Source organism: Taudactylus pleione, unplaced genomic scaffold (assembly GCF_031769625.1).
Source record: "Taudactylus pleione unplaced genomic scaffold, aTauple2 ptg000760l, whole genome shotgun sequence".
Lineage (NCBI taxonomy): Eukaryota > Metazoa > Chordata > Amphibia > Anura > Myobatrachidae > Taudactylus > Taudactylus pleione.
The window spans coordinates 2,089,694-2,666,409 of NW_028285162.1; the positions used below are offsets into that span (position 1 = coordinate 2,089,694).

At 45.4% G+C, this 576,716-nt stretch overlaps 3 protein-coding genes across 4 annotated transcripts; 2 read left to right on the forward strand and 1 right to left on the reverse strand.

Moving 5' to 3' along the window:
- Window positions 1-41,328: 41,328 nt before the first annotated feature.
- On the forward strand, window positions 41,329-313,950 carry TRIM67 (tripartite motif containing 67). The gene is made up of 10 exons (XM_088457427.1): window positions 41,329-42,279; window positions 191,118-191,213; window positions 193,803-193,925; window positions 197,807-197,917; window positions 219,552-219,711; window positions 225,144-225,289; window positions 250,943-251,081; window positions 278,793-279,096; window positions 289,075-289,237; window positions 311,840-313,950. Exons 1-10 carry the CDS (start codon window positions 41,377-41,379, stop codon window positions 311,900-311,902), a joined length of 2,208 nt encoding a protein of 735 aa, XP_088313553.1. The 5' UTR covers window positions 41,329-41,376; the 3' UTR covers window positions 311,903-313,950.
- Window positions 313,951-350,709: 36,759 nt separating this feature from the next.
- Window positions 350,710-406,150, reverse strand: FSAF1 (40S small subunit processome assembly factor 1). Of its 2 annotated transcripts, none has more exons than XM_088457436.1 (7): window positions 405,882-406,150; window positions 399,602-399,906; window positions 398,206-398,259; window positions 380,083-380,178; window positions 378,564-378,650; window positions 368,258-368,310; window positions 350,710-351,210 (listed from the first exon to the last, which is right to left on the reverse strand). In XM_088457436.1, the coding sequence occupies exons 1-7, from the start codon at window positions 405,955-405,957 to the stop codon at window positions 351,087-351,089; spliced, it is 795 nt and encodes a 264-aa protein (XP_088313562.1). In that variant the 5' UTR covers window positions 405,958-406,150; the 3' UTR covers window positions 350,710-351,086. The 2 variants fall into 2 exon arrangements, with proteins under 2 accessions (XP_088313562.1, XP_088313561.1); XM_088457435.1 differs by having other exon boundaries at window positions 350,710-351,213; window positions 405,882-406,140.
- GNPAT (glyceronephosphate O-acyltransferase) lies at window positions 406,128-524,796 on the forward strand. Its single transcript, XM_088457434.1, has 16 exons — window positions 406,128-406,349; window positions 439,591-439,782; window positions 442,645-442,821; window positions 442,973-443,102; window positions 452,507-452,634; window positions 460,795-460,870; window positions 486,139-486,290; window positions 486,377-486,507; window positions 487,097-487,320; window positions 487,816-488,061; window positions 497,244-497,323; window positions 505,526-505,666; window positions 505,843-505,942; window positions 507,154-507,247; window positions 523,197-523,258; window positions 523,982-524,796. The coding sequence occupies exons 1-16, from the start codon at window positions 406,332-406,334 to the stop codon at window positions 524,023-524,025; spliced, it is 1,995 nt and encodes a 664-aa protein (XP_088313560.1). The 5' UTR covers window positions 406,128-406,331; the 3' UTR covers window positions 524,026-524,796.
- The last annotated feature ends 51,920 nt before the right edge of the window (window positions 524,797-576,716 follow it).

The window sequence follows — 576,716 nt, forward strand, 5'->3', positions numbered from 1 at the left end:
TACAATAAAATACCTTCAAAGCCAAGAGTGTTATCTGAGGTTTGGGTCTTGTAGCTGTGCTAATTTGCATTTACACAAGAACCTGGGAGAACAAAGGACTGTGCTTTTGAGCCTGGGAAGGGTGGGGGCTGCTGAGAGAGGGGGGGGGTGTGGAACTATAATGCTCAGCATTCCACACTGCTAGGTGTTCACTTAGTTTAAGTGAGATTTAAGTGCACCATTTCTCAGACACACATTAATACGCACAATTGCATATTAGCGAATGCATAAAATCCTGTATGAAAATGCTGTTTATTAGCTTCATGCGCACGCATCTGCCCCAAGTTAACTAACATCTTTACATCACACCCCGCATACTTACACATTACATATTCACATAAAAGGTTTAATAAGCTTTAAAGTATAAGATTTAAGTTTGTTCATTTAGCATAAATGCTGTGAACTAAAGATTATTTGGTAACTAAGGTTTTATACATGATAAGTAAGCCGTGATTGGTATTGTACTGATGCGTACTCTTTCAACAGTATTCCGGTACTATCGGTGTGGAGATCACATCATGCATTCTCAACTTATGGACCGCAGAGACTTCAAGCAACAAAATGTACATAATATGAACAACTGTTAGGATGATTGCATGAGGCAGGAAACCAGAGACCCCCAGCGTCATCCTTAGAGGTTTATAGGAAGGATATTAGAAGGTATAGGCAGGGGTATATAGAGGTTCAAAGGCAGAATCCTTAGTTGGGGGCTCATCGTGAAGTCACTTACCTACTCACATGGCACATACGGTTATCGATATCTCAGCAAAGGGTGGAGTGGCCACATGCAGGGTTTACCTGCAACCGCTTTGTGCTGAAAGATCGTTATCCATTTTCGTGTGAGCCAAGGAAGCAGACTAGAATCCAGGGACAAAAGAGGAAAAAGTTTGTTTTCCTTTGTTGATAGAACCTAACATTTAAAGGGGTGCCGCAGTATTGAGCACGCAGCTGAGTCGCAGTTTTGCATACAGTAAAGGTGCACTTTTGCGTACACAGCTAAAAAGTTGTCATACGGTTGTGTGGTAGTCGCATTATTGTGTATGTGACTGGTCGCACAGTAGCGTATATGTACTTCTGGTTGTGCTGCCACGTGTTTAAATAAAGCCGTTGAGGTTTACATTTTTCAATTATAATCAATATCTGGGTTAACGTGTATTTTTCTGCGCAGGAAAAAGTGTGTAACAGTGAGTATTTGTTAGTAGGGGTAACTTGTTCCCTACAGTTAGAGGTACCGTATGACCTTTAAGGGCTAAGTACTAGTCGCTCGGTAAGCATCTTACCATTCTATACAGAGTAGCAGGTGTACATGTTGTCTTTGTTGTAGAGAGGTGCGTGGAAGTAGCCGACTTAAACTTCCATAGGTGTGGAAGTTGCCTTACTAAATCTTATCCGGGTGTGGAAGTTGCCTTTTTCAAATCTTATCCAGGTGTGTGGGTGCTGCCGTTTAAATCGTCCACAGGTAAGTGAAAGTATCTTGATTGTCTTTCACCAGTTTAAATCTTTATTGAAAAGCATAGGAGTTGTCTCAGAATGGGGGCCATGCAAACAATAGAGATGTTAGACAATTATGTGCTGCTAATGGAAGCGCTGTTTGGATCGACCTGTCGTATTATGCATACTAAGTACGGTACTTATGCCATAAGGTATTGTGATGTATGGTTTAAAATGACGATGAAGAGTGTTAGACCGTTTCCCAGAATTGGTAGTTTTGATAAAAATGTACTAGATAATGTCCGGGATCACATCAGTCTGATGCGCTCCCGAGAAAAAAAGGTCAAATATTATGAATGTTTAAAGTTGTGGCAGCATGAAGGGGATGCGTGGCTTAAAAATGTACAAGCAACGCAAACTAGCGTTGCGAGCGCATTGCCAGAGAATACATCCGCGACGCTGAATTGCAATACGGGCGAGACGCAAAATGGCACGCATGTGCAGCAAGGTAGCGTTGTGGAGAGTATTGCCAGCAGTTCATGCTCACCACCCCCACCTTATGTGGATGGAGGTGCAAGTACAGTTACCAAAAATACCCTTAAAAATTTTACAAGCAATTTGTACCCCCTCTTAAGTAACTATAAAGAAAATGTTCATGATGTGGATGATGAGCCTATTGTAATGTCTGCCATTTCCCATGCTGTACAGATGATAGATGCTGCATCACAACAATCACGAGTGGTGCCGTCATCTCCATCAGTAACAGTAAGGGAAGTGCTAACACCCTCTGCACCCGTAGAGGAAGTTGTTAATACCATACAAAGATGCAACGGATTAAACCCCCAGCCAGGTAACAAGGTCAAAGGTAGCAGCACTGCCGGTCTGCATCCCATTTGGACAATAACCGTTCCGAATGGAAATGCAGATGCGAACGGTGTAGTGCCCACGAGGGAAGTAGTAATGCATTGTCCCTGGACAAGAGAAGAACTAAATTCCATCATAAATGATTTCGTCGATCCCAAAAGGGAACTAGCCAAATGTGAAAGATTTTTGAGAAATTTGGGTAGTTCTCATGAGCCAACTAATAAAGTTTGGCGTGTGGTGTTAAGGGCCTGTCTACCACGCAATACAAATGTGACAAAATTTATCACGGATTGTGTATTGGATGGTGACGTTCCCATAACAGACCAAGTAAACCAAGGTAACATTTCCTGCATTGTAACTCAATTGGGTATATATTTTCCAGTAGTAGTTAACTGGAACAAAATTTTCACCATTAAGCAAATGGAGAGTGAATCTGCAGAAGATTATTGAGACCGGGCTCTGCAGGCTATCACCCAGTACACTGGATTAGAAGATATTAAAGATAGCACTCACCACAGGGGAATGATTGTCACGGTACTCATGGATGGTCTGAAAGAGAATTTAAAGACTCAGGTTCAGACCTCACAACCTGGCTGGAGGGGAGTCACAATAGATACCCTCATAGAATCTGACATAGAACATGATAAAAACATCTTATAAAAGAAGAGAGTCCCAGAGCGAAAAACTAATGGCTGTCAGTATACAAGCTCTGGAGGGAATGACGGTAACATCACAGCCAACAGATACACTCGCATCTGCACACACACTTACACCTGAACAGTTATATGCCCTCACTAACCCCATGCAACAACAAACACAGCTCTATTCCACAAACCCTATACAACCACAGGTCCCATACTACTCACAAACCTCATATCCCCCACAATACCCTTACCCTCCCTATCCTTTTCCATATCCACCACCTTTACCCTCTGCTCAAACCTCACAACAACACGTGTCTTCAGCCGATCCACGAACATGTTTAAATTGTAAACAAACAGGACACTTAAGTAGAAACTGTACAGTAAAAAGAGTAGGAACCCCAAATCAGGGAAGACCTGGACATCCCCATAAGGGATATGCACAGAGACCAGCAAATGTCCAGCAGGCACCAGCTCCAATTGTGGCCCTATATGCTTTATTGGAGAATGGTAGCCAATGCTAGGGGTCAGGTCATACCTGTAGTCTACAGATAGTCAGGTTAACGGGAAGTACTAGGGAAGAACCGGTCATGATGGTTGATGTAGCTGGTACTGAATATCCTTTTCTTGTAGACACAGGGGCGACCAGGTCAGTGATAAAATCTCCCGTTAATTTACAGGTGACCAACGAGACAGTACCAACAATGGGTGTAACAGGTAAAGTGGAACATTATCCTTTAACATAGTCCACAGAGGTTACTATTGGGCCGTTGCATACCAGGCATTCTTTCCTTCTGGCTGCTGCGACTCCTACTAACCTGCTGGGTAGAGACTTGTTATGTAAGATGGGATGTGTTATATATTGCACCCCTGATGGTGTATTTTTAGATATCCCAGAGAGAGTTGCACACGAGGTGCGGGATATGTTGGACACTCCCCAAAGGATAATGTATCACTCTACAAGTTTAAATGAAAATCCATCTCAGGTAGATGAAATTTCCCAAATTCCAGATTCCCTTTGGACTAAGGATGGACAGGACACTGGATTAATGGCAAACATAAGCCCTGTAATGGTAAATTTAAAAAGCGGTAGGCAAGCTCCAACAATTCCCCAGTACCCACTAAAACAGGAGGTAGAATTAGGGGTTTTTCCAATAATTGAGCGATTATTGCAACAGGGAATTTTAGTTCATACAGCTAGTGTAGCCAACAGTCCCATCTTCCCGGTGAAGAAGAGTGGTGGGAGGGGTTATAGGCTGGTACAAGAACTTAGAGGTGTTAATAAGGTAGTAGAGAGCCAATTCCCTGTAGTGCCAAATCCAGCTGTCATCCTGATGCAGATCCCACCAAATGCAACCCATTTCACTGTCATTGACCTCTGTTCTGCTTTATTCTCTGTGCCTCTCTACCCTGACTGTCAGTATCTATTCGCATTTACATACAGAGGTGTACAATACACATGGACACGGTTACCCCAAGGTTTCATAGAAAGCCCCAGTATCTTCTCCCAAGCATTACACGACTGTTTACAATCTTTTCAACCTGCCAATGGATCTGTTCTAATTCAATATGTGGACGATTTATTGCTATGTTCTGACTCGTTTATGTCATGTTTGAATGATACTAAACTTTTGTTGCTTCATCTCTCGCATACAGGACACAAGGTGGCTAAGGTCAAACTACAGCCGTGCCAATCCAGAGTAAAATATTTGGGACACTGCCTAACCTAGGGGTTACGACATCTTACAAATGATAGAATCCAGGCCATACCGCAGAATCAACAGCAAGTTCGTAATTTCTTGGGAATGTGTGGATACTGTGGAATGTGGATCCCAGGTTTTTCTATTTTGGCCTTGCCTTTACAGGAATTAGTCTCTTCCTCAAAGCTCGATCGTGTCATACACACAGAGGAAACAGAGCAGGCTTTTCTTAATCTTAAGGATAGTCTGACAAAAGCTCCAGCATTGGGAATACCTGATTATGAAAAACCTTTTGATTTGTATTGTACGAAAGCCGATGTTTGTGCTGCAGGTGTCCTTACACAAAAACATGGTGATGCCAGTAGGCCCGTAGCATACTACAGTGCCCAATTGGACACTGTGGCAAGATAACTCCCCACTTGTTTGAGAAGTGTAGCAGCTACCACTTTATTGGTGAGTAAAAGTGAGGACGTAGTATTGGGTCATGATATGATTGTCTACACTCCCCATGCTGTATCTGCTCTGTTGAACTCAACTCAAACCAGACAAGTCTCTTCGGCTAGGTTTACCAAATGGGAACTAGCTCTAATCGCACCCGCAAACATCACTGTTAAACGTTGCAGCATGCTGAATCCAGCAACGTATTTACCATATGTACAACATGATGTACAAAGGGTGGAAGGAGGCGAGTTGCTGGCGGGAGGTGAGTTCAGCGGACATAATGATACGCACGATTGTATGGAATATCTGAATCAGACCTTTACTGCTAGACCTGACATACACGACACACCTTTAGAGAATGTGGATGTGACTTTTTATACGGATGGGAGTTGTCATAGACAAACAGACACAGGTGAATTATGTACAGGTTATGCTGTTGTAAATGACACAGACATCATAGAAGCTAAACCTCTTGGTCCAGGTGGCAGAGTTAGTAGCACTATCTAGAGCATGTGAACTGGCAGCAGGCAAATCTGCTAACATTTACACTGACTCGAGGTATGCGTTTGGGGTGGTGCACGATTTTGGGGCTCTATGGTGTCTGAGAAATTTTATGACAGCAGCAGGCACACCAGTTGCACATTCCCGACACATAAAACATCTTTTAGAAGCAATCCAACTGCCCAAAGTGGTGGCAGTAATTAAATGTAAAGCCCATACATGTGAGGATGATCCGGTGTCACTGGGCAACAACAGAGCCGATGAAGCTGCAAAATGGGCAGCAGGGTTAAAAATGTTTTCTCCCACTGAAAAAATTATGTCTTTCCAAACAATTGATATGCTGAAACTAATTGAGATGCAAAATTTGTGTTCAATTCAAGAAAAGTCCATTTGGAAGTCTAAGGGATGTGGGCAAGAGTTCTCCGGGCTCTGGAGGGATGGACAAGGTAAACCAGTAGCCCCCAAGGCATATTACCCCAGCCTGGCTGAGGCAGCACACGGTCTGACTCATCTGGGAAAACAAGGTATGTGCAAGTTGGTGAGAGCATACTGGTGCACACCAGGTTTTTCTTCACAAGCAGAAAAGATAGCAATGTCCTGTCTGACCTGCTTGAGGAAAAACATAGGGAAAGTGACCCCTACCAAACCGTCCCACATTCCACCGACTGATGGACCTTTCCAGGTGATACAAATTGATTTCATCCAATTACCACCCTGCAGGAATCTTAAGTATATATTAGTGTGCACTGATGTATTTTCTAATTGGGTTGAGGCCTACCCAGCGGCCACTAATACTGATGCGTTTACTGCCAAGAAAATAGTTCAGGAATTTGTATGCATGTACGGTATCCCTAAAATCATTGAGAGTGACAGGATTACTCATTTCACAGGTGATGTTTTTCAAAATATGTGTAAGCTGATGGGTATTAATAGCCGACTTCACACCCTCTACCGACCCCAAGCCAGTGCCAAGGTAGAGAGGATGAACGGGACTATTAAAAATAAGTTAAGTAAAATCATGGCAGAGACTGGACTAGGATGGCCAGAAGCATTACCTTTGGTCCTACATAGCATAAGGACCACTCCTAGACCCCCTCTAAATCTGTCCCCATTTGAAATACTGTTCGGTAGACAACCTCATTTGATTATAAGTCCACAGGAAGACTTGATGGGTAACAACGAGGTAACTGTAAAGTATCTTATATCAATGAGTAAGCAGTTAAAGCAACAGCAGCAGAAACTGAAATTGTTGTCCCATGATATGCCTGAAACTAACTGTCATGATGTTGAACCAGGAGAATATGTTATGATCACAAATTTCTTGCGTTCAGGTTGTTTGACTGATCGGTGGGAAGGCCCGTACCAGGTGCTGCTGACAAGTACTACATCTTTGAAGGTAGCTGAGAGAGATACCTGGGTCCATTCCACTCACTGCAAAAAGGTCATTCTACCGGTGGAGAAACAAGTTGGAGACAAGGCTGATAGCGTGGACCTGTCGCTCGCGAGCTTGTTCCAGGAGGATTGAAAAGGTCGTAGTGAGATACCTGAACTAAGAGAAATTTGCAGGTCTTGTTGTGACAATGGACGGGCCTGCTGTGTTCTTTTTCATATTCACTTTTAGAGTGTTCACCATCCTGGTCGGTTCCGGAATATCCAGTTTCTGTGATGGGAGACCGATAGAGGAAATGGGAGCTGATGGCAGTGTTGATGGAGTGGAGTCAGGAGGAGTGCAATGCCAATCAGGGGAGTGTCTGACCAATCTTAGTACTGTTATTGTTAAGAGAGCTGTCATTCCGGATACTCGGGGACAGTGTGGAGGTTTATCATCTGAAGATTCCTGTATTTGTGAGCTTTGTGGGTCCCTAGTTGATGAGAACTGTATCCAATGGTGCCAACCTAAATATAACCCGTACTGGGGTGGGTATCCTTTAGAGGATTATCATAGCATGGTAGGCAAACTGTTAAATCAAACTGATTGCTGGGTGTGTTCACATGTGCCACAGGGACAGCATAATGTAGGGTTGGTGCCATTTCCGCTGAATATCACGGAAATTTTAGAATTACAAAAAGGGAAAACATTGGATGGAAAATTTCTCTCATCCAAACCACCTCATTTCAAACTATATCAATTCCAAGTAGATAGATCACTTTTGTGTTTAAGCATAACCAACTCCAATAAACCCGGGAGTTGGGAAGTGATGGGGAATAGTCAGATGATGACCTTCTCACAAATAGCTGATAATGAGTCCATAAACCATGATCTGTTACGCTCAATTAAATCTAGTGGGAAACATTTTAGGTAACGTTATACATTGAGTTCCACCAAATAAATTATTGGTAAGGTGCCAGATAGTTATTGTGCTAAAATAATACAACCAGAAACTTGCATGTACCAGATGGAAGACCCAGAAATAGGATTGTTTGCAAGGGAAATGTGCTTAATGATAATGATGCATACCATTCCTTATGTTCTCCCTGATAATGTATATTTTATATGTGGAAGAAAAGCAGATAAGTGGCTCTCCCCAAGTTCCGAAGGTTTGTGTTACCTGGGAAGAGTAGTCCCAGAAGTTATGACCCTCACACATGTTGAAATGCTTGGTATACATAAAAACACACCGTCACCATATCTTCACACACAATATGAACACAGAGGCAAACGAAATATGATACCTGGTGATGTGCACAAAGCCACTCAAGTTTTAGTCGCATTGGATCCCACCAGGATCGCTTGGGGTACATTAAACTTTAGATATATTCAGGAACTTGCTAAATTGATAGATAATATCACCGAGATGTACGATGACAAATTCAGGTATACAGGGAGAGAATTGCAAGCATACCAGAAAGAACTGGTGCAACACAGGCTAGTGTTAAATTATTTAACTGCTGTTACTGGAGGGTATTGCGTAACGTTGGCCACCCAATTTGGAGTAAAATGTTGCACCTATGTCACCAATGATACCAGTGACCCCAAGGAGGTGATAGACCGGAAGATGGATGAAATTCTGCAGTTAAAATGGGAGTTTCGTAAGAACCATAACGCTTTAGTGGCTGAAGTAAGGGAGAAGATAGAAGGATGGGTTTCATGGCTGAACCAAGTGAAATGGTTCTCAGGTCTAGGGGAATGGGTCCAGGAAATGATCGCCAGCATAGGCAAATTCTTAATCCTTATACTGATTGTCATCATAATAATTGGCATATGTGTCCGGTGTGTTCCTATTGTGTTGAAGTGTGGAAAATGTAAAAATAGAGTAAAACGAAAGAGCAAAATTATGATGGTGGTCAGTATGAATACCGAGGTAAATACAGAACTGCATTACAACCCTGAACTAGGAAATACCATCATTTAATGTATTATATTTAGACATGCATAGAATGTATTATTGAAATGTTATTTTTAAAAACACTTCAGATAATGTAAAGTCTCAATTCCCCTTCAAGACTGCCTTTATAGGACTGGTGTATCCCCACACCTTTCACATGATCTTCCAAGATCTGCGGTGCGCGTATAATAGTAGTTTTATGTCCCCACTCAGAGACACATTATTGATGGATTAAGAACCACCTTGTGCCATCCCATAATAACACAAAATAGTATATAAATGTAAGCCTAAATGATATTTTAAAATCAGATTGTGATAGCATGTTGTTCGCTATCAAAGGGTGGACTGTCGAAGCTGGATTATTGACAGAGACAAGATCAGTTTAAAATTGATTCGCAGCAACACCATCTTGCGACTGGCCGCAAGACGCCATCTTGGAAATGAGATCGCAAGACGCCATTTTGCGAATGTCCGCCTAAGCGCTATTTTAGATGAACTCACACTTTAGTACATGTGGCGATATTACTATTAGCATCATGCGATTGCATCTGTAACCATCGCCATTGTTCCCGGTGGAACGAGATAAGGTTCTTGGATACAGAAGGTTAATTAAGCCACATAAACCAGTATCTTGAAAAAAGATATAATTTATTACAACAGATAACAAGATATGGAAGAATAATAGTTACTTAGCTTCGGAATGTAAGATGGTTACACAATCCAGGAGCCTCCTCTCAGAATAGAGCTGGAACGAACAATATCCTAGCCACCAGCTGCAGTCTCTGGTCCAGGCATAGGGCAGGCCACTGGAATCTCCTTTGTTCTTTGTTTATATAGTATCCTACTTGTCATACCCAACTAACTCTACTAATATGGGCATAACCCTACTTCAAACTACTTTATTGGTTAACTACTGATAAGGACTTTCTTAAACTTAACGCAAGCGTACATCGCAGTAGACAACGCCTTGTGGATTTATGGCTTGTCTGCTTTCCACATTCCTGTACCATTTCATGCCTGATACACCACTTCATGTCTGATACACACATAAGAACCATGAATAGAAATGGCTGTCCTGTCAGTAGCCATTTTGCTATCCCAATACAATCCACCCTTGGGCTTATGGTGTGGAAGACATGTATATCATGTTCTCATAGGAATCTTTCCTCCTAATCAGCATCAATGTAGCAAAATCCAGCATGTTAAAACATTTCCCTGCACAAAGAAATAATATCTTGATCCCATGATACATACATATTATGATCATAATTCCATAAATAAGCCTATGCAGTAAACCAGTGAACCAACCCCCTATTTCTGAACATGGTTGAACCACTGTAGCCAACTTTCCTCATAATACTGTTTTAAAAGCCGCACTGCTCTCTTGGTTAACAAATTATGTGGAATCTGCTTGGTATTAACTTGATTCTCATCTATAAAGAATGTGGTGGGTATCAAACGTCCCAATGTACAATTACCAATCCCCATAGGGCAGCCATTTGTATGCCTTTCTCCCACAAAGGTAATACATATCATCTGGAAAAATGTATGGAATATTAGCCACCACAGTGTATACATTGGCCAAAAGATCTCTGCTCTTATCAGGATCAAGTGTTAATTGCATCATGTCTGGGGTATCACTACAATTACGTGTAATGTTTAGCAGAGCCCACCATTCCCTGGCAGTATTAACCAATTGAGCTCCTACATCCCGTATTTAAAATATCTTCCTACCCACCATCCACTCAAACATAAACAATCCCCTTTTATATGTGAATACTCTAATAAAACAGTGAATAATACATATGATTATATCAAATATATCAGTAAAGTAAAACTCAGTTCAGTGCAATGAAATCTTGAAAAAGTCTTGAGATTATTGGTGAGTGTGGATCCAACCAATATAGGCACAAGTTCAGTCTTGCACAATGCACATAGATGTATGTAATGGTTGTGCTGTCAGATATTGTAACTCTTTTGTCCTCCTGGACCCTCTCTCCTGTATAAGAAATCACTCTCTGGCCATCATCATCTCAGGCACGCCAGCGCCGTTCTCTCACCTCCAGTGATGATCCAACCAGCAACCTGTTGGCTTAAACAAATAAACAGTGTGTGATAAACCATAACAACAAAATAAAATAAGCATTTACTTATCCTGCTGCAATTATCTCTTACACCTGTCTCTATTCTCTTCCTACTAAACATTTCATCACACCCTTATCATAAATGTTTGTGTCTATGCACCAGGTATCTTACTTTTAAAAGTTCAACCTTTACCACCCTCCGGTTATCAAAATACATATGTATACATATACATCCTGCTCTAAAAAACCCAACATTGTATATATATATGAACATTCCTGTTTCCTAAGCAACACATTCACTCATCCAATCATACTGATGTCAGTTTTGTGAATGGTATGAAGCATAGAAAACCCAATATACTCCATGTTGTTTCTGTAAAATGGGTGTCTGCTTGAATCTTCTTGGACATCCCATAATATCAACAAATCAGTCTGTGTCACATCTTCAGGAAAGTGTCTTATCTTGTATCACTCTGCTTAAAACAACTTCACTCCTGAATGACAGTGTTCTGTAGCTGTTCAGTACAACACTCGTCCTCCATCTTCTTGGTGGCAAACGATGAATTCAAATTGCCAGAATTGTACAGTCATTATTTCACAGTATATGAGGCCTTTATCAGTAGCAAGCAAGTTAGGCCACATTTCCAGCTGTTGGCAAACAGGTTTTTGCAATGTCTCTGACCATGGTTTGGATATAAGGAATCCCTTTGATTTGAGCTTGCTCGAATGCAGCTTCAGCTCCGTCATGGCATAACAGTTCTAGCACCATCAGTGCTGTCTTTGCTGTGAATTGCACACCATGTTCTGTGTTCAGTTCTCTTGTGCACACACCATTGAAGCTGTAGGAGTGTGTATCAGCATGTCCCACGTCGATCTTCCAGCTTTGGACAGCAGCACATATAGACTTTGTGTCAAATGTCCATTTCTCAGTGTGAAGACTTACAGGGCATCCAGTCTTGTCAGTGACTTGGAAAACAGTCATAAATGCAACAAGTTCGCTAGCCCCTTCTTCTGGCTTTCTGCTGTCAGCTTGTAAAGATGGCTGCTTTGCTTCAGCAATAATCCACAACAATCCTGTGTGGGTGCAAGTAGCACCATAGTCCATGAACCAATAATGCTCTCTGTCTTGGAAATCTTCCCACCACCGTGGAGCTGCGATCATAAAGAAATCCAGTATGGACAGTTCAAACATTGGTTTAAATTTCACTCGGCCAGCAAGTAGTGCTTTGATCTCCTCAATTAGCATGAGAGTTTCTGCCGTTGTCATTAGCAACTGTGTGTCTTTCAGCTGCTTCAAAACCTTTGGCTGGTAAGGCTTTGTAAGGAAATACACTGGGATGCGAATTTCATTACCAAACACAAAATCTGCAACTTTGTCACAAAATATTCCCACAATCAGTGTGTCTGTGATGTATGTATGCACCTTGTGGTTGGTCAGTGTGTACCCACCAACCCCTCCTTCACAATTAGCAAGTAAACCATGAACATCATTGGCAATGGATGTTTTATCAGAAAACACATCTTGTTCACTTTTTGCATTCTTAAACTCAACAATGACACGTTGATCATGCCATGTAAAAGTAATGTTGTCACAGGGGGAGTCTTCAACCTCAGGGGTATGGTCTATAACTGCAATCCTGCCTAATTCCCACCCCTTCACTTTTGTCTCATTGGGCAAGGCAAAAGGCATCATCACCACCCCTTCACTTAGCAACACCCCTTTGAATGGCCATGAATATACATCCTGTTCTGCATTCATATCACAATGGTTGGCAAGCTGGACAGTTCTGGACAATTCAGACATATCATCATTCAGCTCATGAGTACCAGAAATCAATGGCATGTTATCTGAAACCTCATCTGCATTCAATTTTGACTCTGATTTCTGGACATATTCCTTGAATTCATGGATTTCAACATTTTGTTCACATGTTGTCAAATCATCAAATATTTTCATAACATAAAAATGACTCCTCTGATCAATCACATTTTCTGTTTCAAGTTCTTTCTGCGTAACTTCACACACTTCTCTGTGTATCTCAAACTCACTAAGTTCTACACTTTCTGTGTGTAATAAATCAGCACTTATTTCTGCGCTAGCTGACATCTCAACTCTTGCTTGTGAAGATTCACTCCCCCTCCCTATGGAATTTCTGGGACAATGTGAATTCAGGCTTACTCTTTCTGTCTGTGAGACAGGCTTTCTTATCACTGCATTCTTCTCAACAGATTTTACACTTCTTTCAACATATATTGGTCTACGCAAAATGTCACTATTTTTACACTTATCAATACCAGGCAGTGAAAAACCAACATTATGCTTTTTCAGGAAATCAGCCAGCTGAAATCCCAATTCATTTTTCAACATATTTGCATATTTCTTGAAAATCTTAACATGCATTATTCTTGTTTGTTTCAACAACACAAACACAAAGACAGTAAACAGACAACATACAGATATACTGTGACGTACAGTATACACTCTGTGACTGATCAGGTCACACCTCCCTCATTCACTTATGAGACAGAGGATTTTTTACATGGGTTTGCACAACCCTGCATTTGCACAACACTACGTTTGCACAGCAATGCTAAAACAATTGACTACACATTCCAAGCAGATTTATGACTATTAACTCTCTGTATCCCACTTTCTAACACCACTTTAATGTTCCCGGTGGAACGAGATAAGGTTCTTGGATACAGAAGGTTAATTAAGCCACACAAACCAGTATCTTGCAAAAAGATATAATTTATTACAACAGATAACAAGATATGGAAGAATAATAGTTACTTAGCTTCGGAATATAAGATGGTTACACGATCCAGGAGCCTCCTCTCAGAATAGAACTGGAACGAACAATATCCTAGCCACCAGCTGCAGTCTCTGGTCCAGGCATAGGGCAGGCCACTTGAATCTCCTTTGTTCTTCGTTTATATAGTATCCTACTTGTCATACCCATCTAACTCTACTAATATGGGCATAACCCTACTTCAAACTACTTTATTGGTTAACTACTGATAAGGACTTTCTTAAACTTAACGCAAGCATACATCGCAGTAGACAACGCCTTGTGGATTTATGGCTTGTCTGCTTTCCACATTCCTGTACCATTTCATGCCTGATACACCACTTCATGTCTGATACACACATAAGAACCATGAATAGAAATGGCTGTCAGTAGCCATTTTGCTATCCCAATGCAGCCATAAGTTACGGCTATTCATCAAAAGCCCATTTTATGACTTTATGTAGTTTGGGTGTACAGTATGTCAAAAAAATTGGATTGCATTAGCTAAACAGAGCAAATGGCCACGTGATAACTAGCCTGTGTAGACAAGCTTCCTGGACATAACGTCTGCTCTCACTCCAGGTGGCCCTGCTCGAATACAGCAAGAGGGTCGTTTGTAGCACCTTACATTAGCAGGCTTCCTACAATAAAATACCTTCAAAGCCAAGAGTGTTATCTGAGGTTTGGGTCTTGTAGCTGTGCTAATTTGCATTTACACAAGAACCTGGGAGAACAAAGGACTGTGCTTTTGAGCCTGGGAAGGGTGGGGGCTTCTGAGAAAGGGGGGGGGGTGTGGAACTATAATGCTCAGCATTCCACACTGCTAGGTGTTCACTTAGTTTAAGTGAGATTTAAGTGCACCATTTCTCATACACACATTAATACGCACAATTGCATATTAGCGAATGCATAAGATCCTGTATGAAAATGCTGTTTATTAGCTTCATGCGCACGCATCTGCCCCAAGTTAACTAACATCTTTACATCACACTCCGCATACTTACACATTACATATTCACATAAAAGGTTTAATAAGCTTTAAAGTATAAGATTTAAGTTTGTTCATTTAGCATAAATGCTGTGAAATAAAGATTATTTGGTAACTAAGGTTTTATACATGATAAGTAAGCCATGATTGGTATTGTACTGATGCGTACTCTTTCAACAGTTTTACGGTACCATCAGTGTGGAGATCGCATAATGCATTCTCAACTTATGGACCGCAGAGACTTCAAGCAACAAAATGTACATAATATGAACAACTGTTAGATTGATTGCATGAGGCAGGAAACCAGAGACCCCAGTTGTTAGAGGCTGGGTTGTGTCTATTTGAATCAACCTTTTAAATGCCTTGTAACATATGCCCTCTCCTTTAGGACCAATGGTATTAGCAACAAACTTCTCTATTGTGTTGTTTATTTCTGGGGGTATAAATATGTGTGCTGACCCTGGGTTCCTAGTCTTTGTGCTGAATGCTGATTGATGAGGGGTTTCTTGCTGATGCCTAACATCTGGACCAGAGAGCGCTGCATATGTATAATTGTACTTGGGTCTGTATAATCTCTTTGTGCTAATATTATATGAGGATCATAGTGTGTAACTGCTATACTTTACTTGAATAATACTTTGTGCTTTGGAACCACATGTTTTAAGTCTGGAGTCTTTATTTACTGGATGACTGTGTACGCAAATTAGCGTCATCCTTAGAGGTTTATAGGAAGGATATTAGAAGGTATAGGCAGGGGTATATAGAGGTTCAAAGGCAGAATCCTTAGGTGGCATCCACAGATGCTTAGGGAAGCCAGATTCTGCTTCCAACCTATACCCCAGGACAAAATGGAGGACATTGTTAAAGCCTTGCTCCAAGCTACGGCAGCTCAGCAAGAAACTAACAAACTGCAGCAAGAAGCTACCAGGGGTCAGCAGGAAATGAACAAAGTTCAGCAAGAAGCTACCAGGGCTCAGCAGGAAGCTACCAGGGCTCAGCAGGAATCCACTCAGGTGCAACTATTGGCCTTGGAGGCAGCCCAGAGGCAACAACAAGTCACCATTGAGGAAACCCGCCAGGCCATAGCGGAAAACAGCCAGGCCATAAAAGAGGTGGTACAACAGCTTGTAGCCCAGTCTGGAGATGCTTCCCCTGCTCTTTTAACACTCACACCATACGGACCAGTCACTGTCTTCAAAAGATGACCCAGAGTGATGATGTGGAGGTGTACCTTATGGCCTTTGAAAGAACCGCTGAAAGAGAAGTGGCCTAAAGAGCAGTGGGCAAGTCTTGTGGCACCCTTCCTGTCTGGAGAACCACAAAAGGCCTACTATGATTTATGCCTGGATGATGCCAAAGACTATGCAAAGTTAAAATGGGAGATCCTAACCCACTTGGGAGTCACCTCATTTGTTCGGGCCCAATGAGTCCACCGCTGGGAGTTGCAAATGGAAAAACCTCCACGCTCACAGATGCATGTCCTCGTCCATCTAACCACAAAATGGCTGCAGCCCGAGACGCTGACAGGACCACAGATTGTGGAAAGAGTCGTGATGGACCGGTATCTGCGATCGCTACCTGCGTCTCTGCACAAGTGGGTGAGCCATGCAGACCCTAAGTCCGCAGACCAGCTAGTCGAACTGGTGGAGAGGTACGTGGCGGCTGAGGAGCTGATGAGTGTGCCCCACCGTGCTCTGATGGTGCATCGGCAAACTCGCATTGGCACTGGTAAGACTGTTCCAGGGGAGAAGGGTGCTGGGCGGTGGAATGTACTCAAGACTGGGGGTGTGGAAACTGGAGAGGGTTCCTTCCCCATAAAAGACTAGATTATAATATGATTCAGTGTTTCCAATGTGGTGGCTTCGGCCATATTGCAGCTAATTGTTCTCTTATCTCTGAACCTATGCAATGTGATACTGCTCATATATACCGCAGTGGGTCTTTCTTTGCACAGCCAGCCTGTACTGCTGACCAGCAGGCTGAGACTGATAAGCACATGTGTGTACTCACTGTAGAAGGCAACCGTGTAGAGGCTCTGTTAGATTCTGGTAGCCTGTTGACACTTATGAAAGCTGAGCTGGTGAACCCCTTGAAGCGTAAGGGGAAAACTGTTGGTGTGACCTGCATACATGGGAACACTCGCTATTATATTACTGCAGAAGTGAACATCGAGACACCATGTGGTTCTGCTATAGTCTCTGTGGGTTTGGTACGTGGCTTAAGGTATGATGCAATATTGGGGAGAGACTTTGTTCACTTCTGGAAGTTGTGGGAAAGCCGATTTTGCACAGAGGTAAATTACCCTGACTCGTTTGAGAAGGTTACTGGCATAGTAGCAGAGGAAGTTTCTTCAGAGTCAGAGGTGTTCCCTTTTTCTAGTTTGATTGCCAAACTAGAGAATGCAGAGCGTGATGGTGGCTCGCCAAGTGATGTGGCTCCCACTGAGGTGGGAAGTGTTGTTGAGCCAGTTGATCGTCTGCCTGATTTAGAGGTCAGAAGAGAGGTCTTTGCAGTGTAGCAGTTAAATGACCCTACTCTGGTAAAAGCCAGGGAGAATGTCAAGGTGATCAATGGTAAACCCATAGTCCTTTGTCATATCCTCACATGGCAGTATGTCAGGATTTGTTGTATCAAGTGACTAAGAAGGGGGAAGATATTGTGGAACTAATAGTTCCTAAAGCTTACAGAAGAACAGTGTTGGATCTAGCCCATGGTCACATAACAGCAAGCCAAATAGGGGTAGAGAAAACCACTGAGCGAATTATGCAGAGGTTTTTTTGGCCCGGGGTCCATAAAGAGGTATCTGACTATTGTGCATCCTGCCCTGAATGTCAGTATCATGCTTCAAAGCCACATTTCAAAAGTCCCCTTGTTCCATTACCCATGTCGAGGTTTCATTTGAAAGAATAACTATGGATTTGGTTGGGCCATTAATTAAATCTGCATGGAGCCATCAATATATTCTGGTGATAATGGATTACGCTACTAGGTACCCGGAAGCGATACCATTACTCAATACGTCAACCAAGACCATTGCTAGAGAATTAGTCCATGTCTTTAGCAGATTGGGAATACCTAAGAAGATCCTGACTGACCAAGGTACCCTATTTATGTAAAAAATCATGAAGGAGTTATGCCGCCTGTTTAAAATTAACCAGTTAAGAACCTCTGTGTACCATCCCCAGAGAGGTTTAGTGGAGAGGTTTAATAAAACTTTAAAACACATGCTAAGGAAAGTAGTAGACAAAGATGGTAGGGATTGGGATTACTTGTTACCTTATTTGCTGTTGGCCATAAGAGAGGTTCCCCAATCCTCCACAGAGTTTTCCCCTTTTGATTTGTTGTACGGGAGACATCCAAAAGGGTTACTTGACATTGCCAAAGAGACAAGGGAGGGGCAGTCCAGTCCATATAAAACAGTTATTGAGCATGTTTCTCAAATGCAAGAAAGAATTGCTGCTGTGGTGCCGATAGTAAGAGAGCACTTGGAACAGGCCCAACATGCACAGCAGAGGGTATACAACCGCAATGCTCGCTTACGCAGCTTTGCTCCTGGGGACAGAGTGTTGGTTCCCACAGTAGAAAGTAAACTTTTGGCTAAATGGCAAGGACCCTTTGAAAATCTTAGAAAAAGTGGGGCAGGTCAATTATAAAGTTTACCAGCCAGGAAAAGAAAGCCAGAACAGATATACCATGTAAATCTTATAAAACCCTGGAAGGATAGAGCAGCACTGTGAGCCATCCGAGCCCGTCCAGTAAACAGTGACAGTGGCAAAAAACCTGTCAGCCAGTCAACAGCAGGAAGTTAAGGAATTTCTGATCAGAAATAGGGTGCTGTTTTCTGACCTACCAGGGAAAACCACGGTCATCAAACATGACATAATCACTGACCCAGGGGTTAAGGTTAACCTAAAGCCCTATAGGTTACCAGAAGCCCAAAGAGAATCAGTGTCAAAGGAAATTAAAAAAAATTTAGAGTTGGGTGTAAATGAGGAATCGCATAGTGAGTGGTCAAGTCCCATTGTGCTCATTCCAAAACCCAACGGGAGTGTGTGACTCTGCAATGACTTCCGGAAATTGAACAGTGAGTCAAAGTTCGATGCCTACCCTATGCCTAGGGTGGACGAACTAATTAAAAGGCTGGGGACAGCCAGATATTTAACTACTCTTGACTTAACCAAAGGGTATTGGCAAGTGCTGTTAACCAAGAATGCCAAAGAAAAGACAGCTTTTTCTGCATCAGAGGGGTTGTTTCAATACAAGATGTTGCCCTTTGGGCTACATGGGGCACCGGCTACCTTTCAAAGAATGATGGATACAATTCTAAGGCCCCATAGACAGTATGCTGCTGATTATCTGGATGATGTGGTCATTCATAGACCTGATTGGCAGTCTCACTTGCCCAGAGTACAAGCAGTGTTGGACTCCATCTATAAGGCACATTTGACAGCCAACCCAAAATAGTGTTGTCTGGTCATGGAAGAAGTAAAATATCTTGGGTACACCATTGGCAGAGGTTTGATAAAGCCACAGCTCAATAAGATTGAGGCAATCCAAAACTGGCCACGACCCCTGAATAAAAAGCAGGTGAGAGCCTTCTTAGGGATCACTGGGTATTATAAGAGGTTTATACCCAATATTGCCACCATTGCAGTCCCACTGACTGACCTTACCAAAGGCAAACAGAAAGTCATGGTGGAATGGGGTTCTAAAGCAGAGAAGGTTTTCCAGGAGTTAAAAATAGTGTTATGTACCCAACCAGTTCTGATGACCCATGATTTTGACAGAGAGTTTGTTGTACAAACCGATGCGTCAGATGTAGGCATCGGAGCGGTCCTGTCCCAAATTAAAGAGGGTGAAGAACACCCGATTTTCTTCTTAAGCCAGAAATTAAATGTACATGAAAGAAACTATGCTAAGGTCGAGAAAGAAGCATTGGCCATAAAGTGGGTGTTAGAGACTCTCAGGTGGGAAGAAAGTTCAGATTGATCGCTTTCCATGCCCCTCTGAAGTGGATGTCAGAAAACAAGAACAGTAATGCGAGAATAACGAGATGGCTTTTGGCATTACAATCCTTTAAATTTATGGTAGAACACAGGCCAGGAAGCCAGCTGGCCAATGCAGATGCTTTGTCACGTGTCCATTGTTTGGGGGCTGCAGTTGTTCCGCCCCACAGGTCGAAACAAAGGAGGGGGAATGTGATAGAAGCACTGGAGAAGTGTGGAATGGCTTCTATGTATGTCCTAGGTTCCTGTCATATGTGTTCTGAAACCCCCAGGAGAGGTCTGTTTGGGAAAAACAGACTAGAAATGTCGGCTTTAGAGAAAAGCCAGTTTGTGTCCTGGTGGTGTGGATGTGAGGAGAGGAAGGGCTCCATCCACAGGCCACTCCAGGTTTTGGGCCTTTTAGCCTGGGAGCAGGCCAATTAGTGGTTTCACCTGGAAATGGCTAATATAAGCTGGGTTTGTTTGTGGTTAAGTGTCTCACACCCGGGACAGCAGGCAGACTAGCCTGTTCAGAGACACTTTCCTGTGCATGTGTTTTGTTGATGGTGAGGGCAATAGGCCCTACCATTATTATAGAGACGGAATCTGTTGTGTAGCTAGTGCCCAGCTGGACTAGGACTTATGTTTATGTTTTGTTTATGTTTATATTCATTTGGCACAATAAAGACTGGCGCCGACCAGTTTGTACGAGAACCCCAGACATGTATCCTGTTTCTACAGCTGCTGTGTAAAGAGGGAGTCCATCTACCCCAGGAGAGGGACCCCTATACTGACTGTGTCACTATATATATATATTAGGGGTGAGCGGGTTCGGATTTCTGAAATCCGAACCCCCCCGAGCCCCCCCCGATCCGAGTCCGATCCGAATCAGGCTCGACTTTTCCCGCCTGACTCGGATCTGAAATCGAGGCAAAACGTCATCATCCCGCCTTCCGAGTCTCGCGGGTTTTGGATCCTATATAAGGTACCCACGTCGGCGCCATTTTCTCACTCGGCTGTGGACAGTGAAGAGGGAGGGTGGGAGTTAGGGCTGTGTAGTGTAGTGTAGTGTAGTGCTGCTGTTGTCCACTACTTCAAAGTCCATAGGGGCTGGCTGTGTTGTGCTGTGCTGCTGTTGTTAATAGGGGCTGTGTCCACTACTTCAAAGTCCATAGGGGCTGGCTGTTGTGCAGTCAGTTCTCCATAGGGGCTGTGTCCACTCCAAAGTCCTGTGCAGTGTCCCAGTCCTAAAGGAGTGCTGCAGTGTTGTCCAGGGGGTGCTCTGTCCATCAGGGGTGCTCCCCCCAAGTGCTAAAAAAATAATATATTTTCTGTGTTTGTGAATTGTGTGCACAGTAGCCGCATGTGCATCAACAAAGTAGTGCCAAGCGTGCGCCTGTGTCATAAGTAAAGGGCCGGCTGGCTTGACCGTTAAGGGTGCTGTAACCCCCGAAAGTACACTCCAGTCCAAACCAAAAAAAAAATTATTTTCTGTGTTTGTGAATTGTGTGCGCAGTAGCCGCATGTGCATCAACAAAGTAGTGCCAAGCGTGCGCCTGTGTCATAAGTAAAGGGCCGGCTGGCTTGACCGTTAAGGGTGCTGTAACCCCCGAAAGTACACTCCAGTCCAAACCAAAAAAAAAATTATTTTCTGTGTTTGTGAATTGTGTGCGCAGTAGCCGCACGTGCATCAACAAAGTAGTGCCAAGCGTGCGCCTGTGTCATAAGTAAAGGGCCGGCTGGCTTGACCGTTAAGGGTGCTGTAACCCCCGAAAGTACACTCCAGTCCAAACCAAAAAAAAAATTATTTTCTGTGTTTGTGAATTGTGTGCGCAGTAGCCGCACGTGCATCTACAAAGTAGTGCCAAGCGTGCGCCTGTGTCATAAGTAAAGGGCCGGCTGGCTTGACCGTTAAGGGTGCTGTAACCCCCGAAAGTACACTCCAGTCCAAACCAAAAAAAAAATTATTTTCTGTGTTTGTGAATTGTGTGCGCAGTAGCCGCACGTGCATCAACAAAGTAGTGCCAAGCGTGCGCCTGTGTCATAAGTAAAGGGCCGGCTGGCTTGACCGTTAAAGGGTGCTGTAACCCCCGAAAGTACACTCCAGTCCAAACCAAAAAAAAATTATTTTCTGTGTTTGTGAATTGTGTGCGCAGTAGCCGCACGTGCATCAACAAAGTAGTGCCAAGCGTGCACCTGTGTCATAAGTAAAGGGCCGGCTGGCTTGACCGTTAAGGGTGCTGTAACCCCCGAAAGTACACTCCAGTCCAAACCAAAAAAAAAATTATTTTCTGTGTTTGTGAATTGTGTGCACTGTGGCTGCACGTGCATCAACAAAGGAGCAGCGCCAAGCGTGCGCCTGTGTCCCATAAGTAAAGAGCCGGCTGGCTCATTTCTTAAAGGGTGGTGTAACCCACAAAGTGCACTACTCTCCAGCAAAAATAAAATAATATTTTCTGTGTTTGTGTGCGCTTTAGCCGCACGTATATATATCAATATAACATAAATGGAGGACCAAAGTTTCTCCGATAAAAATAAAATAGGGAAAGATCAAGAACCACTTCCTCCTAGTGCTGTTGCTGCTGCTGGGAGTTGTTCATCATCCCAGAGAGGAAGTAGGAACATCACTACTTTTACTAAACAATTGACCCTCCAACAGTCCCTAGCGATGAGGATGAAGTACGACAGCAGTCATCCTGAAGCAAAACGTATAACTGAGGCCTTGACTGCTATGTTGGTGTTAGACGTGCGTCCGGTATCCGCCATTAGTGCAGTGGGATTTAGACAATTGATGGAGGTAGTGTGTCCTCGGTTCCAAATCCCGTCTAGATTCCACCTGCAGCCTCAAAGCAGCAGCGACAAGCGTGCGTCTGTCTGTTAAAGGGTGGTGACACCCTCAAAGTGTGCTACACAAACAATTAAAATATTGTTCTTTTTTTTTCTGTCTTTGTGAATTGTGTGGGCTGTAGCCGCACCTGCATCCTTAAAGCAGCAGCGACAAGCGTGCGTCTGTCTGTTAAAGGGTGGTGACACCCTCAAAGTGTGCTACACAAACAATAAAAATATTCTTCTTTTTTCTGTCTATGTGAATTGTGTGGGCTGTAGCCGCACCTGCATCCTTAAAGCAGCAGCGACAAGCGTGCGTCTGTCTGTTAAAGGGTGGTGACACCCTCAAAGTGTTCTACACAAACAATTAAAATATTGTTCTTTTTTTTTCGGTCTTTGTGAAATGTGTGGGCTGTAGCCGCACCTGCATCCTTAAAGCAGCAGCGACAAGCGTGCGTCTGTCTGTTAAAGGGTGGTGTAACTCTCAAAGTGTTCCAAAAAATAAAAAACTATTTTTTTAATGTGTTTGTGACTTGTGTGCGATGTAGCCACACTTGCATCCTCAAAGCAGCAGCGACAAGCGTGCGTCTGTCTGTTAAAGGGTGGTGACACCCTCAAAGTGTGCTACACAAACAATTAAAATATTGTTCTTTTTTTTTCTGTCTATGTGAATTGTGTGGGCTGTAGCCGCACCTGCATCCTTAAAGCAGCAGCGACAAGCGTGCGTCTGTCTGTTAAAGGGTGGTGACACCTCAAAGTGTTCTACACAAACAATTAAAATATTGTTCTTTTTTTTTTGGTCTTTGTGAAATGTGTGGGCTGTAGCCGCACCTGCATCCTTAAAGCAGCAGCGACAAGCGTGCGTCTGTCTGTTAAAGGGTGGTGACACCTCAAAGTGTTCTACACAAACAATTAAAATATTCTTCTTCTTTTTTCTGTCTTTGTGAATTGTGTGGGCTGTAGCCGCACTTGCATCCTCAAAGCAGCAGCGACAAGCGTGCGTCTGTCTGTTAAAGGGTGGTGTAACCCTCAAAGTGTGCTCCACAAACAATAAAAATATTCTTTTTTTTTTCTGTCTTTGTGAATTGTGTGGGCTGTAGCCGCACTTGAATCCTCAAAGCAGCAGCGACAAGCGTGCGTCTGTCTGTTAAAGGATTACATCGGTGACAGCATCCAAGTAGGCATGTCAGACAGTCCGTACCTGTACTGGCAGGAAAAAGAAGCAATTTGGAGGTCCCTGTACAAACTGGCTCTATTTTACCTGAGTTGCCCCCCCTCCAGTGTGTACTCCGAAAGAGTGTTTAGTGCAGCCGGGAACCTTGTCAGCGAAAGGCGTAGGAGGTTGCTTCCACAAAATGTGGAGAAGATGATGTTCATAAAATGAATTATCAACTCTTCCAGGGAGACCAGCCTCCAGAACGTACAGAGGGACCTGTGGTTCCAGCAGGGACGAATTAATACTCTGTGAGGATGAGGATGTACACACTGAAGAGGGTGAGGAATCGGTGGATGAGGAGGATGAGGATGACATCTTGCCTCCGTAGAGCCAGTTTGTGCAGGGACAGATAAATTGCCAGCTTGTTTTGTGGGGGCCCAAACGAACCAATCATTTCAGCCACAGTTGTGTGGCAGACCCTGGCGCTGAAATGATTGGTTTGTTAAAGTGTGCATGTCCTGTTTATACAACATAAGGGTGGGTGGGAGGGCCCAAGGACAATTCCATCTTGCACCTCTTTTTTTTCTTTGCATTATGTACAGTTTGGGGCCTAGTTTTTCAATGCCATCCTGTCTGCCACTGCAGTTTCACGCCTAGATGGGTCACGTGTTTGTGCCGCCCACTTGTGTCGCTTAGCATAGTCATCCAGCTACCTCGGTGCAACCTTTTGGACATAAAAACACTATTGTGAGGTGTGAGGTATTCAGAATAGACTGGAAATGAGTGGAAATTAAGGTTATTGAGGTTAATAATAGCATAGGAGCAGAAAAACCTACAAATTCTGTGATTTTAGCTGTTTTTATGCTTTTTTTCAAAAAAATACAGATCCAAAACACAAAACCCAGAACCCAAAACACGCAAGGGTGGTTTTGGCAAAACCAATCCAGATCCAAAACACGAAGAAAGATCCAGATCCAAAACCAAAACACAAAACACGAAAAGTGGCCGGTGCACACCCCTAATATATATATATATATATATATATTATATATATAGTGATTCTGGAGGACCGGCACTCTGCTATACTAGCAACAGTGTGCCCCAGTGCCTTCCGTAAATAATTAAATGAACAAGATAAATCGGCGGCACTTGGAGACTGTAGAAAAATATTTAATGTGTACCTGACACACCAACGTTTCGGGGCCATGCGCCCCTTTATCAAGGTAAATAGCAGGTGAAAGAACGGAAAAGAAAAAGAGCTTACCTTGTACCCGGAGAAGCCTGCCAGGAGTGAGAAGCCGGACGCCGCCCGGGACCCCACGTGACGCTACCGGAGTCCCGCATTGAAGACATCACCGCGACTAGCATCACAGGTAACCTAGGTAACCAGGACGCTAGCGCTATGACGCGGCTGGTCGTCCTGCAGAAGAGAAAAGTGGAAAAAGTAAAAATGAGAAAAACATTGAAAGAACCATAATGATCACACAGAAGTGTAATACACTGACATGCCTGAAACAAAAATCAAAAGCTGAATGGAAATACACGATCACAGAAAACAATTACACAGGTTAATGGGAAAATCACTAATGATAGTAATGAAAACTAAATATTTAACCCATTGAAGATATGTCACTAGCAAAAAAGTAGAAAACACACAATATCGAATAGTCCATCTTAGTTGAACACATTCCAATTAATTCTCTCGTTGAGACTGGCCGGACTGATGGTTTGTAATTTGTACATCCATCTGGCTTCCACTTAAAGTAGGCAAAGTGCCCGATCGCCCCCCTGATGGTTTTCGGTACATGGTCGATGGCCATGTGTCGGAGATCGCCAAGGGCATGCTTCTTCTCTAAAAAATGTCTAGCCTCTGGCTGATCCGAAGACCTACCAGCAAGAGCTGCCTTAATGGCGGAATGATGAAGGGCCATACGCTACTGCATCGTCCTGGTGGTTTTTCCAATAGAGTAGAGACCGCAAGGGCACTGTATCAAATAGATAATGTAAGTAGATGTACACGTCAGCACGTGCTTAATGTGGTAAGACCGTTCTGAATGAGGATGAGAAAAAGTGTGGCCCGTAATCATGTATTGACACGTAGTGCATCTCAGACACTTATAACAGCCTGGTTTTTTTAGAGAGGAACCCCCCCCTCAGCCGTATGTCTACTGTCGAAGCTGAATAATTGGCTGAGACATGTTCAGTTTAAAATTTAATCGCGGCAACGCCATCTTGCGAATGGCCACAAGACTCCATTTTGGAAATGAGATCGCAAGACACCATTTTTGTGGTCAGCGTCACTTCAAGTTATAACTCAGGAGCTAAGAACAGATGGCAATGTTTTTGTTAACCTACCAAGGGCAACTGGAAAAACAAGCTTTCTGAGTAAAAGTATATAAGAAGAGACAATGGGTATTTTTACATACAAATTGGGAATCCCTGGATGCAGATAAAGTATAGTTGTGGCAATTGTAATATAATATCTACACAATTGGATTTGTTTGAATCCTAGACAGGATGGCCCCAAAATTCCACAGCTTAAGGTGGTAATACATTTGCATTTCACACAAGAGTCTGTGAGAACAAAAGAGGTTTTGTTTTCCTTTGAACACACAACAGGTGGGGGCCTGCTGACAGAGGGCATGTAGAACTACAACCCTCAGCCATCCATACTGCTGGATGTTCACTTCGTGTATGAGAAATTATGCACTTAAATCTCACCCATTAATAACTAGCATCCTTATATCAAACCCCGAATACTCACACACTACATATTCGCACACAAGGTTCCATTAGCATCAAATTGTATGATTCAAGTTGGTTAAGTTAGTTTAAATGCTAAGAAATAGAGGTTTTTGATATCTAAGGTATTATACATGATAAGCAAGGTGTGTTTGGTTTCGTTCTGATGCGTATGCTTTTTGCAGAATCCCGGTGTTATCGGTGGAGAGATCGTATCATGCAAACTCAAGTTACGGATCGCAGAACTTACAAGCAACAAAATGTTTAGTTGATGGAATGTTACAGGAGGCGTTACCAGAAAGACTCCGGCTGTTAGAGGCAGGGAAAGTCTATTTGAAACAACCTGTTAAATGTGTCGTTACATATGCTTCTCCTCTGGGAACCAATGAGATCAGCAGGAAGTTCCCCCTTTGTCCTGTTTCAGTCTGGGGGGGAATAAATACATGTGTCTGAACACTGGTTTGGCAGTTCATGCTGAATTTTGGGTGAACTGAGGATATCTAGTCAGAAGTCTATCTCTGGGTCCAGAGGCGCAGCGTATGTATAACCGTACTTGGGTCTTTATTATTTCCTTTTACGCCTAACTTGTGTATGTATAGATTGCGTGTAACTGACTGTACTTTTACCTGAATAATACTTGTGTGTTGGAAACACAGATTCCACTCCTGTCCTTATTTGCGGTTAAACTGCGTACACAATTAGCGTTCTGTTTAGAGGTTTTAGGCAGGGTTTTGTCTTAGAGGTTCTAGGCAGGTGAATCTTAGAGGTTTATAGGAAGGAATATATTAAAAGGTTTATTGACGAATTCAACAGTGGGGGCTCATCGGTTTATCACACTATCTGATACACGATAACACTCGGTCAGTCCTCTCTCAGCAAAAGGGTGGAGGCGCCTTTTGGGAGACGCATTAGTCTTTCATTACCACAGTGTTGCTGAGAGCGTACTGCCGGTTATTGTGTAGAGGAAGCGCTGATCAGAATCCAGGGACAAGAGAGAAAAAAAAAAGGTTTTTTTTCTCTGTTGATAGAACCTTACCTTTAGAGGGGTGCCGCAGTATTGAGTATGCGGCTGAGACGCATTTTTGCGTACGCAGTTAAAAAGTAATTATACGCTTGTGTGGTAGTCGCATAATTGTGTATGCGGCCGGTCGCACAATAAGCGTATACGCATTTCCGGTTCTGCTGTCACGTGTTTGAACAAAGCCATTGAGGTTTACATTTTTTTCTATCTACCAATATCTGGGTTAAACGTTTATTTTCTACACAGAGAAAAAGTGTGTAACAGTGTGTGTATTGTTGGTAGGGGTAATTTATTCCCTAAAGTTAAGGGTACCGTATGATCCTTAAGGGCTAGGTGCAAGGGTTAGCCTAGTCGCTCGGTAAGCAGCTTTACCGTTCTAAACACAGTAGCAGGTGTACATGTTGTCTTTGTTGTATAGAGGTGCGTGAGAGTGGCCGACATACAAACTCTCATAGGTTTGGAAGTTACCTTACTAAAACTTATCCCTGTCTGGAAGTTGCCTGTTTCAAAACTTATCTAGGTGTGGAAGTGGCCTTACGAAATCTTATCCAGGTGTGTGGGCGCCGCCGACTTAAATCGTTCACAGGTAAGTGAAAGTATCTTGATTGTCTTTCACCAGTTTAAATTTTTATTGAAAAGCGTAGGAGTTGTCTCAAAATGGGAGCCACGCAAACGGTAGAAATGTTAAGCAATGATGTGCTGCTAATGGAGGTTCCGATTGGATCAGCCCGTCGTATTATGCATACTAAGTATGGTACTTATGCAATAAGGTATTGTGATATATGGTTTAATATGACGAGAAAGAGTGTTAGACCGTTTCCCAGAATTGGTAGTTTTGACAAAAATGTGTTAGATAATGTCCAGGATCACATCAGTATGGTGCGATCCCGAGAGAAAAATATTAAGTATTTTGAATGTTTAAAAATATGGCAGCATGAAGGGGATGCTTGGCTTAAAAATGTACAAACGACGCAGACTAGCGTTGCGAACGCATTGCCAGAAAATACATCCGCGACGCTGAGTTGCAATACGGGCGAGCCGCAAATTGGCGCGCACGGGCGGCAAAGTAGTGTTGTGGAGAGTATTGCCAGCAGTTCACGCTCACCTCCCCAACCTTATGTGGATGGAGGTGCAAGTACAGTTACCAAAAATACCAATAAAAATGTAACAAGTAATTTGTACCCCCTCTTAAGTAACCATAAAGAAAATGTTTATGATGTAGAAGATGAGCCTATTGTAATGTCTGCCATTTCCCATGCTGTGCAAATGATAGATGCTGCATCACCACAATCACGGGTGGTGCCGCCATCTCCATCGGTAACAGCAAGGGAAGTGTTAATACACTCGGCACCCATTGAGGAAGTTGTTAATACCATACGTAGATGCAGCAGATTAAACCCCCAGCCAGGTAACCAGGTCAGAGGTAGCAACGCTGCCGGTCTGCATCCCATTCGGATAATAACTGTTCCAAATGGAAATGCAGATGCAAATGGTGTAGTGCCCACGAGGGAAGTCGTAATGCATTGTCCATGGACAAGAGCAGAACTGAATTCCATCATAAATGATTTCCCCAATCCCAAAAAGGAACTAGCAAAGATTTTTGAGAAATTTGGGTAGTTCTCATGAGCCCACTAAGATTGGCGTGTGGTGTTAAGGGCCTGTCTACCACGCAATACCAACGTGACAAAATTTATCACGGACTGTGTATTGGATGGCGACGTTCCCTTAACAGACCAAGTAAACCAAGGGAACATTTCCCGCATTGTGACTCAATTGGGTGTATATTTTCCAGTAGTAGTTAACTGGAACAAAATCTTCACAATTAAACAAAAAGAGATTGAAACTGCAGAAGAATATTGCGACCGGGCTCTGCAGGCTATCACCCAGTACACTGGGATAGAAGATATTAAAGATAGCACTCACCACAGGGGAAGGATAGTCACGGTACTCATGGACGGTCTGAAAGACAATTTAAAGACTCGGGTTCAGACCTCACAGCCTGGCTGGCACGGATTTACAATAGATAACCTCATAGAGTCTGCCATAGAACATGACAAAAACATCTCAAGAAAGAGGGAGACCCAGAGCGAAAAATTAATGGCTGTCAGTATACAGGCTCTGGAGAGAATGACGTTAACATCACAGCCAACCGACACACCTGCACCCACACACACACCTGCACCTGAACAATTACACGTCCTCACCAATCCCACACCACAGCAAACACATCCTTACCCCACATATCATACACAACCACAGGTCCCATACTCATATCCCCCACAATATCCTTACCCTCCCTATCCTTACCCATACCCACCACCTTTCCCTCTTGCTCAAATCCCACAACAATCTTTTCATCCACCCCATTTAAAATTATGTTTTAACTGTCACCAAGTGGGACACATAAGTAAGTACTGCAAAGTGAAGAACACCACACAGGAACACGAGTTTCCCATGGGTTCATAGGTAACCCCAGTATCTTTTCCCAGGCCTTATATGACTGTTTACAATCTTTTCAACCTATCAATGGATCTGTTCTAATGAAAAATGTGGACGATTTATTGTTGCATGTTTAAATGATATTAAACTGTTTTGCTTTATCTCCCACTCATAGGACACAAGGTTGCTAAGGATAAATGGCAGCCATGCTAGGCTGAGGTTGACTACTCGGAATACTATCCAACCCAGTGGCACAGGCATTATTTAGAGCAGTAGCTATTGATAACAAGATTTAACTGCAGGAACCTGTATGCAGATACTATATCCCCAGAATTATTAAAAATGATAGGGGGACTTATTTTATAGGTGACGTTTCCAAGAACATGTGTAAGATGATGGGTAACAACACTGAGATTATCCCAGATTGTCTTTTCCTTTATTTGCCCCCCCCCCTTTGAGATACTGTCCAAACAGGCAGCCTCATGTGAAAATATGATGAGGTTACTGTGCAGGGTCTCACGAAGATGAATGAGAATAACCGATATTGAAAGTGTTATTAACTAACATGTCTAATGCAAACTGTCATGATGTCAAAATCTGGAAGAATTTGTTATTATCCAAACATTTTTTAGCACAGGTTGTTTGACTGATTGATGGAAAGGTCCGTATCTGACGATACAGCATCCTCAAAGGGTGGCCGGGGAAGATACATGGGTCCATTCCACTCACTATAGGGAGGTTAACCAACCGGTGGAGATACAAGGGAGAGACAAGGCCGATAACGTGGACCTGTCGATTGCGAGCTTGTGCCGGAAGGATTAAAAAGGTGACGGTGAGATATCTGAGCTAAAGAAATGTGTAGATCAGTGCTTCCAGCAATGGAGTGGTCTGCTGTGGTCATCCTAGTTCTTTTTCTTTCCAGAGTTTTTTTCATGATGATCTGTTTGGGGATACTCAGTGTCTGTGATGGGGGACCGATAAAGGAGATGTGAGCTGATGGCGGAGCTGATGGAGTAGAGTCAGGAGGAGTGCAATGCCAATCAGGGGAGTGTCTGACCAATCTTAGTACTGTTATTGTTAAGAGAGCTGTCATTCCGGATACTCGGGGAAGGGTTATCGTCTGAAGATTCCTGTATTTGTGAGTTTTGTGGGTCCCTAGTTGATGAGAACTGTATTCAACGGTGCCAACCTAAATAAAGTAAAGTACCAGATGGTTATTGTGCTAAAATAATACAACCAGAAACTTGCATATACCAGATGGAAGAGCCTGAGATAGGATTGTTTGCAAGAGAAATGTGTTTAATGATAATGATGCATACCATTCCTTATATTCTCCCTGATAATGTATATTTTATATGTGAAAGAAAAGCGTATAAATGGCTCTCCCCGAGTTCCGAAGGTTTGTGTTATCTGGGAAGAGTTGTCCCAGAAGTTATGACCCTCACACATGTTGAAATGTTGGGAATACATAAAAACACACCGTCACCATATCTTCACACACAAAATAAACACAGAGGCAAGAGAAATAATATGATACCTGGTGATATGCATAAAGCCGCTCAGTTAATCAGTGAGACAACTGGCTTCCAAGTTTTAGTCACCCTGGATCCCACCGGAATTGCTAGGGGTACATTAAATTTTAGATATATCCAGGAACTTGCTAAATTAATAGATAATATCACCGAGATGTACGATGACACATTCAGGTACACAGGGAGAGAATTGCAAGCGTACAAGAAAGAACTAGTGCAACACAGGCTAGTTTTTAATTATTTAACTGCTGTTACTGGAGGGTATTGCGTAACGTTAGCCACCCAATTTGGAGTAAAGTGTTGCACTTATGTCACCAATGATACCAGCGACCCTAAGGAGGTGATAGACCAGAAGATGGATGAGATTCTGCAGCTAAAGTGGGAATTTTGTAAGAACCATAACGCATCAGTGGCTGAAGCAGGGGAAAAGATAGAAGGATGGGTGTCATGGCTGAACCCAGTGAAATGGTTCTCGGGTCTAGGAGAGTGGGTCCAGGAAGTGGTCACCAGCGTAGGCAAATTCTTGATCCTTATACTGATTGTCATCATAGTAATTGGCATATGCATCCGGTGTGTTCCTATTGTGTTGAAGTGTGGAAATGTGAAAACAGAGTGAAACGAAGGAATGAAACTTTGATGGTGGTCAGAAATGATAATATGTATACCGAGGTAGATACAGAGCTGCACTACAACCCTGAGCTAGGAAGTACCATCATTTAAATGTATAATATTTAGACATGCATAGAAGATATTATTGAAATGTTATTTATAGAACACCCAGACAATGTAGAGTCTCAAATTCCCCTTCAAAACTGCTGTTATAAGACTGGTGCATTCCCACATCTGTCACATGATCTCCCAAGATCCGCGGTGTGCGTATAATAGTAGTTTTATGCCCCCGCCTAGAGACACATTATTGATGGATTAAGAACCACCTTGTGCCATCCCATAATAACACCAAATAATATGTAAATGTAAGCCTAAATTAAATTCTAATAGCAGATTGTGATAGCATGTTGTTTGCTATCAAATGGTGGACTGTCGAAGCTGAATAATTGGCTGAGACAAGTTCAGTTTAAAATTTAATCGCGGCGACGCTATCTTGTGAATGGCCGCAAGACTCCATTTTGGAAATGAGATCGCAAGACACCATTTTTGTGGTCAGCGTCAATTCAAGTTATAACTCAGGAGCTAAGAACAGATGGCAATGTTTTTGTTAACCTACCAAGGGCAACTGGAAAAACAAGCTTTCTGAGTAAAAGTAAATAAGAAGAGACAATGGGTATTTTTACATACAAATTGGGAATCCCTGGATGCAGATAAAGTATAGTTGTGGCAATTGTAATATAATATCTACACAATTGGATTTGTTTGAATCCTAGACAGGATGGCCCCAAAATTCCACAGCTTAAGGTGGTAATACATTTGCATTTCACACAAGAGTCTGTGAGAACAAAAGAGGTTTTGTTTTCCTTTGAACACACAACAGGTGGGGGCCTGCTGACAGAGGGCATGTAGAACTACAACCCTCAGCCATCCATACTGCTGGATGTTCACTTCGTGTATGAGAAATTATGCACTTAAATCTCACCCATTAATAACTAGCGTCCTTATATCAAACCCCGAATACTCACACACTACATATTCGCACACAAGGTTCCATTAGCATCAAATTGTATGATTCAAGTTGGTTAAGTTAGTTTAAATGCTAAGAAATAGAGGTTTTTGATATCTAAGGTATTATACATGATAAGCAAGGTGTGTTTGGTTTCGTTCTGATGCGTATGCTTTTTGCAGAATCCCGGTGTTATCGGTGGAGAGATCGTATCATGCAAACTCAAGTTACGGATCGCAGAACTTACAAGCAACAAAATGTTTAGTTGATGGAATGTTACAGGAGGCGTTACCAGAAAGACTCCGGCTGTTAGAGGCAGGGAAAGTCTATTTGAAACAACCTGTTAAATGTGTCGTTACATATGCTTCTCCTCTGGGAACCAATGAGATCAGCAGGAAGTTCCCCCTTTGTCCTGTTTCAGTCTGGGGGGGAATAAATACATGTGTCCGAACACTGGTTTGGCAGTTCATGCTGAATTTTGGGTGAACTGAGGATATCTAGTCAGAAGTCTATCTCTGGGTCCAGAGGCGCAACGTATGTATAACCGTACTTGGGTCTGTATTATTTCCTTTTACGCCTAACTTGTGTATGTATAGATTGCGTGTAACTGACTGTACTTTTACCTGAATAATACTTGTGCGTTGGAAACACAGATTCCACTCCTGTCCTTATTTGCGGTTAAACTGCGTACGCAATTAGCGTTCTGTTTAGAGGTTTTAGGCAGGGTTTTGTCTTAGAGGTTCTAGGCAGGTGAATCTTAGAGGTTTATAGGAAGGAATATATTAAAAGGTTTATTGACGAATTCAACACTACCTAAGCGAAAATTGGGGATGTCATTGTGCACGACCATGTGCTTGATGTTGCGGCCCCTAGTAAAACAAGCCAGAGGTCTTTTGCGTTTGAGGGACGGAAGATCCTTATCTGTAGTCAGCGTCGTAGCTAGACGGCAGTGCACCCTGTGCAGCACTGCCGCCCCTCTCACTCCCTCTCCGCCCCCCTCCTCCCCCCCTGAGCTCTTACCCTAACTTCCGAGGGGAGGAGGGAGGGCGGGATCTTCCGCCGATTTTCACTGTCCACTGTCCGGCGCGCACCACTGCCGGAGGTCTCTATCTGCAGACCTCCGGCACAGAGAAGTGTGTGTGGCCGGTGCCGCTGGAGGATGGCACCCGGTGCACATGACCCCTCAGCCCCCCCTAGTTGCGGCCCTGCTGTAGTGATGATGGGCCACAGTTCTCGGGTAGAGCAGTGAATAACCGCGCTAAATGTGCTGTACTGGCTTTTCCACAGGATGGTTGCCTCAATGTCCCTCTCTTTTGGAACAAACAGAAAACTTCTTGAAGTATTCAGTACCTCTTGCTTCTGTTTAGATAACAAGGCTGGATCATACCCTCTACAATTTTTGACAATCAGATCTAAACTTGCTTCAACCTCAGCTGGTTCACTAATGATCCTAGTCACCCTCATCATCTGCGATTTTGGAAGACCCTTTTTAAGGGCAGGAGGATGATGGCTGCTGGCTTGTAATAGGGTGTTTTTATCTGTAGGCTTAGAATACACGTTGGTGCAGATCCGGCCCATAGCTATAGTCACTTGAACATCCAAATAATTCAGGGATTGGGAGCTATATTGATAGGTAATCCTAATTGGTAAATCCCTTGAATTAATATTCAGCATCAGGGCCAATAGTTCCTTTTCCCCTCCTGACCACAGCATAAAAAGATCATCTATGTACCTGGCGAATAATAAGATATTCTTGGATTCTGAATTGTCGCCATAAAACATCAGTTATTCTTCCCTGAACATGAAAATGTTCACATACAAAGGGGTGACATTACTCCCCATGGTGCAACCGGTTCGTTGTAGAAAGTAGTGCCCATCAAAAAGGAAGTAATTCCTTGTGAGAGTCACATTCAAGTAGCCTCAAAAATAAAGCATGGTTGATATTGGGGACTTCTTCAACATGCAAAAACACTTTCATGACCTCTAGTCCATCATGATGAGGGATGGAAGTGTAGAGACTGCATATATCCATGACACAAATTAAGGTGTCTTCAGGGACTGCGCCCACTCCGCCCAGTAATTTAAGAAAGCTGGACGTATCCTTAATGTACGTAGGTTGTTTCAATAGAAAAGGTTGAATGATGCTGTCTAAGAATTGAGAGACAAGCTGATATAATGAGTCTCTAGCCGATATTATCGGGCGCCCAGGAGGTTTCTCAATCCGCTTGTGAACTTTCGGCACTGTGAAAAGTATAGGGGTAACAGGATGTTCTGTAATTAACGACTTTAACAATTGATCAGATAACAGACCTGTATTGTTGGCCTCCAAGAGTACTTCATCTAGTTCTTTCTTGAAGTTTAAAGTGGGGTCACTATCAAGAGGTTGATAAGTATCAACAACGGCCAACTGCTGGTTGATTTCCTCCCTGTACTCAGATAGATCCTGAACAACAATCCCGCCCCCCTTGTCGGCGGGGCGGATGATAATGTCCCAATAGTTACCAAGATCTCTCAGAGCATCCCGCTCCGCTCTAGAGAGATTGTAATGTTCTAATGGAGGAATTAGAGGACTGTGGATCGAATGTAGATCTAGATCTGTCCCTTATAAAACCAGCATGTGGATCGGTTGAAATAATGACCGGCTTAGTCCCAAAATGTTCCTGAAGATGCAATATACGGGAGAAACGATGTGGAGCAACTTTCCAAGACAGTTCATCATGGTGGCTGGTAGGGATAAATGAAAGGCCCTTGTTTAGTACCTGAGTCTGTAAAGCTGTTAATTGACGAGACGAGAGGTTAAAGACTAAGTCTTCTTTTTGGTGGTCAGACCGGCAGAGCCTCTTGTACTGACCCCCCCCCCCATGGGTGGGCGCCCCTTGTTTTTTGACGCCTTTTGACTGGCTCGAGAAACCACGAGGCGACTGGTCGTTCCCTCTTGTGGATCTTCTGAATCAACCAGGTACACCTCGCTGTCACTGTTAGATGAAACGGTGTTAAGGTTAAATCTCTCTTTGCGTTGACACCAGCTGGCCCTTGGTCTAAAAGATCTTGGTGTCTGCGCTCTCGTGTCTCCGCCCATAAGCCAGCGGTAGACACGGTTGTCATCGTAATCTCCCTTAACAATTTGATCAGTGGCGTAACTTCATCCCAGGTGCCCGGAGGCAAGATAAATGTTGGTGCCCCCCCAAACTAAAATGTACCACCCCCCAGCACCTACGCCAGCCCCAGATGCCGCCGCCCCCCTTATGCAGTTCCTTCTATATAATGCCCCCAGTAGTGGTCCGCCTATGTAGTGCTCCCCAGTAATGGTACCCCTATGCAGTACAACCAGTAGTGAGCCCCCGGTAGTTGCCCCCAGTAGTGAGGCCCCTGTAGTTACCCCCAGAAGTGAGCCCCTGTAGTTGCCCCCAGTAGTGAGCCCCTGTAGTTGCCCCCAGTAGTGAGCCCCTGTAGTTGCCCCCAGTGGCAGGCCCCTGTAGTTGCCCCCAGTGGCAGGCCCCTGTAGTTGCCCCCAGTAGCAGGCCCCTGTAGTTGCCCCCAGTAGCGAGCCCCTGTAGTTGCCCCCAGTAGCGAGCCCCTGTAGTTGCCCCCAGTAGTAGGCCCCTGTAGTTGCCCCAGTAGTAGGCCCCTGTAGTTGCCCCCAGTAGCAGGCCCCTGTAGTTGCCCCCAGTAGTGAGCCCCTGTAGTTGCCCCCAGTAGTGAGCCCCTGTAGTTTCCCCCAGTAGTAGGCCCCTGTAGTTGCCCCCAGTAGTGAGCCCCTGTAGTTGCCCCCAGTAGTAGGCCCCTGTAGTTGCCCCCAGTAGTGATGGCCCCCACCGCGCGCACACACACACACACAAAAAAACACTTACCTTTATCCCCGCTCCAGTGCTGCTGCCATCCATCCCTGATGTCTGCTCCTCGGCACTATGGGAGTGATGTCATTACGTCACTCCCATAGTGCACTGTGGGACCCAGAAGACGGAGCTCACTCCTGAGCTCCGTCCCCAGCGTCCGCTCCTCGGCACTATGGAAATGACGTTATGACGTCACTCCCATAGTACACTGCGGGACCCGGAAGACGGAGGGAGCTCCGTCCTCCGGCTACCACCAGGAGGATAGGAGCCGGGCGCCCGCTGGTAACACACTCAGCGGGCGCCCGGCAAATGGAGGGTGCAGGGGTGCGACCTCACCCCTTGCACCCTCCGTAGTTACGCCAATGGAGGTGGAGCACCGATCAGCGGCACTCCTTCTCCATGCAGCTCCCGGGGACAATGGAACCAGGTGCCCCCTTCAGGGCTGACGCCCGGCGGCAAATGACTCCATTGTCTCCGGGAGTTCCGCCACTGAATTTGATATTTATTCTTCTTAAACTTGGTTAAGTCTCTTCAATAGTTTTCACACTGTGACTGTAACTTCAAGAGCCAATGTTGGGACAAGTCCTGTTGTAAAACTGATTTGAATTCAGATTCATAGTTGGAAATTTTTGTTCTAGTGGACCCTAATTCACGATCCACCTCCTCAATGACAAGGACGATTAAATCCAGGCTGCATTTGTTTAAAATCCCTACCCACTTCTTACAGAAGTCGAGATTATATCTGCCAATTGTGGGCGTGTTTCGGACCCTGAAACCACGTGGGATCATTTTCTCCCTGTAGTAATCCGACAATGTGATTCCATGCAATAAAAAGTCTATTTCCTTTTTCTTCAACTTTAATAAATGGAAGTATATATCCTCAACACCTTGTTGTTTGTCCGTGAAGGTGAGATGCTCCTTAAAGCGAAGGCATTCCGCATCATCATCCATGAAGCTATATAATTCCCCTTTCTGGATGGGGAGGGTGGCTAGGATCACTAGTGAACCAGCTGAGGTTGAAGCAAGTTTAGATCTGATTGTCAAAAATTGTAGAGGGTATGATCCAGCCTTGTTATCTAAACAGAAGCAAGAGGTACTGAATACTTCAAGAAGTTCTCTGTTTGTTCCAAAAGAGAGGGCCATTGAGGCAACCATCCGTGGAAAAGTCAGTACAGCACATCTAGCGTGGTTATTCACCGCGCTACCCAGGCACTGTGACCCATCATCACTACAAATAAAGATCTTCCGTCCCTCAAAGGCAAGAGACCTCTGGCTTGTTTTACTAGGGGCTGCAACATCAAGGACATAGTAGTGCACAATGACATCCCCAATTTTGGCTTAGGTAGACATACGGCTGAGGGGGGGTTCTTCTCTAAAAAACCAGGCTGTTATAAGTGTCTGAGATGCACTACGTGTCAATACATGATTACGGGCCACACTTTTTCTCATCCTCATTCAGAACGGTCTTACCACATTAAGCACGTGCTGACGTGTACATCTTCTTACATTATCTATTTGATACAGTGCCCTTGCGGTCTCTACTATATTGGAAAAACCACCAGGACAATGCAGGAGCGTATGGCCCTTCATTGTTCCGCCATTAAGGCAGCGACCATGTACCGAAAACTACCAGGGGGGGGCCATCGGGCACTTCGCCTACTTCAAGTGGAAGCCAGATGGATGTACAAATTACAAACCATCAGTCCGGCCGGTCTCAACGAGAGAATTAATTGGAATGTGTTCAACTAAGATGGACTATTCGATATAGTGTTTTCTACTTTTTTGCTAGTGACTTATGGGTTAAATATTTAGTTTTCATTACTATAATTAGTGATTTTCCCATTAACCTGTGTAATTGTTTTCTGTGATCATGTATTTCCATTCAGCTTTTGATTTTTGTTTCAGGCATGCCAGTGTATTACACTTCTGTATGATCATTATGGTTCTTTCAATGTTTTTCTCATTTTTACTGTTTCCACTTTTCTCTTCTGCAGGACGACCAGCCGCGTCGTAGCGCTAGCGTCCTGGTTACCTAGGTTACCTGTGATGCTAGTCGCGATGACGTCTTCAATACGGGACTCCGGCAGCGTCACGTGGGGTCCCAGGCGGCATCCGGCTTCTCACTTCTGGCGGGCTTCTCCGGGTATAAGGTAAGCTCTTTTTCATTTCCGTTCTTTCACCTGCTACTTACCTTGATAAAGGGGCGCGTGGCCCCGAAACGTTGGTGTGTCGGGTACACATTAAATATTTTTCTACAGTCTCCAAGTGCAGCCGATTTTTCTTGTTCATATATATATATATATATATATATATATATATATATACACTCAGTGACCCACAAGAATATCTTGGAAGTGACAAGCAACAATACATTTTTTCTTTAATATACTGTTTATAAATACGTATATATATATATATATATATATATATATATGTATATTTATACACACATATATTTATATATATATATTTATACACACGCACACAACTCAGCGACCCACAAGAATATCCTGGAAGTAACAGGCAACAATGCATTTTTTTCTTTGATGTACTGCATAATATATATATATATATATATATATATATATGTGTGTGTGTGTGTGTGTGTGTTTTTACATTTTTCTATATATTTTTAGCAATAGAGAGTGAAATAAATGTGTGCTCCTGAATTGTGGAGTTAAACATGTTAATTGAAGATGATAAATAATCCAGGTCATGGCTCACATGCAATCACTAAGCTCCTAGAGAGAGGGGGTAGCTGTTTCTGTGTGTTTGTGAGTAAAGTGATGTCACCCTGCAAGTGAGCAACTCACTTGATGGGCATTTCACAGAAAAACCAATCGGAATGCAAACTCTAGAGGAGGGTGGGTCTTCTAAATGGATGACTGGAGTAACAGCCACAAAACTACAGTGCTGAACAAGATTTTCATTGGATAGGTTAATAAAGAACCATTTTAGACGCTGGTACTGGGACTGTCATTTTATGAGCTTCGCTAAATCCCTTGTCAGTCTGACAAACATCAATCTATTTCATGCTGAATTGCCAGCAAAGGAATCAGTGATCACATTCAGAGCCTAGTTGAGACAAAAGAGTACTATCATTGCATACATAAAAGGCACTTTATTTTATATTACAGGATACCTAACACAATACGCAAACACTTGATAAAATGAAGTCTGATATTTAGATAAAATAATTCCCATCATGGAATCATAGAGTATTGACAAGCTTATCAATATAACATTTGTAGACAAATTTATCCTACATGAATAGCCATTATCAACTCATTTAACATTGCATTCAGTAGCATTTCCACACGAGGATCATGACTAGGCCCCATGTTTACATCATAAGTGTAATATTACACATATATATATATATGTATATATATATATAACTGTAATTTACATACTGTACTGTACTGTAATACATACTGTAAATGAAAAGATGATGCAAATGGGAAAATTATTACCATACAGTATTGTACAAATGTGAAACTCTTGCCACCTATACCTGGTTACATAAAATAAGAGAAAGGGAAGCCTGATGCGAAAAACTTTAATATTAGTTTTTGTAATTACTTCTGTATAAAACCCTACTCCGTGCTTAATATTCTGACCAGGGGTGTTTGTAGCAAGCCTTGCACTTATTTGTTAGCAGCATTTCATTCTTGCTCTTCCTCCTCCTCTTTATTTTTCTTCCCCTGGCAAGATCCCTCCTCCTCTCTCTCCTCTTCTCATCCTTCTCTCATCTGTCCTGCCAGCCAAATCCGAGCAGCTGTAGTCATCATTGCCCGGCTGGATGGTCTTATGAGGCTGTCTGGTGAGATCCCAGGGAGAGAGCCGCACAGCGGGCGGAGCCCAGGTCTTTGGCACAATCAAAGTGAATCCTATGGTCGGCTTGACTAAGACGCTGTCCACCGGCCCGTGGTGCTGAAGCCCTGCAGCGTCCATTCCGCCTGTGCGAGGGCTGCTGGAGGAGGCGTGTAGAGAAGAACAAGGGAATCGCAGCAGCAGCACACTGGCAGCATTCATACATTCCTCCTTCCGCTGCCATTCCTAACTCTCCGCCTTCTATATCATCCCCTGATTGCTTTATTCCAACACATTATTATTATTTGTATTATTACTGTGTCAGCACATAACTAATTCCTGATTCCTGTTTTCTACCATCTGCGGGATTTATCACTGGATGTTGCAGCGTTACAAGAGCTGCTCATGCTTCGTTCCCCTCCCCAGCTGGCGGACGTTGCGTTGCACTGACCACATTGCCATTTTCCCTTTATAAATAAGTGAGATTTGTTACCGGCGATTTCCTCTGCCTCTTATTTCCTGCTCTGATCCCCCTTGGTTTCCGCTGTATCGTCTTATGACACATCGGTGCTGCTAAGAGAGAGGATATAATTACACCAGCGTAATGGAGGAAGAGCTGAAGTGCCCTGTGTGTGGATCCTTTTTCCGGGAGCCTCTGATCCTGCCTTGCTCACACAACGTTTGCCTGCCCTGTGCCCGCACCATTGTCGTACAGACCCCGGAGAGCGAGCATCTACCTCACGCCGCCCGCCCTATGCTGCTTATGGGGGCTGACTATGACTATCCTGACCACCTGGATAAAATGAGCCTCTACAGCGAGACAGATAGCGGTTATGGTTCCTACACGCCCAGCCTCAAGTCCCCCAATGGCGTCAGGGTATTACCACCAGCTCCAGCCCCATCCTTAGCTGCTTCATCCGGAGCAACCTCTCGAGGTATGCATGGCAGTCTATGCAGCTCTTCCTCCATCACATGCCCGCAGTGCCATCGCAGCGCATCCTTGGACGAGAGAGGGTTGAGGGGTTTCCAGCGCAACCGGCTGCTGGAGACTATAGTGCAGAGGTACCAGCAGGAGCGCAGTGCTGCGCCCGATGCAGAAGGCAGCGCTGCGCCAGAGGCATCCAGGGGATCGGTGGGCAATGCCAGGTGCCAGCTGTGTGATACAAACCCAGCAGAGGCCGCAGTGATGTGCGAGCAGTGTGATGTTCTGTACTGCTCTTCCTGTCAGAGGAAATGCCACCCTACAAGGGGACCTTTTGCCAAGCACCGGCTAGTGCCACCCTCACAACTGGCATCTTCCACCACTGGCAGTCATAAAGCAGCCGGGGCAGCGTTAGGGCCACCTAACACAGCACGAAAGTTCCCCACCTGTGCTGACCATGAGTTGGAGAACTACAGCATGTACTGCCTGAGCTGCAGGACTCCTGTGTGCTACCAGTGTCTGCAGGAGGGAAAGCATGCCAAGCATGAGATGAAAGCTCTTGGGATCATGTGGAAGCAACACAAGGTTAGAGAAGTTATGACTCCATGGCCTACAAATTACTTTCTGTGAAGTAGTTGAAAACAAGCTGTAAAATTGTATGTTTTTCTCTGGTTTATACTTTATTAACCTACCACAAATTAGTTGTTTCATATACAGTACATACTTGTAATAAGACCATGAGATTATTACAGGGCAGTTGTTCTGAATAACATTTGTGCTAAATCAATCCAGCAACCAGCTGCTTGAACACACTACTGCTGTTTCAGGGCTCTATTAACTGGAGTCAAGTAGAGCTTGTGACTATTTATTTAAAGGGTTACTGCCAGCAATAGAACCAGGGCAAAGAAACTACTCGCCAGGGTTGTGTAGCAAACATTTTTGGGAAGCATGTACTGCCACAATCCTCTGATCACCATGAGGTCTATTTATCAATATTTGCAGGAATGTATGTTCGGGGAGATATCTGCTGTGGTCTCCCATATTTGATCACAAAAACAGAAACCTAGAGTATGGAGGCTTCTTTCTTACCAAATTTACCAAGGATTCCGGAGCTTGGCCCTGGTAGCTAATGCCACCTGAAGCCTATAGGCTACACTTTGCAAAAAGTACTGGGAGAGGGATCCATAGGGTTCAGTAAACCGCACATGCACAGTAACTCGGCAACTTCCACAAACTAAAAGTAAATTGATCGCTAATGCGATCACTTTACTTTTACACATCGCAGGGACAGGCTCCTGTCAGAGCCCTTGTATCTGCATGTGTTCAATTATAAAGCAAATAACAGCGATTATAAATATCAGGTCAAATACCCAATAATTAATAAATGTGGCCCCATATCAGGATTGGAGATAGCAGGGGCAGGTAGCAGAAAAATATTATTTGTTAATTAAACATTTATTTTTCCTTTTTTTCATTAAATAAATAAAAAGTTTAATTTCTATTTTTAAAGCATTTTATTGAATTTTGTATTTTTTTCTTGAAAGCGAAACTGGAAGCAAATCTGGGCTTCCAGTCCACTACACATGTATGACCCGGTAAGGCCCTATTACTGCTGCCAAACAGTATTTCTTGGGAGTATCACTGAGGAGCCCACAGAAACTTTTCTTGGTAAATTTTCGTGATAACCGACTGTGATATCACTGCATATTAGCATACTTGCCTACTCTCCCGCCCGCCCTCAGTTGTCAACTTACTGAGCGAAAGTGGGCAGTCTGGGCGGCCATTGGCGTGATTCACGCTGAACCATGCCATTGCAGCCCCTCCCCCTGCTTCACAATTCTTGTAATTGCGGCATTGTGTAGCAGGGTTAGGACCACAATGATGCCTCCCACTTTCCGAACTTACTACGGCAGCCAGGAAGTCTGCAAGTATGGACATTAGTAAACAAACCTATTACTCTGTACCCAGTCCTGTTAAAATAATTGTAACTTTTGGTGTGTCAGGTGCCATAATTTAACTTTGGAGCCCCATAATGCAGGCTTACATGCACTGCATGCTGGAGTTTAAATGCCTTGCATTATGTACAGCAGGAAGCTCATTTAGCTCAGGGAAAATGGTGGAGGGATCAAGGCATACTTGCCTACTTTTGAAAAAGGATTTCAGGGAGATTGTGAAAGCAACACCTATGAGCGTGGTGGTAAAGTGGGCGTGTACTGCTACATCTGAGAGACGTGTCATAAACTTGACTTACATCCAAATGTAAATGAGCCCCAAAGTAGTTGGTAAAATCTATTTATTGATGAAAACACACTAATACTTTTTAGAAAATGCATGTAGCCATAGGGATCATTGTGCCTTATAACCAATGCAGGGAAATCATCCCATTTGAATGTATATATATCTCTCTTTTTTTAATATAACAGCTTCATAAAGGGGGTAAGGTGCAATAAGAGAGATTGCTGGAGTCTTCAGGGAGACAGGGAGATTGCTGCTATTTCAGGGAGTCTCCCTGACAATGAGGGAGAGTTGTCAAGTATGGATCAAGGCTTTGAACAGCATGGGTAGTAGCTAGTGGTGGTTGCCACAAGGCATCAGCACCCCTCAGCTGCCAGGCCCTGTTGAACTTGCAACACTTACTACCGTGTATCTACTGTACTGCCTTAGACAGGCAACCTGGTTACTCTTGAATTTGCCTGAAGAGCAGTTGGTGTTCCTGAAAGCATTTCTAGGCTGGTGTGGGTTCTGAATTATTTTTTTATATTCTATATTAATTAGCTCCTCAGGCCTCCGAGCCCTGTTTTTAACACAATATTGTGAGGTCATGGTCTTTGCATTTCAGCTGTTTAATTATAGTGGTTAGGCTTTTACACCCATAGGTCCTGTGAGTAATAGGGTCCCTGTGATATTACTATACGGATAAAAAAATAAATTGTTTTGATGAGCAACTAAATGTTGGTTGCTGTAGTTTGTGCCCTATAGCTTCTGTGTAGCATCAGCCCATTACTGCACCTGTGTCATGTAGATCCAAAAGAAACATTTGTCAGTGTCGTCTGTGATTATGCAAAACAGTATGAGGTGCATGTACACATTTGCTGCAGAGGTGAGGCCAGGTAAACAGGTTTCACCATAAAGTTTTTATATTTGAAATGTGCAGGAAAGTCTTTGCATTATTTCATAGCAAAATATGAAATAGGGTCTGGGATTTCTTGGTTCAATACATTATAATAAGCCTCTAAAACTTGCAAATCATTACAACATTCAAATAAATGTAAAAGCATGGTGCTAAGCAAACGTACTAAGCAACTATTATTAACAAAATCTTTAAATAAATAATTTTGCTTTAATTAAGGTTTTTTTTTCTTTAGATTAGTTTATTTTATTTTTCTGTACAAACTGTCTTGTAACATTTACTAATTAATTAGCTTTTTTTTTCTTTTCTGTGTTTTATAGCCATTTGTATATTTCATTGAACTATATTATCGATGCTCTGCCAAATTCCAAGGACCTGATTCAGAGATGAACGCAATGACGATATTAATGCAGATTGAGCGATTGTTTGCCATTGCGCATATTTGTCAGATGCACTGCGCACATGCAGCAATTATTTTGCATTTATGCTGCACAGAGAAACCATTTTGCTAAGTGAGTGACAGGTAGTCAGCAGTTGCAACTGCATCAGCATACATCACTGACTCATAGTGTACTTAGGGCCTGATTCAGAGATGTACACTAAGGCAATCGCAGCTGCATTCTCTCACAGATCGCAGTTGATAAACTATGCTAATGCCTTCCAAAGCATAACCGAGTGTACAACAGCACAAACATCAGTAACATTGAAGCAAATCCAGCAGCCATATGCAGCAAGTCTGTCCAGTCGCTAACACTGCAGCTCTCATGACACGCAGTGAGCTCTCATGCTGCAAAGGAGATCGCAATCAGGGCCGGATTAAAGCTTGCGGGGGCCCCAGGGCAACTAAATTGTGGGGGCCCCTTCAAGCCACACTGAGCCCCCCTTCCCCTTCACCACCATGAGCCTATCGCGCTCCTACCCCCAAACCACACGGAGCCTATTGCTCCGCCGCTGATTACTTACCTGAGTGACGGCGTGCGTGCGGGCATGACCTCTCGGCAGAGTTGCTCCCTAGCCCTCTCATCAGCGTCACGGATGTAATGTGTCACGTGATGCCGATGAGAGGACTCGGGAGCCGCTCTACGCTGTATGCAGCAGCACTGAATGTGCTGCTGCATAGAGTAACACCGGATCGCAGCAATGAGCCTCAATCCGGGAGCAGGTGCCACTGAACACCTGTTCTCGGCAGGGTCACACGGACCCTGTGTGTGGGCCCCTCTGTGTGTGGGAGTCCAGGGACGACTGTCCCTGTTGCCCCCCCCTTAAACCGGCCCTGATCGCAATGGCTAATTTATGCACGCCCATGAAGCAGCGTTTAAATGGTCAGACACGCCCTGCGCTTGCCTAGCCACCCCCCGTTACCTCTCCCCAAACGCTGACTACTTGTCACTCACTTTGCGAATGGATCCTCTGTGGAGGCGTAATTGCAAAACAATCGCTGCACGTGCACAGTGCGGCTGACACACATGCACAATGGCAAACAATCGCTCGATCTGTACAAATATCAGCATTGCGTTCATCTCTGAATCAGGCCCTTAGTATTTGGTAGAGCACCTATAATATAGTTTCAAAAACTGCAGGACAGAGGAACTGACCTAAAGATGGTGAAATGGATAACGGGAGGGTGGACAACGAGCGAGCAATGGTGAATCCTGCTTTGTTTATTTTAAATGGTTTACCTGTGTATAGTATGTGTATAGTATGTGTATAGTATGTGAAATTCTAATGCTGAAAAAATCTAATGCTAATAATTTTTATTCTGATTAAAATACAAAACTTAATTTAAAATGATGCTTTGACATTTGTAAACTACAGTATATCAATCCTGTCTTATGCAAAACTGATCTCCCTAGTCGCTGTTAGGAATAAAAAGGAAAGCTTAGCAATGTTATGATTTTTTTGCTGATTGGTTGGTGCTATTTACCTCCAATTTTATCTCCAAGCTTTATTAAATCTCCCCCAAAGTACGGAAAACACCCCATATTTTAATGTAATAAGGCCCATGGATGCCAGCATTTACAATGAGAAAATGACTGCTCTCGTAATAGCGGTTTGTGGGAATATGCAAATGCTAATCTCAGCCTCCCCTTTGTGCTTGACAGCGCAATGGCATGTTCAAGCATAGAGACGCCAACTTTCAGGCTCCGTTGTCTGTGTATTTGTAATGGAGATTGTAAACACTCCAACATCGACGACACATTGGTCGCACCATCAAATATTACGGCAGCCTAGGGTCTACTCTAGTTACACTCCTCAAATTCAATCAAACATGGCCTCAAAAGCAGTGCATTTGCGACTGAGAATTCAGCAGAGCTTCCAAGCACTCCCATAACACGCTTATGAAACAGACCTTTTTTGCGATCACTTTAAGTCACCTCCCAGTCTCCACCCTGAAACGCCCAGTGATCATAAACCCCTTCTCAAGCATGAGCAATGCCATATTCAATTGCAAATGGCATAGAACACATGCTTTTTATATGTGTGCAGTAGCAAAACATCGCTCAACTGTGTAAACGTCGGCACTGTGTCCATTTCTGAATCAGACCCATTCACTGGCGTCACAAGGAGGGTGCGGGGGGTGCGGGCCGCACCGGGTGTCACCAGTCACCAGCTGAGGGGTGCCACCAAAGTGCTGGCTCCCCCTCAGTGACAGGAGCCAGGTGCTGCATTACGTGCAGCACTCGGCTCCTAGCACAGTGAGGGAGCCGGCACTCAAACAGGCTGGTCCCTTGGTTTAACAAAAAAATGGGGGTTCGGCCCACGGGGCCATGCCCCCACTCGCAAGGCCATGCCCCCACTTGCAAGGCCACGCCCCCTAATTATCTGCCGCACGCAGTGAAGGGTACCTGTCCCGGCCCGTACCGGGTGCGATATCAGGTAAGGACCCACTGGATCCATTGTCAGTAGGATGGGAGTGGATACTCATATATTCAGGGGGTCGGGTCAGGTTCCGGCCCCACTCCCTTTCTCCCTCCCTTACAGCAGCCCAACACACAGCGGGTGACTGCTTGTGGCTGCTGAGCAGCAGCCACAGCAGTCTACTATGCTTGTGGGAGGAAGCGATCACACTGCCCCCCCCCTGGCTTTGCTCGGGGCTGAGGGGCTCACAGCAACATCCTCCCCAAAGCGACACTGCAGAAGTATATATTTTTTTTTTGCTCAAGGGGTCGTGGCCACGCTTCCCTCGATTAGGCCACGGCCCTCTTCACCTGGGCCCGGCAGGACTCTCTACGCCCCTGCGTGTATTGAACCAGATAATTCCTAGCCTTAGCTGCGGCAGTATTCATCCTGAAAGAGGACACTTCTGACATATCAATTTGTACCTACTATTTGTAGATAAACCATAAAATATCTATCAGTGGTAACATCAGTGTTATTTTTCAGCAGGAACCTCTCATTAACTATGACGTAATGTCCTGGGCCAAAATGTATTTTCCATAAGATAAGTTTTATTTTAAAGTCCCTTTTGAGTGCCTTCTTTTCTAAATACTATATGTATATGTGTGTATATATAATATATATAATATACAAATATATAATATACTAATTGTTTTTCTATAGCTCCTCCCCCAGTAGCTTCACCCACAGTGCCTGAACCTATTTTTCCAGAACAAATAGCCCTGGGTAACATGATTGATAGAAATGTAAAATGTTTTATTTAGATAAAACAGAGATGTTTAATGAAGTATGGGAGTTTAAATTTACAGCATAAAGATGTAAGATGATATCTGTAGGATACACAAATAACTAAGATGAGTACTTAATGAATGGAAAGAAACTGTCAATAGCAAATCTGAGAAATGTCATTAGTTACAGTGACTTAATGCAATTAATAAATTAATAAAATGCATATTGATCAATATAGGTACGGCTCACAATATAACTGGCTCTTCTATGGGCATATGATAGGGAGCTTTCCTGTAGCCTCTTAATATATACATTTATGAATGTAGCAAACTGTACTTTATATAATGATTTCCTTTTATCTTAGCCCCGATTACCAATGAAGAAACAGAGCTATTTATAATATACATTTTATATAATCACTTATGTCAGTAAGGGATGTAGTTATGAGACCGGCGGGCGCAATGGTGCCGGTCTCAATACCAACACCTATCTTAATCCCAACAAGCGGCGGGCGCAATGCTGCCGGTCTCAATATCAACACCTATCTTAATCCCAACAAGCGTCGAAATACCGTCGCTTAACTTAATCCCGAAGCTGGAATGCCGAAGGACACCAGCCCGAATGAGATAAGTCCAAGATGCCCTTAGCGTTAGCCGCAGGGGGGGGGGTTAGGTTTAGGGAGCGTAGTGGGGTTAGTTTATGGGGGGGAAGTTGGGGTTAGGCATCTATTACGGGGGTTAGGGTTAGGCACCACTGGGGGGGGTTAGGCACTAAGGGGAAAGGGTTAGGTTTAGGCACGAAAGGGGGGGGTTAGGTTTAGGCACTAACGGGGAGGGTTAGGCTACAAGAAGGGAGGGCAGGGTTAAGGGAGGAAGGAGGGAGGGTAAGTATACTTACCTGACCCCTGTCGAGATACCAACCATCGAGATGCCGATGTCGGTATTCTGACATGAGGCATCCTGACAGCCGGCATTACATACCCATTATGTCAGTAAGTATGTTCTCATACTGGAATAGAAGATATAGAAGATACTGTAGATTTGACTCTGTGTGGTGTTGCTTGATATTGAATCAGATTATTGAGCAGTGTATATCTCAATGGTTGTATTAGCAATGATTTCTTTCTTTGCTTAATATTGTATATAATCATAACAGTATAGAATGAAATGGAAAAACACTCACCAAGGAGGAGATGCATCTGCACAAAAATGCAGTCAAACCTTTGAAAAAAGCAGTTTTCGGAGATTTGACTGAACTCCCCGTATGCACCCAAGCCCCGGAAAGCAATACTTTCCGGACCTTGGATCCAATAGACCAGGGCCATAACTAGGGTGGTGTGACCAGTGCCATGGCACAGGGTGCCGCAGGGCAGGGGCCGCTATTTGTGCCTGTCAGTTTTCTGTTTATTATCATTCTCACTTGTATCTTCCTCTTCTTTTATCCCCAGCATCTCCTGGCCTCCCCTATCTCTTCCGTGGCCCTTCCCCATGAGGCCATGGCCCTTTTTCAGGTGCACTATTTTATGTCCCTATTTGAAAAATGGGAGGGGGCGCCAATGCTCTTTCTGGCACAGGGCACCAAAAAGTCTGGTTACGGCTCTGCGATAGGCAACAGTGGCGGAATGCAAGTGATGCTTGATGCATCTCTCCCTGAAAGAGGCTCAGTGATCTTTTTTAATACTGTATATAGCCATTTAATAAACATTTTTTATAATTTTTTCTATCTTTTTCAGTTAGTGGGAGATGGGAGGAAAGGGTGAGAAATAGAGGTGGACGGGAGGAAAGGGGGAAGCACAGAGGGAGTTGGGAGAAGGTTGGGGGAACAGAAAAGAAAATAAACACCTACTCAGCAAATATTATATATATATAAACATCACTCCAGGGGCACCACACTTAGATGCAAAAGACGATGTGTATGTAACCCCCCTTTACCCTCTAAAGGGACACGAGGTTACTAACTCCTATGTAATCTCTTTTTCCCACCTTTAAACTCATTGTTAAGTGGTGTACCTCCTATTACCATTAAATCAGGCCTACACCCAAGTATTGGTAGTAGACTGGGCCTACTTGGGAAAACCCATATGAGGATAAACTCACACTTAAACTATATCACTGCATGTTTAGAATTTTACTTAAGCTCACAACTGACGCTCGCAAATAATAACATCTTGTATAGACATTATGTAATCACATAACCGAATTACAATATGAGTGGTAAAATTTAACTGAACAGAGTAACACTCAATCTTTGTATATAAATTAATAACTTGATTCAGACCCACTCGCGAGCGGCTGTCCGCTCGCAAGTGGGTCGATGGTGTGCACTGAGCATGCGCACGACGGAGGGAGCTTCGTCGTGCGCATGCGCAAGACGCGACGAGCGAAGGACTTTCCTTCGCTCATTGTGTCTGATCAAAGGGGGCGTGCTGTCGATGTTGATTGACAGCACGCCCCCTTTGGTGGGCGTGCCGGGGGCGTGCCTCCCAGACGGGGGCATTCCCAAGGGAACGCCTACCATCAGAAGCCGGCCCCACTGACATCACTAGTGATGTCAGTGGGAGTGATTTTGGCTCTGATAGAGCCAAAATCACTCCAGGGCTTGTGGTCGAAAAACCCGACCACAGGCTTCTGGTCGCACTGGCGATGGTCGCGATGGTCAAGACCATCGCGACCATCATCCTGCACGCTCGTATGTGCTGTGGGTGGTGACCCACAGCTATACGAGCGTCCAGGAGGATGCTCCATTTTTATGGAGGACGGCCCTCATTCAGAGCGAGCGCTCTGCTCAGAGCATCCGGCTCTGAATGAGGGCCTTAGATGTATATAGTGGTAATACAAGTCATATTTTACTGTAACACCTGTGGTCATAAAGTAGTTGATACATTGCAAGTCCTCAACTTTTTTAATACGGGGTAAGTACTTTACACCACTGTTAGTTTGTAGTCCCTTTGACATTTGTCGATAATATGCTGTTCCTAACTTTTAGTTTATAAAAGTTCTGTTGTCGGAATATCCTTTGACGGTAACTTTTCCTGTATGCTGCTGTCTATAGCCACTGAAGGATAAATAAAGTTGATACATGTGTTGCACATGTTTCTAAGAGAATAGCATATAGTTATAATCCACCTCCTGAGTTTTGAAATATTTCCTGAGTTGGTAGTTTGCCTTATACCTTCAAATGTATTCTTATCCATATACTGTATATTTGCATTTCCCCCTCCCCCAGCTATTTGCTAAGGCTAGTATTTTAGGGAAGTCTATCCAGCTCAATGGCTGGTAGTACAAATGTCAGCCATCAATACTAGTGTTATTTTTCACACTTGCACTCCTGTGCTACTAATGTACAGTAGCTATGTATGTGCAGAACTTGTAGTCTACTCTCTGATCAGCATTAGTATTCATACCACAGGCTTTATGGAACTGAGGATTTCTCTGCCGGGGCTCTGCTGCCTCAGCTGCCGATTAAAGAGCAACTGGTGAGGCTTCAATACACTAACAGATTAACCCCAGCCTTGTCCGACAGTAACCTGCCTCCTTCCTATAGCTGCCACCTCTCATGTCTGGTTCCACACCTCCGCTGGCCGCTACTGCTGCTATTCTGCCTCTGCCTCAATTTTATGAGCAAACGTGCCCACCTTCTGGAATGCAGCCATTCAGCTGCAGTTATGGGCCATGACGTCGGCCCCTCACAGACTCTGCTCATCGCTGATCCCGCGGTGCTTCTCCCCCATCGGGACCACTGCTGCTGCTCCATCCTCATGACCTCGGCCTCTGACCCGGCTCCTGGGACCAACACTACCAATCACTCCACCAAAGTGCCGCATGATGAGCTGCTTACTGGGACGCCACTGTCAACCTGCTTCTCCAGCTCCGGCTGGGCTCCCTCTCCAAATCCACCCCCCTGTGCCCAGGAGCCTCTCTACCACTCAGCTGCCACCTGGGACACAGGGGGCTGAGAACTCCAGCCCTCTCAGTCTGCTGGCAGCTCCTCCTCTCTGTCTCTGTCACTGCCCTTCTTTTTCTGACAGGAACCACACCACACCCATCTAAATCACTCCGCCCTTCTTCTAGTGTGTGTGTATCCCATACAATGAGACACATCCCCACCAAAGAAAGAAGTACCATATAAATTTACATGTAACTACATGAAATAGATAGTCTGTACCTGTATACATAAATTATAGAAGGGTCATATATATGAATACAATAAATACATCTATATACATATACTTTACCTCACAAATTGTACATTTATACATTTTACAATCATTTATGAGTACAGTACTTGTTTTAACCCTTAACCAGGGTTACATGTATTACATAATCATCCACGTTTCAGGGCTCCCGCCTTTTCGTCAGGGCACACATGTAAATAACATACACAAAACATGTATACACTTACCCCACATAAATACCCTCCATACCAGTCATCCACTGCCTTTTGTCCGCATGCACCGAGCACCTGACGCCGCAACATGACGTATTTCCGGGAGCCAGAAGCTGGCGTTGCCATGACAACTACAGCAGCTTGCAGTCCACCCTGGAAATGTCCACCGTGGCCGGATCGAAAGCATACGTCACTGGATAGGGGACAAACAGACAACACATAAACAATCACATACAAACATAAATCCTGGTTACATATTCAAACCAATAATCAATACTGCACATGAAAGCATGTAAACAAAAATACATACCATTAAAGCTAAAGATACTAAATACTTTTACAACAAACTATTCCAGTTTATTTTATCATTCAGACCTCTAGGGGTCATAGTATCAAGCCTAAAAATCCACCTTGCTTCTTTGATGAGTAAAAAGCTTTGGCTCTATCTCCTCCACGGGGAGATTCTGGCACATGGTCAATAATAGTATATTTCAACCCTGCTAATGTGTGACCTTTCTCACGGAAATGCTGTGCCACCAGCTGATCAATATCACGTCCTGAGAGAGCAAGATTAATTGCTCCGGGCAATTAGGCTATTCTATCACGAAATTTACGAATCGTTTGGACTATATAAAATAGGCCACAAGGGCACAGTATCATGTATAATACAAAAGTAGTCAAACAAGTCAAAACATGACGGATATCAAAACTCTTCTGCAAATGTGGATGCTTAAAGGTCTTACCAGGGACTAAAAATGTACAAGTCGTACAGTTAAAGCAGCTATAGCAGCCGGGAGGCTTAATATATACATTCGGAGGTCTAGACACCCCTCTCCCTGTTATATCTGTGATCATCAAATGGTCCTTTAATTTACGACCTCTCTTGAATGCAGCAATGGGTCTCACATTTTTAAATACAGGCAGATCGGGATCAGAAGTAACAATAGGCCATAGTGCCTTGGTGGCATGTCTGATCACTGGGCTTGCCACAGTAAAGGTGCTAGACCAAGGTAAAATATTCTTCTGATCTCTCTGTCTTGGTTGTAATAATTCAGCCCTGGACATGGACATGGACAGAACCTGTTGTTTCTGGTCCAGCAATGTCCTAAATCATAACCCCTGAGTTTAAATTTATTGATCAACTCATCCGGGCGAGCAGAAATGTTAGATTCATTGCTCATAATGCGAGCCACTCTCATTATCTGAGATAAGGGCAAGCCTGTTTTCCTGATGTTTTTCCTGTATGGATATATATATATATATATATATATAAAAATATTCATATATATATATATATATATATATATTGTGACACAGTTAGGTTAGGGGGTCCCTCTCCTGGGTAGAGGACTCCTTCCTTTCACACACAGCAGCTGGGAAACAGTACGCCAGACTGGATGCAAGTACAAGCTGGTCGGCGCCAGTCTTTATTGTACAATGTCAGAAACAAATATAAAGAAAACATAAACATAAATCCTAGCCCTGTCGGGGCACTAACTTCACAGGTAGTTCCCTCACTACCAGAACCTGGCAGGGCCTAATGCCCTCACCAGCAACAAGGGCACAGCACAACACTTACAGTTAGGTTTTCAAGTGTCTCTGAGCAAACTCCCTTTCTGCTCTCCCAGGTGAGACCCTCAGCCTTATCCAAAGTAGGCTTATATTGGCCACTCTCAGGTGGAAACCCTAACAAGCCTGTTACCAGGCTGCGAGAACCAAAACCTGGAGTGGCCATGGGTGGAGCCCTCCCTCTCCTCTCACCCACAACCCCCAGGTCCCAAACCGGCTTTTCAAAAAGCCGAGACTCAAGCCTGCTACACTGCAGACTTTCTCCTGGGGGTTTAAAACACAAAAGACAGGAATCTGGGACAAATGTACCTGCCACAGACCACTTTACCAGTGATCCTATCACAATATATATATATATATATATAGACAAAAAGTGTTCAACAGAATGCACTCACCAGGGCTTCATAAAGCTGTTTAAGTTGCTTTTTTTACTCACAAAAAAGAAGTATCACATATCAACGTTTCGGCTACGTTCAGCAGCCTTCTTCAGGATGATACCCACAAACCACAGGAGACAGCAGTATGCTGTGTGTTGCCATGTAACTCCACTATATACCCAAACTGGTATCAGTAAACTCCACCCCTCATTAAACAATTATGCAAAACCTATGTCACTATAGCAGCCGCATCCCCGATTGTCACTTAAACCCACTCCACGTTAAAGATAGACAGCGTAGGTTTGACAACCTCAGTTATGAAGAAAGAAATGCTCTAAGAGTACTACGGAAAAATTATTCCATCGTTGTTCGGATGGCCGATAAGGAGGGTGCTGTGGTACTCCAGGATGCTATAACTTATGACCGTGAAATACAAAGACAACTATCTAATCAAGTGACATATAAATGATTATCGATTAATCATATGTCTACGATTAAGAAAAAGTTGGTAGTGCCTTGAATTTTGCTCTACTTAATGGTTGGATTGATGAAGGGGTGTACAGTTTCCTGACGGTAGAACATCCGGTGTGTCTGTTTCTGTACACCTTCCAAAAATCCACAAAACTTTGGTGGATCCCCCTGGGCGACCAATTATTTCGGCCAGGGGGTCCATTTTACAATCACTTGCTCAGTTTGTTGATTTCTACCTACAGAATTGTGTCAAACACATTTGGTGTTATGTTAAGGACTCAAGTGAGGCATTTGGGGTGTTGCCTGAGGATTGCTTACTGGCGACCTTAGATGTCACCTCACTTTACACGGTTATTCCTCACGCTGAAGGTGTTGAGGCGGTGCGTAGAACCTTGACCCAGGGACACTACTCAGGGCCTCCAGCAGAATTTTTACTTTCTTTACTGCAACTCGTTCTGGAAAATAACCATTTTATGTATGGCATGGAGTTTTTTCTACAACTGTTGGGGACTTCGATGGGGTCTAATATGGCTTTCATAAAATATCTTCATGGATCACTACTAGTATGAATTCATCATCCCTACTTATGGTGAAAATATTTTATACTTCAAACACTTTATTGATGAAATTTTTCTGCTTTGGAGGGTTGATAGGGAGTCCTTTTTTCAAATGGTTACATCCCTTAATGAATTGGAGAGTCCAATACGTTTTACGGCATCGGTTGATTACACACAGATGAGCTTTTGGACATTTTATTGTTCAAGAAAGACAATAAGCTAGCTCACACTCTGTACCGCAAACCGACTGACCGCAACACCATTTTAAATCCTGCTAGCCATCATCCAGATGCCCTAAAGAGTAAGCTTCCTGCGTCTCAGTTTATCAGGGTGCTAAGAAACAATTCAGAACCTGAACTAACTGAACATCAGCTGGAGGAAATGAGACAGAGATTTATGATGAGGGGCTATAAAAGCCAAACAGTCGATCAGTGCCTCACAGGGCAAAGAACATATTTTCCCGAGGAGAAGGATACTCCTGACGTTCACTTGATAAGAATAGGATGATATTGGGGGTGAAATGTGATACGGGTCTACGGACAGTTCAACAGTCCATTAAACAGCATTGGCCCTTGATTGGGTCTGATCCCAGTATGGGCAAAGTGGGGAAGTTGCCATCCTTACTGAGTATCCGCCGTGGTCCTAATTTGAAGGATTTACTGTATAGAACCAATCGGATTGTTTTACCCAAGACTCAGAATACCTGGCTAACCTTAAAGAAGGGGTGTTTCCGTTGTCTGGGGTGCATTACGTGCAGAGCATTGCTGGTGGGACCTACGTTCCCCCATCCCCACAGTGGGAGACATCTTCCAATTCAGCACCATCTCAGTTGTCAAATGGATTATGTAATATACTTCTTATTGTGTCCCTGTGGATTAATGTACGTGGGCAAGACCACAAGGAATTCCGCAAAAGGATGTCACAATATAGATCTGACATTAGATTAGCCTTTAAGAAAAAGACCACAGATAAACCCGTTGCCCTACACTTTTTTCGGATGAACAATCAGATTATTATGCTAAAATACATGATCATTGATTGGGTCCCGCGGCTCAGAAGGGGCGGTGATCGTGGCTTGGTCCACCTGAGGAGGGAGGCCAGGTGGATCCATATATTGGACACTGTCTCCCCAAGGGGTTTGAATGAATATAATTATTTGAACATTTTTCTTGATTCATTTTTTTTTTTCTTGACCTAGTTTGGTACCATGGAGTTTCTAGTTTTCATTTTTTGGAATATATTTTTATATTGTTTCATATATTTTTTCATGTATTTTTTCTAAATGATAATTTCCTGTAGATATTTATGTTGGATTGACGATTTAGTAATTCTCTTTATTGATTTTTTATTTAGCACTATTCATTTTCCTAGGTGTGTTATTAATTTTTTGTGTAATCATTTTTTTTGTGGTATATCTGTTGTGTTATGATGCACTTTAGGTGATTTAATTAATCAATTAAGTATTCTTTATATATGGATTTATATTTTTATTATCTACAGGTTATTGTGTTTAAAATATTCGGGTGGGTATTGACTTGATAGATTACTGTGTTTTTATAGTTAGTAATTTTGTATGTTAAGTTTGTTTGGCTCATATTGTGAATATGCGGTGTGGTTGCCCTGGTAACTCCCCATATGGACCGGCATTATGAGTATGGGACATTATAGGTGGACATTTGTCACCTTGTGAAGCAGATGAGAACGATGTTTTAAGCTTGTTTGTTTGGTCGTCAAGGTGACTACTAGTTCAAACTGTGGCCCTCATTCAGAGCCGTACGCTCTGAGCAGAGCGCACGCTCTGAATGAGGGCCGGCCTCCATGAAAATGGAGCGTCCTCCTGGACGCTCGTATAGCTGTGGGTCACCACCCACAGGCTATACGAGCGTGCAGTTTGATGGCCGCGATGCTCTTGACCATCACGACCATCGAAACTGCGAGCCGGAGCCTGCGGTTGAGGTTTTCAACCGCAAGCTCCGGAGTGATTTTGGCTCTATCAGAGCCAAAATCACTCCCACTGACATCACTAGTGATGTCAGTGGGCCGGCTTCTGACGGGAGGCGTTCCCGTGGGAACGCCCCCATCAGGGAGGCACGCCCCCGGCACGCCTACCAAAGGGGGCGTGCTGTCAATCAACATCGACAGCACGCCCCCTTTGATCAGACACAACGAGCGAAGGACTTTCCTTCGCTCGTCGCGTCTGGCGCATGCGCACGACTGAGCTCCCTCCGTCGTGCGCATGCTCAGTCCAGAACATCGACCCACTTGCGAGCGGACAGCCGCTCACGAGTCGGTCTGAATCAGGCCCTGTGTGTCTATGCCCCTGAATTGTTAATAAAATTTGTTGAAGATGGCTGCAATCTCCTTGATTGAGGAGGAGCCGTTCAATGGCTTACTAATGGATACTTCCGGTTTTTGTGTCACTTCCGGTCGTTGGAACGCATAATAACGTCACTTCCGGTTTGGTGGAATGCAACCCGGATGTCCAGCAGCGTTTTGCTGCGATTGGCATATTTATGTAATGTTAGTGGGTTTAGTTCCTATGTGAACATAATGGATGGTTGATTCCTAAATGATAGCAACAGGTAACTAACGATGGAGTGGGTTTGAGTGACATTCGGGGCTGCTTCTGCTATAGTGACATAGGTTTTGCCTAATTGTTTAATGAGGGGTGGAGTTTACTGATACCAGTTTGGGTATATAGTGGAGTTACATGGCAACACACAGCATACTGCTGTCTCCTGTGGTTTGTGGGTATCATCCTGATGAAGGCTGCTGAACGTAGCCGAAATGTTAATATGTGATACTTCTTTTTTGTGAGTAAAAAAAGCAACTTAAACAGCTTTATGAAGCCCTGGTGAGTGCACTCTGTTGAACACTTTTTGTCTATAGTAATGTGACCAGCATTGGAAGCATTGGGTTAGCACCCCAGTTGTATGGATTAACTGGATTGTGTGTGCCAGCCTACACTGTGGATTATATATATATATATATATATAGTGCTTGAAGTGGGAATTTAGAGGTGGGGGTATGGAGATATGGAGTATGGAGATTGATTTCACAATAACCCCCCCTTCGGCCCCTGCTTCCATATCACCCAATTGTACTTCTCACCCCCACACTTCTCCCTGCCTGCTCCCCTGTCTCACACCCTGCCCTTCTCACTAACTGATTCCCTCTCTCTTTCACCCCCTACAATACATACTGCCTGCTTCCATCTGTCTGACCCTCTCTCTATACCCTCTCTCACACCCTCCCCTCTCTCTAATTGCCTCTTACCTGCACTGCTGGAATGGAGCCGCCGGGAGCATCGGGTTTTCTTGGTTGCTGGTTGCAGTAGTGCACTGCAGTTTAATCAGGCGCCGCTGTGAGCCAATGAGAAGCTACTTGGCAGCTTCTCATTGGCTGGCGGCCAGCGAGTCCCACGATTGGCTGGCCGCCAGCGAGCCCAGTGATTGCCTGGCCGCCAGCGAGCCCATTGATTGGCTGGCCGCCAGCGAGCCCCGCGATTGGCCGGCCACCAGCGAGACCTGCGATTGGCTGGCAGCCAGTGCCTGCTGCTTACTGATGCTCTGTCCCGGCTACATGCCAGCGCCTCCGCCAATTGAGATGTGTCCCCTGCGGGATACTGGATCCCAGCGCTGGTACATTCTCTTCTGCGGCTAAAATTAAGTGGGGCTTGGAAGTGGCAGTATGTTATACCGCCCCACTTCAACCACTGTATATATATATATATATTAGGGGTGTGCACCGGCCACTTTTCGTGTTTTGTGTTTTGGTTTTGGATCTGGATCTTTCTTCGTGTTTTGGATCTGGATTGGTTTTGCCAAAACCACCCTTTCCGTGTTTTGGGTTCTGGGTTTTGTGTTTTGGAACTGTATTTTTTTTAAAAAAAGCATAAAAACAGCTAAAATCACAGAATTTGTAGGTTTTTCTGCTCCTATGCTATTATTAACCTCAATAACCTTAATTTCCACTCATTTCCAGTCACCTCACACCTCACAATAGTATTTTTATGTCCAAAAGGTTGCACCGAGGTAGCTGGATGACTATGCTAAGCGACACGAGTGGGCGGCACAAACACGTGACCCATCTAGGCGTGATACTGCAGTGGCAGACAGGATGGCAGTTTGAAAAACTAGGCCCCAAACTGTACATAATGAAAAGAAAAAAAAGAGGTGCAAGATGGAATTGTCCTTGGGCCCTCCCACCCACCCTTATGTTGTATAAACAGGACATGCACACTTTAACAAAGCAATCATTTCAGCGCCAGGGTCTGCCACACAACTGTGGCTGAAATGATTGGTTCGTTTGGGCCCCCACAAAACAAGCTGGCAATTAATGTGTCCCTGCACAAACTGGCTCTACGGAGGCAAGATGTCATCCTCATCCTCCTCATCCACCGATTCCTCACCCTCTTCAGTGTGTACATCCTCATCCTCACAAAGTATTAACTCGTCCCCACTTGAATCCACCACCACAGGTCCCTCTGTACGTTCTGGAGGCTGGTCTCCCTGGAAGAGCTGATAATTCATTTTGATGAACATCATCTTCTCCACATTCTGTGGAAGCAACCTCCTACGCCTTTCGCTGACAAGGTTCCCGGCTGCACTAAACACTCTTTCGGAGTACACACTGGAGGGGGGGCAACTCAGGTAAAATAGAGCCAGTTTGTACAGGGGCCTCCAAATTGCCTCTTTTTCCTGCCAGTACAGGTATGGACTGTCTGACATGCCTACTTGGATGCTGTCACCGATGTAATCCTCCACCATTCTGTCAATGGTGACAGTATCATATGCAGTGACAGTAGACATGTCAGAAATTGTTGCCAGGTCCTTCAGTCCGGACCAGATGTCCAAACTTGGTCCTGCCTGCCCTGCATCACCGCCAGCGGGTTGCTTAGGATACCTAAGTTTTTTCCTGGCAGCCCCAGTTGCGGGAGAAAATGAAGAAGGAGCTGTTGACGTGTCACGTTCCGCTTCAGCTGACAGTGTGTTCACCAGCAGGTCTTTGCACCTCTGCAGGCTTGTGTCGGCCGGAAAGAGAGACACCACATAGGCTTTAAACCTAGGATCGAGCACGGTGGCCAAAATGTAGTGGTCTGATTTCAACAGATTGACCACCCTGGAATCCTGGCAAAGCGAATGAAGGGCTTCATCCACAAGTCCCACATGCCGAGCGGAATCGCTCCGTCTTAGCTCCTCCTTCACTTTCTCCAGCTGCTTCTGCAAAAGCCTGATGAGGGGAATGACCTGACTCAAGCTGGCAGTGTCTGAACTGACTTTACGTGTGGCAAGTTCGAAGGGCTGGAGAACCTTGCACAACACGGAAATCATTCTCCACTGCGCTTGAGTCAGGTGCATACCCCCTCCTTTGCCTATGTCATAGGTGGATGTATAGGCTTGAATGGCCTTTTGCTGCTCCTCCATCCTCTGAAGCATATAGAGGGTTGAGTTCCACCGCGTCACAACCTCTTGCTTCAGGTGATGGCGGGGCAGGTTCAAGAGTGTTTGCTGGCGCTCCAGTCTTCGGCACGCAGTCGCTGAATGGCGAAAGTGGCCTGAAATTTTTCGGGCCACCCAAAGCGTCTCCTGCACGCCCCTGTCGCTTTTCAGAAAATTCTGCACCACCAAGTTTATTGTGTGAGCAAAACATGGGATGTGCTGGAATTTGCCCAGATGTAATGCCCGCACAATATTGGTGGCGTTGTCAGATATCACAAATCCCCAGGAGAGTCTAAGTGGGGTAAGCCACTGGGCGATGATTTCCCTCAGTTTCTCTAAGAGGTTGTCGGCGGTGTGCCTCTTACTGAAACCGGTGATACACAGCGTAGCCTGCCTTGGAATGAGCTGGCGTTTCTGAGATGCTGCGACTGGTGACGCTGCTGCTGTTGCTGCGTAAGGTGATACATCTACCCAGTGGGCTGTCACAGTCATATAGTCCTTAGTCTGCCCTGTTCCACTTGTCCACATGTCCGTGGTTAAGTGGACATTGGGTACAACGGCATTTTTCAGGACACTGAGGACACTTTTTCTGACGTTTCTGTACAGTCTCGGTATCGCCTGCCTAGTGAAGTGGAATCTAGACGGGATTTGGAACCGGGGACACACTACCTCCAGCAATTGTCTAAATCCCACTGCACTAATGGCGGATACCGGACGCACGTCTAACACCAACATAGCAGTCAAGGCCTCAGTTATACGTTTTGCTTCAGGATGACTGCTGTCGTACTTCATCCTCCTCGCTAAGGACTGTTGGAGGGTCAATTGTTTAGTAAAAGTAGTGGTGTTTCTACTTCCTCTCTGGGATGATGAATGACTCCCAGCAGCAGCAACAGCAGCAGCGGCAGCAGGAGGCGTAGCACGATCCTCCGGAGGAATCCGGGATAGGAGAGTCAGTCATGCCAGTGACATGGCCTGCAGGACTACTTCCGATCCTGACTAAGGAGGAAATTGACAAGGAGGGAGTTGACGGTGTGGTTTGCAGGCGCTTGGATACAACAGGACAACGGGATTTAGGTGTCCCTGGACTGCTTACGGTCTTAGCCAAAGTTTCTGAACTTGACAGTAACTTATTATGAACGCGCTGCAGGTGCCGTATAAGGGAGGATGTTCCTAGGTGGTTAACGTCCCTACCCCTACTTATTCCACCTTTACATAAGGTACATATGGCAAGACAGTTGTTGTCCGGATTTGGATAGAAATATTGCCAGACCAAAGAGGTGGAATGTTTGGTCTTCTGCCCAGGCATGACCGTGATGGGCTTTTTCATCCCACGGACAACAACTGTCTCCCCCGGAGCCTGATTTAAACAAACCACATCACCATCAGAATCCTCCTCGCCTACTTCCTCCTCAGCGCCAGCTACACCAGTATCCTCATCCTGTTGTACTTCAACAGTGACATCTTCAATTTGCATATCAGCAAGTGGACTGTGGGTGCTCCTTTCAGCACTTGCAGGGGGCGTGCAAATGGTGGAAAGAGCCACCTCTTCCCGTCCAGTGCTGGGAAGGTCAGGCATCGCAACCACCACCACACTTGGACTCTCCTTGGGGATTTGTGATATCTTCTTAGAAAGCACAGTTCTTCGCTGTGCTTTTGCCAGCTTAACTCTTTTGATTTTTTTAGTGGGAGGAGGGCTTCCATCGTCATGTGAAGCTGAACCACTAGTCATGAACATACTAGGGATCGACCTTAGCCGTTCCTTGCCACTCCGTGTCGTAAATGGCATATTGGCAAGTTTACGTTTATCTTCAGCTGATTTAAATGTTTTTTTCAAGGTCATTTTCCTGAACTTTGTCATTTGGGATTGTATGTGCCCCCTATTATGACATTGGGCATCGGCCTTGGCAGACGACGTTGATGGCATGTTATCGTCTATGTCATGACTAGTGGCAGCAGCTTCAGCACTAGGAGGAAGTGGTTCTTGATCTTTCTCTATTTTATTTTTATTGGAGAAAGTTTGGTCCTCCATTTATGTTATATCGATTTGATATATACGTGCGGCTAAACACAGAAAATATTTCTTTATTTTTGCTGGAGAGTAGTGCACTTTGTGGGTTACACCAGCCTTTAAGAAATGAGCCAGCCGGCTCTTTACTTATGGGACACAGGCGCACGCTTGGCGCTGCTCCTTTGTTGATGCACGTGCGGCTACTGCGCACACAATTCACAAACACAGAAAATTATTTTTTTTTTGGTTTGGACTGGAGTGTACTTTGGGGGTTACAGCACCCTTTAACGGTCAAGCCAGCCGGCCCTTTACTTATGACACAGGCGCACGCTTGGCACTACTTTGTTGATGCACGTGCGGCTACTGCGCACACAATTCACAAACACAGAAAATATATATTTTTTTGGTTTGGACTGGAGTGTACTTTGGGAGTTACAGCACCCTTTAACGGTCAAGCCAGCCGGCCCTTTACTTATGACACAGGCGCACGCTTGGCACTACTTTGTTGATGCATGTGCGGCTACTGCGCACACAAATCACAAACACAGAAAATCATTTTTTTTTTGGTTTGGACTGGAGTGTACTTTGGGGGTTATAGCACCCTTTAACGGTCAAGCCAGCCGGCCCTTTACTTATGACACAGGCGCACGCTTGGCACTACTTTGTTGATGCACGTGCGGCTACTGCGCACACAATTCACAAACACAGAAAATATATATTTTTTTGGTTTGGACTGGAGTGTACTTTGGGGGTTACAGCACCCTTTAACGGTCAAGCCAGCCGGCCCTTTACTTATGACACAGGCGCACGCTTGGCACTACTTTGTTGATGCACGTGCGGCTACTGCGCACACAATTCACAAACACAGAAAATATATATTTTTTTGGTTTGGACTGGAGTGTACTTTGGGGGTTACAGCACCCTTTAATGGTCAAGCCAGCCGGCCCTTTACTTATGACATAGGCGCACGCTTGGCACTACTTTGTTGATGCACGTGCGGCTACTGCGCACACAATTCACAAACACAGAAAATATATATTTTTTTGGTTTGGACTGGAGTGTACTTTGGGGGTTACAGCACCCTTTAACGGTCAAGCCAGCCGGCCCTTTACTTATGACACAGGTGCACGCTTTGCACTACTTTGTTGATGCACGTGCGGCTACTGCGCACACAATTCACAAACACAGAAAATATATATTTTTTTGGTTTGGACTGGAGTGTACTTTGGGGGTTGCAGCACCCTTTAACGGTCAAGCCAGCCGGCCCTTTACTTATGACACTGGCGCACGCTTGGCACTACTTTGTTGATGCATGTGCGGCTACTGCGCACACAATTCACAAACACAGAAAATAATTTTTTTTTTGGTTTGGACTGGAGTGTACTTTGGGGGTTACAGCACCCTTTAACGGTCAAGCCAGCCGGCCCTTTACTTATGACACAGGCGCACGCTTGGCACTACTTTGTTGATGCACGTGCGGCTACTGCGCACACAATTCACAAACACAGAAAATAATTTTTTTTTTGGTTTGGACTGGAGTGTACTTTGGGGGTTACAGCACCCTTTAACGGTCAAGCCAGCCGGCCCTTTACTTATGACACAGGCGCACGCTTGGCACTACTTTGTTGATACATGTGCGGCTACTGCGCACACAATTCACAAACACAGAAAATAATTTTTTTTTTGGTTTGGACTGGAGTGTACTTTGGGGGTTACAGCACCCTTTAACGGTCAAGCCAGCCGGCCCTTTACTTATGACACAGGCGCACGCTTGGCACTACTTTGTTGATGGACGTGCGGCTACTGCGCACACAATTCACAAACACAGAAAATATATTATTTTTTTAGCACTTGGGGGGAGCACCCCTGATGGACAGAGCACCCCCTGGACAACACTACAGCACCCCTTTAAGACTGGGACACTGCACAGGACTTTGGAGTGGACACAGCCCCTATGGAGAACTGACTGCACAACACAGTCCAGCCAGCCCCTATGGACTTTGAAGTAGTGGACACAGCCCCTATTAACAACAGCAGCACAGCAGAACACAGCCAGCCCCTATGGACTTTGAAGTAGTGGACAACAGCAGCACTACACTACACAGCCCAGCCAGCCCTAACTCCCACCCTCCCTCTTCACTGTCCACAGCCGAGTGAGAAAATGGCGCCGACGCGGGTACCTTATATAGGATCCAAAACCCGCGAGACTCGGAAGGCGGGATGATGACGTTTTGCCTCGATTTCAGATCCGAGTCAGGCGGGAAAAGTCGAGCCTGACTCGGATCGGACTCGGATCGGGGGGGCTCGGGGGGGTTCGGATTTCAGAAATCCGAACCCGCTCACCCCTAATATATATATATATATATATTCTGGCACGGGGACCAAATGAATTCTTATGCATGAGTGCCGGCTGATTTGGCTTGATAAATATATATATATATAATGTTCCAGCCTTGCAGCGGCACTCCTAGGACTTTTAAATAATGTCAGAAATAAACTGCAAAAACACAGATCAACAATCCAACATTTCAATCGTTATTTGAATTTTCGTCAGGGATACAACAAGAAACAAAATACAACTTACCCTTAAATAGAAACACCTCAAGTGCAGCACAGCGTCATGGTCCCGTACACCTTCCCTGTCCGCTGATGTCATCAGTGAATTTCGGACAAGCAGCTCCCGGCCCCACCGACCGCGTCACAGGCTGGACGGGGAGGTTACTAAGGCGACAGTCGCTGTTAGAGAAACAAGTGTACATCCATCACCAAACCATATCATACTATCAGATAAATATATTATAGAAGAAATGGCAACATTACAGCAATGCAGCTCCAGCGGTTATGTCCTAAAAGTCTAGACTAGAAATACTAAGAATCAACGCTATCTAATAAGACTCATTTTAAAAATGACTCATTATAGAAAACAAGCAAATGACAAGTTTTCATTTAAACCATGAGGTTGCACAGTATTCAACTTGAAGATCCATCGAGCCTCCAGCTGCAACAGGGCCCAGTCTGTATCTCCACCGCTCTTTTATATTTGAGGGCAGACAGATTATGTTTGAATTTTTTAAAATGGCGTGCCACCGGCTGATCAATCTCTTTGCCCTCAATGGCTTGATGGATTGCAGACCGGTGGAGTGCCATTCTTTCCGTAAATTTACGAGAGGTTTTACCTACATACAGATGCCCGCATGGGCATCTGATGTAGTATAAAACGTAGCTGCTATTGCAGGTCAGGGTGAAATTGATTTAAAATTTTCTTCCTGAATGGGGATGTGTAAAAGAGTCCCCTGTTTCCATGTATCTGCATGTAGTGCACTTCAAACAACCTTTTTTGCATGAAAGAGAATGGTTAGCCTCACTACTGGACCGACTACAGATGTCCTTGCGGACAACCCAGTCTCCTATATTTTTACCACGGCGGTAACAGGGCAATAACTTAGAATTATTTAATAGAGGAAGATCCTTATCGGAAGTAATGAATGGCCAAAGTCGTTTGGCCGACTTCATCACTGACTGTGTTGCAGTATTATAGTCATGTACCCAAATGATCGTTTTGGACATGTCCTTCTTAGATTTAGAAGTAAATGTATCCTTTCTTGGAATCGATATTAGACTTAGACAATTACATAAGACTTTGCTTAGTCTTATGTAATTGTTTTGGGCTGTAGCCCCTTGCTGTGAATTTATTGATGAAAAAGTCCAATTGCTTTGACGTTTCGTTGATGTCATCCGATATCCGATGAACCCTCAGCATCTGTGAAAAATGCAGACCTCATTATAGTGGCTCATGATGGAAACTGTCTGCATGTAATACCGTGTTGTGGTCAGTGGGTTTTTGAAAGATTGTAGTATGAATTTGGTTATCTTTTAATGAAACCAGTACATCTAGGTAATTAATTGACTCATTGTTCAACTCATAGGTGAACTTGATATTATCATCTTGTGAATTAATGATCTTAATGGCATTCCGGAATTGCTCTTCTGTGCCAGACCAAATCACAAACAGGTCATCTATATATCTCTTAAAAAAGTGAATTTCGAAGGCAACCTCTGGATTTGGGAAAAATACGGTAAGTCCTTTTCTAACGAAATCATAAATGCATTCGCGAATGCTGGTGCCACGCAAGAACCCATGGCGCATCCCATTAGTTGAATGAAGAATCTGCTGTCAAACAAAAAATAGTTAAGTTTTAAAGTTAAATGTAATAGCTCCAAGAAAATTTTTAGATCAGGACCCATATACTTGAGATTATTGGTTAGCAGCCAATCCTCTGCAATGCGGGATGTTAGTGTATAAGCTAATTACATCTATTGTGCATAGCAGGCAATTATCAGGAAGCTTGGATACATCTTTTTATTTCAGGATGAAGTTTGTAGTGTCCTGAAGGTAGGTGGTCTGAGTTTGGATCACTGGTTGAAGATGTTTGTCGAGAAATTGAGCCACATTGTATTAAATGATCCTCTTGCAGATATTATTGGTCTTCCGGAAGGCCGGACCGGATCTTTATGTATTTTAGGCAGTGAATATAAAATCTGTACTACCGGATGAAATGGAATGAATGATTGGCCAGATTTCTCATTGATGATCTTATTTTGTACTGCTTCCGTCACGATTTCTCTCAGTTCTTTCATAAATATTTGAGTAGGATAAGATTTTAGTTCTCTGTATACCATCACATCAGCCAATTGACGGTAAAGCTCTGACTTGTATTCCACAGTGTCCAGCACCACAATTCCTCCTCCTTTATCCACATTGCGAATGATGATGTCAGAAGCATTATTCTGGTTTTGATAGATTGCTATGCTCTATTTGTTTAAATGATTTAGCAGTGTTCAATTGGTGATCCATCATCTTTGCGAAACTTTTAATGGACAAATTGTTACTGACTGGATCAAAATCCAATTTAGTTCTTATGGACATACACTGTAGATGGTGCTTGGTGGGCTTGAAAGTCTTTAGTGCCAAAATGTTCTTTAATTCGCAATTGTCTAGATAGTTTATACAAATCAATTTTGCTCTGGAGTAAATCAAATGAGCTTGTGGGGACAAATGAAAGTCCTTTACTCAGGACCTTGTGCTCAGTTGGAGTTAACACTCTTTTGTATTTGTCTTGAGAGCCCTGACCCACTGGCCTCCTCGTCGGGTACTTCCTTGCTTTTTTGGTCTTTTTTGGCTCTGGTTATAACCCCAGTCGGTGGTTTGCCTAAAAAAGGCTTGCGTTTTTGCCCAGCACATTCTGTTTCACTGTTCGAAGTGAGATCTCCGCTTGTTTGTTTGATATCAGACGGATAGAATTTGTTCCTTCTTTGTGATCTAAATTTTGGTCTACCTGTTTGATTTTTGGGATTGTATGCCCAGCTGTAGACTTTGTTCTCTGCGTAATCCCTTGTGACTTTCGCAAGTTTTTCTCTCTTAAATCTCACAAGTTCCTTTTTATAGTTATCCACTTGAGTTTGTAATTTTTCAACCCAATTCACTGAGTTGTCAAATGTCAATTGATTTAAATGGACCTCCTCAAAATCAATAATTTTATTCCGTACCGATGCCAATTTCCTTCCTGATTCCTCAATCACTAATAGGATCAAGTTGAATGGGCATTTGTTCAGGATTTCTGCCCAGCGGCGGCAGAAATCTGGGTTATGCCTGCCAATAGTTGGTACGTTTCTGATCCTGAACCCACGCGGTGTTCTTTTGTCTCTGAAATAGTCAGACAGGCTGACTCTGTGGAGTAAAAAATCGATTTAGTTTTCTTGAGTTTCAATAATTGATAAAATAATTGTTCCGGCGATTCTACACCTCCCGTGATCGTTAAATTCTCTTTGAACAAAATATTGTCAGCATCAGAGTCTGAAAAGGACCAAACCTCACCGGAAAATTGATGTTTGCAAAGCCACTCACTTCAGTGGCCTCTGCCTGTGTGGACATCCTAGGCAGGTAAAACAAATAAAGTAATGTAAGTGCCTTGCTTAACAAATACCTCTATTGGGACCAAATGTTCCTTTGTCGGCAATGTTTAATACATATCCCAGAATAGCTGGCACTCGTGACAAATTTAGATAGGTGCCTGGGTGCCTTCCTTGTGTATCTCACATACACTATATAATGTTCCAGCCTTGCAGCGGCACTCCTAGGACTTTTAAATTATACAGAAGGAAGGCGCCTATCTAGATTTGTCACGAGTGCCAGCTATTCTGGGATGTGTGTGTATATATATATATATATATATATATATGCTGAATGAAGCGGCGCTCCTCAATCTTCATAACAAATTGTGATTACATTACATGAGCCAGAGCCCACTCCATGAGCCAGGCTATATGTAGAAAATCTGTGGAGGCGGCACTCGGAAGGAAAACTCAGGTAGGCAGGGATGCCAATGTTTCATTGCTTTATCTGTTGCATTTTGAGCACCCTGACGAAAATGCAACAGATAAAGCATTGAAACGTTGGTATCCCTGCCTGAGTTTTCCTTCCGAGTGCCGCCTTCACAAATTTTCTATATATATTTATATATATATATACGAGGTCTGTCTAAAATGTTCGGTGAATGGTATAATAAAAACACAAAAACAGAATGCACATTGGAAATATCTTTATTGGCCTGCGAAGTAGTCTCCACCAGACACAACACACTTTTGACAACGTTCGTAAAGCTTCTGGAAACTGTCGGAAAAGTATTTTTTAGGAATTGTCTTCAGAAGTACTGTCACATGGTCCTGAATCTCCTTGACGTCCGTAAACTATGATCCCTTCATGATCCCCTTAAGACGAGGGAAAACAAAATAAAAAGTCAGCAGGAGCAAGATCAGGGGAGTGGGGTGGGTGAATCAAAAACAGTCACGCCACGCTGAGTCAAGTATTGGTGCACAAGGATGGCAGAATGCTATGGTGCATTGTCGTGCAACAACACCCAATTTCCGGGCTGGATCATCTGTTGCCCATACTTGCCGACATTCCTGGGCAGCTTTCCGGGAGCAGCAGGAAGGGATCTGCTGCTTTTCTCTTTGGGGGTGGGGCCAGACGATAGACAGCATTAGGGCCTACCCCCTTTACAGGAAACCCCCGCGATTCACGTGTTCATATGAAGGGGGCGGGGCTAAATGACGCGTTTGAGCCATTTAGCCCCGCTTCTTCCCTTCGGACCCGAAAATTCCACTAAAAATCTCCCCATCCTGCCCACTTCACTAGGAAGTGGGCAGGATGCGGGAGATATGCCTACTCTTCTGGGGGTGCGGGGGGTTACCCGAAAAATTGGGAGCCTCCCGTGATATCCGGGAGAGTAGGCATGTATGCTGTTGCCTAACGCACCAGATGTGCTGTAACAAACATTTCAGTACTTCCAAGTAGAGTGCGGCATTCACTGTACACTTTTACCAACATTTCATGCGTCTCCGTCGCCTATTTACCCAATTTGAAGCAGAACTTAATGTTGTGTCATTGCTCCATTGCTGTTCTACGCTCACTGTTCAGACACTCTGTTGAAATGAATGCAATGGCAGTCTGGTGGCGGCCTCGGGCAAACGCGCATGAGCGACCTTGTTGCAAGTGTTGCATACAGATATATCAGACCATTCACTGAACTTTTTAGACCGACCTCATATACAAAAACACTGAGAGCTATTTCACACATGCCGGTTTTGACCGGACGGCAAAAAGCCGCCTGGTATTTAACCGGCTGTGAAATATAGTACTGCAGGGAAAGGACAGGCTCCTTTCACACGACACGGCCAAAACCGGCATGTGTGAAATAGCTCTTAGAGGGCGCAGAATAATCAGAAATGACCAATAAATTCCAATTATGAGGGAAACCTTAATAGTTTTAGGCAATAAGCCAATGTTCATGTATGTAGAAAGGAGCAGATGTCCGTATAAAACTCCAGTGTTGTACTTGCTCTAGTGTTCTTCTTTCTGAAACCTCTATCAGTCCTCTGATGTCAAGTGTTGGAATATTCAGACTCAATGTTTCAACGCCTTTATTGTGAGCGTTTTCTTCTGGATACAAACAAAAAGTGAGCAAAACACATTTAAATACAGCCAAGTGCCTACCCTTCGTTACTCCCATCTACAACAGGTGCATGTAATAGTATTCCAATAGCCACAAAAATTTAACATAGCAAGCATTAATCAGTAAGAATGTTAATTGATACAAAATGTTTTCACAAGTCTTACAAACAGTAATAAAATCACTTAGACTTCTATAGTATTATCTAAGAACAAATATAGAGAAACATATATATATATATATATAAATCTGCATATGAGAGCAATTTCTACATGTTTATCAATGTCACGACCAGAGTTGTTGTACCTGGCGAGTCGCGGTGTCTGTGCGGGTGCTTTGGCGCGGTCCTACCGGTGGGGGTGCTGGTGTCTGGAGTTTGGCGCGAGGTACGCGTGGATGTCCGAAGGGTACAGGTCATGTGGTGACAGGTGAGACTGGCAACGCTGCCACACTGGGGATTGCTGGCGCTGCCATCTTGGTTTTGGGCATGTGACCTGAATGGGCCAATCAGGCTGTTCCCGGATACTCGCATCTACCCTGCTATACCCCATTACTCACCCCACGGTTTGTGAACCCTCCAGCACTCTGGACTCAGAAATCACTCCAGTACTTCAGACCTCTGTTCCTCAGTCACACCTCCATTGGACTTTTGTTTTTCCTGTCTGACACCTGTTTCCAGCCTCATTAATTGGACTTTGTTTTCCTGCCAGACATTTGTTTTCAGCCTCAATTCACTTGGACTTGTTTATTTTCTGCCAGTTTATATATTAATTGCCACTTCATGAATAATAATACTCCTATTAAACCTGCTGCATTCCAATACTACAAACCCGTTCCTGTTTCTACTCCTGCTCCCACCCCGGGTTCAAAAAAAATAATCCAGACCTGACAATCAAACCATACCCAAACCCAAAACAAACCTCTTTGGGGCCTGTTCTTGGAGGCATTTTGTCGCTGGCCCCAAAGGGGTTAAACAAGTCACTAGGCCTGTCCTGCTACCTATAGATAACTATGCAGAGATCAATGTTACTGATGTACTACTATTATTAGTTAGATGGTGATTTGATGTAGGTGTATACTGAGAAGAATGTATGTTGTACATATACTGTGGTACTATGAGTAATTTAAAAAATCTATAATTACCTGTAATTTTGACCAAGGAAATCTCTCTGTGTGGACGTTTGTAATGGGATCCCAAATAATATTAATATGTAAATGCTATTGGGTATGGTTTGATAAACACGCAGAAATTGCTCTCATATGCAGATTTAGATGCCCAGAGTGCTACCTTTATTGCATGCTATATATATTGTGATAGGATCACTGGTAAAGTGGTCTGTGGCAGGTACATTTGTCCCAGATTCCTGTCTTATGTGTTTTAAACCCCCAGGAGAAAGTCTGCAGTGTAGCAGGCTTGAGTCTCGGCTTTTTGAAAAGCCGGTTTGGGACCTGGCGGTTGTGGGTGAGAGGAGAGGGAGGGCTCCACCCACGGCCACTCCAGGTTTTGGTTCTCGCAGCCTGGTAACAGGCTTGTTAGGGTTCCCAACTGAGAGTGGCCAATATAAGCCTAGTATGTTTAGGGCTGAGTGTCTCACCTGGGAGAGCAGGCAGGGAGTTTGCTCAGAGACACTTGAAAACCTAACTGTGAGTGTTGTGCTGTGCCTTTGTTGCTGGTGAGGGCATTAGGCCCTGCCAGGTTCTGGTAGTGAGGGAACCACCTGTTAAGTTAGTGCCCCGACAGGGCTAGGATTTATGTTTATGTTTTCTTTATGTTATTTCTGACACTGTACAATAAAGACTGGCGCCGACCAGCTTGTACTCGCATCCAGACTGGTGTGCTGCTTCCCTGCTGCTGTGTGTGTGTGTAAGGAAGGAGACCTCTACCCAGGAGAGGGACCCCTAATCTGACTGTGTCACAATATGGTGGAGAATGCGGGCAACCACACACACTGAAGTTGCAGCAAGAGGAAAACTTTCCGTTTAAAAATTAAAGGGACGGACACCCAATTTGTGAGTGTGGAAATAACGCTGTGTCCTTGGAGTCCCATAGAGGAGGCGTCAGCCCATGCTCAGAGAGGCAAGGTTCAGCTTCCAACCTACACCCCAGGACAAAATGGAGGACATTATTAAAGCCTTTCTCCAAGCTACAGCAGCTCAGCAGGAATCTACCAGAGCTCAGCAGGAATCTGCCAGGGCTCTGCAGGAATCCACCAGGGTGCAACTGTCGGCCTTGGAGACAGCCCAGGGGCAACAACAGGTTGCCATCGAGGAAAACCGCCGGGCCTTAGCGGAAAACAGCCAGGCCATAACAGAGGTGGTACAGCACCTGATCGCCCGGCCCAGATATGTTAATACGGGTCCTCCCACCACCACTCACTCCGTACGAGCCAGTCACTTCCTCCAAAAGATGACTTCGGGCGATGATGTGGAGGCCTATCTCACCGCATTTGAAAGAACGGCCGAAAGGGAGAGTTGGCCCAAGGAGCAGTGGGCAAGTCTGGTGGCACCTTTTTGTCTGGGGAGGCCACAAAAGGCCTATTTCGACTTATGCCTGGCTGATGCCAAGGACTATAAAAAACTAAAACAGGAGATCCTAACTCGCTTGGGAGTCACCACCTTTGTTCGTGCCCAACGGGTCCACCGCTGGGAATTCCATATGGACAAGCCTCCACGTTCACAGATGCATGACCTCGTCCATCTGTCCTCAAAATGGCTACAGCCCGAGACGCTGATGGGACCACAGATCGTGGAAAGGGTCGTGATGGACCGGTACCTGCGATCATTACCTGTGACTCTGCGCAAGTGGGTGAGCCATGCAGACCGTAAGTTCGCGGACCAGTTGGTCGAGCTGGTGGAGAGGTACGTGGCGGCTGAGGAGCTGATGAGTATGCCCCACCGAGCCCCGATGGCGCACCGGCGAACTCCCACAGACACTGGTAAGACTGTTCCAGGGGAGAAGGGTGCTGAGCGGTGGAATGTACCTAAGACTGAGGGTGTAGAACCTGGAGACAGGCCTGCCAGACCGGGAAGGTTCTTGCCCCGTAAACGACTAGACATTAATATGACTCAGTGTTTCCGATGTGGTGGCTTCGGCCATATTGCCGCTAATTGTTCACTTACACCTGAACCTATGCAATGTGATACTGCTCATGTCTACCGCAGGGGGTCTTTCTTTGCACAGATAGCCTGTACGGCTGACCGGCAGGCTGAGACTGATAAGCACATGTGTGTACTCACTGTAGATGGCAACCGAGTAGAGGCACTGTTAGACTCTGGTAGCTTGGTGACACTTATAAAAGCTGAGCTGGTGAACCCCTTGCGGCGTGAGGGGAAAACTGTTGGTGTGACCTGCATACATGGGGATACTCGATATTATGTTACTGCCGAGTTGAACATCGAGACACCATGTGGTTCTGCTATAGTTTCTGTGGGTTTGGTGCATGGTCTGATGTACGATGCAATATTGGGGAGAGACTTTGCTCACTTGTTGAAGTTGTGGGAAAGCCGTTTTGTTCCAGAGGTGAACAACCCCGATCCATTTGAGAAGGTTGTCGATGTAGTGGAGGAGGGAGTTTCTTCTGTGTCAGAGTTATTCCCTTTTTCTACTATGATTGGCGAACTAGAGAATGCGGAGCGTGACGGTGGCCCGCCAACTGATGTGCCTCCCGTTGAGGTGGGAAGTGTTGTTGGGCCAGGTGATCGTCTGCCTGATTTAGAGGTCAGAAGAGAGGTCTTTGCCGTGGAGCAGTTGAATGACCCTACTTTGGTAAAAGCCAGGGAGAATGTAAAAGTAGTTGATGGTAAACCCGTAGACCCTGATAGTCCTTTGTCCTATCCCCACATGGCAATGTGGCAGTATCTGTTATATCAGGTGACTAAGAAGGGGGAAGATGTTGTGGAACAACTAATAGTTCCCAAAGCCAACAGAAGAACAGTGTTGGATCTGGCCCATGGTCATATAACGGCAGGCCATCTAGGGGTAGAGAAAACCACTGAGCGAATAATGCAGAGGTTTTTCTGGCTCGGGCTTCATAAAGAGGTATCTGACTTTTGCACATCCTGCCCTGAGTGTCAGTATCATGCTCCCAGACCACATTTTAAGGCTCCACTAGTTCCATTGCCTATTGTAGAGGTACCGTTTGAAAGAATAGCGATGGATTTGGTTGGACCCTTAATGAAGTCTGCCAGGGGACACCAGTATATTCTGGTCATAATGGATTACGCTACCAGGTACCCGGAAGCGATCCCGTTGTGCAATACGTCAACCAAGACCATTGCCAGAGAGCTAGTTCATGTCTTTAGCAGGCTGGGTATACCTAAGGAGATACTAACTGACCAGGGTACACTGTTTATGTCAAAAGTCATGAAAGAGTTATGCCGCCTGTTCAAAATCGAACAGTTAAGAACTTCGGTTTATCACCCCCAAACAGATGGGCTGGTCGAGAGGTTTAACAAGACGTTAAAACACATGCTTAGGAAAGTGGTCGACAAGGATGGTAGGGATTGGGATTACTTATTGCCGTATTTATTGTTGGCCATAAGAGAAGTTCCCCAGTCCTCCACCGGGTTTTCACCCTTCGACTTGTTGTATGGGAGACACCCAAGGGGGTTACTAGACATTGCCAAAGAGACATGGGAGGGGCAGTCTAGTCCTTACAAAACGGTGATTGAGTATGTTTCTCAAATGCAGGAGAGAATTGCTGCGGTAGTGCCGATAGTGAGAGAGCACCTGGAACAGGCTCAACAGGCACAGCAGAGGGTATACAACCACAATGCTCGGTTACGCAGCTTTGCTCCTGGGGACAGAGTGTTAGTATTGGTTCCCACTGTGGAAAATAAACTTTTGGCTAAATGGCAAGGGCCCTTGAAATCTTAGAAAGAGTGGGACAGGTCAATTATAAAGTTTACCAGCCGGGGAAAAGAAAGCCGGAACAGATCTACCATATAAATCTGTTAAAGCCCTGGAAAGATAGAACGGCACTGTCGGCCGTCCGAGCCCCTCCAGTAAATCCAGGGCCCTTAGTTCCCGAAGTGACAGTGGCAAAAACCCTGTCGGCAATTCAACAACAAGAGGTCAAGGAGTTTCTGATCAGAAATAGGGTGCTGTTCTCTGACGTACCTGGGAAAACCTCGGTCATTAAACATGACATCATCACTGACCCAGGGGTTAAAGTTAATCTAAAGCCCTATAGGTTACCAGAAGCACAAAGAGAATCGGTGTCGAAAGAAATTAAAAATATGCTAGAGTTAGGGGTTATTGAAGAATCACATAGTGAATGGCCAAGTCCCATTGTGTTGATTCCAAAGCCCGATGGGAGTGTGCGTTTCTGCAATGACTTCCGAAAATTGAACAGTGTTTCAAAATTCGATGCCTACCCGATGCCAAGAGTGGATGAACTGATTGAGTGACTAGGGACGGCACGGTATTTAACCACTCTTGACCTAACCAAAGGGTATTGGCAAGTACCGTTAACCGAGAGCGCCAAACAAAAAACAGCTTTTTCAGCGCCAGAGGGCTTGTTTCAGTACAAGATGCTGCCCTTCGGGCTACATGGGGCACCTGCTACCTTCCAAAGAATGATGGACAGGATTCTAAGGCCCCATAGATGGTATGCGGCTGCTTATCTGGATGACGTGGTCATTCATAGTCCTGATTGGCAGTCTCACTTACCCAGGGTACAAGCAGTGTTGGACTCCATCTATAAGGCAGGCTTGACAGCCAACCCAAAAAAGTGTTGTCTAGGCATGGAGGAAGTAAAATATCTGGGATACACCATTGGCAGAGGCCTGATAAAGCCTCAGCTGAATAAGGTTGATGCCATACAAAACTGGCCACGGCCTCTGAATAAGAAGCAGGTGAGAGCCTTCTTGGGAATTACGGGGTACTACAGGAGGTTTATACCCAACTTTGCCACCATGGCAGTCCCACTGACTGACCTGACCAAAGGCAAACAAAAAGTCATGGTAGAATGGAGTCCTGAGGCAGAAAAAGCTTTTCAGGAGTTGAAAGTAGCGTTGTGTTCCCAACCAGTCCTGATGACTCCTAATTTTGAAAGGGAATTCATAGTACAAACCGATGCATCAGAAGTAGGTATAGGAGCGGTCCTGTCACAGAACAAGGAAGGTGAGGAACACCCTATTTTCTACCTAAGCAGAAAGTTGAATGTACATGAGAGAAACTATGCCACAGTGGAGAAGGAGGCGTTGGCCATAAAGTGGGCGTTAGAGGCTCTCAGGTACTACTTGGTTGGAAGAAAGTTCAAATTGATCACTGATCATGCTCCTTTGAAGTGGATGTCCGAAAATAAGGACAGTAGTGCGAGAATTACGAGATGGTTCTTGGCGTTACAAACTTTGAAATTTTCAGTGGAACACAGGCCAGGAAGCCAGCTGGCCAATGCAGACGCGTTGTCACACGTTCATTGTTTGGGGGCTTCAGTTGTTCCGCCCACAGGTCGAAACAAAGGGGGGGATATGTGATAGGATCACTGGTAAAGTGGTCTGTGGCAGGTACATTTGTCCCAGATTCCTGTCTTATGTGTTTTAAACCCCCAGGAGAAAGTCTGCAGTGTAGCAGGCTTGAGTCTCGGCTTTTTGAAAAGCCGGTTTGGGACCTGGGGGTTGTGGGTGAGAGGAGAGGGAGGGCTCCACCCACGGCCTCTCCAGGTTTTGGTTCTCGCAGCCTGGTAACAGGCTTGTTAGGGTTCCCACCTGAGAGTGGCCAATATAAGCCTAGTATGTTTAGGGCTGAGTGTCTCACCTGGGAGAGCAGGCAGGGAGTTTGCTCAGAGACACTTGAAAACCTAACTGTGAGTGTTGTGCTGTGCCTTTGTTGCTGGTGAGGGCATTAGGCCCTGCCAGGTTCTGGTAGTGAGGGAACCACCTGTTAAGTTAGTGCCCCGACAGGGCTAGGATTTATGTTTATGTTTTCTTTATGTTATTTCTGACACTGTACAATAAAGACTGGCACCGACCAGCTTGTACTCGCATCCAGACTGGTGTGCTGCTTCCCTGCTGCTGTGTGTGTGTGTAAGGAAGGAGACCTCTACCCAGGAGAGGGACCCCTAATCTGACTGTGTCACAATATATATATATATATATATATATATATGCAGAAAAAGAAGGGGTCCCTTGACGATGTGCTGCAGGCTTAAATGCTTTGATCAAATCATGACAAATCCCCTTGGTTTTATTTGTTGCACACACATAGATTTGAGTTCTAGATAGAACTGTTTGCAGTCTGAGCAGCAGGGCCGGATTAAGGTCTGTGGGGGACCCTGGGCAACAAACTTGTGGGGGCCCCTTATGCAATGTCCCCAGTAGCAGTGCCCCTTGTGCAGTGCCCCCAGTAATGGTCCCCCCTATGCAGTGCCCACTGTAGTAATGCCCCTTATGCAGTGCCCCTTATATAATGCCCCCAGTAGTGGTCCCCCTATACAGTGCCCCTTATAAAGTGCCCACAGACCCAGTAGTGGTCCCCCCCTATTGCCCCCAGTAGTAGCCCCCCTATGCATTGCCCCCAGTAGTAGTCCCCCCTATACAGTGGGGCCAGTAGTTGTCCCTCCCTATACAGTGGGGCCAGTAGTTGTCCCCACTATGCATTGACCCTAGAAAATGCCCCCCCCAATGAAGCGGCCCCCTATACAGTGACTCCTATAGCGGTCCCCCTATGCAGTGCCCTCTGTAGCTGCCCCCCCCCATATGCAGTGTCCCCTGTAGCTGACCCCCCATGCATTGACCTCTGTAGTGGCCCCCTACCCTATGCACACACAAACAAAAAAAAAATCACCACTTACCTGAATCCCCGCTCCTGACGCGGCTGCCGCTGCCCGCTCCGAGTGCCGGCTCTTCCACTGCACTATGGGAGAGACGTCAGCGTCATGACGACTCCCATTATCAGCAGATGCGGGGGGAGCCGGAAGTCGGAGCTCATGAGTGAGCTCCGGCCGGCTCCCTCCATTGTGCAGCAGCCAATGAGAGTCTGTCTGACTCTCATCGGCTGCTGTAACATACACACAGCTGCCGACGGCGGCTGTGCGTATGTCACTGTGTAGTGTAGACTGCGCTCCGTGCGCGGTTTACACTACACTAGCGGAGGGGTCACTAGCGGCGGGTGCAGACAGCGCATCGCTGCTAGTGGAGGCCCAGGGACGACCGCCCCTGTCGCCCCTCCCTTAATCCAGCCCTGCTGAGCAGTCTCAATGGTCAGACATATTTTCTGGAGGTTTTTGACTGAAATTGTCAGTGATTTTGATTTTTCAAACCCAACGCAAATTGGCACAATGACAGTATTTTGGATCTTATTCCTTTGAATCACTGGGTTGTAGGCCAAAACTGATGACAATTTGTGGTAAGTTTGAATTCACTACCAAAAACAGACTTCCAGACCAAAAATAGATTTGTACTTTCAGTAGGCTCAACATTTTGTTGCTGTAATAATGAAACCAATGCCTGATATCATTTGCATAGTTATTATTGTTGTTATTATTAACCTTTTTTTTATATGGCACTGCAAAAGGTTCCTCAGTGCCTAATGCTTGGCATACACTAATATCGGCAGATGGCCCAGATAATTGCACTGCGATAGTGCCCAACTGACGGGAAAATATTGATTGGTCGGGCATGCCAAAACATCCAGCATGTCCATCCGATGCAATGTTTAGCCATTACAAATCGGCCACATCATGTGTGCACTGCAGTGGCCGACCGACTGACATTTCCCCTGATCCTTCACGGGCAGAGTTGCCTACCCTCCCGAATTTCGCGGGAGTCTCCCGAATTAAGGTGAGAGCTCCCGCCACCCCGCAAAGCAGGCTGCATCCCCCGCATTCACAAAGCCCTGCATAATGCGCAAGTCCGGAGGTACAGAGGGTGGGCCTGGGCTTAGGACTCATCGGGTGCAGGGAGTCAGGAGTGTGGCTGCTACTGGCCCGGAGGTCTCCTGGGCACGCCTTCCCCTGCACACAGACTGCTGCTGGGAGAGGCTGATGCTCACAGCATTTCCTGGCCAGCATGTGATAACGGAGGGGGGAGGAGCCAACGCCGGAGGACAGGCAGTGGACACTGAAGACAGACCGAGGAGCTGCCTGAGACTGTGAGTGTTAGAGCTCATTGCAGCTCCTGCCAGCTCTATTCATGTCAGTGCCGTGGGGGAGGGATGGAGATCTATTACTGTGTATGTGTGTGTATGAGACCCGGTGGGAATCTCTTCAAATGATGTGTGTGTGTGAGACTGTGTGATGTGTGGGAATCTATTCAAGTGATGTGTATGTGACACTGTGTGTGTGTGTGAGACTGTGTGATGTGTGGGAATCTATTCAAGTGATGTGTATGTGACACTGTGTGTGTATGTGTGTTTGTGTGAGAATCTATTCAAGTGATGTGTGTGTGTGACACTGTGTATGTGTGTGTGACTGTGTGATGTGTGGGAATCTATTCAAGTGATGTGTGTGTGTGACACTGTGTATGTATGAGTGTGTGTGTGACTGTGATGTGTGGGAATCTATTCAAGTGATGTGTGTGTGTAAATCTATTCTTGTAAGTGTGTGTTTGTGTGTGTGTGACTGTGTATGGGGGAATCTATTCATGTAAGTGTGTGTGTGTGACTGTGTGTGAATCTATTCATGTAAGTGTGTGTGTGTGTGTGAGACTGTGTGTGTGGGAATCTATTCATGTAACTGTGTGTGTGTGAGACTGTGTGTGTGTGGGAATCTATTCATGTACAGTAAGTGTGTGTGTGTGAGACTGTGCATGTGTGGGAATCTATTCATGTAAGTGTATGTGTGTGTGACTGTGTGTGTGTGGGAATCTATTCATGTAACTGTGTGTGTGTGAGACTGTGTGTGTGGGAATCTATTCATGTACAGTAAGTGTGTGTGTGTGTGTGAGACTGTGCGTGTGTGGGAATCTATTCATGTAAGTGTGTGTGTGTGTGACTGTGTGTGTGTGGGAATCTATTCATGTAACTGTGTGTGTGTGAGACTGTGTGTGGGAATCTATTCATGTACAGTAAGTGTGTGTGTGTGTGGGACTGTGCGTGTGTGGGAATCTATTCATGTAAGTGTGTGTGTGAGCTTATAGGAATATATACGCCCATAGGTGGAACTAGACACGCCCTTTGGGTGGAGCAGACCACGCCCCCACAACGCGGCGCATTCTGCAGCCCAGCCATCTGCAATCTCCTTCAAAGTCATTTTCAAAAGTAGGCAAGTATGTTCATGGGGCAGGGGTGTGGAGAGCCAGATATTGTGGCCAATACACTGTGAAAAATCTCACTGTGTATGGATACAATATCTGCTGGGTGTCAGGTTACCAGATAAAATGTCTGTTGTTCTGACACACATTTAATCTGTTAGTGGATGCCCGGTATTAGGGAGTACAGATATAGGGGTAAATTTACTAGAGGTCGATTTGGCATTTTGAGTGATTTGATGTGTGATTTTCATTCAATTTGTATTCGATTTTGCTTTTTGGGTATTTACTAAGGGCCAAATCGAATGAAAAATCGAATTTCAAATCAAATTTGTGACAAATCGACTTCAAATTGAACATCGGAAAAACATTGGTACTTTTACATAGCCCAACACACAAAACCCTTATTACTATCATTCGATTTGAAATCGACCTCAAAAGCGGACTTCAAATCGAACTTCAAATCACCCAATGAATACACCTGCTTCATGCTTTCGATTTGAGCCTGAGCTGGTCGGATTGACACAGATACATGCAGACATCAGTGAGATGCCTGCATGTATCTGACTATAGAAAGTATATAAAGAGTTAAAAGGTTTAAAAAAATTACGTAAGGTCCCCCCCCAAAACAGAACCAGCCCCGGACTGTTCAAACCCAGGTCTGGTTGACTAAGTACAGGGAAAAAATTGCGTAGGGTCTCCCTGTACTTAGTACAACCAGCACTGGGTTAAGGGAATCAGTGCTGGTTCTGGAATTACAGGGGAAAATTTGCGTAGGGTCTCTCTGTAATTCACAGAACCAGCCCTGGACCCTTTCTAACAGGGTACTGTTACCACAGCCAGGGGAGTCCTATCACCGGGCCCCCAGGCCGCAGCATCAGCCCTGACCGCTAGTCAGCCCAGGCCAGGGATCGTTGGGGACCCCTCCAATAAAGGAGTCTCCCTCTCCAGGGCACCTCTAGCCTAGGCTGATAGCCCGGGGCTATCCACGCCACCCCTGGGTGGCGGGTTGATTGTGTTAGTGTAGTGTTAAAATAGAAGAATCCATTGAACTCAATGATGGGAACCGCAGGATAAACTTTAGTTACCCTGCGGCTCTCTATTGAGTTCAATGGAGGGAGCCGCTCATTGGCTGAGAGGCGGGGCCTGACCTCTCTCAGCCAATGAACGCTCAGACATGGACCTTCAAAGGAGGAAGCGCTTCATTCGGGAAGAGGACCCCTCCAATAAAGGAGTCTCCCTCTCCAGGGCACCTCTAGCCTAGGCTGATAGCCCGGGGCTATCCACGCCACCCCTGGGTGGCGGGTTGATTGTGTTAGTGTAGTGTTAAAATAGAAGAATCCATTGAACTCAATGATGGGAACCGCAGGATAAACTTTAGTTACCCTGCGGCTCTCTATTGAGTTCAATGGAGGGAGCCGCTCATTGGCTGAGAGGCGGGGCCTGACCTCTCTCAGCCAATGAACGCTCAGACATGGACCTTCAAAGGAGGAAGCACTTCATTCGGGAAGAATAATCATCCTGGTTAGGATGATTATTGCTTAGTGTGAGGGTCTGGTTTTTCGTGTTGTTATTTTAAGAAGACCCATGGATGCCTACTGGACAAGGGGACCACTCGAGGTAATATAGGTGAGTATTGTGTGAGTGTGTATGTATGTATGTATTAAACTTATACTGTGTAAGGTGTGTGTGATTCTTTCAGCATTTCTTTACAGGTGAACTACAGGTCCCAGTGGGCCCTTAATGCCCTGCATGCTGGTACTTGTGGTTCTCTGAGTACCAGCATGCAGGGGAGGCTTGCTGGGACCTGCAGTTCTACTGTAAACACAATGTTTTTATTCTTCTATTTTTACACTACACTAACACAATCAACCCGCCACCCACCGCCAAGGGGTGGCGGGGATAGCCCCGGGCTATCAGCCTAGGCTAGGGGTGCCCTGGAGAGGGAGACTCCTTTATTGGAGGGGTCCCCAACTCCCCAGGGATCCCTGGTCTGGGCTGACTAGCGGTCAGGGCTGATGCTGCGGCTGGGGGGCCCGGTGATAAGGCTCCCCTAGCTGTGGCAACAGTCCCCCATTAGAAAGGGTCCAGGGCTGGTTCTGTGAATTACAGGGAGACCCTACGCAAATTTTTACCTGTAATTCAAGAACCAGCACTGATTCCCATAGCCCAGTGCTGGTTGTACTAAGTACAGGGAGACCCTACGCAATTTTTTCCCTGTACTTGGTCAACCAGACCTGGGTTTGAACAGACCGGGGCTGGTTCTGTTTGGGGGGGAGACCTTACATAATTTTTTTAAACCTTTTAACTGTTTATTTACTTTTTACAGTCAAATACATGCAGGCACCTCATTGATGTCTGCATGTATCTGTGTGAGAACGAACTGCTCATTCTGAAAGTGAAAGCATGAAGCAGTTCTATGCTGTCGGGGATTTGCAGTTGGTTTTGAAGTGTGATTTGCCGCTCGATTTGTACAATAACATGTCAAATTGAACAACAAATCACTTTCACAAAATGACCTAAATCGAATTCGATTTGCAAATCGAATACAAAATCGAATTATAGTAAATCTGGCAAAATCACTGGTTTTTCAATATTCGATTTGAGTCGGTTTGAGATGAGCTAAATCACTCTTCAAATCGACAATCAAATCAACCTTTAATAAATTTACCCTATAATGTGTAATAAACATCCTTTTTGTTGTTTGAATTAATAGAGGGAAAGTGTATGTCTATGGTTCTTTATTAATTTCACACATGGGTAAAGGTCAATACCCAGACAAATAAGATCTCCAAGATCTTCTCAACTAATCATTTTGTTTTATTGGTTGTTTAGAACAAAACAATAGTTCTAACTAGGGGTGAGCGGTTCGGATTTCTGAAATCCGAACCCCCCCGATCCGAGGCCGATCCGAGTCAGGCTCGACTTTTCCCGCCTGACTCGGATCTGAAATCGAGGCAAAACGTCATCATCCCACCTTCCGGGTCTCGCGGGTTTTGGATCCTATATAAGGTACCCGCGTCGGCGCCATTTTCTCACTCAGCTGTGGACAGTGAAGAGGGAGGGTGGGAGTTAGGGCTGGCTGGGTTGTGTAGTGTAGTGGAGTGCAGTGTTGTGCTGTTCTGTGCTGCGCTGTGCTGCTGTTGTCCATAGGGGCTGTGTCCACTCCTTCAAAGTCCATAGGGGCTGGCTGGACTGTGTTGTGCAGTCAGATGTCCATAGGGGCTGTGTCCACTCCAAAGTCCTGTGCAGTGTCCCAGTCCTAAAAGGGTGCGGTAGTGTTGTCCAGGGGGTGCTCTGTCCATCAGGGGTGCTCCCCCCAAGTGCAAAAAAAAATAATATTTTTTCTGTGTTTGTGAATTGTGTGCACTGTGGCTGCACGTGCATCAACAAAGGAGCAGCGCCAAGCGTGCGCCTGTATCCCATAAGTAAAGGGCCGGCTGGCTTGTCCGTTAAAGGGTGCTGTAACCCCCAAAGTACACTCCAAACAAAATAAAAAAATATTTTCTGTGTTTGTGAATTGTGTGCGCAGTAGCCGCACGTGCATCAACAAAGTAGTGCCAAGCGTGCGCCTGTGTCATAAGTAAAGGGCCGGCTGGCTTGACCGTTAAAGGGTGCTGTACCCCTACAAAGTACACTCCAAACAAAATAAAAAAATATTTTCTGTGTTTGTGAATTGTGTGCACTGTGGCTGCACGTGCATCAACAAAGGAGCAGCGCCAAGCGTGCTCCTGTGTCCCATAAGTAAAGAGCCGGCTGGCTCATTTCTTAAAGGGTGGTGTAACCCACAAAGTGCACTACTCTCCAGCAAAAATAAAAAAATATTTTCTGTGTTTGTGTGCGCCTTAGCCGCACGTATATATCAATATAACATAAATGGAGGACCAAACTTTCGCCGATAAAAATAAAATAGGGAAAGATCAAGAACCGCTTCCTCCTAGTGCTGTTGCTGCTGCTGGGAGTAGTTCATCATCCCAGAGAGGAAGTAGGAACACCACTACTTTTACTAAACAATTGACCCTCCAACAGTCGCTAGCGAGGAGGATGAAGTACGACAGCAGTCATCCTGAAGCAAAACGTATAACTGACGCCTTGACTGCTATATTGGTGTTAGACGTGCGTCCGGTGTCCGCCATTAGTGCAGTGGGATTTAGACAATTGATGGAGGTAGTGTGTCCCCGGTTCCAAATCCCGTCAAGATTCCACCTGCATCCTCAAAGCAGCAGCGACAAGCGTGCGTCTGTCTGTTAAAGGGTGGTGTAACCCTCAAAGTGCGCTCCACAAACAATAAAAAAATTCTTCTTTTTTTTTCTGTCTTTGTGAATTGTGTGGGCTGTAGCCGCACCTGCATCCTCAAAGCAGCAGCGACAAGCGTGCGTCTGTCTGTTAAAGGGTGGTGTAACCCTCAAAGTGCGCTCCACAAAAAATAAAAAATTATTTTTTTTCCTGTCTTTGTGAATTGTGTGGGCTGTAGCCGCACCTGCATCCTCAAAGCAGCAGCGACAATCGTGCGTCTGTCTGGTGACAGCATCCAAGTAGGCATGTCAGACAGTCCGTACGTGTACTGGCAGGAAAAAGAGGCAATTTGGAGACCCCTGTACAAACTGGCTCTATTTTACCTGAGTTGCCCCCCCTCCAGTGTGCACTCCGAAAGAGTGTTTAGTGCAGCCGGGATCCTTGTCAGCAAAAGGCGTAGGAGGTTGCTTCCACAAAATGTGGAGAAGATGATGTTCATAAAAGTGAATTATCAACTCTTCCAGGGAGACCAGCCTCCAGAACGTACAGAGGGACCTGTGGTGGTGGATTCCAGTGGGGACGAATTAATACTCTGTGAGGATTAGGATGTACACAACACTGAAGAGGGTGAGGAATCGGTGAATGAGGAGGATGTGGACGACATCTTGCCTCCGTAGAGCCAGTTTGTGCAGGGCCAGATTAATTGCCAGCTTGTTTTGTGGGGGCCCAAACGAACCAATCATTTCAGCCACAGTCGTGTGGCAGACCCTGGCGCTGAAATTATTGGTTTGTTAAAGTGTGCATGTCCTGTTTATACAACATAAGGGTGGGTGGGCCCAAGGACAATTCCATCTTGCACCTCTTTTTTTTCTTTGCATTATGTACTGTTTGGGGCCTAGTTTTTCAAACTGCCATCCTGTCTGCCACTGCAGTGTCACTCCTAGATGGGCCACGTGTTTGTGCCGCCCACTCGTGTCGCTTAGCATAGTCATCCATCTACCTCGGTGCAACCTTTTGGACATAAAAACACTATTGTGAGGTGTGTTCAGAATAGACTGGAAATTAGTGGAAATTAAGGTTTTTGAGGTTAATAATAGCATAGGAGCAGAAAAATCAACACATTCTGTGATTTTAGCTGTTTTTATGCTTTTTTAAAAAAAAATACAGATCCAAAACACAAAACCCAGAACCCAAAACACCGAAGGGTGGTTTTGGCAAAACCAATCCAGATCCAAAACACGAAGAAAGATCCAGATCCAAAACCAAAACACAAAACACGAAAAGTGGTCGGTGCACACCCCTAGTTCTAAATTTCAATGTACAGTAATGAGTATCATTTATTTTACTGGAACTTGGCTACTGCTAACTGGAAGGAACCTGTGACAGGGTTGCCTACCTTTAACATTCTCTTCCCGGGAGAAGCCCGGGTAAGAGATGCAGCAGGGGGCCGACGGGGGCGGGACTTGACGAATCGCGTCATTAAGCCCCGCCCCCTCACGGTAAAATTGCCGCGATTGGGCACAATTTACATAGGGGGCGGGGCCAAATGCTGTGATTTGTGCAGAATCACAGCTTAAGCCCCGCCCCCTTCACGGAGACCCGCGATTGCCGCGGGTATTCTCCTAATTCTGCCCACTTCACTAGGAAGTGGGCAGAATCCGGGAGAAATGCCTACCCTTCCGAGGGTGCGGGGGGTTACCCGAAAAATCGGGAGCCTCCCGCGAAAACCGGGAGGGTAGGCATGTATGACCTGTGAGCTTGAAAAGGTTAGCATCTATCAGGTAACAATCAGCATACATATACGATTTATACAATTGTTATTAATTCCCAGTACGATATACAACACAATTCTTTACCTATGCTATCAACTTTTAATTTATATACCTTTAAACCTTTAAAGTAGTTTTAATTCCTCTCTCCTGCAAATTCTCAGTTTCTTCTAGTTAATTGTCACTAAGGTTCACAGTTCAGCGCTGTCTAATTTAAAGTAAAGTGCACTGCTCGTTGCCCGGCTTGTCGAAAGCTTTTTGGTTGTTAGTGTACACTATTTGGAGCAGGTCCCTCGTTGTTAATTAATCTGTTATAGTCTATGACTTCCCTCAATGTGATTTTCCAGGGGAGGAGGAGTTTTAATCTACCTCAAGGCTGTTTATCCACAGTTCTATACTTTCTTATAATTTCTGCAATGAAGTGGTAACCTAAAGTCTCTGGGCTAGTCTTTTCTTCTGATCTGGCTCTTACTTTATAGGCAGCAATATGTCCCTAACGGAGGCTCACAGTTAACTGTTGTACTGAGGCAGTATGGTTAATTAAAGCACTAGTGCTGTTTGTGTGAGACTGAGATGGGTGGGCGATTATGTAGATGGTGTGTGTCTGGCTCTCCTTGCCCTCAGGAGTCCCACCTCCAGTCCGCCTGTCACTTGACCAGCCACTGCAGCTTTATTTCTTATGTGCCGCACTGCTGGTGCTGCGCCTCTGGGTGACATCTAGCACACCTCTGTCAGCCTGTCTCCGCCGGACGGAAGAGGAAGCATTTAGACTACGCCACACTGCCTTTTGATGTGACCGCCACCTCCACCTCACTTTCCGCCCATTACTGAGGGAGTTTGTCGTAATGGTAAGCGCTGGCATTGCGGGGGCCTGTCTCCACTCAGCTGCCTCACAAAACTGCACTGACCAACTGCTGCATACTTACAACTGTCACTGGCCTGACACTGGTAATGTGACCTGCTGCTCCTGACCTCTTCAGCAACTGCAGAGTCTGCTGGGAATTGTCTACAGTACCTATGTAATGCCAAGTCAGATGTAATAACTCACATAGGTTTGCATTTGTAATACCCCACTAACATGTTATAAAGTGCATAACATTACTATAGAAAGTGGAATAATGCAGGGTACAAACCAAAATGAGCACATTATGCTAATTATGCAACTAAATTAGCACTGACTGAATCTGGTATCCTAGTGATGGGTGTAGCAGACAGCTTCAGGACTTCTGTAAGGGTAACAGATAATGGCAAAAGTGAGTAAAGGAAGTGTACATGGGGCACAAAGACCATGCCCATGAGATCTTACAATCCCTAGGGGAGGGAGACAGATAAGGATGGCACAGAATGGTGAGTCAGTGTGCTGGGACAAAACAGGGTAGGATAGGAGCTGACAGGATTTGGTAAAGAAATAATTTCTGAGACCCCATCTTAAGCTTTCCAAAGAGGTGAAGAGTCTGATAAGGAAAGGGAGTGAGTTCTAGTTGTGGGCAGCTCCCGGGTGAAATCCTGGTCTGCGAAGAGGTTATCAGTTGGGAAGAGAGGCAGTGGATGTTGGCAGAGTGAAGTGGGTGTCCCCCCCGGGAGCACCTAACCTAAAACCCACTCTCGTGGCTGTCCGCGCCCGGCTTACCTTCGATTGGGATGCCGGGCGTAGGTAAAATGACTGGCGTTGGGATTTCGACGCCTGTCATTAGACCCTTGCCGGGATTAGACAGTCGGGATGCCGACGGTCAGCATCCCGACTGGATACTAGTAGGAGTGTGGAAGGAGATGTGGTCATAGATGTAGAGGGGAAAGGATTGGGTGAGAGCTTTATAGGTGAGAGTGAAGAATTTGAAATGGGTTCTGTAGTGGAAGGGGAGCCAGTGTAGTGCCTGCCAGAGAGGGGATGCATATGCAGAATGTTTGGAGAGAAAGATGAGACGAACAACAGCATTAAGGATGAACTGGATTAGAAAAAGTTGGGAGTAGGGCAGCCGGGAAACAAGGATGTTGAAATAGTCCAGACTAAAGAGGAAAATGAGTGAATGAGGGTCCTCAGGGTAAGAAAGACTCTGATATGAGAGATATTACAAAAGGTGAAAGTGACAAGAATGAGGGGCATAGTCATCATCACTTAATTTTACAAAAGCAGGTGAAAATGCGCATTTTCACCTGCAATTTTAAAAATTAAGTTATCGGGCCATTCGTCAAGAAGGTAAAGCAGGAGATATCACAGAATTCATCATGCTCCGAAAATATTATACTGCAGGTACATTCACTATCTTCAGATGGCGAATGCTCCTGCCTCGCAAACTCGCTCCTTCTCCATGGGAAGGAGGTCCGGGTTGCGAAGAGGGATCTTTTTGGATCCCTCCGCCCCTGTTCGTTTCCTTCCAGCGGACGTCTGGGGCTCTTGTGTGCATGCATGACCTGTAGGTTGTGCATGCGCAGTCCCGTCACCGTGCCAGGGCAATGCTCGGACCCCGATAATTAACATCATGAATAGGCCCCTGAGTGATATGAAGTAGAGGTCATAGTCGAGAGTAACAGTCCCAAGAATAGTGCCTTGATGGATGCCAGCAGGTAGCGGGATAAGGGAGAGAAGGAGTCATGAGAAGAGGTAGAGAAAGGATGATCAAAGAGTATGAGGGGTAGTATTATGTAGACCAGGAGAAAAAGGGGGACCAGGGTGTCAGAGAGGCCAAGTAGGATAAGTAATGAGTAATGGCCCTTATATTTGTCAGGAAGGGGTCAATACTGGCTTTAGTGAGAGGAGTTTCAGTGCAGTTGAGAGGACAAAATCCAGAATGAAGTTGGTCAATGAGGTAGTAGGACGAAAGAAAGGTGGTAAGATAGTTGTAGCCAAGTCACCCAGGAATCTTGGAAGTAAGGTATGGTGCCTGATGAGCAGGGCCTTAGAGTGCAGAGCCGGGCCTGGGTACTGTCAGGGGTGTGACCTAATCGTGGAGGCATGGGTATGCTCCCTACAAAACAAAAATGTGAATATACAGTATGTTCCACATGCCCCTCAGCCAGGGGCAGATCCAGGAAGGTGGGAAGGATCAGTGCAATTACTATAGCTGTCTCCCTGGACCCACTGCAGCTCAGCACACAGCGCTGGAGAGACCGGCTGCTGCTGCAGACAAGTAAGAAAGAGGGGGGTGGTCCTGGGCCCCGGTAATTAGTACTCATCTCCCTCTGGGTGCCCCTGCTGATAAGAGCAATAGGTTGAAGCTGGATACTAGCCAGAGCATCAGAATCCAGGGCATACATTAGGATGTTATTGTAGAAGAAACAGCATGGTGTCAGGATTCAGTCTGGGATCGGCCGTTACTCACTGTGGCGTTGGCTTCCCCTGACTAGCCGTGAGGTCATACACCAGGTGACATCCTGAGTATCATCCCCGGGGCCCTGTTGGCTTTTCCGCAATCCTCCATATTGGAGTACCGCGGTGGCTGTCATGAGCGCAGCCATATTGTCTGTCTCACCTGACCGGACCCTCTACCAATGGACGGCTACTTAAGGGTATAAAGCAGGAACTGGAAACAGGAAGTCGTCTTAACAACTTCTCTTCTCCAGTAGATGCTAGCTTCGGATCGCTGTTCCAGGCTCCACGCTGTTGTATCCTCAGTACCCTTCACCAGTCTCTGTGATATTTTACTTCAGTCACTTCATTGATATTCAACATCGGTCACTGCCAATATTCTTCAGTGATATTCAACATCAGTCACTTCAGTGATATTCAACATCAGTCAGTACCAATATTCTTCAGTGATATTCGACATCAGTCATGTCAGTGATATTCAACATCAGTCACTACCAGTGATATTCAGCATCAGTCACTACCGATATTCTTCAACATCGGTACCTGCCAATATCCTTCAGTGACATTCAACATCAGTCACTTCAGTGATATTCAACATCAGTCACTACCAATAATCTTCAGTGATATTTGACATCAGACACGTCAGTGATATTCAACATCAGTCACTACTAGTGATATTCAGCATCGCTCACTACCGATATTCTTCAACATCAGTCACTATCAACATTCTTCAGAGATACTCAACATCAGTCACTTCAGTGAAATTTAACATCAGTCACTACCAGTGGTATTCATCATCGGTCACTTCCAATATTTCTCCAGTGAAACTCTACATCGGTGTCTACCAATATACTTCAGTAGTACTAATATCAGTGATTACCGATATTCACCATTGATAAACTCCAGCCACTCAGTTGTCTTCTTATCTCCCTGTTAGTTGCTAATTCCTGGGTCCCTGGCCAGAGGGATGCGACGTGCTTATTGGGCACAGCTAAAACCCATATCCCAATTGGAGGGGTCACTGGTTATAACCATCAATGAGTTAGACTCTGTGCCTCTGGTCAAGTCTCGTCAACACCAGGAATTAGCCGACGAGAAAGTCGTTTACTGCTGCCTCCCCACCTAGTCACCCTGACTCCCAGTCCTCTGACTGGAAACCTCAAGGGCCAGGACGTGACACATGGTCAGGATAGTAGAGGTTTGCAATAGGGGCCAGAAGTGAGTTGAGTAAGGTTGAGAAAGTATCATGGTCCGTCGCTCATCGTTACATTTTGTGATAGCAGCCCTGAGAAGGAGAGGTGGTGAATGAGTTAAAGGAAAGAAAATGATGGTCAAAGAGGGGGAATTGGCGTTTATGTTTAATTCCATATAATCGTTATAACTATGAGGGACCTCAACCATGATAATTATCAAATGCCTTATTCGTTTTCTATAAATTCCCTAAAATGAAAGTTGACGTAATGTATTTGCAGATACCGTATATACTCGATTATAAGCCGACCCGAATATAAGCCGAGGTACCTACTTTTACCCCAAAAAACTGGGAAAACTTGTTGACTCGAGTATAAGCCTAGTGTGGGAAATGACAGGAGCTGGTAGTGACCCCAGTAGTAATTCACCCTGGTTGTGCCCCCAGTAGTAATCCCTCCTGGAAGTGCCCCCAGTGGTAATCTCCCCTTTTAGTACGCCCTGTAGTAATCCCCCACTGGTAGTGCCCCCTGTAGTAATCCCCCCTGGTAGTTCCCCCAGTGGTAATCCCCCCTTTTAGTGCCCCCTGTAGTAATCCCCCCCTGTAGTAATTCCCCCTGGTAGTGCCCCCAGTGGTAATCCCCCCTTTTAGTGCCCCCTGTAGTAATTCCCCCCTGGTAGTGCCCCCTGTAGTAATCCCCCCCTGGTAGTTCCCCCAGTGGTAATACCCCTTTTAGTGCCCCCTGCAGTAATCGCCCCCTGGTAGTGCCCCCTGGTAGTCCCCACCCCCCAGGAGAGAGAGACGTGACAAGAATAAAAAAAAAAAATCACTTACCTGTAACTCCCGCTCCTGATCCCGCCGCTGTCCACTCCTCCGGCCGCTTTGCATGGGAGAGACGTCGTCATGATGACGTGTCTCCCATCACCCACTGCGGGAGCTGGAAGATGGCTCCCGCAGTGGGAGCAGCAGCAGCCGCTGAGAGTCTGACAGACTCTCAGCGGCTGCTGATTACACCAAACACGCAGCTGCCGGCTCCGGCGGCTGTGTGTTTGGCAGTGTGTAGCGCTGACCGAACTCCGTCCGAGGGGGTACTTTTTCAGCACATTTTTTGTGCTGAAAAACTCGGCTTATACTCGAGTATATACGGTACTTTTATTGTGACAACATGTGCAGAATTATACAGTATTTATACCACACTCTGGAAATATATCAAAGTATCAGGGAAATAGCACTTGTGTGGGGTTCTGACAGCTCGTTTGGGCTAATTTCGACATTAGGGTTAGGCTGTGGGGGAGGGAAAAGTTAGGGTTAGGCACTAGGCGGAGGGGTAGTGTTAAGGAGAGGGATTAGGGTTAGAGATAGTGGATTAATACTGGAATGCCGGAGGATCGGAGCTCTGACCCAGAAGTGACGGTCAAATGACCGCTGGGACCCGGCAGACACTGCTGCAGCCACCAGGAGAAGACTGATCTTTTAGGGGAGGCGATTTAACGATTAATTCTTTCCTGTACTGGCCCCTCCCCTTTCTGGTCCCAACCATACTTGCCGACAATTTACAATTTACTATTCCTCCCCGGGAGAAGCAGAGGGAGGTGAAGCAGGTAGGCGGAGTTGGGGGTGGGGCCAGCTGGATTGCATCACTAAGCCCCGCCCCCACAGAAATTCAGTGTAATTCTGCATACTTAAACTAGGAGGCAGAGCTAAATGACGCGATTCTCATGGAATCGCGTCATTAGGCCCCGCCCCCAATGCTCAGAACTGCCAATCCCCGCTAATATTCTCCCCATTCTGCGAGAGAAGTGCGTGCCCTTCCAGGGGTGCATACCTCCCAACTGTCCCGCATTCAGCGGGACAGTCCCGTTTTTATGGAGCTGTCCCGCTGTCCCACCCGCGGGCCGCAGTGTCCCGCGGTGGGGGGGAAGTTGGGGGAAGCATACACAGCTGCTCTGCGTGTATGCAGAACGAGAATAGATGCTGTGCACGCCTCTTAGTGATGAAAACGGGGCGTGCCGATAGGCCATGCCCCTTACATGCAAGCCACGCCCCCTTTTTGTCATGGGTGACAATAATCAAATGTTGGGAGGTATGCTGGGGTTACCCAAAAAATCGGGAGACTCCCGCAAAAACCGGGAGGGTAGGCATGTGTGGTCCCAACTCCTCCCCTTTACAGGTCTTTCTTGAGTGGCCACATTGATTATTACAATTTGTATATGTTTATGTATTTACTGTGTGTGTATATGTACTGTATAATGCATAGTGTGCTAAATGCATGTATACAAAGTCACAGTCTACAGTAGGGAGAAATTGTAAGAGCAGAGCTGCCTGTCACTGGCACACTGCAGGGCACCCATGCATTGGCATCTCCTCTCCAGGACATGTGCAAGCAATTCCCTCTACACATTGCCCTGAACACATAGCACCAGACCCTGCTAAAAGTGGGTACAGGAAGTCACCATTAGTCATGTGCCAGTCCCGAATGGATGCCCAGATCTGCAGCCACTTACCTGGGTGAGGCAGATCGGGGAGTACATGCTGCTGGGTGTGCACTGGGCCTATTTCAGAGCCGCTCGCAAAAAGTGAGCGCTCGCTCTGAAACAGGGCGGGTGCTTGTTTTTTAAGTTGCGGTCTCTTGGCCGCTCGCATAGCTGTGGGTGACCACCCACAGCTTATGCAAGCGGCCAGGTGATGGTCGCGATGGTCAAGACCATCGCGACCATCGTGCTTACGACGATGACCCAGTGGACTTCCTGCTCTAATAGTGATGTCAGTAGGGCCGCCCACAAACGGCAGGCGTTCCTGCAGGAACGCCTCCGTTTGCCCAGCCACCCCATCTCCCCACTTACAAAATGGGGCGAGCTGTCGATCAACATCGACAGTCGTCCCGTTTGTTGCGAGCACCGGAGCGAGTGCTCATTCTGAATGTGGGCGGCCGCTTCTCTTTTGAAGTGCGGCCTCCTGGTCGCTAGCTAAGCCGTGGGTTACCACAGAATTTCTCTCTCACTCCGGGGCTTGCGCACGTGCAGTGCGGCCGCTGCGCGTGTGCAGGGCCTAAACACTGACCCGCTTGCGAGCGCTTAGCGCGTGGGTCTGAATGGGGTCCTTAACATCCACCTCTGACCCTGCATAGCCTCACCATGCATACAGCAGACTGAATAAGGATTCGGAGGTGGTGTACAGATAAGAGGAGGGGAGGGCACACATGCAGCCTGTTCAGTTTAGGAGAGAGATGGACGGACTGTGCTAGGGGGGCTATCGCTCCAATCGCCCCCCTCCCTGGATCCGCCACTGAGGTGATAGAGGGTGTGTAATTACGGTTGACGGTACAGTAAATGGGTGTTCACGCTACATGCCTCCCATGCTGACCTCCAAGCAGATGCATATGAGCAAGTTTCCTATTTTTTTCTGCCACCCCCCACATTTACCTGTCAAAAGTGGGCGGGCTGAATCGCAAAATCATAGCCCAGCCCCCTGCTTTAAAATGCATGAAACCTTGGCATTGTATAGCAGGGGGCAGGGACACGACCAGAACGCCATGCCCCCACAGGCCTCCTGCGGTGACTATTTATGCTAATAGTATTGAAATATTGCTCCTGTAATTTATATGCATTATTACAGTAACTCAATATGTGTCAATAAAGCATTCGTCCATGTTATCTTTTAAAGGGGAAGTCTACTGATGTGTCTATTATTTGAACTTAATAAAAATTGTCATTTTATCTTTGCATAATGTTCTTTTCTGCTTTTAAATGGTTTAGGCGACTTTATTAGTTATTAGTTACACTGTCTGGTCTATTACTACAGTATCCTGTGTATGAATCAGTTACTGTTTTCTTTTACAATCACTGTGAAGCTGGATGTAGTCATAATGTCAACATTCATAATGTTGATACCACAGTGTCGACAAGGCTGGTGCAAGGTGCCTGGGCACCCTAGGCGACATTTCATCTACAGTTCCTGCTCTCTCCAATACTATTTCACACATTAGTGATGCCAATTTATAAAGTGCCACACAGCAGTGTCCCAAATTCATAATATACTATATAGAAATGCCCCAACTATTATACCACACAGCAGAGCCCCAACATCATACTGTGCCTCATAACATTGCCTCCAATTCATAATATGCCATACATATGTGCCACAAATTCATTGTATGCTACACAGTCATATCCCCATTTTATAATTATGCTATACATCAATGCCTCCAATACATATGCCACACAACTGTGCACCAAATGTATTGTATGCCACTGCCGTGAATTATGCTATATAATACACCTAATACATATACCACACATGTGCCCCAACTTCTTTATATTCCACTCAGCTGTGCCCACAATACATTATGCCACACATCCATGCCCCAATATATTTTTATGACACACATCTGTGCCTCATTATACAGTATGTCAGCACCAAATAACCCCCCCCACACACACACACAAACACCTTACCCTGTCAGCACTCATTTACCATACACACACCCTGTCAGCACTAAACCCCCCCACACACACACACACACACACACATTAAGCCTCTCTGCACTCATTAACACACACACATGCATCAGCCTTGGTCATCAGTAGACCCAGCCAGGACTGAAAGAGACATCCTCCTTTTTTTATGTGAACTCAGCTGCGCCCTCCAGGGGATGGTGCCCCTAGGCAGCCACCTAAAGCTTCCTAATGGTAGCACCAGCCCTGAATGTCGACACAATATTGAAATGTTGACATGGACCATGTCGGTACTCGCACACAGGTGCTGATAGCCAGCCTTGGGGAAGGGGTGTGGCCTAATTACGAGAGGAGTGACCACACCCCCTTATGATAAAAAGAAAAAATATATTTTTCAAGTGGTGTGTAATGGCGCTGCACGATAGGGAGGGGGGCGCTGTGAGCCCCTCAGCCCAGCGCAAAGCCAGGGGGGGGCAGAATCACTGTGATCGCTCCCCCTTACAGGCACAGGAGACTGCTACGGCTGCTGCACAGCAGCCGCAAGCAGTTTCCCTCTGTGGCCCAGCACACAGCAGCGTGTGCTGGGCTGTTGTGAAGGAAGATTGAGGGGGGAAGGCGCCATACACGGGCCCCCATGGACCTCTCCAACAAGCCTGGGCTTAGATAATTAGTACCCGCCACCCCACCCCCCCTCTTTGCACCCCTGCTCGCACAACGTCAGCATGCACAGACAGCTTAATGGTTAGCATTACTGCCTCACTTCAATGAGGTCATGGGTTCGTTTCCCACCACGGCCCTAACTTTGCGGAGTTTGTATATTCTACCTGTGCTTGTGTGGGTTTCCTCCGGGTGCATCGGTTTTCTCCCACACTCCAAAAATATACTGATAGGTTAATTGGGTCTCAACAAAATTAACCCTAGTGTGTAAGTGTGTGAGCATGTAGTAGGGAATTTAGATTGTAAGCTCCATTGGGGCAGGAACTGATGTGAATGGGTAAATATTCTCTCTGTACAGCACTGCGAAATATGCGTGTGCTATACAAATAACTGGTAATAAATAATAATAATAATGTTCACAATGTTGGCATGTGAAATGTTGACCTTCTGCAGAGGGTTAAGTTTAGGCGACTGTAGTGGAGGGTCAGGGTTAGGCACCAGGGGAGGGTTAGGGGTTAGGGTTAGCAATACTCACTGCCAGAAGTCACACTGGATACCCTGGAAGTCATCAGGACATCACCGCCGAACCCTCCAGGCCAGGTATGTCACCAGGCCAGGAATGTCACCATTAGACCACCAGGGACATAATGATTGTTAATGCAGTCAATGTCAACATTATTCCCATGTCGATATGAGGAATGTCGACATGATGAATTTCAACATAATACACAACACCCCTGTGAAAGTAAATCTCCTGTTTTAACCCAGGCACAAATGCTAATATTGTCTTCAGGAGTAAAGGATGCACATATGCTAGCCTTGACAAGTTGGTCCCATCTCACGTATATTGCCAGGTCAGCAAGCATAACACATAACATTTATACCGCTTTTACAACTAAATTCCGGATCTGACCCAGGATATTCCCGAGTCGGCACTGTTCACACCGGAGCTGAATCTGCAGAGACCTGGCTTTTCCGGCGATGAAGTGGACGCTTGGAGATGATGTCATCTCCAAGCGCCACTGAAGCCAGCCAATCGGCAGGCATGCAGCACGATCCAGGTCATCATGACCCGGGTCGCGCCGTTTACACTGCAGGGTTTCACGGGTTATTCCCGTGTAAAACCCTGCAAGTTACCTTGGTTGGATTGCTGGGACACTCGACCCAGTAATCCAACCCTGTCCCCTTTTACACCAAGGAGCTACCCGTTAACCCTGCAATAACCCGGGATTTAGCTCTTGTGTAAAAAGGGTATTATTAATAAGCTTATTAAATGCAAATTCTATCCAACTCAGCATGAGACCCTTATTATTTTAAAATTAGAGATGTGCGCCGACCCCCGTGTTTGGATTGGTTTTGCCAAAACCTCACCTCCGTGTTTTGTTTTTTGGTTTTGGACCTGGATTTTTTCTTAAAAAATCATAAAAACAGCTACAATCACATAAAATGGGCCTGTTTTTGTTCCTCCAGTATTATTAACCTCAATAACATTTATTTCCACTCGCTTCCATTCAATTTTGACAACCTCACAGCTCACTATATTGTTTTCATCCAGTTTAGGCCCAAAATTTGCACCAAGCTAGCTGGCTGACTAAGCAGTGGGTGGCACAAAAATTAAACAAATGTTTTTATTATTCAAGAGAGGCCTGAGGGAGTTGGAGAATGTATGTAGTTGAAGGCAGGGACAGGAAGAGTTTGGTACTAAATTTAATTTCATTTTTTTATTCCGAAATAAATTTATGAAGGAGAAGAGGAGGGGAGGAGGCATTTACAAAAAAAATTTCACTCATTCACATCATTCCTTGCCCCAGAAGAATCCTTGAGTGCCATGCCTGCTGCTGGGAGTGGATTTTCTCATCCCAGAAGGGGACCAGGAAGACTTCTAGTAGTGCATTCCACATGAAAAAGCATTTCCCAACCTGTACAGGGACATTAAAAAAACATAGTTAGTGGCCTCCAAACTTCCACTTAACCAGTACAAAGATATTAAGGGGTACATTTAATTCACTAGAGTGAGAGTTTTTACAAGTGCGTTTTAAAAGTGAAATTCACGTAGAGGGGCCATGGGTAGGGACACTATAATCAGAGAATGCAGTTTTAGCTGCTTTATTCCATTTTTTAAACCATATCATTTATTTTCACCTTTGAAAATGTTTATGCAGATCTCAGCAGAGGCGTTTCTGATGCCATGGCTAACGCGCACACACACACACAGAAAAAAAACACATTGATTGATTAATTATTTTTGGGGGGCACATGGGAGGGAGAGCACCCGAATGAGGCACCAGCCTCTTGATAAACAACACAGGCAGCACCCCTGCGCAGCTACGTTGCTGGAGATAAGTGTGGCTAACGCACATACACACACACAAAAAAAAACACATTGATTGATTGATTCTTTATTTTTTGGGGGGCACTTGGGAGGGGGAGCACCTGAACAAGGCACCAGCCTCTTTCTAAATGACACAGGCAGTACCCCTGACACACACAGAAAAAAAACACATTGATTGATTCATTATTTTTGGGGGGGGGCACTTGGGAGGGAGAGCACCCGAACGAGGCACCAGCCTCTTTCTAAATGACACAGGCAGCACCCCTGACAAACACACACACACAAAAAAACACAAATTGATTGAGTCATTATTTTTGGGGGGGCACTTGGGAGGGAGAGCACTCGAACGAGGCACCAGCCTCTTGATAAACGACACAGGCAGCACCCCTGCCACACACACCAAAACAATACATTGATTGATTCATTAATTATTTTGGGGGGCACTTGGGAGGGAGAGCACCCAAACGAGGCACCAGCCTCTTGATAAACAAAACAAACAGCACCCCTGTCACACACACAAAAAAAAGACATTGACTGATTGATTAATTATTTTTGGGGGGCACTTGGGAGGGAGAGCACCCGAACGAAGCACCAGCCTCTAGATAAATGACACAGGCAGCACCCCTGACACAAACACAAAAAAACACATTGATTGATTGATTAATTATTTTTGGGGGGCATTGGGAGAGAGAGAGCACCCGAACGAGGCACCAGCCTCTTGATAAACGACACAGGCAGCACCCCTGACACACACACAGAAAAAAAGCATATTGATTGATTGATTAATTTTGGGGGGGCACTTGGGAGGGAGAGCACCCGAACGAGGCACCAGCCTCTTGATAAACAACACAGGGAGCATCACTGACACACACACAAAAAAACACATTGATTGATTGATTAATTATTTTTTGGGGGGCACTTGGGAGGGAGAGCACCCGAACGAGGCACCAGCCTCTTGATAAACAACACAGGCAGCACCACTGACACACACACACACACAAACAAAAAAACACATTGATTGATTAATTATTTTTTGGGGGGCCCTTGCGAGAGAGAGCACCCGAACGAGGCACCAGCCTTTTGATAAACGACAAAGGCAGCACCCCTGACACACACACAAAAAAACACATTGATTGATTGATTAATAATTTTGGGGGGGCACTTGGGAGGGAGAACACCCGAACGAGGCACCAGCCTCTTGATAAACGACACAGGCAGCACCCTGACACACACACACACATAAAAACACATTGATTGATTGATTGATTCATTATTTTTTGGGGGGCACCCGAACAATGCACCAGCCTCTTGATAAACGACTCAGGCAGCATCCCTGCGCAGCTACATTGCTGGTGATAAGTGTGACTAACGCACGCACACACACACACAAAAAAAACACATTGATTGATTGATTATTTTTGGGGGGGCACTTGGGGGGAAGAGCACCCCTGAACGAGACAGCAGCCCCTTGATAAACACAGGCAGCACCCCTGTGCAGCTCACACAGAAAAAAAAATCTTTATTTTTTTCACACTGGGGATGAAGAGCACCCCTGATGGACAGAGTGCCCCCTGGGCAACACAGCAGCACCCCTTATGGAGTGCAGTGACACAGGAGCCACTGGAGCCCCCCTCTTTTGTCTGCAGCACAGCTCCTAGTATAGAAATAGAGTAACACCGGCACAGCCCAGCACAGCACAGCAGCAAGCCCTAGTATGGAGTGGACAACAGCCAGCCAGCCCCTATGACAAGTGTGACAACACCCAGCCAGCCCTTATGCAGCAGCCAGTCCCTGACAAGTGACATCATTAGCCAGCCCCTTAAACACAGTCAGCAATAGCACAGCCCCCTCCCTCCTTCCTCTTCACCCTCCACAGCGGGAAAGAAAATGGCAGCGAGACCTTTTATCCTGACAGCTGCCATCCCGAACGAAGATAAGCGGGGCATGTTAGGTGTTAGCCGCGGGTGGGGAGGAAGGTTTTGGTTTAGGAACCCCTGGAGAAGATTAGGGTTAGGCACCCCCGGGGAGGGTTAGGCTACGGAAAGGGGGGGTTAGGGTTAGGCACCACCAGGTGGGAGGTTAGGGTTAGGCAGAGCTGGCCCTAACCAATTTGATGCCTTAGGTAAGATTTTGGCTGGTGCCGTGCTAGTTCCGCCTCTGACCCAGCACCACAACCATCACCCAGCAGCACAGATCACAGCAATACCCATCATCCCTCACCCACAGCAATGCTCATCCACCGAGCTGTAACTAGACATTTTGGTGACCTGTGCCAGCAAGAGCATTGCCCCCCCCAACCCACCTTATTTTCATTAGGGACATGGGCGTGGTGTTGCTAGGAAGGGGTGTGGCCACACAATAGTACCTCCAATTCAAATTACACCACACAGTAGTGCAACCTTATTCACATTACATCACAGTATAGTGTCCCTTATTCGCATTACACCACACAGTAGTACACCTTTACCTTATACACATTAGTCCTCAAAGTAGTGCCCCTTATTCACATTTTGTCACACAGTAGTGTCCGTTATTCACATTACACCACACCGTATTGCTCCTTATTCACATTACACAACACCACATTGCTCCTTATTCACATTACACCACACGGTATTGCTCCTTATTCACATTACACCACACCGTATTGCTTCTTATTCACATTACACCACACGGTATTGCTCCTTATTCACATTACACCGCACCGTATTGCTCCTTATTCACATTACACCACACCATATTGCTCCTTATTCACATTACACCACACCGTATTGCTCCTTATTCACTTTACACCACACTGTATTGCTCCTTATTCACATTACACCACACCGTATTGCTCCTTATTCACATTACACCACACTACATTGCTCCTTATTCACATTACACCACACTGTATTGCTCCTTATTCACATTACTCCACACCGTATTGCTCCTTATTCACATTACACCACACGGTATTGCTCCTTATTCACATTACACCATACAGTATATCTCCTTATTCAGATTACACCCCACCGTATTGCTCCTTATTCACATTACACCACACGGTATTGCTCTTTATTCACATTACACCACACCGTATTGCTCCTTAATCACATTACACCACACCGTATTGCTCCTTAATCACATTACACCACACCGTATTGCTCCTTATTCACATTACACCACACTGTATTGCTCCTTATTCACATTACACCACACCGTATTGCTCCTTATTCACATTACACCACACAGTATATCTCCTTATTCAAATTACACCACACCGTATTGCTCCTTATTCACATTACACCACACCGTATTGCTCCTTATTCACATTACACCACACTGTATTGCTCCTTATTCACATTACACCACACCGTATTGCTCCTTATTCAAATTACACCACACCCTATTGCTCCTTATTCAAATTACGCCACACAGTAGTGCCCTTTATACACATTACACCACACCACATTGCTCCTTATTCACATTACACCACACCGTATTGCTCCTTATTCAAATTACACCACACTGTATTACTCCTTATTCACATTACACCACACCGTATTGCTCCTTATTCATATAACACCACACAGTATTGCTCCTTATTCAAATTACACACACCATATTGCTCCTTATTCACATTACACCACACCGTATTGCTCCTTATTCAAATTACACCACACCATATTGCTCCTTATTCAAATTACACCACACCTTTTTGCTCCTTATTCACATTACACCGCACCGTATTGCTCCTTAGTCACATTACACCACACAGTAGTGCCCTTTATATACATTACGCCACACAGTAGTTCACATTATACACATAAGGACATGCATTATAAGAATCTCTTTAATTAGAGATTTTACTCAGGGACCAGTCACCTATATGCCAAACAAACCGAAGCCGACGCCGGGGGAGTGACGTCATCAAGCCGCAATCTCGCTGCAGGCGCCCCTCACACCACACAGAGTGACAACCCGACACAAATAAAATAGCACAGCTAGAAGAACCAAGGGCTTCCTACACATAAATATACAGCCAGTCTGACAAGTAGTGAAATATGCTTTGTATGATATACAGGTAGCAGAATAGCAAGGGAATAATCTGCCCTCAGTGTGGTTAAACAGTCAATACACTTTTACCTGTGCCATGTCAAATGTCCAATAGACCTGCTCAATTTTCCCTGTAAGACAGGAAGAGGGAGGAGTCTCTGGGGCTTTTGTCAGATCCGGAAACTCCCTCCACCCAGCAGCCAGCCAGCAGTGATTGAGCACCATCAGTGAGTTGGGGGTGGGGTGAAGGAGATCTGATAAGCCCGCCCAACAGACAGCCCAGCCGATCCCCTACACACAGTCCTCCCTTCCCTCCGACAGTGATATGGACTCTGAGTCTGTATCACTGCAGTAATACTTTTGTTAGTCACTTCTGTGGACAGCTTTGTGTTATGGGGAGCTTTCACCATGATCGCCCCCCTCCCGGATCTACAAAGGACAAGCATCTGCTTGTCCCGGTCCTGCTGCAGCCGCCCGCTGTCAAGCTGAGTCGGCCCTAGGCTTGGACTTCATGTCCCTAGGCATTCCAAATGCCCAAGGCATTTGCCTATGCCTAGTGAGGCACCCTTGGGGAGTGTTATGTTTAGGGTGCGGAAAGGGTGGGTTAGGCACTACAGGGGAGAGGTTAGGGTCTTTTTAATAATGGTGAAAAAAATAATAGGAAGCCAGCAAGTGTTTTTCAGCAAACTACAGAATATCTAGCATTTTTGGGTACAGGAAAATGAGTGTACGTTAATCTTGCAGTGTTTTTATATAAGTTTGTAAAACGTCAGAATAAACGCTTGTAGCTCCCATCTGCAAGTTCATAAACCCATTTCTCATCAATACAACACCTCCACATACGTGTCCCACAACAATTAACCCATTATTGAGAGTTTTACAGAAAATGGTTAGCATTTCTGCCTCACAGGCCCTTGCATTTAAAGCAGCACACAGGCCCATCTTGTGTCAGCATATGGTTCCTGGCACAGACTCCTCCACTTACTGTTCCTGACTCCTCCCACTTCCTAGTCTATGCTCTTACATATAATTAATATTACAGCAATATACAAGTGTACATTATTCTCTGTATTAAAATATGCACGTTACAGAGCTCATCCTGCAGGGGATTCAAACATAGTCAGACATTTGGTATTTGGTTGGTTCTGTTAAGTAAAGCTGGCACTTCATTGGTGGAGGTCGCACACACAGAAAAGGGAAGGCATTTTCTCAATTGACCAAGACCTAGCTTAGCAGTTATAGAGAATTAGATTGTGTTCACTGTAGGAATTTTTGAAGGCAGAGGTGCTGAACGCAGAGGACGACACCTGTGCACACCAAAGAAGAGCCATAACTACACATTTTTGTGCCACGTGCACAAGAGCATTGGTGCCCTCATCAAAAATTGAGACACAGAGAGTGCGCGCCTGCGGCGCGCCAAAAGACACTAGTGTGGTCTCGCTGTGAAGGGGCATGAGCACACAATAGTACCCCCAATTGAAATTATGCCACACAGTAGTGCCCCTTAGTCAAATTACACAGCACAGTAGTACCTCTTCATCATATTACACCGCACGGTAGAGCCCCTTCATCACATTACACCACACAGTAGTGCCCCTTCATCACATTATACAGCACAGTAGTGCTCCTTCATCACATTACACCTCACAGTAGTGCACCATTGTCACATTACACCGCACAGTAGTGTTCCTTATTAACTTTACATCACACAATAGTGTCCCTTATTCACATTACACCACACAGTAGTGCCCCTTATTCACATTACATCACACAGTAGAGCCCCTTATTCACATTACATCACACAGTAGAGCCCACATTCACATTATGCCAGAGACCATTCACGTTATGCATCATAGTAGTACTCCTTATACACATTATGCCACACAGCAGTAGTGCCCTTTGTACATTATGCCACACAGTAATGCCACTTACACAGTATGCCACACACAGTAATGCCCCTTATAACACATTCTGCCACACAGTAGTGCCCATTACACATTATGCCACACAATGATGCCCTTTCCAAATTATGCCACGCAGTAGTAGTGCCCCTTATAATACATTATGTCACACAATAGTGCCCCTTATAACATAATGCTACACAGTAATGCCCCTTACATTATGCCACACAGTAATGCCCATTACACTTTGTGCCCCCCCAGTAACTCAACTACCCCTGTGTCACTCCACCAGTTTCTCGACTCCCCTGTGTGCCATCAGCAGGTGTGGATTTGGTGCCGGGCCGCCAATCGCTCGTGCCAGGCACAGGGTGTCCAGCTTTGGAGGGCAGGCTGGTCTTCAGCCGGGAAAACCCCTTATTCAGCATCCACATACAGGCCTTCTCAATGGCCGTGTTCCTTGGCTGGGACTGCTTGCTCTTGGAGCAGCAGGGAGGCTGCTTCCGGTCTGGGTGCTGCTGGCTGCCTGCTTCCTATGGCTGCTGCAAGTCTCCACATTACCATGTCTGCTAATGCCAGGTTCTGATGCCGTCCACGTAGGGAGAGCTGTACGACTATTGCTTCGGCTCCTCGCCCCAGTGTTTCACCCAGTACACAGCTGTGCAACGTGACGTCATGACGCAGACTTGTCTTACAGAAACTCTGCTCACTGAGAGAGGAGAATTAAAAAGTAGGCAAGTATGGGCTACACCCTTTGTCTTGTCATTGTTGTGCTGCCATAGAATCAGCCCTACCTAGACATTTTTGCTTGTATATACATATATACCAGTGATTGCACTAAGCAAAAAAACTTGTGAGTCACAGGGACCCTTCACTTTAAAAATTGGGGTCCTGAGCCACAGTTTCTGGGTCCCAAAGGAAGCAGGCAGCACTCGGAGTCTTCTTAATGGTAAACTTTGTCACGGAGCACAGGGCCTGATTTAGACCCGGACACTAAGTCGCGATCGCTCGCTATGGGCGATTGTCGCCTGTCTGAGCATGCATATGCATCGCAGTGCACGTGCGCGAGCCAGTCACTGCGATCGGGAATCGTTCGCTCGTAGCACAAAGACTGAGCGCTACCTTGAGTGACAGATAGTGCCATTTGTGGGTGGTAACAGGGGAAGGTGCTTGTGAACGGGGGAGTGGTGGTGCGAACGCAGGCGTGTCTGGCCGTCAAAACGGCGTTTAAAGGGCATCATTGTACACGTCACCTTGTTGTATTTCAGTCATCACTGATCGCAGTGTTTGCGGTGGGGTAGGGTCTACCTCAAGCGCTGCTTGCAGCTCCAATGGCTCTCAATGTTACCGATTAATCATGCACTTCCTGGAGATGACGTGTGTTAAGAAAGGAAAGTGGGTGTCTTTATACACCAGCATTCGCTCACTGCCGTCACTTTCTAAGACATAGAGGGCATCCTTACGCGGAATTTGCATACCCGGCCCCTTTTGGCAGCGATCCCGGCTTAGTGTCCGGGTCTAAAATCAGGCCCACAGACCCTTTTTCCTGGCGAAAGGGACTGTGTCCCCTGATACGTAGAGCAATAAAGTTTACCATTAAGACTCTGGAGGAAGGCAACGGAGCACTCTATATACATACATATATATACAGTATATAGCGTTCCCGCTGGGCTGTTTTAGCGGGGCGCGGCGCCCTGCCCTCCTTCTGGAGGGCAAAAAGCGCCCTGCCCTAACAGCCTGCTGGAGCCGTTCTCACCCGCGGGACGCAGTGTCCCGCGGGTGGACAAACATGCGGTGATCCGGTCACCGCCGGAGAATAGACGCCGGGCGCATGCGCCCGGCATCTATTCTCCCTTTCTGCAGCGCTTGGGGGCTGCCCGGCATGTCCGTAAGCGCCGGGCACGCCCCCAAGTATCACGAAAAGGGGATGCGTCTTCTAGACACGCCCCCTTTTCATAACCACGCCCCCTTTTCGGACGCGCGCCTAAGGTGCGCGCACAAGATTGCCCTCTGCCGCCGGAGCTAGAGGGAACACTAAATATATATATATATATATATATACATATATATATATAAAGTAATACACTATTTCCATTGTCGCTTTTTGTGTTCTTATAAGCTGATAGCAATCGTGACCAGAGGGCAACGGTGTACAGAACATGACTATGGGAGTGCCGGGCTGACAGCTATATGTATATATATGTATATATGTGTATATATATTAGGGGTGAGCGGGTTCGGATTTCTGAAATCCGAACCCCCCCGAGCCCCCCCGATCCGAGTCCGATCCGAGTCAGGCTCGACTTTTCCCGCCTGACTCGGATCTGACATCGAGGCAAAACGTCATCATCCCGCCTTCCGAGTCTCGCGGGTTTTGGATCCTATATAAGGTACCCGCGTCGGCGCCATTTTCTCACTCGGCTGTGGACAGTGAAGAGGGAGGGTGGGAGTTAGTGCTGTGTAGTGTAGTGTAGTGTAGTGCTGCTGTTGTCCACTACTTCAAAGTCCATAGGGGCTGGCTGTGTTGTGCTGTGCTGCTGTTGTTAATAGGGGCTGTGTCCACTACTTCAAAGTCCATAGGGGCTGGCTGGACTGTGTTGTGCAGTCAGTTCCAAAGTCCTGTGCAGTGTCCCAGTCCTAAAGGGGTGCTGTAGTGTTGTCCAGGGGGTGCTCTGTCCATCAGGGGTGCTCCCCCCAAGTGCTAAAAAAATAATATATTTTCTGTGTTTGTGAATTGTGTGCGCAGTAGCCGCACGTGCATCAACAAAGTAGTGCCAAGCGTGCGCCTGTGTCATAAGTAAAGGGCCGGCTGGCTTGACCGTTAAGGGTGCTGTAACCCCCGAAAGTACACTCCAGTCCAAACCAAAAAAAAAATTATTTTCTGTGTTTGTGAATTGTGTGCGCAGTAGCCGCACGTGCATCAACAAAGTAGTGCCAAGCGTGCGCCTGTGTCATAAGTAAAGGGCCGGCTGGCTTGACCGTTAAGGGTGCTGTAACCCCGGAAAGTATACTCCAGTCCAAACCTAAAAAAAAATTATTTTCTGTGTTTGTGAATTGTGTGCGCAGTAGCCGCACGTGCATCAACAAAGTAGTGCCAAGCGTGCGCCTGTGTCATAAGTAAAGGGCCGGCTGGCTTGACCGTTAAAGGGTGCTGTAACCCCCGAAAGTACACTCCAGTCCAAACCAAAAAAAAATTATTTTCTGTGTTTGTGAATTGTGTGCGCAGTAGCCGCACGTGCATCAACAAAGTAGTGCCAAGCGTGCGCCTGTGTCATAAGTAAAGGGCCGGCTGGCTTGACCGTTAAGGGTGCTGTAACCCCCGAAAGTACACTCCAGTCCAAACCTAAAAAAAAATTATTTTCTGTGTTTGTGAATTGTGTGCGCAGTAGCCGCACGTGCATCAACAAAGTAGTGCCAAGAGTGCCCCTGTGTCATAAGTAAAGGGCCGGCTGGCTTGACCGTTAAAGGGTGCTGTAACCCCCGAAAGTACACTCCAGTCCAAACCAAAAAAAAATTATTTTCTGTGTTTGTGAATTGTGTGCGCAGTAGCCGCACGTGCATCAACAAAGTAGTGCCAAGCGTGCGCCTGTGTCATAAGTAAAGGGCCGGCTGGCTTGACCGTTAAAGGGTGCTGTAACCCCTGAAAGTACACTCCAGTCCAAACCAAAAAAAAATTATTTTCTGTGTTTGTGAATTGTGTGCGCAGTAGCCGCACGTGCATCAACAAAGTAGTGTCAAGCGTTCGCCTGTGTCATAAGTAAAGGGCCGGCTGGCTTGACCGTTAAGGGTGCTGTAACCCCCGAAAGTACACTCCAGTCCAAACCAAAAAAAAAATTATTTTCTGTGTTTGTGAATTGTGTGCGCAGTAGCCGCACGTGCATCAACAAAGTAGTGCCAAGCGTGCGCCTGTGTCATAAGTAAAGGGCCGGCTGGCTTGACCGTTAAGGGTGCTGTAACCCCCGAAAGTACACTCCAGTCCAAACCAAAAAAAAAATTATTTTCTGTGTTTGTGAATTGTGTGCGCAGTAGCCGCACGTGCATCAACAAAGTAGTGCCAAGCGTGCGCCTGTGTCATAAGTAAAGGGCCGGCTGGCTTGACCGTTAAGGGTGCTGTAACCCCCGAAAGTACACTCCAGTCCAAACCAAAAAAAAAATTATTTTCTGTGTTTGTGAATTGTGTGCGCAGTAGCCGCACGTGCATCAACAAAGTAGTGCCAAGCGTGCGCCTGTGTCATAAGTAAAGGGCCGGCTGGCTTGACCGTTAAGGGTGCTGTAACCCCCGAAAGTACACTCCAGTCCAAACCAAAAAAAAATTATTTTCTGTGTTTGTGAATTGTGTGCGCAGTAGCCGCACGTGCATCAACAAAGTAGTGCCAAGCGTGCGCCTGTGTCATAAGTAAAGGGCCGGCTGGCTTGACCGTTAAAGGGTGCTGTAACCCCTGAAAGTACACTCCAGTCCAAACCAAAAAAAAATTATTTTCTGTGTTTGTGAATTGTGTGCGCAGTAGCCGCACGTGCATCAACAAAGTAGTGCCAAGCGTGCGCCTGTGTCATAAGTAAAGGGCCGGCTGGCTTGACCGTTAAGGGTGCTGTAACTCCCGAAAGTACACTCCAGTCCAAACCCAAAAAAAAATTATTTTCTGTGTTTGTGAATTGTGTGCGCAGTAGCCGCACGTGCATCAACAAAGTAGTGCCAAGCGTGCGCCTGTGTCATAAGTAAAGGGCCGGCTGGCTTGACCGTTAAGGGTGCTGTAACCCCCGAAAGTACACTCCAGTCCAAACCAAAAAAAAAATTATTTTCTGTGTTTGTGAATTGTGTGCGCAGTAGCCGCACGTGCATCAACAAAGTAGTGCCAAGCGTGCGCCTGTGTCATAAGTAAAGGGCCGGCTGGCTTGACCGTTAAGGGTGCTGTAACCCCCGAAAGTACACTCCAGTCCAAACCTAAAAAAAAATTATTTTCTGTGTTTGTGAATTGTGTGCGCAGTAGCCGCACGTGCATCAACAAAGTAGTGCCAAGCGTGCGCCTGTGTCATAAGTAAAGGGCCGGCTGGCTTGACCGTTAAGGGTGCTGTAACCCCCGAAAGTACACTCCAGTCCAAACCAAAAAAAAATTATTTTCTGTGTTTGTGAATTGTGTGCGCAGTAGCCGCACGTGCATCAACAAAGTAGTGCCAAGCGTGCGCCTGTGTCATAAGTAAAGGGCCGGCTGGCTTGACCGTTAAAGGGTGCTGTAACCCCCAAAGTACACTCCAGTCCAAACCAAAAAAAAATTATTTTCTGTGTTTGTGAATTGTGTGCGCAGTAGCCGCACGTGCATCAACAAAGTAGTGCCAAGAGTGCGCCTGTGTCATAAGTAAAGGGCCGGCTGGCTTGACCGTTAAAGGGTGCTGTAACCCACAAAGTACACTCCAGTCCGAACCAAAAAAAAATTTATTTTCTGTGTTTAGCCGCACGTATATATCAAATCGATATAACATAAATGGAGGACCAAACTTTCTCCGATAAAAATAAAATAGAGAAAGATCAAGAACCACTTCCTCCTAGTGCTGAAGCTGCTGCCACTAGTCATGACATAGACGATAACATGCCATCAACGTCGTCTGCCAAGGCCGATGCCCAATGTCATAGTAGAGGGCACATACAATCCCAAATGGCAAAGTTCAGGAAAATGACCTTGAAAAAGACATTTAAATCAGCTGAAGAGAAACGTAAACTTGCCAATATGCCATTTACGACACGGAGTGGCAAGGAACGGCTAAGGTCGATCCCTAGTATGTTCATGACTAGTGGTTCAGCTTCACATGACGATGGAAGCACTCCTCCCACTAAAAAAATCAAAAGAGTTAAGCTGGCAAAAGCACAGCGAAGAACTGTGCTTTCTAAGAAGATATCACAAATCCCCAAAGAGAGTCCAAGTGTGGTGGTGGTTGCGATGCCTGACCTTCCCAGCACTGGACGGGAAGAGGTGGCTCTTTCCACCATTTGCACGCCCCCTGCAAGTGCTGAAAGGAGCACCCACAGTCCACTTGCTGATATGCAAATTGAAGATGTCACTGTTGAAGTACAACAGGATGAGGATACTGGTGTAGCTGGCGCTGAGGAGGAAGTTGGCGAGGAGGATTCTGATGGTGATGTGGTTTGTTTAAATCAGGCTCCGGGGGAGACAGTTGTTGTCCGTGGGATGAAAAAGCCCATCACGGTCATGCCTGGGCAGAAGACCAAACATTCCACCTCTTTGGTCTGGCAATATTTCTATCCAAATCCGGACAACAACTGTCTTGCCATATGTACCATATGTAAAGGTGAAATAAGTAGGGGTAGGGACGTCAACCACCTAGGAACATCCTCCCTTATACGGCACCTGCAGCGCGTTCATAAAAAGTTACTGTCAAGTTCAGAAACTTTGGCTCAGACCGTAAGCAGTCCAGGGACACCTAAATCCCGTTGTCCTGTTGTATCCAAGCGCCTGCAAACCACACCGTCAACTCCCTCCTCGTCAATTTCCTCCTTAGTCAGGATCGGAAGTAGTCCTGCAGGCCATATCACTGGCATGACTGACTCTCCTATCCGGGATTCCTCCGGAGGATCCTGCATTGCTACGCCTACTGCTGCCGCTGCTGCTGTTGCTGCTGCTGCTGGGAGTCGTTCATCATCCCAGAGAGGAAGTAGGAACACCACTACTTTTACTAAACAATTGACCCTCCAACAGTCCTTAGCGAGGAGGATGAAGTACGACAGCAGTCATCCTGAAGCAAAACGTATAACTGAGGCCTTGACTGCTATGTTGGTGTTAGACGTGCGTCCGGTATCCGCCATTAGTGCAGTGGGATTTAGACAATTGATGGAGGTAGTGTGTCCCCGGTTCCAAATCCCGTCTAGATTCCACTTCACTAGGCAGGCGATACCGAGACTGTACAGAAACGTCAGAAAAAGTGTCCTCAGTGTCCTGAAAAATGCCGTTGTACACAATGTCCACTTAACCACGGACATGTGGACAAGTGGAACAGGGCAGACTAAGGACTATATGACTGTGACAGCCCACTGGGTAGATGTATCACCTTACGCAGCAACAGCAGCAGCGTCACCAGTAGCAGCATCTCAGAAACGCCAGCTCGTTACAAGGCAGGCTACGCTGTGTATCACCGGTTTCAGTAAGAGGCACACCGCCGACAACCTCTTAGAGAAACTGAGGGAAATCATCGCCCAGTGGCTTACCCCACTTAGACTCTCCTGGGGATTTGTGATATCTGACAACGCCACCAATATTGTGCGGGCATTACATCTGGGCAAATTCCAGCACGTCCCATGTTTTGCTCACACAATAAACTTGGTGGTGCAGAATTTTCTGAAAAGCGACAGGGGCGTGCAGGAGACGCTTTGGGTGGCCCGAAAAATTTCTGGCCACTTTCGCCATTCAGCGACTGCGTGCCGAAGACTGGAGCGCCAGCAAACACTCTTGAACCTGCCCCGCCATCACCTGAAGCAAGAGGTTGTGACGCGGTGGAACTCAACCCTCTATATGCTTCAGAGGATGGAGGAGCAGCAAAAGGCCATACAAGCCTATACATCCACCTATGACATAGGCAAAGGAGGGGGTATGCACCTGACTCAAGCGCAGTGGAGAATGATTTCCGTGTTGTGCAAGGTTCTTCAGCCCTTCGAACTTGCCACACGTGAAGTCAGTTCAGACACTGCCAGCTTGAGTCAGGTCATTCCCCTCATCAGGCTTTTGCAGAAGCAGCTGGAGAAAGTGAAGGAGGAGCTAAGACGGAGCGATTCCGCTCGGCATGTGGGACTTGTGGATGAAGCCCTTCATTCGCTTTGCCAGGATTCCAGGGTGGTCAATCTGTTGAAATCAGACCACTACATTTTGGCCACCGTGCTCGATCCTAGGTTTAAAGCCTATGTGGTGTCTCTCTTTCCGGCCGACACAAGCCTGCAGAGGTGCAAAGACCTGCTGGTGAACACACTGTCAGCTGAAGCGGAACGTGACACGTCAACGGCTCCTTCTTCATTTTCTCCCGCAACTGGGGCTGCCAGGAAAAAACTTAGGTATCCTAAGCAACCCGCTGGCGGTGATGCAGGGCAGGCAGGACCAAGTTTGGACATCTGGTCCGGACTGAAGGACCTGGCAACAATTTCTGACATGTCTACTGTCACTGCATATGATACTGTCACCATTGACAGAATGGTGGAGGATTACATCGGTGACAGCATCCAAGTAGGCATGTCAGACAGTCCATACCTGTACTGGCAGGAAAAAGAGGCAATTTGGAGGCCCCTGTACAAACTGGCTCTATTTTACCTGAGTTGCCCCCCCTCCAGTGTGTACTCCGAAAGAGTGTTTAGTGCAGCCGGGAACCTTGTCAGCGAAAGGCGTAGGAGGTTGCTTCCACAGAATGTGGAGAAGATGATGTTCATCAAAATGAATTATCAGCTCTTCCAGGGAGACCAGCCTCCAGAAGGTACAGAGGGACCTGTGGTGGTGGATTCAAGTGGGGACGAGTTAATACTTTGTGAGGATGAGGATGTACACACTGAAGAGGGTGAGGAATCGGTGGATGAGGAGGATGAGGATGACATCTTGCCTCCGTAGAGCCAGTTTGTGCAGGGACACATTAATTGCCAGCTTGTTTTGTGGGGGCCCAAACGAACCAATCATTTCAGCCACAGTTGTGTGGCAGACCCTGGCGCTGAAATGATTGATTTGTTAAAGTGTGCATGTCCTGTTTATACAACATAAGGGTGGGTGGGAGGGCCCAAGGACAATTCCATCTTGCACCTCTTTTTTTCTTTGCATTATGTACAGTTTGGGGCCTAGTTTTTCTAACTGCCATCCTGCCTGCCACTGCAGTGTCACTCCTAGATGGGTCACGTGTTTGTGCCGCCCACTCGTGTCGCTTAGCATAGTCATCCAGCTACCTCGGTGCAACCTTTTGGACATAAAAACACTATTGTGAGGTGTGAGGTGTTCAGAATAGACTGGAAATGAGTGGAAATTAAGGTTATTGAGGTTAATAATAGCATAGGAGCAGAAAAACCTACAAATTCTGTGATTTTAGCTGTTTTTATGCTTTTTTTCAAAAAAATACAGATCCAAAACACAAAACCCAGAACCCAAAACACGGAAGGGTGGTTTTGGCAAAACCAATCCAGATCCAAACACGAAGAAAGATCCAGATCCAAAACCAAAACACAAAACACGAAAAGTGGCCGGTGCACACCCCTAATATATATATATGTGTGTGTGTGTGTATACAGTGGTCACAAAATACGCACTATAGGGATTTGGGGACCCAGTTTTTAAAACACAGCGCTATGTGTGCTGTGTCTGAGGCAGCCAGTCACCGCCAATAGGGTCTCCCCCAGGGCTGGTCTGACATGTAATATCAGCTGAGAGAGGCCAGGAGCAATGCAGGCAGGCCAGTGCTTTAATTACGCTGGGCACACTGAGGAGGGGCCACCGAGGAGAGGGAATCACAGGAATTTCACCCGCCCCCCTGTCCTATCTTGGTGATTGGCTGCCGGCTGCTGCTGCTCAGACATGGGGAACGCTGGAACGTGCGTGTGCAGTATTGTAGTAGGAACTTAAGGTCAGGAAGGAAGCTGTTTGGCTGTGCTGTAGTGGGAAGATACAGTAGCGCGGGTGCGGGGGAGCAGACACTGGATGCCCCTTCTGGTATGTGTAAGTAAAAGACAATTTTAACCTAACATACACTGGTTCAGCCAATGGTGAGATGATATTGACAATGGGTGATATGTGTGTGTGACAATTAGTGACTGTTGTGTTTGAGGCATTGTGTAACTGCTGTTTGACAAAGTCTGACTGCTGTGAGTATTAAGAGAGAATGGGTGATGTGTGTATGTGTGTGGGAACTGGGGGCATGGCTAGCCCCTCCTGGAGTGCTGGGCATGCGTCCAGCGTAACAAAAATGTGGTATGGGCCGTGGGTACAGATTTTCCCATGAGACCAAGTCCCCTTAATTTTTTCAGGCACACACCTTTGGCATGCTCAATACGCCTAGGGCGCCAAATCATATATTCCCTTTCCAAAAAAATTGGGCTAGGCCCGAGCCTGGTCTCCCCAACCAATCACTGCCAGCAGCGATTGTTTTGGGAGACGCTGCCGGCAGCAATTGGTTGAGAGAGCGGGCCTGCAGGATGCACTGTGTGTGTGTTATGTCTGCAGCAACCAATCAGGCAGCGTCTCTCAACCAATCGCCACTGATAGCGTCTTATCCAATTGCCACCGGAGACCACCTCCTTCCCTCCCTGGCTGCCAGCATACTGCTCTCCGTCCTGACTCTACAGATTCCATCGGCGCAGGCGGATCTTCCTTGCTGTGGTGGTGCCGGGCTCCTCTAGCTGCCTGTGCTCCGTCCCCGAGGCCTACATCCCAATTCTCTGCATGCAGGGGGCCAGGGAGGTGGACACTGCATGGACCAGGAAGGTCCTGGAGGCAGACAACAAGTACCCGGCAGGGGGCTTCCACCAGGAGGAAGGAGGTAACCACTGCCCCAACTGCTATCTACGATTAGTCCCTTCCTCTATCCCCAGTACTGCCCCAGCTGCTATCCTGACCCCCTCCCTACCCCCGGCACTATCCCCATGCCTCCAATATTGCCTACCCCTAACCCACTGTGTAGGATGTATAGATAGTTTAATGGTGTTATATATATGTGTATGTGTATAAGGTCTTAGCGACTAACGTACTTCTATTGTGAATGTGTGACACACCAAAGATTAAAGAGTGTATGTGCAAAGAGTGCTATAGGAAACATATATACACAACAGTATATATAACTTGTTATACCTTTTATTCAGAAAAAAAACAAGCAAAACATATAATAATGAGCCTTCACGTGCTCACAGTAGGCTCTACCAATGACCCTCAGCTCTGCATAATCCACGTGCAACAAATAAAGTGCATAGTAAGTGCAAATTGCTTTAAATAATAATACAAATATATATATTAGCTTAGATATAGAGATAGATGATAAAAGATGTTGTTTAAAAATATAGCAATATAAGTAAAAAGCAATTGCTAACACAAGCATAGGAGAATTGATAAGAAGCTTAAAGGATGTTCTAAAAACATTCTAAAAGATTCCTAAAGGATTTAAAACAGGTTCTTAAAAACGCAATTATTCATAAGGTATCTTAATAGTTCATTTAAGCAAAAGGCAGCCTTCCAATGCGTTTCATCCTCCTGGGACTTCATCAAGTACCCTTGATGAAGTCCCAGGAGGACGAAACACGTTGAAAAGCTCACTGATGTATGCCTGTATGGGTGTCAATCTGACCTGCTCATGCTAAAATCGAAAGCATAAAGCAGGTCTATTCATTTGGGGATTTGAAGTTTGATTATGTGCTCGATTTCAAATCGAATAATAGTAAATAAGGGATTTGTGTGTTGGTCTATGTAAAAGTACCGATGTTTTTCTGATGTTCTATTTTCAGTGAAATTCGGTTTTATGTTCGATTTTACATTCGATTTTGCCTTTAGTAAATCTCCAATTGCAAAATCGAATGAAAATGTGAAATCACACTAAAATCAAAATCGAACCTTTGTATATTTACCCCTAAGTGTGTACTCAGCATACTATGTGATGTAGCAGTGTCCTGGGTGAATTATGGGCCTGATTAATTACCGATCGTAACTGCGATTACGCTTGCAATTGGCCAGTTGTTGCATTCTGCTCAGGCGTATGCATCGCAATACGCGTGCGCGAAGGTCTCACTGCGATCGGACTACGATCACAGTGACTATGCAGACCCACTGCAGAGTGATTGACAGGATGTGTGCGTTTGGGGGCGGTGACGGGGGGGAGGTGGTCAGAGAAACTCAGGCGTGTCAGTGCTTTTGGACGCCAATACAGGGGCGTGCATGAAGTAGCCACTGTGATGCCATACGCAGCTTGGGCTTTCACTGTGTGTGATGAGGTTAGCAATTTCTGAGTAAGGTCAGACCTTGTGCAAGTGTGCGTGAGGCTGCGATGGCACTCGATGTTACAGATGGTTTCGCAGACTTGCTAAGGATTACGGATGTGTGTAAGGTAAAGCGAATGTCCTTTTGTTTGGCTGCGACGGCATAGCGATTGCAATTCATTAGCATATTTTCACAGTGAGACTGCGTGCGTAATTGCAGTTGCAATCGCAATAGCGATCCATACTGAATCAGGCCTTATGTTGTGTATCAGCTAGGCAGCTGTATATGTAACATATAAACCACAATATACAGAAATGTATATAAAATCACTGCGCTGGTGTACTCAATTCAGGTACTTTTAAAGTAAATTTCACAGTATTGTGTACCCGATAAATGGAGTAAGGCTCAATTATAGGATAATATGCAATATATTTGTTGCAATGATAAGACAAATAGTACTACACAATTCAATCAGAAATTTAAATAAAACCAAAAACAAAACGTTCGATATGCACTGATTATAATTAATAGATGTTCAATAGGTGTGCACTATAACGTATAGATAAGCAAGGTTAAAGAGTATTCGGGCTTGTCCCAGCAAAGGTGTTAGTGTCCATACTGTAATTACAAATCAGATGTCTGTCAGTATTAAGACTCCAGTATGTAGGCAGTAGGGGTGTGCGCCGGCCACTTTTTTCGTGTTTTGGTTTTGGATCTGGATCTTTCTTCGTGTTTTGGATCTGGATTGGTTTTGCCAAAACCACCCTTCGGTGTTTTGGGTTCTGGGTTTTGTGTTTTGGATCTGTATTTTTTTTTAAAAAAGCATAAAAACAGCTAAAATCACAGAATGTGTTGATTTTTCTGCTCCTATGCTATTATTAACCTCAAAAATCTTAATTTCCACTCATTTCCAGTCTATTCTGAACACCTCACACCTCACAATAGTGTTTTTATGTCCAAAAGGTTGCACCGAGGTAGATGGATGACTATGCTAAGCGACACGAGTGGGCGGCACAAACACGTGGCCTATCTAGGAGTGACACTGCAGTGGCAGACAGGATGGCAGTTTGAAAAACTAGGCCCCAAACAGTACATAATGCAAAGAAAAAAAAGAGGTGCAAGATGGAATTGTCCTTGGGCCCTCCCACCCACCCTTATGTTGTATAAACAGGACATGCACACTTTAACAAACCAATCATTTCAGAACCAGGGTCTGCCACACGACTGTGGCTGAAATGATTGGTTCGTTTGGGCCCCCACAAAACAAGCTGGCAATTAATCTGGCCCTGCACTACGGAGGCAAGATGTCGTCCTCATCCTCCTCATTCACCGATTCCTCACCCTCTTCAGTGTTGTGTACATCCTCATCCTCACAGAGTATTAATTCGTCGCCCACTGGAATCCACCACCACAGGTCCCTCTACGTTCTGGAGGCTGGTCTCCCTGGAAGAGTTGATAATTCATTTTTATGAACATCATCTTCTCCACATTTTGTGGAAGCAACCTCCTACGCCTTTTGCTGGCAAGGTTCCCGGCTGCACTAAACACTCTTTCGGAGTGCACACTGGAGGGGGGCAACTCAGGTAAAATAGAGCCAGTTTGTACAGGGGCCTCCAAATTGCCTCTTTTTCCTGCCAGTACATGTACGGACTGTCTGACATGCCTACTTGGATGCTGTCACCGATGTAATCCTTTAACAGACAGACGCACGCTTGTCGCTGCTGCTTTGAGGATGCAGGTGCGGCTACAGCCCACACAATTCACAAAGACAGGAAAAAAAAGAATTTTATTTTTTGTGGAGCGCACTTTGAGGGTTACACCACCCTTTAACAGACAGACGCACGCTTGTCGCTGCTGCTTTGAGGATGCAGGTGCGGCTACTGCGCATACATTTCAGACACAAACACAGAAAAAAAGATTATTTTATTTTGGTTGGAGCGCACTTTGGGGGTTACACCACCCTTTAACAGACAGACGCACGCTTGTCGCTGCTGCTTTGAGGATTCAGGTGCGGCTACAGCCCACACAATTCACAAAGACAGAAAAAAAAAAGGAGAATTTTTTTATTGTTTGTGGAGCGCACTTTGAGGGTTACACCACCCTTTAACAGACAGACGCACGCTTGTCGCTGCTGCTTTAAGGATGCAGGTGCGGCTACAGCCCACACATTTCACAAAGACAGAAAAAAAAAGAAGAATTTTTTTATTGTTTGTGGAGCGCACTTTGAGGGTTACACCACCCTTTAACAGACAGAAGCACACTTGTCGCTGCTGCTTTAAGGATGCAGGTGCGGCTACAGCCCACACATTTCAAAAAGACAGAAAAAAATAGAAGAATTTTTTTATTGTTTGTGGAGCGCACTTTGAGGGTTATACCACCCTTTAACAGACTGACGCACGCTTGTCGCTGCTGCTTTGAGGACAATATCATATGCAGTGACAGTAGACTTGTCAGAAATTGTTGGCACGTCCTTCAGTCCGGACCAGATGTCCAAACCGGCCCTTGACTTATGACACAGGCGCACGCTTGGCGCTGCTACTGTGTTGATGCACGTGCGGCTACATCGCACACAAGTCACAACACATAAAAAAAATAGTTTTTTATTTTTTGGAGCACTTTGAGGGTTACACCACCCTTTAACAGACAGACGCACGCTTGTCGCTGCTGCTTTGAGGATGCAGGTGCGGCTACAGCCCACACAATTCACAAAGACAGGAAAAAAAAGATTTTTTTATTTTTTGTGGAGCGCACTTTGAGGGTTACACCACCCTTTAACAGACAGACGCACGCTTGTCGCTGCTGCTTTGAGGATGCAGGTGCAGCTACTGCGCATACATTTCACACACAAACACAGAAAAAAAGTAGATTATTTTATTTTGGTTGGAGCGCACTTTGGGGGTTACACCACCCTTTAACAGACAGACGCACGCTTGTCGCTGCTGCTTTAAGGATGCAGGTGCGGCTACAGCCCACACATTTCACAAAGAGAAAAAAAAAGAATTTTTTTATTGTTTGTGGAGCGCACTTTGAGGGTTACACCACCCTTTAACAGACAGACGCACGCTTGTCGCTGCTGCTTTGAGGATGCAGATGCGGCTACAGCCCACACAATTCACAAAGACAGAAAAAAAAGAATTTTTTTATTGTTTGTGGAGCGCACTTTGAGGGTTACACCACCCTTTAACAGACAGACGCACATTTGTCGTTGCTGCTTTGAGGATGCAGGTGGAATCTAGATGGGATTTGGAACCGGGGACACTCTACCTCCATCAATTGTCTAAATCCCACTGCACTAATGGCGGATACCGGACGCACGTCTAACACCAACATAGCAGTCAAGGCCTCAGTTATACGTTTTGCTTCAGGATGACTGCTGTCGTACTTCATCCTCCTCGCTAGGGACTGTTGGAGGGTCAATTGTTTAGTAAAAGTAGTGGTGTTCCTACTTCCTCTCTGGGATGATGAACAACTCCCAGCAGCAGCAACAGCACTAGGAGGAAGTGGTTCTTGATCTTTCCCTATTTTATTTTTATCGGAGAAAGTTTGGTCCTCCATTTATGTTATATTGATATATACGTGCGGCTAAGGCGCCCACAAACAGAAAATATTTTTTTATTTTTGCTGGAGAGTAGTGCACTTTGTGGGTTACACCACCCTTTAAGAAATGTGCCAGCCGGCTCTTTACTTATGGGACACAGGCGCACGCTTGGCGCTGCTCCTTTGTTGATGCACGTGCAGCCACAGTGCACACAATTCACAAACACAGAAAATATTTTTTTATTTTGTTTGGAGTGTACTTTGGGGGTTACAGCACCCTTTAACGGTCAAGCCAGCTGGCCCTTTACTTATGACACAGGCGCACGCTTGGCTCTACTTTGTTGATGCACGTGCGGCTACTGCGCACACAATTCCCAAACACAGAAAATATTTTTTTATTTTGTTTGGAGTGTACTCTGGGGGTTACAGCACCCTTTAACGGACAAGCCAGCCGACCCTTTACTTATGGGACACAGGCGCACGCTTGGCGGTGCTCCTTTGTTGATGCACGTGCAGCCACAGTGCACACAATTCACAAACACAGAAAATATTTTTTTATTTTGTTTGGAGTGTACTTTGGGGGTTACAGCACCCTTTAACGGACAAGCCAGCCAGCCCTTTACTTATGGGATACAGGCACACGCTTGGCGCTGCTCCTTTGTTAATGCACGTGCAGCCACAGTGCACACAATTCACAAACACAGAAAATATATAATTTTTTTGTTTGGAGTGTACTTTGGGGGCTACAGCACCCTTTAACGGACAAGCCAGCCGGCCCTTTACTAATGGGACACAGGCGCACGCTTGGCGCTGCTCCTTTGTTGATGCACGTGCAGCCACAGTTCACACAATTCACAAACACAGAAAAAATATTATTTTTTTTTGCACTTGGGGGAGCACCCCTGATGGACAGAGCACACCCTGGACAACACTACAGCACCCCTTTAGGACTGGGACACTGCACAGGACTTTGGAGTGGACACAGCCCCTATGGACAACTGACTGTACAACACAGTCCAGCCAGCCCCTATGGACTTTGAAGGAGTGGACACAGCCCCTATGGACAACAGCAGCACAGCGCAGCACAGCACAACACTACACTGCACTACACTACACTACACTACACAGCCCAGCCAGCCCTAACTCCCACTCTCCCTCTTCACTGTCCACAGCCGAGTGAGAAAATGGCGCCGACGCGGGTACCTTATATAGGATCCAAAACCCACGAGACCCGGAAGGTGGGATGATGACGTTTTGCCTCAATTTCAGATCTGAGTCAGGCGGGAAAAGTCGAGCCTGACTCGGATCGGCCTTGGATCGGGGGGGTTCGGATTTCAGAAATCCGAACCCGCTCACCCCTAGTAGGCAGACAGCTTACTTGCAAGGTTCCAAGTGGAGCTCCTGGTTTGCATGTACTGTAATGTGCCAGTTGGAAAGGTAGCGGTCTTGCTCCGAAAGAGGAAGCCACTTCGTTTGGAGAGATTCTGGCTAATACAATCACTGCAGAGCTGCGCTGTTTACGGTTTAGCTGTGTACTGGATCTGTATCTCTTATTGCTTCGGTAGCAGGTGTAATAAGCAAGAGAACGTGGGATGTAGTGGGTTTCGGGTCTCCTTGCTGCATTCAATTAAGTGCTGCCTGAATAGCGGTGTGTGTATAACTTACACAATGTTGCCAGCGGGTTATCTCTCAATATCGGATTATTGTTTATCAGAGCTTTGCACAAGTCAATGTGTTTCGTTCCAAAATGGGAACTCTAATATATTTTGTATTGATATTTTTTCTGTGTATATGTAGTGTTCCCTCTAGCTCCGGCGGGAGGCAGGGCGCCGGAGCTAGAGAGGGCATGCCCGAGAAGGGGGCGTGGTCATCGGAAAAGGGGGCATGTCTATAAGACGCATCCCCTTTTCGTCACTCTTTGGGGCATGCCTGGCACTTACGGACACGCCGGGCAGCCCCCAAGCCCTGCAGACAGGGAGAATAGATGCCGGGTGCATGCGCCCGGCGTCTATTCTCCGGCGGTGACCGGGTCACCGCATGTTTCTCCACCCGCGGGACACTGCGTCCCGCGGGTGAGAACGGCTCCCGCAGGCTGTGAGGGCAGGGCGCTTTTTGCCCTCCCCCTGGAGGGCAGGGTGCTTTTTGCCCTCCAGAAGGAGGGCAGGGCACTGCGCCCCGCTAAAACAGCCTAGCGGGAACGCTATATATGTAACAAGGTGCATTACTCTGTCTCAACTAGGTTGTCTTTAGGACAAATTACAGAGAACGGTAATAGCATATACATACAGAGTTGTTTCCACAACTTATATAGTTTGTGCAATTTTTCTTGACTCTTCATTTAAATAGATACAGATGTGTCCACATACATTTTACCTTCTTGTGCTACAAGTCACGCTAAACATAATGACTCAGTAGTGCAGAGTGTCTTTTCGTGCAACTGTTTACCTTCAAATGTGTCTTATTCGCAAAGTGATGTGAATAGGATGCACAAGCTGCTTCTGCTGATTAAAATGTGTGGCATGACTATATTCTGTGTACAACTGCGGGTATATCTGCATGCAAAATCCTACGTTACAGTGTCAGCATTTTGCATGCAGCTGCACACAGAATATAGGGGTCTATTTATTAAGCCTTGAATGGAGATAACGCAAACGGTGATAAGATACCAGCCAATCAACTCCTCCACAGGCTGTGTTTGAAAAATGACAGGAGCTGGTTGGTTAGTACTTAATCTCCGTTCACTTTATCTGCATCTAAGGCTTAATAAATAGATCCCATAGGCATGCCGAATATCATTTTAATCAGCAGAAGCTGCTTGTGCGTCATACTTGCTTTGTGAATAAGACGCATTTGAAGGTAAAAAGACGCATGAAAAGACGCTTGGTGCTACCGAGCCATGGCGCAACTAGAAGGGCTGATTAATGCGCAAGGAAGTAAGATGAATGTGGACACATCTGTAGATGAAATATTTGAGGTTTCTACAAAATAACTCTAATATTGTATACTAAGATTTTTTTATTATCTGTTTGGATAATTTTGAGTTGAATAGATCAAGCTGTTCAACATTTGCTGTATAGACGTTAAATTTAAAAGCAGTTATCCGGTTTAATGTCAGAGACATTGTTTATTTTTCATCCCACAATCTGTTTGGGGGACTTATTCTTGATTGAGGTCTAAAGTATTTTTATATGGTTTAATTTACTGTACAGAATGGAGAAAATCTTTGTCTTACACAAGTGTACTGCCATATGTCATAGCTGAATGGGGAAAGTGTTCTCATGATCTAGCCTCTCTTGCAGAAGACTCAGACTGTGGCAACTTTCTTAATGTTCAAGAAAGTCAAAGTAACAATGGGAATGGATTTTAGTCCTGACAACCGACATTCTCAATTTAGCTTTATTGGTACAGGATCAAGAATAAGTTGAACTACACAGAGAATCATGTTAGACCCTGTACAAGGCTAATAGTGCATATTAAGGGTCCTATATATCACATACTGCATGTTTAATGTGGATGAGTGGTGACTGCTGAGTGTGTGCTGGGCTGCTGACTGGTTAAGAGGGAGGGGATGGCGTCAGACCCGGGCCCCTCCAACAAGCCCGGTCTTGGCAATTAGTAATCGGCGCCCCAGGGCGTAACTAGAACTTTGTGGGCCACATACAAGATCTTAAAAGGGCCCCCATCCAGAGGTAAAAAAACATATACATATGCCCCCACACAGAGCCCATGTTATACCACACAGACCCCATTCAAGTTATGCCACACAGAGCCCATTCAGGTTATGGCACAGAGTAGTACCCCTTATATACATTATGCCACGCAGTAGTAGTGCCCGTTATACATTATGCAATACAGTAATGGCCCTTACACTACAACTCATTCTATTAACCTATATGTATCTCTGTATTGTGAAGTGAACATATTTTGCTGGTTTTTACACTACCCAATATAAACTCACTCAGTTGCCTATGTAGGACACTGAGAAATGTAGAGGAGAGATAGTGTAAGACATTAATCTTTTTAGTTGCCCGCATAATACTATTATTATCAAGACCTTAACACAGATTTAGGACTGAAAGTATCACAAGGGTTCAATGCTCTTGTATAGGTTTCAATGTCACATTCATGTTAGAAAATAACTGAATAAGAATCTGAATTAATGACCACTGTGAGAAAGTCATATGATGGTCTTCAATTCAGAATCTATGATCTCATTTATTGCACATGCTTTTACCTTGGGAAAACCTGCAGTCTATTGTTGCATTACACTGACAAATCAATATGCTATAAAGTGTTGCTGCCTGTGTGATCTGTAGGAATGGTAATAAAACCTAGTCTGTGAGTACTTAAGGATGACTTCATGCTAAGGCCACCAATTGTAGTTGAATTATAAATACATACATGTAAACTAGGCTATTGAAGTTGTCTATTGATGCAGCAACAAGGCAGATCAGTACACATGCAAAGCAGTCTTTACAGCATTTAGCACCAGATACATCGTTATCATATTTATTTATAAATAAAGGGAATACAGGTTAGCTATGACAGAGTGAGACATGCTGATTTGTATGGTAGAATACAAACAAAATCATAAAGTGTGTACACACGGTACTATATTTATGAACGATATGAATGATAATGATATCGTTCAACGATATATCGTTCATATCGTTCATTTTTATGCAGTGAATGACCAACGATGCGTGTTCCTGTATGAACGACAATGATATCTATGATTGTTCATACATGCAGGCCAATCTGCAAAAACTTTACCTGCTCAGAGATGTGGCAGCATGACTTCACCTAAAGACATCCTTCAAGTCGGTGGTACAGATTGTTCCGTGTGTACCAAGCATTACTTTATAGTTATACTCAGTGGTGGTTCCTGCCCATGTGCTGCAGTCCGAGATGTGGTCCGGCCCCTGTTCTCTTCAGTGCCTGCCAGGTCACGTGTATTTAGCATGCGCAATGCATCTGTCAGGGCCCGCAACCGGCGCATGCGCATAAACGTCTGCTTCTAGGGACTATGGGCCTGATTCAGACCCACTCGCGAGCAGCTGTCCGCTCGCAAGTGGGTCGATGGTCTGCACTGAGCATGCGCACGACGGAGGGAGCTCCGTCGTGCGCATGCGCCAGACACGACGAGCGAAGGACTTTCCTTCGCTCGTTGTGTCCGATCAAAGGGGGCGTGCTGTCAATGTTGATTGACAGCACGCCCCCTTTGGTGGGCGTGCCGGGGGCATGCCTCCCTGACGGGGGCGTTCCCACGGGAACGCCTCCCGTCAGAAGCTGGCCCACTGACATCACTAGTGATGTCAGTGGGAGTGATTTTGGCTCTGATAGAGCCAAAATCACTCCGGAGCTTGCGGTTGAAAACCTCAACCGCAGGCTCCGGCTCGCAATTTCGATGGTCGCGATGGTCACGACCATCGCGGCCATCAAAATGCACGCTCGTATAGCCTGTGGGTGGTGACCCACAGCTATACGAGCGTCCAGGAGGACGCTCCATGAAAATGGAGCCCGGCCCTCATGCAGAGCGTGCGCTCTGCTCAGAGCGTACGGCTCTGAATGAGGGCCTATGGCCCTCATTCAGACCCACTCGCAAGCAGGCGCACGTACGTTAGGCGTACGTACAAAATTATTTAAATTCAATGGCTCGCTCGTATTTTCGTTCGCATCTAAAATTCCTCCCTAAACTCAGGCGACCCCTCCTCTAACTAACGAGCGTGCAAAATAGCGAGCGTACATCCCCGAAATGGCTTGAAGGGAACGCACGCACAAGTGAAACCGGAAGTGGCCTTGTCAGATGTCGATTACCTGCTCCTTTATTCTGCCTACCTCCCTCAATCGTATCATGCCAATCAATGTATCAATTAGCTCATTTTTTTTTGTTTTTCAACAAAATGCAAGAAACTTTACTCTTGTCCGTGTTTGTGTTTACCCGCAGAATACGTACGGATGGAACATTCGCTTTTATTGTTCAAAAAACATGTGAACCACAATTAAACAATTGTTCTATTGCTGTGGATCCCCGCATATTTCCCGGGGTTCATTTCTTTATTTAAATTTGCAAACGCATGTCACTGCATCAAGCCTATCATAACTCTCCAGAGATTTCTGGCCCTGTTGAACACATGACTCATACACTAACCAATAAAATTGCTCCTGTTAATTTCCAAAATACATTAGCCAATCAGAAATTTGGGCCACACTTTATCAAAAATGTTTTGTATGAAAAACTCCATTGCCATCATGAGAGCCTCCGCATTCACCAGGCGCGAGCTGCTGGTGCTTACGGAGGTGATGGATAGGCGGATCACCAGCCAGCCTCCACCCATCACCAACCGGCAGAAGCGTTCCGCGTATGCGGAGGCACGGTCCCGCCTGCGGTCGATGGGTTCACGCCGCAACATCGGGCAGCTTGAGCGCAGGTGGTCAGACCTGCAACGGCGAACGCCCCGCTTGCTGGCATGCTTTCGCATGCAGATCCTGGAAAGTAAGTGTTATGTATTGTGGTTTTCATGTTTGTGTTTGTGGGGCAAACTGCGTGTGCATGTTTTCCTGTCTGTCCTATTAATTATTTGTCCTCATATCTGCGTGTGCATGTTTTCCTGTCTGTCCTATTAATTATTTGTCCTCATATCTGCGTGTGCATGTTTTCCTGTCTGTCCTATTAATTATTTGTCCTCATATCTGCGTGTGCATGTTTTCCTGTCTGTCCTATTAATTATTTGTCCTCATATCTGCGTGTGCATGTTTTCCTGTCTGTCCTATTAATTATTTGTCCTCATATCTGCGTGTGCATGTTTTCCTGTCTGTCCTATTAATTATTTGTCCTCATATCTGCGTGTGCATGTTTTCCCTCTATTTCTGTTTTTTTCATTCTACTCCTTTTTGCATGTTTTTTGTTGCTGGTTTTTTTTTTTAAATTTGGGCCCCGGATTTGCCCAGAAACTAACCTCAATTTGTATTACATATTTTAGGAGGACAGCCAAGACTACGCCGTCACCGTCCGGCCAGACGGCGTTCCCGGCCACTATCCCCAACCCCCAGCCAACACTCCACCCCAAATATTTCCCCTATACCCCACTCCTCCCCAGCCTTCCCAGACCCTCTCCCGGAACTGTCGGGCCTCCTTCCCCTCCGTCCCACTTCCCCCTCTCCTCCACCCACCCCTCTTCCAATTACCCCCTCCCCGGAGTCCATCATTACCCCTCCCCGTTCTTTGGGGAATGAAGGCTCCTCCGAGGAGGAACATGGATGGACTTCCGGAGCTCCCGTTTTGGCTCCCGGTATGTTTTTCTTTCTCATTTTTTTTAACCACAAACTGTTTGTATGTAATCATGTGTCGTGCCTTTATTCGTGCTTGTTTGGTTTACTTTTGTTGATTTAGCAGTTTGCCTTTACCTCTTCCTGCTGATTTCAACATACACATATCACACCTGTGTGAAATTGTACATAGGACTTGTATTTTTGCCAGCACCCCCTTTTTGTTTTTGTTTTTTTTTTTTCGGTTTAGGAGTGATTTCGTTGTGTTTTTGTTTTTTTAATGTGGATTCCCTATTGTTTTATTAATCCACACACTTTTCTCACCCACAGAGGAACAGAGGCGTCGTCAAGAGGTGGAGGATTGTGTTGGCCAGATGCGGCAACATGTAATTGGCCTTCTTGTGGCCCTTGACCGGCTGTCTGGCATCCTTCGCCAGTAGTTTTTTTTTTTTGGATTCGTTTTGTAAATAAATTTTGTAGTTCTAATATACGTTCTGGCTCATTCTTTTTTTCAAAAACACAAATAGTTTTCCCTGACATAAGTAGACTTTTTAAAAAGTTAGATTGTATTTTGTATTTGTATGTTAAACAGCCACAAGAAACACATAACAGTAACAATGTCATTTCCCTTTTTGGGTGTAGTGTCAATTAGATATTTCGACAGTTTACAGGTTCCTAGTTGGTGTGCAAGCTGCTTAGGCCAATCTTCAAAATCCAAAGGTTTGGACAGGCTTCCTTTTGGTGTGGGTTGGGAACCTGCAAACATATTTCAGTTTACATCAACTGGTGTCAGTAAGGTGTGTTAACCTGGTTACACTTGCTGTTAACGTCCAAAAAAAGGAAGACCATTTCACTCTCCAAACATTTATTCACAACTTAAATGAGAAATCAAAGTGGTCAGTCCCAAAACCAAAAAACACTGATAATCTCAAATCCAACACATACAAATAAAATATTTAATTTAAAAAAACAATCAAGAACTGGTTGACGAAGGACCATGCCAACATGATTCCACAAACATGGCGTTGCGATATGGGTTCCAGAATATATGGCCAAAATCACCAGATCCAGGTTTGGTAAGGGTAGCAGGAAGTAGTGAGCGTTGGAGTGGCAAAGATTATGTGAACAAACAGAAGATGGTGCAAAAATAAAAATAAATTAGATGTTCGCAAACAAACACAAACACATTAGGTATAAACACTGTAGTTTGGGTCAAACTTACCTAAAAAATCTGGCCACCACATCATCGCGTATGGCCCCCCCACATACTGACCTCCGACCAACCTCGGGGGTGCCATCCTCAGGTAAGGCATCCTCTGGCTGCATTGGGACACCACTCCTTATGGCGATGTTGTGAAATATCCCACACAGGACCACAATTTTCGACACCATATCCGGCAAATACATGAGCTCGCCACCAGAGCGGTGGAGGCATCTGAATCGGCCTTTTAAAAGGCCGATACAGCGCTCCACCACTTGCCTGGTGGCTGTAAGTGCGGAATTATACTCACTTTGTGGGCCTGGTGTGGGAGCCAAATAAGGAGTGAGCAGCCAGGACATGCAAGGGTATCCACTGTCTCCTGTGAAAAATAAGAGACAACATCAGGAACACTGTGTATCAAGCTTAACATTGTTATGTACTAAAGGTCTCCACTTACCCAGAAGCCACGCATCACCAGCTTGTAGGTTGGTTAATTTCTGCCATATCCCTGATTGCCGGATGACGAAGGAGTCATGTGCACTTCCTGGTAACTTAGCATTCAGGGACAGGATCTGGAGGGAGGCATCACATACCACCATTACATTCAGGGAGTGATAGTGTTTCCTGTTTCTAAATATTGCCTCCAGCCGTGCTGGAGGCTGAAGTGGTATGTGAGTACCATCCACAACCCCTATGATGTGTGGGAAGCCAGCTATTTGGTAAAAATTGGCCTTGGCCACACTAAGGGCACCCATATCCAAAGGCATTTGAATAAAATGATGGAGGTGCTTGAAAAGTGCCTCCATCACTGCCCTCAGGATCCGGGAAAAGGAGGATTGGGAGATGCCCGCCACTATTCCAACCGTTGTTTGAAACGATCCTGAGGCACAGAAATGTAACACCGCCATAAATTGCGTCAGTGGTGGTATTGCTGTTGGACTGTCAATTTGCCGCTCAAGATCACTTTCTATTAATGAGAGAGTGTCTATGATGATTTTGGGAGGTAGACGGTAGCGTCTTAAAACCTCATCATCGGGCATTCCAAAAAGGGTGACACGTGTTCGAAATATCTGGGGCCTTGCATGCCTACGATGCCTACGCCTGGGATGAGATTGAGGTTGGTCGGCTTCCGGGAGCATGGCCAGAACAATCCTCCCCAGATCAACCTGAAAATCCAAAATTTTAAAGTAAGGCTTTTGACCCACCCCAAAACTATATTAAAACAACTTAGCTTGATGATAGCATCCATTGCTGCTTACATGCCGGGGTATTGTCATGATACGTCCAAACTGAAAATAAACATCAAAATTACTTGACACATTTCACTCTGTGCATTTTTGTGGATACATTTTGTGCTAGACCAAAGTTCAAATATGCCAAACACCCATTTAGCAAAACCGCAAAGCGACATTTAACACAGTACATCAAAACGGGTCGAAATGTTGGCTTAAGAATGCGAAAGCTAAACCATCAAAAAGTTAGAATGATTATTAAGCTGTTAAAAATGCGCTAATTAGTTCGCTAATACAAGTCCCAAGAGTAACTACTAAAAATGCGCTAATTAGTTCGCTAATACAAGTCCCAAGAGTAACTACTAAAAATGCGCTAATTAGTTCGCTAATACAAGTCCCAAGAGTAACTACTAAAAATGCGCTAATTAGTTCGCTAATACAAGTCCCAAAAGTAACTACTAAAAATGCGCTAATTAGTTCGCTAATACAAGTCCCAAGAGTAACTACTAAAAATGCGCTAATTAGTTCGCTAATACAAGTCCCAAGAGTAACTACTAAAAATGCGCTAATTAGTTCGCTAATACAAGTCCCAAGAGTAACTACTAAAAATGCGCTAATTAGTTCGCTAATACAAGTCCCAAGAGTAACTACTAAAAATGCGCTAATTAGTTCGCTAATACAAGTCCCAAGAGTAACTACTAAAAATGCGCTAATTAGTTCGCTAATACAAGTCCCAAGAGTAACTACTAAAAATGCGCTAATTAGTTCGCTAATACAAGTCCCAAGAGTAACTACTAAAAATGCGCTAATTAGTTCGCTAATACAAGATAAAAAATGGACTTACCAAGAGCAAATATCTAAGATGCAAAATCAAAAGGTCTTTGGGGTCGAAAAAAAAAAAAATCTAAAATAGAATAAATTAGGTATCCAAAAATTACAAAATATACGAAACACAATGAAACAACAATTGAACAAAAGTTAGACTTCACAAAACTTACCAAATCAACAAACGAGGTCCCAAAAATATAAACCAACAAAGATAACGGGAAAAATAACGCAAATCTAACCAACAAACGATTCAACAACCTCCAACTCCTTTCTACACAATCAATACACTCCAGCCAAGATAACCTCCAACAATCCAAAAACGCCACCTCGACTTGAGACACACCAAGCCATAAATAGTGTTTAGTTTCCCGCACAAATTAAGGAGGGATCATAGGGCCGCACAATCAATGATGCGGCCGCAAAATAAGGACGCATGTATAAATACGTCACGAAAACACATTCAAATTCTGGTGTATTTCTTGTTTGGACCGCAGACATGGCGACAGACCAGGGAAAAAATGCCCAAGAGTCAGGCGGTAAGTCTTTCATGCATTTTCTATCAACGATTAATTTGAACCATAAGATGAGGCAAGTTGTGATTTTGTGAATTCTGTAATTTTACACAAATAGGTGAGGAGGATGACATGGAAGAGGCTGCTGGGCCCAGTATTCCGGCCAAAGCGGCCAAAAAAAAAAGGCAGCCACATTTCACAAGAAAGGAGATGGAGGTTTTGATCCAGAAGTGTGTGGACATCCTGCCACAGGCAGACAGGAATATGAGTCTAAGCCAGAAGTGGAGAATGTGGGAAGAGGTAGCCGTTGCTGTCAATACGGTGGGTGATTATGTCCGTCTAGCCCGGGATGTCAAACGGCGGTAAGTAAACCCTTGCCCCCCCTAAAAACAAACCCCATTTTAAACAAAAGGATAATGGCTTCCATTTTTCCCCACAGATGGGGCGACTTCAAATATCGCCTAAAGCAAAAACTCGCGGACAGGGCTAGGCATGCAAGGGGGACAGGTGGGGGTCCCACCCCTGTGTCATTGGAGTTGACCGATTTAGAAGAGCTGGCACAGGGGTGTGTGCAGCCTGTGGAGGTGTTTGGCGTGTCCAACATGGATACGGACATGTCAGACTTTGCGGCTCCTCATGTTGGCCCAGGTAAGTATTGTGATGTCACCAACTCTGAAATGCTATTGTGCCAATATGTAGATTCTAATGTGACTCTTTTCTCATTTTTCAAACAGAGACACAGGCGGATGAGTCTGCTCCAGAGGGAAGCCTTGGCCGCAGAATTTCTGCTGGCTCTGCAGGGGAGGAACCAGTACATCCGGCTGAGGACCCTGCAGAAGCCAGTCCAGGGCGTGCCCCCTCGCAGGCAGTGGGCCTCCTCACAGAACTCAATTTCAAATCGGATTTCCATACGGAGATTCTGCAGAGGATGGACGCCAGTCTGCTACGGGTGGCTGAGGCCCTGGAGCAAAATGCTGCGGCCAACGTGACCATTGGTCAGGCCCTGGCGGAAAATACTAGGGCCAACATCCGCATCGCCGATGCCCTGGAGCAGCTCGTTCGCCAGCACATGGTGGAGCCGACCTCCCTTCCTGCCGGAACATCAGGATCCTCCACCTCTGGCACAACATCAGCCAATCCTCCAAATGTGCCTAGCCCTGTGCCTAGTCCAGAGGCAACAACATCTGCCTCTGGACAGGCCAGCCCGATGGCATCCCGGACCCGGTCTGGCGCCCACCCTCCCCCATCCAAACGGGCGAAAAAACGGTGACAGCAATGGCGACTTTTCCCACACTCCTTCTGTGCTTGGCTCATATTCCTTTCTGGTCAAAACTTCCCTCTCCTTTCTTGTGAAATGTTTTTAAGTTATTTTTGTACGTTTATGTTATCAGTTATTGATTTTTTTTTTGGGATAAAAAGTATCTTTGGCAGAAAAACTAAAAAAAAATATTATGCCAATTGGTTTGTGTTTAAACAATAAATTTATGACAAAAATCTGACATTGTATTGTGACATTATTGGACAAATGGGTTACATTTAATCCTGGCCCTAAAGGCAAAAAAGGACACCAAAAACCATTTCATTTGTCTAAAAAAAAGGCCTCTTGAAGGAACGTTTAAAAAAACACATAACGATGCAAATTGCACATTAAAAAAAAAAAGGGGGAGCTAATTAAAACATGATGACATTATTGTCACAATAGGCCATAAACAACAAATTGAGGCCAAAAAAAACCCCAAAAAATGTACGCCAATTGATTGTGTAATCCTGACATTAGCAGGTATGATTTCCACCTGCGTACGGTTTTGTGCTATCCCAATAAACTGCTTTCCAAACACATACCAAGCCGGTTTTCAATACAACACTAATTGCTTTTGTGACCGTCCGCGATTAATCGCTGCAACATCGTGGAGTCCCGGGACGGAGGAGAAGGCCATCGCCAATGTGGTAGAGTAATCCAGACCCTAAACTGTGCGAGCATTTTGAAGGGAGAGAGGATGTTCCAGTGACGCATGTGACGGTCCGAACACATTTTACGCTCGCATCTGCTAATGTATGTACGCCCCAAAAACGCCTCGCCACGCCTGCGTTTTTCCATCTCCACCCCCGTCAACACCCAAAAACGCCCTGTTCTGTCAATCACATTTGACATGTCACTTCCTGTACGCTATTTTAGGAACGACAGATAAAAAGCTCGCAATCTGCCGTACGCACATGCGCAGTGTAACACCGACGCATGCGTGGTTAGTCAACATCGGAACGCAACGAGCGTACTGCTGTTTGCGAGTGGCTCTGAATGAGGGCCTATATTCGCTGCAAACCCTAGAAGATGGACTGAGCTCACAGAAAGGCAGAGGAATGGCTTCCCATTGGAAGTGCTTTCTCTACTGATCGCTGTTGGATTGGCAGTCCCAGGAGGAGAGACCACTTCCTCTGGGACTGACTGTGATTGGCAGATAGTGCTTCTAATAGGAAGCAACTGCCAGAAGACTCTCTGTCTCACTGGGGGTGGCAGATTTTACTGGGCAGCCCCTAGGTAAAATCTGCCACTGCTTAATATTGAAGTAACACCGTAAGGGGCATATTTATCACAATCTGCATCTCAGATGAGGATTAGCTGAGATAAATTCACCCAATATCACAATGCAATATTTGAATACATCAAGTATGAGGGGCTGTTCAAGTCAAAATTACAGCTTTCTGGATATGTCATATATCTAAGTTATTGCTTTCTGGATATGACTTATGCTAAAATGGATATGATGTATACTGAAATGGATATGACGTATGCTGAAATGGATATGACTTATGCTGAAATGGATATGACGTATGCTGGAATGGATATGACGTATGGTGGAATGGATATGATGTATGCTGAAATGGATATGATGTATGCTGAAATGGATATGACGTATGCTGAAATGGATATGATGTATGCTGAAATGGATATGACATGATGAAATGGATATGACATATGCTGAAATGGATATGACGTATGCTGAAATGGATACGACGTAAAATTAAATGGATACGACATATGCTGAAATGGATATGACATATGCTGAAATGAGTATGACATATGCTAAAATGGATATAACATATACTGAAAAGCACATGACAGTGCCAGCCAATCACGGCTCTCTTATATAAGCAGGGCTGCTGAGAAGGAAAAGCAGAAGTACAGTGTGGCATCCCGCACTGTCTCTGGGACCTGTTTGACCTACCGGTAGGTGGAGAGGTGTCCGTGGTGCTATGCAGCGTAAACTGTGGTCCCAGATGCTGGCCAGGTGTTGTGTTGCACCTCTACAAGCCCGCGGGGTGCCTGGCAGACGGGCACCCGTTGATGTCCTGCTGTGGGCTGTAGAGTGATGAGGAGAGCCGCAGTGTGGTGCTGCCCCACAGTCCCGTGGGTTCAGTCTACTGTGCTGTATGCACTGCCAGGGTGGCCTCGGGGCCTTTTTCAAGTACTCCTTGAAAAAGGCCCCGAAGCCGAAATGCGTTTGAGATCAAGCCACCCACACTCACCACCACTACAAGAACTTTAATCAACCATTTATTGCTACACCGAATCCAGGCCGCAGAGGATCCAGCACTGTACAACCCGGCAAACCTTGGGTCCCCCTTGCCCGCCCTGGCAGTGCATACAGCACAGTAGACTGACCCCATGGGACCATGGGGCAGCACCACACCACGGCTCTCCGCATCACTCTACAGCCCACAGCAGGACATCGACGGGCGCCCATCTGCCAGGCACCCCGCGGGCTCGCAGAGGTGCAACGAAACACCTGGTCAGCATCTGGGACCACAGCTTGCGCTGCACAGCACCACGGACATCTCTCCACCTACCGGTAGGTCAAACAGGTCCCAGAGACAGTGCGGGACACCGCCAACTGCACAAGCTACAGGACTTGAAGAACACCCCATGCATCCCGGTTCCGGAAGACTGAGACCATAGGTCCAGCAGGGGAACATGCAGGAGTAAGAACCGCACGGATAGGAGCCCCCTCAAAGGGTCTACCCACTCCCCAACCGAGGATCGCAGAGAGCCATCTGCTCATCCCCACACCCCATAAATGAACCACCTAGGGAAGCACTATGTCTTACCGAATAAAACAGGTTGGATTCCACACTTACTGTCTGCCTCATTTTTTCTCACCCACACATGCACTAACATAGCCTCCATTTAGCCCCAATACACACACCCCTATCCATCTCCCCTCCCCACATTCCCCTTGCCCTTCTCCCCTCCTCCCCAGCCAATTCTCCCACACCATCATATCACCCACCCAGCAGGAGCGCACGTGTACCCCTTTTTCCTCATATTGTACCTGCAGACATTGGTACTCCTGTTAATATCATGTTGCTGAACCTGCCCACTTCCCGCCAGTCCCCCATCCTCACCCCATCACTCCTCTACTTTCTCTCCTCAGACCTTACCTCTATTATCCTCGGTGACTTCGATATTCCTATTGATATCCCACAGAATCTACCGCCTCCAAACTACTCACCCTCACTTCCTCATTTGGACTCTCCCAATGGACCTCCTCACCCTCCCATGCGATTGGGCATTTGCTTGATCTGGTATTCACTCACCGTTGTGATATTTCTGCCTACTCCAATTCCCCAATCCGCCTCTCTGACCATCACCTCCTCTCTTTTAACCTATCCCTCTCTCCTTCCCCTCCTCTACCTCCCAGAGCCACCATCACTAAGCGTAACATTGAAGCTATTGACACTGCTTTCTTCTCTTCCCTACTTGACTCACTTCTCTCCCCTATCCTCTCTTTCTCCTTCGCTAAACAAGCTGCTTCCTTATACAATGCCTCCCTTACTTCTGCTCTTGACTCTGTTGCTCCGGTGATCACTACTCACCCTTGCAAATCCACACCTCAACCCTGGCATTCCAAATGCACCAGATACCTGCAAAAATGTTCACGAACCGCCAAGCGACAGTGGAGAAGATCACGCTCTCAGGCAGATTTTCTCAATTTCAAATTCATGCTGTCATCCTACCGTGCTGCCCTTTCCCTCTCTAAACAGTTATATTTCAAGAATCTCATCTCCTCCCTGTCCTCATATCCCCAGCGTCTCTTTTCCACCTTCAACTCCCTCCTCTGCCCACCCCCTCCTTGTCTCCCCTCCTTGCTCTCTGCCACTGAGTTTGCTACATATTTCACATCTAAAATTGATTCTATACGTCAGGACATCATATCCAACCAGTCCCCCAGCTCTCCACCTCCTCCTTTCCCGGATCACCCCTCCCCATCCATTTTACCGACTCTGACAATCTTCTCCCCAGTGACTGGAGAGCAAGTTAGGCCCTTATCCAGTCCTCCCCCCCTTCCACCTTTCCCCTTGACCATATCCCCTCCCACCTCCTCCGCTACCTCTCTCCTTCTGCCTACTCCCATCTTGCCCACCTCCTTAATCTCTCCCTCTCTTCTTGCACTGTTCCTTCTGCATTCAAGCATGCCCTTGTTTCCCCCATTCTTAAAAAACCTAACCTTGATCCTAACATTCTCTCTAACTACCGACCAATCTCTCTCCTCCCTTTTGCCTCCAAACTCCTTGAGCGTATTGTTTATAACCGCCTCACCACATTTCTTTCTTCCCACTCCCTCCTTGACCCTTTTCAGTCTGGCTTCCGTTCTCTCCACTCCACTGAAACTGCCCTCAGAAAAGCCTGCAACGACCTCCTTGCTGAAAAATCTAAGAGCCACTACTCCCTGCTCATTCTTCTTGACCTCTCTGCTGCTTTTGACACTGTGGACCACCCTCTACTGCTGCATATTCTTCACTCCCTTGGTCTACATGACACTGCTCTCTCCTGGCTGTCCTCCTACCTCTCTGACCGTTCCCTTTCTGTTTCCTCTCATGACGATTCCTCCGCCCACAGCCTCTTACAGTAGGTGTTCCCCAAGGTTCTGTTCTTGGACCCCTCCTATTCTCTCTCTATACGTCTTCTCTAGGTAAACTCATCAGCTCTTTTGACCTCCATTATCATCTCTATGCTGATGATACTCAGATCTACCTTTCCTCACCTGATCTTTCCCCCTCTCTACTGACTCGTATCTCTAACTGTCTCTCTGCTATCTCTTCCTGGATGTCCCAGCGATTTCTCAAACTTAATATGTCTAAGACTGAGCTGATAGTCTTCCCACCTTCCTACATAACATCATGTCCCACTATTTCTTTATTAATAGATGGCATAACTATCTCATCTAGTCCCAAAGTGCATTGTCTTGGAGTCATCCTGGACTCTTCCCTCTCCTTCAAACCACACATTCAGATCCTCTCGCTGTCCTGTCATTTCCATCTCAAGAATATTTCCTAGATCAGACCCTTTCTCACCCAGGATGCTACCAAAACCCTTGTACATTCACTGGTCATGTCCAGATTGGACTACTGTAACCTTCTCCTAGCTGGCCTCCCCAAATCCCATCTCTCTCCTCTCCAGTCTGTGCTCAATGCTGCTGCTCGGCTCATCTTCCTCTCCAAACACTCTACATTTGCCTCCCCTCTCCTACAAGCCCTCCACTGGCTCCCCTTCCCTTTCAGAACCCAATTCAAGGCTCTCACACTCACTTACAAAGCCCTCACCCATTCCTCTCCCATTTACATCTCTGATCTCATCTCCCTTCACTCTTCTGTCCGCCCTCTGTGTTCACTTAATGCACGCCACCTTTCATGCCAGTTGATTACTTCCTCCCACTCCCGCCTCCAAGATTTTGCCCGTGCTGCTCCTCACCTTTGGAGCTCCCTCCCTCTCCCCATCAGACTCTGCACCTCTCTACAATCTTTCAAACGAGCTCTTAAGACCCACTATTTCATTAAAGCCTTCCAGCTCTCATCCTATCTTGCTGCTACATCTTCCTTTCTCCCCGCCTACCCCATCTGTGTCACTCCTGTTTGTCATCCCCTCCCTTAAAGAATGTAAGCTCTTTCGAGCAGGGCCCTCTACCCTCTTGTGCTTCTCCCTGCTGTAATTTAATTTATCTCTTACTCCCCACTAGGGCAACTAACACTTGGCTGCTTATGCGGGCATAAAGGTTGCAAATATAGCAATGTTTATCCATGTCCTGTATTGTATTGTATTGTATTGTAAGTCAATGGTTACTTACTTGTCATTGTAAGGCGCTGTGGAACACTTGTGGCACCATATAAATAAATGATAATAATATAAATAATAATTTGAAGCGCAGCCCACCCCTCTTACTTGTACAGTGTGGCAGAGCTGGAAAGGGGAGGTGAGTGCTAACACTATAGTCAGTGGAGTAATAACTTTTGCTGTGCTGATGATGGTAATGTAACACATAACTACTACTGCATGTACTATTAGTTATAGCTGCAGATAGGAGACTTTTCAGCTTTTTCTTTTCAGCTTTTTCTCCTGTGAGGATTGTGGTCCTGCTGCAGGCAGGTTATGTATTAATGTTACTTTCACTTCCTTTCTGTCCTCATTTTCTCTCATCTCAGCTCTTTCTTTACTCTCCTTTCTCTTCTTTCTCTATGTCTGATTTCTTGCCAGTACCCAGGTCCTTGCTCATGTTAGTGAGTGCCCTGTCTCCCAGCAAGATGGCTCCTTCATAATCCAGCAGGTGGGGTAAGATTCCCCTATTGTCTGGCTAGATGTACTGACTGTATGCAGGCTGCTGGGTCAGAGGTTTATAGTCTGCCACAATCGGCAGTAGGCTGTGGTTTTAACACCCCATACATGCACAGCATTATTATAACACTTACATGGCTTTGTGTGTTTATTTAGTGCATATACTGTATAGGTACTGTATATGCATGTCTAAATACAATTCTATGTCTAGGGCTTTATATTGTGTATGTATGTATGTATACATGGGCGCCGAGAGGAGGGGAGCGGGTACAGTTTACCCGGGCCTGGGCTTGCTAGAGGGGCCCGGCGTGGCCCCCCCCCCCTCCCTCACAGCAGCTCAGCACACAGCTTGTGCTGGGCTGCAGTGTGAGATTGCTTGCAGCTGCTGCAGCAGCCGGAGCACTCTCCTATGGCTGTGGGGGGGAGCGATCACACTGATTGTGCCCCCCCCCTGCTTAGCACTGGGCTGATATATTTTTGTGTTTTTTCCAAGGGGGCGTGGCCATGCATCCCGCGATTAGGCCATGCCCCCTCCTTTACCTGGGACTGGCCAGGCTCTCTACGGCCCTGTAGGTATGTATTTATTCTGCCACTCACAAGTAGCGGAAGAATAAATACATACATACACAATATAAAGCCCTAGACATAGAATTGCACGTAGATATGCACATACAGTACCTATACATTATATGCACTAAATAAACACACAAAGCCATGTCAGTGTTATAACATACTTCACAACTTTTGCAGAGTTCCACTCGGGACATCTACGCAGCGAAGCTTTCCTGAAAAGGGGTGTGACCTATGTGAAAAAAGGGCGTGATCTAGCAGCACGCCCTGTTTACATTGCTAAGGGGCGTGCCCAGCATCTCCGAGATGCTGGGCTGCCCCCGGACTTCCCCCCGAACTGTGAATAATATGAGATATGGCAAGAACTTACCCTTGTTATCTCTATTTCTATGAAGTCCATAGTGTTCCACAGGACTCCCGCCCTGTCGAACCTGTACTGCAGATGGGCTTTGCTCTGGTCACCATTTTTTCCGTCTCCTTCTGGTGAATGTAATTGTGTGTTCCAGACTTTCTTCTCTCTCTTTCTTCTCCTCCTCCGGCCTATGGCTTGTTATTTAACTGGTTTGCCTTGGCTCGGGGGCGGAGTATAGAAGGGGGACCCCAGTCCATAGGGTTCCACAGGATACCTTGGGGTATAGGCAGATGATGTCAGACATAGGACACCACAGAGTTAAAGTTTTTAGCCTCCCAGGATGCACTGGGATCCCCCTTCTACACCCCGCCCCCAAGCCAAGGCAAACCAGTTATGTAACAAGCCATAGGCCGAGGAGGAGAAAAAGTCTGGAACACACAAGAATCACATTCTCACCAGAAGGAGATGGAAAAAACGGTGACCAGAACAAAGCCCATCTGCAGTACAGGTGAGACAGGGCGGGAGTCCTGTGGAACCCTATGGACTTCGTAGAAATAGAGAGAACAAGGGTAAGTTCTTACCATATCTCATATTTTCTACTTCAGGGTCCATAGGGTATACACAGGAAACCTTGGGGATGTCCCAAAGCAGTATCCTTTAAGGGTGGGGACGCTCCTGTGCTGAAAGGGGAATCCACCGCCCAAAGGAAGCATCCTGTGAGGCGAGGGTATCGAATGCATAATACCTTACAAAGGTATGGACGGAAGACCACGTGGCTGCCTTGCAAAGCTGAACAGCAGAGGTACCACGTAGAGCTGCCCATGAAGGACCCACAGACCTAGTGGAATGAGCCCTAACAGAGGATGGAACAGGAAGGCCTTCATGAATATAAGACTTAGAATAGCCATGCAAATCCATCCTGCCAAAGTTTGCTTAGTGGCAGGCCCTCCCTTCTTATGGAAGCTATAGAGTACAAACAAGGAGTCCGACTTCCTAAAAGAATTGGTACGGTCAACATAAATCTTTAGAGCCAGTACCACATCTAAGGTGGCCTCACCAACCGAGAGGTCTGGAGAATTAAAGGCCGGCACTATGATTTCCTCGTTAATGTGGAAACTAGATACCACCTTTGGGAGAAAACCAGGGCGAGTGTCCTTTTGAAAAATGAGAAAGGGAGGCCGACATGAGAGAGCCCCCAATTCTGAAACCCTTCTGGCCGAAGCAATGGCCAGAAGAAATACAGTCTTAGCTGTAAGCCATTTCAAATCCACTGAGCCCAGTGTTTCAAATTGTGGTCCTTGGAGAGCCCTCAGGACCACAGCAAGATCCCAAGGAGTCACTGGAGGAACAAAGGGAGGCTGAACACGAAGTACACCTTGCAGAAAGGTGTGGACATCAGGAAGAGTAGCAATCCTACGCTGAAACCACACTGACAGGGCAGAAACCTGCACCTTCAGAGAAACAAGGCGAAGACCGTGATCTAAGCCCACCTGCAGGAAAGCCAACACCCTGGATATCCGGAACACCTGAGGATCATAGGCTCTAGGGTGACACCATTCAAAGAAAGTATGCCATACTCGATGGTAAATTCTTGCAGACGCAGGCTTCCGAGCTCTGAGCATGGTGTTAACTACAGAGCTGGAAAAACCCCTGGACCTTAAGTCTCAACAGCCATGCCGTCAAAGACAAACGACCAAGGTCCGGGTAATGGCAAGGACCTTGAGACAACAGGTCCGGACATAGAGGCAACAGCATTGGAGTGTCTAAGGAGAGACTCTGAAGATCTGAGTACCAGTGCCATCTGGGCCAAGCTGGAGCTGTCAGCTGCAGCATGCCACCTTCTTGCTTGAATTTGCGAATCACTTGAGGAAGAAGGGAGAACAGAGGGAAGAGGTACGCAAACTGGAAGGTCCACCGGACCAACAGAGCTTCTACCAGAAGTGCCTCTGCATCTCTTATTCTTGACCCATACACAGGTAGCTTGTTGTGTCGGGAGGCCATGAGGTCTATCTCTGGAAGACCCCACTTTTTCACCAGGAGTTGAAACACCTCCTGGTGAAGAGACCATTCTCCTGGATGCACGTCTTGACGGCTGAAATAGTCTGCCTCCCAGTTGAGGACTCTTGGTATGAACACTGCCGAAATGGCAGGGAGATTGCCTTCCGCCCAAGCTAGAATGCGGGACACCTCCATCAGGGCCGTCTGACTGCGGGTCCCTCCTTGGCGGTTTATGTAAGCCACTGTGGTGGCATTGTCTGACTACACCTGCACGGGTATTCCGTGCAGGACATGTCTTGCTTGCTGGAGAGCTTTGAATACTGCCCGAAGTTCCAAGATGTTTATTGGAAGCGCAGATTCTGCTGGCATCCACCTTCCCTGGAAGAAGTGCAGACCCGTCACCGCTCCCCAGCCTTGGAGACTGGCGTTCATTGTCAGAAGGGCCCAGTCCGCAATCCAAAAGGGGTGCCCCTTGTTCAGGTGAGCAGTGTGCAGCCACCAGGCCAGAGACAGATGTACCTCCAGGGAAAGCACCATTGTCTGTGTCTTTATGCGATGGAGAAACCCATTCCATCTGGAGAGGATCAACTTCTGCAGAGGTCTGGAATGAAACTGGGCATACTCCACCATGTCGAACATTGACACCATGGATCCCAGTAACCTCATCGCCGAGTGATTAGACACCCGGCAACTCTGCAGGAAACTGCGTACTTTTGCCTGTAATCCAGAGATCTTTTCCTCTGTCACAAAGATCCTCAGTTGGGAGTCCAACAGGGCTCCGAGATGGAGCATCCTCTGTGAGGTAACCAGGGAGGACTTCTTCCAGTTTACCAGCCAGCTATGAGTCTGCAACACAGAGACTGTCAGTTGCAGATGGCACTGAAGTATCTCTGGAGACCCTGCCAACAACAGGAGGTCATCCAGATAGGGCAACAAGCGGACCCCCTGCATTCGCAAGTGGGCTGCCATAACTGCCATGACTTTGGTAAACACTCGAGGTGCCGTGGCCAGACCAAAGGGCAGTGCCTGAAACTGGAAGTGTTGGTCGACCACTGCAAACCTGAGGAAACGTTGGTGTGCTGAAACAATGGGGATATGCAGGTAAGCGTCCTGAATATCTAGCGACACCATAAAATCCCCAGGCTCCATCGCTAAAATGATGGAACGCAGGGTCTCCATCCGGAACAGAGGAACCCTCAAGAATTGTTGAGGGATTTGAGGTTGAGGATGGGCCGGTAAGACCATTGGGTTTCTGTACCAGAAAAAGATTGGAGTAATACCCCGATCCCCTCTGGGACAACGGAACTGCCACTATAACTCCAGCCTGGAGCAGAGAGTGTAACACCTTCTGGAATACCAGGGCCTTGTCTTGATCCGACTGACGGCCCGTGGTGAAAAATCGGCTGGGAGGCCTCCGCCGGAAGGAGAGGGCGTATGCCCGAGAGACCACTTGTTTTACCCAAATGTCCGTGGTGGTGAGACACCAGCACTGTGCGAACTGAAGAAGCCGGCCTCCCACTTTGGGGTCCCCCAAGGAGAGGCCCATCCCATCCCGGAAGGCTTATCACCCGACTTGGAAGCAGGACGTCTTGTACTCCAAGCCTGCTTCTTAGGCTTGGCAGATTTCTTGGCCCCTGACTGTCTCGGAAAGGACTGTACTTTGGACTTACCCAGGGCCCTATAGGGCCAAAAGGACAAAGAACCCGACCCTGATGGGACTGTAGCCAATGGCAGACACGCAGACTTAGCTGCTGCCAGAGTGGCCACAATTTTGTCCAGATCACTGCCAAACAGGACCTGTCCATTAAAAGGCAAGCATTCCAAACCTTTTTGGAATTTGTGTCGGCTTTACAAGAGCGCAACCATAGGGTGCGGCGAGCCGCCACCGCTACCGAGGAGATTCTGGAAGTGAGGAGACCTAAATCCGAGGCTGCCTCATTAATGTACGTGGCTGAGTCTCTGATATTACCCACTAACTCCACCTGCTCAGGTGAAGAGTCAGTGTCCAGAGACACCTCCAAGCTATCAGCCCAACACTCCATGGCTCTGGCCACCCAGCACACAGCCATAGCTGGTCTGGACGCCCCCCAGCAAGGGAATAAATGGATTTCAGGCATATTTCCACCTTGCGATCGGTAGCATCCTTTAAGGAGGACATGGAGGGTATGGGCAATGTAGCTCTCGTCACAAGGCGTGTGACATGAGAGTCCACTTGCAGAGGAGTTTCCCACTTGGAAAAATAATTATCCGCAAAGGGGTATGCAAAGGCCAAATGTTTTTAAGGCTGGTACCGCTTACCCGGATTTTTCCACGCCTCCTCTAAATGATCCACTAACTGACCAGATAGAGGAAATACAGTGGCATCTCCCTTAATATCCTTAAAGAAGGCGTATTTAGATTTAGCCACGGGGGAATCATCATCCTCAATGACCAAGGCCGCATGGACTGCCCATATAAGGCTAGGTATATAGACTTTAGACTTAGCCTCCTTAGTATGGAGGGGCTCCTGGTCTGAAAAGTCAAACATCTCATTGTCATCAGACAACATCATACTGAGCTATCTGAGACACTAAAGGCCGCTTAGGAGGCTGCAATGATGACTACCCCTGTAAAACATCCGACAGGTGTTGCACCGTATTGGACAATGAATTCACCCACGCAGGCTCCTGCGAGACCTGGGGGGGCGAAAGCGGGAGACACTGGAGTAACATCAACTGCCTGGGGAACCCCTGCATGGGTGACGACACAACCGACTGCTGTGATAACCCCATCTGGGGGAACATAGGGGGAGTCGCTAGCTGGCCCACAAGGGTTGTAAGTGCCTTAGCAAACCAAGCCCAGGGCGGTTCCTGCACAGGCGCAGTGACAGAAATCGGGCATGATATAAGATAACACGCCCTACATAACCATAACCCCTCAGTGTTTCCATCACCCTCCGCTAATGGTACATTACATGTGGTACACTTTAGCTGAAGAGGAAAATAATGTTTACTCTCAGACATGATGAGTGTAATGTAGTGTGGAATCGGTATGAAATACCCGCCGGCCGCATGGCTGGCAGTACGAATCCCGGCATCGGCAGGCCGACAGATTAGCAGAGCCCGGCAGAGGAAGCCCGACAGCGCTGGAAATCCCGATCGCCCTAAAGGTAAGTATATTCTATACTAACCTAACCCCCTATCCTTCCTTTAGGGTGCCTAACCCTAACCTCCCACCCCTAGTGCCTAACCCTAATCCCCCTCTAAGTGCCTAACCCTAACCTCCCCTTCCCCGCTGCCTAGACCTAACCCCCCGGGGGGGTGCCTAACCCTAAGTCCCCCCCCGGGGGTGCCTAACCCTCCCTCCCCTAGCCTAACCCTAACCCTCCCAGGGGGGTGCCTAACCCTAAGTCCCCCCCAGGTACCGTAAACCTAACCCTCCCCTCCCGCAGCTGTCTGCTCGTGGCGCCCGGCATCCCTTCGATCTGGATGCCGGGCGCCAGTCTCCCGGTGTCGGGAAAATGACCGGCGTCTGACTGTCGGGATTCCGGCAGCCGGCTTCCCGATTGTATACCTGTAGTGTATGTGACTCCCCTCACAGATAAATGCTTTTACAGTGAGGCAATGAACACTCTGCAACACCGCACCGCAAGGGCTTTAGCAGAGGAAGAACAGGGATAGTAAAATGTCTGACAGTCAGAAATTAGCAGTTAGTCACATACAATGCAGAAATAAAACACCTGCAGTACCAGCACGGAGATCAACTACACAGACACAGAGCCTGGTAGGAAACAGTGCTGCATACTCTGACCTTAATCACAGGAGAGGTATGCAGGGGGACCCGGACCGCGATGCCACCTTGATTCAGCGTCCAGCAGCGTTTGCACACTCTTAGAAAATGGCCACCGAGGAGCAGAGAGGAGGCGGGCCAGGGGGAGGAGTGCTGACACAGCCCGCCAGACCGCTATGGAGAGCCACTGTGCAGCGGGGGAGGCGCCGGCTGTGAGACAGGGAAGGCCGCTCCCCTGACATGCAATTAACCCCTGGGACGCCAGACCTTTGCCGCTCAGCCGTGGCCCGCTGTCACTGGTGGTCTAGTGGAAGTGCAAGTTAATACCTGGCTCCACGTGCAGCCAGTCCCCAGGGAGCCCCCTGCCTGGGGACTTAGGACTGTGTTTCAGCGTGTACCATCCGAGGGACCCCGCCACTTACCTGCCCCCTTGAATCCGGCCACAGTCCGGGTAATTCGGGTCACCGCTAGCTGTGACCCTAGACACCCACCAGCATCCCCGTATCAGTACCGGCGTTCTGGTCTGGCGGGGTGAAGGAGCGACAGCATAGATGTCAGTACTGACCGTCTATGCTGTGCAGCTCATCTTGAGCAGCCACAGCTGCCTTGAAGAACTTCAGGGGCCATTACAGCCCCCCTCTGTTAAATGGTGATCCGACTCCGAGCCGTGCACCTACGAAACTAGTTTGTCTTGGCTCAGAGGCAGGGTATAGGAGGGGGATCCCAGTGCATCCTGGGAGGCTGAAAACTTTAACTCTGTGGTGCCCAATGTCTGACATCATCCGCCTACACCCCAAGGTATCCTGTGGATACCCTATGGACCCTGAAGTAGAAAGATACTGTGCGCATGCGCACATCTATTCTCGTTCTGCGTACACGCTGCTCTGCTATGCAGAGCAGCAGTGTATGCTTCCCCAACTCCCCATATCCATTTCAGCATATGTCATATTCATTTCATCATATGTTATATACATTTCATCATATGTTATATCCATTTCAGCATACGTCATATCCATTTCAGCATACGTCATATCCAGAAAGCAATAATTTAGGTATATCCAGAAAGCTGTAATTTTGACTTGAACGGCCCCTCATACACAAGGATGTATCAAATATCGCATGCAGGGACAGAGCTACAAACCACAAATCCACTTCACACACTTCTCGAAAAAAAATTCAGTGAGAAGGTGTCCGTGCATGCGCCACCGGCTCGACAATTTTATTTGATAAATAGGCCCCTAAATCCTGTTTGTTTAAGTGTGTCTCAGTATATGTTTAAAATTGACATGTCTCCCTTTTGAAAAATTGTTTTAATATTAAAAGTAAATTTTTAACTTCAATTAGTTACATATATTGAGTGTTGACCCAGTATAGAGTACTTTGCTATCTTAGTATCGAAAAAGTAAGCTATTAGACCACATAGTGACAAAGCGAAAGAGTGTTTATGCATTCAGACACCCCTGCACCCAGCTGAATCCTGGCCAGGTTTTAGGGGAGTTAGGGTCCCGGTTGGAACTCCCGTTGATGTACGCTGGGCAGAATTTTGACCCAGGGAGGCTGTTCTGAGCCTTCCACTGGATGGATTTGAACAAAAACAATAGATGGATTTGGACAAAAACTTCACAGAGTGGTAACATTGGATCCAGGAAGACATACTAGGGGGTTGAGATCCCGGTTGGATGTCCCATTGGCGTAAGCTGGGCAGAACTTTGACTCGGAGACGCTGGGCAGAAATTTGACCCGGGGAACCTTTTCTGGGCCTTCCACTGGATGGATTTGGATGAAAACTTCACAGAGGGGGGGGGGGCATCTGGTTTGGGATGCCTATTGAAGTGGTTGGGGTCCCGGTCAGAACTCACGGAGGAGTGTTCCACGTAGAACTTTGAACCAGGGAGCCTGTTCTGAGCCCTCCACTAGATGGATTTGAACGAAAACTTCACAGAGTGGTAACATTGGATCCCAGAAGACATACTAGGGGGTTGAGGTCCCGGTCGGACCTCCCATTGGTGTACGCTGGGCAGAACTTTGACATGGGGAGACTGTTCTGAGCCTTCTACTAGATGCATTTGGACAAAAACTTCACAGAGTGGTAACATTGGATCCCAGAAGACATACTAGGGGGTTGAAGTCCTGGTAGGACCTCCCATTGGTGTATGCTGGGCAGAACTTTAACATGGGGAGCCTGTTCTGGGCCTTCCACTGGATGGATTTGGATAAAAACTTCACAGAAGGGTGGCAATTGGTCTGGGATGCCTAATGGAGTAGTTGGGGTCCCGGTCCCAGTCGGTGTACGTCGGCCAGAAATTCGACCCAGGGAGCCTGTTCTGAGCCTTCCACTGGATGGATGTGGATGACATCACATAATATAAAACGTAATAACTTGAAGATTTAAACCCAGGCAACGCCAGGTACTTCAGCTAATATATATATATGGAATATAAAAGCAATGACTTTAGCTTGCGCTACAATAATGCATCACCTCAAGTAGCTGCCCTGTTAGGGGAACAATAAATAACAGAAATAATAAAAACACTTAGAGGGCGCACCAAGCACATAAAAGTCTTTAGCTGAAGACAAGAGCTTAATCACTATATAGTAGCGATAGGAGGAAGATCCAATTAGGAATGTCAAATGCTGGACACTGATGAAAATATTTCTTTCTTTGAGAAACCTTCTGCGGATTTTTTCTCAATAATGGTTCTAAAAAAGACCCTCACACCAAAAACACCAGAACAAATGATGTAACCAATCCTGATATTAAGTTGGACAGGATGAGATCCTTATCAATTAGGACTTATAAGGTGATTTAAATTCACTCCAGTGATGAGCTCTGACCTGTTCCCAGGGTAAGGCTGCAGTAGTCTGTATTGTAAGGCTGCAGTACTGTATATATATATATATATATATATATATATATATATATATATATATATATAAAAATCTAGCATGTGCTCATAGTTTAAATATAAATGATCCTGAAAATAGGAAAGATGGTATACAGTGCCAATGTGAACGTACACATTTATCATCTAAACAATGAACAGGAAGTAAGCCCACGGAGACACAATAATTGTTTCATATGTGGCAAATACAATCAGAAAGCATATAGGAATTGCAAAAGTGAGACTTCGCAAAGGATCTTATACTAACAGCTTGTCCAGCAATTATAAGTCACGAGAGCACCATTTCTAAAATAAAATGAGCAAAGCTTCAAGACCACTCAATATTATACACAATGATTTGTGTGGTCCTGTGAAATTACACCAGGAAGCAATATGTACATAGGGCTCTATTTATTAACATTACTTTTACTAAAATAAAGTGAAAAAGGGTGTTTTCACACCCTTTTCACATTATTTTAGTATCACCTACAGTTACCAAAGGGCAATTGGAGTAGAATTCGTAAAATTCTACTCCAACCCCTAATTATCGCTTATGTTTAGTAATCAGATCGCATTTCCCATAATCGTAATGGGAAATGTGATCTGACCAAAGTTAATCAAATAAAATGTGAAAACCCCAAACTTACCTGACTCCAGGGATCAGAGTTCGGGGCTCCGGTGATGTCCTCTCTCCGGTCAGCTGGTCTCCCATGCTGCACTGCGGCCCGATCGTCACCTGACAGAGTCCCAGTGCAGTATGGGATGTCATCTGACCTGAGGACATGGAGGACATCACCGGAGCCCGGAACATGCAGGTAAGTGTAATTAAGGGAGAGGGGGGGGGGTTTTGCAGCTTGGTGATGGGGCGGGGCTTAGCGCCAGGGGGGTAGCAGCAGAGGCCGGTCAGCGCATGCGCGGGGCACTTGTCACGGTATTTTTTGGCGAAAATACCGTGACTAGTGTGCGGAGGGGAATCGCAGGTACAGAGCTTTCTCGCAAGCTCTGTCCCTGCAAGGGATTTGTAGTAAATCCCTGTGATATTGCCTGAATTCGCAATGCAAATTCAGTCGGTAATATCACACTACAATCTGCATTACCAATGCGGATTGTAGTAAATAGAACCCATAGAAACGTACATGCTTAAAGACAACTAGTCAAGATATACAGGGCTCTATTTATTAACATTATTTTTACTAAAATAAAGTGAAATAGGGTGTTTTCACACCCTTTTCACATTATTTTAGTTTCACATAAATTTACTATCGGGCAATTGGATTAGAATTAGTAAAACTCTCCTCCAACCCTAATTATCACATATTTTTAGTAAGCAGATCACATTTCCCATAATTGTAATGGGAAATGTAATTTGGCCAAAGTTACTAAAAATAAAAAGTGAAAAAATACCAGGGGATGCCCTGTGATAATAACGCCACCTGGAGATGGCATTATCCAGGGTTTCCCCTGGTTCCCCGACTCCTGCTCCGCTCTGACAGGCAGAGCAGAGCTGGGAGCCGGCCCCAGTGGTCAGCTGTGTGATATAAACAGAACACAAGCTGATCACTGCAAAAAAAATAAAACACCTGCATCCAGGATGATCAGTGCTCGGTGATTTACTACCCCGGGCCTCCGGTCAGCTGGTCTCCTGGGTCCTGCACTGTGACCCTGGTCAGCTGCTGCATAGAACAGCTGGCCGGGGTCACAGTGCAGGAGCCGGGAAACCAGCTGACTGGAGCCCCAGAGGAAGGACTTCAGCAGAGCAGCAATCACCGGAGGTAAGTGACAGTAAGAGGGGGGACGCTGTCGTGGGAGGGGAGGAACATTAGGCAAGCTGGTTGGAGCATGTGCGGGCACCTTCTCACAGTATTTTTTCAGAAAAATACAGTAAGAAGACTGTGAAGGGATTCTCAGAGTCAGAGCTTTATCGCAAGTTCTGTCCCTGCAAGGGATTTTTAATAAATCCCTGTGATATTTCCTAAATTCACAATGCGAATTTAGGTGAAAATATCACACTACAATCTGCATTTTAAATCACACCCTTTTCACATTATTTTAGTATCACCCATATATTTACTATAGGGCAATTGGAGTAGAATTCGTAAAATTCTACTCCATGCCCTAATTATCACATATTTTTAGTAAGCAGATCGCATTTCCCATTACAATTATGCCTGGAATTTACTAAAAATATATTGTGAAAAAATACCGGGGAAGCCCTGTGATAATCGGTCACCAGAGGTAAGTGAAACTAAGGAGGGGGTCATGGGGGGGCCTGCGGGGTGGGGGGTGACGGCGGGGGAGTCGCAATTGCACGGGGGTAACAGTGGCCGGTCGGCGCATAGCGCGGCAGCTTGCCGCTGTAATTTTTCCCAAAAAAACTGTGATAAGGCTGCGGAGGGGATTCACAGGGACAGAGCTTTATCGCAAGCTCTGTCCCTGCAAGGAATTTTTAATAAATCCCTGTGTGATATCACTCTACAATCTGCATTTTAATGCGGATTGTAGTAAATAGAGCCCATAGTGACAAACAATGAATGTGAATGTACAAGGCATAAAATACTTCTTAAGACAACACAGCAAAGCGCATCAAAAGACAGTAACTGAAAAGAAGAACAGAACCCTGACTGAAGCGATCAAATGCATGCCAAAGACTATGATTTATATAAAAATATGGGTACCATCTTTATGTGTCTGTTGCCATGGTAATCTTTAATAACTCCTTATATAAGCACCTTGTTTTAGCAATTTATCTGGTTAATCAAATATATATATATATATATATATATATATATATATATATATATTAGGGGTGAGCGGGTTCGGATTTCTGAAATCCGAACCCCCCCGAGCTCCCACGATCTGAGGCCGATCCGAGTCAGGCTCAACTTTTCCCGCCTGACTCGGATCTGAAATCGAGGCAAAACATCATCATCCTGCCTTCCGGGTCTCGTGGGTTTTGGATTCTGTATAAGGTACCCGCGTCGGCGCCATTTTCTCACTCGGCTGTGGACAGTGAAGAGGGAGGGTGGGAGTTAGGGCTGGCTGGGCTGTGTAGTGTAGTGTTGTGCTGTGCTGCTGTTGTCCATGGGGGCTGTGTCCACTCCTCCAAAGTCCATAGGGGCTGGCTCTGTTGTGCTGTGCTGCTGTTGTCCATAGAGATGTCCACTCCTCCAAAGTCCATAGGGGCTGGCTGTGTTGCGCTGTGCTGCTGTTGTCCATCGGGGCTGTGTCCACTCCTCCAAAGTCCATAGGGGCTGGCTGTGTTGTGCTGTGCTGCTGTTGTCCATAGGGGCTGTGTCCACTCCTCCAAAGTCCATAGGGGCTGGCTGGACTGTGTTGTGCAGTCAGTTGTCCATAGGGGCTGTGTCCACTCCTCCAAAGTCCTGTGCAGTGTCCCAGTCCTAGAGGGGTGCTGTAGTGTTGTCCAGGGGGTGCCCTGTCCATCAGGGGTGCTCCCCCCAAGTGCAAAAAAAAAAAAAATGTCTGTGTTTGTGAATTGTGTGCGCAGTAGCCGCACGTGCATCAACAAAGTAGTGCAAGCGTGCGCCTGTGTCCCATAAGTAAAAGGCCGGCTGGCTTGTCCATTAAAGGGTGCTGTAACCCCCAGAGGGCACTCCAAACAAAATAAAAAAATATATTTTTTTGTTTTTGTGAATTGTGTGCGCAGTAGCCGCACGTACATCAACAAAGTAGCGCCAAGCGTGCGCCTGTGTCATAGGTAAAGGGCCGGCTGGCTTGACCGTTAAAGGGTGCTGTAACCCCCAAAGTGCACTCCATAAAAAAGAAAAAAATATATTTTTTTGTGTTTGTGAATTGTGTGCGCAGTAGCCGCACGTGCATCAACAAAGTAGCGCCAAGCGTGCGCCTGTGTCATAGGTAAAGGGCCGGCTGGCTTGACCGTTAAAGGGTGCTGTAACCCCCAAAGTGCACTCCAAAAAAAAGAAAAAAATATCTTTTTTTTGTGTTTGTGAATTGTGTGCGCAGTAGCAGCACGTGCATCAACAAAGTACTGCCAAGCGTGCGCCTGTGTCATAAGTAAAGGGCTGGCTGGCTTGACCGTTAAAGGGTGCTGTAACCCCCAAAGTGCACTCCAAACAAAATAAAAAAATATTTTCTGTGTTTGTGAATTGTGTGCACTGTGGCTGCACGTGCATCAACAAAGGAGCAGCGCCAAGCGTGCACCTGTGTCCCATAAGTAAAGGGCCGGCTGGCTTGTCCATTAAAGGGTGCTGTAACCCCCAAAAGGCACTCCAAACAAAATAAAAAAAAATATTTATTTGTGTTTGTGAATTGTGTGCGCAGTAGACGCACGTGCATCAACAAAGTAGCGCCAAGAATGTCCATGTGTGATAGGTAAAGGGCCGGCTGGCTTGACCGTTAAAGGGTGCTGTAACTCCCAAAGTGCACTCCAAACAAAATAAAAAAATATTTTCTGTGTTTGTGAATTGTGTGCACTGTGGCTGCACGTGCATCAACAAAGGAGCAGCGCCAAGCGTGTGCCTGTGTCCCATAAGTAAAGGGCCGGCTGACTTGTCCGTTAAAGGGTGCTGTAACCCCCAAAGGGCACTCCAAACAAAATAAAAAAATATTTTCTGTGTTTGTGAATTGTGTGCACTGCGGCTGCACATGCATCAACAAAGGAGCAGCGCCAAGCGTGCGCCTGTGTCCCATAAGTAAAGGGCCGGCTGGCTCATTTCTTAAAGGGTGGTGTAACCCACAAAGTGCACTAGTCTCCAACAAAAATAAAAAATTATTTTCTGTGTTTGTGTGCACCTTAGCCGCACATATATATCAATATAACATAAATGGAGGACCAAACTTTCTCAGTTAAAAGTAAAATAGGGAAAGATCAAGAACCATTTCCTCCTAGTGCTGTTGCTGCTGCTGGGAGTTGTTCATCATCCCAGAGAGGAAGTAGGAACACCACTACTTTTACTAAACAATTGACCCTCCAACAGTCCTTAGTGAGGAGGATGAAGTACGACAGCAGTCATCCTGAAGCAAAATGTATAACTGAGACCTTGACTGCTATGTTGGTGTTAGACGTGCGTCCAGTATCCGCCATTAGTGCAGTGGGATTTAGACAATTGATGGAGGTAGTGTGTCCCCGGTTCCAAATCCCGTCTAGATTCCACCTGCATCCTCAAAGCAGCAGCGACAAGCGTGCGTCTGTCTGTTAAAGGGTGGTGTAACCCCCAAAGTGCGCTCCAACCCAAATAAAATAATCTTTTTTTCTGTGTTTGTGTGTGAAATGTATGCGCAGTAGCCGCACCTGCATCCTCAAAGCAGCAGCGACAAGCGTGCGTCTGTCTGTTAAAGTGTGGTGTAACCCCCAAAGTGCGCTCCAACCAAAATAAAATAATCTACTTTTTTTCTGTGTTTGTGTGTGAAATGTATGCGCAGTAGCCGCACCTGCATCCTCAAAGCAGCAGCGACAAGCGTGCGTCTGTCTGTTAAAGGGTGGTGTATCCCTCAATGTGCGCTCCACAAAGAATAAAAAATTCTTCTTTTTTTTCTGTCTTTGTGAATTGTGTGCACTGTAGCTGCACGTGCATCAACAAAGGAGCAGCGCCAAGCATGCGCCTGTGTCCCATAAGTCTGTTAAAGGGTGGTGTAACCCCCAAAGTGCTCCAAAAAATAAAAAACAAATTTTTTTCTTGTGTGCGATGTAGCCACAAGTGCATCAACACAGTAGCAGCATAAAGCGTGCGCCTGTGTCATAAGTCAAGGGCCGGTTTGGACATCTGGTCCGGACTGAAGGACGTGCCAACAATTTCTGACAAGTCTACTGTCACTGCATATGATACTGTCCTCAAAGCAACAGCGACAAGCGTGCGTCTGTCTGTTAAAGGGTGGTGTAACCCCCAAAGTGCGCTCCACAAAAAATAAAAAATTCTTCTTTTTTTTCCTGTCTTTGTGAAATGTGTGGGCTGTAGCCGCACCTGCATCCAGCGACAAGCGTGCGTCTGTCTGTTAAAGGATTACATCGGTGACAGCATCCAAGTAGGCATGTCAGACAGTCCGTACATGTACTGGCAGGAAAAAGAGGCAATTTGGAGGCCCCTGTATTATTTGTCAGATATCTGTCCAATCTAGCTGGTTGAAATTAAAATCTGGTAATGTATGGGAGCAAATGACAATCGACTATTTGCTCACTAAAGCTGCATACACACACAACGATTTTTTTTATGAACGATTTTAGTAAACGATTTTTGCCCTTGAAAAAATTTACTAAAATCGTTTACTAAAGTTGTTCATTTACTAAATGTAATGAACGATTTTTATGAACTACAAACGATTTTTACATATTCCCTTAATGAAAATCGTTGAGTTGACAAGTCTGACTGAACTACAAACTATAAACGACAAACTACAAACGTGAACGCGCATGAACGATAATCGTTCATCGTTTGACTCAGAAAGTGAACGATTTTTACAAACGATTATTGTTAAACGATATCGTTTAACGATAATTGATCAAAAAATCGTTGTGTGTGTATGCACCTTAAGGCAGGGTACACACATAAAGATTCTCTGTCCAACCATCCAACTAGTTGATTGGTTGGAATAAAAATCTGGTAAGGTTTGAAAGCAAATGACGATCAGCAATTTGCTCCCAAGCGCCGGGAAATGGACAAAAACTGTTGTTTGAACAAATTGTTTAGATCAAACATTTAACAACCTTGTCTGATGTCTATTTTCATCTGTTTTCTGGCATTTAGGAGCAAATTGCTGATCATCAGTTACTCCCATACGTTACCATTCCATTCCAGTCAACTAGTTGGATGGTTGGACAGAAAATCTGTAGGTGTGTACCCAGCCTAAAGCTGGCCATAAACGCTACAATTATCGGGGCGATCCGTCCGATATCCTCGGATCGCCCCGATAATTGTAGCGTGTGTGCGGCCGACTGAGGGTTAAATATTGCTTGGTTCGGTATGCCGGATTGTCCAGCATGTCCGTCCGATGCGATATTTATGGGGTAATCTGTCGGCCGCATCGGGAAGTGTATGCCCAGCCATGGCCGACAGACCAACATTTCCTGTGTTCCTTCCCATGGAAGGAATAGGAAAATGTCTCCTCCCCACGGGGGCGGAGCGCAGATGTCAGGCAAGTACACTGTAAGAAATCTCACAGTGTATGCCGCGGACATCTGCGGCTGGCAGGCTGCCAGATAAAATTTCTGTCGCTCTGACAGACATTTTGGGGTCTATTTACTAAGCCTTGGAGGGAGATAAAGTGAACGGAGATAAAGTACCAGCCAATCAGTTTTTAACTGTCATTTTTCAAATACAACCTGTGAGATGGCAGTTAGGAGCTGATTGGCTGGTACCTTATCTCCGTTCACTTTATCTCTTCCAAGGCTTAGTAAATAGACCCCTAAGTTACATGTCATTACACTTGCTTTGATAATGTTACACAGAAAAAGTTACCTAATTGTCCATCCAACTGAGGCCTGAATATGTGCTCATACTGATAATGAGATAGAGGGGTCAGCAGCGCAGAACTCCAAAGAGATTAGTAAATTTATATCAGTATTTTCTTTGCACAAATTTATAAGGATATCTGCTTTTTGTTTTGTAACTCACATTTGATCAACTTTGAAACCCACAATTCAGATTTCAATAATTTATGTATTTCCTTCCAATTGCTTATTTTCTACAAATTCAGATAATTATTGTTAGTAAAGTAAAATATTCCATTAAAGCTGGGCATACATGGCTAGATAAAGGGCTCTACTTATTAACATTATTTTTACTAAAATAAAGTGAAAAAGGGTGTTTTCACATCCTTTTCACATTGTTTTAGTTTCACCTAAAGTTACTAAAGGGCAATTGGAGTAGAATTCGTATAATTCTACTCCAACCTCTAATTATCACTTATTTTTAGTAATCAGATCGCATTTCCCATAATTGTAATGGGAAATGTGATCTGCCTGGTAGATACTAAAAATAAATTGTGAAAAAATACCGGGTGAAGCCCCGCGATCGCAGGGGGCGGGGCATAGAAACGGCGCATGCATCAGCACTTGTCACGGTATTTTTTGCAAAAATACCGTGACAAGTGTGTGGAGGGGATTCGCAGGGACAGAGCTTTATCGCAAACTCTGTCCCTGCAAGGGATTTTTAGTAAATCCTTGTGATATTGCATGAATTCGCAATGCGAATTCACTCTGTAATATCACACTACAATCTGCATTCAAAATGTGGATTCAGGTAAATAGAGCCCATAGCCACCTCCTCAAAAGTCAGTTTTTGTGTTTGCAGAAAATTGGGATTTGCTTCTTTTTCCAGCTAAAAGGTTTTTTTTATGAACACAAAATACATGAACAATGTAAATCAGTAATGCCACATAAACTTTAAACAGCAAGTTTTGCAGCTCTTAAACATCTAGCTGAAGCTTATTGAACGGTATATATATTTCTAAGGAACAAATATATATAGGCTGCCACTGAAAATAACCTGATGTCTGAGTTTAGGCCAGCCAGTCACAAAGCTCCACAGTGGTCACATAATGGCAAAGAAAAGAAAGGGGAAGGAGAGGTGTGTGAACGCTGAGAATAGGGTTGTTCCAAATCAGTATTACTGGTATACTGTTTGCAAGCATTGATTTCTGGTACATTACAATTATATACTCATCACCGCAGCATGTCTAGTACTGCCTTGGGGTGGCTAGCACTGCCAAGGGGGCATGTCTAGTACTATTTCTATGTCATCAATCACCCTATTATCATCATGTTCCCCAAATCTATTCCTCCTATATAATCTCCCTCTTCTCCAATAACATCATATCCACATTAATCCCCTCACTCGCTCTCCTCACCACCTTGGCAGAGCAAGTCCGGTCATTAATGAGTAAAATACAAAGAAGATACTTATGACACATGTTCTGTATCATAATAAGTATCTGCTTGTTTGTGAGCTACCAAGAGCGTTACCTCCTGCTGAGAATCGTACAGGAGATTAAGCAGGGGCGGGGCCAAGCCGCAGGCAGTAAAGGCCCATTGAAAAGAAACAGATGAAGCAGCACCTATACAAGTGCCTCATTGACAGGGACGTGCTTTCAGCCCACATCAAAGCCCCTGTCAGTGAGGCAAATGTGATTGGGCATCAGATCCAGCACTGACAGTGACTGTATCCGGCTGTCACTCTGTGACTGGGAGAGTGTCAGTTTGCAGGGCCCAGGCAGGGAACATGTGAGTGTTTAGTTTAATACATTCAGTATACTCACTATCACTACTCACTAAGTGGCTATTTTGCTGTCTAGGTCTTCCGTTAATAGCGCCACTCCCGCTATTAGGTAAACTAAGGCCCTGGACAACATATGTGTTAGGTCTTAACTGGAATAAATGAGATTCTTTACATGAGTATAACCACCTATTGCAAAAATCAATAAATCCTGAGTTGTTCAGATAGAGGGGAATGTATGTTATTATGCAACCTGTCAATTGAATGGTGGATTTAAGGTACCTCTTTCGGGTCCATATATTGTGTGTGTGTAAATCTGCCTCTGAGACTAGCCAGTGCTTCACCAGCCACTGACCTCACCACACGCCACTGGAAGAAGGGTACCTCAAATCCCCTTCCCTTTTGAGCAGATTTTGGATTTTCAGTTTTGGAATCTCATATTACAGCACACAGTAGTGCCCCCTATACATATGATGCTATACACAATTGCCCCCAATTCATTTTATGCCAAACTGAAGTGCCGCAGTTTTGCTGACAAGCACAGAGACTGCATAAAGTATTAGGTACCACACCTGCACACATTGGAGCTGTTATAGGGTAGGATCTTCACCTATCCTCAGAGTTGGCCACAAGGCCCCTAACCATCCACTTGTGAAAGTAGCTGTCATCACTATCAATGTGCATTTTCACCAGCCCTATTCTAGGTGCAAGAGATCTGTCTGGAATTTGACAGATCTCTGCTCTCGCTCTGAACAACCTGCAGTTCCATCTACATGCACTTGGAGCACTTACCCTATGTGCTAATGCCCAGTTGCAGCCCAGTTACACCACAATCGCTTGTATTTGCTCAAAGTGTGCTTGGCTATGAAGCATGCGCATTGCAAGGTAGAATTCTCTGTCTACATGGCTATGGTTGAGAGAGATGCATCCACATAGTTCAATAGGAGCGTAGTACTTTTTATGTTGTTATGTGGCCCCAGTCTGCCTATTTGACGCTGTGCAAACGTGCAAACACCCAATTTAAAATCAGTTCCTTTCTGTCTGATTTATACCCCTTTTTCACTGCCTCAATAACCCGGGTTATTGCCAGGTCTACACGGATCGCGGCTTGGTGTAAAAGGTTCCTTGAACAATAAACCTAGTCGAGTAACCCGGGAATCCGACCCTGGTCTCTACCATGGTTGAACCCAGGAAGGACTTCTAACAGTGCAGTGTAAACCCCGGTCATGCCTCAAACCAGTGGGTTGGTTGGCTTCGGTAGCGCTTGGAGATGACATCTCCAAGCGTCCAGTGTAATGCCGCAAGACCTGGGTCATGGAAGACCCGGTTCCGGTGTGAACGTCAGGAAACAACACGGGTCCAGCCGCAGGTGGAAGGGGTAAGACCATGCTCCGACCCCTGCTCAGTTGGAGCAGGGTTTCTGGTGGAATGGGGTATTACAATTTATAATTGGAAACTGCATTTGTGCAACGTAATTATGCATCTCATGCTAAATTTATCACATTTGCAGTAATATATTCGACCACTTATATCTGACATTTGTGGCATCTTGATCTTGAGGCAGATCAGGAATGGAGAACAGTAAAAGTGCTGAAATACACTTTAGCTGCGCGGATTGCGATGTGTTCATGTTTGGGGTCACATATACAGTATCTCTAAGTACATTACTTGCGCAGTGTCAATTCTGTGACTATACTAGATGGGTGCATAGTATGTGTTCTATAATTGATATTTGCGTAGTACTGAACTATTCATTATTTTTAAGGTTGGATGCATAAGAAAATGCTTCTTAGTGAAAATACAGAAGAGCAGATGCACTTTCGCATATCTAGAAAACATCCTCTTTTGTATCCAAATATAAATCAATCCCCTTAGGCTGAATATTTCTAGGGAATTATTACTTTACCATGTATGTCAGGACACATTTACAGTATGTGTATTGATACCAGAATTGGATGTGTCCCAAATTATTATGCTTGACAATTTAATTCTCTAAAATTGAAGATGCCACTGGGATTATTTTAAAATTCTGTGTTACTTATTTACATATTTAACCTGGTTAAAAAAGTACATGGTCCAAATTCAACCTTGTATAAATTCTTATTGTATTGTAAATTTTTAAAATGGACTGTAATCAATATTTAATTATTGTTCAGGCTGTGGGGCCTATTCATCATCAGGGGCGCATGGCTGCGGGGTATACTTCAGTATCCACTTCGGCGCCGGAGATACTTATTACTGGAGCAATTCATCATTGCTCCGGTGTGGGGACAACTGCTCCAAAATGTACAGAAGCAGCAGCGTTACTTATCTGTCTATGACGCCGGCTTCTGCGCATATGTAACCTGAGGTACGCATGCGCAAAACTGCCGGGGAGGCAGTGAACATGCGGCGGAGGGATCCGCTCAGATTCCTCTTTGCATCCCCGGATCTCCTTCCCATAGGAACAGAGACAGATTTAGACCACATGGGGCCGTAGGCAAGATACCAGTTTGGGCCCTCACCCACCCCAAAACAATTCTGTGCATATATTACAATAGGTGTCGCTTGTGGGCTGTTACAAGAAGACCCTACTTGGAATGTCACACAAAAAAACGGAAAAAAACTGAGAGAAACGGGAGGAAAGCGGGACGTTCAGAGATGGACAGGAGGAAAGGGGGTCAAGCAGAGGGAGATGGGAGGAGAAGGGGAAGAACATGGTGAAATAGAAGGAAAGGGGGAAGAACAGAGGAGATGGGAGAAAGTGGAGGAACAAAAAATAAATTAAACAGCTAATGGTCACAATAGCGAGTGACTCAGTGAATATATATAAATATAAACACACATACTAAATACAGTCAGGTGCATAAGTATTGGGACATTAACAGAATTTTCATATTTTGGCCTCTATTCACCACCACAATGGCTTTGAAATGAAACAAACAAGATGTGCTTTAACTGCAGACTTTCAGATTTAATTTGAGGGTAATTACATCCAAATCAGGTGAACGGTGTAGGAATTACAACGGTTTCTTTATGTGCCTCCCACTTTTTAAGTCGCCAAAAGTAATGGGACAAACTAAACAATCCTAAATCTGACTTTCACTTTTTAATACTTTGTTGCAAATCCTTTGCAGGCAATTACAGCCTGAAGTCTGGAACGCATAGACATCACCAGACGCTGGGTTTCATCCCTGGTGATTCTCTGCCAGGCCTCTACTGCAAATGTCTTCAGTTCCTGCTTGTTCTTGGGGCATTTTCCCTTCAGTTTTGTTTTCATCAAGTGAAATGCATGCTCATTCGGATTCAGGTCAGCGGATTGACTTGGCCATTGCATAACATTCCACTTTTTAGCCTTAAAAAACTCTTTGGTTGCTTTTGCAGTATGCTTCGGGTCATTGTCCATCTGCACTGTGAAGCGCCGTCCAATGAGTTCTGAAGCATTTGACTGAATATGAGCATATAATATTGCCCAAAACACTTCAGAATACATTCTGCTGCTTTTGTCAGCAGTCACATCATCAATAAATACAAGGGAACCAGTTCCATTGGCAGCCATACATGCCCACGCCATGACACTACCACCACCATGTTTCATTGATGAGGTGGTATGTTTTGGATCATGAGCAGTTCCTTTCCTTCTCCATACTCTTCTCTTCCCATCACTCTGGTACAAGTTGATCTTTGTCTCATCTGTCCATAGGATGTTGTTCCAGAACTGTAATGGCTTTTTTAGATGTTGTTTGGTAAACTCTAATCTGGTCTTCCTGTTTTTGTGGCTCACCAATGGTTTACATCTTGTGGTGAACCCTCTATATTCACTCTTGTGAAGTCTTCTCTTGATTGATGACTTTGACACATATACACCTACTTCCTGGAGAGTGTTCTTGATTTGGCCAACTGTTGTGAAGGGGTTTTTCTTCACCAGGGAAATAATTATTCTGTCATCCACCACAGTTGTTTTCCGTGGTCTTCCGGGTTGCTTTGGTGTTGCTGAGCTCTACGGTGTTTTGTTTCTTTTTAAGAATGTTCCAAACAGTTGATTTGGCCACACCTAATGTTTTTGCTATCTCTCTGATGGGTTTGTTTAGATTTTTCAGCCTAATGATGGCTTGCTTCACTGATAATGACAGCTCTTTGGATCTCATATTGAGAGTCGACAGCAACTGATTCCAAATGCAAATGTCACACCTAGAATCAACTGCTTAATTGATAATGAAATAACGAGGGAATAGCCCACACCTGTCCATGAAATAGCTTCTGAGTTGATAGTCCGATTACTTTTGGCCCCTTAAAAAGTGGGAGGCACATATAGAAACAGTTGTAATTCCTACACCGTTCACCTGATTTGGATGTAATTACCCTCAAATTAAATCTGAAAGTCTGCAGTTAAAGTACATCTTGTTTGTTTCATTTCAAAGCCGTTGTGGTGGTGAATAGAGGCCAAAATATGAAAATTCTGTCAATGTCCCAATATTAATGCACCTGACTATATATATATATATATATATATATATATATATATATATATATATATATATTGTAACAGGGTCAGCATTATTCCACATGAAGTGAATGTGCAATGTGCAGATATCTCAGGTTTGGCAGAACAAAAGCAGTAGGGCTAAAGGGTCCAGTTCAGGTGTTGCCTCAATCAGTTGTCGTCTGTTTAATCAAACTGCACCTGTTATTTGTCTTTAAAGCTGTGTCAGTGTAGTTCCACAGAGATCCTGACGGTGAACTAGTCGCCCAGGTTATAGGCCCCGGGGTGACTAGTGTTTGGGATCCTGGACCTGTGAATCCACTAAGGAACTGTATTGCTGTTTGGAAGGTTCTGTTTACCAGCCTGTAACATCTTGCCTATGAGCAACTGCACTGTTTTGTATACCACCTGCCTGTGGAGAGAAAATAAACATCTGTTGGATTTTACCCAGTATATGTGATTTTTGTCACATTTGGCGCCTGCACAGGGGCCTTGCTGGATACTACTATGCAGCTGGAGTCCAGATACAGTGACCGGATGCACCCACAGTGGCAGTGAGATGCATTGCAGGGTGCTATGTTCTGCGCAGCGGCGCGGTGAGTCTAAGTCGCATTACTAGCTGGGTAGGTGAATGTGGCAGGCCAGCCATAAAATGGCAGTTTTTCACAGTGATAATCTGTCCATGTGTTTATGCAAATTGTGCACAATATACTGCTTAATTCCTGTGTATGGGTTTGGGAGCCCAGGGAATGTAGTGCAGTTTTAAGGGAAGCCAGCTGATATAGATTGCTGGGAATCTGGCTTGCAAAAGAGAATTTATAAAGCCTCCTATGTTTGTCCATAAAGGGATAAAGCAGCATAATATGGAGGAGCTTTTGAAAAGTTTTGCTGAATTAGCTGCATCGCATCAAGCACAGGTGCAAGGACAGCAAACTTTGATTCAGGGTCAACAAACTCAAATTCAGCTATTACATGCAGAGTTAACTGAAATGAGGAAAGGAGGGCATGAGCAAGAGTTGTTACAGAAGCTTACTCCATCTGATGACGTTGAAGCTTTTCTGTGCACCTTTGAGCAGACTGCTGCACATTTAAAATGGCCTGAGGAGTGGGCTGACAGACTTTCACAGGGGAATCTCAGAGAGCATATGTTGATTTAAACATGACTGAGGCAAACTCCTATCCTCACTTGAAAAAGGCCATACTCTGCAGGAGTTTCAGGAATGGCGGCCGAACCCGTCTGAGCATCCAAGGGTCCAGCTGCCAAATTAGCCAGGCTGAGTAAGGCATGGTTGCAGCCAGATAAAAACTCTGCTCAGCGTATAGTAGAGATGGTGGCTTTGGACCATGCTGTTCATGTACTAGACCGTGTGGTGCAACAGTGGGCCCTACAGACTGATCCTCAAATTTTGAGGAGTTAGCGGTGGTGATTGAACGCTACCTGACTCTTGCGAAGTTGAACAAAGCCAAGCGGGGGTTTCAGCCAGTACCCAAGCCTAGAACCCATGTCTCAGTTGTTAAAGCCAACAGCCCATCTCCAGCTGTGTTTTGACTGCGGTGAGCCCAGCCATTTGCACTGGGACTGCCCAAAGCAGGGCAAGCCGATGAACTACAGTGCTGGAAAAACAACTTGACCAGTGGTCAGCATGGCTGCTGGAAGCACTTTCCCGGCGCAAACCACCTAGTTTCGTTTGATGGTGCGAGTGGAAGGCCATGAGGTCTGGGCCTTACTGGATATTGGCAGCGAATTAACCATCATCTCTGCCAACCTGGTTCCACCTGGGGCTGATCAGGTGCTACCCCCGGTAAAGATTATATGTGGTACATGGGGGTGTAGAAGAATGCCCCCGAGTGCACCTCCCGATAGTGATAAAAGTGCAATCTCTGAAGGTGGTAGCCGCCAGACCACTCTGCCCATTGATCCTAGGCCGGGACTTTCCATTATTACAAGAGGTGGTTACGTAGCATGATGACAGCAGAAGGTCCACGTCAGAGGTGTCCCAAGAGCCAAGCTTTGCTGTGGCCCAAAGTTTGGTGGCTGTAACACCCTCCTTGGCCGGTGAGCAGCAGGAGGGGAGTGAGACCGAAGCACAGTAGGTTCCCATTGGCAAGGAAGTGTCTTTGCAGGACTTTGGCCAAGACCAACAAAATAATGGGAACTTGATAAATGCATTTGAAAATGTTGTAGAGATAAATGGTAGAGTAATCAGCAGCTTTACCATACTTTGCGTTGAAAAATTATTTTTTATATTGTGTAACATATTTGCAGGGTAAGAGAGTAGACCAATTGTTGGTTCCCCGGAAACACGAGCAGTTGGTGTTGGGGGCAGTTCATACACACCTGTGGGGTGGCCATTTGGGGGAGGAGAAAACTCTCCAGCGTATTGAGTTAAGATTCTTCTGGCCCGGCATTCATGCAGCAGTAAAAAAGTATTGTCAGGAATGTCCAGTGTGTCAGAAGACAGCACCCTGCCAGGATTTTGGGCACCCTTGGTTCCCCTCCCTGTCATTTCTATTCCTTTTGAGAGAATTGGTATGGATCAGATCGGGCCAGTGGAAAAATCTGCTCATGGGCATCAATACATATTAGTGGTAGTAGATTATGCCACAAGGTATCCGGAGGCCATCCCTCTGCATAACATGAAATCTAGCACTATTGCCCGGGAGATATTGATGCTATATACCCGTTTGGGAATACCAAAAGAGGTTCTAACAGATCAAGGTACCCCTTTTGTATCTAAATTAATGAAAGATTTGTGCTGACTTTTAAGGGTAGATTACCACCTCAGTTTATCAGCCGCAAACCGATGGCATAGTGGAACTCTTTAATCAGACCCTTAAACAGATGATAAAGAGGGTGGTGTCACAAGAAAAGCGAGATTGGGATCTACTCCTGCCTTATTTACTGTTTGCAGTTCGTGAGGTGCCCCAATCATCCACGGGGTTTAGTCCCTTCGAACTCCTCTATGAGCAACAGCCATGCCAAGATCCTAATATTGTTCAGTTTGTGTCCCAATTGTATGGCCGGTTAAGACAGATTGCGCCACTGCTAAACAAACATATGGACAGAGCTCAACAGCATCAGAAATGCAATTATGACGTTACCACAGCCGACCGGTCTTTCAAACCGGGAGACAAGGTACTAGTGCTTGAGCCTACTACTGAAAGCAAATTGTATGCTCCATTGCGAGGACCTTATGAGATCATAGAGGTGGTGGGACCTGTAAACTACAGGGTACGACAGGAGGATAGAAGGAAGGAGGCAGAAATTTATCATGTACATCTATTAAAACCTTGGAAAGAAAGTGCCAGTCAGCCCTCTTTTGTGACAAAGAAAACCCCAGACTGTCAGGTACCCATGGAGGTCATCCTCAGTCTTCTCCAAAAACAGGAAGTGGCGAGGTTAGTAGCACAAAACCAAGATGTATTCTCTGCTATTCCGGGAAAGACCCAAATAATAGAGCATGATATTGTCACTCCTCCTAGGGTGATAATAATAAATAATAAATCAGAGACCCTATCGCATACCTGAGGCAAAACGGGCAGCGGTAAAATGAGAGATGGAGGAGATGCTGCAATTAGCGGTCATAGAGGAGTCAAACAGTGAATGGAATAACCCCATTGTCTTAGTGCCTAAGCCTTCGGGTGCTTTAAGATTCTGTAATTACTTTTCGCAAGTTAAATAAAGTTTCTTATTTGGACTCCTACCCTATGCCGTGGGTTGATGAGCTGGTGGAGAATCTAGCAAAAAGCCAATATTTCACCATTCTTGATTTGACAAAAGGGTATTGGCAGATTCCTTCTCTACCCCAGGGGGTTTGTTCCAGCAGAAAATGCTGCCTTTTGGTTTGCATAGAGCAACTTTCCAGAGGGCTATGAATAATTTACTTTGGCCCCACAGGGAGTATGCAGCTGCATATCTAGACGACATAGTCATCTTTAGCCCCGACTGGGAGTCACACCTTCCAAGAGTAGAAGCAGTGTTAAAGTCTTTAACGGCACATGGGTTTACTGCTAATCCCAAGAAGAGTGCCATTGGAATGGTGGAGGCGAAATATTTGGGATATATTGTAGACAGAGGGCAGGTAAAACCTCAGCCCAGTAAGGTGGAGGCGGTCCTCACATGGCCTAAACCCAAATGTAAGTCCCAGCTCAGAACATTCCTTGGCCTAGTGGGTTACTATCACAGATTCATTTGTGATTTGGCCACTAGGGCAGCACCATTAACTGAGTGTCTAGAAAACAGTTCCCAGACAAAATAGTGTGGTCTAGACCAGCAGAAGCTGCATGGCCTTATGTGCAGAACCTGTTTTGCAGGCTACTGATTTCAAGAAGCAATTTATAATGCAGACAGATGCCTCAGGTACGGGATTGGGAGCAGTCCTTTCCCAGGTAGTAGAAGGGAAGAGAAACCCATCCTCTACCTCAGCCGGAAATTGCTGCCCAGGGAGCACAAGTACACAACTGTGGAGCAAAAGTGCTTGGCAATCAAATGGGCATTAGACTCGTTAAAAATTATTTCTTGGTGTGGGAATTTTTGTTGGTTACAGATCATGCCCCTTTACAGTGGATGCACACGAACAAAGAAGTGAATGCTCGTGTAACCCGCTGGTTTTTGTCTTTGCAGCCACTTAAATTTGAGGTACAGCATCGTCCGGGGAAACAGCACCTCAATGCTGATGCCCTTTCCAGAAAATTTGTTGGGCCCGATCTTCCAAAAAACCCTATTGTGAAGCTAGGGGAGGAGGAGGAAGAGGGTGAAGATGGCGAACTTTGGAAAAAGGTAGAGAGTTGTGTGCCCAGACGGATAGCACAAATAGATGTGGACGAGGCAGGTAGCTCGTCTGCAAGTTTCTTAGCTTCACCAGGGTGGTTGAAGGAGTGTGATAGGGTCAGCATAATTCCACATGAAGTGAATGTGGAATGTCTAGATATCTCAGGTTTGACATAGCAAAAGTAGTAGGACTGAAGAGTCCAGTTCAGGTGTTGCCTCAATCAGTTATCATCTAAGTAATTAAACTGCACCTGTTATCTGTCTTTAAAGCTGTGTCTGTGTAGTTCCACAGAGATCCTGATGGTGAACTAGTCGCCAAGGTTATAGGCCTGGGGGTGACTAGTCTTAGGGATCCTGAATCTGTGAGTCCACTAAAGAACTGTATTGCTGTTTGGAAGGTTCTGTGTACCAGCCTGTAATATCTTGCCTATGAGCAACTGCACTGTTTTGTATACCACCTGCCTGTGGAGAGAAAATAAACGTCTGTTGGATTTTAGCCGGTCTATGTGATTCTTGTCACTATATATATTTATATGTGATTCTTGTCACTATATATATTTATATATATATATATATATATATATGTATATATGTATATATATATATATATATAAAACAGGAAGAGAGAGCTGTTATTTAACACTAAGAAATATTTTTGAGTTAAACTTACCCAGAGTGCTGTCTCTGTGTCTGCGCGTGCATGGTCGTGATTCATGGGCAGAAGACCAGTGTCCAGCGGGAGGCGGGGCGGAGATGGCTGATTACACTGCGGGGTACGAAGATGGCTGGTTACACTGCGGGGTACGGAGATGGCTGGTTACACTGCGGGGTACGGAGATGGCCGGTTACACTGCGGGGTACGGAGATGGAGGGTTACACTTTGGGATACGGAGATGGCTGGCTACATTGCGGGGGAAGGGGCAGAGATGACTGGCTACACTGCGGGGGGGAGATGGCTGGCTACACTGCGTCCGGGGGAGATGACTGGCTACACTGCAAGGGGGGGCGCGGAGATGGCTGGCTACACTGCGGAGGGAGGGGCGGAGATGGCTGGCTACACTGCGGGGGGATGAAGATGGCTGGCTACACTGTGGGGGAAAGGCGCGGAGATGGCTGGCTACACTGCGGGGGGAGGGGCAGAGATGACTGGCTACACTGCGGGGGGGGGGGGCGAAGATGGCTGGTCACACTGTGGGGCGGGTTGGAGGCTACAATGGATGAAGAGGCTGTATTCTGTGTGTCTGCAGCATGCTGCGGGGAAGGGTGCTGGCTACACTGTGAGGGGGGGAGCACGGAGGAGACTGGCTGCAGCAGCTCACATTGCACACATCACAGGGGTGGAACTGATTGGAGGTGAGGATCAGGAAATGGAGCCACTGGTCCCCTCCAGGCAGACATATGTGTGAGCCCGGACTCCCAGCTGAAGGACTGCAACTCCGCCTCCTCCTCCCGCATAGGGTAGGGCCCCGGACCGTGCTGTACTTCTGCTGCTAAACTGGCTGTGTTTGTGTCCTCAGCAGGTCACACACAGGATAGCAGGTTCTCACCAGGGCTGGATTTCGGGGGGCGGGCAACAGGCCCTTTGGGGCCAGACGGGCCCTAGGCGGGCGCCTAGGTTGCCTACTGATAAATCCGGGCCTGCATAGGAAGGAACGGGGCTACGAGAACAAGCGCTATATGAACATGTCGTTTGTACTGGCAGGTAAACGCCGAAAACTTTAAGTTTTCGGAGTTTGTTAAATATCAGGTGGTCCGGACTTTTGATGATGAATGGTCCTTTACCTTAAATATGTGGAAACTAGCATTTCTGCATGATTAACGGGCCAGTTAAGTATTGTTGAATAGGCCCCTTTATCTTTTAGAGAATATATTTGGTGTGCTATTGGGCATCTGTGTGTCCATACAGTGTGCTGACATGTATGTACAGTCTTTTCACAATTTCCACTAATCTCCACACTCAAGTAACTTTTGTAATAAAAGTCTGTGTCAAGTATGATAATCAAGTGTGATAAAAGAAAAACGATACAGATGTCAACTTTTTAATGACTATCATGTTATATCAAAATTACTCACTTGAAATTATATATCTAAAATATGATCTAGTATTATATTAATAACTTATTTAGATGTTTTATAAGGGACTATGCAAGGTATATTAGAACAGGGGTTCTTATGTTAGTCCACACTTGCCCACTTTTGAAAAAAGCATTTCAGGGAGATTGTGTAAGCAGCACCTATGAGTGTGCTTTAAAGTGGACGTTTACTGCCAGGGCCGGCTCCAGGGGGCTTCGCAGCGCGTGACCGAAATTGGGGGCGTTGTCTAAATACCATAGGCCATGCCTCCTACACGACGTTATTTGGAGGCATGCCCGCATGGCAAGCCACCAAATAACGTCAGGCTGGTGGTAAATCCAGCCCTCCGTCACTGGCTAGGCTTCCCCCAGCCCTCACCCGTCAGTGAATGGATGCCGCGCGCAATGCGCGCTGCATCTATTCAAACTCCGGGGTCCGGCACCGCCACACAGCTGCGGCGGTGGGGGTCCCCAACCTTCCGATTTGACCACCTGCGGGCCACTTCAGCCCACGGGTGGAACAGCAAGACAGTACTGTCCCGCTGAAATCGGGATGCTGGCGAGGGGTGCGCCCTCTACGGGTGGCGCCCCTATGCGAACGCACTGGTCGAACAACCCTAGAGCCAGCCCTGTTTACTCCTACATCTGAGAGGCGTGTCATGAAATTGACTTACATCCAAATCAGAGGTGTCTGAAGAGAGGAGGGGGTCCGTGTGCATTCCCCATCCCGGGTCCCCTCCTCTTTCCCCGGCAGCCGGCCGCGTCACCGCAGCAGTAAACTCTGGGCACTAGTCTGTGACCAAAGTCTACTGCGCATGCACAGGTCACCAGGAAAATGGCTCAGCTGCCATTTTCCCGGCGATTTCCCTAGTGCGTATGCGCACAATGCCGGAAAAATGGCCGCGGTGGCCATTTTTTGAGGTGTTTTGTCTAGCGCTACAGCCCAATGCGGGACTTCGAAGGATTAAGTATTAAAACATATGGGTGCAGGGTGTGCGGTGTGGGCCCCCTCCCGATACAGGAGCCCCTGCACCCATTATAAATACGTCCCTGATCCAAATATAAATGAGCCCCAAAGCAGTTAGTATGATCTACTGTACTTGTTGATGAAAACACACTGATACAGTACTTTTCAGGGCTTGCTCATGTATTGTGTTTTACAAGTGATTCCATATACTATGACTGACCAATGAGAAACCTTATATGAAAATGCATGCATATGGGAAGCCATAGGGATCATTGTGCCTTATAACTAGGGGTGTGCACCAGCCACTTTTCGTGTTTTGTGTTTTGGTTTTGGATTTGGATCTTTCTTCGTGTTTTGGATCTGGATTGGTTTTGCCAAAACCACCCTTCCGTGTTTTGGATTCTGGGTTTTGTGTTTTGGATCTGTATTTTTTTAAAAAAAAGAATAAAAACAGCTAAAATCACAGAATGTGTTGGTTTTTCTGCTCCTATGCTATTATTAACCTGAATAACCTTAATTTCAACTCATTTCCAGTCTATTCTGAACACCTCACACCTCACAATAATGTTTTTATGTCCAAAAGGCTATGCTAAGCGACACGAGTGGGCGGCACAAACACGTGGCCCATCTAGGAGTGGCACTGCAGTGGCAGACAGGATGGCAGTTTGAAAAACTAGGCCCCAAACAGTACATAATGCAAAGAAAAAAAAGTGGTGCAAGATGGAATTGTCCTTGGGCCCTCCCACCCACCCTTATGATGTATAAACAGGACATGCACACTTTAACAAACCAATCATTTCAGCGCCAGGGTCTGCCACACGACTGTGGCTGAAATGATTGGTTCGTTTGGGCCCCCACAAAACAAGCTGGCAATTAATCTGTCCCTGCACAAACTGGCTCTATGGAGGCAAGATGTCGTCCTCATCCTCCTCATCCACCGATTCCTCACCCTCTTCAGTGTTGTGTACATCCTCATCCTCACAGACTATTAACTCGTCCCCGCTGGAATCCACCACCACAGGTCCCTCTGTATGTTCTGGAGGCTGGTCTCCCTGGAAGAGTTGATAATTCATTTTTATGAACATCATCTTCTCCACATTTTGTGGAAGCAACCTCCTACGCCTTTTGCTGACAAGGTTCCCGGCTGCACTAAACACTCTTTCGGAGTACACACTGGAGGGGGGGCAACTCAGGTAAAATAGAGCCAGTTTGTACAGGGGCCTCCAAATTGCCTCTTTTTCCTGACAGTACATGTACGGACTGTCTGACATGCCTACTTGGATACTGTCACCGATGTAATCCTTTAACAGACAGACGCACGCTTGTCGCTGCTGCGTTGAGGATGCAGGTGCGGCTACAGCCCACACAATTCACAAAGACAGAAAAAAAAGAATTTTTTATTTTTTGTGGAGCGCACTTTGAGGGTTACACCACCCTTTAACAGACAGACTCACGCTTGTCGCTGCTGCTTTGAGGATGCAGGTGCGGCTACTGCGCATACATTTCAAACACAAACACAGAAAAAAAGATTATTTTATTTCGGTTGGAGCGCACTTTGGGGGTACACCTCCCTTTAACAGACAGACGCACGCTTGTCGCTGCTGCTTTGAGGATGCAGGTGTGGCTACAGCCCACACATTTCACAAAGACAGAAAAAAAAAGAATTTTTTATTTTTTGTGGAGCGCACTTTGGGGGTTACACCACCCTTTGACAGACAGACGCACGCTTGTCGCTGCTGCTTTGAGGATGCAGGTGCGGCTACAGCCCACACAATTCACAAAGACAGAAAAAAAAGAAGAATTTTTTTATTGTTTGTGGAGCGCACTTTGAGGGTTACATCACCCTTTAACAGACAGACGCATGCTTGTTGCTGCTGCTTTGAGGATGCAGGTGCAGCTACAGCCCACACAATTCACAAAGACCGAAAAAAAAAGAAGAATTTTTTTATTGTTTGTGGAGCGCTCTTTGAGAGTTACACCACCCTTTAACAGACAGACGCACGCTTGTCGCTGCTGCTTTGAGGATGCAGGTGCAGCTACAGCCCACACAGTTCACAAAGACAGAAAAAAAAGAATTTTTTTATTGTTTGTGGAGCGCACTTTGAGGGTTACACCACGCTTTAACAGACAGACGCACGCTTGTCGCTGCTGCTTTGAGGATGCAGGTGGAATCTAGACGGGATTTGGAACCGGGGACACACTACCTCCATCAATTGTCTAAATCCCACTGCACTAATGGCGGATACCGGACGTACGTCTAACACCAACATAGCAGTCAAGGCCTCAGTTATACGTTTTGCTTCAGGAGGACTGCTGTCGTACTTCATCCTCCTCGCTAGGGACTGTTGGAGGGTCAATTGTTTAGTAAAAGTAGTGGTGTTCCTACTTCCTCTCTGGGATGATGAACAACTCCCAGCAGCAGCAACAGCACTAGGAGGAAGTGGTTCTTGATCTTTCCCTATTTTATTTTTATCGGAGAAAGTTTGGTCCTCCATTTATGTTATATTGATATATACGTGCGGCTAAGGCGCACACAAACACAGAAAATAATTTTTTATTTTGTTTGGAGTGCCCTTTGGGGGTTACAGCACCCTTTAACGGACAAGCCAGCCGGCCCTTTACTTATGACACAGGCGAACGCTTGGCACTACTTTGTTGATGCATGTGCTGCTACTGCGTACACAATTCACAAACACAAAAAAATATTTTTTTTTATTTTGTTTGGAGTGCCCTTTGGGGGTTACAGCACCCTTTAACGGTCAAGCCAGCTGGCCCTTTACTTATGGGACACAGGCGCACGCTTGGCGCTGCTCCTTTGTTGATGCACGTGCAGCCACACTGCACACAATTCACAAACACAGAAAATATTTTTTTATTTTGTTCGAAGCGCATTTTGGGGGTTACAGCACCCTTTAACGGTCAAGCCAGCCGGCCCTTTACTTATGACACAGGCGCACGCTTGGCACTACTTTGGTGATGCACGTGCGGCTACTGCACACATAATTCACAAACACAGAAAAAATATTTATTTTTTTTTGCACTTGGGGAGAGCACCCCTGATGGACAGAGCACCCCTGGACAACACTACAGCACCCCTTTAGGACTGGGACACTGCACAGGATTTTGGAGTGGACACAGCCCCTATGGACAACTGACTGCACAACACAGTCCAGCCAGCCCCTATGGACTTTGGAGGAGTGGACACAGCCCCTATGGACAACAGCAGCACAGTTCAACACAGCCAGCCCCTATGGACTTTGGAGGAGTGGACACAGCCCCTATGGACAACAGCAGCACAGCACAACACAGCCAGCCCCTATGGACTTTGGAGGAGTGGACACAGCCCCTATGGACAACAGCAGCACAGCACAACACTACACTACACAGCCCTAACTCCCACCCTCCCTCTTCACTGTCCACAGCCGAGTGAGAAAATGGCGCCGACGCTGGTAACTTATATAGAATCCTAAACCCGTGAGATCCGGAAGGCGGGATGATGACGTTTTGCCTCGATTTCAGATCCGAGTCAGGCGGGAAAAATCGAGCCTGATTCGGATTGGCCTCGGATCGGGGTGGTTCGGATTTCAGAAATCCGAACCCGCTCACCCCTACTTATAACCAATGCATGGAAATGACACTGATTATATTATTTGTACATATATATTTATTTTTTCCCCAAGTATATAACAGATACATAATGGGGGTAAGGTGCAATCAGGGAGAGTGCTAGACTCTTCAGGGAGTCAGGGAGATTGCTACTATTTCAGGGAGTCTCTTTGACAATCAGGGAGAGTTGGCAAGTATGTACTTGCCATGTTTGAGGAATCTCCAATAGCCAGTTTTATTCAAAACTACTGTGTATTACCAACTGATAAACTTGTGGCTGACAATTTTTTTTATTATTTTGTGCTTAATGTCCTAATAATTGTATTAAAGTTAAATACATATAAATACATAAATACTAACTACTACTCTGAAGCTGCATACACACCTAAAGATTTTCTGTCCAACCAGCCAACCAGTTGATTGGTTGGAATGAAAATCTGGTAATGTATGGGAGTAACTGATGATCAGCAATTTGCTCCTAAATTCCAGAAAAGAGATGAAAATAGACGTCAGACAAGTTTGTTAAATGTTTGATCTAAACAATTTGTTCAAACAACAGTTTTTGTCCATTTTCCGGCATTTGGGAGCACATTGCTGATTGTCATTTGCTTTCATACCTTACCAGATTTTCATTCCAACCAATCAACTATTTGGCTGGTTGGACAGAAAATCTTTACGTGTGTATGCACCATGAGCATTGTAATGCTGAGAAAACTATCCCATATAGATTTCCACAGATAATCTGATATACGTACATTCTACTGTAAGTCCACCGCTATAGTAGCAGTGAATGGGTATTACACCACTCTTTACAATATAAGCAAGTGGTTCCCAAACTTTTTTGAATCACAGCGCCCTAGAGTATCAGTATTGTTTTCACGGCACCCCTAAGCCAAAAGTTTGTTATTGAGAAATTCAGAAAAAATGTAGTGAAGTAGTATAGTGAAGTAAATTGTGCTTACCTGTCATCCTTAGGTTTGGTTATATAGTGGTGGAGATGTTTGCGCTTCTGTTTGTGCACATATCTACATTACATTGACCATAAAGAATTAGATATTTTGCTGGACCACTAACCTGAGGCACCCCTGCATGTGTTCCGAGGCACCCCAGAGTGATACCACTGATATAAGCACTAGTCAAGAATGCCTCTTGTTCCCCTTTTCCTTACTGATTGAACCAGAGGCAGCAAGCTCTAGAGACATTTAAAACATTGCGGCCTTGTATTGTATGTCGATAATATCATGCTGACTTTAACAAAACTATTGACATAGCTTCTGAATCTACTCTCTGAAAAACATGAATATAGCTATCCAGTTGTAAGATCAACTCAGCTAAAAATGAGGTATTACAGGCAGCCATGGCCAAAAGTATTGAGAATGACACCAGTATTGGTTTTCACAAAGTTGCTGCTTCAGTGTTTTTAGACCTTTTTGTCAGATGTTACTATGGTATACTGAAGTAAAATTACAAGCATTTCATAAGTGTCAAAGGCTTTTATTGACCATTACATTAAGTTTATGCACAGAGTCAATATTTGCAGTGTTGACCATTGTTTTTCAAGACCTCTGAAATTCGCCCTGGCATGCTGTAAATCTACTTCTGGGCCACATACTGACTGATGGCCGCCCATTCTTGCCTAATCAATGCTTGGAGTTTGTCAGAATATGTGGGTTTTTGTTTGTCCACCCGCTTCTTGAGGATTAACCACAAGTTCTCAATGGGATTAATTTCTGGGAAGTTTCCTGGCCATAGACCCAAAATCTCGATGTTTTGTTCCCCGAGCCACTTAGTTATCCCTTTTGCCTTATGGCAAGGTGCTCCATCATGCTGGAAAAGGCATCGTTCATCACCAAACTGTTCTTGGATGTTTGGGAGAAGTTGCTCTTGAAGGATGTTTTGGTACCATTCTTTATTCATGGCTATGTTCTTAGGGAAAATTGTGAGTGAGCCCACTCCTTTGGCCGAGAAGCAACCCCACACGTGAATGGTCTCAGGATGCTTTACTGTTGACATTACACAGGACTGATGGCAGTGCTCACAAGCGTTTTTCCAGATGCCACAAACAATCTGAAAGGGGATTCATCAGAGTAAATAACTTTACCCCAGTCCTCAGCAGTACAATCCCTGTACCTTTTGCAGAATCTCAATCTGTCCCTGATGTTTTTCCTGGAGAGAAGTGGCTTCTTTGCTGCCCTTCTTGACACCAGGTCATCCTCCAAAAGACTTTGCCTCACTGTGCGTGAAGATGCACTCACATCTGCCTGCTGCCATCCCTGAGCAAGCTCTGCACTGGTGGTGCCTCGATCCCACAGTTGAATTAACTTTAGGAGATGGTCCTGGCACTTGTTGGACGTTCTTGGGTGCCCTGAAGCCTTCTTCACAACTATTGAACCTCTCTCCTTGAAGTTCTTGATGATGCAATAAATGGTTGATTTAGGTGCAATCTTGCTAGCAGCAATATTCTTGCCTGTGAAGCCCTTTTTGTGCAAAGCAATGATGACTGCACGTGTTTCCTTGCAGGTAACCATGGTTAACAGAGGAAGAACAATGATTTCAAGCTCCACCCTCCTTTTAAAGCTTCCAGTCTGTTATTCTAACTCAATCAGCATGGCAGAGTGATCTCCAGCCTTATTTTTGTCAACACTCTCACCTGTGTTAACGAGAGAATCACTGACATAATGTCAGCCCTTTCCTTTTGTGGCAGGACTGAAATGCAATGGGAATGTTGTTTTTGGGATTAAGTTCATTGTTATGGCAAAGAAGGACTTTGCAATTAATTGCAATTCATCTGATCACTCTTCATGACATTCTGGAGTATATGCAAATTGCCATCATAAAAACTGAAGCAGCAGACTTTGTGAAAACCAATACTTGTGTCATTCTCAACACTTTTGGCCTTGGCTGTAGATATACTGGTCCCCCTAGTGACAGAAAACAGTAAACCTTTGATGGCAAGACCACTAACACATTTCTCAGACTAAAACCGTTTTTGCATTGCTAGAGGCTATAGGGGCCTATTCATCATAACTAAAAAATTCATGAAGGTAATTAGGTTTAGAACTCGCATGGAGTTCTACCTAATTACCGGAGGAATTCATCATTCCTCCTCCCCATAAGTATCTATTCTGAAAAGCTGTCAGGAAACTTTCAGAAGCCGAGACCCAGAAATAACGCGCAGACTGGAGCGTCAGAAGCAGAAGCCCTTACCCTTCAAGTGGGACCCACAGGCTGGGGAAAGAAAAGAGGAAATTTCATCGGGAGGCCAAACACATTTGGGAGCAGACCACGCTCCATATGCAGATTCAGAGGAGAGCTAAGTTGTGGCACTTTCTTCGAACAAAGCACAAGCAGTAGCATTGTCAGCCCCGCGGACCGGGACCCACAGGCTGGGGAAAGGAAGGAGCTGGAGATATCTATAAAAGGCTGTGGAGCCTATTCATCATACCTTAAAACTCTCTGGAGGTAATTAGGTTTAGAACTCGCATGGAGTTCTACCTAATTACCAGAGGAATTCATCATTCCTCCTCCCCATAACTATCTATTTCGAAAAGCTGTCATTTTTGCGATTACAGCTTTTCGGGAAATAGATAGTTATCTCTATCTACACTAACTTACCGCAGCTGGAATCCGTGCTGCGCATGCGCTGTTACATATGTAAAACCAGCGCATGCGCAGCACTGCCTACAGCGGCGGTAAGTTTGCATCTCCCCCAACCCACTCCCCCCCTCCGCTCATCTCCTCCCCGTCCCCACACTTACCTGCCCGCTGCAGCGCCTCTGGCTCCGGTGGCTGTGCTGTCACGTGTTCTCCCAGCAGCCCTCAGTACAGTTTAGAAAAAAAAAAAATTTTTCTAAACTTTATTGTGTTCTGCTGGGAGAACACGTGTCTGCACAGCCCCGGAAGCCAGAGGACGGACCAGAGCGCCGGAGGAAGACGCCGGGGGACCTCACCAGCTGGAAGCAGGTGTCACCTGCTATTCGCCACCTCACAGTGGCAAATAGTAACTCCATCAAATTCCAAAAATACATAATGTATGGGGAGTGTGGAAATTAACGCAGGGGGACTTAGCAAGGAGATATCAGTGATATCTCCTGTGCTAAGTGTGTTCATGAATACTAAAATAACGTTAATTAAGGAAAATGTCCTTAAAAACGTTATTTTATTGTTGATGAATAGGCCCCTGTGTGAGGAAGGCGGTGTGTGATGAAGCGCAGTGCACCTAATGAATAGCTTAACCAGGGATAGTTTTTTTAACCAGGTAGAACAGTAGGATTTGGTCAACACAGGGTTAAGTTGAGTACACATTAGACAATATGTCATCCGATCAGGCCGACATATCGTCCACATCGACCAGTGTGTACCCACTATGAACGACCCTGCGCGCTCCCGTGAGGTTGTTCAACAGATCGTGCCTACATGCAGTTCAATCTGTCAATGTGATGAACGACCCCATGCATTTGGATGTGGCTTGTGAATGTCATATCGTGCGGTCGTTCACCAGATTGTGTGGTGTTTACCGCCCGCAAGACATGTAGTCTGTTGCATCGTGGGTCAGCTAGGTACAAACATTGTGTACCCAGCTTTAATGTAACAGGAATACAATGTAGGAACATACAATATGACAGATCTAGCCCAGAGCAGTTTAATACATTTGGTGTGTGGTATATGGAGCACACCTGCACATACAGACAGTGGTGGAAGTGGAGTGTGTATAACATACTTCCCAACATTTGCGTGGAGGATGTCAGGACAGAAGCGCCTGTTCGGAATTAGGGGGCGTGTCGCAGGGATTGCCATACCCTTGAGCCACGCCCCATTTTCGACATGCTCGGGGCTCCCGGGAGCTGCAGGACAGCCAGAGCCAGACACAGTGTGTGCGAATGGCGCGGTCATGCAATGTCATAGAGTGTTTCCTCAACCTCCTCCACCACCCGCAGGACACTGCGGCCTGTGAGTGGGACAGTGTGACAGTGCCCAAGAAGCGGGACTGTCCCGCTGAAATAGGGACATTTGGGAGGTATTTGTATAGTACTCAGGGGTGGTGACACAGTGGCATATATATGTACCACAATGTGTCAACTGGCACAGCTTCTCTCAGGAGAACGTTCTAGTAATATGGAGTACAGAGAGAAAGATGCGCAGTAAAGCCGCACATGCTCAGCACATTAGATTGGAGGTCGCACACGTGACTTCAGTGCACCTTCACTGCTATGGGGACCCTGCAGCACCAGCAGTAAGAACGAGGAGACAGCACAGATCGCTCTCAACATTTTGAAGTTGCATATGGGTGTGCTTTTGGCAACTTACAACAGAATTATAGCACCCGTAAGGTAGACCCCTCCATGCGACTACGTTTGCAACTTTTCACCACCCACAATTTTCAAATACATACGAATTTGTGGGTATCCCTCGAAACAGCTATTTTCTCCAAATATCCTCCAAATATTATTTGATAAATAGAACCCTATATATGTTTTGTGCATCTGCTGTATATTTAAAAATCTTTAGAAGGTGTCATATGTTTATACATCTAATTAATACTTTATTATCATTATTTTTGCTAAAATAAAGTGAAAAAACACATTATTTTAGTATCACCTAAAGTTACTACAGGGCAATTGGAGTAGAATTCATAAAATTCTACTCCATCCCCTAAGTATCACTTACTTTTAGTAATCAGATCGCATTTCCCATAATTGTAATGGTAAATGCGATCTGTATGCAAGTTACTAAAAACATATTTGAAAAAAATACCTGGGGAGGCCCTGTGATAATAACCCCACCTGGAGGTGGCATTATCCAGGGTCTCCCCCGGTTACCGGACTCCTGCTCCGCTATAACGGGCAGAGCAGAGCCCGGAGCTGGCCCCAGTGATCAGCTGTGTGGTCTAAACAGACCCAACAGCTGATACACTGCAAAAAAATAGTAACCGGGACCAGAGATCGAGGCTCCGGTGATATCCTCCCTCCGTTCAGCTGGTCTCCCATACTGCACCGCGGCCCGCAGTATGGGATGTCAGCTGACCGGAGGCATGGAGGACATCACCGGAGACCGGATTATGCAGGTAAGTGCAATTAAGGGAGAGGGGGGCTTAGCACCGGGGGGTTAGCAGTGGCGGCCAGTCAGCGCATGCGCGGGCACTTGTCACAGAATTTTTTTGAGAAAATACTGTGACTAGTGTGCGGAGGGGATTCGCAGGGACAGAGCTTTATCGCAAGCTCTGTCCCTGCAAGGGACTTTTAGTAAACCCCTGTGATATTGCCTGAATTCGCAATGCGAATTCAGTCGGTAATATCACACTACAATCTGCATACCCAATGCGGATTGTAGTAAATAGAGCCCTTAATATTTTTAAATTGAAAATGTTTTAATATGTCTTTGCTATAATAAATGCATTTGCAATAAAATTTGTATATAAATTAAGTGTATGAAAAACTTTTTGTGGCACTTTCTTCAAGCGTTAGAGAAGCTCACTATTATCTGTGCTAGGGCACAGTGGTTGTTTTATCCCTTTTTTTTATCACTGCCATAAAAATATCAGACACTTATCTGAGCAGTTGGGAAACTAATGAATACTAGGCCCATGTGTTTCATTTCATTGCCTGTGTAGTAGGGCCAGCCCTATATCATACTTGCCTACTCTCTCGGGACTGCCGGGAGCCTCCCGAAAATCTGTTTTTGCTCCCGACACCCTGCAAGAGCAGGCAAGTCTCTCGCATCGTCCGCGACCCCCCCGTGACCGAATGTAAAAGTGGACGGTTCAGGTGACGATGACGCGTTTCGCGCTAAATCGCGTCATTGTAACCCCGCCCCCTACTTTGTAATGCCGTCAATATCGGCATTATAAAGCGGGGCGGGGCCACGATGACGAGAGCACGCCCCTACTCCGTCCATTACAGCCGCCCACCCTCCCTGCTGAACTGACCTGGCAGCCAGAAAGTCGGCATGTATACCCTATATACTGCCCATAGGAAGCTCGTATTATCAAATGTGAAGTTTAAATGGTGATTCCTTTTAATTTAATATGAACTATTAGCTCAGATGCAAGTGTAGACTTAGGGGTATATTTACTAAAGCGCAGGTTTTTAGAAGTGGAGATGTTGCCCATAGCAACCAATCAGATTCTACTTAACATTTATCTAGCACCTTTTAGAAGATAATAGCTAGAATCTGATTGGTTGCTATGGGCAACATCTCCACTTCTAAAAACCTGCACTTTAGTAAATATACCCCTTATAGTTTGTTTGAACGCAGTTACAGAAAAATGGAACATGGACCAAAATGAAAGAACTTTTAACATGATCACAGAGAAGATGCATGTTATTATTATTATTATTCTTTATTTATAGGGTGCCACAAGTGTTCTGCTGCGCCTTACAAAGTACATAAACAAATAATTTGACAAGTGGCTTACAGTACAATATAGGACAAGGACATGGATAATATACATTGCTACATTAGTGACCATAACACCCAGATAACCAACAATGCAAAGCAACCAAGTGTCAGGTGCCCTGGTAGAGAGTAAAGGTGCCCACACATATACCAACTTTTCATCCAATTTGGCCGATTTCGACGAATCGTGATGACAGATCATGTAAAACATGGCCAAATCGTGAGTTTCTACTCTTGATCACGATGCCGATGCTCGTCCCCGCTCGTCGTACCTAGCATCTTCAGATCTGCCGTGCTGTAGGGCAGATTAGCCAATCTGGGATACAATGCACTGGCTGCAAGATAGATCTTTAGTCAGATTGGACATTTTTAACTCCAAATCATGACCATGACTGCCTGGGGAGAGTTCAGGGAGAGTTCAGGGGAAATCGTGTACATTGGCTGATTGGGAGCAAGTCGGTATGTGTGTGGGCACCTTAAGAAGTAGATGAAGGTAGAGTAAGGAGAAGCACAAGAGAGTAGAGGCCCTGCTCGTAAGAGCTTACATTCTAAAGGGGAGGGGCAGACAAACAGGTGTGACACAGATGAGGTAAACAGGGAGGAAGGAGCATGTTGCAGCAAGTTATGATGGGAGCTGGAAGGCTTTGATGAAGTAGTGGGTCTTGAGAGCCCGTCTGAAGGATTGTAAAGAGGTGGAGAGTCTGATAGGGAGAGGGAGAGAGTTCCAAAGGTGGGGAGTATCGCGGGCAAAATCTTGGAGGCGGGAGTGGGAGGAAGTAATCAGTTGGCATGAGAGGCGGCGTGCATTAGTTCAGTGAAGGGGGCGGACAGGAAAGTGGAGGGAGATGAGGTCAGAGATGTAAATGGGAGAGGAACGGGTGAGGGCTTTGTAAGCGAGTGTGAGAACCTTGAATTGGGTTCTAAAAGGGAAGGGGAGCCAGTGGATGGCTTGTAGGGGAGGGGAGGCAGATGTAGAGCATTTGGAGTAGGGGTGTGCACCGACCACTTTTCGTGTTTTGTGTTTTGGTTTTGGATCTGGATCTTTCTTCGTGTTTTGGATCTTGATTGGTTTTGCCAAAACCACCCTTCCGTGTTTTGGGTTCTGGGTTTTGTGTTTTGGATCTGTATTTTTTTAAAAAGCATAAAAACAGCTAAAATCACAGAATGTGTTGGTTTTTCTGCTCCTATGCTATTATTAACCTCAATAACCTTAATTTACACTAATTTCCAGTCTATTCTGAACACCTCACACCTCACAATAGTGTTTTTATGTCCAAAAGGTTGCACCGAGGTAGCTGGATGACTATGCTAAGCGACACGAGTGGGCGGCACAAACACGTGACCCATCTAGGAGTGATACTGCAGTGGCAGACAGGATGGCAGTTTGAAAAACTAGGCCCCAAACTGTACATAATGCAAAGAAAAAAAAGAGGTGCAAGATGGAATTGTCCTTGGGCCCTCCCACCCACCCTTATGTTGTATAAACAGGACATGCACACTTTAACAAAGCAATCATTTCAGCGCCAGGGTCTGCCACACAACTGTGGCTGAAATGATTGGTTCGTTTGGGCCCCCACAAAACAAGCTGGCAATTAATCTGTCCCTGCACAAACTGGCTCTACGGAGGCAAGATGTCGTCCTCATCCTCCTCATCCACCGATTCCTCACCCTCTTCAGTGTTGTGTACATCCTCATCCTCACAGAGTATTAACTCGTCCCTGCTGGAATCCACCACCACAGGTCCCTCTGTACGTTCTGGAGGCTGGTCTCCCTGGAAGACTTGATAATTAATTTTTATGAACATCATCTTCTCCACATTTTGTGGAAGCAACCTCCTACGCCTTTCGCTGACAAGGTTCCCGGCTGCACTAAACACTCTTTGGGAGTACACACTGGAGGGGGGGCAACTCAGGTAAAATAGAGCCAGTTTGTACAGGGGCCTCCAAATTGCCTCTTTTTCCTGCCAGTACAGGTATGGACTGTCTGACATGCCTACTTGGATGCTGTCACCGATGTAATCCTCCAACATTCTGTCAATGGTGACAGTATCATATGTAGTGACAGTAGACATGTCAGAAATTGTTGCCAGGTCCTTCAGTCCGGACCAGATGTCCAAACTTGGTCCTGCCTGCCCTGCATCACCGCCAGCGGGTTGCTTAGGATACCTAAGTTTTTTCCTGGCAGCCCCAGTTGCGGGAGAAAATGAAGAAGGAGCTGTTGACGTGTCACGTTCCGCTTCAGCTGACAGTGTTTTCACCAGCAGGTCTTTGCACCTCTGCAGGCTTGTGTCGGCCGGAAAGAGAGACACCAAATAGGCTTTAAACCTAGGATCGAGCACGGTGGCCAAAATGTAGTGGTCTGATTTCAACAGATTGACCACCCTGGAATCCTGGCAAAGCGAATAAAGGGCTTCATCCACAAGTCCCACATGCCGAGTGGAATCGCTCCATCTTAGCTCCTCCTTCACTTTCTCCAGCTGCTTCTGCAAAAGCCTGATGAGGGGAATGACCTGACTCAAGCTGGCAGTGTCTGAACTGACTTCACGTGTGGCAAGTTCAAAGGGCTGGTGAACCTTGCACAACACGGAAATCATTCTCCACTGCGCTTGAGTCAGGTGCATACCCCCTCCTTTGCCTATGTCATAGGTGGATGTATAGGCTTGAATGGCCTTTTGCTGCTCCTCCATCCTCTGAAGCATATAGAGGGTTGAGTTCCACCGCATCACAACCTCAGCTTCAGGTGATGGCGGGGCAGGTTCAAGAGTGTTCGCTGGAGATCCAGTCTTCGGCACGCAGTCGCTGCATGGCGAAAGTGGCCTGAAATTTTTCGGGCCACCCAAAGCGTCTCCTGCACGCCCCTGTCGCTTTTCAGAAAATTCTGCACCACCAAGTTTATTGTGTGAGCAAAACATGGGACGTGCTGGAATTTGCCCAGATGTAATGCCGGACAATATTGGTGGCGTTGTCAGATATCACAAATCCCCAGGAGAGTAAGTGGGGTAAGCCACTGGGCGATGATTTCCTTCAGTTTCTCTAAGAGGTTGTCGGCGGTGTGCCTCTTACTGAAACCGGTGATACACAGCGTAGCCTGCCATGGAACGAGCTGGCGTTTCTGAGATGCTGCTACTGGTGACGCTGCTGCTGTTGCTGCGTAAGTTGATACATCTACCAAGTGGGCTGTCACAGTCATATAGTCCTTATTCTTCCCTGCTCCACTTGTCCACATGTCCGTGGTTAAGTGGACATTGGGTACAACGGCATTTTTCAGGACACTGAGGACACTTTTTCTGACGTTTCTGTACAGTCTCAGTATCGCCTGCCTAGTGAAGTGGAATCTAGACTTATTTTTGGAACCGGGGACACACTACCTCCATCAATTGTCTAAATCTCACTGCACTAATGGCGGATACCGGACGCACGTCTAACGCCAACATAGTAGTCAAGGCCTCAGTTATACATTTTGCTTCAGGATGACTGCTGTCGTACTTCATCCTCCTCGCTAAGGACTGTTGGAGGGTCAATTGTTTAGTAAAAGTAGTGGTGTTCCTACTTCCTCTCTGGGATGATGAACGACTCCCAGCAGCAGCAACAGCAGCAGCGGCAGCAGGAGGCGTAGCAATGCAGGATCCTCCGGAGGAATCCCGTATAGGAGAGTCAGTCATGCCAGTGACATGGCCTGCAGGACTACTTCCGATCCTGACTAAGGAGGAAATTGACGAGGAGGGAGTTGACGGTGTGGTTTGCAGTCACTTGGATACAACAGGACAACGGGATTTAGGTGTCCCTGGACTGCTTACGGTCTTAGCCAAAGTTTCTGAACTTGATAGTAACTTTTTATGAACGCGCTGCAGGTGCCGTATAAGGGAGGATGTTCCTAGGTGGTTAACGTCCCTACCCCTACTTATTTCACCTTTACATATGGTACATATGGCAAGACAGTTGTTGTCCGGATTTGGATAGAAATATTGCCAGACCAAAGAGGTGGAATGTTTGGTCTTCTGCCCAGGCATGACCGTGATGGGCTTTTTCATCCCACGGACAACAACTGTCTCCCCCGGAGCCTGATTTAAACAAACCACATCACCATCAGAATCCTCCTCGCCAACTTCCTCCTCAGCGCCAGCTACACCAGTATCCTCATCCTGTTGTACTTTAACAGTGAAATCTTCAATTTGCATATCTGCAAGTGGACTGTGGGTGCTCCTTTCAGCACTTGCAGGGGGCGTGCAAATGGTGGAAAGAGCCACCTCTTCCCGTCCAGTGCTGGGAAGGTCAGGCATAGCAGCCGCCACCACACTTGGACTCTCCTTGGGGATTTGTGATATCTCCTGAGAACGCACAGTTCTTCGCTGTGCTTTTACCAGCTTAACTCATTTGATTTTTTTAGTGGGAGGAGGGCTTCCATCGTCATGTGAAGCTGAACCACTAGTCTTGAACATAGGGAAAGACCTTAGCCATTCCTTGCCACTCCGTGTCGTAAATGGCATATTGGCAAGTTTACGTTTCTCTTCAGATGATTTAAATGTTTTTTTCAAGGTCATTTTCCTGAACTTTGTCATTTGGGATTGTATGTGCCCTCTACTATGACATTGGGCATCGGCCTTGGCAGACGACGTTGATGGCATGTTATCGTCTATGTCATGACTAGTGGCAGCAGCTTCAGCACTAGGAGGAAGTGGTTCTTGATCTTTCCCTATTTTATTTTTATCGGAGAAAGTTTGGTCCTCCATTTAAGTTATATTGATATATACGTGCGGCTAAGGCGCACACAAACACAGAAAATATTTTTTTATTTTGTTTGGAGTTCCCTTTGGGGGTTACAGCACCCTTTAACGGTCAAGCCAGCCCTCCCTTTACTTATGGGACACAGGCACACGCTTGGCACTACTTTGGTGATGCATGTGCGGCTACTGCGCACACAATTCACAAACACAGAAAATATTTTTTTATTTTGTTTGGAGTGTACTTTGGGGGTTACAGCACCCTTTAACGGTCAAGCCAGCCGGCCCTTTACTTATGACACAGGCGCACGCTTGGCACTACTTTGGTGATGCACGTGCGGCTACTGCGCACACAATTCACAAACACAGAAAATATTTTTTTATTTTGTTTGGAGTGTACTTTGGGGGTTACAGCACCCATTAACGGTCAAGCCAGCCGGCCCTTTACTTATGGGACACAGGTGCACGCTTGGCGCTGCTCCTTTGTTGATGCACGTGCAGCTACTGCGCACACAATTCACAAACACAGAAAATATTTTTTTATTTTGTTTGGAGTGTACTTTGGGGGTTACAGCACCCTTTAACGGTCAAGCCAGCCGGCCCTTTAATTATGACAAAGGCGCACGCTTGGCACTACTTTGTTGATGCACGTGCGGCTACTGCGCACACAATTCACAAACACAGAAAATATTTTTTTATTTTGTTTGGAGTGTACTTTGGGGGTTACAGCACCCTTTAACGGTCAAGCCAGCCGGCCCTTTACTTATGACACAGGCGTACGCTTGGCACTACTTTGTTGATGCACGTGCGGCTACTGCGCACACAATTCACAAACAGAAAATATTTTTTTATTTTGTTTGTAGTGTACTTTGGGGGTTACAGCACCCTTTAACGGTCAAGCCAGCCGGCCCTTTACTTATGGGACACAGGCGCACGCATGGCACTACTTTGTTGATGCACGTGCGGCTACTGCGCACACAATTCACAAACACAGAAAATATTTTTTTATTTTGTTTGGAGTGTACTTTGGGGGTTAAAGCACCCTTTAATGGTCAAGCCAGCCAGCCCTTTACTTATGACACAGGCGCACGCTAGGCGCTGCTCCTTTGTTGATGCACGTGCAGCCACACTGCACACAATTCACAAACACAGAAAATATTTTTTTATTTTGTTTGGAGTGTACTTTGGGGGTTACAGCACCCTTTAACGGTCAAGCCATCCGGTCCTTTACTTATGACACAGGCGCACGCTTGGCACTACTTTGTTGATGCACGTGCGGCTACTGCGCACACAATTCACGAACACAGAAAATATTTTTTTATTTTGTTTGTAGTGTACTTTGGGGGTTACAGCACCCTTTAATGGTCAAGCCAGCCGGCCCTTTACTTATGACACAGGCGCACGCTTGGCACTACTATGTTGATGCACGTGCGGCTACTGCGCACACAATTCACAAACACAGAATTTTTATTTTTATTTTGTTTGGAGTGTACTTTGGGGGTTACAGCACCCTTTAACGGTCAAGCCAGCTGGCCCTTTACTTATGACACAGGCGCACGCTTGGCACTACTTTGTTGATGCACGTGCGGCTACTGCGCACACAATTCACAAACACAGAAAATATTTTTTTATTTTGTTTGTAGTGTACTTTGGGGGTTACAGCACCCTTTAACGGTCAAGCCAGCCGGCCCTTTACTTATGACACAGGCGTACGCTTGGCACTACTTTGTTGATGCACGTGCGGCTACTGCGCACACAATTCACAAACACAGAAAATATTTTTTTATTTTGTTTGGAGTGTACTTTGGGGGTTACAGCACCCTTTAACGGTCAAGCCAGCCGGCCCTTTACTTATGGGACACAGGCGCACGCTTGGCACTACTTTGTTGATGCACGTGCGGCTACTGCGCACACAATTCACAAACACAGAAAATATTTTTTTATTTTGTTTGGAGTGTACTTTGGGGGTTAAAGCACCCTTTAATGGTCAAGCCAGCCGGCCCTTTACTTATGACACAGGCGCACGCTAGGCGCTGCTCCTTTGTTGATGCACGTGCAGCCACACTGCACACAATTCACAAACACAGAAAATATTTTTTTATTTTGTTTGGAGTGTACTTTGGGGGTTACAGCACCCTTTAACGGTCAAGCCATCCGGTCCTTTACTTATGACACAGGCGCACGCTTGGCACTACTTTGTTGATGCACGTGCGGCTACTGCGCACACAATTCACGAACACAGAAAATATTTTTTTATTTTGTTTGTAGTGTACTTTGGGGGTTACAGCACCCTTTACCGGTCAAGCCAGCCCGCCCTTTAGTTATGACACAGGTGCACGCTTGGCACTGCTTTGTTGATGCACGTGCGGCTACTGCGCACACAATTCACAAACACAGAAAATATATATTTTTTTTGCACTTGGGGAGAGCACCCCTGATGGACAGAGCACCCCCTGGACAACACTGCAGCACCCCTTTAGGACTGGGACACTGCACAGGACTTTGGAGTGGACACAGCCCCAATGGACAACTGACTGCACAACACAGTCCAGCTAGCCCCTATGGACTTTGGAGGAGTGGACACAGCCCCTATGGACAACAGCAGCACAGCACAACACAGCCAGCCCCTATGGACTTTGGAGGAGTGGACACAGTCCCTATGGACAACAGCAGCACAGCACAACACAGCCAGCCCCTATGGACTTTGGAGGAGTGGACACAGCCCCTATGGACAACAGCAGCACAGCACAACACAGCCAGCCCCTATGGACTTTGGAGGAGTGGACACAGCCCCTATGGACAACAGCAGCACAGCGCAGCACAACACTACACTGCACTACACTACCCTACACTACACAGCCCAGCCAGCCCTAACTCCCACCCTCCCTCTTCACTGTCCACAGCCGAGTGAGAAAATGGCGCCGACGCGGGTACCTTATATAGGATCCAAATCCCGCGATACCCGGAAGGCGGGATGATGACGTTTTGCCTCGATTTCAGATCCGAGTCAGGCGGGAAAAGTCGAGCCTGAATCTGCTCGGCCTCGGATCGGGGGGCTCGGGGGGGTTCGGATTTCAGAAATCCGAACCCGCTCACCCCTAATTTGGAGAGGAAGATGAGTCGAGCAGCAGCATTGAGGACAGACTGGAGAGGAGAGAGATGGGGAGGCCAGAGAAGAGGAGGTTACAGTAGTCCAATCTGGATATGACCAGTGAGTGTATGAGGGTTTTGGTGGCATCCTGGGTGAGAAAGGGTCTAATCTTGGAAATGTTTTTGCTACAGTATAATGTATAGTGTAAATATCGGTGATATCGGAGCACATCAAGCAGCCGTCTTGCCCTTGAGGTAGGTTTGACCAGCCGCAGACTCAGCAGCTCTCCTGACACGCAGAGGGTTCTCATGCTACGTAGGAGATTGCAAGGGCTAACTTATGCACGTCCCTGTAACGTTGTTTAAATGGGTCAGACACCCCCTCGTTACCTCCCCCCAAATGCTGACAACCTGTCACTCACTTTGCGAATGGATCCTTTGTGCGTGCGGAATCGCAAAACAATCACAGCGCATTTGCGGTGCGGCTTATACGCATATCGTATTGGTAAACAATCAAAATTATCTGCATAAAAATTACATTAGCATCCATCTCTGAATCAGGTCCAGTATTCAGTAGGGCTGTTTCACTGTTCCTGGGATTTTCCACTCTGGTGGGACATTATTGGGATGCGATTTTTTTGAGCAAGTTGCAAACCACCAAATGTATTGAAATGAAAAATCGATGTCTAATGATTTTGTGACCCTTAATGTACTGCATATCACTGCTCATTTTATAGATATGAAAAAAACTCCAGCTTACTGTTTTGTGTTGTATTATTATCTCTTACGTGGGGGGAGAGGAGGCCTTGGATTGCTCTTCGTACTGTCTATAGAACCAACTTTCAGATGGTCTTGCTGTTCCTAATTTATGATTCTATTATATGGCCTCTCAGCTGGCGCATCTGGTCTCCTGACTATGCGCTGGTTCTAGTGTTCCTTCTAGGTCCGGCACAGGGCAGGGCACCAGGCCGTAAAAAGAGTACCCGAAAAGGTGGGGTGGCCATGAGAAAGTCTTGGGGGCATGCCAGCACTTACGGACATGCTGGGCTGCCCCCAAGCTCTCCCCTCACTGTGAATAGATGCCGTGCGCATGCGCACGGCATCTATTCACCGGCGGTGAGCGCTGCACAGGCCTTGTTGGTCTGGCAATTTGCAAAGGATTTGTTTGGGAGAAATGGTCTGGATCCTGATGTCCCCCTCTGGGTTAACTGGTCATGCTCGTTTTGGAGTATTTTTGGCTTTCCTATGTTGTCTGATAAATATTTCACCTATTTCTGTACAATATTGTTAATTCCTTTGAACGATTACGGTTAGACTTTGGCTTTCCTCACACAGCCTTTTATAGATATCTCCAACTCCACCATGCTGTGCGTGCCTAGTTTGGAAATTACCTTCTTCGGTATCTTCTTCCCCTCTTAAACTCACACTTCTTTAATTGGCCCGTAACAAAGTAATTTCCTATCTTTACTGTGACCTCACCTCCTGACACCTCCCGGGTATCCTTCTTCCCTATAGGAATAGGTGGGAGGTGGATTTGGGTTCCTTTCAAGATGACCATTGGCCTCAGATTCTGAGTTCTCTCTGTTACACCTCCCCCCGTGACCGATTTCAACAAATCCAATTGCAAACTTAACTAGGTAGTGTTTGATTCCACTTATGGGGAGTAGATGTTTAGCTTACTCATGACACTGCTACATTTGTAGGCTCAGGGACATATATAGAGAAATACAAGTAAAGCACAGCAATTAAGTAAAAGTTCCTTGAATACTAATAGATGGAAATGATGTTCACATCTATCTTCTTTTATTTTATCTTCTTATGCAGGCACAGCTTTCCCAAGCTTTGAGTGGAGTTTCTGATAAAGCAAAGGAAGCCAAAGAATTCCTGGTTCAGCTAAAGAACATACTTCAACAAATCCAGGTATTATAGCTCCCTTACGCGGGTGCATTAAAAAAGTTATGCAACACACCATTGTGTAAGAAGGAGGATTGTTACATTAAGTGATCATGTTACATAGGGATGTTTTATCCTCGTCTTAGAATCCTTAAAAAATGAGTCGTGATACAGATAGGACTGTTTATTGATAGACTAACAGATCAGGCAAAAACAGTAGGCAGTTATTTCCCTTAGCATAACACTTCTAAAATGATTTCATATATATTAAAATGCTCTATATTGTTGTTGTTTTTTTTTGCCACGGGGCATATTGATTATAAGTAGCCATGAAAAGTTCTGGCTAAAAAAATAACAATATTACAAAAATAGGACATAACTGAGTAGATATATTTTATATACTCTGTCCTGCTACATGACAGCACTCAACAATAATAACTTACTGTTATCATCATGCTATATGAAACCACCAATCTACATTGCTGTGACTACCTGACGTCACTCATTGGCAGATGGCACCAATGCTGTCTTGATTACGTAGTAGACCATCTGGTACTGATTTAGTTGTTTATTTTGAGGGTAATTATGATATTTAGTGTTTTATATACTGACTCCATAACCTTGGAAGAACCAATGTTTTATTAGCAATGTCTATTTGTGATCATGTTATTGCTACATTTTTGGCTTGTTACCGAGTCAGCGCTATACAGATATGCCGCAAACTTTTGTATATATTGTGGGACTCAATACTTGATTAATTCCTGCCATTGCCTTTTGCTTATTTTAGAAAACAAGTAGGGCATACACACACAACGATTGAGTTAATGAACGATTTTAGTAAACGATTTTCTACCTTGAAAAAATGAACTAAAATCGTTTACTAAAGTTGTTCATTTACTATGTTCATTTAAATGTAATGAACGATTTTTATGAACTACAAACGATTTTTGCATAATAACTTAATGAAAATTGTTGAGTTGACAAGTCTGACTGAACTACAAACGACAAACGTGAACGCGCACGAACAATAATCGTACATCGTTTGACTCAGAAAGTGAACGATTTTTTCAAACGATTATCGTTAAACGATATCGTTTAATGATAATAGTTCAAAAAATTGTTGTGTGTGTATGCACTTTTACAGAGCAGTCCACACAGAAATGCAAAATAAATTCTAGTGAAATATTAAATATCTGGGCTTATAGCACACATGTTGATATTATGATGAATCTAGCAATAAGGGCTCTATTTATCAACATTATTTTTACTAAAATAATGTGAAAAAGGGTGTTTTCACACCCTTTTCACATTATTTTAGTATCACCTATAGTTATTACAGGGCAATTGGAGTAGAATTCGTAAAATTCTACACCAACTCCTAAGTATCACTTATTTTTAGTAAAGCAGATCGCATTTCCCATAACTGTAATGGGAAATGTGATCCGACCAGAGTTACTAAAAATAAAATGTGAAAAAATACCGGGGGAAGCCCTGTGATAATAACGCCACCTGGAGGTGGCGTTATCCAGGGTCTCCCCCGGTTACCGGCCTCCCGCCCTGCTCTAACGGGGAGAGCAGAGCCGGGAGTCGGTCCCAGTAATCAGCTGTGTGGTCTAAACAGACCGCAAGCTGATTACTGTAAGAAAAAGAAGAAAAAAACAGTAAAAAAAAAATTTACTTACCTGACTCCAGGGACCGGTGATCGGGCCTCCGGTGATGACTCCCCTCCGGTCAGCTGGTCTCCAGTAGTGCACTGCGGCCCGGTCATCAGGTGATCGGGCCCCAGTGCAGTATGGGAGATCACCTGACCGGAGGAATGGAGAACATCACTGGAGGCCCGAAGCATGCAGGTAAGTGCTATTAAGGGAGGGGGGGTCGCAGGGGAGAGGAGGTCGCGGGGGGGTTCCGTGATCGTGGGGGCGGGGCTTAGCACTGGGGGCGGGGCTTAGCGCCGGGGGGTAGCAGCGGCGATCGGTCGGCGCATGCGCGGGCACTTAATCACGGTATTTTTTTGCAAAAATACCGTGATAAGGCTCCGAAGGGGATTTGCAGGGACAGAGCTTTATCGCAAGCTCTGTCCCTGTAAGGGATTTGTAGTAAATCCCTGTGATATTGCCTGAATTCGCAATATCACACTACAATCTGCATTCAATATGCGGATTGTAGTAAATAGAGCCCTAAGAGAGGAGCACGCCACCCCTATTTATCAAATATGAGAGATTGTCTGTATCTGTAGGGCTTACAATACTCTCTAAGCTTAACCTGGTCTCCACCTGAGAGCTCCCAGATACATCTCCTCTCTGGAGATGTAGACAGTATATTGCCACACAAAGGACAAGGCTGATCAACCCTGCTGGGAATATCTTCATAAGATAGAGCCAGTTTGCTTTAATAAAATGTGAGTATCAATAAAGGATAAACTCATATTTTGTGCACACTCTACCTATCGTGGAATCTGTGAAAAAAAATTATGTATACGGAGTACTTGCTAGAATTGAGAAATGCAAATCTAAATATTCATCTTTATCAAGATTTTGTTTTGTTTTGTTTTTAGATTGCATCTCACCATTTTCTCTCAGTTAGCTAACACCTCTCGCATGATTGACTTGCTTTTAGGAAAATGGACTGGAGTATGAAGCATGCTTGGTTGCTCAATGTGATGCTCTGGTGGATGCATTAAATCGTCAGAAAGCGAAGTTACTCACCAAAGTCACTAAAGAACGAGAACATAAATTCAAGGTGAGTAGCTATATCCAAACTTTGAGCAAGCGATACATATACAATATAATAATATGACACATTAACCTGCTACAGTATTAAATCAATGCATTTGCTTTTGACTTAATGTTTGCTGGGTTTTAAGTAATGTAGATATTTTGCTTGATTTGCCATAATTTACTTATTTTGGCAAATTATCATAACTAGCCTATCAAACAGGGAGCATGTCGCTTAATAATGTTAAGAACATTATTTGGGTGTAGCGTCATTTTTAGTTACTGGGCTGTTGTGCATTCACTGTTGCTATAATGCTATTTCTCTGTTGTGCCATTGTATTATGTGGCGAGAGACTGCTAGATTAACGCTAAGAGCTGGGGATGGTGGCTAAAGAATGGTTATTAATAATTACAGATGATTGGAATAGACTAGACCTGATCAAAGGCAAATTCATGTAGTACCACACAATTTCTTACATAGGGTGATATGTAAAGTAGAGTGGGATTAGAGCTGTTCAAAAAGGGACTTGTTCCCTCTCATATAATATGCTAAGAAAATAAAAGAGCAGAAGAAGAGTACAATACATTATATGGTAAAAATATATATATACTAAAAATACTTACTACAGCAAACTAGTTAATATGGCATAGCAATGCCATTAGATGTTCAAATATAGAACTATCAATAGTAAATACAACTATTATAAGTGACCAAGTGCAGACCATGTCCAACTTACACTGAACATGTATGTATTCAAAATAAAGATGTATCATATCTGAAATAGCACATTGCAAGATATTTGCTAGACTTCACAGTTACAGGGCCTGATTCACAGATGTACGTTAATCTGATGATTAAAGTACATCTCCGATGTTGAGGGGACTGCGCAGGACCCATTCTGCGCATCTGCAGACACTCCCAAGCCACAGCATGATTGACATGCTGTGGCGTATGGGGGGTGGAGCGGGGGCATGGCTGGTCACTGGTACAGGTACGGGTACCGGAAACGCAGGCTTGTTACCCCTGTTTTCCGTGAGAGACGAGGACAGGGTCTGCATCGGTGGATGCAGATTCCTGGCCTCTTAAGTGACCAACAGCCTGACCAAAGGAGCAGCCATCGCGACCAATCTCTCTCTCTCTCTCTCTCTCTATATATATATATATTCAGGTTGAGTCTCCCATATCCAAATATTCCGAAATACTGACTAATTTTGGCGTAACTGAGATAATGAAGCCTTTGATTTTTGATGGTTCAATGTACACAAACTTTGTCTGAGACACAAATAATTAAAAATATTGTATAAAATTACCTTCAGGCTGTGTGTATAAGGTGTATATTAAACATAAATGAATTTCATTTCTATTCACAAACTTTGCTTGAGCCACAAAATTATCGAAAATATTGTTTAAAACTACCTGCAGGCTGTGTGTATAACCTGTATATAACACATAAATGCATTCTGTGTGCATATTGGGGACCCATTCCCAAGATATTTCATTATGATATGCAAATAATCCAAAATACGGAATATTCTGTTATCCAAAATACCCCCGGTCCCAAGCATCTTGGTTATGGGAGACTCAACCTGTATATATATATATATATATATATATATATATATATATATATATATATATATATATATATATATGGAGAGAAAAGAGGAATGTCTCCAGTGCTGACTCAGTTACACTATTGAATAGTTTTTACCTCTGTAATGAGCCTCATTTAATGCTTAAGGTAATGTCCAAGCCAGACATGGTAGACAGTAAATATAAAGGGGAAAAAAATCGAAAGAGCTCTTGTGTGAATAAAATAAAGAAAGCAATTGCATAACAATACTAATAACAATACTGAATAATAAAAATACTGAAAATAAACACCCTCAATTCTCCGTTATCTCATCAAATGTGGTCCTGTTCATATTATAACCTCCAATTAGTGAATGTGGCAATTATTTTAGGAGTCAGATATTATAAGCAGCAATGTTATATTTTCCACAATCGTGTTAGTTCAAAAGGGTCCCTTAATTGGCGGAGATGATTCACACACAGATGCTTGGATCCCTTGAGGCTGGTGCAAAAAAGTGTCTGGATACTCCGTGGTGCCTCAAGCAAAGATCAGAGTTCTACAGTTTTTGTATAGAAGAGCATTCGGAGGACTGGTTCAGGCTGTAGATACTTTGCTGCAAATCCCAGTAGGTCAGAGCAGTAGGGGTGTAGGTACAACTAACATGTTTCGCTGTGTCCCCCACTGTTTGATAAAAGTCTTTGCTCCTGTATTATACAGAATTTAAAAAAACCTATAAAATATTTATAAATACAATTTTAGGATAATATATAGAACATATGGATGAAAAGTATAAAATAAATAATAATAATAAAATAATAAAGTTATATAAGAAGTTATAAGACCTATAAATCTATAAAATCTATAAATCCTAGTAGGGAGTCTTCACCTAAAGCCAGGGCCGTGTCTAGGGTAGTTCGGCCGGTGCCATCGCACAGGGCACCACAGGTCAGGGGGCGCTATTTGGGTCTGTCACATTTCTGTTTATTATCATTCTCACTTATAACTTCCTCTTATTTCATCCCCAGCATCTCCTGGCCTCCCCTATCTATTCCCTGGCCCTTCCCCATGAGGCCATTCCCCTTTTTTGGTTGCATCATGTCCCTTTGAAAAATGAGGGGGGCGCCAATACTCTTTCTGGCACAGGGCACCAAAAAGTCTAGCTACGGCTCTGCCTAAAGCACCTGCCTTCCCCATAAAACTGAACATCTTTACAGGTACTCAGATGCCCCCAGGACTTTAACTCCAAGTAGTAGGGGCTTATCACTAATTAGGTATTATTGTGGTTTAGAGATAGACAAGACTAACCAGATCTTTTAGATGTTATCATATGTATTAAGTACACTATATAAATGGGCGCAGAATATGGTAACAACACTTTACCTTACCTAGATCAGTGTACAAATGAAAAATGACTATGCAGCAGTCAGTGTTGATCTGCAGGTAGATAACAGTTATGTACTCCAAGATCTCATACTTAGTACTAGCAGGTGTATTAGAAAACCCACTAATAGTGAAATCTGTCTGCATATAAAATCTAATAATAATAATAATAATCATAATAATAATGATGTCTGAGTGCAAATACATTATTAATATAGACTTCTAAGTCTAAACTGATAATTAACAAACAAATCAAATTGTGCATGTGAAGGGTAATTGCTGGAGACAGACACAATAATGTTAAACATTATGGGGTTAGGGCTTGCAGCAATTTAACCGTAGTCATTGAAATAACCATGATCAAGATAGAGAACACAGCAAAATGATATACGGAAACATGTAAGCAATAGCATGTGGCCTGTTTTGTATGTAATGGAGAATTTTAAAGTTCTGGTTTCTCACAGGAATTATGTGGCATAAAATAATAGTGCAGTACTCCCGAATTGGTAAGTCTCCTATAGTTAATGAACAGGCATGCTTATTCTTACGTGGTTGCTAAGGGGCCTATTCATTATTCCCAAAACTGTGGTCAAGCCTATGAAAAGGCTGTTTTCAGAGGATTGCCAAATTTATGGACTTTACACAGCAGATAGCAGAGATATCTGCAGCAGTCCCCCTCTTTACGATTGCAAATGCAGTCCCCATATGTTTCTGTTGGGACTGTTTTTCGTAGCTTGGCCCTGTTAGCTAACACCATCTTTTCATGTATATTAAAGGTATACAGTACATGTGAAGGAGGAGCAAACTAATTGCTCAGCCACCGATAGACATGTGACAGCTAAATAACATGCACTAGTTTTAAAACCTCATTTTGCAGCTGTACAATCCCAACAGTACGATCTCCTAATCTTTTTCAAAGGGGATTATCTGAAATTTGCGGCTTTACTTTCAGGTTGTTTGGGACCAGATAAATCATTGTACATTAAAACTACGCCAGTCGACAGGGCTGATGGAGTATTGCCTTGAAGTAATCAAAGAAAATGATCCATCTGGCTTCCTACAGGTACATGTACAGTATATGCTTTATATGAAAATAAAGTGATATATGATATCCAAGACATTTTTTTCACCTGCGTTTCCACAATAATGTGGAACATTATACCATTTTCTGTAAAGCCTCTGGAGCTCAGAATTGCACCAATATCCAGAACAAATAGTATGTTAAAAAAGATCTATTTAAGTTACACTAAAATCAGTTTTATATGTATATAATTGTGCATAACTACATGGAAATGAATATGCTAGACGTAAATATATATTACACATCGCAGATGTAGCTCGGTGTTATGTTTTAATAATCAGCTTTTAGCTATCATTTTATAGAATGTACTAGATAAGTGATAGCGAGTAGCTAATTGGATGCAATAGGCAACTTCTCCACTTCACCTCTTTAGAAGATTTGATACATCTCCCACCTAGAGTATAAAAGAAGATTTTTGTACTTACAGTAAAATCCATTCCTCATAATCCATCTGAGGGACTGGGGGACTCTGCTGTATTCTGGATTAGAGGGCTGGTTTAAGGAGCAGGCACTAAATAGTTTACTGTAACTATAACTAAGCACTGCCTCCTCTAACCCCTCCCAACTCCACCTGACCTCATCTTTAACTAAAAAAACTGGCTGGAGAAAGGAAAGAAATAAGCCGCATAAGAACTATAGGGAGAAAACGCAGTGTCCCCCAGGCTGGTTTCCGTAGTGACCAGAGTCCAGTCCCATTCGGAAGGGTTCCATATGCAGTGGAATTTCCTAAAATGCGGTGTCCTCATCTGCATAAGGATACGTGGATTTATATTGTTGGGGAAACTGAATTTTTTTTATCAGGCCTAAGCCAGGCTTCCCCCAAAATACCAGAATATTTAGAAAAAGCAGGAAAGGTTACAATCTGCTTCTTCTTCTTATGTTTAAAAAAGGAAGAAGGGCCTGAGACAGAATGAATACTCAGTGTCTGGCAGATTGCACAAACTGAATTCTGCACACCAATGCTAGCAGGTGAATCTTCCTCCCAACTAGTCTGATCTTCCCAATCGCAGTCCATAATTTCCCCTCCTCTTGGGAAGAACACGCGGAAACTGATTCCCCAGGAAAACAAACATTAGAGGATTGTGGGTGCTTTTTAGTGGCCGATGCTCCTGAAGATTCACACATTTTTTTACATAGAAGAAGAGACCTTATAAAGGCTTTTTTATATGTAATAACCCCATAGGGATTCCCATGAAAGATCAGTCACATCCTGAGAGAGGAATCAGGGTTCAGGTTGGATACTAGGGAGGGAAAAGTCACTTACTTCCTCCTGACAATTCTCTCTCCGTGTAAGTTATGCAATGGCCTGACCCAAAGACTTATCCCATTCTGGAATCACTGCCTCGTCTGCCGGGATTCTGGATGGCTGATCCAGGACCTCAATACCACACCATGCAGAGGGCACCTGGCTGTGTGTAACCCTTAGATAACAATATAAGATGTTCTTTCTTTCTATCTATCTATCTATCTATCTATCTATCTATCTATCTACCTATCTATATACACATACACTGAAGTGCCAAAATTCATGGGATAGGTGCCTAACAATGTGTAGGACCCCCTCTAGCCCGGCGGAGTGTAGCAACTCAATGTGGCATTGATTCCACAAGTGGACGGAAGACCTCTGAAGAGATGTTGACTCATGCTGTCTGGATAGTTTCCCACAGCTCCCTGATATTTGTTGGTGCAGGACATTGGTGGCCTGATTCAGAGCCGGACACTCTGACAAGAGCGCTTGCTCTGAATCAGGGCCCTCCTGCCTAAAATTGGAGCGGTCTCCTGGACGCTCGCATAGCTGTGGGTGACCACCCACAACTTATGCGAGCGGCCAAAAAGATGGTCGCGATGGTCAAGACCATTGCGACCGTCTGACTTGCGACGAGACCCTGCAGTAGGGTCTCGCTGCCGCAAGCCCAGTAGTGCTTATGGCTCTATCAGAGCCAAAAGCACTCCCACTGACATCACTAGTGATGTCAGTGGGGCCGGCCCCAGACGGTAGGCGTTCCCATGGGAACGCCTCCGTCTGGGCAGCAACGCCCCCGGCACGCCCACCAAAGGGGGTGTGCTGTCACTCACCATCGACAGCATGCCCCCTTGGTGCGAGACCCATGGCGACGGCTTGGCCATCGCTATTCGGGTCTCGCACATGCGCACGACGGAGCTCCCTCCATTGTGCGCATGCGCACTAGGGCACCATCGACCCGCTTGCGAGCGCTCGTGAGCGGGTCTGAATCAGGCCCTGGGTGCGAATAGACCTCTCCACCACGTCCCATTAATGCTCGATTGGGTTCATGTCGGGCGCACTTGGTGGCCACACCATTCGTAAGACCTCTGCAGAATGCTCCTCGAACCAATTCTGGACAACTTGGGACCAATCAATGACACGGTGCATTAATCTGATGTTATATTCCATCGTTGTGGTGGTACATGAAGTCTGCAAATGGTCATCAACAATGCAACGTAACAGTTACTGGTCAATGACGTGTTCAGACGCACCAGCGGACCCAACCCATGGCATGTGTACACACCCCACACCATTATGGAGTCAGCACCAGCTTGCACAATACCATGTTGAAAGCTGGGATCCCTGGCCTCACAGGGTCTGTGCCACACCCGAACCTTACCATCAGCCCGAAACAACTGATACCGTGATTCATCTGACCTAGCTACATGTTGCTAGACCTCAATGGTCCAATTAGCGACGTCACAAACCCAAGTGAGGCACTGTGTCTGGTGTCGTAGTGTTAACAGCTGTACTCTGGTGGGTCAGATTACAACTGATGCAGGTCTGAGCATTTCCAAGATGTCACAGTAGGATGGCACCATCTATTATTGTCTTTACATACTGCTATCCCATGACATTTGATACCTCAGTGTATATTCACAGTATATTTACCCAGGGAATAATCGCACACAGGGAATAATCGCACACAGGGAATAATCGCACAGTAGTGACCTGCCTCATTCCCTGAGGAGATAGTGCAAGAGAAAACACACATAGATAAATCAGGTGCAGCTGTTTTAGATGTAAATCTCCCACACAGACTACTGTACAGTCAAATAGAATACAATTAGATAAGCAAGAAACAATTTGCAACCTATACTAAGTAAGGTACTGAAAGAGAAAATGAGCAAGATCATATTTTACTAATCTACAGAGCCCTAATAATTAGGTAGAAAGCTCAAGAAATAGAAGAAAGCAGGGGTGAAGATAGGCTTTCTGTCACCCAAGGCAAAGACTCAGGGGGTCATTCAGACCCGCTCACGAGCAAAGGATGCTCGCAAGTGGGTCGATGTTGTGCGAATGCGCATGCGCACGATGGAGGGAGCTCCGTCGTGCGCATGCGCGAGACCCGGCGAGCGACGAGGAATACGTCGCTCGGGGTCTCGCACCAAAGGGGGCGTGCTGTCGATGGTGAGTGACAGCATGCCCCCTTTGGTGGGCGTGCCGGGAGCGTGGCTGCCAGACGGAGGCGTACCCTACCGCATGGTCTCGTCGCAAGCCCGATGGTCGCGATGGTCTTGACCATCACGACTATCTTTTTGGCCACTCGCATATGCTGTGGGTGGTCACCCACAGCTATGCGAGCGGCCAGGAGGCTGCTCCATTTTCAGGTAGGAGGGCACTGATTCAGAGCGAGCGTGGCACCGGCTGAGAGACTTGCCCAATCTTCCAGGGGGCAGGGAGCGCCACCCGATTTTTGTGAGGCTCCCGAGAGAGTAGGCAAGTATGTGATAATAATAACGATAAAATGTTCACCATATCATAACAAAAAAACAACAACTTAGCCTTGTAAGGCTTTTTTGGCTGCAAAAATTTTTTATAATATCATAAGACAATTTAAAAGCCAACTTGGGTTATATGCTGATAATGCTCAAGTTTGTCAGTCGCTGTCCCATGACGCATTGAAGATATGTTTTTATAAGTTTTAATTTTATTACATCAGAAACTGGAATGGTGAGGAAGATTCTCAGATCTGTGGTTACATTGGGGTAAGCATCTTGCAGATGTAGCTCAGAAGACCAGCACATGTAACGGTTTTCATTTGTGAGTCTAAATCCAGGGCATAGTACTTAAAATTTTCGACTTATCTCTATCAAGATCTTCTTCATCTACACTGGCTAGTTCTATGGCCTGATCCGTGAACTCTTCTGTTGTCATTACCAGGGCCGTAGAGAGCCTGGCTGGGCCCTGGTACTTTTTGGGGGTGTGACCATAAGCAGGCTTGGCCACACCTCCTTACAAAACCATTATTAGCTGTGCTACTGTGAAACAAGGCATAACAATGAACTCAAATTTATCGATGTTTCTCAGAAGCCTATGTCTATGTTATTGTATTGTTTTTAGGTCATTTAATGTATCAATATAGTGCATGTAGAGTAAATGGCCCTTTTAGCTTTCATCTGGTCTTACTTAGTGATTTGATGGTAACAGTTATATGTTTTTGAGTTCTCATTTGAAGGTGGGGGCAACAAAGAATGGGTATAAAATAAACAATGGAGCCTACCAAAGTAGAGCTGCCTCTACCACTAGCAGTATTTACTCCAACCAAGCTAAGTGATTGTGCTGCACAAGGTACAAAATATGGAAGATTATTGTCTGTAAGCGCTCATGACTGAACCCCTTTGTACCTCCCAGTCATGTTGGCAGCATTATCCTATGACAACCCTCTACATCACTCTCTATTTTATGTAGGATTAATTCAGGAAGGGCAAGGCTGGTCTTCTCTAAAAAAATCAATAAAGCTCTCAACAATTTCAGGGCCACATCCAGTAATTTTAACATATCTAATGACTTCAGACAACTGTTTCAAATGGCTTACATTAGTAGTGCAGTGATACATCATAGAAAAATATTTTACTTCCTGATGTCATTAAGTATCTGTTCCCTTATCTTCCAAATGGGATGTAGTCGAAAGGTTGATAATGACAATGTCGACATTCAAAATGTCAACACCACAATGTTGACAGTTATGGTATTGATTGATAACACATTGACAGTGTGTCGACATTCTCAAAATGTTGACAGGTTAAATGTCGACATTGTCAGAATGTCGACATGTAATAGGCACTACAGGGAGAGTTAGGGGTAGGGTTTATAAATACTCACCCGAACAGAGGTCTGACCTGGAAGTCACAGTCACATGATGCCAGGATCTGGATGATGCTGCTACAGCCATCAGGAGCAGATAAGTCACCGCTGGACTACCAGAGACAATATGTCGACATTCTAACATGTCCACATGTCATCACTGTCTACATTATAAATGTCAACGTGGTTAACATCAACATTATGGCCATGTCAACATGATGAATGTCAACATTATAACTGCCAACATATCATATCCAACCCTTCTCAGCAATGATGTCTAAAAATGTATATGAATATCAGATAAGAAGTAGCTGACTTAACCTTTCTGGTGGTACAAATGTTCACGCAATAGGGGTTGTAGTGTGTAACAAGTTCAATAGTATTTAGAAATTTTTCACTTTTAGGTATTCCAAAATCAAGACTTTTATGTGAACCTCGCAACAGTCTACCCAGCGTAGCCCAGTACATTATTACATCCACAACAGCATAAGGAATGACTCTCCAGTGGTTTTCTTCTTTTACTATTGGGTCCTGAAGTTCTTTATCAATGCCACCTTTACCTAATGAAGACTGTAGTATTTTCCAAGAACAAAAACACATTTTGTGGTTCAAGGAATTTTTATATTCTGAAATTATGTCCCTCAATTTTTCCATTGAGTGAAACCATTTTCTTTAGTCAAAGAAGATAGATTTGGTTCTGAAATTAGATGTGTAAACAATCTATTAAGTATTCAAGGGAAAGTATTTTTTGACATGATATAGGCCAGCCATGATCACATACTCTCTGCCCATTTGGCAGTTCTTTACAAAAAAGAAAAACTTTCGTGAGTTTTCTTCCATCCCTAATCAAACTCAGGGCCTGATCCAGACCCGCTCGCAAGCGTGTTGATGGTGGGGCCTTGCATGCGCAATGCGCGTGCGCAAGCCCCGGAGCGAGAGAGAAATTCTCTCGCTCCGGGGCTTGCTACAAACGGGGCGGCTGTCAATGTTTATCGACAGCTCGCCCCGTTTGTAGGCAGGGTGGGGGGGTGGCTGAACAAACGGAGGCGTTACTGAAGGAACGCCTGCCGTCTGTGGGCGGCCCTACTGACATCACGAGTGATGTCAGTAGCGAGCTTCCGGCTCTATTAGAGCCGGAAGCTCACTGGGGCTTGCGGCAGAGAAGACCCTACCACAAGGGTCTCGTCGCAAGCCCGATGGTCGCGACCATCGCGACCATAACCTGGTCGCTCGCTAAAGCTGTGGTTGGTCACCCACAGCTTAGCAAGCAGCCAGGAGGCCGGGTTTTTTAAAACCAAGCGGCCGCCTTGATTCAGAGCAAGCGCTCGCTTTTTGCGAGCGGCTCTGAATCAGGCCCTCAGTCTTTGTTTTGGGCCACATGCGTTACAAAGCACCTCTGTGTATTGCTGGGTTTGGTTGGCAATGTCCCAGGATCTTGGAATTCAAAGTCCAATTCAGCCTCACCATGAAAAAGACCCCTGCATGCTATATTCCGGTTCCTAAGACTGTTCTGTACTCACGGCAGTACTGCTAGAACATTGCTGGGCACTGGTGTCTCCTTTCTGTATTCGTTATGTCTTTGCCATAGGTTTAGCTTCTTCTTGGGTTTCATGCTTATGAATACCCTTGTCACACAGATTGACTATGTTTTGATTTTTTTTAAAAAGGAAAAGTAAAAACAAATCCCTTTGTACATCATGGGGCATATGTTACAATCTTTAAAATGAAAGGTTAATTTAACTACCTACCTTCTTATTCTGTTGTATATTCAACCATGATGACATCAAGGATGATTATTTTTGGGCTTGTCTTTACCTGTCCTTAGCTTTTCTTAAGTGTACTGCTCTCTAATGATTTTTTTTACATTGCGCTAAAACGTTCTAGTAACATGTAAAGAATGACAGGCACAATCTACTTAATTTAATCATTTTTGTTGATTATCTCAATAAGAAATGTTTGGCCTAAGGGTACCATGCAGAGAAAATGTTAAGCCTCTAGGGCTCCATGATTCAAGAAAGTTTGGGAACCACTGGTAGAAGATATAATAGTGCATTCTATAGAATTACAGTACATGATAGACTTCTGGTTCCTGCGCTGGTATGAGAGGAGACTGAGAACCTCATTCAGAGGTGGTCGTTAGATGCAAGCAGTCGCTCTGAATGAGGACAGCCGCTTGCATCTTGTAGTGCCGCCTCTTGGTCGATCGCTAAGCTGTGGGTTACCACCCACAGCTCTAGTGACCGACCAGGGTGATGGTCGCGATAGTCAAGACTAGCGACCGACCAGGGTGATGGTTGCGATGGTCAAGACCATCGCGACCATCGGGGCTTGCGACGAGACCCTAAGGTTGGGTCTCGGCACTCGCAAGCCCCAGGGAGCTTCCTGCTCTGATCGAGCAGGAAGCTCCCCACTGACATCACTGCTGATGTCAGTGGGGCCGCCCCCAAAAGGCAAGCGTTCCTTCGGGAACGCCTCCGTTTGGTCGGCCACGCTCTCTGCCCGCCTCCCAAATGGGGCGAGCTGTCACTCACCATCGAGAGCTCCCCCCTTTTAGTGCGAGACCCCTAGGTAGGGAGCGCCTGTCGCTAGCCGGGTCTCGCGCATGCCCAGTGGGGGAACATCGACCCGGTTGCGAGCTCTCATCGCTTGCGACCCGGTCTGAATGACCCCCTGAGTCCTTGGATCTCGGTTGTTAACGCTGCCTACACCCTCACAATCACAAAATCGCTTACAGCGTAACAATCTGCCTATAGTGGGATTGCTGGAAGTGGTTAAAGAGACTGCTGTTTAACATTTTTTCAAAGTCACCCTGCCTGAAAGTTTGAAAATTAGTGGTGTGCTTGGATTTGGTCATTGAGCGGGCCCACTGGACAAAATAAACAACACACATGTGTGGTGATCTTCTGATGTTTGAATTATGTACATATAGAAGCTATCTGGTCCACCTCTAGATGCAAGAGGGAGTTAACCTGGAAACCTGGATACATGATACTGTACAGCAGTATATAATATTTGTAAATAATGCAACACTGCTGTAACATTCATGAAAGCAAGTTACCACAAGTAGGTACAGGTTGATTGGCAAAAAATATATATATATTTTTTTTTACCTGATCCTGGCAGGCTAGGTAAAAAAAAAACTATAGAGCCCAGCTGAACAACATATTTCATTGCATCTGTCTAATATTAGGAGAATATAGTTAAATAATTGTAACAGAGCCAGATTTACTTGGATTAACAACAATTTGGTCCTCGCCAAGGACTTCAACGTATTGACCTTGCCACCAAATGCTGACCACACTGAAGAACATAGTAATAATAATGGAGTTGTTGATAATCTGTATGTATAGAGATGTGCAGTGCCGGATTAAGGTCTGTGGGGGCCCCTGGGCAACAAACATGTGGGAAACATGTGGGGGCCCCTATTAAATGTGACAAACTGGGGTATGCGCAATGGGGACCTTATGCAGAGCCCCCAGTAGTGTCAGTGCCCACAGTGGTAGTTCCCCGTATGCAGTGCACCCAGTAGTAGTGCCCCTTATGCAGTGCCCCCTATGCAATACTCCCATTAGTAGTGCCCCCTGTAGTAATGCCCTCTGTATAAATGCCCCCAGTAGTAATACCCCTGTAGTTGTGCCCCAAATAGTAATGCCCCCCAGTAGTAATTGGGCGTGTGCCCAATAGTAATGCCCTAGTAGTAATGCCCCCTGTATAAATCCCCCAGTAGAAATACTCATGTAGTTGTGCCTCCAATAGTAATGCCCCCAGTAGTCATTCCCCCTTTAGTAGAGCCCTCTGTAGAAATGCCTCTCTATTAGTGCCCCAATACTAATGCTCCCTCTCTAGTAGAGCCCCCAATAGAGATGCCCCCTGATTAATGCCCCCAGCAGTAATGCTTCCCCCCCGAGTAATGTTCCCAGTAGTAATTCCCCCCCAGTAATGCCCCCAGTAGTAATGCCCCCAGTAGTAATGCCTCCCCCCTCCCCGAGTAATGCCCCAGTAGTAATGCTCCGCCCTGAATAATGCCCCCAGTAGTAATGCCTCCCCCCTCTCCGAGTAATACCCCAGTAGTAATGCTCCCCCCTGAATAATGCCCCCAGTAGTAATGCCTGCCCCCTCCCCGAGTAATGCCCCAGTAGTAATGCTCCCCCCTGAATAATGCCCCCAGTAGTAATGCATCCCCCCTCCCCGAGTAATGCCCCAGTAGTAATGCTCCCCCCTGAATAATGCCCCCCCCCAGTAATGCCCCCAGTAGTAATGCCTCCCCCCTCCCCGAGTAATGCCCCAGTAGTAATGCTCCCCCCTGAATAATGCCCCCCGCCACTAATGCCCCAGTAGTAATGCCTCCCCCCTCCCCAAGTAATGCCCCAGGTATAATGCTCCCCCCCGAGTAATGTCCCCTTTAGTAATGCCCCCCTTTAGTAATGCCCCCAGTAGGCCGCTTGCACTAAAAAAAATAAAAATAATAAAGCTCATACTTACCTGAACCTTAGCCCCGCGTCCGCTGCAGTCCGCTCGGCTGCTCCTCCACACTATGGCAGAGACGTCATGACGTCTCTGCCATAGTGCTCTGCGTGAGCCGGAAGCTGGAGCTCATGTGAGCTCAAGCATACGACTCCGGATGCCGCTGTGGGGAGGGAACCGCGCGCCTGGAAAAAGGAGCCTCCCTACAGCGCCGGGGTAAGGTTGGCCGGAGGAGGCGGAACTGGTTCCGCCTCCTCCGGTCCACTTTAACCCCGATGGGTGTGGGGTCCTTAACGTGTGGGGGCCCAGGGACGATCGCCCCTGTCGCCCCCCCGTTAATCCGGCCCTGGAGATGTGCACAGACCCCTGTGTTTTTGTTTTGGTTCTAGATCATCATTGTGTTTTGATTTTAGCAAACACCCTCAATTGTTTTGGTTTGGTTTCGGTTTTGGAGTTCTTTAAAATTGATATAAACAGCTAAAATTATGTAATTTGGGGGCCTATTCATCATTACATAATTATCATTAATAATAATTGATAATTATGTTTTGAACTCGCTGCGAGTTCAAAGAATTGTTCGGAGGCATTCATTATGCCTAATAAACTATAGTATTACTTTCGAAAGCTGTTCTTTTTGGGGAGTCAGCTTTTCGGGATTGTGATACTTTTCTCAGTTATCTAAGCCCTCTATGCTCCCAGCCCACCGCCTCTGCCTGTCTCCACGCTCCCTGTCTGCAGCCCCTGCTCCCTGCATCTCCTTCCCCACCGGTGTCTGTCCCAGGCCAATCCCGGCCCCACCTCTTTCCCGCTGGTGTTCGTCCATTGCCGCACCCCCTCCCCCCGGTGGTGTCTGTCTCGGGTGAGTAATCTCATCTTCACTTGCAACTCGGGGGAAATATCTCGATCTGCTTCACCATCGGCCAACTCACTTTCAGCTAAACTCACTTCTTAGTAAATTTGCAAGATGAAAAACGGGAAAATCACCTGAGATTTGGCGATGCAAATCAAGATAATAAAAATTAAACTCGACCATTCTCGATTCTTAGTAAATTTACCCCCTAGTGTCAGTGTGTGTTGCTATGTGTGTGCTCGTGCTCTCTCCCTCTGTCTCTCTCCCCCTCCCTCTCTCTCCCTCTCCTCCCCCCTCTCTATGTCTTTCCCTCTCTCTCACACTTTATCCTCACTCTTCCTCCCTGTCTCCGGGGGTCATGGCAATTTTATTGATAGAGGCCCACACAGTTTAGTTGCCCTGGGGCTCACACAAGCCTTAATCTGGCCCTTGCCACTCCACTCTGGTGGTTAGCTACACCCCTTATGGAGAGCGGCCAAACTCCTTAGTGGGCCCCTATGATTGCATTCTTCTGGTGGACCCTTCATGCCCCAGCCCGACACTATATATATACTGTGTGTATATATATATATATATATATATATATATATACATTATTTCAATTATTGAATAATTAACCAGGGATCAGTTTCTAATAGGGGTGTGCACCGGCCACTTTTCGTGTTTTGTGTTTTGGTTTTGGATCTGGATCTTTCTTCGTGTTTTGGATCTGGATTGGTTTTGCCAAAACCACCCATCCGTGTTTTGGGTTCTGGGTTTTGTGTTTTGGATCTGTATTTTTTTTTTAAAAAGCATAAAAACAGCTAAAATCACAGAATGTGTTGGTTTTTCTGCTCCTATGCTATTATTAACCTCAATAACCTTAATTTCCACTCATTTCCAGTCTATTCTGAACACCTCACACCTCACAATAGTGTTTTTATGTCCAAAAGGTTACATCGAGGTAGCTGGATGACTATGCTAAGCGACACGAGTGGGCAGCACAAACACGTGACCCATCTAGGAGTGATACTGCAGTGGCAGACAGGATGGCTGTTGACGTGTCACTTTCTGCTTCAGCTGACAGTGTTTTCACCAGCAGGTCTTTGCACCTCTGCAGGCTTGTGTTGGCCGGAAAGAGAGACACCACATAGGCTTTAAACCTAGGATCGAGCACGGTGGCCAAAATGTAATGGTCTGATTTCAACAGATTGACCACCCTGGAATCCTGGCAAAGCGAATGAAGGGCTTCATCCACAAGTCCCACATGCCGAGCGGAATCGCTCCGTCTTAGCTCCTCCTTCACTTTCTCCAGCTGCTTCTGCAAAAGCCTGATGAGGGGAATGACCTGACTCAAGCTGGCAGTGTCTGAACTGACTTCACGTTTGGAAAGTTCGAAGGGCTGGAGAACCTTGCACAACACGGAAATCATTCTCCACTGCGCTTGAGTCAGGTGCATACCCCCTCCTTTGCCTATGTCATAGGTGGATGTATAGGCTTGAATGGCCTTTTGCTGCTCCTCCATCCTCTGAAGCATATAGAGGGTTGAGTTCCACCGCGTCACAACCTCTTGCTTCAGGTGATGGCGGGGCAGGTTCAAGAGTGTTTGCTGGCGATCCAGTCTTCGGCACGCAGTCGCTGCATGGCGAAAGTGGCCAGAAATTTTTCGGGCCACCCAAAGCGTCTCCTGCACGCCCCTGTCGCTTTTCAGAAAATTCTGCACCACCAAGTTTATTGTGTGAGCAAAACATGGGACGTGCTGGAATTTGCCCAGATGTAATGCCCGCACAATATTGGTGGCGTTGTCAGATATCACAAATCCCCAGGAGAGTCTAAGTGGGGTAAGCCACTGGGCGATGATTTCCCTCAGTTTCTCTAAGAGGTTGTCGGCGGTGTGCCTCTTACTGAAACCGGTGATACACAGCGTAGCCTGCCATGGAACGAGCTGGCGTTTCTGAGATGCTGCTACTGGTGATGCTGCTGCTGTTGCTGCGTAAGGTGATACATCTACCCAGTGGGCTGTCACAGTCATATAGTCCTTAGTCTGCCCTGTTCCACTTGTCCACATGTCCGTGGTTAAGTGGACATTGGGTACAACGGCATTTTTCAGGACACTGAGGACACTTTTTCTGACGTTTCTGTACAGTCTCTGTATCGCCTGCCTAGTGCAGTGGAATCTAGATGGGATTTGGAACCGGGGACACACTACCTCCATCAATTGTCTAAATCCCACTGCACTAATGGCGGATACCGGACACACGTCTAACACCAACATAGCAGTCAAGGCCTGAGTTATACGTTTTGCTTCAGGATGACTGCTGGCCTACTTCATCCTCCTCGCTAAGGACTGTTGGAGGGTCAATTGTTTAGTAAAAGTAGTGGTGTTCCTACTTCCTCTCTGGGATGATGAACGACTCCCAGCAGCAGCAACAGCAGCAGCGGAAGCAGGAGGCGTAGCAATGCAGGATCCTCCGGAGGAATCCCGGATAGGAGAGTCAGTCATGCCAGTGACATGGCCTGCAGGACTACTTCCGATCCTGACTAAGGAGGAAATTGACGAGGAGGGAGTTGACGGTGTGGTTTGCAGGCGCTTGGATACAACAGGACAACGGGATTTAGGTGTCCCTGGACTGCTTACGGTCTTAGCCAAAGTTTCTGAACTTGACAGTAACTTTTTATGAACGCGCTCCAGGCGCCGTATAAGGATGTTCCTAGGTGGTTAACGTCCCTACCCCTACTTATTTCACCTTTACATATGGTACATATGGCAAGACAGTTGTTGTCCGGATTTGGATAGAAATATTGCCAGACCAAAGAGGTGGAATGTTTGGTCTTCTGCCCAGGCATGACCGTGATGGGCTTTTTCATCCCACGGACAACAACTGTCTCCCCCGGAGCCTGATTTAAACAAACCACATCACCATCAGAATCCTCCTCGCCAACTTCCTCCTCAGCGCCAGCTACACCAGTATCCTCATCCTGTTGTACTTCAACAGTGACATCTTCAATTTGCATATCAGCAAGTGGACTGTGGGTGCTCCTTTCAGCACTTGCAGGGGGCGTGCAAATGGTGGAAAGAGCCACCTCTTCCCGTCCAGTGCTGGGAAGGTCAGGCATCGCAACCACCACCACACTTGGACTCTCCTTGGGGATTTGTGATATCTTCTTAGAACGCACAGTTCTTCGCTGTGCTTTTGCCAGCTTAACTCTTTTGATTTTTTTAGTAGGAGGAGGGCTTCCATCGTCATGTGAAGCTGAACCACTAGTCATGAACATAGGGAAAGACCTTAGCCATTCCTTGCCACTCCGTGTCGTAAATGGCATATTGGCAAGTTTACGTTTCTCTTCAGATGATTTAAATGTTTTTTTCAAGGTCATTTTCCTGAACTTTGTCATTTGGGATTGTATGTGCCCTCTACTATGACATTGGGCATCGGCCTTCGCAGACGACGTTGATGGCATGTTATCGTCTATGTCATGACTAGTGGCAGCAGCTTCAGCACTAGGAGGAAGTGGTTCTTGATCTTTCCCTATTTTATTTTTATCGGAGAAAGTTTGGTCCTCCATTTATGTTATATTGATATATACGTGCGGCTAAGGCGCACACAAACACAGAAAATAATTTTTTATTTTTGTTGGAGACTAGTGCAGTTTGTGGGTTACACCACCCTTTAAGAAATGAGCCAGCCGGCCATTTACTTATGACACAGGCGCACGCTTGGCACTACTTTGTTGATGCACGTGCGGCTACTGCGCACACAATTCACAAACACAAAAAAAAAATTTTTTTATTTTGTTTGGAGTGCCCTTTGGGGGTTACAGCACCCTTTAGCGGTCAATCCAGCCGGCCCTTTATTTATGGGACACAGGCGCACGCTTGGCACTACTTTGTTGATGCACGTGCGGCTACTGCGCACACAATTCACAAACACAGTAAATATTTTTTTATATTGTTTGGAGTGTACTTTGGGGGTTACAGCACCCTTTAACGGACAAGCCAGCCGGCCCTTTACTTATGACACAGGTGCACGCTTGGCACTACTTTGTTGATGCACGTGCGGCTACTGCGCACACAATTCACAAACACAGAAATTATTTTTTTATTTTGTTTGGAGTGTACTTTGGGGGTTACAGCACCCTTTAACGGACAAGCCAGCCGGCCTTTTACTTATGGGACACAGGCGCACGCTTGGTGCTGCTCCTTTGTTGATGCACGTGCAGCCACAGTGCACACAATTCACAAACACAGAAAAAATATTTTTTTTTTTAGCACTTGGGGGGAGCAACCCTGACGGACAGAGCACCCCCTGGACAATACTACAGCACCCTGGGACACTGCACAGGACTTTGGAGTGGACACAGCCCCTATGGACAACTGACTGCACAACACAGTCCAGCCAGCCCTTATGGACTTTGAAGTAGTGGACACAGCCCCTATGGACAACAGCAGCACAGCACAGCACAACACTACACTGCACTACACTACACTACAACACTACACTACCCAGCCCAGCCAGCCCTAACTCCCACCCTCCCTCTTCACTGTCCACAGCCGAGTGAGAAAATGGCGCCGACGCGGGTACCTTATATAGGATCCAAAACCCGCGAGACCCGGAAGGCGGGATGATGACGTTTTGCCTCGATTTCCGATCCGAGTCAGGCGGGAAAAGTCGAGCCTGACTCGGATCGGCCTCGGATCGGGGGGGCTCGGGGGGGGTTCGGATTTCAGAAATCCGAACCTGCTCACCCCTAGTTTCTAAATATATATTTGATTGTTCCATAAATATACATCACACATTTTAAACTCCTGGGCGGGAGCACATACCCCCCCTCCCCTCCCTTACACACATAATTGGCAGAGCACTGTGTAGGGTTAATACCGCAGCCAAGCGTCCTACCTTCCACCTGCACCAGAGTTGGGAGTAGTTAGGGGGATGGAGCTTAGTTCTAGTTACAGCTAACCACTTAGTGCCTGCTCCTTGTGCCTGCCCTCCAGTGGCAGAACTAGAGAGAGGTGGGCCCATGTGCAAAAGTAGTGATAAAAGATCTTTACTATCACCGTCTCATGTCAAATATTTCCCATTAACTGCTAGCGTTATGTGCCTCAATTTTCTGTTCCCATTGGTGCATATATCCCTACATGCACTCACTTCGAAAATCTCTCCAAATAAATCTTGCTGCAATAGGGCAGCAGCAAGCAATATTGTGTAGTGAAATTGTTTTAGTGGTGCAGTGAAATTGTTTTAGTGTAAATTAAGTACGGTAGTCAAAGTGCTGATTATCCCCATAGGGCAAAACCTAACAAAAGAAACTAACCGTATGTTTAATTTTATATTTACAGATGTGTCCTCATACAGCTAACCCCAATACGCCATGCAGCACAAGCCTCCTGGCGTGAGAGTGAGCTGCCAGTCGCACACAAATCAGTGCAGTATGGTGACGCGGTTTGTTGCATACAATTGCGTAGTGTTCCCACTAGAATGCAAGCAGGGCCGGGCAGGATGCAGACTCGCAGGTAGGGCGTCCTATGTGCGCTTCGAAAAGGGGACGGGGCTGACGGGAGGGGCGTGTCCTTGTGACATGCCTCCAATTTGTCACATTTTGGGGCTTGCCCAGCACTTACAGAAGTGCTGTGGTTCTCCTAGCTCTCCCCTAACAGTGAATATATGCCGTGCGGCCCGCGGGTTGGGAAGGTACAAGGCAGGCTGTTTTAGGGGGGCGCAGCTAAAAGGACAGGGCGCATTTTGCCCTTTTTTTAAAATTGGGAAGGGTGTGGCGTCCCTCTACAACAGCTTAGCGGGAACACTAATTGGGACTAAGACGCAATTCCGGCTGAAAAAGACTCATAGAACCTGGCACGCCAAGAAGTGCTGTTTGGCACGACTGCAGTAATATTATATGAGGACACATATGTACAAAACATTTAACCTTACAGAGCTCTGCACATTCACACAAACATACTCCAACCACCTAGCAGCGGGGCCAGATTTATCATTAGTCAACCTAGGTGCCCACTATGGCCCATCTGCCCCCCCCCCCCCCCCCTGAAATCCAGCCCTGGTGAGAACTGGCTATGCTGTGTGTGGCCTGCTGAGGACACACACACAGCCAGTTTAGCAGCAGCAGTACAGCACTGTCCGGGGCCCTACCTCTACTATGCCTGGGGAGGAGGAGGCGGAGTTGCAGTCCTTCAGCTGGGAGTCCGGGCTCACACACATTTCTTGCCTGGAGGGGACCAGTGGCTCCATTTCCTGATCCTCACCTCCAATTATTTCCACCCCCGTGGTGTGTGCAGTGTGAGCTGCTGCAGCCAGTCTCCTCCGTGCTCGCCCCCCCCCCACAGTGTAGCCAGCACCCTTCCCCGCAGCATGCTGCAGTCACACAGAATACAGCCTCTTCATCCATTGTAGCCTCCCACCCGCCCCACAGTGTGACCAGCCATCTCCGCCCCCTCCCCCCCGCAGTGTAGCCAGCCATCCCCCCCCTCCGCAGTGCAGTCAGCCATCTACGCCCCCCCCAACCCACTTTCAGTGTAGCAAGCCATATCCATACAACGCAGTGTAGAAAGCCATCTCTGCCCTGCCTCCCACTGGACACTGGTTTTCTGTCTATGCATCATGACCCTGCATACACAGACATAGGGGCCCATTTATTAATGATTGCATCTTGCAATGCGATCAGGGCATGCAGTACCAGCCCTGATCGCATTGCAAAATGCGATCCTATCTGCCGGATGTATTATCCGGGACATGCAAGGAGACGGGCTCCGAAAAGAGCCCGTCCCTGCGATGTCTCCGGAGGGCAGTCGGGGCTTCTGCGCATGCGCAGTCCCGCGGACTGCACATGAGCGGCGCCCATTGCCGGTGGAGGGATCTGGCAGATCCCTCCGCCGGCTGATATGCGGTAAGTGCCCATAGGAAACAGCGGCTAACGCTATCTTTAGATAGCGTTAGCTGCTGGGGCCAATATCGGGAATGCTTCGCATTCCTGATATTGATACATTTGGCAGCATCGCATCCCCCATAGAAACCTATGGAGGAGGCGGCTGCCGGCGGCAATGGAGGGATCGCAGCAGGTATCTCCGATACCTGCTGCGGTCCCTCCTTCATACATTCGGGGGATACTAAGTATTTGAGGTAAACCCCCGAAAACAGGTGTTTTCGGGGAATTTACCTCAAATGCACTTTGATAAATGGGCCCCACAGAGACAGCACTCTGGGTAAGTTTAACTTAAAAATACTTCTTAGTGTTAAATAGCAGCTCTCTTTCTCCTTCGGGTTCCTTAGGGTCCACAGGAATTACCTTGGGATATATAGTTGGATAGCATCCAATGCACCAAACAGCAAAGTTTTGGAGCTCCCAGCATGCACAGGGAGCATAGGCGGAGTATATAGGGAGGGAGCTCCCCTCCCTATATACTCCGCCCCCAGTCACAGGCATTCAGTTGTTTTGTTTGGTGCGCGGCAAGTGCACCTGTTTTTACAGTGGGACTGCTTAGGCAGTCTCAAGCTTTTTTATTTTAATGTTACAGAGTTCAGCGGTACTAGGCGCCGTAAAAGACGCCTGCACTGTGACTCCTACTACCTCCGCCGACACTGACAGCACCAACATCCTCCTTGTACCACTGGGTTTTCAGCAGGCCTCAGCGGGGCTGGGTAGTGGCCTGCGGCTGAGGCCTGGGACTGCAGTTGGGGAACAGAGATGCAGGTAAGTGCGCTATGCGGTCCCTTACCTCTGGTGTTGGGGGGGGCTGTGTGTGCAGGACGATCACTAGGCGATCGGGACCATAATGTCTGTTGCCGGGGACGGATGGTAGGACGCACTAGAGCACACTAGGTTACGTCCTGCCACCTTATAGTGCAGCGAGTCCAGCCGTTAAAATCACAGCCTAGAGGAGATTGGCGCTCCTCCCCCAGATGCATCCCGGCAGACTTCCGGTTTGGAACTAGGGTGTCTGGTATAAAGTGACCGCCTCAGGGTGAGACACGTGCAGTTGAGTGTTTTGCAGCGCTGCAGCTGTGTTCTCAGAGGCTGGTCTGTCTCCTATATCCCTCTCTGTCAGGTTTGGCATATAGTGTGCTCTATATCCTACCATCACCACGCTGGGGCTGGCTAGTTGATCAGAGTTCAGATTGCTGTTGTAATCATGCGTATTCATGCATTGTATGTGACTGTATGCTAGTTACTGCTGCTTGTACACTACCTGTCATTTTCAAGCTATCACTGTGTCTCATCATTCATCTGATGGTGTGTGGGGTGGGGTCCTTGATAGAAAGCCATTTTTTTGCATGTATACTGTGTACCTTATACCATTGATATAATATCATGGCTGAAGGTAATGAGCAGGAGGCGAGCTTATCAGTTGGTTTAAATTCTGTTCTACAAGCCTGTCTAATAAAGATGTGGATGTAATATGTAGTAGATGTAGATTATTACACGATATATCTAATACATCTGTATCAACAATAGAGCCACAAATGATGGCTATTACACCTCAAGTTTTGTCCTAATTGATAGGCAAAGCTACGGAGGTGCGAGCTCCGGCCATGGTACCACAGGCAGTACCCCAGGCTGTAGGGTACACACAGCCTATGCACCATTCTTTATATATGCCTCCTATGAATCCCTGTTAAGATTACTCGGCGGCTCACTCTAGTCAGAGTGTATTGCCATCCTCAGTCTCTCTGCAGGTGGAGAAGCTAGTGGGGATAAAGAAGCTGAAGAAAGGTCTCATCAGGTGTCACATATTGACTCAACTCCCTCATCCGACTCTGAGACTCAGGACCTCATTCAGAGCCGCTCACTCTGAATGAGGGCGGCCGCTTCCTCTTTTAAAATCCGTCCTCCTGGCCGCTCGCTATGCTGTGGGTGACCATCCACAGCTTTAGCGAGTGACCAGGTGATGGTCACGATGGTCGAGACCATCGCAACCATCGGGGGCTTGCGACGAGACCCTTGGGGTCGGGTCTCGTCTCCCGCAAGCCCCAGAGGTCATCTAACAGAGCAGGAAGCTACCTATGACATCACTGCTGATGTCAGTAGGGCCGTCTACAAATGGCAGGCGTTCCTTCAGGAACGCCTCCGTTTGTCCAGCCACCCCCCTCCCCGCCTACAAAACGGGGCGAGCTGTCGATCAACATCGACAGCCGCCCCTTTTGTAGCGAGCCCCAGAGCGAGTGAATTTGTTACTCGCTCTGGAGCTAGCGTACGCACACTGCTTGAGAGCGCATAGGCGCTTGCGAGCGGTTCTGAATGAGGTCCTCAGAGCGCTGAATCTGTCTATGAAATAGAAGATCATCAAGTTGTGGATGTTCCGTCTCTGGTTAGAGGGGTTAGAACTGACCTCAACATAATGGAGGTAGAGGAAGTTGCTCTGACGGATGATGAGCTGGTCTTTAGGTGTCAGTCTGTGTCTAAAGATTATTTTCCTCAGTCTGGGCAACTGCCGAATCTTATGGCTGAAGCTTGGGAGACTCCTAATAAGCATTTTCAGGACACTAAGAATTTGACCTGTCGATATCCATTTGCTGGGGGCATGTAATAAATGGGAGATTCCACCAACAATAGATGCGCATGTGACAAGGCTGGTCAAAAGCGCTACGTTGCCCATCCCGGTAGCATCCTCGTTAACAGAGGTTACCAATAGAAAGATTGAATGTTTTCGTTATCGGGAGCTGTTACCAGGCCAGCTACGGCTATAGCTTGAGTAGCTAAGGCTATGGAGGAGTGGATTAAGGCGCTAGAGGCGTCTATGGTTGACCCGTCTAGAGAACAGCTGTCTCTTCTTGGTCAGTTGCAAGAAGCAACTATGTATATGGTGGAGGCGGGGATTAACGGAGGTGTTTTTAATTCAAAAACCCAATGGGTCACACCGCCCTATATTGAATCTAAAATCTCTCAACAGATTTATCAAAGTGGTCATGGTCTCCTTGGACATACAAAATGCATATCGGCATGTCCCGATTACAAAATCTCACCAGGCTTTTCTCAGGTTGGCAGTAGATTGGCAACACTATCAGTTTCAGGCTCTACCCTTCGGGCTTCCACAGCCCCTCGGGTATTCACCAAGATAATGGCGGTCAGACGACAAGGAGTCCGGATGCTGCCATATCTAGATGACATCCTGATACTGGTGCAATCTCAGGAGATGTTACAAGGCCATCTACAGATGACCATTGTCTGTTTACAAGAGCACGGCTGGGTAATCAATTGGAAGAGTCGGCACTCTCTCCAACTCAGAATATGGTGCACTTAGGGGCATGGCTGGACTCTCTGGGACAGAGGATTCTTCTTTCAGAGGACAAGATTGTAACATTACAGACTCGTGTGCACAAACTGTTTTGCAAACAAACAGTGTCAGTGCACTTGGCGATGCAGGTGCTGGGCTTTATGACATTCGACATGGTGGCTTATGCCCAGTTCCACTCCAGGTCCCTGCAGCGGTGGATCCTAGCCCAGTGGGATGGTCAGTGTCATCAGATAAAAACCCATATGGTACATATCTTGCCGGAGGTTCACCTCTCCCTAGCCTGGTGGCTAGTGATGGTTCATTTAAACAATGTTGGCACAGGACCTTCTACAAGGCAGGCCTGTCCAGGTTCAGTCCGACAATGTGACAGCAGTGGCCTACATAAACCATCAGGGAGGCACACAAAGTCCAGCAGACATGGAAGAAGTGGCAAGGATTCTGCTATGGGCAGAATGCCATCTTCCAGCGATATTGGCAATTTTCATCCCAGGGGTTCTCAACTGGGAATTGGACTTCCTAAGTTGCCAGGACATACACGACAGAAATGGGCTCTTCATCCGGAGGTATTTCAAATCCTGGTGGACAGGTGGGGGATACCAGACGTAAACCTCATGGCATCACGTCACAACCACAAAGTCCCCAGGTACGGGTCCAGAATGATGGAGATGTCAAGAGCTACTGTATATGATGTTACGTCATTAGAGTCTGTTTTAATTTACATAACGTTCCTTCGTATCTCACCATAAAAATGCGAAAATTGTGACAGTATGGGAATAACCTCATGAAATTAATAACATGGGTTACGTTTAACTTACACTGTACTCTATTCGATCCCTGATTAATCTTCCATTAAGCACCTTCTTCACTAGCTTTCTATCATACAATGTGTATTTATTTTAATCATATATTTAAATGTGATTGACTTTTAGTATTTAGAGAAAATGATAACACATTTTATGTTGACTTTTGTACTGTACTAAAGATTTCAGATGCTTTGATAAAGCGAGTTCAAGGCTCCCAGGATCAGTGGGTTAAAGGTGCCCTGGAACCAAAAGTGTCTCCTGAGTTTGACCTCACTTTGGACAGTGATCCTTTACTGCAAGCCATTCACCAGCTGGATTTTATTCAGATGAAATGTAAGGGTGAGCTCATAGTCCTCATTTGCTTTGTGCTTTATACTGTATATGAACAACATGAAAACGTGGGCACCTGTGGTGAGAGACTGTGAGAATTTAATGGACACAGGTGCATGGCTAAAGAGATGTTAGGTTGGATTGAAGATATCAAATGATTGACGTGTTAAATGAAGGCTTTGAAGACTTGACTGACATTTTTCTATATATAGATATTGTGTGAAGTCATTTTATTCTTGTTAACTTGGCAACTTCAATATCACAGTCTTCAGACGGCTGGGAGATAGGAAAGTTGACTGTTCCTTAGCAGAAAAATCTTTATTCTAAAATATACAGTATAACTGGCAAGCAGACATTTAGAGGCTCAATCAATGCCATTTTCAGGAAGCGCATAGATGTCGGATTCTACGCGTAGTGGAGGCTAAACACATATATGTGGATGCAGACTCAATATATTAGGAACTACTCAGCTCAGTGATATCAATAGTTACTAATGAATTGATAGAGTGAATATTGCCCAGCCAAAAAAATTACAACCTACAACTGTGTATATTATTTTTATTATTATCCTTTATTTATATAGCGCCACAAAGGTTCCGCAACGCCTTGCACAGTACATAAATGAGCACACAAGAAAAACAGTTAATAGTTGTGTACAGTATAGGCAACAGGTACACTTTACAATGTATAGTGTATTATTAGTTGTCATCTTCCAAATCTATTTCATAATGCTGTCCCATATACCGTAATGGATCATTAAAAAACCATTACACATAAGTAGAGTAATGCATAATGTGTTAGCTAATTTACTTTTTTTTTCCTTTTTCAATAATAATGATAATAATAAATTAATGTTAAGTCATGAAGCCTAATTAGGATGACCAGAGTCATCAGAAGTTAATATAATTACATTAGATGGCATAAGCCAGCCTTGGGTAATTTATGCTGCCAAGAGAAGGGACTTCTTTTTAAAGACAGTCGAATGTTAGGGGTGTTGTAGTGTCAGTGTATGGGGACTAGGCTGCTGGTCTTATAACCTATGAACTGAGTAGTGGTAAATAGTCCACTAGATATCAGTCAATACATAGAGTGTTATAAGGTGTTAAATGTGTAGCGCAGTTGTTTGGTGCTGATGGCAGTTAATCCACACTTAGTACAGCTTACCCAGATCTCAGGTTTATTGAACCAGGTAGAACATCAAGTAGCATATTACACATGAATATAATAAGTGTACAAATAGTAGTATTGATGCAGCCTGGAGCATTAGGGTATCGCTGGGCATCGCAGTGCTCTGGGCATCAGAGTGGTAAAAACACCGGTGTATACTGTAGTAGCATTATGCCCCTCTAATGTAGCAGCGCTGATATAGAATACTTGCTTACTCTGTGGGCTCTGCAGGGTTCATATATCTTCAGGAATCTCAGTGATGCGTCCATTCACCAGGAACGCCAAGGAGGAAAGATGCGTGAACAAGGCGCGCATGCACAGTAGCTTATGTCAGGTCAGGCTTGCTGCTGAGCTCCGGCAGGTCCTAGAGACTGCCGTCACACTTACCTGTTGCACTGAGGATGGAGGCAGGAGCACTCTTCTTCCAACAAGGGAGACAAGTCTCAGCCTCTGGACCAGAAAGACCCATGAGCCTAATTAATACTTAATGCAAAAGCCTGGACACTCTTCATGTGTGGAAGCAAGCAGACTGATTTCCTGATGAAAACATTTACCTAGCTCAGGATTTTCCATTTAGTTTTTGCTTGAATGGACCTGGGTCCAGGCAGAAAATATACAGTAAGTGGGAAATTCTGAACTAGGAAAATGTCTCCCAAATGAATGGGTCATGCTGGCATGTCTAAACACGCATACTAGATTTTTCTTACATATAAATATAACTACACTACCGACTGATTACTACAAATGTAGTGTGATTATACAAAATATGGGTTGCTTTATGGCAAACCTGTTTGCTATGCTTTTATTTGCAAATCTTTTTGTTACTCTACTAAACTTGTTTCATGTTCCACTTAATTTATAAACTGCTAATACTGCTGTTTTTTTTATTTAATTTTTAATTAAATTTCAAAATTGTCCCAATAACCACCTATGTCGCCTTCTCGCTCACAACTGTGGTATCATGCAATGATTTCATGTTTTATGTGTAGGCCAATGACAGCTCCAGACAGAATGCTAATAAGAGGTCTATTTATCACAGGCAGATAGCCCTAAAACGCTGCCAAAATGCAAATATTGCAAAATATGACTAATTGAATGTATCTGGCCTCAGTCAGGCAGAGGAGAATTCCATTTAATATGCTTAGTTTATTATAAAAAAGTGGTCTTGGCCACAATATGCCATACAGTTTTAATGTGGAACAAAGTTCAACAAAAAATATCAGATAGACCAGATAGATCCCTGAAACATTTGCTTGAAAAAAAAAAATTAAATATTTAATAATTCACGCTACCGTGTTTAAATAAATAGGGCCTCTACCATAGAAGAAGAAACAAAAAATTACTTTGACAAGTGTAGGAGGCTATTGCAGATTATATGGCTCAGCAGATATGACACAGCCTACAACTGTTGTGCAGTGGAAAGTTTGAACTTGATCAATTTAATTTCTGAGCCATGATGAATAATGTGACTAAACGTAGAAATGAAGACTGCGTTTTTTTGTCCTTTCAGTGAGGTAAGATCCAACGGGTCAATTGAGTTAATTTAAACGCATTGCTAACCTCAACCATAATTTAATAGTAATAATCTTAACTATCACACTTACTCTAAAACTATCTGAAGTTTTAAAGTTGAATTTACCTTTGAGCTCTATAATGGTCCGCGCTATAGGATTGTGGTTTTACCTCTAGCTGCTATACACAAAAGAGGTATCCCAACCTCATACAGATAAATAAAAATAACAAGCAGGGGTGCTAGCGCTGCGAGATAAAGCTGTACTCTGATAAACGACTAGGTGTTAATGCTATTAGTTGATTGTTGGTTGTCTTACACTAGGACGTGTGAAAATTAAACTGCATGGTGAATGTAAGTCATGGTGTAAACCACCTATTGTACTAAAGGGTGGGCGTTCTTATATTAAAGAATAAAGAATACAACTGTCCTGGTGTGATCCACCTGATGCACTGTAGGGCGGGCGTTCTTATAATACGGTATAATGTCCTTAAATTGTATAAGGGGCCTGGGTTGGCAATAACTTTAGGCAGGATGTTCTTATACAGCCAGTTGTCAGTACTTATAATGAAAGTCACTGATGGGGTACTCCAAACAAAATGATTCCCTTTATCCACTGGTATATTTCAGTCTAATGACTCACCTCCTCGGATGTCACCCAGATCCTGTAGTGGGTTCACAGGTGGGTGGTGGTCTGGCTAGACCATATATACACTATGCACGTGTATTTATTGCCTCTCCAAACACCTAGGTGCTACAAGTGGTACAGGTATAGTACCACTTGTAGCACCTAGGTGTGTGGAGAGGCAATAAATACAGTTTTATTCCCATCCACGTGCATAGTATATATGGTCTAGCCAGACCACCACCCACCCTCATACCCGCACACATTGGACCGTGGAGCAAGGATTGCAGGTGCACCTGTGAACCCACTACAGGATCTGGGTGACGTCCGAGGAGGTGAGTCATTAGACTGAAATATACCAGTGGATAAAGGGAATCGTTTTGTTTGGAGTACCCCATCAGTGACTTTCATTATAAGTACTGACAACTGGCTGTATAAGAACATCCTGCCTAAAGTTATTGCCAACCCAGGCCCCTTATACAATTTAAGGACATTATACCGTATTATAAGAACGCCCGCCCTACAGTGCATCAGGTGGATCACACCTGGACAGTTGACTCTATTATTTATTCTTTAATATAAAAACGCCCACCCTTTAGTACAATAGGTGGTTTACACCATGACTTACATTCACCATGCAGTTTAATTTTCACACGTCCTAGTGTAAGACAACCAACAATCAGCTAATAGCATAAACACCTAGTCGTTTATCAGAGCACAGCTTTATCTCGCAGCGCTAGCAACCCTGCTTGTTATTTGAATTTACCTTTGAGCCTTAACCTTTGTTTTAACAATAGCCCAAGTCTAATGCAGGCCTCCAAACTGCAAACCTAAATTGAGCTCCTCTATCTTGAAACTTCAGAGTTTAAAAGAAATGCAGAGTTGAAAGAAATGCAGATATTTGGCCATATGCTGAGTAGTACGCATCTATGTTTGCGTGCTGCCCCTATCTGTACTTTTAGTTTAATAGCTGTCATCATTATCAGTGCCCCAACTTTAGACCAATCTCTGTGTACTTACAACTCTGTATCATACGTGCTAACTTCAGGAAGATCTTCTTAGTGAGATCCCTGGAGAGGAAGGCCCAGGTGGGTGGGGCTCCATGATTTATTCCATGTATCACTGGCGGCATGGCCGCAATGATACGATACGTAGAGAATCATGTCATCACTACCCCTTGTCTCACCCACTTCTTGAGGCAACCAGAGGATAATTGCAGGGTGCGGTAGAGTGTCCCATCGGGATATGCAGTTATACTGTGCTTTGAGCACTGATGGACACCTTGGATGTGTCATGTGAACAGGAAGTGCACTGCAGTGTGTAGCGATCTGAGCACAGTCAGCAGCAGCAAAAGAAGACACAGTGATGCAGGTAGGAGAATCAAAGGACACTGAAGCTTAGTGTAGTGAGGGAAGAGTTACAGTGTGTGAGGGTGAGACAGGCTCCCAGCACTCAGACCCATCTCCATGTGTGCCTCCCCAGCTGTTGACCTCACCGCACGTCACTGGTGTCCCACCATGCCGAGAGCCTCCCCCTAAAATCAGGAGTCTCCTGGTAGTTCTGAGAGAATGGACATGTACGCTTTGCATAGCCCTGGACCCAATAATGTCTTAATTCCATTCTTACATAGCAGGCTACTGATTTGAATAAATAAATAAATAGCAGCATGGATTTTATTCACTTAATTTATGTGTATATACCAAGCATTTGGCAGTAAGTGTAAAGTGTTTCCTTTTGTCCTCAGTATATTATACACAATACTTTTATACAATTAGATGCATGCCACATAGAATTTCTAAATTATAATTTTTTTAGTTTAAGAATAATGACTTACACCTCCAGAGACATGGCTCGTGGTTGATGAGGGAAATGCTACATGTGTGGTCAATTTCATAGAATGAAACATTTCAGATTATTACTGAGGAATGGAAAGAAATCCACCATTGCAGTTTTACCTGTTTTTAAATCTTCAATATAAATATATTTAGACAGGCTGTCAATAGACTATCAATAGAGCATATTATTGGTTCACTTGTGTGTGTGTGTGGCTTCAAGAAACACCACGATAATTCATATATGTACAACTGCTGGAGGGGGAAGGGCACAGTTACACTAATCTGTATTCAGTTCCCGTTACAGTGCCCCCAGTACCATTACTGCAACTGGAGAAATGCTGCACTAGAAATAATAGTGTAACTCTGGCTTGGAGAATGCCACCCTTTGCCCACAATCCTGTGGAAGGATATATTCTGGAACTAGATGATGGAGATGGTGGTCCATTTAGGGTAAGTAAGGAAATTATATATACCATATAATTGTAATGTAATGTATGACAAAGAAGTACAGTGCTCCTTAAGATGGGTACACACCTAGCAGATATATCTGCAGATGATTATTGTTCATATACATTGAACAACCATCATCTTCTATCTGTCCGTGGGTCCCGCTGGCCGGGGGTCTCCCCGCGGCTGTCGCTGCAAGTGTATGGGCGGTCGGCTGATCACCCGTTCACACAACACGATGGACAGATATTTCTGCCATCGCCTGTGCAGCAGAGTTGACGCGATATGTATGTGAACGACGTCGATCACAGACATATCACGCCAATTGATTGCCCAATATATCTGCCAGTGTGTACCCAGCATTAGTTTCAGCACTCTAATACCACACTTACTTATCACTAGATATATTGTCTGGACAAAAGCAAATTCACATGTATTAAATCCATTATGTGCAACTCTTTTTAGCATTATACTCTCTCCAGATGTTTTAATCTGGGGTTGCAAAGTGGGAGTAATGCAGTAGAGAGGGCTGTTAATGGCAGAATATGGGGTACTACTGTAAACTAGATGTTCCTTGTTGTCTGTTATTTTTTTCTTTCAACTAGTGTGCTCCAGTGACAGATATCTAAATAAAGTATCAAGTTCAGGTTTTACATGTACAGTACATATACATGTACTTTTTAACTACAAGAGCATATAACCATCAAGAGCTAACCATAGAATGAACTGTAAATCATACTATCATTTAAGGAAGAACTCTTCACAAGGTGGAGTATATCCCATTGGGACAAATCCTCCAGGTAAATGCCACTGAGGTCTATTCCCTTAACACACATTTCACTCCTGAGTACTGACTCTAGAGGTTAGAGTAGAGGAGTCTATTGGTAACATTCAACAATTGTCAATGGTGACTGTGGGCCTGATTCAGAGATGGTCGGTAATGCAACCACGGTTTAGGAATATGCAAATGCTAATCTCAGCCTTCCCTTTGTGCCGGATGGTGAAATGGAGTTTACGAGCGATGAGACGGCCACTGCGTGGTCTGTACAATGGAGATTGTAAAGACATCAACATCGACACAACATCAGTTAACTATCGACATTTGCAATAACCTAAGGTCTACACTATGTACTCTAATCCAATTAAACATGGCCTTTGAAGCATTGGATTTGCGATTGAGAATGCAGCAATGTGACACTCCTATAACACACCCTTGAAACAGCCCTTTTTTGCGCTCACTTTAAGTCACCTACCGTCTCCACTTTGATTTGCCCAGGGATCGCAATTCCGTACACAACCATCGTAGACATTGGTTCGCGTGTAAGCAGTAAGTGTTTTTAAGACTTTTCACATATGCGCAATTGCAAAACACTCAACTGTATAAATATCGACACTGCATTTATTTCTGAATCATACCTTTGCTCTAAAAGCAGAAACTCCACTTTCAGGTGATGTGTTTATCAGTTATTTGTAATAAATGTTCATATTGTTTTACAGCAACATTCAAAAGCAACATTTTGAGATTGACTGAGACATTTTTGATTAAAAAAATAAACAACTGAACTTTGCTGATTAATTTAGTAGAAAACTTAATATTTAATTACTCACATAATATATATTTTCATAAAATTAGTCTCACCTCCCAACCAGTGTGTCAGGAATCTCGATGCAAGATTTTGAGAATAGTAAGGAAATTGCTAAAACTGTATTGTAATTTAGAATTAAAATGCAGCAAAGGTTTGCCTTGTTTTTGTTTGAAATGTATGGATAGTTTCATTGTTTACACTTTCCTATATTACATTATTACAGTGTGTCAAAAAGATTTAGCAGTCACAACTTGAGTTAAGCTAGGGACATACTACACAATAATCAGGCCGATCAGTAGATTTCCAAGTGTGTACGCAGCACCCAGGACCATTTATCGCTCCAAAGCAGTCAGATCGGATAATTATATCTGACCTGTTGCACGACATTTGCCAAAAACAGTGAGTCGATATTGATATTGTGCACATTTTGAAATGTGCATTTCCGATCATCATCATATCTGCACATGGTTCATTAAAAATTAAATTTTTATTATGAGCCACAATAAAGAGAATCATTCATATCGGAACAATTAATCACTATTGTGTACACTAGGGGGTAGCTTTACTGTCCATCGGGTTTACAAAGCCATCGATGATCGGCTTTACCCAATGGATTTCAAAGAACAATAGTTATCAAAGTGGCATGGTTTAGCATTAATTACTACTGCCCTTTCATCGTCTCCGGCTTTGCAAACCTGACAGATAGTAAATCTACCACAGGAAATTAGATGTTCTCAAGATCGTTTCATCACTGAAAAATCATTAAGTTGGTCAGAGTGTGAGTGAAATTGTTCAGGTGTGTACCTAGCCTTATTACCAAACATTTTGCTAAAAATATCTATAATTGAAACAAAACATTTGTCCTAATGAAATATATTTTAGACAAAAGATTGGGCAGATGTGTATAATGCTTTACATAATACAGTAATTGTAAACATTTGCATACATTCCACCAAGAGTTTTTTTATGAATTATAAGTTTTGTGCTATTTGATATTATAGCTCACATAATATTTGAAGGAGTTGCATAATAATAAATGGATGGTATTACTTTAGTTTATACATCATTGTTAATAATTTTTGTTATATGAAATTGGTTTGCTTTAAAATCAGAGTTAAAAGAAAAATTACTTTTTTTATATGTAGTATTAAATTTAACTCAACTTTGCATTTTATTCATTAGAAAATAATTGATATCAATAAATTAATAAAAAATAATTATTTGTTTTGCTACTCCTCTGTATATTTTATTATATTTTAGTATAATTTTTACTTTTTAAATAGAATTACAGAAGCTTTAAGAACAATATTTAGCATTTCAATAGAAACAAAGTGGGGACGGGTTCTCATGAAAAAATACAGGGTCCCATTAGTGCAGCTAAGTTTGTTTGGGTTGGGTAAAGGATCCCGGCGGTCGGGATGCCAGCAGTCAGAAGAGTATTCTGAGAATACCGATAGCGGGATCCCGATGTCAGAATCCTGATGCCTGCAGGTAAATCCCCTTACCCTAACCCACCTTTCCTGCAGTCTAACACTAACACCCCCCCCCCTGCAGCCTAATCCTAACCCTTATCCTTGTGCCTGACCCTAAGCCCTATCCCTGAACCCAACTGTCCCCCTAACCCTAATACTTACCATCGGTCTGGATTCTAGTGCCAGGATTTGTACCGCTGTCGGGATTCCGGTGCCCGGATTCTGAGCGCCGGCATCCCGACCGCTGGGATGGTAACTACATTCTATTTGTCTAGGTAGCAAATGTTTTGCTCGACATACAGTACATCAGCTATTAATTGAGGGCAATTGCCCGCTCTGCCTGTGCCTGGGTCGAGGATCATCAAAATCCAACAATTTTGATTCAAATAGAAAAGGTTGCACTTGTCTATGCAGTACAACCTGATTAGTTTTTAATTTATTTATTTTAATGTCTTGATTCTTTAAAAAAATTTATGAGGGAAGATCAATCTAGGATCAAGTTCTTCAGTTCCTACATGACATCTTTGATCTGGAGGAGGTTTTTAAATTTTTTTTATATATCTAATAAAAATGAGGTGGCCTTGCTTGTGGAGGTGCTGCTAGAACATACTGTAAACAGATATTTACTAGTTTGTAGTTGTACTCAGGGAGGTTGTTAGGTATAATGGAACCAAGACTTGCTGTTTACATCAGAGGAAAGCAGCCTGTAGTTCTCCAGCTGAACTAGAACTACCAGCATCTGTGATGTTTGCTGGGCCTACTGGAAGTTATTTGTCAACAACAGGTGGTGTGCTTCAGGTTACCTCAGCCTGCTTTACACACTGTATGTACCATGTAAATATATTTGTATGTGACCAATATACACAACTCATTTTTGTATTAACATATTTGCACTTTATTGCACACATCCTGGCAGGAAGATGCTCTGTGCTGCTGCTCATATTTGCCCACCCCATCAACTTGGTGGTTCAGAATTTTCTTTAAAAAAAATGAAAGGGGCATGCAGGAGATGCAGTCTGTGGTCATTACAATTTCTGGACATTCATAAACCATAAAATTGAAAATGTCAGGCACCAATACCCCAAACAGCACATAATGCAAAGAAAAGAGGTGCAAGATGTTGTATATACTGTATGAAACAGGACATTCACAGTGTAACAAACCAATCACTTCAGCAACAGGGACTGCCACTTGTGGCTGAAATGATTGTTGGATCCCCACAAAACAAGCTGAAAATGCACAGTGGACATTGGTGGCAATGATCCCATACACAAACTGGCTTTACATTTACAACATAGGTAAAATCAGATGTTGTCATCATCATCCCCATCAGTGTGTACATCCTCTTCTTCACACAATATTAATTAGTCCCCACTGGAATCCACCATTACAGATGCCTCTGTATTCTTTGACTTAATTGACTTCCTCATGGAATTTGTAATTCATTTTGATGAACATCATCTTTTCCACATTTTGGGGAAGTAACCTCCTACGCCAATCACTGACAATGTTCCCGGCTGCGCTGAAAACTCTTTCAGAGTACACACTGGAGGGTGGGCAACTTAAGTAAAGCAAAGCCAGTTTGTGTAAGGGACTCCAAATTGCCTCTTTTTGCTGCCAGTAGCGAAACGGACTGTGTGACATGCCTATATGGATGCTATCCCTAAAATAATCCAGCATTCTCTTAATGGTGACCGTATCAGACAAAGTCACGGTAGACATGTCACTAATTATAGGCAGTTCTTTCAGACCCAACCAGATGTCATTAGGTTTTGCCGACTGATTTGCATCACCACCAGCAGTGGGTCTCTTAGTAAAACTTTTTTTTTCCTGGCAGCCGCAGAACCTGAAGGAGGAAATGCTGCTGTGTCATGTGCCGCTTGAGCTGACAATTTTTTCACCGACGGCTCTTTGCATCTTTTCAGATTTATGTCCATCGGAAAAAGAAAGACACAAGGTGTGACTTAAACCTAGGATCAAGTATGGTCACCAAAATATAGTGATCCGATTTCAAGAGATTGACAACCCTTGGATCCTGGCAAAGTGAATAAAGGGCTTGATCTACAAGTCCGACATACTTAGCGGAGTCACTCAGTTTCAGCTCCTCCTTCAGTTTCTCCAGCTGCTTTTGCAAAAGCCTGATTAAGGGGAATGACCTGGTTCAAGCTGGCAGTGTCTGAACTAACTTCACATGTGGCAAGTTAAAAGGGTTTGAGAACCTTGCACAACACAGAATTATTCTCCCCTGCACTTGACTAAGGTGCATTCCCACTCCTTTTCCTATGTCATAGGCAATTGTGTAGCTTTTGCTGCTCCTCCATCCACTAAAGAATATAGAGGGTAGAATTCTACCTAGTTACCACCCCTTGCTTCAGCTGATGGAAGGGCAAATTCAACTAACTTGTGCTGTAATCTTCGACACGCAGTTGCTGAATGTCGAAAATATCCCGAAATCTTTTGGGCCACCGAGAGCATTTCCTGCATGCCCCAATCATTTTTTTTTTAAATGTTGCACCACCAGATTAATTGTGAGCAAAACATGGTACATGTTCGAATTCGCCCAGATATAATGCTCGCACAATATTGGTGGCATTGTCAAAAATCACAAATCCCAGTGGGGTAAGCCATTTTGCAATGATTTCTCTTGAGTTTTTCTAAGAGGTTCTCAGTGGTATGCCTCTTAGTGAAACCAGTGATACACAGAGTAGACTGCCTAGCATTTGGTAGATCCTGGCATTTGCTAGATGCTGCTTTTGCTGTTTGCACTGTTGGAGGCAATACAGCTACCCAGTGGGCTGTCACAGTCATGTAATCTTTAATTTGCCCTGTCCCACTTGTCCACATATCTGTGGTTAAGTGGACAGTGGGCACAACGGCATTTCGGAGGCCAATAATAAGATATTTTTTAATGTCCTTGTACAGACTGGGAATTGCTATTCTAGTGAAGTGGAATCTAGATGGGACATGGTAGCAGGGACACAGGACCTCAATTAACTGTCTAAAACCCACTGCATTAATAGTGGATACTGGACGCACATCTAATACCAGAATAGCTGTTATGGTGTCAGTAATCCGCTGTGCAACTGGGTGTCTGCTGTCATATCTGTTCCCTTTGCAAAGGATTGTTTGACAGTCAGTTGTTTTATTAAACTACTAAAAGTAGTCTTCCTGGTTCCCTTCTGGGATGAAGAGTCCACTCACATCAGCAGTAGCCTGCGTAGCACTCTAGGATCCTTCTGAGGATTTACGGATAGGACAGGAGTCAGTCATTCTTATGAAATTTGATGCAGGACTACTTCGGATCACGATTGAGGATGTTGATGATGATGCAGGTGTTGGTGGTGGAGATTGCAGGTGCTTGGATCCAACAAAGAGAAGGGAGCAGCTAGATGACACTGGACTGATTGTTAAGTTTTTTTATCCAAAGATTCTGAATTTGAAAAACACTTTTGAATTTGATTAATGCGCTGCAAGTGACGTAACAGGGAAGAGGTTCCTAGATGGTTAAGGTCCTTTCCTCTACTCACTCTTGCTTGGCTAAAGGTTCCAGATGGCTTGACAACTGTTGTCCGAATTTGGGAGGAAATAATTCCACAGATGAAAGTGGATTTTTTTGTCTTTTTGCCGGCATGACAGCAATGGGCTTTGCCTTTTTCCTACCATGAGCAACAACTGTTCCCTGATTCATCATCAACATCCTCATCATCCTTGTTAGCACCAACTAAAGAAATATGCTCTATGCTCCTCATCCTCCTGGTCTAATTCCACAGAAGCATCCTCGATTTCTACGTCAGCATGGTGACTTGTGCTGCTCATCCCCACATTTGCAGAGGGCACACAAATGGCGGAAGGAGGATCCTCCTCAAGTGCAGTATTTAAAAGGTCAGGCTCACACATGGCAGCCCAACCGGACACACTTGGACTCTCTTCGGGGATCTGTGACTTTTCTGAGCACACAGTTGGTTCATGTGCCTTAGTGATTTAAATTTGTTTGACACTTCTACAGGGAGAAGGTCGTACATCATCATAAGATGCAGAACCACCAGTCATAAATAAAGGCCACGGCCTTATCCTTTCCTTGCCACTGTGAGGTTCTGGTTTTGTTGTGGACACGGGGTGGTGATAGGAGCAGACACAGAAGCAGATTTAAAACAAAAACGTGGAACTATTAACAAGTGGTTTGGCAGACATGAACAATGGGAGAAAATAAGTCCAGGGATGGCACTAAAGTGCAAATGTGAACTGAAGTGAATGCAATGAGTAGAAGTCCAGGTAGTGGCAGATAGGAGCAGTCCAGTATCCGGGTCTTGTGAGGGTGGTGAAGAAAAGACTTGTCCAGCAGTTTGAGGTTCTGGTTAATAGGGAAATGTCCAGTTAATGACAGGCAGGGGAAATCAGGTGTAGTGGTTGAAATGAGGAATACAGGCTGAGGGAAAATCAGGCAAGCAGGCAGGCAGGTAGCGTTTCACAGGAACAGATGGTGAGCACAGGGAACTCTCTCTCAGCTATGCTGAGACACACGTTGCACTGGCAATGAAGAGAGGCTCTGGACCTCCCTAAATACCAAGTGCCGTACCGTGACTGGTCAGAGAGCATGTGACACACCAGGATAGGATGGCTGAATCACATGGCCGGAGGCAAGATGGTGGCGCCCATGCCGAATGGAACGGAAGCACCACCAGGCCTCACCAGCCCAGAGTGACAACATACCTGCACAGAACCACGCACAGCGAATGCCCCTCGCCAAACACCAGTGCCACCGCCAGACGCCCCCGCCACAGTGACCAGGTATTACCCATCGACCACTATGCCGAGAAACCCTGGACGTGACAGCCATTTTGTGTAGTAAATGGCATATTGCCAATTTTTTGTTTCTCTGCAGCTAGCTTAGCTTTTAATTTTGTTTTCTTCAACACTGTAAAACATTGCTTGTTTGATTTTGACTTTGTAGATGACGTTGACGGCCTTGCATCGCCATCATGACTGCTGGTAGCAGCTGTAAGACTGGTATGTGGTTCCTGCTCTCCTCTCATTTGATCGTCCTCCTTATCAACAAACTTACACTGCAGTCTGACCGGCAGTGTCACCAAACAATATCTTTTTTTTACACTGGGGAAGAGCACCCCTGAATGAGGCAGCCGCAACACAGACAGCACCCCTTTTTGATGGACAACAAAGCAAGTGTGGACAGATCACCGGCAGTGTCACTAATATGTGGACGATAAACTGCGGCAGTGTCACCGTACAATAATAGCGCAGCTAAGTTAGTTGCAAAAGTAGATATATATTTTTTGTGGATTGATATATTGGATATTATGAATTTAATTTCACTTTTATTTTTTTCATACTGGGGAAGAGCACCCCTGAAGGAGGCAGCAGCCCCTTGATGAACAACACAGACAACACCACTGTTTGATGGACAACAAAGCACCCCTGCGGAGTGCGGACAGATCACCTGCAGAGTCACAAATACGTGGATTATAAACTGCAGCAGTGTCACCGTACAATAAAAGCGCAGCTAATTTGCGAATACACACACAAAAAAATATATCTTTTTTTTTTATTTTTGTGGATATATTGATATTATTAATTTAATTTAACTTTTATTTTTTTCACACTGGGGAAGAGCACCCCTGAATGTGGCAGCAGCCCCTTGATGAACAACACAGACAGCACCCCTTTTTTTGTTGGACAACAAAGCTCCCCTGCCGAATGTGGACAGACCACCTGCAGATAGAATACAAGAGACCGGGCGCTGTGGTCTGGAAAAGATGAAATCTAAAAGCAGCTACACCTGAGGGGTGGCTAGCCCCTAAGAAAGAAATTATGGAAAAGAAGGGAGCGCTGATAAAGATCATACACCATTTAATTGAAATGCATAGATAAGAAAAATAAAATTACGATTCAATACAAATAGTAAAAAACATAAGATAATTGTACATTTGTCAAAATGAAGACTGATTCTCATGCAAATGAATAGTTGCACAGTGGCAATGTTAATTTATGAGTTATGTCCGTAGTTTCGAAAATAATGTTGCTGTTAGAAATAACTTAATTGGGTCATAAATGTCCAAAAATGATTGCAATTCCAGACAGACAAGGAAACACTGTGAACCAGTGCTATCCTGAATAGTGTTCTTGTGCTGTGATAAAAAAGGGGGTATTCAAGTAGAAAAAATAAAAATAAAAAATAACACCTGCAGAGTCACAAATATGTGGATGATAAACTGCGGTAGTGTCACCGTATAATAATAGCACAGCTAAGTTGCTAATGCACACACACAAAAAAAGCACTTTTTTAAAAAAAAAACTGGGGAAGAGCACCCCTAATTGACAGAGCACCCTCCCTGGCCAACACAGCACCCCTTTATGGACTGCAGCCCTAGCCTGATGGACAGGACAAAAGCACAGCAGCAGCCACAGTTAATTGACAGGACAAGTAACACAGCAGCTGCAGCACCCACTGAAGGAAGCCCTCCTTTATACACTGCAGCCTAAACCCCTTTATGGACAACACAGCAGCAGCCTTCAGGCCAAGACCCCAACTGGACACACACACTGAGTGACTGACTACGTCTGCTAGCTTCTCTCTCTACAGCTGGAGTGAAAATGGCGCCGATCGTGGGGACCTTTATATAATACAAAACCAGCGAGAATCCAACAGCGGGAGGATGGCGTTTTGCCTCGTTTTGAGATCCGAGTCAGGCAGGAAAACCCGAGGCTAGCTCAGTTCTTGCCTCGGATCTGGAGGTTCGGGTGGGTCCTGTTCTCAGAGAACCGGACCCGCTCATGTCTTATTTATTATAATATTGGGATTGTGATATTGTTTTTTTTTAATCCAATAGTTTTTATTTATTTTTCAGAAAAGAAAACAAAAAAACAATAAAAATACATTACATGAACACTATTTGTGGTCTCTTCATAAATTACATCCAATCATCAATAAGAATATATCAATTTGCAGTACAAATATAAATGTATAGTATAAGTTTGAAGTACACAATACATATCAAACAATGGTAACATATCTTGTTTAGGTTACTTAACATCCAAACACAAATATGCAACATTTAACTCAATGTATAGATATATTTATTTTATATACATATAGGAAGAAGTGTTTATAGTAAACAGTCTCCAACCGGAAGAAAGAATTTGGATAAACTCTTCTGAGGTTCATGCTCCTCGTCTAGTCAAGACGTTTCATATGAAGTTTCCCCATAAACCAAGAAAGTGTCCAGTGGCCACTCATGGAAAAGGGGGTACTGTCACAGCCAGCCTAAGAGACCTCAGAACCAGACCCCAGCACTTACCTTTGCGGGCTATGTCCCGCGGCGTCTTGTGGCTTCCTCACACTGCTGCAGTGGCTCAGTGCTCTCCAGGTGGTCCCACTGCTGTCCTCTCTTCCTGTGGGTGCCGGTATTCGCTCTGCTGTGTTCAGCCCGGCGTCACACATGCTGTTGCTGCTGCTGTCCGGGATGAATGGTCGCTGCCATCTTGGACAGAGTCACATGTCCCCATGTCCACCAATGGTACTGTTCCTCCTCAGCACCCTGCAGTTCTGATAAAAGGACTTCCTGGATCAGTATCAAGTTGCCAGTGCAATAAGTCCCCTTAGTTTCCTAAGTGAGCCTCCCCACTAAGCTTCCTAAAGTATTGCTACCGCCATTCTCATACGGCTCCCTAGCCGCACCATGTAGCATCCGAGCTACTGCCATTCTCATATGGCTACCCAGCCGCATCCAGTAGCTCCGTGCTACCAGCATCACCTTACGGCTATCCAGCCGCATCAAGTAGCGTCCAAGCTACCACCATCACCTTACGGCTATCCAGCCGCATCAAGTAGCGTCCAAACTACCACCATCAACTTACGGCTACCCAGCCACATCCAGTAGCTCCGTGCTACCAGCATCACCTTATGGCTATCCAGCTGCATCAAGTAGCGTCTGAGCTACCACCATCACCTTACGGCTATCCAGCCGCATCAAGTACCGTCCGAGCTACCACCATCACCTTACGGCTACCCAGCCGCATCAAGCAGCCCATGCTACCACCATCACCTTACGGCTACCCAGCCACACCAAGTAGCTCTGTGCTACCACCGTCCTCCATTATACCCGGAGTTCAGTACCCACCAGCCATAGCCGGCGTACCAGTCATTCCTCCAGTTCCTCCTGTAGGATTCTCTTGACTAGTTGTTCCTTCATGCGCAGGAACTACATCAGACCTAGCCTTCTTCTGAGAGCACCTGTGTCCAACCAAACTGATCCAGGACCCAGCCCGGGAACACAGCCTCAAACCCCCTTTGACTGTGACACAACCACTCCAACAGGATACCTATTAAATAACATACTCTCAACCCAATATCCGCACAGCGATATGAGAATAATAGCACACAAATTTCGATGTATATATTGATCTCTCAACATACAGGAGTATTAACTGCTCTCCACATCTCTACGCACCCCACCATTTCCCAATCTTCCTCCTCTCCACACATATGACTAGTCTAGCCATCTACCCCAAATTAAATAAAAAAAATTCTCAGCCTTCAGTCCTTCAGTGGTTGAAACTAATTTTTCATGCGCCATAGCCTCATTTACCAAAGCTATCCAAGCTCCTATTGTTGAACCCTCAGGGGGCCATCCATGCTCTGGCTATACAGACTTTTGCAAGCATATACATATTAATAACATATTGTGTAGCATATTTATCTAAAATGTCTTCCTCAATTACAGCTAGAGTCACACTATGGGATTTAGCACATCCCTGGGAACACCGGTTGACACCTGTATGCAAATGACCTTTTCCCAGAAGAAACTGATAACAGAACATGTCCATAATAAATGCCAAAAATTTCCATTGATCAAATTACACTGAGGCCATTTTGTAACATAACAATTTCATTTTTTGAAACATTATTGTTGGAGTAGACATTCTTGGGCTACCCAGGGCTGCCTTCCATACATCATCAGACAATATTCCCAGGTCACTTTCCCACTTTTGCACTCATATAATTGATTGAATAGCCCAAGTAGGCAGGGGATGTAGAACTGGTAATGCTTTTTTTTACAGCTCCAGAGGGATCCCATCTAACCCCGGGGCCTTTCCATTTGGGAAAGATCTTATACTGTAGCTATATTAATTTCCTCCACAGTCAACGGGGAGTCTAGGAAATCTTTTGTCTCAGAAGACAATTTGGGAAGAGCTGCAGTCATAAGGTATTGGCGCAGTTCCTCAACACTATGGGCCAAATGTAATAGGGTGTCAGTTTTGGTAAATTGTGAGTTTTGTGCTAAACTCGCAATTTTTCACAACTCTCCAATGTAATAAGGTGTCAGTTCACTAAAACTCGCATTTTTCAGAGTTACTAAAACTTCCCATTCTCAAACTTATCCATGAGATACGTGCATGTTTCTGTGTGTACTTATGTAAAAGGTTTTAAATTTAAAAAAAAAATCACATGCACCCCCTCCCCAAAAGCATAACCATCCCTGGGCATTATAAAGCTTGTCCTGGTTCTAAAAATACAGGGGTCAAAATGCGTAGGGAGCTCCTGTATATTAAGAACCAGCACAGGGCTTTGTTGAGCTGGTCCTGGTTCTGGAAAGTCAGGGGACAAAACAAGTAGAGGTCCCCTGAAAATTCCAAAACCAGCAACGAACTCTTTCAAGTGGGGGATAATGCCACAGCCAGGGAAAACCTTTCACCGGTTTCCCTGGCCAAAGCATTACCCCTGTCCACTAGTCAGCCCATGCCGCGGATCCCTGGGGAGTTGGGGACCCCCCAATAAAAGGGTCCCCCTCTCCAGGGCACCCCAGGCATAGACTGATAGCCCAGGGCTATCCCCGGCACCCTAGGGCGGTGTGTGCCGGGTTGATAGTGTTAGTGTTTTGTGTAAAATAAAGGGTTAAATATTGTCTTTAGTTGTAGAACCACAAGTACCAGCAAGCCTCCACCGCATGCTGGTATTTGGAGAACCACAAATACCAGCAATCGGGGCATTATGGGCCCGCTGGCACTTGTAGTTCCACAATTAAAGAAATACGTTAAAAAACAAACACACCGTGAAAGTAACATTTGAATAAAACATACCTGCACACTCGCACTCACACATACTCACATAGTATCCGAAGTAATCCATAGGGGTACCTGAAATAAAAATCCATACTCACCTCTCCTATGTGTAGTTCACGTCCGCTTCATTCCCTGTAGGCATCCAAAGAGTTAAACTAACAAACCGGGAAAAACCATACTATGCCGGACCTCTCACATTCCAAGTAAGAATATTAATGTTAGCCTGTGTCATGACTTACCAACCCAAGGTAATGTATCTCCCCCCATTATATACAGCCAGAATAACAGCATAGAGTTCCATGGTACATGCATACCTCTCAATACCCAGAAAGAGAAAGAAAGACATAATAGATGGTGGTAGCTTCACAATAATACTTAAAAAAAATTCAGAGACCACATAACATAAAAACAACAGAAAATAAAATACTAAAAAAACTACAACCCTCACCCTTCTCTTCACCCCACCCTGTATAGCCATCCCCAACTGCGGCATACCTATAACCAAACCCAACCCAAAAACAGGAAAGATAAACAAAGAGAAGCTAAGCTCACTTGGCAAGCATATACTAATCGAACCCATACGCAGGTGAGCAAAATAGATAATGATCCCTAAACACAGAGAGAACTCTCCAGTGCTACACACCCCAGGCATTATAATCTGAATACATCCCAATCTATGTAAAACATAATTAATTAGGGAGCCTATATACTATAGCATAGCTTAACAACACTCCCTGCAAAACAAAATATATTAATCTAGAAAACCGAATATACATATCCTCAGTTGTGTCTACATAAAACCCATCATATATTACAAGGTATGAACAATGCAGCTCAGCAAAATAATTTACTTACATATACTATACTAACGGATTCTAGAACTAATATACTATATATTACATATACTGTCCACATCAAAAGATTACTCCAGAAAAAATAATAGCATCATATTCATTAATAAAATAAGCAAGTATAGATAATGCAAGAATTAACATTACCAAACAACAGTAATGAAAACTGAGAGATAGACTTGTGAACACCGTGAAAGGTGTAAATATTATAGTTACGTGCGGTCTAAACCGAAAGTAGGGTTCATGGTCAGTCATTTACTAGCGGCCTCCTGGCCGGTGCAAGTCGAAACCAAAGAGCAGCCTCCCGTGGGGTGAAGAAGAATTTAGTTTCACCATCTACAACGACATGTAAGTTTGAAGGAAAGAGCATGGCATAAGGAAGATTAAGGTCCCATAAGCGACGTTTAACTGGCAGAAACTGTGCTCTTTCTTTCTGGACCCCCACAGAAAAATCAGGGAAAACCAAAATCCGAGAGCTGTTACATTCCATAGGACCTTTAGTGCGAGCCAATAAAGGTCCGATCCTGATAGTGGAGGAACTTGGCAATAAAGGTACGGGGAGGTGCACCAGGGGGCAAGTAAAGGCACCTTTACCATATATTTCTAACAGCCGTTTCTCAAGAAACTCCTCAGGACATGACCCCTCCTCCTCTGGTAGCCTCACAAATCTGACGTTATTACGCTGAAGGCATCCTTCCATATCTGACAGCTTTTTATTCACCGCAACCATCTGAGATTCCAGTGTACCGACCTTCACCTTCAATGGGGATACTGTGTCCTCCAATGTGGAAGTACGTGTTTCTACCTCTCCCACTTGCTCATGGACACGTTGTAAATCATGATGGATAATAGATAAGTCAGATCACACTTTACCAATTTTATCGGCCAGCCTTTTCTCACTAACAGTGACCGCTTCTAACACACTTTGTAGAGTAGCTGCAGGGGTGTCTATTGACATTGTATGAGATGACGCAGATTAGATCCGCTTCCCTGTATATCCACAGGTGGAGGTTACGGAGTGGATGAGCGGGAGTAACGCTCTAGTTTCACTGCAGCTGCAGCATGATGAGTTTTCACCACATTAAACAGGCAGTGTGATATATAAATAAATATATATTATATTAAAAAAAGAGGGGAAATGTATAATAGTACCACTGTAATCTGCAGTATAAGTGTCCAGGATATCACAGACCTCTGTAGTGACTCAGCAAGCAGAAAATGGCAGCCACCTGTACACTGTACCTCCAGGAGAAACAGGTACCCTGACAGGCAGCTGAACCAGCAGGCAGTGACTCCGGACACTGGGCAGATTTTGGAGCAGCCACCCCAGACAGGAAAGAGAGCAGAGCAGCACATACAATGCAGCCGCACCACGCTGAGTCAGGAAGCCGGCCAGCGGCCCACGTGGTGCGTCGCGGCTTCAGGCCCCGCCGGAGAAGACGTCCTGGAAGAAGCTCAGGAGGCCGCAGAACTCCATGAAAAGTGGCTCAGCAGAGGCTCCGAACACTCCGGTATCTGGTAAGTATCCACTGGCCCGGGACGTGCGTGTCAGTAGGTAGGTCAGGATAACAGCACTGGAGAGCTCACACTCATGTGTGCTACTCCATAGACGTCATGGCCACGCCTCCGATATTAACACAACTTTACCATATGGGACACAGAGAGATAGCAACCTTCATTTTAGTTTTCATCTCTCCAAAACAAATGCAAGTTACAGTTATAATGAATATGGTTTACAGTGCAACTACTGGCTTTAGTTTGAGGGTATTCACATCCAAATTGGAGGAACATTTGAAGAATTATAGCTGTTTAATATGTAGCCCCTTCTTTTTCAAGTGACCAATAGTAATTGGACATTTGACTAAAAAGCTATTTCATGAACAGGTCAGGGCTTTTATTTAGCTATTTCTTTATAAATTAAGCAGAGAGAAGGTCTTGATTTGATTCCAAAGGGGAAATGTAAGAAGTGGTGTTACCTATAATGTATCATGACCTCCTTCTCCCTGAAGAATGAATTGACAACTTGTAGAAAAATCCCTAAGAATTTAGATGAAATTTTTCCGGATGTTTTAGTGGAGGAAACAATTCTTAAAAATTGGGGTCATGATCTACAAATTTTAAAATCCCTTTTACAACGGAGGATTAGAGTCTCTTGGGACGTTACAACTCTCTAAAACTACCTAAAACATAAAATAACACCTAGAGGTCTGAGACCAAAGGTTTTTCCGACTTTCAAACTCGCCACTGAGAGCCTAATTAAAGACTGGGAGTCAACTCTACTAAAATGTTCCAATGATTTGATGTCCATTCTCATTAAACATAATCATCTTATATTGGACACATGTGAAAAAGAAATTGAGGAATTAGGCTAAAAACTTGAAGTATGGGAAAAGGACACCAATTTTCAAAGAAATTTTGAGAAAAATAAGAATGACTTGGAAACATATGAACTCAACATAATCGATTGTAATAAAAATAAATTCAATAGGGATAAGAGAGATTTCTAGTCTGGGAATATCTTCAGATGGAATAAGTTTGACAATAAAACACACATTTTCAGACAACAAGATCAATACACATCATCTGATGCAGAATTCTCTGGAGGAGAAGACTACACAGAGGATATCAGACCTAATACTTCGATATACAGAGGGGATAACTATAATGACCATTCATCTGTCCCTTTTTTAGGGGTAGGGAGAGGCATCAGAAGCAGACAACGTCCAAGAGGAAGACGAGGAGGGGGAGGAAGAAACCCCACAGAGGTAGGTTGGGACCCTCAACTAACACCGAGGTATATCACAAGAACACAGAAAGGCAATTAAATACCAACAATCAAAGCCTCAAGATCATCAATCTGTCACAAAGGTCACTGACCGAGACTGAAATTAAAATCCTTGAGAAAGGATTAACTTTCTCACCTACTAAAAATTTCAATAGATTTTTATGGGAAAAAGATCTTAAACTCTTTGGGCGTAAATTACTCCTGAAAAAGTTTTTTTGCAATAAAGATAGAAATTTAGAGGAGATGGAAGATATTACATTTACCATTACCATCTCTTGAAGAAGAAGATCTTGCAGCATTAAAAATTCGGGAAGACCTTGAAGAAGAGAGTACTCTTCCAAATATATCATCAGGAAGACCTCTGTGTAAGAAAAAAATCGGATTTCTTTCCACATGAACATATATGCCCTGAGGTCATGATATTTCAAGAACTTGTATCACGTGACCTGGACAAGTTACAAGAAAAGAACAAAAGGAAAAATATAATTCGATATGGTAACTTGACCCAGAGGGAAATAACAACCCTGAGATCAATGAAAAAGTGGCATGATGTGGTATCTCCGCATGGTGGAGATATATTGATGACATTATGATGATCTGGGAAGGCAATGAGGAATCTATGATGACATTCATCAATAAACTCAATAACAACTCGATAAATTTGAAACTGACACATTATGCTAGTCATCAATCAGTACCATTCCTTGATCTCACAATTTATAAAGATCCCACAGGCTTGATTCAAACGGAATTATTCCGCAAAGAAACAGCTACTAGCAATCTCCTACATCAGAGAAGCTCACACTTTCCACCTACTATAGAAAACCTGCCTAAAGGAGAATTTCTCAGATTGAGACGTAATTGCTCTGACAAAACAACATTTGAAAAGAAAAGTTGCGAACTAGCTGAAAGACTCCTTGAAAGAGGCTATAGTAAATGCTCAATCAGAAGAGCAAAGAAACTTACGGCGGATATCCCGAGAGAATCACTCATATTCCCAAGAAAGACAATACAGAAAAAATGGATAAACTACGTTTTGTAGGTGACTTCTGTTATGAATGGAGGGAGATACAGGTTATTGTGCAAAACATTGGCACACACTTCACTTGAACAAAGATTTATCTAAAATCTTAGAGAATAAAGTCTCCATGAGTTGGAGACGGTCAAGGAATTTAAGAAATGAATTGGTAAAGAGTCACTTTGTTAAGAATCCACCAAGAGAGATTAAACTCACAGGCACTTTTCCATGTGGCACATGAAAGGCATGCCAATTTATTTTGAAAACAAACAAAGTAGAAGACAAATATGGTCAGATAATACCAATTAAGAACTTCATGAATTGCAATGCAGTAGGATTAATTTACTGCATCACGTGTAGTTGCAACATGAAATATGTGGGAATGACATCTCGTGCCTTTAAACATCGGATACTTGAGCATATTGGTTCCATTAGAAATGCCTCCACGGATCTAAGCAAACATAAAAAACTGACTTCAGTAGCCAGACATTTCCTTAAATATCATCAAGGGTCAAACAAAGAATTTAGGATTTTTGGTTTGGAGAAAGTCAATCTAGGGATACGTGGGGGTGATCTAACTCAAGAATTACTGAAAAGAGAAAGTGCATGGACTTTCAAGCTTGGATCTCTGACACCAGATGGACTCAACGAATACATCAATTATAATGTATTTCTGTAAGGATATATCAGTTGGATACATCCCCAATAGACTTTGATCTAAAAGTTATATTTCACCTGGATAAGACTGCATTTAACTTTTCTTCCCCCACTCGATAACACTTTTATGAATCAGCCAGATATATAAAAAAAATGGTTCATACTGAATGAGACACACACTAATAATATGCTCTAACCGCAATTTTCACAGTTTATTACTCTACATACAGGTACGGTCATGCATAGATATGTATGACCATATACAACTCACATATAGATAAATTCTATACACATGTATTTGCACTTATAGCTACATTCGACTTTTCATTTTCAATTCTTGCGGTCTTCCTTATCTCCTCCTATTAGTGGAGATATGACAGAGACATACATCATGGATAATTTTGGATCCTTACCGCTCACATACATATAGGTCATGTGAGAATACCCAATACCTGTATTCAGCTGTACTATTTCTGCTGAGTATTCTGATTTCAAACTTGCCATTATATAGGAGGGGTATACATTGTTTTACAATGCTGTCGCAACAAACCTATCTGTTAGTATGAGTATAATTGTAAACTTTTCATTTGATTTTTGTATCATCTTATGTATGGCCCACATGCTTAATCTTCATTAATACCAAAGGACATATTGCTCACGCACATGTGTGGTGACACAGAATAGATAGTTTCAATAGGAGGGTATATTCATAGTTACCACTGAGAAATCATCTCTGACTATAGACATCTAGATCTTCTTTAAGAATTATCATAGACATGTGTCATGGAACATTCCTGACCCTTACAGCATACATATATGTATGTTATGAAAGAGTACTACATACTTGTATTGAGCAGCATTATCTGTGTATGTTCCTTATCTTATTGATCTCAAGCATGCGATTACGCAGGAAGTGGATGGTTACATTGCTCTGCAATTCGGCTGCAACAGAGCAAGTACATTCGTCAGTACTGCCATCATTACGGCTTCCTTATCTGATTTCTGAATCATCTCATGCATGGCCCGAATGCTCACTCTTCATCAATATCGGATGACACATGATTAGTAGTAGCATGGGTTTCCGTCCCTGTGATGACTCATCTAATCACTGTTCTTTCTTAATCTTGAGCACTCTCATTACAGATTTTCAGGGAAATTTCCTGCAATTTATTTATCAGGATCTGTCCTGCTGATACAATGTAACAGTAGATGCTCATCTTACTTATTCTTTCCCTACTATGCTGGGTCTGTACGCTCACAAGTCATCCTATGACATACATGATGGCATGCAGCAGCTGCAGTCTTAGACAATGTGTAGAGATACTTTATTTTATATCCTTCTATTCTCCTTCTTCACCACTTATGTGTTGATTACAGTACAACATTTATATCAGCTGAATCAGGAATTAATAATCTCCATGTTTATGTGTTTATGTCCTATGTTTGAACACTATTGGTATGTATACTAATTGATGTTATTTATGATCCCTCAAATAATCTCCTTCACCCATCTGCTTTTTTCTCTCTCCACCATTTAGGCTCTGAATAAAACTTTATAACAATAGCTTCAATTATGTATATTCACCAGCATATATAACTAGACCTTTTATAGGCACATTTGCCCTAACTATGCAAAGCGTTACGGGGTCCTACTTCTCTTATTGACCTTATCCATGACTCCCCAGTGTCTGTTTTCATTTTCATTTCATTTACCCCCTTTCTGTTTTCTTAATATTCTTTATTGTGATCAGCTTTTGGTAATTGTATAGATCGCATTGACAATAGCGCTGACATATACCCAATAGACTGGCCACTTTTTTCACACTCCCCCCTTTCCAGCAATGTTTACATCATGTGACCTGATTATCCAATAGGCAGTTAGATAACAGTAGTGACACATCATGCGTCCCGGACAACCAATGGAATATCCTCTTTCACTTTCATTAGCCGGGAGTTATTCCCGACGACGAGTACTTAAACAGAGAGCTGAGACTCTCTGGCTATGTGCGGGTGACCAAGCCTAACAGGCGAAACGCGCGTCCCGATCTCTTTAGGTGATGCAGCGGTGATGGATGGATCATTTCGGCAGGTGCACATGCCGACTTCCACTTCCTTTTTTCACTGATCTTCCAATGTGGTAATAATGTATCTTCCCCACGTGGGACTCCCTAGACACTTATAGCCCACGTGTGTTTTTTTCTCTGTGTAGCGTTACCTGAGTGTGGATAGCAACTTTAATCTATACACACATGATTTTTTGTGTTATTTTCATGCTTACTTCTGCACACATATGTGGCTTATGATTGAAGATCCTCTGTTATATGGATTCTGTTCTCATTCATTCATTTACTTTGGAATTGCATATAGAGGACATAACATCTCTATTGCTACTATATATCTCTGATAAAAATTGTTTTGAGGTACCAAAAAAGGCACTTACTATTATTAAAAAATGTTTAGGTGATTAACCTGAGGATATGGATGGCATACTATACTATGCAAGATCTAGAGAATATTTCAGTTCTTGGTAACTCCCTCCTTCTTGCTACACAAATTGTGGGAGTCCTGCATGGTTGATATAATAATTCTATTGTTGTATTCAGGATTAACCTTCAAATATACTTTAACACATGGATATCATTTACCATTTATACATAACTTACCAATATAAAAAAGGAATGTACCCTGCATGAGAATTTCTATTCTCTAATTATATTGATAAATATTTCGCCACTTTTTGATGACAAAATCACTTATATGTTTCATGTATGTATTTATATATTTCATGTATGTTTGTATTACATGTCTGTATATTTTGGAATTGTGCACAGAGGACCTGACATCTCTGTTGTTGCTATATATCTTTGATAAGATTGTTTTGAGGTGCCAAAAAAGGCATTCTAAGATATATAGGTGATAAACTGGAGGATATGGATGGCACACAATACTATGCATAATTTAGAGAATACCCCAAATCTTGATAATTATTTTGAGAATTTCTATTCTCAAATTATATTGAAAAATATTTCGCCATTTTCTGGGGATCTACTTATGTGTTTAATGTATGTTCGTGTCACATGTCTGTATATTAAGTAAAAGTCCCACTTATTGGGCATACTCTCCCATTTACTTCAAGGTACCACTATTTTAAAGTATATAATAAAAGTTATATTTTAATACAGATTATGAGATAAAAGAGTGCCCCACAAAAAGAGCCTTCTTTTTCCCTTCCTTTTGTCTAAAATATTGTATGAGATGACGCAGGATAGATCCGCTTCCCTGTATATCCACAGGTGGAGGTTACAGAGTGGATGAGTGGGAGTAACGCTCTAGTTTCGCTGCAGCTGCAGCATGATGAGTTTTCACCACATTAAACAGGCAGTGTGATATATAAATAAATATATATTATATTAAAAAAAAGAGGGGGGAAATGTATAATAGTACCACTGTAATCTGCAGTATAAGTGTCCAGGATATCACAGACCTCTGTAGTGACTCAGCAAGCAGAAAATGGCAGCCACCTGTACACTGTACCTCCAGGAGAAACAGGTACCCTGACAGGCAGCTGAACTAGCAGGCAGTGACCCCGGACACTGGGCAGATTTTGGAGCAGCCACCCCAGACAGGAAAGAGAGCAGATACGATGCAGCCGCACCACGCTGAGTCAGGGAGGCGGCCGGCGGCCCACGTGGTGCGTTACGGCTTCAGGCCCCGCCGGAGAAGACGCCCTGGAAGAAGCTCAGGAGGCCGCAGAACTCCATGAAAAGTGGCTTAGCAGAGGCTCCGAACACTCTGGTATCTGGTAAGTATAAAGGATAAGTAGAAATAAAAGGCGCTGTCAGGAGCAGTTTAATCCAAGAAGCTGCAAAAGGAGGTAGTTAGTCTCCTATTAAGTGAATATAAAAGGAAAAGACTAAAGATAATACTGCTGTGCTCAATCAATCAATTAAAAATCAGAACACACACTCGTGCGTTCCTTCAGCAAATTATACACATGTCCTATGCTCATACATATATAACATAATGGGAGGCAGACTAAAGACTAAAGTATTATCTTTAGTCTTAATGAATGGCACTATTTATGAGCTTACAGAGATCCATTCTATCACCTTGAAAAAGCTGCCAATCCGGCAGGGAAACGCGTTGGTGTGACACCCATCTAGGCAGCAGGACTTTTTCACTGCTTCTCTGAAGTCCATTGGAATCTCTACATAGCAGTATCTTACCTACCACAGGATTACAAATTTCGTGTGATACCAAGCACGCCATTAGATGTGATCACCGGCAACCTCTACCCACAAAGATCACCTTCTTCAGTCTGGATTCTGTGCATCCCTCACCATCTGGCTGTGTGCACTGGGACCAGCACACAATGAATCATTCATAGGTGTTTGCTCACTGTGGAATCCGGTGCATTTTGGAATGACTTAACTGTGGTATGGTAACTATATAATACTGTTCCGTTTGGATGATTGGATTGACTGTATCCTACATATACTCTATGATCCGTTTATAGCAGAGTATTCTCATGACTGGGAAAAGCACTAATCCCTGAACTGAACTTACTCTCTACACTCAATCTGGTGCATCCCAGCTTGTGCCTAATTAGGGTGTTTCTATTTTACAAGCTCCTGTGAGACATGCATGTCGATTTATTACTGATTTCTGTGCCTATGCTCAATCAATCATTTATGGTTTAATGCACCATTTAACAGAATTGTATTATTCTTTATTTTTATCTATTATTAAATGTGTTTTCTATCCTACACTTAGCGCTGCACTGTTTCCTTTTATATTATCTGGTAAGTATACACTGGTCCGGGGCGCGCGTGTCACTAGGTAGGTCAGGATAACAGCACTGAAGAGCTCACCCTCATGTGTGCTACTCCATAGACGTCATGGCCACGCCCCCCGATATTAACACAACTTTACCATATGGGACACAGAGAGATAGCAGCCTTCATTTTAGTTTTCATCTCTCCAAAACAAATGCAAGTTGCAGTTATAATGAATATGGTTTTACAGTGCAGACTACTGGCTTTAGTTTGAGGGTATTCACATCCAAATTGGAGGAACATTTGAAGACTTATAGCTGTTTAATATGTAGCCCCTTCTTTTTCAAGGGACCAATAGTAATTGGACATTTGACTAAAAAGCTATTTCATGAACAGGTCTGGGCTTTTATTTAGCTATTTCTTTATAAATTAAGCAGAGAGAAGGTCTGGATTTGATTCCAAAGGGGAAATGTAAGAAGTGGTGTTACCTATAATTTTGGTAACTGTGTACCATATGTACTGCAGTTACTGCTTCCCTGCATGTAATCATGCAGGGAAGTGATCAGAATGACGGGGGCGCTATATACTCCTGTAATTATTGGCGATGCTATTAACTAGACAGTTTGGGAAGTTATGAACAGTCTGCGGCACTGACCATTCTGAAAAGTGCTGTTACGGATTTCGACAGCTGTCATTGCCACGCTCACACACTACTGTCCCTGGCTCTCAGTTCTGACAGCCAGGGATTGTGCATACAAACAAATATTAAAAGGTTTTGTTTTTCAAATAACCTCTGATGCTGCTGGGAAGTCTTGACCGGAATCACTGCAAGCGCCTGTCAGAGCAACTGCAAGAGAGAGTGCGATTTGCCAGACTGGTGAGTTAAAAATCTCTCGTCAGCAAATTAACTTATAATACATCCGGGCAGTATCTGGGCCTGCTTACGCGATATTGGACTAAACACTGTATGGGCAAAGACATTTAACGATCGTTAGACACACGTACATACATCTCCCCCCATGTGTGGCATTTGCACTCGGAAGCTGTTGCTGTGAATCCACAACATGTGGTCAAAGGGCTCTTGATGCAAGTGAAACAGGCCATCCTTTGGCTGCAAATAAAATCCATCAGAGAGATAAAGTGAACCTTAAAAGTGGCCAAATCAACAGTTTGGTACTGTACATTCTGGGAAAAAAAGACAGTACTGGTAAGCTCGGCAACACAAAAAGGCCATGACGTCCACGGAAGACAGCAGTGTGGATGATCGCAGGATCCTTTCCGTGGTAAAGAGAAACCCTTTCACAACATCCAGCCAAGTGAGGAGGTAATCATATCATTTTCCAAGACTGCCATAAAGAGAAGACTTCAAGAGAAGTCAGATACAGAGGGTTCACCACAAAGTGCTAACCATTCATACGCCTTAAGAAAGTAAAGGGCAGATACAACTTTGACAAAAATACATATAAAAAAGCCAATTCTGGAACAGCACTCTTTGGACAGATGAAACTAATATCAACCTGTACCAGAATGATGGGAAGAAAAAATTCTGGAGAAGGCTTGGATTGGCTCATTATTCGTCATCTGTAAAACATGGTGGAGGCAGTGTGATGGCATGGTTATGCACGGCTTGCAATTACACTAGGTCATTACTGTTTGTAAGATGATGTGACAGAAGACAGAAGCAGCCAGATGAATTCAGAAGTGTATAGCGATATACTGTCTGCTCAGATTCAGTAAAATTTAGCAAAATTGATTGGACAGCGCTTCACATTCCAGATTGTACTGTGAAAGCAACCTAGGAGTTTTTTAAGGGAAATAAGTAGAATATTCTGCAGTGGTCGAGTCATTCACCTGATCTCAAGTTCTCAACCCTAATGAGCATGCATTTCACTTGCTGAAGACAAAAATAAAAGCAAAAGGATCCACAAACAACCAGCAACTGAACACAGCTGCAGTAAAGGCCTGTCAAAGTATAACAAAGGAGGAAACCCAGCATTTGGTGATGTCCATGAGTTCCAGACTTCAAGCTGTGATTGCCTGCAAAGGATTTGCGACAAAGTATTAAAACTGAACATTTTATTTATGATTATGTTAATTTGTCCAATTACATTTGAGCCCCTGAAAATAGGGGTCTGTGTATAAAAATGGTTGCAATTCCTAAACATTTCCTAAAAATTTTTTGTTCAACTCCTTGAATTAAAGCTGAAAGTGTGCACCTCAGTCGCACCTCTATTGTTTTATTTCAAATATTACAGTATACCTTCAAGACTTTCCTTGGGCACATAGTGCAAATATTACATTACAAAGTACATATTACACACATGATCCACCCTAAAAATATATGTAAATTAGTGTCTAACATACATTTATAACAGAAGTTGTCATGAACAGCAGGAAAATTATCTCTTTGTGTGTTTTTGTTCTATAAATTTTAGGAAGTTTATGTGGGAAAAGAGACTTTATGCACAATCGATGGTCTTCACTTCAACAGCACCTACAATGCGAGAGTCAAAGCATTTAATTCAACGGGCCTTGGACCTTACAGCAAAACAGTAGTTCTGCAGACATCTGATGGTACGTTCTGATTGCAATTAAAAAGTCCATATATGTAAGAAACAACGGGTACAGACACTATGTCAAGTTTCCCAGATATAACTAAAAAAAAGTTCATAGATGTTGCTTAGTCCATCTTTGACGTGTGCTTCATATATTCAAAGATGAATCCTCATGATGAATAATAGGTCAAACATAATCTTTTTAACTATATCAGGTGCTCGGAAAAAGGAGGAAAATAGATATATTGTGTAGTACATTCGGATAATGAATGGAAAGGGGATGTAGTCAGGAAGCCGACGGTCGAAATGCCGACCGCTGGCTTCCTGACTGTCAAATCCCGGCACCTATCATTAGACCTACGCTGGGAGCCTGACGCCCGGCATACCGAACGAAGGTAAGCCAGGCGTGGACAGCTGCGGGGGGGGGTTAGGTTTTAGGGCTCCCAGGGGGACTTAGGGTTAGCCACCCCCCCCTTCCCCAGGAGACTTAGGTTTAGGCTGCGGGGAAGGGGGGGTGGGTTTAGGCACTTGTATTGGGGTTAATCACTAGGCGGGGAGGTTAGAGTTAGGCACCCCTAAAGGAGTGTTAGGGTAGGGTTAGGGGTACTTACCTAAATTAGCGATCGGGATCTTCACCCCTGCTGGGCTTCCGCTGTCGGGATTAGAACCATGCGGCCGACGGTATTACATACTGATTCCATGGAAAGCACCCTTGGTGCCAATCCTAACATGAACACGTGATGTGTAGTAAAAAGACACAATCTTCCCATTACTTTATGTATATGTATATGGCAGGAATATAGAAGCATATAAAGGTTTCTTTGTTTATGTACTCTCTCCTCCACCGAGTGGGCTCAGCATTAGATTTCCACCCCACATGTGATAAATTCAAGTACAGATTAGCATACCATACTCACAGTGGTTCAAGCTTTAAACCGTAACGGTTTCTTTGGGGTATAAGCCAATGACTCTCCGGAATGATGGTCCTCTTAATAAATATGGTGCACTCAAAGAATAAATTTAAATACACTTATTCAGACACAGTGGGATATACATAAAAAATGCCCACCCAATAAGTGGTACAGTGGTAGATGAAATCACAGAATAAGTGATCTGAAGAGCGTGCTGCTGGCAAGACGCTAATAGGATCACTGGTGCACTGCCGCTGACCACGGATTGTGTAGATCCCGTGGCCAGAAATACTGACAGCAATCCAAGTTTACTCTATACTGTAAAACTATACTGACTACATACTGTACATTCTCTTAATTAATGTTAATTATAATGTGTGTTCTCTGGATCTAGTATTATGTAGTATTTATTGTGTTAGCATTAAATCTGGTGTTTTACTAACCTGTTTTCCAGTTCCAAAGCTTCCTGAGGAAGATGATGATCCTATAATGCTTTCAATGGCGTATCTATCCTATGCTTGCCTTATTCAAAGTGATAATCATTAGATTGTAAACTCCACCTGTGCTTTAATGAGAAATTTGAGTATATGTAACACTGGCTACATGCACGCAAAAATTATGCAAACAGAGATTTCACATTTCTACCTATTCCTATTCACTCCAACATGCCTGACATCTTATCGCTTAGCATATCCTTTCTAAAGCACTCAAATTAGAGCTTACAGTTCTGAAAGTGTTAGCATTGTACAATTCTATGTAACAGACATTCCCCGGTCTAATTGCATGTTTTACTGCATCTCTAGGTGAAAAGATCTTAACAAAACCTCTGCAGGAAACAAATTTGTTACAAACATGACATATTTCTGCACATTTTAATACATAATTACTCTTTATTTGTTGAATTAATTTGCTAATAGTAAAACTGTGGCAGGGCATGCTGGGATGTGTAGTTCTACAGCAGCTGGAGGGCTGCAAGTTGAATACCTAAGAGTAATAATAATACTTTTATTTACAGCTATGTCCTGCTACATCTTTGCATGGAGCGAGGCGAGTGCCCATGAGCGGATACATGCACTGCGTTCGCCACCGCACCACCATAGGAATGCATTGTGCGATCGCAGTGTGCACCATAGCATAGCGTAGTGTATGCTGCTGTGGGTAATTGCATGGCGCGATGTATGCGCACGTTTGTAGCGCGATCAGCAAAGATGTAGCACTACACATCTGTATATAGCTCTCTTCTCCAGCACGACTCAAAGTCACTTTACATGCCTCAAAAGCATAGAACAGTGGTTTAGTATTACAGCAAGAAGAAAATTAAACCGAAAAACAATGAACATTGGCCCTCATTCAGAGCCGCACGTTACCAACAGTACGCTCGTTGCGTTCCGATGTTGACTAACCGCGCATGCGTCGGTGTTACACTGCGCATGTGCGTACGGCAGATTGCGAGTTTTTTTTCTCTCGTTCCTAAAATAGCGTACAGGAAGTGACATGTCAAATGTGATTGACAGAACAGGGCGTTTTTGGGTGTTGACGGGGGTGGAGATGAAAAAACGCAGGCGTGGCGAGGCGTTTTCGGGGCGTACATACATTAGCAGATGCGAACGTCAAATGTGTTCGGACCGTCTCATACGTCACTGGAACATCCGCTTTCCCTTCAAAATGCTCGCACAGCTTAGGGTCAGGATTACTCGACCACATTGGCGATGGCCTTCTCCTCCGTCCCGGGACTCAACGATGGTGCTGCGATTAATCGCGGCGGGTCAGTAAAGTAATTAGTGTTGGATTGAAAACCGGCTTGGTATGTGTTTGGAAAGCAGTTTATTGGGATAGCACAAAAGCGTACGCAGGTGGAAATCAGAGCTGCTAATGTCATGATTACACAATCAATTAGCGTACATTTTTGGTGTTTTATTTTGGCCACAATTTGTTGGTTATGGCCTATTGTAACAATAATGTCATCATGTTTTAATTAGCTCCCCTTTTTTTTGGTTTACTGTGGAATTTGCATCGCTATGTGATTTTTTAAACGTTCCTTAAAGAGGCCTTTTTTTTTTTTTAAGAGGGTCAGTTTTTGCCTTTAGGGCCAGGATTAAATGGAACCCATTTGTACAATAATGTCACAATACAATGTCAGTTTTTTGTTTTAAATTTATTGTTTAAACACAAACAAATTGGCCTAATATTTTGTTGCCTTTTTTTTGTGGCAAAGATATTTGGTAAAAAAAAAAAAAAAAGCCATAACTGCTAACATCAACGTAAATACCAAATGTAAAAACATTTCACAAGAAAGGAGAGGGAAGTTTTGACCAGAAAGGAATATGAGCCAAGCACAGAAGGAGTGTGGGAAAAGTCGCCATTGCTGTCACCGTTTTCTCGCCCGTTTGGCTGGGTGAGGGTGGGCGCCAGACCGGGTCCGGGATGCCATCGGGCTGGCCTGTCCAGAGGCAGATGTTGTGGCCTCTGGACTAGGCACAGGGCTAGGCACATTTGGAGGATTGGCTGATGTTGTGCCAGAGGTGGAGGATCCGGATGTTCCGGCAGGAAGGGAGGTCGGCTCCACCATGTGCTGGCGAACGAGCTGCTCCAGGGCATCGGCGATGCGGATGTTGGCCCTGGTATTTTCCGCCAGGGCCTGAGCAATGGTCACGTTGGCCGCAGCATTTTGCTCCAGGGCCTCAGCCACCCGTATCAGACTGGCGTCCATCCTCTGCAGAATCTCCGTATGGAAATCCGATTTAAAATTGAGTTCTGTGAGGAGGCCCACTGCCTGCGAGGGGGCACGCCCTGGACTGGCTTCTGCAGGGTCCTCAGCCGGATGTACTGGTTCCTCCCCTGCAGAGCCAGCAGAAATTCTGCGGCCAAGGCTCCCCTCTGGAGCAGACTCATCCGCCTCTGTCTCTGTTAGGAAAATTGCGAAAAGACTCACATTAGAATCTACATATTGGCACAATAGCATTTCAGAGTTGGTGACATCACAAGACTTACCTTGGCCAACATGAGGAGCCGCAAAGTCTGGCATGTCCGTATCCATGTTGGACACGCCAAACACCTCCACAGCCTGCACACACCCCTGTGCCAGCTCTTCTAAGTCTGTCAACTTCAATGACACAGGGGTGGGACCCCCACCTGTCCCCCTTGCATGCCTAGCCCTGTCGGCAAGTTTTTGCTTGAGACGATATTTGAAGTCTGCCCATCTGTGGAATGAAATTGGAACCATTATCCTTTTTTTTACAATGGGGTTTGTTTATAGGATGGGAAAGTGTTTACTTACCGCCGTTTGACATCCCGGGCTAGACGGACATAATCACCCACCCTATTGACAGCAACGGCGACCTCCTCCCACATTCTCCACTTCTGGCTTTGGCTCATATTCCTGGCTGCCTGGGGCAGGATGTCAACGCACTTCTGGATCAAAACCTCCATCTCCTTGCTTGTGAAATGTGGCTGCCTTTTTTTTTTGGCAGCTTTGGCGGGTTGACTGGGGCCAGCAGTCTCTTCCATGTCATCCTCCTCACCTATTTGGGTAAATATGCAGATTTAGCCACTTCTCAACTTGCCCAATATATTTGTTTTAAAATAATCATTGAGCCAAAATGCATGAAGGCCTTACCGCCGGATTTTTGGCCATTGTTTCCCTGGTCTGAAGCCATGTCTCTGCTTCCAGAATGAAATCAACCAGAAATTCAATGTGATTTCGTGACTTATTTATACATGCGTCCTTTGTTTGCGGCCGCATCATTGATTGTGCGTCCCTATGATTCATCCTTAATTTGTGCGGGAAAATAAACACTATTTATGGCTTGGTGTGTGTGGAGTCGAGGTTGGGTTGTTGGATTGTTGGCGGTTAAGTTGGTTGGATTTGGTTGTTTGCGGTTGGAGGATTTGGCAGAGTTGGTTTTTTGTTTGGTTTGGCTACAGTTGTTTTGGTTTTCCGTTCGCATTTTTTTGCTTTTTTCCCCATCCTTTCCTGATTTGGTAAGTTTTGTGCAGTCTAATTTGTGGCCAATTGGTGTCTACTTCTGTTTTTTGCTTAGCTATTTTTTTTTTAACACTAATTTCATCTTTTTTAGTTTGTTTTGGCTTTCGGACCCAAAGACCTTTTTTTTGGAAATTTTATATATTCGAGTTGGGTAAGTCCATTTTTTTTCTTGCATTTGCGAAATAATTAACGCATTTTTGACTGTTGGTGTAGTGACTTGCATTTGCGAACTAATTAACGCATTTTTGACTGTTGGTGTAGTGACTTGCATTTGCGAACTAATTAACGCATTTTTGACTGTTGGTGTAGTGACTTGCATTTGCGAACTAATTAACGCATTTTTGACTGTTGGTGTAGTGACTTGCATTTGCGAACTAATTAACGCATTTTTGACTGTTGGTGTAGTGACTTGCATTTGCGAACTAATTAACGCATTTTTGACTGTTGGTGTAGTGACTTGCATTTGCGAACTAATTAACGCATTTTTCGCGGCTTATTCATCATGTAAACCAGTTTTGCTTTTCCCTTTTCCATTTTTGGGGTCCATTTGAACCCTATTTGACGTACGGTGTGCAATGTCGTTTTCATCGATGGCCAAATGTGTGTTTCGCCTATTTTATGTGTTGGCTTGCAACAATTTGACAAACAAAAAATCACCCTCGAAATTTTTGATGTCTCATTTTTGGCTTTTTTACAGTTTATACGTATCATGACAATACCCCGGCATGTAAGCAGCTATGGATGGTCTCAGAAAGCTAAGTTGTTTTATGTTACTTTTGGGGTGGCTCAAAAGCCTTACATTGTAAACTTTGAATTTCAGGTAGATCTGGGGCGAATTGTTCTGGCCCTGCTCCCGGAAGATGACCAACCTCAAACTCGTCCCAGGCGTAGGCATCGTAGGCATGCAAGGCCCCAGATATTTCGAACACGTGTCACCCTTTTTGGAATGCCCGATGATGAGGTTTTAAGACGCTACCGTCTACCTCCCAAAATCATCATAGACACTCTCTCATTAATAGAAAGTGATCTTGAGCGGCAAATTGACAGTCCAACAGCAATACCACCACTGACGCAATTTATGGCGGTGTTACATTTCTGTGCCTCAGGATCGTTTCAAACAACGGTGGGAATAGTGGCGGGCATCTCCCAATCCTCCTTTTCCCGGATCCTGAGGGCAGTGATGGAGGCACTTTTCAAGCACCTCCATCATTTTATTAAAATGCCTTTGGATATGGGTGCCCTTAGTGTGGCCAAGGCCAATTTTTACCAAATAGCTGGCTTCCCACACATCATAGGGGTTGTGGATGGTACTCACATACCACTTCAGCCTCCAGCACGGCTGGAGGCAATATTTAGAAACCGTAAACACTATCACTCCCTGAATGTAATGGTGGTATGTGATGCCTCCCTCCAGATCCTGTCCCTGAATGCTAAATTACCCGGAAGTGCTCATGACTCCTTCGTCATCCGGCAATCAGGGATATGGCAGAAATTAACGAACCTACAAGCTGGTGATGCGTGGCTTCTGGGTAAGTGGAGACCTTTAGTACATAACAATGTTAAGCTTGATACACAGTGTTCCTGATGTGGTCTATTTTTGTTCACAGGAGACAGTGGATACCCTTGCATGTCCTGGCTGCTCACTCCTTATTTGGCTCCCACACCAGGGCCACAAAGTGCGTATAATTCCGCACTTACAGCCACCAGGCAAGTGGTGGAGCGCTGTATCGGCCTTTTAAAAGGCCGATTCAGATGCCTCCACCGCTCTGGTGGCGAGCTCATGTATGTGCCGGATATGGTGTCTAAAATTGTGGTCCTGTGTGGGATATTTCACAACATTGCCATAAGGAGTGGTGTCCCAATGCAGCCAGAGGATGCCTTACCTGAGGATGGCCCCCCCGAGGTTGGTCGAAGGTCAGTATGTGGGGGGGCCATACGCGATGATGTGGTGGCCAGATTTTTTAGGTAAGTTTGAACAAAACTACAGTGTTTATACCTAATGTGTTTGTGTTTGTTTGCGAACATCTAATTTTGTTTTTTTTTTCTCAACATCTTCTGTTTGTTCACATAATCTTTTGCACTCCAACGCTCACTACTTCCTGCTACCCTTACCAAACCTGGATCTGGTCCTTTTGGGCATATATTCTGGAACCCATATCGCAACGCCATGTTTGTGGAATCATGTTGGCATGGTCCTTCGTCAACCAGTTCTTGATTTTTTGTTTTTATTTAATTATTTCTTGGTATGTGTTGTATTTGAATTTATCACTGTGTTCTTTTTTTGGGAGTGACCACTTTGTTTTCTCTGTTATGTTGTGAATAAATGTTTGGAGAGTGAAATGGTCTTCCTTTTTAGGGACGTTAACAGCAAGTGTAACCAGGTTAACACAAGTTACATTTGACTAAGGGGTAAACCAGTACTGACGCCAGTTGAGCTAAACTGAAATATGTTTTCAGCTTCCCAACCCACACCAAAAGGAAGCCTGGCCCAACCTTGGGATTTGTAAGATTGGCCTAAGCAGCTTGCGCACCAACTAGGAACCTGGAAAATGTAGAAATATGTAATTGACACTACACCCAAAAAGGGAAATGACATTGTTACTGTTATGTGTTTCTTGTGTCTGTTTGACATACAAAGACAAAACACAATCTAACTTTTAAAAAAGGGAAATCCTTGCAGGAACAGTCTACTTATGTCATGCTAAACTATCTTGGTTTTGGATTGTAAAAATGAGCCACAACGTATATTTGTCTTAATAAATTTATTTTGAAAATATAACAAAAAGAAAAAAACTACTGGCGAAGGAGGCCAGACAGTCGGTCGAGGGCCACCAGAATGCCGATGACATGTTGGCGCATCTGCCCCACACAATCCGCCACCTCTTGCCGACGCCTCTGTTCCTCTGTGGGTGAGAAAAGTGTGTGGGTTAATACAACAATAGGGAATCCACATTAAATAAAAAAAACACAACCAAATCACTCCTAAACCCAAACAAAAAAAAAAAAAGGGGGGGCTGGCAAAAATACAAGGCCTAGGTACAAATTCCCACAGGTATGATATGTGTATGTTGAAATCACCAGGAAGAGGTAAAGGCAAACCTTCAAAATCACCAAAAGTCAAGCCACAAAAACACGAAGAAAGGCACGACACATGATTACATACAAACAGTTTGTGCTTTAAAAAAAAACAAAAAAAAAACATACCGGGAGCCAAAACGGGAGCTCCGGAAATACCTCCATGATCCTCCTCGGAGGATCCGTCATTACCCAAAGAATGGGGAGGAGTTATGATGGACTCCGGGGAGGGGGTAATTGGAAGAGGGGTGGGTGGAGGAGAGGGGGAATTGGGACGGAGGGGAAGGAGGCCCGACATTTCCGGGAGAGGGTCTGGGAAGGATGGGGAGGAGTGGGGAATAGGGGAAAGATTTGGGGTGGAGTGTTGGCTGGGGGTTGGGGATAGTGGCCGGGAACGCCGTCTGGACGGACGGTGACGGCGGAGTCTTGGCTGTCCCCCTAAAATATGACAAAGAAATTGCGGTTAGTTTATGGACAAATCCGGGCAACAAAACTAAAAAAAAAAAAAAAAACAAACAAATAAGCCAAATAGCAGTAGAATGAATAAATCAGAAATAGAGGGAAAACATGCACACGCAGATATGAGTACAAAGAATAAATAGGACAGACAGGAAAACATGCACACGCAGATATGAGTACAAATAATAAATAGAACAGACAGGAAAACATGCACACGCAGATATGAGTACAAAGAATAAATAGGACAGACAGGAAAATATGCACACGCAGATATGAGTACAAAGAATAAATAGGACAGACAGGAAAACATGCACACGCAGATATGAGTACAAAGAATAAATAGGACAGACAGGAAAACATGCACACGCAGTTTGCCACACAAACATTAAAACCACAATACATAACACTTACTTGCCACGATCTGCATGCGAAAGCATGCCAGCAAGCGGGGCGTTCGCCGTTGCAGGTCGGACCACCTGCGCTCCAGCTGCCCGATGTTGCGGCGTGAGCCGAAGGACCGCAGGCGGGACCGTGCCTCCGCATACGCGGAGCGCTTCTGCCGGTTGGTCATGGGTTGAGGTTGGCTGGTGATCCGGCGATCCATGACCTCCGTAAGCACCAGCAGCTCGCGCCTGGTGAATGCGGAGGCTCTCATGATGGCAATGGGGTTTTTCTTAAAAATCATTTTTGATAAAGTGTGTAAAAATTTTCTGATTGGCTAATGTATTTTGGAAATTAACAGGAGCAATTTTATTGGTTAGTGTATGAGTCATGTGTTCGACAGGGCCAGAAATCTCTGGAGAGTTATGATAGGCTTGATGCAGTGACATGCGTAAGCAAATTTAAATAAAGAAATGAACCCAGGGAAATATGCGGGGATCCACAGCAATAGTACAATTGTTTAATTGTGGTTCACATGTTTTTTGAACAATAAAAGCGAATGTTTCATCCGTACGTATTCTGCGGGTAAACACAAACACGGACAAGAGTAAAGTTTCTTGCATTGTGTTGAAAAAAACAAACAATTAAGGTAATTGATACATTGATTGGCATGATACGATTGATGGAGGTAGGCAGAATAAAGGAGCAGGTAATCGACATCTGACAAGGCCACTTCCTGTTTATACTTGTGCGTGCGTTCCTTTCAAGCCATTTCGGGGATGTACGCTCGCTATTTCGTACGCTCGTTAGTTAGAGGAGGGGTCGTCAGAGTTTAGGGAGGAATTTTAGATGCGAACGAAAATACGAGCGAGCCATTGAATTTAAATATTTTTGTACGTACGCCTAACGTACGTGCGCCCGCTTGCGAGTGGGTCTGAATGAGGGCCATAGTGAACAGGGACAATGTACTTAATGGAGGGTTGGTGCAACCATATTGGGTAATAAATTGCACAGGTTACATAACTCACCCATGAAAGGTACCAGGTGCAGCAGCCTGCTGGGTGAAGAAAATAAGGGTGTGCCATGAGACAACGCCCCTTCCCATGAGGTCACACCCCTTTTTTTGGTTGCACTGGGTGACACCGACCCCAGCGACGCCACTGCAGGCAAGGTCTGGAGATCTCAGAGGAATCTCTGATAGAACCACTCATAAACTAGTCGGATACAGTAAGCAAAGCTTTCCAGCAACCTCATCCCATTTGTAAACAGTTAAAGTATACAGAACAGTTCTTGGATAAACCAGAGTCTTATTGAAATCAAAATACAGCCATAAAAATGGAGGTGAAGAATTGAATAAATTGGCAACTGTTAAGCGTGGTCTATTATACTTTGGGATTGCGTGGTCTATTATGCTTTGGGATTGTGTGGTCTATTATGCATTGGGATTGCGTGGTCTATTATACTTTGGGATTGCGTGGTCTATTATACTTTGGGATTGCGTGGTCTATTATACTTTGGGATTGCGTGGTCTATTATACTTTGGGATTGCGTGGTCTATTATACTTTGGGATTGCGTGGTCTATTATACTTTGGGATTGCGTGGTCTATTATGTTTTGGGATTGCGTGGTCTATTTTGCTTTGGGATTGCGTGGTCTATTATGCATTGGGATTGCGTGGTCTGTTATGCATTTGGGATTGCGTGGTCTGTTATGCATTTGGGATTGCGTGGTCTGTTATGCATTTGGGATTGCGTGGTCTGTTATGCATTTGGGATTGCGTGGTCTGTTATGCATTTGGGATTGCGTGGTCTATTATGCATTGGGATTGCGTGGTCTGTTATGCTTTGGGACTGCGTGGTCTGTTAATGCTCAGGGATTGCGTCGTCTGTTATGCTCAGGGATTGTATGGTCTGTTATGCTTTGGGATTGTGTGGTCAGTTATGCTTTGGGATTGTGTGGTCTGTTATGCTGCGTGGTCTGTTATGCTTTGGGATTGCGTGGTCTGTTAATGCTCAGAGATTGCGTGGTCTGTTATGCTCAGGGATAGCGTGGTCTGTTATGCTCAGGGATTGCGTGGTCAGTTATGCTTTGGGATTGCATGGTCTGTTCTGCTTTGGGATTTTGTGGTCTGTTATGCTTTGAGATTTGAAATATTGTCTGGGTTGAAGAAAAAAAATATTGACATAGAAGATGCTGAAGCTGAAAGGAAAATGTGTATCAAGACAATGAACCAAAACTTACCTCAATAAGCAAGTAAACCCTGATGTACTTGTAACCCTGGTTAAGGGTTAAAATAAGTACTGTACTCATAAATGATTGTAATATTTAGAAATGTACAATTTGTGAGGTAAAGTATATGTATATATATGTATTTATTGTATTCATGTACATGGCCCTTCCATAATTTATGTATACAGGTATATCTATTTCATGTATTTACATGGAAGTTTATATGGTACTTCTTTCTTTGGTGGTGATGTGTCTCATTGTATGGGATACACACACACTAGAAGAAGGGCGGATTGATTTAGCTGGGTGTGGTTTGGTTCCTGTCAGAAAAAGAAGGGCAGGGACAGAGACAGATAGGAGGAGCTGCCAGCAGACTGAGGGCCTCATTTATCAACGAGTTTATCACTCAAAACTAGTGATAAATGTCACTAGGTATGATAAATGGTGCCAATCAGCCCCCAACTGTCAACTGTTAGAAAAACAGTTGGGAGCACCATTTATCATACACAGTGACATTTATCACTAGTTTTGAGTGAGGGCTGGAGTGCTCACCCCCCCTGTGTCCCAGGTGGCAGCTGAGTGGTAGGTAGGCTCCTGGGCTCCCAAGGGGATGGATTTGGAGAGGGAGCTCAGCCAGAGCTGGGGAAGCAGGTTGACAGTGGCGTTCCAGTAAGCAGCTCACCGTGTGGCACTTTGGTGGAGTGACCGATAGTGTTGGTTCCAGGAGCGGGGTCAGAGGCTGAGGTCATGGGGATGGAGCAGCAGCAGTGGACCCAATGGGAGAGCTGAACGGTGGGATCAGTGGTGAGCAGAGGCTGTGAGGGGCCTGAATCATGGCCGATAACTGCAGCTGAGTGGCTGCATTCCAGAAGGTGGGCACGTTTGCTCATAAAGTTGAGGTGAGGCAGCGGCAGAATAGCAGCAGTAGCGGCCAACGGAGATGTGGAACCAGACATGAGAGGTGTCAGCGGTAGAAAGGAGGCGGGCTACTGTCGGACAAGGCTGGGGTTAATCTGTTAGTGCAGACGTTCCCAAACTTTTTTGAATCAAAGCACCCAAGAGTATCAGCATTGTTTTCATGGCACCCCTAGGCCAATAGTTTGTTATTGAGAAATTAAAGTGAAGTAAATTGTGCTTACCTGTCATCCAGTTTTATGTGATGGTGGACAGGTTTTGCACTTCTGTTTGTCCACATATTTACATCACATTGACTATAAATAATTTGATTTGGTGCTGGACCACTATCGATTCCTACCTATCTATACCTTCTAACAATCAATTCCTCCCTATACCTTCTAAACCAGATTCCTTCCTATACCTTCTAAAATTGTCGCTATTCAGCGTAATGAGTCACACAAGAAATAAATGTTTTCAGACTTTGAATGTGGTTCCAAAGCACAAAAAGATATTATTTAATATAAAAACAGATGATTACACGCTGTGATCTAAATATAATTAGCGCAAATAAATCATACAGACCCAAGGTACAGTTGTTACATTCGCACGCGCTCTGGTCCCAGATACCGGCATCAGCATTAACACTCCCCATCGTCATTTTAAACCATACATTACAGTACCTAATTGCATAAGCACCGTACCTAGTAGGCATAATATGCCGTGCCGACCCAAGCGTCGCTTCCAACAGCAGCACATCATCTAACATCTCTACCGTTTGCTTGGCCCCCATCTGGGAGAACCCTAAGCTTTTCAATAGAGATTTAAACTGGTGAAAGACAGTCAAGATACTTTCACTTACCTGCAGATTATATTAACAGAATGCGCCCACACACCTATGGAAGAATAACCAGGCTGCTTGCACACACCTAATCCCTTTTTGACTACGTTTCAACTGCTAGCATGTAGGTATTCCAATAATACTTACCCTTTTCAGTGATTTTGTCCACCCTCTACCCAGTTCACAATCACAATTTAGCCAAAATTGTGCGGTTCAATTACAATGCTCAAATAACCCTAACTGATCACTGAATACTGTAATCACACTGGGAGCCGAACCTACAACAAAGACAACAGATACACCTGCTTATGTGTATAGAACGGTATCTACTACCGAGCCACTAGGCCAACATCAGGTGCCTAGTACTTAAGGGTCCTACGATACCCTTAACTAGGGAACAAGTTACCCCTACCAACAAATACTCACTGTTATACACTTTTCCTGCACAGAAAAATACATGTTTTCCCAGACTATGGCAACACTGATCAAGATTAACAACAATGCTTATCTATCAATATCACTGTGCACTCTCAACGGCTTTGTTTAAAACACGTGGCAGCAATACCGGAAATATGTATATGCTATTGTGTGACTAGTCGCATACACAATAATGCGACTACTACACAACACGTATTATGATTTTACGCTATATTGTGACTTGGTCGCATACACAATAATGCGACTTCCCCTTTTTAACACAAAAAAAAAATATCGCTGAAGGAAAACAAACTTTTTCCTCCCTCGTCCCTGGATTCTCAATCAGCGCTTCTAATGCAACAATAACAGGTAGCGGACTCTCAGCAACAAAGTGATAGCAGATTTCGAAGGCACAATGCGTTCTCCTGCCAGGCGCCTCCACCCTTTTGCTGAGAGATCGCTACCAAGTGTCACCTAGTGACCGGTAGCGTGATAAACACTGCGAGCCCCCAACTATCGATCCCTACCTATCTATACCTTCTAACAATCGATTCCTGCCTATACCTTCTAAACCAGATTCCTTCCTATACCTTCTAAAATTGTCGCTATTCAGCGTAATGAGTCGCACAAGAAATAAATGCTTTCAGACTTTGAATGTGGATCCAAAGCACAAAAAGATATTATTCAATATAAAAACAGATGGTTACACGCTGTGATCTAAATACAATTAGCGCAAATCATACAGACCCTAGGTACAGTTGTTACATACGCATGCGCTCTGGTCCCAGATTCCGGCATCAGCATTAGAAACCTCCGTCAACAGTACAGCAAGAAGACTCTCGACTGAGGTCAGAGAGCGCACATACAGTATATACTCTTACAGGGATAGGCAATACAATAGGACAGATTGGCCTGATTCCATTGGTTCTCCGTCGTGATGCTTTTGTTACAGGATAGTTCATTGGACAATTTCAAATGGACACAATCAGCCTCCAAACGCCCTTTGTATCTTTTTTCCAGCTGCATGCTAATCTAAGCTGTTAACATTACAGAGTACATTTTAATGTTTTAACTCTCTATAGTCCATAGTTTGCAGATGCATGTTCCGATCTTCTCACCGATGATACCGGAAATCTGTGGAGGCACAGTGGATCGGTACAACACCAAACACAGGGTCTCATTCAGACCCGCTCGCAAGCGCAGGACGCTCGCAAGCGGGTCGATGGTACCCAAATGCGCATGCGCACGACGGAGGGAGCTCATGGGAGCCCATGGGAACGCCTACCGTCTGGGTCCGGCCCCACTGACATCACAAGTGATGTCAGTGGGAGTGATTTTGGCTCTGATAGAGCCAAAATCACTCCAGGGCTTGCGGCAACGAGACCCTACCGCAGGGTCTCGTCGCAAGCCCGATGGTCGCGATGGTCTTGACCATCGCGACCACCATCATGGGCGCTCGCATAAGCTGTGGGTGGTCACCCACAGCTATGCGAGCATCCAAGAGGCCGCTCCATTTTCAGGTAGGAGGGCCCTGATTCAGAGCGAGCGCTCTGGTCAGAGCGTCCGGCTCTGAATCAGGCCCACAGTCTGCTTACCCTGTACTAAACCTTAGATATCAAATAATCTTTATTTCACAACATTAATAATTACTGGATATACCTTGAATATTACACTTTAATACTAGGGAACCTTTTGTGTAAGTGTGTAGTGTGTAAGTATTGGGGAATTGGGAAAAGAAGCTAGTTAGCGTTGTGCGACTATGTGTTCTATGGTACGTGTTTTGCAGGGATAATCATTTAATATATTTTAGTGACTGTCTATATTTACATGGCGAGGACTTTTAACTTCTTTCTGTTGCGTGGGAATCGCACAACGCTAAATAATAGCATCGCCGTATGTACTTATAATGGCATGTTTCACTAAAATGGCGCTGGGCGGACAGTCGCAAAATGGCGTCTCATTGCCATTTGCAAAATGGCGTCGCCCCAATCTAATTTTAAACCGATCTTGTCTCAGCCAATTATCCGGCTTCGACAGTCCACCCTTTGATAGCAAACAACATGCTATCATACTCTGATTTTTAAAATTAGTTTAGGCTTACATTATGACATATCATTTAATGTTATATTATGGGATGGCACAAGGTGGTTCTTAATCCATCAATAATGTGTCTCTAGGAGGGTACATAAAACTACCCCTATACACACACCGCGGATCTTGGGAGATCATGTGAAAGATGTGGGGATGCACCAATCCTATAAAGGAAGTCTTGAGGGGGGATAGGGACTTGCATTATTTGAGATGTTTAAAATAACATTTTAATAATACATTTTATGCATGTCTAAATCTTATACATTATACGATGGTACCTTCAAGTTCAGGGTTGTAATGCAGTTCTATATTTACCTCAGTATTCACATTGTTACCACTGACCACCATCATAATTTCATTCCTTTGCTTCACCTTATCTTTACATTTACCACACTTCAACACAATAGGAACACACCTGACACATATGCCAATTACTATGATGACACACAGTATAAGGATCATGAGTTTACCTATGCTTGCAATCATTTCCTGGACCCACTCTCCTAGACCTGAGAACCATTTAATCCAAATTGGGTGGCCAAAGTTATGCAATACCCTCCAGTGACAGCTGTTAAATAATTTAACACTAGTTTATGTTGCACCAGTTCTTTCTTGTACGCTTGCAATTCCCTACCTGTATACCTGAATGTGTCATCATACATCTCGGTGATATTATCTATTAATTAGCAAGATCTTGAATATATCTAAAATTTAGTGTACCCTGAGCGATCCTGGTGGAATCCAATGCTACTAAAACTTGAAAGGCAGTTGTTTCACTAATTAACTGTGTGGCTTTATGCACGTCACTAAGTATCATATTTCTTTTGTCTCTGTGTTCATACTGTGTGTGAAGATATGGTGATGGTGTGTCTTTATGAATACTAAGCATTTCACCATTTGTAAGGGTCATAACTTATGGAATTACTCTTCAAAAATAACACAAACCTTCGGAACTCGGAGAGAGACACTTATACGCTTTCCTTCCACATATAAAATATACATCATCGGGGAGAACATAAGGATTAGTAAACATCATTATCGTCGTGCACATTTCCCTGGCAAGTGATCCTACTTAGGTTGTCCCATTTGACTCATACATGTTTTGGGTTGTAATATCTTGGCACAATACTCTTCTGGTACTCTACCAATCATTTTTTTGGTGGAACTCAGTGTATATTCATACCAGAAGTCTCTCGATCTAATTGTGCGTAACAGTTCATAATTCATGGGCTCACGATCAGCTCTTAGTGAGAAGGTCTTCGTCTGATTATTCCCAGTCACCTCCCAACTTCCTGGTTCATTGGAGTTGGTGATGTTTAAACATAAAAGTGATTTGTCTACTTGGTACTGGTGGAGTTTAAAATGGGGTGGTTTGCTATGAAGACATTTTCCATCTAGTGCATGCCCTCTTTGTGATTCTATAATTTCAGAGACATTTAATGGGAATGGCACTAATCCTACATTATGCTGTCCTTGGGGCACGTGAGAACACACCCAACAGTCAGTTTGGTTTCAAATTTTGCCCACCATGGTGTGATAGTCCTCTAAAGGATACCCACCCCAATACTGATTATACTTAGGTTGACACCGTTGGATGCAATTCTCATCAATTACGGACCCACAGAACTCACACATACAATAATCCTAGGACGATAGACCTTCACACTGTCTCTGAGGATCCAAAATAGCAGATCTCTTAACGATTACAGTACTAAGATTGGTCAAATACTCCCCTGATTGGCATAACACTCCTCATTTCGACTCCACTACATCAATACTGCCATCAGCTCCCATCTCCTCTATCGGTCCTCCGTCTCAGAAATCCCTGAACAAACTAGGATGATGGAAACTCTGGAAGAGAATATAAAAATGAACACAGCAGACCAGTTCATTGCCGCAGCAAGGTCCTGCAAATTTCTTTAGCTCAGATATCTCACTGCAACCTTTTAACCATCCCGGAACAAGCTCGCGATTGACAGGTTCACGGTATCAGCCTCTTCTCCGCCTTGTTTCTCCACCGCTTGGTTGACCATCTTGCAGTGAGTGGAATGGACCCAGGTATCTCTCTCGGCCACCTTCAAAGATGTGGTACTCGTCAGCAACACCTGATACGGACCTTCCCAACAATCAGTCAAACAACCTGAACGCAAGAAATTTCTGATCATAACATATTCTCCAGGTTCAACATCATGACAGTTTGTTTCAGGCATATCATGGTACAACAATTTCAGTTTCAGTTACTCATTGTTATAAGATACCTTACACTTACCTCGTTGTTACCTTTCAGATGTTCCTGCGGACTTATAATCAAATGAGGTTGTCTACCAAACAGTGTTTCAAAGGGGGACAGATTGAGAGGGGGTCTAGGAGTGGTCCTTATGCTATGTAGGACCAACGGTAATGCTTCTGGCCATCCTAGTCCAGTCTATGCCATGATCTTACTTAATTTATTTTTAATAGTACCGTTCATCCTCTCCACCTTGGCACTGGCTTGTGGTTGGTAGGGGGTATGAAGTCGACTATTAATACCCATCAGTTTACACATATTTTGAAAAACATCACCTGTGAAATGAGTACCCCTGTCACTCTCGATAAGTTTAGGGACACCGTATCTGCACACAAATTCCTGAACAATTTTGAAAATGAAACAGTGAACGCAGCAGTATTAGTGGCAGCTGGGTATGCCTCAACCCAATTGGAAAACACATCAGTGCACACTAATACATACTTGAGATTCCTGCAGGGTGGTAATTGGATGAAATCAATTTGTATTACCTGGAAAGGTCCGTCAGTCGGAGGAATGTGAGATGGTTCGGTAGGGATAGTTTTCCCAATGTTTTTCCTCAAGCAGGTCAGACAGGACATTGCTCTCTTCCGTTTGAGAAAACCCGATGCGCACCAGTATGCTCTCACCAATTTGCACATACCTTGCTTTCCCAAATGAGTCGGATTGTGCGCTGCCTCAGCCAGGCTGGGGTAGTATGCCTTGGGAGCCACTGGCTTACCTTGTCCATCCCTCCAGAGTCCAGTGGACTCTTGCCCACATCCTTTGGACCTCCAGACTGACTTTTTCTGGATAAAACACAAATTTTGCATCTCAATTAATTTCAGCATATCAATTGTTTGAAAAGTCATGATCTGTTCAATTGGTACATTCATTTTTAATCCTGCTGCCCATTTTGCAGCTTCATCTGCCCTGTTGTTGCCCAGTGACACCGGATCATCCTCACATGTATGGGCTTTACACTTAATTACTGCCACTGCCTTTGGCAATTGGATTGCTGTTAGTAGTCCTTTTATATGTCTGGAATGTGCTATTGGTGTGCCTGCTGCTGTCATAAATTTTCTCAGATGCCATAGGGCACCGAAATCGTGTACTACCCCGAAGGTGTACCTAGAGTCAGTGTAGATATTAGCAGATTTACCTTCCGCTAATTCACACGCTCTCTTTAGCGCCATCAGTTCCGCCACTTGGGCCGAGTGTGATGGTCCTAAAGGTTCGGCTTCTATTATGTCTTCGTCATTTACCACAGCATAACCTGTACATAACTCTCCAGTGTCAGTTTGTCTATGACAACTCCCATCCGTTTAAAATGCCACATCTACATTTTCTAAAGGTGTATCCCGTATGTCAGGTTTTGCAGTAAAGGTTTGATTCAGACATTCCATACAATCATGTGCATCAATATACCTGCAGAACTCACCTGTTGGCTGCGGCTCACCTCTCTCCACCCTTTGTGCATCATGTTGCACATATGGTAAATATGTAGCTGGATTTAACGTACTGCACCTTTTGATGGTGATTTTTGCAGGTGCTATTAAGGCTTGTTCCCATTTGTGAACCTAGCTGAGGAGACATGTCTGGTTTGGGCAGAGTTTAGCAAAGCAGATACAGCATGGGGAGAATATTTATCAATCATATCATGGCCTAATACCACATCTTCACTCTTACTGACCAATAGAGCAGTTGCTGCTCCACTTCTTAAACACATTAGGAGGGATCTTGCCACAGTGTCCAATTGTGCACTGTAGTATGCTACGGGCCAACTGGCATCAGCATGTTTTTGTGTGAGGACACCTGCTGCACAACCATCGGCTTCCGTACAATACAAATCAAAAGGTTTTTCATAATCAGGTATTCCCAATGCAGGTGCTCTTGTCAGACTATCCTTAAGATTAAGGAACGCCTGCTCTGTTTCCTCTGTGTATATGAAACGATCGGGCTTTGAGGAAGAGCCTAAGTCCTGTAGTGGCAAGGCCAAAAGAGAAAAACCTGGGATCGACATTCTGCAGTATCCACACATTCCAAAGACGGTACGAATTTGCTGTTGATTCTGCGGCAGTGTCATGTTCTGTATGGCCTGGATTCTGTCATTCGTGAGATGTCATAACTCCTGAGTTAGGCAGTGTCCCAAATATTTAACCCTGGACTGGCATGGCTGTAGTTTGTCCTTAGCAACCTTGTGTCCTGTTTGCGAGAGATGAAGCAACAACAGTTTAGTATCATTTAAACATGACATAAACGAATCAGAACATAACAATAAATTGTCCACATATTGTATTAGAACAGATCCATTGGCAGGTTGAAAAGATTGTAAACAGTCGTGTAAGGCCTGGGAGAAGATACTGGGGCTGTCTATGAAGCCCTGGGGAAATCGTGTCCATGTGTATTGTACACCCCTGTATGTAAAGGCGAAGAGGTACTGACAGAATAGAAAGCAGAACAGAGGTCAATGACAGTGAAATGGGTTGCATTGGGTGGGATCGGCATAAGAATGACAGCTGGATTTGGCACTACGGGAAATTGGCTCTCTACCACCTTATTAACCCCTCTAAGGTCTTGTACCAGCCTATAACCCCTCCCACCACTCTTCTTTACAGGAAAGATGGGACTGTTGGCTACGCTTGCTGTACAAACTAAGGGCACGATTCAATTCAGCGTGATGTAAATAGCACGGGGATATAGCTCCCGGAGCTATTCAAGTCATCGCGCTGTTAGGTCGGGGAAGGCTCGTTATTGCGCCATAAACAGGGTGTTTAGGCGCAATAACAGGCATTCCCCGACCTAACTTCCCGGAGCGAGGCTGTTTTCCCGGCGCTAAGGGCAGAAAACAGCCTCGCGCCGCGACTTTTGTCGGATTTCTTCTCTCATCCCTGGAGGGATGAGAAAATAAATCATTAGTCAGACTTGTCAGCGCGGTGTATTGAATAGCTCCGGGAGCTAACTCCCGGAGCTATTTACATCGCGCTGAATAGAAACGAGCCCTAAAATTCCCTGCTGTAACAATCGCTCAATTATGGGATAAACCCCTAATTCTACCTCATGTTTTAATGGGTACTGGGAAATTTTAGGAGCTTGCCTACCACTTTTTAGATTTACCATTATGGGACTTACGTTTGCTATTAATCCAGTGTCCTGTCCATCCTTGGTCCAAAGCGAATCTGGAATTTGGGATAACATCTGATCTACCTGAGATGGATTGTACCTGAACCAGTAGAGTGATACATTATCCTTTGGGGAGTGTCCAAAATATCCCTCACCTTGTGCACAACTCTCTCAGGGATATCTAGAAATACACCCTAAGGGGTACAATATATGACACATCCCATCTTACATAACAAATCCCTTCCCAGTAGGTTAGTAGGAGCCACTGCTGCCAGGAAGAATGAATGCCTGGTATGCAATGGCCCGATAGTAACCTCTGTGGATTTTGTTAAAGGATAATGTTGCACTTTACCCGTTACGCCCATTGTTGGTACTGTCTCACTGGTCACCTGTAAATTAGTGGGAGATTTTATCACTGACCTGGTCGCCCCTGTGTCTACAAGAAAAGGATATTTAGTACCAGCTACATCAACCATCATTACCGGTTCATCCCAATACCTCCCGTTAACCTGACTATCTGTAGACTACAGGTATTACCTGACCCCTAGCGTTGACTCATACTCTCCAATACAGCATTTACGGCCACAATTGGAGCTGGTGACTGTTGTGGGTTTCCTGTACTCTGTGTATATCCCTTATGTGGATATCCAGGTACCCCCTGGTTAGGGGGTCCTACCTTCTTCACCTTACAGTTCCTACTTATGTGTCCCACTTGGTTGCAGTTGAAGCACCTTCGTGAGTGGGGTGGTTGAAAGGGTTGTTGTGTGGGTTGAGCGGTTGGGAAAGATGGTGGGTTTCGGTAAGGATATTGAGGGAAATATGGTGGTTGTGGATGGTATGGGTTTTCTGGTTGAGCGTGATAAGTGGGGTAGGGCTGTGTTTGTGTTGGTGCAGGATTGGTGAATACGTGTAGCTGTGCAGGTGCATGTTTGTCTGCCAGCTGTGATGTTACAGTCATTCCGTCTAGAGCTTGAATACTAACAGCCATTAGTTTCTCGCTCTGGGTCTCTCTCTTTTTACAGATGTTCTTATCATGTTCAACAGCGGATTCTATGAGGGTGTCTACAGTGACTCCCCTTCAGCCAGGTTGTGAGGTCTGAACTCTGGTCTTTAGGCTTTCTTTTAGACCATCCATAAGTACAGTGATGATCATTCCCCTGTGATGAGTGCTATCTTTAATATCCTCTAACCCAGTGTACTGGATGATAGCCTACAGAGCTCGGTTACAACAATCCTCTGCAGATTCACTCTCTTTTTGTTTTATGGTGAAAATTTTGCTCCAGTTAACTACTACTGGAAAATATACACCCAATTGAGTTATAATGCGGGAAATGTTACCTTTGTTAATTTCGTCTGTTAAGGGAACATCTCCATTCAATACACAATACGTGATAAACTTTGTCACGTCAGTATTGCGTGGAAGACAAGCCCTTAACACCACTCGCCAATCTTTGTTGGTTGGCTCATGAGCACTACCCAAATTTTTAAAAAATCTTTGGCATTTGGCTAATTCCTTTTTGGGATCGGGGAAATCATTCATTATGGAGTTTAACTCCGCTCTTGTCCAAGGACAGTGCATTGCTACCTCCCTTGTGGGCACTACTCCGTTTGCATCCGCATTCCCATTCGGAACAGTTATTGTTCGGATGGGATACAGACCGGCTGCATTGATACTTTTGACCTTGTTACCTGGCTGGGGATTTAGTCTATTACTGCTACGTATAGGGTTAACAACTTCCTCTATGGGTGCAGTGGATGTTAACACTTCCTGTACTATCACTGATGAAGATGGCGGTACCACTTGTGCTTGTTGTGGTGGAGCATTTAACATGTGTACAGCATGGGAAATGGCAGACATAACAATAGGCTCATCATCCGCATCATAAACATTTTCCTTATGATTACTTATGAGAGGGTACAAGTTACTTGTTACATTTTTATGTTTTTTTTCAACAACTGCATATGGCGGCGGTGCTGCACCCCCATCCGCATATGGCGGCGGTGGTGCATGTGAACCACTGGCAATACCTTTTGCAACGCTACCTTGCTGCGTGTGCGCGCTATCTCGCGGCGCGCACGCACCGCAGTTCAGCACTGCGGGTGCACTCTCCGGTAACGTGCTCGCGACTGCAGTTTGCGTCGCGTGCCACACCTTTAAGCCACGCATCCCCTCACGCTGCCATAATTTTAAACACTCATTATATTTTACCCTTTTCATTCGAGAGCGCACCATACAGATGCTATCTCGGACATTGTTCAATACTTCCTTATCAAAGCTGCCAATTCTGGGAAAAGGTCTAACACTTCTCATCGTCATTTTAAACCATACATCACAGTACCTAATTGCATAAGCACCGTACTTAGGCCCTCATTCAGAGCCGTACGCTCTGAGCAGAGCACACGCTCTGAATGAGGGCCGTCCTCCATAACTATGGAGCGTCCTCCTGGACGCTCGTATAGCTGTGGGTCACCACCCACAGCCTATACGAGCGTGCAGTTTGATGGCCGCGATGGTCTTGACCATCGCGACCATCGAAACTGCGAGCCGGAGCCTGCGGTTGAGGTTTTCAACCGCAAGGCCCGGAGTGATTTTGGCTCTATCAGCCAAAATCACTCCCACTGACATCACTAGTGATGTCAGTGGGCCGGCTTCTGACGGTAGGCGTTCCCTTGGGAACACCCCCATCAGGGAGGCACGCCCCCAGCACGCCCACCAAAGGGGGCGTGCTGTCAATCAACATCGACAGCACGCCCCCTTTGATCAGACACAACGAGCGAAGGAAAGTCCTTCGCTCGTCGCGTCTGGTGCATGCGCACGATGGAGCTCCCTCCGTCGTGCGCATGCTCAGTGCAGAACATCGACCCACTTGCGAGCGGACAGCCGCTCGCGAGTGGGTCTGAATCAGGCCCTTAGTATGTATAATATGGCGTTCTGAGCCAAGTGGCGCTTCCAACAGCAAACCATCATTTAACATCTCTACCGTTTGCTTGGCCCCCATCTGGGAGAACCCTAAGCTTTTCAATAGAGATTTAAACTGGTGAAAGACAGTCAAGATACTTTCACTTACCTGCGGACGATATTAACAGGATGCGCCCACACACCTATGGAAGAATAACAAGGCTGCTTCCACGCACCTAATCCCTTTTTGACTACGTTTCAACTGCTAGCATGTAGGTATTCCAATAATACTTACCCTTTTCAGTGATTTCGTCCACCCTCTACCCAGTTCACAATCACAATTTAGCCAAAACTGTGCGGTTCAATTACAATGCTCAAATAACCCTAACTGATCACTGAATACTGTAATCACACTGGGAGACGAACCTACAACAAAGACAACAGATACACCTGCTTATGTGTATAGAACGGTATCTACTACCGAGCTACTAGGTCAACATCAGGTGCCTAGCACTTAAGGGTACTACGATACCCTTAACTAGGGAACAAGTTACCCCTACCAACAAATACTGTTATACGCTCTTTTCCTGCACAGAAAAATACACGTTTTCCCAGACTATGGCAACACTGATCAAGATTAACAACAATGCTTATCTATCAAAATCACTGTGCACTCTCAACGGCTTTGTTTAAAACACGTGGCAGCAATACTGGAAATACGTATACGCTATTGTGCGACTAGTCGCATACACAATAATGCGACTACTACACAACACGTATTATGACTTTACGCTATATTGCGACTTGGTCGCATACACAATAATGCGATTTCCCCTTTTTAACACAAAAAAAAATATCGCTGAAGGAAAACAAACTTTTTCCTCCCTCGTCCCTGGATTCTCAATCAGCGCTCCTAAAGTCACAATAACAGGTAGCGGACTCTCAGCAACAAAGTGATAGCAGATTTCGAAGGCACAATGCGTTCTCCTGCCAGGCGCCTCCTCCCTTTTGCTGAGATCGCTACCAAGTGTCACCTAGTGACCGGTAGCGTGATAAACACTGCGAGCCCCCAACTATCGATTCCTACCTATCTATACCTTCTAACAATCGATTCCTGCCTATACCTTCTAAACCAGATTCCTTCCTATACCTTCTAAAATTGTCGCCATTCAGCGTAATGAGTCGCACAAGAAATAAATGCTTTCAGACTTTGAATGTGGTTCCAAAGCACAAAAAGATATTATTCAATATAAAAACAGATGGTTACACGCTGTGATCTAAATACAATTAGCGCAAATAAATCATACAGACCCAAGATACAGTTGTTACATACGCACGCGCTATAGTTCCAGATACCGGCATCAGCATTAGAAACCTCCGTCAACAGCACAGCAAGAAGACTCCAGACTGGGGTCAGAGAGCACACATATATACTCTTGCAGGGATAGGCAATACAATAGGACAGATTGGCATGATTCCATTGGCTCTCCGTCGTGATGCTTTTGTTACAGGATAGTTCATTGGACAATTTCAAATGGACACAAACAGCCTCCAACCGCCCTTTGTATCCTTTTTCCCACTGCATGCTAATCTAAGCTGCTAGCATTACAGAGTACATTTTAATGTTTTAACTCTCTATAGTCCATAGTTTGCAGATGCATGTTCCGATCTTCTCACCGATGATACCGGAAATCTGTTGCGACACAGTGGATCAGTACAACACCAAACACGGTCTGCTTACCCTGTACTGAACCTTAGATATCAAATAACCTTTATTACACAACATTAATAATTACTGGATATACCTTGAATATTACACTTTAATACTAGGGAACCTTTTGTGTAAGTGTGTAGAGTGTAAGTATTGGGGAATTGGGAAGACGCTAGTTAGCGTTGTGCGACTATGTGTTCTAGGGTACATGTTTTGCAGGGATAATCATTTAATATGTTTTAGTGACTGTATTTACAGGGTGAGGACTTTTAACTTCTTTCTATTGCGTGGGAATCGCACAACGCTAAATAATAGCATCGCCGTATGTACTTATAATGGCGTGTTTCACTAAAATGGCGCTGGGCAGCCAGTCTCAAAATGGCGTCTCATTACCATTCGCAAAATGGCGTTGTCCCAATCTAATTTTAAACCGATCTTGTCTCAGCCAATTATCCGGCTTTGACACCACTAACCTGAGGCACCCCTGTAAGTGTCCCAAGGCACCCCAGGGTGCCACGGCGCACAGTTTGGGAACCACTGTGTTAGTGTATTTAAGCCTCATCATATGCTTTTTAATCGGCAGCTGAGGTAGTGGTAACAGCAGAGCCCCGGCAGAGAAATCCTCAGTTCCATAAAGGCTGTGGTATGAATACTAATGCTGATCAGTGAGTAGACTCCAAGCTCTGCACATACATAGCTACTGTACATTAGTAGCACAGGAGTGCAAGTGGGAAAAACAACACTATTATTGATAGCTGACATTTGTACTACCAGCCATTGAGCTGGATAGACTTCACTAAACTACTAGCTTTAGTATGGGAACGCCTGCCGTTTGGGGGAGGCCCCACTGACATCACTAGTGATGTCAGTGGAGAGCTTCCGGCTCTGACAGAGCCAGAAGCTCACCGGGGCTTACGACAAGTGAGACCCTACCCTAGGGTCTCGTCGTAAGCCCCGATGGTCGCGATGGTCTATAACCATCGCGACCATCACCCTAGCGGTCGTTAGAGCTGAGGGTGTAAACCCACAGCCTAACAACCGAAACAGAGGCGGGCGGTCAGGAGGCAAGCGGCCGCCCAGTTTCTGAGCGACCGCTTGCATCCTCCGACCGCCTCTGAATGAGGGCCTTAGTGCCGATGTTCACGTAGCTGAGTGATTTTTTGCTACCGCACATGCTCAAATATCCCTAAAAACACCTCCGGCACATGCACCGCACAGCAGTTACACACAAAGCACTGTTGTCATTAAGATGCACAGTATCAGAAATGTCTTGGAAAAATACTGGGTATTACTGGACAATGGCTTAACATACGTATGAAGATGGTCCATCTTATGGGCATGTTATGGGAATGTCACGGGTGTGACAGTGAAAGTGGTTGCATACACACAGGCTCAAGCGCTCACATAGGACGCCATACTCGGATGGAGAGATTGCACCTGCCATGGGGTTGGTGGAAGTTTTGATGGTACTAAAGATGCACCCAAACACACACCAAATCGGAATTCAGCACCGACAGACACTGACAGCGGGCATCTCAGTCCTTGCACACTCGGAAGCACAATGTATACCATCGCCAATAGATGCAGCCGCGTCCATGCCTCAGTCCACCTCTGAATCAGGCCCAGTGTGTACTTTTGCTAGTTTTGCTACTTAATGGACAAAGCTTAAATGAAAAAGAAAAACAAAGTTGTATACCAGTCCCCACACTTACTGTACATACAGCTGTAAATATGTAAGGAGAACATGCAAGAATACATTTCTGAGCTAGATGAGCCATGCAAAAAACAATGGGAAAAAAACCTAAAGCAATAATTGATAGACTCTAAGGTGGTTGCCGTAAACGTTTAGAAATGTTGATTACTGTAAAAGAATGTGTACCTTTTGTACCTGCCACATTCAAAGCTTTATTTTTTATTTGTTAAATTCAGGACATAAATAGTAATGGTGTAAATGTGCATAAGTATGTCATGTATTATATGCACCCTGCAAACAGTAGGTTGTGTTAACTTCTTTTCACTTGGAACTTGGTGAAACATGCAATACCACCATGAATAATTAACTGTCTGTATGTCTGTCTATCTTTCCAAATGAGATTTAAAAAAAAGTTCAAGAAAAGGCACAAATTGCAAAACAAACAAACAAGCAAACGAGTGCCTGTCCAAAAAGGGGGCATGGCTAAGTGACATGCTCCTGTTTTCATCACTCTGGGGGGGTGCTCGGCCCTCTCGGAGATGCAGGTCTGTACCCAGAGACTCTACCGGTACTGCCGGCTCCTCCTCAGTGACTGGGAGCCTGTGCTGCACAATAACATCACAGTGCAGTGACGGGGCTCCCAGTCACTGAGGAGGAGCTGGCATATTGGTGTCACTTCCTCGGTGTCACTGTAGTTTTACTTTGTGAGGATCAGAGTACCATCTTTCTGCTGTAATCTTTCATTTTCTTCCTACCAGTGGCTTTTTTCACATTCGACTCAAACTCTGCACATCGGGATATTGTTTTGTCCAATGAAAACATGACAGCTTCTTGCAGCAGTTATGATGACAGAGTGGTTTTGGGCACTGCTGCATTCTCCAAAGGAGTCCACTATTGGGAGGTACAGGTCGACAGATATGATAACCATCCTGATCCAGCTTTTGGTGTTGCCAGAATTAATGTGGTGAAGGATATGATGCTTGGGAAGGATGACAAGGCATGGGCAATGTATGTGGACAATAACCGTAGCTGGTTCATGCATTGCAACTCTCATACAAACCGGTAAGTTCTAACTAAAATGTCTTAAAGCATGTCTAAATCCAGACATTAATATCCAGTGCATTAAAGTAGGATGCACTGGTCTGTTTCAAACTGAAAACGCACTACAGTCTCATTGAAGAAATGTCATCCCATAGGTAAGCTAATGGCCAAATATCAGCATTTAGACCAAACATAAGTTCAGTTCATTAAGTAATCACGTCATGCCCATATGCATGAAACCACCAGCCTGTACAGAACATGTATTACTTAGGAGATTGCAAACTAGCCACTCAGACTGCTCTACAGTTCCTTGTTTCAAAGTAATTTATGATAAAAAAAATGTTTACATATTATTAATATGCTATGGTAAGCATGTTGGTTACAATTATTTAAATGTGAGATATTCAGTCATAATATGTACTACAAATAATATAAAATGTTTTCATCAACCCCTTTGCTGCAGGGAATAAGTGGGGCTTGTCCCCTGAATATACTCTGCAACTGTGAGGGTCCCCTAATAAGTATTGTCTGATCACCATGCAATATTACCCTGCACTAAGGAAAACACACGTTATCTGTATACAGACAGAAGGGCACTAGGTGCCTTATCACAACCAGAATTTCACCTGTACACGTGGGGGCACCCACATATGAGAGTCGCCTCTTTCAAATGATGTGGCCCCATAGCAGGTATTATCTGGTGATCAACTGTGACCAGTGCATAGTTGGGTCTCTCTGATCAAGCTTGTTCCTTATGTATTGATTGATTGATTGATTCCCCCACTAAGCTAAGCATAATATTGGAATATGCGGAACATGTTAATTTATTAACGTGTTGGACCTGCTTGTTAGACATGTCCCTGCTCTTTGCATTCACATAGCTCCCAAACGTCCTGCTTTTGTTGAGGTAGGTGCCTCCATGGCATATGGCTAAAAATGTGTTCATAGGCTAAACACAACCATCGGAGGTATGGCCATGCCCATTGTGATATGCGACACGCACACTGGTGTGCTACGGCCATGCTCCTGTTCTCAATCTCTAACGGCTATAATTGGGAGGTATTCATTATTCTCACAGATAACACTGCACATTTAATTTCCCATTTCTCTGCACAGGCTGTAGCTGATTCAATTACTAGAAACTGTACTATTTTTAAATCAGCTATCTCCTGAGATAATCACTGCACAAGGCTTTGAGCTTGTTTCTCATGCAGTGGAAATGCAAAGCGTGTGGCTACTTTCAGTCCAGCCCCCATAGGCATCTTTTCACAAATTATCAGAAGTATAAGTACAGAATGTTGAAAGTAGTAAAAGTGTAAAAAAAAATAAAAAAAAGAATTATAGCATATTAACGGGTAAAAATTTATTGTATGCCTGAATAGTTATGCAACATATGTAGTGATGAGTTTTGTTTGTTATAACTGACTGACCATCTGCATAACCAGTGGTGGCCCTTACTTCTATTTCAGGGGGGTCTGCCAGTCTGAAATGCGCTTATGTGCACATGCAGATCCTACAATCCAGATAGGGCTGCCATTATAGCAGAATGTCTGCAGTCTGGGTCCTTTGCATACTACCATCGGTGGTGCTGCTGTTTCTAATGCCATCGAAGTATGTTTGGGGTCCAGGTCCTCTCTAGCGGCAGCATGGACAGTGCAGGAGGTGGCAGCAAGACTATCCAGGAGGCTTCATTCTGTCCAGCAGCAGCATGTGTGAATAGAGCCGAATGGAGCCTCCCGAATAGACCCTGCCACCGCCATAGATGAAACTAGAGATCAGGTACTGGGTGGTCCCAGTTTTACCACTGTCAGAATTTATGACCGTTTCTTGACAGTTTGCCACTCTTATGAACAACAGTCATGCAATATAGTTTTCTTGATTTCTCATTAGTTACAGTAATAGTGTTCATGCCACGGCCTAGTAAGGGGCACTTCTGTGCGCGCAGAAGGCATACGACCAAAAAGAGGATGTGACCATGAGACGCGCCCCTTTTCATCACTCTTGGGTGCATGCCCGGCACCATAGCATGCAAGCACGCACGGCCTGATATCATGACGTCACCCCGCTCTCATGCACCAGAAGGATAAATCCGATTGGTGCCAACACAGGGGAAGCAGAGCTACAGAATTTGAAGGTCCTCCCGGTCAGGTGCGAGCTATGTAGAGCGGACTGACCGGAGTTAACGCCTTACTGACCGGGAGCACATTTAAATTTGCACCCCCGAACCAACCCTTAGTTTTTCCTACGTCCATCGCATCCCGCACAGTCCCTGCCACCGGAACCTCCTGCAAGTCCCCAGGTGAGGAGACATGCAAAGGACCCAGACTGCAGACATGCTAACGCAAACAGCCAATGGCGCAGACATGCTCTGATGGTAACGCAAACAGCCAATGGTGCCGATGGTAGTAAGTCAATAGTAGTATACAGAGGACCCAAAAGCTGGTGGCACAGATGGTAGTATACCCCATATTCTGAACTTAAATCGAAAGAAACGCATTCAGGAACAATTAAAATATAAATAGGTTGTTATTATAGGCATTATTATCGTTTTCAAAGGGATTACTCTTTATTTCCTCAGCCCCAGTCTCACTCACCTCCTCACCCACAAGTCCCATCCTGCACCTCCATCTCACTCACTTGCTTTGACGGTGGGTCGAGAAAACCAGGAGGAGCAGTCAGCATTGGTAGCATGAGTGGTCCCCACGGCCCAACAGGTCCAGCTATGTCCCCCTTCTTCCCCACCCTGATGGTACCAGGCAGCATGTCTCTCACAGACCATGGCAAGAGAAGCTGCCCAGGAGTCCAGCCAGGACCATCTGTTCTCACATTGTGTTTCTTGTTTCTTACACTGACGGGAGAAGCACAGACTCCCACACGGCACCTGCGGCCAACCCAATGCATGTGCTCTCCCTCCCTGCCTGTCTCTGAAATAAGTAAAAGCCCCCATACATCAGAGATTGATTACAGCAATCGTGCAATTTGCAATCGATTGTGTATAAAAATCTTTCCCTTTTTCAATCGATTGCAGATTGCAGAATTGCCACAATTGATTGAAAAAGGGAAATATTATTATACACAATCGATTGCAAATTGCACGATTGCTGCAATCAATCTCTAATGTATGGGGGCCTTAACACGGACAGTCACAGTGGCTTCCTCGCTGGGCGTGCACCTGACCTGGTCAGACCTCGCCTTCCCAGTACTTCCCAGTAAGGGTAAACCTGGACAGTGGGTAACCTGAGGACCCGAGCATGTGTACACTGTCATCACCTAAACACAGGGTTACAGCTAGAACCCCTTCCGTAGATGTACCCTGACGTCATCAGTTACTGTCCAACATCATTCCCTACCATCCACGTGGGCATAGAGGGAGAATATAATCTTGTGGCGAGTGAAGCGAGCCTGCGAGGGGACAACTTTCTTCTGTTGGTGGACAGTATGGGCAGAAAGCTGCACTTCCACCCTCACTTACGTCACTTCCAGGTACAAAATCTGAAGGGAAAATATACCTTACCCTAAACACAGGGGCACTGAGAGGGGAGGAGCTGGTACTACTTACCCATGCCCAGGCCGGTTGGAGGGGCTTGGGTCAGTGACTGCCCCCACTGCTCTGCCCACTACCAGTGGCCGTGCATGTATAGCAGTACAGTGGCACATTGGGCACTGAGAGAGCAGTGACTGGTGCTGCAGCAGTCTCCTATCACTGCCCAATGTGCACCTGCAGCTGCGCTGCTGTACAGGGCATGAAGTGAGCAGAGAGAAGTGTTAAAGGTGGGGGCGATTGCACTGTTCCCCCTCCCCTAGAGTTGCCCCAGTGTCCTTTACGCCGCCAAGCATAGTAGTTTCTTGTTTTTTTTATCACAGATTTGACCACGCCCCCTCCAAGTACCTTGGCCCCATCAGAGCTCTCCACCGCCCCGCCCCCACATACATCCGCCCTAATCCTGCTTTGGTGCTACAGTATGTGATGTAAATTTGTCAAGTTATTTTATGAATTATGTCATTATATAATCCTTGGGGTTGTCTGTAATTAACTTTTGTTTTCAAGTTATGTTAATAACAAAAGTTTCTGCTGTATTTACCATACATGACCATAAGCTTATTTTCTGTTTAATATTTCTACTTCAGGGTCCATAGGGTATCCACAGGATACCTTGGGGTATAGGTGTGACGTCAGTCGCAGGGCACCAAAGAGTTAAGCTTTCAGCCTCCCAGGATGCACTAGGTCCCCCTCCTATACCCCGCCCCCGGGCCAAGGCACCTCAGTTTAGTTTGGTGCCCGGCCGGAGTCGGGTGCACCTGTTGGAGTGGGGGCTAGAAGAGCCCCTGAAGCTTTTTCTTCATGCAGCTGTGGCTGCACATCTGGATGAACAGCATGGACAGTCAGTCCTGACGTCCATGCTGTCTTCCCTACACCCCGCCGGTACCAGAACGCCGGTACTGATCCGGGGATGCTGGTGGGCGTCTGGGGTCACAGCTAGCGGTGACCCCAGATGCTCCGGACCATGGCCGGATTCAAGGGGGACAGAGGTAAGCAGCGGGGTCCCGCGGTGGGTCCCCGCTGATCACATGGTCCTAAGTCCCCAGGCAGGGGGCTCCCTGGGGACTGGCTGCAGCGTGGAGCCAGGCGACCAACCTGCGCTTCCACTACCCCCTGGGACAGCGGACCGCAGCAGAGCGGTAGCGCTGCGGCGTCCCAGGGGTTAAATGCATGCCAGGGGAGCGCGCCTTCCCTGTCTCACAGCCGGCGCCTCCCCCGCTGCACACAGCCCTCTCTGCACTGTGCTGACTGGTCCTGTGTCAGCGCTCCTCCCCCAGGCCAGCTTCTCTCTGCTCCTCGGCGGCCATCTTCTCTGCAACGCATGGTGAACGCTGCTGGAAGTCTGGAAGGAAGCATCGTGGTCTGGGTCCCCCCGCATACCTCTCCTCCGCTGTGGCTCAGGTCTGTGTATGCAGCGCTGTGTCCTACCAGGCCCTGTGTCTGTGTAGTTGAGTGATCAGCGCGGTTAGTGCAGGAATTGTTATTTCTCTGCATTGTATGTGACTGTGCTAGCGCTGCCTGTAACTATTCTTCTCTAAACTGTCAGCTTTATTACTGTCCCTGTTCTTTCTGCTAAAGCCCTTGCGGTGCGGTGCTGCAGGGTGGTCTCTCGCCTATTTAATACTTAATTGGTGAGAGAGGTCACATACGTGGTGCCATCATGTCTGAAAGTGATTTTCCCCTCCGGCTACAGTGTACCACGTGCAAAGTACCGTTAGCGGAGGGGGAGGGTAGCGCGGAGGGCCTTTGCCGGCAGTGTTGTCCATGGCGCGGCCTATTACGGTTACAGCACCGGTACAGGAGCCGCTCTGGGCTTGTTTCGCTCAGGCGTTAACAGCTTTAGTGGGCCAGTTAGCTCCGCAGCCCGCGTTTACTCCGATGGGTTTGTCCCAGCAGTCTGTGGTGTCGTCACCCATGCAGGGGTTCCCACGACAATTGGTGGTACCCCACAGTCTCCCTATTTCCCCGCTCCCGGGTTCTCAGGAGCCAGCGTGGGTTAACTCCCTGACGAGTTCTTTACAGCACTTGTCGGATGTGTTGCAAGGGGAGTCTGTGATGCGGCCTCATAAAAGGCCGGTGGCGTCTCTGTCCGCTCCTTATGAGGATGACGAAGGGACGTCTGATGATGGGGAGATTCTGGATCCTTACGATCAGGAACCTTTCCATACTAAGGACGCTGATGCTAAGTCCAAAGTATATATTCCTGGACTTATTCGGGCGGTCCGCACAGCCTTGGTGATTGAGGACGAAGTTCCCCCAGCGGCTAAATCTAAGTATGCCTTTTTCAAAGATGTGAAGGGCGATGCCACAGTCTTTCCTCTTTCGGGTCAGTTGGTGGACCATTTAGAGGAGGCGTGGAAACAACCTGGCAAAGGATACCAGCCGCAGAGACGCCTGGCGGTGGCTTATCCGTTCGCGGATAATTATTTTGCTAAGTGTGAATCCCCTCCACAGGTGGATTCTCACGTGACCCGTATTGTCCGTAGTGCCACATTGCCGATGCCATCCATGTCCTCCCTTAAGGATGCTACGGACCGCAAGGTAGAAATCTGCCTGAAGTCCGCTTATTCCCTTGCAGGGGGGGCAGCACGGCCGGCTATGGCCATTTGCTGGGTTGCCAGAGCGATGGAGCGCTGGGTGGATTCATTAGAGGCTTCTTTTGAATCCGACTGTCCGGCCGAACAAGCGGAGTTGATTGGCAATCTCCGTGATTCGGCCACCTACATCAACGAGGCGGCTCTAGACATTAGTACTCTGGTGTCTAGAATTTCTTCAGCAGCGGTAGCTGCTCGTCGCACCTTGTGGCTGCGATCCTGGAAGGCGGACGCAGATCCAAGAAAGGTCTGGAAGCGTTGCCGTTTACCGGAGAAGTTCTCTTCGGTCCGGATCTGGATAAGATTGTGGCCACGCTGGCGGCAGCCAAATCTGCTTGTCTCCCGTCGGCCGCTGCTCCTTCTGGTTCTGGACCATCGTCCTTTCGGTCATCTAGGGCCCAGGGCAGGCCCAAACCACAGTCGTTTCCTCGACAGGCTGGCCCTAAGAAATCGGTCAAGCCCCGGAAACAGGCATGGAGTACCAGACGTCCGGCCCCCAAGCCAGATGACAAGCCTGCGGCCTGACGGTCCGGGTCTCCCCTTGGGGGATCCCAGGGTGGGAGGCCGCCTGCTGCAGTTCTCCCGGTGTTGGTCGTTCACTACGACAGACACTTGGGTTCTGGAGGTGGTCTCTCACGGGTACGCCCACTCCTTCCGGCACAGACCCCCGGCTCGATTCTTCACCACGGGTCTACCATCAGACCGGAACAAGGCTACGGAGCTGCGGAAGGTATTGTACACTATGCTCCAGGCTGGAGTTATAGTGCCTGTTCCATTCTCCCAGAGGGGCCAGGGTTTCTATTCAAATCTATTTTTGGTACAGAAACCCAATGGGTCATATCGTCCGATTCTCAACCTCAAAGCACTCAACAAGTCTTTGCGGGTCCCGAAGTTTCGGATGGAGACCCTACGGTCCATCATTCTGGCGCTGGAACCTGGGGACTACATGGTGTCATTGGACATACAGGACGCTATGGCGGTCATGGCGGCTTCTCTGCGGCTGCAAGGAGTCCGCATGTTGCCGTACTTGGACGACCTGTTATTGGTGGCAGGATCTCCAGAGCTCCTGTTACACCACTTGGACCTGACCATTGCACTGCTGCAACGGCACGGCTGGCTAATTAACTGGCAGAAGTCCACTCTAATCCCGTCTCGGAGGATTCTGCATCTTGGAGCCTTATTGGACTCGGGACAGCAAAGGATCTTCGTGACGGAGGACAAGATCTCTGCTTTACAGTCAAGGGTGCGCAGTTGTCTGCACAGCCGCCGGGTGTCCTTACACTCGGCGATGAGGTTACTGGGCTCCATGGTGTCGGTGTTCGACATGGTGGAATACGCCCAGTTTCACTCTAGACCTCTGCAGCACCTGATCCTGTCCAAGTGGAACGGGCTGCCTCAGTCTCTAAAGTTCCAGACGATTGTGCTCACCCCGGAGGTTCGCCTGTCCCTTGCGTGGTGGTTAAAAATGACCCACCTCAACAAGGGACGTCCGTTCTGGGTTCCAAATTGGGTCCTGTTGACAACGGACGCCAGTCTTCGGGGCTGGGGAGCAGTTTCGGGTCCACACTTGTTCCAGGGCAGGTGGACACCGACAGAAGCGGAGCTCCCAATAAATATCTTGGAACTCCGTGCGGTCTTCAATGCTCTCCTGCAGGCACAGCGGTTTCTCTAGGGTCACCCGGTGCAGGTCCAGTCGGACAATGCTACCACCGTGGCCTACATAAACAGGCAAGGAGGAACTCGCAGTCGGGCGGCTCTCGTAGAGGTCTCTCGGATCCTGGTTTGGGCGGAGCGCAATCTTCCGGCCATATCAGCGGTCTTCATCCCGGGAGTGCTAAATTGGGAGGCGGACTTTCTAAGTCGCCAGGACGTTCATCCAGGGGAATGGTCCCTGCACCCGGACGTTTTTCAACTACTGGTGGACAGGTGGGGTCTTCCAGAAATCGACCTCATAGCGTCCCGGCACAACAACAAGTTGCCGGTGTACGGGTCTCGCACAAGAGACGAAGGGGCGTCTCTGGTGGATGCTCTGTCCGTCCGGTGGACGTTCAGGTTCGCATACCTGTTCCTTCCGGTCTCCCTTCTTCCACGGGTAATCCGGAAATTCAAACAGGAAGGAGGGACGCTCCTGTTGATAGCTCCCGCGTGGCCCAGACGGCACTGGTTCTCAGACCTTCAGGGTCTGTCCGTGGACAGTCCTCTGCGGTTGCCGCTACGACCGGACCTTCTGTCTCAGGGTCCTTGTCTTCACCCGGACCTGACTCGGCTGTCTTTGGCGGCGTGGCTGTTGAGACGGCCATGCTGAGGTCCTGGGGGTTTGCCAGCTCTGTGGTGCGTACCATGTTACGAGCTCGGAAACCGTCTTCCGCGAGGATATACCATCGCGTGTGGCATACGTTCTTCCAGTGGTGTCGACCGAGAGGTTATGCACCGCGGGAGTTTCGTCTGTCTCGGATTCTCGCCTTCCTGCAAGCGGGACTAGATCATGGGCTTCGCCTTGCTTCTTTGAAGGTACAGGTTTCGGCCCTATCTGTCTGGTTTCACCGTAGGATTGCTACAATCCCGGATGTGCGCACCTTTATGCAAGGTGTTCTCCGTATTCAGCCGCCCTTTGTTCCACCTGTGGCGCCTTGGGATTTGGCTGTGGTCCTGAGGGCTCTCCAAGGACCGCCGTTTGAACCACTGGGCTCAGTGGATCTTAAATGGCTAACAGCTAAGACTGTTTTCCTTCTGGCCGTTGCTTCAGCCAGACGTGTTTCTGAGTTAGGGGCTCTTTCTTGTAGACCCCCTTTCTTGGTTTTTCATGGGAACAGGGCAGTGCTCCGCACTCGGCCCGAGTTTCTTCCCAAAGTTGTTTCCCAGTTTCAGGTTAACAAGGAAATAGTTGTTCCGGCCTTTAACTCACCGGGTCTTTCCGTGGGTGAGGCCTCTTTGGATGTTGTGCGGGCCTTAAGGACTTATGTGGACCGCACTTCTTTGTTTAGGAAGTCGGACGCTTTGTTGTCCTCTATGGCTTCTGTAAAAAGGGTTGGCCTGCTTCAAAGCAAACTTTGGCAGCCTGGATCCGTATGGCTATTTCTGAAGCTTATCTTCATGAAGGCCTACCGGTCCCTCCTTCTCTGAAGGCTCATTCCACTAGGTCTGTGGGTCCTTCGTGGGCAGCTCGACGTGGTGCCTCGGCAGTTCAGATCTGCAAGGCTGCTACGTGGTCTTCTGTCCATACCTTCGTGAGGTATTACAGGTTTGACACCTTCGCCTCTCAGGATGCTTCCTTCGGGCGGCGGATTCTCCTTTCTGCACAGGAGCGTCCCCACCCTTAAAGGATACTGCTTTGGGACATCCCCAAGGTATCCTGTGGATACCCTATGGACCCTGAAGTAGAAAATATGAGATATGGTAAGAACTTACCCTTGTTATCTCTATTTCTACGAAGTCCATAGGGTTCCACAGGACTCCCGCCCTGTCGCACCTGTGCTGCAGATGGGCTTTGCTCTGGTCACCGGTTTTCCGTCTCCCTCTGGTGAGAATGTGATTCTTGTATGTGTCCAGATCTTTGTTCTCTCTCTTCCTTCTCCTCCTCCGGCCTATGGCTTGGTAACTAACTGAGGTGCCTTGGCCCGGGGGCGGGGTATAGGAGGGGGACCTAGTGCATCCTGGGAGGCTGAAAGCTTAACTCTTTGGTGCCCTGCGACTGACGTCACACCTATACCCCAAGGTATCCTGTGGAACCCTATGGACTTCGTAGAAATAGAGATAACAAGGGCAAGTTCTTACCATATCTCATATTATAATGCCTTGATTTTGGAACTTGGTCACTGGTTTTCTACCTATTTTCTCCTAATTAACATATTTTTCATCTTATAGAACAGAAGGAGGTGTGAATAAGGGAACCACAGTGGGCATACTCCTGGATCTTAACAAACGCATACTCATTTTTCATATCAATGGGAAACAGCAGGGACCTGTAGCCTTTGAAAACATTGATGGTGTGTTTATGCCAGCAATAAGTCTCAATCGAAATGTGCAAGTAAGTCATGACATTTGTAAAAACTTGAAGGACACAGGGGGAGATGTATCAAACCTTGGAGAGAGATGCCTACAAATCAGCTAACTGCCATTTTACAGGCTGTGTTTGGAAAATGACAATTACAGTAGAAACTGATTGGTTGATAGTTATCTCTCTCCAAGATTTGATACATCTCCCTAACAGTGTACTATTGTGCCTCAGAATACATAAGTGAGATCGATGGTCACTTTGTCAACATTGACAAGATTTTTACAGCGTGTGCATTATAACTTTAAACATGCATCGAAAACAGCATGTTTAAAGTTTTAATGGCAGTACAGTAAATATGCTGTAAGTAGCATTGTTACATGTCAGGATACTGCAGTTGGCATTCTGCTGTTGATGTTATCACTGCTGACAAAGTGACCATTGACTGCATCCCTCTGCATCTTTTTCTGTCTTATTGTGATGTCTCACTGTGGGCGAAATCCACTAACAGTGCAAAACTTACTGCCAGTTACCGCATTTGTACTGATCGCATATGCACTAACATGTGCGCTCAGTACAGCAAAGGACAGCTCTTCCGATAATTGCTGTCCTTTGTGATCTCCGCTGCATCGTGGACTTCCGGGTATTGTGATAGCAAACAATAAAAATCAGAGCACTCCAGATACTAGAAACCAACAAATCTAACACTAAATATGACTAGGGTATGTAGCTAGTGAGTATCATGGATAAGTAATGCTCATGTGAAAAGCTGTGTACCAGTGTAAACTGATACACAAATGACCCAAAAGTTCAAAGTTCAGCTGGTGTCTCAAGAGGACCATGGATGAGGAAGGCATCACGCCCACACCATAGGCAAACGCAGGGGGGGTTTCCATCTGCCTGGAAACCCCCCTCCCCAGCACACACACGACCACAGTAGAAATAGTAATAGAATCGAATTTTGCTAGTGCTGCATGTTCTTCTCAGTATCACAAATGAAATAATTAGCACCACCTGTGGATCTTTTAACATGTATCAGACAGTAATAAATAACCTGTGCACCAACTAGGAGATCTGGAAAACATGCACTATTAGGGATGCACTGATATAGAGACCAATATGTACATATATGTCCAGGACAGTGCTAGGTTCTTCTGCTGCTCCTCCAGGCTCCCGGACTTGCTCCAATGGTCTGGAATGGTGCCCACATCTAATATAAAAACATTCAGCTCAGGCAGGATGGCCCTACTGCCACATCTAATGGCTTGGCTTATTGTGATCGCTGGTCCTGTATATGCTGGAATTATAATACACAATACACTTTGTATGACGCATATTAAAACTGGTTGAATACTAATTCTGCCCTCTTCATGGACTGGCCACACTCTAAAATCAAGCATTTGGAAACCCCCCCTCTAGAAATCCTGCGTTTGCCACTGCACACATTGGATTACTGTATCTAAAGAGCCTGAAAGGAAGGTGAGACAATAATGACGCTGCCGTAATGTCCAATTATTTAACTACCTCCCCTTTTGCTTCTGTATTATGGACCAGGGTGCTAGTGTGAGGCGCCATTTGCTGCAGAATGCCATTGGGGGATAGCGACACTTTTCCCAGTGCTTAACTAGTTTTGTAAAACAGGACGGGCAAATCAATACAGCTCACAAATTTCAAATGGGGACACAGAGATTGTGAGCAGAGGATCAATCAAAAGCCACAATCCTTTGATCCGTGGGGCAAACTGTAATAGCCTGTGATTTGCGTGAGAAGAGATAGGGGTCTATTTACTAAGCCTTGGATGGAAATAAAGTGGACGGAGATAAAGTACCAACCAACCAGCTCCTAATTATAGTTTTTCAAACACAGCCTGTGACATGGCATTTAGGAGCTGATTGGCTGGTACTTTATCTCTGTTTACTTTATCTTCATCCAAGGCTTAGTAAATAGACCCCAAAATCACTATATTTAAAAGAGCCTTATGGGCAGATTTATCAAAGCTTAGAGAGAGATAAAGTGGAGAGAGATAAGGCACCTACCAATCAGCTTCTGTTTAAAAAATGACAGTTAGGAACTGATTGGTTAGTACTTTACATCTCTCCACTTTATCTCTCTTCAAGCTTTGATAAATTTCCCCCTTTGAACTACTTGCTGCTTTAAAACTAATGGCTGTCTTGCTGGAATCACGACTGCTCCCGCAAAGCATAGGCTATTACACTGGCCCTTACTAGGACAGTATGAGAAATGGAGGAGTCCCATGAAAAACAGGTGTATGGAGCAGCCACCAAGGCTCTAGTTGGGGTAGGGAGTACGTTAGAAAAATAATTAGCTAGGTGGTAGTGCAACTTTAAGGGAATCCCTACAAATGGATTATATAAATTCCCTAATTGAATAAGCAACAAAACCTTTATCTACTTTTGCTGACTTGTGGTTTGAAATCAACATTTAGCTTTCTCAGCAGCACTAATTAGAAACTCTCTGCAAAACAGCTAAAGGGTGACTCACATTAACAAAGAAAATCCTTCCCTCATACTGTACATGGATCGCTATTCTGCTTATATGCACGCACCGCAGTTGCTAATATCAGCGGTGATATCTAAATGTGTACATTCACATCGTGTACGCAGCCTGACATAAGGACACTCACTTCCCCTTACTCACATCCGTATACTAGGGCAACATAGCAAAACAGTCAGTAACATCAAGTAACAATGGACCCAGGCGCACAGTTAAGGAAGCCCAGACCTCACTCAGGATTTGCTAACTTCTGCGCACACTATGAGACCTCAGGAGGCGTTTGGTATCGCAGTGGCTTATTTATGCACGCCCATGCAACTGCGTTGACACGCCTGCGCTCGCCCAACCACCCCCCCCGTCACCACCCACAAACTGCACTTCCTATCAATCACTCTGTCATGCGTCTGTGTAGCCGCAGTTCTGACTGGAGTGTCTGGTTTGCACACACGCGCTGCGATGCATACGCATGCGCTGTGCAAATTAATCGACCGATTGTGTGCGTATTAGCAACTGTTCCTTGCCGAATCAGGTCCATAATCTTTATTATTATAGAAATAACTATGCTCCTATTCTTGGCTATCTTATTCAGTCCTGATCAGGTTGACAAGTGGAAGAGTAGGGTGCAGGACATCTGGAACCTCTTTATCTCCCATTTGACAGATTCTGGGCCTGATTCAGAGCTGCATGCAAGTATGTTTTGCAGATGATCTTGCAATTTTTTATTTCTTTTTATAATTCTTATTTTTAACTGGTCAGCCAAAATAGAGGGTAATACAGAAAAAAGGGGGCGACATGAGCCCAATACAGACCAAATTTTAAGAACTATAATAAACAAAGAAAAACAAACCAAGTATTTGATAGAAAAAGGAGAAGGGGTGTGCAAAGGGTAAGATGAGGGGAAGGAGAACATGACACATCATCATAAGGGTTGATACACAATAAGCATCATAAAATTTTTAAAAAACTCAGCATAGGGGGTAAAACAAGAAAATTGAAGAGAATAAAAATCAGTTGTTGCCTATGGGCCCACGCATGAGGTTAGTGGAATGGGGAGGGGGACTACGCTCAGCAATCAACCAGGGAGCCCAAACTTGGGTAGAAGCATGTCCTCTGTCATGAACGTAATAAGTTATTTAAAATAAGTTATATGGCTGCAACATGCCAGATCTGACTTTTAAGTACAGAGAGAAGTGGTGGAGAGGTTTAGAATTACATTTGATAGTGGGGAGCAGCGTAGAAGCAGGGGGTTGGTGTGTGGCTGATAGGAAGTTAAATCTGGGAGAGTAATATAGGCCGATTCAATGTCTAGCCATGAAGTGGAGCCCAGGGGACAGTAGGAAGTAGCATTATGGGAGAAATGGGAGGCCAGGTAGTCGAGTTTGATGTTAGGAAGACCTCTCCCACCTCCGGAAACCGACCTTTCCAAGACTTTAACTGTAATTCTTGGGGTCTGTGATGCCAAATAAAATGAATAAGTGCTTTTTGGACATTACTTAAGAAGACAGCGGGAACAACTGCAGGGAGGGTTTGGAAAAGATAGAGCCATTTTGGAATAATATTTATTTTGACAGCTATGATCCTACACAGCCATGAAATAATTAGATGATTCCAGGAGGTCATGTCGGCCTGCTTTCTGGAAAACACAGGTGGAGATCTTGCAATTTTTTGTGCATACATCTGAGTTTTACATATGCAATTTAGCAGTAAAGGGCTGGGCCGGGGGCAGGGTGCCATGTGCCCCCCGGGCCGCAGCGTCATGCGGGCCGCGGTGCAGACTGTGTCACTGTGACACAGACTGCACTGCGTGTGTAGCGCTGACCGGACGGAGTTCGGTCAGCGCTACACAGCACAAACACACAGCCGCCGGCGCCGGCAGCTGTGTGTTTGCTTTAGCAGCTGATGAGAGTCAGACAGACTCTCATCAGCTGCTGCTCCCACTGCCAGAGCCGGACATCTTCCGGCTCCCGCAGTGGGTAAAATGGGAGTGACGCGTCACTCCCATAATGCAAAGCGGCGGACGGAGGAGCTGATCTCGGTGGCGGGACCAGGAGCGGGTGTCAGGTAAGTGTTTTTTTTTATTATTATTATGTCTCTACTGCGGGGGGGGGGGGGGGGACTACTGGGAGCACTACAAGGGGGGGACTACTGGGAGCACTACAGGGGGGGAATACTACTGGGGGCACTACAAGGGGGGGACTCCTGGGAGCACTACAAGGGGGGGGACTACTGGGAGCACTACAAGGGGGGACTACTGGGAGCAGTACAGGGGGGGAATACTACTGGGGGCACTACAAGGGGGGGACTACTGGGAGCACTACAAGGGGGGGGACTACTGGGAGCACTACAGGGGGGGAATACTACTGGGGACACTACAAGGGAGGGACTCCTGGGAGCACTACAGGGGGGGAATACTACTGGGGGCACTACAAGGGCAGGACTACTACTACTGGGGGCACTACTACTGGGAGCACTACAGGGGGGAATACTACTGGGGGCACTACAAGGGGGGGATACTACTGGGGCACTACAAGGGCAGGACTACTACTACTGGGGGCACTACAAGGGGGGGACTACTACTGGGGGCACTACAAGGGGGGGATTACTACTGGGGGGGACTACTACTAGGGGCACTACAAGGGGAGGGGACTACTACTAAGGGTATTGCATAGGGGGGAGGGGACTACTACTAGGGGCACTACATAGGAGGGAGGGGACTACCACTGGGGGCACTGCATCGAGGGACCACTGCTGGGGGCTCTATATAAAGGGCAATAGTGGGGGTATTGCATAAGGGGAAGACTACAACTGGGGCCACTATTTAAGGGGCTGTTACCACTACTGGGGGCACTATATAAGGGGCTTACTACTGGGGGCACTGCATAGGGGGGATCACTACTGGGGGCACTACTCGAGGCCTGCAAAAGGGTGTCCTCCTGTGGCACAGGGTGGCACTGCATATGGGCACTATGACAGGGGGCTGCCCCTAATCTTTATTTTTACCTTACATTAATCCCATATGGACCCGCCTCCTCCCTAGAACACTTGAGGGGGGGGGGGGGGGCGCCGTAGCACGCACGTTCTTTCGGGCACCCTGGCTACACGCTACTCCTCTGCCAGGGCCGCATGCATGCATGCATTTGCCCCCCCAGGCTAAAAGTTGCCAGCCAGCCCCTGCAATTTAGTGTACCCATTTCAGTCACATCTCCACTTGTGGCTAATTGGGTGTAACTGGGCTGCAACTGTGTGTTTGCACCTAGTGTCCCGACGGTGTGTCGTGGGCATGTAGGCAGAATTGCCACCTGTTCAGATGTGAGCACAAGCAGAGATCTGTGAGGTCTGGCGCACATGTGCTCCGATGACGGCTACTTTCACAAGCATATCGATATGGCCAGTGCGTCTGCATAGATGCATGCAACTTAGAATGCAAACAAAGATCTGCAAGTATTTCTGAGCATGCAAGGCATGAAACTCTTAATCAGGCCCTCCAGGTGCTGTCTTGTGGTCCTTGCCTCGTAATTAGGTGTTACATTTATTACACACTATAGTACTATACTTAGCTATCACATATAGCACATAATACAGGGGTAGGGCCAAAGATCTTTAAGATGCAACAATTAATACATTATATTGTAGTTAGATACCTGTTCTGGCTCTCTCTCATGTTATTACACATGACAAGTGCTAAATAAGGTAGATAGGTAAGAACGGGGGCACAATTTTATAATAAAATAACAATGAACTACAAAGACTATTGAGGAGATAGAATAGTCTTTGCCAGCACTTTATTGCCTCTCTCACTAGATGCCAACGATGTGTGAGTGACCCACCTGTGCACAGCAGCAGCAGCCACATCTCATATTAAGTTAAAATAAGTTAGTTTATTTTGATTGCTATCCTAAACTACCAGGTAAATATAAAATATTAAATATATAAATATCTGGCAAATACCCTCTATATATTGCCTGAGCAATATATTCTTGATTAAAGGAGTGGTATAAAAGATATAGCAATTTTACATGGAAACTTTTTTTAACAAACCTGACAATCTCTAGATTATATGTATTAAAAACTTGTATTATATGGCAGTCACAACTTCTGTCTGCTTTATTTTTTTATATTTTTCTGTTACTCTGATGCGCTCTGTATCATAAGGTAGTTACTTATGCTCTCTGTGTAATGCGGCAGTCGAAACTACTCTACATTATTTATCAGTTAATGATGCTTTCTATATTATAGTCACTGAGATGCTCTTTTTTATTGAATTTCATTCACTGTGATGTTCCCTGTTTTATACATAAGTCACTGCAATGCTCTATGGTGGGTGAGGTAGTGTAATACAAATAACAATACTTACATTTGAGTCTTGAGACAGTGGAACCTGCATGTTCCATTTAAAAGTGACGACACCCCAGAACCACAAAATAAAAAGGTACAAAGCAGGGGTGTGGCTTGGCGTCCATCAGGATCGGTAGTGTCTCCCTGCAGCTCCCGCCTGATAGCCCAGATATGAGACCAAAGCTGCTGGGGACAACTGACACCAGTCCCAGCCTCTGATATACCCCCTGCACCAGCGCTGGCCGAGGTTACGGAGCCAGGGAGTGATTAATCTGCTCCCGCGGGTTGTGGCCTGGTCACGCGAGTGAAGCCGGGGCCTCAATTTTAAACCTGGTGCCCGGCGGATTGACTCCCGAACTGCAGCGCTTCCTTGCCTGGTGCGGTGCCTATACCTCCCCTGTCCTCTTCACACTGTCTCTCTTCAGTGGCCCCTCTGACCCGCTCGCGCAGAGTGGAGCCGCGGGCTCAGCTGTGGGGCCGGCTCTGCTGCGATCCTCCGGTCGCGTGTGAGGTCTGAAGGGTCTGCCGCTCTGGACGTTCTCAGCGGCTCCCACTGTCTGGATCCACCGGCTCCTGTTGTGGACGGGTGAGTCCTCCTGTGCCCTGTGTCCTTCCTGACGACCTGCCCTGCGGACTTGCTGTGCAGCTCACCGGGGGCTGCTGTGACTAGGCTGCCCAAGTGACATTCAGCTCTTGTCTGATTCTCACACCTGGTGACCCTTGATAGCGGAGATACTGTGGGCAGCCCAGTCCACTAACGGGCACTCTGCCACCTCATGGTTAATCATTAAATTTTCCCATAATTCACTCCTGATAGGGGCTGAGGGGCGAGTTCTGTCGGCTGGACCGGGATCTCTGTTTTGCCCATGCTCCCTATACATGTGCTACTACTTTGAAACACTATGACAAACTTCGTTTTTAACCTTTTCCTCTGCTCTATTGCTGCACCATTATTGATTACTGGAGTGGTTTTTGCTAAATCAACATATACTGGGTCAAATCCGCCCCGTGCAGCTACACTGGTGTTCTTGACCTATATCTGATCCTGGATGTCATAAGTGCCGTGGAAACGGTGGACGTTCTAGATATAGACTCATGCTGTTCCTGGTGTAATATGTGATCCTCTGCTCCCCCCGCTTCAGAGCTACAAGCATACTTATTACTTTTCTCTATGTATCCACACATTGCTATATTATTCTTGTTTAACACGATACTATGAGCAGATCAGGGAATAGAACAAGAAAAACTGCCTCACAAGATATCTCACAACATTTCTCCCGCCGTGGGTCACAGACCTCAGTTACTTCACCTGCTACCTCTATATCTCAACCAATGATGGATCCCATGTCAGCCCCCTCGACAAAAGAGGACATACAATCCCTTCAATCCATGATATTGGACCTTAAAACCTCATTCACAAGTGCTCTTCAAACGGCTATTGGTGAATTGAAATCTGACATCGCCGTTCTGGATTCTCGTACCTCATTGTTGGAATCACAAGCAGACACCCATAGGAATTTCCAAGAAAAAACAGGCAACAACATGGACTGCCTACATAGCGAACTGGAGTTTCTCCGAGAGAAGACGGAGGATCTCGAAAATCGCGAGAGACGGAACAACCTCCGAATCCGTAATATCCCGGAGGCCATTACAGCTTCCGACTTGGAATCCTATCTCAAGAGACTGTTTATTTCAATAGCTCCTTCACTGACCGCTGAGTCCATACAGATAGAGCGAGCTCATCGAGCATTGCGACCCAAACCCAAAGATTCTGACCCTCCTAGGGATGTTATTCTTAAATTGCTGTCATTCCAGATCAAGAACAACATCACCATGGCCAGCAGAAACACTACCTCATTTTTGTTCGAAGGATCCCATATTCAAATATTTCAAGATTTGGCTCCGGCCACCTTAGCTAAACGCCGCGACCTCCGAGCAGTCACAGCTACACTCAGGGATCACGGCTATAAATACAGATGGGGATTCCCCTTTCGTCTCTCAGTGAACATTGAGGGCCGCCTTCATTCTGTTCGCTCGGTGGAAGAGGGGAATCAACTGCTTAGAAAGCTGAACCTGACATCTATTCCTGATCCAGTTCTTGGTCATTCTGGAGCATCGTCGCCGACTTGACCTACTTCCGATTTGGGTTTGAATGTCTTTTGTAGCCCTTTATGACTCTAAAATTAATATTCTGTTTCCTACAAGTTATTCTTTAATTGACTCAATGTATTTACTGTGAACTAGAAATTTCCAAAATGTTTGATATATCGTTATCTTTTATTGCTGTGGCCCCGCCTAACATACAGGCAAAGATTTTCTTTTCAAGAGCTCAATCTAGTTCTAATAGTAGTGAGGGCTTTTATTTTTTATTTTATTATCTTGATTTAATGTGTGCTGGAACATAGTCATAATATTATCTGTGTTTGCCGCGCTAGCATCTATACATGTACACTATTGATAATGATACTAAGGTTACTAGTGTTGCCTCTTTGCCCGTTAATACAATGTCTTGTGATTATAATGTGTATTGTGGCCCTATCATGAGACCAATGCTCTTTTTCGTCTTTTCTCTTCTCGTTATCTTGTTCATAATGTTATATGCTGTTCAGTATTAATCAATAATTATTATATGTAGCTCCTAGGGGGGAGTGGTGGTAATTTCACCTGTCACTCCACCCCCCAATCTTGGGATTATAATTATATATACAAATTGGGCTTCTTAGTAGGCCTATTATTAATTATACTATTCAATCCCACCTGTGAGCTCCCATTCCTGTGGAGCTCTACTTTTGTGGCCGACTATCCAGATCTGTAGGATATTCTCGGCCGTTTATTTAGTCTCTATTTTTGTTTTCATCTCTTATTTTATTTTCTTGTTACCCCCCTTCCTTTTTTTTTTTTCTCTTTTTCCCCTTTCTAGCGGACCCCGGAGTTTTGTTTTTTATTTGGCAATTTAAGTTATTTGAAACCTTATCGCGATGCCTTTAATAAGTTTATCCATTAACACAAAGGGTCTTAATACACCCCAAAAGCGCTCACATCTTCACAAGACCCTCCGTAAATTGAAAGGAGATATTATTTTCTTACAAGAAACCCACTTGAAAAATAACTCACACCCGTCACTATCCTCCAAAACTTTCCCAATGGTGTGGTATTCCAACCATGCCTCCAAGCGTAATGGCGTGGCAATCTTGCTCAGAAAGTCCCTCCCTTTTCAATTTCTAGATTCCAGAAGTGACTCTGAGGGCAGATATATTATGATACGAGGTAAACTCGGACATGAGGAGATTACATTAGCTAACATATATGCCCCTAATACTGGCCAAACCAGATTCTTTCATAAATTTTTTCATGATCTCAGTATTTATCGTAAGGGTAAAACACTGGTAGGGGGAGATTTTAACATGACTCTCGCTCCTCATATGGACAAATCAGGCTTTCCCCCTCGTAGAGACATATCAACCCCATCCTTGGCATTACAAAAAAATATAGCTGAGAATGGGCTTTTTGATGTATGGCGTTCTCTTAACCCCACCATCCGAGATTACACCTTTTACTCTATACCTCATGATGTCTATTCCCGTATTGATTTATTTATTTGTTGTGCCTCACTCTCACAGTCTGCAATTCATTCCAAGATAATTCCTAACACTTGGTCAGACCATTCAGTTTTGTCAGTAACATTTGACCTTTTAGAATCTAAGAATGGTAGGTCACCATGGAGACTCAACGAGACTTTACTAAAAATCCCCCAATTTCAAGAACTGATCAAATCTAAAATTCAGGATTACTTCGTTCTTAATATGCAGGGAGAGTGTACTATGTCGACGGTTTGGGAGGCCCATAAAGCAGTCATACGGGGATCGATTATCCAATATGCATCTCGTAGAAAACGAGAACAGAGACAACAGATAGATCACCTGACCAACTCCATTGCAGATCTTGACAGAGAACACAAACGCACTCACTCCAAGACCACTCTTACCCAACTTTCTAAAGCAAGAGCTGAATTGCAATCGCTCCAAGCTGAAGAGGTCGAACGATCTCTGCGCTGGGCTAATCAAAATTTCTATGACAAAAGCAACAAGGCTCATACCTTATTGGCAAATAAACTCCGAAATAAAAAAGCTGCCCAGGCCATCTACTCAATTAAAGACCCCACTGGCCGTTTGACCTATGACCCTAAATGTATCAACAATGTTTTCTTGGATTACTATCGAGCTCTATATAATTTAAAACCACCGGTTGACCCATCCTCATATGCCACTGAGTCCCATTTGTATCTAGATTCCTGTGCCCTCCCCCAAATTGATACATCTGCTCGTCAGCTGTTAAATAATGATATCTCAATTGAGGAACTTGAAGCGGCATTAAAAACCCAGAAACCATCTAAGGCCCCAGACGGATATTCAATGGCCTACTACAAAACATTTGCCCCTCAGCTGTTACCATATATGGTTAAACTATTTAATGGGGTCATGAATGGAACCCCGTTCCACACTGATTCTTTGGCTTCTCGTATTATAGTTATCTCCAAGCCCGGTAAAGACCCTTCCCTTTGTACCAATTATAGGCCCATCTCTTTAATAAACACTGATCTTAAATTATTTGCCAAGGTACTTGCTAGTAGATTAAATTCTGTGTTAACATCATTAATCGACACTGATCAAGTAGGCTTTATGCCGGGGCGTCAGGCTTCAGATAATACAAGACGCACTATCAATTTGATCCACCATATTAATGCCTCCAAAACACCTTCTATAGTCCTAGCACTCGACGCTGAGAAGGCGTTTGATCGCATTTCATGGCCCTTCTTATTCTCTACCCTCTCCTCATTTGGATTCAGAGGCCATTTTATCACGGCTATTAAAGCCCTCTATTCCTGTCCCTCTTCTATGGTTTTGACAAATGGGATCTGTTCCCCCCGATTCACCCTCAATAACGGCACACGACAAGGCTGCCCATTATCACCCCTTATATTTGCCCTATGCATCGAACCACTAGCAGCCCGTATTCGAGCTAATACTGATATACAGGGCATCACAGTGGGTCAAAACCATTATAAAATATCCCTTTTCGCAGACGATGTTCTCCTGACTCTTTCAAATCCATTAATATGCCGTTCTAACCTTCAAAAGGAGCTCTCCATTTACGGTTCTTTTTCGGGATACAAAATGAATCATTCTAAATCGGAAGCTTTGGCATTATATGTCTCTCCGCAAATGCAGGCCACGTTAACCTCTTTGTTTCCTTTTCTTTGGAGGCCATCCGCTATAAAATATCTTGGGATATTCATCACTAAAAACTATTCTTCTCTGTATCAGGCTAATTTTGTCCCTCTGATTAATAATTTGATTCAGGAACTTCAGATCTGGGACCGGATGTATATTTCGTGGTTTGGTAGAATAAACGCTCTCAAAATGAACCTTCTCCCCCGTTTATTATACCTTTTCCAGACTCTTCCAATTTCGGTACCCCGCGCAACCCTCATTTCTTTACAAAAACACTGTAATAGATTTGTATGGGCGGGTAGTAGACCACGTATCAAGAGATCAATTCTTAGCAAAAGTACAATCACGGGGGGCTTGGGACTCCCTATTCTACAGTCTTACTATGAGGCATGTCATCTTAATCACATCCTGTCATGGCATTCTGACCCAGGAGTTAAAAAGTGGGTTGATATTGAGAACTCCTTAACACAATGTGGTACGCTTAATACGTTGGTTTGGCTTCCTAAAAATTGTAGGCCGGCGTCAGTGTACTCAATCCCTACTATCAAATTTTCTCTCCAACTATGGGACAAAGTACGCGCCACCTATGATCTTTCTCCCTATCTGTCCCCACTCACCCCAATATGGGATCATCCTCAATTCCCCTCAGGATGTGATAGAAAAATGGCAGCTCCATGGCAGGCTCGAGGTATAGAAAGATTTATTCATATCAAAGGCGATTTTGCTCCCTCCTCATTCCAGAACTTCCAAGATCGCTTTAACCTCCCTTCCTCTTGCTTCTTCCAATATTTTCAAATTATTAGTTTTATCTGCTCCCAATCTAAATCTTCTTCGCTACGCAACCCTACCTCATTTGAACGTTTGTGTTTATATTCAATTGGGAGAAGAGGGAATGTCTCAATAATTTACAATTCAATTTTGGCCCCCGATTATCCTCCACGCGAACCGCACGAATTGCTGTGGGAATCTGACTTAGCTACAAATATAGATGAGGATCAATGGGAAGAAATTAGATTACGTACCGCCAAAGCTTCTATTAGTGTATCCATACGCGAAACTTGCTATAAAGTATATACCCGTTGGTTCTTAGTACCTACTAAACTCCATTCCATATTTCCTGCTACATCCAAAATGTGTTGGAGACTTTGTGGTCAAGAGGGGTCATTTTTCCACATTTGGTGGTCTTGTCCCTCTATCCGCCTTTTTTGGTCCCATGTTCGCCAATTGATTAATCAGACTCTTGGTACGGGATTTACTTTAGATCCATTATCAGCTTTATTGAATGCACCACTTGTTGGTGTATCTAAAAACCAGGATAAACTGATTACACATATATGTAATGCAGCTAAAACCCTTATAGCCAAACACTGGAAAGACCACCGCCCACCCTCAAAAGAGGCTCTTATAGCTAAAATTAACTACATTGCATCAATGGAATATATTTCCAGTTTACAAAATAATTCGGTAACAAAATATCATCTGATTTGGTTACCATGGTTTCACTCTCAGACTCGTCAAGCTCCTGGAGTCCGTTGAATACTTTACCCTAAAACTCCCTCCCTTCTTTCCCCTCTGAAACCCCCTTTTTTTTTTTTTTTTTGTTCCTTCTCCTCTTTTCTTTTTTCCTTTTCCTTTCTATTTCTCTTTTGTGTTATAAAATACAAAATTATTGAGATGTTATGGTTAATAATGCATAGTAAACGATCGGTATTATTTGTGTTGACTTTGGCTAATTTATTAAATACCGAGATGTGTTTATTGGTATTATTTACTTATTTCTGTGTAAGTATATAGTTTGAATGTGTTCTAATTTATCACATATTCAAGACAATGTTTTGTTTATCTGTTTTTCTTTATGCAAACTTATAATGTTTTCCAATAAAATATTTTGTTTAAAAAAAAAAAAAAGGTACAAAGCAGAGAAAAAAAGAATGATTGTCCCTAAAGTGGTACGGGGGTCTGGTGATGGTTGGGTAGGACTGCGCTCTGCTGTGTGGGCAGATGTGATATGTTAGTGGGCTGAAAGGTGTGCTTTATAAGTGAGTGGGGTGCTGCACTTCCTGATCGCAGGCGTACCTGCGTAAAATTGGATAGAGACGGTGGAGTACGGAAGGTGCGCTCGTCCTGTGGGTGCAATGATGATGATGGGGGGTGTTGGACTGTGTATGTGGTTGCTAGTGTGTGTGGTGTAAATAAGTGGGGAGGGGTGGGCCAATGGAATGACAGAGGCAGACACAAGGTGGTTTTATTGGAGTAGTCACAGTGCTTCTCCTATATAGTCCCAGGCAACAAGGTGGGTGTGGTGGTGGGGGGGAGAGACTGGGGAGGTGGGTCGACCCTTTCAGGGGGCTCCTTTCCGTGCAATTCAATAGACCAGCACGTTACCCCTGCTGGACACTATGGTCGACAGTCTTGGGAGTCTCGAGTGAGAGCGAGAGGGGTATGGTGGGTGGGTGTGTGTAGTACACCTGGCGGCGTCCCACGTATGAATGAAAAGTCTTGAAATCTTATACCTACCAGTAGGTAAGGCCTGAGGTCGGTAGGCAGGCCATAGGGGTGTTGTGTTGCTGCAGTTCCTTGTTGACTGATTCCTTGTTGACTGATTGAAGCTGCTGCAGTGGTAAAGATGAGTAGCTGTTGTTCAAGAGGATCTTCTATTTTGCAGCGGTCAGTGACCGGGTGGTGCTGGTGATTGTGAATGCAGCAGTGGGGCTAAGTTGCTTGTGGGAACTGCCACTGGTGCCGGGTCACTGGGGTGGGTCCCCCTGTGAGGGCCGGGGGTGCGGCGTGGGTCACCCTTCTGGCAGGTAGATGGACTGTCGGGACTGGCTTGATGTGTGACGATCTGTGATCTCTATGGTTAGGGTGGAGGCGCTTGCAGCAGCAAGTGCGGGGGCGATGCAAATGGGATGGCTGAGGCCATCTTCAACCTCAACTCCCACACCCTCACACCCAACGACACCTCCCTCCTCAACAAAGGCCTCGAGTTCGCACCCAACAACAAACTAAACAAATGTGAAACCTACCTTGATATCAACAGATTCATCCGGAAACTCACCCTTAAAAAATACTTTCTGTCCAACAAATCCACCACAGAGCCACCTCCTGACAAGTACAAACACACATCACTCAAACCACCTTCCACCTTCTTCCCCAGCCATCTAAAAGGACATCTCATACACACCTTTGAACACTTAGTAACAGAGGACATGAACAAACTCGACACCCGGACCAAACAGCACCCCAATTTAACAAATGGTGAACGCAACGCACTCCAAGAACTCAGAAACGACAATAACTTAATTATCAAACCGACAGATAAGGGAAGAGTGATAGTACTCCTTGACAAGACAGACTACATTGCGGAATCCGCACGTATACTACAAGACAAAAACACATTTGCAATTCTCAACACAGACCCCACACAGAAATTCAATAAGGAACTCAAACGCATACTACTGAACGGACTAGACATAGTTATCCTGAACAAACGTGAATACAGTTTCATATACAACACAAACCCCATCATCCCAGTCTTCTACTACCTCCCGAAAATACACAAAGACTTTACCAACCCACCAGGCAGACCAATCATCTCCGGCATCAACTCCATATCAAACAATCTGTCACAATACATCAACCACTACCTCCAACCATATGTTAGATGCCAACGCTCACATCTCCAAGACACACACACCCTCAAAATCCTCAACAACATCACATGGGGTGATGACCACTGGCTGGTAACTAGCGACATCACTTCACTATACACCATCACCGACCACAAACAAGGACTCAATAGCATCAAAGAACACCTCAATCAAGATGACACACTGGACAAAGACCAATTGACTTTCCTCCTACAAGGTATCGAATACATCCTCACACACAACTATTTCTGGTTCAATGGGGACTTCTTCCTGCAGAGGACTGGCACCACAATGGGGACCAAGTTGGCGCCCAGTTATGCCAACCTGTTTATGAGTAGCTGGTAGAACTCTCACATTTGGACGGGGCATGACTGGGCCGAGAACTTGGTCCTCTGGATGAGATATATTGACAATGTCCTCTGCATTTGGAATGGTCCCCTTGACACACTGCTCGACTTCATCAAATACATCAATAACAATGATAGAAATCTCCTTTTCACCACACAATACAGCCAAACCTCAATAAACTTCCTCGATCTGGAAATTTTCATTGACAACCAACAGATACACATTAGAAACCTGTAGATGTCAATAGCTACATTCTATCTACCAGTGGTCATCACCCCACATGGCTCGACAACATTCCAACAGGACAATTCAAACGTATCAGATGCAACTGCACGAGACTCACGGATTACAAGGAACAAGCCGACACCCTTAAACAGCAATTCATTGACAAAGCGTACAAACCGGACAAGTTAGAACTCACCCTCGCCAAGTTAGGAAAAGACGAAAGGCAACCACTACTAGACTACAAACCACGAACACTAGACACACACAACAGCATCCCTTTCATCACGCAATACAACACCCACGCAAACAGCATCAAACACATCTTCAACAAACACTGGCACCTGCTACTACAGGACGAACAACTCGCAGACATCCTTCCCACCAGACCAAAAGTCATCTACAAACAAAGCACCCAACATACACAGAAAACTAGTACAGAACCACATCCCACCCCTGCAACAAACACAGAGCACCATTGACAAAACCAAACTCACAGCGGGTTTCTTCCATTGCGGAACCTGCACAACCCTAAAATACCACAGCACCACCCCCACCACATCACAAACAGGAGAGACCTACAAAATAAAGGAGCACATCACATGCAACACTCCCAACGTCATTTATCTGATACAATACCCCTGTAACCAATAGTACATAGAAGAACCACAAGACCACTCAAAACAAGGAAACATCACCAAAAAATCAGACACCCATACACTTCCATGAACACCACCAAAGCAACACCCTAGGCATCAGTTTCACAGGCATCAAACACGTCACAAGACACTGGAGAGGTGGCGACACATCAAAATCCTCAACAAAGAGGAACTCCGGTGGATCTTTACACTAAGGACACCGACACCCAGAGGACTCAATATCGACAACAAGGTCAAATCAGTTATCAGCAAATAGACCCACCCCACGTTACCAACACGCAGACGGACACTACCTACCCCTGCCATGCCACAAACCCCACATCCCTGTCCATGAGGCACACACAGTACTCACCTCACCACACAAACAGGAGCACCAACCCACTACTTAGGCTGCCCACCCCCCACAACTCCCCCCCACCATTACATACCAGGACCCCACCAAGGCACGCACCCTGCCTAAACACCAACACACCAGTACGCCCACCCCACCGTACTTAACACCCCCACATCCACACCACAATCCCGTGGACAGCCTATGTACACGTCCCATACTCTGCAACCTACACCTAGGTCCCGTTACACACCGCCTCCCCCTAGGAACCCCCCCACAACCCCATCCACATAGTAGCCCCCCTCACCCCACCAAGAACCCCCCACACACACAGACTTTGTATCCCACCACCCACATCCAGCCCGCTTGTATATTAATATCACTTAATGGTCCTTCTACGTCACACCAGCCAACAGCCCAGAAGCCCACACCATAATAACCCCCTCCTTTGTCGCTGAGAATGAGGGACACACACGTGGCCCCACCACACAGCGACATCCCCCACACAACACACCACGTATCTGCCCCTTACCCCAACCATTTCCACAGACTTATGACATCAGCACTACTCACCACTACACCCACTTCACCCCCCTCCTCAAATATACTCATCACTGTATGTTCCCATTACCTCTCCCACGCCCACACACTGTACCACGAGTCGCCACACACCCCCCTGTCCTTTAAGCACCCCAGTCAGCGTTACACAGCATGCCCGCACGGTTGCCATGACAGTCCATAGAACCTTGACCTGCAGACCCCCGTACCAGAGACGGTGGGGTAAGGAAGGTGCGCTTGCCCTGTGGGTGCAATGATCACCTACAGGAGCCATTGCATCACACTCCCCGCCTCCGCTACCCAATCAGATCCACCCCACAGCTCACACCCACTCAGCCCGGCTCCACAGCGACCACTCACACCACGTGACATTCTACATGGAACGCATGTACACTACAGTTGTCATAAACCCACAACCAAACAGGAGCCTCCATGTCACCCACTCTCCACGCCACCTGCAGCCTATCTCACCAGATCCCTAAACACACACCCACATCACCCTGACTATGCCCCAGCCGCTCGCACCACGTGACGGCCGTGCCGCACACAGGCCCACAGTAATCAGACATCTGTGTAACCACGGCCCCTAATCACAGCAATCACAGACTTCTATGTAACCACGGCCCCTAATTACAGTAATCACAAACATCTGTGTAACCACGGCCCCTAATTACAGCAATTTACAGACAGCTGTGTAAACACGGGCCCTCCCACATGTCACAGCCTATCAACAGATCCGCAGCACACATCACCAGAGGCAGCCCAACCCCCCCCATGCCTCACCACACAGCGAGTTCAGCAACCTATCCCCACACAGACCCAACCCCCACCTCCCTGTCCACCATTGGCCGCCCACATCACATGACCACCACCAGGCACAGGATTTAAACCCCATACCTGCAACACCATTCTCCTTACCTCCTTGAAGGCAGAACCCCTGCCAAAACATGTTGGAGACCCCATACACCCACATTCCAGACCCACAGCCTACTCCCACCGTAGCTCCTCATCCCCACGGGGACCTCCGGTTGGCCTCAGTCGTCCCATTTGCTTCGCCCCTGCACTTGCTGCTGCAAGCGCCTCCACCCTAACTATACAGACCACAGATCATCACACATCAAGCCCGTCCCGGGCAGTCCATCTACCTGCCAGAAGAGTGACCTACACCGCACCCTCGGCTCTCACACAGGGGGACCCACCCCAGTGACCCGGCACCAGTGGCAGTTCCCACAAGCAACTTAGCCCCACTGCTGCATTCACAACCACCAGCACCACCCGGTCACTGACCGCTGCAAAATAGAAGATCCTCTTGAACAACAGCTGCTCATCTTACCACCGCAGCAGCTTCAATCAGTTAACAAGGAACTGCAGAAAAAAAGCAACACCCCTACGGCCTACCGACTTCAGGCCTTACCTACTGGTAGGTATAAGACTTCAAGACTTTTCATTCATACGTGGGGCGCCGGCAGGTGTACTACACCCACCCACCACACCATACCCCTCTCGCTCTCCCCCCTCACTTACCGAGACTCCCAAGACTGTCGACCATAGTGTCCAGCAGGGGTAACGTGCCGGTCTATTGAACCGCACGGAAAGGAGCCCCCTGAAAGGGTCGACCCACCTCCCCAGTCTCTCCCCCCCACCTCTCTCACCCACCACCACACCCACCTTGTTGCCAGAGACTATATAGGAGAAGCACTGTGACTACTCCAATAAAACCATTTACTCCCACCTTGTGTCCGCCTCTGTCATTCCATTGGTCCACTCCTTCCCACTCATTGACAACACACACACTCGCAACCACATACACAGTCCAACACCCCCCATCATCATTGCACCCACAGGGCAAGCGCACCTTCCTTACCCCACCGTCTCTGGTACGGGGGTCTGCAGGTCAAGGTTCTATGGACTGCTTGTAGCCAATAAAAGATCTAGAGTAAGGGCTAAATTTACTAAGCGGTGGTTTTGGTGTCATTTAAACATCAACCTTTAGTAAATGCTGTTTACTAGAAATAGAAACCTCCGTCAATTGACAGCGGTTTCTATTTCTAGTTGACACCCTTTACTAAAGGTCGGTTTTGAAGTCTAAACTGAAATCCCCGGCAGTTTCCAAATGATAACCCATGTTCTATTTGGCAGTGGTTTCTTCTCAATTTCACTGTGGTTTCTGTTGAAACCATTGCAGATTAGAAGCTACTGTAATAGTGCTTTTATAAAAACATTTACCTGACATCATATAAACAGACCACTGTGGAATAGAAGCTATTCTATTCATATTAATTTACTTGTGCTACTCTATTTGTTATAGGAAGCACCATTCAATTTATATCATAGCACAGTGGTTCCCAAACTGGGTGCCGTGGCACCGTGGGGTTCCTCAGGGCACTTGCAGGGGTGCCTCAGGTTGGTGGTCCAGTACCAAATAACATTTTTAGGCAGTGTGCTAGGGAAAACCTGTGCTAATGACTGGCATTCAAAAAAATATGTGGACACAAAGAAATGCAGCCCTGTCAACCACTACATAACTCAATCTAAGAGTGACATATAAGCACAATTTACTTAATTTCATTTTGGCTGAATTTCTCAAATTAGAAACTTTTGACCCAGGGGTGCCATAGAAAAAATGCTGATACTCTAGGGCACCTTAATTCAAAAAAGTTTGGGAACCATTGTCATAGCACAAGACCACAGTCGAGTAGATACAATTCCATTTACATTCATTTAATGGCAACATTCACCTGACATCATAGAAACAGACAGCTGGCTACTAAATCCTTGTGGGCTTGTGAGGAGTATAAGTGGAGAAGAAAAATGTTATAGGAAAATATAAGGAGAAAGATATAAAGTGATTGCTAGTTGTGATTTTTTTTTTAGAAGTTGTCTTGTTTTTTGTTATGTATATGTCTATTTGAGCTTTGTTTTCCATATAGTCTTTTTTTTTTCTTGTGTGTGTGATGTGTTTGTGTGCATGTGAGTGCTGTGTGATTGTGTTTTATTTTATATTTTTATTTGTTTCTGTATATCTGTTAAAGACCAGTCATGTCTGGTGAGAGACATCATAATCCTCCATAGTCCATTTGGATGATATTCCTATCAATCAATTGTTGCCTATCAAAAACATTTAATTTGCCTGCTGTTTCAGCAAACACGCCTGTCTAATGCTAGTCAATTTTTTGGCAGGTTTGATGGTAGTTTTCAAAACCCCTGCTTGATAAATCCGTGATTCTATTCTATTCCTTCAATGGTCTAAAGCAGGGATGGGGAACCTCAGGCCCGGGGGCCGTATAAGGCCCGTGGAATCATTTGGTCTGGCCCTCTGAGCTTTTTACTTTAGCCTCATCTTGCTAGCAGTGTGCCTAGAATGGTACCCTGCAGCCAGAATCTATGCAGCAGTGCCACCTGGAGCGTCCTTAGGATGCTTTAGACGGTCACACCGCTGCCCTTACAGCTCCCCAGAGCATCCTCAGGATGCTTCGGGCATTGCTGTAATCACTGGCGATTGTGGCCCCGCCCCCTTGTGATGTCACATAGAATGGGCGTGGCCTGCACAGGGCTTGCGAATTATGTCACATATATCCAAATGACCCTTGGCAGAAAAAGGTTTCTCATCCCTGGTCTAAAACATCGATGGTGCTTTGATAATATATTCTATTATATTCTAAAGCGTGCTTTGATGGCGGTTATGCGGCTTTACCGCCACCAAACCATCGGGGTTTAGAACATGCCACTTAGTACATTTTGCCCTAAGGCTCTAATACAGTTTGGAACAGGTAACATTTGGCCTTGGTAGCTGAGTATTCTTTGGCATGGTATCTATGGCACAGCTGCAACCCCACACATATTTTCAGAGCTAGTTGCCAGGTATGTACACAAACAACTATAGCAATCTGCTCCCCAAAATACTATTAGTTTAGCTGTAATAGAAAAATGCTACCCGGTTAGAATGTGTTCCTGAAAATAGCCAGTACATGTTGATAATGATCTCTTATGTTTCAGAATTGGGAAACAAATACAAACCAATCAATTTTCTACTTTTTCTAAATTCTATTTGTGATGATCTGGAGGAAGGGAGAAAAACCCCACTATGAGGCAACCTTCCTGACTCTAAACATCATCTAATCACCTTTAACCATCTCCCCCAACAATGGGCCTGTTTCAGCTATTGCATAGCTGCTGCGACTTTGTATGCAGCAGCTGTGCAATAGTATGCTAATGCCGCAGGAGGCGTGTTGTATAAATAGACGCCTCCCGACAGATTCTGTGATCCGCTGCTGTGTTCGGAGATGCAGCATCAGATCCTGCCTGAACATCGGCCATCAGGTTACTCAGGATGGCTGGTATTTTCACACTACCAGAACGAGTGAAGTAGTGTCGAAAGACGCAGACAATGGACTTGGCGCGCCCCCATTTTCGAGAAGGTTGCACTCCGTCCATACCCCCAAATGCTGGCAGCATATCAATCATGCTGCGGCTTGTGGGCACAGAGTGCTATCGAGCAGAACAAGATCTGCACATGCACAATGCGGCTTGTGCGCATGTGCAGATTTCACACCATCAGAGATGTACGTAAACTATCGGGTTAGCATACATCTCTGAATCAGGCCCAATGTAATTTACTTCTGACAATAGTTTTGATCATTAACAAATATAGTCATATTTGTTCATTGGAAATTCAGCTAGTTGAGGTTGTATACGTTTATGATGCAATGTAATTGTCCTATGTGCATACAATTAGATGTTTCTGATTCGTCTGAAATTATTTATTCTGATATTCTATTTCTTTACAGGTTACTCTACATACGGGGCTGGAGGTACCAACAATTCTCAGGCAGAACAAGTCACTAAACTGAACCTGATCCATTTCAATTGGTGTAGACTTTCACAGGCTTCCCTTTTATAAGTGTACGAGTTATCCCTGTCATCAGTGGCCCCATGTGCACACAATGTTTATATATTCGCCTTAGAATGTTACTCTTTTTGTTCATTTGGGAGCACAGAAAATAGTGTGAGATAAGGTTTACATAATTGCAAAAAATAGGGACTGTACTTTCCACAGTGCATCAACTATTCCCTTTCTCTGAAAATAAGACATGAGCAGATATGAAGTGTGTGTTGTTTTACATGTGAAATCTGAAAAATAGCAGAGTTTTGTATCTAATGATGAACTAAGTTTAGAGGTCAAAACAAGCGTTTCCTGGCCACTTATTCCCACCTCTGGATCACACTTTGTAGTACTACTTCTGTGTCACTAGATTTTCTTTATTATTACTGTATGGCTTTTCTTTGTTTTTTTTTACCATTGAAATATTGTAACACACAGTGCTTTGTTCTATTATTCTTTTTTTTAGCCACATATATGTATAGTAATATCATTTTTGATCCAGTCCTGGCAATAACAGCAAAGAATTATGTTCACCCATTCCTCCTTTATAAGATTTCCCATGATGTCCATTTTCTTAGCCATTAGAGTAGTTGGTAGTACACAAGTGTGTATAGGAGCAAAATGTGTTAGGTTGGTATACCATATGTTTTGCGTAGTTTGTGATATAATGTTATGTCTTTAAAGGCTGCTGTATTGCATATGAATATCTGACTGCAGCCTTTGGTGCTATACTGTTCTGTGAGAGTACTTATACTACAGTCTTACCTTTTGCCTGAAGGAGAAGGAATGATTCCAGGTTATGGAGGACCTGTACTGACTCACAGGCATCATGGAATACAGGGTGACTTACCAAAGTAAGTCTTAACAGGGTTATTGCAACCTTTTCAAGAACGATTCAAAGCAGTGAGTGGGGTGAATTGTTGTAATGACTGTCTTTAATTTAGCCCCCAAGTGCTAAGAATATAGGGTCTGTAAATATATACAGTATTTTAATATTCTGTTTCACTAAGTCTGTGGATGGTTTAAGTGTGTTACATAGCGCACATTAATAGACCATGTTTCTGTGCTCTGAAGATTTATGTTGAACGCTATTTCATAAATGTTTGTACATGTAGACGACTTGTGTCCCCCAACGTCACCAATGCCCAAGCAGAATGTTTCACTGCTTCCAGCTTAAAAGTCTGAACCTTAGGTCTAAGTTGATGAAGTCATTTCTCATTAAAATTTCCTTAAACCAGCTATAGTTTTCAAATAATCCCCACTCTGCTGTAGCCTGTGCTTTCTTCCCAGCGGCATGAGGTTTTCTTGCATTCAAGGGATACAGATAAATTGTAAATAACATTGACCTCATGGGAAAATCCAATAGGACTTAAGGTGATGATAAATGGAGCAATATCTCCAGGTCTGATCTGTCCTCTACTATTGGTGACCAAAACTTTCAGACCTCCTCCAGTGATATAAGTTAGAAGTGTGCTTTAAATGGATGCAACTTGTCATATATGAAGTTATTTATGATTATTATATGAGTTATTAAATGATACAACCAATGTTGAAGTTATTTAAATAAGAGTAGTGTAGATTCCCTTCAGTTTTGTGTAACATGGCGGAGGAAAGTTCATCAACTTCCTAGCCATAATAGCTTACCATATATACTTGAGTATAAGCAGAGTTTTTCAGCACATTTTTTGTGCTAAAAAAGCCCCCCCTCGGCTTATACTCGAGTGAACTCCAGGACCACAATGAAAAGTACCTGCTTCAGGTGGCCGGCGGTAGCAGTGTGAGATATCCCCAGGGTACGCTGCCCTGTCTTGATTCCACTGCGCTGGTGACCTGCTCTGAGCACCTTTCCCCTTGCCCGGCGCTGTCAGTGGGGGGCGGTCGGCTTTCCATAGCACAGCGCTATGCAAAGCCGTCCACAAAGCTACTCATCTGCTGGTAATACCAGCAGATGAACGGCTTTCCCGGTGATGATGTGGGAGCGCGCAACACTGCTCATTGTCGGGGCCGTACACACTGGCCGGCTTTGAGCTGAAAGCCGCTCAAAACACCAAGTTTGAGTGGCTTTCAGCTCAGTCGCCCAGTGTGTACAGGACATAACCCTGGCACTGCGCACCACAGTAAGCAGATGGATGTGAGCTTGCAGTATATTTTTCCTTTCATCATTTTTACTGCTGCATTTCCCACCCTAGGCTTATAATCAAGTCAATAAGATTTCCCAGCTTTTTGTGGTAAAATTAGGTGCCTCGGCTTATATTCGGGTCGACTTATACTCGAGTATATACGGTCAGTATAATTTTTCCCAAAAGAGCATTGTGGATTGTGGTAAAATTATAATTTAGTTTAGTTTCAATGTTATATAGAAAGGAGAACAGTTGCTTGGAGAATTGCTGCAATAATTAGATAACAATGACATTGAAAATGACAGACTATAAGCTGTTTAAATGAAAATGTTAGCTTGTTATTAGAACTATTCCTTAATGGTTGTCATTGATATTTGGTAAACTCTCCAATTCATACTACAGATGTAGGTGGCTCTGCCGTTATCTCCTTATGTCCCTTTACAATGTATTGATCCAAAATACCTTTGTTGTAACTGGCCAAGTATTGAGTGGTCTGATTTACCGATGGGTAATAGCAGAGTAGAAGATAATAGATTGTATGCATAATACATACACTTTGACCAGGGATGATGCATGTCCACATTATGTTTCTTAAATCCATAACTTCTATTGAAAAAAAGGCTGCAAAGTAAAGATCAGCTGTCACGATAAAAACATTACTAAAAAGCTCTGTAAATGTAAAATGCATTAAATATGAACACTTTCCAGTAGCAGTGAGTATTTCTACCATCACCTACTGGCATGAAGTGGAGGGTTTGGATCTACTAATAAATGGACAAATAGAGAAATGCGTTAATGGTAATAATCTCTATTGTATATTATTCTGGTGGTCTGGGCAGGGGTGGGCCTGGTGCAGACTGAGGCGTCTGTCATAAGTAGAAATTTTTGAGGGGCAGCAAAATATAGGAAATCTTTATTGTTGTTACAGAATATTGTTGAATTAGTGTTTTCTTCCTTGGGGCTAATTGTAATGATTCATAAGAGAAAAAATGTTCTTTTAGAGAATAAGCTACTCTAGTGCAAAAAGGTTTTTGTTAGTTTGAGTGTGGTAGGTAAAGGGCACCATTTGCACTACCCATCAGCGGTTAGGCTTCACTCTCCCTGTTTGCAGTGCCCATTGTCCTATTATAAACCATAAATATGTACTGAATGGTGCAGAAATAGCATATGGGGTACACCATTTCTATAAGGCTTCTCCGCAAACCTCCTGGGCTCCATTAACTCCAAACACATTTCTGATACTGATTATACCCAGTATCAGAAATAAGTATAAAACATATCACAGTAAAACCCTGCAACTGTTCAGAGGGGAGTCATATATTTCAGTGTGACAGTAGCCAAAAGGCCTTAAGTCCTACATTTTTATCTCTATTGACACCTAATTGTAAGAACATTTGGTTTACGGTATAATTTTAGAGGGAATCAATATGCAATTACTGGCTTATAAACACATCTCTGAAACTTCCTATAGATTGTAAGCTTGTGAGCAGGAGTCTGTTACATGTTTGTCTGTTTTTTAATATCAGTCTTGTTTTATTAGTGTTTGTTACCAGTTGTAAAGTGCTACCGGAGTATACTGGCACTATGTTACAATGTTAATCATCCTAACTAGATACGCAAAATGTGTACTTTTTCATTATGCTAATTAATATTGACTATTAACCCAAAATCTGATATTAAAAAAAAAAAAAGGATAGAATTTTTCTAATTATTGGCTGAAATTTTTTTTCAACCATCGAAAAATGAGGTTCAAGATGGTACCTTCACATTATTGTTTCCTTTGAACTTAAGAACATCATGTGAAATATATATGAATTAACATAAATGTATTTCAAAGATGGCTCAACCAAGAGTTGCATTATGTAAATATGATGCAAAGTGAAAAATATAAATTTTTCACAAACACAAATAGCGCTGTATTGAAAACTAAGGTCTGCCATAAAGTCACTGTAACTTGCAAAACAATTAAAAGAAAATTAGTCAAGGCTCTCAAATGATTCATAATCTTCATTCTTACTACTTAAAATTGTATATATTCTGCACTGCAGAGTTGCCCTCACCAAAGGAATACATATCATTTTTACCACTGTGATACATTTATATTCCCAGATACATTATCTTCAATACTTAGTTAAAGGGTCACAAACAAACATATTTTTGTCTGAAACACATAAAGAGGCCTCTCTGTGATTATTGTACTACCGCATGAGAAGTGGCCTTTCTGTTTAAAAGATCAGAACAAAAATTGATTTGTTTTATTTTAATAAACCTGTTTTTTCTACAAATTGGTGAGGCATGAAAAAGAGGAGTGATATTTTTTTTACGTGCATGAGAACCCTCCCCCATTTAACGGGGATGCACCTCTGTCAACGCCTTACCATCAAAGTTGGAGTACAACTTTCCTTTAGTGTTGTAATTGTAGGACAAATAGTATATGTAAAGTATCTTGTGTCATTGCTTTGTAACTGCTTCATAGCTGTACATATTACCCACCGACGTTTCCTTGTCTCATTTTAAACAATGTCAAGATCCCAGGTGACAAATCGAAATGCCCTGTTGCAGAATTATAGAGCAAACAAGACACCTTGTATGGTTCTTGTAAAATGCAGGGTTCACATAGTACAATGCATGTTCTAGTAATGCTTTTCTGGTACAAGTGATTATAAAGCATGGAAGATGGTCATAATCGTTGGCAAACTATAAAAAAAAGAAAAGTTATTCAATCTTATATTTATCCCTCAACACATTGTTGTTTTTTTCCTAGAGGATGCTTATCTCCTTTTTCTAATAATACACTTGAAACCAAAATATAACCAGCCCTGACCTGGTATCTATGGGATATCAAACTAAGGTGGACCTGTTCAATATGCCACCGCTACACCCTGCTACTCTTTGCCCTTTGCACCAGTAAAATGTGTTGTCTAACTTTACATGTAAACAGCTGTAGGGTGTTCTAATTAACACTGAATCATATAGGTCATAGCGAGTGCACTTGTCCAATCTGAAGTGTGTCTGCTTTATAGCCATGGATTATTTAGAACATTTGGCAGCAGCTGGGGCAGAAGTTATTTTGGGGCCATGATAACTCTGCAATGTTATTTGTCAAGACAACTTTCTCCACTAATACTTACTGCTGAACGATGTGCTATGTCTTATTTAGTAGCATATTTTACAAACATAGGCCTGAATCTTATTCAGTTGCAGTGTTAGGTGCTTTTTAGATTTATCAACTTCCTGTATTGTTTATATTTCCCATTTTCTTTTTTTCTTAGATTATACAACTACAATTAGATGGCTTATTGTTTACCTTGACCTTCTCTCCATTACAGTAAAACAATGTCTTTTCTAATTTTGTACTGCTTCATCAATGTTTGTATGTCCTGATTTGGAGAGAACTGAATTTGTCTCTGTTCCCCTCTCACGTTGTGGGAATGTGACCTATGTTGCATCAATGTAGTTTAACAGATTTTGAATAAAATTCTTATAATACTGCCAACAATCAATATTGTCAATTTCTTGCCTTAAATTAATTCTATGATCAAAACCAAATTTATGTAGGCTGGAAAACTACCTTCACCTAGAAAAAGGACAGCACAGATAGTGACATGAAGGCTAGATAATACATTTAACAATATGCAAAACTTTGGTAATTTCAACTTCGCTGCCTTAAGCAGTGCTAACTTCCCCTTTCACTTTGCCAAGTATCAAGGTATGACCACATGACCCAGGCAAGGCCAGTGTGTCAGGTTCATGCATGGCCAGTGGACTTAAAATCCAGAATGGGTGGGAAAAAAAATTAAATGTTACAAAAATAGAAAAAATTCCCATTAATAAAGTATTAATATGTTGCTGTGCTTGCAGAAGTTATAAGAGAGGGCTGGTTAAATCTGGGTTTAGGGCTTATATCTATTTATTAAATAGACTCCTGGTTATTATTAGAGACCCCTCCAAAAGTGTATCAGATGGAGTAATATTCTGGATGTTTGCTCAAACATAGCATGGAGAATATGTAAACAGAAATGATGCGGAGAAAGCTCTAATGAAAGGCAAGTTGTAATGTTAGGGAATCTTAGTATTAGCTAGAAAAGTCCACCTGTCTCTGGGACTATGAATTTAGAACAGTTGCATTATCTGCCATGTAGTCAGGTTCTGGGAAACACCCAGCAACCCTGGCACACATTGCCACCAATTACACAGTTTGGGTGAGAAGATCTCAAAAGATTATTTCAGTTAATTAGGTTTAAAACAATCACCTCCGATGTTGGATGTTGGTCTAGTTACTTGTTTTTGGTGAGACATCTGAAATCACAAAGACAGAAGGTAACTTAGTAGGTTAATGCATGATGGGCTATGAAGAAAGATTCTTAAAGCCCATCATCTACAAACTAGGGGAATTTTAAGAGAGGTGGCCCCCTCCTCTCCGGCAGCATAGAAGACTCTGACTTTGTGCCAGAGTCTACTGCACATGCACAAGCCTCCGGTAACATGGTGCCCGTGCTATGCTCTTGAAAACATTTATATCAACAGTAAAATGGCTTCCACACCATTTTCCCAGTGATTTCAGTCTGCAGAACCAGTCCATGCAGGACTCCGGAGAGCCAAGTTTGCTAATGTGGCCCTCCTGGATCCAGAGACCTTGCACCCATGTGGATATGCCAGTTCTACAAATGCTATAGCAGGAAGGCTCTTAACCTTAATCTAAAAGGTGATCACAAAAGAAAAAAGGAATGGTGCTCGTCAATCAGCAGCTATTTGTAGGAGAGTGTTAGCCTCCCAAATTATATACAATATATAAAGTAGTGAAAACAGCGCCAGTAGGTATCCGATAACTATTCAGTTCAAATATTAATCATAATCACGACTTGGTTAATATAGTAAAAACTCTTAGATAAGTACCTCTGTACTAACAAATGATAATAAAATATATAAATGTTCAACAGACACAATAAAAAAAGTGGCATTAATCAGCTATATGTGCAGATTACTTTTAATTGAGTGATCACTATTCAAATCCTGTAAAGTTCTTAAAGTCCATATAACAATGGGCCTGATTCAGACCCACTCGCAAGCGGCTGTCCGCTCGCAAGTGGGTCGATGTTGTGCTCTGCGCATGCGCACGACGGCGCTCGTTGTGTCTGATCAAAGGGGGCGTGCTGTCGATGTTGATTGACAGCACGCCCCCTTTGGTGGGCGTGCCTCCCTGACGGGGGAGTTCCCACGGGAACGCCTCCCGTCAGAAGCCGGCCCACTGACATCACTAGTGATGTCAGTGGGAGTGATTTTGGCTCTGATAGAGCCAAAATCAGTCCAGGGCTTGTGGTTGAAAACCTCAACCGCAGGCTCCGGCTCGCAGTTGCGATGGTCAAGACCATCGCGGCCATCAAACTGCACGCTCGTATAGGCTGTGGGTGGTGACCCACAGCTATACGAGCGTCCAGGAGGACGCTCCATTTTTATGGAGGGCGGCCCTCATTCAGAGCGTGCGCTCTGCTCAGAGCGTACGGCTCTGAATGAGGGCCAATGTCCACAAAATTCCGGTATATTATCCAGTATTAAAAGAGTATTACCCAATGGAGATAGGTCCACAATCGACATCACTTGGCAAGGACTCCTCGCAACATTGAGTTAATAACAATGGATGGTAGGACCGGGTGAAAATTTCTTTGTAAACTGGTCCGGAATAGATGTATGGGATAATCCAGGTAAATTTGGAAAACCGTAAGTGGTCCGTTAATTCTGGCTCAACGCGTTTCTGTATGGAACATCCCCATACCTTCCTCAGGAGCAAACGAATAAATCCATGAAGGGATGGCCAGTAGTTATGCCACACTAATGAGCAAATTATCGTCAGGTGTAATCTGACAATTAACCAAGCTGTGTACATTCAATACATAAAATCTTATGAATAGTTCATGTAATAAGGGGCAATCGTACTAAACATTGTGCACTAGATTTCAAACAAAAACGTAGAATATATATTTATGTAATTAACTAAATACCTCAGTCGATGGTCCTGTTGTTCCCATCATGTGAGTAGTCCCGATCACGTGATCTATGACACATCGGCTGTAACTTTATATTTTATTGGTGGATCGAGTCATGCAGCTAGCGTTGACATCACGTGCCTGTCAACATGCTAATTAAGGAAAAGGTAAATAACTAAAAAGACTGGAGCCATTAGTCGAGGACAAACAGTGAGTATACTAACTATTAACCTCCAATGAGGGCTTTCATATGTCACAATAAAGTAGGGATGTGCAGGCTCGGATTAGTTCGGATTTTCCCACCAAATTCCGATTTTTCCCGCCAAAAATCGGGTCTCAGATAGTTCATGAAAGATGAGGTTTGTCCATGAAAATATGAGACATGGTAAGAACTTACCTTTGTTATCTCTATTTCTACGAAGTCCATAGGGTTCCACAGGATACCTTGGGGTATAGGTGATGACGTCAGGCATCGGGCACCATAGAGTTAAGTTTTCAGCCTCCCAGGATGCACTAGGGTCCCCTTCCTATACCGTGACCCCGGGCCAAGGCATCTCAGTTACGTACCAAGGCAGAGGCCAGAGGAGAAGGAAGAGAGAGAAAAAAGATCTGGACACACGCAAGAATCACATTCTCACCAGAGGGAGACGGAAAAACCGGTGACCAGAGCAAAGCCCATCTGTAGCACAGGTGCGACAGGGCGGGAGTCCTGTGGAACCCTATGGACTTCGTAGAAATAGAGATAAAGGTAAGTTCTTACCATATCTCATATTTTCTACTTCAGGGTCCATAGGGTATCCACAGGATACCTTGGGGATGTCCCAAAGCAGTATCCTTTAAGGGTGGGGACGCTCCTGTGCTGAAAGGAGAATCCGCCGCCTGAAGGAAGCATCCTGAGAGGCAAAGGTGTCAAACGCGTAATACCTCACAAAGGTGTGGACAGAGGACCACGTGGCCGCCTTGCAGATCTGAACTGCAGAGGCACCACGTCGAGCTGCCCACGAAGGACCCACAGACCTAGTGGAATGAGCCTTTACAGAAGGAGGAACCGGCAGGCCTTCATGAAGATATGCTTCTGAAATCGCCATATGGATCCAGGCTGCCAAAGTTTGCTTTGAAGCAGGCCAACCCTTTTTACGGAAGCCATAGAGGACAAACAAGCGTCCAACTTCCTAAACGAAGAAGTGCGGTCAACATAAGTCATTAAGGCCCGCACAACATCCAAAGTGGCCTCACCCACTGAAAGGCCAGGTGAGTTAAAAGCCGGTACAACTATTTCCTCGTTAACATGAAACTAGGAAACAACTTTGGGAAGAAATTCAGGACGAGTGCGCAGCACTGCCCTGTTCCCATGAAAAATCAAGAAAGGGGGTCTACTAGAGAGAGCCCCTAAATCAGAAACACGTCTGGCCGAAGCTATGGCCAGAAGGAAAACAGTCTTAGCTGTTAGCCATTTAAGATCCACTGAGCCCAGTGGTTCAAACGGCGGTCCCTGGAGAGCCCTCAGGACCACAGCCAAGTCCCAAGGCGCCACAGGTGGGACAAATGGCGGCTGAATTCGCAGAACACCTTGCATAAAGGTGCGCACATCAGGGATTGTAGCAATCCTACGATGAAACCAGACAGGGCAGAAACCTGCACCTTCAAAGAAGCAAGGCGAAGCCCATGGTCTAGTCCCGCTTGTAGGAAGGCTAGCACTCAAGACAGATGAACTCCCGAGGTGCATAACCTCTCGGTCGACACCACTGGAAGAACATATGCCACACGCGAGGTATATTCTCGCGGAAAACGGTTTCCGAGCTCTTAGCATGGTTCGCACTACAGAGCTGGAAAACCCCCTGGACCTTAACATGGCCGTCTCAACAGCCACGCCGTCAAAGACAGCCGAGTCAGGTCCGGGTGAAGACAAAGACCCTGTGACAGAAGGTCCGGTCCTAGCGGCAACCGCAGAGGACTGTCCACGGACAGACCCTGAAGGTCTGAGAACCAGTGCCGTCTGGGCCATGCGGGAGCTATCAACAGGAGCGTCCCTCCCTCCTGTTTGAATTTCCGGATTACCCACGGAAGAAGGGAAAACGGAGGAAACAGGTAAGCGAACCGGAACGTCCACCGGACGGACAGAGCATCCACCAGAGACGCCTCTTCGTCTCTTGTGCGAGACCCGTACACTGACAACTTGTTATTGTGCCGGGACACCATGAGGTCGATCTCTGGAAGACCCCACCTGTCGACCAGCTGTTGAAAAACGTCCGGGTACAGGGACCATTCCCCCGGATGAACGTCCTGGCGACTGAGAAAGTCCGCCTCCCAGTTTAGCACTCCTGGGATGAAGACTGCTGATATGGCCGGGAGATTGCGCTCCGCCCATACCAGGATTCGGGACACCTCTACGAGAGCCACCCGACTTCGGGTTCCTCCTTGCGGATTTATGTAGCCCACGGTGGTAGCATTGTCCGACTGGACCTGCACTGGGTGACCTTGGAGAACCTGCCGGAGGGCATTGAACACCGCGCGGAGCTCCAGAATGTTTATTGGAAGCTCTGTTTCTGCCTGAGTCCACCTGCCCTGGAACAAGTGTGGACCCAAGAATGCTCCCCAGTCCCGAAGACTGGCGTCCGTTGTGAACAGGACCCAATTCGCCACCCAGAACAGATGACCCTTGTTGAGATGGGTCGTCTGCAACCACCAGGCCAAGGACAGGCGAACCTCCGGAGTGAGCACCATCGTCTGGGATTTTAGAGACTGAGGCAGCCCATTCTATTTGGACAGGATCAGGTGCTGCAGAGGTCTGGAGTGAAACTGGGCATATTCCACCCTGTCGAATACCGACACCATGGAGCCCAGTAACCTCATCGCCGAATGCAGAGACACCTGGCGGCTCTGCAGATAACTGCGCACCCTCAACTGCAAGGCAGAGATCTTTTCCCCCGTCACAAAGATCCTTTGCTGTCCGGAGTCCAATAAGGCTCCGAGGTGCAGAATCCGCTGAGACGGGATCAGGGTGGACTTCTGCCAGTTTATTAACCAGCCGTGCCGTTGCAGTACCGCAATGGTCAGGTCCAAGTGGCGTAGAAGGAGCTCTGGAGATCCTGCCACCAAGAGAAGGTCGTCCAAGTACGGTAACATGCGCACTCCCTGCAGCCGCAGGGAAGCCGCCATGACCGCCATCACCATGGTGAAATCACATGGTGCTGTTGCCAGGCCAAAAGGCAACGGCCAGAACTGAAAGTGGTCGCTGCGGATTGCAAACCTGAGGAACTGCTGATGGCGTAAAAGAATAGGGACATGCAGGTAAGCATCCTGTATGTAAAACGACACCATGTAGTCCCAAGGTTCCAGCGCCAGAATGATGAACCGCAGGGTCTCCATCCGAAACTTCGGCACCCGCAAAGACTTGTTGAGAGCTTTGAGGTTGAGTATCGGACGATACGACCCATTGGGTTTCTGCACCAAAAAGAGATTGGAATAGAAACCCTGGCCCCTCTGGGAGAATGGAACAGGCACTATAACTCCAGCCTGGAGCATAGTGTGCAAAACCTTCCGCAGTCCCAAGGCTTTGTTCCAGTCTGATGGCAGACCCATGGTGAAGAATCGAGACGGGGGTCTGTGCCGGAGGGAGAGGGCGTACCCGTGAGAAACCACCTCGAGAACCCAACACCGGGCGAACTGCAGCAGGCGGCCTCCCACTTTGGGATCCCCCAAAGGGAGGCCCGGACAGTCAGGCCGCAGGCTTGTCATCTGGCTTAGGGGCCGGACGCCTAGTACTCCAGGCCTGCTTCCGGGGCTTGGACGATTTTTTGGGGCCAGCCTGTTGGGGAAAGGATTGTGCTTTAGGCCTACCCTGGGCCCTATAAGGCCGACGTACCCGAACCTGAAGGAACTGCAGCAGACGGGAGACATGCCGATTTGGCTGCCGCCAGTGTGGCTACAATTTTGTCCAGGTCCGGACCAAATAGAACTTCTCCGTTAAAAGGCAACGCTTCCAAGCCCTTTTTGGAATCAGCGTCCGCCTTCCAAGATCGCAACCATAAGGTGCGACGAGCAGCTACAGCTGCCGAAGAAATGCGAGACGCCAGGGTACTGATATCCAAGGCCGCTTCATTGATATAAGTGGCCGAATCCCGGAGATTGCCGATCAACTCCGTCTGTTCAGCCGAACAGTCGGAATCGAAGGATGCCTCCAAAGTGTCAGCCCACCGCTCCATAGCCCTCGCAACCCACCAAATGGCCATAGCCGGCCTAGCTGCCCCCCCCCCCCACAAGGGAATAAACGGACTTTAGGCAGATCTCCACCTTGCGGTCCGTAGCATCCTTAAGGGAAGACATGGATGGCATAGGTAATGTGGCACTACGGACTAGGCGTCACTTGAGAATCCACCTGTGGGGGGGGATTCCCACTTAGAAAAATAATTATCCACGAATGGATAAGCCACCGCCAAACACCTCCGTGGCTGGTATCGTTTGCCAGGCTGTTTCCACGCCTCCTCTAAATGGTCTACCAACTGACCCGAAAGAGGAAACACTGTGGTGTCACCCTTAATATCCTTAAAAAAGGCATATTTAAATTTGGACACCAGAGGATCTTCGTCCTCAATCACCAAAGCTGTGCGGACTGCCCGAGTAAGTACAGGAATATACACCCTGGACCTAGCGTCCGCCTCCTTAGAACGGAGAGCTTCCTGGTCAGAAAGATTCAGAATCTCCCCATCATCAAACGTCACTTTGTCATCCTCATAAGGAGCAGACAGAGACGCCACCGGCCGCAACACAGACTCCCCTTGTAACACATCCAACAAGTGCTGTACAGAACTAGTCAGGGAATTAACCCACGCAGGCTCCTGAGAGACCGGGGGAGGGGAAATAGGGAGACTGTGGGGTACCATCAATTGCCTCAGGAAACCCTGCATGGGTGACACCACTGATTGCTGGGACAATCCCATCTGTGAGAATGCGGGCTGCGGAGCTAACTGGCCCACCAAGGTTGTAAGCGCCTTAGCGAAACAAGCCCAGGGCGGCTCCTGTACCGAGGCTGTGACCGTAATTGGCCGCGCCAATAAAAAACACTGCCGGCATAGCCCCTCCGCGCTACCCTCCTCCTCCGCTATAGGTACTTTACACGTAGTACACTGAAGCTGGAGAGGAAAGTCACTCTCAGATGGTAAGTATGTGACCTCTCTCACCAATACTTGCTAGTATAGCGAGAGACCACCCTGCAAGCACCGCAAGGGCTTTAGCAGAAAGAACAGGGACAGTGATAAGGCTGACAGTAAGAAATTAAAAGTACAGGCAGCAGCGCTAGCACAGTCACATACAATGCACAGAAAAACGAATTCCTGTACTATCAGCGCTGATACTCAACTACACAGACACAGAGTCTGGTAGGACACAGCGCTGCATACACAGACCTGACCACAGCGGAGGAGAGGTATGCGGGGGGACCCAGACCATGATGCCTCCATTCATAGGCTTCCAGCAGCGTTCACCATGCGTTCTGAAGATGGCCACCGAGGAGCATAGAGAAGGCTGGCCTGGGGGAGGAGCACTGCCACAGGGCCAGTCGGCGTGTGCAGAGAGGGCTGTGTGCAGCGGGGGAGGCGCCGGCTGTGAGACAGGGAAGGCGCGCTCCCCTGACATGCATTTAACCCCTGGGACCCCGCAGCGCTACCGCTCTGCCGCGGTCCACTGTCCCAGAAGGGTAGTGGAAGCGCAGGTTAATACCTGGCTCCACGCTGCAGCCAGTCCCCAGGGAGCCCCCTGCCTGGGAACTTAGGGCCATGTTCAGCAGGGTCCCACCGCGGGACCACTGCTGCTTACCTGTAATCCCCCTTAAATCCGGCCATGGCCCAGAACATCTGGGGTCGCCGCTAGCTGTGACTCCAGATGCTTACCAGCATCCCCGGATCGGTACCAGCGTTCTGGTACCAGCGGGGGTGTAGGGAAGACAGCATGGACGTCAGTACTGACAGTCCATGCTGTACTTCCAGATGTGCAGCCACAGCTGCAAAGAAGAAAACTTCAGGGGCTCTTCAAAGCCCCCCTCTAGCAGGTGCATCCGACTCCAGCCGGGCACCACACGAAACTGAGATGCCTTGGCTCGGGGGCGGGCTACTATTACCATTTAGTTCTTAGTCATTTGAAGACTGTAGGTGAAATATGTGGATTTTCTTTTAAAGTTCAATCTGAGCAATGGTTACCGATTAGACCACTAGGGTTTTTTAGATGTGGGAAAAGTACATGTACAATGTGCACACACATCCCTAGAAGATCTACTGATTTAAAGCTTGATTTAGATGGAGAATTGTTTCTCATTAAAAGCTTTATAAATTGTGATTCTACTTATACTATCTATCTCCTTACCTGTGGGTGCGGTCTCAAATATGTTGGACACACCACAAGGATATTAAAGAAGAGAAGTGTCTCCAACCATTTCATGAGGTTTCATGACGGTGATCCTAAAAGTTTAACCATTTTAGGTCTTGAACACATCCCCATTACACCAGGTGGATACGATAGATATAAAAATCTTTGCCATCAAAAGGTTTTCTGGATGTTCAAGTTGAACACCCTTCATCCAGAAGACCTGAATGAATTCATTGAATTGAACTGTATAATTTAAGACTGGATTTATTCCTGTTTATTGCCAGGTAGATAAGGTCCCCATCACCTGATATTTTACTTCAGGATAGATCAATATGTGATAAACATATACTTATCTGGTTATTAATATTAATACTATTTAATATTCTTATCACCATTATTATTATGCCCTTCAATTGTGATTGGATGATTTACTCTATTATTGACTGGATATCACTATAGCTTATACTGATCAAATATCCCTATGTGTAGTGATATATGTGCTACTGTTTAGTATATTTTATCTTGTCTATAAGTAAGTGACAGTATTATCAGCATTATTTAATATTTTCTGACATGATACTGGATCAGCACTATTACTATTAGTTTCATGTTTTTATTTTTGACTCCTCCCTTATATAACTATACAATTACAATTCTTTTCAAATATCTATAAATTAGTTTAGAGTAAATGTATGAGTATTAGGAGTAATGTGGTTAAATAAAAAAATGTGACATGGCCAATACTTACATCGCATGTCTAGATGTAATTAGAAATAAGCACACCACATTTTAATATATGACTTTAATGTGACATATGAAAGCTTTCATCGGAGGTTTTAATAGTTAATATACTCACTGTTTGTCCCCGACTAATGGCTCCAGTCTTTTCAGTTATTTACCTTTTCTTTAATTAGCATATTACAGGCACGTGATGTCAACACTAGCTGCATGACTCGATCCACCAATAAATATAAAGTTACAGCCGATGTGTCACAGATCACGTGATCGGGACTGCCCACGTGATCGAGTGCTCATGTGATCGGAACAACAGGACCATCGGCTGAGGTATTATACGTTTTTGTTTGAAAACTATTGCACAATTTTTTTGTACGATTGTCTCCTATTATATGAACTATTCATAAGATCTTATGTATTGAATGTACACGGCTTGGTTAATTGATAATTTGCTAAGTGTGGCATAAATACTGGCCATCCCTTAATGGATTTATTCATTTGCTCCTGAGGAAGGTATGGGGATGTTCCATACAGAAACATGTTGAGCCAGAATTATCGGACCACTTGCTCCTGTTTCCAAACTTACCTAGATTATCCCATACATCTATTCCGGACCAGTTTACAAAAAAAAAAAAAATTTCACCCGGTCCTACCATCCATTGTCATCAACTCAATGTTGCGAGGAGTCCTTACCAAGTGATGTCGATTGTGGACCTATCCACTGGGTAATATACCAGAATTTTGTGAACAATGTTATATGTGTTAGGATTCGGGTATATCTTTGAGAGAGAGTCCAGCAAAAGACTTGAGAGCTGAAACACTTGGCTAATTGCGGCCATGGAGCAGCCTTGAGGGTTGGAAAATTTTGACTAGTTGTGGCCTGGGGGCTGAATAAGTTGATGCAGCCTTTGGGCTGTGCAGCAGCCTTGACGGTTGATAACCTTGGCAGGCTGTGGGCCATAGAACAAGATGCGGCCTTTGGGCTGTGCAGCAGCCTTGACAGCTGGTAACCTTGGCAGGTTGTTGGCCGCAGAACAAGATGCGGCCTTTGGGCCATGCACCAGCCTTGAGGGCTGGTAAGCCTTGGCAAGCTGTGGCCTGTGGGCTGTAGAGCAAGATGCGGCCTTTGGGCCGTGCAGCAGCCTTGAGGGCTGACAAGCCTTGGTAAGCTGTGGCCTGATGTGAGGTCTGTGCCGCTGGGTTGACACAGGCGGTGGTACACGGGATTGCGAACTGTGCTGCCAGGTTGACACAAGCAGTGGTACGCTGGATTGCGGCCTGTGCCGCCAGGCTGACTTGCGGTGGGACGCTGGATTGCGACCTGTGCTGCCGGGTTGACACAAGCGGTGGCACGCTGGATTGCGGCCTGTGTCGCCGGGCTGACACAAACAGTTGGACGCTGGGCTGCGCACTCTGGACACAGTGCTGTCTGTGCCGCCTGGATGACACAAACAGCAGAGAGATGGTATGCAGACCGTGCCGCCTAGATGACACAAACGGCAAGTAGTAGATATGCGGACCGTGCCGAACAGCTTCTGTCATTTATCTTGTATAGTCTTTGAAATGAGAATTAGAAGCGGAATGGTTGTTGTGGCCAAAACTGCTCCAAAGCTTCTTACATCTGCTTAATGAATAAGATCCTCAGGGTCATTGCAACAAATCAAGCCCAAAGGGAGAGGTTATGGACTGACATTCAAGAGATATCCAACAAACAAACACTGTCACTATAATTTTCCCAGCTCCATGGGCATCACAGAAAAGAGCTCTCATGTTGGACAGTCTGCAGGTGTTGTGTACCAGGACGTAATCATCAGCGTACCTGTCCATGAAAGAAACACAGCTTTGCATTCCAGGTTTTTTTATAATATAAACCACAGAGGAGGCTATAGTGTGATTCATGGCACCTTAACAAATACAAGTATATATAAAACAGAAAGTTAAAGATTGTGTGCCTGCAGTATATCCTTGATGCCACGGACGTGAGGGATTTCAAATGTGTTACCTGCAAAATTGCTTCCTCTTAGTTTGAAACTAAAATGCTCAATGGCTGCATCAAATTATGGTGGACAAAATAAGATACACTAACTGTAGAAATGTCACTAGCAAAGAGACAAATGGATTATCATTACTAGATTGCATGAGTTGCACAAATTGGTCGTTATCGGAGATCTTAAGGTTTGTGGGAAGAATGCAGGTCTCCATCAAATGTCTGAAAAATGTTTATGGTGTTCAAAGCTTATCTCCAGCTCCTTGAAATGGTCTTGGAAAGTCATGCCAGAGAGCTCATTCAGACAACTGTGCAGAAGTGGCAAACATCAGTCATCAGTGACCATTATTGCAATTGACACATGATCATTCTGACTTATTATATACAGCACACAAAAAGGAATGGTCCTTGAACTAAATGATTTTTGTGAAAATTGAGACCATAGAGGAGTATTCCACAAATAGAAAAGAGGGGGGTTGTGTTCCCACATAAAATCTCACCTAATTAAATGTTATGCACTATTATGAATTATTAGGGTTCAAATAACAATAAAGCAAAACATGTTTTTAATATTTTGCTCTAATTGCCAATGTGAAGATAGGTTGCTGTATATTGTCAGCACTGACAATGTCAACATTGCCAGAATGTTGACATTTTGAATGTAATGTCCACAATGAGATTTAAATTGTAAACCTAATCCTAAAATAATGAGTCGACATAACATGTTGACATTCAAAAATATAAACGTTCAAATCATGTTGCCATTATATGACTGCATACCGTGAAAATAACTGTGACCCTACCTTTTTGGCCACAGAAACTATGGTTTGTAGAAATTATCCAATTGGAATAACAGCCATGTAACTTGCATTATTTTAGGAGGTATTTCTTCCCTGGGCTGACCAGTTTGGGGTTGGTTAATGTTATTTAAAAAAAAAAAAAAAAAATGTTTAACTATGATGCTCCTAGCATCATGAAAACTGGCTCTCACAGGCATCTGACACATCACCTGTTAGCAGCGTCTGAACCACCAGCCCGCTTTTAGCAGTGGCTTATTTTAACTTGCGATTTTTTTTTGTCCCTGTCAAATTTCAGACGACATTTTAATAGTCTATGTTTTGACTGTCTAAATTGTGAATACATACTTTACAGAGGGCAGGTTGCACTGGCTGTGCATCTCGTAGAAAATACCATTAGTGTTTTTGTTCAATCTAAGGGCCGTATTCAATTAGCCGCAAAAAGTGCAGTTTGGAGAATAGTTTTCTCCGATTTCCACTTTGATTGTTTTCAAAGTATCTCCATATTCAATTCCACAGAGTTTTCGCCTATGCGAAAACTCCATAGGCAAGCAGGCGGAAAAGTTTCTCCAACAAAAGGCAGGACAAAAGAAATGCCAAATCCATATTTTGGGGTACAAATGTGGGGACTTGGTTCAGAACGCTTTGGACAACCCCCCTAACGGCTAATGGGGGGGGGGGAATAATTCACCCCAAAATAGACGTGATTTTTGGGACGAAAATTAAAAAAAGTGTTGGAAATTGGAAAAAAAAAAAAAAAAGTGGGAGGCCTGGTACTTTGGGGGGCTATGGTTGGGACAGGTGTTTTTAGGATTGCACGAGGCTGCAGTAGGTGTATTTTTTTTTATAAATCTTAATTTTAGAGACATCAAACTATATTAGTACCCATTTTCAGGTACCCCAAATTTAACCGAGGTATTTAGTTTTCAGAAAAAAACATTGCTTTCTATAATTTTTCGGCAAAAATGCATATAACAGCCTTTTGCACCCAAAAAAAACTAAATACAAAATACCTTTATTAGGGATACTAGTACTATTCTATATTGATTCCCAGGGTCACTGAAGCTTTTTATGGGGTACAGGACTGATTTCCTCAAAAAAAGATTTCCTTTTCGTTAGTTTTGCTTTGTTAGACATTCGCCTACCCGCGTTTGAGTGTTTTACAATTGAATAGAGTGAAAAGCATGGATGCGCACGGAGAAAACATTGCTGCAAAACAGACGAATGAGGCCAATTCATTCTGCTTTTCGCCAGACGGCACTTTTCATGGCCAATTGAATTCGTCCCTTAGTAGCAAAAAAAAATGTAACCAAAATGGACAAGTGTTCGTTTTTCCTTATATTGTTTCTTAATTAAAATTTCAACAAATAAATACTCGAGTCGGCATTACAAGTCACCGTTCCATAATTGCAAACAGCAGGATTCTATGTGAAGATTTTCACACAAAAAAATCTGCACTTGAAAATATTGTTTTGATTAGTTTTTCTGGCAAATTTTCACCATCTCAATCTAAATGCTAACTTTGTGTAGGAATAACATTGCAGGAACCTACTGGATTAAATTAGGTAACCCTATTTTTTTAGTTTGACACATTAATCTGGGCTTTAGATCCCCCATGTGTGATGTTTTTTTTTGAGTGCGCATGCTGTTTAAGTCATTGGCTGGTGAACACCAATAACTACTAAGGGGACACATGGTTTGAAAATGAGAGATATGGTAAGAACTCACCTTTGCTATCTCTCTTTCCTCGAAGTCCATAGGGCCCACAGGGAGACCTTGGGTATAGGTGATGCAGAGTCATCTGGGCACCTTACGCAGTAAATTTTTCTCCCAGAATGCACTTGGGTCTCCCTCTATACCCTGCCCCCAGGCCAAAGGCACCTCAGTTTCGTAGCAAGCCAAAGGCCAGCGGAGGAGAAAAAGATAGAAGTCAGTCTGGAACACTCAAGAATCACATTCTCACACCGAAGGAGATGGAAAACCAGTGACCAGAGCGAAGCCCATCTGCCGCACAGGTGCGTCAGGGTGGGTGCCCTGTGGACTTTGAGCAAAGAGATAACAAGAGGTAAGTTCTTACCATCTCTCTAATTTTCCTCTTCAGGGTCCCTAGGCTCAACAGGGAGACCTTGGGGATGTCCTAGAGCAGTCTCTTTAAGGGTGGGGACGCTCCTGTGCATAGAGGAGAATCCGCCGCCCAAAGGAAGCATCCTGAGAGGCAAAGGTATCAAATGCATAATACTTCAGAAAGTTCTGGACAGAAGACCACGTGGCCGCCTTACAAAGCTGTACAGCAGACCTACCCATGAAGGACCCACAGACAGAGTAGAATGAGCAGGAACAGAGGGTGGCACTGGAAGGCCCTCATGAGTGTAAGCCTCAGAGATCGTCAAGCGAATCCACCTAGCCAAAGTTTGTTTATTGGCTGGCCATCCCTTCTTGTGGAAACCGTAGACGACAAACAAGGAGGCTGACTTCCGAAAGGAACTGGTATGGTCCACATAAATCCTGAGGGTACGCACCATTGCCGAGAAGTCTGGAGAATTAAATGCCGGTACAATAATTTCCTCATGGATGTGGAAACTAGAAACCACCTTAGGAAGGAACCCAGGGTGAGTCCGAAGCACCGCCCTGTCCTGGTGAAAAACCAGAAATGGGGAACGTCAAGAGAGCCCCCAAGTCTGACACTCTTCTGGCCGAAGCAATAGCCAGAAGAAAAACAAACTTAGCTGTAAGCCAGTTGAAATCCACTGAGTCCAAGGGTTCAAATGGACAACAGCCCAATCCCAAGGCGCCACAGGAGGGGGAAAGGGAGGCTGAATGTGAAGTACACCCTGGAGGAAAGTGCGGATATCAGGAAGAGGAGCAATCCTTCGCTGGAACCACACTGAAAGAGCAGACACATGCACCTTCAGCGAGGCAAGGCGGAGACCAAGATCCAAACCCCCCTGCAGGAAAGCCAAAACTCTGGATATCCGAAACACCTGGGGATTGTAACCTTTGGGACGACACCATTGAAAGTAGGTGTGCCACACCCTGTGGAAAATTCTGTCAGAGGCCGGTTTACGTGCTCTGTGCATGGTGTAAACCACAGAGCCAAAAAAAAACCTTGGACCTTAAGAGGGATGTCTCAAGAGCCACGCCGCCAAATACAAACGACCCAGGTCCGAGTAAAGGCTAGGACCTTGAGACAAAAGGTCCGGACGTTGAGGCAACAGCAGTGGAGTGTCCATGTAGAGACTCCGAAGATCTTAGTACCAGTTACGTCTGGGCCACGCTGGAGCCACCAGCAGGACAGTGCCTCCTACTTGTTTGAACTTCCGAAGTACTCGAGGGAGAAGGGAGAAACAGGTATACAAACTGGAAGGTCCGCTTGACTGACAGAGTGTCTACCAAGAGAGCCTTGGCGACTCTTGTCCTGGACCCGTACACTGGCAGTTTGTGATTGTGTCGGGAAGCCATGACGTCCACGTCTGAAAGGCCCCACTTTTCCACTAGGAGCTGAAACACTTCTTGGTGAAGAGACCATTCCCCAGGAAGCACGTTGTTTTGATGGCTGAGGTAGTCTGCTTCCCAATTGAGAATTTCTGGAATGAACACTGCCGATATGGCTGGGAGATGACCTTCCGCCCATGTCAGAATGCCTGACACCTCTGTCATTGCCGCCTGACTTACAGTTCCTCCTTGATGGTCGATGTAAGCCACGGTTGTGGAGTTGTCTGACTGAACTTGCACGGGCTTTTCGTGAATTAGGAGTCTGGCGTATTACAGGGCCCTGAAGACCGCCCAAAGTTCCAATATGTTGATTGGCAGCGGGCAGACTCCTCTGCTGACCACCGTCCCTGATCCTAATGTGGACCTGTCATTGCGCCCCAACCCAGGAGGCTGGCGTCAGTCGTCAGGAGGACCCAGTCCGGAATATAAAAAGGGGCGCCTCCTGGTGAGGTGGTTCGTCTGCAGCCAAGAAGCAAAAGACAGGACGCACCTCCGGAGAGAGCACCATCGTTTGTGCCTTTATCCGATGGGGTAATCTGTGCCGAAGCACAGATATTGTCAGCTGTAGGTGGTGGTGAAGTACCTCTGGAGACCCTGCAAACCGTAACAGGTCGTCCAGGTAGGGTAACAGGCAGACCCCCTGCAGCCACAGATGGGCTGCCATTACCGCCATAATTTTGGTAAACACCCGAGGTGCAGTAGAGAGGCCAAATGGCAGAGCCCAAAACTGGAAATGTTGTTGCAGAACAGCAAATCTGAGAAAACGCTGGTGAGCCAAAGTAATTGGAATATGCAGGTATGCATCCTGAATATCCAGTGACACCATAAAATCCCCAGGTTCCATAGCCAGTATAATTGAATGTAGGGTTTCCATCCTGAACCGGGGTACCCTGAGGAATTTGTTTTGCACCAAAACAAGATTGGGGCAACGGGAGAAGGTACTATGACCCCGCGTGAAGCAAGGATTGTACGGCCTTCTGGATTTGTAAAGTTTTGTCTTTTTCTGACTGAAGACCTGTGCAGAAAAACTGATGGGGAGGCCTTCTGCAGAAGGAGGGTGTACCCTTGAGAGACCACTTATCTTACCCTGGTGTCTGCGGTGGTCTGACACCAGTACTGGGCGAACTGAAGAAGTCGGCCTCCCACCCTGGGATCCCCCAAGGGGAGGCCCGTCTTGTCAGGCTGAGGGTTTGTCGTCAGGCTTGGCAGCCGGACGTCTCGCACTCCAAGCTTGCTTCTTGGGCTTGGCAGTCTTCTTGGAGACTGACGGCCTAGGAAAGGACTGACCATTAGGCTTACCTTGGGGCCGATAGGTCCAAAAGGACGTGGTCCTAGATCCAGAGGGAGTAGGAGCAGAAGGCAGACACAGACTTAGCTGCTGCCAACGTATCCACAATTTTATCCAAGTCAGGACCAAACAAAACCTTACTGTTATAAGGTAAACATTGTAAACCCTTCTTGGAATCCGCATCCGCTCTCCAAGAACGTAGCCACAGGGAGAACGAGCTGCAATCGCTGCAGTCAAAATTCTGGAATTCAAGAAGCGGACAACCAGAGCAGCCTCGTTATAATATGTAGCTGAATCTCGGATGTTGCCCACTAGAGTCACCTGCTTACTGGTAGCATCCAAAGACAAGGACCCATCAAGGGAGTTCGCCCAGACCTCCATAGCCCTGGCTACCCAGCAGATAGCCATGGCCGGCCTGCAGGCTGCCCCTGAAAGAGAATATATCATTTCAAACAAACCTCCACCTTCCTATCCGTAGTATCCTTTAAGGACGACATGGATGGCATAGGTAGGGTCGCACTTTTAACCAAGCGCGTCACATGAGAATCCACCGCTGGTGAAGTTTCCCGTTTGGTAAAATAGTCCTCAGCAAAAGGATATGCATAGGCCAGGCATCTTTGAGGCTGGTAACGCTTTCCAGGTGTTTTCCATGTCACTTCCAGGTGGTCTACCAGCTGATCAGATAAAGGAAATATGGCAGTGGCCACCTTTATGTCCTTAAAATAGGCATGTTTGGACTTGGGAGCTGGAGGACCGTTCTCCTCTATGACCAAGGCTGCCCGGACAGCCCGTATAAGGGCTGGAATATAAATTTTTTGACTTAGGCTTCACCTCTCGTGCAGAGAACTCAGTCAGAATCATCTGGAAGCTCACAGTCAGACGTCACGTCATCATATGGTGTAGACTGAGATGACGGCAATTGTATTTTAGTCGGTCTAATTTGGGGTGCATCCCCCTGTAGCATATCTGTAAGGTTCTGCACTGTAGTAGAAAACATATTCACCCATGGAGGATTAGAAACAACCTGTATGGGTGCAGCCGGCTGAAGCAGGCTCTGAGAGGGCACAATCGGCTGCTGTGGAAACCCCAGGAGGGACTGCCAAGCATCCCGCAATAGCCATCAGTGCTTGAGCAAAGCACGCCCAGGGAGGCTCCTGTGAGGTGGCTGAGACAGTAGAAGGGCCTGGGCGAGCATAACATCTAGCACATAACCCATCAAGTAGTAAGTCTCCTACACCTAATCCTGCAGAACACTTTTTACATGACTGCAGGACAGGAGCCGAGGTTTGCAGGTCATCCTCACTACCAGACATAATGTATAGGATATCGTGTACACTGTAGGTGACCTACCACACAGAAGAAAAACTGTGAGGCTAAATACACACCCTGACAACACTTGTAAGAGCTCAGTGAGAAAAAGCACAGGGAAAGTAAAATGGCTGACAGAAGAAAACAGAAACATAGGCAGACAGCGCTAGCATAAAGTCACATACAATGCAGAATAAAAATACCTGCACAAATGGCACTACTATTCAACTACACAAATTTAGTGTCTGGTAGGCTATAGTGCTACATACGCTGACAATACACTGGGAAGAGGTATGTAGAAATCTGCGACTTTGCCAAGGAGAAAATGGCCGCCAGAGATCCTGGAAAAGGCGTTCCTGAGGGAGGAGAGCTACTGCAGCTAAGCCAGACCACAGTGGAAGGCGCACTGTGCAGAGGGGAGGAGCCGGCTGTGAACAGGAAAGGCAACCTCCCCTGGCCGGTGATTAACACGTGGGGCGCTGGAAGTGCAATGTTTCCCAAGCATTGCGCCCCTCGTTTCCTCAGGCAGGTCTAAGTGGAAGTGCAGGTGTCTATGGCCTGGCTCCACCAGTCATTCCCCAGTCCGTCCCCAGAGATCCCGGAAAAAAGGACTGCAACGAGCGGATCACAGCAGGTGGTGATCGGCAGCTTACCAGACTTCCCCATAAATCCGGCTGCAGTTCTGGGAGTCCTCCGGGGTCTGGCTAGCACAGACCCCGGGCTCCCGCCGCGATTCCCGGATCCGTACCGGCGTCTCGGCGCCAACAGCAGCTCAGACGTCCCCTGGACTGTCCGCTCATGCAGATCTTTGAAAAAATATGAGATATGGTAAGAACTTACCCTTGTTATCTCTATTTCTACGAAGTCCATAGGGTTCCACAGGATACCTTGGGGTATAGGTGTGACGTCAGTCGCTGGGCACCATAGAGTTAAGCTTTTCAGCCTCCCAGGATGCACTAGGGTCCCCCTCCTATACCCCGCCCCCGAGCCAAGGCACCTCAGTTAGTTATCAAGCCATAGGCCGGAGGAGAAGGAAGAGAGAGAAAAAAGATCTGGACACATACAAGAATCACATTCTCACCAGAGGGAGACGGAAAACCGGTGACCAGAGCAAAGCCCATCTGCAGCACAGGTGCGACAGGGCGGGAGTCCTGTGGAACCCTATGGACTTCGTAGAAATAGAGATAACAAGGGTAAGTTCTTACCATATCTCATATTTTCTACTTCAGGGTCCATAGGGTATCCACAGGATACCTTGGGGATGTCCCAAAGCAGTATCCTTTAAGGGTGGGGACGCTCCTGTGCAGAAAGGAGAATCCGCCGCCCGAAGGAAGCATCCTGAGAGGCGAAGGTGTCAAACCTGTAATACCTCACGAAGGTATGGACAGAGGACCACGTAGCAGCCTTGCAGATCTGAACTGCAGAGGCACCACGTCGAGCTGCCCACGAAGGACCCACAGACCTAGTGGAATGAGCCTTCAGAGAAGGAGGGACCGGCAGGCCTTCATGAAAATAAGCTTCAGAAATAGCCATACGGATCCAGGCTGCCAAAGTTTGCTTTGAAGCAGGCCAACCCTTTTTACGGAAGCCATAGAGGACAAACAAAGCGTCCGACTTCCTAAACGAAGAAGTGCGGTCAAGATAAGTCTTTAAGGCCCGCACAACATCCAAAGAGGCCTCACCCACAGAAAGACCCGGTGAGTTAAAGGCCGGAACAACTATTTCCTCGTTAACATGAAACTGGGAAACAACTTTGGGAAGAAACTCGGGCCAAGTGCGGAGCACTGCCCTGTTCCCATGAAAAACCAAGAAAGGGGGTCTACAAGAAAGAGCCCCTAACTCAGAAACACGTCTGGCCGAAGCAATGGCCAGAAGGAAAACAGTCTTAGCTGTTAGCCATTTAAGATCCACTGAGCCCAGTGGTTCAAACGGCGGTCCTTGGAGAGCCCTCAGGACCACAGCCAAATCCCAAGGCGCCACAGGTGGAACAAAGGGCGGCTGAATGCGGAGAACACCTTGCATAAAGGTGCGCACATCCGGGATTGTAGCAATCCTACGGTGAAACCAGACAGATAGGGCCAAAACCTGTACCTTCAAAGAAGCAAGGCGAAGCCCATGATCTAGTCCCGCATGCAGGAAGGCGAGAATCCGAGACAGACGAAACTCCCGCGGTGCATAACCTCTCGGTCGACACCACTGGAAGAACGTATGCCACACGCGATGGTATATCCTCGCGGAAGACGGTTTCCGAGCTCGTAACATGGTATGCACCACAGAGCTGGAAAACCCCCGGGACCTCAGCATGGCCGTCTCAACAGCCACGCCGTCAAAGACAGCCGAGTCAGGTCCGGGTGAAGGCAAGGACCCTGAGACAGAAGGTCCGGTCGTAGCGGCAACCGCAGAGGACTGTCCACGGACAGACCTCTGAAGGTCTGAGAACCAGTGCCGTCTGGGCCACACGGGAGCTATCAACAGGAGCGTCCCTCCTTCCGGTTTGAATTTCCGGATTACCCGTGGAAGAAGGGAGACCGGAGGGAACAGGTATGCGAACCGGAACGTCCACCGGACGGACAGAGCATCCACCAGAGACGCCCCTTCGTCTCTTGTGCGAGACCCGTACACCGGCAACTTGTTGTTGTGCCGGGACGCCATGAGGTCGATTTCTGGAAGACCCCACCTGTCCACTAGTAGTTGAAAAACGTCCGGGTGCAGGGACCATTCCCCCGGATGAACGTCCTGGCGACTTAGAAAGTCCGCCTCCCAATTTAGCACTCCCTGGATGAAGACCGCTGATATGGCCGGAAGATTGCGCTCCGCCCAAACCAGGATCCGAGAGACCTCTACGAGAGCCGCCCGACTGCGAGTTCCTCCTTGCCTGTTTATGTAGGCCACGGTGGTAGCGTTGTCCGACTGGACCTGCACCGGGTGACCCTGGAGAAACCGCTGTGCCTGCTGGAGAGCATTGAAGACCGCACGGAGTTCCAAGATATTTATTGGAAGCTCCGCTTCTGTCGGCATCCACCTGCCCTGGAACAAGTGTGGACCCGAAACTGCTCCCCAGCCCCGAAGACTGGCGTCCGTTGTCAACAGGACCCAATTTGGAACCCAGAACGGACGTCCCTTGTTGAGGTGGGTCGTCTGTAACCACCACGCAAGGGACAGGCGAACCTCCGGGGTGAGCACAATCGTCTGGGACTTCAGAGACTGAGGCAGCCCGTTCCACTTGAACAGGATCAGGTGCTGCAGAGGTCTGGAGTGAAACTGGGCGTATTCCACCATGTCGAACACCGACACCATGGAGCCCAGTAACCTCATCGCCGAGTGCAAGGACACCCGGCGGCTGTGCAGACAACTGCGCACCCTTGACTGTAAAGCAGAGATCTTGTCCTCCGTCACAAAGATCCTTTGCTGTCCCGAGGCCAATAAGGCTCCAAGATGCAGAATCCTCCGAGACGGGATTAGAGTGGACTTCTGCCAGTTGATTAGCCAGCCGTGCCGTTGCAGCAGTGCAATGGTCAGGTCCAAGTGGCGTAACAGGAGCTCTGGAGATCCTGCCACCAATAACAGGTCGTCCAAATACGGCAACATGCGGACTCCCTGCAGCCGCAGAGAAGCCGTCATGACCGCCATAGCGTCCTGTACGTCCAATGACACCATGTAGTCCCCAGGTTCCAGCGCCAGAATGATGGACCGTAGGGTCTCCATCCGAAACTTCGGGACCCGCAAAAACTTGTTGAGTGCTTTGAGGATGAGAATCGGACGATATGACCCATTGGGTTTCTGTACCAAAAATAGATTTGAATAGAAACCCTGGCCCCTCTGGGAGAATGGAACAGGCACTATAACTCCAGCCTGGAGCATAGTGTGCAATACCTTCCACAGCTCCGTAGCCTTGTTCGGGTCTGATGGTAGACCCGTGGTGAAGAATCAAGCCGGGGGTCTGTGCCGGAAGGAGAGGGCGTATCCGTGGGAAACCACCTCCAGAACCCAAGTGTCTGTCGTAGTGGTCGACCAACACTGGGCGAACTGTAGCAGGCGGCCTCCCACCCTGGGATCCCCCAAAGGGAGGCCCGGACTGTCAGGCCACAGGCTTGTCATCTGGCTTGGGGGCCAGACGTCTGGTACTCCATGCCTGCTTCCGGGGCTTGGCCGATTTCTTAGGACCAGCCTGTCGAGGAAACGACTGTGGTTTGGGCCTGCCCTGGGCCCTAGATGACCGAAAGGATGATGGTCCAGAACCAGAAGGAACAGCGGCCGACGGGAGACAAGCCGATTTGGCTGCCGCCAGCGTGGCCACAATCTTATCCAGATCCGGACCGAAGAGAACTTCTCCGGTAAACGGCAACGCCTCCAGACCCTTTTTGGAATCTGCGTCCGCCTTCCAGGATCGCAGCCACAAGGTGCGACGAGCAGCTACCGCTGCTGAAGAAATCCTAGACACCAGAGTACTAATGTCTAGGGCTGCCTCGTTGATGTAGGTGGCCGAATCACGGAGATTGCCAATCAACTCTGCCTGTTCGGCCGGAATCAAAAGAAGCCTCTAATGAATCCGCCCAGCGCTCCATCGCTCTGGCAACCCAGCAAATGGCCATAGCCGGCCGTGCTGCCCCCCCCCGCAAGGGAATAAGCGGACTTCAGGCAGATTTCCACCTTGCGGTCCATAGCATCCTTAAGGGAGGACTTTGGATGGCATCGGCAATGTGGCACTACGGACAAGACGGGTCACGTGAGAATCCACCTGTGGAGGGGATTCCCACTTTGCAAAATAATTATCCGCGAATGGATAAGCCACCGCCAGGCGTCTCTGCGGCTGGTATCTTTTGCCAGGCTGTTTCCACGCCTCCTCTAAATGGTCCACCAACTGACCCGAAAGAGGAAAGACTGTGGCATCGCCCTTCACATCCTTGAAAAAGGCTGTGTGGACCACCCGAATAAGTCCAGGAATATATACCTTGGACTTAGCATCAGCGTCCTTAGTATGGAGAGGTTCCTGATCGTAAGGATCCAGAATCTCCCCATCATCAGACGTCCCCTCGTCATCCTCATAAGGAGCCGACAGAGACGCCACCGGCCGTTTATGCGGCCGCATCACAGACTCCCCTTGCAACACATCCGACAAGTGCTGTACAGAACTCGTCAGGGAGTTAACCCACGCTGGCTCCTTAGAAACCGTGAGCGGGGAAATAGGGAGACTGTGGGGTACCACCAATTGTCGTGGGAAACCCTGCATGGGTGACGACACCACTGACTGCTGGGATAAACCCATCGGTGTAAACGCGGGCTGCGGAGCTAACTGGCCCACTAAGGCTGTAAGCGCCTGAGTGAAACAAGCCCAGGGCGGCTCCTGTACCGATGCTGTAACCGTAAGAGGCCGCGCCATGGACAAACACTGCCGGCAGAGGCCCTCCGCGCTACCCTCCCCCTCCGCTAACGGTACTTTACACGTAGTACACTGTAGCCGGAGGGGAAAATCACTTTCGGACATGATGGCACCACGTATGTGACCTCTCTCACCAATTATAACTTAAATAGGCAAGAGACCACCCTGCAGCACCGCACCGCAAGGGCTTAGCAGAAAGAACAGGGACAGTAATAAAGCTGACAGTTTAGAGAAAAGTTACAGGCAGCAGCGCTAGCACAGTCACATACAATGCAAAGAAAATCAATTCCTGCACTAACAGCGCTGATCACTCAACTACGCAGACACAGGGCCTGGTAGGACACAGCGCTGCATACACAGACCTGACCACAGCGGAGGAGATGTATGCGGGGGGACCCAGACCACGATGCTTCCGTCCAGCGCTTCCAGCAGCGTTCACCATGCGTTCTGGAGAAGATGGCCGCCGAGAAGCAGAGAGGAGGCTGGCCTGGGGGAGGAGCGCTGCCACAGGACCAGTCGGCAGCATGCAGAGAGGGCTGTGTGCAGTGGGGGAGGCGCCGGCTGTGAGACAGGGAAGGCGCGCTCCCCTGACATGCATTTAACCCCTGGGACGCCGCAGCGCTACCGCTCTGCTGCGGTCCGCTGTCCCAGGGGGTAGTGGAAAGCGCAGGTTGGTCGCCTGGCTCCACGCTGCAGCCAGTCCCCAGGGGGCCTGGGGACTTAGGACCATGTGACCAGCGGGGACCCACCGCGGGACCCCGCTGCTTACCTTTGTCCCCCTTGGATCCGGCCATGGTCCGGAACATCTGGGGTCACCGCTAGCTGTGACCCCAGATGCTCACCAGCATCCCCGGATCGGTACCGGCGTTCTGGTACCGGCGGGGGTGTAGGGAAGACAGCATGGACGTCAGGACTGACTGTCCATGCTGTACATCCAGATGTGCAGCACGAGCTGCACTGAAGAAAGCTTCAGGGGCTCTTCTAGCCCCCACTCCGACAGGTGCACCCGACGCCGACCGGGCACCAAACTAAACTGGGGTGCCTTGGCTCGGGGGCGGGGTATAGGAGGGGGACCCTAGTGCATCCTGGGAGGCTGAAAAGCTTAACTCTATGGTGCCCAGCGACTGACGTCACACCTATACCCCAAGGTATCCTGTGGATACCCTATGGACCCTGAAGTAGAAAAAATTAAATAAACTCTTCAGGGTTGTCAATCAGCCCCACCGAGTAGCAGTGACCCGACTCCGGCCGGGCAACTAATGAAACTGAGGTGCCTTTGGCCCGGGGGCAGGGTATAGAGGGCAGCCCAAGTGCATCCTGGGATAAAAATTTACTGCATAAGGTGCACGGATGACTCTGCATCACCTATACCCAAGGTCTCCCTGTGGAGCCTGGACCCTGAAGAGTAAAGAGGAGATTCCCGTTTTTCAAACAAGGAAGCCCCCATGTGTGTGTGCAGGGCCAGTATGGGGGATGTTAGGGCACAATATGTGGAAAACATTTTCAGAAGCACTAGGTGATATAGCCTGGTGATAGTTGCTGAGAAATTTTCCATCACTGGATTGTATAATTTTTCTGTAGTGTACGGGGTTAATGCCCAGTGATCATACCTTAACTTTAAATGGGGCACATAGATTGAAAGAAGGGACTCTTTCTATCTTGTATAGTGGAGGAGACAGACTTCCCCCATCTTTTTCATGCATTATCTTTTATTATTACTAAAGAGAAGTTGGTGAGCAGGTGCATACCTGAGTAGCTTCCTAATCTGGCCCAGTAGCTGCGGGATGTCCCCACCAGTCATCAGGACTGGCGGGCTGATGAAAAAAACCTTTTCTCTAAGCCCCTCGCTGCAGAGTATATAAAAGGTACATACGGAAGATGAGCAAACTCATCTTCCTCAACAAAGGGGTTATTCTTAGAGCCAGGAATAAAACCGGACAAAGGCTCAACCTATTTGCTGCCTTCATACATTGCAGAAATTTGTGATCAGCATAGATTGTAATGGTATCATTGACTTCCTCCAGTCACAGTGTCCAGTTTTTGAATGCGCATTTTACTGCAAGAGATTCACAATTGTTCACATCGCAATAAAAACTTTGAATCAGTAGCAAGATACCTGTAAACTGTGACAGAATGGCATTTCCCTTGACATCTGATGGGCCAACTTTAATTACATAATATACCTCTGAATCTGGTAGAAAAATAGTGACTGAAACAAATGCTTTGTGAAGTGAGGGACAAGTTTGAAGGATCGGGACTCTTCTTAGTAAATGCAGTAATAGGAGCCACCAGAACCAAAAGTTACTATATTTAATTTCTAATAGTTGGTGAATACCCAAAAATTTTGGATGGCTTTTAGATTAATAGGTAAATTCCATTTTACTACTGCTTGTACTTTGCTGGATCCATGGAAAAAACCACTACAGAGATTATATATTCTAAGGCAAGACAGCCCTATATTCCCAGTACTAGGTGTAACCAATAAAATGGGTCACTGAATCTGTGTTTAGCACATTCCAGGCAACCTATTCTGTCCAAGGGTAAATAATAATGGTTTGAACTGGGCCCCCTAATCCAAGTTAAGGAAAACTTTAATGCTACAACATATAAGCAGAATGCAGGGTCAATCAAATAATAGTTTGCCAAGATTGGTGTGGAAGTAATTGGTTAGTCTGCACAGAGCCCTGACCTTAATCCCATTAAACGCCTCAGAATTGGAACTCTGATTGCAAGCCAAGCCATATTGCCAAACACCAGTGCACAACCTAACTAATGATCTTGTGGCTGAATGGAGTGGAAAGCCTTCCCATGAGATTGAAAGCTGTTAAAGCAGCATATTAAATAACCAGTTTTGAAATGAGATGTTCAACAAGCACATTTGCAGGTGTCGTTCTCCTAAACCACAGATTCTCAAACTCGGTCCTCAGGACCCCAAATAGTGCGTGTTTTCCATGTCTCCTCACAGAATCACTAGTAAAATAATTAGCTTCACCTGTGGATCTTTTAAAATGTGTCATTGAGTAATGAATACACCTACTGGGTGACCTGGAAAACGTGACCTCTGTGGGCTCCTGAGGATCTAGTTTGAGAACCACTGCCTTAAACAGTAACAAAGTGCCCATTTTCTGAACTAAATATTTAAAAGACACATTTTTCTACTGAACACTGAAGTGAATAAGATCATAAGGGCCCACATCTACAGACAGTATTAAGAGGCATTTAACACACACTTTCTATTATCTTTAAAAAAAAATGTGACTAAGTACATGAGAAAGCACAGAAATGGATCAAGTGCTCTCTTTTGTTCTGGTAAGGTAGCAATGGTCCCTTAGCAATCCACAGTAAACAAATCCAGCAAAAAAAGGCTGGCCAGCATTGTTGCAATTTTGTATTACTACGTAGATAATATAGTCGAAGGGTAACCTGACATTTCATGAACTGCATATTTAGCCCTCTAACCTTCATAAAAGGCTGCACATATTATCCTTTAGTTCAATAAAGTCCACACAAGCAATAAAACTATTAGGCTGGGTACACGCTAAGTAATCCATTGCACGATATATCGTTCAGACACACATCGGAATAATATATTGTGTGGATCGCATAATGCGTTTGCCAGATGGTGTGTGTGCCCACAAGTCGTTCATCGCATCGTCCCATCTGCTGTACAACACAGCAGATGGGAAGATGCAATGAACGACGCCATGCTGCTAAATGCAGCATGGAACTACACATCGTGCAGTGTGTAGGGAGTGCGCAATGGACCGTGCCGTGTGTAGCCAGCATTACTTGCAATATTCCAACATGCCTTTAGAACAAACATATGAACAAGAACTCTCCGACATGCCATTCAGACCTCCTACCTCTCTAGTTAATCTAGTGAGCTAATCAAAATGCTCACCTCTATTCTGGAGCAGTTAGTCTGCAGACGATGTTAGCAGCACAGTAATACAGAATGCACTGCACTCGCTTCTGCCGGAGCAGTCAGTACCAAGCCTCCTCTGAACAGCGGCACAGCTGTACACCTGTCAAAGGAGTCTGTCTGTCCGGAGTAGGCGTTGAGTGATGGTGACTCACTGTACATGGTGTATGTCAGTCTGCTTCACGGCAGCGGCACCCTCTACAGGGTAGTTCCCAACGCAGCAGCGTACCCTGCGTATTGGTAGGACCGACCCTAGGTACATGACCTCCACGTACTATACAAAGATCATGTGACACAGAAGCCACTCTAAACGCTGTGCTCTCTTGTAAAGCATAGAATAAAGACTGAAGACCTTTATTCTTTGCTTTATATCAAAGCACAGGATAAGTCAGTGTGGAGCACTAGTATAGATACTTCTTTGTCCTGGCTTAAAAGAAATATGAAGAAAAATATAATTATACACATGACAATTTCTTTTTCTTACTTCTTTGTACATCTTACACTGCAGGTTATTAACACCTCCAACCCACTAGGGGGTCAGTTACCATTGATATATTTAAAAATCTGTTAAAATAGAGCAAATATTATATTATTCACTTCAATTTTCCCAACCTGAATGATCAATTTAAGTCCTTCCTTACACACTCTTAATTGCAGTACTAGCAAACGAGTCCAAGTATGCAAAATGTGTTGTAAGGAAATCGCAACTCTCTTATGCACAGCCTCAGACTCCATTTTGTCTATGATTGTAAAAGGAGTCCAGAAGATGGTGGTGTCATGAGTCCATGCAGAGCAGCAGGAAATAAAGGTGAAAGTGGTGGGGAGGACTTCCTTCCAATGGTCAGTTTGTGTCAAGGGAGGCTACGGTTCTGTCAAGGCAAGTCTGTTTGTATCTGTGGAAAGCAGGGGAATTCAACATCCAAAGCAGCCCTCCAGCTGTTATGAAACTACACACCCCAGCATACCCTGCCACAGTTTTAGCATACCCCAACAGCAAAACTGTGGCAGGTCATGCTGGGATGTGTAGTTCCACAGCAGCTGGGCCACGTTGAATAACGCTAGGTGGTATTATCCAATTTAACATTGTCACTCAGCAAGCTTCAACTGTATGCAGAGATTATATTGGTATCAACAAAAAATAAAATGAATAATTTACACAAAATATATATATATATATTCCAGACAAAAAACCTTACGGTTTCATATGTCCTATTAAGGCTGCTTAGACATGATCTGAAAATTCACAGAACCTATTGATTTTCTGCAACTCAAACTCCAAAAATCAATGAAATTACGATCATTAAGGCTGACGCCTTAATGGACGTGTTCCTTGCGCAATCCAGATATGGTATGCCATGACCCCCTGTGGTTAACGGCAGATTCAGCACTTTCACAGAGTGAGATTGCTATCACTCACAAAATGGTGGAGCTGCTAATTCACAGAATTGTGTGCTCATTGGAATACACACATGCAGTCTATGCAACTGAGGGCCTGATTCAGAGCTCGTAAGCGGCCGCTTGTTCCTTCCGAGTGATGTTCGCACAACTGCGCATGCGTACGGCTCGTAATACGCATGCGCGAACCAGTCAGTGCGGTCGAAATTCATGTGCTCGCAAAATAGCGAATGCCTGATAATTTGAGTGACAGAATGAGGCGTTTGTGGGTGGTAACAGGGGAAGGTGCTTGAAAGCGGGGAGTGGAGATCCGAACGCAGGCGTGCCAAAACGGGCGTTTTAAGGATGTGCATAATTAACAAAGCAGCGTCATCGACCACGTCACTTGGTTGTTTCTTAGCCTGAACTGCTCGCATGATTACGGTAGGAAAATCCAACCACAAGCACTGCGAGCAGTTCAGACGCCTTTCGATGTACTCGATTAATCAAATAAATAGCGGAGATGACGTAGGATGCGAGTGGCCAGGGGGCGTTTTTATCAAAATAGCGGCCGCAGGTTTTGTTCGCTCGTTCAGACTTAGAGGCGTCAACAGACCGCAAAGAGCGAGCACTTCATTTAAATAGCCAGCCCCTTTTTCAGAACGACGGTCCGCAAATAGCGTACGGCTCTGAATCAGGCCCTGAGCAGTTATGTCGCTCCCGCATGCCCACAATCTTCCCATTTGATCACCAAAACAATCTCATTGGCTTCCCACATCTTTATCACTTCATACATTTATCTCATTTAGAATACACGTTCATCTCCCTTATTTTTAAAAAAAATCATACTCTGTCTATGCATGTACACTATATTCCCCTAGATGCCTCCATGCTGCTATATATTTTCCAATCCCTACTGCTGTGTGGTCTCCCAACTGTGATAGTCTGTGTTCCCTCATCCGCACCAATGTTTTTCCCAGCCGCACCGCCCTGCACCCGTGCCTTCTCCACAGCCACGTTGCTGTCTTTCTATCATCTGTGGCACTCTTTCTTCCTCCATCTGCACTACTCTGGTCCCCCAACCATGCAACTCTGTCTCCCCCCAACACCCGCACCACTCTGTCTTCTTCCCCATCCACACCAATCTGTCTTCCCCAATCCCTATTGCTGTGTGGTCTCCGAACTATGATGGTCTGTGTTGTCTCATCCATACCACTCTTTCTTCCTCCAACTGCACTACTCTGGTCCCTCAACTGTGCAACTCTGTCTCCCCATCCGCACCAATCCCTCTTCCACAATCCCTACTGCTGTGTGGTCTCCTATGGTAGTCTGTGTTCTCTCATCCGTACCAATCTGTCTTTCTCCATCTGTACCGCCTTGCATCCGTGCCACTCTGTCTCCTTCTGCACCACTGCCTTCCCCTAAGCCATGCCGCTGTCTTCCTTTCCTCTGTGGCACTCTTTTTTCCCTCCATCTGCACCACTGTCCCCCCCAACTGCACTACTCTGTCTTCCCCAATCCCTACTGTTGTGTGTTCTCCTATTTGTGCTAGTCTGTATTCCCTTACCCGCACCAATCTGTCTTTGCCTGTCTTCCCATGTCCATGCCACTTGCTTCCCCATCCACGTCGCTGTCCCCCCATCCGTACCACTGTTTTCCACCCATCTGCATTACTTTGGCAACCCCCCCCTCTGTACTGCTTAACCTTCTCTCCTCTACACGCCTGTGTCTCACCTATCCACGCTGCTGTCTCCTCACCCAATCCACACCACTTTTATCCCATCTGCACAGCTCTATTTTCTGCTTTGACCTCAGTTGCATAGACTGCATGTGTGTATTCCAATGAGCACACAATTCTGTGAATTAGCAGCTCCACCATTTTGTGAGTGACAGCAATCTCATTCTGTGAGAGTTCTGAATCTTCAGTTAGGCACATGGTGTCATGGCATACCATATCTGTATTGCGCAAGGAACACGTCCATTAAGGTGTCAGCCTTAATGATCGTAATTTCATTGCTTTTTGGGGTTTGAGTTGCAGAAAATCAATAGTTTTTGTGAATTTTCAGATCATGTCTAAGCAGTCTTAATGGGACATGTGAAACTAAGGTTTTTTGTCTATGGAATATCATAGCTTTTTAAAATTTATTAACCATCAGGGTTTGGATGAGCAAACCGGGCCACCTGCAGGGGAGAAGGGCAACAAAATGGTACACTAATGCAGGTGGAAGAGGGGACAGCACACAGGAGGTTGGTTTGGGAGGTGCAGAGTGCGAGACGGCTGTATGCGTGTGGGGTAGCGGCAGCAGCAGTGGTGCAGTGCATCAGTGGACAACAGAGGGTGGAAGAGGGGACCGCACACAGGAGGTTGGTTTGCATACCTCCCAACAAGTCCCGTTTTTCCGGGACTGGCCCGCCTGCGTGCCGCAGTGTCAGGGAAGTTGGGAGGAGCACAAACCGCTGATCTGCAGAGCAGCGGGTGTGCAGGAGGAGAACATGCAGTGCGCATCTGTTCTCTTGTGTAGGGAGAGCCTGGGGGCTGGCCAGCGTCTCAGAGAGTGCTGGGCACGCCCCCAAAGTGACGAAAACGGGGGGAAGCCGCAAGGATCCGCCCCTTTTACAGCAACCATGCCCACTTTTTGGGTGCGCGACCTGTACCTCCTCAACATCTTTAAATGTTGGGATATATGGGTTTGGGAGGTGCAGAGTGCAGGACGGCTGAAGGCGTATGGGGTAGCGGCAGTAGCAGTGGTGCAGAGCAGTGGCAGCGGTGCAGTGCAAAAGGGGCATCAGTGGGTGACAGAGGGCTCACTGGTAGTGTGTATACACCTGAGAAAATCAAATCAATAAGTCACAGATGGACGAACGCAGCAGTGAGATCTACACATTTATGTAAAAAAGTGAATTTGTAAAAAAAAAAAAAGCGTAGCCACCCTCCACAGAAAACAACCAGCCCCTGGCTTTGGAGCCCCAGTACTGGTTGTGCTAAATACAGGGGACAAACGACGTATGGGTCCCCCTGTATTAAGCACAACCAGCAGCAGGCTTTTGGGGGGGCGGATCCCCGGCCTGGGCTGACTAGCGGTCAGGGATGATGCTGCGGCTGTGGGACCCGGTGAAAGGGCTCCCCTGGCTGTGGTATCACCCCCCCGCTAGACGAGTCCGGTGCTGGTTCTGGGAAATACAGGGGGAGCCCTATGCATTTTTCCCCCTGTATTTCCAGAACCAGGACCGGCTCAGAGCCCTGTGCTAGTTGCGCTAAATACGGGGGACCCCTACGTCATTTGTCACCCGTATTTTGGCAACCAGGACAGGTTCTCAAAAGCCTGCTGCTGGTTGTGCTTAATACAGGGGACCCCTACGTCGTTTGTCCCCTGTATTTAGCACAACCAATACTGGGGCTCTAAAGCCCGGGGCTGGTTGTTTTCTTGGGGGTGGGGCCACGCCATTTTTTTAAAACACAGGCAGCCAGTCATGGTTGTGCTTAAATGCAGGGAACAAATGACATAGGGTTCCCCCATATTTAGGCAGAACCAGCCCTGGTTGCCAAAATACGGGGGACAATTGACGTAGGGGATCTGATCCGGTCCTGGAAATACAGGGGGGAAAAATGAGTAGGGTCCCTCGGTATTCTCCAGGACCAGCAGTGGACTATTTCTAACGGGGGGCTGATGCCACAGCCAGGGGAGACCTTTCACTGGGCCCCCCAGCCACAGTATCAACCCTGACCGCTAGTCAGTCCAGGTCGGGGATCCCCGAGGAGCTGGAGACCCACCCCCCCCCCCTAATAAAGGGGTCCCCCTCCTCAGGGAACCCCAGGCCCAGGTTGATAGTCCGGGGCTATGCCCAGCACCCCTGGGTGGCGGGTGCTGGGTTGATTGTGTTGTCTGGTGCATTTTAAAGAATATTTTCTTTTGCAGGTGAACTATAGGTCCCAGCACGTCTCCCTGCATGCTGGTACTTGGAAAACCACAAGTGCCAGCATGCTGGGTATTAGGGCCCACTGCCACCTGTAAAAAAAATCAAAAATATTAAAATAAAACAACACACTTTAATATTGTAATATTGGGGGACGGCAGCCTTTAAGCTCTTTTGCATGGCCGCCACCACCCCAGGACTTAGATATCTTCGCCTGGCAGGGGCCAACTCGCCTGGGCTTCGGTGGATTCGCCTGGCGGGCACCAATTTCACCAAATTGATTTCAGAATGTTGAAAAAATGTAATCCTTAAAATGTGGCATGCTGATAGGTCATATGCACTGAGTAGTGGAAGCACAGAATTTCTTGAAACAGAAGCATTACAGGTCCTCTTCACCTTGCTGCGGCATTGAGTAAGATACTCCTGAACCATGGTTAGAACTATGTGCACAAGCTTTGGCTTTCAGTTACCATGGATGTTGCAGTAATTCTTATTTAATAACTCTGGACTGTTTTATCTTCTGAATGTCTTTGCCACTGAGAATTAACGCCCCATTTCTGAACCTTCCAACCTGCCCGGATGGCACCACCGCTGATCCTTTCAGTTTTCTTGTGCTTCTGAAAGGAAATAAAGTTGTATTTTCCATTTGTCAGCAAACACGGCAATGTAGATTGTTACATTGCAGAATGTAAGGAATACGACAAGACACAATTACAGTAGTGGCAAAGGTGAAGTCACAGTGACTATGACAAGTTGTACATTCTTATGGTGACTTTGTAACCACCACAAGTGAAAGACGACAATTTTTATGAAATAGCAGTGAAATACAAAACCTAGAATACCCTGGTAGCATAAATATCCAGACCCTTTCACAATGGGGTTGTAGTTGTGTTCACAGTTAACCAAATTCAAAAATCATGTTCAAAAGGCAATTAACATATACCTGCCAGCAATGATAATTATTGTAATTAACCCCAAATATAAAGATTAGCTGTTCTTGGAGGATTTCCTTGCTGTTTTCTTGGTTGCATCCTACTGGGATAGCCAGGTAGCTTCCAAAACATCTGAGGCCAGTGTTGGCAACCTGTGGCATTCCACTGTGGAACTACACGTCCTAGCATTCCCTGCCACAGTTTTGCTGTTAGGACATGTATAATGCTACAGCAGCTGGAATGCCGCAGGTAGTCTGCTCCTGCTCTAAGGGATCTCATTGTTAAATGGAGAAGGGTCTAAAAGAATTTCAAAGGCAGTACACACTGTGAAGGATATCAATGTGGCACAACAGGACATTGCCAAGCTCAGGACGTCCATCCAGAGCTTATGACAGGACATAAAGAAATCTCCTACAAATATAGAATTTGACGGCAGAGAAGACCCACTTGGTCCATCTAGTCTGCCCTTTTTCTCAAGAGGTCTATGGCAGCATAAAAGGAGCTGCAGGAAATTCTGCCAAGATTTGGTCACTCCCACATGTACTGTAACAACAAACTCCAGGATTCTGCACATCTGGACTATGTGGTAAAGTGAAAAGACAAAAGCCACCTCGAACAAGTACATACAAGCCCATGAACGAAAGAGAACATAAAATAAAAAACATTCAATGATGCGGGTTAAGATCTTTAATGGTTTGGTCTTAATTCTAAAATATGTGTAGCCCACAGCTCATCACCTAAAGAACACCCTACCTACTGTGATGCATGGCGGTGGCAGAATGATAATTTGAGGCGGTTTTTCCTCAGCTGGGCTAGAGGCTATAGTCAGATTAAAGGACATAATGAGCAGCTCCATATATGAAGACATTTTGGCATGAAACCTGTTGGCTTCTGTCAGAAAGTTGAAGATGAATTTCACTTTGCAACAGGATAAAAACATATTTAACTCAACCAAGAAATAGGTTATGGTAAAAAAACAAACAAAAAAAAAAAAAACTTACCCTTGTTAACTCTTTCTTCGAAGTCCATAGGGTCCACAGGGGAGACAATGGGGTGTAGGTGGGACCTGGAGGATCAGACACCAACAGCAAAGCTTTTCAATCCCAGGATGCTCTGGTCCTTCCCCCCATACCCCACCCACAGCCTGAGGGCAACTCAGTTTTGTTAACAAACCTAAGGCAGGAGCAGGATAGAAGAGAAGGAAGACTGGTACACTGAAGAATCACACTCACACGGAGAAGGAAACAAGTGACCAAGAGAAGAAACCCATAGCAGCCAGGTGCGTGTGTACCCTATGGACTTTGAAGAAAGTTAACAAGGGTAAGTTTGACCATAACTCCTTTTCTTCTTCAGGGTCCATAGGGCTCCACAGGGGAGACAACGGGGATGTCCCAAAACAGTTGTTCAAGAGCGGGAACGCTCCTGAGCTGAGAGGAGAACCCTACGCCTGAAGGAAGCATCCTGACAAGCAAATGTATCAAAGGCATAAAACCTAAAAAAAAAAAAAAAGGTGTGGACAGAAGACCACGTGGTCGCCTTGCATAGCTGTTCAGCAGAAGCGCCACACCGGGCTGCCCACGAGGGACCCACAGAGCGAGTAGAATGAGCAGATAATGTAGCCGGCACAGGAAGGCCAATGTGTATGTAAGCTTGTGAGATAGTCATGCAAATCCATCTGGCCAGAGTGTTTGTTAGCTGGCCATCCCTTCTTGTGGAATCCATATAGGACAAAGCGAGAGCTAGATTTCCTGATGGAAGTAGTACGGTCCAGTAGATCTTCAGAGCACGGATGACATCCAAGGAGGCCTCACCTGCTGAGAGGTCTGGTGATTGATGATTGATAGGCCGGAACCACAATTTCCTCCTTAAAGTGGAAAAGAGAAACCACCTTGGGTTGGAAGCCCGGTCGTGTTCTAAGAACAGCCCTGTCCTGATGAAAGATTAAAAAGGGGGAGCAACATGAAAGTGCCCCTAAATCCGATACCCTACGGGCAGATGCTATAGCTAGAAGAAACAGGCTTCGCAGTGAGCCACTTGACATCCACTGATTCATGGGGTTTGAATGGAGGTTCCTGAAGTGCGTGGAGAACCACTGACAAATCCCATGGAGCCACAAAAGGGACAAAGGGAGGTTGTATACGTAGAACACCGTGCAGGAAGGTGTGAACATCCGGTAGTAGAGCAATTTTGTGCTGGAACCAGATTGACAAAGCAGAGACGTGTACTTTCAGAGATGCTAGGCGGAGGCCTAGATCCAATCCAGCCTGCAGAAAGGCAAGTATTCTAGAAACCTTAAAAACTTGAGGGTCATCGTTTCTAGGAGCACACCATTTGAAATATGTATGCCATTTTCGATGGTAAATTCTGTCTGAGGCTGGTGTACGTACTCTAAGCATGGTCTGGACCACAGCTGTAAAATCCCTTAGCAGTTAAGGTGGGTGGGTATCCACTACCCAAATTAAAATGAGCTATTGAACGATAACGATATATCGTTCATTATCCGTTCACAAATCGGCCATGAAAATGTTGCAAAACGACCAGTGATGCAAGCTCCCAAGGTCTGCATTGCAGAGTGAATTGACAATTGGCGAATGCGGAGCAGTCTGTGCGCACTCATTGCTGTAGTATTGACATCTTGTCTGCTGTTAGGAAGATTCTCTGACCCTGAGAGTCCAGGATGGTTCCCAAATGTACCATTCTTTGAGAAGGTTTCAGGGAAGACTATTTCCAGTTGATCAGCCAACCGTGTGTTTGTAGAAAGGCAATGGTTACCTGCAGATGGCGGTGAAGAATTTCTTGGGAAAGCGCACTCCCGCTATCTATTAAGAATCCCATTCGTATGGAGGGATTCCATAGATGTGGAATGTGCCTTGGATGTAGGCAGATTGTAAATACTCCCTTCCAAGTACACTGAAATGAAAATTAAAGAGGAAATCTTTAAAATTAAGGATTTTATAATTTGCCACACCACCAATGTGATCTACCTGGTAGAATGTGATTGCGGACTTCACTACATAGGTAGAACCACAAGATCTTTAAACACCCGCATTGCGGAGCATCTCAGAAATGTGAAGAGAGGATTACAAACATAATTTGTCTGAACATTTTAGGGTTGCACATAATTGTTCCACGAAACATATAAAACATATAAACAATTTGTCGGAATGAAATATATCAAGTCCAACTGGAGAAATAGGAACGTGGAATAAAGACGGTCAATGGAAGAAATTAAATTAATTTTAAAAATTGAATACTCTAGCACCATCCAGTCTTAATCAGGACTTCGAATTAAAATGTTTTTTTGTGATATATATTTTTATACTTCATATTCTAATTAGAATTTTTATGTTTTTTATAAATATTCTAATCTTATCTTAAATGGTGATCCTTTTAAGGTGTTCTTTTATATGATATTTTTTTTTACCCATTTTTACATGTGGTCATCCTTCTATTTTAAATTAACAATACTACACAATGGTGGTGTCCTCCCCTTTTTTTGGTTTTATGTTTTTATAGAGGGAAACCCATCATCCATGAGCCATCAATGATAGTAAAGACAACTCAGAATGACAAGGAACTAGAAGTATCGGGCATTGGGCCCGATTCAGACCCGTTCGCTATGATGCGGACGCTCGTAGCTGGCCGATAGTCGCTAACTGCGTATGCATCGCAATGCGCGTGTGCGAACCAGTTACTGCGATCGGGAATCGAGCGCTCGTAGCATACAGACTGGCCATTACTTTGAGTGACAGATAGCGCTGTTTGTGGGTGGTAACAGGGGAAGGTGCTTGTGAACGGAGGAGTGGTGATGCGAACGCAAGCGTGTCTGGCCATCAAAAACGCGTCTTATGGGTGTGCATAGCTAGCAAAGTAGCGTCATTGTACACGTCACTTGGTTGTATTTCAGCTTGCAATGATCGCAGTACTTGCGGCGGGGTAAGGTCTACCTCAAGCACTGCGTGCAGCTCCGATGGCTCTCGATGGTGCCGATTAATCATATACTTCCTGGAGATGATGTGTGTTCAGTGAGAAAAAAGTGGTTGTCTTCATACCGGCGTGCGTTCGCTCTGTCATCGCTCTCTAAAACATAGCGGGCGTCCTTATAACAGGCAGTGCGATCGCATAATTTGCATACCAGACCCCTTTTAGCTGTGAGAGAGCACAGCTTAGCGACTGGGTCTGAATGAGCTCAATAGTTTCATAGACTTAGACCACTCGATGACGTGACTTCCGGTCTGGGAGTCTGACATTTCCGGTTTTCGTGACTGGAAGCAACAGCTGCTGATTCAAGCCCCAGGGCCTCTGGTTTAAGGATGGGGACAGTAGAGGAGATAGCCCAGGAGGGACTGCGAACTAATGGATTAACAAAGTGCACATCGTGACTTCCGGTTTTCGAGTAATCGGAAACAGGAAGTGACATCACCAGCGCTAGGTACTTTAAGGAAGGGATTGAACACAGAGTCTCCATGCCTTGATAAAGGGACAGGTGGCCCCAAAGTGCGTTGGCAGGAGAGGAGGCGGCAGACTGCTGTACCCAGGACAGAGGGGCGTGGCAGGGAGGTAGAGAAGGATTCCGGATTCAACCATACTTACCTTGCACATTTGCCTCCTGGATCTGGTAAAGCACATCTACATTTTTATCATATTCGTTCATCCAGAGATATTCTGCTACTATTTGAATATTTATGTTTTTATACAATTATTAATTGAGAGACCATTTGCTGCTATTCGAATATCTATAATCGTGGATAACAACTCATCTTTTAAACCTTGTATTTTTCAGTCTGTTGATATATATTAAATTTATGCATATTAACATTGACCGATGACATGTGTTTATGGTGCAATATCGTCACAGTAAGGAGATACTCGAATATTTCAACTAAGGGTAGCGCTTGAAATTAGGGTCTGATTCAGACCCGCTTGCGAGCGCTCGATGGTGCCCTAGTGCGCATGCTCATGACGGAGGGAGCTCCGTCGTGCGCATGCGCGAGACCCGCATAGCGACGGCCAAGCAGTCGCTATGGGTCTCGCACCAAAGGGGGCGTGCTGTCGATGGTGAGTGACAGCACGCCCCCTTTGGTGGGCGTGCCAGGGGCGTTGATGCCCAGACGGAGGCCTACCGTCTGGGGCCGGCCCCACTGACATCACTAGTGATGTCAGTGGGAGTGCTTTTGGCTCTGGCTCTGATAGAGCCAAAAGCACTCCTGGGCTTGCAGCAGCGAAACCCTACAGCAGGGTCTCGTCGCAAGCCCGATGGTCGCGATGGTCTTGACCATCGCGACCATCTTTTTGGCCGCTCGCATAAGCTGTGGGTGGTTACCCACAGCTATGCGAGTGGCCAGGAGGCCGCTCCAATTTTAGGTAGGAGGGCCCTGATTCAGAGCGAGCGCTCTTGTCAGAGCATCCGGCTCTGAATCAGGTCCTTAGATCCATACTTTTATATTGATTTGTGTATTTAGGAGTGGGTACACCTTTTTTCTGATCTTGGGCTGCTCTCCCTTAGGGCTCTACTTACCACAATCCGCATTTGTAATGCGGATTGTAGTGTGATATTACCGACTGAATTTGCATTGCGAATTCAGGCAATACCAGACGGGAATTACTACAAATCCGCTTGCGATAAAGCTCTGTCCTTGTGAATCCCCCCCACACACTTATCACGGTATTTTCGCAAAAAATACCGTGACATGTGCCAACCAACCATCGCTAAGCCCCGCCCCCATCTAAGGCTTTGCAGTATATGCAGAGGGCAGTAACACAGGCCCTCATTCAGAGGCGGTCGGAGGATGCAAGCGGTCGCTCAGAAACTGGGCGGCCGCTTGCATCCTGACCGCCCACCTCTGTTTCGTTCGTTAGGCTGTGGGTTTACACCCACAGCTCTAACGACCGCTCGGGTGATGGTCGCGATGGTCAGAGACCATCGCGACCATCGGGGCTTACGACGAGACCCTAGGGTAGGGTCTCACTTGTCGCAAGCCCCGGAGAGCTTCTGGCTCTGTCAGAGCCGGAAGCTCTCCACTGACATTACTAGTGATGTCAGTGAGGCCTCCCCCAAACGGTAGGCATTCCCATGGGAACGCCTCCATTTGGGCTGCCACCCCCCCGGCCCGCCTTCCAAACGGGGCGAGCTGTCAATCAACATCGACAGCTTGCCCCCTTTGGAAAGAGACCCGCTACGACCGGCGCTGTCGGTCGTAGCGGGTCTCACGCATGCGCACGAGGGAGCCGGCTCCCTCGTGCGCATGCGCACTGGCCAAACATCGAGGCGGCCGTGCGGTTGTAGACTGTACGGCCGCCTCTGAATAAGGTCCACAGTCTTGGAAGCCACCAAGGTAGTCACAATTTTTTCCAATTCTGTTCCAAACAGGATATCCCTACAATAAGGCAGAGACTCCAGAGCCCTTTTAGAGTCGGAAGTCAAACAATGCGGTGGGTCACTACAGAAGTGGCAGATGCCTTGGAAGTTAGGAGAGCCGTATCCATAAATGCTTCACCTAAATGGGAGGCTGCATGTCTAACGTGAGATATGTAGGACAGCTGATACCTCGAAAAATCAGGGGGAAATGTCCACCCAGGCCATAGCCCTAGCAGTAATAGCTCCTGTAAGAGAGTATATAGATTTATGACAAACATCTATTATGACTATTATGACAAACATCTATTCTTCTGTAGTTTCCTTCGAGGAGGTTGCAGTATGTATTGGTAAGGTAGCATTCTTGACCAGACGAGTTACATGAGAATCCACTGCTGGGGGAACTTACCATTTAGTGCAATCAGCAGCGGGGAGAGGGTAAAAGGAACTTAAATGTTTTGGTACCTGAAACCTTTTCACTAGGCATATTTCAAGCTTCACTCAAGTGATCAGATAGCTGGTCAGAGTGAGGACACTCTGGTAAAACTACCTTTTGTCGTTAAAGAGTGGCTGCTTCGTCTTAGGAGCGGGTTCCGCCTCTACTATTTGTAGAATAGACTTTACAGCTCTCACCAGTGCTGGTATATTTAATTTAGAGGGTGGCTCTTAGTTTCCTAATAAGGAGTCAGAGTGAGAGGTATGAGTTTTCTGCCTCCCCAGAGGATACATCAGACTGTTAGCTGGGTGGACTGGGAAGATAACAGCACGCTTAGGTTTACTTTTGCTGAAAAACTGTAGATGTATTGGCCAAACTCTGTACTGATGTAGAAAGTATGTCTACCCATGGGGGAGGCAAAAGATGTGCAGGGATCACCGGTTGTGGCCTTCCCATAGAGGAAGTTACCACAGGGACCACTAGGTGGTCTGCAATTTTTGCCAGCACCTGTGAAAAGATAGCCCAGGGTGGGTCCTGAGGAGAAGACATTGGGGCTGAGGGGCCCGGGGCGGTATAGCAATTTGTACAAAGACCATCCTGACTGAGGTCCTCTGGAGCTAAGCCCACTGAGCAGGACTTACAAGACACCAGAGTAGGAGCAGCAGCATCAGCCTGGTTGCTATTCTTTCCTCTGCTAACCATAGACACAGGGATAATAAAATATACAATCTGACACAGTGCAGTGAGCAACCCAGATGTATGTGAAATATGGCACAGTCTAGTGAGCAACTGCATTATATAGTGTGTGATAGCCCTCCCAAATCTGTGGGAGATGTGAGGGACAATGAACCCCTATACCTTAGTATGCCAGGGTTATAGTAAAATAAAGGGAAATGTATAAGTTTGACAGTACAGAAAGTAAAGATCAGCGCTAGCACAAGTCACATACAAACGCAGGAAAGTACTATGTATCTGCAATGGGCACTAAATCAACTACACAGACTGCAGTGGCTGGTAGGATATAGCGCTGTATAACCCGGCCCTTAGGAGAGGTATACAGGGAGACTGGACCCAGCATTCCTGGAGCTCTGCTTGCCGAAAATGGCTGCCGCGCGTCTCTGAGGGAGCGAAGGGTGAAGGAGGAGCAGCTCAGGGCACAGCAAGATCGCAGTGGAATAGCGCCGAGCTGGGGGAGGGGCTGGAGAGAGTGCCTTATTCCCCTTGCGGATGTTAACCACTGGGTCCCCTGGCCTGTAGAATGTGTCTTTGCGCCAGTATTCTATATGCCCCGGTGGTCTAGTGGAGTCATGGGCGAACCAGTGTGCACATCAGCGCCTCCGGTCTGTTTCCTGAGACCGGAGGCAAGGCTGCACAAAGAAGCGAGTCCCCGCAAGCATGGATCCACCTTACCTGTCCCCTGGATTCCGGCTGCAGTCAGGGGTTCAGGGAGCCTGCTAGCTAGTCCCCCTCAGAGCCCTGTCGGGAGTACCTAGCCAAGGGCTGGTGTCCGGCACAGCTGAGGGGTGATGGAGCAGCAGTGCAGACATCCAAGGGACTGTCTCGTGCTACTACTGAGTAGTAAAAAATACTAGAAATAAGAAATGAATCATAAATAAGCATGGGTTGCGTAAAGCAGCCACACTGTTAAAAATGGTGATCCAGCCCCTGGCGGACACCAACGAAACTGAGTTGCCCTCAGGGTGTGGGCGGTTGTATAGAGGGAAAGACCGAAGCATCCTGGGATTGAAAAGCTTTGCTGTTGGTGTCCGGTTCTCAGCTCTCACCTACACCCCATTGTCTCCCCTGTGGAGCCCTATGGACCCTGAAGAAAAAAGTAAGGGGCTATATTTACTAAAGATCAGTTTTTCAAAGCTGCAGACTGAGGGCTGAATTTAAAAAGGGCAATAGTGATACCTACAAAACAAGCCTCGTCTTTTTAGATCAAGTCCTCAAAAGAGTCGGGAATTATCAGCTTTGAAAACTGACCTTGGAATGGTCCAGCCAGAGCCCAGATCTCAATCCCTTTGAAAACCTGTGGAATGAGCTAAAGAAGGACCCCATTGCAATCGGATCGACATTGAACTCTTCTGCAGTGACAATGATAGATTAGGTAAGAACCAAAATCTTGTTTTTTTAAATAATTCTCAGTTTTTCTGAAGCCACAGGGGACACAGGAAATCATGAAGTATAGCTGGTGATGGAGGAGTCTGGGCACTAGAGTTAACTTTCAAGGCAGCTCAGCCTCCTCCTCCTCCTCCATACCCCACCCACTGCAGTAATTTTTCATCTGGCAAAGACCGAAAAACAGAGGGGAGAAGGGGAGACAGAAAACAAGGCACATAACACATCCAATATGAGGGCAGGACCCGGAGCACAAAATACGAGATATGGTAAGAACTTACCCTTGTTATCACTATCTCTGCGAAGTCCATAGGGTTCCAAAGGATACCTTGGGGTATAGGTTATGGCAGCAGACATCGGGCACCACAGAGTTAAGTTTTCAGCCTCCCAGGATGCACTGTGGAACCTCTTCTATACCCTATGGACTTCGTAGAAATAGAGATAACAAGGGTAAGTTTTAACCATCTCTCATATTTTCTACTTCAGGGTCCATAGGGTATCCACAGGATACCTTGGGGTTGTCCCAAAGCAGTATCCTTTAAGGGTGGATACGCTCCTGTGCTGAAAGGAGAATCCGCCACCCGAAGGAAGCATCCTGAGAGGTATCAAATGCATAATACCTCACAAAAGAGGACAACTTGGCTGCCTTGCAAAGCTGAACAGCAGAGGCACCACGGCGAGCTGCCCATGAAGGACCCACAGACCTAGTGGAATAACCTTTAACAGAGGATGGTACAGGAAGGCCTTCATGAATGTAAGCCTCAGAAATCGCCATGCAAATCCATCCTGTCAAAGTTTGCTTAGTGGCAGGCCAACCCTTCTTATGGAAGCCATAGAGGACAAACAAGGAGTCCGACTCCCTAAATGAATTGGTACGGTCAACATGAATCCTTAGAGCACCTACCACATCCAAGGAGGCCTCACCAGCCGAGAGGTCTGGGGAATTAAAGGCCGGTACTATAATTTCCTCATTAATGTGGAAACTTGATACCACCTTAGGTAGGAAACCAGGGCGAGTGCCAAGCACTGCCCTATCCCTATGTAATATCAGAAAGGGAGGTCGACATGAGAGAGCCCCCAAATCTGACACCCTTCTGGCCGAAGCAATGACCAGAAGAAACACAATCTTAGCTGTAAGCCATTTCAAATCTACTGAGCCCAATGGTTCAAAAGGCGGTCCTTGGAGAGCCCTCCGGACCACAGCCAAATCCCAAGGAGCCACTGGTGGAACAAAGGGAGGCTGAATACGAAGTACACCTTGCATAAAGGTGCGGACATCAGGAAGGGTAGCAATCTTACGCTGAAATCACACTGACAGAGCAGAAACCTGCACCGTCAGGGAAGCAAGACAAAGACCGTGATCTAAGCCCGCCTGTAGGAAAGCCAAAACCCTGGATATCCTGAACACCTGAGGATCATAGCCTCTAGGTCAACACAATTCAACACTCTGTGGTAAATTCTTGCAGAAGCAGGCTTTCGAGCTCTGAGCATGGTGTTAACTACAGAGCTAGAAAAACTCCTGGACCTTAAGAGGGCTGTTTCAACAGCCACGCTGTCAAAGACAGACGACCCAGGTCCGGGTAATGGCAAGGATCTTGGGACAACAGGTCCAGACATTGAGGCAACAGCATCGGAGAGTCTATGGAGAGACTCCAAAGATCTGAGTACCAGTGACGTCTGGGCCACGCAGGAGCTATCAACAGAAGCGTGCCCCCTTCTTGCTTGAATTTTCGAACCACTTGAGGAAGAAGGGAGAACGGAGGGAAGAGGTACGCAAACTGGAAGGTCCAACGGACCGACAGAGCGTCTACCAGAAGAGCCTTCGTGTCTCTTGTTCTTGACCCATACACAGGCAGCTTGTTGTTGTGTCTGGAGGCCATGAGGTCTATCTCCGGAAGACCCCACTTGTTCACCAGAAGTTGAAACACCTCCTGGTGAAGAGACCATTCTCCTGGATGCACGTCTTGACGGCTGAGAAAGTCTGCTTCCCAGTTGAGGACTCCTGGTATGAACACTGCCAGGAGATGGCAGGGAGATTGCCCTCCGCCCAGGCCAGAATGCGGGACACTTCTGTCAGTGTCGCCTGACTTCTTGTCCCTCCTTGGTGGTTGATGCAAGCCACCGTGGTGGCGTTGTCCGACTGCACCTGCACGGGCTTTCCGTGGGGAAAGTGTCTTGCTTGCTGAAGACCTTTGAATACTGCCCGAAGTTCCAAGATGCTTATTGGAAGAGCAGATTCTGCTAGTGTCCACCTGCCCTGTAACCAGTCACTGCTCCCCAGCCGTGGAGACTGGCATCCATTGTCAAAAGGACCCATTCGCCACCCAAAAGGGGCGTCCCCTGTTTAGGTGAGCCGTCTGTGGCCACCAGGCCAGAGACCGACGTACCTCCGGAGAAAGCACCATGGTCTGTCTTTATCCGATGGGGCAACCCATTCTATCTGGAGAGGATCAATTTCTGCAGAGGTCTGGAGTGAAACTGGGCATATTCCACCATGTCAAACATTGACACCATGGAGCCCAGTAACCTCATCGCTGCGTGAATAGACACTCGGCGGCTCTGAAGGCAACAGCGTACCTTTGCCTGTAATGCAGAGATCTTTTCCTCTGTCACAAAGATCCTCTGTTGTTGGTAGTCCAACAGGGCTCAGAGATGGAGCATCCTCTGTGAGGGAACCAGGGAGAATTTCTTCCAGTTTATCAACCAGCCGTGATTCTGCAACAGATATTGGCAGTTGCAGATGGCGCTGAAGTATCTCTGGAGACCCGGCTAAGAACAGAAGGTCGCCCAGATAAGGCAACAAGCGGATCCCCTACATCTGCAGGTGGGCTGCCATGACTTTGGTAAACACTTGAGGCACTGTAGCTAGACCAAAGGGCAGTGCCTGGAACTGGTGGTCGAGTATTGCAAACCTGAGGAATTGCTGGTGCGCTAAGATAATAGGGACATACAGGTAGGCATCCTGAATGTCCAACGACACCATGAAATCTCCAGGCTCCATTGCCAATATAATGGAACGTAGGGTCTGCATCCTGAACAGAGGAACCCTCAAGCATTTGTTTAGGGACTTGAGGTTGAGGATGGGCCGGGTAAGACCCATTGGGCTTTTGTATCAGAAAGATATTGGAATAGTATCCCTTGCCCCTCTCGGGTAATGGAACAGGCACTATAACTCCAGCCTGGAGCGAACTGAAGAAGTCGGCCTCCCACTCTGGGGTCCCCCAAGGGGAGGCCCGTCCCGTCAGGCTGAAGGCTTATCGTCCGACATGGGAGTCGGACGTCTAGTCTAGTACTCCAAGCCTGTTTCTTTGGCTTGGCAGATTTCCTGGTTCCTGATAGCCTTGGAAAGGACGGTACCTTACCCTGGGCCCTATAGGGCCGAAAGGACGAAGTACTAGACCCTGATTGGACTGTAGCAGATGGCAAACACGCTGATTTAGCTGCTGCCAGTGTGGCCACAATTTTGTCTAGATCAGGACCAAACAGAACGTGTCCATTAAAGGGCAAGCATTCCAATCCCTTCTTGGAATCTGCATCCGCTTTCCAAGAGCGCAACCACAGGGAGCGGCGAGCCGCTACTGCTGCCGAGGAGATTCTGCATGTGAGGAGACCTATATCCAAGGCTGCCTCATTAATGTACGTGGCTGAGTCTTTGAGATTGCCCACTAACTCCACCTGCTCAGCGAAAGTCAGTGTCCAGAGACATATCCAAGAGGCTCTGGCCACCCAGCACACGACCATTGCCGGCCTGGAAGCCCCTCCAGCAAGGGAATAAATGAATTTTAGGCATATTTCCACCCTGCGATCTGTACGTAGCATCTTTTAAGGAGGACATGGCGGGCATGGGCAATGTTGCACTGCTCACTAGGCGTGTGACATGAGAATCCACTTGTGGGGGGGGGGGTTCCCATTTGGAAAAAGAATTATCTGCAAAGGGGTAGAGCAAAGGCCAAGCGTTTTTGAGGCTGGAACCGCTTACCCGGATTTTTCCACGCCTCCTCTAAATTATCCACTAACTGACCACATAGCAGAAATACAGTGGCATCTCCCTTAACATTCTTAAAGAAGGCGTATTTGGATTTGGCCACGGGGGGATCCTCATCTTCAATAACCAAGGCCGCACAGACTGCCCGTATAAGGCCTGGTATATAGACTTTAGACTTTGCCTTCTTAGCACGAAGGGGCTCTTGGTCTGAAAAGTCAATAATCTCACAACCATACAGGCTCCTGCGAGATCTGGGGTAGCGAAATCGTGAGACCCTGAGGTACCATCAACTGCCTGGGGAACCCCTGCATGGGTGATGAGACTACTGCCTGTTGAGAGAACCCCATCTGGGGAAACGCAGGGAGCGTCGCCAACTGGCCCACAAGGGTTGTAAGTGCCTTAGCAAAACAAACCCAGGGCGGTTCCTGTACAGGCGCAGTGACAGAAATCGGGCGTGATATGAGATAACATGCCCTACATAATCCCTCAGCGTTCCCATCACTCTCCGCTAACTGTACATTACATTAGGTACATTTTAGCTGAAGAGGATATTCACGTTCACTCCCAGACAAGATGAGTGTAAACGGAGCGTATGTGACTCCCCACACAGAAAAATACTTTTACTGGGAGGCGCCAGCTGTTAGACATGGAAGGCGCACTTCCCTGGCATGCTATTAACCCCACGCACCAAATCCAAAAGTGCAGAGGATGAACCATCCTCGGAAGCCAAATCCTGACTAAATGCTGAAAGGACAATGTCCTGGTTCACATTAAATTTTGACACTACCTACGGAAGAAAATATGGTTTTGTGCATAAAAGCACCCTATCCGAAGGAAGTATGTGCAGTGGAGGCTTACAGGAGATTGCCGCCAGCTCTGAAACTCTTCTGGAAGAGGAAATAGCCAAAAGAAACACAACCTTTAAAGTGAGGTAACAAAATTCCACAGATTCAAGTGGCTTAAAAGGAGCCCTCTCTAATGCTTCCAACACTAAATTTAAGTCCCAAAGGAGGGACCGGTGGGACCTAAGGTGGTTGAATACAAAGAAAACCCTGGAAGAAAGTTTGGACTTCCTGAATGTTACCCAACTTCCTTTGCAAAAAGATAGATAGGGCAGATAAGAGAAGAGAAGATAGGCGAAAACCCCTAGACAAGCCTTCCTGGAGAAAAGAAAATGCGTGAGACAAAAAAGTTCTGGCTGCCGCTCAAGGATATATAGAACTTCCACAATCGATGATAAATCTGGGAAATAACTGGTTTCCGGGCCTGGATGATTGTTTTAACCACAGGATGTGAAAACCCTTTAGCTCTCAGGATTTTGGTTTCAAGAACCAAGCTGTCAAAGCCAACCAATGCAAATCGGTTGCAGGCACGGACCTTGATGAAGAAGATCTGGACATAGAGGATGACGGCACGGCAAGTAAGGTGCTATGAGAATGACTAGCCGAGCTTTCCGATGGATCCGCTGAATTACACGAGGAAGCATGGCCAGGGGCGTAAAAATGTACCCCAGGTGGAAAGTCCAAGGGGCTGTCATGGCATCCACCGGAGATGCCCTCAGGTCCCCTGACAGAGCCCCATATCAAGGAAGCTTCCTGTTTCAAAGTGAAGCCATGAGGTTGATGTCTGGTGACCAACATCTAGATAAAAAGGTGTAATTCTCATTCCCCTGGGTGCACCTGCCTCCCAGTTGTCTATCCCTGGAATGTTGGACTCCTGTGTCGACCATCGCCCTTGCAGAAGTTTGTTCTGCACCACCACGCCCAAGTCGGCTAGGCTGGTATTTGTGATGACAATCACCCGATTCCAGGTTGAGAGCAGAGATCTTCTGGTCAAATTTGGGCTGCAGAGCCACCGAAGAAGTGACTGAAGACAGATGTTTGACTGGACAGGCAGATGTCACCACAAACTCGTCAAACAACGACGAGCAGATGGTTTTGCAGCGATCTGGCATGAAATCTGGCGAACGGGGCTGCTACGAAGGACGCCACCATCTTTCCCAGCAGCTGCATAGCACTGAGAATCGAGACCTGCCAGAGTAACAAAAGGGTTCTCACTCCTGACTGGATATCCTGAACCTTTTCTTGTGGGAGAAAAACCCTCTGACACAGTATCGAAAACGAGACTCAGAAACACCATTCTTTGCAAAGTTTTCAGGTTGGATTTGGGAAAGTTCACCATCCATCCAAAATTCTGGAGTGTGTTCAACGTTAACTGAAATGTTGCTGCAAAAGGGTTACTGACGGAGCCTTGATCAACAGATCGTCCAAATAGGGTACAGTGTACAGTATATAGTATTGACTCCATCTTAAACTTTTTCAGGTACAGGTAAAGGTTTAACCACTTCAGATTGAGAATTTGATAAAAAGGATCCATCCGGTTTGTCCACCAAGAAAAGATTTGAATAAAATTCCCGGCCCTGTTGGTCTGCAGGAATCGAAACAATTACCCCAGAATCTAAAAGAGAAGAGACAGCTTGAATGATGGCCCTGATCTTGAGGAAGAAGAGTAACGAAGAAATTATCTGGGACTGGAGCTTTCAGATCTAGGATGTAACCTCTGGATTGCGCTCACCCAACCTTCTGGGCTGGATTGAATCCAGACCTCCCAAAACTTGAGTAAACGGGCCACCACCTGAACTTTTACCGGAGCTCCCAAAGCGTCATGCGGAATGTTTCTCTGGTGTCGGCGGTTACCCCATCCTCTGAAAGTTCCTCTACGGGAAACGGGTGCCTCTAAAGGCCTGAAAAATTCCTCTCCCTTGTGACCAAAAGGCCCGGAACCTGGGAGACTTGGATTTGGAGGTTGAGACTGGAAGGTAAGGGATCTTGCCCCCTGTAGCCTGGGATATAATCTTAACGAGTTCTGAACCGAACAAGAAATTGCCTTCAAATGGAACTGCTTCCAAAGTATTCTTGGATTCAGCATCCGCATTGCATGTTCTAAGCCACAAAGAACATCTGGTGGAAACCGCCAAGGCTGAAATACGAGACTGTACCTGGATGGCATCTAATAATGAGTCCCCCACGGAGGCCAGAGCTCTGAAATTCGATCAGCCAAGGAAATCGCTTCAGATGGATCCCTGTCTAGAATCCCTCAATCACCAGAGCCATTCAAGGTTCCACAGCCTTAAAAACCCAGGCGCTGGACATAATAGGACTTAAGGAGACCCCAGAGTGCTTGCCATCTGAAGCCAGGCGCTAAGCACCCAACTTTGAAAAAGAAAATAAAGTCAAATCAAGTCTAACTAAAAACTAAGCTCTTTAACATCAGGCTTTGCTCCAAGGCACTAAAACAAGACAAGATAGGGGCTGCCGGAAGTGGGAGGGGTAATGTAGGAGGAGGAGTCAGCAGTTAACTGTTTCATTGCCAGACTCCAATAGGTAATAAGCATAACCCAGAGTAATGGAGCGTCCCCCAAATTTATAATAGATGAAAGACACATAGGCCTCCATGGTACTGCACAGAAGGTACAAAAAATATCTTGCCACTTTTTACAGGAAAGGGATTTAGCAGAAGCACCCTTCTCTGTGACAGCTCTGGAACTTCCCTTGTGAGGCATGTTAATGTCAATTAACCAAATTGGGAACTCACTGGCCCACCTCCCAGGTTGTCCCCACACTGGTGACTGCCACTAAGTACCGCAAGGGGAGTCTCTCTTACCTGTGTCCCCGGCGCAGCTCACTGCCATTCTGAAGAGTCTGCGTGGACAGAGCTGTTGTCTGCGCCGACAGAGCTCTGACCACCAGAGCAGAGTGAGATGGGCGGACAGTGTGAGCGCTTGACCTGTGAAATAAATAAGGATATGATGCAACGGTCCCCGGATACTTGCCTATCATTCTGACCGGGCTTTCTTTTTCTCTTTACTGGTTCCAAGCCATTTTCCTGATTTGAAAAATGAAACGAAAGTTTATTGGAATTAGGTGCTTTTGGTTAGGTTTCAAGAAATATTTGCCATCATTCTTAATCAGCAAAAACTACTGTTGAAATGAGCATGGAAATTGCAGCAGTCTAATTGCAGGCAGCACTCACAGGACTTCATAAATGTACGCAATGCAATTATGTTGCAAAAAAAAATAAAATCCAACGTTGCAGTTTAGTAAAACCTGTGTCAAAGATACAGAATGTCATTGCCGCCCGCATTGGAAAGTTATTTACACGTGTTCGGTGTGCACCCAGGCATATACTGCATGAAGCAGTGAGGAAAAATGAAAATATTATTATATATATATATATATATTTATTACACATACATACTGCTCAAAAAAATACAGGGAACACAAACAACACAATGTAACTCCAAGTCGTTCACACTTCTGTGAAATCAAACTGTCCACTTAGGAAGCAACATTGATTGACAATCAATTTCACATGCTGTTGTGCAAATGGAATAGACAACAGGTGAAAATTATAGGCAATTAGCAATACACCCCAATAAAAGAGTGGTTCTGCAGGTGGTGACCACAGACCACTTCTCAGTTCCTATGCTTTTTGGCTGACGTTTTGGTCACTTTTGAATGCCGGCGGTGCTTTCACTCTAGTGGTAGCATGAGACGGCGTCTACAACCCACACAAGTGGCTCAGGTAGTGCAACTCATCCAGGATGGCACATCAATGGGAGCTGTGGCAAGAAGTTTTGCCGTGTCTGTCAGCGTAGTGTCCAGAGCATTGAGGCGCTACCAAGAGACAGGCCAGTACATCAGGAGACGTGGAGGAGGCCGTAGGAGGGCAACAACCCAGCTGCAGGACCGCTACCTCCGCCTTTGTGCAAGGAGGAACAGGAGGAGCACTGCCAGAGCCCTGCAAAATTACCTCCAGCAGGCCACAAATGTGCATGTGTCTGCTCAAACAGTCAGAAACAGACTCCATGAGGGTGGTATGAGGGCCCGACATCCACAGGTGGGGGTTGTGCTTACAGCCCAACACCGTGCAGGACATTTGGCATTTGCCAGAGAACACCAAGATTGGCAAATTCGCCACTGGCGCCCTGTGCTCTTCACAGATGAAAGCAGGTTCACACTGAGCACATGTGACAGACGTGACAAAGTCTGGAGACGTCAAGGAGAACGTTCTGCTGCCTGCAACATCCTCCAGCATGACCGGTTTGGCAGTGGGTCAGTAATGGTGTGGGGTGGCATTTCTTTGGGGGGCCGCACAGCCCTCCATGTGCTCGCTAGAGGTAACCTGACTGCCATTAGGTACCGAGATGCGATCCTCAGACCCCTTGTGAGACCATATGCTGGTGCGGTTGGCCCTGGGTTCCTCCTAATGCAAGACAATGCTAGACCTCATGTGGCTCGAGTGTGTGAGCAGTTCCTGCAAGACGAAGGCATTGATGCTATGGACTGGCCCGCCCGTTCCCCAGACCTGAATCCAATTGAGCACATCTGGGACGTCATGTCTCGCTCCATCCACCAACGCCACGTTGCACCACAGACTGTCCAGGAGTTGGCAGATGCTTTAGTCCAGGTCTGGAAAGAAATCCCTCAGGAGTCCATCCGCCACCTCACCAGGAGCATGCCCAGGCGTTGTAGGGAGGTCATACAGGCACGTGGAGGCCACACACACTACTGAGCCTCAGTTTGACTTGTTTTAAGGACATTATATCAAAGTTGGAGCAGCGTGTAGTGTGTTTTTCCACTTTAATTTTGAGTGTGGCTCCAAAACCAGACCTCCATGGGTTAATAAATTTGATTTCCAATCAATTTTTGTGTGATTTTGGTGTCAGCACATTCAGCTATGTAAAGAACAAAGTATTTAATAAGAATATTTCATTCATTCAGATCTAGGATGTGTTATTTTAGTCTTCCCTCTATTTTTTTGAGCAGTGTATATACATACACACAAAAAAAATTATTATATCTCCTTCATCCACTAGGGGACACTGGAATCTCAGTACAGTGTGTATAGATGTGGGATAACCGGGAGCTGGCACCTTAATAAATTTGAATAGTATCTAGCTCCCCCCCCCCTACAGGTCAGTCTAAATTTTGTGCCAAGGGAGCTGGTCACATACAAGAGCTCTCTTCTAAAAATCAATGGATCCTTGATCAGCAAGAGGATCAGACAGGCAGCTCACTGCCCCTGCCTGTCTGCTTCGTTGGAGCTGCCGAGAGACCTCATCGCCGCTGCTTGCAGCGCGCGCTGGGGTCTTCAGCTACAGAGACCACTGTCTCTGGGGGGTAGCCAGACGCACTGCGTGCGGCGTTCGTCGCGCTCCCCCATTAGCACAGCGCGCCGCCGGCAGCATTTGGCAGCAGAAAGGTTAGTGACTCCTGGCACTGAGTAGCAGGGTGACCAGGAGGAAATGACAGGCGGGCATTAAAACAACAGCAGCAAGAATGGAGGGGAAAGAGCCTAACACAGTTCTGCTCCTGCCTCCCAGCAGCCCCAGAGCTTCCACAAGGAGTCTGGTGGCCATTTTACAAACACAGGCTGCTGACTCATGCAGAGAACAGTCTTTTCCCTTGCCCAGATTGTGCCTGCACAGTGGAGATAGACTTGTGAAGATCAGGTTGGACTGTGTTTATACAGTGATTACAGCATTATATTGTGTTAATAGCACTGGTCTCTGAAGCAGAGCTGGTTGGGCGGGGTTGATAGCATAATCCCCCTCTATGCCCCTATCTCTTCTTCAAACAGTCTCTCTGCATGTGTGTTTGTTTATCACTTTTCTCAGTGTGCTGTGTACAGTGAAGTGGTAGAATGACTTAGAATGGTCTAAGGCTGCACGAAAAAAAACTCTCTTGTAAGCATTGTGCAGAGAAGTTTACACCGGAACTATCATAAAAGTTGCCTGTTGTGTCAGAAGTGTGTTTCAGAGACAGACTGCAGCATCCCCACAGAATTCATGGACTGATCAAATTACATCAGTCATGTCTCAAATGTCTGCAGAGCAAGAAGCTTCTCGCAGGGAGAGAGAGGTTGAAAGATCTCAGAGGTCTGCCTTCTCTGAACCAGACTGGGCGCAGTCTTTAGCCAAGTCTGCGGAAGGGCTCACAAGGGTTATTGTCAGCCCGTGTTCCTCCCATGGCATCGTCCTCTAGTGTCCCTGCCAGGAGACTAATACCGAATTCTCTTATGTGAAATGATCCGGAAGAGGACGACATGCCTGATATGGAGGAAGGGGAGGTACAGGACCCTATAGAGAGGCGCTGATTGCAGAGATACGCCAGGTGTTACATGTTGAGGACAGGGATTCTGTAGAGGTTAGGCCGTCTATTTTTAATAAAAAGCAAAGACTGGCAGCCTCCTTTCCAGTGTCCACCTCAGTGTGGAAACACCCTGATAAAAAGTTTCAGATTTCAAGGAAGCTTTTATCATACTATCACTTTCCTGCAGAAAGCAGGCATTTATGAGAAACACCTCCTTCAGTGGACCCTTCAGTGTCACATCTGTCAAAAAAAAGACAGTGCTCCCTGTTCCAGGGGCAGTGTCTTTAAAGGAGCCTTCTGACAGGAAGTTAGAAACTACCTTGAAGTCAATGTACACTGTAGCAGGGGTGTCTCTTCGGCCCGCATTAGTCAGCTGTTGGGTCAACAAGGCGGTGGAAGCATGGGCTACGCAGCTCGCTGAGGGAATTAAGACTGGGGCTCCGGTGGAGGATCTGGTTCCTCTAGCAGAGCAGATTGCAAAGTCTGCTGCTTTTCTTGAAGAGGCTTCTAAGGATATTTGTAGTCTTTCCTCTAGATCCTCGGCCTTGGCTGTCTCCGCCCACAGAGCCCTGTGGCTGCGACAATGGCAGGCGGATGCGGAATCCAAGAGAGCCGTGGAAGCGCTTCTATTCACAGGAGAAGCTCTGTTTGGAACGGAACTGGATAAGTGGATATCTCAAGCCACAAGTGGTAAGTCCACTTATCTCCCATCTGCTGCTCCTCCCCCCAGGCAGTCCTTTTCCGGACCGTCCTTTCGTATTCCAGGGAGATTTAAGGGCCATATCAAAGGTGCTCCCGCTATCTCCCAGGGTCCCAGAGGCAGGGGTAGAGCCATTGCATCCTCCTCCCAGCAGGATAAGGCTTCAGTTAAGTCTCCAGCATGATGCGCTGCCTTCTCTCCTGGGGGACCCCAGGGTGGTAGCTCGCCTTTGCAACTTAAAGGAAGTTTGGATCAAGTCTTGCCAGGACGTGTGGGTCTGGGACATCATTATTCAGGTGTTGAAGTTGGATTTTCACAACCAACCTCCTTGTTTTTTCACAACCGGTTTGCCAGCATCTGAGGACAAACGGGTTGTTATATAGGAAGCAATGCAAAAGCTACTGTCTTCGAGTAATAGTGCATGTCCCTATCCACCAGCAGCGTCAGGGTTTTTATCCCAGCTTGTTTGTGGTTCCCAAACCAGGCGGCTCGGTGAGACCCATTCTGAACTTGAAACATCTCAATCCTTATTTGCAGACTTTCAAGTTCAAGATGGAGTCCCTGCAATCCGTCATTGCAGGGCTAGAGAGGGGAGAGTTTCTCGTATCCTTAGACATAAAGGATGCTTATCTCCACATTCCCAGTTGGCCTCCTCATCAGGCATTCCTTCAGTTCGCAGTGCGGGCCTCTCATTTTCAATTCCAGGCCTTACCTTTTGGTCTTTCATCAGCACCAAGAGTGTTCACGAAGGTCATGGCAATAATGATGGCCCTTCTTTCGGATACAAGAGGTTACTATCGTCCCTTACTTGGATGACCTACTCCTCAAGGCTCAGTCAGTCTCTCAATTACTGCAGGACATCCGGGTAACACAGTCTGCTGTTGCAACAAGGATGGATCCTGAATTACCAAAAATCTCATCTGCAGCCTACACAGCGTCTGCCTTTCCTAGGCAGTGGAGCAGAAGGTATGTCTTCCGCAGCATAAAGTCACCTCCATCCAACATATGGAGCGATTGATACTGCGCCTGTGTATTCGCCTTCTGTGAAAGATGGTTGCGTCTTTCGAGTCCATCCAATACAGGAGGTTCCATGCCCGTCCATTCCAACTGGACCTCCTCTCTCAGTGGTCAGGGTCCCACTCTTCCTTCACCAGCGAGTTCAACCATCACCCAGGACTCAGACATCTCTCCTTTGGTGGCTGAATTCCTCTCACCTATTGGCAGGCAAGAGGTTTGCACTCCTCACCAAAGAAGCCAGTCTGAGAGGCTGGGGGGCAGTGACTCAGGGAGGAAACTTTCAGGGCTGCTGGACTCGGCTGGAGGCAGTACTGCCCATAAACATTCTGGAGCTAAGGGCCATGTTCTATGCTCTTCAGGTGGCACATCCTCTGTTGAAGGGCCATGCCATCAGAGTGCAATCCAACAACGCCACGGCTGTGGCGTACATCAAACAGGGCGGTACCAAGAGTCGGTCCGCTGTGAGGGAGGTTAGCCGCATTCTTCCCTGGGCAAAGGAATATGCGGTAGCGATATCAGCAATTTTCATACCAGGGGTAGAATATTGGAAGGCCGATTTCCTCAGTCGACAGGACATTCATCCGGGAGAGTGGAAGCTCAATCCGCAGGTCTAGCAACAACTGATTCAGCGTTGGTGACTCCCTCAGGTAGATCTTATGGCATTGAGACTGAACCATCAACTGCAGTAACATGGCAGTTGATGGTTCAGTCTCAATGCCATAAGATCTACCTGAGGGAGTCACCAACGCTGAATCAGTTGTTGCTAGACCTGCGGATTGAGCTTCCACTCTCCCGGATGAATGTCCTGTCGACTGAGGAAATCGGCCTTCCAATATTCTATTGGCGGTGGATGCTCTATCAGTTCCTTGGCGGTTTCAGTTTGTCTATCTGTTTCCACCACTCCCACTCCTTCTACGTCTGCTGCAAAGAATCAACAAGAAGGGATAAAGGTTCTGTTGGTGGCTCCAGATATAGACTACCCGTGGCCTCTTCCTCTGCAAGAAGATCTACTGCAACAGGGTCTGTTTATTTATCAGGTCTTAAAGCGGTTTTGTTTGACGGCGTGGCTGTTGAATGGGCTATCTTAAGAAAGAAGGGTATCCTTTCCAGGGTGATTCCTACTATGTAAAGCGATAGAAAGGAAGTTACCTCTAAGCACTATCATTGTATATGGAAGGCATATGTCGCTTGGTGTGAACGCAAGGGTGCGCCACCGTCAGAATTCAACTTAGCCAGGCTGCTTCTTTTTCTACAGGCTGGTTTAGCAGCAAGTCATTCATCTGGGATCTTTAAAAGTTCGAGTATCGGCTTTGTCGATTTTCTTTCAAAAGCGACTAGCATTATTACCTGATGTCCAGACTTTTCTACAAGGGGTTGTCAGATTACAACCTGTTTGTACCTCCTACGTCCCCATGGGATTTGGATTAGGTCCTCTCTTTTCTCCAATCTTCCCTATTTGAACCTTTGCGAACAGTGGAATTAAAATCTTTATCATGGAAAGTGGTTCTCCTGTTGGCGCTCGCCTCTGCTAGGCGTGTGTCTGAGCTAGGGGTGCTTTCTTGTCGTCTGCCTTACCTCATTTTTCATGAGAATAGGGCTAAGCTACGTACGCAGTTATCCTTTTTGCCTAAGGTAGTGTCGGCGTTTCACATCCACAACCGATCGTAGTTCCGGTGTTTAAAGAGGATTCTTCGGCTTCCAGATCCCTAGATGTTGTCCGGGCTCTTCGGATTTATGTTGATAGGACAGCATCCCTCCGGAAATTGGATACGCTGTTTGTTCGATATGATATGGCGCGGCCAGGCTGGCCGGCTTCTAAGGCTACTTATTTCTAGATGGATTCATCTGACAATCAGACAAGCCTATCTGGCTGCATCAAAGCAACCACCTACTTCAATCACAGCGCATTCTACGCGCTCGGTGGGTCCTTCGTGGGCGGCTGCCAGCGGGGTTTCCCTGACCCAGCTTTGTCGAGCGGCCACTTGGACGGGCCGGTATACTTTTTACAAAGTTTTACTGTTTTGACACATTTGCGGCTTCTGCTTCACAGTATGGCCGTGCTGTTTTGCAGGGTTCTCAGCGCTCTCCCGCCCGGGATGTGAGCTCTGGGATGTCCCCACTGTACTGAGACTCCAGTGTCCCCTAGTGGATGAAGGAGAAAACAGGATTTTGGTACTTACCGTTATATTCCTTTCTCCGATTCCACAGGGGACACTGGATGCCCACCCGGCGCTGTTCCACCTGCATTTGTTATTGTTCTGCCAGGTTTGGACAGTCAGTTTTTTCTTCAAGGTCTGCTTGATTTGTTTTCATATTTGCTTGTTGTTTAAGTATGTTCTAGTTCTCGTCTCCTCTGTTATTCTATTTCCAGCTCTCTTTGGGCTCAGTTTATTTAGACTGACCTGTAGGGGGGTATAGATGGGGAGGAGCTAGCTACTATTCAAATTTAATTAGGTGCCAGCTCCCGGTTATCCCACATCTATACCCACTGTACTGAGACTCCAGTGCCCCCTGTGGAATCGGAGAAAGGGATTTAACGGTAAGTACCAAAATCCTGTTATATATACACACATACACACACATAGGATTTATGGACCCCCCCGCAAATCCTTTTGCCCCTGACCATGGACCAAATACTATGTCGCAGCATTACTAAACACTGTGCCTCCCATTATGGCTTGAATATACTTATAGCAACAGGAACCCAGCTGGAACTTGTGCTCAACGCTGCTGCTACAAGAAAAATAAGAGTAGTGGGGTCAGGGGTGGAGGATTGTTTACATGGTTCCCTAATTACATTACCGCATAGGGGAAGAACTACTGGCTGTGCAAATTGTGCACTGCTCAAGGCTCCACGGTGATGAAAGGCCTTGGTGGGTCTGCTGACAGCTGTGTCGCTTGGGCCAGAAGGAGCCCAGCCTAGCGCAGATATGGTTACCAGTGTTAACCCTAGCCGAGATTCCTCTGGCAGCACTGTCCAGGATTCCCACGGTCGAGTGCGGCGCCGGTGACAACACTGTCAGTGCGTCCTGGTCCGGCACCCCCTGCTGCTACAAATCGCCCGAGGTGGCCACCTTTTGTTCTGGGACCTGCCTCTTCATTTAGCTCAGGCCGCGGCGCCGGAGACAGGCAGGGAGTATCACTTGTTACCAGGCTTGGAGAGAGACAGGTACTAAGATGGGAATACCTTAATGGCAGCTGGTTTTGCAGTTTTTATGGACTTTTTTTTTAAGCTTCTATTTAATTTATAGATTATACATTAAACCCCTAACTCACTGACCTAATTTTGGGACTTAAATACCAGCTATATTGTATTAAAAGAGAACAGTACACTTGTGCCAGTTACTCCCAACACTATTTTCACAATGCTCAATCTCTGACAGCCCCAGCCATCTCAGCACCCAAATCTCTGACAGCCCCAGTCATCTCTCCAGAATGCATCACAATGGACCAGACTTGTCCGGTTTCCGCCCACATTCCAAATGCATATTGGTATGTTAATAGGCTCCTTACAAAAAAATAACCCTAGTGGGTATGTGTGTCTATGTGATAGGGAATATATAGCCTGATTCAGAGTTGTATGCTATGTGCACTGTTGCTGTGTCTGCAGGTGGGCTTGGTGTTGTGTGGGGCGGGGGGAGGAAGGAAGGGTAACAGATGTACCGATGCCCGGCTAGAAGTGCATGCAGACGCTAGGCCCTGACCCCTCCCCCCCTGCCTGCAGTCTGGGGACATTCATTCAGTGACAGTTTCAGTCAATAGCCAGCTGGACACCTGCTGTGAATGTGGAAGTAGAGTACAGCAGTGCGCCTGGCCCCAGCTGTCCCTAATCCCTGCCTCCCCTCCACCCGGTGGCAAGCAGCCCCTGTCCCTGCTTACTCCTGGTCCCCAGCTCCTCTCCACCTCATCCTGTCTGCAGCTCCTCTCCCCTCTAATACCCAGTGGCACCCAGCCCCTTCTCCTGCACCTGGCTATCCCTCCACCTCCTCTTGTCTGCAGCTCCTCTCCCCCTCTAATACCCAGTGGCACCCAGACCCTTATCTTGGCCCTGCCTACCCCTCCACCTCCTCCTGTCTGCAGCTCCTTTCCCTCTCTAATACCCAGTGGCACTCAGCCCCTTCTCTAGTCCCTGTCTACCCCCTCCACCTCCTGTCTGCAGCTCCTCTCCCCTCTAATACCCGGTGGCACCCAGCAACCCTGATGTCATCAGTTACTAGCCACGTTGGCATAGAGGGGGAATAGAAACGGAAAGGTATATTTCCCCTTCTGTATTTGTACCTGGAAGTGACTTGGGTGAGGGCGGAAGTGCGGTTCCCTGCCCACAGAGTTCAATAAAAAAGAAACTTGTCCCCTCTCAGGCTCGCCACAAAATAGTATTCCCCCTCTATGCCCACTTGGATGGTAGGGAATGACATTTAAGAGTAGCTGATGACGTCAGGGTACAGAAACTGAAGGGATCTAGCTGTAACCAAATAGAAGCCTGTGGCGAGTAAAGTGAGCATGAAAGGGTACAAATCTCTACTATCGGTGGCCAGATACTCCAGCTGAGACAATGTATCATCACTGTGAGGGCCTGGAATTGCATTGTCCTCACTCCACATCACGTCCAGTTTCTTAGGATGAAGGGGAAATAAAATTACCCTTACTCCTGTTCCTGCCTACCCTTCCACGTCCAATACCCGGTGAGAACCACAAGGCTAGAAGAGAAGGAAATGAAATGCCCAGAGTGGTGCACAAATAATCTTAAAATATAACTTATTAATTTATTTTAATACTGTCCTATGAGACAGGTAAAGCAGCAACAAATTAAAACAGCTAGAGTGAAAAAAGTACAGAAACTACAGTTTTTGCATAATTTTATGTAATCACTGCTATGTAAGAACAGTCTAATGCAGAAGATTTCACAGAAATCGCCTGCAGAAGGCTAACTACCGCAGCAGACCGCAGTCCCCATTATTGTCAATGGGGACTAGAGTCTGACCTCTATGCACAAAACTGTTGCTATTGGGGCATTCTAGGGGTATGTGAGAAAGTGTGGTGGCATGTGGGGAGGTCTGAGGGGCATATGGGGAGCTCTTAAGCATAAATAAATGATGGGACCCAGAAATGGTCAGGTAAGACCCCATTTTTATTAAAGTGCCGAGTACCGGGGACCCACATATTTTGCTCCTCAGCACGATCACTGCAGGCCTATCACTCGCTAGGTCCGCCACTGTTACCGCACATACCCACGCAAGCAAGGAAAATAACGTGTGTACTTTACAAACCTTTAAGCTCTTTTCCTTCTGTGTTTGTAGCTGTTCTTTGATTTTCTTTTGGTAGACTTTGTAATTTACATATTCTCGTTTGGAAGGCTAAAAAAATAAAGTTATTAGTTATTGTAACAGATTTGCAAATGTAAAAGGGATGTTCATTAACGGTTTACAATCCCACTTCTGGTAGAACATAAAAACTACTTAGGAACAACTGGGCTGTTTTTTGGTAACACAGTGGAATAAATTATTTATACAGGAATGTCTATGTACAATGAGGGAAAAAAATAATCTTTTTCCCCTCCTACCAGGCCCCCCAAAAATAAATATACAATAAATAAGCAAGACCAACACCAGAAATGTATCACAAAATATGCATTCACAAAATGTATATAAAGTTACAGAATCTGTACTTTCGACTATGATGAAATTGCAGGGACAGTAAGAATGTACGTTAGCAGTTAACGTTATGATATGCTATTACTGTAAATCCAATCCATCCATGTGTATGTCATCTGTACATACAAGTGTATGTATATGCATGATGGGAGTAAGGGTTGTTGGTAGGTTGGTGGCTTGTTTATAGAATCCTCATGCACCTCAGCATTTTAAGGTAATTTCTGATTAAATAATTTAAACTTAGCTGATATACAAAGTGGTTAAATGTTCCAGTACAACTTAAAAACACATTGGGGGGAATTCAATTAGGCACGAATACAACGCACCCGCAAGTAAGTGCGGCTATATGCTGCACTTACAGTACCTCTGGAGTCGCAGAGTTTTCTTCAAGCCCAGCTTGAGTTCAAGCCGCGAGGAAAGAGTGAGTTCTGATGCTGTTGCCAGCGTTTATAAGCTGGTGCGGGGGATAGTGAATTGAATTCCCCCGCATTGAGTTCCTCACTCTGGAGGCAGGGAGCCTGAGACAAAATTATAGCTATGTTCTGTTGTGCTAAGGCCCAGCACAAGAGAATATACTGTAGGGTCTATCAGGGTGGGTTTTAAGTCCCTTTTTGTTTAGCTTTTATAGACAGTTTGAAGCTATAAACGATAGGTTCAATTAGAAATATATATATATAAAAAAAAAAATTCTAAATTCAATATACAAACCTATGGATGTCAATAGTATGTTGGAAGTTTACTCTTTGATGGGACCGAATTACCATGTCACGCCAGACCTAAAGAGGTCTTAGGAGTAAATTTTCTGGAGAGTTTTTAGAAGAGAGTTTTAGAATAGATGTTGCCCATGGCAACCAATCAGATTCTGACTATTATCTTCTAGAAGCTGCAAGTTAAATGTTAAGTAGAATCTGACTGGTTGCTATGGGCAACAGCTCTTCTAAAACTTACTTCTAAAAACTCACTTCAGTAAATTTACCCCTTAGTGTTATCAAATAAATTGAACATTAGCATTAATCAAACAGTTTAACTTTCATAACTTAAAAGTCAAGTGTCATCATTGCAACTACATATACCTCCCAAACTTTGCAGATTTCAATATGCGCTTTACAGTATTCAAAGCAACACAAACCATTACCTTTGCACCCAGCATAATCGCTCGTTCCTGTTCAAATTTTCTTTGCTTTTCTTTCTTGTAACCAGTAATCCCGAACTTGTGCACTTCCAAACGAGCCTGTAAAAATTATTACAGTTATCGGTTATATGACATTCATGTCAGAATTGCTGCAAATATATTATTACAGTAACAATAACACCCCTTTCACATCGCCGCTTTGCCCCGGGTCGCGGATTGATGTTAAAGTGTCTTTGAAAAATAACCTGGGTCGAGAGCTACGGCTTTCCAACTGGGTAGAAACCAGGGTTAAACATGGTAACGGTCTGGGTTACGTGGCAGTATAAACAGTCCAACCCGTGTCACCTACAGAAGCTACTGACTGGAGCCTTCTTAGGCGCTGACAGGTAATGTCACCAGAGCCGAGCGAGCATACATTGCAAAACATGGCCACCTGTACGGGAAGAGGTCAGGGAGCTGCGGAGCATAAAAAGGAGAGGAGGAGATACAGTGCCTGATGACTGGCACCATTAAAGATGCCACATTTTAGCGCAATATTTCAACAATCCTGACTTCAAGGAGGGTTCAGAGGTCAACAACAAGTTGTGAATAAGGTCTATGACAAGAGGAAAATAGGCGCAGTGCAGATGGAGTGGCTGTTCTATCTGTGCTACAAAATTATTGGCAACATGGCTTTAACTAACCCAGTCAGCTTGTCTTCCTCTAGGTGTGCCATTTCACAGGTCTCTGCCAGGGAAGGCAGCAAGTGCAGCACGCAAGCAACGCCGCCAAGCACCCAATGCTGCCCATCTTCACTCGTGCTAATCCCAGACGACTCAAGTGACAAAAGAGTTGAAAAGCCCCCATGACTATAGAGTCTCCGCTACCATCCAGGAGGATGGGTCACAAAGATGACCCTGGGACATCGCAGAGTATGGAGACCACGGCTTTGCGGTCACATGGGGAGTATAAAAATGTTAATACACACAACACACTACATTCATTTAAAAATACAAACAAATGAAAACCATAAACCGGTAAAAGTACACTACCAAAAAATACCCAACCACAACTGTATCATGGGTGCAGGTGTTCTTTTCAGTAAAACAAATATCCCAAATACAGTAAGTGGAAAAAATTAAATTAAAAAGTGGTTAAAAAAAAAAATCCAGCCAAATTCCTGATAAAAAAAAAAATAAAATAGTTTGACAAGTATTCAGTGGCTCAATTATGACCTCTGCGGCCGTGTATTTCAACAAATGAGCCCTACACAGTAGCATTTTTTATAAGAACGCAAATAATACACATAAAGTAAACGGTATCTGTCACAGAGTGCATCTAGTGTGCAGGCGTGAGAAGGACACAACCACATGTATGCCAATGACACTAGTATGTTTATATATGTTCAGGGCCAATTCTAATGTTTTTTTTCTTCCTTGGCGGAACATTGAATACTGCAAAGAAGAAAACAAATGTAATAAAACCGAACAGGCAGCCAAAGCTAAAACACATCTGTCCTAGTCGAGAAACAGACATGGATGGCGGTCCAGGAGGACACACGCCTGGAAAGGTTTTACAGGCTGAGCTGGAAACAGTCCTTCATGTTCTAGCTCATAATCATGCAGGAAAGCACATGAGCGGAAAATTGCGTTTCAGGAGTGTCAAATTGTGTTCCTTGAGCACTTGTTCACTCACAATCAAGCGTATTCTCACACAACCGCCACCCCAACAGGGCCCATTCTACCATGGTCACGCTTATATCTCCTACAATAGAGGGCCTTACTGTGACCTTAGTACACGTCCTGCAAACCCACAAAGCCCTGAGTATACTGTATAGTGGACCATAATTAGCCATAAATGTGCCTTTTTTAAATAGTGAAAAATTTAGATTTACCACTTTTCAGATGTTTAATTAGTAGATATACAAAACTAGGTGCGCTTTTACACAAATGCTATCCTGTGTAAATACTTGCAGCTGACAAATGAGGGCTTCTCTCTATTTCCTCAACTGAAACAAATAGAAAAAGAAACAATGTGTCTGCGCCAGTATAAACACTCAGGATTCCCAGAAGCTGATATTAAGGGGTAAATTTACTAAGAATCGAGTTAGGTCGAGATGACTCTCTGGGGTGATTTATTAATTTTTTCCCTGCAAATTTACTAAAGGTAAAGTCGGGTGAGTTAGAGAGAGATTTCGCATATCTCACTCGTAAAACTCGGGTGAGAGAGCAATCTCGAAGCAAATCACCATCGGCCCAAATCGGAAGTGCTTTTCACCTAAAACATACATCTCTCAAATTTACCAAGAATCGGGATGACAATCTCAGGTGAGATAGGAGCAAACTCTCTGTCAAAATCACTTTTCAAACTCTCAACCCCTTGAGCTGCGAGATGGTCAGAAACATACACAAATCATTGTGATTTGTGTATGTGTCTTTGTGTAAATGGTTAAAATAGGGTTAATTTGTAAAAAAAAAAAATTACGTGAGGTCCCCCCCAAAAACACTAAGCAGCCCCGTGGCTTGCCAGCCTGACCTGGTTCTTAATTTACAGGGAAAAAAAAAATGTGGAGTTCCACTGTAAATTACGAACCAGCAACAGGCAGCAAGGACAGACCTAGTTTTAAATATACAGAGAAAAAAAATGGCGTGAGGTTCTCCGTATATTTAAAACCAGCCCCTGGACCCTTTCTAGCGGGGGACTGATGCCACAGTCAGGGGAGCCATTTCACCGGGCCCCCCAGCATCAACCATGACTGCTAGTCAGCCCAGGACAGGGATCCCTGGGGAGTCATGTACCCCTCCAATAAAGGGGTACCCCTCTCCAGGGAACCCCTGGCCTAGGCTGATAGCCTGGGGCTATCATCGGCACCCTAGGCCGGTGGGTGTACATGTGATTTCTTTAGAGGTTTTTTTTTTTAATTCAATTTGCAAAAATCTCTAAATAACTTTTTAACACGTGCTCATTATGGGGTAATGTGTGTAGAATTTTGAGGACAAAAATGTATTTATTCCATGTTGGAATAAGGCTGTAACATAACAAAATGTGGAAAAAGTGAAGCGTTGTGAATAATTTCTCGATGCACTACAATAACTGCCTCAATACATTGCAAAAAACAAGAGATATGGTAAGAACTTAGGGTCCATAGGGGTTGACCCTGGGGTATAGCTGGATCTGGATCCACGGGCACCACGCATTTAAAGCTTTAGCTGCTCCCAGGATGCACTTGGGTCCATCCGCCTCTATACGCCGCCCCCGAGCCACAGGCACCCCAGTTGGTAAGCAGCCACGGCCGGAGGAGGAGACTAAACACAGAGAGAAGGAAGACTGGAACACACAAGAAACCATACTCACAGAAATGGGAGACGGAAAACCGGTGACCAGCCACACAGCCCATATGAAGCCAGGTGCGTCAGGGCGGGTGCCCTGTGAACCCTATGGACTTCGTAGAAAGAGATAACAAAGGTAAGTTCTTACCATATCTCTTGTTTTCTACTTCAGGGTCCATAGGGGGTCCACAGGGTTGACCTTGGGGGGGGGGGGGGGGGGGGGGGTGTCCCAAAGCAGTTCAACTAAGGGCGGGGACGCTTCTGTGCAGAAAGGAGAACCCGGCGCCCGAAGGATGCATCCGGAGAGGCAAAGGTGTCAAACGCATAGAACCTCAAAAACGTCTGAATAGAAGACCAGGTGGCCGCCTTACATAGCTGAACAGCAGAGGCGCCACGTCTAGCAGCCCACGAGGGACCCACAGAACGAGAGACATGAGCCTTAACAGAGGCTGGCACAGGTAAACCCTCCTGTGCATAAGCCTCACAAATAACAGAACAATGCCAACGGGCTAACGTTTGTTTGTTGGCAGGCCAAGCCCTCCTGTGAAAACCAAAGAGGACAAACAAGGAATCAGACTTCCTAACAGAAACAGTCCGGTCCACATAAATTCTGAGATCACGGACTAGATCCAAGGAAGCCTCACCAGCTGAAAGATCAGGTGACTGAAAAGCTGGCACAACAAGTTCCTGACTGATGTGGAACTTTGAAACCACTTTCGGCAAAAACTCAGGACGGGTGCGAAGCACCGCTCTGTCCTGATGAAAAATCAGAAAAGGGGGACAACAGGAAAGCACCCCCAATTCTGGACACACTCCTGGCAGAAGCAATTGCCAGGAGAAAAACAAACAGTCTTAAACGTTAACCACTTGAGTTCCACAGACTCAAGAGGCTCAAAATGAGGACACTGCAGGATCCTGAAGAACCACCGCCAAGTCCCAAGGAGCCACAGGAGGCACAAAGGGAGGCTGGATTCGGAGAACACCTTGGAAAAAAGTGTGAACATCTGGCAGTGTAGCGATCCTTCGTTGGAACCACACGGACAGCGCGGACACATGCACCTTCAGGAAGGCAAGGCGTAAGCCTAGGTCCAAACCTGATTGCAGAAATTCCAAGATCCTAGAGACTCCGAACACCTGAGGATCATAGTTTCTGGACTCACACCACTGAAAGTAACTGCGCCACACCCTGTGGTAAATCCGTGCGGAAGTAGGCTTGCGTGCCCCGAGCATGGTACTAATAACCGAACCAGAGAAGCCCCGAGACCTTAAGATGGCTGTCTCAAGAGCCACGCCGTCAAAGACAGCCGACCCAGATCCGGGTAAAGGAAGGGCCCTTGAGACAATAGGTCCTGATGCAGAGGAAGAAGGTACGGAGCATCGATGGAGAGGCTCCTCAGATCGGAGTACCAATGACGTCTGGGCCACGCTAGAGCCACCAGCATGAGCGTGATGCCGTCCTGCTTGAATTTCCACAGGTCCCGAGGTAGCAGTGATAGAGGATACAGATACCTCCATTTCACCGACAGTGCGTCTACCAGACATGCGCCTGCATCTCTTGTCCTTGACCTGTAAACGGGCAACTTGTAATTGTGACGAGAGGCCATCAAGTCCAGCTCCAGCAGTCCCCATCTGTCCACGAGTAGCTGAAACACCTCTGGGTGAAGAGACCATTCCCCGGGATGCACGTCGTGATGGCTGAGGAAGTCCGCCTCCCAATTGAGGACTCCGGGAATGAAGACCGCCGAGATTGCTGGAATGTGGCACTCCGCCCAAGCAAGGATGCGAGACACCGCCGACATCGCAGCCCGACTGGGAGTTTCTCCCTGGTGGCTGATGTACGCCACCGTGGTGGCGTTGTCGGACTGATTTTGAACCGCCCTTCCTTGAAGAGCGGTGCCGGACGACTGCAGGGCCCTGTACACCGCCCGCAGTTCCAGGATGTTGATGGGGAGAAGAGCTTCTTCCGCAGTCCAACGTCCCTAAAGTGACAACGAGCCTGTCACTGCTCCCCAACTCCGGAGACTGGCATCTGTTGTGAGCAGGACCCAGTCCGGGATCCAAAAGGGGCGCCCCTCGACCAGATGAGTTATCTGAAGCCACCAAGCCAAAGACTGCCAAACCTCCGGGGACAACACCAGCATCTGACAGCGGATCCGGTGAGGTAACCCGTTCCATTCTGATAGAATCAGCCCCTACAGGGGCCGTGAATGGAAGTGGGCAAATTCCACCATGTCGAATGCAGACACCATGGACCCCAGAACTCTCATTGCCAAATGGACCGACAGGCGGCAACTGCTCAGGCAACTGTGTATCCGCAGCTGTAGGGAGGAGACCTTTTCCGGAGTCAGGAAGATCCTTTGCTGACGAGAATCTAGCAGGGCTCCCAAATGAACCATCCGCTGTGATGGAATCAGGGAGGACTTTCTCCAATTTATCAACTACCCGTGCGCTTGCAGACAAGCGATCGTCAGGTGGAGATGTTGAAGCAGTACCTCCGGAGAGCTCGCCAGCAAAAGGAGGTAGTCTAGATACGGCAGCAGCCGTACATCCTGGCTCCAAAGATGTGCGGCCATGATCGCCATCACTTTGGTGAATACCCTTGGTGCGTGGAGAGGCCAAAGGGTAGCGCCCGAAACTGATAGTGATGCTGCAGGATAGCGAACCTCAGACCGCTGGTGCAAAGGTGTTATCGGAACATGGAGGTAGGCGTCCTGGATATCCATGGAGACCATGTAATCCCCAGGTTCCATCGCTAGAATGATGGAACATAACGTTTCCATCCTGAATTTGGGAACTCTGAGGAATTTGTTCAGAGACTTCAAATTGAGGATAGGGCGATGAGAACCATTGGGTTTCTGCACCAGAAACAGAGTAGAGTAGTACGCCGTCCCTCGTTGTGATTGAGGAACGGGAACAATGACCCCTGCTTTCAACAAGGACTCTATAGCTTCCTGAATCTGCAAAGCCTTGGTTTTGTCCTGAGAAGGACTCGTGCAGAAAAACTGGTGGGGTGGTCTGTGCCGAAAAGACAGAGAGACCACTTCTCGAACCAAAGCATCCGTGGTGGCATTGTGCCACCACTGGGCAAACTGAAGAAGTCATCCTCCTACTCTGGGGTCTCCCAGAGGGAGGCCCGTCCCATCAGGTAGAAGGTTTATCTTCCTGTTTGGAAGAAGTGCGCCTGGCACTCCAGGCCTGCTTCTTGGGCTTAGAGGTGGTCTTGGTCGCCGACTGCCTCGGGAAGGACTGACCTTTGGCCTTGCCCTGAACCCGAAAGGACCCAAAAGCGGAGCTCCGCACCTTAACAGGTGCTGAAGCCGAAAGGGATGAAGGCTGATTTGGATTTAGCCAGGGTATCTACTATCTTGTCCGAGTCCGGACCAAATAGTAATTCTACATCAAAGGGTAAGGCCTCCAGGCCTTTCTTTGAGGTCTTGGAGGGCAGACGCTGATTCAACCACAAGGATCGGCGAGCAGACACTGCTGCAGCTGAAACCCTAGAAGTCTGCAGACTAGCATCTAAAGAGGCTTCTCCAATGTAGGAAGCAGCATCTCTCATCTGTCCCAACAACGCTCTCTGGACATCCGGAGCATCGTATGGAAAGGTATCCTCTAATGCATTGGCCCAACCCTCAATGGCCTTTGCCACCCAGGAGATGGCCATGGACGGCCGGGCTACTGCCCCCGAGAGAGAGTAAATGGACTTTAGGCAAGTTTCAACCTTCCTGTCCGTGGGATCCTTCAGCGAGGATATAGACGGTAATGGCAGCGTAGAACTCCTGATTAAGCGAGTGACATGGGAATCCACCGCCAGTGGGTTTTCCCATGTTTTATAATGCGCCTCAGGAAATGGATAATTAGACGCCAACCGCTTCTGTGGCTGGAATCTCTTACTGGGTGCCTGCCAAGCCACCGCCATATGATCCGTTAATTGATCAGACAGCGGAAACACCGCAGAAGTCACCTTAGCCTTTTTAAAAACTAGGGTAGTTAGACTTAGGGGCTGGTGCCTCATCTTCTATTTGAAGAATGGCTCGCACCACCCTAACCAGAGCCCGCACATTGATGGAGGACTTAGTATCCACCTCCTGGACCGAGACGTCCGAGTCGGTGTCGTCATGTACCTCCCCATCATCTGAGGACACCTCGGTGTCCGTGAAATATGCGGCTTGTGCCATTATAGTGCGTTTAGACTTCCTTGAAGGGATGTCACTCTGCAGCATCGACTAAAAAGCCGAAGACGTGGCCGCCAAACTCTGGACCGAGTTGGAGAGCACATCCACCCATGGAGGGGCCTGAAAAGGCACCACAGACTGCTGCATCACAGGGGTAGACTGTATATACATAGGTAACCCAGCATAATGATCAACAGCCTGAGACGCAGGGGGAGACTGCAATAATTGCGGGATACACGGGGAATGGGGGATGGTAGGCTGGGGCAACTCCCTGGTAGGGATAGCAGTCGGAACCGACAAGACGGTCCCAAATAGACACCAGCACTTGAGAAAACATCGCCCATGGTGGTTCCTGCGACATAGGGGGTTTTGAGGGAATAGTGCCACACCGGCGCACTTACCTGTGTGCTAAACAACAGCTCACAATATGGCAATGTGTAACACACAACTGTATGTGACTGACCACACTAATACTTGATTTATAAAGGTGAGGTTTGTAGAAAAACGCCCTTCCCCCACAAACCTGTAGGGCCTTATAGGAGAAGGAAAGGGATAGGTATAAGCTGACAGTAAGTGGAATAAGCACAGACAGGCAGCACTAGCAAAAGTCACATACCATGCAGGAAGATAATACTCACTGCACCTTTCACTACACTCAACCGCCCAGATTCAGTGTCTGGGAGGGCTATAGCGCTGTGTACACTGTCCTTTAGCGGGGGAGAGGTACACAGGGGGACCGGTCCGCATGCTCCCTGAGAGATCAGCGTAGCCACCTAGAGAAAATAGGTGTGGAGGAGTGGCCAAGTAATCTGTAGCTCAGGGACGCCAGACTGCGTGCTGAAAGTCGGGGAGGGGAGGAGCCGCTAAACAGGGAAGGCTTCCTCCCCTGGCTAGCTATTAACCCCAGGGTCGCCGGCTTGCCGCTTGCCGCGTATTTTACCCTGGCGGTCTAGTGGTCTCACGAGGTATGCCTCCAAGGAGGGGGTGCCCGCCGCCACCGCTAGCACCCCCGGTGTGTCCCCCAGAACCGGGGGCATCGGACTGCATTTAGAGGAACCCGCGAGCCGCCGCTAATCAGAGACTCACAGCTTACCTTATTCTCCCCGGCATCTCCGGCAGCAGTCCAGGGAAAGCCCCAGAGCCCTGCTAGTACAGGCTTTGGGGTCCCGCCGCGATCCCCAGATAGGCACTGGCGTCGCATTGCCAGCGGGGAGTAGGAGCGGCAGCTTGGACGTCTGTATAGACAGTCATTGCCACTCTATAGAGGCTAGTAAAATAAATTGGCTCCAAAAAGAAAAAAAAAAAAGCTTTTGGGGGCTGCTCCTGCAACCCCACTGTGCAAGGTGACCCGACTCCGGCCGGGCACCAACTAAAACTGGGGTGCCTGTGGCTCGGGGGCGGGCTATAGAGGAGGATGGACCCAAGTGCATCCTGGGAGCAGCTAAAGCTTTAACTGCGTGGTGCCCGTGGATCCAGATCCAGCTATACCCAAAGGTCAATCCTGTGGACCCCTATGGACCCTGAAGTAGAAACAGATCTTAAAAATTCACTGAAAGCTCCCAAGCAGCATTTGGATAATGTACATCTCTATTAAATGATGAAAGAGGTTATTGTCACCAATCCAGACACAGATGACAAAACTGTGTGAAATGTCTCTGCAAGAATAAGTACATGGGATCTCTAGTAAGTGGCACATCCGCACAACTTGGAGCCACCTGACAGGTTAGAAGATCTCCTTGGTAAAGCCGAGCTATAGAAACAGTTCCCGGCTAGTTCTGATAGTGAGGAGTATTAAGAAGTGAGTATAGCAGCACTGTGCACAATGAAGCTCACTCAGACCCGTTTGCAAACGGCCACTCACTCATACGCGGCTGATGTTAAGCAACTGCGAATGCGCACGCTTCGCACTGCGCGTGCGCAAACTACTCAGTGCGATTGGAATCCACTCACTCGCCAAGCAAAGACAGCCCAGTGTAATGAGTGACAGGAGAGGCAGTTTGTGGATGGAAAGAGGGGCAGGACACTTAACGGGGGAGTGGAGGTGCGAACGCAGGCAGGCCTGAGTGTTGCAACGCCGTTTCTAAGGCGTACATAATTAACAGACAGCGTCATGGTACACGTCGCCAGCTTTTTTTTCACACACTCAAATCCTCGCAGTGCTTGCAGTAAGGCAACCACAAGCGCTGCAAGTCCTTCCGATGGTCCTTGATGTACCAATGTTTAAATACACTTCCTGGAGATGACGTGCGCTAGTGGGCGTCTCTACATCAGCTAATGTGCGTCTGCATACACAAAGTGATCGCTCACCAAGACAAAGTGGGCGTGCTTATGCCTTTCCAAGCTAGCGCCTGCCAGGCCGTCACTTAGCCACATTTGCATGCGCTGGGGGCGAGTGATCGCATCTAGCGAGCGGCTCTGAATCATGTCAAATATGCGATTGGTCCGGCTCTATATACTGACACAGACACATTGTTTTGTTTAATATTTGTATGCTATTTATATTTTTATACAAGTTCTTTATTTGTATACAAATTATACATATAATTATGTATGGCTTATAGTAAGCCTTTTTTGGTATATGTTTTATTGCTTATATGTTGCCTGCGTGCATATTTTGATAGTACACACTTGTTTTATTTTACAATATATACGGTGTACTGTTTTATAAAAAGCGTATACAGGGATACTGCTTGTGCGTTCTTGCTACTGTTCATTCTAGGTAAAGGGTGCCGATATGTGAGGTGATATTTTAATTTAAATGGGCCTAATTGTAGGAGGTGATGTACTGGTAAGTTAGCTTTATATGTGCTATTTTCTGATTGAAAAATACAGATCAGCACCCTTTACCTACAGTGACTAGTACGTGATAGGGTTTTTTTTTGTTTTTGTTTTTTTTTTAAATATACCAAAATTGTGTTTTTTACATTGTGTATAGGGAAAAATGTACGAAAAAGCACTATCTAAAAATATTAACAAATGTTGATAATGTGTGGCAAATGTTAAACATTTCAACAGGAACATTAGTTGAAAATAATAAAAAATGAGGGTTATGGTATGAACTTATCTTGGTTAACTCTCTTTTTTCGAAGTCCATAGGGTCCACAGGGAGACCTTGGGGGTGTAGGTTGGATCTGAATCCAGGGCACCACGCAGTTAAAGCTTTGATCCCAGGATGCACTAGTCCATCTTCCCTATACCCCGCCCCCGAGCCAGAGGCACCTCAGTAGGTAAGTAGCCAAAAGGAGGAAAAGAGAAGGAAGACTGGAACACTCGAGAATCACACTCACAGAGGAGACGGGAAACCGGTGACCAGCAACATAGGCCATATGAAGCCAGGTGCGTCAGGGCGGATGCCCTGTGGACCCTATGGACTTTGAAGAAAGTTAACCAAGGTAAGTTCTTACCATAACTCATGTTACTCTTCAGGGTCCATATTGTTATGTTCTGGGTTGTTTGTGGACCCAGGGTGGTAGCAGGAGCGATCACAGAAGCAGATTTGAAAATAAAACTAGGATTTTTAATAAGTGCTTGAATAGACATATAATGTGGCAGTAAATAAAAGTCCAGGAATATATAAATGTGCACAAGAGTTCTGTGGTGGGAGTAAAAGGGTTAATGTCCAAATAGAAAGAAACAATTAGAGCTGTCCAGGTGTGCAGGTAGTGAAACTGAAAATAATCAAGCCAGGTATGCAGGTAGTGAACTGAAAATAATCAAGCCAGGTATGCAGGTAGTGAACTGAAGCGCAGGATGTCAGCAGGCTCAGGCACTCAGGTATGGGCAAGGGTGATGGAGGAAGCGGGGTAGTCCAGTGGGAGCTAGGAGCTGACAGGCAGGCTGGCAGACAGCGAATTCACAGGAACAGGATAAGCACAGAGATCTCCCTCACAGCTAGGCTGAGATACACGTTGCACTGGCAAAGAAGGAAGGCACTGACCCTTCCTAAATACCCCATGCATTGCCGTTACTGGCCGGAGGGAACATGTGACTCACCAGGATTGGCCAGCCGCATCACATGGCCAGAAGGCAAGATGGCGGCGCCCATGCCAAACGGAATGGAGACGCCGCCAGGCCTTACCAGCGCAGAGTGACAACAGGCCCGCACAACAACGCGCGCAGCCAAAGCCCCCGCCAGACACCAGCTCCGCCACAATGACCTCACAGGTAACACTCGCCTAGCGCCATGCAGAAATACCCTGGCCGTGACACATATGCTCTATAGGGAGACCTTGGGGATGTCCCAAAGCAGTCCTTTTAAGGGTGGGGACGCTCCTGCACTGAGAAGAGAATCCGGCGCCCAAAGAAAGCATCCTGAGAGGCGAAGGAATCAAATGCATAGAACCTTAGAAAAGGTCTGAATGGAAGACCAATCGGCCACCTTACAAAGCTGAACAGCCGTGACGCCATGGCGAGCTGCCCACGAAGGGCCCACAGACCAAGTAGAATGAGCAGTAACATAAGCCTGAACAGGCAAGCCTGACTGTGTGAAAGCCTCAGAGATAGTCATACGAAGCCATCTGGCCAATGTTTGTTTATTGGCTGGCCATCCTTTCTTGTGAAATCCATAGAGCACAAATAAGGATTCTGCTTTCCGAAGGGAACTGGTCCGGTCAACATAAATCCAGAGAGCACGGACCCGCAAGGGGGGTGGGTGTTAGACAAAGGGAGGCGGAATCCGGAGAGCACCCTGTAGAAAGGTGGGGATATCCGGGAGCGGAGCTATCCTTCATTGGAACCACATTGACAGTGCAGAGACGTGTACTTTCAACGAGGCCAGACGAAGGCCGAGGTCCAATCCTGCTTGAAGGAATGCCAGAATCCTGCAATTACGAAACACCTGAGGGTCGTAATCCAGAGAGCGACATCACTGGAAATCTGTATGCCACACCCTGTGGTATATCCTGTCCGAAGCAGGTTTACGTCCTCGGAGCATCGTGCCGATGACTGAGCTAGAGAATCCCTTGGACCTTAGGATGGATGTCTCAAGAGCCACGCCGTCAAAGACAGACGATCCAGGTCTGGGTAAAGGCAAGGACCCAGAGACAACAGGTCCGGCAGCAGGAACGGAGTGTCGATGGAGAGACTCCGAAGAGCTGAGTAGCAATGATGTCTGGTCCAAGCTAGAGCCACCAGCAGGACAGTGCCCCCGTCTTGCTTGAACTTCCGAAGAACCCGAAAAAGCAGGGATACCGGAGGAAAGAGGTACGCAACATGGAAGGTCCACCTTACTGGCAGAGCATCCACCAAGCTTGAAACAGCATCCCTTGTTCTGGACCTGTACACTGGTAACTTGTGATTGTGTCGGGAGGCCATGAGGTCCACCTCCGGGAGGCCCCATTTGTCCACTAGGAGTTGAAACACCTCTTGGTGAAGAGACCATTCTCCTGGATGCACGTTGTGACGGCTGAGGAAGTCCGCTTCCCAATTGAGAACTCCTGGAATGAACACTGCCGAAATTGCCGGGAGGTGGCATTAGGCCCATATCATTCCACCCACTGCTGCCCGACTGAGTGCCTCCTTGATGGTTGATGTAAGCCACTGTGGTGGTGGTGTTGGACTGAACCTGCACGGGCTTTCCGTGCAGAATGTGACTTGTCATCCTGAGGGGTCTGTACACGGCCTGAAGTTCCAATATGTTGATGGGGAGGGCTGCTTCGACTGCTGTCCAACGGCCCTGAAAAGGAGTGGAGACCGGTCACTGCGCCCCAGCCCCAGAGACTGGCATCCATCGTGAGGAGTACCCAGTCCGGGATCCAAAAGGGGCGACCGTTGGTGAGATGAGGTGTCAGTAACCACCAAGACAGAGACAGGCGCACCTCCGGAGAGAACACCATCATCTGAGCCTTGACCCGGTGGGCTAAGCCGTTCCATCTGGAGAGGATCAGCCCCTGCAGGGGCCTTGAATGAAGCTGAGCATACACCATGGACCCATGCATCGTCGATTGTATGGACACCCGATGACTGCAGAGGAATCTGCGCACTCGCAGTGAGGAGATCTTTTCTGGAGTTAGGAAGATTCGCTGCTGGTGAGAATCCAGAAAGGCTCCCAAATGAACCATCCTTTGTGGAGCAAATTAGGGAGGACTTTTTCCAATTTATTAGCCACCCGTGCACTTGTAGACAAGCGATCGTCAGGAGTAGGTGGTGGTGAAGCACCTCTGGAGAAACCGCCAGCAAGAGGAATTCGTCCAGGTATGGGAAAAGTCGTACACCCTGACTCCGCAGATGGGCTGCCATGACAGCCATAACTTTTGTAAAGACCCTTGAAGCCTTGGATAGACCAAAGGGCAGCGCCCGAAACTGAAAGTGTTGGTGCAGAATAGCAAACCGTAGATAACACTGGTGAGAAGACGTTATGGAGATATGCAGGTAAGCATACCGAATGTCCCGGGTTACCATGTAATCCCCAGGTTCCATAGCCAGTATGATGGAACGTATTTTCCATCCTGAACTTGGGCACCCTGAGGAACTTGTTCATAGATTTGAGGTTGAGGATAGGCCGATGAAAGAGTAGAATGACAATGAGTCCTTCTTTGAGATAGTGGGACTGGTACAATTCCCGCTGCTTTTCATCAAGGACTATATGGCTCCCTGGACCTGCAAGGCCTTGTTCTTTGACTTCGCTGGAATGAGAGAGCGTACCCCTGAGAGACCACTTCTTTTACCCAAGCATCCTTGGTGGTTTGACACCAGCACTGGGCGTACTGAAGAAGTCGGCCTCCCACTCTGGGATCCCCCAGAGGGAGGCCCGTCCCATCAGACTGAGGGTTTATCCTCAGACTTGGAAGCAGGGTGTCTTGCGCTCCAGGCCTGTTTCTTAGGCTTGGTGGTATTTTTTTTCGCTATTATCTAAGTAAAGACTGTCCTTTGGGCTTGCCTTGAGGACGAAAGTACCAAAAGGAAGAGGTTCTAGCCTTGGAAGGTGCAGATGCTGATGGCAGAAATGCGTATTTAGATTTTGCCAGTGTGTCTACAATTTTGTCCAAGTCCGGGCCAAACAATATCTCCCCATTGTAGGGAAATGCCTTCAGGCCCTTTCTATAATCAGCGTCCGCCCTCCAGGAGCGCAACAACAGAAAGCGGCGAGCAGACACTGCCGCGGCCGACTCTGGAGGTCAGTAGACTGGCATCCAAAGAAGCCTCACCAATATAAGCAGCCACATCTCTAATGCGGCCCACCAAAGACCTGAGTCTCATGAGCCTCCTCGGGCAAAGTGTCCTCCAGAACATTTGCCCAACCTTCTATCGCCTTAGCAACCCATGAGATAGCCATGGACGGACGGGTAACTGCTCCTGAGAGAAAATTGATTTCAGGCACGTCTCAATCTTCCTATCCGTAGAGTCCTTCAAGGAAGAAATGGAAGGCATGGGCAGCGTGGCACTTTTTATTAAGTGAGTAACATGAGAATCCACCACAGGAGGCGATTCCCACTTCTTGGTGTCCCACAGGGAATGGATAACATGAGGCCAAACGCTTTTGCGGCTGTTACCTCTTACTAGGTGCTTGCCAAGGCTCCGCCATATGATCTACCAGCTGGTCAGAGAGTAGAAAAACTGCCAAAGTCACCTTTATCTGTTTAAACTGAGGGTATTTGGATTTAGGGGCAGGAACGTCATCCTCTATATCTAGTATGGATCAGACCGCTCGCACCAAAGCCGGAAAATTAATACCTGATTTAGGCTCCACCTCCTGTGAAGGGGAATCAGATGCCTCATCCACTTCCCCATCATCCGACGACACTTCTGTGTCTGCTAGTTGTGTAGACTGGGAAGACAATACAGGGCGTTTAGATGCCTTCTTAGCGCTTTCATTCCGCAACATGGTCTGAAAGGCCGTAGAGAAAGCTGCCAAACTCTGACTGAACTGTAGAAAACATCCACCCAGGGTGGCTGTGCAGCTTGTGTTAGTCCCTGGAAGGGACTGACAGACTGTTGTGATACCGAAGGGGATTGTATATACTGCAGTAATCCCTTGTAGGGAGTAAGACTGTGGAACAGGAGTAGACTGCAAACAATGCGGGATTACTCTGAGAGGGAAGAATGGTTTGTTGAGGTAACCCCATATGGGATAAAACAGCCGGGACCGCCAGGCGACCCACAATAGAGGCCAGGACCTGAGAAAAAAAAAACGCCCAAGGGGTATCCTGTCCCGTTGTTGGGGGATTTGAGGGGCCAGGCAACTGTTAGCACCTCACAGATAACCCATCCTGAGTTAAATCCTCCTTACTCACCCCTGCAACACATAGCCTGCAGGAGAGCAGAGTGGGTGCAGCATTGCACTCGACCTCCTTGTCAGACATGTCTGACAAGTTATATAATTTATGGAAAATCAGAAAGCGCTACACTGGTCCTGACTAACGCTAAGAATAGCGGTCAGACCCCACTCACAAGGTATGCAACTCACTGGTCCAACAATATGGCACCGTGCAGCACACAACCATATGTAACAGACTTCACAAATACTTGTATCTATATATGTGAGGTCAAAGTACCACCCTAACTACATTACACGTTAGGGCTGGTAGTAAAGGAAAGTGATATATATAAACTGACTAATCAGAAATAAGACAGACAGTCAGCGCTAGCATAAGTCACATATAATGCAGATATAAATCACATACTGCAAATTGGCAGTACAATAAACTGCCCAGATTCAGCGTCTGGGAAGGCTATAGTGCTGTATACACTAACCCAAGGGAGAGGTATACAGGGGGACTGGACCACACGCTGTCCTGAGAGATCTGCGATGTACCATCCAGAGAAAATGGCCGCCGTAGACCTCAGAGGGGGCGTGGCTGCAGGAGGAACCAGTTCAGCAAAGCTAGACCTCAGCGGAAAGGCGTGCTGAGCTGAGGGGAGGAGCCGCTAAACAGGCCGGCAATTAACCCCCGGGATGCTGGCTCCCTCACTAACTAAAAGTATTGTGTTCCTGCCTCCACAGCCAGCACCTCTGGTCTGTCACCCAGAGACCGGAGGTTTGGAGACCCAGAGACCGGAGGTTTGGACTGCTAATACGCAGATCACCGCAAGCGGTGATAAGCCCTTACCTGTCCCCGTGCGTCCGGCCGCAGTCCAGGATGTCCCGCGGGGCACGGCTAGCACAGACCCTGGGGTCCCACTGAGATCCCCAGATCTGTACTGGCGTTGCGGCGCCAGCGGGGTGACGGAGCGGCAGTGCAGATGTCATATGGACAGTCTGCTGCTGTGCGCTCTGATAGTTTTTTTCTTGTCTATCTAAATAATAAAGATAAAATTAGCTTTGGGGCTGCTAAACAGCCCCCATGCGATAACAGTGACCCGACTCCGGCCGGGCACCAACGTAAACGGAGGAGCCTCTGGCTCTGGGGCGGGGTATAGGGAGGATGGACCAGTGCATCTTGGAAGCAAAGCTTTAACTGCATGGTGCCCGGGATCCAGATCCAACTTACACCCCAAGGTCTTCCTGTGGAGCCTACGAACCCTGTAGAAAAAACATTTTTATTTGAAAAACAAAACTTGTGTGGTCCCACACTGCGTGCAAGAGTGGCCCGGATGTGTTCTGCAATACAGCTATAGTCCCCATCATAGGTCGCAGAAACAATTGGACTGGTGGGCACTTCAGGGTACTGTACATTGGCCTGAAAAAGAACATTTTTTATGACACCTATAGGTTTTTCAGGGCTGACCCAGGTTCAGTGCAAATGGGGCCTACCCAGGAATAACCTGGGTCGGAGATGCAGTGTGAACGGGGTCTGAGCCGGGTCTCATGAGGGACTGACATGCTCAAAACCCCTGGATGGACCTGAGATTTTGGTGTGAAAGGGGTATGAAGTAATGGAATAGTGGTATAATAATAGCTAGCATCAGATCACTATTACAAGTGTGCTATTATCATGTAGCTTTAGGGACACCGGTACAGAGAAATAGGTTTAAGCACCACCTCGGTACTTAAACATATCTTTGCAAATATATGCAGCAAAGATCTATGGATTTTTATTATCATGTAGTATTCAAATCTTAATGCTGGGCTGTTTGCTGGGGAAAATTTTTTTTTTCTTTGTTTCTAGTCTAGATTAAACCCCTCCCTTTCAAGCACCTGTGGAAGACCATTAAGTTGATCTAAGCAACCACTATTTTATATCATTGGTTAGCACTGCGACTAATAGATGATAGCACTTTCCTCAAAGCTTGGTGTCTAGTATGCGACCTGATGTCAGCAGCAGTGACCAGTACAATTATTACTAAAAAAAAATTGTTTGTTTTTTACAAAAAAAACACGTCACCTTCTTTCAAACTATAGTTTTGATTTGTGTTTTAGCACTCTTCAATGTGCCTATTTTAGATTAGCTAACTATGTATTAAAACATTCTATTAATCCATGCATTCAAATGTTTATCTGAAGGCACATTATTTTTTATCTAAAGTTAACCCATTATGCAAGTTTTGGTACAGTACTGATTAAACAGATAAAGTTGTGACAAGCATTGCTTTTCTGTATTAGACCCACTTTATAAGCAACTGTAATGTAAAACATCACCATTTTCATAATCTATACATTGTATTAACATACTGACAATCCTTACTTGTTTCAACAACTTTTGTGGACATCAAATATGTACCATCTGTTAAATCACTAAAGGAGGGAAAAAAAAAATGGTATATACCTTTTCAAAATTAAATGTTTCACTATTAACTTCCTCTGTTGCACCAACATCCATCTGTAAAAAACAAACAAAATGCCATAAATATGAAGTGACATGGGGCCTGATTCAGAGGCGCTCGCTGCTGGCGAGCGCTCTGAATCAGGGCCTTTTTTTTTTCTCCGCCTCCAGGCTGCTCGCAAAGCTGTGGGTGACCACCCACAGCTTGTGCAAGCGGCCTGGCGATGGTCGCTATTATCGCCTTGACCCTGTGGTAGGGTCTCGGCTCCCGCAGGCTCGAGTGTACTTCCTGCTCTAATAGAGCAGGAAGTCCACTACTGACATCACGAGGGAACGCCTGACTTTGTGCAGCCAACCCCCCTCCCCACCTACAAAATGGGGCGAACTGTCAATCAACATCGACAGCCGCCCCGTCTTGTAGCGAGCCCCGGAGTGACTGAACTTAAATCGCTCACTGGGGCTCACGCACGCTGGATGCGGCGCATGGGTCAAACATCAACCTGCTTGCAGGCGCTATGCACTTGCGAGTGGGTCTGAATCAGGCCCATAGTTCTGACTTGAAATTACATACATGAACAATAGGGCTCAGCAGAGTTGGGCATACACTGTACACCATTTCCTTAGTGTGTCATGTACTGTGCATGCTCACAATAAAGGCATACAACTGCGTGTGGATTTTAGATGTGTTCCGGGAATGGGAGTGCAATTGAAAACTGAGGGCCTGATTTAGAGATAGACGCAATGCAGATATTTATGTAAACAGAGCGAAATACGCTCACACAGATGATAAACTCACGCAGAGTAGGTGACATGTAGTCAGCGTTTGGGGGAGCCAACGTTCTTGCTCACTGCAGGAGAGCACTCTGCTTATCTGGAGACCTGCTATGATATTTGTGTCCATCTCTGAATCAGAGCCTGAGTACATTAAGGACGTCACTGTGTCATGGAGAACAGAGAAAGACCTGCACTGTATGGTTGTCAGTAGCCATATCAGTTTTGGCAGCCTGATCACCTACGTAATCACCCGCTGATTAGGAGTCACTAGCACTTGCAAATTCACCTCTGAAACCAATAAACACTTTCTTTGTTAATTGTGCACACATTAAATGATTGTGTGTGCGAATTTTGCACTTAAGTTTTTGCTATTTTAATTACTACATGAGAAGATTATACTTGCTGCATTACAAAAGGAGTTTTAGTTTGAAATGTGAAAGGGTTGGGGTCTACAGGGAGACAATGCCTTTAAGACAATTGAAACTGCAGGCATTCCTAATGCATTTTCCTGGTACTGTCCCTTACAAAGCTGCACATTTGGCTGCTGCAGGAATACATTAACAGCACTGTATAACCATTACTATGGGAATGGATAGATTTCGCTAGTACATGGATTTACGGTTACCTCAGAATCCCTGCCTTTTATTTCCTTTGCCTTTGTTTGCTTCTTCCGTCTGACAAATGTCACTACTTCAACTTGACGTATTGATGCAGAACTACTGGGAAATTCTGTACACTTTGGCTGGTTACGCAGTTCATCTTTGATGGAATCAAAGAACAGGGATACATGTTTCTTCCCGCGTTTGGTGCACACAGCAGGGGGTTGCTCTTCCTCAGAGTCATTCATTTTTTCAGTTTCCTTTTCCACTGTATGTCCATCATGTGACTGATTTTCACATATGTTTGTTTTGGAAGTTACAAAATCATCACCTGTGACATTTAAAAGACAAATTACAAGTAGAGTAATTATATGACTAATCTTCATTCTAGCATCCTGCACCTGTCACAACCAGTGCAGTTCCTCTTTCCTGCCTGGGATATCGCTCTCTGCTCTGGTGCTTCTAGCACACTCAGCTAATGCAACAAATCAAGAGATACAGACCAAAGTGTGCTAGAAGCACCAGAGCAGAGAGAGACACCCCAGGCAGGACAGAGGAACTGCACAGGTTGTGATGGGTGCAGTGTGCTAGATTGAACACTATATATGACACCAAACATATACATCACTGTACAGCGAGGAAAAAAGGCACATAGTAATCAATACTTTGAAGCAAAATACAGAACTATTAAAGAAAAATGCAGAACATTCAAGCAACAAATTCAATACAATGAAATTAAGAATAATAAACATAATGGAATATGTAAGGCACAGAACAAACAAAATATAGTATAGTATAATAGTGTACATTCTAGCACTCTGCACCTGTCACAACCTCTTTCCTGTCTGAGGTGTCGCTCTTTGCTCTGGTGCTTCTTGCACATTCACCTGATGCAAAAAACGGCTGAGTTCCAGACCAGAGTGTGCTAGAAGCACCAGATCAGACACACACCCCAGGTAGGAAATAGGAACTCTTCGGGTTGTGACAGGTGCAGGGTGCTAAAATGAACACTGTATAAAGCATTCAAGGAGGTGAAAATTTTATTTACCTTCAAATTAATGCAATCTTCCGATGTGGTCCTCAGACCAAAAAAGGTTGGGACATGCTTATCAACAGGTCTGATTTAACAGACACTCAGGGCCTGATTCAGAGACGGACAGTAATTCCTATGTGGCCCTCAGACCAAAAAAAGGTTGTGACAGGCTTCCCAACAGGTCTGAATTAATAGATAGACACTCAGGTCACACTGACAGTCTGGACTTTTGTCCCAAATGCTGGGAATGTTTAAAGGTATATCCAGCTAACAGTGGTGCGTTCAGCAATGCATAGGGAGGCTTAGCACTTCAGAATGGCAAGGTACACCCCAGGGAATGTTACCACACCATTATTTCAAGTGTCCCCATTTGTAAAATTGGACCATTGTGAGGTATGTTATGTATCCCTACCAGCCATAGCGATATTAGGCCAGAAACAAAACAAATGACTACTAATGTCCGTGTCGATCTCCTGTTTGTCGATATAGAGGTGCGGTCGATCTATAGTTTGTTGACCTCGATGGATGTACGGTTGTCGATGTGTGTATTGTCAATCTAACTGAGTTCAATCAGACAACCGGATACAGTTGTGAGGGGAAAGTCACAGTGCATCAGGAGGAAATATATGAGAGGCAGAGCTTCAAGAGAGGTGGATCTTTGGTTGAAGACTGTACCTCTCATGCATGACACTGGGTTTACAGGAAAGCACTGCAGCTGTCAGAAGGGGCTGTCCCAAGTGCCGTTATTGATGTAGTTAGTGTGCAGTTAGTGTGCAGCTAGCATAAGTCTGGCCGTCTTTCCCAGCTGAATACAGCCAAGGAGTGTAGCACTAACCAGTAAATCATGGATTTGAGCTTAGCACCCATAGGGGAAGTTACAGATATGCAAATGGATCTTTGATACATATTTAAAACCAGAATGGAGAGAGTACCATTGATCCTGTCTGTGTATAAATGTTTTGTGACTGACTTATGATTTTATTTACCACCTATCAGCCTGCTTACTGATTTTGGTTATCACTAATGGATGACCTAGTTATTATGGGGGGTTGATTCAAAATTCCATACCCCCACCTCTAAATTCCCACTTAGATAACTGGTTATGTGTTTAAGCAGTGCTCGATGGGGTGTATATTTACTAAAGGTCGATTTCAATCTATCCACATCAATGGTGTGTTTCTGGGGCTAAACATGCAATTACTAACACTTAAAAAAACAAATAAAAAATTGTCTGTTGGTACATGTGTGATTTAGCCCCAGAGACATCATAATCAATGTTGATTGATTTGAAATTGATTAAAAAAAAATAAAAATCCGTCTTTAGTAAATATACTCCCAGGACTCTTTCATTTTACCAAAACACCCATTTGTCACATGCACCATGGAGGAGGCCATCTAATATAAAACTGTGGTATGCCTATAAAGTGGTACCTGAACCATCTCTGATGTTAGGGCCATTGTCTTTCTTAAACAGAGCTGCAACAGTCTTAATTACAGTAAATATTCACGTTATACATACATTTTTGTTTAAAGGATCCAACTGTGTCACAGAGCTCCCCAAGGTGACACGAGTTGTCTACGTTCAAGTGTTCTGGGTAGTGTTCTCAAGTCATGTAGTGTCCGAGACATTTAATTAAGGTAACATTAGATAAGACATTGGTAGTATAACATTAGACAATTGCCTAAAAGTTATTTAGGGCCCCATTTAACAATGATACATAACCCCTTCAGTATTCGCTAAAGGGGTTATGTCATCCTTTCAATGTTTAACAAACAGCTGTAACTCTAAGATTACCGCAGTTTGTCGCTAACGCTCACGCCATCATTAGATGGGCACCTGGCAGGTCCCCCTCTGCCAGCCAATAGGTAACGCCATCTCACGAAGAAAATGCTTCATAAATGGATCACACCACATACTATAGCGACTGTGAAGTGGTGCAATTGATCAAAAACAATTACATTTCCATCACTGTGCAGAGTCTTCTTAAAATATACTGTGAATATTTTAGCCCTCGTGCATGGAAACCCTATACTTTAGCCCTCGCGCATGGAAGGATTGCCATGGAACCTTTCACCAGCGCTTTAAGCTAGCGGCAAAGGCTATTTCATGGCTTTACATAGGTCCTATCCAGCTTCATCTAATTTGTAAGATGTAGAGCAGGGTTTCCCAACCGCGGTCCTCAAGGCACACTAACAGTCCAGGTTTTAGTAATATCCATGCTTACGCACAGATGGTTAAATCAAAAGAACTGAGGTACTAATTAAGACACTTGTGCTCAATTATGGCTATCCTTAAAACCTGGACCGTTAGTGTGCCTTGAGGACCGTGGTTGGGAACCCCTGTTGTAGAGGTACAACAATCTGTATTGCTGCAGCATGCACGATACAGAATGCCAAGTACCACGACTATTTCGGAGCAATAGTAAATTATGTTTAGCCCTATATAACCAAGATGAGCTTCTGCTGTGAGAGAGGTCCAGAGCCTGCAGTAAATAGGGCAGCCGACACCGGAGGAGACTCATTACAGAAGAGCTAGTTTACCTGCAGTTCAGGGACCCGTTAGGTCAGGGCTTGACAAATCCCAGGGGCCAGGTCGCCATGGCTACTAGATTTTGCTGCCTGGCTACCAGATTTTGCAGTGAGGGCGGAAGCAGATCCTCATCAGCTACGGTGGAGATTCGTGCCTATAGTATTGCGCCTTTCATTTCATGCACAGGAGTACATGTGCTGAGTGTTGCCTGTGGTGACTGCTGTGCCTGTGTCCGTCCCGGCCTGCACTGACTCCTCCTGTCCGACCCATCCTGCGCTGACTCCTCCTCTCCATCCCGGCCTGGGCTGACTCCCCCTCTCCATCCCAGCATGCGTTGATGACTGCTCTCCATCCTGGCCTGCTCTGATCCCTGCTGTCTGTCTCAGTCTACGCTGATCCTCCTGTACGTCTCGGCTGTTTGTAGTCTCCTATCTCTGGCTGCATAGAGCTCCCTAGTAATAGGGTCTATGCGTGGCCAGGGATTGCTGAGCGGCTTCAGAGGGATAGTGGTATGACCACGAGGGGGAGGGGTGTACCGTTGTACTTTCTGGCACCATTGTTTTATGTGAAATGTGGTCTGTTATTACTAAAGGGTGGAGCAAGGGAGCTGTGCAGAGCAGTGAGGGGGCCTCCATGTTACTATATCCATTCAACTGTGACCATTTTGTGGACTATTATAATGTGTATAACAGTTGTATAACACACAGAGCTGTGCTCCCTCACTCACTCCTCTAATTTTTTTTTTTTTTATGGCAGTGGTCTGGCTCCTACACTTTCATCCTGGCTCCTAGATTTTCGAAAAATTTGTAAAGCCCTGCGTTAGGTGTGGTGATCGGTGGAGCTCCCTGTCGTCTGGGGAGGCAGCAGCGCTGTCCTCAGTGACGAGAATACCAGAGGGCAGTCACTGAAGTGAACAGAGGAGCTGGCTCAGTACAAATCCTTAGAGGTGGTTCCTGTGTAGGAGGCACAGCTCAGTCAGTACAACAGAGCTAGTGTCCAAGTGGCAGAGATCACCAGGAGTGCAGCCCACTGAGGAGCCGGCTGCCTAGAGAGAAACAGATCACACAGACTGCCACCTGAGCGGAGCAGGGTACTGCAGCTACAGATGTGTCCTCATACATCTAGCCTCAATAGCCCATGCAGCGCGACTTTCCTGGCATGAGTAAGCCACCAAGTCTTGTGCTACTCCGCTAGCGTCAACGAAATGGGACTAGGATACACTAATTTGATTTGTGACACTTGTATGTCTGTGTGCATCAGAGTCATACTTGCCTGCTTTTGGAAACTAGTTTCAGGGAGATTCTAGATGGCATGACAATGCTTCTAGACATTGGCACTTCGAGCACCATCGGATGCGATCGCCGCGCTTAAGGTTGCCTATACCCTACCACAAGCACAGCGATCACTTCAGAGTGAAATCCCACCAAGTGACGTGTACTATGACGCTGCCTTTTAATTATGCACGCCTCTGAAATGGCATTGAGACGCCTGCGTTCGCACCTCCACTCCCCCGTTTCCAGTAGTCAGCACCTGTCACAACCCGCAAACGGCCTCTCCTGTCACTCACTCTACTGGGCAGTCTACACGCAGCGAGAGACCGCATCCCGATCTCTCGCATTGGATCGCGCACTGCGATGCGTACGCATGCACAGATAGCGCCTATCAGCCAGCTACGAGCGTTCACATCATAGCGAACGGGTCTGAATGAGCTCCCATGCACTTCTCCTCCTCCAGCCTCTCCACTGAGCTCCAGGACCCAGGCACCACTGAACAGGAATCTCCACGTCAGACAAGAGCTTCTCTCTGCACCAGGCCAGCTCCCCCATCACTCCTCCTCCATGTCTCACTCCCTAGGCTCCAAACGTGCAGGGGGGAGAGATCCGCCCTCATGTCTCACTCCCAGTCCCCGCGGCTCCAAATGTGCAGTGGGGGGCAGGGGGGGGATCTGCCAGCATGTCTCACTCCCCGCTACAGCAAACGTGCAGGAGGCAGAGGGGAAGGGATCCGATGCCGCAGGAGACACATTGTGGTCTCCATGCCTTCACTTACTTGGGCTACCCACAGGCAAAGCTGGGTTGAACGACCAGTGCTGCCCACGGACCTGCAGTGCATGGCCAGCCTATTTGCATGGTCACGCCAAACTCCGCCCCCGTCGCCACTGGGTTCGCGCATGTGCAGTCCAGATTTAAGATGGTGGTTTGGGATTACAAGGTATTGGGAGAGCTTTGCGGGGCAGCGGGAGACTACATGAGTCTTATTTGGAGCACAACGGAATTTGAAATGAAAAAAAGCTGCAGCCGCTATATTTTAGCACTAAATATACAGATACAGAGACTCAGTGGCACACATATATACAAGTGTCATATCAATCAGCACAGTCTACTGGTGCGTCCTAGTCACATTACATTGCTCAGAGCTAGCAGAGTCTCACGAGACCGAGCACGCCGGAAGGGGATTTTTAGCTCGACTGCAACAAAGGTGTATAATGACACATCTGTAGTGTGTGTGTGTGTGTGTGTGTGTGTGTGTGTTTGTCATTATATTGCACAGATATACCATCACTGTCAACCATATACTGCGAATACACAAGTACACTGTACACTGGGGGAATCTGATTTTCTATTCTTATTTCGATTTAAAACACAGCAGGACAAACAGTGTAAGGAGCAGGCGGTCAGAGTGAATGTGGGAGCGCAAGTTCTCCGGTGACTCTACAGATAGGGGCGTCTTCTCCGTTACTCACCGAAATCGTACAGGTCGCTCAGGACCGAATCCAGCCGGTCCCGGATTCCTGATGTATCACCCACTGCATCTGCCATTGTAGTAATGCCACCCTCTCCGTGCCCCTACCCCCTTAGCAGTTTATGCACGTGCTGCTGCCTCCCTGCTGCAACTCTACCCGACTCTGCAGCGGCTCAGAGCAGAAAGCCGGACACGTGCAATCAGCGCAGCCAATCCGCCCTTTCCGGCTTCCGTACATCCCGGATATATACATTGCTCTATCTATGAATGTTTGTCCCACAACGCTTCCGTAGCTGTCAGAATGGTCCTGACTCCTTGCCATGCCAGTAGTACAGATCTCCGCCTCTTCCTGTCTTCTATCTGTTTAGCAACTTCTTACAGTGCACCGTACAGGGGGACCCGGTGATGTCAGAGTAGTGACACAGAGCCGCACACAGAGGAGACGGCAGCCATGGGCACACCGTATTTGGTAAGTGTGTGATGTCCCAGGGTCTGGCTGCATGACCATGCTGCTGCTTATACAGTAGGAGTAATGAATGAGATAGGCGATTACCATGTCACGTTTACTATGTGTCACTGTACCTTATATGCATGCTAAATATCTTTCTACTTCAGGGTTCATAGGGTAACCACAGTATACCTTGGTGTATAGGTAATGGTGGCAGACATCGGGCACCTCAGAGTTAAAATTTTCAGCCTCCCAGGATGCACTGAGGTCCCTCTCCTATACCCCGCCCCCGAGCCAAGGCATCTCAGTTTCGTAGGTGCCTGACTCTGAGTCGGATCACCATATTCAGAGGGGGCTGTTAGCCCCTGAAGTTTATTTCCAAGGCAGCTTTGCTGCACAAGATGAGCTGTACAGCATAGACAGTCAGCTCAGACGCCTATGCTGTCGCTCCTTCACCCCGCCGGACCAGAATGCCAGTACTGATCTGGGGATGCTTGTGGGAGTCTGGGGTCGCAGCTAGCGGTGACCCCAGAATTTCCCTGACTGTGGCCGGATTCAAGGGGGTTAGGTAAGCGGTGGGGTCCCGCGGAGGGTACCTGCCGATTCACAGTCATTTGGTCCTCAGTCTGGGGGCTCCCTGGGGACAGGCTTTGCGTGGAGGTACTGATCCTGCGCTTTCCACTAGACCACAAGGGACAGCGGGCTGTAGCAGTATGGATATGCTCCAGCGTTCCAGGGGTTAATAGCATGCCAGGGGAGCGCACCTTCCCTGTCTCACAGCCGGCGCCTCCCCCTGCTGCACGGTGCCTTTCCACAGTGGTCTGGCGGGCTGTGTCAGTACTTCTCCCCCGCATTTTCTAGGAACTGTGCAAACACTGCTGGAGTTTGATACAGGTGGCATCGCGGTCCGGGTCCCCCCGCATAACTCTCCTCCGATAAGGTCAGAGTGTGGAACGCTGTTTCCTACCAGGCTCTGGTCTGTGTAGTTCATCACAGTGTTTGTAGTGCAGGCTATTTATTTCTGCATTGTATGTGTCTATATGCTAGTGCTGTCTGACTGTACTTTCACTTCTGACTGTCAGCCATTTTACTATCCCTGTTCTCCTTGTGGTGCGGTGTTGCAGGGTGTTCATTGCCTCACAGTAAACAGTGGGTAGTCACATACGCTCTGTTTACACTCATGTCTGGGAGTGAACGGGAATACCCTCTTCAGCTAAAATGTACCACATGTAATGTACTGTTAGCGGAGGGAGATGTGAACACTGAGGGGTTATGTAGGGCGTGTTATCTCATATCACGCCCGATTTCTGTCACTGCGCCTGTACAGGAACTGCCCTGGGCTTGTTTTGCTAAGGCACTTACAACCCTTGTGGGCCAGTTGGCGACGACCCCTGCATTTCCCCAGATGTGGTTATCGCAGCAGACTGTAGTCTCATCACCCATGCAGGGGTTCCCCACCAGTTGATGATACCTCAGGGTCTCCCGGTTTCGCCGCCCCCCCCCCAGGTCTCTGTGTGGGTGAATTTATTGTCCACTACGGTACAGCACCTGATGGACGTTTTATAGGGGGAGTCACCATTGCGGCCTTCAGTGTCTCTGAAGGCTCAGTATGATGATGATGACATGACGTCTAATGATGGTGAAATTATTGACTTTTCAGATCAAGAGTCCTTTTGTGCAAAGGAGGCGGTGTCTAAGTCTAAATTCTATATACCTGGCCTTATCTGGGCAGTCCGTGCGGCTTTGGTTATTGAGGATGACTATCCCCCCCCCTCCCCGTGGCCAAATCTAAATACGCCTTCTTTAAGGAAGTTAAGGGAGATGCCACTTTATTTCTCCTATCTGGTAAGTTAGTGGATCATTTAGAGGAGGCGTGGACAAATCCGGATAAGCGGTTCCAGCCTCAAAAACGCTTTGCTTTTGCATACCCATTTGCGGATAATTATTTTTCCAAATGGGAAACACCTCCATAGGTGGATTCTCATGTCACACGCCTAGTGAGGAGTGCTACATTGCCCATGTCCTCCTTAAAACATGTTACGGATCGCAAGGTGGAAATATGTTTAAAGTCCATTTATTCCCTTGCTGGAGGGGCTTCCAGACCGGCTATGGCCGTATGCTAGGTGGCCAGACCCATGGAGCGCTGGGCAGATAACTTGGAGGCGTCTCTGGATACAGACTCCTCAGCTGAGCAAGTGGAGTTAGTTGGCAATCTCAGAGACTTAGCCACGTACATTAATGAGGCAGCCTTGGATATAGGTCTCCTAACTTCCAGAATCTCCTCGGCAGCAGTAGTGGCACGCCGCTCCCTGTGGTTGCGCTCTTGGAAAGCGGATGCAGATTCCAAGAAGGGATTGGAATGCTTGCCCTTTAATGGACACGTCCTGTTTGGCCCTGATCTGGACAAAATTGTGGCCATACTGGCAGCAGCTAAATCAGCGTGTTTGCCATCAGCTACAGTCCCATCATGGTCTGGTACTTCGGCCTTATAGGGCCCAGGGTAAATCCAAGATACAGTCCTTTCCAAGACAGTCAGGAAACAGGAAATCTGTCAAGCCAAAGAAGCAGGCTTGGAGTACAAGACGTCCTACTCCCAAGTCGGACGATAAGCCTTCAGCCTTCCGGGACGAGTCTCCCCGTGGGGGACCCCAGAGTGGGATGCCGCTTGCTTCAGTTCACCCAGTGCTGGTACCAGACTACCAAGGACACTTGGGTACAAGAGGTGGTCTCTCAGGGGTATGCCCTCTCCTTCCGGCGAAGGCCTCCCAGCCGGTTTTTCACAACAGGCCTTCCGTCAGATCAGGACAAGGCCCTGGAACTCCAGAAAGTGTGCACTCTATGCTGAAGTTATAGTGCCTGTTCCGTTACCCCAGAGGGGCACGGTGTCATGACCGGGCACTAGGACTACCTCTAATGAGGTTGGAAACCGGGGGGGTTTTGATATCCGTAGAGGGAAAATGGTGAAAGTGATGGACTAAAGGCCTGATTCAGACCCGCTTGCGAGCGCAGTTCGATGGTCCCCCACTGTGCACGCCGGAGCCGGCTCCAGCGTGCGCATGCGCGAGACCCGGCCAGCGACTGGCACTCCGCCGCTACGGGTCTCACACCAAAACCGGGCGGCTGTCGATTGTGATTGACAGCTCGCCCCATTTTGGATGCGGGCAGGGGGGGTGGCTGGCCAAACGGAGACGTTCCCGAAGGAACTCCTGCCGTTTGGGGGCGGCCTCAGTAGTGAGCTTCTGGCTCTGTTAGACACACAGGATAATCTTGCATCTTGTAAACACCAGTTCGGATTGCACAGTGGTGCAGCTGTAAGACATGCAGGATGAACTTGTAGCTTGTAATCACAGGGATAGAATGCACAGTGAGACATGCAGGATGAACTTATAACTTGTAATCACTGGGAGAGCTTGCACTGAGGTGCAGCTGTGAGACTCACAGGATAGTATACACTGAGGTCTCAGGAAACCAGGAACACCAAGGAAAAATAATATAGCCTCTAGAACACGAGACTACGTGCAGTCATATAGTGATGTTGAACAGCAATTTCCTGTTGCAGGAGTCGGTCTTAAATACCCACAGGCAGCTGGCCATTGGATCCTGAGATCAGCTGGGACACTAGCAGGACTGCCATTGGAGGAAACTGGTCAGGTGAGATGAACCAACATGGCTGCGCCCATGTCTGCAAACACAGGAGTCAGGACGCACACATGAAAGCCCTACCGGACCTGGGGAGAATCCTCAGCCATAACCCACCACTGCCACTGATGTCTGAACGTCTCGGAGCCTAAAGACACCAAGGCCGATCCCAGGCCGGATCCTGACAGTACCTCCCCCTTTCAGGGTGGACATCAAACACCCAAAACATGCACAAGACTACTCCAGAAAAAATTCCATGAATATAAAAAGGTTTTTCAAAAACTTCAAAAGAAGGAATCTTCACAAGGAGCAAACTTTATAACTTTTGAAAGATTTCTACTTGAAACATCCAAAAAATTTGACTCAGAAAAAATCTTGTTGCCATAAGAAAAATAGTATGGAATGATGTTTTCTTCTTCCATGCAGATGGCTCCTGAACCGTGTTGTCTTGACAAGGGAGTAAGGTGGTACATCTGAGTTTGATATTTGAAGGTGGAGAAATCAAACTAAAAGGAAAGGAAATTGAAGACTGATCCACAGGAGTAAATTCTTTAATCAGAGCTGTACTGAATGCTCCCACATCCAGTAGAATTGGATCCTTGGACTCCAAAAGTGGATTCACCCACTCCAAAGCTACCCCCCCTATAGTTCAAAATGAGAAACTTAACAAGATTGGGGGAGTGATACCACAAGACGGATCAGTTGTAATTAGGGTGTCCAAAGTGTTTCAGCAACGCAGTGTATTGAGGCACCTCTCCATCAAAAACTATGGGCATCGATGTATTAGATGATTCTTGAGCTGCTGAATCTTCCTTGGCGGCAACATCAATTAGAGATTCTATAGACTGAGGCTTGGATGATACAACTAAACTTGATTGAAGTTCGTCCTTCAAACTGATAGAAGAACTCAGAGACTCCAAAAAAATTGGAGCTGGTATTTATTAGCACCCGAAGGCCATCTTCATCAATAATTTTAATCCCTAAATTCTTTGCTTTTTTTCCCTCTTGGACTCTCCACCATCACGTCCTGAGATTAAGTAATTAATTTTAGTACTGATATTTTCGAAGACTTTGCCTCCAAACTCTTCTATCATTGCCTTTGCCTCATTCTTGGTTATGGATTCCAACACTCCGGTAAATGCAAACATCAGACCTCCCAAAGGTTTACTTGTGCTTAGGGAATTCTGCTTGTCATCGAAATCCTGTAAAATTAGTCCTGTTTTTAGGAGAAAAAGCAACTGAAAAAGGCACGTCACTAGAAACCTCCTTTCAGGGGGAGAGACTTGAAACCCCCTCTTGGGGTGTAACACTGGAAAATCCCTGCTGGGGTATACAACTAGAAACCTCCTCTGGAGGTACGATGCTTAAAACCTCCTCCTAGGGTGATGGACTTGAAACCCCCTCTTGAGGTGCCAGGCTTGAAACCCCCCTCCTGGGGTGTGGAATCCAAGGCCCCTTCTTGGGGTATGGCATTAGAAACCCCCTATTGAGGTATAACATCAGAAAACCCCTGTTGGGGTACCTCCCTTGAACCCCTGTCTTGGGAATATAGATTAGAGACCCCCTCCTGGGGTATATAACTCGAATTGGAGACTTCATCCTGAGGCGAGAAACTAGTAATCTCCTTCTGGGGTGAAGAACTTGAAACGAAGACCCTCTCCTGGGGCGTGAAACTTGAAATCCCCTCCTGAGGCATAACACTGGGAACCCCATCCTGGGGAATAACACATGAAACCGCCTCTTAGGGCATGGCACTTGAAATTTCATCTTGGGGCATGAAACTCATAGCGAAGGGCTCCTCCATGGGCGTGAAACTTATAATCCCCTCCTTTGGTTTGAGACTTAAGACCCCTTCTTGGGGTGCGAAACTTGAAATCCCCTCCTGGGATAAACAATTCAAAACAGAAACCCCTTCCTGGGGTGGAAAACTTGAAATGTTAGAGGTAGGAACTGATAGTTCCATAGAAGGTGGAGGCATCATTGCTCTTGGCGTAATAACGTCAGACTTCCCACCAGAGGACAGCAAATTGGTTGCCCCTCCAGAACTTACTGGATCACAAGAGTTCTTCTCACACGGTATGGAACGGACTTTATCCGATTTGATCCACTAGAAACTCGTGCCTTTTTGACTGTAGTGGAGAAGAATACCTTTCCTAGACTTCCCTGACGAGGGTAGTAACTTCTTGTAACTAGACCCTAATTGTAAATTTGGATTTTCTTATCTTGGATGGACCTCCCTTCCTTGTCTGGACTGAGGGATATAGATACTTGTGATGGCGGATGGCTAGAACCAACGGCATTGGCCTGGGCGCTTTCACTTTTCTCACCATTTCTTGGTGGACGAACACACTCTTTAATAAAATGATCTTCATGACCACAGTACAGGCAAAGGCATAATTCACGACGTCGCAGGCGTTCACCCTCAGTAAGTCTAGGACGTGGAAAACTGCGATGCCTCTCTCCAACTTGAATGGACGGAGTGGTAGTCAACCCAGCCATGGCACCAGAAACATTTCAACTTTTTCCCAACTACTGGTGCAATTGCAAAGTGTCTTACGTCACTGGTATCAGAAAGCAGGGAGGTGAAGGGAGATGAGAAGTATTAAGAGAATTTTCTGCCATGAACATAGAAGCAACTCGAGATTCACAGGTGGTTTTTGCAGATGGGTCTTGTAAGGCACTTGGAGATAGTGAAGTGAAAACAGAATTTATTTTTTATTTTTTATTTGGCCAGAAAATGTGTGCAATTGCTGACTCATGAATTGTAGAGTGGTCTTGTGAGATTCTATACGGGAACGTAATTCATGAAGATTGGATGGATTCTAAAACCGGGCGACTTGCATGTTGGTTGTTCAAACTGTCACGACTGGGCACTAGGGCTACCTCTGATGAGGTTGGAAACCAGAGTTTGGATATCCGTAGGGGGAAAATGGTGAAAGTGACGAACTAAGTCTCCCAAGTGCGGTCAAACCCAGGTTTGGCGAGACCTGCCCAGAGGCACGGAATCTAACCCACTTGGTGGTTTTCTACAGTGACCCCTCCAATCGGGATATGGTTTTCACTGCACCAAGTGAGCAGGTCGTGGCCATCTGGACAGGTACCTGGGAGAGACAGAAGAGTAGAATAATATACAGAATATAACTGACACAGGGAACACTGAGAATAGCGCCGAGGAATGGAAACAGGATTTATACACAGGGAGGGGTATTTGTACACAGAGGTGCGGCTCTAGCCGCACTGACAGCTGACTCGGTGATTTAAACACCCTGAGATACGCAGGATGAATCAGTAGCTGGTATCGACCACAGGAGCACTGGGGACGCACAGCATGGAACACCGGGGACAGACAGGAGGAACTTATAACAGGAACTGAATAAGGAGCGGTGCAACTTAGAGACACACAGGATATTCTTGCAGCTTGTAAACACAGATTCAGATTGCACAGTGGTGCAGCTGTAAGACATGCAGTATAAACTTGTAATCGCAGGGATAGAATGCACAGTGAGACATGCAGGATGAACTTGTAATCACTGGGAGAGCTTGCACTGAGGTGCAGCTGTGAGACACACAGAATAGTATACACGGAGGTCTCAGGAAACCAGGAAAAAATAATATAGCCTCTGGAACACGAGACAGTCTTCACAAGGAATGACTACATGCAGTCATATAGTGATGTTGAACAGCAATTTCCTGTTGCAGGAGTTAGCCTTAAATACCCACAGGCAGCTGGTCATTAGATCCTGAGATCAGCTGGGACACTAGCAGGACTGCCATTGGAGGAAACTGGTGAGGTGAGATGAACCAACATGGCTGCGCCCATGCCTGCAAACACAGGAGTCAGGACACACGCATGAAAGTCCTATCGGACCTCGGGGAGAATCCTCAGCCATAACCCACCACTGCCACTGATGTCTGAACGTCTTGGAGCCTAAAGACACCAGTCCAGCGGTGAGTAAAGGCCGATTCCAGGCCGGATCCTGACACAGGGGATACTATTCCAATATCTTTCTGGTGCAGAAATCCAATGGGTCTTACCGGCCCATTCTCAACCTCAAATCCCTGAATTCCTTGAGGGTCCCTCGGTTCAGGATGGAGACCCTGCATTCCATTATTATGGCAATGGAGCCTGGGGATTTCATGATGTCGTTGGACATTCATAACGCCTACCTGCATGTCCCTATTATCTTAGCACACCAGCAATTCCTCAGGTTTGCAGTGCTCGAGCAACATTTCCAGTTCCAGGCACTGCCCTTTGGCTTTGCCACAGCGCCTCGAGTATTTACCGAAGTCATGGCAGCCCACCTGCGGATGCAGGGGGTCCGCTTGTTGCCTTATCTGGACAACCTTCTGTTGTTAGCAGGGACTCCAGAGATCCTCGAGCGCCACCTGCAACTGACCATATCGGTGTTGCAGAATCACGGCTGGTTGATAAACTGGAAGAAGTCCACCCTGGCTCCCTCGCAGAGGATGCAACATCTCGGGGCCCTGTTGGACTCCTAACAACAGAGGATCTTTGTGACGGAGGAAAAGATCTCTGCATTATAGGCAAAGGTATGCAATTGCCTTCAGAGCCGGCGAGTGTCTATTCACTCAGCGATGAGGTTACTGGGCTCCATGGTGTCAATGTTCGACATGGTGGAATATGCCCAGTTTCACTCCTAACCTCTGCAGAAATTGATCCTCTCCAGATGGAATGGGTTGCCCCATCGGATAAAGACACAGACCATGGTGCTTTCTCCAGAGGTACGTCTGTCTCTGGCCTGGTGGCTACAGTCGACTCATCTGAACAGGGGTCGCCCCTTTTGGGTAGCAAACTGGGTCCTTCTGACAACGGACGCCAGTCTCCGAGGCTGGGGAGCAGTGACTGGTCCACACTTGTTGCAGGGCAGGTGGACACCAGCAGAATCTGAGCTTGCAATAAACATCTTGGAACTTCGGGCAGTATTCAGAGCTCTTCAGCAAGCAAGACATGTTCTCCACGGAAAACCTGTGCAGGTACAGTCGCACAACGCCACCATGGTGGCTTACATAAACCGCCAAGGAGGAACACAAAGTCATGCGGCACTGACAGAGGTGTCCTGCATTCTGGCTTGGGTGGAGGACAATCTCCCTGCCATCTTGGCGGTGTTCTTACCTGGAGTCCTCAACTGGGAAGCAGACTTTCTCAGCCGTCAAGACGTGCATCCAGGGGAATGGTCTCTTCACCAGGAGGTGTTTCAACTACTGGTCTTTGACGGCGTGGCTGTTGAGACAGCCCTCTTAAGGTCCAGGGGTTTTTCCAGCTCTGTAGTTAGCACTATGCTCAGAGCTCGGAAGCCTGCGCCTGCAAGAATTTACCACAGAGTGTGGCATACTTTCTTTGATTTTTCATAGGGATAGGGCGGTGCTTCGCACTCGCCCTGGTTTTTTACCTAAGGTGGTATCTAGCTTCCACATTAATGAGGAAATTATAGTACCGGCCTTTAATTCCCCAGACGTCACGGCTGGTGAGGCCTCCTTGGATGTGGTACGTGCTCTCAGGATTTATGTTGACCGTACCAATTCTTTTCGGAAGTCTGATTCTGTTTGTCCTCTATGGTTTCCGTAAGAAGGGTTGGCCTGCCACTAAGCAAACTTTGGCAGGATGGATTTGCATGGCGCTTTCTGAGGCTTACACTCAGAAGGGCCTTTCTGTACCGTCCTCTGTTAGGGCTCATTCTACTCGGTCTGTGGGTCCTTCGTGGGCAGCTCGCTGTGGTGCCTCTGCTGTTCAGCTTTGCATTCCACGTGGTCTTCTGTCCATAAATTTGTGGGGTATTATGCATTCGATACCTTCGCCTCTCAGGATGCTTCTTTCGGGCAGCAGATTCTCCTTTCAGCACAGGAGCGTCCCCACCCTTAAAGGATACTGCTTTGGGACATCCCCAAGGTATCCTGTGGACCCCCTATTGACCCTGAAGTAGAAAATATGAGATATGGTAAGAACTTACCCTTGTTATCTCTATTTCTACGAAGTCAATAGGGTTCCACAGGACACCCGCCCTGTCGCACCTGTACTGCAGATGGGCTTTGATCTGGTCACTGTTTTTTTTCCGTCTCCTTCTGGTGAGAATGTGATTCTTGTGTGTTCCAGAACTTTCTTCTCTCTCTTCTACTCCTCCAGCCTATGGCTTGTTACGTAACTGAGATGTCTTGGCTCGGGGGCGAGGTATAGGAGAGGGACCCCAGTGCATCCTGCGAGGCTGAAAACTTTAACTCTGAGGTGCCCGATGTCTGCCGCCATCGCCTATGCCACAAGGTATCCTGTGGAACCCTATGGACTTCGTAGAAATAGAGATAACAAGGGTAAGTTCTTACCGTATCTCATATTTTCAGCAACACATGCAATATTGTAAATCCAATGCAATAAGAATAGTTGCCAATAATTCGATCTAAGCTAGAAAAAAATGTAAATAAAATTTGCTCCAGCACACTGCAAAAAAAAACACATGAAAAAAACTTGAATAGTTCATGTTAATAGAAATTCAGAAATCTTTGTTGCATATATTTGCAAATACTTCATTAAACAACAGGCCACGTCAAAGCTTCTCTGTATCGGCATCCCTAACACTACATGATAATTGCACCCACTCTAGGCCATATAATTGCATAGTGTAGTGCCACACGTGCATATCTACCCATTAGCCAGGATGACACTTGCTAGGGGTGCTGGCCGCGAAGGTGCGACGTCCAGCGGTGTCTCCCGCGGCCAAGGTGTCGAACCCATTCACTGAGGAGCCTGCCTGCCAGTGCAGCCACAGACAGAAGAGATGGTAAGTATCTATGTGGGGTGGGGGGGGGCAGGGGACATAGAAGAGGGATGGCTGTGAAGACAGAAGGGGGGTTGGCTGGGGAGATAGAATGTAATTAATCATAAAATATGGAGAGGGGGAGGGGCACCAATCCATTACTTTGCCACTGGTGATCAGACCCCTAGATACACCCCTGGTGCCACATGATAACGGCACATAAATAGATATATTTAAGTTGTGAGCCAACTCACCTGAAGGTACCCCAGTGCTCCAAATTGCACAACGGGAACCGGCACACCCTCCCAATGCTGGTTTCATTTATGCCTCTCAGAACAGCAATACAAAATAGTGGTTGCTCCTGATCAACTTAATTGTTTTTCACAGTTGCTTGTAATGGGGTAAAATAGTCGCTATAGCACGTATTTGCGATCACTGATGGTGGGGAGGCATAGCAACCTCAGATATTATGGTGGTTCATTGGGAGTGGTCATATAATTATATAATTAGCAAACAATTAGACTTTTCCTGTACTGCCTTCTAGTTTGAAATTCTCTTCCTCATTCTGGGCTCAGTTTAACAACACAACATTGCTCCATTTGCATCATGTCTTTAGTTTTGCAGTATTTATTTTTTTTATTCTTTATTTAGAAAGCCCACAAAAACAAATATGGAAGACATAATCAGAATAAGCTTTACAAATGAGCTATTTTTTAAATAACATTATTGGCAATAAACCAAAACATATAAGAGGATTGGTGAAAGGGAAGGGGGGAGGGGAGAGGTGGGAAACAGGACTACCAAGAGCAATAAGGTATCGGAAATAATACCAGATATTGGACAGAATGCATTGGAAGAAGAAAGTGCCGCTCGAAGAACAAGAAAAGTATTCAGCTAGTTAGAGGAGTTTGCCACTTAGAGGTCAGAGCAGAGCCATCTAATGCGCATGAGTCGTATATGGGTAGCAAGTGTGGAGATTAAAGGTGGAGCAGTGCCATCATATAAGAGCCATGGAGCCCACACTTGAGAGAACATATGACCTCTATCATGAAGATAATAGGTGAAATTTTCCATCTCCGTTATAATTCTGATTTGCAACTTTAGGGCAGAGAGGGATGGTGGAAGAGGGTTCTTCCAGTTGCGAGTAATCAAACTTCTGGCAGCAACTAAAATATGGGATAACAATTTAACAGAACGCTTATTAAAATCAGAAGGGGAGAAACTTAAAAGGAAGGTCCATGGGTCCTTTGTAATCGGGTTCTCAAATATATTATTCAGAAGAGTATGGACTAAGGTCCAAAAGGGTTCGAGGACTGGGCAGTTCCACCAGATATGGGCTAGGGTACCCCGAAGGCCACAGTTTCTCCAACAGAGGGGTGAAGCAGAGGGATACATATGGGAGAGCCGTTCTGGGGTATAATGCCCGCGGTAGTAGCAGTTTCTTTAAGGCGAGTAGAGATAGAGGTTTTAGCAATTGCCAGTCTCATAGTTTTGCGGTATTTAACAAACAGCAGTAAGCTTAGCTTTCTGCTGTTTGTCACGGTATCGCTAAAGCAATCTATGGATGCATTAGCAGTACGCTCCCCATCCTTTCAGGCTTTGCTGAGTCTAAACTGGTGAAAGTGCAGTGCGCATGCGCAGATGACCATTGTGCAAGCGAATTACACAGTGCATAGCACATGAGCAGATGACGATTGTGTGCACACATTACATAGTGCCCGTTGCTGGTATCACTAGGCAGCCAGCAACCAAGTGGAGGTTGCTACTGTGGTGGACGTCACTGGCCCTCGTCGGATAGGTAAGTTATGATAAATACCTGCAGTATATTTGTAGAATCCCTATGACCCTAAACAATATATGCCACCGTTAATAAGAATCGTTGATAAATGGAGCCTTATGTCAGCAGAGCTCTTTAGGGAAGCTCAATGCATTACCTGGCTACTCTGTTATTAACCTTCCTATCTGTATCCTCTCCACATAAATACTGTACCATTGACACTTTTTTTTTTTTTTTTCCCCCAACCATAAAGTGTATTAGTAGTTTATAAGCAACCACAGCCTGGACATGGATTCTGCAAACAATATACTAGCATTTAAGGGGGATACCAAAACATAAAAAAATAAAATTACTGGTCCATCAATCTCAAGTAGGCTACATAATACAAAAATGCTTCTTTTTGTAACTGTTTCTACCACATAATACCCATTCTCTTCTCCCTTAACTGACTGTCTGTAAGATGGTGAAACTATTTAATATTGACTTTTACAGGCCTACATAACCAGGGTTCAAGATACCTCAAGCCGCTTCTGATTCCTAATTCTCCTAATTGCATACTTCCATCTGGGGGTGAAAGACTATTAGCAGTACCTAGAATCTCCCTTGATCATTTTGAGGGAACTGTACAGCTTTTATTTTTGCAGCTTAGACTCTGGAATTTGCTTTCTCGTACAGTTTGAGATACCTTAACTCTAGAAATGATAAAATTCAGACTCAAAACACCTGTTTAATTTCTAGTTTGTAAAAATTTGAAAATACAACCCAAATACCTAGCACTTGTAATACATCGGGGTTCAGATTCCTGTAAATGGAAACGGCGGTTTCATACACTGCCCTCCTGGCCACCTGGGACATTCTTGTGGTCTTAGTTCATCGGGTTCCCGACTATAGATAGACAGTAATTAGATTAGACAATGTCTAGATAGACACCAGCAGTATTCGCAAATACGCGCTATAGCGCGTATTTTACCCGATATTGAGCAATGGGGACACACTTTTAAAAAGTAGCCGGGGACGCGCTGTGCTGTGGCCAATCCCTGACAGCTGACTGCAGCACAGCGCGTCCCCCTGAGAAGGACACAACGCTGTCTGTTATAGCAGCCAATGAGAGTCAGATAGACTCTCATTGGCTGCTACTGTGGAAAGCCGTGCTGGGATCAATTGTCTGATCACAGCATCCGTGCCCAGCGCTGGGACAGTGTTTGTTCCCAGCACCGGGTAAGCCACCACGGCGGGTACCTGGTGAAGGGACCTTCCTGGTCCCTTCCACCAGTGTCGGCGGTAAAGTGGCGGCGGGAGAAGCTTGGCTCCAGGCGCAAGCTAAGCAGAGCTCGCTGCCCGGAAGCCAAGAAACGGCGGCGGTTGTTTGGCACTGGCTGCGAGCCAAACACGGCTCGCGGTCCAGCAGCCAATAGGAGGCAGACGCAATGAGCTAATCGCGGTTCACCGCGTCATAGCCCCGCCCACTCGCGGCATCTTCAATTAGACTCCGCTGAGCAGGAATGTTCAGTCCGGTGGCGGAGGGGAGGAGTGAAGACCTCCCGAAGAGAAGAGCGGCGCGCAACAGTTTTGGCGGCCGCGCAAGAGGCCAGAAGACGACATGATGAAGGAGGAAGAAAGGAAGAGGCGGCGCCGCTGGCCAGGATGGGCCAGCGGCAGAAGAATGAAGCCTCTTCCACCTTACGGGTAGGCGGCCTTGGGCCACCATTATTTAACCCCTCCCTAGACCACCAGGGTTGCCGGGCACTAGGCCCGTGGGATAAATTCAGGCAATAGGCCTGTGGGTATATAGGTGGGCACAAGGCCCGGGCTACATAGGGGGCATTAGGCCCAATTGAAGGTGTGAGTGACCTGGGCATTAGGCCCAGGTCACTAAAGGACAAATAGGTGGGCAATGCATAGAGGGAAAACTACTGGGGGTAATACGTAGGGGGATTACTACTAGGGGTAATGCATAGAGGGATTACCACTAGAGATAAAGCAAAGGGGAATTACTACTGGGGGTAATGCATAGGGGGATTACTACTGGAATCTGTATGAAATACCGCCGGCCGCATGGTTCGATTCCCGGCAGCGCCTGGCCAGCAACAGCAGAGTTCCCAGCAGCGAAAGCCCAACAGCGCTGGAAATCCCGATTGTGGATAGGTAAGTACTAACTAACCTAACCCTCCTTAGGGGTGCCTAACCCCCCCCTTCCCCGCTGCCTAAACCTAAGTTCCCGGGGGGGTGCCTAACACTAACCCTCCTGGGGGGTGCCTAACCCTAAATTCCCCCCCCCCCCCCCGGGTGCCCTAAACCTAACCCCCCCCCCCCCCAATCGATCGGGGCGCCGGTATGCCGGCGTCAGGGAAATGTCAGGCGTCTACATCTAGACGCCCGGCATTTCACCCTCGCTGGGATATGACAGTCGGGCTGCCGGTATTAAGGCAGCCGGCTTCCCGATTGTATACCTTACTACTTGGGGTAATGCATAGGGGGATTGCTACTTGGGGTAATGCATAGGGGGATTACTACTGGGGGTAATGCATGGGGGGACTACTGCTGGGGGCAATGCATAGAGGGACTAAAGGGCATTAGTGTGCGGCATAATGTGTAAAGGCCGGGCATGGCTGTATGGCATCATTTGTAAGGGGTTAGGGGAGGTCTGAGGCATATGGGGAGCTCTAAAGCATAAATTATGATGGGACCCAGAAATGGTCAGGTAGGACCCCATTTTTTTAAAGTGGAGGGTCCCAGGGACCCACATATTTTCTCACTCACCGCGATCACTGCACCAGATTTTACAGTCAATAGTTGGAAAAGGATAAAAGTCAGACACACTAAAGTTAGACATGTAAAAAGGTCGATAGGTACAAGAGGTTGACAGGGTCAAAAGTTCGATGTAAAAATGATCGACACAAAAATGGTCGACGCATTTTTTTATTTTTTGGGGGGTTAGGCAGTTACCCCAACGGTTAGGCACATACCCTGACGGTTAGGGTTAAACACCAAGGGGAGGGTTAGGGTGAAGATTGGCGCTAAAAAGAAAAAAAAAATTACCATTTTTGTGTTGATCATTTTCATGTCGAACTTTTAACCCTGTCGACCTTTTGTACTTGTCTAACTTTTTACATGTCTGACTTTTGTCTGTGTCAAACTTTTTTCCCTGTCTAACTATTGTCTGTAACATCTGGTGTCTATCTAATTACTGTCTATCTCTTGTACCACACCCGCGTTCATCCATATGCAGTGCTGAATGGTGTTCCCGCCTGGTGATTCCCGTTATCCTGGTACTACCATCTTGAATGCAAACACATGATTAAGTTCTCCAACTGGGTGCCAGCAAATGTAGTCACCTGATCCGCTCAGCCTACCAGCACTGCGGGCACCCTACTTAAACTTGGATTTGTGTTATGACCTTTGTCAGAACAACTTCTATTTCAGATACTAGTACCCTGGCTCCTTGTGTCTTTTCATTCCTGCATTGTTCCAGTCACCTGGCTTCTACACCTTCAACCTGCAGTCTGTGCTTGTACCAGCTCAAACCTCCAACACTGCTCTACAGCACACTCTGCTGATTCCTTTCAAGCCTCTAGTATTTCTGTACAGCACTTTACGCTAGTACCAGCTTAAGTCTCCAGTACTACTATACAGCACATTGTGCTGGTTCCGTTCAAGCCTCTAGTATTTCTATACAGCGCTTTACTCTAGTACCAGCTTAAGTCTCCAGTACTACTATACAGCACACTGTGTGTGCTGGTTCCTTTGAACTTTTCCAGTTTTGTCAGTCTACACCTGTCTCAGCTCCAGTGATTGGCGCCTCTGTGCACCAGTATCTATATTCTTGCATAATTACATTGACCTGTGCCTCTGGACTGCATGAGAAGAAACAGTCAGGCCCCAAGCTTTGTACATTCTTCAGCACTAATCTCTAGCTCCAGGGGTCCAAACCTGAATCGCTAAATCCCCAGTGACTTCGTAGCTCTCTTTTCTGTACACTAATAATACCTAAGGTAATTTCGTATCTGTAAATATGAAGCTTTATAGATAAAAGCTGCCCTGTGTGAATACTTGCCTCTGACACGTGAGGGGTCCTGTCTAAACCCTCATTAGCAGAAATATAGAAAAAAATATGTCTGCGCAGGTGTAAACACAGGATTCCCAAAAGCAGTTAAAAGTAAACAATTTATTTCTCAAGCGGCTCATACAAAGTGCGATTTTTTTTTTTTTTTGCACAATATGGCCGATTTTAGATCAATCGTAACGACCAATTGTGTGCGGTATTTGTACGATTACGACCGTGTAAATCTGCATCGTAGATCTTATGGAAAAACTGTAAGATTACGACCTAACGTGTACGATGTGACACACATCGTATGCTGTTTTGCTTGATTTACAATCCGATGTACAAGGTATTGCAATCCCTGGCCACTCCCCTCCTCCATTTTGTGACAGACGACGCAACAGAGAAGAGACAGCAGCATGGTGTACATCGTCTGTGAGCAGTGGCAAGTGAGTATATACTGTACTATACAAACTCATTGTACACCACTGTGCCACCAATGCTTATCCCTCTGGCACACCATTGTTTATACCACTGTGCCACCAATGCTTCTCCCCCTGGAACACCATTGTTTATACCACTGTGCCACCAATGCTTATTCCCCTGGCACACCATTGTTTATACCACACTGCCACCAATGCTTATTCCCCTGTCACACCATTGTTTATACCACTGTGCCACCAAGGTTTATCCCCCTGGTACACCATTGTTTATACCACTGTGCCACCAATGCTTATTCCCCTGGCACACCATTGTTTATACCACTGTGCCACCATTGTTTATACCACTGTGCCAACAATGCCTATTCCCCTGCCAACGCAATGTATAGATATAATGGTCCCTCATTGCTGCAGATTAATGTACTCAGATCAATTTTTGAATATATTTTTCTATTTTTATTAAAAACATCAGACATTTTAAAAAACTCAACTATCAACATAAAAAAAAAAAAACGGGATATACATAAAAAAATAAACTGTTAAACCGTAACATTTTAGAATATTCCAATAGTTTAACATATATATTAAAGCAGTTTTTGTATTTTATTTCCGCAGAAATGACAAGCGTAAGGGAGCGCCAGTTTATTGCAGGGTTCCTGGAGCTGTATAGGTCCATGAGTGCCTTTGGCGCGTGAAAACAAGGGACTACAGTAAACGAAAAAAGGCAGCTGCTATAGACGACATGGTGACCTTCAGCCTCAGATACCATGATGAGGCATGCCCCAAGTGGGTGAAACTGCGGATCCAGAACCTGAGTACCGTTTATGTGAATGAGAGGAGGACGGAAAGCGAGTCACGTGCATCTGGAGCGGGGGTAGATAACCTCTACAATTGCACCTTATGGTACTATCATCTTCTGGAGTTCCTCCATGAAGTAGAGCCCCAGTGAACCTCTAGAAGTCTATTAGTGGACACGGTCCACGAGGAGGAGTCTTTGGCGAACTCCAGGAGTGAGCCACCCACCAATATAGATCTAGTAAGTAAATAATGTCTTTGTAAAGGTTTTTAGCAGATACTGTCCTCCTGCCATGGTACTGCCCCGCTCGATTAAAGTAGGCCAGGTATTGCTCTGCTTTGCCCGCACACTCGCTAGTGTCTCCCTCACTGTGGTTGTGGCGACAGGGCATTTGGACACCCTTGTGTGGTTGCTCCAGGTCATCGATGGTCATCCACATTGTCCACTGTTGTATCAAACATCTTTTTCGCCAGAAATTGTGCAGAACACAGCAGGCCATGACCACAGAATCTATTTTGTACATCCAAAGGTTTATAGCCGTATGGAATATCCGAAACCGACTGCACATAATTCCAAACGCATTTTCAACTATGCGCTGGGCCCTGGATAGGCGATAATTGAAAATGCATTTCTCTTTGGTCAGTCCTCTTTGGGCCTGATTCAGAGCCGGACGCAATTAGCGCTCGCTCATCCAGAAAATAGGGGTGGCTATTCAAATGAACCGTTCGCTCTTTGCGGTCTGTTCACGCCTCTAGGTCTGAACGAGCGAACAAAACTTGCAGTCGTTTTTTGGAAACTACACCCCCTGGCCGCTCGCATCCTACGTCATGTCCGCTATTTATTAGATTAATCGAGTACATCGACCAGCGTATGAACTGCTCGCTATTCTTGTGGTTGGTTTTTGCTACCACAATCTTGCGAGCAGTTCTGGCTATAAAACAACCCAGTGACGTGGTCAATGACGCTGCTGTTTTAATTATGCACACCCATAAAACACCAGTTTTGACCTTTAAGCACGCCTGCGTTCTGATCTCCACTCCCCGTTTTCAAGCACCTTCCCCTGTTACCACCCACATACGCCTCATTCTGTCACTCAAATTATCAGGCATTCGCTATTTTGCGATCACATGAATTTCGACCGCACTGACTGGTTCGCGCATGCGTATAACGATCCGTATGCAGTTGGGCAAACATCACTCGGAGCGAATGAGAGGCTGCTTACGAGCGGCTCTGAATCAGGCCTTTTGTCCATATGGCTTCAATGAATGCTCATGGAGAGCAAATGCCTTGTCTGCCACAAACACATAGTTCAGGCCGTGCTTCGTAACCGCTGTTGATGGCAATTTTAGAGTCTGTCATAAAATTCCGTTTGCTTGAAGGATCCACCATAGGAAGCATGGCCATTTTTCCCCACATCAACATTTACCACCGCCATCAGAACAACACTGTGAAAGCCCTAATTGAAATAAAAGGAGCCACTATGGGCAGGCGGGGTAATGCATATGTGTTTCCCATCGATTGCTCCTCCGCAATTAGGGAAATTCCACCGGCTTTCAAATTCATCACCAATGGTTTTCCAGTCCTCCACTGTTGTTGGAAACTAGAATAAATAAAAAATATAATTTACTGTATATTAATATTTTCTCTCTCTCCTCCTACAGTCTGCTACGCCTGACTTGGAGTGAAGTACTAGCCCACAGTTATCGCAGCCTCCAGAAAGTGGAGCAGAAGTGCCTCAGCCTCCGCGACGAGCACGAAGAACTCCACGCAGAAGCCAGCCCAACCCTGATCCACTCTTGCAGCAGGTTAAACAAACCCTTGCTAAACCACCCGATAGTATGACAGTCTGGGATCCCATGTTGCGAGTAGTATCATGGAGGAAGAACACCAACTCCATGCAGAACGGATCATATACAATGTGATTATGCAGGGTAAAATGAAACAGCTAACAAGCACATCAAGGGTGACCAAAGAGCCTCTACACCCGTCCGCGGCCCATATGGTCCATGGGTATACGGCATCCCATTCATACCCACCACCAACCTACCAGGCCACAGGAAGAATGGGGCCAATCCCATCCCTCGCCACACTGCCTACCACTTACATTACTCCTGAAACATCCTAACCCTCCACATCCTCATCTTCTGAGGTTCTATACTGAGCCATGTTGGCAGAGGATGAGTCTTCCCAATTTGTTAACTTTTAAACTTTACATTAATGTTACAGTATCAGACAGTTTTTTCTCTTCCAATACCCGCTGCATGGTATGCGGTGCAGATGATGCGGTTAGGACAGGGTGATTAAGTGCATGGCACAAATACAGATTGATGTTTGCCGGGGACTCAATCTGCACTTGTGCCATGTGCTTCTTGCCCTGTTCAATCAGTCATCTGACACACCGTATACCATGCAGCCGGCTATCTAATGGGCAGAAAAAAAATGGTTGATATTTTAGTTTTTATAATATATAAACCATGTTGGTTTTGTCAAACACTAAAAAACAGGTTGGTTAAGCTGTTTCAATATTTAAAATGTTAAATACAGCAATGTTGGTTGCTACATTTAAAAAAAAAAGTGTTGTGTTTTTACTCACCTTGAAGTAGTGGAACTTCAGGACTTTCACAATGGCATCACAGGTGTCTGGGATGGTGCTTCCCAACGCCAGGGTGCAAATGAGGGTCCCAAACTTCAGGTCTTCAAACGACCTCCCTGTAGCCAGGTACCTCAGCGTCTCAATGAGCCTCTCCTCAGCCGGGAGGGCCCTCCTCATGCTGGTGTCCTGCCTCTGGATATAGGGGGTCACTAGACACAACAACTCCTGGAAGGTGGTGCCATCCATACGCAGGTAGTTGCGATAATCGCCCGGGTTGTTCTCCCTAATCTCCATCAGCAGGGGCATATGGAAGCGAGTCTCCCTCCTCGTCAGCCACTCCTTCGTCCAGCACGACTCCTTCTCTCTTCAGCTCCTTCACCTTTCAGCCTCAGATAGCCATAGGCTAGCAGAAGCTTATGGCGATAGGAATCCATCATCAGACGATCGAAAGCAAAATACACACACTTTGTAAAGGCAAGTCCTAAAACAAAGCAGAACACACTAGCAAAGTACAGCGTTCAGCAGGGTATAAAACCAAGCCTCACTAGTCACTAAGCAGAGTGTGCACAAATCTAAAATGGATGCTGCTTTTTATACCCCCTAGATAAGCCCTTCCCTATTCAGATTTCAGCAGATTCATTGTGAGGTTTTTGGCAGTAAATGATCCATCGTTAACGATTTGCAATCGGAAATGACACACCGGTATCGTATGTACAAATTGTACACCATTTGACCAAATTGTATAGAGAGTTTCAAGGGAAATCGTACAACACATCTTAACGTTAGGAAATCGCAACATCCAGTAAAAATGTAACAAAAATGTTCACCTGCGCAAACAATTTTTTTTTTCTATATAAAGCACTTTAAGTCCTATTAGTAAAGTACTATATAAATTACATTATTATCATTATTATATTTTATCATTTGCGTATATAACATCACCATATTACACATTGCTTTAATTAAATCAGTCACATGTTCTTTGTAGCTTTAATCTAGTTTCTCAAACCTACCCACACACAATAGGTTCCATTTTTTTCAGGTGCAAATAACCTACAAGTATGCTTTTGACCACTGTGCTTTGCATAACTTTATTGATATCTGAATGTATAGAGGTGATAAATATTCAGCAGCTAAAAACCTCTTCATGGAAAAAAAACTTAGGGCCTGTTTCAGGGTCACATTCTTTGGATGCGCCAGCGATAGTAACATATACTAATGCAGCAGGAGGCGTATGATGACAAAAGACGCCCCCTGCCAGCATTACAGATCCGAGTGCTGCGTCTGAAGATGCAGCATGGGATCACCATTGCGACCATCGGTGGCTGCAGTCATCGTCCATCAGATTAAGCTTACTCAGAATGGGTAACAGAACTGCTCAACTGGGGCCAGGAAGTCTTTGTCGGAAAACGTAGATCCTGGCCCTGGCAGGTCTAGAAAATGGGGATGACACGCCTCTGTTTTGTAAACCTGCCCCCGTTGCCACCCCCTTCCAGCTCCAGAACAATTAACATATTGCAGGTTTGGGGGCACTGCAAGCAATCTCGCAGGACGGGTCCTGAGCATGCGCAGCCCTCCGCCATTGGAGATGTACGCAAACCATAAATAAGGTTTGCCTTCATCTCTGAATCAGGACTGTAATGTGTAAAGTAATCTTTGTAGACTATTAAATTTAAATTATTTTATTTTTAGTTCTGGGAGGATAGCAGATTGGTATTAGTCCTAACAGTGGCTATCCACTGTTACCCATACATTATGAATTTTTAAGATTTCATAAGTTGAAAAATTGCAGATTTCAATAATTGGGTGTATTCCAGGAATATGGCAATCACTGTTTTACTAGCAGCTAGACCAGGGGTGCACAATAAGCACTAGACCATTGGAACATAGTATGAATATTGTCTATCTCTGAAGAGTAAGTTTTTGACTACTGAAAGATAATAATATATCATATATGTCATGGTTGAGTGAAGAATAAATAAATAGATAATCTGTTCTATATACAACCTATAACTTCAACATAATTATACAGTACATATTTAAAAAGTTTATTAGCTCGGGGCGTGGCCTAACTGGGCCAGGAGCAAGACGCATGCCTGTTTCTCCTGTGCTTCTGTGGCCGCCTGCGATCTTTTCGGTTCTCTCACCAGCCTTTATTTTATCACCTGTTGCACCGGTGGTGCCCCATCTGTCCTGGATCTGGGTCCCACTCTGTCCTTCAGCCCTGGCGTTCTCCCGGAGCAGGTCCGCCATGACTTCTGCCCCATCCTGCTGGACATCTCTTTTGTGTGGGCCTCTCTGGATAGCTCTTCTGGTGGGGTTTGATTCTGTGGACTTGGCAGCTTGTCTACTGACTCCTGAGTGGAGCTTTGGGGGCTAACTTCTGGCACTTGCTCTGGTCCTGCCCTCAGGTCTGCTCATTTTGGTCCCAAGTTGATTGAAAATAACAAAAAACAAATAATACAATATTTTATTTATCTAGCAAAGTTTTTTTTATTTTTTTATTTTTTTTTATTTCTGACTTGATTAGTTAAATAAAGCAGTCGGTTTTCAAGCAGTTTCTTTAATTGAGGTTTAGTAAAACCTTATGACAGCTGCAGTTTGACATGGATTAGTAGTACCTGAAGTTTTTCTGTATTGATCCTTCAAATTAAAAAAAAAAAGCCTAAAGAAAACATATATCTAATGTTAAACTTGAGACCTAATAATACTGTATCTTGGGACACTTGCTGCAATGTTCCATACAGCCAATAACTTAACATGGACTGAATAATGGACATTATTCAGATGTGGTGCTTTACACACTCCCCTGTAATAAATGTATAACAGACCTAAATATTGGTTCTTTTACTTCAATACTATATGGTTGGACATAAGAGAAACTTTGCAGATACAGTGTGTAAGATACAGCTATTCATAAGTGTGAACATAATGAAGTATTCTATATGCACCGCAGGGGCAAACGCAGGATTCTCAGGGAGGGGTTTCCATCATAGATGTCTACACACACACTCACATATATAAGTAGGTGCGCGCGACAGAGGCCCCCAGAAGTAGTCCTCCCTATGTAGTGCCCCTTATATAGTGCCCCCAATAGTAGTCCTCTCCCTATGCAGTGCCCCTTATATACTGCCCCCAGTAGTAGACCCACCTATGCAGTGCCTTATGTGGTGGTCCCCCCCCATGCAGTGCCCCTTATATAGTGCCTCAGTACTGCCCCCCCAGCAGTGCCAGAGCCCCCAGTAGTGGTCCCCCATATGCAGTGCCACTTATATTGTACCCCCAGTAGTATTCCCCCCTATGCAGTGCCCCTTATTTAGTACCCCCCAGCAGTGCCAGTGCCCCCAGTAGTGCCTCCCCCCAGCAGTGACCCCCAGCAGTGCCAGTGACTAGTGGTGCCCCCAATATAGTGCCCTCCAGTAGTGCCTCCCCTCAGCAGTGCCCCTTACATATACAATGAAAAATACACAAACAAAAAAAAAACACTTACCCGAATCCCCGCTCCTGTGCCCGCCTCCGTCCGTGAGCCGGATGGTGGAGCCCGGCTCCGGCAATGCTTCCCTCTGTCTAGCTCCCTCTGGGAGGGCTGTGTGCATGGCGCACAGCCCGTCCACTGCCGATTCAGCTGTCAGCGCTTCTGCGTCAGGTGGTATGAAAGCCACCTGACGCGGAAGCGCTGACATCTGAACTGGCAGGGGCCTGGCCGGGCAGCGCCGCGCAGCCGATCGTGGGGACCGGGGATGGTGCAGAGATGGAGACAAGGCTGTCTCCATCTCTGAATAAAAAAAAATATTGGTTGGTCAGGGGGGGGTTTCTGGGTACTTAGAAACCCCCCCTCCGTGCGCTAGTGCACCGCACGTCTATTTGTTGTACAGCCTTATCCATTTCTGAGGCTGTTAGAAAGATTTCTGTCAATGTGGGTGATGCTGTTCTATATGTATAGAGAACAAAGGAAATTCTAAACATGAAGGTATTAAGATATGTAAGAAAAGAACACTGTGTGGTGCACTCTTTCTACAATAAATCTAATAAAATTTGTTTTTCTTCTATAGGGTCCACAGAATATACCTTGGGGTATGTAGTTGGAGAAATCCATTGCACCAAACAGCTACAGTTTTGAAGCTCCCAGCATGCACTGGTTCTCCTCTCTATATACCTCGCCTCCAGCCACAGGCATTAATTTTTTTTGTTTGGTACGCGGCAAGTATCTAGACGCACCTGTTTAACAATGGGACTGCTTAGGCAGTCCCAGGCTTTTACTTTTATGATTTACCTTAACTTCTGAGTCGAACAGTACTCCTCCCAAGAGTCGTCAGAAAGTTCAAGCAGGAAGGCGGCAGGTTATTACTAATAGCTCCTACCTGGGCCCAGGAGACATTGGTTCACCGATCTGACATGTCTATCCACAGAAAAGGATTATATATATATATATATATATATATATATATATATATATATACACACATATACACAGTCAGGTGCATAAATATTGGGACATTGACAGAATTTTCATATTTTGGCCTCTATTCACCACCACAATGGCTTTGAAATGAAACAAACAAGATGTGCTTTAACTGCAGACCTTCAGATTTAATTTGAGGGTAATTACATCCAAATCAGGTGAACGGTGTAGGAATTACAATGGTTTCTATATGTGCCTCCCACTTTTTAAGGGGCCAAAAGTAATGGGAAAAACTAAACAATCCTAAATCTAACTTTCACTTTTTAATACTTGCCTGCAAAGGATTTGCAACAAATTACAGCCTGAAGTCTGGAATGCAAATACATCACCAGACGCTGGGTTTCATCCCTGGTGATGCTCTGCCAGGCCTCTACTGCAAATGTCTTCAGTTCCTGCTTGTTCTTGGGGCATTTTCCCTTCACTTTTGTCTTCATCAAGTGAAATGATTGCTCAATCGGATTCAGGTCAGGGGATTGACTTGGCCATTGCATAACATTCCACTTTTTAGCCTTAAAAACCTCTTTGGTTGCTTTTGCAGTATGCTTCGGGTCATTGTCTATCTGCACTGTGAAGCGCTGTCCAATGAGTTCTGAAGCATTTGACTGAATATGAGCATATAATATTGCCCGAAACACTTCAGAATTCATTCTGCTGCTTTTGTCAGCAGTCACATCATCAATAAATACAAGGGAACCAGTTCCATTGGCAGCCATACATACCCACGCCATGACACTACCACCACCATGCTTCACTGATGAGGTGGTATGTTTTGGATCATGAGCAGTTCCTTTCCTTCTCCATACTCTTCTCTTCCCATCACTCTGGTACAAGTTGATCTTTGTCTCATCTGTCCATAGGATGTTGTAATGGCTTTTTTAGATGTTGTTTGGTAAACTCTAATCTGGTCTTCCTGTTTTTGAGGCTCACCAATGGTTTACATCTTGTGGTGAACCCTCTATATTCACTCTTGTAAAGTATTCTCTTGATTGTTGACTTTGACACATACAGTATACACCTACCTCCTGGAGAGTGTTCTTGATTTGGCCAACTGTTGTGAAGGGGTTTTTCTTCACCAGGGAAATAATTATTTTGTCATCCACCACAGTTGTTTTCCGTGGTCTTCTTGGTCTTTTGGTGTTGCTGAGCTCTCCGGTGCATTCTTTTTAAGAATGTTCCAAACAGTTTATTTGGCCACACCTAATGTTTTTGCTATCTCTCTGATGGGTTTGTTTTGATTTTTCAGCCTAATGATGGCTTGCTTCACTGATAGTGACAGCTCTTTGGATCTCATATTGAGAGTCGACAGCAACTGATTCCAGATGCAAATGTCACACCTAGAATCAACTCCAGACCTTTTACCTGCTTAATTGATAATGAAATAATGAGGAAATAGCCCACACCTGTCCATGAAATAGCTTTTGAGTTGATAGTCCCATTACTTTTGGCCCCTTAAAAAGTGGGAGGCACATATAGAAACCGTTGTAATTCCTACACCGTTCACCTGATTTGGATGTAATTACCCTCAAATTAAATCTGAAAGTCTGCAGTTAAAGCACATCTTGTTTGTTTCATTTCAAAGCCATTGTGGTGGTGAGTAGAGGCCAAAATTTGAAAATTCTGTCAATGTCCCAATATTTATGCACCTGACTGTGTGTGTGTGTGTGTATATATATATATATATATATATATATATATATATAAAGAATTGGTTTATTCCAAAATAATATTAAGCAATTTTCTAAAATACGTAAAAATGTCCCTCCGGTGGCACCATGGGATTTATCCGCTGCAAGCTCCCTCCTTTGAACCCTTGGAGAACGTGGACTTAAGATGGTTGACAGCGAAGACACTTTTTCTCCTCGCTATCTCCACAGCTTGTAGAGTTTCTGACTCGGCAGCACTGTCATGTCGCTCTCCATATAGAGCTGTCCTTCGTACTAAGGCGGGTTACCTTCCGAAGGTAGTATTAGGAAATTGCAGTCCTGGCTTTTCAGTCTTCAAACCTGTCTACAGGTGAAGCTTCCTTGGATGTTGTTCGAGCTCTCCGTATCTATGTGGATCATACCAGCTCCATCAGGAAATCAGTTTTGCTCTTTGTGTTATATGGGTTTCACAAACGAGGATGGCCAGCTAACAAACAGACTTTGGCTGCATACGGCTATTGCTCAAGTCTATATACAGGCTGATCTCCCTGTTCCTAACAGGATGACTGCACATTCTACTTGGTATGTCGGACCGTCGTGGGCGGTTAGACATGGTGCCTCGGCTGAACAGCTGTGCAAGGCAGCCACTTGGTCTTCCGTCAATACGTTTAGCAAATTCTATGCATTTGATATTTTAACCTCCCAGGATACTTCCTTTGGGTGGCGGTTCTCCTCTCAGCTCAGGAGCGTCCCCACCCTTAAGGGAACTGCTTTAGGATGTCCCCAAGGTAGATTCTAACATACCTTAGATAACTCCTTTTTCTTCGAGGTCCAAAGGGTCCACAGAGCACCCACCCTGACGCACCTGGCCTCAGATGGGATATGTTCTTTTCTTTTTTTTTAGAGATGAGCGGGTTCGGATCTTGGAGATCCAAACCCACCTGAATTTTGAGATCCGGGGCGAGAACCGAACGTGCGTTCAGTTCCTCTGCCGGTCCCGGATCTCAAGCCAAGGCAAAACCATAGAGTCGAAAATCTTTTGCCTCATGAGCTTTTGTCTCTATGTTGTATATAAGGGACCACGCGGCAGACGCCATTTCACTTCGGCTGTGGAGACTGAACAGGGAGGGGGGTGGGTAGTGTAGGGCTGGGAGAGGTGCTGTCTGCTGTGTCCTGGGCTGGTGCACTGCTGATCCATCTGGTGCTGTCACTGCTATTCTGTCTGCTGTGTCCATCTGGGCTGGTGTTGATCCATTTGGGCTGGTGCTGTGCTGTCTGCTGCGTTCATCTGGGCTGGTGCTGTGCTGTCTGCTGCGTCCATCTGGGCCAAAGTTGTGGACCCCCAAAAAATATACATTGTCTCTTTTTATTTTTTTTCTGTGTGTGTGCTTAGCAAGATACAGCCACGCAACCTAGTGCTGCCCAACCCCAGTCATCATCAATCTGTGCTCTGGGCCCAAGTTGTGGACCCCCCCAAAAAAACAAAACAAATAGTGTATTTTTTTTTGCTCTAATCTTGTTCTGTGTGCAAGTTAGGCTTAGCCGCACAAGATACAGCCAGCAACGCAAGTTGCAACGTAGTGCTGTCCGACTCCAGTCATCATCAATCGGTGCTCTGGGCCCAAGTTGTGGACCCGAAAAAAAAAATAGTGTATTTTTTTTTTGCTCTAATTTTGTTCTGTGTCTGCACAACTGCACGTGTGTGAGTTTTGCAACTGCACCTTGGCTGCACTATTGGTGCTTGTGACACTGCTTCAAGACCGCAGAAAATATGGAGGGCTCACATGACTGGAGAGCAAGGCCAAGAACCACATGTTGTAGCTGCCGCCAGCAGTCGTCATGATAATGCAAGTCTGTCAACTTCCTTGTCCTCCTATGAAGGCCCATGCCCCAGGACTTAAGTCACGCCATGGATATTGTAAAGCTACTTTTACTGTAGTAAAGAAAAAAAAAAACGAAAGGCAAGTTGCCTTTAGATAAACAAAAAATTGGCAATAGCCCTTTCACTACACGAAGTGGCAAGGAAAGGATAAGGCTTGGCCTTTATTTATGATGACTGCTGGTTCTGCTTGTAGTAGTAGTAGTAGTGGTGGTGGTGGTACCATTAAAAAATTGAAAGTTAAGAAGAGTAAGACCGCTCCGGAAAAACCAACTGTGTCCCCTGAGAAATCGAAATCGCAAATCCCCGAGGAGAGTGCAAGTGTGTCCGCGGTTGCCATATGTGAGACAGATCTAAATACTAGTGTACTGGAGGATCCTCCAAGTTCCAACATTTGTGTGCCCTCTAAATGTGGGGAAGGGCAGTCAACATCTTGCAGACATAGTTATTGAGGATGCTTTGGAATTGCACATGGAGGCGGAGGATATTTTGGTAGTTGAAGGCCCTAAGGATGATGAGGATGTTGATGCCGAGGATGTCCTTTGTGTAAGTAATGCAACAGCTGTTGCCCATGGATTGAAAAAGCCAAAGCCCATTGTTGTCATGCTGGGGCAAAAGATGTTTGTCAAGCCATATGTAACCGTTGCCAAGCAAGAGTGAGTAGAGGGAGGGACCTAAATCACCTAGGAACCTCCTCCTTGTTATGTCACTTGGAACGCATTCATCAAATATCAAAGTGTATGTCGCCAAGTTCCAAAACTCAAAACATAACACGTCCAGTATCACCTACTTGCTCCCTCTCTGTGGAATCCAAGAGCCGTCGATCTCCAACACCTGCATCATCAACATCCTCATTTGTCATCGGGAGTAGACCTGCTGCATCCAATGTTGTTATTTGAAGCATGATTGACTCCTCTCCTATCCGTGATTCGTCAGAAGGATCCTTCATGACTATACCTGTTGCTGCTGCTGTTGCTGTGAGTGGATCTTCATCCCAGAATGGGACCAGGAGGAAGACTACTTGTAGTGTATCTTCCAAAAAATAAATAACTGTCAAACAATCGTTTGCAAGGGCAAAAAAGTATTACAACAATCACCCAGTTGCACAGCGGATTACTGACGCCATAACAGCTATGCTGGTATTAGATGTGCTTCCAATATCTGCCATTAGTGCAGTGGGTTTTCAACAGTTAACTGAGGTCCTGTGTCCTCGCTACCAGTTCCCTTCTAGATTCCACTTCGCTAGAAGAGCAATTCCAAATCTGTACAAGGACATTAAAAAAATCCTTATTAATGTCCTCAGAAATGCCGTTGTACCCACTGTCCACTTGACCACTGATATGTGGACAAGTGGGACAGGGCAAACTAAGGATTACATGACTGTGACAGCCCACTGGGTAGATGTTGCTGCTACTGTTGTAGGCAATACATCTACCAAAAGACAGCTGATACAGAGGTAGGCCACTCTTTGTATAACTGGTTTCACTAAGAGGCATACCGCTGAGAATCTATTAGAAAAACTCAGGGAAATCATTGCTAAGTGATGTGGGTGAATTCTAACACGTCCCATGTTTTGATCACACAATTAATTTGGTGGTGCAACATTATTTTAAAAATGACAGGGGCGTGCAGGAGATGCTCTCGGTGGCCCACAAAATATCCGGACATTTTAGACATTCGGCAAACGCTTGTTGAAGATTGCATAACCAACAGGTACTGCCCTGCCATCAGCTGAAGCAAGAGGTAGTAACTCTGTTGAATTCTACCCTCCTATATGCTTCAGCGGATGGAGGAACAGCAAAAGGCCATCCAGGGCTATACAACGGCCTTGTGAGGTTCTGAATTTGTTGTGGACCCGGGGTGGTGATAGGAGCAGACACAGAAGCAGACTTAAATGAAAAAGTTTTTAATAAGTGACTTTGAAGACATGGGAATGGCAAATAAAAAGTCCAGGTATAGCACTAAAGTGCACTTCATAACTGTAGTTGGGTTAATGGGAAATGTCCAGAAAGTGACAGGCAGGAACTGTCCAGTAATCAAATATGGTGAGCTGTAACGGAGTGCAGATATGATGAGCTGTAACTGAATGCAGGAATGATGAGCTGTAACAAATGTAGGCTGTGATAATGAATTCCAGCTGGGAGTGAAGGGAGGCAAGGTGCAGGGAACAGCAGGTTCAGGTACTCAGGCAGGTAAAGGTATGTGGAGGGTGCAGGGTAAATCCAGCAGGTTGGAGCAGGCAAGGTTCAGGCTTAGTAGCGTAACAGCCAGCCAGGTAAGGCACAGGTACTCTCTATCAGCCTCAGCTGAGAAACACGTTGCACTGGCCAGGGAAGGAAGGCTCTGGACCTGCCTAAATACTCAGTGCCGCGCTGCGACTGGCTGGAATGAGCACATGACCTACCAGGATTGGACAGCTGGAATCACATGGCCGCAGGCAAGATGGCGGCGCCCATGCCAACGGAACAGAAACAGCGCCAGACCTCGCCAGGCCTAGTGACAATGTGCCCACACAGAACCACGCGCAGCCAATGCCCCTCGCCAAACACCAGCACCGCTGCCAGAGACCCCCCCCCCCCTGCCATAACGACCTCACAGGTAATACCCGGTGGCTACCATGCCGAGAAACCCTGGCCGTGACAGGCCTATGACATAGGCCGTGGAGGGGGAATGCATCAGACTTTTGCAAAACAGCTGGTGAAACAGAGCGATTGTGCAAGGTATGTCGGACTGATGGATCAAGCCCTTGATTCACTTCAGCAGGATCCAAGAGTCGTCAATCTATTGAAATCTGAAAAATATATTTTGGCGACCATTCTGGATCCTAGGTTTAAGTCCTTCCTTGTGAGTTTTTTTTTTCCAACAGACCGAAATCTAAAACTATGCAAAGAGCTATTGATAAAAAAAATTGTCAGTTGCAGCCGCACGTGAAATGCCATCATCTCCTCCTTCAGTTTCTGCAGCTGCCAGGAAAAAATTAAATTTTCCTTACAGATTGCCTGCTGGTCATGCAGATCGTTCACCAAAAAATTACATCTGGTCAGGCCTGAGAAAACTGCCTACTAGTGACATGCCTTCTGCCGTGACTATGGGCCTGATTCAGAGCCGCTCGCGTGCGGCTCGATGTTACCCCACTGCGCATGCGCGAACCCTGTCCAGCGACTGCAGCTCAGTCGCTACGGGGCTCGCTACAGGACGGGGCGGCTGTCGATGGTGTGTGACAGCTCGCCCCGTTTTGTAGGCAGGCTGCACAAATGCAGGTGTTCCCTTAAGAACGCCTGCCGTTTGTGGAAGGCCCTACTGACCTCACTACTGATGTCAGTAGTGGACTTCCTGCTCTATTAGAGCAGGAAGTTCACTCGGCCTTGCGGTAGCCGAGACCACAGACTACCACAGGGTCTCGCCGCGATTATCGCGACTACCTCCTGCCCACTTGTACAAGCTGAAGTCTCCCACAGTTTTGCGAGCGGCCAGACTAAAAAAAAAAAAAAAAAAACACGCCCACAGACCCTGCGAGCTGCCTGCGGCAGTGAGCGGGTCTTAATAAGCCCCAATGTGTGATACAGTCTCCATTCACAGAATGGTGGAGGACTATTTCAGAGATAACATCCTAATAGGCATGTCAGACAGTCCTTTTCAGTACTGGCAGGAAAAAGAGGCAATTTGGAGGCCCATACACAAACTGGCTTTGCATTTCTTAAGTTGCTCACCCTCCAGTGTGTACTCCAAAAGAGTTTTCAGTGCAGCTGGCAACCTTGCCAGTGATCGGCGTAGGAGGTTACTTCCTCAAAATGTGGAAAAGATGATGTTCATTAAAATGAATTACAAGTTCCACAAGGAAGACCTCTTCCAACAATTACATAAAAAAAATTACAGAGGTGCCTATGGTGGATTCCAGCGGGGACGAATTAATTTTGTGTGAAGAAGAGAATGTACACACTGATGGGGATGACGAGGACGACGACAAGTTGTAATGTAAAGCCAGTTTGTGTATGGGATCATTTTCATTTCCATGTCCAATGCACCATATTGGCAGCTTGTTCTATGAGGGTCCAAACAAACCAATCATTTCAGCCACAATTGGCAGTCCTTGTCACTGAAATTATTGGTTTGTTAAACTGTGAATGTTCTGTTTCCTATACAACATAAGGGTGGGACTATACCATCTTGCACCTTTTTCCTTTCCATTATGTGCTGGTTGGGGCATTGCCTGACATTTTAAATTAATGTTATGGTTGGTTTAGGAACCAATGATTTTTTTAAAATTAATTTATTATCAATTTTACAGCCAGGGGCTGCACCAATGAATTTATTTTTATTAATTATTCAGCCAGGGGCAGCACACAATGAATTGTTATTTTTTTACTTTTTAAATTAAAATATTATTAATTATTCAGCCCGGGGCTGCACCAATTAATTGTTTTTAATTAATTTATTATCAATTTTACAGCCAGGGGCTGCACCAACGATCAACTATCAATTCTTCAATCCTCAAGGGTGTCCTAACCATCATCTTTGCACAGTCCTCAACTCTATTAATAATTATATCAATCGCCAGCAAGCTGGATGAAACCTATTGGCCCTTTAACTAGATGAGAAAATCAATATTGTGAGGTGGTCAAAATTGACTGGAAACTAATGGAAATAAATGTTATTGAGGTTATTAATACTGTAGGAACAAGAAAAAATCCAAAACACGAAAACAAAACACGGATGTGTGGTTTTGGCAAAACCAATCCAAAACACGGGAGTCGGCGCACATCTCTACTTTTTTTTGTATCACTGATTCCCTCTTCGTATTTTGAGAGTTTCTTGGGTACATTGTGCTTCCTTTTCCACTTTCCGTCATTTGCCATTAGGCTTGTTTACAAACTGCCTGTAGCTGAAGACGGGGTATATAGGGAGGAGGACCAGTGCATGCTGGGAGCTTCAAAGCTGTAGCTGTTTGGTGCAATGGATCTCTCCAACTACATACTCCAAGGTAGATTCTGTGGACCCTATGGACCTCGAAGAAAAATTATCTAAGGTAGGTTATACCATCACGCTGATTTTGTCCACCCCATGGTAGTTTCTGATATAAAGGCATGCTTTCCATTGATTAACAAGTCACAAAACAGACATGTATTCTGTTTTCTTTACGGGGAGGGATATGCACCTTGCTGATCATATGTTGCTGCCTTGTATTTGCTGTTTATTGATAAAATTACTATTCATGTTGTTACAGCTGAAGGAATTCAGCAGCAAAAAACGAGGGGTGTTTGAAGATATACTTGAGGAACGACGTCAGACGTGTGACTTACGATATGCCATGAAATGCTTTTCACCAGTGACCTACAAGAGCCTTATTCCATGCAAACCAAGTAACCTAAAAACCATGGTGTTACAGTCTGACCAGCTACAGTATGTTATCAAAGAGGTGAGCTTTTGGATAAGTGCTGAGTATGTCAGGGATCACGCGTTCCATTCCAGTTTGCTGTCAGCATGGATTGGGTATGCTCTTGCTGTGTTTTATGGCTTTCTTGCAGGTGTTTTGCTTTTCTCCCACACAGACAAACAGGAAAGTTAATTGCCTTCTTACTACTATGGTCAGGGACTGATGTGCCTGAATAAATGTTGGGGGAAATAGTTTTACGGAATTTATTGCTGCATATACAATCTAAAGATTAACATCTGTTTGATACTAAGCAAAGTTTGCCATCTCTGCTAATGTATAAATATTCTATATAAAAAGTAAGAGAATGGAACACTCCATATTGAAGTTAAAACGCACACCGCTCTTGCATGTTTTCGTGCTGCGCATGCACCATTAAAAGCTTATGCATCTACTAGCGATACTGAGTTGACCACAATTAAGTCGCATCTCCCCTTATGGTAATTGGATTTTCGCATCTAAACAAATTTTAACAAGGGCGTAGTGTTTGTTATAGGAACGGGGCAGGGCACCAGACTGTAGAAAGGGCACTGGAGCGCACCTCGAAGGCGAGCACGAGTCCACAAAGGGGATGTGGCCACGATAAAATGGGCGTGTCTTTATGACGCACTTAGGGACATGTTGGGCTGCCCCCAAGCTCTCCCCTCTCTCTGAATAGATGCCGTGCGCATGCACACGGCATCTATTCACCGGCAGTGCATTGGCATTGAGTGTGAAACATTGGCATTGCGTGTGTCTCTGAATCGGTCCCTTTGACTTTGAATTTGATGTGTCAGTCTGTGATCAGACCTTTATCAATGTCAATACAAAAAATAGGGGGTAGATCTACTTTACTTCTAAAACAGACAAGTGGTGATGTTGCCCATAGCAACCAGTTAAGAGTCTATAATTTTCTAGAATGCAATAGAGGAATGTTAGCTAGAATCTGATTGGTTGCTATGGGCAACACCACAACTTTTAGAAGCTATAGTAAATATACCCCTAGGTGTACAAACATAAGGCCATATGTAATAGGATGAGAGTTTAGAAAATGTGAGATTTTAGCAGTAAAAACTCCAACGATGTGAGACTTATCTTCAAAATGGGATGAGAGTTTTTAAATCGTGAGAGTTTTTTGAGTCCAAAATCATGAGAGTTTGCATATATTCGGACTCTGGGCCTGATTCAGACCCGTCCGCTGTCTGCGTCCGCTCGCTAGATGCGTATGCAAATTTGTCAAAGTGATGCCACGGGAAGCGATCGCTCGCCAAGGCATAAGCATGCCCACCATGTCTTAGCGAGTGGCCACTTTGTGTATGCGTACGCCCAATTGCACAGGCAGAGCCGCCCACCAGCAACACGTCATCTCCAGGAAGTGTATTAAAACATTGGTACATCGAGCACCATCGGATGCTAACGCAGTTCTTGAGGTAGCTTTATACTACCGCAAGCATTGCGAGGAAATTAGTGTAAAAAAAAGGCAAGCGACGTGTACTATGACGCTGCCTGTGAATTATGCACGCCTCTAAAACGGAGTTGAAACACTCAGGCACGTCTGCGTTCGCATCTCCAACCCCCCGTTATTAGTGTCCTGCCCCTGTTACCACCCACAAACGGCCTCTCCTGTCACTCATTACCCAGGGCTGCCTTTGCTGGGCGAGCGAGATGGTTGCGATCACAGTGTGTAGTTCGCGCACGCGCAGAACGAAGCATGCGCGTACACAGAACATCGGGCCGCTTGCTAATGCACAGCGCGAGTGGCTTCGAATCAGGCCCTCTATTCCATAGCCCAAGTTTAAAAAGTGTGAGAGATTACTGCTAAACTCACACATTTTGTAAACTCGCATCCCATTACATTTGGGCCATTGTCTTTATACCTCATAGAGCAGTGTTTCCCAGTTATCCTCAGGGAACCTCCAGGTCTCCTCACAGAATCGCAAGTGAAATAATTAGAACCACCTATGGATCTTATAAAATGTGTTAGTCAGTAAGGAATATACCTGTGCTACAGTATGGAGTGTAGAAATACTGCCATTGAGACTAATTGGCCCAAACAGGGCCCATGTGACATTAGTGAAGGACAAAACTAAGAAACACACTTAGAACACAGAAAACTTATAGCAGCAGTAAAAATAATGTTTCAGCTGTAATCCTAATAAAATAGCATATAGTAATGAAAAGATCCATCAACTGACTAGCTCCACCACTGGGCTCAACAAATCGGGAATTAAGCAGTCCAATAACCAGCATGATTGTTTTGTTTGAAAAATGAGTTGAATTCTCAATGCAAACAAGAAAACGCAATACAAGCCCAAAAAACAATGGGCAACATCGATGAATACTCAAGGGCTGTGACAAACTAATGGTGATTACTTGTCCATGCTGACATGGTAGCATGCAGGTGCTGTAAAACACTCATGCTGAGAATCTCCTGCTCCACACATCCTAAAGTAATGACGTGTCATTTGCGATATGACATACTGTCCTGCTGGTATTGGCCATCAGAAGATGGGTAGACGGTAGCCATAAAGGGATGGATGGGTGAGAAAAAATACTCAGATGAGCTGTGGCATTTAATAATGCTCATTTATTACTAAGAGGCATAATGTGTGCCACGAAAACCTTACCCAAACCATTACCCACCAGCCTAGACTATGGACACAAGACAGGATGGTTTCATGTTGTTTACATCAAACTCTGACATTATATTGCAGCAAAAATGTTGATTTGTCAAACCAGGTGATGTTGATCCAGTGAGCAGTAGTACTGGACAACATCTCAATAGACAAAATTGAAATAATGTACTATACATGTCAGGCTTTACTCTATCCCTGACATCTATTTACCTTTGTATCCCTTTTTCTGCAGATTAGTTTGGAATCTGGAGAACCCACTGAGCATATTCAGGATCAAGCCACTGTGATCCTTGATGAAATGGGACAAAATTTAAATCTTGCAGCTATTCGAATGTTTGCCCTCACCCTGAGCAAAGTTTTCAAAACACTTTTCGAAAAAGTTTGTGTCAATGAGGAGGGCATACAATGGGTAAGTCCTGCCAGGCACCAGGTTTAATGTTCTGTGACACAGGGTTAATAAAAAGATACTCAATATAAAAATGTTATCTGATCACTTTTTGAAGTTATATCTTAAGCTGACTGGATAACCTCTTATTGCATATTTCTAATTATTCCGATAGTTGGCTCAAGCTATTCAAGAACATCCAGTTGCACTGCTGCCCAGTCATCGGAGCTACATTGACTTCCTGATGATGTCATATATATTGTATACTTATGACCTGGCACTTCCCGTCATTGCTGCTGGAATGGGCAAGTATTTACTTACCAAACTGCTTTAACTATATTGTATGAAGTTGATGCGAAACTTGCACTTGTTGGTTGGTATAGGATAATGGTAGCTGCTGGCACTATGGAGATAATCCCAGATCTCCTACAGACAATGATAATATATACAGTTATAGTGCCTGCGCTAGTTTGTGTAATTCTATAGGTTGCTAATGTGACAATCAATATGTATATGTAGATCTAATAATATTAAGCACACAGGGATAATAGATGGTTTTAATTGATCCGGTAAATACTATAACAAATCAATTTAGAAGTCACAGTGCTCTCTAATTTGAGGAGTAATGTACGCAGGATATGGTACAGTGAAGTGTAGAGGAGTATATGGTCAAATGAACGTAGAAAAAATGGGGGGGATAAAATAGTGAACAATGGGCCTAATTCAGAGCCGCTCGCATGCGCCGCGTCCGGCGTGCGCATACGCGAGCCCCGCCGAGCGACTGAACTTCAGTTGCTGTGGGGCTCGCTACAAGACGGGGCGGCTGTCGATGGTGAGTGACAGCTCGCCCCGTTTCACAAGAGTGAATATAGAGGGTTCACCACAAGATGTAAACCATTGGTGGGCCTCAAAAACAGGAAGACCAGATTAGAGTTTGCCAAACAACATCTAAAAAAGCCATTACAGTTCTAGAGCAACATCCTATGGACAGATGAGACAAAGTTCAACTTGTACCAGAGTGATGGGAAGAGAAGAGTATGGAGAAGGAAAGGAACTGCTCATGATCCAAAACATACCACCTCATCAGTGAAGCATGGTGGTGGTAGTGTCAATGATTTGCAACAAACTATTAAAAAGTGAGTTAGATTTAGGATTGTTTAGTTTGTCCCATTACTTTTGGCCCCTTAAAAAGTGGGAGGCACATATAGAAACCGTTCACCTGATTTGGATGTAATTACCCTCAAATTAAATCTGATAGTCTGCAGTTAAAGCACATCTTGTTTGTTTCATTTCAAAGCTATTGTGGTGGTGAATAGAGGCCAAAATATGAAAATTCTGTCAATGTCCTAATATTTATGCACCTGACTGTATGACTTTATTTTATGCTGTGTCCTGTGTTGGTAAACACCATTTGCTAAAGAGGAAGGAAATTTGGTGACTAAAGCATTAGCTTCTCCATTATTTAATTCTCTATAGCAGTGGTTCCCAAACTTTTTCACTTGAAGGCGCCCTTAGTGTCTCATTGCTTTTTCGCGGCACCCCTAGGCCAAAAGAAAATTTTTTTACTTTCTATCGTACCAACTAAGTAGCCATTATAAAGAATGACATAAATAAATACATTGAAAACGAAAAAGCAAGAGGTAATTGTACCGATATTTGAAAAAAATTAAGGCACAAAAGCTCGCTTATTGTTTTTTTTTTTTTTTTTAATAACGTGAATGATTTTCTGTTGCATACTATGGTATGGTGATGTCACAATCATTAGATGTTTGCAGATAACGTAGAGAAAAGCCATTGTTCTCTCTACATTATCTGCTTTCATATATGCTGAAGTTTAAGTGTCAAATAGCGCTGGTTATAGGGCATTTGGCACTTACCACTTCTTCTTGCTTCTCCCCCACTGTTACTGATTATATTTAGCGCTGGTGTGGGATGGAAAGGTAGTATTGAGAACTATCGTAATGATATTTTAACTGATGATAAAGTGCATAACAAAAAAGTATGCAAGTCTCATGCACTTTAGCTCTATTTAAAATATCTATAACCATGTAATAATAACTTTACCAAGGACTGCAATACATCCACCCCTCACCACACCAGTGCTAAATATAGATTATTTAACAATTAAAAACTTAATATAATATAGGGGTAAAATAAATATATTCAATTTTAATAATAACATATTCACTCCCTTAAAAATTCAAACACACTGTGTCCCTGAATATCACTGACCAAGGCAGAGGAGAGTCCAGAAGCCACGCTGTGAGGTGCAGCCTGCAGAAGGAGAGAAAAGACTATAGAGTTCGGGAAGAGTAGAAGGGGGCGGGGCTACACGGCTCTGACTGACAGTCAGTGAGAGCCAGCAGCAGCAGGACAGCATGGGGCCGGCTGTGTGTGTAAATGGCCACAGGCTGCATAGAGAGGCTGCGCGCGGCCCGACCAGCTTACTAGCTGTTAAAGTAGGGGTGGGCAAAGCATCCACCCGTGGCACCCGTGCATCAGTGCCACGGCACCCCTGGGAGCCGCGGCACACACTTTGGAAACCGCTGCTCTATAGGATTAATGTCAAGGTTTTTGTGTGTTTACTGCTATGGTATTTTATCCTGCCACCCAAATCCCTAATTTACCACTTAGGGGAGGCTGTGTACTTGATAGAATTTAAAAGCCCTACTGTCCCTACGTTATCCTGTCCTCAAATTAGGGAAGTTTATTTTTCTTCTTCCTCCATAGGGGACACAGGCTTTACGCAGGGTATAGGTTGGTGGGATGGAGTCCGGGCACCACACGGTTAAACTTGTTGAGCACAGCCTAGACTACCCCTGTACCCCGCCCCCAACCACAGGCACCTCAGTTTAGTGTTCCACAATGTGGAAGCTGTGCTAACAGCTTCATAGGTTTTACTTCGGTTTTTATTTTTACTTTGAAAAAAAAAAATTATTACAGAGTAAGAAGGGGTAGGCGTCCTATAGGACGCCCACGCTGCTGCTCCATCATCCCAGCGCCAACAGCACTGGCGATTGGGTCAGTTATCTCGGCCGCTATTCCGGACACAGCAGGGAGAAGCAGCGGGGATAGGGTAAGGCGGCTCCCTGCTTGCAGGTAGCTTACGTGGACGTGGATTTAAACCGCCGGCATGGGAGACACCGGCGGTGCTGGCAGGAGAGGGCCAGGTCTTCTGAAAGTCCCCACTAGACCACCAGGGCACTTTTAAGCAATGGGGCACCGCGATAGTGGCGGCCATTGCCCTGGGGGGGATTAGCATGGCCGGCAGTTCAAATCCAGACAGCGGAAGCCCGGCAGTGAGATCCCGACAGGTAACTATTTTTTTTCTATTTACTAACCCCCCCCCCTCTAAGTGCCTAAACCTAACCCCCCCCCTTCCCCGCAGCCTAACGCTAAGTCTCCCGGGGGGGTGCTTAACCCTAACCTCCCCCATGGATGTCTAACCCTAACCCCCCTTCCCCTAGCCTAACCCTATCTTCCCGGGGGCTGCCTAACCCTAAGTCACCCTCGGGAGACCCTAATCTAAATCTCCACCCGCCCCCCCTTCAATTGGTAAGCCGGGTGTCGGGCTAATGACAGGCTTCGGGATTTTGACACCGGTTATTAGACACTTGCCGGGATTAAAAAGTTGGGATGCTGACGGTCGGCATTTAGATCATCGGCATCCCGACTGCATCCCCCCTGGGGTCCATGCCAGAAGGGGGAGGTAGGCTCTCCCCGTTGGCTCCCCCTCCATCCCTGGGCGCTTTCCCTTATTAGAGGCACTCCATCCCAGGGTCACTCCTCTTCCTCCCTCCCCTCCTCACAGACGCCGGGCAGCCATTTCTAGGTGCCTGCAGGTCTGTGGAGAGTGCAGGCTCATGTCTCCCCATGTACCTCACCCTCAGTGGTCAGGTTATACATTTAGCTACTCCACCCCCGTTTGTTGAGCATTTATTGCCTTAAATATTGCATTTAATATTGCAGTTAATTTTGCATTAAATGTGTCTGTATGTTTGACTAGTTAATGTATTTAGCTATAGTCTGTATAGCACCACTTATTTCTATTTGTGGTGCTTTTACATTCATTGCTCTACCCTGTTTGGCACACCACGGTCTTTTGCTGTGGTGTGTGTGTGTGTCCTCCTGGATTGCTATACTATGTCTTCCAGGGATAAAGCTTCCAAGGAGGCGGGTGCATTGGGTACTGAGTAATTACAGGGCTTGTGCTGCTGTGTTCTCTTCACAGGTTCCGGACCATGATGGTCTTAGTACTCGCTGTTTTACAACCTCACAGCAGGCTGGTCCTTCAGCTTCACCTGCTACCCAAGAACCTGCTTGGATTGCCTCGCTATCCGAGGTAATGTTAAAGGTAGTTGATAGGCTCGGCCGCTGCCCCTTCATGTGTGGTCCCCAATGTGCTATCGTCCCCTTTCCTGCCTTCTGCCGTAGAGACTGCTTGAATGCTGTCTTTTGCGCAGTCAGTTCAGGGTTTAGTTCAAGTGTGAGAATCTTTCAAACAGATGCTGGACAGAGAGCGTCCTTCTAAGTGTAGACTGTGTCCAGGAACAGTCTGATAATGCGTCGGCTGTCGCCTACGTAAATCATCAGGGCGGTACTCGCCATGAGAGAAGTTGGCTGCATTCTTCTTTGGTCGGAGAGGTATCTTCTGTCCCTGTCAGCAGCTTACATTCCAAGAGTACAAAATTGGGAAGCCGACTTCCTAAGCCTCCATGATGTTCATTCAGGCGAATGGACCCGACATCCGGACGTCTTTCATCTCGTGGTTCTTCGTTGGGGCTTGCTGGACATCGACATGATTTCGTCTCGACACAATCACCAGGTCCCAAGGTACTGCTCTTGCACCAGAGATTCGGGAGCCTTTCTGGTGGATGCTCTGGCGGTTCAGTGGACCTTTCCACTCCTGTACATCTTTCCTCCAATCTCTCTAATTCCACGGGTCCTCCGCAAGTTGAAGGTTGGAGGGTGGCACGGTGAGCCTCGCTGCTCTCGATCGGCTGTGGAGGGCGTGGTACGCGGATCTACAGGGCCTCTCCGTTGACGCTCCTCTGCGTCTTCCACTGTGGCCTGTGCTTTCAGCCGGATGTGGCCCGTCTCGCTTTGACGGGGTGGCTCTTGAGACATCTGTCTTGAGAGCTAAGGGGTTGTCCAGGGCAGTCATTAACACTATGCTCAATGCCTCTAAGCTCTCTTTACCATCGGGTTTGGAGGACTTACTTTGACCGGTGTTTGGCTAGGAATCTTAACCCCAGGTCATTTCGACTCTCAAGTTCTCTCCTTTTTGCAAACGGGGCTGGATTTGGGCCTCCGCCTTGCGTTTCTAAAAGTGCAGGTTTCAGCTCTTTCGGTTCTCTTTAAGAGACAGATTGCACTGTTGCCTGATGTTCGGACATTTTTTCAAAGTGTCCACCACGTAGAACCCCCGTTTGTACCACTGGTGGCTCCTTGGAATTTGTCTCTGGTTCTTAGGGCTGGACACATTGGACATTTGTTGGCTTACCTGGAAGACTGTCTTCCTCCTTGCCATAGCTTCTGCCCGATGGGTGTCGGACTTGAGCGCATTGTCCTGACACTCTCAGTTTCTAATCTTTCACCAAGACAGAGCTGTCCTTCGAACATGTCTAGGTTACCTTCCTAAGGTTGTTTCCAGGTTTCACATCAATCAAGAGCTTGTGGTTCCTTCTTTTCAGGTCCCGGATTCTTCTCCATAGCAGGCCTCCTTAAATGTTGTGCGATCCCTCCAGGTTTATGTGGACAGGGCAAAGGATCTGCGTAGGACAGATGCTGTCTTTGTCCTGTATGACTCTCGCAAGCTGGGCTGGCCGGCTACTAAGCAGTCGCTGGCCAGATGGATCAGTTTGACTGTTCGCCATGCTTATGCGGCGGCAGACCTTCATGCACCGTCCGCAGTGAGAGCTCATTCAACCTGGTCGGAGGGAACTTCGTGGGCAATGCGATGTGGTGCTTCTGCAGAGCAGCTGTGTAAGGCGGCCACGTGGTTTTCTGCCAATACGTTCCTGAAGTTTTTTTCCACCTTCACCACTCATGATGTGGCTTTTGGGCGAAGGGTCCTTAGTGCAGCCAAGGAATGCCCCCACAATTAGGGGATTAGCTTTGGGACGTTCCAGCGTAGAGCTTGTGTCCCTTATGGAGGAAGAAGAAAAGGAGATTTATGTGCTTACCTGTTAAATTCTTTTCTTCGATTCCATAGGGGACACAGTGCTATCACCCTGACGCACCTGGCTTGTGGGGCTTTGCTCTGCTTTCAGTTCTCCTGTTCACATTTCTTGTGTGTTTTGAACCTGAGTGCGTGCCGGTCTTCCTTCTCCTCCTTCTTGCTCCTTGCCTTAGGATTGTTAACTGAACTGAATTGCCTGTGGCTGGGGGGTGGGGTATATGGGGAAGGGGGTATTCTGGGCTTTGACTTTGAGTTAACTGTGTGGTGTCCAGACTCCATCCCACCAGTGTAGAGCTTGTGTCCCCTATGGAATCGAAGAAAAGGATTTAACAGGTAAGCGTATAAATCTCCTTTTCACTGGCCATTTCCTTGGGAGCTTTTATATACCCATTCTCCATCATACAGGGAGCTTCCAATTTTGCTGATAACTCTACAAAGCCATCCGTATTAAATTTGACTAATAGAAGCACATATATGACTTGTACACCCTGTTTCCAAATTTGGAATTTTGTTCAAGGAATTCTAAATTTATATTCTATGCACACATAACATATTCGTTCCACCTTGCCTCCGCTCCTAGAGAGGATCTATTCCCTTTCTGCCACAGTGGAGTGTCTGTAGCTTAATACATAAATCGGTGGGAGGTATAGATGTGTCCACATCGATCCTCCATGCGCTACAAGTCGTGCCACATAATGCGGGAGCCCCGTGTGCCTCCGTAGCGCTGAGCGTCTTTCGTGCGAATTTTTTTTTTTTATCCTTCAAATGCGTCTTATTCACACAAGAATCATGCTGCTGATTAAAATGATATGCAGCATGCCTATGTTCTCTGTGTATCTGCATGTGAAATGCTACGTTAGTGTCAGTGGCTGTAACACTGTAACATAGCATTTCACATGCAGACGCACTCAGAATATAGACATGCTGCATATAATTTTAATAAGCAGATTCTGCTTGTGCTAGCTATTCGCATCTTTGTGTGAATACGACTCAGTTGAAGGTAAAAAGTCGCACAAAGAGGAGATGTTCGGCGCTACCGAGCCACGGCATGGCGCGATTAGAAGGACTGTTTAACGCACAAGGAGGCTAAATGTGTGAGGACACATCTGTACGAACACTTCTAGCCTGTATAATAAGAGGTGTAGGAGCTTATGTAATAGGCTGTGAGCTGCAGCCTCTGCAGGAACTCCTGCAAGTCTTCCTGTATTTTCAAAGTGGCACTCATTTTAAAGGCAAAACCAAGCTGGTTTTGCCTCTAAAATGATTGCCGCTTTAATAATACGAGAAGACTTGCAGGAGTTCCTAACCTATTACATGCCCTGTAGTATGTCTCCTGCATTTTCCCCTGAGAAGAACCTGCAACGGAGTGTGAATGAACCCTGTCTGTTCAACCTGAAGTTTCCCAACAATGCAAGCTGCGATGCGTAATAAAGTTCACAATTGGGAGTACCAAATTTTCTGTAGTTTCAACTCTGCACAGTACATTCAGCGGTACTATAACTCTCTTTTGATGAGATATGATCTTTTCTTTCATCCAATGGTGGACACTGGGACAGGGTATAGGGTGAGCTACTGGACAAAAGTCTCCTTATTCTCTGAGAAACCTGAATATGAATACCAGGGCACGTTGAAGTACATCATTTTCAATGTCTAAATTCTTATCTTTAAAAATCCATTAGAAGATGAATGTTTAGTTAGTTATATTCTTACATTGTTAGACACCCATATACTCAAGTATTTAGTCCATTTATGAGATACCTGCTGTGAGATTTCTTGTGTTCCTTCTAATAGGAAATCTATTGGATTTAGCATAGTTGATCTTAAGACCAGAGAAATACTCAAACCAATTCACCATCAGAAGTACTGTAGGCTACACATTGATTCTTGTGCATCAGCCATTAAAAGCAGGATGCTCTGCATAGAGGGTGATCGCATCACCCTGTTTACTCACTGCAAGCCTGTGTATACCCAGGAGATATTAATGCAACATGCCAGATTCTAAATAGCCAAGGCAAACCATCCGGGAGAGAGTGAGAAGCTCTGCTTCATATCCCTCCCCAACCGAAAAGACCCCAACACATACCCATTTACATCGAAATCTGGCACCAGGGGCTGTGTATAGCAGTATAACCCAACCCAACCTATAAAAGCATGATCCAATTGCTTTATTACCATTTATAAATAAACTCATTCCACCAATATAAAGGCATCAGTGGCATCAAGAAACACCACCAGTGGCATTTCATTCACATTGTTTTAATTGCAAATAATTGTTTAGATTTCTCAGATTTGTGGTTGTAGATTTACCTGGCATAAAACTGTCTGATCTGATTGAACTATTTTAGCTACAGCCCTGTTAAGATGCATAGTCAGACCCTTAGCTGAAATTTTCTGTGAACAAAGATATAGGACTTTATAAAAAAAAGGATAGAGCGGGATCCTTGCCATGCTTGTAGAACATAAGAGCCATAGATTGCTCTACATCCTGCACTTGATTAAATGTTTCCTAAAGCACGGAGATATAAAGTGCTCTTTGCTTCTTATACAACTCTATCAACATCTCATCCAATCCCGTTGCCTTTCCCTTAAGTAAAAGAATATGATCACTAGAGACACCTCTTCCAAGAAAATTCAGGCTTTCAGGAAAAATTTTGGGTACCGCACTTCCGTCAAAATATAGAAGTGTTCCTCCGGGCTTTATTGAACTTGTGAAGCATACAGTTTATCATAATAGTTATAAAAGACCCTTCCCAGGATTAGTACCTGCTCTTCATTATAGTCATCCATTATTGCAGGGGCAGTTACATTTGTGGCTGCAGCCCTCACCAGATAGGTGAAGAAACTTCCACCTTGTATGGAGTAACCTATGCTTTGATATACTGTATGTAGAAGATAATTCTACATTATTTAACCTTTCTCCATGTATAGAAATCCTTGCAGATGAATTGATAATTCAAAGAAAGAGATACCATAAATACTGTAATGTTTTATTACAATAGATGAAAGCTAAAGGCGACTAAGATTTGGCCGCCTTATCTGCACTGTTACTGCTGGTAAATCTGCATAGGTAAATGCAGACACTGACCTCAGCACTCCCAGAAAACAGGGACTACGTTGCACCCGTCTTTGGGAATGCTGCCCAGCGCCACCCTCAAATGGCAACAGCTTTCAATCAGGCTGCGGCTTAGGCCTGCGAGAGCGATCTCGCAAGACCCATTCTGCACATGTGCAGACCGGGCCCTGTGCATGCGCAGTCCTCCCGTCATCGGGGTTATCAGATGCCTGATATGTCTCCATATATTGCAGCATAATTGTTTTTCCTGCCAAATATTATTATTGTATTTACATGCTGCTACTTGGTTCCATTGCCTAGATACTGAATGAGATATTGCATTTCTTTTATTCTTGAATGAAAATGTTTATTCATGTGCATTACATAACGGAAATTCATGACAGAATCCTTACTTTATAAAGTTAATAATTTTCTTTTGTAAAAGGTCAGTTTCCCATGTTTCTTATGTACCATAGACTTCATGGGTATGAAAATTGTGGGTGAACTCCTCCGCATGTCTGGTGCCTTCTTCATGCGACGCACGTTTCGGGGGAACAAGCTTTACTGGGCAGTATTTGCAGAGTATGTGAAGACTATGCTGCGGGTTAGTATAATAAGCCATATTTTATCTTCATTTAAATTAAGCCCTATTTATTATTATATCTCATTATCACTTGCATAGACCTATATCCAGAATGATACAGCACACACGAGTACAAAAAGATAAAAAAACATGAGGATTACCAACATGTTACACGCAGCTTTGTGTACTATCCACGGTTTGGAGTGGTAATCATTTTTTTATTCTTATTGTGAGGAAATGAGATGTGTATTAAAAATGTATTTGCAACATCTCATTCCTTGCAGCGATTCATTAACTTTTTAGCCCTTTTGTGTTTTCCTACCCGTCTCCTAGTGTATGTGTGTTCATTCACAGGACTTACACGTTTCCATTAGCAGGTATATTATTTACTGTAATAATGTCAGGAAATGTAATGTTTAGTACTGTCTAGCCCCTTCATGTTTAGCCCTTGTCCATATGCCTGTTTTATTCATAACCAGTAGAGCAATGTAACACCTCACAGAACAAAAGATCTCTTAAGTTAATTTCTGCCTCCGCAGGGGACGCTCAGTATTTACACCTCCTTCCATTTGCCTGCTTTTGTGCCTCACTGGGGCCTGGCAGACTACACTGAGCCAACCCAGCAGGTGTTCGTCAGGGAAGTAATATCTGGGGGAGGTAGGAGATAAGAGACCCACACCAATCAGGGAACAATGCAACTCCCCTGGGTGGTCACAATATCGAGGGAAATTTGAAAGTTTCAAAAGAGGTCACAAAAGGCAGCTGCTGATGTTAGTCGCTGACTTTGGCTAAGAGGTCTCGCTCTGCCAAGGTGCTAGTGGAACTCATCACCAGTTCTGTGTGGATTAATACTTTGGAAATTCTGCAAGGACCAATACGCTATTTACTGCTGCGGGGTCAGTGATAGTCTCTACTGTGGGACTGTGCATCTCTAGCTATTTCTTGGAATTTTTCTGGGACTTTATACGCTGCTGAGACTGGCCCAATCTGGACTGCTACCTGCGAATTGTCTGTTCACTGTATTTACCGCTTGTCCGTACATATTATCTGTTGCTGTGTGATGTGGAAAAATAAACCATCACGTTGGTTTCATCTGCTCGGTGTCTGAGTGATTGAGAGAACCCTGTATTTCCCTGTATACTCCTTTTTTATACATATGTTGTCATCTCTTTTTGCTACACTAGTGTGAGCTCCTAATTTGAGGTATATGTTCATGAAGACACATTTATCTCTAACATCAGATTAATGGACCGTGTTGTCTACTTTATAAACAAGTGTTCCGTTGAGTATGGGATTCATAGTCACTGTTCACATAATTATATTTTGCATAATAGCTACTTGAATACAATATACATAATGAAAAGTACACATTTGGACATAATCCTAAAACATCTGATTGTTAGATGTAGTGAAACTGTCTTTTGCGTTGGCACTGAAAAGATTTGGGTACTTGCTGAACAGTTAAGATATTAATTACATATACAGTATAGTTGTCAAATGATGCTAAAACTTGCATTTATATAAGTTTGGGGGTTTCTTAGCTCATTTTTTGGAGAGGGAAATTTAATGCCTTATAGAGAAAACAGTATTTGTAGAATCTTCTTATAGTGCTTTACAGTTTGATTTATTTTTGGGATATATCTCGCTGTCTACTTTTTCTATTTCTTCTGCAGGATCCATAGGGATCCACAGGGATACATGGGGATAATGTGGTTGGAGTGATCCAGGCACCAAACAGTTAAGCTTTCAGCTCCCAGGATGCCACACGTCCTCCTCCAACTATACCCCGCCATAGGCATTCAGTTGTTCATTTGGTGCGGCAGGATTCAGACGCACATTTTTAACAGGGGGACTGCTCAGGCAGTCCCAAGCTTTAATTTTGTGTCTTATTTTATTTCTATATTATAGAGTTAGCAGTGCTGAGCGTAATAAGACTCCTGCACTGCGACTCTGTCTACCTTCGCCGGGCCGCAACACCAGTAACATCTCTGGTGATTTTAGCGGCTCATGGCAGAGCTTGCTAGCTGCGAAGCTGGGGCTTCCGGACTACAACCGGACGCACGAAGATGTCAGGTAAGGCGATTCCTCGCATACGGGCAATCGTGCGTGGCAGTCCTTGTTTCCAGTGCTGGAGATGCAACGTAAGCCGCTGCAGTGAGGGCCCGGGGCCCTCCTCTCCCTCACTAGACCACCAGGGCATTATCGTCTGACGCTGGGGATCGGCAGCAGACGCTTCTGCTGCCATGAGGCCAGCGTACCTGGCCTGTTGACGCAGTTTAGGCTCTCCCCCGGCAGCTACTCCCCTGACTCAGACGCAGATCCATCAAAGGTTTTCCCGTTTTACCCTCCTCGAGCATATGAGATGCTCACAACCCACTATTGGTGCTCTGCTGAAGCGGTTTAGTCTCAGGAGGTTTTGGGTAAGACTCCCTCTATGCCGCTCCCCTGGGTCAGGTATATAGTGCTCTATATCCTACCAAGATTTGAGTAGTTGATTCAGGGTCCATGGTAACTGAACTACATATGCATTGTATGTGACTTTTTTTGCTAGCTGCTGTGTTGATACTGTTTTTTTTTTTTTTTCTCCTCATACCTCTGTTACAGGTGGGTGGGGGTTTTCCTTGGTACTTCACATTTACTAGTTATTTGTGAAGGCTGTCACATTACATTGCATTGTTACCTTTATAATTGATATGTCAAAAAATAAAAGGAAACAGGAGGTGGTGACCCCTGTGCTGGTTTTATGTAAATCCTGTTTTGGTGGGTTTGTCCCCTCAGGACTTTATACAGGATTGTTTGTGTGCTGTCTGTTATAAAGAACCACCTCATCAGTCCAGTCTACCAGCCCCTGTACAGGAGCCATCTTGGGTGTCCTCCTTGTCTCAGGTGATGAAGCAGCTAGTGGATCATTTGGCTACTCCCACCCAGCCTCCTTTAATGGGATACCCACAGCAGTTTCAGCATGCTATGTTTTCTCCCCCTATACATTCTTCCTGGATGGTTGTTTATGCCCACTCAAGTCAGAATATGGCTCAGTCGGCTATTCCAAACAGACCGGTAGCCACTAAGGCGCCTAAATGGGTGTTCTCTTTTTATCAGTCTGCTCAACATGTAGAGTCAGACTCCTCATTGGAGGAATCAGATGATGCGCCGGGTTCTTCTCCAGGGTCAATCTTGGGAGAGGAGGACCATCCTTCTACAGTTGATGTCCCTTCTTTGGTGAGGGCGGTCAAATCAATCCTAAATATACAGGATGATGGGCCAGCTCCTAGATGGAAGGCTCCAGTGTTTACACACCAGAAGGTGATAAAAGCTGAGTTTCCTAAATCTGAGCAGCTCACTGAACTTATGGAGGAGGCATGGAGTAACCTGGATAAATGGTTCCATGTTACGAAAAGATTAGTATCTTTGTATCCTTTCCCAGCTTCTGTATGTACTAAGTGGGAAATCCCTCCTACTGTGGGGGAGAAGCTGCAATAGATGAGGGGCTCCTAGCTTCTAAAGCAGGGGTGGGAAACTTTTTTCTGCCGAGGGCCAAATTTAGATATATTTAACATTATTTGCGTGCCCAGTGCAGGCCACGCCCCCTCCATGTGATGTCCCAAGGGGCGGGGCCACATTCAACGGTGATTACAGCAATGCCTGGGGCATCCTGAGGATGCTCCGGGGAGCTGTAAGGGCAGTGGTGTGACCGTCTGAAGTATCCCAGGCAGCTCTGCTGCATAGATTCTGGCTGCAGTGTGGCATTCTAGGCACCCTGCTAGCCAGATGAGGCTAGCAGAAAAAAAAGCTCAGAGGGCCAGACCAAATGATTCTGAGGGCCTTGTATAGACCCCGGGCAGGAGGTTTCCCATCCCTGTTCTAAACTTTCGGCAGCCTCTGTTGTGGCTTGTAGAGCCTTTGGATGAGGTCCTGGAAAGCAGATACGGGGTCAAAGAAGGCTCTGAAATCCTTACCTTTTTTATTAGAAATATACTTTTTGGAGCAGAGTTGGATAAGATAGTGGCTACTCTGGCAGCCTCAATATCTGCAGGTCTGCCATCAACAGCTACATCAAAGTCTAGGCAGTCTTCTTTTTGGTCCTGGTCGGCCAGACGTGCAGCTTCTAAGCCAGATGACAAACCCTCTGTCTGATGGGGCGGGCCTCCTCCTGGGGGATCCCAGGGTAGGAGACCGACTTCAATTTGTTGACTACTGGCATCAAACAGATGCCTGGGTCCGAGAAGTGGTCTCTCACTGGAGGCATCTTCCCCAGAAGTTTTTTGTACAACTCCCCCAACAGAACCTATCAATGCCTTGGCTTTACAAGAGGCCATGTACTCCCTGCTGCAGGCAGGGGTGATAATTCTGGTTCCTGTTGTTCAACAAGGAAAGGGTTATTATTCCAATTTGGTTCAGAAACCAAATGGGTCTCATCGCCCTATTCTAAATCTGAAAACCCTCAACAAGTCTATCTGTGTACCCAAGTTCCGTATGGAGACTCTCTGAACAATTATTTTGGCAATGGAATTGGGGGATTTTATGGCTTCCCTGAACATTCAGGATGCGTACCTGCATGTGCCTTATTACGCCATCCCACCAACAAATTCCACGGTTTGCTGTCCTGCAACAACATTACCAATTTCAGGCACTGCCCTTTGGTCTATCAACGGCCCCTCAGGTCTTCACCAAAATAATGGCGTGATGACGGCCTACCTCAGGCGTCAAGGAATCAGAATACTCCCATACCTGGATGACCTTCTGATATTGTAACAATCTCCGGCTGTTCTACAACACCATCTCCAACTGTCCATTGCCTGCCTACAGACACACGGCTGGATAATCAATTGGCAGAAATCTGCATTGTCTCCAATACAGCAGATGATACATCTGGGAGCTCTTCTGGATTCTCAGGCAAAAAGGGTGTTTCTGCCAGAGGACAAGATTGCGACCCTATCATTGAGAGTAGACAAACTGCTACGCAATCGAAGGGTATCCATTCTATCAGTGATGCAGGTCTTGGGATCAATGGTATCCACCTTCGACACGGTTGAAAAAGCTCCGTTCCGCTCCAGGCCTCTGCATCAATTGTATCTCTCTTGTTGGAACGGACAGTATCATCTAATACAGTCCCGGAGGATCCTTCTCACTCCGGAGATTTGTCTCTCTCTCTCTCTCTCTCTCTCTCTCTCTCTCTCTCTCTCGTGGTGGCTACAAAAGGATCATCTGGACAAAGATCACCCATTCTGGATTCCAAATTGGGTGCTCCTCACCATGGACACCAGTCTTTGTGGATGAATGGGAGGCGGTGGCAGGTCATCGCACCTTTTCAAGGAAGATGAAAAAATCAGGAAAGTCATCTGCCCATGAACATTCTGGAGCTTTGAGCAGTATACGAAGCACTTATCATGGCACAGGACCTGCTCCAGGCCAGGCCGGTCCAGAACCAGTCCGACAATGCGACCACAGTAGCCTGTCTCAATCATCAAGGAGGCACGCGAAGTCACGCAGCCATGAGGGAAGTGACAAACGTTCTGATCTGGGGAAAACGTCATCTTGCGACTATCTCGGCAATATTCATCCCGGGAGTCCTCAACTGGGAAGCTGACTTCCTAAGTAGTCGGGACATACATGCTGGAGAGTGGGCTCTCCATCCAAGGGTTTTTCAACTCCTGGTGAACAAATGGGGCCTACCAGACGTAGATTTCATGCTCTCACGTCACAATCACAAGGTCCCCAGGTACGGGTACAGGACCAGAACCCCCTCAGCCACATTCGTGGACTTCAAGCTGGCGTATCTCTTCTGATTTCCCTCTTCCCAAGGGTCCTCGGGAAATGCAAGGAGGAAGGCGAAACCGTGATACTAGTAGCTCCTGCCATTGGTTCACCGACATATCTAATCTATCCATAGACACTCCGTTTTCTCTTCCTCTATGGCTGGATCTGTTAGCGCAGGGTCCCTCAAGTAAAAAAGAGAAAACAATGCGAGTGCACACTCTAACAATGCTAAACCTAATAATAATACTGCATCAAAGAGGTTCTTAGCATAATAATGGCCATAATTATGGGCCTGCCCACCGCATCCAGGTGACCTCTATCAGGCAGGTCCCTAACACTCCTATGGAATAAGTACAGGCCACCGCAGCAGAACCGCCCCACGGCATCATACTAGTATGAGATTACAAGTGATAGTTAAAGAAATATAAAGAAACTTCTATGTGTGAAGTCTTACATAAGTAAGAGGTTATAATTAAAAGTGTAAGAAGTGCTACATATAGCATTGTGGGAAGAAACCGTAGTACCCAGAGGAAACCCACGCAAGCCCAGGGAGAATATACAAACTCCACACAGTTAGGACCGTGATAGCTTTGTGAGAAAAAATTTATTTGTCAGATTATCTAAACCTTACAGATTTAAAGGATAACATGCCGAGATAGCAGATACATTCCCTACATTTGTTCATAGCATCACACTCTATTAGACATACAGTAATAGAACAACAAGGTTTCTTCATTCTAGACTTCTGTACTAAACTGTAAATTATAAATCATCATCAAGTGAAAATGGCAAAGACACAGTGTAGGTGTGGAGGATACATTGTTTATATACCTATATATTCTTGGGAAGAGAACATTTACAGTATTTTCTAGCTTTAGATTAGGCTGCATTGCTTGAAAAGCCTTTCTTTCTGGTGCTGGGTACTTTTATGGGGGTGTGTGTGAGGGTATATCCTTAAGTGAAATAAAATAATCTGTTTTTAAGGAATAAAGATGTCATTAGTCATCATCAAGTTAGTAATAATGACTGCTATATCTTTCCTGTAGCAGCAGCAATATATGTCCAGTGTATACTGATGTAGCCCCATCTATACGCTCTTTTCAGTTACACGCAACTAAACGTGCAATTTAAAATGCAAATATGACAAAATATTGTGATTTATTTTAAAAAATAATAAACGCCGGCTCTAAATAATATTGGATGTCTATAGAAGTTATTGTTTAAAAGTCGAATGGACACTACCTGTTTGGGGTCCTGTATCCCCCATTTCCCCATGAAAGTCAACTGTTTTAGCATAAATTAGATATTGTCCCTATGAGCACATATATATTGCAAAAACTAATTAGTAAATTGAGAATTCCATTCTTTAAAAATTTGACACTTAATAAAAATAATTTATATATTTCACATTAAAAAATCAATACATTTATTCAGAAGTGCAGAATATCATCAAGACTACATCAAAGCTGCACAATTCTAAATAAAATATATTATTAATCAGTATGGGATGATGCGATGAACGGCCCTCGTGAACGTACAATGTGTATACACTGCACGGTGCATACATTATACAGATGTGTCCACATACTTCCTTGCACATTAAACAGCCCTTCTAGTTGTGCCATGCCGTGGCATGACTTGGTAGCACCAAGCGTCTTTTTGTGCGACTTTTTACCTTCAAATGCGTCTTATTTGCAAAGCAGTGCAAATAGTACTCACACGCTGCTTCTGCTGATTAATATAATACGCGGCATGCCTATATTCTGTGTGCAACTGCGGGTGTATCTGCATGCAAAATGCTATGTTAGTGACATTTTGCATGCAGATATATATCCACAGTCACACACAGAATATAGGCATGCCACATTTTAATCAGCAGAAGCAGCTTGTGTGTCCTATTCGCATCACTTTGCTTCTCCTCTAAATTTTAAGCTAAATACCTTTTTAAGAATGGATCTGATAGTAATTTTCTTAGATAGATAGCCTCCTGCAAAAACAGACACAGGCTCACACATCTCTCAGCATGTCATGTAATGGGACAAGGAAAGGAAAAATATCACAATGGAAACAGAGCTCAGATGGGCTTTCCAAAGCCTCTCTGTTCACTACATCATTTGACTGTGCTTGCCGTGATAGTACATGACACTGTGCAGAATTATAAATCCGTAATAGCAGCTTGAAAACGCAAACCAATGACAAATGATACATATCGGGCTGCTGAAGAATTGTTTTAAAAAGCAAAATACCTTTTTCCATGGGAATACTCTTTAAGCAACAATGTAAAAAATAATAATAAAAGAACAAGTTTTATTTTAATAAGTGTGAATTTCAAATTTCAGCAGTAAATGTTTAGTTAAGGATTAATGCTGGGCTTGCAGCAGCCCTTGTCTTTATTGTATCGTAACTAGAAGCTCTTGTCTACAGAATGGATACGCGCCAGTGGAGTTCTTTGTTGAAGGTCAAAGGAGCAGAACATGCAAGACATTAAATCCAAAGTATGGTATGTACAGCATTACCGTCTTTCTTATCCATTGACTTGGCAGCAAATTATAAATCCTTCAGATAACTTCACCAGCATCATTCAGGAAGATAATTTTATTGTGGCTTCTACATATACCTAAGCCATAGCCATTTTTTATTCCATACTATACTTGTCACAATTGTTTTGTTTTACAAAAAATATCATATGCAAAATGATAATTTCCTAATAAGCAGCCATGTGCTTCACTATTAATAGCTGGTGAGTGAAAATGTCTACTTTGTTATTTAGAAAATTCAAATTATGTTTGTATATAGTTTGAGAGTAACTTTGAAAAATTAGTTGGCAGTCATTTTATTTACCCCCCCCCCCAAAAAAAAAACACAAAAAAACCCACCAATTACAAATGGTGGAATAAAATTACAATTCGTCTGGAACAAAGTTCAAATTATGAGTCTCCACTTTATATATCTATTTTTAACTTAAATATTGCCGTAGTTTATGTATCAAGCAGTGAGAAGAGTGGAGAAGCAATTGGCTTTGAGGTAGCTTTTATCAAGTGTCTATAAAATGACAGGTAGAAGTTGACTGCTGTGGGCAACTTCTCCACTGATTTCACTACTCACATCAGCATATATATATATATATATATATATATATATATATATATATATATATATATATATATATATATATAATTTATATTATGTAAGCACAATAACGGGGGCGCCCAATAGTGCATTAAAAGGAGATTTTTCTACTTCAGGGTCCATAGGGTATCCACAGGATACCTTGGGGTATAGGTGATGACGTCAGGCATCGGACACCATAGAGTTAAGTTTTCAGCCTCCCAGGATGTACTAGGGTCCCCCTCCTATACCCCGCTCCCGAGCATCTCAGTTTAGTTTGGTGCCTGGCCGGAGTCGGATGCACCTGTTAGAGGGGGGCCAAGAAGAGCCCCTGAAGTTTTCTTCTATGCAGCTGTGGCTGCACATCTGGAAGTACAGCATGGACAGTCAGTCCTGACGTCCATGCTGTCTTTCCTACACCCCCGCCGGTACCAGAACGCCGATACCGATCCGGGGATGCTGGTAGGCATCTGGGGTCACAGCTAGCAGTGACCCCAGATGTTCAGGACCATGGCCAGATCTAAGGGGGACAGCAGGTAAGCAGCGGGGTCCCGCGGTGGGTCCCTGCTGAAACATGGTCCAGAGTCCCCAGGCAGGGGGCTCTCTGGGGACTGGCTGCAGCGTGGAGCCAGGTACTAACCTGCGCTTCCACTAACCCCCTGGGACAGCGGACCGCGGCATAGCGGTAGCGCTGCACCGTCCCAGGGGTTAAATGCATGCCAGGGGAGCGCGCCTTCCCTGTCTCACAGCCGGTGCCTCCCCCGCTGCACACAGCCCTCTCTGCATGTGCTGACTGGACTTGTGGCAGCGCTCCTCCCCCAGGCCGGCCTCCTCTATGCTCCTTGGTGGCCATCTTAGAGCCGCCGGGTGTCTCTGCACTCGGAGATGAGGTTACTGGGCTCCATGGTGTCGGTATTCGACATGGTGGAATATGCCCAGTTTCACTCCAGACCTCTGCAGCACCTGATCCTGTCCAAATGGAATGGACTGCCTCAGAGTCTGAAGTCCCAGACGATGGTGCTCACTACTGAGGTTCGCCTGTCCCTAGCCTGGTGGTTGCAGACGACCCATCTCAACAAGGGTCGTCCGTTCTGAGTGGCGAATTGGGTCCTGTTAACAACGGACGCCAGTCTTCGGGGCTGGGGAGCAGTCTCGGGTCCACACTTGTTCCAGGGCAGGTGCAGGGCAGAAACAGAGCTTCCGATAAACATTCTTGAGCTCCGCGCGGTGTTCAATGTCCTCCGGCAGGCACATCGGGTTCTCCAAGGTCACCCAGTGCAGGTCCAGTCGGACAACGCTACCACCGTGGCCTATATAAATCGGCAAGGAGGAACCCGAAGTCGGGCGGCTCTCGTAGAGGTGTCCCGAATCCTGGTATGGGCGGAGCGCAATCTCCTGGCCATATCAGCAGTCTTCATCCCGGGAGTGCTAAACTGGGAGGTGGACTTTCTAAGTCGCCAGGACATTCATCCGGGGGAATGGTCCCTGCACCCGGACGTTTTTCAACTGCTGGTGGACAGGTGGGGTCTTCCAGAGATCGACCTCATGGCGTCCCGGCACAACAACAAGTTGCCGGTGTACGGGTGTCGCACAAGCGGCGAAGAGGCGTCTCTGGTGGATGCTCTGTCCGTCCGGTGGACGTTCCGGTTTGCATATCTGTTCCTCCGTTTTCCCTTCTTCCACGGGTAATCCGGAAATTCAAAAAGGAAGGAGGAACGCTCCTGTTGATAGCTCCCGCATGGCCCAGACGGCACTGGTTCTCAGACCTTCGGGGTCTGTCCGTGGACAGTCCTCTGCGGTTGCCGCTATGACCAAACCTTCTGTCACAGGGTCCTTGTCTTCACCCGGACCTGACTCGACTGTCTTCGACGGCGTGGCTGTTGAAACGGCCATGCTAAGGTCCAGGGGGTTTTCCAGCTCTGTAATGCGAACCATGCTAAGAGCTCGGAAACCGTCTTCCGCGAGAATATACCATCGCGTGTGGCATACGTTCTTCCAGTGGTGTCGACCAAGAGGTTATGCACCGCGGGAGTTTCGTCTGTCTAGAGGGCTAGCCTTTCTACAAGCGGGACTAGACCATGGGCTTCGCCTTGCTTCTTTGAAGGTGCAGGTTTCTGCCCTGTCGGTCTGGTTTCATCTTAGGATTGCTAAAATCCCTGATGTGCGCACCTTTATGCAAGGTGTTCTGCGAATTCAGCCGCCATTTGTCCCACCTGTGGCGCCTTGGGACCGCCGTTTGAACCACTGGGCTCAGTGGATCTTAAATGGCTAACAGCTAAGACTGTTTTCCTTCTGGCCATAGCTTCGGCCAGACATGTTTGTGATTTAGGGGCTCTCTCTTGTAGACCCCCCTTCTTGATTTTTCATGGGAACAGGGCAGTGCTGCGCACTCGTCCTGAATTTCTTCCCAAAGTTGTTTCCCAGTTTCATGTTAACGAGGAAATAGTTGTACCGGCTTTTAACTCACCTGGCCTTTCAATGGGTGAGGCCACTTTGGATGTTGTGCGGGCCTTAATGACTTATGTTGACTGCACTTCTTCGTTTAGGAAGTCGGACGCCTTGTTTGTCCTCTATGGCTTCCGTAAAAAGGGTTGGCCTGCTTCAAAGCAAACTTTGGCAGCCTGGATCCGTATGGCGATTTCTGAAGCTTATCTGCATGAATGCCTGCCGGTTCCTCCTTCTGTGAAGGCTCATTCCACTAGGTCTGTGGGTCCTTCGTGGGCAGCTCGACGTGGTGCCTCTGCAGTCCAGATCTGCAAGGCGGCCACGTGGTCCTCTGTCCATACCTTTGTGAGTTATTACGTGTTTGACACCTTTGCCTCTCAGGATGCTTCCTTCGGGCGGCGGATTCTCCTTTCAGCACAGGAGCGTCCCCACCCTTAAAGGATACTGCTTTGGGACATCCCCAAGGTATCCTGTGGATACCCTATGGACCCTGAAGTAGAAAATGTGAGATATGGTAAGAATTTACCTTTGTTATCTCTATTTCTACGAAGTCCATAGGGTTCCACAGGACTCCCACCCTGTCGCACCTGTGCTGCAGATGGGCTTTACTCTGGTCACCGGTTTTTCCGTCTCCCTCTGGTGAGAATGTGATTCTTGTGTGTGTCCAGATCTTTTTTCTCTCTCTTCCTTCTCCTCCTCCGGCCTATGGCTTGGTACGTAACTGAGATGCCTTGGCTCGGGGGCGGGGTATAGGATGGGGACCCTAGTGCATCCTGGGAGGCTGAAAAATTAACTCTATGGTGCCCGATGCCTGATGTCATCACCTATACCCCAAGGTATCCTGTGGAACCCTATGGACTTCGTAGAAGTAGAGATAACAAGGGTAAGTTCTTACCATATCTCATATTACAACAAGAAAAGAGGAAGAGGAAATGTCTTCGAATGGTGCACTGAGCTAGTGTATATCTTAAAACTTAACTTTTATTGGTAAATAATAATAAAGTTCTAATATCTTATCAAGACAAAATAGCGAAAATAAATATAAAATACAGATAGAAAATGTGAATAGAAATAAAGATGTGACTTAAAACATTATGTTCTAAAAAGAACATGTAAAGCAGCGCTTCTACCAAATTTTACAATTTATTGGTGGTGTTATGGATATCAGTGGGGTGTGTATATTTAATTATATATGTATATAGTGTTCTCACACTCCAATACATCACCACACAAATAGAAATAGAAATCCCTGTTATTGATGTTAGTTCTCCATATATTATCCTGTTAGTAGCTGTGACTTAAATATTTAAGAGACTCTTATTCATCTGGTAGTGTCCCATATACCCTTTTATACAGGGTTATAATAGGGACATCAAATCACATTTTATGACCTCAATCAGATCTGCGGTTTTTTATATGCAATATCCTTGCCAAGGTTCTATATAGGTTTTTGTATTCTTAATAACGTCATTCACATATAGTAATTTTATTGTCCTTCTTAGATAACCCTTATGGCAGGTCTCAAGGTATTAGGTGTTTAATATTCTTATCAAGTCTGCTGTTATAAACCTGGGTATTATATAGTGTTCCTGCTGAAGTTTTGTGGAGGTATATGTATTGTCAATAAAGTCATTCATATATCAACCAATTCATGGTATTTTTCCTAGGTGATTCTTATAGCAGGTATACCCAATAGTAGATATGGCATATTTTCAATATCCCTCTATTGTTGGCTCATATAAATATTATCAGTTTCAAAATAGGGTGAAACTGGTTTATGGTAATACGATATCAAGTCTATTATTAAACACCCAAGTATGGTTCAATATTGCCGCAGTGATTCTTTAGAAATGCTTGTGTCATTAGAGTCACTAAGGTGTTAAATATTATTGACACCTTAAATATATTCAGATCAACCTTATATCTCAATAAGTATAATCGAATAACATAATATATTTATTTGTTTTTTTATACTTAATGTAATAGCCCTCTGTTGTAGTATATATTCTGTTAGAATTTATCCAAATGCTTTTTCAAGGTAAGCCGAGCTAACAGACTTCCCTTAAATACCTACAAACATATCATGTCACCAATCAGGTATCTGGTGCGTCCATATACACCAATCATAACCACCTATGCTCACTAGTTCCGCCTCCCTCCCTAGATTGACATAATGCCCACGTGTCCTGGGGCTGATGACGTCATCATGAGGAATCCTAATAGAACTAGGATACATGGATACAGTCTAAGTCTAGAGTAATCAAACTCCGAATCACATTCACATTCGTTCCCATTGATTAAGAAACTTCGTGATACGCAGCACTATATGAGAAGTCAATGATACATATAGATGTAATATTATAACACCTACTTTATAGCCCACATGAATAACAATAAATTCATATAGATCCCTTAGGTCACATGATCACTATAAATACTCATACTAATATAATGGTATGATATTAGGTACAACTATATGGAGTATTCAGTTATGTCTTTCATTGATATTTTGTATGATTTATTCACTAGAGCACATTTTTATGTTCTTATGATCCTAATGAAGGTCTAAATTGAGAGTATCTATGCTCTCTTTTGTATATTTATCTTCTGTGGGAATATCCAAAGGATTATTTACAATAATTATTACACTAGATACATGGCATTATTATGTAGAGTTATCTAGCCATGTTACATGTATAATTTTTTTTCTGATTTACAACATGTTTTTATTGAAAATTATAGATATAGTATTTCAATATAGTCACATTTTATTGCACACTTTTTTTAGTTGGGTTTTTTCACACCTTTTCAAAAAATTTTACATTTTTTGCACATATTGTGTGTTCAATTAATCTATTTTATTTTTATTTTATTCTATTCTAGCATTTTTCTCACTTAATTGAACATTAATAGAACATAATATATCACTATTACATATTTTTATAATAATTTTTTTGTTTCGTAATAAGTTTTTCAATAATATCACGTAATTATATTTTTATTCACTTATTTTGTATCAAGTACATTTCACATTATTTAATTCAGACAAATGTCACTTTTTATTATTCTTTTATTTTAATCCACTTTATTGAGGACAATAAATAAATCATATTCACTCATCACCATTTTATGTGTTATATTTTAATATTATTATAGCATTTTTTGACATTAATCACCATGTATTATTGTATTTTTCATATATTATAATTGTGAATATTTTTCATTATTTCAATATAGATTATTAAATATTTTTATTTTCACACATTGTTTATTTTAATTTATATCCATATTGGGTGTAGTAGCATTGTGGAACATTGGAACCACAAACTCTGTAATTACTGTTTATTACTGTTGATTTAGAATCTATGATTATATAGTGAGCATCTTTTGTATAGGTGCTCGATTATTATCATCCAGCCTGGATTTCATTTCCTTATCTGTTATCTATTATAAATCCTGGATAAACTCGAGTATTTATAGTGATCATGTGACCTAAGGGATCTATATGAATTTATTGTTATTCATGTGGGCTATAAAGTAGGTGTTATAATATTACATCTATATGTATCATTGACTTCTCATATAGTGCTGCGTATCACGAAGTTTCTTAATCAATGGGAACGAATGTGAATGTGATTCGGAGTTTGATTACTCTAGACTTAGACTGTATCCATGTATCCTAGTTCTATTAGGATTCCTCATGATGACGTCATCAGCCCCAGGACACGTGGGCATTATGTCAATCTAGGGAGGGAGGCGGAACTAGTGAGCATAGGTGGTTATGATTGGTGTATATGGACGCACCAGATACCTGATTGGTGACATGATATGTTTGTAGGTATTTAAGGGAAGTCTGTTAGCTCGGCTTACCTTGAAAAAGCTCCTTAGCGAAACGCTGCGTCGGTCACGCGGCGCTGTCTACCACTTATGAATATGATAATGTGTTGTTGTTATGTCATTTATACCTGCTGATTGTACTATCCGTACTTTGAACCTGGATAGATGCCTTATACCAGTTGAAGTTAGCCCGTTTATAAGCGGAGAGCTACACTCTACATGATTATACAATGGCTGTAACCTCTACAACACCTGATGGGGGCGCAGCTTATATGTAATACTATATAGTTGAGTGATCTGCATATCTCTCCCAGAAGCATTTGGATAAATTCTAACAGAATATATACTACAACAGAGGGCTATTACATTAAGTATTAAAAAACAAATAAATATATTATGTTATTCGATTATACTTATTGAGATATAAGGTTGATCTGAATATATTTAAGGTGTCAATAATATTTAACACCTTAGTGACTCTAATGACACAAGCATTTCTAAAGAATCACTGCGGCAATATTGAACAATACTTGGGTGTTTAATAATAGACTTGATATCGTATTACCATAAACCAGTTTCACCCTATTTTGAAACTGATAATATTTATATGAGCCAACAATAGAGGGATATTGAAAATATGCCATATCTACTATTGGGTATACCTGCTATAAGAATCACCTAGGAAAAATACCATGAATTGGTTGATATATAAATGACTTTATTGACAATACATATACCTCCACAAAACTTCAGCAGGAACACTATATAATACCCAGGTTTATAACAGCAGACTTGATAAGAATATTAAACACCTAATACCTTGAGACCTGCCATAAGGGTTATCTAAGAAGGACAATAAAATTACTATATGTGAATGACGTTATTAAGAATACAAAAACCTATATAGAACCTTGGCAAGGATATTGCATATAAAAAACCGCAGATCTGATTGAGGTCATAAAATGTGATTTGATGTCCCTATTATAACCCTGTATAAGGGTATATGGGACACTACCAGATGAATAAGAGTCTCTTAAATATTTAAGTCACAGCTACTAACAGGATAATATATGGAGAACTAACATCAATAACAGGGATTTCTATTTCTATTTGTGTGGTGATGTATTGGAGTGTGAGAACACTATATACATATATAATTAAATATACACACCCCACTGATATCCATAACAACACCAATAAATTGTAAAATTTGGTAGAAGCGCTGCTTTACATGTTCTTTTTAGAACATAATGTTTTAAGTCACATCTTTATTTCTATTCACATTTTCTATCTGTATTTTATATTTATTTTCGCTATTTTGTCTTGATAAGATATTAGAACTTTATTATTATTTACCAATAAAAGTTAAGTTTTAAGATATACACTAGCTCAGTGCACCATTCGAAGACATTTCCTCTTTCTCTTTTCTTGTTGTAATTTCAATTTCATGTCTATGGTAGCACCCCCTTGACTACATTATTATTTTAAGGGGCTATTATTGTCCCCAAATTTGGGAGACATATATCATGTGCGACTGCAAAATCTATATTGATCATATCTCATATTATTAGGCAGTTTGACAAAAGCAGAAGTCAAATATGCGTACCGACGGTGGCGGTCAAGACCACCGCAAGTTGAATGGGTGTTGTCACGACCAGGGGTGACAGGCTGCTGAGATCGCGGAGCTTACAGCTCCGGGCGCTGTGGCATGGTGTTTCCAGCAGAGGTGCAGGTTCCTGGAGAATAGCGCTGGGTGCTGTGAGTCTCCGCAGACCAAAGGCTTCCATCTGGAGGCGGGTGAGAGGGGCTGAGACTGGCAGAGCTTCCATGCTGTGACCACTGGGCGCGGCCATCTTGGATTTGGGTCACATGTCGTTTCTGGCCAATCAGGTTCAGTCTGGGCTGGGGAGGCTAGCAACCAATCCTGCACTACCTGAGGGTACTAAAGGGCTGTCCAGAGGCTCTTTAGTTGCCAGTGCAACGTCTATCACAGCGTATGCTGTGAGCTAGTTCTCTGTGCTCCTTTGCTCATTTAAACTGTCAGTACCAGTGTGTTTCTGCAGACTCACCTCTCAGCCTTGGTGCAGTTTGCTCCTGTTACTACCTGTCTCCTGATCCCGTCTACCTGCTATACCCGGCATACCCCGGGTCTCTAAGTTCCGCCAGTGTCTCGCAGCCTGGTTCTGATCCCGTCGCGTGCCACTGCTTCATGAGTCATACTCCCCTAAGGCCGGCTGCCTTCAAGTACCAGCAAACAAGTCCTCATCCGACTCCACTCCGGGTCCAAGCACACGCCAAGCCGTGACAGTTTGCACTGGCCAGATGGATTCGGCCAGTGGACAGGATCTGAGGGCCGACTTGCTCCAGGGTATCGCCAGTCGCCTAGAGGGACTAGAGGCGTCTCAGCGCCAAATGGCTCAGTTCCTGCAGGAAATGTCTCTTCGTCAGGATACGCTGCAAGCTTCCCTGGTTACTGTTAATTTGCCTGCCGCCACCAACCAGCCAGCAGCTCCAGCTGTCCCTGTTCCACCTGCACCATCTCATTTGCACCTTCCGACTCCCAATAAGTTTGACGGGAACCCCAAGTCGTGCCGAGGGTTTCTCAACCAGTGTGACGTCCACTTCACACTACAGCCTGCGAACTTTCCATCTCCAAAATCCAAAGTGGCATATATAGTGTCTCTACTGACCGGTTCTGCCCTGGACTGGGTTTCGCCTCTCTGGGAGAGGTCCGACCCGTTACTAGACAACTACTCTGGATTCCTCACGTCCTTCCGGAGGATTTTCGACGAGCCCGGCAGAACAACCTCCGCGGCAACGGAAATCCTGCGACTTCGCCAAGGGAACCGACCAGTCAGTCAGTATATCATTCAATTTCAAACGCTGGCTTCGGAACTAAAATGGAATGAAGAAGCCCTGACTTCCACCTTTTGGAATGGATTGACAGATCGCATAAAAGATGACCTCGCCACTCGTGATCCGCCGGCTACCCTCAATGATCTTATCTCCCTTTGCAATAAAGTGGATTTGCGGTACAGAGAACGCCAGAGTGAAAAAACTAGGGGAGATCGCTTTAGGTTCCGGCCGACCACTACTCCAACTCTCCCTCCGTCTGAACCTGCGGGTGACGAACCCATGCAGATTAACCGGGCCCGCCTCACGGTAGAAGAACGGCAAAGACGCCGACGAGAAAATCTATGCATGTACTGCGGGGAGACCAGTCATATGGTTGCAGCCTGCCTACGTCGTCCGGGAAACTCCCGATCCTAATCTGTGCCGGAGACACCAGGTTAGGAGTGATGTCTCCGTCTCCGTCAAAAAATTAATCTACCCTCTCCATTACTTTTGAGATCTCCACTGGTTCTAAAACTGTTCTTTCTCTCCTCGATTCAGGGGCCGCTGAAAATTTTATCACCGCTGAACTTGTCCAGAGGCTCTGGCTTCCTGTCTCCTCTCTCGACCACACCATCACTCTATCTGCTGTAGATGGCACTCAGATTACCAACGGAATCGTCTGTCAACGTACCCTTCCTGTGCCAGTTCGTATCGGAGCTCTCCACACTGAAACTATCCGATTCCTAGTAATTCCCAAAGCCTCCCATGAGGTCATCCTTGGATACCCCTGGTTACGCAAGCACTCCCCAAATATTGATTGGGGCACCATGCAGATCTTGTCCTGGGGAGAAACTTGTCAAGTATCCTGCCTTCCTCAAATCAAACCCGTCAAAGGTAGTTACATTGCAACCACTACTCCAATTCCCTACCAGTATCGCTCCTTCTCCGATTCTTCTGTAAGACCGGAGCCGATATTCTGCCTCCTCATCGGGAGTGGGACTTTCCTATTGAGTTGATTCCTGGCAAAACTCCTCCGCGAGGTCGTACTTACCCACTCTCCCTACCCGAGACTGAAGCCATGTCAGCATACATCCAGGAGAACCTGCAAAAGGGGTTCATTCGACCATCCTCCTCACCGGCAGGGGCATGATTCTTTTTTGTGTCTAAGAAGGATGGAGGCCTGCGTCCTTGCATCGATTACAGGGGCTTAAACGATATAACCATCAAAAATCGCTACCCGATACCCCTCATTACCGAACTTTTCGATCGAGTAAAAGGTGCTACTATTTTTACCAAGCTGGATTTAAGAGGGGCCTACAATCTCATTAGGATACGAGCCGGGGACGAATGGAAAACAGCATTCAATACTCGAGACGGGCATTTTGAATACCTGGTAATGCCTTTTGGTCTCTGTAACGCTCCTGCTGTGTTCCAAAACTTTGTGAATGAGATCTTTCGGGACTTACTATATATCTCTGTGGTAGTATACCTCGACGATATTCTGATATTCTCCTCCAACATTGTCAGACATCGATCCCAAGTCAAGGAGGTGTTAACTCGCCTACGAAAGAACCACCTGTACTGCAAAGCTGAAAAATGCGTATTTGAAGTTCCCTCAGTTCCCTTTTTAGGTTACATCGTTTCAGGTGCCGGCCTTGTAATGGATCCCCAGAAAGTTCAGGCAATGTTGGACTGGTCTCGTCCGAATTCTTTGAAGGCAGTACAAAGATTTTTGGGCTTCGCAAATTATTATCGAAGGTTTATCAAAGGATTTTCCACTCTCATGGCACCCATTTCCGCCCTAACTTGCAAGGGGGCAAATCCATCCCGATGGCCTCCAGAGGCTGAAACTGCCTTTCAACTCTTAAAGCAAGCCTTCATTTCCGCCCCCGTGCTGAGACAACCCAACATTAACTACCCATTCTTTCTTGAGGTAGACGCCTCTTCTGAAGCGGTAGGAGCAGTACTATCCCAGAAACTCGAGGATAGCAAGTTTCATCCCTGTGGCTTCTTCTCAAAGAAATTTTCCCAAGCAGAAAAGAATTATCCCATTGGAGAGCAGGAATTATTGGCTGTGAAACTAGCTTTTGAAGAGTGGCGTTATCTTCTTGAGGGCGCGATGTATCCCATCACCGTTTATACAGATCATCGGAATCTCCTATACCTAAAAAATATTCAGTGTCTGAGTTCCCGCCTGGCTCGATGGTCAATATTCTTTTCTCGTTTCAATTTTACTTTAACTTTTCGCCCAGGCTCACTAAATCAAAAAGCAGATGCCCTCTCTCGATCACTCTCCTCCGACACATCTTCCGAAAGTCATAAGGAAACTCCAGTTCTAGACTCCAGAGTATTCGCTACCACTTGCATTCAACCTCCTCCCAGAAAGACATTTGTGGCCTCAGATATGCGCAAGCAGCTTTTGAAGTGGGCTCATACCTCTCGTTTTGCCGGACACCCGGGCATACGCAAGACCTTGGAATTCCTGCAACGATCATACTGGTGGCCTGCTATGAAGTCGGAAATTGAAGCTTTTATCGCCTCCTGTCCACAGTGTGCTCAACATAAAACATCCAGACAGGTTCCTGCCGGCACACTCCTACCTGTCAGTACCAACCCATCCTTGGACACACCTTTCCATGGACTTTGTAACGGATCTACCTGTTTCTAATGGGTTTACCACCATCTGGGTAGTAGTGGATCGTTTCTCCAAAATGGTTCATTTCGTTCCCCTCAAGAAGTTGCCGTCTGCTCCAGAGTTGGCTCAGTTATTCGTCGACAACATCTTCCGTCTCCATGGACTTCCAACTGAGATTGTTTCTGATAGAGGGGTACAGTTCGTAGCCAGATTTTGGAGAGCTATATGTTCTATCTTTCAAATCAAACTGAATTTTTCAACAGCTTACCATCCTCAGTCTAACGGGTCTACAGAGAGGGTCAATCAAGACCTTGAGACTTTCTTAAGAATTCACATGTCTTCATCACAAGACAACTGAGCGGACACCTTACCCTGGGCCGAATTTGCCCTTAACAGCTCCTATCATTCATCTACGGGGCAAACCCCATTCTTTATAGTTTTTGGACTGTATCCCAGAGTACCAGAGTTTCAAGAATTGCCAGTCTTCGATGTACCAGCAGTGACCTCCACCCTACAGAAATTCTCTCAGATTTGGACTCAGGTCCATTCCTCCTTACAAAAAGCCTCTCTTCGATATAAATTAACAGCGGACAAAAAAAGGAGAGCGGTGCCCAACCTAAAAACAGGTGACTTAGTATGGCTATCCACTCGTAATCTTCGCCTTAAAGTGCCGTCTATGAAATTTGCTCCTCGTTTCATCGGTCCTTTTCCCATCGTTCAAGTGATCAATCCAGTAGCCTATAAATTAAAACTTCCGTCCTACCTCAAAATACCAAATTCCTTTCATATTTCCCTGCTGAAACCTCTCATCCTGAATCGCTTTCGCAAGACTCTGCCACGCTCCCCCAAAGTCTTGACTGAGAGGGGTGTAGAGTTCGAGATCAAACAGGTCCTGGACTCTCGTTTTCGTTATGGGCAACTCCAATATCTACTGGATTGGAAAGGTTACGGTCCCGAAGAACGTTGCTGGGTGAAAGCTGAGGATGTCTACGCTCCTCGCCTAGTGCTTAAGTTTCACTCTGAGAATCCTGGTAAACCGAAGAAGTGTCCAGAGGCCACTCCTAAAGGAGGGGGTACTGTCACGACCAGGGGTGACAGGCTGCTGAGATCGCGGCGCTTACCGCTCCGGGCGCTGTGGCATGGTGTTTCCAGCAGAGGTGCAGGTTCCTGGAGAATAGCGCTGGGTGCTGTGAGTCTCCGCAGACCAAGGGCTTCCATCTGGAGGCAGGTGAGAGGGGCTGAGACTGGCAGAGCTTCCATGCTGTGACCACTGGGCGCGGCCATCTTGGATTTGGGTCACATGTCGTTTCTGGCCAATCAGGTTCAGTCTGGGCTGGGGAGGCTAGCAACCAATCCTGCACTACTTGAGGGTACTAAAGGGCTGTCCAGAGGCTCTTTAGTTGCCAGTGCAACGTCTATCACAGCGTATGCTGTGAGCTAGTTCTCTGTGCTCCTTTGCTCATTTAAACTGTCAGTACCAGTGTGTTTCTGCAGACTCCCCTCTCAGCCTTGGTGCAGTTTGCTCCTGTTACTACCTGTCTCCTGATCCCGTCTACCTGCTATACCCAGCCTACCCCGGGTCTCTAAGTTCCGCCAGTGTCTCGCAGCCTGGTTCTGATCCCGTCGCGTGCCACTGCTTCATGAGTCATACTCCCCTAAGGCCGGCTGCCTTCAAGTACCAGCAAACAAGTCCTCATTCCTCATCCGACTCCACTCCGGGTCCAAGCGCAGGCCAAGCCGTGACAGGTGTAAAGTATCAAATGTCCGTGGCATACTCAGCTGCTCCATGTCCAGTCGTCAATGCGCTAGGCCACGCTCGGAGTTGTGAATACGGGACCAGAGGGCAAGACGCCGACTTTTGTATAGTCTGAGTGCCAGCAGGATGGTGGGAAAGTCTATTGCTTTAGACCCGTCTGCATCAGTGTGGCAGTATAACCTGGGACTTGTTGAGAGATATATCCTAAAGCATGTGTCTAGCTGCAGGGAGGCCCCTCCCCTCACAGCTCTCATTGGCTGGCAGACTCCCAGACACTGCCTCACTCATGTCTTCTACCCCCAGCCGTGCTAGGACAGGACTTATTCTCCCTAACAACACCTGCAGCCAGCACCCCCCTCTCCCCATGGACCCGAAGAAGGGGTGGGTGGGCAGATAGCTGCAGGTCCTGTGATAATAGCGTGTGTGTGTGTGTGTGTCCATGCCTCGGGGGGAAGGGAAGGTTGGGGTCAGAAATAATAGACAGCGGAAGAGTGGGGGACAGGCACAGAGATGAAAGACTAACAATAGGGACAGACAAAAAGAGATGGGGGACAAAGATGAGAGACTGGGGGATTAAGGTGGAAGAGAAGGAGAGGTAGGGGGATAGAGATGAGGGGGAGAAAAATGACAGGAGTATGCAACATCGGGGACGATAACTAGCGACGCAGTGTTTGGCGGGTCCAAAATATCACTACCTTTTGGTTTAGATTTTCATTTGAACATTTAATATTTTGCAATATGCCTCATATGCAAAAGGTTTTTTTTGTAAAGGACACACCAAGTCCTTAGGAAGGCCACCATGCATCTGAAACTTGAATTATCACTTCTCAATGAAAACAAAGTACCACTGACTTAAACAGGACACTCCTTGATCGTCCTGGACACTGGCTCATCTCCCCAGCTGTCCTTGTTAGGATCCACCACTCATTATTTATTTTCTGTGTCATTTGTTATTCTAAGATTTGGCATTCTGGCAAGTATCTAAGATAAGTATGTAACATACACAACCCTGAAAAAGCAACCCATTTTCTTACAGTGTGTCCACAAGCTGTTTGATGTCTGTCCATGGTATGAGCCCTAGACCTCTTTAAGAAGTTTATGATCTCACAGCTTGGGAAGACATGAAAGTAGTGATTTATTTATCCCTATAGAGCAGTGTTTCTCATTTTTTACCTAGGTGCAACCTGGCCCCTCTTTTGCATTAACTGTATCCCCCAACATTTGCAAATCAACACATTTGTAATGAATACAATTGCTTTTGGATAAAATGTTTTATATATATAGACTTTCAGATTTAATTTGAGGGTAATTACATCCAAATCAGGTGAACGGTGTAGGAATTACACCAGTTTCTATATGTGCCTCCCACTTTTTAAGGGGCCAAAAGTAATGGGACAAACTAAACAATCCTAAATCTAACTTTCACTTTTTAATGCTTTGTTGCAAATCCTTTGCAGGCAATTACAGCCTGAAGTCTGGAACGCATAGACATCACCAGACGCTGGGTTTCATCCCTGGTGATGCTCTGCCAGGCCTCTACTGCAAATGTCTTCAGTTCCTGCTTGTTCTTGGGGCATTTTCCCTTCAGTTTTGTCTTCATCAAGTGAAATGCATGCTCAATCGGATTCAGGTCAGGGGATTGACTTGGCCATTGCATAACATTCCACTTTTTAGCCTTAAAAAACTCTTTGGTTGCTTTTGCAGTATGCTTCGGGTCATTGTCCATCTGCACTGTGAAGCGCCGTCCAATGAGTTCTGAAGCATTTGACTGAATATGAGCATATAATATTGCCCAAAACACTTCAGAATTCATTCTGCTGCTTTTGTCAGCAGTCACATCATCAATAAATTCAAGGGAACCAGTTCCATTGGCAGCCATACATGCCCACGCCATGACACTACCACCACCATGCTTCACTGATGAGGTGGTATGTTTTGGATCATGAGAAGTTCCTTTCCTTCTCTTCTCTTCCCATCACTCTGGTGCAAGTTGATCTTTGTCTCATCTGTCAATAGGATGTTGTTCCAGAACTGTAATGGCTTTTTTAGATGTTGTTTGGCAAACTCTAATCTGGTCTTCCTGTTTTTGTGGCTCACCAATGATTTGCATCTTGTGGTGAACCCTCTATATTCACTCTTGTGAAGTCTTCTGTTGATTGTTGACTTTGACACATATACATCTACCTCCTGGAGAGTGTTCTTGATTTGGCCAACTGTTGTGAAGGGGTTTTTCTTCACCAGGGAAATAATTCTTTTGTCATCCACCACAGTTGTTTTCAATGGTCTTCCTGGTCTTTTGGTGTTGCTAAGCTCTCCGGTGCGTTCTTTCTTTTTTTTTAATTCAATAGTCTTTATTTGTTTTCAAGAAAAAATATTAACATAAACATTAATAAAATCATAAAAAATAAAAAAATGTAAATTGTTATATATTACATTATACAGTCTATGTGTGGTCATTCACATAAATTACATCCTATAGAATAAAACATTCAGGACATATTACACTGCGGGCTCTCGTTTAGAGCATACATTCTAGGCATATTTTGCTTAGCGAGAATTAAGCATTTGTACATCGTCTTTATGCACATATAAAGCATTAATTACATATTTATTACCTTGTTTATAACACATTAAATATGAGAAGTATTACTAATACACACAGCTCTATCCCCCGTGGTTATCCATGTCACATCGAGGCCTGTCTCCGCCAGTCTACGCCCATATGATGATTTCAGCCATCTACCCCAAATAAGATGGAATTTCTTTTCAGCTTTCCTAGCTATATACACAAATTTTTCATGCGCCAAGGTTTCATTCACCAGTGCTATCCACTGCCCTATCGTTGGACCTTCAGGGGCCAGCCATGTTCTAGCTATGCAAACCTTAGCAAGCATGCATAAATTAACAACATATTGTGCAAAGTATTTATCTAACATGTCTTCCCCAATAACAGATAGAGTGCACACTAACCTCATCCCAAAAGGAACTAATATTAGAACATGTCCATAATAAGTGCCAAAAATTGCCATTGGGGGAATTATATTTTGGGCATTTTGAATCAGATTTACCACCGAATTTAAATAAACGCTCTGGCGTTAAATACGTCCTATGTACCAGAAATAATTGTATTTGTTGAAACCTAATTGTGGTAGTAGCTATTTTTGGACTACCCAGTGCTCCTATCCACACTTCATCTGGCAGTAAACCAAGGTCAGCTTCCCATTTTTGCCTAACGGATGGTAAATCAGTACCATGATATTCTTTCATCAGGGCTGCATACATAACAGACACTAAGTGTCTTGATCCAGCAGCCTGCAGTAAAATTTTAACAGGGGAATCTCGGAACACTGGACTGGCATCCGCAAATTGTGCGTCTATGGCATGGCGAAGTTGAAGGTATCTATACAAATATTGTCTCGGGACATGGAACTCATTTTGTAGCTGCTCAAACGACTTAAGGACCCCAGACGTGTATAATTGTCCTAACGCTTTCACCCCCCATTTCCCCCAGACCTCATTAACCTGTAGTAAAGCCAGTTCCTCTAGACCCCTGGTATTATGTAAAGGAGTATCAGGATCCCATCCCTGTCCTTGAAAAATCTGTGTGACCTGTCTCCAAATCAAGACTGCCTGTCTAATCAGTGGAGCTCGAACACCTCGCAAATTGCTACTAAGTAATATTTGGAGTGGGGTGTGCCCCCGAGACTCCTGTCTTACCAATAGAGCAGACAATTCATCTACCTCCAGTACCTGTGTCCATGTCCTCAATTGCGCCAATTGTGATGCGTAATAGTAAAGCTTAAAATGGGGTAGTGCCAGTCCCCCAGCCTCCCGTGACCTAGTAAGTGTATTCAGTTGAATTCGTGCTCTACGTTTAACCCAAATCAGGGAGGATAACAATCCATCTATTTGTCTAAACACACTCTGAGGGAGATAAACTGGGGAATGTTGCACCACATATAGTAGTTTAGGTTGTAAAACCATTTTTACAAGGTTTACTCTACCAGTGAGGGTCAATGGCAATTTCCCCCATGTATCTACCCAGGAACGTAAATATTCTATCTGTGGCTTAATATTTAAGGACGCATATCTATGAGGATCATTAGTTATCCATACACCTAAATATTTGAATGAATCTACCCATTTCAGTGGGAGTGTTATGAGCGGGACAATAGGACATGTTCCTCTAATGGGAAGTATGCATGATTTGTCCCAATTTATCGACAAACCCGAATACTTTCCAAAAGAATTAATAATTGCAAGAGCATTGGGCATGGAAGTGTCATAATCCGAGACAAAAAGCATGATATCGTCAGCATACAATGCTATTTTATCCACTTTAGTTCCCATTGAAAACCCTTGAACAGCCTGGCTAGCCCTAATCAAACAGGCCAATGGCTCAATGGCCATGGCGAATAGAATGGGTGACAAGGGGCAGCCCTGCCTTGTACCCCTTGAGAGAGGAAAAGGAGATGAGACGAATCCATTAACCGATACCCTGGCCACAGGCGCCGAGTACAGCAATCTAACCCATTGAATGAAACCAGAGCCTATCCCAAAGCCATTCATTGTCTCCCATAAGAATGACCACTCTACAGACTCAAACGCCTTGGCGGCATCTAATGACACTATTATTTTAGAAGAGGGGTCTTCATGTGAAATCTGTAACTGAGTAAACAGGCGTCTAAGATTGAGCGAGGTTGCCTTGCCAGGCATGAATCCAGTCTGATCTGGATGTATCAGCTGGGCAATCACCTGATTTAACCTTATGGACAAGACTTTAGCAAGGATTTTAATGTCCGTAGGGAGGAGAGAAATAGGTCGGTATGACTCCATCTGTTTAGGGTCTTTCCCCGGCTTTGGTAACACAACTATAAGGGCCTCTGACATGGACTGGGGGAGAGAATTACATTCAAACAATTGATGAAATAACTCGAGTAGACGGGGCACATAAAACTGACTATGTTTTTTATATAACTCCAAGGGGATCCCGTCTAATCCCGGGGCCTTACCGTTTGGAAAGGATCGTATAGCTATTTCAATTTCCTCCAGAGTCAAAGGAGAATCCAGAAATTCTTTAGCCTCGGAGGATAGTTTAGGGAGAGCTATAGTCCTAAGATAATGGCGCGTTTCTTCAATACTATATGTCATGCCAGAACTATACAGTTGCTGGTAGTATCTAACAAATTCCTGTGCAATATTTGGTGTTTGGTCATAAATTACACCCCCTGAACCCAAAATCTCTGCTATAGTTATTGAAGGACGTTCCAATCTTGCCAGGTTGGCTAAATAACTACCAGGTCTATCACCTGTTGCATATCTAGAGTGTGAATTGAATAGAAATTTGTATCGGGCCTTATCTGTCAAGCATTCATTCCATGCCCTCTGTGCGGACAGCCATGCGATCCTAGACGACTAATCCGTCTGCAAGATACGTAAGCTCTAATGATTGGCATGTGGCCTCCAGCTCCAATTCCTTCTTTTTATAAAAGGACCTCAGATCAGCAACTCTTTTAATCAGAGTCCCCCTAAGAAAATACTTAAAAGTGTCCCATACTATTTTATCCGGGGCTGTACCACGGTTAAGTTCAAAATATTCCTTCCATAATTCTTCCAAATCAGAGCCCGCCCCCATGCGAGTCAACCAAAATGGATTAAGTTTCCAAAATGACTGGCCCCTTTGACATCCCAGGTCTAAACTAAGGCCCTCATTCAGAGCCGTACGCTCTGAGCAGAGCGCACGCTCTGAATGAGGGCCGCCCTCCATAATTATGGAGCGTCCTCCTGGACGCTCGTATAGCTGTGGGTCACCACCCACAGCCTATACGAGCGTGCAGTTTGATGGCCGCGATGGTCGTGACCATCGAAACTGCGAGCCGGAGCCTGCGGTTGAGGTTTTCAACCGCAAGGCCCGGAGTGATTTTGGCTCTATCAGAGCCAAAATCACTCCCACTGACCTCACTAGTGAGGTCAGTGGGCCGGCTTCTGACGGTAGGCGTTCCCTTGGGAACGCCCCTGTCAGGGAGGCACGCCCACCAAAGGGGGCGTGCTGTCAATCAACATCGACAGCACGCCCCCTTTGATCAGACACAACGAGCGAAGGAAAGTCCTTCGCTCGTCGCGTCTGGCGCGTGCGCACGATGGAGCTCCCTCCGTCGTGCGCATGCGCAGTGCACACCATCGACCCACTTGCGAGCGGACAGCCGCTCGCGAGTGGGTCTGAATCAGGGCCTAAGTGCCAAAGGGGAGTGGTACGAGATTCCCCTGGTCTCGTAGCGCACGGATTTAATTCTAGGCAGCATATCCCGCGTGAGCAACGCCAGGTCAATCCGGGAGAACGTGAGATGGGAGTAAGAAAAGCATGAAAACTGCCTTACATTAGGGTTTTTCGTCCTCCACGCATCGACCAAGCCCAGCCCAGACACATAAGCTGAGAACCTGCTGCCATGTAGTGAGGGACCCCTCTGAGTTGTATCCCTTCTATCCAAATCTTGATCCAAAACATTATTGAAATCTCCAACACAGATTGTAGACGTTCCCGGGGACAGGGCCATAAACTCCGCTACTTTCTTTAAAACTCCAGAGGAGTACGGAGGCGGTATATATAATGCCAACACTAAAAGTGGTATATTATTAATCCTGCAGTTTAAAAAAACATAACGACCCCCTGAGTCAATCTGTACCGTCTCCAGTATAAAAGGGACCGATTTGCGGACTAGTATGGAGACCCCCCTAGAAGCGGTCGTGTGTGATGCATGATAAGCCCACCCCACCCACGGCTTTTTAAGGGAGAGCAATTTTCCGCCTACCAGATGTGTCTCCATAAGGCAGACTATATCTGCTCCATAGTGTTTAAGTTGTCGCAGCACTAGGGAACGTTTTATTTTGTCATTAAGGCCTCTTACATTCCAAGTGAGAACATTGATATTAGTTTGCGTCATAGTAATCTAGTCAATACAGCATCTCCTCCCAGAGTATATACCCATAAGACATTCTCGCATATGCCCAAAACATAAGCACACCCCGAGTAAAACCCACAATGCTGCAGTATAGGATAATTTGTGACCACATAAGAGATTAAAGGAAGAAGAAAAGAAAAAATAATAATAAATGATAATATTACAACCCTTACCCCTTCTATCCCCCCTCCCTGTATACCCAACCCCAACTGTGGCATACCTATTCCCACACCCCTCCCTCAACAGGTGACAATAGAAAAATAAGTTTACCAAATAGGCATATAACAATTTATCCCATGTACAGGGTGAGGCAAATATATAATGACCCCTAAACACAGGGAACTCCCCAAAACTGCACACCCCGGGGATAGAAAAATAAGAACAAGATATCGTCCTGACCCAAAATAAGATACTAGTAGGCTATGAAGCATAGGTACTCAACTATTTGAGAGAATGGTTATCACATTAATCCGCACTGTTCCCTCACAATTGGGGAAACCCTATGCATAATCACAGGAAAAAAAAGAAAAAACAGAATATGGGAATACCATAACATTCACACAATATCGAAAATAGCATTACTAGATCAATATTGGTTCGACCTGAAAAAAGATCACTTGCACATGTTGGCATTCACATTTATAGCATAGTTACGTGCTACGCAAATCAGGAATTATGGTCCATGCTCAGTCATTTATTAACGGCCTCCTGGCCGGGACACGGCGATCCAACCACGAAGCAGCCTCTCTCTGAGTGAAGAAAAATTTCGTTTCGCCATCCGCAACCACTCGTAATTTAGAAGGGAACAGCATGGCATATGGAATATTAAGATCTCGCAGGCGACGCTTGACTGAAAGAAACTGTGCCCTTTCCTTTTGAACCTCAACGGAGAAGTCAGGGAACACCGAAACCCGGGAACCGTTACGTTCCATAGGACCTTTCGTGCGAGCCAGCTTTATCACAGTGTCCCGATCTTGATAGTGTAGGAATTTGGCAATGAAAGTACGCGGAGGTGCTCCAGGAGGAAGCGGTCTGGTCGGCACACGATGAGCCCGCTCCACCGCAAAGTGTGAGGTAAAGGCCTCCCTGCCATATGTTTCCAGCAGCCATTTTTCCAGAAATTCCTCTGGGCTCGAGCCCTCCTCTTTTTCTGGCAACCCCACAAATCTGACGTTGTTGCGCCTAAGACGCCCCTCCATATCTGACAACTTTTTATGTACCGCAGCCATCTGAGAGTCCAAGGTAGCCACTTTCTCTTTTAGCGGAGATACCGTATCTTCAAGCGTAGAAGTACGTGTTTCCACCTCTCCCACTCTCTCCCGGACACGCTGTAGATCGTGATGAATTATAGATAGGTCAGACTGCACTTTGCCAATTTTATCAGCAAGTCTTGTCTCACTAGCCGTGACTGCATCCAACACGCTTTGCAATGTGGCCCCTGAGGAGTCATGTGGCACAGTATCAGGAATAGGAGACGCAGGAGGGGATCCAGCATCCTGTTCATCACGAGGCGGGGGCTGCGGCGTCGATGAGCGCGAATAACGCTCCAGCTTCGCTGCTGCAGCAGCATGATGAGTTTTCCCCATATTTAAAAATATGTGAGAGGATAGTGATATAAAGTAGGTGCTAAATATATATCAGGAGCACCAACACTGACTGTATCAGGAGCTCACAGATCCAGCATCCAACCCAAAATGGCGGCCAGCAGTAGCCCCAGCATTCAGGGGAGAGAGGCACCCAGGCAGAGGATCAGGGCAGCAGCAATGTCTCATGGTCTCACAGCAGGGTCTCACAGCAGGGGAGAGGACTCAGCGCCACAGCCAGCACCAGAGAGAGCCAAACTTGCACACAGGGCTGTATGGAGTAGCGCCGCGCGGAAACACGGAGCCCGCCGGCGTCCCACGTGATCCGTAGCGGCTATCACAGCCGCCGGAGAAATCAGCGTCAACAAGGCTGAGGAGGCTGCAGAATTCTCCCAGACCCAGCTTATCAGGTACCTCAGGACTTCCGACGCCTGCACAGGTCACTGTATCCCCGGGGCGTTGTATCAGGAGATAGTACAGGATCTTGACTTTGGAGAGCTCACAACTGTGTGTGCTACTCCATAGATGCCGTGGCCACGCCCCCCGCGTTCTTTCTTTTTAAGAATGTTCCAAACAGTTGATTTGGCCACACCTAATGTTTTTGCTATCTCTCTGATGGGTTTGTTTTGATTTTTCAGCCTAATGATGGCTTGCTTCACTGATAGTGACAGCTCTTTGGATCTCATATTTAGAGTCGACAGCAACTGATTCCAAATGCAAATGTCACACCTAGAATCAACTCCAGACCTTTTACCTGCTTAATTGATAATGAAATAACGAGGGAATAGCCCACACATGTCCATGAAATAGCTTTTGAGTTGATAGTCCCATTACTTTTGGCCCCTTAAAAAGTGGGAGGCACATATAGAAACTGTTATAATTCCTACAACGTTCACCCGATTTGGATGTAATTACCCTCAAATTAAATCTGAAAGTCTGCAGTTAAAGCACATCTTGTTTGTTTCATTTCAAAACCATTGTGGTGGTGAATAGAGGCCAAAATCTGAAAATTCTGTCAATGTCCCAATATTTATAGACCTGACTGTGTATGTATGTGTGTGTGTGTATATATGTGTATATATATATATATATATATATATATATATATATATATATATACAATGCAATAAATGTGCTATATACAAAGACACGTGAACTGTACATGTATTTCTCACATATTACAGTTTATGATGCATTTAAAATTGATAGTAAAACTATATTCCACATATGCTTGCTGATCCAGGGGATAGGCTTCACTTTATCAGGGTCAAGCTGTGATGCATGGGGCTAGGGATCCCTAGCAATCCTTATGCGTTTCTGCCATCACACACAATTTTTCTTTCTGGTACTCCTGAACATCAAAGCGAGTACCACTAGAAGTACTAATGCTCCAGGTTGAGAACAACTTCTGTAGAGAAACACTTTGTTAGTACTGAAATCATAACCTGAACACTGCTCTACATATGGTTCATCAACAGGTTTAACCCCTTCACTGTTGAGGGGTTTCTCACCCTTGTGCTGAAGCCATTTTCTGACGTTGCCTCTCATTACATTCCAACATTAATATCACCGATTTTATTTATGCTTTATTCACACAAATTATACTTTTATTTTAGAATACTTTACATTTTCAGAAAACACCATTACTAATACTTCAAATTATATTTAACCCAAATGGCCAAAAAGGTATATTGTATTGAAATATCTAGAAAGAGAAACAAAGCAAACCTGTTTTTTTTGTTTTTTGTTTTTTTTCCCATCTTCTAAGCACCACAAATAAATACTTTGTGATTCTTGTTTTGCCAATAATCCACTTTTCCAAAATATTAAACAAAAGCAGGATTCCATGTGTAGGGTTTGACAAAACAAGTCTGCACTTTAATTGAAAATCTTCCCCCTTCATTGGACTCCATGATATTTCTGTAGTGCAAGGGTATTACCTAATTATAACACTGATCACCAGGCAAAAATCTCTATAGGGGCACATAGTTTGAAAGAGGGGAACTCTTTTAAACAAGGGGCCAGGGTTAAGGAGACAGACTTACAGACCCTCCTCTCATCTCTGGGACCAGCCCGCTGACTTTAGGGATTCCCCACTAGTGATTAGTGCTGGTGGGGAGAAGGTAGGTTAGCTTTGCGATTGAGATTCGTCATTCGCAGTTTTAAGGTATATGCTGATGATAAGCCGGACTCTTCCTCCACAGCAAAGGGGTGAATAAATTTCTATTAGCACTGTCAGCGTATTTTGTATAGTTATGTTGATCACCATTTTAGGCCCATTCAAGCACTGTTTATTAATATCATGAGCTCTTAAAAATATTGGCAATTAAAAGTACTAATATGATACCATTTAGGTAGTGTAGAACAGAAACCATTAAATCAAATAGGCTATATTGTTTAGTCAATCAAGTTTTAGTCTGATTTGTCAACACAGGATCTAATTGATTGTTATTGGTTATTAAAAAAAAGAGTTGCTTGATCTCCTTATTGTATCATGCCCCAAGATAGTACATCGTTCACACACAAATCTACATGACTTTTGTGCATAAATGGTCCAAATAATATTCAGAACTTCTATATCATTGTTTTTAATACTTGTCATTCCTGTAGGTCTGCTAAGTGTAGTCATGGAGCCATTCTTCAAGGGAGAAGTATTTGATACCTACCTGGTACCGGTCAGCATCAGCTATGAGCGAATACTAGAGGAAGCGCTTTATGCTTATGAACTCCTTGGAGTGCCCAAACCCAAAGAATCCACATCAGTAAGATTTGCTCCCATGTCCCCATTGCCCCATTTGCTTCTTCCAGCAGCACTTCTGTTTATATGGTATATCCTTTTTTCTTACAGGGATTGCTAAAAGCCAGGAAAATTCTCAGTGACAACTTTGGAAGTATTCATGTTTTTTTTGGAAAGCCCATATCATTGCGGTCATTGGCATATAGAAGACTTAATCGATCCCAATATAACCTTATTCCCAGGTATTGCTGTTATTTATTATGGGAGCCTGATTCAGTCCATTGGTAACACAGGATACCAAGACAAAAGCTCAAGCTCCTCACCCTCTATATTCCTATAGGCTGCCTGGTAATGTCAGTATGTCATAGCCTCACAACACAGAACCAGGAGTACAGAAGCCAGTTAACTTACACAAACACTGGAGGTACATACCAACTCCACACAGATAGAGCCTTGTTTGGTATCAAACCCAAGACCTCAGTGCTGTGAGTCAGCTAGCTAGCCATTGTGCTACCATGCTGCCCATCTGGTTTCTGGACTGGAAAGAGATTTGAGCAAAAATAAAGTGGATGCCAAAAGCAGCCAACAAAAAATAAATGTGCCTAGCCCTGGCGCACAAGTAACACAACTGAAGATCTTAGGCAGATCTATACGGGAATATATTTGACAGGAAACTTTTAAAAGAAGCATTAATGTTCGTGAATGTTTCATTATTGAATGTTAGTGTGTTCATTTCTGTTGATACAATATTTGAATTTATCAGTGAGTCCTTATCTTTACACAGAAATAGAAGTATTTGGCAATACGGTTTATGTCTCTCTCTTGTTTCAGACATCTTTCTCACAGACCCTCAGCGGATATGCAAAAGTTTATCTCTGATGTTGCCTATAAAGTAGAGCTTCACCAAATAGCCAACATGGTGCTCAGTCCTGGAGTTTTAATCGCAGCAATTTTACTACAGAACTGTCCAGCGTTAAATTACAATGCATTAGTTGACAAGACCCTTTGGCTGAAAGATTTAACAGAGATATTTGGGGGATGTCTAGAATGGCCGGGTATGGAACAAATAATCAATAACGCTAACAAAACTTATCAAGCCTCTAGCCTGTGTGTAAATGAAAAATGTATTTCTGTCATGTATTTGTTTGTGTTCTTGTGGAGTGTATGCATTTTTTAGTCAAGTAATTATGATGTACTGTGGGTTTGTGTCATTACAATAGTTGGTGTTGCATTTATGTTTTTGCTAGTTATAACGCATGTAAATCACAAATGTGTTTTAGCATTTTGGAGCTCACTAGAAGGCTTCCCAAATGCATTTTTACCTGGTAAAAACATTGAATAGATAGAAATGCATTCTGAGAAGCTGGTAACAGCAGCAGAGTGTATATTCATGTAACCAGCACACTGACTAGTGTAAACATATACATATATAGTTGCATTATACATTTCTTTATACAATGTATATGGAACCTATTAAATAAGTCCTTTTGTGATTGGTTTGTTTTACTCAGAAAGCTTTCACGTGATCTGCTTGTTTTTTTGCATTTTAGATAACATGTCTGCCAACAAAGTGGTTCAGTCCAGCTTAGGCCTCCATTCAAATATTATGAGGCTTTCAAAGGGAGAGGTGGTCTTGTTTGAACAAAACCCAAATGGCATTCTTACAGAAGAGCTGGTGTTCAGCAGAGCAGTTACTGTGCTCATGTGTGCCTCTTACAGGAACCAGATGGTAAATGTATTTGTACGACCTGCCTTGGTGGTGCTGGCTAGTAAAATGGCACCGAGTTGTAGAAGAGGTAAGTTCAGTGTATTAAGTTTATGATCAGTATCCCAGGCGTTCAATTCTTTTTATAACAAAAATCTAATGAATATTGTAAACATGTTGTATACATTGATAGGTTTTTGTCTTTTGCAATATGTGCTGGAGCTTATGTATGCTGCCATCCTTCACTAATGGCAATACTCAACTTCATTGCTTCCAATGTCTGTAAGTTTGTTTTTAAATTTAAATGTGTTATATAAATCTTTTCAATTTTGCTGAGCTCCTTACTATGAGAACCTGCCTTTATTATACATGTCACATACACTGCATTTTTGCTGCCAGTATTGAGCAACTGGCCCAATATTGCAGCGTCTGGCTGAAAATAGTTGTCACTATCGGTCTTGTTGGGAGATAACTACTATCACCCTGTGGGGGCGATTCAATTGTTGAATGGGCGGCCATAATTAATGAGTGCCCAGTTTTACAAATTAATTGCTCTGGGCGCTCATTAATTATCATTCTCTTCATACCCTTTTAGACCGGGTTTAGCCGTATAAAACAGCTAAACCCGTCTAAAGTACTGGTTAGGGCGCCCTAACCACAGATTTCTCACACATTTCATTTACTTGCACCCTCCTGAGGGTTCAAGCAGAAATGCCAGTGGCTACTGCGCTCAGACAGAGTAACAACATAATTTCTCCATCAAGCACCTTAACAAAATAGCTGCCAGCAAAACAATTGAAGCGCCACCTGTGTGTGGTCATCTTATAACCACGCTAAAGTGATCCAGCCTCTTGGTGCTCGGATTCCTATCCATTCTGGCGTTTTTGGGTGAATACAAGTGTCAACATTAGTCCGTGTGTAGAAACACTGGGTATTCTCAGTTTAGAATTTAGACTTTACTGGTTTTATGCTTCAAGATTTCCTTCTGAAAAATGAAACATGCCATTTTCCAAATGTAATTCTGGTTACAACAGAATGGGAGTATGAAATCTACGTAATATAATTAAAATTGTTGAAAACATCATACATTTGTATCCATTATCTTTTAGCTATTTTTGTTGTTTAAATAGTTAAATTTTTTGTTTTGCTGTTCAGAATTTAATTGCTTGTGATGGGTTATAACGGACATTTATGAATCACAAAGTGCAGAACTGCAATGCCTACAAACGCTTTGAGATCATCCTATTTGTTCATTGAAATATTTTAACTTTCTACTGCAGGGTCTATAGGGTATCTACAGGATACCTTGGGGTATAGGCGATGGCTCTGCCGTCAGCTACCACACAGTTAATCTTTTAGTCCCAGGATGCATCGGGGCCTCCACTCCTATACCCCGCCCCCAGGTCAAGACACCTTCAGTTTCGTAGGTGCCCGGCCAGAGTCTGGACACTGCACAGGGGGGCTGTCTTGCACAGCCCCCGAAGATCTTCAAGAGTGGTCAGCACGGACAGTCCAGCGGACATCTGTGCCGTTGCTCCGACACCCCCACCGGCGCCGATCACCGGTAATGATCTGGGGAACTCGATGGGTGTTTGGGGGTTCCAGCTAGCAGGATCCCCCGGGGTGCCCTGGACTGTGACCAAAACGCAGGGGGACAGCTCCGGTAAGCAGCGGGTGTCTGTGGTAAGCGCCCGCTGATGCACAGTCCACTTTTTGTCCCCAGGGCTGGGGGCTCCCTGGGGACGGCTGCTTGTGGAGCCAGGCAAGAGCCTGCACTGCCACTGAACCTCCAGGATAAGGGACTGGAACGCCGCGGAGTTGCGCTCCAGCATCCGGGGGGTTAAATGCATGCCAGGGGAGCGTGCTTTCCTGTACAGCACAGGCGGCGCCTCCCCCGCTGCACACAGCGCCGTTTTTTCCTGCGTGGTTCAGCGGGCTGTTCCAGCGCTCATTCCCCGGGCCGCCCACACTGAGTTTTCCGGCGGCCACCTTTTTGGGCTTACTACGCTGGTCTCAAGCAGTGCGCGGTGCCTGGTTCCCCCCTACATACCTCTCCTCCAGAAGTAAGGTCAGAGTATGTAGCACTGTTCCTACTAGACATTAGTCTTGTAGTTGATTATAGTGCCATTGTGCAGGTTGTTTTCTCTGCATAGTTTGTGACTTATGCTAGCGCTGTGTGTCTGATTTCTCACTGTCAGCCATTTTAACTATCCCTAACTTTCCTCCCTTCAGCCCTCTCAGTACCAGTGCTGTCAGGGTGGGAATTTGCCTCACAGTCAGAAATTCTTACTGTGCGGTTGGGTCACATTGCTTGTCATGTCTGGGAGTGATGATTCACTGCAAAACGGTGCTCCTCTCCTGCCTACCTGCTCCAGATGTATAGTAGACATTGGAGAAGGGGATGTATTTCAGGAGGGCTTATGTATAACATGTTATGCTCTTTCTTGTACCCCTGTTGTGCCTTGAATGCATTGGTGGATCGGTTGTCTTCCCCTCCTGTGTCCCCAATGGGGTTTCCGTAGCAGGCAGTAGTCCCATCCCCGGTAATACGGGTCCTGGGACAGGTGATGGTGGCACAATGTTCCCCTCCACAGGTCTGGGCAAACATGTTGCCCACTACGGTAGAACCTGACGGATGGGTTACAAGAACCTCCGCTTAGGCCTGCTAAGAGGCCGTTGCTGTCACCCCCAATCACTCAGTTTAATGATGATGATGACACGACTTCGGAAGAAGCCCACTCCTAAAGAGGTTGAGGCTAGGTCTAAGATATTTATTCCGGGCCTCATTCGGGCCGTCCGTATGGCCATGTTCATCACGGTTGATGGCCTCCCCATGGTTACGCCCACATATGCCTACTTTAATAATGTTAAAGGTGCAGCTGCTGTTTTTTCCCTATCTGGCCAGTGGGTGGATCATTTAGAGGAGGCGTGGAAGTTTCCAGGAAAGCTATTTCAACCACAAATGTGCCTGTCTTATGCATACATTTTTGCGGATAGCTATTTCACTAATTGGGAGTCTCCCCCTCAGGTGGATTCTCATGGGACATGTGTAACTTTACCAAGGCCGTCCATGTCATCTCTAACTGATGCTACGGACCGTAAGGTGGAGGTGTGTCCCCTCCCTGGAAGGGCCTCCAGACTGGCTATGGCAGTCTGTTGGGTGACTCGGGCCATGGAAAGATGGGTGGATGCCCTGGCATTGTACTAGGGGCAACCTCTGGGATTCAGCTGCGTACATTAATGAGGCAGCTTTGGATGTGAACCTGTTTACTTCAAGGATTTCCGCGGCGGCGGTTTCTGCTCGCCGCTCCTTGTGGTTACGTTCTTGGAGAGCAGATGCTGAATCCAAGAAGGGCTTGGAATGTTTACCTTATAATGGTCATGTTTTGTTTGGCCCTGATTTAGATAAAATTATGGATACGCTGGCGGCAGCTAAATCTGCATGTCTGCCTTCAGCTCCGATTCCATCCGGATCTAGGGACCTCATCCTTTTGTTCCTATTGTCCCCAGGGTACACCTAAGGAGCAGTCTTTTACTGAGACCCTTAGGAGCGAAAAAGGTTGCTAAACCTTGTTTTACCAGATGCCCTGCTGCTAAGCCGGCGACAAGCCTGGTGCATGACAGGACAGGCCTCCCCCTAGGGGACCCCAAGGTGGGAAGCCATCTTCTACAATTCGCCCAAACACTTGGGTGAGAGAAGTGGTCTCTCACGGGTATGCCCTCTCTTTCCACAGAAGGCCTCCCTATCAATTCTTCACCACTGGCCTTCACTCATTTCTGGAAATCCAGAAAGTTGTGCACTCTATGCTCTAAGCAGGTGTCATAGTGCCTGTCCTGCTACCCCAATGGGGGATTGGTTATTATTCCAACCTCTTTCTGGTACAGAAACCGAATGGTTCATACCGTCCTATCCTCAACCTCTAGTCCCTAAACAAATTTCTCAGGGTACCGTGGTTCAGGATGGAAACTCTGCATTCCATTATTGTTGATATGGAACCTGGGGATTTTAGGGTGTCTCTGGATATCCAGGATGCCTACCTGCATATCACTGTTGCCACAGCTCATCAACGTTTCCTCCGATTTGTTGTATTGGATCACCATTACCAGTTTCAAGCTCTACCCTTTGGTCTCTCCACGACAAGATGGGTATTTACCAAGGTAATGGCGGTCATGGTGGCCCACCTACAGCTTCAGGGGGTTTGCCTGCTACTCTATCTGGACGACCTTCTACTGTTAGCAGGATCTCCAGAAGTACTTTGCAGCCATCTGCAACTGACTAGATCAGTGTTGTAGACTCACGGTTGGCAGATAATTTGGAAGAAGTCCTCCCTAACTCCATCCCAGAGGATGATCCATCTGGGTGCTCTGTTGGGCTCTCATCAGCAGCGGATCTTCTTAACAGAAGAAAAGATCTCTGTGTTGCAGACAAGGAAACGCACTTGTCTATAGGGTCGCCGAGTGTTCATTCACTCAGCAATGCGCTTACTGGGGTCCATGGCTTACATAAACAGTCAAGGAGGAACTCCAAGTCAGGCGGCCCTGAAGGAGGTGTCCCGCAACCTGGGCGGAAGTTATCTCCCAACCATCTCGGCTGTGTTCATCCCAGGAGTCCTCAACTGGGAAGTGGTCTTCCTCAGCTGGCACGATATGCATCCAGGGGAATGGTCTCTTCACCAGGAGGTATTTCAATTCCTAAGTGGACAAAGGGGGGCCTTCCAGATATAGACTTCATGGCCTCCAGACACAACCGCAAGCTGCGGGTCCAGAACAGAAGACGCTGCGGCTCTCCTGGTAGCGCTCTGTCGGTACGGTGGACCTTCCAGTTTGTGTACCTGTTTCCTCAGTTCTTCCTTCTTCCACGTGTGCTTAGAACGTTCAAGGTAGAAGGGGGTATGATCCTGCTGGTGGCTCAGGCTTTCCTACAGGCGGGCTTAGAAAGGGTCTCCGCCTTGCCTCCTTGAAGGTGCATGTTTCCTGCACTCTGAGTGTGGTTTCAGCGTAGGATTGCTCCGCTTCCTGTTATCCACACCTTTATGCGGGGTGTCCTTCCCACTCAACCTCCCTTTGTCACACCAGTGGCTCCTTGGGATTTGGCTGTGGTCCTTAGGGCTCTCCAAGGACCTCCATTTGAACTCCGGGGTTCAGTGGACTTCAAATGGCTTGCAGCGCAGATTGTATTTCTTCTAGCTAGCGCTTTAGGTAGAAGGATGTCATATTTGGGGGGGCTCTCTCGTTGCCCTCCCTTTCTGATTTTGAACAGGAACAGGGCGGTTCTTAGGCCCTGGTTTCCTTCCTAAGGTGGCGTCTAGTTTTCACATTAATAAGGAAATTATAGTACCGGCCTTTATCTCACCAGACTTTTCAGCAGGTGAGGCCTCATTGGATGTGGTACGTGTTCTCCGTATTTACGTGGACCGTACCAGTTCCCTTCGGTAGTCAGACTCCCTGTTTGTCCTCTACGGTTTCCATAAGAAGGCAGCCAACAAACAGTCGTTGGCAAGGTGGATTGCAGGGCGATCTCTGAGGCTTGCACTCATGAGGGCGTTCCAGTACCGCCCTCTGTTACTGCTAATTCTACTCGGTCTGTGGGTCCCTCGTGGGCAGTTTGCCGGGGCGCCTCAGCTGTTCAGCTTTGTACGGTGGCCACATGGTCTTCTGTCCATACCTTTGTAAGGTATTATGCATTTGATACCTTTTGCCTCTCAGGATGCTTCCTTCGGGCGGCAGATTCTCCTTTCTGCACAGGAGCGTCCCCACCCTGGAAGGTACTGCTTTGGGACATCCCCAAGGTATCCTGTGGATACCCTATGGACCCTGCAGTAGAAAATAAGAGATATGGTAAGAACTTACCTTTTGTTATCTCTATTTCTACGAGGTCCATAGAGTTCCACAGGACTCCCACCCTGTCGCACCTGTGCTTAAGATGGGTTTAGTTCTGGTCACCAGTTTTCAGTCTCCTTCTCTGTGAGAGTGCGACTATTGTGTGTTCCAGTCTTCCTTCTCTCTGTTTTCCCCTCCTCTGGCCTATGGCTTGGTACGTAACTGACGGTGCCTTGGCCTGGGGGCGGGGTATAGGAGAGGAGGCCCCGGTAAATCCTGGGACTAAAAGATTAACTGTGTGGTGCCCGACGGCAGAGCCATCGCCTATACCCCAAGGTATCAGGTGGAACCCTATGGACCTCGTAGAAATATAGATAACAAAGGTAAGTTCTTACCATATCTCTTATTTTTCTCTTTAAATGCAACTTCGTTTAGTTTAATTTATGTCCATACAGTATATTAATTATGAGAGGGAGGTACTTTGGGGTGTCTTTTATTATGTGTCACTTTTGATTTTTTTTTTTTTTCTGTGAAGGTTTTTTTTATTGTGTTGGTAGACCTGAAATGTGCTTTTCTTTAGAAATGTAACAAGATGGTGCAAGTGCTCCTGTTAATGGTATGGGAGACCTGATCTCCACCACCTCCCTGGTAGTGAAATAATCAGCCTGTACATTAGCAAACCAGGGCCTAACTATCTAAGGGCATCCCCTCCTTTTTTTTTTTTTTTTTTTTTCTTTTTCTTTTTTTATACATTTTATTGGAGGCATCAGACAATATTGAGAAAAGAGAAAATCGAACCAGCTGAGGACACTCCTGTGCAGAGGCGATCTAAAACAAACATATCAGTCAAGTATGGAAAGCTGGTTTGGAAAAGCCAGTAAACAAAGAAGTACCATATATACTGTACATCATTAGACAGTACAGAGGTCAGATGCCTCATTTTCAGTTAAGAAGAGAAGATGCCATGATACTGAATCCAGGGATTCCAAGTCTTAAATAATGAGTATGCTAGTCATCAATTTAACTAAAAGACAAACCAAATCTCTTTTCTGAGAGCATCCATAGTAGGAGGAGATTGCATTTTCCAGGCTCTAGCAAGGAGGCAGGCAGCAGCACTCACAATGTGCAGTATGCACTTGTTAAGGTGCTCAGAATCTCTACAGTACCAGACTGCTCCACCAAATATGGAGAAAAGTGCCAGGCATTTGGCAGTTTCTCCAACAAGACCAAATTAAAATTTTATTAGACCCTCGTGTCAAATCCAAACTCTCTAAGAAATGCCAACCAATCTACCCAGTTCTCATTTTGATTGGTGATAACGGTTTTATCCCTGCAGACACTGCTATATTGGCCCTTGTAGCGTCACACCAAAGCCTTTACATCGTGAGTTTACACTTTTGTAAATAAGTCTTAGTTGGTGATGTATAATGTATACAAATTAAATCAACTGCTGCAAAAGGGTATCCGAATGGAAGATCGTCAGTCAGTAGATCGACCGGCAATAGGTCAACAGGTTCAACTGGTTGACACATTTTTTTCTAACATTTAAGGTTAGAGTTAGGCACTTGGGGGAGGGTTAGGCTCCCGGAAGGGACGGTTAGGGTTAAGCTGGGCACACACTAAAGCGATGTGTACCCAGACGATATGATGGCCAGTGGGCTGACATATCGTATCCACGGTACATATCAGAAAGATGCAATGAAGGATGGAACAATCCCTCGTTCCCTCCTTCATTACCTTGCACAGCACCGCATGCGATATTGGCTGACTGGAAGCAAATTAACCATACACCCTGAACGATCTGGTCAATATGTAGTTTCTGGCCGAATCAGAACGACGTATCGGGCCGATACTGCTCCAGTGTGTGCCCAGCTTTAGGCACTAGGGGGAGGATTAGGGTTAGGCGCCAGAGGGAAGGTTAGGGTTAGGCACTAGGGTGAAGGTTAGGATTAGGGTTACATAAATAAAGTTGTAAATTTGTGTCGACCATTTGAACATGTCGACCATTTATCAGACCACCTTTTTCCCTGTCAACCTTTGACTCCAGATGGTCGACAGGGAATAAGTCAATCTAGACACTATATATCTATTCTACCACACAAAAATGTCAGAAAATAAATAAATAGAGATGGCGCTCAGGAGTACATATAGATTTAAAATGACCATATGAAATGTTTTTATACACAATAATGTTTAATCTAAAGTAAATGGAAAAAAGTAATAAATACAAAATTAAAACAACTCTCTAAAATACATAAGTATACACATGATACAAAAGTAAAATAAATGCAAATATACTTTGTTTCGCCAGACTTGTGCTGATGGTAGTGTAAAATACTATTGCCTATAAACGTCAGTAGACATAGGGGGTCACTCAGGCCCGCTCGCGAGCGGCAGGACGCTCGCAAGCGGATCAATGTTCCCCACTGCGCATGCGCACGACGGAGGGAGCTCCGTCGTGCGCATGCGCGAGACCCGGCGAGCGACGGGCTCACCATCGCTCCATGTCTCGCACCAAAGGGGGCGTGCTGTCGATGTTGTTTGACAGCACGCCCCCTATGGTGGGCGTGCCTGCCAGACGGAGGCGTTCCCATGGGAACGCCTACCGTCTCAAGCCAGCCCCACTGACATCACTAGTGATGTCAGTGGGAGTGATTTTGGCTCTGATAGAGCCAAAATCACTACAGGGCTTGCGGCAGCGAGACCCTACCGCAGGGTCTCCGTCGCAAGCCCGATGGTCGCGATGGTCAAGACCATTGCGACCATCATCATGGACGCTCACATAAGCTGTGGGTGGTAACCCACAGCTATGCGAGCGTTCATGAGGACGCTCCAAAAAAAGTAGGAGGGCCCTGATTCAAAGCGTTCAGCTCTGAATCAGGCCCATAATTACCGGTATCCAGAAAGTCCTAGAGGAAATGTGCAGTAATCCACGATTGTATAAGTAGCGGCTATAAAGAATTCTGAATGCACAGTCAGTAAGGTAATCTCACAAGCCCGGGAGTTTCACCATCGGGTATTGGAAGTATGCTGCTTGGTTAGTAATGAACCAAAACGGTTCTGAGTAGTGTCGTGGGAATTCCACAATGTAGAAGATCACAATCCAGGACACCTGAGCAGTCCGCTCTGTGGAGTCCAACTGCTATAGATAAATATCTCGGTGTCAGTTTGACATACTACGGACATAAAGCACCCACGCTGTGGAGTTTTGCTGTTGCCAGTTGAGTCCCTTGTTACCAGATAATCACAGTAAGTGTAAATGATGATCCGGCTAAGAGGTCCAAAACGTCCCAAAATACACAGGCAAATAGTAATCAGGTGCAAGTATTTTAAAGTCTAAGCGCTGGTAATAGCCTACCACAACCCTGCAAAATAACTTTTGTTACTTACAAATGACCAATGATTATTGTATGTCCTTTTTCACTTCCATTTTTTTATGTTTTTACTTTTCAGTGGATGTTTATAAAACATTTTGCTTTATGAGAAATCTTTTTTCAAAAGAGTTCATCTTCTTTCCTGGTTTTGAAGAGAAGGTAAGAGATGTCACTCCACATTTCTCCACATGAGTAATGGGCAAGTCTGACAAGTGTATACAGTATAATGATAATTAAATCTTCGATATGCCGTAAAATAATGTCCTCTTTGCACTAAAACTGTTGTCCATTTGTCTGCCAGTCATTTTTGGATAATTTAAATAAAATCATTCTTCTAGTACGATTGGTGTATATTTTCCCCTTTAATACTGTAAGAGCATTTTTATTTTGCAATAAATCTCTCTCCATAACCATCCAGCTTGCTCTTCGTGAGAAGCTAACCCGTAACAGTGCCTGGAGACACTCAATGATTTTAGACTTAGGGTTATATTTACGAAAGTGCAGGTTTTTTTAAAAAATGGAGATGTTGCCCATAGCAACCAATTAGATTCTAATTAACATTTATCTAGCACTTTCTAGAAAATAATAGCTAGAATCTGATTGGTGGCTATGGGCATCTCCACTTCTAAAAACTGGCACTTTAATAAATATACCGATTAAACTTTTAAACCTTTACTGCAAAAGATCCCTTTAGTTATTTTGGTTAAAACTGCTGCATAACCAACATGCTACTGCACAGATTATGCAACCTCAATGGTTTCAGTTATTCCTGAGCTACAGTTGTTATGCAGTATTACTAAGTTTGGAGGGAAAGGGGGTTGGGTAATTGGGGAAAAAATATGTGTAGTTCCCTTTTTAAAGGTTATGTACACTAGAGATGCATTTTTAACTAACCACCCCAAACCCCTTACAATCAGGAATTTGAATATTCCATAACCGAGAGCCCCATAGTCTAGGGCAGGGGTCTTCAAACTTGGCCTCCAGATGCTGTGGAACTACACATCCCAGCATGCACTGCACATAGTTTTAGCATGCTGTTATATCAAAAAGGTGGCAGTGCATGCTGGGATGTGTAGTTCCACAGCAGCTGGAGGGCCAAGTTTGAAGACCCCTGGTCTAGGGGGTGTGATATGTATTACTGCCGGCCGTTCAAATCCCGACAGCGGCTGCCCGACAAAGGAGGAAATCCTGATTGTCCTAAAGGTAAGTATCAACTAATCTAATTCTACCCCCTAACCCTCCTTCAGGGTGCCTAACCCTAACCAGTGTGCCTACTCCTAACCCCCCCTTCCCCGCTGTCTAAACCAAAGTCCCCCAGGGGGGTGCCTAACCCTCCCTCCCCCTAGCCTAACCCTAACCTCCCAGGGGGGGGTGCCTAACGCTAAGTCCCCCCGGGAGCCCTACACCTAACCCAACCTCCCCCCCCACCCCCGCGGCTGTCCACCCGGTGGATTTAGACGCCTGTAATTCGTCCCTAGTCGGGATTACAGTCTCTGGCATTTAGATCGGCTTCCGGACTACATCCCAGTCTAGGAGAACATGTCCCCTGCCAATTCTACAGTGGTCTGTTGTTTTCCAACTTGACAAGTCATCAAAAAGCTAAGACCTCATAAAATAGTTGTACTTAATTAAGAGAATATAAAGAACCTATGAAATAAATGATCAATGACTCAAATGGTATGCAATCAAATATCCAAATCCATCAGCCATAATATTAAAACAACTTACAAATGAACAACATTGATTATCTCCCCTAGATTGTAGGAGCACTTCTAGGACAGCCTTCACCTTCCCAGCTGTATTGTGTATGGAGAATTGTGTGCTAATTGTTACTTGTGCTCTGTTTATAATTTGGTTACTGTAATGTAATGTTCTGTGTACCCTTTACTGTATGTACGGCGCTGCGGACCACTTGTGGCGCCCTATAAATAAAATGTAGTAGTAGTAGTAGTAATAATAATAATGTCTTTACAATGCCACCTGTCAAGGGGTGCAATCTATTAGGCAATAAGTGAATACTTGTTTTTGAATTTGATGTGGGAAGCTGGAAAAATGAGGGTAAGGATCTGAGCAATTTTGACAAGGGCCAAATTGTGATGGTTAGACGACTGGATCAGATCATTGTCTTGTGTTCCCGGTATGCAGTGGTTAGTACCTACCAAAAGTGGTCCAAGGAAGGACAACCACAACAGGGTCATGGGCGCCTAAGGCGTGGGGAGCGAAGGCTAACCCGTCTGGTCCGATTCCACAGAAGAGTTATTATAGCACAAACTGCAAAAAAATATAATGCAGCCCCATATGCTTGCTGCGGGTCTGAGTAGCCGCAGATCGGTTCCCATGCGAAAGCGCCTACAATAGGCATGGAGCAATGGAAGATGGTGGCTTGGTCTGATGAGTCACCTTTTCTTTTACATCATGTGGTCGGCCGAGTGTGTGTGCATCATTTATCTTGGGAAGGAATGGCACCAGGGTGCACTATTGGGAAAAGGCAAGCCGGCGGAGGTAGTAAGATGCTCTGGGTCGTATTCTGCTGGGAGATCTTTTGTCCTGGCATTTATGTGGATGTTACTTTGATACATGCCACCTACCTAAACATTGTTGCAGACCAAGTACACTCCTCCATGCTAATGGTATTCCCTGATGGCAGGAGCCTCTTCCAGCAGGATAATGTGCCCTGCCACACTGCAAACATTTTACATGAATGGATTGAAGAACATGATAAAGAGTTAAAGGGGTTGACTTGGCCTCCAAATTCTCCAGATCTCAATCGAATCGAGTATTTGTGTAATGTGCTGGAAAAACAAGTCTGAGCCATGGATTTCCCACCAGCTACTATAGGACGCTTTATTTATATATAAAGTGTGTGTGTGTGTGTGTGTGTGTGTGTGTGTGTGTGTGTGTGTGTGTGTATATGTCAGGGTTCAGCCTAGGATCGGCTATCTCTTACCTCTCTCTAATTTCGGTAGTTCCCGTGAAAGACACTTTGCAACTTAAGTCTTCTACTTCTAGTGGTTCGAAAAAGTCTCGGAAAAAGAAGAAGAGTCGATGACTTCCTGGTGACCAACCTTTCTATGACAAGTTGACCATTTTTTCCAATTATTTAGTCCCAATTGAAGTTTGAGAGACCATCTGGTAGTTGTGTACCTTGTTCTTCTAATCTTCAAAAACATCTTATGTCTTCAAAGATTTTTGACTTTCCTGTGTTTTCAAGTATTTTTTGTGTCTTTCTGAGGAGTTCCAGCTGAGCTTTTGTGGGTGTTCGGTGCCCACCCTAAAAGGAGGGGGTACTGTCAGGGTTCAGCCTAGGATCGGCTATCTCTTACCTCCGTGCCGGCTTCCCCTGACTTCCTTGTGGTCAGACGCCTGGTGCAGTGAGGGGTGAGATGCTGAGTATTCTACCTTAGGTGCTTTTGCGGACTTCCATGGTCGGCTGTGTGTTTTGGGGATCGGAGTTACCATCATGGGCGCTGCCATGATAGTTCCTCTCATGTGACAGTCCTCCTAACCAATGGTAGCATGATCTCAGTCAGCTGACGCTGTGCTCCAATAATCTGCTACCCCTGGGTATAAATCTGACCCCAGAACTTCAGGAAGATGCTGTTTAACTTTTGTTATTCCAAGTGCCTGTGTTACTCCCACTGTTGCTCTGTGCTAAATCCTTCAGCGTGTTGCTTCAGCCTGCTCACAGTTTCCCAGTTTCCTGTATTCGCTTCCATGCTAAACCTTACTCTGAGACTTTAGCTTTCTCACAGTCCTTCAGTGTTTCATGTCCCTTCCCTGTGTGTCTTTGTATATGTGCTGCTAATTATATTGCAGCTTTCCTGTGGCTATTACCCTGTATCACTGAAGTGTCAGATTACCTGCTGGTATTAATTAGACATGTGCTGGGGGGTCCAGCTGTGAGCTGTGTCAATCTGCTCTGTCTTGTCAGTGCAAATCTGCACTTGCAGTTAGCACTCTCCCAGTGTATGCCTATCTTCTCTATATGTCTTGTCTGTGCAATCTGCACCTGCATATATAATTATTCCCAGTATTTTGCCTTTGCCCAGTACCAGCATTTCTAGCTCTCCCAGTATTTGGCCTTTGCCCAGTACCAGCATTTCTAGCTCTCCCAGTATTTGGCCTTTGTCCAGTACCACATTTCTAGCTTTCCCAATATATTCCTTGAGTCCACTCTACTCTTGTATGTGCAATCCCCAGTATATGTTTGTGTTTTCCTGCATATTTAGCAAACTCCAGTACCTGCCTTTTTATAGCACAACAAGAGTTCAGAGTCTCTACAAAGTGCATGAACAAATGAGCACATAAGAAAGCAGTTATTAACAGTACTAAACAATGCAGGTCTACCACATGGTTTATAAACATTGCTGCATTAGTGATCATAACCCTTAAATAAGCAGCAGGGCACCAGCAACCAAGTGTTAGGTGCTGTTGTGGGAGTTAGGAGTAAATGATAGTATAAGTGAGGGATGAGGGCCCTGCTAGTCAAAGCTTACCTTCTAAAGGGAAAGGGCTGACAGACAGGTGACACAGATGGGGTAGATAGTGAGAAGGAGTATGGAGCAGTGGGTTAGGATGAGAGCTAGAAAGCTTTGATGAAGAAGCTTCTCTGGAGAGCCCACTTGAAGATTAGTAGAGAGGTGGGGCGTCTGATTGGGAGGGGGAGAGAATTCCAAAGGTGAGAGCAGCACAGGCAAAATCTTGGAGACGGGAGCGGGAGGAAGCAATCAGTTGGCAAGAGAGGTGACATGCATTTGTGGAGCGAAGTGGGCAGGCAGGTGTGTGGAGGGAGATGAGGTCAGAGATGTAAATGGGAGAGGATTGGGTGAGGGCTTTGTACATACACAGTCGAGTGACATTAATTTGATGTCAGCAGCATGTAGCCCATGAAGTACGTCACGTTCCATGCACTGGCTTGGTGGGCGATCGGCCGCATGCACACATCAGTTGTTGCTGTCATGGGGCAATTTATCTGAGTTGCAAAAAGGGATGATTATTGACTTTCTGGCCAAGGGTGGCAGTATTTCTGAAACCGTGCAAGTATGTGAACTATTCATGTGCTGCTGTGGTGAAGGTGTATCGTGACTGGACAAATGGCACCATTGTGAATAACCGATGTGAAATTTGCGGAACACCACGTGCCATTAATGTGAGTGGTGAACTTCGCAACAGTGGAACAGCTCACTGTCAAAACGAACCTGGGGGCCACCAGATGTGTGTCTAAAACGACAGTTCAGCGATCTTTGCTGCGTATGGGGCTGTGAAGCAAACTCATGGTTACTGCTCCTCTGCTAATGAAGGTGCATTGTTGGAAAAAAGGCTTCAATTTTCACGCCTGTATTGAAATTGGACCTCCACTGATTAGCGAAGGGTTGCCTTCTCCGATGAGTCACGTTTTCTGCTTCATCGATCGGTTAGACGTTGACGTGTCTTCCCTGAGGCGGATGGGATCTTCCAGCAAGGCAATGCAACCTGTCACAGGGCTAGAAATTTCCGACAGTGGTTGGACGAGCATGACCAAGACTTCCAAGTACTTCCCTGGCCCCCTAATTCCCCGAACTTGAACGCAATTGAGCATGTGTGGGACTACCTTGTTCGCTCCATGGACACTCCACCATGCACCCTTCAGCAGCTGTGGGATGCACTGCAGTCATCATAGCTCCAGATACCTGTGCCAACCTACCAGAATCTTAGTGAGTCACTCTCAGCCCGTCTAGCTGCTGTCCGTGCTGCACAAGGCGGTTACTCTGGCTATTAGCTGGTGGTCATAATAATGTGACTCAACTGTGTATATTAGTATGACTTGGCTACATTGTATAAACAGAATATTTTTTATTTATTAATAAAATTCAGAGGATCAAAAGCAATCTTAAAACATGCCTTATTAAAATATATAGGATAAACCTATACAGTGTTTACATTAACACACAAGATGGGCCTATCTTTCTATATTCCTCTTAAGTGTTTGATTTACTGAACTACAAATAATTTTGGGGATAGTAGTTTTACTTACCTACTGGTTGAGGTGTAGGAGGTTGTTAGATAAAAATATATTACTTCAAATTACTCTATTTTCAGATGTATAACGTAATTTACGTTCTCTCCCCATTTATACGTATACAATGCTTACACATAGCATACTGAAGGTGTTTGTCAGCCCTTGATTATCAATCTCTTTCTATATTTCTACAGTGTCTGTAAATAGGAGGCCATTGGCTGACCTCCTTGGTAAATATGACTAAAGTTGGAAGTGATGTACAGGTCCTGTGTTACAGCCCCCACACAATGAGCGATATAGCGGCCGATCCGACAGATTGGAACGATATCGCAGCTATGTCGTTCCGTGTGTGGGCATGATATCGTCCACTGCGCACTCCCGTGGGGTCGTCTGTCGCTCCTCCAGGGGGGGCTGGCATGTTGGGCACTGGATCGCTCCGTGTGTGGGGACAGCCCGATATGTCGGAAGTCTGATCGTGGATCGCATCGCTGGGTGCACATCATACTGTGTGTACCCAGCTTTAGGACCAGTGCTCTTCAATTTGTTTGTAGATGATGTGGTGGTTGGAATTTATACGGTTTTTTTTTGTGTTTACAGATGTAACAAAGTAGTGTAAAAGTTACCATACAAGGGGGCCCATTTATCAAAGTGTATTTGAGGTAAAATCCCCGAAAACATCCGTTTTCGGGGGTTTGCCTCAAATACTAAGTATCCCCTGTATATATTAAAGAGGGACCGCAGAAGCTATCTCCGATACCTGCTGTGATCCCTCCATTACCGCTGGCAGCCACATCCCCCATAGGTTTCTCTGGGGGATGCGATGCTGCCAAATTTACCAATATCCGGAATGCGATGCATTCCAGATATTGGCCCCAGCAGCCAACCGCTGTAGCGGAGCCCGTGTCTCTGCATGTCCTGGATGATCCGGCCGAAGAGATTGCTTTTTGCAATGTGATCAGGGGCGTTACTGGCATGCATTGCAAAAGCGATCATTGATAAATGGGCCCCAAGATGTTTATCCACAGAGACATGGATACATTGGGAGATTGAGCAGTAAGATTACAAATGCACTTCATTGTAAATTATTTTAAGTGTTTGCATTTTGAGGCTTAAAATATGTACTTGTCCTACTTCTTATCTACAATGTGACTTGAGAGAGAATGATCATTTGCCTTTTTTATAAGGCACTAGTGCAGTGTTCTCTCTAGAAAATGGCAGTTGGTTGGCATTAAGAATTAGCCAGTTGGGGGCAGTGTAATCTGGCTGGAGGCACTTAAATAAAATGTAAAGACTCTTACAGTTATTGCCCACTTGCTATTAGGACACAAATATAATTAAATCCAGCAATGCACGTCTGCACTCTTTCTCTACCCTTTTGGCAATGCTCTCGCCATGTAAACTGTGTCCTATATCTTAAAGATGGGGGAGGGATCTCTGATGAGAGTCATATCTGTTACTGTGTGACAGTAACGTAATTGAAGAGTGACTTTCGTTTTGGGAGTCAGACCCCTGGAGCAGGATATAGTAGTGCGGGGCAGCATGTAAAATAAAATAAAATTAAAAAAGCTGGACGGAGCACCAGTGAAATTGATCCTGGGGAAAACACTGTTAGTGAGTATGCCATTCAATGTTGGGCAATTTATCCAAAAGTCCTGCAACTACAGAGAGCAGAATTAGTTAGGGCATGGAAGATGACAAGGGGTATAGAGCAAAGATTGTCCTAGTAAAATCTATGTGCACTAGAAGAAATAAGATTAAGGGGAGGGTGTATGATCATGGTGTATAAATGTATTAATACCAAAACTTTTCTGGAATCTTCAGCTTTATATACCTATAGATTTCCCAAGACCAACCCTTGTAGCTGAAAGAAAAGAGACAATCTCCACCACCATGTATGACGCTGCAGAACCCTGGTGGCACCTTATAGCATTAATAATAATATACGATAAGAGTTCCTTTCTGACCCATGAATCTGGGAAGCACTCCCACAACAATTGCTACAGACACTGTAGAAAAATGCAAGAAAGGATTGAACATTTTCCCAATAATACAGAAACAACCAGGCTACTGGCATTAGTAACGCAATATACAATGTTAGACTTCGTCCAGGGGATGGTCTGGTTGCCATTATGGGGCAGGAAGAATTTTTCTTTTCTCTCCTAGGGCAAGTTGGAGAATAGAGTTATTTTAAATTGAAGATGACATTTTGAATTGAATGGACACAAGTATATGTTTGTTTTTGTTTTTTCAACATAAACCACTACAGTGTGTGCCTTGTTTGGCATTGCTGCTCAGTGTATGTCCAGTATGTTAAACCATAGTGCGTTGTGACTATTTACTAAGTGCCATTTTTCCTTTGGCAGGATTTTGAAGAAGGCTGCTTTCTGCTGTCCAAGTGTGATGTCATTCATGTAACTCCACATGACGTGATCATGACTGAGAAAGGGACAGATACGGCTGTGTTTTTATTCAGAATGTTACAGCCCTTCTTAGAAGGTTACCAGGTATCTTTAGTATGACGTCTGTGTGGCAGCAGAGACTGATTTGATTGGCAGTACATTTTATAAAATGTTCTGCATAATTCAATATTTAATTTTGCAAATGTTTTAAATTATTATATATTTTATATGTAAGATTGTTAATTACACAGTAAATATTCGGTTTGCTAAATTTTTTCCAGGTGGCCTACATGTACCTTTCACAGGAGGTGTCAGAGAGCGTAACAGAAAAGCAGTACATATCCGGTGTAAGGAGTTTTGTGTCACAGCGCATCATAAACGGTTAGTGCAGGTGCTTTGTTACATCATTGGGAACAGTTTAACACCGTATTCATGAATTTTTTTATTTATTTGTTGCCTTTCTGCTAAAACTAATTATGGCTAGGAAAGGGGTTGAATTAGCTTCACTTTGCTTCTTTTTTTTATGATGCATGGGCAGACCTAAGCTATGTCCCACAAGGTTACAGGTGATGCAAGTAATACATTCCCTGCGCAGCAAACAACTGCAACTACCTAATTCACAGACTGGCTTAATAAATTACATCCGAATGTGTGGAAATTTATATTCTTTGTGTACAGTTCCTTTATTTTAATATTTTGTAGCATTAAAGTGGCACTGCCGGTGTGGTGTATGTAGTTTTCATAAACACACTGACAATTTGTGAAGACCAACATCTGCTGAATTGCTAATTTCTGAGCACAGATGGTGTAATGGTTAGCATTGCTGTGTCACAGTACTAAGATCATGGGTTAAATTTCCACCAGGGCCCTAACTGTTTGGAGTTTGTATATTCTCCCCGTGTTTGTGTGTTCCTCCCACAACATACTGATAGGTTAATTGGCTCCTGACAAAAATTAACCCTTGTGTGTGAGCATGTGGTATGGAAATATGGATGGTATGCTCTACTGGGGCAGGGACTGATGTGAGTGGCCAAATATTCTCTGTTTATTACCAGTTATTTATACAACGCAATCACATTCTGCAAATACATATACATAAATTGGACATATGATATAAATCCATTTCTTAGAAAACAACGCCAATGGGTTAATGGGAGTATTTTTAAAGCGCAAGTCATTGAAAAGGCAAAACCAGGTTGATTTTTGCCTTTTTAATGATTGCCGTTTTAAAAATCTCATGCATGCATCTTGGAGGCTATTACATAAAGCCCCTAATGTCTACCATGAACTCCTGATACTATCTTTGCATAAATGCTGTGCTGTAACTTGATAGACAGATTTCATTTTGGCTTCAGCTGTTTTTCTTGTGAGCATTGGAGATGGGTATTTTGTCTGGAAGTTTGAGAAGAAGTGTAGAATAATTCTTCAAGCGGCATCAGACAGAAAAGGAGAATTGTTTTAACACTGAAAAAATAAATAATGCTTTGGCTGTATGAGAAAATAGATGTACTATTTCCTGTATTTATTCATTTACAAAATACTGATTGCAAAACAGAAATTAAGTTGTTTTTTAATACATATAACTTTTACAGGAGTAACAAGATGTTATGAAGCCTTATCTTCTGATATGCAAAAGAACACACTGTCATCCTTTGTACAGCTGGGAATTGTGAAAGTTTGTAAATTGTGAGTATAATATATTCTTCCTGCTCTTATTGGTGGTTGTTGTTTCTATCAATACAAAACCAATGGTGAAATATAAGCCACCCTGCCCTTTACTGCAGAACTCCATAGCTCCAACCACTAGTAGATTTAATTTGACTGTATTTAAAGAAAAAAAATAATAATCATTTTTATATATATATATATATATATATATATAATATAATTTCTACTTTAGAGTCCATAGGGGTCCACAGAGTGACCTTGTGGTATAGACATGGCAGAGTCATCCGGACACCATACAGTTAAACTTTTCCTCCCAGGGTGCATTGGGACCTCTCCTATACCCCGCCCCTGGGCCAGAGGCACCTCAGTTCATTGAGTGCCCGGCCGAAGTCGGGTTACCGTGCGTAGTAGGGGGTCTGTCAAGCAGCCCCTGAAGACTTTTATTATTTTTTTTTAAAAAATCCTTTATTGTGCGGACAGTCCAGGGGACGTCCGCGCTGCCGCATAATCACCCTGCCGGCTCCGAGACGCCGGTACAGATCCGGGGATCTCTGCAGGCCTCCGGGGTCTTACCTAGCTGGACGCGACGGGGACAGGTAAACGGCTGATCATCGCGGTGAAGAACAGCTGGGCGCAGTCTTTTTTTTTTTTTTTTTCCCAGGGCTGGGGATGACAGCTGTGGAGCCAGGCACAGAGTCCTACACTCTCCACTAGACCACCGGAGGCACAGAGGCTGGCAGGGTGCGGGGAGACACTGTAGGAGCCCAGCGTCCCGGGGGTTAAACACTGGCCAGGGGAGGCAGCCTTCCCTGTTCAACAGCCGACTCCTCCCCGCTGCACAGCGCACCTTTCCACCGCGTTCTGGCTGGGTTGTGGCAGCCCTCCTCCTCCGGATCTGCCCCCTTAGAGATCTCCGGCGGCCATTTTCTCCTGGCTGAAGTTGCAGATCTCACAGGCGGTGTGGAGCCCGGGTCCCTTTACATACCTCTCCTCCTGGTCGTGGTCAGTGTATGTAGCACTATATATCCTACCAGACACTAAGTCTGTGTAGTTGAATGGTAGTGCCATTAAGTGCAGGTGTTGATTACGCTGCATTGTATGTGACTGTATGCTAGCGCTGTCTGTTTCACTTTCTCCTGTCAGCCATTTTACTGTCCATGTACCTTTTCTTACTGGGCCCTTATAACAAGTGTTGTCAGGGTGCCTCCTCACAGTATAGTTTTCTTTCTGTGTGTTGGGTCACATACTGTTACTGGTATTCTACTCGTTATGTCTGGTAGTGAGAGTGATATGCCAAGTCAGGCTCCAGGCCGGCTGTTCTGTAAAAAGTGTTCATCGGAGTTAGGAGTGGGAGACTTGTTCTTGAGGAATTATGTTTCAGGTGCTTTGCCCCTCCAGGTCCCTCTGCGGTATCTGCCACTCCACAGGAGCCCCCTTGGGCGTGCTTTGCACAAGCACTAACAGCCATTGCGGGGCGTTTAGCAGGTCCTCCTGTGTTTTCCCCGCCAGGGTTTACACAGCAGCAACTTATGCCCTCTCCAACCCTGCTTCACCCATGCAGGTGTTGTCCCCTCAGTGGGCTAATACGATTCCCACTGCGTCACAGAGTGTGGCTGAGGTGCGGCAGGGGGAGGCCAGCTAAAAGAGTTTTGCCGTCATCGCAATCTACTCTGTATGATGACGTTGATATGTCATCTGATGATTTGCTGCTCCTGGATGAATCTGACTCTGAGTCCCCTACACAGGAGGTAGAGGCCAAGTCAAAGATATATATTCCAGGTCTGATATAGACTGTGTGGGCAGCCTTAATCATAGCTGAGGACAAACCTCCAGCGCCTAAGTCCAAACATGCCTTTTTCAAGGATGCTAAGGTGACTGCTGCTATATTTCCTTTGTCTGACCAGCTGGTGGACCACCTGGAAGTGGCATGGGGAAAACACCTGGAAAGCGCTACCAGCCGCAAAAGCATCTGTCCTATGCTTACCCTTTTGCTGAGGATTATTTTACTAAATGGGAGACACTTTGTAAAAAGCGCGACCCTCCCTATGCCTTCCATGTCGTCCCTGAAGGATACAACTGATAGAAAGGTGGAGGTTTGCTTGAAATCTATTTATTCCCTTTCAGGTGCTGCGTGCAGACCAGCTATGGCTATCTGCTGGGTGGCTAGGGCTATGGAATGTTGGGCTAACACCCTGGTAAAGTCCTTGGCACCGAATGCTACCAGAGAACAGTTGAATCTTGTGGCAACCTCCGAGATTCAGTTACCTTAGTTAACGAGGCGGCTTTAGATATCCGCTTATTAAATGCTAGGATCTCCACTGCCGCCCTTGCGGCACGCCGCTCTCTGTGGCTTCATTCTTGGAGGGCAGATGCGGACTCCAAGAAGGGTTTGGAGTGTTTACCTTATGAAGATAAAGTCTTGTTTTGTCCTAATTTGGATAAAATCGTGGATACATTGGCAGCGACTAAGTCAGCTTGTCTGCCCTCTGCTCCTGCTCCTTCAGGGTCTAGGACTCTGGACCTCATTCAGAGGCGGTCGTTAGTTGCAAGCGGTTGCACTGAATCAGGGCGGCCACTTGCATCCTGAACAACCGCCTCCTTGTCGATCGCTAAGCTGTGGGTTAACACCCACAGCTCTAGCGACCGACCATCGGGGCTTACGACCAGACCCTAAGGTTGGGTCTGGGCACTCGTAAGCCCCAGGGAGCTTCCTGCTCTGATCGAGCAGGAAGCTGTCCACTGGGGCCGCCCCCAAACGGAAAGCGTTCAGTTTGGGCAGGCATGCCCCCTGCCCGCCTCCCAAACGGGGCGAGCTGTCACTCACCATCGACAGCTCGTCCCGTCTGCTGCAAGACCCCTAGCGACGGAGCGTCCGTCGCTAACCGGGTCTCACGCATGCGCACGACGGAGCCGGATCCGTCGTGTGCATGCCCAGTGGGGCAACATCTAGTCAGTTGTGAGCGATCAGTTCTTGCGACCAACTCTGAATGACCCCCTCTGTCCTTTCGGACCTATCGGGCCCCAGGTAAGGCTAGAGCTCAGTCCTTCCCTAGGCCATCCACAACCAAGAAAGCTCACAAGCCTAAGAAACAGGCTTGGAGTGCAAGATGTCCGGCTACCAAACCTGACAACAAGCCCTCAGCCTGACGGACGGGCCTCCTCCTGGGGGACCCCAGGGCGGGAGGCCAACTTCTGCAGTTCGCCCATTGCTGGTGTCAGACTACCACAGACACCTGGGTGAGAGAAGTGGTCTCTCAGGGGTACGCCTTCCCCATCAGTTCTTTTGCACAGGACAGCACGGACAAAGCCTTGACTATTCAAGAGGCAGTACAATCCATGCTTCAGGCAGGGATCATTGTCCCGGTCCTGTTCCAGAGGGGAACGGGTTACTATTCCAACCTGTTTCTGGTTCAAAAACCAAACTGCTCACACTGGCCTATCCTCAATCTCAAGTACCTGAACAAATTCCTCAGGGTACCTCAATTCAGGATGAAAACCCTGCACTCAATCATACTGGCTATGGAACCTGGGGATTTTATGGTGTCACTGGCTATTCAGGATGCATACCTCAACTCACCAGCGTTTTCTCAGGTTTGCTGTGTCACAACAACATTTCCAGTTTCGGGCTCTGCCGTTTGGCCTCTCTGCTGCACCTCGAGTGTTTACAAAAATTATGGCGGTAATGGCAGCCCATCTGCGGCTGTAGGGGGTCCGCCTGTTACCGTACCTGGACAACCTCTTACTGTTGGCAGGGTCTTCAGAGGTACTTCACCACCACCTGCAGCTGACGATATCTGTACTACAGGTGCACGGGTGGTTGATGAATTGGAAGAAATCCTCCCTGATTCCATCTCAAAGGATGCTCCATCTGGGAGCTCTATTGGACTCCCATCAGCAGAGGATCTTTCTGACAGGGGATAAAATCTCCACTTTGCTGATGCGGGTACGCAGATGCCTCCAGAGTTGCTGAGTGTCCATACACTCAGCCATGCAATTACTGGGAGCCATGGTGTCAACGTTCAACATGGTGGAATATGCCCAGTTTCATTCCAGGCCTCTGCAGACGTTTATCCTCTCCAAGTAGGATGGATTACCCCATCGGATAAGGACACAAACTATGGTGCTCTCTCAGGAGGTGCGTCTATCTCTGGCTTGGTGGCTGCAGACTGTGCACCTCACCAGGGGGCGCCCCTTTTGGATCACGGACTGGGTCCTTATGACGACGGACGACAGTCTCGGGTTGAGGCGCAGTGACCGGTCCACACTCCTTTCAGGGACGGTGGACAGCAGAGGAGTCTGCTCTGCCAATCAACATATTGGAACTTTGGGCAGTCTTCAGGGCCCTACAACAAGCCAGACTCATACTTCACGGAAAACTTGTGCAAGTTCAGTCAGACAACGCCATGACCGTGGCTTACATAAACCATCAAGGAGGAACTCGAAGACAGGCGGCAATGACTGAGGTGTCCCGCATTCTGACATGGGCGGGGTTCATTCCAGGAGTGCTAAATTGGGAAGCGGACTTCCTCAGCCGTCACGACGTGCATCCCGGGGAATGGTCTCTTCACCAATAAGTGTTTCAGCTCCTAGTGGACAAGTGGGGCCTTCCGGACGTGGACCTCATGGCCTCTCGTCAAAATCTCAAACTGCCACTGTACGGGTCCAGGACAAGAGACACCAAGGCTTGGTGGATGCTCTGTCGGTCATGTGGACCTTCCGGTTTGTGTATCTGTTCCCTCCAATCTCCCTTCTTCCTCGGGTACTTTGGAAGTTCAAACAAGAAGCGGGCACTGCCCTGCTGGTGGCTCCAGCGTGGCCCAGATGTCACTGTTACTCTGATCTTCGGAGTCTCTCCATCGACACTTAGTTGCTGTTGCCTCAACATCCGGACCTGTTGTCTCAAGGTCCTTGCCTTTACCCGGACCTGGGTTGTTTGTTTTTGACAGCGTGGCTCTTGAGACATCCCTCGTAAGGTCCAAGGGTTTTTCCGGCTCTGTGGTTAACACCATGCTCAGAGCAAGAAACCTGCCTCTGCCAGGAATTGCATAGGCTGTGGCATACCTACTTTAAATGGTGTCGTCCCAGTTTTGGCTTTACTGCAGGCGGGTTTGGACCTTGGTCTCTGCCTTGCTTCCCTGAAAGTGCATGTCTCTGCCCTTTCAGTGTGGTTCCAGCGATGGATTGCCCCTCTTTCTGATGTCCGCACTTTCCTTCAGGGGGTCCTTCGCATACAGCCTCCCTTTGTTCCTCCTGTGGCGCCTTGGGATTTGGCTGTTGTCCTTCGGGCCCTCCATTTGAACCCCTGGAGTCCGTGGATCTAAAATGGCTTATTGCTAAAACAGTTTTTCTCCTGGCTATTGCTCTTGCCAGATGAGTGTCATATTTGGGGGCGCTCTCTTGCCATTCCCCAATTCTGGTTTTTCACCAGGACAGGGTGGTGCTTCGGACTCGCCCTGGTTTCCTTCCTGAGGTGGTCTCTAGTTTCCACATTAATTAGGAAATGATTGTGCCGGCCTTAAATTCCCCTGACCTCTCGGTGGGTGAGGCCTCATTGGATGTGGTACGTACCCTCAGGATTTATGTGGGCCGTACCAGTTCCTGTCAGACTCCTTGTTCGTACTCTATGGTTTCCACAAGAAGGGTTGGCCAGCCAATAAACAAAGTTTGGCTAGATGGCTTCGCATGCCGATCTCTGAGGCCTACGCTCACGAGGCCCTTCCAGTTCCACCCTCTGTTACTGCTCATTGTACTAGGTCTGTGGGTCCTTCGTGGGCAGCTCGCCGTGGTGCCTCGGCTGTTCAGCTTTGTAAGGGGGCCACGTGGTCTTCTGTCCAGATGTTTTTGAGGTATTATGCTTTTGATACCTTTGCCACTCAGGATGCTTCCTTCGGGCGGCGGATTATCTTCACTGCACAGGAGCATCGACACGCTTGAAGGTACTGCTTTGGGACATCCCCAAGCTGTGGACCACTATGGACTATGAAGTAGAAAATGAGAAATATGGTAAGAACTTACCTTTGTTATCTCTTTACCTTTTTGTTATCTCTTTTGGGAAGGTGGGTGCTGGGATGATAATGTAATGTGGTGTAAAAAATAGAAGTTAAATATTGTCTTTTGCTGTGGAACTACAGTTCCCAGCAAGCCTGCCCTCCCCCGCATGCTGGTACCTGGAGAACCACAACTACCAGCATGTGGGCCACATTACATGCCTGCTAGTTAGTGCCTGTAGTTCTACACACACCGTACAAAGTAAAAGTTTATTAAACATACATGCACCCAAGTGAAGCCACAGTGAGTACACCTGCTGGAGGCTCCTACTGAGGCTGCGCAAGGAATTGAATCTTCCTATCTCTATAATGGTGCAATTGTGAGGTAATAGTTTAAAAACTGTAACTTTCTCAATTACTTGAACCCCAAAAGGCCCTACCCTGGAACAATAGCTACCTAATAAAACAAACCCCAAGTCTAAATTCGCCCACTACCCTGAGTAGTAGTCCCAACTGAGAGTGTCAGAAAAAACTGACAGTTGGAGCTTTAGATTACTCCCAAATCCTCATTTTTTTTTTTTTGCCTTGAAATTTGGCATGCAGCACCGAACGACAGTTCTATAGTACTTCCTATAGCTTTTAAAGGTGTAGCCCCTTAAACACCATGCCCCCTCCTAGCCCCCCCCCCCCCCCCAGAAATTCTCTATGGAGATTTCTGTTTTTTTTCCGATTCAGCCTTAACTTAAGGGCATGACTGTGCCCTTATAATAATATATATATATATATAGATAGATAGATAGATATATAGATATATATATATATATATATATACATATATACACACATGCACACATCACTTTTTATGCTTAAAAGCTTTTTTTTAATATTTACATTTAAATCCTTTTAATTCTGAATCCATTGGGGGATACTGGACCTTGAAGGCAGAGAACCTCCTTCATGACTTTGGCACTTTAAAAATAGTATTTTCTGCTCCTCCCTTTTTTACACCCCCCCCCCCCCTCCCCTTCCCCCCTTATAAAGAACCTGATCTTTTTTCTAACCAACTACCACAGGATATAAGCATAGTGAGAAAATAACAGAGAAGCAACATCACCTAGAAAAAATTAGTAAAATTAACCTTAGTAGACTTTCAGGGGTACTAGAGCATAATTATGCGAGTGCTTGTGTCCCCCAATAAATTCAGAGAAAAGCATTGAACGGAAGTACTGTAGAAAAATCATATTTCCTCTTTCAACCACTTGGGGGATACTTGACCATAGGGATCTGCCCTTTTGGCTGAGTGTGTGCAACATCTTCCAACCATAATTGGTAAAACTTTTGCACCGAGGACATTGTGGCTAACAAACACATGTAACCACTTTCCCACAACCTTGTTGACCCAGACCAAGGCTAAAATGGATCTCAAAACAGCATTAGCCACTATATAAAAGATTTTAGAAAAATTTATATTTTCTATTGCTACTGTCCTTAAAGGCTGCAGCATTCAGTATTGGAATAGCGGTGGCCATACACAATCACGCTGTAGGAGCTTAAATGGAGATTCCTATTGATCGGTTTCCTCATTTGATAAGGGATAAAAAGTCTGTTATTTGAATATAATATTACTCTTTAGTTTGTGTTTAGTTAATGACTAATGCTGGGTACACACCATATGTCTGCAGAGGATGGTCGTTCATACACACTGAATGGTGATCATCTGCTTCTGGCAGCGGGTGTCTGCCCCCTCCCCGCGGCCTCTGCTGCACCGACCGCCCATACAGACTGGCCGATGGCCAGATATATCTGGAGATATGTTTGCCATCGACTCTGCAGCACGGCAGACGCGATATGTCTGTGAACAACGTTGTTCACAGACATATCACTAGTACACACCCACCGATGGGCAGCAGATATATTAGCCGATCAATTGTTCTACTCTCCAATATATCTGTCAGTGTGTACCCAGCTAAACAGAGAAAATTGTCCAAGAAAGCAACTGCTACTTCTTACTTCAAAACACACCAGCCTCTGCTGACTTCTTGATATCAATATGCTGTGTCTGGCATAACCCCGGCACTAAAATCATCCACCACATGCTGGCTAGCAGAGTCTTTGCCATATGGGGAGAAGTCCTCACTGTCTGTTTTGTATTCTAATTCACCCTTTTAATGCGAAGAGTACTTAGAATCAGACATTTCCCAGGACGGGTCAAATACACTGAACCCCAGAACTCTGATACTTTCGATACATAGCCATTGAAGAGTTCTCTAAAATCTTCTCTAAAGAGGAGAAACCCTTAGCAAATTCTTGCACCAATTTTGCCAATAATTGTGCCCAAGCCAGTGTGGCTTTGATGGACCAGGTAATTCCTGGCCAATTGCACTCTGAGACATGGAGTACTTTGCTGACATATCAGCAAAAAGAAGTGGATAGAAAAGTACCTTGATTTACAATCTGTGGACGTGCAGCTAGCTCCATGAGTTAAAAAATAGACTATGCCAGGGATTTTTGCCCACATCGGTTCTGCCTGATCAGTGGCTGTTTGCTTCTAGCTTCCTACTTTGTGCTTCCTGATGTTTTCCAGTGTACAGATGTGGCCTTACACATCTTTGCTGCAGACGCGCCAAAAAGCTCGGAGCGCCAGGTTCCGCGAGACTCTGCTAGCGCCAGGCAACTTTTTTGTAAAATAGGCATCTAAGATGCAATGCGACTAGGATGCATGAGCAGATTGTGCTGTTTAATTTACTATGCAACACTTGTATATTTCTACTTCAGGGTCCATAGGGGGTCCACAGGGTTGACCTTGGGGTATAGCTGGATCTGGATCCACGGGCACCACGCAGTTAAAGCTTTGCTGCTCCCAGGATGCACTTGGGTCCGTCCTCCTCTATACCCCGCCCCCGACCACAGGCACCTCAGTTTTAGTTGGTGCCCGGCCGGAGTCGGGTCACCCTGTCGCAGTGGGGCTGCAGGAGCAGCCCCTAAGCTTTATTTTAAAAGAGAAATTTTTTATTTTTTTCTACTTTTTTTACACTTTTAGAGCGGCAGCATCAGACTGTCCTTTAGGACGTCCACGCTGCCGCTCCTTCTCCCCGCTGGCGCCGCGACGCCAGTACAGCTCTGGGGATCGCGGCGGGACCCCAGAGCCTGTACTAGCCGGGCTCTGGGGACTCCCTTGACTGCTGCCAGACGCGACGGGGATCAGGTAAGCCGCGGGTCGCCGCGTGCGGCGGCCCGCGGATACTTTTTATGCAGTCAGAAGCCTCCGGTCTCTGGGGACAGACCGGAGGCGCTAGCGGCGGCGGCGGGCTCCCCTTCTATTGAGGAATACCCCGCGTGTCCGCTAGACCACCAGGGTAACAGGCTGGTAGCGGGACTGGCAACCCGGGGGTTAATTGCTAGCCAGGGGAGGCAGCCTTCCCTGTCTAGCGGCTCCTCCCCTCAGCTCAGAGCGCCTTTCAACTAGCAGTCTGGCGTCGCTGAGCTGCTCTTATCTTACGGCCACTCCTCCTCTGAGGTCTCCGGCGGCCATCTTTACTGGCAGGCATCGCAGACTCCCAGGCGGTATCAAGTGGACCGGTCCCCCTGTGTACCTCTCCCCTGCCAAAGGACAGTGTACACAGCGCTATAGCCCTCCCAGACACTGAATCTGGGCGGTTGATTGTAGCGGAAGGTGCAGTGAGTACTAACTTTTCTGCATTGTATGTGACTATTGCTAGTGCTGCCTGTCTGTGACTTATTCTCCTTGCTGTCAGGTTATAACTATCCCTTTCCTTCTCCTATGGCCCGGCAGGTGTGTGGGGGAAGGGCGTTTTTCTGAGACCCTCACTTATATAAATCACGTATTTGTGTGGTAAGTCACATACTGTTGTGTGCTACACAGTACCATATCTGGGCTGTTGTGTCGCATACTGGTGAGTGCGCGGGTGTTAAAACCGTAATTCCTCTGGTGATACGTATTTCTTGTGATTTACGGTATCATGTCTGATGAGGAGACTGAGCGCTCTGTGGCTCCTGTGCTATTTTCCTGCAGACGCTGTGCTGCTGGAGTTGATCGGGAGGACTTATCTCAGGATGGTCTGTGCGGGCGGTGCCAGCTGGTACCGGGCCCCTCCAACCCCTCTGTATCACAGGACCCTCCTTGGGCGATGTTTTCACAGGTGCTGGCGTCTATTGCGGACCGGTTATCGGTCCCATCAGCGGTCCCTTCTAGGGCGTTGCCGCAGCCCACCATCCCCCATTCCCCGGGTGTTCCACAAATGTTGCGGTCTCCCCCCGGGGCCCAGACTGTGGGTCCTTACTCGGGACTGCCTGTGTATGTGCAGTCTTCCCCAGTGACGCGTCAGTCTGTAGTGCCTTTGCAGAGTTTTGCTCCGACGGCTCCTCCGCCTTGGGTGGATGTTCTCTCCAGCTCCGTACAGAGTCTGGCGGCTTCATCCTCGGCGTTTCAGTCCATGTTGCAAGGTGATGTGCCACCAAGGGCGTCTAAACGTCCGGTTGTGAGTTCACTAGCTGCGCAGTTGTCCTCAGATGATGGAAGTGTCCTCAGATGATGGAGAAATCCATGAGGACTCTGACTCTGATGCCATGGGGCAGGAGGTGGAAGCTAAGTCCTCTATTAATGTTCCAGCCTTAGTTAGGGCGGTGCGGGCTATCCTACATGTTGAGGATGATGCGCCGGCTCCTAGGTCGAAGTTTCCTAATTTTAAAAAGACCAAGGTGACTTCAACTGTGTTCCCCCTGTATGATCAATTATCGGATCATATGGCGGCGGCCTGGCAATTACCCAGTAAGAGGTTCCATCCACAGAAGAGGTTGGCGGCGAACTATCCTTTTCCTGAAGCTCATTGCAGGAAATGGGAGACTCCGCCGGCGGTGGATTCCCACGTTACACGCTTGATCAAAAGCGCAACGCTGCCATTGCCGTCTATCTCCTCTTTGAAGGATCCCACGGACAGGAAGGTGGAGACTTGTTTAAAGTCCATTTATTCTCTTTCCGGGGCGGTGGCTCGCCCGTCCATGGCTATCTCCTGGGTGGCTAAAGCCATTGAGGCATGGGCCAATGCCTTGGAGGATACCTTTCCTGATGAGGCTCCGGATATCCAGAGAGCGTTAGTGGGACAGATGCGGGATGCAGCTTCCTATATTGGGGAAGCGTCTTTGGATGCCAGCCTGCTCACTTCTTGGGTGTCGGCTGCAGCGGTGTCTGCTCGGCGCTCCCTGTGGCTGAGGTCCTGGAGGGCTGATGCAGAGTCAAAAAAGGGTCTGGAGGCCTTGCCTTTTAATGGTGATTTACTATTTGGTCCGGATTTGGACAAAATAGTGGATACTTTGGCTAAGTCCAAGTCGCTTTCCTCCCTTCGGCCTCTGCGCCGGCTAAAGTGAGGAGCTCTGCCTTTCGGTCCTTTCGGGTTCAGGGTAAGGCCAAGGGCCAGTCCTTCCCGAGACATTCGGCGACCAAGGCCGCACCCAAGCCCAAGAAGCAAGCATGGAGTGCTCGGCGCCCTTCTTCCAAGCAGGAAGATAAGCCTGCTGCCTGATGGGACGGGCCTCTCTCTGGGGGACCTCAGAGTGGGAGGCCGACTTCTCCAATTCGCCCAGTGTTTGCACAATACCACCACGGATGCCTGGGTTCGAGAAGTAGTCTCTCAGGGGTACGCCCTGTCTTTTCGGTTCAGGCCGCCCCACCAGTTTTTCTGTACGAGTCCTTCTCTGGACAAGACCAAAGCTGGTCAGATTCAGGTAGCTATAGAATCCTTGCTACAAGCAGGGGTCATTGTTCCCGTTCCGCAGTCTCAGCGCGGGACGGGGTACTATTCTACTCTGTTTCTGGTACAGAAACCCAATGGTTCTCATCGCCCTATCCTGAATTTGAAGTCTCTGAACAGATACCTCAGAGTTCCCAGGTTCAGGATGGAAACGTTACGTTCCATCATTCTGGCGATGGAACCCGGGGATTATATGGTCTCCCTCGATATCCAGGACGCCTATCTCCATGTGCCCATAGCACCGGCACATCAGCGGTATCTGAGGTTTGCTATCCTGAACCATCACTACCAATTTCGGGCGTTGCCTTTCGGCCTTTCCACGGCTCCGAGGGTGTTCACCAAGGTGATGGCGGTTATGGCTGCCCACCTTCGGGGTCAGGGTCTACGTCTGTTGCCGTACCTGGACGATCTTCTGCTGCTGGCGAGCTCCCCGGAGGTGCTTCTTCGACATCTCCACCTGACCATTGCTTGTCTTCAAGCACACGGGTGATTGATAAATTGGAAGAAGTCCTCCCTGATTCCATCACAGCGGATGGTTCATTTGGGAGCCCTGCTGGATTCTCGTCAGCAACGGATTTTCCTGACTCCGGAGAAGGTCTCCTCCCTGCAGCTGTCTCCTCCATACACAGTTGCCTGAGCAGTTGCCGCCTGTCGGTCCATTCAGCTATGAGAGTTCTGGGGTCCATGGTGTCGACATTCGACATGGTGGAATTTGCCCAGTTCCATTCCCGGCCCCTGCAGGGGCTGATTCTATCGGAATGGAATGGGTTACCTCACCGGATCCGCTCTCAGATGCTGGTGTTGTCCCCGGAGGTTCGGCAGTCTTTGGCTTGGTGGCTTCAGACAGCGCATCTGGTCGAGGGGCGCCCCTTTTGGATCCCGGACTGGGTCCTGCTCACGACGGATGCCAGTCTCCGGGGTTGGGGGGCAGTGACCGGCTCATTATCGCTTCAGGGTCGTTGGTCCGTGGAAGAAGCACTTCTCCCCATCAACATCCTCGAACTGCGGGCTGTGTACAGGGACCTGCAGTCGTCCGGCCCCGCTCTTCACGGAAGGGCGGTTCAGGTGCAGTCCGACAACGCCACCACGGTGGCGTACATCAACCACACCGAGGGGGAACTCGCAGTCAGGCAGCAATGTCGGAGGTGTCTCGCATTCTTGCTTGGGCGGAGTGTCACATTCCAGCGATCTCGGCAGTCTTCATTCCCGGAGTCCTCAATTGGGAGGCGGACTTCCCCAGCCGTCACGACGTGCATCCCGGGGAATGGTCGCTTCACCCAGAGGTGTTTCAGCTACTCGTGGACAGGTGGGGGCTGCCGGAGCTGGACTTGATGGCCTCCCGTCACAATCACAAGTTGCCCGTTTACGGGGCAAGGACAAGAGACGCAGGCGCCTGTCTGGTAGACGCTCTGTCGGTGAAATGGACGTTTCACCTGGCGTATCTGTTTCCTCCGATATCCCTGCTTCCTCGGGTTCTGTGGAAATTCAAGCAGGACGGCGGCACGCTCGTGCTGGTGGCTCCGGCGTGGCCCAGACGTCCTTGGTACTCCGATCTGAGGTGCCTCTCCATCGACGCTCCGTACCTTCTTCCTCAGCGTCGGGACCTGTTGTCTCAAGGGCCCTGCCTTTACCCGGATCTGGGTCGGCTGTCTTTGACGGCGTGGCTCGTGAGACAGCCGTCTTGAGGTCTAGGGGTTTCTCCAGTTCGGTCATTGGTACCATGCTTAGGGCACGCAAGCCTGCTTCCGCGCGGATTTACCACAGGGTGTGGCGCACTTATTTTCAGTGGTGTGAATCCAGAAACTATGATCCGCATGTGTTCCGGGTTTCCAGAATCTTGGAGTTTCTTCAATCGGGTTTGGACCTCGGCTTACGCCTGGCCTCTCTGAAGGTTCATGTGTCTGCTTTGTCTGTGTGGTTTCAGCGACGGATTGCTACACTGCCAGATGTTCACACCTTTTTCCAAGGTGTTCTCAGGATCCAGCCTCCCTTCGTGCCTCCGGTGGCTCCGTGGGACTTGGCGGTGGTACTGAGGGTCTTGCAGGGTCCTCCTTTTGAGCCGATTGAGTCGGTGGAGCTCAAGTGGCTGACGTTTAAGACCATTTTTCTCCTGGCAATTGCTTCTGCCAGGAGGGTTTCAGAATTGGGGGCGCTTTCCTGTCGCCCTCCTTTTCTGATTTTTCACCAGGACAGGGCGGTGCTCCGCACGCGTCCTGAGTTTTTGCCCAAAGTGGTTTCAAAGTTCCACATTAATCAGGAACTTGTTGTGCCAGCTTTTCAGTCACCTGATCTTTCTGCTAGTGAGGCTTCCTTGGATGTGGTCCGGGCACTTAGAATCTATGTGGACCGGACTGCTTCGGTTAGGAAGTCGGATTCTTTGTTTGTCCTCTTCGGTTTTCACAAGAGGGGTTGGCCTGCCAACAAGCAAACGTTAGCCCGTTGGCTTCGTTCAGTTATTTGTGAGGCTTATGCGCAGGAGGGTTTACCTGTGCCAGCCTCTGTTAAGGCTCATTCCACTCGTTCTGTGGGTCCCTCTTGGGCTGCTAGACGTGGCGCCTCCGCTGTTCAGCTGTGTAAGGCGGCTACTTGGTCTTCAATTCAGACGTTTTTGAGGTTTTATGCGTTTGACACCTTCGCCTCTCAGGATGCATCCTTTGGGCGCCGGGTACTCCTTTCAGCACAGGAGCGGCCCCGCCCTTAGTTGAACTGCTTTGGGACATCCCCAAGGTCAACCCTTTGGACCCCCTATGGACCCCGAAGTAGAAAACAAGAGATATGGTAAGAACTTACCTTTGTTATCTCTGTTTCTACGAAGTCCATAGGGTCCACAGGGCGCCCGCACTGACGCATCTGGCTTCAAATGGGCTGTGTGGCTGGTCACCGGTTTTCCGTCTCCCATTTCTGTGAGTATGGTTTCTTGTGTGTTCCAGTCTTCCTTCTCTCTCTTTAGTCTCCTCCTCCGGCCTTGGCTGCTTACCAACTGAGGTGTCGGGGGTGGGGTATAGAGGAGGACGGACCCAAGTGCATCCTGGGAGCAGCAAAGCTTTAACTGCGTGGTGCCTGTGGATCCAGATCCAGCTATACCCCAAGGTCAACCCTGTGGACCCTATGGACTTCGTAGAAACAGAGATAACAAAGGTAAGTTCTTACCATATCTCTTGTTATCTGTGTGCGATGGAGTCTCTGAATCTGTATACGAAGTGCTACAATGTAGCTGCCACAGTTTTTTATCATTCCAAGTTCCATTGTGCTTCATATACAGACTCAGGTGCACACAGATATACAATTGTCACATATCAAATTAATCCGCACAGTCTGCTTGTGCGTCTTAGATAAATATGCGGGAAAGAAGACGCCCGACACTAGCAGAGTTGCATGGGACCAGGCGGCTCACTCACGCCGGGCAAGTTTTACTACATGGCATATTAAGGCTAGATTTATGAGGACACATCTGTACCAGGCCTAACCCACTCAACTCTTCTTTTGCCTGCTGTCTCTATACCACACTTGCCTTGATTACCAGCCTGCCACACCAAGGGGAAGATCTGAAGGCTGCAAACTTTGGACTTCCTGCAGCATATCTCCTTGTGGGGCATACTGGTGGACACCAGGAAGTCTCTGATACATCGTGCCTCATTTCTACCACAACCAACTTTGGCTGGCATCAAGTAATCTGATCGCTTCTTATTTTTAAGCTAGCCAAGGAAGAGACTCTCTATTGTGTTAAGGTCTGCACTTTCCCCCAGGGCCCAATATGTAATCGGCCATCACCCTAGCAAGAGTGGTCCCCTTCTGGCTGGCCTGTGTCTAGTGTGGGGCCGCTCCTTTTATGGCAACGCCACCTTACATGCCTGAACTTCATGATGGCCACTGGCTTACGTTTGCTTAGTTAACTTTTCGTCCTTTTTCTCCATTGAGGAGATCCATAAAATAGTGGGGCATTAGGAAAGGTCTGAGGACCAAAACTACAAAAAAAAAAGTCCTACTTTATTAATACAAAAATCAGATTTGTATTTTTCAGGTAAACTATGAAATACAACAGTGAAAGCTTTTTTATAACTAGTGTTCTTTACAATCTGCAGTCATATTAATGTCAACATTTGACTTTTAATTGTTATGTATTAAGAAATTTACAAAACAACTACATTGCAATATTAAAGTGTATTTTTTGTAATGTGCATCCTGCTTTATAACATTCTTGTGATTTCTTAGGGTTAGTGGAACCACCTTCATAGTAGAAAAGGAAGTCTTGGTGAAAATGGCAGATGAACTTGGTAAGTCTCAATTATATTTTTTTATTTTAATATATCATTTTATTTCCCACTACATCTTATAGATTTAGGACTTTTCTAACTATACATTCTGGATTTTTTTTTCTTTGTTCATTATTAAATTAACATTAGACCGTGACCTGTGTTCTCTCAGATTTTTGGATAGCATTAATGAAAATGTTGAAAGCGGACCCATGAGTAAATTGATGTCTGTAATGCTGGCCACATATACTGCAATATTTGGCATAATGGCATTTTCGAAAAATGACCTTTGGCCTATTTGTGCAGTCATTTTCTAACAACACTAACAGGCTCCTGTGAACTTGGAAGTTAACCTGTTGCTGATCCTTTCGGACTGATATCAAGTTTGGCCAAATACTTATATGGCAACATTAGACATTGATCGCTCGGGAAGAGATGCCGAATTGTAAACTGTCTGGCCTGCTGTGTTGTGTAGTAGATTGCAGTGCAAACTTACATAATTATGACTTGTGCATGTGTACAGTTCAGTTGTCTAAAAATATTAAATTTGCTTACCTGCAAGGTTTTCCTGTATAATAAATATTATCTACTGTATGAACTATATTTCTGCCTGGCAGTTCTGCCAAGTATATTTTTATTTGTTTTCTAGGTACATTTGCAGCGAGATTTTAAACAAGTATCATAGTTTTGATTTCACTGTGTACAGCTGTTTTTAGATTTTATATGTCCATTTTTGTTTTATAGGGCTACAGGTGCCTGTACAAAAGCTCCCAGTAGCACGACTTTGAGATACCTGAAAATCTCCTGGGCGAAAGTGCAATTGCCAGCTGGCTGCAAACGTTTGCTCCAGTCACTTGCAGTCTCCACAACAAAGTGATCTGGATACAAGATGCAAGCAATTAATTTGGAAATTTAACCCAGTTTAAACACCAATTTAATATATGGTATTATTAAGATGGGACATTCTTTTTCTCTATAAAATAACAGCTACCTTGTTCCTATTGATAAAAGGTCAATTTTTATGACTGATTATTATGCCAATGAAACAAGCCACAAGAACAAGTCTCTGTGTTCTCCGATGCTGATATATGGCTTTCTTTGTGAGCTTTTGACAGCCTGTTTATCAAAAGGAGGTGCTACAGAGCCGATTGCACTAACAAAAGTCACACTTTAATGAAAGGGATTTTATTCGCACTGTATGAAATTACTGCTTATCATACTAGATAAGTGAACACTGACCACAGAGTTGTATCAGAACATCTCCCACTTCATATTTTTAGCAGCAAAAAAAAGAACAACACTGCTGCATCTACCATAGACATATTGTCAAGCTCAGGTCCTCCATGATATCTGTTACTGTTGGTGGTGGTGAATTTTTTCAAAATCTTGGGATCTGAAAGTGAAATTTTTATGTCTCTTGCACTTCTGTTATTATTTTTCTGGTATGTGCCATTCTGAGAACTGAGAGAAAACCACCAAACCTACAGACTTCAGTTACTGGGAAAAAAGCTAAACATTAAAATAAACGCACAAAAAATAAATGTAACCTTTAAACTAAATCTGTTTTTCTGTCATTGCTGGTTTAAGGCATAATACAAAATAACACAATGAAGACAAAAACAATTAGAAGTACAGAATTCTGATATTGTATGGCAAATTGTACACACAACTGAAACATTTGTATTTTAATATACAATCAAACATACTGTATTTATACTAAATGTTTAAAATTTATATTTCTGTTTTTAGAAATGACTAGCTGAAGTGCACGGTATTGCCCGGATTAAAATCTTCAAGTTATTAAATTTTATTATGTGATGTCCGTCCAAATCCAGTGGAAGGCCCAGAACAGGCTCCCCGGGTCAAAGTTCTGCCCAGCATACACCAACAGGAGGTCCGACTGGGACTCTCAACCCCCTAGTATGTCTTCTGGTATCTAATGCTACAATTCTGTGACATTTTCGTCCAAATCCATCCTGTGGAAGGCTCAGAACAGACTCCCCAGGTCAAAGGTCTGCCCAGTGTACATCAACAGGAGATCTGACCGGTAACCTAACCCCCCTAATACCTGTCAGGGATCCAACTGGACCACCTTGCGTTGGTTTCATCCCAATCGGTGCAGGGGTGTCCGAATGCATAACCGGACAGACTGACAAACAGACCAATTCATTTTATATATAAGAGTTGTCGCTATGTGGTCTAATAGCTTACTTTCTACTACAGGGTCCATAGATGGTCCACAGGAAAACTTGGGGTATAGGTGACTACAAAGACATTCTCCCTCTATACCCCGCCCCCGGATCAGAGGCTCCTCAGTTTCGTTTGGTGCCCGGCCAGAGACCGGTCACTGTATTGCAGGGGAAGGCCATCTATCAGCCATATCGGCGGTGTTCATTCCAGGAGTGCTGAATTGGGAAGCAGACTCCCTCAGCCGTCACGACGTGCATCCAGGGGAGTGGTCTCTTCACCAAGAAGTGTTTCAGCTCCTAGTGGACAGGTGGGGCCTTCCAATCGTGGACCTCATTGGCTCACGACTAAATCACAAGCTCCCACAGTACAGGTCCAGGATAAGAGACGCCACTGCTCTCTTGGTGAACACTCTGTCAGTCAAGTAGATTTTCCATTTTGTGTACCTGTTTCCTCCAATCTCTTTCCTTCCTCGAGTAATTCGGAAGTTCAAACAAGAGGTAGGCATGTTCCTGCTGGTGGCTTCAGCGTGGCCCTGACGTCCATGGCACTCAGATCTTTGCAGTCTCTCCATCGACACTCCGGGGCTGTTGCCTCAACGTCCGGACCTGTTGTCTCAGGGTCCTTGCCTCTACCCAGATCTGGGTCATCTGTCTTTGACGGCGTAGCTCTTGAGACATCCCACTTAAGGTCCAGGGGTTTTTCTGGCTCTGTGGTTAACACCATGCTCAGAGCGCGTAAACCTGCTTCTGCTAGAATTTACCACAGGGTATGGCATACCTATTTTGAATGGTATCGTCCAAAAAGTTATGACCCCCAGGTGTTTAGGATACCCAGAGTGTTGGCTTTCCTGCAAGCAGGTTTAGACCTTGGTCTCTGCCTTGCTACACTGAAGGTCCATATCTCGGCCCTTTCAGTGTGGTTCCAGCGAAGGATTGCTCCTCTTTCTGAAATCCGCACTTTTCTGCAGGGGGTCCTTCGTATCCATTATCCCTTTGTCCCTCCTGTAGCACCTTGGGATTTGGCTATTGTTCTTGGGGCTCTCCAGAGCCCTTCATTGGAACCACTGGGCTCAGTGGATCTCAAATGACTTACTGCCAAGACTGTTTTTCTTCTGGCCATTGCTTCCGCCAGAAGAGTTTCTGATTTAGGTGCTCTCTCTTGTCGTTCCCCATTTCTAGTTTTTCATAGGGACAGGGCAGTGCTTCAAATTCACCCTGGGTTCCTTCCTAAGGTGCTCTCATTTCCACATTAATGAAGAAATTATTGTGCCGGCCTTTAATTCCTCAGACCTCTCGGCAGTGGAGGCCTCATTGGATGTGGTACGTGTGTGGATCGTACCAGTTCTCTTTGGAAATCAGACTCCTTTTTGTTCTTTATGATTTCCACAAGAGAGGATGGCCAGCCAATACACAAACTTTGTCTAGATGGCTTCACTTGACTATCTCTGAGGCTTACATTCATGAGGGTCTTCCAGTCCCGCCCTCTGTTACTGCTCATTCTACTCGGTCTGTAGGCCCTTCGTGGGCAGCTAGTCGTGGTGCCTTGGCTGTACAGCTTTGTAAGGCGGCCACGTGGTCTTCTATCCAGACCTTTTTGAGGTATTATGCCTTCGATAACTTTGCCACTCAGGATACTTCCTTCGGGTGGCGGATTCTCCTTTCTGCAAAGGAGCGTCCCCACCCTTGAGGTTACTGCTTTGGAAATCCCCAAGGTTTCCTGTGGACCTTCTATGGACCCTGAAGTAGAAAAGTAGAGCTATGGTAAGAACTTACTCTGTTATCTTTTTTTCTACTAGGTCCATAGGGTCCACAGGGCGCCGACCCTGCCACACTTGTGCTTCAGATGGGCTTCGTTCTGGTCACCGGTTTTCCATCTCCTTCTATGTGAGAATGTGATTCTAGTGTGTTCCAGACTTTCTTCTCTCTCTTTTATCCTCCTCCGGCCTTTGGTTGCTATGTAACTGAGGAGCCTCCGGCCCGGTGGCGGGTTATAGAGGGAGACCCCGTTGCATCCTGAGAGAAAAAATTTAACTGGATGGTGCCCGGATGTCTTTGTCATTACCTATACCCCAAGGTTTCCTGTCCACCCTATGGACCTCGTAGAAAAAGAGATAACAAAGGTAATTTCCTACCATATCTCTACTTTTTATTTATTTATTTTTTTTATACGAAACTATGAGATTTGGCAGCTTTTTTCCAAGGAAATAAATTTTTCAGAACTGATTTTTAGGCAAGCAAATATAATCAAATAGAATGCTATGGTATGAGAAGACTACAGTGTAAATATTTTATTCATATGTGGGGTGTCTGGTCTTATGCAATTCTGTTTCTTTTTCACCTACATATTGGGAAAAACGTGGGGTTATAATGGTGCTGAAGGAGTGCGGACAGTTTAAAACTATGTTTCCCGTCCGTAGCTCCTCCCCTCTCACGGAAAGAGCTCAGTTTTGTATAAGTGCCTGAGAGTGGAAGTATTTATCAATCTGCTGATGTAGCTTTAGTTTTAGTTCTGTGGATTCTTTGTTTTTTTAGTTTTTTGTTTTTTTTAACGCTTGAACTCCAGACTGCAGCTGTGATCACTGTCAGCAGCAGCTATGGCAGGAGCAGGGATGGATGTGCCATAGTGGTACATTCACTGCAGGGCTCGCTTGTAATGCTGGATTTTCTGAGTGAGTGTGGTCACTGTTAGGGAAGACAGTGGACCGGGTTTCCTGTGCAATAACTGCCCTGTACCACCGCACATGAAGGAACTGCTGACAAGTAAGTTATAGGGTCCATACATCAACAATCACAATAAAAAAAACAATTCACCGATTCTGTGTTTTTCCCTCCGATTTAACGATTCTGCAATCCACCAATATCTACCAGCGATTGGCAGATCATTTCCCCAAAAAACGGATCTGCCAGTCGTGAAATGCTTATCATTTTACTAGTAACAGTCTGCAAAACAGCTGGTCGGTACCCCAAACTAGCAATCTACAGCCCCAATTGTTCTGCAAAATCTAACATGTTAGACAATCTGATTCACCAATTCCGATCACATTCTTGTCAGCAATCTGTAAACCCCTTACATTGCAGATATTTTTTTTATACAATCGTCTACAAAACTCAATACTGCCCTAATTGATTGCTGATATGTGGTCCCCGTTACCCCTCTCACTTCTGGGAGAGGGCCTTTTTTTTGGAGCCGTTTCTGTGGGCTCTGGAACAATTAGAGGTACAGACCTTACAGGAGTAGGTTACTGGAAAGGTGGTTCTTACTCCTGACAGAAATACTGTTCTGCGCTAGGGACTAGGATGGGAAAGGTGGATGGCCGTCATCTTGGGACAATGTTCTGGGGGAAAGGAGTTTCCTCCCTCTTCATGTACCTACTCTGTGGTGGGCATCAATACCCTGCAGAACTCCCTTTCTGTACACTTGTCTGCTGTGAGGTACAGTACCAGGTGTCGGGGTGGTTTTCTGTATAGTTAGTTCCCTCAGATTCATTGTGAGCTGTCTTACAGATTCACTTTTTTCTGATTCTGTTCTGCCATTGTCCTTTTGGCTTTTGGTTGTTTTACTATTCTATTATATAAGACAAATAAGTAAAGGCGTAACTTGTCCCTACTGGGTAATCAGGGCCTGCTGCCCTTTGCGCAGCCTGCAAGCCTGGGGATCAGGTGTTATCTGGGCTAGGAGTGTGCTCCATCCAAAGTTGCAGAACAAAGCAAAAAAATATATAAAAGTGCATCCACTGGCGCTATGACAAAAATAATTATATGCAATAATGGCACTTCATGAAATGTAAGTATTAAGATAGTGTCAACATTTCTTAATTTTTGACAGGTGAATACTTATTCCTTTGTAACTACTGATAATGTAGGTTAAAGTAATTTGGTCTTTTAGACCTTTTCCATTGTCTCACTCCATGCACATAATTAAAAAAGAGGAGAATCTGATAGTGTAAAACGTTCTTAGAACATAAGGGGTTGTATCCACCCTAGGAGGTATATTTACTAAAAAACCTGAGTCCCCAAACAATTTATGGTCTGTGTTCAAGATTTTAATCAGCAGATGTTATTTTGCTCTTACCTTGTATAATGGTCTCCTCTCTCCAACAGCACAGTTATTAATCACTGCAATGGCAATATATTTTATATAGACATTGCTAGGAGTAGTAGTGACTCAGTCACAATGGTACATAACACTCATATTACTATACCCTACACCAGGAATCACTCAATCATTCCCTTTAGTGTTGAAAAGAAACGGTAGCCAAGCTATCTCATTACAGTATAGGAGTACTTTATATGGGGGCTCCCCATTTGTTGCTGCTGCAGCACCTTACTTTTATATTCCAGATGCTTTCACTGACTCTGCTGGCACACTCCCCCTTACTCATGTAAGGTTTTCCCCTACTCCATGTGCTCCTCCGCCTTGCCAAGGTACCGGACGGTGAGTGAACACGGGCTCCCTCCTCTCTTAATACGCCCCTGTTGTGACACCCCCTCTTTTAAGAATGTGCTTCTTGGGGGGGGGGGCCTTGTTTATAGGGGACCTCCTTTTTTTACATACTGTATACTATTGCTGGCTCAAGGCAGCTGCCATGTATCTTTTGAAATGCCAACATATGGGACCTTGTCTCTTCCCGTCCTGTGTCCTGATAAAATGGCTGTCTCCTTTTTAATCATGTGAAACCAGAGTCTTTATAGACTGGTGGGGTTCCTATTCCCGCACTGGCACTGCTCATGCAATGCTACTGTACCATTCTCCTCACAACGAACACGGCTGAATGCATCATGCAGGAATGTCCCTGATAATGTTACAACCTCCCTTGTCACCAGCCATTCTATCTGCTGTGAGGCCCATGCCTCCTCTCTCCCCTAGTCCTCCTGGTGACCAGCTGCTGTCACTGGTGGGCATGGCCAAGCAACGCATTGCTTACAGGCGCCACATCTCTTGTCCATCCTAAGTCCTGCACTTGCTCCAACTTTTAACCTGTAGGTAGAATACTTGCTAACATTTTCAAAGTGTCATAAAAGCTACCTTCTGCTTTTTCCACTTAGAGAACAATTCAATTAGGATCGAGGAGGGCAAGTTGCTGTAGCAACAGTATAGCTATGACGGCAAAAGCAGCTGAACTCACCCCACTCGAGGCCCAATCTCGCCCTGGACTCATGGATTTTTGTATGCTCATCCGGCAGTACCGTAAGTGTGGCATATAGCCTAATTGAATTGACCCCTTAGAGGCAGATGCAAAGTTGCAAGTTCCTGTGCACATGCAGTACCAGATTAAGGTCTACATGGGCCTGGAGCTGACATTTATGAAGGGTCTGTAATAGCCCTGATAGTAACCCTAAATTGGTAATTACAAGGATCAGGTTTGAGTAGATCAGAGAGGCAAGCCCTGATAGTGAATGTTTCCCTTTTTAGCAGACACAGTGACAGGCACGTATTATCAGGTACAACGCTATTTTATTGTATCTGAAGCAACAATTGACATGTAAGGCTGGGTACACACGTAAAGATTTTCTGTCCAACCAACCAACTAAACCTCCACTGCAATGAACTAGATGGAGATTTATTAAAATCAGTTATTGTATGTTTACTTGGAGAGAAGAGCAACATTGCGTAATTGTAAGGTACAACAAATGTTGCAAGGTTAAATAGATATTGGCAAGGTTGTTACATAACTTCTGGAGATAATCACAGGAGTGATACCAAGGAAAGACTTCTATTTGTTATGTGTGCTGTTCATGAATATCTGTCACGGAATTTAGAAATATTTCTCACTCTATTCATGTGAATTTGATCTAATATATATATTATATATGGCATGTGGTTATGTTAATATTAATTTATTGATGTTGCAACTGTTTTAAATAAATGAATAAAAGTTATATTTTAATGGATTGATGTGACCAGTGCACCATTACACTATTTATTTTCCTCATACAAATGTTGTTCTGTATAGTGGGTAGCACCTCTTTATTTTAAAATTAACATTAATTTCAAAGGAATAATTAAGAGCAGGTCACAAACTGGTGCGGTTGTCTCTTTTTCTTTGTCAACCATCCAACTAGTTGATTGGTTGGAATGAAAATCTGGTAACGTATGGGAGTAACTGATGATCAGCAATTTGCTCCTAAATGCCAGAAAACAGATGAAAATGGTCGTCAGACAAGTTTGAACAAATTGTTTAGATCAAACATTTAACAAACAGTTTTTGTCCATTTTCCGGCGTTTGGGAGCAGATTGCTGATTGTCATTTGCTTTCATGCCTTACCAGATTTTCATTCCAACCAATCAACTAGTTGGATGGTTGGACAGAAAATCTTTACGTGTGTACCCAGCCTTACAGCAATACATTTACTAAACAAATTATACTGTAAGCAGTTTGCACTTTCCAATCCCAAGTAGAATGACAGGAGCTATTCTCCACTAAAATAGGCCATAGTCCTCTCAGATGTAGAAATGTTGTACTTAACAGAGTTTATATGCGGGAAATAGTCACTTGAGTAGCAAGCTTTAGCAGTTTAACAAGCTGGCCTCCTCAGGTAGTAGTGATAGAGAAATGGCTGTGCTACACAGGCTAGGTAAACTTGACACAGGGCCTGACTCAGCACAGATCGCAGCTGCGTAATCGCTTGCAATGAAGCTGCGAAAATATGCTGTATGCCACTACTCAGCCAGCTTAGAGAAAATATGCTGTATGCCACTGCTCAGCCATCTTATAGATAATATGCTGTATGCCACTAGTCAGCCATCTTATAGATAATATGCTGTATGCCACTGCTCAGCCAGCTTATAGATAATATGATGTATGCCACTACTCAGCCAGCTTAGAGAAAATATGCTGTATGCCACTGCTCAGCCAGTTTATAGATAATATGCTGTATGCCACTGCTCAGCCAGCTTATAGATAATATGCTGTATGCCACTGCTCAGCCAGCTTAGAGATAATATGCTGTATGCCACTACTCAGCCAGCTTAGAGAAAATATGCTGTATGCCACTGCTCAGCTAGCTTAGAGATAAAATGCTGTATGCCACTACTCAGCCATCTTATAGAAAATATGCTGTCTGCCACTGCTCAGCCAGCTTAGAGATAATATGCTGTATGCCACTGCTCAGCCATCTTAGAGATAATATGCTGTATGCCACTGCTCAGCCAGCTTAGAGATAATATGCTGTATGCCACTGCTCAGCCATCTTATAGATAATATGCTGTCTGCCACTGCTCAGCCAGCTTAGAGATAATATGCTGTATGCCACTGCTCAGCCAGCTTAGAGATAATATGCTGTATGCCACTGCTCAGCCAGCTTAGAGATAATATGCTGTCTGCCACTGCTCAGCCAGCTTAGAGATAATATGCTGTCTGCCACTGCTCAGCCAGCTTAGAGATAATATGCTGTCTGCCACTGCTCAGCCAGCTTAGAGATAATATGCTGTCTGCCACTGCTCAGCCAGCTTAGAGATAATATGCTGTATGCCACTGCTCAGCCAGTTTAGAGATAATATGCTGTATGCCACTGCTCAGCCAGCTTAGAGATAATATGCTGTATGCCACTGCTCAGCCAGCTTAGAGATAATATGCTGTATGCCACTGCTCAGCCAGCTTAGAGATAAAATGCTGTATGCCACTACTCAGCCATCTTATAGAAAATATGCTGTCTGCCACTGCTCAGCCAGCTTAGAGATAATATGCTGTATGCCACTGCTCAGCCATCTTAGAGATAATATGCTGTATGCCACTGCTCAGCCAGCTTAGAGATAATATGCTGTATGCCACTGCTCAGCCATCTTATAGATAATATGCTGTCTGCCACTGCTCAGCCAGCTTAGAGATAATATGCTGTATGCCACTGCTCAGCCAGCTTAGAGATAATATGCTGTATGCCACTGCTCAGCCAGCTTAGAGATAATATGCTGTCTGCCACTGCTCAGCCAGCTTAGAGATAATATGCTGTCTGCCACTGCTCAGCCAGCTTAGAGATAATATGCTGTCTGCCACTGCTCAGCCAGCTTAGAGATAATATGCTGTCTGCCACTGCTCAGCCAGCTTAGAGATAATATGCTGTATGCCACTGCTCAGCCAGTTTAGAGATAATATGCTGTATGCCACTGCTCAGCCAGCTTAGAGATAATATGCTGTATGCCACTGCTCAGCCAGCTTAGAGATAATATGCTGTATGCCACTGCTCAGCCAGCTTAGAGATAATATGATGTATGCCACTGCTCAGCCAGCTTAGAGATAATATGCTGTCTGCCACTGCTCAGCCAGCTTAGAGATAATATGCTGTATGCCACTGCTCAGCCAGCTTAGAGATAATATGCTGTATGCCACTGCTCAGCCAGCTTAGAGATAATATGCTGTATGCCACTGCTCAGCCAGGTTAGAGATAATATGCTGTATGCCACTGCTCAGCCAGCTTAGAGATAATATGCTGTATGCCACTGCTCAGCCATCTTATAGAAAATATGCTGTATGCCACTGCTCAGCCAGCTTAGAGATAATATGCTGTATGCCACTGCTCAGCCATCTTATAGATAATATGCTGTATGCCACTGCTCAGCCAGCTTAGAGATAATATGCTGTATGCCACTGCTCAGCCAGCTTAGAGAAAATATGCTGTCTGCCACTGCTCAGCCAGCTTAGAGATAATATGCTGTATGCCACTGCTCAGCCATCTTATAGAAAATATGCTGTATGCCACTGCTCAGCCATCTTATAGATAATATGCTGTATGCCACTGCTCAGCCAGCTTAGAGATAATATGCTGTATGCCACTGCTCAGCCAGCTTAGAGAAAATATACTGTATGCCACTGCTCAGCCATCTTATAGAAAATATGCTGTCTGCCACTGCTCAGCCAGCTTAGAGAAAATATGCTGTATGCCACTGCTCAGCCAGCTTATAGAAAATATGCTGTATGCCACTACTCAGCCAGCTTATAGATAATATGCTGTATGCCACTGCTCAGCCATCTTAGAGAAAATATGCTGTATGCCACTGCTCAGCCAGCTTAGAGAAAATATGCTGTATGCCACTGCTCAGCCAGCTTATAGAAAATATGCTGTATGCCACTGCTCAGCCAGCTTATAGAAAATATGCTGTATGCCACTGCTCAGCCAGCTTAGAGAAAATATGCTGTATGCCACTGCTCAGCCAGCTTAGAGAAAATATGCTGTATGCCACTGCTCAGCCAGCTTATAGATAATATGCTGTATGCCACTGCTCAGCCAGCTTATAGAAAATATGCTGTCTGCCACTGCTCAGCCAGCTTAGAGAAAATATGCTGTATGCCACTGCTCAGCCAGCTTAGAGAAAATATGCTGTATGCCACTGCTCAGCCAGCTTAGAGAAAATATGCTGTATGCCACTGCTCAGCCAGCTTATAGAAAATATGCTGTCTGCCACTGCTCAGCCAGCTTAGAGAAAATATGCTGTCTGCCACTGCTCAGCCAGCTTAGAGAAAATATGCTGTATGCCACTACTCAGCCAGCTTAGAGAAAATATGCTGTATGCCACTGCTCAGCCAGCTTAGAGAAAATATGCTGTATGCCACTGCTCAGCCAGCTTAGAGAAAATATGCTGTATGCCACTGCTCAGCCAGTTTATAGATAATATGCTGTATGCCACTGCTCAGCCAGCTTATAGAAAATATGCTGTATGCCAGTGCTCAGCCAGCTTATAGAAAATATGCTGTATGCCAGTGCTCAGCCAGTTTAGAGATAATATGCTGTATGCCAGTGCTCAGCCAGCAGTAGGGATGGCTATCGACGGTTCATAATCAATGATGATTTATGGTTGATGTTGAATTATTTTACCATCGATGGGGGAGAACCAGATGGTTTTCCTCTATCCATGGTAAAGCATAACCAAATTTTTATTTTTTTTTCTTTGCAAGGTGCCGGGACACCGATCATAACTCCACCACTGACACCCGTGAAGCCCTGCCCCCAGGTTCTGATTGGCCTACGACCCACTCAGTCAAAGAACAGGGATGTCCATCGGTTGGTGAAACCATCGATGATCATCCATTGCATAATTGTTCACCATCAATGGCCACTTGCTAAATCGTCATCGATGGTAACCACACTGATGGCCATACCTACCTCGCAGTCCTGCGTATACATCGGTAACATCGGCCCCTCACACATAAGGGTCTATTTATCAAGCAGTGAAAAGTGTGGAGAAGTGGACCATTGGAGAAGTTGCCCTTAGGTACTGTAGCAGCTGATTGGTTGCTATCATTTTATAGACTGTACTTGATAAATGCTACTTCAAAGCTGATTGGTTGTTATGGGCAACTTCTCCACTGGCCCTCTTCTCTACATTTTTCACTGCTGGACAAATAGACCCCATAATTACAGCAGGTCTTACCTGTCTCAGAATTTGCAACATGCAGTAAATACTCAAGCTGCATAGACAATCGCAGAGGCTAATTTATACACGCCCATGCATGCCTGCGTTTCTGCGACCACCACCCCAAACGCTCAATGCCTGTCACTCAGTCTGCAATGGATTCCACAGGGTGACCGTAATTGCAGTGTGATCGGTGCGCACGTGCGGTGCATGCGCAGTACGCAATAACTAGGTAAATAGCTGTGCTGGGGAAGGTGGGGGAAGGGGAGGGGCGCAGACTGAGGCCTGGCACCGTAGGTGCAGGGGGAGGACCAGGCCCCAGGTCGGTCCAGGCTCCATAGCATCTGCACCTACGGTAGTTACACCACTGATGAGACTGTAGTTGATATCCTGGCAGTCTGGATGCTGGCGCTCAGAATACTGGCGCCGGAATCCTGACTGTTGGCATTCCAACGGTAAGTATTAAGGTTATGGGGAGGGTTAGGCTGCAGGGTTAGGGTGAGGGCTATGGGTTAGGGTTAGGCTACTTACCTTTGGGCATCAGGATCCCAACTGACAGGATGCCGCTGCCAGTATTCTGACAGACGGCATCCCGACTGCCGGGATCCCGTACCCAACCCCAATGAAGCAGGTATATAGCAAACAGGCCTCTTGCAGGTGGTAGTAGAGAAATGGGTGTGCTACACAGGGTAAGTCCACTATAAACAGTCAATGTTGCAATAACAAGCAGCTTTGGCTTAACCAGGAAATGTTAAGAACAAAAGTGGCACACTGAGGTCAAAGGACTAGTCCTAGGGGATTGGAAAGGCAAACTGCTTCTAACAATGAGGTGCCTACAAGGTGCCAGCAACGTTGATAAGTTAAGGCAGTGGTTCCCAAACATTATTATAACTAAGTAAAGTGAAGTAAATTGTGCTTACCTGTCATCCTTAGGTACAGTTATGTGGTGGAGGACAGGTTTGCACTTCTGTTTGGCCACATATTACGTCAGCCATACATAATGATTTGGTGCTGGACCACCAACCTGAGGCACCCCTGCAAGTGTCCCAAGCTACCCCAGGTTGCCACGGCACACAGTTTGGGAACCACTAAGTTAAGGGTTAATTCGCAGTACATAATGAATATGCAGTTAAATCCAACACTTAAAACAGATATAAGATAAGGTGCCTAAAAAATTACCTAAGGCAGAGATTCCCAAACGGAAGGGGGTGTGCCTAATAGTGGGGAGTGGCCACACCCCCTTAGAATTTAAAATAATATATATTTTTGCAGCACCGTGAGCCCCTCAGCGTGATAGCTCCTCCCCCCCCCCCCCAGGCATAGGAGACCGCTGCAGAAAACCACAGTTGAACAATTTGAAGATTTGTTTCCCGATTTTAGGATTTAGCAATCTGCACCCATACATTACAGATATTTTTAGTGATATGCAAATTGATTTCAGCAAATACAGATCTGCCAATCTTGAAAGGCCCATCCTTTTATTAGTAATACAGATACAGATCTGCAAATCTTCTGATTGTTACCATGCTACATCCCCAATAGGTCTGTGAAATCCAACATGTTGGATAATCTGATTTACATATTCCAATCACTTTTTGGTTGAAATCTGTGAACCCCATACATTGCAGATTTTTATACACAATCATCTGAAAAATGCAGAATTGCCACAATCGATTGCTGATGTATAAGGGCCTTACCAGTACAGGTATTAAGGAGATATCCACGCTTGACCACAGGTGACTTAATTAGTACTTCTGTCAATTGATTTAACTACCTGTGCTCAACCATGAATATCTCTAAAACCTGAACTGTTGGGGTGCCTTGAGGAATGTGTTTGGGAACCTCTGACCTAAGGGGTTATCACAGTTATTAAACAGCTGTAACAGATTCGTAATTGCAATAAGCACAAGTATATTCAAATTAGCAGAAAACAGCCTATTAATGCCCAATAGCAGATTGCAATATCAGTAAGCACTGTATCAATATCAGTAAGCACTGATATATTCTTAATATCCAAAAAGTGCTTATTAATTACCTTGCAGATTGCAATATAATACCCCTTATACACCAGAGCTAAAACCTGGGTTATTGCAGGGTTAACCCAGGTAGCTACTTGGTGTAAAAGGGGCCTGGTTTGGATTCCCAGGTGGAATGACACGGCAATCCAATCCAGGTAATTTGCAGGGTTTTACACAGGAATAACCTGTGAAACCCTGCAGTGTAAACAGCGCGATCCGGGTCACGATGACCTGGATCGTGTCACATGCCTGCCGATTGGTCTTTCTTCAGTGGTGCTTGGAGATGACGTCCAAGCATCCACTTAAATGCCAGAAAAGCCGGGTCACTGCAGACCCGGCTCCGGTGTGAACGGCGCCGATTCGGAAATATCCTGGGTCGGCGCCGGCTAAATTCCGGGTCTGATCCAGTTTGGAACCCTGTTCCAACCTCCGGGTCAGATTCCCGGAATTTAGGTATAAAAGCAGTATCAGTAAGCAAAGGTATATTCACATTAGCAGAAAACTGCTTATTAATGCCCTATAGCAGATTGCATTATCAGTAAGCACAGGTATATTCACATTAGCAGAAAACTGCTTATTAATGACCTATAGCAGAATGCAATATCAGTAAGCAAAGGTATATTCACATTAGCAGAAAACTGCTTATTAATGCCCTATAGCAGAATGCAATATCAGTAAGCAAAGGTATATTCACATTAGCAGAAAACTGCTTATTAATGCCCTATAGCAGATTGCAATATCAGTAAACACAGGTATATTCACATTAGCAGAAAACTGCTTATTAATGACCTATAGCAGAATGCAATATCAGTAAGCAAAGGTATATTCACATTAGCAGAAAACTGCTTATTAATGCCCTATAGCAGATTGCAATATCAGTAAGCACAGGTATATTCACATTAGCAGAAAACTGCTTATTAATGCCCTATAGCAGATTGCAATATCAGTAAGCACAGGTATATTCACATTAGCAGAAAACTGCTTATTAATGCCCTATAGCAGATTGCAATATCAGTAAGCACAGGTATATTCACATTAGCAGAACACTGCTTATTAATGCCCTATAGCATATTGCATTATCAGTAAGCACAGGTATATTCACATTAGCAGAACACTGCTTATTAATGACCTATAGCAGATTGCAGTATCAGTAAGCACAGGTATATTCACATTAGCAGAACACTGCTTATTAATGCCCTATAGCAGATTGCATTATCAGTAAGCACAGGTATATTCACATTAGCAGAACACTGCTTATTAATGACCTATAGCAGATTGCATTATCAGTAAGCACAGGTATATTCACATTAGCAGAAAACTGCTTATTAATGCCCTATAGCAGAATGCAATATCAGTAAGCACAGGTATATTCACATTAGCAGAAAACTGCTTATTAATGCCCTATAGCAGAATGCAATATCAGTAAGCACAGGTATATTCACATTAGCAGAACACTGCTTATTAATGACCTATAGCAGATTGCATTATCAGTAAGCACAGGTATATTCACATTAGCAGAAAACTGCTTATTAATGCCCTATAGCAGATTGCATTATCAGTAAGCACAGGTATATTCACATTAGCAGAAAACTGCTTATTAATGCCCTATAGCAGATTGCATTATCAGTAAGCACAGGTATATTCACATTAGCAGAAAACTGCTTATTAATGCCCTATAGCAGATTGCATTATCAGTAAGCACAGGTATATTCATAGTTGCAGAAAACTGCTTATTAATGACCTATAGCAGATTGCATTATCAGTAAGCACAGGTATATTCACATTAGCAGAAAACTGCTTATTAATGCCCTATAGCAGATTGCATTATCAGTAAGCACAGGTATATTCACATTAGCAGAACACTGCTTATTAATGACCTATAGCAGATTGCATTATCAGTAAGCACAGGCAGGGGCCTTTCTAGAGAGGAGGGGGCCTGTGTGCAGTCTCCTACATGGGTCTCTGGAGAGGTAAGTAATATTATCGGTGCAGGGTGTGTGCGGTGCGGGGCCCCCCTGGATCCAGGGGCCCGTGTGCCCTGCACACCCTGCACCCATTATAGATACGCCCCTGAGCACAGGTATATTCACATTAGCAGAAAACTGCTTATTAATGACCTATAGCAGATTGCAGTATCAGTAAGCACAGGTATATTCACATTAGCAGAAAACTGCTTATTAATGCCCTATAGTAGATTGCATTATCAGTAAGCACAGGTATATTCATAGTTGCAGAAAACTGCTTATTAATGACCTATAGCAGATTGCAGTATCAGTAAGCACAGGTATATTCACATTAGCAGAAAACTGCTTATTAATGACCTATAGCAGATTGCAGTATCAGTAAGCACAGGTATATTCACATTAGCAGAAAACTGCTTATTAATGCCCTATAGCAGATTGCATTATCAGTAAGCACAGGTATATTCACATTAGCAGAAAACTGCTTATTAATGCCCTATAGCAGATTGCAGTATCAGTAAGCACAGGTATATTCACATTAGCAGAAAACTGCTTATTAATGACCTATAGCAGATTTCATTATCAGTAAGCACAGGTATATTCACATTAGCAGAAAACTGCTTATTAATGACCTATAGCAGATTGCAGTATCAGTAAGCACAGGTATATTCACATTAGCAGAAAACTGCTTATTAATGCCCTATAGCAGAATGCAATATCAGTAAGCACAGGTATATTCACATTAGCAGAAAACTGCTTATTAATGCCCTATAGCAGAATGCAATATCAGTAAGCACAGGTATATTCACATTAGCAGAACACTGCTTATTAATGACCTATAGCAGATTGCATTATCAGTAAGCACAGGTATATTCACATTAGCAGAAAACTGCTTATTAATGCCCTATAGCAGATTGCATTATCAGTAAGCACAGGTATATTCACATTAGCAGAAAACTGCTTATTAATGCCCTATAGCAGATTGCATTATCAGTAAGCACAGGTATATTCACATTAGCAGAAAACTGCTTATTAATGCCCTATAGCAGATTGCATTATCAGTAAGCACAGGTATATTCATAGTTGCAGAAAACTGCTTATTAATGACCTATAGCAGATTGCATTATCAGTAAGCACAGGTATATTCACATTAGCAGAAAACTGCTTATTAATGCCCTATAGCAGATTGCATTATCAGTAAGCACAGGTATATTCACATTAGCAGAACACTGCTTATTAATGACCTATAGCAGATTGCATTATCAGTAAGCACAGGCAGGGGCCTTTCTAGAGAGGAGGGGGCCTGTGTGCAGTCTCCGACATGGGTCTCTGGAGAGGTAAGTAATATTATGGGTGCAGGGTGTGCGGTGCGGGGCCCCCCTGGATCCAGGGGCCCGTGTGCCCTGCACACCCTGCACCCATTATAGATACGCCCCTGAGCACAGGTATATTCACATTAGCAGAAAACTGCTTATTAATGACCTATAGCAGATTGCAGTATCAGTAAGCACAGGTATATTCACATTAGCAGAAAACTGCTTATTAATGCCCTATAGCAGATTGCAGTATCAGTAAGCACAGGTATATTCACATTAGCAGAAAACTGCTTATTAATGACCTATAGCAGATTGCAGTATCAGTAAGCACAGGTATATTCACATTAGCAGAAAACTGCTTATTAATGCCCTATAGCAGATTGCATTATCAGTAAGCACAGGTATATTCACATTAGCAGAAAACTGCTTATTAATGCCCTATAGCAGATTGCAGTATCAGTAAGCACAGGTATATTCATAGTTGCAGAAAACTGCTTATTAATGACCTATAGCAGATTGCATTATCAGTAAGCACAGGTATATTCACATTAGCAGAAAACTGCTTATTAATGACCTATAGCAGATTGCAGTATCAGTAAGCACAGGTATATTCACATTAGCAGAAAACTGCTTATTAATGCCCTATAGCAGATTTCATTATCAGTAAGCACAGGTATATTCACATTAGCAGAAAACTGCTTATTAATGACCTATAGCAGATTGCAATATCAGTAAGCACAGGTATATTCACATTAGCAGAAAACTGCTTATTAATGATCTATAGCAGATTGCAATATCAGTAAGCACAGGCAGGGGCCTTTCTAGAAAGGAGGGGGCCTGTGTGCAGTCTCCGACATGGGTCTCTGGAGAGGTAAGTAATATTATGGGTGCAGGGTGTGCGGTGCGGGGGCCCCCTGGATCCAGGGGCCCGTGTGCCCTGCACACCCTGCACCCATTATAGATACGCCCCTGAGCACAGGTATATTCACATTAACAGAAAACTGCTTATTAATGACCTATTGCAGATTGCAATATCAGTAAGCACAGGTATATTCACATTAGCAGAAAACTGCTTATTAATGACCTATAGCAGATTGCATTATCAGTAAGCACAGGTATATTCACATTAGCAGAAAACTGCTTATTAATGCCCTATAGCAGATTGCAGTATCAGTAAGCACAGGTATATTCACATTAGCAGAAAACTGCTTATTAATGCCCTATAGCAGATTGCATTATCAGTAAGCTCAGGTATATTCACATTAGCAGAAAACTGCTTATTAATGACCTATAGCAGATTGCATTATCAGTAAGCACAGGTATATTCACATTAGCAGAAAACTGCTTATTAATGACCTATAGCAGAATGCATTATCAGTAAGCACAGGTATATTCATAGTTGCAGAAAACTGCTTATTAATGACCTATAGCAGATTGCAGTATCAGTAAGCACAGGTATATTCACATTAGCAGAAAACTGCTTATTAATGACCTATAGCAGATTGCAGTATCAGTAAGCACAGGTATATTCACATTAGCAGAAAACTGCTTATTAATGACCTATAGCAGATTGCATTATCAGTAAGCACAGGTATATTCACATTAGCAGAAAACTGCTTATTAATGACCTATAGCAGATTGCAATATCAGTAAGCACAGGTATATTCACATTAGCAGAAAACTGCTTATTAATGATCTATAGCAGATTGCAATATCAGTAAGCACAGGCAGGGGCCTTTCTAGAAAGGAGGGGGCCTGTGTGCAGTCTCCGACATGGGTCTCTGGAGAGGTAAGTAATATTATGGGTGCAGGGTGTGCGGTGCGGGGCCCCCCTGGATCCAGGGGCCCGTGTGCCCTGCACACCCTGCACCCATTATAGATACGCCCCTGAGCACAGGTATATTCACATTAACAGAAAACTGCTTATTAATGACCTATTGCAGATTGCAATATCAGTAAGCACAGGTATATTCACATTAGCAGAAAACTGCTTATTAATGACCTATAGCAGATTGCGATATCAGTAAGCACAGGTATATTCACATTCGCAGAAAACAGTTTATTAATAATCTGCAGCAGTTATCAGTTTTTACCATAACAGCATTGATAATTTCCACATTTGGCAGCAGAGATGTAAGATCCACATGTAAAACTATTTAGCAGAGTGTAAACTTCTACGGTCAAAACTCTTAGAGGTATATTTACTAAACTAAACGGGTCTTTAGAAGAGGAGATTTTGCCCATTCCAACCAATCGGATTCTACTTAACATTTATATAGCATCATCTAGAAGATAATAGCTATAATCTAATTGATTGCTATGGGCAACATCTTCACTTCTAAAATCATCTCCACTTCTAAAAACCCATACAATAAATATACCCCTAGCTGTTTTGAGAATGACACAAGTATTGGTTTTCATAAAGCTTCAGTGTTTTTAGACATTTTTGTCAGATGTTACTATGGTATACTGAAGAAAAATCACAAGCATTTCATAAGTGTCAAAGGCTTTTATTGACAATTACATTAAGTTTATGCAGAGAGTCAATATTTGCAGTGTTGATACTTCTTTTTCAAGACCCCTGCAATTCACCCTTGCATACTGTCAATCAACTTCTGGGCCACATACAGGCTGATGGCCGCCCATTCTTACATAATCAATGCTTGGAGTTTGTCAGAATTTGTGAGTTTTTGTTTGTCCACCCGCCTCTTTAGGATTGACCACAAGTTCTCAATGGGATTAAGGTCTGGGGAGTTTGCTCACCATGGACTAAAATTTTCAATATTTTGTTCCCCGAGCCACTTAGTTATCACTTTTGTCTTATGGCAAGGTGCTCCATCACGCTGGAAAAGGCATTGTTCATCACCAAACTGTTCTTGGATGGTTGGGAGAAGTTGCCCTTGCAGGATGTTTTGGTACAGTTGCCTGGAGCACTACTCTGGTGCTCGCTCTGTGAAAAGATCCCCATTGTGTACTCAGTACATCACATGAGTACTGAATCCTAGTGTTCCATTTCTGTGTTCAAGTATTCAGTTCATCTCCTGTGTTCAAGTATTCAGTTCAACTCTTGTATTGAAGTATTCAGTTCATCTCCTGTGTTCAAGTATTCAGCTCACATGCTGATCTCCTGTGTTCAAGTACAACACAGGCGTCACTCTCCTGTGCCAGCGGTGTGACTAGGTTCTCAGCCACGTACTCAGTACACCATCCAAGTACAACACAAGTGTCACTCTCTTGTGCCAGTGGTGTGCCTATGTCCACAGTGGGCCTCATCCGTTTCCCTCCAGTATACAATTCCCAGTTATTCTACTGTGCTAATGCAGTAGTAGCAGGGTACAGAGTTCTCTAGTGTTTTACCCTGAAGTACATTCTCCTGGGCCTCCCCAGTGTTACGTTTCTCCGTTTTCCCACTTGTATCCGATACCTGACCAAAGGGCCGCAACCTGCTTGCTGGGTGCAGCTTGAACCCATATCCCGCTTGGAGGGGTCACTGGTGAACACCTATCAGCAAGTTAGACTCCGTGCCTTTGGTCAGGTCTCGTCACCATCTGGTACTCGTGGACGAGAAGTTCTTACGTCTTACATCCAGGCCCTTCCCCTCCGATTTCTTCCTGTTCTATTTATCTGAAGGTAAAAATCTCCCTTAAAGTAAAAGTAGTTATTCTTCAAAATAAAATCAATCACTGCAATGAAGTCTTTGAGATCTTCCTTCATGCTGGTTTCTAATAGGAACTGTAAAACTGCCTGCTTGCCTTGTTCATGATTAGTAATAGTGTAAAGGGAGCTTACATCTGCCATTACAAGATAAATGTCCTCCTGTCAGCTTATATCCTTCAACCTATTTAAAATATCCCTTGTGTCCTGTAAATATTGTATGTGAGATTGTTTTGGACTTTCGGTTGGAGGTGGAAATCAATAAAAGGAGATATTAGTGGTGAGGCTCTCTGTGTCTGCTATAATGGGTCTCCCTGGGGGGTTGGTCAGGTCCTTGTGCACCTTAGGTAGTACATATATAACTGGGGTTGAAGTATCATCCTTATTGAGAAAGGCAAGTTCTTAATTGGTGATAGTTCCCTTCCTATGGTATTTTTGAAGAAGTTTCAATAAGTTACATTTGATCTTGTTTGTTGAGTCATCTTTCAGCTTTTGGTATGTGTTTTTACCAGTTGTCGACTAATTTCGTCTTCATATTTCTGGCGATCCATAAGGACGATCCCCCCTTATCAACTGGCTTAATCACAATGCTTTTATCTTTCTTGAGATCACTGTGTGCTTTTCTCTCTTTTTTGGTCATGTTATTTTTCATATATTTTCTTGGATTCTAGTTTCTCTACGTTTTCTTGGACGATTCTCGCAAATGTTTCAACAAAGTTGCAATGGGTGGGGTAGAATGTAGATTTTTTTTAATTTGGACACACAAGAGTTTTGACTGCTTCTCTCTTCACTTTCTTATTCCATTGTTTTTGGAAATAATCTTTTCAGGTCAGTTATCTTATATATTTCTGGAAATCTATAAACGTTTCAAATGGATCCTTTTTATAAGTGGGTGCATATTTAAATTCTTCTTTTAAGGACCTTTTCTTCTTCATGATTTAATATTCTAGAACTCAAATTGAAGATCTTAGTATGCCCATTTGGGGTATTAACCTCATTGGCTATAATTATAGGCTGTTCATTCGTACTTTTGCAATTTTTCAGTCTTTTTTTTTCGACACCCCCTCTTTTGCTTCTTTTACTGGGATGTTGTGGTGTTCTTGGAATTTCTTTGATATCGCCAGCCTATATTATCATAGGTGTTTCTGCTTTCCTGAGGGTATCTCTGCCCCATCTAGATTTGTATTCGCTATTCCATCTGTTGGATAGTTTTCTTAATTCTCCCCCAAAATTCCTTCGACTGTTTCCTACGTTGATGTTATAATTGGGCCATCTAGATGTCACTCTCACCGACACTTCTGTTCTTTAATTTGGTTTCTTTTTTTTGATAGGTGAAAGGTGCCAATTTTGGTCTCTAACTAATTTCTTTTTTTATTCTTCTTCATTAATTTAGTAGTGTCTCTCTTTATCCCGTTTTCAATTCTTTCCTCCAGAGCAATAAAAGCTTCCTGATCCTGAAACAGTTTCAATAGTGTTTGGAGGACTTCTATCTCTACATTAATGCTCCTCAACTTGTCTCTCCTTTCTTTCAATATTAGATCCATTAATGAAAATGAACATGTTTTAAGAAGTTTATTCCATTCATCTACGAAATTGGTTGAGGTATTACTAAACGAGGGAATTTTATTTTAAGTCGTTTGGGGATTAGTTGATCTGTTTGATATTTTTAAAGCACTGCTGCCTCCCACCAGATCTTATTTTCTTTTAAGAGCCTGCTCTCAAGTCTATTCATTGCTGACTGAAATTTGCATCACTAAGCTTCACATTGGTGATACAGTACATTCATCAAAAGCATTTTTACTCAAATAGTTTTTATTAGTAGAACAATATACATCAGCTAAAACATTAATAAACAGTAGTTTACAATAATCACATCATAACAAAAACAATATATATTTTGACATTTTATAAAATAAAATAGAAAATATGAAATTAAAATAAGCTAAACTAAACAAAACAAAAATAAAGCAAGTATTACATAGAAAAACAGAGCAATACAAAGCAATATACAATAAAAAATAAAACAAAAGATACATACAACCATTATTTATGGAAATAAATGTGTGGTCAGCCATATTAACCTCACTCGTGTAATATAGGAACAGTGTTAAAACTAGCCGACTATGGACATCGTGTGGGATGATGAGTCAATAAAGTCAGACCAAGGTCGCCATTTTATCAGTAGGGATGAGGATGATGTAGAATATTTAAATCCTGAGGTTTCCATTTCAAAACTTCTTTGAATTTTCGATATTATTATCAAGAAAGATGGGGGGGGTCAGGTCTCTGCCCTCGTAGCAATCAGAATGTGTCCGACAACGTACTTATTGTGTGTATTGTGGGAGGAAAATAATGTAGGAGTGCGATTTCTGGCGACTGAGGAATATTCTCCATAATGACCTGGGTAATTAACTGGAATACTTCTGACCATAGGGAAAGTATATTAGGACAAGTCCAAAAGATATGGAGCAGAGTACCATCCAATCCGCATTTCCTCCAACATAATTTAGAGGAATCAGGCCAGATTCTATGTAATTTGGTTGGGGTGTAATATAAACCGTGTATTAATTTATAAAGCATTTCAGAATGGTTCAAACATTTGGACATTTTGAAAATGTTCGTGAATAAAATAAACCAGTCTTCTTCAGTCAGGGATAGGTCTGACTCCCATTTGGATTGTATAGATAGTTTTGAATCTTCTAGCGGAGTCAGAAGCGTATTACACCACATAGAGATGCCACTATTATGGCCGGTAGTAGATAGTTTTATCAATTCCTACCTATCTATACACTCTAAAAATGTCGCTATTTAGCATTATTAGTCGCACAAGAAATAATTGCTTTCAGACTTTGATTGTGGTTCCAAAGCACAAAAAGATATTATTCTAGAAAAAGCAGATGGTTACACGCTGTGATCTAAATACAATTAGCACAAACAAATTATACAGTCACAAGGTACAGTCGTTACATACGCATGCGCTCTGGATCCAGATCCTGGCATCAAAGATGAAACCTCCGTCAACAGCAAAGAAAGGATGACTAGCATCTAGTTTCAGAGAGACTGCATACAGTATATACTCTTACAGAGATAGGCAATACAATAGAACAGGTTGGCATGATTCCATTGGTTCTTCTTCCTGGTTCTTCTGCTACAGTACAGTTCATATGTCAGTTCGTACGGTCACAGTCCAGCCTCCAACAGCTCTTTGTGTCCATTTTCCCGCTGCATAATAAATCTAAACTGGCTGCATTACAGGATACATTTTAATGCCTAACTCTCTATGATCCATAATTTGCAGACACATGTTGCGATTTCTTCACTGATGGAACTGGAAATCTGCAAATACACAGTGGTTTAGAATGACACCAAACACGGTCTGCTTATCATGCACTAAACCTTAGATATCAAATAACATGTATTTCACAACATTGCTGATAATGAACAAAACCTTAAATATTAACCTTAATACTAGGGAACCTTTTTATGTAAGTGTAAGGATATTGCGTATAGTCACTAATTAGTGTTGTGCGTCTACGTGTTTGTGAAGTACACTGTGGTACGTGTTTTGCAGGGTTGGTCATATTATATGTTTCAGTAAATGTATGTAATTGTATAATGAGGACTTTTAACCTAGGGTAGTTGCGGATGCACAACGCTAATAATCATAACAGTGTCGTACACGGGGTATCGTATAGTCGCTACTATGCGTGTTGTGTTCACAGCGCAACTGTGCGTCTTGTATATTATATGTATAATTTTAATGTGACATGGGGTATGGTGAGACTTTAAATAATATGCGGTAGCAATGTAATCGCACAATTCTAATAGTAGCATCGCCGTATGTACTGATATTATGAGATTCACTTAAATGGCACTGGGCGGCCATCCGCAAAATGGCATCTTGCGGCCATTCACAAAATGGCGTCGTGCAGATTTTAATTGTAACAGATTCAGTCTCAGCCAATTATCCGGCTTCGACAGTCCACCCTTTGATAGCAAACAACATGCTATCACACTTTGATTTTAAAATTAATTTAGGCTTACACTATGACATATTATTTAATGTTATATTATGGGTTGGCACAAGGTGGTTCTTAAACCATCAATAATGTGTCTCTGGGAGGGACATAAAACTACCCTTATATGCACACCGCGGATCTTGGGAGATCATGGGACAGATGTGGGGATGCATCAATCCTATAAAGGAAGTCTTGAAGGGGAATAGGGACTTACATTATTTAAGATGTTTAAAACTAACATTTCATAATACATTTAATGCATGTCTAAATCTCATACATCATATGATGGTACCTTGTAGTTCAGGGTTGTAATGCAGTCCTACATTTACCTCAGTATTCATATTGTTACTTCTAACCACCATCATAATCTGATTCCTTCGATTTACCTTATCTTTACATTTTCCACATTTCAACACAGTAGGAACACACCTGACACATAAGCCAATTACTAAGATGACAACCAATATGAGGATCAGGAGTTTACCTATACTAGCAACCATTTCCTGGACCCACTCTCCTAGACCGGAGAACCATTTCACTGGGTTCAACCATGAAACCCATTCCTCTACCTTCTCTACTTCAGCCATTGAAGCATTATGGTCCTTCCGAAATTCCCATTTCAGCTCCAGAATTTCGTCCATCTTCCGGTCTATCACCTCCTTGGGGTCACTAGTGTTATTTGTAATGTATGTGCAACACTTCACACCAAATTGGGTGGCCAAAGTTACGCAATACCCTCCAGTGACAGCTGTTAAATAGTTTAACACCAGTCTATGTTGCTCCAGTTCTTTCTTGTAGGCCTGTAACTCCTAACCTGTGTACCTAAACGTGTCATCATACATCTCGGTGATATTATCTATTAATTTAGCAAGATCTTGGATATATCTAAAATTTTGTGTACCCCGAGCGATCGTGGTGGTATCCAAGGCGACTAAAGCTTCAAAGCCAGTTGTCTCACTAATTAACTATGTGGCATTATGTTCGTCACCAGGTATCATATTTCTTTTGTCTCTGTGTTCATACTGTGTGTGAAGATATGGTGATGGTGTGTTTTTATGAATACCAAGCATTTCATTATGTGTAAGGGTCATAACCTCCGGGACTACTCTTCCCAGATAACACAAACCTTCGGAACTCGGAGAGAGCCACTTGTACGCTTTCCTTCCACATATAAAATATACATCATCGGGGAGAACATAAGGGATAGAATGCATCATGATCATCCAACACATTTCCCTAGCAAATGTTCCTATCTCAGGTTCTCCCATCTGGTTAACACATGTTTCTGGTTGTATAACCCTAGCACAGTACCCTTCTGGTACTCTACCAACCATTTCTTTGATGTTACTTAATGTATACTGATACCGTCTCCCATTTAACCTAATTGTGCGTATCAGTTCAAAATTCATAGGCTCATGATCAGCTCTTAGTGAGAAGGTCATCGTCTGATTATTCCCAGTCACCTCCCAACTTCCTGGTTTATTGGAGTTGGTGATGTTCAAAGATAAAAGTGATTTATCTACTTGGTACTGGTGGAGTTTAAAATGAGGTGGTTTGGTGTTTAGAAATTTTCCATCCAACGTCTTCCCTTGTTGTAGTTCTAAAACCTCAGAGACATTTAATGGAAATGGCACTAACCCTACATTATGCTGTCCCTGGGGCACATGAGAACACACCCAACAGTCATTCTGTTTTAAAACTTTGCCCACCATAGTATGATAATCCTCTAAAGGATACCCGCCCCAATACTGGTTATACTTAGGTTGGCACTGCTGGATGCAATTCTCATCAACTAAGGACCCACAAAACTCACACATACAATAATCCTCAGACGATAGACCTTCACATTGTCTCCGAGTTTCCACAATAGCAGATCTCTTAACAATTACTGTGCTGGGTTTGGTCAGATACTCCCCCCGGTCGGCTTAGCACTCTTTCTCCCGGCTCCACTCCATTGATATCACCACCAGCTCCCCTCTCCGTCCTCTGTCCTCCGTCACAGAAACCAGAGATCCCAAAACAACCCAAGGTAATGAGAAACCTGGGAGAAAACACAAAGATAACCACAGCAGACCAATCCATTGCCGATAACAATGATCTACAAATTTCTTTAGCTCAGGTATCTCACTGTAACCTTTAGCCTTCCCGGAACAGACTCAATTGACACGTCTATGTTATCTGGCTCGGTTCCGCCTTGTCTCTCCACCGGTTGGTTGACCTTCTTACAGTGAGTGGAATGGACCCAGGTATCTCTCTCCGCCAATTTCAATGAAGTTGTACTCGTCAGCAACACCTGATATGGACCTTCCCACCGATCTGTCAAACAACCTGAACGCAAGAAATTTCTGATCCTAACAAATTCTCCAAGTTCAACATCATGACAGTTTGTTTCAAGCATATCATGTGACAACAATTTCAGTTTCTGCTGTTGCTGTTTTAACTATTTAATCATTGTTATAAGATGCCTTACAGTTACCTCGTTGTTACTTTTCAAATCTTCCTGCGGACTTATAATCAAATGAGGTTGTCTACCAAACAGTGTTTCAAAGGGGGACAGATTGAGAGGGGGTCTAGGAGTTGTCCTGATACTGTGAAGGACAAGTGATAGTGCTTCTGGCCATCCCAGTCCAGTTTCTGCAATGGTTTTACTTAATTTGTTTTTAATAGTCCCGTTCATCCTCTCCACCTTGGCACTGGTTTGCGGTCGGTAGGGTCTACTATTAATACCCATCAACTTACACATGTTTTGGAAGACATCACCTGTGAAATGAGTACCCCTATCACTTTCAATAATTCTAGGGATACCGTATCTGCATACAAACTCCTGAACTATTTTCTTAGCAGTAAACTCAGCAGTATTAGTGGCAGGTGGGTCTGCCTCAACCCATTTAGAAAACACATCAGTGCACACTAATACATACTTGAGAATCCTGCAGGGTGGTAAATGGATGAAATCAATTTGTATTACCTGAAAAGGTCCATCGGTCGGAGGAATGTGGGATGGTTCGGTAGGGATCATTTTCCCAATGGTTTTCCTCAAGCAGGTCAGACAGGACATTGCTCTCTTTTCCGCTTGAGAAGAAAAACCCGGTGCACACCAGTATGCTCTCACCAATTTGCACATACCTTGTTTTCCCAAGTGAGTAAGACCGTGTGCTGCCTCAGCCAGGCTTGCGTAGTACGCTTTGGGGGGCCACTGGCTCCAGAGTACAGAGGACTCTTGCCCACATCCCTTGGACTTCCAGACTGCCTTTTCCTGAATGGAACACAAATTTTGCATCTCAATTAATTTCAGCATGTCAATCTTTTTTAACATCATCTGCTTAATTGGCACTTTTTCTTTTAACCCTGCTGCCCATTTGGCTGCTTCGTCTGCCCTGTTGTTACCCAGTGACACCGGGTCATCTTCACATGTATGTGCTTCACACTTAATTACCGCCACTGCCTTAGGCAATTGGATCGCTGTCAGTAGTCCTTTTATATGTCTGGAATGTGCGATTGGTGTGCCTGCTGCTGTCATAAAATTTCTCAGATGCCATAGAGCACCAAAATCATGTACCACCCCGAAGGCGTACCTAGAGTCAGTGTAGATATTAGCAGATTTACCTTCTGCTAACTCACACGCTCTCCTTAATGCCACCAGTTCCGCCACTTGGGCCGAGTGAGGTGGACCTAAAGGTTTGGCCTCTATGATGTCTTTGTCATTTACCACAGCATAACCTGTACATAACTCTCCAGTGTCAGTTTGTCTATGACAGCTCCCATCCGTGTAAAATGTCACAATTACATTTTCTAAACGTGTATCCCGTATGTCAGGTCTTGCAGTAAAGGTCTGATTCAGATATTCCATACAATCATGTGCATCAATATACCTGCAGAACTCACCTTCCGCCAGCGACTCACCTCTCTCCACCCTTGTGCATCCTGTTGCACATATGGTAAATACGTTGCTGGATTTAACTTACTGCACCGTTTGATGGTGATGTTTGCAGGTGCTATTAGGGCTAGTTCCCATTTTGTAAACATAGCTGAGGAGACATGTCTGGTTTGGGCAGAATTCAGCAAAGCAGATACAGCATGGGGAGTATAGACAATCATATCATGGCCTAATACTACATCCTCACTCTTACTGACCAATAGAGCAGTTGCTGCTACACTTCTTAAACACGTTGGGAGTGATCTTGCCACAGTGTCCAATTGTGCACTGTAGTATGCTACGGGCCTACTGGCATCAACATGTTTTTGTGTGAGGACAACTGCTCCACAACCATTAGCTTCCGTACAATACAAATCAAAAGGTTTTTCATAATCAGGGATTCCCAATGCAGGTGCTCTTGTCAGACTATCCTTAAGGTTAAGGAAAGCCTGCTCTGTTTCCTCTGTGTGTATGACAAGATCGGGCTTTGAGGAAGAGACTAAGGCCCTCATTCTGAGACGGTCGCAAGAAGCGATCGCTCTCTCTGAATGAGGGCGGCCACTTCTTTTTTTTAGTGTGGCCTCCTGGTCGCTAGCTAAGCTGTGGGTTACCACCCACAGCTTAGCGACCGACCAGGTTGATGGTTGCGATGGTCAAGACTGGCCAAGTATTTAACCCTGGACTGGCATGGCTGTAGTTTGTCCTTAGCAACCTTGTGTCCTGTTTGCGAGAGATGGAGCAACAAAGTTTAGTATCATTTAAACATGACATAAACGAATCAGAACATAACAATAAATCGTCCACATATTGTATTAGAACAGATCCATTGGCAGGTTGAAAAGATTGTAAACAGTTGTGTAAGGCCTGGGAGAAGATACTGGGGCTGTCTATGAAGCCCTAGGGCAATCATGTCCTTGTGTATTGTACACCCCTGTATGTAAAAGCGAATAGGTACTGACAGTCAGGATGTAGAGGTACAGAGAAGAAAGCAGAACAGAGGTCAATGAAAGTGAAATGGGTTGCATTTGGTGGGAGCTGCATAAGAATGACAGCTGGATTTGGCACTACGGGAAATTGGCTTTCTACTACCTTATTAACCCCTCTAAGGTCTTGTAGCAGCCTATAACCCCTCCCACCACTTTTCTTCACAGGAAAGATGGGACTGTTGGCTACGCTCGCTGTACGGACTAAAATTCCCTGTAGTAATAACCGCTCCATTATGGGATAAATCCCTATCTCTACCTCCTGTTTTAATGGGTACTGGGGAATTTTTGGAGCTTGCCTACCGCTTTTTAGATTTACTATTATGGGAGCTACATTTGCCATTAATCCAGTGTCCTGTCCATCCTTGGTCCAAAGTGAATCTGGAATTTGGGATAACATTTGATCTACCTGAGATGGATTTTTACCTGAACCAGTAGAGTGATACATTAACCTTTGGGGAGTGTCCAATATATCCCTCACCTCGTGTGCCACTCTCTCTGGGATATCTAAGAATATACCATCAGGGGTACAATATATCACACATCCCCTCTTACATAACAAATCCCTTCCCAGTAAGTTAGTAGGAGTTGCTGCTAACAGGAGAATAGAATGCCTGGTATGCAATGGCCCGATAGTAACCTCTGTGGATTTGGTTAAAGGATAATGTTGCACTTTACCCGTTACACCCATTGGTGGGTACTGTCTCGCTGGTCACCTGTAAATTAGCTAGAGATTTTATCACTGATCTGGTCGCCCCTGTGTCTACAAGAAAAGGATGTTTAGTACCAGCTGCATAAACCATCATCACCGGTTCCTTCCAGTACTTCCAGTTAACCTGACTATCTGTAGACTACAGGTATGACCAGACCCCTAGTGTTGACTCTCACTCTCCAATACAGCATTTAAGGCCACAATTGGAGCTGATGACTGTGGGAAATTTCCTGCACTCTGTGTATATCCCTTATTTGGATATCCAGGTACTCCCTGGTTAGGGGGTCCTACCTTCTTCACCTTACAGTTCTTACTTACATGTCCCACTTGGTTGCAACTCTTCTGGTATTATCTGGCGCTTGATAAGATAAAGCCCACCTGATCTAGAGAAACTAATTTAGGAAGAATAGGTTTCAATCTATTAGTGATTATTTTCGAATATAATTTAATATCTGAATTTAATAAAGCTATTGGTCTGTAATTTGGGCATAGTGTCGGGTCCTTGCCAGGCTTCAAAATAGTGATGATTTGGGCTTCTAACCTTTCTTTAGGAAATGGATGAGTAGAGACATCATTGTAAAGATTTACCAAAATAGGAGTTAAAATAGTTTGAAAATGTGTATAGAAACTGTTAATTAACCCATCTGGGCCAGGTGCTTTATCTTTTTTAAGGGATTTAACCGCTCTTACTACTTCACTTTCACTCCAAGGGGCACATAAAGCTTCTGCTTCCAGAGAGGAAAAACATGGAAGATTAACAGAATCTAAAAATGAATTGATCACTGTTAGAGTGAGTTTTTCCGGTGTCCGCGCCACCTCCACTCCTCTCTGAGGGTCTCATAGTTACACAAAGTCTCCTCCTCATCCATAGTGATGGTTATAATTAATTATAGGAATATGACACAATATTCTCCTCTTTAATCTATTTTCTCTGTCTGATATTGCTACATCTGTGACCTCCTAGATTACTTTATTAATCTTCCATACAGTCTTTTTACTTTTTCCGTCCTTTACCATAAAACACCCAGACAGAGAGTTGCCATTGTTATGTTATGCATAACAACCAAAGCTCCATGTGAGCTAAACATGCAAGCTATTACCGGACCAATGCCACCCAAATATCCCTTGACAAATCTATCAAGTCCCCTGCATATCTTACCCATAATGTATCATTGCATATTAATTAAACCTTGAAATCATACTCAGTTATCTATACACCATATACATGATATAAAAAGTATTTTACTCCATAAATGAGAATTGCAAGATAATAGATGATTTACATATGAATAATACAAATGATAATATAGTATGCAGTACAGTACATAACCTCAGAAGTGATTTTCTAACTTTAATCCCAGTAATGAACTAACCCTATGCAGTTGCTAAATAAACTTCAATGCAGATTCGATTTAATCTTTCACTAGTATATAACCTTGTTCATGCAAATATATGTATATATGTTTATATGTATGTGTGTATGTGGGAAACTGTATGCATGTGTTATATATATTTTGCTATCCTCTGTGTACGTGTGTATAAGAATGTGTTATAAGAAAGCACATGGCTGGAAGTATGTGAGAAGTGTACATGCGTGTGTGTAGGGGTGTTATAAGAAAGCACATGGCTGGAAGTATGTGAGAAGTGTACACGCGTGTGTGTAGGGGTGTTATAAGAAAGCACATGGCTGGAAGTATGTGAGAAGTGTACATGCGTGTGTGTGTGTGTAGGGGTGATACTATAATTAAGGGTAAATTGTTGCCCCTGCACATCCGGCGAGACTACTAGTCTATTGATAAATTGTGGAGGGCAATCTATCAGAGAAAACAATTATGTGTGTATGGATGTGATTATGTGAAAATACATGTGTGTGAGTATAGAGAGAGAGTGTGCTATGTGTTAGAGCCTCATGGCATGGTAGCCATGAGGTCATCCTTGTGTCTTTGTGTTGCTATGTATGTGGAGTGAAACCTCATTATTATAGAAGACAAGTTATTATAGAGGACAGAGTACCTTGTACAGTCAGAGGTCCAGTGAGCCAGGTGTGTGTCTGTGTCTTGGATGGGAATGGCAGAGAGAGAGACTGTTGTTTTTGGCTGCTACAATTTATATACCTCCTCCCATCATGCATTGCACCAGCTCAAACCCCCACACATCCACATTGTCTGTAACAAGAGGCTCTGCTAGGTGGTATATCCTGTTTAGCTCCTATTACAACCATGTCTGTTCCTTTGTTTAAGCTTTGAGCTATTTAAAATCTAAGTCTTCTGGCCCTTGCATGATGGCACTGAGATAAGTTAATATTGGAGCTCTTTCACAGTCCCCCTGTTGTCGGAAATCCGACACTGCAAATTGGGAATATACTTCACATTACTTCCCCCTACCTTCCCATTCACTTCTGTAGTTGTACATATTAAACAAAAACAACCATTTAGGAGTCAACATCATTACAATAAACAGATACAATCTTTCAATCAACATATTCTTAAAAATGTGTGTGTGTGTGTATATATATATATATATATATATATATCAAAGTCCTTCTAGTCAAAATTTCAAACAATTCTTTAAAATTTCAAAAGTTATGGGGAGATAAAAAAACCTCTGTGTATTCCTTGTTGTTCACAGCAGGAAAAACCTCCCCGAAGAGAAAAAAAAGTAATAAAAAAAAATAGTCCAGGAAATTATGTTGGTATCTTGGTGGTCCACTACCCCCCCTCACCCTTAATAGTTCCTTTGTCGACTTTTAGTCTTTAAAAGATCTTCCTTGTATAGTTTTACTGTGTCTTGTAGTTGTGCATTCAGTCTTTTTATCTTCCGGTAGACAATTATTAACCCAATGTACATAATCAATACTAAAAAGATGAGAACTATTATGGGGTGTATAAGAAGGTTGAAGAATGATGTTGCCTTTGGACTGTATCCAAAGATACTTTCCCACCAAGATACTTTAGAGTCTTCTTCTAATGCATGTATAATATTTGTTATTTTGGTGGCATCATGGTCCAGTTTGATAGTCGCTTGGTTCTCATTCTTCTTTAGTTCCTTCAGGATGTCATCCTCTTTCCCGAAGTCGAGAAGCCAGTTCTTGAGTTCTGTACCAAAACCGAGTGGAATCTTTTGAAGCCTCACTGGGGTGTCTGGGCGAATGTCTAGTCGCTTCTCTGGGGTCACTGGCGTTCTTCCTCTCTCATCTGCTACATCGATACCTAGAATGGGATTAAGGGTACAATACACTCCTCGGAGGAGAGTTCCTCTTTGCGTGCAGTTAGTAGCATATACAGTATATGAGTAATTTTGTAGTTGATACCAGCACCAGTATCCTTGTCCCAGGTATTTTAAGTTAGATGATGGTTTTGGACTAGCATCCATTAAGCATGATCCTTCAGAGTCCCAGCACTGACGTCTGAGAACCCTTTCATGATCTCCTTGACACAATATGGCATCCTCTCGTCTCCAACAACCATCTGTATCAAATAGATATGGATTCAATCCTTCATATGTTAAAATGTCAGATTGTAGACGTGGATGGAGAATTGTCTCTCCAGACATGAGAATGCCCAAATTCACTGCAGTGTACCCTTGCTTTTCCTTACCTGAAACAGGAGCTAGGGAAGAGGCAATACATGTCAGGTTCTGACAAACATGCCACTGAGTGAGCCACCAATTTGTGTGATTCAATGCAAATGAAGGGACAAATGGTTTTATCCGCTGTCTAAGGTTGAATGGATAGTGACCATTATGGAGGGAAGATATTATGTGTTTCAGATTATCTGAGAGTTCACTCTGAACCTGTGTACATGCCAGAGCGAAGTGTGTTCCATCTTGTTCTGCAATTAAACCCAATACCAAACCCCTAAACTTTTCTCGAAGGGCTAAAGATAGAGAAGTTGTGGCATCTATGTGAGAATGCTGTAAGTTTTGAAGGATGTGATCTACATCTAATTGGGTTTTTATTCCTTCTCCTGTATGTTGTGCCAGACTCCCAAGTTTACTCCTCAGAACTTCTAAGTCCATGGTATTTAGAGTCCCTAATCCTAATGCCCCTCCTCCCAAGAATGTGGCAATGATATCTCTTTTGTTCCTACTTTTCCTAAGTTTCAAGCCATCTCTTCTTGCTTCTTGTCCAGATTCTACCCAACCCTTTAGCATGTCTATTTGGTTTCTCACAAACCTTTCACATCTATGGTCCCAGTGATCTACTCTGAAATCTTCTACTGAAATCCTCCAGGTATACAATACAAACTTAACATCCGTTATTATTTTCCATGGAGAAGAGAGTTGGGGAGCAATTACATCTGCTAATTTATGGGCAGGGATTCTACAGGCATCTAAGTGTGGTTTCACTGGTTGTAGATTTTCTGTCTCATAAGGGATTCTGACTATAGTCACACATATCTGTCCTCTCCCTTCAAACAGGTACCACTGGTCACTATCCCCTGGTTGTAAGGAAAGGAATTTTATAGGTTTTATTTTGGAGAGGTAAACCCACTGTGAAAACGTCCAACACCCTTCATCTACTGCTTCACAGAATGGCCATTTGAAAGGTCCATCTATTTTTATATCAAAATTGATATCTCTACCACTGGGGTCCTTCCAATCAAAAGACACATATCTATTCCTGTACTCCTCAGTCATAGGGGTACCATCCATCCATACATCAATTATGGGGGTGTCTATACCATTGCAAACTATATCCCATCTCCATGGATTCACGTCAGACATTACCATTTGTTTGTCTAGTTCCCAATGAGCATAGGTGATAAAATAGTACCCAGTAACTTCTGTTGTACACCTATCTCTCATTATGGATATCATAAAAGATCGTATGGATGGTGATCCCTCTATCTGAGTGTATTTAGGGCTTTTGGCATCGGTTCTGATTTTCAAAATGACTGCTCTGTACAAACCTTCCATGTCTACTGATCCAACATGATCATTCCATATTACTTGGCCTGTGCTGCTGCAGTTTAATTTCAGCATCATGACACTGGTTTGTAAGTAATCTGTGGGGATGTGTCCTTGGGCGTATTTGGATTCCCTTGTAATTAACAGTCTGGAATCTCTTAACATACAATATGCTTTCATAGTACCTATAATGGGTATGGGTCTATCGAAATATGTTCTAACACGTAACTTTTCCTGAACATAAGATCCTATAAAGGTGGCTTTAAGAATATACCAGCCATCATATTCTCCCCCTGTGGTGTCTTCAGGGTACAAGACACCATCTCTAGTATACACAACTTCAGTGACATTACTAATTGTTTTCCTATATGGATGTAAATGTGGGTCCTTTGAAACCCATCGGATGGATTTAACGGGCACTGAATCAGTGTCTCTAAAGTGGGTGTATTCTTTCAAGCATAATGTATGTAATTCATATTGAATAGCAGACACATTTTCTACTGGTGTATAGTGTTGAACTTTACAATCAGCAAAACCCTCTCTCCAAAATCCATATAAATACCATTGGCCTGATACAAAGGTGTAATTATGGTAGGGCGTCTGGATTTTACCTTCCTTACATTCTACTGTTAAAAGACCTGACTGATTAATAGGTTCAGATGTCATATCATTTACTTGCGATGTTATATTTGACTCCCCCTTTTCGCTCTTGTTATTAGGAGGGGTAACGGATCCTACCAGTACCACACCTACCAGTATCCGTAAGTTTTGTTTTTTTAGAGGGCATTTTACCCTGCACCTCTTGGTTCCTAAAGCTGAATGAGATTTGTAATTGTGTCCTTTGGGAACTGGGGAAACAGCTTCTCTTTCTGGTTCCATGATCTGCTAAGAAAGAAGGCATGTGTATAGTTCTTTTTAAGGCAGTTTAGGTATAACCCTATGTGGAATTTCAAAAAGACCAGTCTCCTGTTTTATGTTTCCTCTTACCCTACCTATTGATTGAGTACCCTGGCACCTTATTGGGCTGAAGAGGTCCTGGTGGTCTTTGCCTGGTCTATATGGACCCAGAGAACCTTGCGTCTCCTTTGAGAGTCTCTCTTTGTAGTTACTGGCCTTTGAACCTTCAACATGGTATCACCCATTGTTTCAAGGACTTGATATGGTCCCTCCCAGTTTGCATCCCAAGGACCTGCTTTACGGAAAACTTTAACCATTACTAACTCACCTACAGAGGGCATAGGTGTCTCCCCCTGTAGATAGGGTTTATGCAGCCGCATAGCTGCATAAGGCAACAGTCCCTTGATATTATCTTGTACCTGTTGCAGGAACACATCTCTCGCGATAGCATCTTTCATTGGGTTTGACAATTGTGGCTCATTAGGGAAACAAAGTGGCATTTTGCGACCTGTCATGAGCTCAAATGGAGTGATCCCTGTGGTGGATGCTTCCGTAGCCCTAATACCCATGAGTATTGCGGGTAAGGCTGTTACCCAAGAAGAGCCCTTCTGCAACAGTGACTTAGCTAACCGGGCCTTGATGGTCCGATTCATATGTTCCACGACCCCGGCTGATTGGGGATGATAAGGAACATGGAAGCGCTGCCTTATGTCCAGAAGTTCACAAAGGGCTTTCATGACCTTGCCAGTGAAATGGGTCCCTCGATCAGATTCTATGATCCTAGGGATACCCCAGCGTGACAAAATCTGTTCCAATAGAACCCGTGCTGTAGTGGACGCTGAGTCATTCGCTGTAGGAATGGCTTCTACCCACTTTGAGAACACGTCAACTTCTACCAAGGCATAATGAAAATTTCAGCTGCCAGCTGGTAGTGGTCCTATGAAGTCTATTTGTAAGGATGACCAGGGCCCCTCTGCAGGAGGCACACGCTGTAACACTGGCTTAAGTGCTGGTGCCCGAGGGTTGATTTGGGCACACACCAAACACTGTTGGGTGACATTTTCTACTGTTTTGAACATTCCTGACCAGTATAATTTGCTCTTTAAAAGGGAGAAAAGTTTATCCCGGCCAGGGTGTCCAAGGAGCTGATGATTAAGCCTTGTCAGTTCCACTTGAAGATGTGAGGGTACTGCAGGGAGAGGTTCTAATCCTTCTCCTGGTGAGTGGCACAGTATACCCTGTCTTATAGACCAGGGATCTTGTGGTGAAATTCTGTGATTTATAAGAACAGTATCTTTTGCCAGTTCCTCTTCAAATGACACCAGTCCTTCTTCAAGGACATTCCTACGTGCTGCCACCTGGATTGAGGGCAAAGTTTCAGCATCTGGATCCCGAAAGATCCCAGATACTGTTGCCATTTTTGCCGCTACATCCGCTGCATTGTTACCCATGATTAGGGGATCGCTCCCTTTTTGGTGTGCAGACACTTTGATGATTGCTGCATCATCGGGATGGGTCTTACCCCATTCCCAAAGTTCCTTTAAAACTGAAACGTGTGCCAGAGGTTTATTCTGGCTGTCCACGAATCCACGTTTTTGCCAAGTCTCAAGATGTAATGTGAGAGACCGCACTACATATGAGCTGTCACTATATATAGTGCGTCTCCCTGGGGGGTGGATGAAGAGTGCTTCCTTCACTGCCTCCAATTCAGCACGTTGGGCTGACAGGTGACCTGGGAGTCTAACCAGACTCTGAGTTCCTGTGGTCTCATCCAAGACCGCATATCCTGTCACATATGACCCATCAAGATGAAAACGTGACCCATCAACAAAGATGATTCTGTCATCAGGGTGCACTACCTGTCTAAAGAATGGTGTGGTAAAGGAATGTGTTACCTGACCACAATCATGTTCAGTTCCAGTTGTGTTTAACAACTGGGAAAGGACATACTTATGACAGATTTTGATATTCCTTCCACTGAGGTCCGTTATCCACCTCCCAAACCTCTGTTAAGAGACTCCAGGTAGTGTGTCCCGAAGTAGGAGGGTTAATGGAGAGTGTGGTGTTTGCACATTGAGCTGCCTGAACCCTACAATATGCTCAGTCACTTTGACAGCATAATGAATGGCTGCAAGTTGCTTTGCACACTCATCAAAACCTTTTTCAACTGGTGAAAGGAGTCTTGAGAAATATCCAAGAGGTCTTATCATTGTTCCCACCTCTTGAAGGAGGACCGCTGATATAGACTCTGAACCAGCATGTGCTTGGATGGCCAAATCGCCATTTGGATGTGGGGTAGCTAATACTGGGGCGGAGGACAAACTTCTTTTAAGTGTGGTGAAAGCTTGCTCCTGTGTTTCCGCCCATCCCTGCAATGATGGTTTTTCACCTCTGAGTAATTCATAGAGGGGCTTTGCTTTGGTAGCAAAGTCCTCTATGAATTCCCTCATGAAGTTTGCAACACCCAGGAACTTACGTAAGTCCTGCAGAGTGCCTGGCTTGGGTAATTTTATCATTGCTTCCACGTGGGCAGCCATGATACCCTTTGTTCCGTGGGCAATCTTAACACCTAGGAATGTTACCTCTGACCTAGCCAGGTTTGCCTTGTGAGGACTCAGCTTCAGTCCTGCACGTGACAGGAGGCCTAACAATTCCTGTAAGAGGGTTATGTGTTCCTCCATGGTCTCTGTATGAAGGAGTAGGTCATCGACATACTGTAACAGGCATTCTGGGCGTGAGAAAACACTCAGCACTGCTGCTAATGCCTGATGAAAATAAGTCGGGCTACTATCTAACCCTTGGGGTAGGACACAGAACATGTATTGCGTATCACGTACAGTGAACGCAAATTTGTACCTGCAACTTTCAGTCAAAGCTATGGAAAAAAATCCATTAGCCACATCAATGGTTGAGAACACTTGGCTTTTGCCATTTATCCTCGCCATTATGTCTGGTGTTTCTGCAACTACCTGTGCTGACATGGGGGTGCATTTGTTCAGAACCCGGAGATCAATTGTGAGTCTCCACGTGTTCGTATCCTTCTTCTTTACAGGCCATAAAGGATTATTGCACTTTGAATTTCCCTTTATGACCACTCCCCTATCTTCTAAATCTGCTACAGATTCTACAACAGATTCCATAGCTTCAGGGGGGAAGCGATATTGCCGCTGTGGCGGTGGATCTGGCCCTTGAATGTCTACCTGGACATCAACCATTCTTCCACAATCATTTTTATCTTGTGCCCATAATTCTGGATACTTGTACACAATAGGTTCAAGGTCTTTGTTGTGAGAAACCTCTGGCCATTTATGGACAAGCATGTTGTTTTTGACATTTATGTGTATGGGTGAGCTCAGAAAATGCCGTTGTATGACACAAACCTTTGATTTTCTGGGACCCCTCCATACCATACCATTTGCCAGATCCAGAATCCAGCCATTTTGTGTCATTACATCAGTTCCAATGATGTTATCGGATCCTGTGTAATACCACATTGGGATGTTTAATGAGAAATCACTGCTGATTTCTACATGGACCTCATTAATTCTATGAGCTCTCACCCCCCCTTGTTCGTGATCAAAGCCGATCACGATACACTGAGGGCTATCTGGGTCTATATCATGATCCACATTGGTAATTGAAATTTCAGCTCCAGTGTCGAGCATGATTTTTAACCAAATGTTTTTTATTTATGCCATGTTATGGGGTCTCCCTGAAAGATCCAATATGAGGTTACATATTGGTGACAGATCCTTTGGGATCCCTGACCTTCAATCCATCTGCATCAGAATTCCTGTAGGAACGTCTGTTGTACAGACTGCTACTTCTTTTTGTTGTGCGGTCTTTACCTGTGGAGCAGAATTCTTTTCTGCTTGCACATTTAAAGTTGCCACACTTTTCTGTAAGTGTGGGATGGGCAAATGTTTTGTCCGTACGGAATTACTATATCGCTTTTTGAAGCCATTAGTATTTCCTGATTGGACAGGGAATTGTTTAGGACAATCTCTTCTTATGTGTCCCTTCTGTCTACACCTGTAGCAAATCAGATTCTCAGTCTCCGCTGGTGGAGCCGAAGACTGAAATACTGTTTGACCATGTTCACGATATGCATGGTGGCGTTCTTTCCTTATGCCTCCGTGCATATCATGTTCCCTAACTTGGACAGATTTCTTAGAACTCAATAGTTCTTTTCTGAAGTCCTCAATTATTCTGGCTGCACCTGCAATTGTGGTTTCCCTTTCTGCCATTGTGCGCAGATTGACATTTGTGTATGTGAATTTTTCCACAAATGCGCGAATCATGCCTGGTGGAGTATGGGATCTATGGTCATTGGTTATAGTCCTATACATGGCTTCAAACCTACCACATAGAGCTAATGGCTCATGCTGTATGGTGGGTTTAAAGTTAGCAAGGATGTTGGGAGTTACTTCCTTATGACCTGTTGTTAAAATCATAAGTGCAGAAAGTCTTTCCTCTCTATCATGGTAACAGCCATTTTTGGGGGCAGAGTCCCCAGTGATGTTATACCTTTGACTGAGATGAATGGGTAACCACAATTTGAACAAATCCATGCGATCTTCTGGGGCTACACTAAGTTGTGTGCAATGTCCCTCAAAAATATCGCATGAAGTGAAGGGATCTAAATTACCATCATATTGTGGAAATTCTCTTTTGAGATCTAACAGGATTTTTGTTCTCTTTATATCATTTCCTTGAGGAGGTTGATTAAAAGAAAACAAATCCTTTTTCCTATTGTGGGCTTGTACAGAGCTAGAAGTGGCATCTAATACTTCCCATCCACTTCTATTCTCTTGTACCCCTGAACCAATAGTATTTTCCCCCGTTGTTAATGGGAATTCCAGTGTACGTACCACTGGTAATGCAGGATAAATCATAGGGGTACTTAAACCCTGCTGATCATCCCTGATATCAAGTAGTGTTGCATGAGGTGCCATATCAGATGAATTTGATTGGTTCCTTGTTGCACCACTACTTTCCCTGTTATATACACAAACCTGTTTTGTGGGTATTGATCCGGTGAGATCAATCCGTGGATTATTTGTAGACAAATTTTTGATTGCATTAGAAAGATCAGTTATTAAACCCTGCATATTCATCATCATTTGGGCTCTACTATCCAGATCTTGTTGCATCTGTGCCATATGGGCCTCAGTAGTAGCCATTTTCTCATCTGCAGTATTAAGTTCAGTGCATAACTGCGCAATTTCAATTTCTCTTTCTGTGCATTCTTTACAATTGTCTTTCTGATCTAGCATTTTTTCTTTCTTAGTCAACATGCTTCTAGCTAACATTTCTGCATGCTCTGGTGTCCAAATTATGTCTTCATAAACTTCTACTAGTTTAGCTAACATTTTTAATATTTTAGATTTGTTATTAACATTCCATCTATCATTACAAAGTTTATCCTGACTATAAACCTGATCTAACAATTGTGACCACAGATTCTCAGCTGATGTGTAGCTAGTTGGTAAAACTGGATTAAACATGCTGTCTTTTGCTAGTTTCTTAATGGTAAGAAAATCCATATCTACCTGAGTTATGACCGGTGTATTACTATTTCTGTCTGTATAAATGGAAATGAAGTCCTCAATCCTGGTTTAGATTGGAGAATTTATCTTACAGACCTGAGATCACCCAGCGAAAGTTGCAAACTTACGCCTTACTAGAGATTCCCAGTGCGCGCTGTCTGCTCAAAATTCTTACTGCGTCGCTTACGCGTGTCCGCTAGACAACTTTCGAAGACGTGCTTCTGTATGAAATACAGGTTAGAAATGTTTTTCTTTACAGGGTCAGTAGGAGGCTGCCCTAAAAAAAAAAAAAAAAAAAAAAAATAACCGGAATAAAGTGTTCTACATGAGTTGGTGACAGGTAAATATTCAGATAAGGAGAGAAAGAAAAAAAAAATTAGAAAATATGTTATAACATTCCTTATAAAATATCTCAAGTTTGTAATCAATCAAACCTAGTGCTAACTATCTCTCAGTTCCCTAGTCCAGCTAGAGAAAGAAATGTTACAGTATTAACCATAGGCAGAATACTATTACGTTTTCCCTTAAGAATATTTCACTAAGATATTAAAGATGTTTTTGTGTAACCATTATAGCAAATATAAAAAAAAAAATTCTCTGTTTCTAATTGTGATTCTCCGTGGCCTTTGGAGATCACAATTTTAAACAGGCCTGTTCGGGCGCCATATGTTAGAGTGAGTTTTTCCGGTGTCCGCGCCACCTCCACTCCTCTCTGAGGGTCTCATAGTTACACAAAATCTCCTCCTCATCCATAGTGATGGTTATAATTAATTATAGGAATATGACACAATATTCTGCTCTTTAATCTATTTTCTCTGTCTGATATTGCTACATCTGTGACCTCCTAGATTACTTTATTAATCTTCCATACAGTCTTTTTACTTTTTCCGTCCTTTACCATAAAACACCCAGACAGAGAGTTGCCATTGTTATGTTATGCATAACAACCAAAGCTCCATGTGAGCTAAACATGCAAGCTATTACCGGGCCAATGCCACCCAAATATCCCTTGACAAATCTATCAAGTCCCCTGCATATCTTACCCATAATGTATCATTGCATATTAATTAAACCTTGAAATCATACTCAGTTATCTATACACCATATACATGATATAAAAAGTATTTTACTCCATAAATGAGAATTGCAAGATAATAGATGATTTACATATGAATAATACAAATGATAATATAGTATGCAGTACAGTACATAACCTCAGAAGTGATTTTCTAACTTTAATCCCAGTAATGAATTAACCCTATGCAGTTGCTAAATAAACTTCAATGCAGATTCGATTTAATCTTTCACTAGTATATAACCTTGTTCATGCAAATATATGTTTATATGTATGTGTGTATGTAGGAAACTGTATGCATGTGTTATATATATTTTGCTATCCTCTGTGTACGTGTGTATAAGAATGTGTTATAAGAAAGCACATGGCTGGAAGTATGTGAGAAGTGTACATGCGTGTGTGTAGGGGTGTTATGAGAAAGCACATGGCTGGAAGTATGTGAGAAGTGTACATGCGTGTGTGTAGGGGTGTTATAAGAAAGCACATGGCTGGAAGTATGTGAGAAGTGTACATGCGTGTGTGTAGGGGTGTTATAAGAAAGCACATGGCTGGAAGTATGTGAGAAGTGTACATGCGTGTGTGTGTGTAGGGGTGATACTATAATTAAGGGTAAATTGTTGCCCCTGCACATCCGGCGAGACTACTAGTCTATTGATAAATTGTGGAGGGCAATCTATCAGAGAAAACAATTATGTGTGTATGGATGTGATTATGTGAAAATACATGTGTGTGAGTATAGAGAGAGAGTGTGCTATGTGTTAGAGCCTCATGGCATGGTAGCCATGAGGTCATCCTTGTGTCTTTGTGTTGCTATGTATGTGGAGTGAAACCTCATGGCAAGGCCTGATAGCCTGTGAGCTGTAGCTGAGACAAAGAGAGAGAGAGAGGATTTAAGATTCATTGTCTTATCTAGTGTGAGTGTTAGCTCTTATACATAGGCAGGAAAGGAAAGTTTAGGCAATAGAGTTATTATAGAAGACAAGTTATTATAGAGGACAGAGTACCTTGTACAGTCAGAGGTCCAGTGAGCCAGGTGTGTGTCTGTGTCTTGGATGGGAATGGCAGAGAGAGAGACTGTTGTTTTTGGCTGCTACAATTTATATACCTCCTCCCATCATGCATTGCACCAGCTCAAACCCCCACACATCCACATTGTCTGTAACAAGAGGCTCTGCTAGGTGGTATATCCTGTTTAGCTCCTATTACAACCATGTCTGTTCCTTTGTTTAAGCTTTGAGCTATTTAAAATCTAAGGGCCTGATTCAGAGCCGTTCGCTATTTGCGGTCGTTCGTTCAAAAACAAGGGGTGGCTATTCAAATGATCCGTTCGCAAATTGCAGTCTGTTCACACCTCTAAGTCTGAACGAGCGTGCAAAACATACGCTCGTTTATTTGTTAAAAACGCCCCCTGGCCGCTCGCACCATACGTCATGTCCGCTATTTATTAGATTAATCGAGTACATCGAACAGTGTATGAACTGCTCGCTATTCTTGTGGTTGGTTTTTTCAACCGCTATTTTGCGAGCAGTTCTGAGTTTAAAAAAACCAAGTGACGTGGTCAATGACGCTGCTGTATTAATTATGCACTCCCTTAAAACGCCCGTTTTGACCTTTAAGCACGCCTGCGTTCGAATTCCACTCCCCCGTTTACAAGCACCTTCCCCTGTTACCACCCACATACGCCTCATTCTGTCACTCAAAATAGCAGGCACTCGCTATATAGCGTACAAACGATTTTCGGCCGCACTGACTGGTTCGCGCATGCGTACTAAAAACCGTACGCATGCGCAGATGTGCGAACATCGCTCGGAACGAGCGTACGGCCACTAGCGAGCGGCTCTGAATGAGGGCCTAAGTCTTCTGGCCCTTGCATGATGGCACTGAGATAAGTTAATATTGGAGCTCTTTCACAATCACAGATTCAGAGGGCTGTGGTATATGGGTATCTTGAGAAAGATTATAGAACTTTTCATAATATAAAGTGAATTGTTGAGCAATATCTTTAGGGTTTGATATTGAGGTTCCATTGGGGTTAGATAGACTTTTAATTCTATTAATGGCGTTTTTCCCTCTAAGTTTGCGAGCAAGCAGTCTATTAGCTCTATTTCCAAGAGAGTAAACTTCTGATTTAATTTAGTGATAGCACGTTGAATTTGGGAAAGGAGTAAATTATTTAATTTCTTCCTGGCCTCTAGTAGGGCAAAGAGAACAAGAGAATCCTTTGGGTTTTGTTTATGTTGTGTTTCTAATTTTAAAAGATCAGATTGATATGTGAGATGCACTTCTTGATTAGTTTTCCGAATCTTAACTGCGGCTTGTATAGCTGCTCCCCTCATAACCGCCTTGAGTGCACACCAATGGTTCGTGGCCGTAGTATCTTTGGGAGAATTGAATTCTACATATGAGGTCAATGCATCAGTCATAACACGCGAGCCAACATCACCTAATAAAATATACTCTTGTAAACGCCAAGGACTAAAGGTGGGAGACGTGGGAAAGGGGGTCCAAGACCATAGTAGGGGAGCATGGTCGGACCAAGTAATTTGTAATATATCGATCTGGGGAATGAACTGAAGAGACCATTTGTCAGTCAAGAGCAGATCTATTCTAGAGTATGATTTGTGGACTGCAGAGTAAAACAGCATGTTTAACAACAACCTTTCTATTCTCAATATGGGAAACCATTGCGGCCTGTAAGTGTCGTAGGTGAAAAGACAATGTGTACAAGAAAAGAGGATGGCCACTCTAAAACTCTGCAGCTAGTGGATATATAATCAAGTCCTTTCACCTCGATGGACCAAAAGATATAATATAGGAAGAAAAATAGACAATATCTACCTTAGCGCTGAGTATCAGGGAGAGGATATATAGGGGAAAAAATTATCTTGGTGGAGCCGTTCACCCTGTTCTTCACTGTAGTCTCCGAGATTATTCGGGAAATACTCATATTGCAGCCAAGGTTTCTGTAACTATTAAGCATTTCCCTGACAATTTACTTGTAGTTTGGATCCTTGACATTGCCTAAAAATTGAAATCACTTGTACTGTATGAGGGGTGTGTACTGTGTGTGTGTGGTGGTAGGCAGGGGTTAAAATGAGCCTGCATAGGGCAAAACTGTGTTGCATCTGTTGTATTTGGTTCCACCTTTGCCAGCTCACCTTGTAGTTGTAGTTGTTGTGTGTCTGTGCAATGTTCCTATAGACAGTATGGTGTTTAGGCCCTTTGTAAATTTAAGCTCCAGGACCATGTGGACCTTAATCTGGCACTGGGCGGTGGAAAGTTTTATGGCGAGAATTGATTTGTAATGTTCTATACTACCAACTGAATTCATTTAAGACAATGTTTTATAATAAATGTAGGCAGAATACATTTATTACTTTAAAGAATATGAAAAAAATGACATTCCTAAATACATGTTTTGCAGAAAAACTAGGGCCCTGTTTCAGAGCCGGACGCTCTGACCAGAGCGCTCGCTCTGAATCAGGGCCCACCTCCATTAAAATGGAGCGTCCTCCTGGATGCTCGTATAGCTGTGGGTCACCACCCACAGCATATACGAGCGTGCAACAAGATGGTCGCGATGGTCTTGACCATCGCGACCATCGGACTTGCGAGTGAAACCCTGTGGTCGGGTTTCTCAACCGCAAGGCCAGGAGTGATTTTGGCTCTATCAGAGCCAAAATCACTCCCACTGACATCACTAGTGATGTCAGTGGGGCCGGCTTCAGACGGTAGGCGTTCCCATGGGAATGCCTCCGTCTGGCAGGCACGCCCGTGGCACGCCCACCAAAGGGGGCGTGCTGTCAATCAACATCGACAGCACGCCCCCTTTGGTGCGAGACCCGGAGCGATGGAAAGTTCTTCGCTCGCCGGGTCTCGCGCATGCGCACGATGGAACTCCCTCCGTCACGCGCATGCGCAGTGGGGACCATCGACCCACTTGCGAGCGTACTGCCGTTCGCGAGTGGGTCTGAATGACCCCCTAGATGTGATATGCAAAATCGGGAGTAATTTTCACGTTCAGAAGCCAAAAATCTATAACATAAATTAGTTAAAAAAGCTTTTTCATCGCAGACCTGTGTTATTATAAAGTTTTTTTAATGTGAAAACCGTAATAAATATAAAAAGCATTTTATATATATTTTATAATAATTATTGTGTTTAAACCCTTTTGATATATTTATTCTTTATGCCCTTAAGCCTCAGCATAATATTAATTGTATATTAGGTATCTTTGGTTATTGCTTATATCTATCTATTAAATAGTATTAAGTGTTTTTTATTCTGTATTTTGTGCAAGTACATTATAGTTATTCTGTTGCCTGGGCAACCAGTCATAGGATGTGGCTGACAGCCAAATCCTGCAGGCGCTGCTGAATGACATCAGCGTGTAAGCAACGCTTCACAGATGGCGCACGGCTCCAATACAGACAGCTGCGCTTACAGGTGAGTGGCTACAGATGTTGTTTGGAGTGTATCACAGGGTATATATATATATATATATATATATAAGCATATGTCCATTTGAAGATTGGTAATACGTTACCTGTACTGTAACTTCTGTAACTCCCTGTAACTTCTGCTCAGTGTCCCTGCCCTCACCTTCCCTGTAACTTCCCTTCAGTCTCCCTGCACTCACCCTCCCTGTAACTTCCCCTCAGTCTCCCTGTCCATAACCTTCCTGTAACTTCCCATCAGTTTCGCTGCCCTCATCCTCCCTGTAACTTTCCCTCAGTGTCCCTGTCCTCATCCTCCCTGTAACGTTCCCACAGTGTCCCTGTCCTCACCCTCCCTGTAACTTACACTCAGTCTCCCTACCCTCAACCTCCACAAAATGTGTTGGGTATGAAATCCCGGCTGTCAGGATGCCGCTGGTCAGAATACTGATAGCGGCATCCCGACTGCCAGAATACCGACACCCATAGGAACGAATGTAAGTATTTTCCTAATCCCTACCCTAACCCCTACCCTAACCCTCCACCCCCGGTGCCTAACCCTAACCTTCCCCCCCCTAGTGCCTAAACCTAACCTCCTCCTCACTGCACTCTAAATCTAACACCCCCTCCCTAAATGCCTAAACCTAACCTCCCCCCTAGTGCCTAAACCTAACTTCCCCCTCCCTGTACCTTTATCCTAACACTCCCTCCCCGGTGCCTAACCCTAACCCCGCTACCTAACCCTAACCTCCTAATAACACCTCAATACTTATTTTTGGGATGCTGGCGATCGGGATACTGGTGCCGGGATCCCGACCTGTCGGGATTTTGGCGCCGGTATTCAGACCATCGGCATCCCGCACGTATCCCCATAAAATTTCCCCTCAGTGTCTCTGTGTCGCACCCAACAGGCAAGCTCTAAACAATTTACCTTGTAACCCGGATGCCCGTAGCGGTTCTTCAGATGGACTCGGAAAGGCAAGGAGGATGGGAGTCACACAAAGGTACGTTTCAACAGTTTCCTTCCACAGAGCACAGGTTTATTTATAAACAGACTGTAACTCTTAGGGCGGAATTCATTTGTTTCGCCCCTCTATGCACTCGACAAGAGCTAATAATTTCTTTCTCCTGTCGGGCGCGATCAGCTACCGGCGCAGCATTTCAGCTCGCACCTCTCGGGGGGTGCAAGCTGAAATGGTCGAAAAGTAACTTTTCGCGATCTCGCCCAGCACTTTGGTCAGGAGTAGCCATTTTACGTAGCTAAACCCTACTACTGTGGGCGCGATCAGCGCATAAATGGGCATCAATTGAATAGTGCCCCGCAATCTCCCGTCACTTTAGATGGGAGATCGGACGCGCTTAAACAATTGAATACCGCCCTTAGAGATTAGTGAATAATTAGGCAACATAGAATTCTTCTCAGTATATTCACTTTGCAATTCTACTATTCATAACAAACAGTCGGTCATATAATGACAGCATCACATTGACAGGAAAAATGGTGTGCAAATACAATTCACATTTACCATTAAAACTGCATAGTTACCATTTTCATTGTTACTTCACAACACATAACCATGAATTTACATTTAGAAACTCTAATAAGCAACCCACAACCCTTGACTAGTGCGCACAAGAATAATGTGAATAGTTTAGGCTGATCAGTGCATTGGGGCCCATTATTAAGAATACGCGAGTATTAAATTGTAATTGCAATTATTACAGTCTTTGCAGAAAGTCCACTATCTATAAGATCAGTTGCTATAAAGGCCCCCATGCATGGTGCGTTTTGCATAAGATGCGATCTCGTATACGATTTCCCTTGAAAATTCTTCCCTTGAAATTCTATACGATTTGTGCCAATAAATGATACGATTATACAAACGAGCATACGATTAGATTTGTCCGTTTGCAAATTGTTTAAGATATATCGTATGTGAGCAAACAATGTATCTGCTAGAATCTCAATAGGGGAGGGCTTATCTAGGTGGTATAAAAGGCAGCATCCATTGGGCAACATAAGCCTATAGTGAGGCTTATTTTTATACACTGCTGAACCCTGTACATTGCTATTGTGCTTTGCTTTGGGCTTGCTTTTAACAAAAGTGTGTTCTATACTAAATAAATTTTGTGGTGATGGATTCCTATTGCTATAAGCTTCTGCTAGCCTATGGCTATCTAGAGCTGAAAGGTGATGGAGCTGAGGAGAGAAGGTGGATGAGGTCTAGCTGGACCAAAGAGTGGCTGATGAGGAGGGAGACTTACTACCATATACCCCTGTTGAAGGAGATTAGGGATAACAACCCGGACGATTATCGCAATTACCTGCGTATGGATTATGCCCCCTTCCCGGAGTTGCTGTGTCTGTGACCCCCTATATCCAGAGGCAGGACACCCTCAAGAGGAGAGCCATCCTGGCTGAGGAGAGGCTCATTACAAACCTGAGGTACCTGGCTTCAGGAAGGTCCTTTGAAGACCTGAATTTAGGGACTCATTTCCCTCCAGGCTTTGGGGCGCATCATACCGGACACCTGTCAAGCCATTGTGAATGGCCTGTGTTCCATCTCTTTAAAGTGAGTAAAAACACTACACATTTGTTTCTGGTGAAAGGAAATGTTTTTTTTTATTTATTTTTTTCACACTGAGGGAAAAAACTCAGCCAACATGGCTGTAAATATCACTAAACGTAATTTTACTTAAAAGCAAATCCAACATGGCTGCTTTTTAATGGTTACCAAAACCAACATGGTTTGAAATGTATAAAAACTGGTATATCAACAAGTTTTATCTTTCCCAATAGCTAGGCAACTGCATGGTATACGGTGTGTCAGATGACAGATTGAATAGGCCAAGAAGCACATAGCGCAAGTCCAGATTGAGGCCCCGGCATTCCCCAATTTGTCCTTGTGCCACGCGTTTAGTGACCCTGTCCAATCCGCATGGATTTGCTGACCTTCGTCTATTTCATGTAGACTACTGGTTATGTGAGTGCCCAGGTGGTCGAACATGTCCGGGGGCTTTTGTAGGGCCTGCTGACCTGTTTAAGCATCATATCTTGCTGCGCCTGGGTCTTGTGCTGGTAACGACGCCGTCTTGCATCAGGCTGGGGAAATTCAGCCTTACACTCGCTACGGGTGGCCATTTGCAGACTAGTGGTGACGGGGGTCAAGATCTGGTGTTGTAGACTATTTATGTTAATAACATGTTTTCTAATATTTTATTTTTCTTTCTTTATTCTAGTTCCCAACAACGGAGGAGGAGTGGCAGACCATTGCTGAGGAATTTGATCTTAGGTGGAATTTCCCCAACTGCAGAGGAGGCATTGATGGCAAACATATCCGCATTAAGCCACTTGCCCACAGCTGATCCTTTTATTATGATTATAAGGGTTTGTTTTAGTATAGTGCTCATGGCGATGGTGAACATCAATTACGAGTTTATTTTTTTTGATGTGTTCAAACATGGCCGTGCTTCTGATGGAGGGTCCTTTAAACAAACCCTCTTCTATGAGAGACTTAACACCAACTGTCTGAATTTGCCATATACAGAGGCACCGAAGCACGCCTAAACTACATTTTTATGACTGATTAGGCATTTGCTCTCCATGAACACTTGCTGAAGCCATATGCGCAAAGGGGCCTGACAAAATAAAAGTGCATCTTCAATAACCATCTATCCAGGGCACGGAGGATAGTGGAAAACACATTTGGCATTCTATACAACCATCTCCAAATTTTCCACAAGGCTATAAATCTACGTATGGACAAAATAGATTCAGCCGTCTTGGCCTGCTGTGTCCTCTACAATTATCTACATAAACTTTGTCTATATAACTGAGGACAGTAGACACAGCTATGGCAGATGAGCCCAACCATCCACAGGAGACATTGCAAATGCACTTTGTGGCCCCATCTGTAGTTGTGGAGTCAACAGGGACTGTGTGGGCTTAAGAGGTCAAGGAGCAATACCTCGCCTACTGTACTTTAATGGAGTGGGAGCAGTACCATGGTAGGAGGACAGTATCCGCTAGTGTGATATGGACAATTGTGTACTATTGAACTTTTAAAAAACATTTGGCATAGTGTGTATGCACTTTGTCTGTACTTACCATATCAAAATAAGACTGAAGTTTTGTTTCCGCTGAGTCCTCTTGCAGCTCCCCAGGGACATTCTCAACCATAAGTGCTTGAGATGGGTGCTGCGGATCCAGCTCGCGCAGGAACTTGAGGATGTCGCGGTACCAGAGGTTAATGGTGTAGACCTCATCAGCCCCCGCTCCACATGCCCGCGAATCCTGCTGCTTTTTATTTTCTTTAACGTACACTGTACGCAAATTTTGGATTTCACACACTTCGGTGAAGCCTCGTCATGGAAGGTCTTGCTAAAAGTGACAAGTTTTTTGATTGCAGCAGCTCTCTTGTTTTTGTTGCTGTAATCAGGCCCCTTGATTCGCCACAAACATTCGTGGGCATTATAGCGCTCAAGAAACCCTGTCACAGACTTGTCATATCTGTGGAAAAATATAATAAAAAAAATTATTTTAATGTGTTGATATGTTTTAAATGTGTTTGAAATAAATTTTTAATTTTCATAGTACTTTTTTTTTTTTTAAACAATTGGGGGACAACTTGCATTGTCATAACATTGCCTAGAGGAGTGGGTACATTGCGGGTGCAGTGGATATTAACCATTGATGGGCTAGTACGTTGGTGGCATAGGGTACATTGGGGGTGCAGAGGTTAAAATACACATTGGGGAGGCAGTGATTACTATGCATTGGTGCAGCAGGGGTTAATATGCATTATGGGTGCAGTGGTTACTATGCATTGGTGGGGCAGGGGTTAATACGCATTGGGGTGCAGTGGTTACTATGCATTGGTGGGGCAGGGGTGAATACACATTGGAGGTGCAGTGGTTACTATGCATTGGTGGGGCAGGGGTTAATGTCAGTGTCTCCAAGTGCTATAAGACATGTAAGATAAAACTATCTATGCTTCTATTCCGAACAGTGGTGGAAGATGCCAGACAATTGGGGAGATGTTAAGTGCCACTATATCGATTCCTGCTTCGCCTCTCTACAGAGGCAAAGCAGGAAGTACTAACAATGAGATGTATGAACAACTCATTGGCCGGAGCGGCGGAGCGTTAACTCCCCTCTCCGGAGATCCCCGCTAGGGACCACAGCGCATCAGCCTAGTGCTGATGCGCTCTCAGTCCCGGCCGGCTCCACTGAGCATGTGCAGGATCTCGCAAGTATTATGAGATCCCGAATGCATGGCCGGAGCCGGCAGCCACCGCAGCACGGACAGCTGTCCCTGCTGTGTGGATAGAGCATTGCCAGGCTGTAGCGCTCGATAGCGACAGCTGCAGTGGGCAAAACGGTCAGGCGAACTGACTGGTCATACATAGCCCAGGCTATCAGTGCTGCTAGCGCCCCCGTCATTTACCGCCAAACACCCGATCATCGTGGAGAAGTGGTATCAGCGCACATAACAGCT

Excerpts from the sequence above, each read along its gene's own strand:
- GNPAT (XM_088457434.1), top strand. Across the intron at positions 443,103-452,506 it reads CGTCATTGCTGCTGGAATGG|ACTTCATGGGTATGAAAATT; the intron begins GCAAGTATTTAC and ends TATGTACCATAG. Across the intron at positions 487,321-487,815 it reads GGGATGTCTAGAATGGCCGG|ATAACATGTCTGCCAACAAA; the intron begins GTATGGAACAAA and ends TTTGCATTTTAG.
- FSAF1 (XM_088457435.1), bottom strand. The coding sequence starts at position 405,957 with ATGGCAGATGCAGTGGGTGATACATCAGGAATCCGGGACCGGCTGGAT. Across the intron at positions 380,179-398,205 it reads AAACATTTAATTTTGAAAAG|GCTCGTTTGGAAGTGCACAA; the intron begins GTATATACCATT and ends TAATTTTTACAG. Across the intron at positions 351,214-368,257 it reads AAGCCCGGTCAGAATGATAG|AAGCACAAGAAAACTGAAAG; the intron begins GCAAGTATCCGG and ends ATTTCCTTTCAG.
- TRIM67 (XM_088457427.1), top strand. The coding sequence starts at position 41,377 with ATGGAGGAAGAGCTGAAGTGCCCTGTGTGTGGATCCTTTTTCCGGGAG. Across the intron at positions 193,926-197,806 it reads AACGAGAACATAAATTCAAG|GTTGTTTGGGACCAGATAAA; the intron begins GTGAGTAGCTAT and ends CTTTACTTTCAG. Across the intron at positions 225,290-250,942 it reads GAGATGGTGGTCCATTTAGG|GAAGTTTATGTGGGAAAAGA; the intron begins GTAAGTAAGGAA and ends TATAAATTTTAG.